Source organism: Mustela erminea, chromosome 13 (genome assembly GCF_009829155.1).
Source record: "Mustela erminea isolate mMusErm1 chromosome 13, mMusErm1.Pri, whole genome shotgun sequence".
NCBI classification, from domain to species: domain Eukaryota; kingdom Metazoa; phylum Chordata; class Mammalia; order Carnivora; family Mustelidae; genus Mustela; species Mustela erminea.
The window spans coordinates 67290766-67867481 of NC_045626.1; the positions used below are offsets into that span (position 1 = coordinate 67290766).

The window sequence follows — 576716 nt, forward strand, 5'->3', positions numbered from 1 at the left end:
TCAGGAGGGTGGGGATGATAGAGCTGTGAGCCCTGAGCATAGGGCACAGGCAGTGCCAGGTGGCAAGTCCCAGCCCTGATCCCCATTGACTCCTCAGAAATGGGACCAAATTGCTCCCTGATGTCCAGAGACAGACACATCATTTTGTGACAAGGTAACCAGAGCCCATCAGACACATCTCCACATCACCCCATCTGTTTTGCCCACTGTTCCTGCATTAGGGCTTGACCTGCTGTCCCTATGTCAACTCCCATTAAGTCAGGACCCATTATATTATATGCCCTACTACAAGTGTTCAGAGTGAGTTTTCCCATGGTTTCCTTCTCTGTTTTTAGGTCAGTATTGAAATTCTGCCTTTACACAAACTTCTCTAGATCAGGATCCAGTCCAGAGCAGTGGCAGGTCCCCAGGAACACAGGGTCCTTTCTGTGCAGGAGCCTGGGACTTTCCTCCTATGTGCCTCCTCCCTGTTTTGCCAAGGTCTCCATCCTCTGAGGTTCCCACAACACTGAGAAGCCAGGGAGTGATTCTTTCCAGGTTGTGGGTAGAGTCTAATGCGTGTATTCTTACAGGGTTATACACTGAACATCTTTGTCACCTGTCACACTTCCCACCTACTTGAAATAACAGTTCACACACTAGTCTGCTGGAGCCCTGGCATGTGAGGCTGTGGATGGCACTGATCTCAGAGCACAAAGGGCAAATATGCTGAAAGTTCTAGGAAGAAAGGGATTACAACTGCAGGTGCTTTGACTGGGACCTAGTGACAGAGCTTATGTTTGAGTCACCACAAAGCCAACCTCATATTCAAAATGAATGTGTGTTATTTTGCACATAATTCCACTCAGTACAATTTATTTAAACTCAGTGGCAATGTCATTGGAAAGATGCAGGTACAATCAGTAGTGTTCTTTCCCCAGATCTGTGCTTATTGCATAAAGAATATGGGTGGAATGACGGTTAAACTCATGGATGGAAAACAGTGGTTCAGGAATGTCTTATGTTCTCAGGAGAATTAGTATTTTATACACTTTTTCTAAAATCCCTTATTTATACCACGTGTCTGCTCTCCAATATAGGAAAGGCCAATGTGGTGCCCAGTGAAACCCTTTGAGGACCATGTTACTATGAACTCAGAACCATCCTGCTGACAAAATGACCAAACACAGACATACCTCCCAGGATAGAGGGATTTGGGGTCAGACTACTCTCTGGGGTAGACACAGCTCCAGGCCCTGCAACTGTGTCCAGCTTGTTCAGGACGAAACAGTATTCATTCTGTCAGCCATGACTACAGGAATGATTTTTACTTACTAAGGACAACTGGAGCCAGGTTTTTCTGTCAAATACCCTAAATCTGAGTGGAAGAGAAGTGGAGATAAGGGGGACAGTGTCCCTGGGATGACAGGTACTGTGGCCCTGGGCTGTGACAGATGAATTTCCATCAGAGTGCAACCTGGTTGAAGATGTCACTGGGGTGACTGAGAGATAGAAAGCCCAGGCTCAAGAGCACTGGGAGTGTTTGTCTCATGTTCCCCATGTTCCCTGAGCTCCAGAGGAGTAGTACTGACGCTTCTGTCCCAGGATCAATATACTGGTCACCCACAAGTACTGACTTGAGCCTACAGATGGTCAGAGTCTGGGTGCCTATGGTCAAAGATCCCTCTGGGATTCCTGAGCATCAGCCTTATCCCAGAAGAGCAGTTCTTCAGAATGCATCCTGCCTGCCAAAGGACCCAAGTTGCACATGATGTATCCAGGTTTCCTGTTGAAGAGGATATTGCCTTCTGGAGATTGTGACACTGAAGATGGTGGGGGAGCACAGGGTGACCCAAACTTCTGGAAGAACAGAGAGCCTAGAAATTGCAGAGGAATCCAGACACACTATTCACTCATAAGGGGAGAGGACTCTGTGTGTGTGTGTGTGTGTGTGTGTGTGTGTGTGTGTGTGTGACAAAAATGAGGCAATGAGACCCCTGTCCCTTTTATGCCTTTGAAACACCCTGAAGGCTGTTTCTCCATGGTGATTATCTTTATAAAACTTATGGGTCCTGAACATATATTTAGAGGTACATATATCCAAGAATTTTATCATAAAAGGGTTTATGGAGGCCAGGAGGACTCATGTGAGAGCAAACCTATTAACAATTGACTGAATCAGGCATCCAAGTCTTGTTGAGTGACAAGAAATCTGTCAAATTTTATCTCTGAAGACACAAAGTCTTCAACTGTGGGGTTTTGGGGTATATGGAAGCACAGGGCATGGGGGAGCATGAAGGTCCGTCCTTTCTGCTCCCACATCCCAGCCAGACCCATTGCCCCCTGTGTCCCCAGGTAACTACAAGGGAGTGAGAATGAGATACTGCTAATGGTTTTGTGCCTGTATGAAAATACACTACAGCATGGGACTTTATGAAGCATAGAAAAATATTTCTGTGGTGGAATTACTGTTCAGAGAGTTCCTAAGAATGAGAATGTGGAGCATAAAAAAATAGTGATATATCCTAAAATATGCATGTGATCCTTCTCTGTGGATTCCTCCATGACTCCCCATGGGTAGGGACAACAGTTAGTTCTGAAGTGAGTAAGGAACAATAGATCCCATGTACAGATACCTAAAGGTAGGTGAACACTCCTTTTCCGTAAATGTAATAACTTTATTTTCATATTAAAGAGACTGGCTTTGGGGCTCCATAGGGGCACAGTAGGTTCAAATTCCAACTCTATATTCATCTCGGGTCATGATCCTAGAGATCTGGGATGGTCTACACATCGGGCTCCCTAATCTGCAAGAAGCCTTCATCTCCCTCTCTCACTCCCCCAGCATGTGTTCCTTCTCTCGCTGTCTCCCTCCCTTTAAATAAATAAATAAATAAATAATCTTTGGAATGAAATAAAATAATAAAATAAAATTAAAATATTGATGGGACATGGAACTAAGACAAGAGCCAGTTGGGGAGACTGAAGCCTGAGGATGTGAGAACAGAGAGTAGAAGAGGAGGGAGGGTGTGGGGAGTGTTGTCAGTTGGAGTCTGTGGAACCTGGTCCAAATTCATATGTAGCTGGCTCAAAGAGAAGAGACTGGGTCTGGGACTAGGATTACTATCAATATATCAGCTATGGATACATCAGTAGTGACACAAGGTGACATTTTATGGAATAAGATGGTGAAACTGATGTGGAAATATTCTCTGGGCAGCATGTCCATTTGTAAACACAGTATTTATTCCTCTTCATCTTCTCCAGATTGAGTGGTTATGTGCTGTTCGGCTCTGAAAGCTCATCTGTCTGTGTCTTCCTGGGATGCTCTGTTTTGCCTCACTTTATGAGTTACATGACTGTGCCTCTTTCCCTGTTGAAGGATAGATTGTAGTGCAGAAAAGACCAACCTAGTATGTCTCTACAGATAGGTTTCTTACTGAAAAGATGCTTAGAGACAAGATCTGTGGGTCCTGAGGTTTTCAACCCACTTCCTCCTTATCAGAGACACTGAGGAATGAAAGCTGCTCCCACTGTCAGGAACTGTAGCACAGTAATCATCAGCCTTATCTTCAGGCTGCAGCTGACAGAAACGCAGAAGCCCTGGATTGGCCAAAGCATCGCTGGGGCCAGAGAAGTGGCTGGTGACCCTGGAGCACTAGTTCTTATTTGAGTCTGAGTAGAAAAATAGGAGAAACTGGGGAGGGCTGCCTGACTTCTGCTGGAACCAGTGTATGTTGTGACCACTAACAATGAAGCCACTGTTGGGTGCAGGTGAGTCTGGGAGTTGTTCCCAGGGATACAGAGAGAGAGGACAGCTGGGTCAGCACCGGCTGGGATGGAGAAACTGCAACAAAGTCACACATTCTTAATGGAGCTGGGGCAACTGATAAGGGATTAGATTAGGGCAGCCCACAGAGCTTGGGGAGGGGGCTTCCCTGCTGCTCAAAAGCTTGTTCCTAACTGTGCATTGAGAGCAGACAATGAGGAGGAGTGAAGTCCAGTCCATGGTGGTCACAGTCCCAGAGGTCCTAGAGCAGCACTGGGCTGGGCAAGGCCTTTATTATCCATCCACCTTACTTCCTAATAGGGAGAAGACTGTCCTTTAAATTTGTCCCCATCTTTATTTGGCTTTGTCCCTCTCTGAGATATGACAAGGAACCTGAGCAAGGTTATGTGGACAGAGAAATTGAAGGGGTAAAGATGCTCTGAGATTTCTGTGTGTGGGGAATATTGGAGGAAGAAGCGCCTTAGTCAAACCACAGGTTTGTGAGTGATGAGTACTCTCTTGTACCAGTTGGGACACAGTGGCCGAGACTTGAGCACTGTGTCAGGTACCAGTGCCAGTGCCTTCTAGAATGTTTGGTGTCAGCAGGAGTTTCCTGAGTGGAACTCCCCCAAGTAACTCTGCAACAACCATGTCACTCCCTGCTGGTCATGTGTCCATCTGCAGGAACCTGGGAAGCTCCAGTGGACTCTCCATCTGTCCTTGTCACTGTCCTTGTCACTGTAATTCACAAAAGTGGGAGGGGCATGCCTGTGTGGCAACCAACCAGGCTGAATCACTGATATTAGTCCACTCAACATGGCATGGGGAATCTAGGGATTTCAAAGGGAATGTTTATATGAAATAAATAATACTATCTGATTGCTTTTTAATATAGCATCATAAAGTTTGTGTTCATGCTGCATCCAGTTTCCTATTGGCTGTGATGTGAGGGGTCCTGAGAGGTCTGCCTCATCACAACAACTAGACAGTACATACTGTGCTTTTCAAATTAATTTCCCTGGATTGTGTGTCTCCCATATGAATTTAGCCTCCAAATTTGAAAGAATGTCAACCCAAATATGGAGTTCAAACTGGGTTCTTAATTGACCCCTAACACCATAAAGGTAGTCTGCCACACTGTGGCTGATTCTCTAGCCTGACATGGGAAACATGTGAATGAGGACATTCCCACAAAAATAAGCACCTACAGGACTTAGCATGAGAACCCAAAACTCCCCACTCTAAAGACCAAACTCAAATGTCACATCACCTCAGAAGGACTGTTCCATTACTCCTGATCCCCGCAACTGAGGATCAAATTCAGGATTATCTTCATGAGATGCTACCCCTGTTTCATACCCACCCATGTTTCCCTGTCCAGGGGAAATGATTGTGGAGGAGGGAAGGCTCATTTAGATGAGGAAGATGTCCCTGCCAGACTGCACAGGACAGGGTCTCCACATGCTAACAGTCTGCATAAGATCTGTGGGTAAGATATGAGACAAGGGAGAGCTAGAGCTCATATTTAGTGCTCAAAGAATCCCCTCAGTGAGGATGTATGAGTCTTCCTCTACCACAATGATTCCCTGAACTGCATACTGTGTGATAACAAGTAGATCCATCCACGAATATCTTGTACTTCAAGACTTACGGGAAGTCCACAATCATGAGATTTTTCTTCACTGCACAATTGCAGAAAATGAAAACCTCAAAAGGTTCTGTGTTGTCTCCACCAATCTGCGTTTACTGGGGAAGATTCTATGGTTGAACATGGCAAGGTACTCAGTTCTTCCTCCCTCTCATGAGCCTTAGAAGAAACAGAGGAGAAAGGGGCAGGACCAATGTGATGGATATGGAGCTGTGCTGCAGAAGTAATATCTCCAGAGATGCTTCAATTTTAAATACCTGCTGGGTTACAGGATTGGCAGGGATGGGACATCTGGAAGAGCCTTGAGTGCTTATGTGGGATGTACAGCCAAGACTGCAATTGGTGTCAATGAAATGTATAAATATGAATACAAATATATACATACTTATATATGTGTGTATGTGTGTATATATATATGTGTGTGTGTGTGTATCCATATATATAGATATATCTAGATATATCTAGCTACCTCTCTCTATCTATCTATCTATCTAGATCTATCTATCTATATCTAGATAGGTAGATAGAGAGAGGTAGCTAGATATATCTAGATATATCTATATTTATATTTATCCATCCAGGGAGTGAGGTCATTGAGGGGAAGGACAGTAGGCAGTTTTGACTAGCTCAGGTCAGGTCCCCTGAGAAAGACTTTGGAGTCACCAAGAGACTACCTTGTTAACTCTCATTGTTACAAGAAGGTAAAGAAATCCCAGCCTTAGAGAGTATCCAAGACATATATCTCTGCATAACATAAAGTGATTGGGATTTATGCATCTAGTGTCCTGCACTGTTGATTAGATGAACCAAGGGCCACATGGTGTTGCTAGGGTATGGAAAAGATGAACAGCCAGTGCTCCTAGGGACAACTTTCAGACACGACTTCGCCATTTACCTGTGCATAGGGAATTGGAAAAGGGAAAGGCTCAGGCTTGGTGGGGTATTCCCAGAGTCAGCTTCCTGCAACTGTGGATGGTGACACAGCTCCTCTGTATGCCCATGATTCTGTCTCCATAACTTGTCCAATTGCAACTTCTTCTCTTTTTCTGTGCATGTCTCTAGATCCTGAGTACTCTTAGCCTCACTAGCATCGTGGCATGAGCCTCAGATCACCTTGATATGAAAAAGAAACATGGCTCTACAACCACTTCAGTGATGAGGGAGTCTGATTCTGGGTCCAGTGTAGACAGGGAAGGAACACACATTGTCACATCTTACTTTAGAGAGGGGTTTGTTGTTAATCCCCTTGGAGCTACAGAGACCTGCTTCCTCTGGTCCTCGGGGTGGGGATAGGGGCAACAGTTCCTAGAGAAAGACTGGATCAGCAGATGCAGAAGGGAGGTGTCTGATTCTTAATACTGGTCCTGAGACATGGGCATGGGTCATGTTGAACCCAGTGACCCACCATAGGTACTCAGACAACCCAGGTCTCTGAGTCAGACTTAGACCCTGGGCTGACATGGGTAGGGTCAGTCACTTCCATCCTGTCCACAGTCTCTGTGAAGTCGTACTTTGACCTAAGACCTGATTTATTCCTATAGAGCAGTGATATCTGTGTAAGAAGATATTAGCCATGAAGCAAATGAACCCTGTAGAGTAAATGAGAGGGCATTTGCACATACAATGTTCCCAGGAAGGGAAGTTGACTGAAGACATGACAACAGATGTCACATGAGCAGGGGTGATGGCAGCATGCAGGGACAGCACTGGGGAGGTTTTAAACTCAGTTCCCCAAGATTAGGGAGGACACTGTCCATATAACAGCTGCCTTGGAAAATATCACAAAAAGAGACAGCCTCGTCCACAGGCTGCAGCCCAGAGATGAGCAGAAGCCCTACATGGGCCAAGACCTCTTTGTAGCCAGAGATGTGGCTGGGGATCCCAGAGCCCTGGAGCTACTCTGAGTCCGATTAATTGTATAGGAGACTCCATGAAGAGCTCCCTGGCTTCTGCTCATGTCAGATGATATAGAATCCCCCAACACTGAAGCCGCTACTCTGGGTGTAGGTGAGTCTATCCGTTTTTTCCAGAAATTCAGAGAGGGAGTGCACCTGTGTCAGCACAGGCTGAGAGAGGGGCAATCATAGTTGATGGGGCAGAGACAAGTGTAGTGTTTCTCAGTCTCCATGACAGAGGAGCAGGCACCAGTTGTCTTGTGTCCCTGAAGCTTGTGCCTACCTGTGCCATGAGAAAGAAAAACAGGTAGGACTGCTTTCCAGGCCATGGTGAGACAGGCTCTAGTTCCCACAGTGGTCTGGGCTGTCCGAGGTCCCCTTTTCCCACCACCCTCTGACAAAGGAGGGACTGTCCATTTCAAAGAGTCCATCCACTGGCTGCTCTGCCTCTCCCTGAACCCTGGTGCTGAAGCTCATCTCTCATCACACACAGAGAAGGATGGGCATTGGCTTCCTCCCTGGGGAGAGCTCTGAGAGAAACACATAGGTGTCTGCTGATACACACATAGGTCCCTGCTCTGGGGGCTCTATCAGGACTGAGAGGACACAGATGCTGCATCTATTTTAGGGAACACAAAACCATGTCTCCAGTTCCAGGCTTCATTGAGTGAAAGCTCTTCCTTGAGTCTCTGAAGAGGGACCACTGTCCAGTCTCACAGCACCCCCTGCTAGTCACAGGGCACACATCTCACAAGGACCAAAACTCTGAGAGCCCAGCTGGTTTCTGTAGCTCACCAGGTCCCTATCTATACATACATATCCATGGTCTGATTTCAAGTACAGGTTTCTTCTGCAAACTGACACTTGAACATCCCTATGGATCCTTTCTTATTTTTACATGGCATCATGTGAGAAAGTATTTGCAACCAATTTATCTGATATTTTTAAAATGTTCCAAGACATAAAAAATAACCTCTCCTTGGTTTTCTGATACATTAGGAAACATGTATCTAGGTGCAGAAAGTAAACGGAGATAAATCACAGATAATCCGAGAGTTCAAATATCTGGCAGTTTGATGTAACAATGGTGAGTGGAGTTCTTTTTTTTTTTTTTTTTCATTCTTCATTATGTTCAGTTAGCCAACATACAGAGCATGATAAGTTTTGTTGTAGTGTTAAGAATTCATTAGTTGCATTTAACACCCCATATTCATCCCACCATGGGACCTCACTAATAGCCCTCTCTCAATCACCCCATCCTCCCACACCCTCCCTTCTGTAAGTGAATATTTTAAGGGGAATAGTAATCATTCTAATATTATATTTGAAATTTATCCAAAGAACTCACACATTAAAGATAAAGAAAAGATAGCATGTGCATCATAATCTGAAGAAAGAATGACAGTATCTGAAAACATTTGGGTGAACATTTGTGTGAATACTATAAAATTCCCTTTACTTGCACAGACACTGTAGAGCATAGAGAACTAGAAATGTGGTTGTGGATGTGACAGTGGATTTGGGAGCAACATACAATTTCTAGAGCAATAGGTGAAAGAGAAGCCACAAATTTGGAGTTCATCCCATTATTCAATAAAAAGGTGATTGAATGTTCATTTCTGAATTCTAAGTAAATGGTTTAATGAAGTTTTTATGGTCATTTTCCCCTTTATTACATTTGTATTCAGAACTTAAATGACATCAGACACAAATATTCATATTAAATTCATTGATATCTATTAACAAGCATTATTCCTGGAAAAGTAGCTCATGTGTAATTATACGTATGAAATATTGAGATGGAGAGGACCTAACACTTAAGGAGGAAAGGAAGAATTAGGATAATTGACCAATCTGAAGACATATATATTTGTTCTCATCCATCACTAAAAATGATGAAACAAATGAGAAGCAACAGAATAGGTATTTATGACTATGGATATTGCAACTAAAGAAGCTGCATGTATTGTCATTTGCAAATATCTTCTCCCATTCCGTGGGTTGCCTCTTTGTTTTCTTGACTGTTTCCTTTGCTGTGCGGAAGCTTTTGATTTTGATGAAGTCCCAAAAGTTCATTTTTGCTTCTGTTTCCTATGACTTTGGAGACATATCTTGAAAGAATTTGCTGTGGCTGATATCGAGGAGATTACTGCCTATGTTCTCCTCTAGGATTCTGATGGATTCCTGTCTCACATTGAGGTATTTTATCCATTTTGAGTTTATCTTTGTGTATGGTGTACGAGAATGGCCCAGTTTCATTCTTCTACATATAGCTGTCCAGTTTTCCCAGCACCATTTATTGAAGAGACTGTCTTTTTTCCACTGTATACTTTTTCCTGTTTTGTTGAAGATTAATTTACCATAGAGTTGAGGGTCCATATCTGAGCTCTCTACTCTGTTCCACTGGTCTATGTGTCTGTTTTTATGCCAGTACCATGCTGTCTTGGTGATCACAGCTTTGTAGTAAAGCTTGAAATCAGGTAACGTGATGTCCCCCATTTTGTTTTTGTTTCTCAACATTTCCTTAGCGATTAGGGGTCTCTTCAGATTCCATACAAATTTTAGGATTATTTGTTCCAGCTATTTGAAGAATACCAGTGGAATTTTAATCGGAATAGCATTAAAAGTATATATTGCTCTAGGCAATATAGACATTTTAACGATGTTTATTCTTCCGACCCAAGAGCATGGAATGGTCTTCCATCTTTTTGTGTCTTCTTCAATTACTTTCATGAGCGTTCTGTAGTTCCCCGAGTACAGATCCTTTACCTCTTTGGTTATATTTATTCCCAGGTAGCTTATGGTTCTTGCTGCTTTAGGAAATGGAATCAATTCTCTAATTTCCCTTTCTGTATTTTCATTGTTAGTGTACAAGAAAGTCACTGATTTCTGTACATTGATTTTGTATCCTGCCACGTTGCTGAATTGTAAAGACAAAAGGTTGATATCCAGGATCTATAAAGAACTCCTCAAACTCAACACACACAAAACAGACAATCATATCAAAAAATGGACAGAAGATATGAATAGACACTTCTCCAATGAAGACATACAAATGGCTATCAGATACATGAAAAAATATTCATCATCACTAGCCCTCAGGGAGATTAAATTAAAACCACATTGAGATATCACCTTACACCAGTTAGAATGGCCAAAATTAACAAGACAAGAAACAACATGAGTTGGAGGGGATGTGGAGAAAGGGGAACCCTCTTACACTGTTGGTGGGAATGCAGGTTGGTGCAGCCTCTTTGGAGAACAGTGTGGATATTCCTCAAGAAATTAAAAATAGAACTTCCCTATGACCCTGCCATTGCACTACTGGGTATTTACCCCAGATACAGATGCTGTGAAAAGAAGGGCCATCTGTACCCCATGTTTATAGCAGTAATGGCCACAGTTGCCAAGCTGTGGAATGAACCAAGATGCCCTTCAATGGACGAATGGATAAGGAAGATGTGATCCATATACACTATGGAGTATTATGCCTCCATCAGAAAGGACGAATACCCAACTTTTGTAGCAACATGGACGGGACTGGAAGAGATTATGCTGAGTGAAATAAGTTAAGCAGAGAGTCCATTATCATATGGTTTCACTTATTTGTGGAGCATAACAAATAGCATGGAGGACATGGGGAGATAGAGAGGAGAAGGGAGTTGGGGTAAATTGGAAGGGGAGGTAAACCATGAAAGACTACGGACTCTGAAAAACAATCTGAGGGTTTTGACGGGGGGTGGGGTGGGGGAGGTCGGGATACCAACTGGTGGGTATTATAGAGGGCACAGATTGCATGGAGTACTGGGTGTGGTGCAAAAATAATGAATACTGTTATGTTGAAAATAAAATAAATAAATAAATAAATAAATAAATAAATAAAAAGAAAGAAAGAAACTGCATGTATTGTGCTTTTCATCGGGGATAAGCAGAGATGCCATAGATTCCAATAGGATCCCTGACCGCTAGAGGGAGTCTTGAGACAACACTCCTGAGTATCCCAGTCATTCTCATGGTTGGGTCTGAGTTACTGAATCACTGCTTTTGAAGATTGTTTAGAGAGTAAGTAGGAAACAGCACTGAATGGGGAAAGTGGGAAGTCGGATGAGGGAGAACCAGGAGACCCTCACAATGAGAAGCACAGGCAGCAGCTGCCCAGGTGTTCCATGCTGATGCTGCTTGATGCAGCCAAGAGCTTGCCTTGTGCTGGGCTTTCAATCCCTGAAGGACATGCCCATGCACTCCTCCTGCTCTGGGTTAGGGTAGCAGGGACTCCCAAGGAGATGTGTGCAGTGAACGCACCCCCCACACACTTACTCAGGGAATGAGAGCTGAGGGCTCAGGGGCTTCCTCACTCATTGGGGCAGCTGAATTACTGTGCTTACTGCTTAACTCACATCTGCTGTCCCTGCATATTCATGACCTCAAAGTCTTTTCAAAAGTATCCTCATAGAACACCTTAACTATGGATTGAGGTTTGTGAAGGACAGAGAAATCCTGGCTAGACTGAAGATTCCAGACTCTGCTTGCAGAGGACAAGTATCTGAAAATCTGTCCCTGCCATCTGCAGGTGTCATTGACCTTATTTCCATTTGCCTTCATAGGTCTGGTATGTTCATACAAATCTGTCTCTGTGTTTGACTGTCCATCTGTCCCTGCTTGGATGTAGGCCAGGATGACAACCCATAATGATGGAGGATGAAACTTGATACAGTGGTGGGAGTCAATATTGAGTACACATGTGGTTTCTGGGGACCCAGTATGCAAAAAGTCTCACTTCACTGGGGACAATTCTCGGTCAATTATGCAACACTCAATAGAGTATTTTCCTAGTTGCCTTTGTACTGCACAGTGATTATGTTACCAGATATTCAGAACTGCCTGGCATTTGTATTTATTCAGCCCTGTACCAGGGCCATTACTAATCCATGACTAGCTTGAACTGGTCCTTAAGATTAAGGTTTTATCTTCTCCCATAGTTTCCCCATACTCATAACTGTAACTGAACGTACCTGGATTCCTTTTATATGGTGTCTCATTGTGTTGTTGCTCTTGTTGGTGTAAGGGTCTGCAGTTAGGTTACCCCAGGCCACATTCTACAGGACTTGACATCTGATGCTTGTATTGGTCATGATACTATAACATTGTTGGTAAAAAGTGTCTTCTGATCATTCGTACCTCTCTTGGTTTCCATTTGACCTTTAAACCTGGGAATTCCTTATTTTCTTTTGCTTCCCTGCTACATTTAACATATTTATTGGAGTTTTATAATATAGTGAGACAATTGGTATAAAAATATCATTTCTATAGTGAAACTTCCTCTGAATTAGAGGTCCTCCTTCTACTTCTGTACTGCAGGAACCTCATGACCTGTTACCCAAAAGTACAGGCTCTGATCAAGTTTGAGAGCACCATGGATCAGCACTTAGAAAACAGGACTATCTAGAACATTCCTATAATAAAAGTTTATTTGATAATGGGATTTGGGCTTACTGAATCTAGACCTAGAATAATAGATTTATTTTACATCCTTCCAATGAAAGAACCTGAGACAGAAGTGTATGTGAACTCTGGGATTAAACAGAGAGAAGTGATGAGCATGCCTGAGGGCCCTGTCCTCAAAAGGGGAAGGATCATCTCCTGCCCCAGAGCATTCCTACCATCCCTAGGGTATCATTGAAAGAGACAGAGAAACACAGTCTGGCTAGTTTCAGAGTCATGAAATGATCAGCAAATCCTAGAAAAGGACTAGGGGACATATAGGGAACTTGGCAGAGGGGACTTGGGTATCTCGCATCACAGTCCCATATCACTGTTTTCCTAACCACTCCCACCCAACAAGTGTGGGGGATACTTTCGGTTATTGAGACAAAGTGAGTTTGTTTAGACTGCGACACAGTAAGAAGTCAGTTCTTTTCTTTTCAAGATTTTATTTGTTTGAGAAAAAGAGAGAGAACATTGGGGTGGGGGTAAAGAAGGAGAGTGAGAAGTAAAAACTCCCTGAGCAGAGATCCTGATACTGAGTTTGATCACAGAGCTGCAGGATGATGACCTAACCCTAATGCAGATGTTAAACAAACTACCATATAGGCATCTTTTTAAAAAAATATATTTTATTTATTTATTTGACAGAGAGGTTACAAAGTAGGCAGAAAGGCACGTAGAGAGAGAGAGGGGGAAACTGGCTCCCCACTGAGCAAAGACCCAATGCAGGGCTTGATCTCAGGACACTGAGATCATGACCTGAGCTGAAGGAAGAGGTTTAACCCACTGAGCCACCCAGGCGCCCCCCTTCTAGGCATCTTGAAAGTAAGTTATTTTCATTGAGCTCATAAGATAGAAAGAGTAAAGTATGTGGAGTTTTCTGGTTTCTGAAGCACAAGTGACAGCAGAGAAACAGAGCTGATGTTGGCCACAGGTAAGTATGGGTGAAGATGGGGCAGAGCATCTGATGGGGGACATATGCGGAAGGGTAGCTCTTGTTGGCAGTGGTGCTGTGCTCACCTCTATCATGGTGAGAGTCAGTCTCATCCTCAGCCTGCAGGTCAGGGGTGATCAAGGAGGTCATGTTGATAAACCAGGAGCAGGAATATTTGCCTATGGCTCTTGAGGATACATCACTGCTGGACTAGCTCACAGGCATAGGGGCTTTGCCTGGGAGACCTTGTTACCCACCATCATGGTAATCTCCAATGTTTCTGTTGTACTCTGTGTGACAAAGGTGAACTCCTCATTGGACCATATTGAGAGCTTCAGAGGGAGTGATATTGCATATTTTAGGGGTTTTTGATATTCCACAATGCTGGCTGACACCCTGGGTGCTTAACATCTACTACAGAGTAGAAAAGGTGGAGAGGACACACATCACTTCCCATGGGCTCTGGAAACCTACCTATGAGAATTCATGTGGGTTGAGTGGTGTCGCCTGTGGGAAGTCACTTTTGGCACTCAGAAGTTTCCTAGGAATGCTGGATTCTACCACTTTCTCCATCCCCAGATCTGATATAGGTTTGCTGGCCTCATTTAGCAGATGTCCCCCATGCCTAACATTCATCTTCTTGACATGATACCACAGCAGTAAAAGACACAGATACCACACTGGTGATACAGGTCAGCTCTGGACCTTAACCTCCCCCAGGCCTGTATTTGCCATTTTCCTGCCTCATATCAGGAGCACAGTGAATGTCAGCCAGCCCCTCAGATGGGGAAGGGAGGGAAGGTCTCTCAGTTACATTGGGAGAAGAAGCCATGTGTATAGGACTGTCTACCTGCTGGGATCAGGCCTTTTCCTGAACAAGAAAGCTAGTAGAGTTCTTTCTTTCTTTCACTGGTATAAATTCAGTTTTGCTGTGATTTTACTTATTTCTCCTCCTTCTCCTCCTCCTTCTTCTTAACCCTCTTCTTCTTCATCATCTTTTTCCTCTTCTACATTTTTGCCTAAGACTAAAGATTCATTGATGGGAAACTGGCAGAGGATTCTAGGGCCTTGAAGAAGCTTCTCGGCAGGATCTTATGGTTGTTTCCACAGCTACTCCCTCCACACCCTCTTGGGTCCCATTCATACCAGGTCAGTGCTTTTGTTCTACTTACCATTATGCCAGTGTCACTGTGAGAAGCACCAGTATTTCTAACAACACAGTAATAGTCAGCCTTGTCCTCAGACTGCAGACCAGAGATGATCAGAAGCCCTGCATTGACCGAGGCATCTTTGGAGCCAGAAACGCAGCTGGGGACCCAAGGATGCTGGTCTTTTTCTGAGACTGAGTAGAAGCTCAGGAGACACTGGGGAGGCCTGCCTGGCATTTGCTGGTACCAGCCTATGATCCAATACTGAAACCACTGCTCAGGGTCCAGGTGAGTCTGACTGTTATTCCCAGAAATTTCAAGAAGGAGTGTGGCTGGGTCATCGAAGACTGGGACAGGGAATCTGCAAACACAAATGCTCATGGGTGATGGGTTGTTAACATTGAGAGTTTCTCAGTCTTAAGGGCTGATAAAACCTGGGAATATCCCAAGACATCAGATGATTTCCCTATGTGAGCAGAGAGAAAGGGAAATGAAGAGAAGAGGGGCCCAGTCTATGGGGACACAGTCCTTGGTATCCATGGAGAAGCCTGGCTGTCTTGGGTTTGTCTTATCCTCTGTACTGTCCCCATGTAAAAGAGGCTATTTTTTAAAGATTTTATTTATTTATTTGATAGAGAAAGTGAGCATGAGAGAGGGGAGGGTCAGAGAGAGAAGCTGACTCCCTGCCAAGCAGGGAGCCTGATGTGGGACTTGATCTTGGGATTCCAGGATCATGACCTGAGCTGAAGGCAGTTGCTTAACCAACTGAGCCACCCAGGCACACAGGAGGGTATTCTTTATGCAAAAGTATACCGGTTTCCAGATTCTGACAGTCCCTATCTGATCATTGATGTAGTAACTTGAGAGGGGACCTGAGGACAGAGGAGGCTAAGGGCAGGACCTGCTCTGAATGGGACCCAGGAAGGGGGCTGGAAGGAGCAGATGTGGGAAGCACCATGTTGAGTATCATTTAAAGAATCTAGATACACTTCTGTGATTAAAGAGGCTTATAATATAGAGGGGAAAATCATGAGAAATAAACACTCCTGTGAGAATGAGAATGCTTACAAAGCATAAATCATATGAAATATGGAGATGACCCCTCCCCTGGTAACATTTTGGGATCTTGTCCTCTGAGGGTACTTTAAAGTGTGTCTCAGAAGAGGAGTGACCATGTTCTCCACATGGGCTCATAGAAGAGAAAATCAAAATAAGTTGTGTCCCATGATGGGACACAACAATTTCACAGAGTGGGGGAAACCATCTGGTGACAGTGTGCACAGGGACCCAAGGCTGCAGCCTTGGGCCACAACTTAAGCAGACGCTGCATTCCCAGCTGCCGTCACACCATGGAGCCCAGGGACAGGCTCACAGTGTCCCTGTTGCCCCATTCCTGGGTCCCCTAACTGAGTTAAGGGGACTGGAGACCAGAATAGAACTCCCCCTCCTTCCAGCCCTTTGTGTCCTCTGCCCACTCCCCATAGAGAATGTGCCACACTGGGCCTTCCTTAGGCTGGACCCTCATGGTCATACTCAAAATTTCCTAACGTGGCTCATCACTGAGGACTGTCTCCAGCTGTCTCCACTGCTCCAGTGCTTCTGTACTAACAGGCTGAGATGTAGTGAGGTGTCAGAACCCATCTTTAGTGCAAAGAGTAAAGGGGCAAAGGCCCCAGTGCATCTTCCCCCAAGATTATGAGTCATATTCAAGAAAGTTGGTCTATCCCTATGTGTCTCTCCATCTCTATCTCTCATTCTCAGCTCCTCCCTGTCTGTTGAGGCTCTGCCCACACTTCTGGTAGGGAGGACACAGACCCATGACCTTGGTCAGCAGCTCCGGGTATGCTATCTAATTTCCAGGTCTTATTGGTAATAAAACTGTATTTTCCAAAGATTCTTATGGTTGTGACTGAAGGATAACTTACAATCATATTAAGATCCACAAGAGTGGGGCCAGCCACTGCATAGGTTATGGAGAGGCTGAGTTCTGCACAGAACATGAACTTCTGTTCCTGAAGGGAGAACTTTGGCTCCTACTATATGTGACCATTAACTTCATTGTTCAATTCAGGCACATCTCAGGAACATCACAATTATTAATCACTCACTGCATCAGACACAAGTCCATCAACTTTAGAAAGAGGTTCAAGTAGAGTTTCTTTTATCCTTGGACATACAGTCTCCCTTCCTTTTCAAAATCCTGCAGGTCATCATTCCTTTGCCCTACCCTTTCACTGAGTAGGCTTCCTACCTTCATAAAGGAGTGAATGGGATGATGTCACATTGTTCACTCCATGATGATCCCAGACTTCCTAGATGAGTTTGTGTGCATGCACTAAGATGTTGTCACTGTGCTGTAGAGTTTACTGAGCTGTGACAACACAGCCGTGTGGTGTGGCCACCATAACAGAATCCTGGAAAAGAGTGGCCCTCCCATGAATACTGTTCTTGCATATTCATTCTCCTGCTCCTTCCTCCACCTCCTCTCCATCATTGACCTTCTCAGCACCTCTAGATTTTTGTAAGATGTAACTTGTAAAATGTATTTCATTTATAATTATATTAAATATAGCACTTTAAAAGTTCTTCTTTTCTGAAGAAATATGTATTTAAAATTCATGTATACTATTACGACTTCATAGGTCATTTGTTTTACTTATTTCTTGTTTTGTTTTTGTGCCTGTGTTTTTTTTCTCAAGTTTTTAAAATTTAAATTCTAGTTAAAATACAAGGTAAAATTGGTTTAAGATATAGAACTTACTGATTTTTCACTTACATGAAACACCCTCTGCTCATCACACGTGCCCTCCTTAACAACCATCATCCATTTAGCCCACACCCCACCCACCTCTTCCATCAACCCTCAGTTAATTCTCAATAGCTAAGAGACTCTTACGGTTTGCTTTTCCTCTCTATTTTTTTTCCATCCAATATGATCACCTGTTTAGTTTCTTAAATTCCACTTATGAGTGAAATCATACAGAATTTGTCTTTCTCTAACTTATTTTGCTTAGCAAATAAGCAATGCTACACCTTCCACATCATTGCAAATGGCCAGATTCCATTCTTTTTGATGACTGACTGATAATATATATGTGTGTGTATATATATATATTTATATATACACACACATACACATACACACACATATATACACACACATAATAGATATATATATGTAATACATGCATATATACAAATATAACATATATACATATATAATAATAAATATACACATATATAATAGAAAATATAATACATATATAATATATGTATATACACACACACACATACCACATCTTCTCTATCTATTCATCAGTTAATAGACATTTGGGCTCTTTCCATATCTGTCTATTGTTGATAATGCTGCTCTAAACACTGGGGGCACGTGCACCTTCAAATCAGTATTTGTATATCCTTTGGGTAAATGCCTTGTAGGGCAATTGCTGGACCATGAGGTACAACGCTGACTAATAGTATCCCAGTGTACAAATATATAACCAACTGGAGGATGACTTGTTATTTCAAGTTGTAGGGATTTTTAAAAACCTGTTATAAACATGCACATGCTGTTCTGATTGCTTTTCACATATGGTGATTATGAATAAATATTCTGTAAATATTCACATGCAGTAATTTCTTTGCACAGAAATTTAATTTTAGTTTCACCTTATCTAATTTGTACTTTGGCACATTTCCCATATTCCCCACAAATATCAGAATATAACCAAAATGAGTTATCTGGTTAAAGTTAAGCAAATGATGATCCTAAATGCAAAGAGAACTGACATATCCATCAAGCAGAGCAGGGACATGTTGAAGCCACATGGAGGTTTAGAGCCCCCCCTAGATACTTTCATTTATTGAAAAACAAAATAAAATAAATGAGTATAAGCCAGCTTAGAAGTAAAGAGTCACAGACCTGTACCCCTGGGGATAGAGTATTATGCCTCCATCAGAAAGGATGAATACCCAACTTTTGTAGCAACATGGACGGGACTGGAAGAGATTATGCTGAGTGAAATAAGTCAAGCAGAGAGAGTCAATTATCATATGGTTTCACTTATTTGTGGAGCATAACAAATAGCATGGAGGACATGGGGACTTAGAGTGGAGAAGGGAGTTGGGGGAAATTGGAAGGGGAGGTGAACCATGAGAGACTATGGACTCTGAAAAACAATCTGAGGGTTTTGAAGGGACGGGGGGTGGGAGGTTGGGGTACCAGGTGGTGGGTATTATAGAGGGCACGGATTGCATGGAGCACGGGGTGTGGTGTAAAAATAATGAATACTGTTATGCTGGAAATAAAAAAAAATAAATAAATTTAATAAAAAAAAAAAGAAGTAAAGAATCATAGATAATTAACACAAGGACTTTCTAGTTCCATAAATACTATATGTCTACAAATGGGCTACAATGAGTGACTTTGAGTACAGAAGGTATAAAGAAGTGAAGGAATACTTTCACTCCTAGGTGGTGCCCCCAGAGGGACCTAGGGCCCAACGCATCAGTGAAAGAGTAAACAGAAGTTCCAGCCTAAGTTGACTAGGCAGCTTCTGGGCTGTTTACCATCTTCTCAGGTAACTATGTTTTGTTTTACTTCCACACCAGGCCTGGAACACTGACCATTAAGACTGTTGAACTATGCTTAGCAGTAATAATGAGTCTAATCTACAGCCTAGAGCCCACTGATGGTCAGGGAGCCAAAGCTGCCAGACCTGGACCCAGAGAATAGATCAGTGACCCAAAGGTCATTGTTACTCTCATATGTCAGGAAGCTGTTTATAGGAGCTATGGGCACCAGTTCACATAATTACCACGCCTGATGTTGGAGCTGCTTTCAGGGCAAAAGATGGTGACCCTCTGGCCCAGTGCCCCAGACATGGCAGATGGCTGAGTCGGCACAGAATGGGACTAGGACCCTGCAAGGGGGAGAGACACAGAGAGGGTCATGATGGGGACTAGACACAGAGAATGAAGCGGATCCCAATGTGAACTCCCAGAGGCCCTTGCTGTGTCCCTACATCCAGACCCTCGTGCAGTGAGCAAGAAGGTTGAGGATGAGAAGTGACCAGGCCATGGTGGAGGTCATCACAGATCCTGTCAGCTGTGCCCCACAGCTGGTCAGAGCCTCCTCTAATCTTTCCCTTCCCCTCTTCATTTTTGGAAAGACGGAGGGCCTATGCCTACAAATGAGACCCTGGTTCTGGTCCCCTCGCTGGCAGTTAGTCAGGTCCCTCAGCCAGATATGACAGGGGGGAGGGCAAGGAAGGGGTTGTGTGCATCCAGGAGACAGGAAGTCAGAGCTGTAAACCCTGAGCCTAGGTCCTGTGCTTCCCTTAACTCTCAAAACTGGACCCCGTATCCCCCCTTCCCCATGACCAGACCCAGACATGCCATTGTGTGGTATGGTGACCAGAGTCCATAAGAGACAGTTCCTGCCTCCCCACTTCTCAGATCACTGCCCACTGCATTAAGGCCATGCCAGGTGTCCCCTTTTGTGTCCTCCCATTACATCTGTGCAGATTTTATGCTCTATTCTTATTCCTCAGGCTGAGTTTTTCCACAGCTCCCTTAACTGAGCATATGTCAGAACTGAGATGGTGGGTCTACACAAACTCCTTTTAGATCGGGATCAAGTCCAGAGTTTGGTGGGTCCCCATGGATACACGCTTCCTTCTCTGCTGGATGCTAGGTATTCCTGTTACATGACAGATCCATGCTTCCAGACTTCTCTTTCATTCAGCTCAGGTTCCCACATCATGAAGGATATGGGAAGCACATATCTGCAATGTGTGTAGAAGCCTTCATGTACATTCACAGAGGGGTTACATACTGAAAATCTTTGTCATCTATCATTATTTCAAAAGGCTTGAGAAAACAGTTCTGCACACACTGTGGACAGTGATTCCCTCCTAGGACCTGTTCTGTCAGCACACAGGCTGACATTTACAGAAGCCCAGCCTCATGAAACTCTGTGTGGCAATGACCTCAGAGCATAGAGGTCAAACATGCCAGTAGTTGTAATCAAAGTAACAATTGTATTTTTCTCTTAACTGACATTGTAAATCATTTGAGAATTAAGCCCACCCACCTTCCTGAAGCCCTGTGAACTGTAACCTGAGGTAAACTTCAGGAAAATAACCCAGGGGTTCATGTGCAGACAATCTTCCTGCATATTGCTCCATCAGCCACTCAAAAATACCACGAGGAATATCCAAACTGCAAACCAGGGCAAGCCATCACATTGCCATGTCCTGCCCTCACTCCCTCTAAAGATCCTTCCAAACCCACATTCACAAATATTCTCACTGACAGTGAGACAGGAATCCTGAAGGGACCCCATGAAGGACTCCCTTTCCTGTTCCTTTCCTGCTAGTATTCTTGCTAGGGACTCCACCCCCACCCTGCACATGCCTTATAGATAAATGTATCCTCCTTGTGAAGGCCAAGGTGTTTGCAGATTCTCTGAAGTCTTTCAGTTCAATAAAGAACATCTAAGGGGTGACTGTGTGGGGTCATCATGAATGCTTTCCAGACCACTGATTCTCTGAGGCCCCTGGCTCCAGGGCATGAGTGAATTATGGAGGACACTGGAAGACTCCTTCTTGTTTTAACCAGTTCCCAGATGCTTGAGAGTACTTGTGCACCAGACCACAATCCTCAGTAAAATGTCCAAACCCCAAGCAAAGCTGAGACTCTTTTCTTTTCCTTTCTGAATCTCCCAGACCTTCTGCGCATGTTCGATGTCTTCCATGAACCCTGATCTCTGTCTTTTGGCTTATGTTTGATGTCAATGGTGTGTGAAGTCAAGGAACCTCTTGGCTGCTCCTGGGGGATCCTCTCTGAGTCCTCAGACCCAGCCAACCTGCATTAGTAGCACCCAAGACATGGGCACAGGGCTTATAATTTGTTCCAAATATTAGCCTATGTTTCATTTTAATTTCTATAAAAATGCAGCTTGCCAATTATCTGATTGCTTCCCCAATACAGACTTTTTGAGAGCCTATCTGCATCACACACTCCTGAAATGAGCTAGGCTGAACTGACCTGCTTTCAAACTAAGAAACTAGGTCAACAAGATGAAACAATCTTGCTGCTCAACTTTGAATGTGTGAGACTTCAGGGAAAAATCAGAAGAGAGAACTGTAAGGGACAAGGACAGGACACTCCAAAATGGGTCCCTATGGCATGAAGATTATTTTGAGTTCAAAGTTGAAACCCAGCAGTCTCAGGAAAAGACCTTTAACTCCCCCTCAATGGACTAAGGGAATTGAGGCAGAGCAGCTCCTCTGGGAACAGACCTCCCACCACAGACGACTACACTAGGACCTGAACTAGGTGGGGCAGACAGGGAGGGACCCAGCAAGGCCTGTTTTGTTGGCATCCTCTCTGTTCCATTATATCCCAGGGGATCCACACACATTTGTCTACCAAATATTTACTCCCCTTCCTCTGTCTGTAAATTCCATTTATTTGCACTAAATAGTCTACCCTACCTCTGGTGTAGTTCAGAAAAAAAACATATATACTCCATTTTGCCTGAGTATCTTTGGGGTTTCCTTCTCTGTGTGGATCCCCATATGTACACTATTAAATTTGATTTTCTCCTATTAATCTGGCTCAAGTCAATTTGATTATTTTTTTAGCAACTTCTTTTTTAAATTTATTTATTTTTCTTATTCTATATAGAAGGATCTTGAAATGGGCAGTGCATTTCTGCTTCTTGACAGTAGTAAGGAGACACAACTGGGCGGAAGGGCTGATGCTTTTCATGTATAAGTGTTTAGCATTGATCAAGTTCTCCAGAACCTGGGGAATGAGCAGCTGGTCTCAATCCCCTCACCTGGGTGTGCTTCTGGGACTACCCTCCTGCCCTGTCTCAAGTAACAGCATAATCTTGGCTTCACTCCTTCCTCCTCAAGGACACATCTCCCACAGAGGAATCTCGCCTCCAAGAGCTTCAAGAGAAGCTTCTCAGTAAAAGAGGCTCAAAGGTAAAGCCTATGGGCTGAGGGTTTTTTTTTTTGTCTCACTTCCTCTGTGTCTGAGACACTGTGAGTAATGGCTGCTGCTTCTACTGCTATGTTCTGTAGCACAGGAGTAGCCAGCCTTGTCCTCAGACTGCATCCAGAGATAAGCAGAACTCCTGCATTGGCCAAGACATCACTGGATCCAGAGAATCAGCTGGACCCCAGATCCCAGCTCTGTAATTGAGTCTGAGTAGAAGTACAAGAGGTACCAGGGAAGGCCCCCTGGATGCTACTGGCACCAGAATATGATACAGTTGCCAAAACTGAATCCACTGCTCAGGGTGCAGTTGAGTCTGGCTTTTGTTTCCTAGATACAGAGAGGGAGGTCAGCTGGGTCAACACAGGCTGGGACAGGGAACCTGCAAACACAGACACTTAAGAGTGGTGGCATTGGAATGGGAAAAAAAAATTCTCAAATGCTGAGCATGGAAACATTCCTTTGGAGCCACCCAGTAACTTTGAGGTCTGCCCTTACCTGTCTGGTGAGACAAGAACACAAGTAGGACAGGTATCCAGACCATGGTGATACAAACCCTGATCCCCAAAGTGGGTTGTGCTGGCCCAAACACCCTTTTGTCCTCCAACCTCTGTCATAGGAAGGGCTGTCCATGCAAATGGTGTCCATCTGGTGACTACACAGCCCTTCCCTGAGCCTTGGTGCTGGATCTCAGCTCACACCACCCATTGAAGAGTATTTAGTTTGCTGAGAATACACACAAGTCCCTGCTCAGGGTCTCTGCTAGATCAGAGAGAACACAGCTGCTGAGTACACATCAAGGAGCACAGAGCCAAGCACACAGGCACAGGCTCCCTTGAGTGAAGACTCCACATTGAGCAACTGTTTTTGGACATCAGGGCAGTCCCACAGTACCCCCTGCTGATCACAACACACCACCTCACCAAGGACTAAAGCCCTAAGAACCCAGTGGCTTTCAGCAGCTCACCAGGTCACTGTCTTTTCTCATTCCCATGTCTGATCTCTAGATCCTATGATTCGTTTACACTGTGTACGATCACTATGATTTCTCACTCCCTGGAAATGGCAAAAATGTACAAAAATCAACAGTGTTCACCATCCTCAGAGAAGTTACTGTAAAAGGTGAATGCATCATGTCAAACATCACTGATCAGAGGACAGTAGAGCTGGCTGGAGGGGCGTGTACGGGATCTTCAGGGAATGCTCAGACTGGACATTTTCCAGGAAGTGAGCTCAGGGACGTATTCCTGAGACAGTGACTCTGCAAATATTTCAAATATCATTTGATGCTGTTATAATTTGGTCAGGATCAGATGCAAAGGATTGGTTTCTGAAAATGTAACAACTTTGCCTGACTGAATATTTAATGGTGAATAGTAGACGTATCTCCTTAAGTTTGGAAGTGATATGTATCTCTTAAATTCATTGGTTTCTGAGTATTTCTGCTTTGAAATTCTTGCCAGGATTCTGCCTCTGTTGCCTCACCAACTGTTTATATTGTAGCTAAATTTATATTCCACTTGCAGTTTTTGTACCCACTGCTTTCTTTCAGTGGGAAGTTTAATGTGATGCTTTATTATTATTTCTGCATGCCTGGGAAAAGAGATGCAGAAATCATGTTCTCACTGGGCCCCAAAACCAAATAGGCTATATGTGCAAATATTCACCAAATCTCTAGACTCACAGGAACCTTAAGTAATAGGCCTATGACCACAATCACATACTGCCCTCAGAAACCCTCTCCTCAAGGCACTCAGATGGGTCCTTTACCTACATCTCAGGCATGTCACCCCATGGCTTCAAACCCTTCAATGTCTCTTCACTGTTGTTTGCTAAACACCCAAGCCCCTCCCACATCTAAGGGTCCTCCCTGCCATGTCATTCACACTTCCCCATCCACCTGGCAGGCTCTGCCCCTTGTCCCCTGCTCCAGTCACATCACTCCTCTGATCCTGACTTCAGTCCTTCCCATGTTCTCCAAACAAGGCTCTCTCGGAAGGAGATGGATTTCACCTGGGGATCATGGTAGACACACATTTTGGCAACATTGAGCATCTGTTGAATGCAGGGCAGACATCGAGTGTACACACTGTGATCTACATTTCTCTCCTTATCTTCTATTGATCTTGAATGCTATAGCTTTTTTTAAAAATAAGATTTTATTTATTCATTTGACAGACAGAGATCACAAGTAGGAAGAGAGACAGGCAGAGATAGAGGAAGGGAAACAGGTTCTCTGCTGAGCAGAGAGAACTACTCAGGGCTCGATACCAGCACCCAGAGATCATGACCCGAGCCTAAGGCAGAGGTTTTAAGCCACTGAGCCACCCAGGCACCCCTTGAATACTATAGCTTTATAAAAGGTCTTCAGGTTCAAGTGTCAGTCTTGTAAGTTTGTTCTTCCCCTGCAATATTGTGTTGCTAATTAGGATCTCTTCCCTCTCTATGTAAACTTTTGAATCAGTTCTTCAGGATTTATAGGATAACTTACTGGGATTTAAGGGTTACATGGAATCTATACATCTAATTCAGAAGAACCAGCATCTTGAAAGTAATGAGCATTCTTACATGAACATAGACTATCTCTCAACTTATTTAGTTTATCTTTGATTTCTTTCATCAGAATTATGTTATTTTCCTTATATAGATCTTACACATATTATGTTTGATTTTTGACCTAAGAATTTCCCCTTTTTCGGGGCTAATATAAATTGAGTGTATTTCACACTCCACTTGTTTAATGCTAGTTAATGGGTAAGCACTTGATTTTTCTATATTAAGTGTGCATTTGAAACTGCTGCAATTGCTTATTAGTTTTTTTTAATTTATTTATTTTCAGAAAAAACAGTATTCATTATTTTTTCACCACACCCAGTGCTCCATGCAATCCGTGCCCTCTGTAATACCCACCACCTGGTACCCCAACCTCCCACACCCCCACCACTTCAGACCCCTCAGATTGTTTTTCAGAGTCCATATTTCAGAGTTTTGAGATTTTTCTTTTCATGTCAATTCTATTTTATTTTGTACATAGATGATCATATCACCTAAGAATAATACAGTTTTTTTTTTTCCTTCTTGAATGGTTTCACTCTAGATGAATGGCTTCAGGGGAATATTGGTGCATTTATTGAGATGATTTTATTTTTAATTTATTCTCTTATAGAGTGAATTACCTTGACTGACTTTCAAATGTTTCAAACCTTAAATGTCTTAAATGACCATCTTTGATGCATTGGGGATCTCTTAAAGATGTATTCATTTAACTTGAGAGAGAGAGAAAGGTGGCACAGAGGGAGATAATCTTCAAACAGGCTGAAATGTGAACCAAAAGGAGCACAACCCCATGATCCATGAGATCATGACCTGAGCCAAAACCAAGAGTGAGACCCTTATCCATCTGAGCAACGCAGGTGCCCATTTGATATATTGCTGACTGAATATGCAAATATTTTGTTATATTTTGGTCCCTAAGTCTATGAACCATATTGATCATTTTTTTAATTATATTGATTCTTAACTTCTATTTTAAACATTTTATCTGGTTATGATATCAGAGAAAAACTGGATTTATAATATATATTCAAGTTTCTTCCTTCCTCTCCATTTTCTCTAGTACTCTCATTATTTCCTCTTTAAATGCATGGTAGACTTCTCTAGTGAAGTCTTCTGGCCTGAAGTTTTCTTCAAGGGAAGGCTGTCAACTAAATCAATGAACAATTTCAATGCAGTTACTGGCAGGATGAGTTAGACAATGTGACTCCTCATTCCTGGAACAAAATCTACAGTGCATAAGTTATGCCTGGGAATGTATTTAACTTTGTTGTAATTTTTCTTAGGAGTTAATATCATTGTGGATATAAAATAAGCTGATATATTAAATTTCTGTATTGTTTAGTGATTTTTATGCTTATTTTATTTTGTTAAGATTTCATTTATTTATTTGAGAGTGTTATAGACACACACACACACACACACACACACACACACACACACACACAGAGAGAGAGAGAGAGAGAGAGTACAAGCAGAGGTACAGGCAGAGAGAGAAGGACACATCCCCTGAGCTGGATATCTGATGTGGGGCTGCATCTTAAGACCTGGAGATCATGACCTGAACCAAGGAAGACAATCAATGAGCCACCCAGGCTCCCCTGTTCAGTAATCTTTAATGCAGATGATATATTCTTAAACAAAAATAGTAGAAACTATCCAAATATAATGTCAAGTATTGCACAACCTCATTTAGTGGCAGGCGGTTGAAACAAAATGTACAATGTTATGCCATCCTGTGTCTCTCGTTATTTCCCTGGGAGCCTTTTATAGTCAAAAACCAGAATGCTCAGATCATCCAGGCTCCAGGCCAAATTATACAACTACATCCGCTGGATACATATTCTCCCTCACTTCTGTATCTCCCAGCATGCATTGTGCCATAGCCAACTCTTGTAACCATCAGTAGCCTGAGATTTTTTTTTTTTTTTTTTTTTTTAAATTAACAATTAAAGTGATTGGATTGATCATCTTTATTTTTTTATTTATTTTTTTTAAAGATTTTATTTATTTATTTGACAGAGAGAAATCACAAGTAGATGGAGAGGCAGGCAGAGAGAGAGAGAGAGGGAAGCAGGCTCCCCGCTGAGCAGAGAGCCGGATGCGGGACTCGATCCCAGGACCCCGAGATCATGACCTGAGCCGAAGGCAGCGGCTTAACCCACTGAGCCACCCAGGTGCCCGAGTAGCCTGAGATTTTGAATCTGTTTCTCAGTGTTCTTTGGACTTCAGTGGGATTTGGGGAATGATTGTGTCAGAAGATGTTGCAACTGTCTTCTAAAGAGACATTTTCAGAAATAACTTTATAATAATAAAAGAACAGATGCTTTGCAAACATTAACAGTCATACAAATCTCCTGGAGGAATTGTTAAATGTAAATCTATGAACATCAACAGATGCTTCAGATTTTAAAGGTCTAGGATGGAGAATTGCGTCTTTATCAAGCTTCCAATTAAAATAAATTGTTAATATGTCTCTCATGATCAAATTAATTTATATAATCATAACTTCCAATGCTCTCTGAATAATAGTCTGTATTGGAAGCAGCAGAAGATTGACTCTTAGTACTGATTTATATAAAATGGAACTGAGTTCCCACTCAACACATCAGGCAGGTGAGAGAGGAAGCACAGTCTGAAAATGTCACAGTGGAGAGATGGACACATGCTGGGATAACCAGGATGGAGGACACATGTCCTTGAACCAAGGAAGAGAAGGATGAGGCCAGGGAGCTTCCCTTCCCATGGTGGTGGTGACCATTACCACAACCAACTTCTCACTTGTCTCTAAGACTAAGCCATTCATAACCCTTCAGGAGGTTCCAGTTACACTTCCTCATAGATTTAAATCACTGTGTAAGGACCACCACCCACAGACAGCAAACAGTGATAGTCGACCTCATCCTCAGCCTCGACCATCATGATAGTGAAAATGGCTTTGTTCCCAGAGCTGGATCCAGAGAAGCAAACAGGGACCCCAAAGGGGAGCCTGCTTGTGCTGTGGATGAGCATGTGGGGAGCCTGGCCTGGGGTCTGCGGGAATCAGTGAAGGGAGATAGTTGCAGAGACTGAGCCAGAGCTGAGGCCACAAGTGAGTGTGACTGTCCCTCCTGGAGACACTAAGAGTGATGGCTTCTGGTTCACCACACTCTGAGAGTCTGCTCTGATTACCAACAGGAGAGAAAGCTGTTGTTATGGGGGGAAAAAAAGAAGCCCTTGAGACCCTGCTTTTAAATGTTTCCCATGGACAGATTCCTTACCCCTGACCTGAGCCATATGCAATGAGCCCAAGGAGAAATAACATCTAGGTCATGTTGGGGACTCCTGCAGTATGTGTCCCTCACAGACTCTTAGGCTGGAGTGGGGTGTTCTGGACCTTTTCATATCTCCAGACCTGTTATGAGGAGAAGGTGCTTCATGCAAATCAACTTCCTCTTTCTCACTGCTCTAGAGTTTCTCACAAGTCCCCTGGGAGATCTTGAAAGGAGCAGATGCTGGGAACTCACACACAACAATTCCTGTAGGGTGACCTGAGACACTGTGTCAGGGGGGTGTCTTTCACCAGATCACATCTCCAGTGACCTTGGTGACTTCTGTTCCAAAGTTTGGTCTATTTCAAATGTGTTTCTGTTATCTGATCATCCTGTCCATCTCTCTTCCCATGAATATCAGGTCTAGACTATTTAGTCTGATTCCATAGAGGATGAAGTATGAGGCATGCACGAATCTGAGCTGAAGGATCTTGTGGCCCTGAAGGCCCAGGTGCAGAAAAGTCTCAGTGAGGATCCTGCTTGCTCTAGTGGCAAATGTCACTGTTAGATTTTCCTAGTCTTTCTGGCTCAGACCCTGAGATCTCAGGAGAAGCCCACCTGTGCCCCTACTGACCTCTGACACATTCGCCCACAGAACATGGCACACTCTCCAGCACCCCTGGAAGGACTTCGTGACCTTTACAGGTGGATCCTTCTAATGTCACCATCCAGGGGGTAGAATGAGTAGGTCAGCTATGTGGGCTTTGGATTTGATCCATCCATTTTTCCAGAGAATCAATGCCCTCGGGTAGACAGCTAACTGAAACATTTATATTAGGAGAGTTTTCAGGATTATGTGATATTTGAGTTTGCTTCTGCCTTGTGCCTGGCTTTGCTACTCAGACATAATGTAGTTGAACCAAGCTCAAGGCTTATAGTTCCCCAGAGAAGACCATTGCTTCAACCCTGGTAGTAATTCTGCTTGGATTACCCTTACAGGTTGACTTATTTGGTTATTGTTGTTGTTGCCAGGGTCTCCTGTTAGGGTAACGAGGTCCCATGGCATATATCTTGCCTTTATCATAAGTCTTTACCATGAGAATATCATGCTGTCAGATACAACATATCTTTTGTCCTTGATTAATTTGGTGGATTCTCACTTATTCGTCTTTTTTAATGATTATTTATTTTATTTATTTATTTGACAGACAGAGATCATAAGCAGGCAGAGAGAGAGAGAGAGGAGGAAGCAGGCTCCCTGCTGAACAGAGAGTCCAGTGCAGAGCTCAATCCCAGAACTCTGGGAGCATGACCAGAGCTCCAGGCAGAGGATTTAACCCACTGAGCCACCCAGGCACCCCCTTATTCTTGAATATTACCCTTACAGACATTATTTTGTATTAGTTCCCTGGTCCATTTAATGTATTTTTAGTCAAATTTTATTATTTTTCATGGTAAAAGAGATAGCAATAAATAAAATAACTATAAATGGTCTATAAAATTGATATGATACTGTCCATTGACAACCCACTCTTCTGTTCCACAGCCACTTACTCTCTGAGTGGATAACTGCAACCTCTCTCAAGAATGTGCTCTAGTAATTTCATACATATATTCATATATATAATATATGTGTATATGTTATATATGTAAAGTATATATATTATAGATATGAAAATTTTATATATATGTGTGTGTATCTGTCTTTGTGTTATATATGTGTAGTATTATATATATAAAAGATAACACAGTCTAACTTTTTGTATAGTTCCAGTGCTCCATGACTGTCTTTACATATAAAATATAATCTGTGGTTAAAAAAAAATATATATATATATATATAAAATCTGTGATATTTCTTTGCATGTATAGAGATGTATCTTATTTTAATTCATATTTCATCATCTTTCAATAGGATAATTTACCATAATTTGACCACTTTTCCATGGAGAAATATCCATGTTGGTCTCAATTGTTGTTATTGTAACATCTCTGAACTGGATATGCCAGTATATTTATTGTTATGTGTATTAGTTAGGTAATGTTTTTAATAATTGACTTGCAAAAATGTAACACTGATGCAAGCCATACATATATTTAATGTTTGACAAAAATTTAAAATTTATGCTCCAAAACTGATGTACCAATTTATACTCTCACCATCATTTATAAGAGTTCCCATTTTAGCACACATATTACAGAGGATAAACTCCATCTTAATATTTACCAATTTTATAACTGAGAAGTAATTTCATTATTAAGTTGCTTATCTCCACTTATTAGTAACATTTCCTATATTTATATATATTGATTTTTAGGTATATTTCTGCAGTGGCCTAAGAAAGTACCACAGACTAGGTGGCTTCAAACAGTAGAATTGTATTTCTGTGGTTCTCCCAATGTCCCACAGTTTGCAGGGCTTGACTGTGTCCCCTCTGAAACCTGCTGAGGAATCCTCCTTGTCTCTCTCTAACCATTGGAAGTGTGAGGCCGATTTTTGGCACACCCTGATTGCAGCTCTGGGGCCACAGTCTCTGCCTCTATGTTCCCATGGTGCCCTCCTGGCCTCCATCTGGCTGTTTTGCTACACACACACACACACACACACACACACACCAGTGATATTGGATGAGGAGGTCACCCCAACCCATTATCATCTTATCTTTCCTAATTACATCTGGGACAACCCCATTATCAAATAACGTTACATTCTTTGGCCCTAAGGGCTATAACTTCAAGATATGCTCTTTGAGACAATCCATTTCATCTGTGGTATTAGGGAAGAAAATATGCTTTCTAAAAGTATTTATAACTGTATATATATATATATATATATATATATATATATATCCAAAATGCTTGTCCTGCACAGAAATTATACCTCTTAAAAACACCTTCACAGTTAGGAAGACAGGAATCTATACAGGACTCACACCATGTGAGATAGCTCATACACCAACTTCTCCCATTCCGTAAATGAAAACAAATGAATACATAAATGCTCAAACAGACCAGAGACCTTGGTGTCCTCACTCCAATGCTAACCTCAGAAGTCATGAGCTTCAGTGGAAAGAAAAGTCAGTTTCAATAAAGGTCTGTGGGAGGCAGAGGTGGGAGCTAGTAGCAGTTCTGAACCAACATCAGAGCAGAAAGTTCTCTGAGTGTGAAGACACAGGACAGCGAGGAGACCTGGGCCCTGACCACAGATTGGGCCTCCAAGAGGGAGACAGGAGGTCTCAAATGTAGTGCTGTGGGCAGACGGGGTGAGCACCTTAGGTGGGGAGCCCTGAAAACACCACTATAATGGGAAAAGAAGGGAAAAGGGACATTTAGTGTCTGCCAGGCACAGGGGAGTAGGAAAAAGGGAAAGGAGAAACAGCCCACTTCCCACTGTAAGTCAAGAAAAAAAAATGCATGAGAGAAAAACTAGAAAAAAATCTAAATAACATAATGTTACTTTTCATAACCAAATAAAAGAACCACTGAGTGAATTATTTACTTTGAACAAACCTAAAAAATAATAAGGGATATTTGATATTGGAAAATAAATATAAAAAAACACATTGAAATCCATAATTATTTTATAGACCGCTATGGAAAGGTAAATCATAAGCATTTCAGCATCCATGCATTAAAATTAGATAGATTACAGATAGATTTCCATGCCCTCCACACAAGGTGACATGTACATAAATGAAGCAGTCTGCATATTTCTATCTGGTGGTGATGCCCCCACAACAATACACATGCTCCTGATGACAATGAACAGAGCACATACAAGAGCACTGTTTCTAGGGTTCAGTCCCTGTGAAATGTGCACAGTAGGGAGTTCACTGCAAACAGGAGGGAATTGCGGGCCACAGAGTGCTGAGCACAGGGGGACACTGGAATGACCACTGGTGGATCAGGGGATTATCTGCAGGTGATGGGAATGTAAATTTAATCTTGATGGTAGTTGCTCAACTCAGTTAAATATACTACAGACCACTGAATTGTAGACTTTAGAGCACTGAAATTTATGGCATGCAAATTATAATACATTTGTTTTGGTTTTAGGAAAAAAATAGCAAAAGAAGCTACTGTCACTCTCCCTATAAAGAGAGAGATGGTCAAACACATAACCCTCCCAGGATGTAGCCAGAAACCCCCAGGCAAGAGGGGAGACACCATGTGTGAATGGGTCTCCTGCACCAGACACTAGGCTCATTTTGGTGGCACTGTATATTTGGGGACATAGGGATAGGAGTCCCAAGGACATCATTCATGAACCAGAAATTCCTAAGCCTCTGTCCTCAGTCTGAGATATATTTTAATGACTCATTTAATGACTCATAGAAATGATCCATTTCTAGTCCATCAATGTGCCAGACGTGGTTGTATTCATGCTATAAATATTAACATGATTATTTTCTCCAGTGATGTTATCTAATCCATTCTACTCTGATAAGGGCAGTGTGTGTGTGTGTGTGTGTGTGTGTGTGTGTGTGTGTGTTTATTTCTTTTTGTGTGTGTGTGTGTGTGTGTGTGTGTGTAATTTTTTTAAATTTTTTTTTATTTTTTATAAACATATATTTTTATCCCCAGGGGTACAGGTCTGTGAATCGCCAGGTTTACACACTTCACAGCACTCACCAAAGCACATACCCTCCCCAATATCCATAACCCCACCCCCCTTCTCCCAACCCCCCTCCCCCCAGCAACCCTCAGTTTGTTTTGTGAGATTAAGAGTCACTTATGGCTTGTCTCCCTCCCAATCCCATCTTGTTTCATTGATTCTTCTCCTACCCACTTAAGCCCCCATGTTGCATCACCACTTCCTCATATCAGGGAGCTCATATGACAGTTGTCTTTCTCCGCTTGACTTATTTCGCTAAGCATGATATGCTCTAGTTCCAGCCATGTTGTCGCAAATGGCAAGATTTCATTTCTTTTGATGGCTGCATAGTATTCCATTGTGTATATATACCACATCTTCTTTATCCATTCATCTGTTGATGGAAATGTGTTTATTTCTATCCAGTATCTCTCACTTAACATAGAACTGTATGTCTTATTCATACAAATGCTTAATGGTTCCTTCTGAACTTCACAAAAAATATCTGATCACTGCCTTTCATAGTGAGTCAGATAAAAACTTAACATGTGCCTGTGATCTTCACAAATTTGTTTATCTTCTTGCAACACTTTTTGGAGCTTGCTGATACTTACTTGGCGTTTGAGAAATACGTTTGAATTAAAACAAATAAATCAGCAAATGAAAAAAATACAAATATCCACCTCTATAACTTATGCCCAAAATAGGTATCTCAAGCTTCATTAGGACTATCATCATCAACTCAAATTCTGAACCACAGACATGGGTATCATCTTAAAAACATCTTTATACCTCACACACAATCTCCAAGTAATTCTTAAATCCCAATGTTGTGTACCCATTACAACTAGCCATTTCTAGAATCTTCATCATCCCAAGCAGTAACCGTGTACCCGATAGGGGAATGCGTAACATGTGCTCTCCACAACAAAAATGGCATTAAAATGTCCTTGTTACCCAAAGAAATCTATACATTCAATACACTTCCTAAGAAAATTCTGGTGATATTATTCTCTGAAGAAGAGCTGACATGGATTTTGGATGGGATTCAGATAGTGATATGCATGACTCATATAGCAGATGTCCCAAATGAGATCCTCATGTTGTCTCTGGTGTTTCATGGCACACTTCGGGACACAAAGGTAGAATGACTGGGCACCCTGCAGTGGGCACATTGATACCCAAGCCATGGCAGGCACAGTGCATCTACATGGACAATCTGGGGTAGGAAGCACAGCCCAAAGAATGCTCCCACCTGGTATAGGCCATATCTGCCAAAAGCCCCCATCAATGCTGCCCTCTGCTCTCTGTTGCTTCCTGAGTTGGCAAGGGATCCTGGGGCCCTGGCTCCTTGGCCGGATCCATGTTACGCATTCCCCTATCGGGTACACGGTTACTGCTTGGGATGATGAAGATTCTAGAAATGGCTAGTTGTAATGGGTACACAACATTGGGAGTGTACCCAATATCTCTGAATTGCACATTAAAGAGTGATTGAAACAGTAAATTTTCTGTTATGTATATTATTTTTTATTAAGATTATATGTATTTATTTGAGAGAGAGAGAGAGCAAGTAAGAGGGGAGACAGCCAGAGGGAGAAGCAGACTCCCTGCAGAGCTGGGATCCCATGCAGGAATCAATCCCAGACTCTGGGATCATGACTTATGCTGAAGGCGGTCATTTAACCAACTGATCGACCCAGGTGCCTTGTTATGTATATTATAATAATTATAAATTATTATTTGACAGTCCTATTATATTTAAGAAGCTGTAGGCATACAAATATCCTATTCTAAATCATCCTCACTACTAAAATTATGCAGCAGGGTTTTTTTGTTATTACTTTTTCCTGTAGATTCCACATATAAATAAGAAGAAAAAACATAATGGTTTTTCCCTGTAGGCCTTATTTCACTTAGGGTAATATCTTGCAGGTCCACCCTTGCTGTCACAAATAACAGGACATATTCCTGGAGAGGCTAATGGGGTGGACATCCTTGTGCACAAGTGGGGGTCATTATGTTCATGGTGCTGCATTGCCCCCATACTGTGTGGATCACTGACAAGCCCTATTGTGGCAGGAAAGAGGAGGACACAGTCAGTGCCTGTGGGCTCAGGAAATCTGCTGCACGGGTTGCTGACCCTGACAGTGTTAGCTGTGTTATCTACTGATCTACTGTGTGATCTACAGCTGACAGTGTCAGCTGTGGGATCTACTTCACCCACCTTCCCTAGAGCAGGCTCAGCATTTTATAGCACAGCTGGAGCCTTCCCCTTACCCATACAAGTCCCCTTGAGAGGTCAGAGAATAGACACTCAAAATTCCTCCAGGGCTAACTACCCTCTCCTGACATCACAGCTGAAATAATAGAGTCCAACAAATCACTTGTGCCCTCAGAATGCCTCCTGTTCTGAGTCCTTACTCGGCACCAATCTAGACCTTATTCCTGAGACACAGAGCTACTCATCCAGTCCTAAGCACAGGAGCATGGAGGGAAGGAGGATCTGTGCTCTGAGCCCTGTAGGAACAGGGTCCATGCTCTGGGGGACTGTCCACCTGCTTGGATAATATGTATGCTCTGTTCAAGAAAATCAAGGAAAGTTCATGTGTCTTTATAAAGAGAGAAAAAATGCGAGCTCAACAGGCTCTGAATTTTTACACTTGGATCACCAGACAAAGTTTCTCCATTACCATGAGTTTTTTTGTTGTCTTTGTTTTGTTTTCTCCCTGAGAGATCACTTAGGTTGCATAAGAACCTGGGAGAAAGGATATTGTGATCTAGAAGCTATTTCCAAGTACAGTCAGTGTTTACTCTAGTTATTTTAATTTGGAAGAGAGTCAGAGTGCAAGGTTGTGAGCAGGCTGAGGTATCTGTCCTACTTCCCCATCTCTGTGTCACTCTGACCAGCACCACTATGCCCCACTGCACAGTAATAGTCAGCCTTGTCCTCAGGCTGCAGCCCAGAGATGAGCAGAAGCCCTGCATTGGCTGAAGTGTCCTTGGAGCCAAAGAAGTGACTGGGAATTGCAGGTCCCAGCTGTGTACTTGAGTCTGAGTAGTAGTACAGGAGAACCTGGGGAGGGGTCCCTGGCTTCTGCTGGTACCAGTACTTGTATTTACTACCAACACTGATATCCCTGCTCAAGGTGCAGGTGAGTCTGGCTGTTGTTCCCAGAGAGGCAGAGAGTCTGGCTGTTGTTCCCAGAGGGCAGCTGGGTCAGCACAGGCTGGGACAAAGATCCTGCAAATAGAGACACTCATGGGTGATGGAACTATAAGTGGGAAAAACAAAACAAACACACACACACAAAAACAGAAAACAAAAAAACAAAAAGCCTCAATATCATGAACATGGAAAATGACATATGGGGCCACCTGTGTCCCTGAGGCCTTTTCCTACCTGTGCAGTGAGACAGGAGCATGAGGAGGACTGGAATCCAGGCCATGGTGACACAGACCCTGGTCCCCACAATGGGCTGGTCTGCCCCAGGTCTCCTTTTCTCCTTCACCCTATGCAGCTGGCAGGACTGTCCATGCAAATGGCGTCCACTCAGTGTTAGCCCAGACCCTCCCTGAGCCCTGGTGGTAGAGCTCAGTTCACACCACACACTGAGGAGGATGGTCTTTGGTTTCACCCCTTGGGAAGCACCTGCTGAGACCACATACAGCTCCCTCTCAGGGGACTCTGCCAGACCAGAGAAGAAACAGCTGCTGAGTCCCCATCAAGGAGAGCAGTGCCCAGTCCCCAGGTCCTCTCCCTTGAGTGAATGTACCTCAGTAAACCACCATATAAGGATAATAGGGCAATCCTGCAGCTCCCCCTGCTGGTCACAGGTTGCAGTAGTCCCTGTATCCCAAAACCCTGAGTGGCCAGCTGATTTCTGCAGTTCCTCAATTCCTGTGCATACACGCTTCCACCGTACAATTCTCAGTATGTTTCTCCTGCTCTCTGAAAGTACATCTTCCCTAAGGATCTTTAGTAAGCCACAATGGCATAAGACAAAGAAGCATTTAACATTAATTTATATGCACAAATTTCTGCATGTTTTCAGGCTCAAAAAGGCTTTCTTAGGTTTCTCTAATACCTAAGGATACATTTTGCTGTCAGATGTACAAAATAAATAGAGATAAAGTAAATATGATGACGTACATAGTTCAAAGTGCTGGAGTCCTGATACTGAGAGGCTGCGTGTAGTTCACAGGGAAGGAGCTGGATGACGCCAGTCCTGCTTTCTGAGTGGTGCTTGTCTTGTAAAGTCTCCCCGAAAAAAACAAATGTTGAATTTTAGTATGGCCTTTCTTTCTTTTTCTATATTAATATAAAACTGAAAATCCTCTTCAGATTTATTTTATCAGTAAAAGCAGGTACTTATGTAAACATTTCAAAAAATGAGAACTTACAACAGTTGGGAACACCTGTTCTAGGATTCTGATGCTTGTGCTTGCTTCCTGTAAGTTCTCACTCCAGGTGGAGCCCTCGTCCATAAGATTTGTAAATACGTGCATATATAATTAGTTAGAGGACATTCTAGATAACGCTGAGTGACCCAGGTGTGTATCAGGTCAGGTGATACAGAGTGGGGGGAACACCTGAGTTGTTTTGAAGAAATTGTATGGACTGTTCCTAGGAAAGGCATAAACAGAGAATTTTGTAGGAATACAAGCACTCAGTGCCATATTCCAAAGAGGACAATGCAGCAGGCATTTGAAAACATTGCCTTGAACATGTTGATGGAGATTATATTTGATTTAATGGTGAGTGAAAAAAAACAAATACAAATAACGGATTTTGTTGGCTTCACATTTACCAGTCAAGAGGAACTGAGTTCATAATTCCAAGTTTGTAGGCTCTACTTATCTGTGGCATATATTTCTTGGCAGGAGTTTGTCTTAGGTGTCATAAAATTTATTTATATTTTAAAAATCTTTACTTATATTTCTTAATGTTTTTTCTCAGTTTAGTAGAAGTTAAATGTGAGATGTTATAGTTTTCCAGATGTATTTAATATCTGAGCAGTTGGTTCCATAAATTTTCCCTTCCTCAGTGCTTCAGGGATACAGCTCAGGTTTCACTGTGCACATGTTCTCCAAACATCCAGATTCCAAGGATTTCTAGTAAATTCCTGTGATGAGGATCACCAGATTTCCTCACATACTCTGTCCTAAAGGCAGGCATAGGGATGTTCCTCATTGAGCCCAGGCAGGCACCCCAAGTAGTGAAACTCCCATTTCTCTTGGCAGAAAACCCAAAACCTGAACTTCCCAAAAAGGCCTTCATGCTCTGGCCCCACCCTTCATGCAGCCCCAACCCTTGCTCTCTGGCACCCAACTTCCCTCTTTTCCTGTTATTTCAAAACTCTGAATTTCAGCCCCTTCCCTGGTCTATCAGCGATGTCCTCCTCATTCTTTGGCGAGATGGGTTCCCACTTGTAATAGTGGAAAAAAAACACACATATTTTGGCAACTCTGAGTGTCAGTCAGTGTTTCTTCATTACCTGATATACTCACATCACCACAGAAGGGAGAAGAGAATATATATATAAACATATAAATGTAAATATATATACATATTCAAGAGATGAGAATAAATATATATATGTGTGTATATATATATATGTCTATATTTAACTTAAGCTATAGATAAAGAACATCTTGCATCCTTATTCAATACAAGATCATAGATACAACTCATCTTGATGACTATCCCACTATCTTTGTCCCTTGTCCTGCTTCCTTCCTGAACATGAAACAATTCCAAACCCTCCATATTTGGCATATGAACCTAATGAGATTTAGCACGTTACATACATGTTCAATGTGCCAAAAAGTCTTGTACAAAAAAAGGGATTCCACCTACTCTCACATCAATATATGTGTGTTGTCATTCATCAAATCTCAGGATAAAGAGACAAACTGAATATCTCTAGATTTCAGATAACATGAAATTATCAGTAAAGCCCAGAATGGCAACAGGGTACATGTAGGGTGTTGGGGAGAGGGCCACCATGTTCTCCGGGGTCACACATCCTGACCCACAGCCCTTCTTGTCATTGTCACCCAAAATTATAAGAATTATTTTGTTTCTGGAAACAAAGTAATTCTATTGCATTGGAAGACCAATACCTATAAAATGAGATTTTTATTGACCTCATAAACATCCATAAAACCTAAAACACAAATTTCTCTGATCTCAGTAGAACACTTAATAGCAGAAACCATAACCCGAGTTGTGTTTAATCCCAGACAGGAACATGGGAATGATGAATAAAGACAGGAACCGGGCTAGAGAGTATGTCATTATATTTGACCATGGACTGGGAACTCTGTGTGCCATTTGGTTGTATCAGCTCTATAATGATAATAATCAGTGTCTCCTCACAATAAAGCCAAGAGATAGTAAAACAGTTGGTGATGACACAGCTGGATCTGGAGAATGAGGTTGGAAATGAGGATTGTCATTCATTCTGTCCTGAGTACAGGCATAGGGACTCAGTCTGAGCCTTGGTACCAATTTCATGTGAAATCCCATGTTTCTTCTCTCCTGTTCAAGTGATGGTGTCCTCAAGTCTGGAATCATCAAGAACTTCACAGGGGCATTAACACACACACATATGGTTTGGGGGGGGGGTCCCTGATCTGGACGTCCCACAGCCTGACCTCACAGAAGCTCTAATAAGGTATAGAGGGTGAGCAGGACACAGACTCTGAGTGTGGGCTCAGAAAAATCTATTTGGGGTGCCCATGGACCCTGAGTAGTGTTGGCTATAGCAGAGCCTTATCCATGGACCCCATTCCTACAACTTCTTTGGGACATGCTCTCCCTTTTCCAGCCATTATGCAGAATCTTCCATACTTTCTTGGATCATGAGAGGATTCCTGGCCTCGAGGCCTCAAAATCTCCTTCTCCATAAGTTCCAACTGAAAGCTCAGGTACCTAACAAGTATTACAGGGCAATCCCTCAAAGGTCTGGGTTTCCACATAACATCTCACAACCCAGAGCCTCATCCATGGGGCACAGTGAACCTTCTCCAGTCCTGAGCACAGGACCCTGGGAGGGAAGAAAGCGTGTCTGCTCTGCCACCTGGAATGGTAGAGTCCATGCAGTAGAAGGCTCCACCTGCTGGGATGCTCCCTGGGTTAAGTTGAGGATAAAGGCAAAAAAAAGTCTAGTTTTCCTTATTTCAAGAGATAAAAAGGGCAGGTGCACAGAATCTGGTTTCAACCCAGAGGAATAACTGAAACACCATCATCATCACATTGAATTGTATTTGCTGATATTTTTGTTCTATTTTTCTTAAATCCAAGGCATCACTGAATGGATACTTGAGAGTAGACCCATCATGAACCAAGTAGTAAATACAATTACAGTTTGTGTATAAACATTTTTTTGCAAGTTTTGAATTGCCATTGAACAAGACAGCAAATGGAGGGTTCAGTTGCCTGTCTCCATCAGCCTGTGTTACTGTGAGAAGCACTGCTGTCCAATCACACAGTAATAGTCAGCCTTGTCCTCAGGCTGCAGCCCAGAGATGAGCAGAAGCCCTGCATTTCCTGAGGCAGCTTTGGATCCAGAGAAGCAGCTGGAGACCCTGGATCACATCTTCATTCTTGAGTCTGAATTGTATCAGAGATACCATGAAGGGCTTTCAAGGATCTGCTGGAGCCAGTATACATAGTAGATCCCTACACTGAAGCCAGTGCTCTGGGTGCAGGAGAGTCTGGCCATTGTTCCCTGAGATGCAGAGAGGGAGGGAAGCTGGGTCAGCTCAGGTTGGAACAGAGACACTCATGGGTGATGGGGGAATTAAGTTGGGTATTTCTTTGTCTTGGCACTGATAATGTCTGGGAGCTAACCCTAAAGTCTTATTTGGCACTACCTGAGCATAGATGGAGGAGGATAAGGAGGAGAATATTCTAACCCTGGTCGATGGTGACACAGACCCTAGTCTCCACGGTTGGAACGGGTTGTCCCAGCATTGTTTTTTACTTCTTACACTCTACAGGAAAAGTGATTTGTTTTTGCAAATTTGTATCCCCTTACAGACTCTCTCAGAGTCCATGTGATCACTGATTCAGGACCTGAGGACAGAAGAATTCAAAGGTATTTCTTACTCTGCGTCAGACCCAAGAGGGGGTGGAGGGAGCAGGAAGCAGCTGTGGGGACACCCAACAGAACCCTGCACAGGACCCTCTGCCAGCCCTTGAGGAACCAGGATCCTGGATCTCACCAGGGAGTACAGAGGGCAGCTCAGCCTCTGCCAATCCCTGAGGTTAGAGGCCTTCCCCAGCTGTGAGGGTGCCAGGGCAGGGCCCAGGGAGATGCGTGGTGCCCCCTCCTGCTTATATGTCCATGTGAAGTGTCCTCAGTGTCCTGAGGTTAATATCTACACCTGTGCTACTAGCATTCAATAGTGACCTGAATGACTGTGTGAAACACTGTCTTAGGTTTGATTTGAAGAACATGGATACACATCTGTGATTTGAGAGGCTTACAACATGGAGGGAATGGTCATGCAGAAATAAACACTCCTGAGATGGTAAGAGTATGTTTCAACCATGAAACATATAAAAGAATGAGGTTATCTCACCCATGGGATATTTGGGATCTCCTCACAGGAAGGCTTCACAAATATTTCAGGAGAGGAGTGACTGCATTCTCTATATGGGCTCATAGAAGAAAAAATAAAAACATGGTATGAAGATGCTGAAACCATGAAGGGATGCTACAATTTCACACATGGGGAAATCATCTGCTGACACTGTGCACAGGGGAAGACAAGGATGGACACAACAGGGCAGAACAGAAGAAACCATGTGGTCAGGGAAAAACAACTGAGGCAGGAAAACAGGAGGATGGGATGCAGGTGGTTGTGCTCACAGATGTTCAGTACTGTGGTGCAGGAAGAACTTGGGGAGAGAAGGAGGAAGAGTATAGTGTGAAGTGAGGGTTTCTGCTTTGACTGGACCAGTAGGTGGCGCTGCCGTTTACTATAGTGGAGCTTTAGATAATGAGACACTTCTCTGTTCATAAAAGTGTTGAAGATCTGAGAAACAAGTAGAAATACTGAATTCCAAGCTCAGAAATGGTGGACCTTGACCTTATGTACCAGCAAGCAGTGACCGTGGTTTAAGGCATGTGTCCAAGTGTGGTGAGCTGTCCTGAATGTGGATGGGGACACTTAGGAGGGACAAGAGGCTAGGACATAAACCTGGGCAGTATCACCATGTACAGAATGGGTGAGAAGAGTCCAGGAGGCAGAATCCCTTAGTCCAGGCATGCTCCCCCGTTCAATCTTTTTATCATACCTGCAACTTGTGAGTTAGTGATGCCCTACCAACTCCTCAGGCTCCCAAGTGGTGAGCTAGGCATCAATTTAGGTGAAACCAGCCCCTCTCTGTCTTGCCTCTGTAACTGTTCCAGGGGGAGTGAAGACAGTGAAGAAGTGTTCATTGGTGATGTTTTCAGACCTTTCACACCCCAAAGGTAGCTCAGGAGGAGGCCCGAGGGTGCATGAATGTGGAGCATTCAAGGTCAGGTTGAAGGGCCTGGGACAGTGGGCATCAGGAAGAAAAACCCAAACATCTCACCCCATCTGCATGTCCCAGGACCTCCAGCCACAGGAAGGCATAGCAGCATGCTCTTCATACCCCTCAGCTCCCAGGGGAAGGACCCTGCCCCTCAACTCCATTTCCTCTGCTCGGTATCTGTCATGGGGAGTGGGCTAGGAGGACCAACCTGAACACTGAGTTCCTGAAAATTAAGTCAGCTAGACACTGGGCCCACATTCAGGCCGGAGATGCTTTTCTAGCTGTCATGGCCGCATGGAGTCTGAGGACAGTCTCATAGTGCCCCTCTGCCCCAGTCCTGTCCGCCTGCTATCTGAAGCCAAGAGCAGAGAACACTTCACCTCCACTGCTGTGAATCCTCTCACCACTATCCATGGGGGCTGGCCATGTAAGGGACATCCTTAGGCCTCAGCCTCATGGCCACACACAGCCCCTGCTGTGGCTCCTCACTGAGGTCTGTCTCTGACTGTTTCCACTGCCGCAGTGGTATCACCACTATTGTGGTGAGGAAGGGTATCAGCAGCAAACCCAGTTCAGGGAGCAAAAGAACAATGCCACACTTCACCTGCCCAGCATATGACCCAATCCCATGACCTTGGAATCACAACCCAAGACAAAACTGGTTATGGACACAAAACCAACCGACCCCTCAGTCGTCCCTAGATTTTCTTTCCTTTCCTTTCCTTTCCTTTTCTTCTCTTTTCTTTTTTCTTTTCTTTTCATTTCTCTTCTTTTTCGAGAATGTTTTATCATTGGAGTTATACAGAGTCCAGCCATTTCAGATTGGCTCTTTCACTGAGCAATGTGGATCTAAGTGTTCTCCATGTCTTTTTATGGCTTGATGGCTCAGATTTTCTTACTGCTGATCAATATTCCATTATTTGGGCACACCCCAGTTTATTCCTCCATCACCTCCAGAAATTCATCTCAGTTGGCTGATTCCAGGTTTGGACAGTTATGAATAAAGCCACTGTCAACATCCCTCTGCAGGATTTTTGGTCACATTTTTTTTTTCTACTCCTTTAGGAAAATACCAAGTGGTGGATTGGAAAATACCAATGCTTGCTTTTAAAGAAACAGTCAAGCCCTTTTCCAAAATGACTGTACCAACCTGCATTCCCCTAAGGAATGAAAGAGGGTTCCTGTCACTCCATGTTCTGGACAGCCTTTGGTGTGATCTGTTTTTTTGGATTTCAGCCATTTTCATGTGTATGTAATGAAATTTCATTGCTGTATTATTTTACAATTCTCTACTGATATATGATGCTGAACATCTTTTCTCTAGTGTATTTGCCATCTGTATGTCATCTTTGACTGTTCAGATTATTTGCATTTTTAACTCAGATTCTTTATTATTGAGAAGATTCTTTTTTTAAATAAGAAAAAGAAATTTCCTTAAATCAGTTTCCATTTGCAGAAGAAACAAATATTTAAAAAAAAGAGGACTCTCTCTCATGTTTCCTCATTACTCCAATCCTTTACTATAGTTGGATCTGTGTCACAGGTAAGTTGTGACTTCCCTGAAATAAGAAGAGAGGTATCCAAACTGAATGTTTACTCTCCACAGCTACAGGGATGGTGAACATCCTTCTTCCTGCCTCTAAGGACCCTTGTAACAATCTCACCAGACCTTCATGGTTCATGTAGAAGCCACCTCCAGACCATATTCCTATCAGTGTCAGATATTCCTGGTCCCTATCATTTCCTGAGTAGCATTCTCTGAGATGATTTTATCCACAGGGATGATGGGGAGAACTCTCAGTTTCACCAACTGTTCAGGAGTTAGTGATGCATAATGGTGCAGAGGAAAGACTAGCACTGTGATATGGTTGCAACAAGCTCAGTCCCTTCTGTGGTAAGTGGATCTTGGATGCCTTTTAGAGTCCTAACTCATGGAACCATGCATCAGTCAGTTATTGCATGTGGGCTGCCTTTGGAAGAATTAGTGACCATCAGTGATCACATACCCTAGGACAAGATCCTTAAAGGGGTCAGTAGAGACATGTTGGTGAATGATGCAGCCCCTAGGAGGCCACCACTATATAATGACAGCACTGCCCTTGCAGTGTTCGGGTCCCCTGACATCATAGCGGGAGTCCTCAGAACAGCTCTTCCTGGATGCTTTTTAATCATGTTCAGTGTAGGAAGATTACAAGGCATCATTCAGTGGTGTAAATGACAGGCCCTCCTGCTGAAGTTAATCTCAAGGATTCAGTCAAGGCCAAAAGGATTGCTCTTCTACTACCCATTCCAGAGTTACCTCCAGCTTGGTTAACTGGGCTGGTCCAGGTGGCATATTTGTTAGACTTCTTCAACCACCATTCCTGAGAAGATCAAGCCCACTCAACATGTCCTCTTAGAGCTGTGTTTTTGGTTCCCATGGAGGTCAACCACAACATTTCATCGACTTCCTAAAGACTGACCTAGATAACAACATCAGCATCCCGATGTTAGTAGCACAAGTGACAGTGGAAGCTAAACATGAACAGATGTGGGTCACATCAGGTATAGGCAAGAGATGAATCATAGGGGTAGAGTAGTACAGATTAGTCTATCACATCTTATGGTGTCATAGAGTTGTATTCAACTGCGGAGATATTTGGGAGAATAACTTTTACACAAAGTTTCACTTTGAACTAGTAATTTTCAAATTACTAATTTTTAATTAGTAAGTACTGATTTCTAGTTATAGCAAAATATGCATAAATGTAAAATTCAAAACTTTAATTACTTTAACTGTACAATTCAGTGGAACTCTGCATTCTCACAATGCTTTGCACCACCACCACTATCCATTCCCAGACCCTTCTCATAATTCCAAACAGGAACTCTGCACTCATTAAATAATTCCACCATTCCTCTTTATCCAGAAATTAATGGAATAATATGCAAAGCATGTATTACAGAAAAATCCAAGGATCCAGAAGCCCATGACAATGCAGAAAGAAGCAGAGAGCATCTCCCCTGGTGGCCCTTGAAAGATATGACTTGACCCAGGGAAGAGGTCTGTTTGATCTAAGAATGACCATGTTATATGCTGCCCACTACAGGCTAGAACAGCATTGTATTTTTTTTTTTTTTTTTTTTTTTTTTTTGTGGCAGGCAAGCCTCATTTTATTTCTTATTTTTTATGAGAGTTCACTAAACCAGTACATTAAAGGAATGATGTAGATACATTACATCTATATTTCAGCATGGTATTTGACATGAGATTTTCAAACTTAAGAGGTAGAGAATTGGTTCCTGGATAACAGAACATTTAAATGGATTCCTTAACTGGTTCAGCAGTGTTAGGCTTTTAAATCAGAACAGGGCTCAAATAAATAAAATCAACAATTATGAAGGCTTTTATATTAAAGAGTTAATGAAAACTAGCTAGTCTGGTAAATCCTGAATCTGTCATTGAATATCTCACCACTTCCCTGCCTGGCTTCAGATTTGAATGGAGGCTTGACTCCAGTTAAATATGAGCTCCTATGGTAAGAAATGAGGGGGAGCACTTGATTTATTCTCAACAATCAAAGGAAGTTACCTGGTATATTTCAAAAAACAACTCCTATGGGGTTTTGGTTCACACATGCAGAAACAATATGGGTTAAATGATTTTCACTCTAACCATTTAATCTCCCCCTCATATCTTCATAATATATCTGGCTGCTCAACACTAAGGACTCTATTGAGAGAAAGAAAAAAAAGTGGCAAGCATATGCATGACTAAAGAATTCTATCATACAGTGACAATAATGGTGTGACTCTATTTCTCGCAAGATATCAACTGGACAAGGTATCTTTGGAGGTATTCCGTATGACATGAGGTATCCTTTCTTCCTATTTATTTGGCTCTTTGATTCTCTGTAATAGCCCCTCTGAACTATTTCACTCCTTGACCTTTCCAGAAGAGAAATATTTAGATAAGATCATTGGCTATAACTCTATGCCACTTCAAACCCTTGATCCAGACAATCCTATCTACAGCATCCCCATGCATACACACATTTGTGTCCATAAATGTATAAACACACTCACCAACTTGCAGTATACACAATTTCTATCCAATCTAATGCTTAAAATGAAGTTTGTTAGAGCCTTTGAGTACCCAGTACAGCTTCTGAGAGTATTCGGAAATAGAAGAAAGCAGAGGATTTCTAGAACGAGGGTTCCCAAAACTCCACTAGAATATATTTAAAGACCATATACACAGAGGGGGGTATATATACATTTTCACCTATTTTAAAATTTCTTTTGTGAGCATTTCATATTTTTACTATTATTTGACGATCTAATAATGATAGTGATGAACATTATTTATAAATTACATTCATTCATCAGCATTGTATTTTTTTTAATTTTATTTTTTTTATTTCCAGCATAACAATATTCATTATTTTTGCACCACACCCCGTGCTCCATGCAATCCGTGCCCTCTATAATACCCACCACCTGGTAGCATTGTATTTTTTATCAGTGTGTTCAGCATCCCCATATTCCTTTCCCAAAGTCCTTAAGGATTCCACACTGAGAGCCTGAGACTCTTACTAGGACACTTAATACATGACTCATTACCTCTTGATATCTGCATCCCCCTTAGCAATCTTTGTAAACTCACCTCCAGAGAAAACACAAAGGCTGTGCTTTCAATCCACTCTTCCCTGGAGGTCAAGGCGAATTGTACTGATCAGTGTTGGATTTTTTTCACTAATATGCTCAAGTAATGTGTCCATATTAACACATGGAATTGTCCTAGAATTTTCATATCTAATACTGTTCCTGTTGGGTTGTGTATTGTGGATTTTCTGGGATTAGAAACAATTTTGCTCTCTATATAAAAGTTATTGGAAGTTGTCTTGCATATTTGTTAGCATTCTCTCATGATGCTTTCTGTTTTGCTTTTTGTCTGGTGAAGATATTTTATCAAGGATTATATACCACACATTATATGTGATATATACCTACTGTATAAACATACAAATATATTGGCATACAATATTATAAATATTACATATGCTCATTCATACATATATACATGCACATGTAGTTATATTTTTACTTTGTACACAGACACCCAAACCCTGTAAATTGAAATCTCCGTTCTTTGAAATCACTGCATAGAAATGTGTCTTTTCTCCTTCCATTAATTCATTTATACAACCAGTGAACCATATGGATCACAGACATGTAGTTAAACTTGAAACAGCCCTATATGCTTACATTTATTGGGTCCTCAAATCTTTCCAGTTTTTCCCAGTGGGAACTCTTTAGGTTGACTCATGAGCTCCTTGTCACACCCTGCCGTGTGTGTGTGTGTGTGTGTGTGTGTGTGTTCGCATGCTCAACCATGTGTGTGGTGGAGTTACACTGGTGCATTTGTTTTTGTTTTGAAGGATTCTTTACTTTCTGACACTACAAGGTACTCTATACCCATCCTGTGAAATTCCTGATCTGGATATTAAATCTTTTTTTTCTTTGATTTTATTTATTTATTGTTTTCAGAGAAAGCAAGTGAGAGAACACAAGAATGGAGAGGGACAAAGTGGGGGTGGGGGGAGAATCCGGCTTCCACTAAGCAGGGAGCCTTATGTGGCTTAATGTGTGGCTAGGTCCCAGGAAACCATGATCGACCTCCTGAGCCACCCAGGTACCCCTGTGGATTAAAACCTTCTCCAAAGAATCCTGCATCTCTTCCCAGGAGAGTGGTATTAGAAAGCAAAATATGAAGAAATGTATTTCATGGACAATTGCTAATTGTCTAAAAGACCATTTCTCTTTAAGAGGATTTATTTAGTCCCTGAAGACTTGCATAAGAGAAGACCTGTTACCAATTTACTGAGTCACAAGTCTGGATCTTGTCCAGTGACATAAATATGTACAATTTTTTTTTCTCATCTGAACTCTGTCCTTTGAAGGGCTAAGCATATACTATTTCACCTAGTAGATCTCAAACAGATGTTATTCGGCCCCCAAGATGTATTTGGAAATCCCCTGTACAGTGAGCGAGAGGGGTGAGAAGCAGCGTAGCCCAGAACTTGGTAGAGACAACCCAGACTCTGCCTTCTGAGCTACACAGCCCTACCTGAGTCCACCAAAACTTCTTATGTGTCCCCCTGATCCTCAGGGTATGTGTGTGGGGGGATTCTCTTTGCAAATCTTCGCCTTCCTTAAAGCTGTGCAAACCTTTCCTTTGACCTAAGCTTGGGAAACAGCTGAGCAAAAGAGAATAGTGGAATTTAAGAGGGCTTTATACAAAGGATGACACAGGAGCACCTGTAAGATGAGGGAGACAGGAGCTCCTTGCTGTGTGACTGGAGAGCACCTGTGCCCTCTGGTGTATGCAGGACACATGGTGACACTGGGCTGGAGCTGGTGACATCAGCCATGACTTCTGCCTCCTCACTGCACTTATTGCTGCCCCCTCTATTAGGTCCAGGCCTTGTGTCCCCTTATGTGTCCTCCCATCACCTCAGGACAGACTTTGTGCTCTACTCAGACTCCTCAGGTTTAGTCTTTCCACAGTTCATTTGACTGATCATAGGTGAGTACTGAGATACTGTCTCTACACAAACTTTTTCTTAGATTAGGATCAAATACAGAACAGTGCTGGATTTCCATGGACATATGATCTCTTCTATGCAAGACACCGGCTCTTTCCTTCTATGTGATTCTTCCCGGTTTCCAAAGGTCTCCTACCTATGAGGTTCCTGCAGCAATGAGGAGATGGGAAGCACTTCTTTCCACATTGAGGAGATAGAAAGCACTTTTTTCCATGTTGTGGGTAGAAGCCCCTCTGTACATTCCCAGAGGGGTAACACACAGTATCTTTGCCATCTGTCACTGTTTCCTCCTGTTTGAAACAACAGTTCTTCACATACTATGGGCAGTGGTTCCCTCCTAGCATCTGTCCTCAAAGCACACAAACACAAGTGAGCAAGAGCCCTGCCATGTGAGTCTGTGTGTAAAAGTGACCTCAAGGCATAGAGGGCAAACCTTCCAGAGGTTCTAGAAGGGCAGACTGACAACTCTAAATGCTATTACACGTTTCCAAGGACAGAGTTCACATATTAGTTACCACCGAGCCAACCACATGCAAAAAAATAGGTGCATGTTAATGTTACACAGAGTTCACGTCTTTCAAACTGATTACTTCTCAGTGCTAATGTCATTGTGAAGATGCAGCAAACTATTAGCATACTTCTCTTAGATCTGTTCTTATTGCAGAAATAATATGGATGGAAATTGAGGTTAAAAACATAGATGGGACAGGAACATCGTGTGGCTCAGATGGTTAAGTGTCTGCCTTTGGCTCACGTCATGATTTTCAGGGCCTAGGATTGAGCCCCATGTCTGGCTTCCTGCTCAGTGAGAAGACTGCTTCTCCCTCTCCCTTTGCATCTCCCTTTGCGTATGCTCTCTGTCTGTCTCTGTCTCTTTCTCTCTCTCTTAATGAACAAGAAAAATCTAAAAGAAAAAAAAAGTAAATGGAACAACAATGACAAGGGTATGCCTACAATTATTGTTTCAATAATAGTCTATGAACTTTTATTAATATACTTTGATTTTTATTCTAATTCTGCATATATTTATATTTCAGTCATAAGTTTTTCTTATTCAGTTGTCAGTTATGCCCCCCCTCCCCGAACTTCTGGAAGGTTGCCTTCTATGCATTATAGAGATTGTGACACTGAAGACAGTTGGGGGAGCCAGATCGAGCCTTACTTCTGGAGAGATAGAGTAGCCTGGAAACTGCAAAGCCCAGAACACTATACACCAGAGATAGGAGGGGTATGCATGTGTGTGTGTGTGTGTGTGTGTGTTTCTGTGTGTGTGAGGGAGAGAGAGAGAGAGAGAGAGAGAATGAGAGAGAGAGAAAGAGAAACAGAGAATGAAAATGTCCCCATGTACCCTCAGGAAGACTTTCTTGTAGAGGCCAAGCATGGGAAAAAGTGTCCCCTGCCCATGTTATGTCCTCTCCACTCTGAGTGTGATCTCCCCTCAAATCCATCCCAGAGCAGGTTCTCTGTAAGACATCCCAGTGTCATGAAGCTTGGAGATAAAGATGTGGTCCGGAAGGCAACTTCTCTTGCACAGGGTTAAAATTTACATAAGAAAGGAGAATTTGGTTGCAGATTCACTCTAATAGTGATTCCACTGAATCACACACTGAGTCATAAGGAGTCTGGGTAATCTGTTCCTTTTTCATCTGTGTAGACACAAGTCCCACCTTTCTGGGACTTCAGGTCTCAAAAGGAAGATAGAAAACTAGTTCTAATTCAACTAATTTTAGTGAATAGACCAATTTTGATAGGAAAATAGAAAATGTAGTTATAGAAGCACTTCACAGAAAGGCATAAGATACTGACATTTTCATAGAAGATATCTAATAAACCTTATTAGATAAGATGGTTTCAATTTCTTTGCTTCATATTCTTTTCATAACATTGAAAAGGATGAAATATTCCCTAATTCTTCTGAAAGAGTTATAACACTGATAAACACATGTTCCAAATTACATTTCATAGAAATTAAAATTACAAACAAGTAACATTAAATATTTATACAAATTTTATATATAAAATATTAACAAAGAGACATCAGTACAATATTAATAAATTGAAACACCATTATTAAGCATTACTTTTTCCGATAGCACAAGTTGTGCTCCATATTAAGAACACATTTTATATGGGCAGAAGATATGAACAGACACTTCTCCAATGAAGACATACAAATGGCCATCAGACACATGAAAAAATGTTCATCATCACTAGCCATCAGGGAGATGCAAATTAAAATCACATTGAGATATCACCTTACACCAGTTAGAATGGCCAAAATTAGCAAGACAGGAAACAACATGTGTTGGAGGGGATGTGGAGAAAGGGGAACCCTTTTCCACTGTTGGTGGGAATGCAAGTTGGTGCAGCCTCTTTGGAGAACAATGTGGAGATTCCTCAAGAAATTAAAAATAGAACTTCCCTATGACCCTGCAATTGCACTACTGGGTATTTACCCCAAAGATACAGATGTAGTGAAAAGAAGGGCCATCTGTACCCCAATGTTCATAGCAGCAATGGCCATGGTCACCAAACTGTGGAAAGAACCAAGATGCCCTTTAACAGACGAATGGATAAGGAAGATGTGGTCTACATACACGATGGAGTATTATGCCTCCATCAGAAAGAATGAATACCCAACTTTTGTACCAACATGGACGGGACTGGAAGAGATTATGCTGAGTGAAATAAGCCAAGCAGAGAGAGTCAATTATTATATGGTTTCACTTATTTGTGGAGCATAACAAATAGCATGGAGGACAAGGCGAGTTAGAGAGGAGAAGGGAGTCGGGGGAAATTGTAAGGGGAGGTGAACCATGAGAGACTATGGACTCTCAAAAGCAATCTGAGGGTTTTGAAGGGGCGGGGGGTGGGAGGTTGGGGGAACCAGGTGGCGGGTATTAGGGAACCAGGTGCTGGGAAGTTGGGGGAACCAGGTGGCGGGTATTGCATGGAGCACTGGGTGTGGTGCAAAAACAATGAATACTGTTATGCTAAAAAGAAATTTAAAAACATAAAAAATAAAAGAACAACTTTTATATCACATGCCATTTTATTACATCAAGAGACATGATCATATTGCCCCAATTGCTCTTGAAAGAGCTTCTGACCAATTAAAAAACATGGAATGCAAACATATATGTTTATAATAAAGTAATAAACACTCTCAGATACACTTATGATGTAGTTTAAAAGCAGCATCTCAGTTCATTGCATAGCAAACGTGACCATTTTCACAAAGATCAGGAAAAGGCAAAGATGATCTTCACTTTCATTATTTTTCAACAGTATTCCTCAAGTATTGGGAAATGCAATTAAAAAACCAAAATCAATGGTTAATACTTAGCATTGATGGTAAAGATCAAGTAGTCATTCTTAAAGATGCAAATGAACATCATGACCTTAGGCAGGCCAGTGTTGATGCAGACGTGACAGCAGAGATCTCCCAATGAGTATCTAGTCACTGTCTGTGATCAGTACTGGTGACACTTAGTGAGAAAAGCATATGGATGGACAAGGGTAGCAGAGAATACGTGTTGGCCTACTTGTCCAGAGTGGAGAGAACCATGTAAGGTTGAAGCAGTGACCCCATATCTGAAGTGATTAGCTTTTCTCAATTAGGCTAGATCCCAGATGACGTCAATCATTCCATTAACAGGGTTTCTGTCCCAGACCCAGCATACCCCACACTGCTGAGGTTTCCAGTACAGAAATTGGGGACCTTTGCCAAAGTGACCAGTGCTCTGAGACATGGGGTATGAGCCCAATGTCACTTCACCTTTTCTAAGCACTGAAGAAAGAGTAGGTACCAGGAGACCTCGGGAACTTCTTTCTGTAAAATTTGGCAAAATCTTCCTGCATAAGGGACTGAAGAAGAATTGCAAGACATAGTAGGGATCCTACAGAAATGTCTTCTGAGGTTCCATTGAGGAGATTCTGGCCACGATTTGTCTTAGCCTCTGGGGAGACTCTCCTGAGAGCCAACTTCCTTCTTGGACATGCATTCCAGCTGCTCATTGTCTATAGCCTCAATTTTACCAGACCTGGTAGAGAAAAAAAGGAAGGAATGATTCACTTTGAAGCAGTGTGCAGAGGGAGGCAGAGCCAGGAGTTTACAGAACAATGGGCCCTCACTGGTGGAGGCAGGTCATGCATTAGTGAGTACAAAGTTTGACCAGTGCCCCTCTTTCCACCTGAGTGGTTTGCTCACACTGTGTAGGCCCTAATTCCACAACTCCCCTGCTGCTCTCAGCACCCACTTCTTCCAGTCTTGTCATACCCCTCTACACAGAAAGCAAATGGTTCTTTTTCACTGTATGTGAGAAAGATACTTCACTGATGTAGTGACCCAAGAGAGTGGAGTGAGAGGGCCCCTTGTAGGTCCATTCATGTAAAGGTGACACTCTCACATATGGAAATTTATTCCAGTGGAAAACTATGATGTCTTTCAAAATGCCAACTGTATCCCTATAGATCCCTCCATGTTTCCAGTTTCCAGATGGCACACATGGTAAGTGTAAGGACCATGAACAGAACATGCTGCTAGGACACGTGTATGGGGATCATGCCTGTGTACGAGTGTAGCATGTGCACCAGGGATTTGGGTAAAGATGTCGGCCAAGCACTCTGGTGTATAAGGCATGATCTATTGGGTGGATTAAGTGATGTCCCTGCAGGGGCAGGAGTCCTGCATCAGAGGTCAGGTAACAAGCTGAGATTAGAAACACAGAGGAGGCTGGTTGCTGGTGAACCTAGTAAGCTTCCACAGGAGTTCAACGACATGGACGGCTGTGCATGTGAGTCCAGCATATCCAAATGGGACAGAAACGGCAATTTAGGAAAATATTGATCCCTTGACATGCCCCTGAAATCTGCTTTTACACCACGTGAATGTACATGAATGTACGCATATCCACGTGGTTTCCATTATAGTCACAGCAAGGCTTCCCTGGGGCACTTGCTGCTTCTGCAGCTCAATTTTCTTCTCACTTTATTATTTACTATAATCCTGAATTGGCCCCACAAATGTCAGGTGGAAATCAGCCTTTGTCTCTTAATGGGGGCCAATGGCAGGTTGCTCTGTGAGGTCCCCGTGGTATTGGGTGAGGTCTGGGAGATCAGGGTTGGGGTGTCTTTTCCCCATTGGCCTGAAACACTGGACAGACTTCCCAGCTCCTGTCCCACATTGAGGAGAAATCATCAGGTTTGTCCACAGCCTGGAGCCTGGGGATGTTCACAGAAGCCAGGCTCTCTGACCTGGAACCAGAGACTCTGTGGGAGACCACAGAGGTCTAGGTGTTCCTCCTGTGGACCAGTAGCTGTGGACGTGGTCTAGGTGTGGCTGTAGCCAAGCTGCTTCCTCACTGCCAACTGTATCCCTATTTCTGGTGCAGCAAGTGTGGCCCACTATGGGGAACATGGTCACTGAGAGTGCCTGAATAAGCCCCATATGGACCACAGACACCATAAGGGGACATAGTAGTGTGAGCAGGAGGGCAGGTTACTGTGAAGGAGAGTGAAAATATGGAGCAAGAGGGTTTCCACCCACCCTGGTAAGGTCAGCAGTCACCTGTGCAGGGAATGAGGAAGGCAGGGAGGAGAGGAGTCCAGGCCCTAGGAGAGAAACAAATTCTGTCCCTAAAGATCTGTTGTGGAGACTGAGCTCCAGAAAAATCTCTTTCTATCTCCAGAAAATTCTATGCAAGTAGAGGTGCTGCCCTCAGATAAGCCCTTGATATCTTTCTGTCACCCCTCCATGCTTACTGATGAAAGGAAACAGAAGGGGAGAGGGTGAGCTGACCCAGGGTTAGAGGTGGCCTGGGTGGTGATAACCCAAAGTCCTGGCAGGTCAGCATCATCTAGTGAGAGCACTGATGCTTGACCCCTGAGAGAGCCTGAGTATTGTCGCAGCCTGCAGGGGTCATATAGGATTGTCCAGGCTATCCCACATACCCTCAGACCCCAAACACTCCCTGTCCTTTATGACATTCCTGGCACCCCAGTTAGAGCCCCGTGAGTGATCCTGACCCTCTTTTCTAAGCTATTCCTGATGTCAGAGAAGGATCCTGTGCAGTTGGGAATCTTGAAAATGAATGTTTCCGTTAAGGAATGCCATTGTCACTACAAAGAAACCAAAGGGAGCTGTACCTCAGTGTCATCCCCTAACCCACACAGAATTTTTATTTCTATTTTTAAATTTTTATCTATTTTTTTCCCACTTTTTATTAATTCTTTTTTTTAAATTTTTTATTTTTTATAAACATATGTTTTTATCCCCAGGGGTACAGGTCTGTGAATCACCAGGTTTACACACTTCACAGCACTCACCAAAGCACATACCCTCCCCAGTGTCCATAATCCCACCCCCTTCTCCCAAACCCCCTCCCCCCAGCAACCCTCAGTTTGTTTTGTGAGATTAAGAGTCACTTATGGTTTGTCTCCCTCCCAATCCCATCTTGTTTCATTTATTCTTCTCCTACCCACTTAAGCCCCCATGTTGCATCACCACTTCCTCATATCAGGGAGATCATATGATAGTTGTCTTTCTCTGCTTTATCTATTTTTTATTTATTTTTTAAATTTATTTATTTTCAGCATAACAGTATTCATTGCTTTTGCACCAAACCCAGTGCTCCATGCAATCCATGCCCTCTCTAATACCCAACACCTTGTTCCCCCAACATCCCACCCCCTGCCCCTTCAAAACCCTCAGATTGTTTTACAGAGTCCATAGTCTCTCATGGTTCACCTCTCCTTCTAATTCCCCGAACTCCCTTTTCCTCTCTAACTCCCCTTGTCCTCCATGTTATTTGTTATGCTCCACAAATAAGTGAAACCATATGATAATTGACTCTCTCTGCTTGACTTGTTTCACTCGGCATAATCTCTTCCAGTCCCGACCATGTTGAAACAAAAGTTGGGTATTCATCCTCATAATACTCCATAGTGTATATGGACCACAATTTCCTTATCCATTCGCCCATTGAAGGGCATCTTGGTTCTTTCCACAGTTTGGCGACCGTGGCCATTGCTGCTATAAACATAGGGTACAGATGGCCCTTCTTTTCACTACATATGTATGTTTGGGGTAAATACCCAGCAGTGCAATGACAGGGTCATAGGGAATCTCTATTTTTAATTTCTTGAGGAATCTACACACTGTTTTCCAAAGTGGCTCCACCAACTTGTATTCTCACCAACAGTGGAAGAAGGTTCCCCTTTCTCCACATCCCCTTCAACACATGTTGTTTCCTGTCTTGCTAATTTTGGCCATTCTAACTGGTATAAGGTGATATCTCAATGTAGTTTTAATTTGCATCTCCCTGATGGCTAGTGATGATGAACATTTTTTCATGTGTCTGATGGCCATTTGTATGTCTTCATTGGAGAAGTGTCTGTTCATATCTTCTGCCTATTTTTTGATATGATTATCTGTTTTGTGTGTGTTGATCTTGAGGAGTTCTTTATAGATCCTGGATATCAACCTTCTGTCACTAATGTCATTTGCAAATATCTTATCCCATTGTGTGGGTTGTCTCTTTGTTTTCTTGACTGTTTCCTTTGCTGTGAAGAAGCTTTTGATTTTGATGAAGAATAAACTTTTTTTAAAATTTATTTTTTTATTTATTTTCAACATAACAGTATTTATTATTTTTTCACCACACCCAGTGCTCCATGCAATCCATACCCTCTATAATACCCACCACCTGGTACCCCGACCTCCCACCCTCCGCCACTTCAAACCCCTCAGATTGTTTTTTAGAGTCCATAGTCTCTCATGGTTCACCTCCCCTTCCAATTTCCCCCAACTCCCTTCTCCTCTCTAACTCCCCATGTCCATGTTCTCTCTTTTAATATATATTTTAAACATTTTTAATTTTTTTATATTTTAAATGTTTTATTTATTTATTTGAGAGAGAATGAGAGAGAGAGCGTGAGGAAGGAGGGTCAAAGGGAGAAGCTGTCTCCTCACTGAGGAGGAAACCTTATGCAGGACTCTAGGATCATGACCTGGGGAGAAAACAGATGCTTAACCAACCGAGCAACACAGGAACCCCTTAAATCATATTTTAAACAGAGATTTAGACCCTGTGGATGGCAGAACCAGCTCCATCTGTCTCAAAACCATGGAACGAGGGTCAGAAGGAGACACAAGGAATGGGATGACAGTCACCTGTGACCAAATCATAGTAGCCAAAGACAGAGCCAGTGCCCTTCCTCACTACCCCACACTTTCACTTACCCCTAAAGGAAACTATTTAATCAGTAAGCAAGTGAAGAGAATAAACCAGGTCATGTTGGAGAAGCCCTTAAACTCTACTTGTCAAGGCTTGATTGTTGGCATGGAGACCGTCCCTCCCCTGCTGAGTCCTACCATTTTTGCAGGGACCATTGCAGCTCAAGTCCAGGAACTCAATTTATTTTTGTTGTAGAATTGTCCTATTCACCTATCTTTCCATGAAAATTAGGTCAGGACAGTTTACTCCATGAAACAGTGGAGGATGGAATATGAAGCATGTGTGATTCAGAACTAAGGGCTGTTGTGTTTCCTGGGAGCCCATGTGCAGGAAAGTCACACACAGTTGAGAACTCCACTTGCCAAAGTGTTCAGGGGTCCAGTGATAGATTTTCCTGGTCTACATAACCAAATCCCTGAGCTCTCAGAAGCAGCCTACCAGTGCCCCTTGCTGGCCTAAGACACCAAACCTCCCACCCCCAGCCCACGTCACACTCCAACGAAGCACTCCTGGAAGGACTTTTTGACCTTTCACGTCAACCATTCTGATGTCAACACCCAGGATAGTAGAATGAGCAGGTCAGTTCTCTTGGGTTCAGCTATTCATTTTTCCAGGTCATCAACACCCTCAGATAGACAGCTAAATGAAATATTTATGTTAAATGGTATTTCAGAATTATCTGATTACCTGACTTTGCTTCTTCCTTGTCCCTGGTTTAATTACTGGAACCTAATTTACTTGATTTAAGCTCAAGGCTTGAAGTGTTCCAGAGAAGTTCATTCATGCCTTCTTGATAATAACCCTATCTGGGCTACCCTTACAGATGGACTTACTTGGTTATTGTTCTTGTTGTCAGGGTCTCCTCTTATGTTCACCAGGCCCCACAATATGTGTCTTGTATTCATATCTGTCTTTGCCAAAAGAATGTTTTGCTCTGGGGGACAGCTTTATTTTGTCCTTGATAACTGCTGTGGATACTCATTTACCCTTTAATAATTGTTTTATCCTTATCATAATTATTTTGTAATAACTCTGTGATGTATTTAAGATTTTGGAAATCTAATTTTGTAAATCATCTCAGTACAAGGATTGGTATTTAGTACCATTTGTCTAAGTGTTCTATAAAATTAATATGATGTCATCCACTGAAAACCCACTCTTCTGTTCCACTGCCACTGGCTAACTATTCATACTTTGAAAGATGTGCTGTAGAATCTCTCTCTCTCTCTCTCTCTCTCTCTCTATATATATATATATATATATATATATATATATATACTAAAATAATATATATTATTACTAAATTACTGCATTATGAGGTCTTGATTTTGTGTTGCATTGGACCATGACAAGAATATCCACATAAGGGGCGCCTGGGTGGCTCAGTGGGTTAAGCCACTGCCTTCGGCTCAGGTCATGATCTCCGGGTCCTGGGATTGAGTCCCGCATCGGGCTCTCTGCTCAGCGGGGAGCCTGCTTCCCTCTCTCTCTCTGCCTGCCTCTCCGACTACTTGTGATTTCTCTCTGTCAAATAAATAAATAAAATCTTTAAAAAAAAAAAAAAGAATATCCACATAAAATATAATTGGTGATCTTTGTTCAAAGGTACATGTAGGTTTCTATGATTTGGATTCATAGTTCATCTTTATTCCATAAGATGATTTATTATAATTTGGTTACTTTTCCCATGATAACCATTCATGTCAGTTTCAGTTATTTGTCATTATCAATGACTCTGACAGGACGGACTTGTGTATTCATTCTTAAGCATCTCAGTTCTGTAATTTTCTTTAATAATTGTTTTTTTATATATAATTATTCAAACCATGTATTTAAATAATATTTTGATTAAAATTTTTGAAAATTAAGTTCTTGAATTGATTCACCAATTTGTCATTTCACCATCAATGTGTAAGATTTTCTATTAGCCCATATATGATAACAGATAATACATCAGTCTGAAACAATATTGGCCAATTTTATAAATGAGAAATAATTTAATTTTCAATCTGCATTTCTTCACTTATTATGGACACTTCCATATTTGTATACATTGACATTGGGTGTATTGCTGTCCTAGTACTACCATAACAAAACACACAATCTAGGTGTCTTAACAGAAGAAATGTATCATCTTCCTCTTCTAGAGGCTAGAGGTCCAAATTCCAAAAGTTAGGGATTTGTCCCCTCTGAAACTAATAGGGGAATCCTTTCTTGTCCCTTCATGCTTTCAGTGGTTTGAGGACAAATTTTTGCCTTCCCTGGCTTTCACGTCAAACTTCAATCTCTGACTCCTTCTACCCATAAAGACTTCTCATCTCCATATGGATGAATAGTTATAAGGACAAAAGTTGCATAGGATTATCAGGCCAGCATCTTAACTAATTATATCTACAGCAATCCCTTTTTCAAATAAAGTCATATTATTGGGTTCAATATTTTAGAACTTCAATATACCTTCGTTGGGTTGACAATTTTCGTGTAGAATTTTAGAGAATAATCATTTCCAAAAACGTTTGTATTTGTTCATAGTCTTACAAATTATGTGATATACTTGCTTTGCATTGAAATGGAAACTAATTAAAAAAACTTTATCAACACACAAAATGATGGTTTCCTTCATTTGTTCTGAACTGGCAAAAAATATCGCAGGTTTTTCTGATGGAAATGTATTTGGCTTAAATTCTTAGTTCTGATTTAGCAGATAGTGTTGCTTCTCCAATACAAAATAAATGAATTCTGCTTTTGTGCAGCAGTTCCTGCCAAGACGTTCATATTTTTTTCTCCACTCAAACATGAATATTAATCAGTCCAGATCTATCTCAACCTCATCTCTGCATTGACGGTTAACATTTAGTTTATCCTGATAAGTCAAGTGTCTGGTAATGGGATGCCAATGTCACATCATCACACTTGCACCCACACTTGGTGAAATAAGTTTTTTTTTTTTTTTGGTTTGTCTTTATTCCTTCCTCACTGGGTCTGTCACTGCACCAAGCACCACTCTGAGAGTAGCCACCAGTGGTGTTCAGCCTTGTCCTTAGGCTAAAGCACATAGAACAGTCAGGGGAGCTTTGCTGCAAAAGAGGGAACCTGAAAACTTGGTGGGGGTCCAGGACTGTTTATTGCTTATATTTTAAACCAATGTCCTGGGGACTTGAGCAAGCTTCTGCTGGCAGTATGGATAGTGAGCATTGGTAACTGCTCCAGTGCTGGAGAAACAGATCACAGTCACTGTCCCTCTGGGGAACATAGTCAGTGAGGACCCCCTAGCTGTGGTTACAGCCTGAGGAAATGTCCCTATTATAAAAATAGACACATGTTAGAAATGGAGAATAAAGACAGAGGGATCCCTCCAAAGGCTGACTTCTGAAATCTCCATGAAACTGGGCAATGGGTGAGGAGGGGAGGTGGTAGAGAAGAGTCCAGGTCATGGTATGGATTTTCCACAGATCCCCTGACCATAGAGCTGTTGCTGGTCTCTGGGATGTGTCCTTTATCTCCTCCTGAGCTTTTTCGGGTAAAGGGTGTGTTTGGCAGTGCATTATGTAAATATGAGTCCATAATGCCCTTTGATTCTAGATCCTCAGTACAGCTAATAGCTTCCCCTCCGCCCCCAAGAGGATGTCTGGGTGGTCGAGAGCTCTGAGTTTGTCCCCTGTGAGGAAGCAGCTGCTGTCACCTCTCACTCAGGCAATTAGCAGGTGCACAGGGACCAGTCAGGTGGAACCATTTCAGTGGGTTTCAGGGCTTGCCAGCACTGAGCAGGTGCATAGCGCCCCCTGGTGACATCCTCAGGAGACTATCCATGATGTTGAGAATTACATAGAAAGGTGTAGATTATTTGTGCTTTCAATAAACAAAGAAATAATAAATAATTGTTACCTACTTTTAAGATTGTTCAGAGAGTTTCCTTTATCAATTTCACCTATTATATTTTTCATTTCTGTATTTGCATTTTTTTGATTAGTTATATCCAATACTACATTTCTTCTCCATTTATTCCAAGAGTGTAGCTGCTTATCATATAGATTTTATGATTGTTGCCGAAAAATATATATCCTGTAATTTCAGCAACTGAGTAACCCTAGTGTTAATGACAGTAAATTCTTCTTTCTCTTTCAAGGATTTATTTTCCTGATTCTTTGTTATTTTAAATCAAACAAACCTATAGTGCATTATTAGTTTCAGAGGCTGAGTTTAGTGATTCATCGGTTGCATATAAAACCCAGTGCTCATTACATTAAGCACTCTCCTTAATGTCCAGTACCCAGTTGCCTATCCTCCTACTCCCTCCCCTGCAGCAACCTTCAGGGTTTTGTTGTTGTTGTTGTTGTTGTTGTTGTTGTTGTTTTTTCCTATCGTTAAGAACCCCCTATGGTTTTTCTCCCTATTTGATTTCATCTTGTTTAATTTTTCCTTGACTTCCCCCATGATTCTTAAATTCCACATATAAGTGAAGTCATATGATAATCGTCTTTCTCTATTTTACTTATTTAGTTTCCTTTAGTTCTATCCACATTGTTGCAAATGGTAAAATTTACAATATATATATATATATCAATGGACATCTACACTCTCCATATTTTAGTATTAGTGGACATTGCTGCTATGAACACTGTGGTTCAGGTGCCCTTTTGGATCACTATGTTTGTAACCTTTGTGTAAAAACCTAGAATTGCAATTGTTGGCTTCTAAAGTACCTGCATTTTTAACATTTTGTTAAACCTCCTTACTATTTTTCCAATTGGCTGTAACAGGTTGCTGTACCTCCAGCAGTATAAGAGAGTTCCCCTTTTTCTGCATCCTTTCCAACATCTGTTATTTCCTAACCTGTTAGTTTCAGCCATTCTGACTGTTGTGAGGTGATATCACACTGTGGTTTTTATTTGTATTTCCCTGATGCTCAGTAATGTTGGGTTTTTGTTAATATGCCTGTTAGCCAATTCTATGTTTTCTTTAGGTAAATGTCTGTTCATATCCTCTGCCCATTTATCGACTGGATTCTTTGTTTTATAGGGTGGTGAGTTTGGTAAGTTCTCTATAGATTTTGGATTCAAGCCCTTTATCTGATAAGACATTTACAAATATCTTCTCCTGTTTTGTAGGCTGTCTTTTTGTTTTGTCTACTGTTTGCTATGCTGGGCAAAACCTTCTATCTTAATCAAGTCCCAATAGTTCAGTTTTGCAATTGTTCCCCTTGTCTTTGAAGTCTTTCCTGTGGCCAAGGTCAAAGAGGTTGTAGCCAGAATTTTCATCAAGGATCTAAATGGATTCCTGTCTCCCATTGAGGTCTTTCATCCATTTTGAGTATGGTATAAGAAAATCTTTGTGTATGGTGTAAGAAAATGCTCCAATATTGTTCTTCCCTGTGACTGACCAACTTTCCCAACACCACTTGAGGAAGCTCCCCCCACCATTGGACTATCTCTCTTGCTTTAACAAAGATTAGTTGTCCTTAGAGTTGAGGGTCCATTTCCAGGTTCATTATTCTGTTCCTTTGATCTATGTGTCTGTTTTTGTGCCAGTAATATACTATTTGATGATTACAGCATTTTAATATACCTTAATTCCTGAAACTGATGACACCATCTTCAGTTTTCTTTTTCAGCATTCCTTTGGCTATCCAGGCTCTTTTTTGTTCCATACAAGTTTTAGGGTTACTTGTTCCAGCTGTGTCTAAAATGTTGATGATATATTGATAGAGATTTTGTTGAATATGTAGATTCTATGTGTAGCACACATAATTTGGCAATCCATTTCTTTGTGTCTTCTGCAATTACTTTCATATTTGTTAGTTTGCTTTTGCTTTTGTTTTTATGTTTTATATTATTATTATTATTTTATTTTATTTTATTTTTTACAGTACAGAACATTTTCCTCTTTGGTTAGATTGTTCCTGGTTATCTTACGGATTTTGGTGCAATTGAAAATGGGATCAGTTACTTAATTTCTCTTTTTTCTGTCTCATTACTATTCTATAGAAATGCAACTGATTTCTATGTATTGATTTTATACCCTGCTATGTTGCTGAAAGAAGAAAGAGGAAGAAATCAGAGAGGGATAAAAACCATGAGAGATTCTTAACTATGGAAAAGATACTGAGGGTTGCTGGAGAGGTGTGGGGAGGGGGATGGGGCACCTGGGTGATGGGTATTAAGTTAGACATGTGATGTGATAAACACTGGGTATGATATCCAACTGATAGATTACTTAATTTTAAATCTGAAACTAATGATGCGCTACATCTGAAACTGGTGGCGAACAGAACATAATTAAAATATAAAATATAAAATGAATTTCTGGTGGTGGGTATTGAGGAGGGCACATATTGCATGGAGCACTGGGTGTGGTGCATAAACAATGAATCTTGGAACACTGAAAAAGTAAAATAGAATATTATAGAATATAATAATGAAATAAATGAATTAAATGAATGAAATAAATGAAATAAATGAAATAAATGAATTCATGTAGGAGTTCCAGCAATTTTAGGATGGAATCTTTTGGTTTTCCTAACAGAGTATAGTGTCATTTGCAATGAATTAAAGTTTGGCCTCTTCCTTGCTGATTTGGATGGCTTTTATTTATATTTATTGTCAATCGCTGAGGCTAGGATTTCCAGTTCTGTGTTGAATAACAGTGGTAAGAGTGGATATCCCTGTTGTGTTTCTGACCTGAGGGGAAAATCTCTGTTTTTCCCCATTGAGATGATAATCACTGTGGGCTTTTCATAGTTGCATTTTATGGTATTGAGGTATGTTCCTTCTATCCCTACATTATGGAGAGTTTTGTAAAAAAAGATTGCTGTATTTTGTCAAATGTTTCTTCTGCATCAACTGAGAAGATCATATGGTTTATGTCCTTTATATTATTAATGTGGTGTATCATATTGATTTCAAGATGTTGATCCATTCTAGAAGCCAAGGAATAAGTCAAACTTACCCGTGGTGAATTATTCTTTTAATGTACTGTTGGATCCTATTACCCAATATCTTGTTTAGAATATTTGCACCCATGTTCATGAGGGATATTGGTCTGTATTCTCTTTTTTCATGGGGCCTTTGTCTTAGTTTGGGGATAAAGGAAATTCTGGATTAATAGAATGGGTTTGGATGTTTTCATTCCATTTATAATTTATAGAACATTTTCCGAAGAATAGGTGTTAATTCTTCAAGTGTTTGGTAGAATTCCCCTGGGAAGACATGCAGCCCTGGACGGTTGTTTGTTGGGAGATTTTTGGTTACTAACCCAAATCCCTTGCTAGATATGGGTCTTTTTGGATTTTCTATTTCTTCCTGTTTCAGTTCTGGTAGCTTATGCTTCTAGGAATGCATCCATGTCATCCAGATTACCCAATTTCTTGGCTTATAATTGCCATAGTATTTTTTAAATTAAATTTATATATTTTCAGCATAACAGTATTCATTATTTTTTCACCACACCCAGTGCTCCATGCAATCCGTGCCCTCTATACTACCCACCACCTGGTATCCCAACCTCCCAACCCCCACCCCTTCAAAACCTTCAGATTGTTTTGTTATAATTATTTGTATTTCTAAAGTGCTCAGTGCTTTCTCTTTCTTTCATTCATGATTTTATTTATTAGGGTATTTTCCCTATAGTTTTTTGTTTGTTTGTTTGTTTGTTTCAATATATCTGACTGGGATTTAACAATGTTATTAATTCTTTGAGAGAACTAATCCTTATTTTGTTAAACTGCTCTGTAGTATTTTTATTTTAATTCTATATCATTGATTTTGTTTGTTTGTTTGTTTTTTATTTATATTCAGCGTAACAGTATTCATTGTATTTGCACCACACGCAGGGCTCTATGCAATCTGTGCCCTCTCTAATATCCACCACGTGCTTCCCCAAACCTCCCACCCCCCGCCCATTCAAAACCCTCAGATTGTTTTTCAGAGTCCACAGTCTCTCATGGTTCACCTCCCCTTCCAATTTACCCCAACTCCCTTCTCCTCTACATCTCCCCTTGTCCTCCATGCTATTTGTTATGCTCCACAAATAAGTGAAACCATATGATAATTGACTCTCTCTGCTTGACTTATTTCACTTAGCATAATATCTTCCAGTCCCGTCAAAAGTTGGGTATTCATCTTTTCTGATGGAGGCATAATACTCCATAGTGTATATGGACCACATCTTCCTTATCCATTCATCTGTTAAAGGGCATCTTGGTTCTTTCCACAGTTTGGCGACCATGGCCATTGCTGCTATAAACATTGCGGTACGGATAACCCTTCTTTTCACTACATCTGTATCTTTGGGGTAAATACCCAGTAGTACCATTGCAGGATCATAGGGAAGCTCTATTTTTTTCATTTCTTGAGGAATCTACACACTGTTCTCTAAAGTGGCTGCACCAACATGCATTCCCACCAACAGTGGAAGAGGGTTCCCCTTTCTCCACATCCCCTCCAACACATGTTGTTTCCTGTCTTGCTGATTTTGGCCATTCTAAATGGTGTAAGGTGGTATCTCAATGTGGTTTTAATTTGAATCTCCCTGATGGCTAGTGATGATGAACATTTTTTCATGTACCTGATAGCCATTTGTATGTCTTGATTGGAGAAGTGTCTGTTCATATCTTCTGCCCATTTTTTGATGTGATTGTTTTGTGTGTGTTGAGTTTGAAGAGATTTTTATAGATCCTGGCTATCAACCTTTTGTTGAGACTGTACTGTCATGTGCAAATATTTTCTCCCATTCCGTGGGTTGCCTCTTTGTTTTGTGGACTGTTTCCTTTGCTGTGCAGAAGCTTTTGATCTTGATGAAGTCCCAAAAGTTCATCTTCGCTTTTGTTTCCTTTGCCTTTGGAGACATATCTTGAAAGAAGTTGCTGTGGCTGATATTGAAGAGGTTACTGCCTATGTTCTTCTCTAGGATTCTGATGGATTCCTGTCTCATGTTGAGGTCTTTTATCCATTTTGAGTTGATCTTTGTGTACGGTGTAAGACAATGGTCGAGTTTCATTCTTCTACATATAGCTGTCCAGTTTTACCAGCACTATTTATTGAAGAGACTGGTTTTTTTTTCCCCACTGCATATTTTTTCCTGTTTTGTCGAAGATTATTTGACCATAGTGTTGAGGGTCCATATCTGGGCTCTCTACTCTGTTCCACTGATCTATGTGTCTGTTTTTATGCCAGTACCATGCTGTCTTGGTGATCACAGATTTGTATAAAGCTTGAAATAATGTAACTTGAGGGTGTCTTGGCTCTTTCCACAGTTTGACGACCATGGCCATTGCTGCTATAAACATTGGGGTACAGATGGCCCTTCCTTTCACTACTTCTGTATCTTTGGAGTAAATACCCAGTAGTGCAATGGCAGAGTCATAGGGAAGCTCTATTTTTAATTTCTTGAGGAATCTCCACACTGTTTTCCAAAGTGGCTGCACCAACTTGCATTCCCACCAATAGTGCAAGAGGGTTCCCCTTTCTCCACATCCTCTCCAACACATGTTGTTTCCTGTCTTGCTAATTTTGGGCATTCTAACTAGTGTAAGGTGGTATTACAATGTGGTTTTAATTTGTATCTCCCTGGTGGTTAGTGATGGTGAGAATTGATTCCATTTACTATAGCAACAAGAACCATAATATACCTGGGAATAAACCCAACTAAAGAGGTAAAGGAACTGTACTCGAGGAACTACAGAACACTCATGAAAGAAATTGAAGAAGACACAAAAAGATGGAAGACCATTCCATGCTCTTGGATCAGAAGAATAAACATTGTTAAAATGTCTATACTGCCTAAAGAAATATATACTTTTAATGCCATTCTGATAAAAATTCCACTGGTATTTTTAAAAGAGCTGGAGCAAATAATCCCAAAATTTGTATGGAATCAAAAGAGACCCCGAATCGCTAAGGAAGTGTTGAAAAAGAAAAATAAATCTGGGGGCATCACGTTACCTGATTTCAAGCTTTACTACAAATCTGTGATCACCAAGACAGCATGGTACTGGCATAAAAACAGACACATAGACCACTGGAACAGAGTAGAGAGCCCAGATATGGACCCTCAACACTATGGTCAAATAATCTTTGACAAAACAGGAAAAAATATACAGTGGAAAAAAGACAGTCTTTTCAATAAATGGTGCTGAGAAAAATGGACAGCCATATGTGGAAGAATGAAACTCGACCATTCTCTTACACCGTACACAAAGAACAACTCAAAATGGAAAAAAGACCTCAACGTGAGACAGGAATCCATCAGAATCCTAGAGAAGAACATAGGCAGTAACCTCTTCAATATCAGCCACAGCAACTTCTTTCAAGATATGTCTCTATAGACAAAGGAAACAAAAGTGAAGATGAACGTTTGGGACTTCATCAAGATCAAAAGCTTCTGCACAGCAAAGGAAACAGTCCACAAAACAAAGAAGCAACCCACCGAATGGGAGAAGATATTTGCACATGACAGTACAGACAAAAGGTTGATAGCCAGGATCTATAAATATCTCTTCAAACTCAACACACACAAAATAGACAATCACATCAAAAAATGGGCAGAAGATATGAACAGACATTTTTCTAATGACAACATACAAATTGCTATATCATTGATTTCTGTTCTAATCTTTCTTTCCGTTCCTATGCTGGATTTAGGCCTTATTTGCTATTCTTTTTCTAGCTTCTTTAGGTGTATGGTTATATTGTATATCTGAGACCCTTCTTACTTCTTGAGGTGAAATGTGATATACTTCAGAGGGTTTATTTGTTGATGCATTTGAATCAGAAATATCTCACAATGAGCAGTGAAGTCACTGAGTCTCATCGTGTTTCAGTCCCCTTCCCATCAATCTAGGCAGATAGGAAGAAAGGGATCCTGGTATTGAAGGGTCACACTGGAGAGAGGAACATGCCCTGGGAGAAATCGGATGGAGCACATGCCCATGAACCACTTATTGGGCAGGATAATTGGACCAGGGATCCTCACTTCCCATGGTGGTGAATTTCCCCCAAACACTTCCTCTCCTGCTTTTATTAACTGAGTCATTCTGACCACATGAGAGGTTCTGGATGCACTCTCCCATATATTTAAACCACTGTGATACCACCACCCACATAGAGCATACAGAGATAGTCAGCTTCATCCTCAGGCTGAGCCCCAATGATGTTAAGGGTGGTTTTATTCCCAGGGATGGATCCATAGAAGTGATCAGGGACCTCAGAGGGATGGCCTTTTGTCTGGAAGATAATGGGGGCTTGGTCTGGGCTCTGTTAGTATTAGCCAAGTTAGTAACTGGTAGAGACTTGTCCAGATGTAGGACCAAAAATGAGTATGACTGTTTATCTTAGAGACACTGATAGTGATGGCTCTTTGGTCACCACAATCTGATAATCTTTCCCTAAAATCAAGAGAGAAAGTTCCTGTTATGGGAGACAATAATCACCCTGAGAATTTACTTTTATGTGACCCCCACAGATCTAGAATCTCTTGCTCTACTGTAAACCATTAGGGAGGACACAAAAATGCATAATACTGGCCATAATGGGGACCCTCACTGTACATGTCCCTTTTGGACTTCTAAGCTGGTGTAGGGTGTCCCTGGGGTCTTTTCATGTATTTCATAGAAAACAACATCCTCTTTCTCCAAAATCCAGTGTCACCATGATGTCCCCTTGGGGAGATCATGAAAGAGGCTGATACTGGGAACTCACATAAACCAGTGCCTTTAAGGTGACTGGGATACTGAACGACAGGGTGTGGTCCTTCACCAAAGGGGCTCCCCAGAACTCTTGTCAACTCAGAATCAAGTTTCTTTGCTGGAAATCCTGAAAACAGCATGAGGATATGGGTGTGTTCTCCACCTCCTGTTCTTGGTTCTAGTTCAACCCAAATCTAACCCCATGCCTGGAACTTTTCCCTTCCCACTGAAATCCCTAATTCTGTCCTTTGTGAGAGATTAGTGGGCCCTTTTTTCTCCAGTCATAAACCCAGCGGAAAAACACAGAGCTGTATGTGTCTGTGTGAAGGGAAATGGTCCACTACTGACACAGACCTTGAAACTGTCTCCAATAGTAGCAGTGGGGGACCAGTGATGGAGTTCCATGCAGAGCTGCATGGTCAGGCTTAGAATACCAGCTGTCTTCTGCTCTAAGAAGCCATTAATAATATGGGTCACTTCAAAGTACCTGCAGTGTTTTAGAATAAAAGTAATAATCTCACCAATAAATTAGGTCATTTCTCTGATCATTAGATGATAAATTAGGAAAACATGAGACTCATAATCAGAAATAGAAATGACATAGTGTCTGAATCAGTTGGTGTGATCATCATGGAACATTTAAATCCCCTTTGTTGAACAGTATCCTATGGAGCAGAAGGAATGGAGAGAGCAAGTGAGGGTATTAGGACTGAGGAGAAGGACAAAGATAACATTTCTCCAGTTATCTTTGAAGTTCAGCAACAAAATCAGTGTTCATCAAGATGGGAAATAAAATGTTATTTTATATTAATTTAAGAATTGCTGACACATATTTGGAGCATAGAAATAACACAGAAGTCATGGTGAGATGGAGAGGAGAACAGAGTAGAGGGAAATTGGAGGGGCAGATGAACCCAGAGAGACTATGGACTCTGAAAAGCAATCTGAGGGCTTTGAAGGGGCACGGGGTGGGAAGTTGGATAGCCTCGTGGTGGGCATTATGGAGGGGATATATTGCATAGAGCACTGGGTGTGTGCATGAACAATGAATCCTGGTGCACTGAAAAGAAATTAAAAAAAAAAAAAAGAATCGCTGGCACATTGTGTGCTTCATGTAATCCATGAGTTTACTATTTGCATTTCTGATTGTGTTTGAGAGCTGAATTCATATTACACAAAGATTCCCCATCAAATATTTTAATCCTTCAAAAAAAGTATTCTTTGATATAGTGTAGAAAAGTGTGTAATATATTTTACACCAAATTTGAAAATAAGGACAATTTGAAACTATAGAGAAAAATAATGAATTGCAGAAAATATTTGAAATATGAATAACACAATAACATCTTCTGTACTTTCTATAAAATATAGAAGTAAATTACCAATAACATATTATTTAGAAATAACAACTAAAATCCTGACAGTGTGAGAGCTAAAGCATTTACTATATATTCCATCATGAATAAATTGGGAGATCACTGTAACCAGCAAGGCTCCCTGACATTTATAAGGATCCCTGAGCCAGCCCTAGAGAGGATCGCCCCCTAGTGGCCCTTGGATTGGTCTCCTGGACCCGGGGAAAAGCTTTCTCTGGGTTGTGCTCTTCATTGCTGAGGGCTGGGCTGATTCACATGTTCACCGGGCTCTAGAGTATCAGTGAATCCTGGTCCACTTGGTCCATAACTTCACATTCTTGTCACACGGTGTGTCAGGGAAGCACCTCTGGAAACTCACAAGCTCTCTCTCTTCTCAAGGCTTCTGATATGACTCAGTGGGTCTTATTTGCTTTCCCCAAGGTCTGCGTGCACATGATCAAGAGATTTTAGTCAACTCCTCACAGCTCCAGTCCTCCCTGGGTTTAGGTGAATGTCTCTCTGTATACCATGGATTTACTTGTACTTATCAGCTGTGTTCATAGGATGCTGTGCATGCTGGTTTACGTTTCATTGTTTTCCTAGTGTCAGAATATGTATTTGGGCTACATTCTCCCTCCCATTCTTTTAAATAAGTAAAAGACATACATATAACATATATACTATATAATTTGTGACATATATAAGACTCAATACCTATCATAATATAGTTCATATGTTTATATATAATATAAAATATTTTATATTATCTGTGATACTTACATGGTATTTCAGCATCTACAATTTATGGATCAAAATATAATATAATGCATGATATACTTAACATATATGTTTGTGTAGTGTTTATATATTTTATGTACTAAGGTTTTATAATATACAACATTTATAAATATTGATTAGTAGTTAAGTATATTTTATTTTTCTCTAATATAGACTCAGTTCTTATAAGGGATAGAGTAGCATAGTCGAACTTAGGGCTCTACAGGAGAGCTAAAGACTACAAGGAGACAGAAACAATAAGGTGTTGACCATCCTGTGTGATGATGGGAGCCAAGCATTGCATATGACCCCCATCTACATTTTTCTCTCAGCCCTAAAGGGAACTTCCTGTCTATGAGGGAGTAGGTGAAGGAGGAATCAGGACAGGAGAGAGAAACCCCAGAGCTCTGCTCCTCGTGGACATTAACATCTTCCCCTCCCAGGGGTCTCTTGTCCTATACCCAGGTAACATTGCAGGTGATTTTTTCAATAGGCAAATTCATCCAGGTGTGGTATTTTCTGTCCCTGTCTGAACACCATCCTGAACACTGACTTCATCAGAATGGATGATGAAAGGTGATGTGACAAAATAAGCCAGAGGTGATCACTCATGTGGCTCCAGAGGCCCCTATGCTGCAGAATCACAATTCAGGGAGGACACTGCATGCTAAGTGTGCAAGAATTAGTATATTTTCCTAGTTGACCTGGCCCAGAACACAATTCTCAGAGCACCTATGCCAAGTGCCCTCTGCTGGACTCAGTTGCTTAGTCCACCAACCCCTCTGACACCACCCAGCACTCCTGGAAATGTGTCCAGACTGGGCTACAGGATAATGCCAATGTCACTGCCCAGGGTAGCAGTAGAATGAGAAGATGTCCGCTGTGGTGTTTGGGACTGAGGTGTTTTTTTTTTTTTCCCTTTCCTTTTCTTTTCTTTCTTCCTTTCTTTTTTTCTTTCTTTCTTTCTTTTCAAATAAAAATTGCTCTCCAAACAGCTAAGTACACGATGGACTGCTCAGTGCTTATATTACAAGATATTCAGGATTACCTAACATTGGAGTTTGCTTCTTCTAGTTGCCTGGGGTCATTACCTGTCTACAATCATCTTGAACAAAGTAAAGGACTTAAAGTTCTCAGGGTACCAACATGGTTCACACATCATAATAATTCTCATGGACTCATCTTACAGTATGACAATTGTTGCTTTCTTGTTGACTTTAGATTATCCTGTCAGCTCCTCAGCCCTCACTGCAAGGAATTTTCAGCCTATGTTTGTTATGACAATATAATATCATGAGGGATATTGTGTATTTTGCTCTCACCTACTTCAGTGGGTTCATATTTTTTTCCTTGAATGTTAGCCTGGAATTTTTATTTATTTGACTCTCTGATATATTTATTGTTTTCAGACTACTTTTGTATCAACTCAGTATGATAATTGATATAAATAGAACATTACTACAAATGGAGTTCTCTTCCCTTCTGAAGTGTTCTTCCCTCTCTCCTGCACTGAAAATCCTCTTGGCCCTTTCCTCTATGCACATTGGGCCCTAACAAAGATGTTTTGTTCAGAACTCCATGGAATTCATGGCGGTGTCTATAATGTGTTTCCAGTGAACAGAGATTCATATGTACCATCCTCCCAAATAAGGAATGACAGGGAGTGAACAGTATACATTGTGAGATAAGATAGGGACAGAAAGGTCATGGTAGGAGGGCACCAAATGTGGAGACAGACTTGGATAGTATTAGTTGTAGTTTCATAATATTAAGTCATCCAATATTTGGTTATAGTGTCCTCTCACTTTTAAAATCTTTTTCAGCAATAATTTATAGTTTTCATTTTATGAGTCTTTTTCCTACTTGGTTAAGTTCAGTCCTAAACATGTTATTCATTTTAATGTTATCTTAAATAGAATTGTTTTTAAGTATCGTTTTGGACGTCCTCAATCTTAGTGTAGAGAAAACCATGTAATTGTAGGTAATTGTTCCTTAATTATTACCACATTAGGAGACATTAGATAGATCTCATTTAGGGTTGATGATAGATATTTTGTTTTGTTTTGTTTTGTTTTCTCTATCTCGCTCTCTCTCTCTCTCATTTTGAAATAGTAGGGACAAGGAATGAAGCAGGAGGGAATATGAAAGGGAAGTTCTGCATTGATGACCATGAAAAGAGCCATCTTGAGGGAGGACACTATGCAGGAGAAGGAAAATAACTATGCTATGTCATCTAATTATGGTGGAAAAAGACAAGCTAAAGTTTTTTGTTTGTTTGTTTGTGTTTTGGGGGTGTTCTATTTATATTTGAGAAACACCTTCTTTATGTGTTCAAGGACTTGTGACATCATTTTTGAAACATGTCTTTCACAAGGACCAAGCATCTTCTGATTGGTGCCAGGAAGGAAGTAATATGTTCCTCTTTGTTTCTGACCATGTGGTTCTGTCAGTACTGAGAGGAGAGCTCTGCTTCCAGCTTTCTAATTCCTCACATGTGGCTCCTGAGAGATGACACTAACCTCCCTATACCCAACCCCTCTATTCTGACTGACTAACTCCCACTCCCTTCCTCAGCCTCTGGCATCTCCCCCTCCTCCTCATGAGACCCTCATCTTCTCTGAGATTAGTGACATCTTGGGAGAACCCCACAAGCTTTTAAGCCTGCCTTGGACTTTTAGATTAATTGGAGGAGGACAAAATATATATTCCAGTAAATCATTTACTTTTCATTGGAAGATCAATCAAATTGTGCAGTTATGGGGCGCCTGGGTGACTCAGTGTGTTAAAGCCTCTGCCTTCGGCTCTGGTCATGATCCCAGGGTCCTGGGATCATGCCCCGCATCGGGTTCTCTGCTCAGCAGGGAGTCTGCTTCCCCTGCTCTCTCTCTGCCTGCTTCTCTGCCTACTTGTGATCTGTCTGTCAAATAAATAAATAAAATCTTTAAAAAAAAAACAAATTGTACAGTTAGTAACCTATATCATTTGAATTATACATTATTATAGGTTAATGATACTTTTATTTTATTGATTAATATGTTTCATTACTGAAATATTTTCAATTACAGTTTAACAAGTAATATAATTCATTCAGTATTGATTCTTTATGCTAAGAGCCATATATTCATAAAGAGCATATTTTCAAATATGAGATAATATTTGAAATATAAGTTAAAACCTAAAATACATAGGTATGTTACAGCTGTGATCAACAAGAGAGGATGGGAATGTTCCCTCCCACACACAAAACAAAACAAAACATAAAACAGTTACATAGATCAGTGGAACAGAATAGAGAGCCCAGGTATGAACCCTCAACTCTATGACCAAATAATCATCGACAAAGCAGGGAAAATGCTCAATGATAAAAAGACAGACACTTCAATAAATGGTGCTGGTAAAATTGGACAGTTATGTATAGGAGACTGAAACTTCACCATTCTCTTACAACATACATGAAGATAAACTCACAATGGATGAAATACTTCAAGGTGAGACAGAAATCCATCAAATTCTTAGGGGAGAACATAGGCAGCAACATCTTTTTTTTTTAATTTTTTATTTTTTATAAACATGTATTTTTGAAATCTTGCCATTTGCGACAACATGGATGGAACTAGAGCGTATCATGCTTTGCGAAATAAGTCAAGTAGGCAGTAACATCTTTGACATCACCACAGCAACTTCTTTCAAGACACAGCTCCAAAGGCAAGGAAGACAAAAGTGAAAGTGAACCTTTGGGAATTCAGCAAGATAAAAAGCTCCTGCACAGCAAAGGAACCAGTTAGCAAAACAAAGAGGCAACCCATGGAATGGGAGAAGGTATTTACAAATGACAGTACAGACAAAGGGCTGGTATCCAAGATCTTTAATGAACTTCTCAAACTCAACACTCAAATAACAAATCATCAAGTTAAAAAATGGGCAGAAACATGAACATACACTTCTCCAAAGAAGGCATGCAAATGGCTAACAGACACATGCAAAAGCTGTCATGGAAATTCAAATCAAAATCACATTGAGATACCACCTTACACCAGTTAGAATGACCAAAATTAACAATGCAGGAACAACAAATGTTGGAGAGATGTGCAGAAATGGGAGCCTTCTTCTACTGTTAAAGGGAATGCAAGCTGGTACAGCCACTTTGGAAAACATGGGAACAGCCAATTATATAAACCAATTAATAGCCAAATTAATGAAACATATTATTTTTAATACAATAATAGCAAGGGATTTAACAGCCTATTCAGAGCAATGAGAGATCATCTAAGGAAAATATCAACAAGGAAACAGGGGCTTTGTGTGACACACTGGACCATATGGACTTCACAGATATATACAAAACATAGGAACTTAACGCCACAGAATCCACATTCTTATTCTCCTATGGGTCATTATCTAGAATAGATCACATACTGGGTCACATATCAGGTCTCCCATGGTACCAAATAACTTGAACTATTTCCTGTATATTTTTCATACCACAATGATTTGATACTTGAACTTATTCACAAGCGAAAATTTGGAAGGAACTCAAACACTTGGAAGTTCAAGAAAATCACACTAAAGAGTAAATGGGTCAACTAGGAATTAAAATTAAAAATATCATGGAACAATAGAAAATGAAAACATGACTGCTCATAATCTTTGGGATAAGCAAACGCAGTTTTGAGAGGTAAGTATACAGCAATACAACCTTTTCTCAAAAAACTAGAAAATTCCCAAATATCCATCAAAGAGGGAGAAAAACTAGAAAAACTAGAATTATATATATATATATATATAAATATATATATGTGTGTATAATATTTATATATAAATTTATGTATATATACATATATATTTATGTATATATATGTATATACACACACATATATATATTTTTTTAATTCCTTTTCAGTGTTCTAGAATTCATTGTTTATGCACCAAAACCAGTATTCCACGCAATGTGTGCCCTCCATAATAGCACCAGCAGGTTCACCCAACTCTCCATCCTCATCCCCTCCAAATCCCTCAGTTTGTTGCTCAGAGTCTACAGTCTCTCATGGTTCTGCTGTTTTACAGAAAGTTCTATAGCTTCCCCCAAACTGCCTGCTTGTACCAGGAAGAAAGATATTAATGGAGGTTCCTATATCTAGATAGTAGGGTAATGTATTTTCCACACATCTCCTTTCACCTTCCTGCTAATGCTCTTTCTCCTCGTTGTATTCAGACTCCTATGTCTCCTTTGGTCAAATAATTGCCATGTTGGCTTGCTGTCTTTGGAATTCTCCATATCTGCATGAATTCCCTTTTTTTAAAATTTATTTTCAGCATAACAGTATTCATTGTTTTTTGTACCACACCCAGTCCTCCATGCAATCCGTGCCCTCTCTAATACCCACCACCTGGTTCCCCCAACCTCCCACCCCCCCACCACTTCAAACCCCTCAGATTGTTTTTCAGAGTCCATAGTCTCTCATGGATCACCTCCCCTTCCAATTTCCCCCCACTCTCTTCTTCTAACTCCCCATGTCCTCCATGCTATTTGTTACGCATGGATTCCCTTTATGCTGTCTATTAAATTTTATTTTCGCCTGTTTATTTGACGAATGTCAAATTGAACCTTATTCCAGATAAATAGTTTTGAATAATAAAGGAAATACTTCCCAAAAAACAGACACTGGTGAAGTTTCATCAAAGTTAAGAGAAGAGTAAGAAGAAAGGTGCATTTACCCCAAAGATACAGATGTCATGAAAAGAAGGGCCATCTGTACCCCAATGTTTATAGCAGCAATGGCCACGGTCGCCAAACTATGGAAAGAACCAAGATGTCCTTCAACGGATGAATGGATAAGGAAGATGTGGCCCATATACACTATAAAGTATTATGCCTCCATCAGAAAGGACGAATACCCAACTTTTGTAGCAACATGGACAGGACTGGAAGAGATGATGCTGAGTGAAATAAGTCAAGCAGAGAAAGTCATGTATCATATGGTTTCACTTATTTGTGGAGCATAACAAAAAGCATGGAGGACATGGGGAGTTAGAGAGGAGAAGGGAGTTGGGGTAAATTGGAAGGGGAGTTGAATCATGAGAGACTATGGACTCTGAAAAACAATCTGAGGAGTTTGAAGTGATGGGGGGGTGGGAGGTTGGGGTACCAGGTGGTGGGTATTATAGAGGGCACGGATTGCATGGAGCACTGGGTGTGGTGAAAAAATAATGATACTGTTATGCTGAAAATAAATAAATTAATTTAAAAGAAAGAAAGGAAGGAAGGAAGGAAGGAAGGAAGGAAGGAAGGAGCATTCCTAGGTGTCCTGATTAACATTCCCCTTGTAGGGGCTAATCCTATTAACATGAGGTGAAAGTCATCCTGAATCACAGGTGGGTCCTCACATTGTCCCAGCTGGAGAAACCCCTCACCACAATGTTCCCAATCTTCATCCCACCTTGTCCTCCTCCACATCCCCATTCTCAGTCTTGGCTTCCTCCTATTCATAAGAACCCTGATATTTCTCATTCCTCCATCCCTCCTCCAGACTCCTAGTCTGCCCAGGGCACAATTCACAGCCCTCATCTAGTCACACCTCCACACTCCCCACCTGCTACTTCATCACTGGTGTAAAACCAGGATGTCAGTACTGAACATCAGATTCTGGGGTTCCCTGTCAACCTCTGCAGTACTCCATTCCAACTCCAAAAACTTCACCACTCATGCTCCTGTGATAGAGCTTTCCTTTACAACAAGTTGTAAATCCTGGGCATGGAGACCCTTCCTATCATGTCTACCTGTATCCTGCATAGCTAGTCAAGTGTGGCACGTAATAGATGTTCATTAAGTAGTATGGAAGTGTATTAACTGGATAGGACTCTATCTTTAGTTAGGCACCCTTGGTCTCTGTGTCTGTTTCTGTGTCTGTTTCTGTCCAGTCACAGAATCTATCCCCAGGGCAGACTGCCCATGGAACCCAGGAATTTCTCCTCAATATGAGAAAATCTTACAATATGTTCCTGCAAAAGACAAACCTGGGGGTCTGAATTTAAGGAATGTGGACTATTTTGTGGTCAAAACCATGAGATGATCTCAGACTACAGTTTAGAATAAACAAAGGAAGTAGCTGATATGGCCAAGAACTGTAGGCTGCGAGGTAACCTCCATTGCTGGGGAAACAGCAGGTTTTTGTCTCACTTCCTCACAGACCCGGAACACTGTGTGACCATTGAGACTCTTGTCCCATGATAAGCAGTAATAATCAGCTTCATCCTCAGTCTTGAGTCCAGTGATGGTGAGGGAGCCAGTGTTGCCAGATTTAGAGCCAGAAAACCGTTCAGGGACCCCTGAGGGTCTAGAGCTAGTACCATAGATGATTGTTTTAGGGGCCTTTCCCTGATGCTGTTGGTACCAGTACACACTATAACCATCACCAATGTTGGTGCTGCCTCCAGTGCAGGAGATGGTGACTCTCTGGCCAAGAGACCCAGACAGTGAGGATGGCTGAGTCAGCACAGACTGGGCCCAGGATGCTGGAAGAGGAAGAAATACAGAGGTGATGTTGGGGTCTATAAACAAGAGAAGGAAGCAGGGCCCTTCCTGCTCTTAGGTCCTCTTAGGGCCCCTTCCCCTGTCTCCACATCCAATCACCTGTGCAGTGAGCAAGGAGGGTGAAGAGGAGAGTATACCAGGCCATGGCGGAGGTCATCACAGATCCTATCTTCTGAGGCCCCACAACTGTGCAGAACGTCCCCTAATCTCTCTTCCCTTATTCAATCCCCGAGAGAGGGTGTGACCAACCATGCAAATGAAACACCCAGGTCTCTGACTTCTAACTGCCCAAGGGTAAGGTCCCTCTATTTGAGCAAGTAAGGGTGGTAGACAGGAAAGGAACTCCTAATCACAGGTGAAACTCAATGACAGACCATGGGTGCCCCCTAGTGCCTAGACGCAGACACATTATTGTCTGAGATAATGGTGACCAGAACCCGGCAGACACTTCTGTCTCCCCCAAGCTCTCCACTCTTTCCTCCTTTAGGGCCAAGCCAAGTGTTCCTATTTGCCAATTCTTATTAATTCAGGGATCACTATAGGTGCTACTAAGTGTCTTCAGGGTTACTCTGTCCAACTACCCCTTGGTTTCGTTGTGGTTCAGACTGATAGGGTGTCTCTTATACAATTTCTTCATAGATAAACATCAAGACCAAAGAACTAACAGTTCCCGATGGACTTATGGTCCCTTTTGTGCAGGATTCATGGATTTTCCTCCTATTGGCCAGCTCCCTGATTTCCATAGCTCCTCATCCTCTGAGGTTCCTGCAGCCTTGAGGAGATGGGGAGTTCATCCCCAGTTTATAGGCAGAAGCCCTCATCCCTTCAATGGTTACATACTAAACATCTTTGTTCCCTTTTGCTCCTCAATCTTTCCATCTGCTTAAAACAACAGTTATCCACATACTGGGGCCATAATTTCCTCCTAGGATCTCTCCTCAAAGCACACAGACATAAGTCTTCAGGAGCCTTGCCATATGAGGCTGTGTGTTGCACTGACATCAGAGCACAAAGGACAAACATGTTTGAAGTTCTAGGAATTAAGGAGTGAGAGATACAGATACTCTGACAGAGACCTGGCAAAAGAGTGTATATTTTATTCACCACTGAGCCAACCTCATACTTAAAATAAATGTGTGTTATTTTTTGCATAATTCCATTCAGTAAGATTGATTTAAACTAAACGACAACATTATTGTGAAGATGTAGATACCTTCACTAGTGTAGTTTCCCATATTTGTGCTTATTGCAGAAAGAAAATTGGTGGAAAGAGTGGTTAAAAATATGGATGGAGAGGGGCACATGGGTGGCTCAGTGGATTAAAGCCTCTGCCTTCTGCTCAGGTCATGATCCCAGCATCCTGGGATTGAGCCCTGCATCGGGCTCCTTCCTCCTCTCTCTCTGCCTGCCTCTCTGCCTACTTGTGATCTCAGTCTGTCAAATAAATAAATAAAAACTTTAAAAAAACATGGATGGAGAACAGTGGGACAGGAATTACTTCTGTTCTCAGTAGAATATGCTTTTTCTAAAATCTCTTATTTGTACCATATGTCTGGTCTCCCAGGTAGGAAAGGTCAATCTTATGCCCAGTAAAACCAGTTAAGTGGCCTCTTCCTATGAACTAAGAACCATCCTACTGACAAAACTGCCAAACAGAGACAGAGGTTATAGGACAAAGAGATTTGGAGTCAGACCATTCTCTGTGGTGGGCACAGCTCTAGTACCTGCAACTTGTGTCCAGGAAGTCCAGGGTAAAGCAGTAATTCATTCACCCACCTATGACTACAGCAATGAATTTCTGCTACCCTAGGCAAAATGTCAAATTTCCCACATCTGATTCAAGGAATGATGGAGATAAGGGGATATTGGCCCTGACGTCACATAGCCTTTGGCCCTGGTTTGGGGAAGATGACTTTCCATCGGAGTGCAGACTGGCTGGAGGTTTTACTGGGATGACTGATGGAGTAACAGCCCAGCTCTGAGAACATGAGGAAGTTGTGTCTCTTGTTCCCAAGGGTTTTAAGCTCCTTGGGAGCAACACTGAGGCTTGAGTCTCATAATCAATGTACTGGTCAGCCTCAGATGCTGACTGTAGCCCAGAGGTGGTGAAGGGATGAGATTCCCATAGTGACAAAAATTCCTCCTGGGATTTCTGAGTATCAACATTATCCCAGAGAGCCAAGGCTCAGGGCACATCCTGGTTGTGTGATGACAGGATCCCAGTAACACTCCCTGCCCCTGGGGTTTCCTGCGGATGAAGATTCTGCCTTCTGGAGATTGTGACACTGAAAATGGCTGGGTGAGCCCACATTGACCCTGGCTTCTGGAGAGACAGTGAATCCTAGAAGCACATATACCAGTGCATTAGTCACTTACCAAGAGTAAAGAGTTGTTTGTGTGTAAATTTGTGTGTTTGTGTGTGTGTGTGTGTGCACAAAAATGTAATTAAGAAACCCTCTCTTCCTTGTGCAGCTCTTAAACACCCTGAGGAATTTCTCTATGATAATTCTCTTTAAAAAAACTCCAAGATCCAGTATCCTTCATTTAGAAGCAAGTATTTCAAAGGTTTTTAATGAAAAAGGGGGTTTATGTCAGCTGTAAGGACTGATGTGAGAATAAACCTGTTAACAGTTCACTGAATCAGGAGTCAGGTCTTATTGTGAGACAAGAAATTTGTCTTTTTTGTTTATTTGTTTGTTTTGTTTTATTTTAATCTCTGCAGACCCAAGACCTATATCTATTGTGTCTTATGTTATCAAGTAGCACAGGACATGGGGCAAGCATGCAGATACCATCTTCCTGCCACACACCACAGGAAAACTCACAGTTCCTTGTGTCCCCAGGTGTCTAACAATGACAGAGAAGAAGAAAATGATGATGTTTATGTGATAAAACATTATAGCCCAGGACTTCAGGTACCATAGGAAAAAACTGTTTTTTCAGTGGATCTTCTGTCCACAGAAATCTGAGGAACTAGAATCTATCTGGAACGTAAGACAAATAATGCCATTTCTTAAAATATGCAGGTGATTCTTTGTGGATCTCTTCAGATTTCCCCATGTGTGTGGCATCAGTTAATTCTGAAGGTTGTAAAAATCAACAGATTCCATGTTCAAACACCTAAGGATTAAATTAACACATCTTTTTAAGGAAAATGAAATAACTTGACTTTCATATAAAGAAACTTACCAAGGGTGTTGGCAACAAAAACATGGACCCTGGGGTGAGAACAGGAAGGACAATGGGAGTTGTTGCATGCAGCTCTTTTTTCTGCTTATTCTCCTCCAGACAGATGGACACTGGAGACTGGAAACTACAGAACTATCATTTCTAGTTTTCTCTGAATTCCTATGTGAAGATGGTGTTCAGACCTGAGGAGACAAAGGGAAAGACTGAAGCCTGAGGGTGGCAGAAGCAGAGGAGAGAAGAGGAAGAATGATATGTGGGGGTGTTGTCAGAGAAATACTATTAGATCTGGTCCAAACATACAAGTATCTGGTTGAGAGAGAGGAGACTTTGCCTATGACCAGGGTTATCGTCAATATATCAGCTGTGAACACATCAATAGTGACACAAGGTAACACTTTATGGAATAAGATGCTGAAACTGATGTGTAGATGAATGCTTGCTGGACAACAGGTACAAGTGTAGACACACTATTTATTCTTGTTCATGATGTCCAGATTCAGTGGTGATGTGCATTTAGACTCCAGTAGATTATCTTTATTGTCTTCCTGGGATGTTCAATAGTGTCTATAATATGAGACACTTTGTCCCTTTCAAGGACAAATCTTCCTGCAGAAGAGTCCTTCCTGCATGTGTCTCCAGGTGGGTTTCTTACTGAAAAAGAGGCTCACAGCCATTATCTGTAGCCTCAGGTTGTTTTTTTGTATGTTTGTTTGTTGTTGTTGTTGTTGTTTTCTCATATGTTTGTTGTCTGGGACACTGTGAATCATGATAGATGCTCTCATTCTAGTGATATAGAGCAAACTAATAGTTAACTTCAACTTCAGAATGGAGCCCAGAGTTGAGCAGAAACCCTGCATTAGCTAAGGCATCTTTTTATCCAGAGAAACAGCTGCTGACTCCAGAGCCTTGGTAAGTATGTGAGTCAATGATATACCAGGGAGGTTCCCTGGCTTAAAGTAGAACAAGCTTACGGTATAGCTTTCAACACTGAAACTACTGTTCAAGGATTTAGGCAAGTCTGGCTGTTGTTGCCAGCAATCCTGAGAGGGAGGATAGCTGGGTCAGCACAGATTGGGACAAGAAACTTGCAAATACACATGGTCATGGGTGATAGAGTGGACACAAGGTAAAATTTCACAGGGTATGAGCCAGAGGTTATGAACTAGCTAGGCTGATATCCTGTACTCCTGAAACTTATCCTGCCCTATGCATTGACTCAAGAACATGAAGAGTAAAAGAGTCCAAGCCATGGGGCACAGCCCCTGATACCCAACATGGGTTGGGTTGCCAAAAGTCTCATTTTTTCCCCACCTGCAGCCGAAGGAGGCTGTCCATGCAAGCGGCTCCATCCAGGGACTGCCCAGCCACTCCCTGAGCCCTGGTGCTGGAGCTCATCACACACCACACACTGAAGAGGATTGGAGTTGGTTCATTCCATGGAGGAAGCACCTGCTGAGACCACACACAGGACCTTGCTCAAGGGATTCTGCCAGGCCAGTCAGGACACAGCTACTGAGTCGCTGTCATGAAAACAGTGACCATCCCTTATGCCAGTCTCCCCCCAAGATTACAGATTCTCAAAAGTCCTCGAGACTGCTTTGGAATGATGTGTTCTCACTGAGCAACTGTGTAGGGACCATAAGTAGTCCTACAGCATCATGTATGGAAACATAAAACAAACATGTATGGAAACATAAAACAAACAAAATAACACTAAGAGGGAACCTTCATTAAACAGAGATGAGAACTAGTGCAATATATCTACAAAGTACATCTGGTTCAATGTGTCATTCAAAGCCCTTGTTTCTTTATTGATCTTATGCTTAGATGATCTGTCCATTGCATTGAATGGAGTGTTGGGGTATCCTACTATTAATGTATTATTATCCACATTTTTCTTTATTTGGTTTTTAATTGGTTTTTATAATTGGCTTCTCCCATATTTGAGACATAGATATTGATAATTGTTAGAACTTTTTTATTGGATATACACTTCAAGTATGAAATAATGTTCCTCTACAACTCTTACGATGGTTCTGGTTTAAAATCTAATTTGTATGATATTAGGATTGCTACCCCAGATGCATTTTTTAAGATTTTATTTATTTATATGACAGAGAGAGATCACAAGTAGGCAGAGAGGCAGGCAGAGAGAGAGGGGGAAGCAGGCTCCCTGCTGAGCAGAGAGGCCGATGTGGGGCTTGATCCCAGGACCCTAGGATCATGACCTGAGCTGAAGGCAGAGGCTTAACCCACTGAGCCACCCAGATGCCCCACCCCAGCTGTATTTTGAGGCCCATTAGTGTGATAAACGGTTCTATCCTAAAATTAAATAAATAAATAAACAAATAAACAAATAAATAAATAAAGTGAGACAAAGGAAAGAAAAAAAGAGAAAAACCAAAACTCGTTATTGAATGTGTATTGAACTTTCTCCAGAGTAGACTACTAACTGGGTGACAAGTCAGGTTTCAACCAATACCAGAAGATTTGGATTATCCGCTGCATTTTTTCAGACCACAATGTTGTGAAACTGGAACTCAGCCAAAAGAAGAATTTTGGAAGGAACTCAAATACTTAGATGTTAAAGAGTATCCTGATGAACATTAATTGGGTCAACCAGGAAATGAAAGAAAAACTTAAACAATTCAAAGAAACTAATGAGAATGAAAACATACTGGTCCAAAACTTATGGGATACAGCAAGGCAGTCCTAAGAGGGAAATACATAGCTACCCAAGACTCATTAAAAAAAAAAAAAAAGTAGAAAAATAATGAATGCAGAAGATAAACTTACACCTTAAGGACCTAAAGAAAGAATAGCAAATAAGGCCTAAATCTAGCAGGAGAAGATAAATAATAAAGTTTAGAAGATAAATCAATGAAATGTCAATGAAATAGAGCATAAAAACAGTAGAACAGAAGGATGAAACTAGAAGCATATTGTTTGAAAGAATTAATAAGATAGATAAATCTCTGGTTAGACTTCTCAAGAAAGAAAGAAAGACCCAAATTAGTAAATTGTGAAAGAGGAAAGATCATAACTAACACCAAGAAAATAGAAAAAAATACTAAAATTATTTACCAGTAACTGTAAGCCAACAAATTAAAAAAAATCTAGAAGAAATGGATGTATTCTTGGAAACATATAAACTACCAAGCCTGATACAGGGGGTAATAGACAATCTGAATAGACTGAACAGACCAATAACCAGCAAGGAAATTGGAGCCGTAATCAAAATTATCATATGGTTTCACTTATTTGTGGAGCATAACAAATAGCATGGAGGACATGGGGAGATAAAGAGGAGAAGAGAGTTGGGGGAAATTGGAAGGGGAGGTGAACCATGAGAGACTATGGACTCTGAAAAACAATCTGAGGGTTTTGAAGGGGTGGGGGGTGGGAGTTTGCGGTACCAGGTGGTGGGTATTATGGAGGGCATGGATTGCATGGAGCACTGGGTGTGGTACAAAAACAATGAATACTGTTAGGCTAAAAATAAATTTAAAAAAATAAAATATATATATATCCAAATAAACAAGAGTCCAGCCAGATAGAGTCCCAGGAATTTTGCCAAACATTTAAAGAAAAAAATAATTCTTATTCTATTGAAGCTTTTTCAAAAAATAGAAATAGAAAGAAAACTCCCAGACTCATTCTATAAGGCCAACATTACCCTGATCCCAAAACCAGACAAAGACTCCATCAAGAAAGAATTACAGACCAAAATCCTTGATGAATACAGATCCCAAAATATTCAACAATATTTTTTCAAATAGGATCCCACAGTTCATTAAAAGGATTGTTCAACATGGTCAGGTGGGATTTATTCCTAGGATGCAAAGGTGCTTTAACATTCATAATTCAATCAATGTGAGAGAGAACATTAATAAAAGAAAATACATGAAACATGTGATCTTTTCAATCAATGCAGAAAAAGCATTTGACAAAATGCAACATCCTTCCCTAATTAAATAGGGATAAAGGTAACATACCTCAATATCATAAAAGCCATTTATGAAAAGCCCACAGCAAATATAATTCTTAATGTGGGAAAAACTGAGAACTTTTCCTTAAAGTCAGGAACATGACAGGGATGTCTATTTCTCACCAGTATTGTTCAACATAGTACTAGAAATCCTAGCAACAATAATCATACAACAAAAAGAAATAAAAGGTATTCAAATGGTTGTTTCCTGTTTTGTTAATTTTGGCAGGAAACAACTTGTGTTGGAGAGGATGTGGAGAAAGGGGAACCCTCTTCCACTGTTGGTGGGAATGCAAGTTGGTGCAGCCTCTTTGGAGAACAGTGTGGAGATTCCTCAAGAAATTAAAAATAGAACTTCCCTATGACCCTGCACTCCTGGGTATTTACCCCAAAGATACAGATGTCGTGAAAAGAAGGGCCATCTGTACCCCAATGTTTATAGGAGCAATGGCTACAGTCACAAACTATGGAAAGAACCAAGATGCCCTTCAACGGGTGAATGGATAAGGAAGATGTGGTCCATATACACTATGGAGTATTATGCCTCCATCAGAAAGGATGAATAGCCAACTTTTGTAGCAACATGGACCGGACTGGAAGAGATGATGCTGAGTGAAATAAGTCAAGCAGAGAGAGTCAACTATCAAATGGTCTCACTTATTTGTGGAGCATAACAAATATCATGGAGGACAAGGGGTGTTAGAGAGAAGGGAGTTAGGGTAAATTGGAAGGGGAGGTGAATTATGAGAGACTATGAACTCTGAAAAACAACCTGAGGGGTTTGAAGTGGCGGGGGAGGGGGGTGGGAGGTTGGGGTACCAGGTGGTGGGTATTATAGAGGGCACGGATTGCATGCAGCACTGGGTGTGGTGTAAAAATAATGAATACTGTTTTTCTGAAAATAAATTAATTAATTTAAAAAAAACTATTCAAATGGGCAAAGAAGAAGTCAAGTTATCTCTCTTTGGAGAAGTCATGATTCGTTATGTGGAAAATCCAAAAGACTCCACCCCATGTTATTATAACTCATAGAGTAATCAAGCAATACAGCAGGATACAAAATCAATGCATATAAATCAGTTCCATTTCTACACACTATAATGGTAACAGAAGAAGAGCAATTAAGGTGTGTAAAATGAGGTTTATTCCACAATGAAACTAGTTTTCTTATAAGGCAAAAATGGATTTGATTTATTTATAATAGCACCAAAAACCATAAGATACATTGGAATAAATCAAACCAAAGAGGTAAAAGATCTATATTCTAGAAATTAAAGAACACTGATGAAAGAAATGGAGGAAGGCAAAAAAAGATGGAAAAATATTCCATGCTCATGTATTGACAAAATAAACATTTTTTAGAGTGACTAACTTTGTTGCTTAAATCCTTAAATTATATAGTAAATTCTTTTTTTGATAAATAATGTGGCCTAAGTACAATTATTTGTCCATAACAAGAAGCATATAAAGTACAATATTGAATAGTGTGTAAAATGAGATTTATTCCACAATGAAACTAGTTTTCTCATAAGGCAAAAATGGATTTCACAATCTAAAACATTGAAATATTAAATAGTATACCATTAGAATTTTCATGAGTATACTTTCCAGACTAATTACTGATATGGAAATATATTTCTAAACCATAACATTTTGTTCCTAATGTATGCATAATTTCTTAGTAATTAATTTATTTTTGGACATACTCTGAGTAAAATTTTAGGGGTACTTCTATCAAACATCATATTATTCTTCTGATTGTTTTCTCTTTTTAAATTTTATTTTACTTTTTCAGTGTTCCAGGATTCCTTATTTATGCACCACAGCTAGTACTCTATGCAATGCATGCTCTCCTTAATACCTACCACCAGGTTCACACATTCCCCCCAACCCCCTCTCCTCCATTACCCTCAGATGGTTTCTCAGAGTCCACAGTCTCTCATGGTTCATTTCCCCCTCTGATTTACCCCAATTCTTTTTTCCTTTCCTTCTCCTTATGCTCCACAATAAGTGAAACCATACAGTTATTGACTTTCTCTGCTTGACTGATTTCACTCAGCATAATCTCCTCCAGACCCGTTCATGTTGATACAAAAGTTGGGTAGTCATCCTTTCTGATGGAGATATAATATTCCATTGTATATATGGACCATATATTCTTTTTGTAAAATATTTTATTTATTTATTTGACAGACAGAGATCACAATTAGGCAAAGAGAGAAGACGGGAAGCAGGCTTCCTGCTGAGGAGAGATCCTGATGCAGGGCTCGATCCCAGGTCCCTGGGATCATGACCTGAGCCGAAGGCAGAGGCTTTAACTCACTGAGCCACCCAGGCGCCCTGGACCATATATTCTTTATCCATTTATCTGTTGAAGGTTATCTTGGCTCTTTCAACAGTTTGGCAATTGTGGCCATTGCTGCTATGAACATTGTGGTCCACATGGCACATCTTTTCACTACATCTGTAACTTTGGGGTAAATAGCCCATAGTGCAATTGCAGGGTCATAAGATAGCTCTGTTTTTACTTTTTTGAAGAATCTCTACATTGTTTTCCAAAGTGGCTGCACCAACTTGCATTCCCACCAACAGTGTAAAAGGGTTCCCTTTTCTCCACATCCCCTCCAACACTTGTTGTTTCCTGTACTGTTGGTTTTGGCCATTCTAACTGGTGTAAGTAGTATCTCCATGTGATTTTGATTTGAATTTCCCTGATGGCTAGTGATGATGAATATTTTTCTCATGTGTCTGTTAGCAATTTGGATTCCTTCTTTAGTGAAGTGTCTGTTCATGTCTTCTGCTATTTCTTGATGTGATTATCTCTTTTTTGGGTGTTGAATTTGAGTAGTTCTTTACAGATTGTGGATATCAACCCTTTATCTATGGCGCATTTCTAAGAGGTTACAGACTATGTTCTCCTCTGGGATTTTGAAAGATTCCTGTCTCACATTGAGGTCTTTCTTCCACTTGAGTTTATCTTTGTGCATGGCTTAAAAGAGTGATCGAGTTTTATTTTTTCTTTATATAGCTGTCCAATTTTCCCAGAACCATTTACTGAAGAGACTGTCTTTTTTTCCACGGGATATTTTCCCCTGCTTTGTCAAAGATTATTTGACCATAGAATTGAGGGTCCAAATCTGAGTAATCAACTCTGTTCCAGAGGTCTATGTGTCTGTTTTAGTGGCAGTACCATACTATACTTGTGATTACAGCTTTGTAGTAAAGATTGAAATCAGGTAATGTGATGTCGCCAAGATTGTTTTTCTTCTTCAACATTTCCTTTGCAATTTGGGGTCTTTCTGGTTCCATACATATTTTTGGATTGTTTCTTTCAGCACTTTGAAAAATGCTGGTGGAATTTTGATCAGAATGACGTTGAACATATAGATTGCTCTTGACATTATGAACATTTTAACAGTATGTATTTTTCTGATCCATGAGCATGGAATGTTTTTCCATTTGGGGGGCCTTCTTCAATTTCTTTCCTGAGTATTATGTAGTTCCTTCCATGCAGATTCTTTACCTGTTTGGTTAGGTTTATTTCAAAGTATCTTATGGTTCTTGGTGCTATAGTAAATGAAATTGATTCTCTAATTTTCCTTTCCATATTTTCACTGTTAGTGTATAAAAAAACCTGATTTCTATGCACTGATTTTGTATACTGCCACATTCCTGAATTGCTGTAAGAGTTCTAGTAGTTTGGTTATGGGGTCTTTGGAGTTTTACATATAAAGTATCATCTCATCTATGAAGAGAGAGAGTTTGACTTATTTTTCTGAAATTTGAATACCTTTTATTTCTTTCTGTTGTCTGATTACTGTTCTTAGGACTTCTAGTACTATGGTGAATAACAGTGGTGAGAGTGGGCATCCTTGTTGTGTTCCTCATCTCAAAGGGAAGACTGTCAGCTTTCCCCCATTGAGAATGACATTTGCTGTGGGTTTTTCATCAAGAGATATTATGAAGCTGAAGAATGTTTCATCTATCCATACACTTTGAAATGTTCTAACCAGGAACGGATGTTGTATTTGGTCAAATGCTTTTTCTACATCAAAAGAGAGGACTGCATGATTGTTTTCTCTTCTTTTATTGATTTGTTTGACCACACTGGTTGTTTTACAATGTTTAACCACCCTTGCATCCCACGGATAAATCCCACCTGGTCATGGTGGATAACCTCTTTCATGCACTATTGGATCCTATTAGTTAGGAACTTGTATTTTCTTTTATTTTTTAGTTTATTTTTTATTTATTTTCAGCATAACAGTATTCATTATTTTTGCACCACACCCAGTGCTCCATGCAATCCATGCCCTCTCTAATACCCACCACCTGGTTCCCCCAACCTCCTAACCCCCACCACTTAAAACCCCTCAGATTGTTTTTCAGAGTCCATAGTCTCTCATGGTTCGACTCACCTTCCAATTTCCCCCAACTCCCTTCTCCTTTTTAACTCCCCATGTCCTCCATGCTATTTGTTATGCTCCACAAATAAGTGAAACCGTATGATAACTGACTCTCTCTGCTTGATTTATTTCACTCAGCATCATCTCTTCCAGTCCCGTCCATGTTGCTACAAAAGTTGGGTATTCATCCTTTCTGATGGAGGCATAATACTCCATAGTGTATATGCACCACATCGTCCTTATCCATTCATCCGTTGAAGGGCACCTTGGTTCTTTCCGTGGAGACTGTGGCTATTACTCCTATATACATTGGGGTACAGATGGCCCTTCTTTTCACTACATCCGTATCTTTGGGGTAAATACCCAGTAGTACAATGGCAAGGTGATAGGGAAGCTCTATTTTTAATTTATTGAGGAATCTCCACACTGTTCTCCAAAGAGGCTGCACCAACTTGCATTCCCACCAACAGTGGAAAAGGGTTCCCCTTTCTCCACATCTCATCCAACACATGCACTTTCCTGTCTTGCTAATTTTGGCCATTCTAACTGGTGTAAGGTGATATCTCAATGTGGTTCTAGTTTGAATCTCCCTGATGGCTAGTGTTGATGAACATTTTTTCATGTGTCTGATAGCCATTTGTATGTCTTCATTGGAGAAGTGTCTGTTCATATCTTCTACCCATTTTTTGATATGATTATCTGTTTTGTGTGTGTTGAATTTGAGGAGTTCTTTATAGATCCTGGATATCAACCTTTTGTCTGTACTGTCATTTGCAAATATCTTCTCCCATTCCGTGGGTTGCCTCTTTGTTTTCTTGACTGTTTCCTTTGCTGTGCAGAAGCTTTTGATTTTGATGAAGTTCCAAAATTTATTTTCGCTTTTATTTCCTTTGCCTTTGGAGACATATCTTGAAAGAAGTTGCTGTGGCTAATATCGAAGAGATTACTGCCTAAGTTCTCCTCTAGGATTCTTATGGATTCCTGTCTCACGTTGAGGTCTTTTATCCATTTCGAGTTTATCTTTGTGCAAGGTGTAAAAGAATAGTCGAGTTTCATTCTTCTACATATAGCTGTCCAGTTTTCGCAGCACCATTTATTGAAGAGACTGTCTTTATTCCACTGGATATTTTTTCCTGTTTTGTCGAAGACTATTTCACCATAGAGTTAAGGGTCCATATCCGGACTCTCTACTCTGTTCCACTGGTCTAGGTGTCTGTTTTTATGCCGGTACCATGTTTTCTTAGTGATCACAGCTTTGTAGTAAAGCTTGAAATCAGGTAAAGTGATGCCCCCAGTTTTATTTTTGTTTTTCAACATTTCCTTAGTGATTCGGGGTGTCTTCTGATTCCATACAAATTTTTGGATTACTCCTTCTTCTCAAGTGCACAAGGAGGCTTCTCAAGAATAGACCACATACTGGGTCACAAATCAGGACTCAACCAATACCAAAAGACTGAGATTATTTCCTGCATATTCTCAGATCACAGTGCTTTGAAACTTGAGCTCAATCACAAGGAAAAGTTCAGAAGGAACACAAACAACTGGAAGTTAAAGAACACCTTGCTTAAGAAGGGAGTTGGGGTAAATTGGAAGGGGAGGTGAATCATGAGAGACTATGGACTCTGAAAAACAATCTGAGGTGTTTGATGTGGCGGGGGAGGGTGGGAGGTTGGGGTACCAGGTGGTGAGTATTATAGAGGGCACGGATTGCATGGAGCACAGGGTGTGGTAAAAAAAAAAAAAAAAATGAATACTGTTATGCTGAAAATAAATAAATTAATTAAAAAAAGAAAAAGAATGCTTGGATCAACCAGGAGATCAAAGAAGAACTGAAACAATTCATGGAAACCAATGACAATGAAGACAGTTTGGTACAAAACCTCTGGGATAGAGCAAAGTTGTTCCTAAGGGGGAAATACATAGTCACCCAAGCCTCCCTCAAAAATTTAAAAAATCCAGAACACAGCAGCTGTCTCTACAACTTAAAGAACTGGGGAATCAACAACAAATCAAGCCAACTCCACACATAAGAAGGGAAATAATCAAAGTTAGAGCTGAGATCAATGAGGTAGAAAACAGAGATACAGTAGAACGTATCAATGAAACTAGAAGCTGGTTTTTTGAAAGAATCAATAAGATCAATAAACCATTGGCCACACTAATCCAAAAGAAAAGAGAGAAAGCCCAAATTCATAAAATTATTAAAGAAAAGGGAGAGATCACAACTTCTACTTCACCAAGGAAGTAGAAACAATCATCAGAAGTTATTATCAACAGTTATATGCCAATAAACTAAGCAACCTAGAATAAATGGATGTATTCCTGGAAAACTATAAATTCCCAAAATTGAACCAGAAAGAAATTGGCAACCTGAATAGACCGTATCTAGTAACGAGATTGAAGCAGTGATCAAAAACCTCCCAAAAAACAAGAGCCCAGGACCTGACGGATTCCCTGGGGAATTCTACCAAACTTTCAAAAAAGAAATAACACCTACTCTCCTGAAACTGTTTCAAAAAATTGAAGCAGAAGGAAAACTTCCAGACTCTTTCTAGGAAGCCAGCATTACCCTGATCCCCAAACCAAGCAAAGACCCTACCAAAAAGGAGAATTTCAGACCAATATCACTGATGAATATGGATGCTAAGATTCTCAACAAGATCCTAGCAAACAGGATACAACAGCACATTCAAAAGATTATCCACCATGACCAGGTGGGATTCATCCCTGGGATACAAGGATGGTTCAAAATTCACAAATCAATCAATATGATAGAACAAATTAATAAGAGAAGAGAGAAGAACCACATGGTTCTCTCAATCGATGCAGAAGAAACATTTGACAAAATTCAGCATCCGTTCCTGATTAAAATGATTCAAAGTATAGGGATAGAGGGCACATTCCTGAACTACATCAAACTATCTATGAAAGACCCACAGCAAATATTATCCTCAATGGGAAAAAGCTTGCAGCCTTCCCTTTGAGGTCAGAAACACAACAAGAATGCCCACTCTCACCACTCCTGCTCAACATAGTATTAGAAGTCCTAGCAACAACAATCAGACAACAAAGAGAAATAAAAGGTATCCAAATTGGCAATGAAGAAGTCAAACTCTCTCTCTTCGCAGATGACATGATTCTTTATATGGAAAACCCAAAAGACTCCACCCCCAAACTTCTAGAACTCATACAACAATTCAGCAACGTGGCAGGATACAAAGCCAATGTACAGAAATCAATGGCTTTCTTAGACACTAATAATGAAAATATAGAAAGGGAAATTAGAGAATCGATTCCATTTACTATAGCACCAAGAACCATAAGATACCTGGGAATAAACCTAACCAAAGAGGTAAAGGATCTGTACTTGAGGAACTACAGAACACTCATAAAAGAAATTGAAGACACTAAAAGATGGAAGACCATTCCATGCTCTTGGATTGGAAGAATAAACATTGTTAAAATGTCTATACTGCCTAGGGAAATCTATACTTTTAATGTCATTCCAATCAAAATTCCACTGGTATTCTTCAAAGAGCTGGAGCAAATAATCCAAAAATTTGTATTAGCTAGGATCTTATATAGAATTTTGACATCCATATTTATTAGGGATATTGGTCTGAAATTCCCCTTGTGATGGAGTCTTTTCCCTGGTTTTGGGATGAGGGTAATACTGAATTCATAGGAAAAATCTGACATTTTCCTTCTGTTTCTATTTTTTGAATCACCTTCAGGACACTAGGTATTATTTCTTCTTGAATGTTTGGTAGATTTCCCAGGAAATCTATCAGGTCCTGGACTCTTGTTTTTTGTTTTGTTTTTGTTTTTTGTTTTGTTTTGTTTTTGTTTTGTTTTGTTTTGTTTGTTTGAGGTTTTGATCACTGCTTCAATCTTGTTACTAGGTATTGGTCTATTCAGGTTTTCAATTTCTTTCTGTTTAATTCTTGGAAGCTTATAGGTTTCCAGGAACACATCATTTTCTTCTAAGTTGCTTAACTTGTTGGGATCTAACTGTTGATAATAATTTCTGATGATCGTTTCATATTACTTGGTGTTACCTGTGATCTCTCCCCTTTTATTTGTAATTTTATTAATTTGGGTCCTCTCTCTTCTATTTTGGATTAGTTTGGCCAATTCTTTCAACAGAATCAAGAATTCTATTGATTCTTTCAAAGAACCAGCTTTTAGTTTCATTGATGTGTTTTACTGTATCTCTAGTTTCTAACTCATTGATCTCTGATCTAATATTGATTATTTACCTTCTTGTGTGTGGGTTTGGCTTAATTTGTTGATTTTCCAGTTCTTTAAAGTGTAAGGAAAGATTTTGCATTCTGATTTTTTCTTTTCTTTCTTTCTTTCTTTCTTTCTTTCTTTCTTTCTTTCTTTTTTTTTTTTTTTTTTTAATGTGGCTTGGATGACTATGTGTTTCCCTCTTAGGATGACCTTTGCTGTATCCCATAGGATTTGGACCAATGTGTCTGCATTCTCACTAGTTTCCATGAACTATATAAGTTCTTCTTTGATTTCCTTGTTGATTCAAACATTCTTGAGCAGGATGGTATTTAGCTTCCATGTGTTTGAATTCCTTCCAAACTTCCTTGTGATTGTATTCCAGTTTTAAAGCATTGTGGTCTGAGAGTATGCAGGGAATAATCTCAGTCTTTTGATATCAGTTGATTCCTGATTTGTTACCTAGCATATGGTCTATTCTGGAGATTGTTCCATGTGTGCTCGAGAAGAATGAGTATTCTGTTGTTTTAGGGTGGAATATTCTGCAGATATCTATGAGGTTCATCTGGTCCAATATATCAATCAAAGCTATTGTTTCTTTATTGATTTTTTTTAACTTGGATGATCTATTATATAGTGGTGTATTAATATCTCCTACAATTATTCATATCAATATGACTCTTTATTTTGATTAAGAGTTGGGCTATGTAGTTGGCTGCTCCCATATTGGGAGCATAACTAAATACAATTGTTAGATCTTTTTGTTGGATAGGGCATTTAAGAGTGGCATAGTGTCCTTCTCTATATCTGACTACAGTCTTCAGCTTAAAATCTCATTTACCTGAGATGAGAACCACTAACCCAGCTTTTTTTTTTTTTTTGAGGCCCATTGCTATTAAATATCGTTCTCCATATCTTCATTTTTAGTTTTAATTTATCTTTCAGTTCCAAATATGTCTCTTGTAGATAGCATATGGGCATGCCCTGTCATTTTATCCAGTCTGCAACCTTGGGCCATTTTATGGGAGTACTTAGTCCATTAACATTGAGAGTGATCATTGAAAGTTACGTTTTTATTGGCATCATATTGGCTGTGAAGTCTTTGATTCTATAGGTTGTCTCTGCACATTTATGTCCTATTTTACTGTGTGGTTCTTTCTTCTTCTATAGAACCCTCCTCCTTAATATTTCTTGTAGTGCCAGCTTGGTGGTCAAATACTCTTTTAAACCCTGCCAGTCTTGGAGTTCTTTATCTCTCCATCCATTTTTAATGTCAGGCTTGCTGGATAAAGTATTCTTGGCTGTGGGTTCTTCTCATTTAGTGTCATGAATATGCCTTGCCAGCTCTTTCAGGATGGCCAGATTTCTGTGGACAAGCCTGACATTATTCTGATGATGCTTCTTCTGTAGGTATGGAATCTCTTCTCTCTAGCTGCCCTTAAGACATCCTGTCTGAAATCATGATTCGTGAAATTCAGAGTTAAGTATCTTGAGGTCTTTCTAGATTTATTGACCTTGGTGGGTATCCTTTAAGCCTCTGGGAAATAAAACCTTGTTCCATTCCTCAGACTTGGGAAATTTTCATCCCAAATTTGCTCAACTCTAACTTCTAGTCTTCTTTATTTCTCCACCCCAAAAGGGACCCCAATAATTCTGATGTTGGAACATTTCATGGCATATTTATTTCCCTAAATCTGTTTTCTGGCTTCTAAGATGTTTGTTCCAGGTCTCCTCCTGATCCTTTTTCTCTATCAGTTTGTCCTCTAGATCACTAATTCTATTGTCTGCCTTGATTACCCTAGCTATTAGAGTATAGATTGAAATTAGAAAATTAGATTGAATTTCACTGATAGAATTTTTAACTTCTGTCAGGTCAACTCTCACTTCTACCATTAGAGATTCTATATTGTCACTACTGGTTTTCTCCAGCCTGAATGATTGTTATCCTGAATTCTCTTTCCAACATACTGTTTATGTCCACAGCCAACAGTTAAGATGGAGAGGGGACCTCCCTGAATTTGGCCTCTGTTGGGTATTCCTCCTCATAGTCATTTTGGTGAGAGGTGGTTGAGGGGTTGTATAGATGAATATATTAAGCATGACCTACCTCCAAACTAATAGAACTCATACAACAATTAAGCAACGTGGCAGGATACAAAGCCAATGTACAGAAATCAGTGGCTTTATTATACACTAATAATGAAAATAGAGAAAGGGAAATTAGAGAACCGATTCCATTTACTATAGCTCCAAGAACCATAAGATACCTGGGAATAAACCTAACCAAAGAGGTAAAGGATCTGTAGTCGAGGAACTACAGAACACTCATGAAAGAAATTGGAGAAGACACAAAAAGATGGAAGACCATTCCATGCTCTTGGATTGGAAGAATAAACATTGTTAAAATGTCTATACTGCCTAGAGAAATCTATACTTTTAATTCCATTCCAATCAAAATTCCACCAGTATTTTTCAAAGAGCTGGAGCAAATAATCCTAAAATTTGTATGGAATCAGAAGAAACCCCGAATCACTAAGGAAATGTTGAAAAACAAAAATAAAACTGGGGGTATCATGTTACCTGATTTCAAGCTCTACTACAAAGCTGTAATCACCAAGACAGCATGGTACTGGCATTAAAAACAGACACATAGACCAGTGGAACAGAGTAGAGAGCCAAGATATGGACCCTCAACTCTCTTATCAATTAATCTTTGACAAAAGAGGAAAAAATATCCAGTGGAAAATAGACAGTCTCTTCAATAAATGGTGTTGGGAAAACTGGACAGCTATATGTAGAAGATTGAAACTTGAGCATTCTCTTACACCATACACAAAGATAAACTCAAATGGATAAAGGACCTCAACATGAGACAGGAATCCATCAGACTCCTAGAGGAGAACATAGGCAGTAATCTCTTCGATATCAGCCACAGCAACTTCTTTCAAGATATGTCTCCAAAGGCAAAGGAAACAAAAGCTAAAATAAACTTTTGGGACTTCATCAAAATCAAAAGCTTCTGCACAGCAAAGGAAACAGTCAAGAAAACAAAGAGGCAACCCACGGAATGGGAGAAGATATTTGCAAATGACAGTACAGACAAAAGGTTGATATCCAGGATCTATAATGAACTCCTCAAACTCAACACACACAGAACAGGCAATCATATCAAAAAATGGGCAGAAGATATGAACAGACACTTCTCCAATGAAGACATACAAATGGCTATCAGACACATGAAAAAATGTTCATCATCACTAGCCCTCAGGGAGATTCAAATTAAAACCATATTGAGATATCACCTTACACCAGTTAGAATGGCCAAAATTAGCAAGACAGGAAACGACATGTCTTGGAGGGGATGTGCAGAAAGGGAAACCCTCTTCCACTGTTGGTGGGAATGCAAGTTGGTGCAGCCTCTTTGGAGAACAGTGTGGAGATTGCTCAAGAAATTAAAAATAGAACTTCCCTATGACCCTGCCATTGCACTCCTGGGTATTTACCCCAAAGATACAGATGTAGTGAAAAGAAGGACCATCTGTACCCCAATGTTTATAGCAGCAATGGCTGTGGTTGCCAAACTGTGGAAAGAACCAAGATGCCCTTCAACAGACGAATGGATAAGGAAGATGTGGTGCATATACACGATGGAGTATTATGCCTCCATCAGAAAGCATGAGTACCAGTCAAGATGGCGGAGAAGTAGCAGGCTGAGACTACTTCAGCTAGCCGGAGATCAGCTAGATAGCTTATATAAAGATTGCAAACACCTGAAAATCCATCGGCAGATCGAAGAGAAGAACAGCAGCAATTCTGGAAACAGAAAAACAACCACTTTCTGAAAGGTAGGACCGGCGGAGAAGTGAATCCAAAGCGACAGCAAGATAGACCCCGGGGGGAGGGGCCGGCTCCCGGCAAGCGGTGGAGCAACGGCGCACAAAATCAGGACTTTTAAAAGTCTGTTCCGTTGAGGGACATCGCTCCAGAGGCTAAAGCGGGGCGAAGCCCACGCGGGGTCAGCGTGGCCTCAGGTCCCGCAGGGTCACAGAAGGATCGGGGGTGTCTGAGTGTCACAGAGCTTGTGGGTATTGGAACGGGAAAGCCGGCTACAGAGAGAGAGCCGACAGTAAGCTCACAGCTCGGTGTTACCTTGAACCGGTCGCAGGCTCGGTGAGCTCGGAGCGCGGCCTGAGATCAGGCACACGGGAGTAACTGGGCGCTGTTCTCTGAGGGCGCACTGAGGAGTGGGGCCCCGGGCTCTTGGCTCCTCCGGGCCGGAGACCAGGAGGCCGCCATTTGTATTCCCGTCCTCCGGAACTCTACGGAAAGCGCTCAGGGAACAAAAGCTCCTGAAAGCAAACCCGAGCGGATTACTCACCCCGGCCCCTGATAAGGGCGGTGTAATTCCGCCTGGGGCAAAAACACTGGAGAATCACTACAACAGGCCCCTCCCCCAGAAGATCAACAAGAAATCCAGCCGAGACCAAGTTCACCTACCAAGGAGTGCGGTTTCAATACCAAGGAGAGCAGCAGAATTCCAGAGGAGTAGAAAGCAAAGCACGGAACTCATGGCTTTTTCCCTGTGATTTTTTTTAGTCTTACAGTTAATTTTTTTTCTTTTTCATTTTTTGTTTTTTTTCCTCACCTTCTGGTAAAAAATTTTTTTTTAACTTTTACCTTTTTCTTTTTTAACGTTTTTTAACCAGTTTATCTAATATATATATTTTTCTTTTTTATATTTTTCTTATTTTTTTTTAATTCTTTTCTTTTCTTTTTTTTTCTTTTTTCTTTTTTTTCTTTCTTCCTTTTTGAACCTCTTTTTATCCCCTTTCTCCCCCCTCACAATTAGGGATCTCTTCTAATTTGGTTAAAGCATATTTTTCTGGGGTTGTTGCCACCCTTTTAGTATTTTCCTTGCTCCTCCATATACTCTTATCTGGACAAAATAACAAGAAGGAAAAATTCAACACAAAAAAAAGAACAAGAGGCCGTACCGAAGGCTAGGGACCTAATCAATACAGACATTGGTAATATGTCAGATCTAGAGTTCAGAATGACAATTCTCAAGGTTCTAGCCGGGCTCGAAAAAGGAATGGAAGATATTAGAGAAACCCTCTCGAGAGATATAAAAGCCCTTTCTGGAGAAATAAAAGAACTAAAATCTAACCAAGTTGAAATCAAAAAAGCTATTAATGAGGTGCAATCAAAAATGGAGGCTCTCACTGCTAGGATAAGTGAGGAAGAAGAAAGAATTAGTGATATAGAAGACCAAATGACAGAGAATAAAGAAGCTGAGCAAAAGAGGGACAAACAGCTACTGGACCACGAGGGGAGAATTCGAGAGATATGTGACACCATAAGATGAAACAACATTAGAATAATTGGGATTCCAGAAGAAGAAGAAAGAGAGAGGGGAGCAGAAGGTATACTGGAGAGAATTATTGGGGAGAATTTCCCCAATATGGCAAAGGGAATGAGCATCAAAATTCAGGAGGTTCAGAGAACGCCCCTCAAAATCAATAAGAATAGGCCCACACCCCGTCACCTAATAGTAAAATTTACAAGTCTCAGTGACAAAGAGAAAATCCTGAAAGCAGCCCGGGAAAAGAAGTCTGTAACATACAATGGTAAAAATATTAGATTGGCAGCTGACTTATCCACAGAGATGTGGCAGGCCAGAAAGAGATGGCATGATATTTTCAGAGCACTAAACGAGAAAAACATGCAGCCAAGAATACTATATCCAGCCAGGCTATCATTGAAAATAGAAGGAGAGATTAAAAACTTCCAGGACAAACAAAAACTGAAAGAATTTGCGAACACCAAACCAGCTCTACAGGAAATATTGAAAGGGGTCCTCTAAGCAAAGAGAGAACCTACAAGTGGTAGATCAGAAAGGAACAGAGACCATATACAGTAACAGTCACCTTACAGGCAATACAATGGCACTAAATTCATATCTCTCAATAGTTACCCTGAATGTTAATGGGCTAAATGCCCCTGTCAAAAGACACAGGCTATCAGAATGGATAAAAAAACAAAACCCATCTACCAAACATTTAAAGAAGAACTAATTCCTATTCTCCTGAAACTGTTCCAAAAAATAGAAATGGAAGGAAAACTTCCAAACTCATTTGATGAGGCCAGCATCACCTTGATCCCAAAACCAGACAAGGATCCCATCAAAAAAGAGAGCTATAGACCAATATCCTTGATGAACATAGATGCGAAAATACTCACCAAAATACTAGCCAATAGGATTCAACAGTACATTAAAAGGATTATTCACCACGACCAAGTGGGATTTATTCCAGGGCTGCAAGGTTGGTTCAACATCCGCAAATCAGTCAATGTGATACAACACATCAATAAAAGAAAGAACAAGAACCATATGATACTCTCAATAGATGCTGAAAAAGCATTTGACAAAGTACAGCATCCCTTTCTGATCAAAACTCTTCAAAGTGTAGGGATAGAGGGCACATACCTCAATATCATCAAAGCCATCTATGAAAAACCCACCGCAAATATCATTCTCAATGGAGAAAAACTGAAAGCTTTTCCACTAAGGTCAGGACACGGCAAGGATGTCCATTATCACCACTGCTATTCAACATAGTACTAGAGGTCCTAGCCTCAGCAATCAGACAACAAAAGGAAATTAAAGGCATCCAAATCGGCAAAGAAGAAGTCAAATTATCACTCTTCGCAGATGATATGATACTATATGTGGAAAACCCAAAAGACTCCACTCCAAAACTGCTAGAACTTATACAGGAATTCAGTAAAGTGTCAGGATATAAAATCAATGCACAGAAATCAGTCGCATTTCTCTACACCAACAGCAAGACAGAAGAAAGAGAAATTAAGGAGAGTCCATCCCATTTACAATTGCGCCCAAAACCATAAGATACCTAGGAATAAACCTAACCAAAGAGGCACAGAATCTATACTCAGAAAACTATAAAGTACTCATGAAAGAAATTGAGGAAGACACAAAGAAATGGAAAAATGTTCCATGCTCCTGGATTGGAAGAATAAATATTGTGAAAATGTCTATGCTACCTAAAGCAATCTACACATTTAATGCAATTCCTATCAAAGTACCATCCATCTTTTTCAAAGAAATGGAACAAATAATTCTAAAATTTATATGGAACCAGAAAAGACCTCGAATAGCCAAAGGGATATTGAAAAAGAAAGCCAACGTTGGTGGCATCACAATTCCGGACTTCCAGCTCTATTACAAAGCTGTCATCATCAAGACAGCATGGTACTGGCACAAAAACAGACACATAGATCAATGGGACAGAATAGAGAGCCCAGAAATAGACCCTCAACTCTACAGTCAACTAATCTTCGACAAAGCAGGAAAGAATGTCCAATGGAAAAAAGACAGCCTCTTCAATAAATGGTGCTGGGAAAATTGGACAGCCACATGCAGAAAAATGAAATTGGACCATTTCCTTACACCACACACAAAAATAGACTCAAAATGGATAAAGGACCTCAATGTGAGAAAGGAATCCATCAAAATCCTTGAGGAGAACACAGGCAGCAACCTCTTCAACCTCAGCCGCAGCAATATCTTCCTAGGAACAATGCCAAAGGCAAGGGAAGCAAGGGCAAAAATGAACTATTGGGATTTCATCAAGATCAAAAGCTTTTGCACAGCAAAGGAAACAGTTAACAAAATCAAAAGACAACTGACAGAATGGGAGAAGATATTTGCAAACGACATATCAGATAAAGGACTAGTGTCCAGAATCTATAAAGAACTTAGCAAACTCAACACCCAAAGAACAAATAATCCAATCAAGAAATGGGCAGAGGACATGAACAGACATTTCTGCAAAGAAGACATCCAGATGGCCAACAGACACATGAAAAAGTGCTCCATATCACTCGGCATCAGGGAAATACAAATCAAAACCACAATGAGATATCACCTCACACCAGTCAGAATGGCTAAAATAAACAAGTCAGGAAATGACAGATGCTGGCGAGGATGCGGAGAAAGGGGAACTCTCCTACACTGTTGGTGGGAATGCAAGCTGGTGCAGCCACTCTGGAAAACAGCATGGAGGTTCCTCAAAATGTTGAAAATAGAACTGCCCTATGACCCAGCAATTGCACTATTGGGTATTTACCCTAAAGATACAAACGTAGGGATGGGAAGGGGCACGTGCACCCAAATGTTTATAGCAGCAATGTCCACAATAGCCAAACTATGGAAAGAACCTAGATGTCCATCAACAGATGAATGAATCAAGAAAATGTGGTATATATACACAATGGAATACTATGCAGCCATCAAAAGAAATGAAAGCTTGCCATTTGCGACAACATGGATGGAACTAGAGCGTATCATGCTTAGCGAAATAAGTCAAGCAGAGAAAGACAACTATCATATGATCTCCCTGATATGAGGAAGTGGTGATGCAACATGGGGGCTTAAGTGGGTAGGAGAAGAATCAATGAAACAAGATGGGATTGGGAGGGAGACAAACCATAAGTGACTCTTAATCTCACAAAACAAACTGAGGGTTGCTGGGGGGAGGGGTTTTGGAAAAGGGGGTTGGATTATGGACATTGGGGAGGGTATGTGCTTTGGTGAGTGCTGTGAAGTGTGTAAACCTGGTGATTCACAGACCTGTACCCCTGGGGATAAAAACATATGTTTTTAAAAAATAAAAAATTAAAAAAAAAAAAAAAGAAAAAAAATGAAAGCATGAGTACCCAACTTTTGTAGCAACATGGACGGGACTGGAAGAGATTATGCTGAGTGAAATAATCCAGCAGAGAGAGTCAATTATCATATAGTTTCACTTATTTGTGGAGCATAACAAAAAGCATTGAGGACATGGAGAGTTATAGAGGAGAAGGGAGTTGGGGTAAACTGGAAGGGGAGGTGAACCATGAGAGATTATGGACTCTGAAAAACAATCTGAGGGTTTTGAAGGGGCGGGGGGTGAGAGGTCGGGGTACCAGGTGGTGTGTATTATAGAGGGCACAGATTGCATGGAGCACTTGTTGTGGTACAAAAACAATTAATACTGTTATGCTGAAAATAAATTTTAAAAATTTAAAAATAAATAAATAAATGACTGAAAATGTTAAAAAAAAAAACGTTAAAAAAGAAAAGGGTAAAATAAAAAAAAATTATCAGAAGAAAAAAAATTGAAAAGGAAAAAAAAATTAAATTAACTGTAATACTAAAGAATCATGGGGAGAAAGCCATGAGTTTTGTGCTTTGCTTTCTCCTCCTCTGGAATTCTGCTGCTCTCCTCAGTACTGAAACTGCACACCTTGGTAGGTTAACTTGGTCCTGGCTGGATTTCTTGTTGATCTTCTGGGTCGGGGGGGGGGTGCTGTTGTAGTGATTTTCTAGTGTCTTTGCCCCAGGCGGAATTGCACCGCCCTTACAAGGGGCCAGGCTGACCCTTACCAGGGGCCGGGCTGAGTAATCTGCTCGGGTTCACTTTCAGGAGCTTTTGTTTCCTGAGCACTTTCCATAGAGTTCCAGAGGACGGGAATGAAAATGGCGGCCTCCCGGTCTCCAGCCCGGAGGAGCCAAGAACTGGGGGCCCCACTCCTCAGTGCGCCCTCAGAGTACCACGCCCAATTATTCCCGTCTCCCTGGTCTCCGTCCACGCTCCGAGCTCACCGAGCCTGTGACCGGTTCAAGGTAACCCCAAGCTGGGAGCTCACTCCTCGGCTCTGTCTCTGTAGCTGGCTTCCCCATTCTAATACCTGTAAGCTCTGAGACACTCAGACACCCCCGATCCTTCTGTGACCCTGCGGTACCTGAGGCCACGCTGACCCCACATGAGCTTCACCCTGGTTTAGCCTCTGGAGCAATGTCCCTCAGCAGAACGGACCTTTAAAAGTCCTGATTTTGTGCTCCGTTGCTCCGCCGCTTGCCGGGAGCCGGCCCCTCCCCCCCGGGGTCTATCTTCCCGTTGTTTTGAATTCACTTCTCCGCCAGTCCTACCTTTCAGAAAGTGGTTGTTTTTCTGTTTCTAGAATTGCTGTTCTTCTTCTCTTCAATCTGCCATTGGATTTGTAGGTGTTTGCAATCTTTAGATAAGTTATCTAGCTGATCTCCTGCTAGCTGAAGTAGTCTCAGCTTGTTACTTCTCCACCATCTTGACTCCTCCCCCTCAGTCAATCCTTTAAGAAGTATGGATTCCTTCATTCTTCCCAGCCCTGTTAATCCAGGAGCTCTAACCCAAACCCCTACTCCTCAGGTCGTTCCCTTCCATTCCTTCACCCAGCTCTGGAGGCCCGTTAGTGTCAGTCAAGGCCAACCCAGGAATCCTGGAGCAAAGAATCATGGACTGCATGGTGGTCTTTGGAAAGGAGAACATAGGGTCACTGGAGAGTGACCTCTAGGTTAGGAAAGTAACCTCAAGGAATAGGATCTGGAAGGACAGATGATACTGTGTGAGTCATTGATTAAGGAACACCTCCTGCCTCCCTCCCTTTCTCCCTTCCTTCCTCCCATCCTCCCTTCCTCCCCTACTTCCATCCATCCACCCATGCATGCATGCATGCATCCATCCATCTATCCATCAATCCATCTTTCCTTCTGTGAGAACTGAGCAATGCATATCTTCTTGTGTATTTTTTTATTTTTATTGAGAATTTCATTCTCCACTTTCTGGATAGCTCTCTGAGCCTTAATGTATGGTAGTTTCCCAGTGATTCTTTCTATCCTTAAATCCAAGTTTTAATTTCCCTTCAATTAAAAATCAGCACAACAAGGGTGCCATTGCACTAACTTACAGTTTGGTAATTTCCGTTCTCTTCTCTCACATGACTGTGAACAAATGGACTGTTTTTGTCACTTACTTTTTTTATTTATTCTCAAAATTTGCACACAGAATATATAAAATACATAAAAAAAACTCTAAAAATTCAACAGTAAGTACAAAAACAATCTACTTATCTTTTTAAAACCAAGTAACACTCACCAAAGAAGACACACTGATTGCAAATAGTTTTGTGAAAAGATTTTACAGTAGGGAATGACACATTCCTATATGCTATTAGAATGGAAACAAGAAAAAATGGCCAAAAATATAAAGGCTGCCTGTTAATATCCCATGATGATACAGACATAAAGCATAAATGCAGAATCCATTTGTTCCCTGGAAACCCATGAAGACATTAACTGTTTTAAACAAAATAGGAACTAAATGTTGAAATAATAAAGATTAACTTGGTACACAGAGAACGATAATGCCTTTTGGACAATCAGGTAAATCTGGGCTGTGGCTGTGGATCATCACATTGTGACTTCCCTCCATGGATTGTCAGCAGAGGCACATTTAAATGCAATTTTTGGCAACTACTGCAAATACATCCCCCTGAATTAATCATGGTAGCAGCTTCAAGCATTACCAAACTGAACTGGAAACTTTCAACAGGAAGCCTATCTCCCAGGCATATTTGAATTTGCCACTAAATTACAATGAAACATTTCTCTTTCTCACAGTAAAGACTCTGCTTTATTTTATTTTAAAATTAAGAGCCTTGGGCACCTAGGTGGCTCAGTGGGTTAAAGCCTCTGCCTTAAGCTTGTGTCATGATTTCAGGGTCCTTGGATCAAGCCCCGCATCAGGCTCTCTGCTCAGCAGGGAGTCTGTTTCCCTCTCTCTGCCTGCCTCTCTGCCTACTTGTGATCTCTGTCAAACAAATAAATAAAGTATTTAAAATAAAAAAAATAATAATAATAATAAAATAAAATTAAGAGCCTGGGGTGCCTGAATGGCTCAGTCATTGGGCATCAGCCTTTGGCTCTGGTCATGGTCCCAGGGTCCTAGGCTCAAGCCCCACACTGGGCTCCCTGCTATTTGGGAAGCCTGCTTCTGCCTTTCCCACTTCCCCTGTTTGTGTACCCTCTCTCACTCTCTCTCTCAAATTAAATAAATGAATAAATAAAAACATAAAATCTTATAATGTTATGTTATGATATAAAATTATAAATCAAAGAAATAAAATTTTAAAAATAATTAATTAACTTAATTTAATTTAAGAGCCTGCTTTAAGACCTCCTGCAAGGCAAGAAACTTAATTTGTGATGCAAAGTGGAGAAAAGCGTGCTTTCTCTCTCTTTCTCTCTCTCTCTCTCTCTCCATGTGTATGTATGTGTGGATATATACATATATACACACATATATATAATTTTATTATATATTTATATATAATCATATTTCTATTTATGTGTTTATATATAAATTATGTATTTATATTTGTGTGTGTGTACATATATATGTGCTTTCCATCACAGAGGCCCTGAGAATTCTGTGGCTCCAAGAATTGTGTGTTTGACTCTAAAATGAAAGGGAAAAAAACCAAACACAAAACTCACAACCACACAAAGTGTGAGTGACCTTGAGCTAAGCTGCAGGGATTTTTACACATTTGACCCAGAGACTTCATTTTAAGTTAAAAGCAGCACACATTCAGACAGTATGGGTTCTGAACTCCAGGCTCACTGCCAGTTCCGAGTAGCAAACAAACAGCTTTTTGGTAAAATCTCTGTTAAGGATGGGAGGCTCCTCAGAAAGTTCATCTCTCTAATTAGCTTTCTCATTTGGAGGCAAAAAGCAGGACTTAGTGGATACAATAAGCCGCAGGTGACACTCTGTCCTGAAATAAGCACCTAGACGTGTGCCTGGTTGGCACAGTCCCTAGGCCATGAGACTCTTGATCTCATCGTTGCATGTTTGAGCCCAAGCTGGGTTTAGAGAGTATTTAAAAATAAAATCTTAAAATAAAATATTCATATATGTGTGATTCCTAAAACATAATATTATGTGTGGTGCTTCTGGGTGGATGTCATCTTCTTTTTTTTTTTTTTTTTTTTTTTTTTAAAGATTTTATTTATTTATTTGACAGAGAGAAATCACAAGTAGATGGAGAGGCAGGCAGAGAGAGAGAGAGAGGGAAGCAGGCTCTCCGCCGAGCAGAGAGCCCGATGCGGGACCCGATCCCAGGACCCTGAGATCATGACCTGAGCCGAAGGCAGCGGCTTAAACCACTGAGCCACCCAGGCGCCCCTGGATGTCATCTTCTATTCTACATGTGTAGCAAGGCAAAATGTATTAGTGACGCCAATATTTATTAGTATTAATATACATTTTATCTAACATTTGAGAGTCTCCATGGGTTGCATGTGTAAGGAAAGGACAGCGTTCCAGCGGGGCCCCATCTCATGCCCAAATTCCTGGGGAATATGTTCTACTGCTGTCACCAGTGAAGGAATTAATCACCTCAATATATGTGTCACCACTCGAAACCAGGATTTTGCCCCATTCTCTCATCTGTGACTGTCATGGTGCTTAGCACCACTGGCATACATCTGATAGGAAGCTCCACAAATATTTCTCAATACAAGAGGCTCAGAGACAAGGTCTGAGTGTCCAGAGGTTTTTGTCTCACTTCTTCATTGTCTGAGACACTGTCGGTAATGAAAACTGCTCCCACTGCTGTAACCTACACTGCAGTAATAGTCAGCCTTGTCCTCAGGCTGCAGGTCAGAGATGAGCAAACTTGCCATCTTAGTGGAGGCATCTTTGGAACCAGAGACACGACTGGGGACCCCAGGTCCCAGCTGCTTGTCTGAATCTGTGTAGTAGAACAGGAAAAATTGGGGTGGACTTCCAGGCTTTTGCTGGTACCAGTACATGTATTTACTACCAACATTGATGTCCCTGCTCAGGGTGCAGGTGAGTCTGGCTGTTGTTCCTGGAGATGTAGAGAGGGAGGGCGGCTGGGTCAGCACAGGCTGGGACAGGGAACCTGCAAGCACAGACACATCAGAATGAAGAGAAGTGTTAGAGTGCGTGTGGTTGAGAAACTGAGCCAGAGGGATCTATTAGGCTGGGGGACCACCCTCTTGCTCTGGAGCCTGTCCCTACCTGTGCAGTGACAAGAGCACAAGGAGGACAGAGTTCCAGGCCATGATGACACAGCCTCTTCTTAGCTCACAGAGCTGAAACTGAATGCCCCTGTTCTGTCTTATCCCCCATCTAAGAGGAGGGCCTGCTTATGCAAATGAGACCCACCCCTGGTTCTCCCTCCTGTGCATTTCCAGTTCTGTGGGCCTTTGATAGGGAGAATTCCTGATGTACTAGATTCCCTATGGTGGGCCTGGAGGAAGTAGCTCCTGGGACCTAACAGGTCCTGGTCAAGGGACTTATCCAGCCTCAAGGATATTATACCAGCCTATCTCTACTGAAAACTAGGGACCCAGTTTTCAGGCCTCCTGTCAGTGGAAGACTGACCTGCTGGGAGATGCTGTCCTGCAGAAACCCCCAGACAGTCACACAGTGCCCCTTGTTGGTCTCTGGGAGAATCTCTCCTTCATTCCCATAGATGACAAGCTTCTCCTTCACCTGCTTCTGTGAAAACCTGTGTTCCCACCGTGTGACAGTGACCCTGCAGGAAAGGACAAAAGTCCTGGTGTGCTGTCCCTGATCAGGCTTTCTCCATGAACTGGGGTTTAGCAGGAGGTACAAGTGCAGTCCTGACCTGGAAAGCCTGTGAATCTCTGTGGAGCTGAGGACAAGATACAGGGATCAGAGAGAAGAAGGAATCTTCCCCCACAGGAGGGCTCAGAGGACGTGGCCCAGATCTGGTTGCTGAGTGTAAACAAGAGCTTGCAGAGAGGGCACACATCTTCACACAGGAGGACACCAAGTGTGAGAATGTTGGGTCCTTCCTGAGCAACACTGACAGGACACACTGGGGCTGTGGGGACAGAGCAGGAACAATGGATGGACCATCCTGTGACCTCCCCTCCATTTGATGGGCTTCTAGTCAGTTCTGGTCATTAGCTCTGTGGGAAGTTCTATAGAATCTGGGACAGGGAGACATGGAAGGGGACACCAGTAAGGTGGCTGGAGGAAGCAGACAGCAGAGGAAACAGGGAAGGGATAAATGTCACATGTCCCCAGGTGTGATACTGGGAGATAACCATATGGACCCTGGGCTGTGAAAGAAGGATGGATGATCCAGAATGTCAGGTTGATGGAAGGTGTTTCCCACCTTGATAGGAATGCCCAAACTGACACAGGTGAGGCCAGGTAAGAGAGCAGTTGGGGCCTGCTGATAGTGTGTTGTCCCTCTGTCATATGGCCACCATGGTGTGACCTGTGGAGAGGTGTGGAAACACAGATGACCAGAGCTGAGAAACACCTTCTGTCTCCCATAAGGAGGACATAGGTAATACAGTAAATACCTCTGTGAGGGCTTAGTCTACACCACTCACTCATTCATTCATCCATCCATCCATCCATCCATTCATTCATCCATCATTCATTCATTCACTCTCCCCTACATTCTTTATATTGTTCAAGATTTCATTTATTTTGGGGAGAGACAGCACATGTATAAGCTGGGAGTAGTGCAGAAAGAGAGGGAGAAGCAGAGTCCCTGATGAGCCAGACCCAGTGCTTGATCCTAGGACCCTGAGGTCATGACTGAAACCTAAGGCAGATGCCTCACTGACTGATACACCCAGGCCCAACTCCCCTACATTCCTTAAATATCCATTTAAGGAATGTCCACCTGTGTCAAATCAGTGTTAATCATGTGAATAAAGTATGATTTTATATTAATTTCATAACTGCTAGTACATTGTTCCATGCAATATGGTTTGTTGTTGTTCACCCTCCTCAATGTCTGTGAGAGCCCAGATTACATCACACAAAGGTTTCTACCCAATCATGTTGGGTCTGTTTATCAAAAGATCCTTTGATACACTGGAGAAAGGTATGCAATTTTAGGTGCACCAAATTTGAAGATAAGGAGGACCCAAAGCTAAAAGAAAAAGGAAGAATTAGAAAGAATAATGGACATATCTGGAAAAAAATGTGTCAACTTCTGTAAGTCACCATAAAATATAGAAATAAGTGACCAATATCATATTCCTTAGAAAGAGCAACTAAAATCCTGAGTTTGAGAAATAATGAAATATATTTCATTATGACTAAATTGGTGAGTCACAGTATTTAGGAAGGATCCCAGACCTTGAAGGGAACCCTGAGAAACTATCACAAACATTCTCAAGTCATCATGGGTCAGAAGAATCCTTTCTTATGGAGAAGTCTGAATATAGTGGTGAGCACAAGGGTTGGGAAACTGGAGGTTGGAGGAGAACCCAGAGCCCAGGAGTCCCTCACAATGTTGAAATGAGCAGGCAGAATTCCACACACACCAACCCCTGCTGATTCTAGGGTGATGCTGGTTGCCCCAGAAGAGAACTGTCTTTTGGCTGGGCTTTTCATTTCTGAAGGACAATCATGATACACAAGGAATCCCCTAAGTGGATCCATGTGTCAGCATAAAAACCTAGGGGTACCCATGGAAAAAACAAAACTAACCAAACAAACAAAAATTGAGATATAGCTCTCCTGACACAAGAGAAGTTGGTTAAGACCCCCAGTTATTTCCCATGATCTCTGCCCCAGCAGCTTCACTTTCCCAGCCCACATCTTGTAGATCTTCCTAAGAGGTGTCAGAATTAAGAAGAAATGAAAAAAAAAAAAAGTCCACTAGTTAAAAATTTTAAGGGAATGCAAAATTTGGCAGTCTCTCCCAGGCCAGGAAAGAGTCTAACCACATCAGAGACAGCAAATCAGTGGTGAAACCCTCAGTGTTATTTCCAAGGAAACCAGGCCGCACAACTCTAGGTAAGGAACCCGAACTCTTTCCAGTGTAATCTGGCTCTGGGAGCAAGTCCCTAGCCGTTTCACTGTAGGAAAGCCACCTCTGCTTTGTTATAATGTGAAAGTCTCTGCACTAGGAGGAGCCCAGTCTGCAGTAACACAACAGAGGATGCCTGTAGAGGGCTGTGTTCTCAGTACTCCTGACACCCTTATTCCAACCTTGACATGGGATGAAAAGCTCCCCTTATGAATATTCATCCCAAATAATAAAAAGAACTGACTCAGGACAAGATGACAGGGAACTAGGAGAAGGCGCCGCTTCAACCTGTACCCTAAATTGAGCTGATTACCTACCAAGGGATTCTGATCACCCATGGAATCAGCCTGATATTAGAATTATACACTTCTGGATCTCTATAGGGGCAGAAGATGCCAGTAGGCAGGTAAAGTGGAGTAGGAACATTGGACTGATATCAGAAGATAAACAAAAGGGGGAGGGAGCCACCAGAAATGACCCATTGGAAAGTAATTATCCAATACGAGAGTGCCCTGTAACTGGGGACCAGCACTAACTTGGAGTCTGGTTGAAAGCACTCAAAAAGGGCAAGGATTCTGGGGGGAAATTGTGGGAATTGGGGTAATTGGGAAAGGGGCTTAAATCCCCAAACCCAGGACAGCCACTGAGACAGAGAGAGTGCAGCGAAGGTACAAGGTCTTGGTCCCTGAGCAGCAAGCATGCCTGAGAGAGCCTGGGTGGTGGCTTCTGTGAGGGGCTGGGAGCCTCGCCAGCTGGCAGAACCACAGCTCTTTGCACTCTCCATGTATGCAGGCCTCGAGACCAGAGTCTGAGTAGCGCCCACAGCCTCTCCTGAGAGAGGTGCATGCAGGCGCCAGCCCAGTGCTCTCAGACCTGGAGAGACTGAGCACTCCCAGACTGGGCCAGTGGGAAAACCTCAGTGTGCTATTACTGCTTGGGACCTCTCTGGCAGTCTGGAGCTGCCCAGACAGCTGCTGCTGTCATGGTTTTAGGTACAAGCAGGAGTTCCTGTGTCCTCAGGCACCGTGAGATTGGGAACTTGCTCTGCCAACAGGCAAGGGGGTATTTATGTGCTCTGGAGCACCCAGAAGGGAAGAGACTGAGGCTTCTTTCTAAGAGGGAGGTCTGGGTGCAGTTCGCTTTCCTCTAAACCTCCAAAAACCACCCAAAGCCAACAAGGCAAGAGAAAACAAATGAACAACAACACAACAAAAATAAACTCCAGAGAACAAAAGCCTGAAAAACTGGTCTCCTCAGAGCCCACCCTCTTGATGGGGATGAGAGGACTTAACTCAGGGAACATCATTGACTGAAAACCCACTTGGCAGGCCCCTCCCCTAGAAAGCCAACCAAAAAAAAAAAAAAAAAAGACAAGAGAACAACCACCAATACTTCATAGATTTATTTTTAATTTGTCCCCACTATTCTGGTTCTTTTTTTTTTTTAAAGATTTTATTCATTTATTTGACAGAGAGAAATCACAAGTAGATGGAGAGGCAGGCAGAGAGAGAGAGAGGGAAGCAGGCTTCCTGCTGAGCAGAGAGCCCGATGCAGGACTCAATTCCAGGACCCTGAGATCATGACCTGAGCCGAAGGCAGCGGCTTAACCCACTGAGCCACCCAGGCGCCCCAGGTTCTTTTTTTTATAGATAATTTTTTAACCTGTTTACCATCACAGTGAGATGTCCAGTACATCAAGTTCCATAATAACCTTTTAACCTCAATTATTTGATACATATACCTGTGCTTTTCCTTTGCTTTTCTATTTTTTTATTTTAGTTTAGTTTATTCTTTTTTAATTTTTTTAATATTCATATCAAGTTAATCTTCAAGGTAATCCTTTTTCCCAATCAATGCTACCTCTATAGTTAAACCAATTTCTAATCCCCGTCTATCTTAGGAAAGTTAAGTCCTTTAACAAAGATATTAAGATACATCCAGGAAGAATCAAAATAACCTTCCTCCCCCACACTGAGAATATATAAACATTCTCTCATCTTTTTTTTTTTTTCTGCCAGTGTTTCTGTGTATTTGTGTTTGTCCTGGTAGTATATAAATCCTATTCTTGGGCTTCTTTTTGATGAGATTCTTTGTTTTGTTTTGGTTTGGTTTGGTTTTATACATATATTTATTTATTTTTCTCTTGTCATCTACTTTTATCAGTCTTTCTGTTTGTCTGTTTTTGTTGGAATACTTAATAAATCTTACCTAGGGGCCCATCTGGGCTGGGCCTTCTCTTTTATTTTATCTTTCTTTTATTTCCTCTCTCTCTCTTTCACTCTTTTTTTTTCTTTTTTTCTTTTTTCTCTCGTTCTTTTTTCTTTCATTTGGGTGGGGACTCCTGATTGCTCAGAAGTGTTCCAGGGTGCACCATGCCTGCACCATGGTTGACACATTCAGCTACATCTGTTCAGTCATCTCTCACCAAAATGACCAACATAAGTAAAATTCAGAGGTGGGTCTTCTGCAACAGAGCTAATGGCTATCGAAATAAACAATATGTCGGAAAGGGAATTCAGGCTAACAATAATCCAGGCAATAGCTAGGTTGGAGAAAGCCAAGGATGACAAAGTGGAATTGATTAGGGCAGAACTGAAAGCCACCAGGGATGATGTTCACAATGCTCTCAATGAGCTCCAATCTAATGGAAATTCTCTAAAAGCTAGGGTAACTGAGACAGAAGATAGAATTAGTGATCTGGAGGATAAACAGATAGAGAGAAAGGATCAGAAGGAAGCCTGGAACAAACAGCTTAAAAACCAAGAAAATAGAATTAAGGAAATAAATGACACCATGAAACGTCCCAACATCAGAATTATTGGAATCCCTGATAGGGAGGAGAAAGAAAGAAGACTAGAAGATATAGGAGAATGAATTATCCATGAAAATTTTCCCAATCTTGTGACTAGAACCAGCGTTCATGTACTAGAGGCAGAATGGTTTCCCCCCAAGATTATAGAATCTAGAAAAACATCAAGGTGTCTGATAGTAAACTTGAAAAATCATAATTGTAGACAGGATCTATTGAAAGCAGCTAGGACAAAGAAGCGCTTTACGTACAGGGGAAAGCCCATCAGAATAATGTAAGACCTATCCACAGAAACCTAACAAGCCAGAAAGGGCTGGCAAGACATATTCAGGTAACTAAATGAGAAGAATATGTAGCCAAGAATACTTTATCCAGCAAGACTGACATTCAAAAATGAATGGAGTGGGGAGTGGGAGGTTTGGGGAACCAGGTGGTTGGTGTTAGGGAGGGCACAGATTACATGGAGCACTGGGTGTGGTGCAAAAACAATGAATACTGTTACGCTGAAAAGAAATTTTTAAAAAATTTTAAAAATGAATGGAGAAATAGAGTTTCCAAGACCAGCCAGGCTTAAAAGAGCATATGACCACCAAGCCGACACTGCAGGAAATATTAAGGGGAGTTATGTAAAAGAAGAAAAAGCCTAAGAATATCATTTAACAGAAATATATGGAGACAATCTACAGAAAGAAAGACTTCAAAGGAAACACGATGTCAACAAAAACATATCTCTCAATAATAATTCTCAATGTGAATGTCCTAAATGTGCCCATAAAATGACACAGGGTTACAGATTGAATAAAACGACAGGACCCATCCATATGCTGTCTACAAGAGACCCATTTCAAACCTAAGGATACACGCAGAATGAAAGTGAAGGGATGGAGAAGAACCTTTCATGCCAATGAGCCTCTAAAGAAGGCTGGGGTAGTGATTCTCATATCAGATAAATTAGATTTTAAACTAAAGAATGTAGTCAGAGATACAGAAGGACACTACATCATTATTATTTTTTTTTTATAAACATATGTTTTTATCCCCAGGGGTACAGGTCTGTGAATCACCAGGTTTACACACTTCACAGCACTCACTAAAGCACATACCCTCCCCAGGGACACTACATCATTCTTAAAGGGGCTATCCACCAAGATGATCAAACAGTTGCAATATCTATGTCCCCAATATGGGAGCAGCCAATTACATAAAAAAATGTTAACCAAGATAAAGAGTCATATTGATATGAATACATTAATAGTAGGAGATCTAAACATCCCTCTCTCGGTAGAGGCAGATCATCCAATGAGAAAATCAATTAAGAAACAAGAGCACTGGGGAGGAGTCAAGATGGCGGAGAAGTAGCAGGCTGAGACTACTTCAGCTAGCCGGAGATCAGCTAGATAGCTTATCTAAAGATTGCAAACACCTGAAAATCCATCGGCAGATCGAAGAGAAGAAAAACAGCAATTCTGGAAACAGAAAAACAACCACCTTCTGAAAGGTAGGACCGGCGGAGAAATGAATCCAAAGCGACGGGAAGATAGACCCCGGGGGGAGGGGCCGGCTCCCGGCAAGCGGCGGAGCAATGGAGCACAAAATCAGGACTTTTAAAAGTCTGTTCCGCTGAGGGACATCGCTCCAGAGGCTAAAGCGGGGCGAAGCCCACGCGGGGTCAGCGTGGCCTCAGGTCCCGCAGGGTCACAGAAGGATCGGGGGTGTCTGAGTGTCGCAGAGCTTGCGGGTATTGGAACGGGAAAGCCGGCTACAGAGACAGAGCCGACAGTAAGCTCACAGCTCGGTGTTACCTTGAACCGGTCGCAGGCTCGGAGAGCTCAGAGCGCGGCCGGAGGTCAGGCAGACGGGAGTAACTGGGCGCTGTTCTCTGAGGGCACACTGAGGAGTGCGGCCCTGGGCTCTCGGCTCCTCCCGGTCGGAGACCAGGAGGCCGCCATTTGTATTCCCCGTCCTCTGGAACTCTACGGAAAGCGTTCAGGGAACAAAAGCTCCTGAAAGCAAACCCGAGCGGATTACTCACCCCGGCCCCTGCTAAGGGAGGTGCAATTCCGCCTGGGGCAAAGACACTTGAGAATCACTACAACAGGCCCCTCCCCCAGAAGATCATCAAGAAATCCAGCCAAGACCAAGTTCACCTACCAAGGAGTGCGGTTTCAATACCAAGGAGAGCAGCAGAATTCCAGAGGAGGAGAAAGCAAAGCACGGAACTCAAGGCTTATTCCCTGTGATTTTTTTTAGTCTTGCAGTTAATTTAATTTTTTTCTTTTTCATTTTTTGTTTTTTTTCTCGCCTTCTGGTTAAATTTTTTTAACTTTTACCTTTTTCTTTTTTAACGATTTTTTTTTATTTAATTTATTTTTATTTCCAGCATAACAGTATTCATTATTTTTGCACCACACCCCGTGCTCCATGCAATCCGTGCCCTCTATAATACCCACCACCTGGTACCCCAACCTCCCACCCCCCGTCCCTTCAAAATCCTCAGATTGTTTTTCAGAGTCCATAGTCTCTCATGGTTCACCTCCCCTTCCAATTTCCCCCAACTCCCTTCTCCACTCTAAGTCCCCATGTCTTCCATGCTATTTGTTATGCTCCACAAATAAGTGAAACCATATGATAGTTGACTCTCTCTGCTTGAGTTATTTCACTCAACATAATCTCTTCCAGTCCCGTCCATGTTGCTACAAAAGTTGGGTATTCATCCTTTCTGATGGAGGCATAATACTCTATCCCCAGGGGTACAGGTCTGTGAATCACTAGGTTTACACACTTCACAGCACTCACCAAAGCACATACCCTCCCCAATGTCCATAATCCCACCCCCTTCTCCCAAACCCCCTCCCCCCAGCAACCCTCAGTTTGTTTTGTGAGATTAAGAGTCACTTATGGTTTGTCTCCCTCCCAATCCCATCTTGTTTCATTGATTCTTCTCCTACCCACTTAAGCCCCCATGTTGCATCACCACTTCCTCATATCAGGGAGATCATATGATAGTTGTCTTTCTCTGCTTGACTTATTTCGCTAAGCATGATACGCTCTAGTTCCATCCATGTTGTCGCAAATGGCAAGATTTCATTTCTTTTGATGGCTGCATAGTATTCCATTGTGTATATATACCACATCTTCTTGATCCATTCATCTGTTGATGGACATCTAGGTTCTTTCCATAGTTTGGCTATTGTGGACATTGCTGCTATAAACATTCGGGTGCATGTGCCCCTTTGGATCACTACGTTTGTATCCTTAGGGTAAATACCCAATAGTGCAATTGCTGGGTCATAGGGCAGTTCTATTTTCAACATTTTGAGGAACCTCCATGCTGTTTTCCAGAGTGGCTGCACCAGCTTGCATTCCCACCAACAGCGTAGGAGGGTTCCCCTTTCTCCGCATCCTCGCCAGCATCTGTCATTTCCTGACTTGTTGATTTTAGCCATTCTGACTGGTGTGAGGTGATATCTCATTGTGGTTTTGATTTGTATTTCCCTGATGCCGAGTGATATGGAGCACTTTTTCATGTGTCTGTTGGCCATCTGGATGTCTTCTTTGCAGAAATGTCTGTTCATGTCCTCTGCCCATTTCTTGATTGGATTATTTGTTCTTTGGGTGTTGAGTTTGCTAAGTTCTTTATAGATTCTGGACACTAGTCCTTTATCTGATATGTTATTTGCAAATATCTTCTCCCATTCTGTCAGTTGTCTTTTGATTTTGTTAACTGTTTCCTTTGCTGTGCAAAAGCTTTTGATCTTGATGAAATCCCAATAGTTCATTTTTGCCCTTGCTTCCCTTGCCTTTGGCGTTGTTCCTAGGAAGATGTTGCTGCGGTTGAGGTCAAAGAGGTTGCTGCCTGTGTTCTCCTCAAGGATTTTGATGGATTCCTTTCGCAGATTGAGGTCCTTCATCCATTTTGAGTCTATTTTTGTGTGTGGTGTAAGGAAATGGTCCAATTTCATTTTTCTGCATGTGGCTGTCCAATTTTCCCAGCACCATTTATTGAAGAGGCTGTCTTTTTGCCATAGGACATTCTTTCCTGCTTTGTCGAAGATTAGTTGACCATAGAGTTGAGGGTCTATTTCTGGGCTCTCTATTCTGTTCCATTGATCTATGTGTCTGTTTTTGTGCCAGTACCATGCTGTCTTGATGACGACAGCTTTGTAATAGAGCTTGAAGTCCGGAATTGTGATGCCACCAACGTTGGCTTTCTTTTTCAATATCCCTTTGGCTATTCGAGGTCTTTTCTGGTTCCATATAAATTTTAGCATTATTTGTTCCATTTCTTTGAAAAAGATGGATGGTACTTTGATAGGAATTGCATTAAATGTGTAGATTGCTTTAGGTAGCATAGACATTTTCACAATATTTATTCTTCCAATCCAGGAGCATGGAACATTTTTCCATTTCTTTGTGTCTTCCTCAATTTCTTTCATGAGTACTTTATAGTTTTCTGAGTATAGATTCTGTGTCTCTTTGGTTAGGTTTATTCCTAGGTATCTTATGGTTTTGGGTGCAATTGTAAATGGGATTGACTCCTTAATTTCTCTTTCTTCTGTCTTGCTGTTGGTGTAGAGAAATGCAACTGATTTCTGTGCATTGATTTTATATCCTGACACTTTACTGAATTCCTGTATAAGTTCTAGCAGTTTTGGAGTGGAGTCTTTTGGGTTTTCCACATATAGTATCATATCATCTGCGAAGAGTGATAATTTGACTTCTTCTTTGCCGATTTGGATGCCTTTAATTTCCTTTTGTTGTCTGATTGCTGAGGCTAGGACCTCTAGTACTATGTTGAATAGCAGTGGTGATAATGGACATCCCTGCCGTGTTCCTGACCTTAGCGGAAAAGCTTTCAGTTTTTCTCCATTGAGAATAATATTTGCGGTGGGTTTTTCATAGATGGCTTTGATGATATTGAGGTATGTGCCCTCTATCCCTACACTTTGAAGAGTTTTGATCAGGAAGGGATGCTGTACTTTGTCAAATGCTTTTTCAGCATCTATTCAGAGTATCATATGGTTCTTGTTCTTTCTTTTATTGATGTGTTGTATCACATTGACTGATTTGCGGATGTTGAACCAACCTTGCAGCCCTGGAATAAATCCCACTTGGTCGTGGTGAATAATCTTTTTAATGTACTGTTGAATCCTATTGGCTAGTATTTTGTTGAGTATTTTCGCATCTGTGTTCATCAAGGATATCGGTCTATAGCTCTCTTTTTTGGTGGGATCCTTGTCTGGTTTTAGGATCACGGTGATGCTGGCCTCATAAAATGAGTTTGGAAGTTTTCCTTCCATTTCTATTTTTTGGAACAGTTTCAGGAGAATAGGAATTAGTTCTTCTTTAAATGTTTGGTAGAATTCCCCCGGGAAGCCGTCTGGCCCTGGGCTTTTGTTTGTTTGGAGATTTTTAATGACTGTTTCAATCTCCTTACTGGTTATGGGTCTGTTCAGGCTTTCTATTTCTTCCTGGTTCAGTTGTGGTAGTTTATATGTTTCTAGGAATGCATCCATTTCTTCCAGATTGTCAAATTTATTGGCGTAGAGTTGCTCATAGTATGTTCTTATAATAGTTTGTATTTCTTTGGTGTTAGTTGTGATCTCTCTTCTTTCATTCATGATTTTATTTATTTGGGTCCTTTCTCTTTTCTTTTTGATGAGTCGGGCCAGGGGTTTATCAATTTTATTAATTCTTTCAAAGAACCAGCTCCTAGTTTCGTTGATTTGTTCTATTGTTTTTTTGGTTTCTATTTCATTGATTTCTGCTCTGATCTTTATGATTTCTCTTCTCCTGCTGGGCTTAGGGTTTCTTTCTTGTTCTTTCTCCAGCTCCTTTAGGTGTAGGGTTAGGTTGTGTACCTGAGACCTTTCTTGTTTCTTGAGAAAGGCTTGTACCGCTATATATTTTCCTCTCAGGACTGCCTTTGTTGTGTCCCACAGATTTTGAACCGTTGTATTTTCATTATCATTTGTTTCCATGATTTTTTTCAATTCTTCTTTAATTTCCCGGTTGACCCATTCATTCTTTAGAAGGATGCTGTTTAGTCTCCATGTATTTGGGTTCTTTCCAAACTTCCTTTTGTGGTTGAGTTCTAGCTTTAGAGCATTGTGGTCTGAAAATATGCAGGGAATGATCCCGATCTTTTGATACCGGTTGAGTCCTGATTTAGGACCGAGGATGTGATCTATTCTGGAGAATGTTCCATGTGCACTAGAGAAGAATGTGTATTCTGTTGCTTTGGGATGAAATATTCTGAATATATCTGTGATGTCCATCTGGTCCAGTGTGTCGTTTAAGGCCTTTATTTCCTTGCTGATCTTTTGCTTGGATGATCTGTCCATTTCAGTGAGGGGAGTGTTAAAGTCCCCTACTATTATTGTATTATTGTTGATGTGTTTCTTTGATTTTGTTATTAATAGATTTATATAGTTGGCTGCTCCCACGTTGGGGGCATAGATATTTAAAATTGTTAAATCTTCTTGTTGGACAGACCCTTTGAGTATGATATAGTGTCCTTCCTCATCTCTTATTATAGTCTTTGGCTGAAAATCTAATTGATCTGATATAAGGATTGCCACTCCTGCTTTCTTCTGATGTCCATTAGCATGGTAAATTCTTTTCCACCCCCTCACTTTAAATCTGGAGGTGTCTTCGGGCTTAAAATGAGTTTCTTGGAGGCAACATAGAGATGGGTTTTGTTTTTTTATCCATTCTGACACCCTGTGTCTTTTGACAGGGGCATTTAGCCCATTAACATTCAGGGTAACTATTGAGAGATATGAATTTAGTGCCATTGTATTGCCTGTAAGTTGACTGTTACTGTATATGGTCTCTGTTCCTTTCTGATCTACCACTTGTAGGCTCTCTCTTTGCTTAGAGGACCCCTTTCAATATTTCCTGTAGAGCTGGTTTGGTGTTTGCAAATTCTTTCAGTTTTTGTTTGTCCTGGAAGCTTTTAATCTCTCCTTCTATTTTCAATGATAGCCTAGCTGGATATAGTATTCTTGGCTGCATGTTTTTCTCGTTTAGTGCTCTGAAAATATCATGCCATCTCTTTCTGGCCTGCCACATCTCTGTGGATAAGTCAGCTGCCAATATAATATTTTTACCATTGAATGTTACAGACTTCTTTTCCCGGGCTGCTTTCAGGATTTTCTCTTTGTCACTGAGACTTGTAAATTTTACTATTAGGTGACGGGGTGTGGGCCTATTCTTATTGATTTTGAGGGGCATTCTCTGAACCTCCTGAATTTTGATGCTCGTTCCCTTTGCCATATTGGGGAAATTCTCCCCAATAATTCTCTCCAGTATACCTTCTGCTCCCCTCTCTCTTTCTTCTTCTTCTGGAATCCCAATTATTCTAATATTGTTTCGTCTTATGGTGTCACTTATCTCTCGAATTCTCCCCTCGTGGTCCAGTAGCTGTTTGTCCCTCTTTTGCTCAGCTTCTTTATTCTCTGTCATTTGGTCTTCTATATCACTAATTCTTTCTTCTGCCTCATTTATCCTAGCAGTGAGAGCCTCCATTTTTGATTGCACTTCATTAATAGCTTTTTTGATTTCAACTTGGTTAGATTTTAGTTCTTTTATTTCTCCAGAAAGGGCTTTTATATCTCTCGAGAGGGTTTCTCTAATATCTTCCATGCCTTTTTCAAGCCCGGCTAGAACCTTGAGAATTGTCATTCTGAACTCTAGATCTGACATATTACCAATGTCTGTATTGATTAGGTCCCTAGCCTTCGGTACTGCCTCTTGTTCTTTTTTTTTTGTGTTGAATTTTCCCGTCTTGTCATTTTGTCCAGATAAGAGTATATGAAGGGGCAAGTAAAATACTAAAAGGGTGGCAACAACCCCAGGAAAAAATGCTTTAACCAAATTAGAAGAGATCCAAAATCTTGAGGGGGGAGAAAGGGGATAAAAAGAGGTTCAAAAAGGAAGAAAGAAAAAAAAAGAAAAAAGAAAGAAAAAAAAAAGAAAAAAGAAAAGAAAAGAATTTAAAAAAAAAGGAAAATACCTGAGAAAAATGTAAAAATGAAAAAATATATATATTAGATAAACTAGTAAAAAATCGTTAAAAAAGAAAAAGGTAACAGTTAAAAAAAAAAATTTACCCGAAGGCGAGAAAAGAAAAAAACAAAAAAATGAAAAAGAAAAAAATTGAATTAACTGCAAGACTAAAAAAAAAAATCACAGGGAAAAAGCCATGAGTTCCGTGCTTGGCTTTCTCCTCCTCTGGAATTCTGCTGCTCTCCTTGGTATTGAAACTGCACTCCTTGGTAGGTGAACTTGGTCTTGGCTGGATTTCTTGTTGATCTTCTGGGGGAGGGGCCTGGTGTAGTGATTGTCAAGTGTCTTTGCCCCAGGCGGAATTACACCGCCCTTACCCGGGGCCGGGGTGAGTAATCCGCTCGGGTTTGCTTTCAGGAGCTTTTGTTCCCTGAGCGCTTTCCGTAGAGTTCCGGGGGTGGGAATACAAATGGCGGCCTCCTGGTCTCTGGCCCGGGGAGCCGAGAGCCCAGGGCCGCACTCCTCAGTGCGCCCTCAGTGAACAGCGCCCAGTTACTCCCGTCTGCCTGACCACTGGCCGCGCTCCGAGCTCTCCGAGCCTGCGACCAGTTCAAGGTAACACCGAGCTGTGATCTTACTGTCGGCTCTGTCTCTGTAGCCAGCTTTCCGTTCCAATACCCGCAAGGTCTGCGACACTCAGACACCCCTGATCCTTCTGTGACCCTGCGGGACCTGAGGCTACGCTGACCCCGGGTGGGCTTCGCCCCGGTTTAGCCTCTGGAGCGATGTCCCTCAGCGGAACAGACTTTTAAAAGTCCTGATTTTGTGCGCCGTTGCTCCGCCGCTTGCCGGGAGCCGGCCCCTCCCCCCGGGGTCTATCTTCCCGTCGCTTTGGATTCACTTCTCCGCCGGTCCTACCTTTCAGAAAGTGGTTGTTTTTCTGTTTCCAGAATTGCTGTTCTTCTTCTCTTCGATCTGCCGATGGATTTTCAGGTGTTTGCAAACTTTAGATAAGCTATCTAGCTGATCTCTGGCTAGCTGAAGCAGTCTCAGCCAGCTAATTCTCCTCCATCTTGACTCCTCCTCTTTTTTAACGATTTTAACTAGGTTATCTAATATATATATTTTTTCTTTTTTTATATTTTTCTTATCTGTTTTCTTTTTTTTTTAATTCTTTTCTTTTCTTTTTTTTCTTTCTTCCTTTTTGAACCTCTTTTTATCCCCTTTCTCCCCCCTCACCATTTGGGATCTCTTCTAATTTGGTTAAAGCATATTTTCCTGGGGTTGTTGCCACCCTTTTAGTATTTTACTTGCTCCTTCATATACTCTTATCTAGACAAAATGACAAGACAGAAAAATTCAACACAAAAAAAAGAACAAGAGGCCGTACCGAAGGCTAGGGACCTAATCAATACCGACATAGGTAATATGTCAGATCTAGAGTTCAGAATGACAATTCTCAAGGTTCTAGCCGGGCTCGAAAAAGGAATGGAAAATATTAGAGAAACCCTCTCGAGAGATATAAAAGCCCTTTCTGGAGAAATAAAAGAACTAAAATCTAACCAAGTTGAAATCAAAAAAGCTATTAATGAGGTGCAATAAAAAATGGAGGCTCTCACTGCTAGGATAAATGAGGCAGAAAAAGAATTAGTGATATAGAAGACCAAATGATAGAGAATAAAGAAGCTGAGCAAAAGAGGGACAAACAGCTACTGGACCATGAGGGGAGAATTCGAGAGATAAGTGACACCATAAGATGAAACAACATTAGAATAATTGGGATTCCAGAAGAAGAAGAAAGAGAGAGGGGAGCAGAAGGTATACTGGAGAGAATTATTGGAGAGAATTTCCCCAATATGGCAAAGGGAACGAGCATCAAAATTCAGGAGGTTCAGAGAATGCCCCTCAAAATCAATAAGAATAGGCCCACACCCCGTCACCTAATAGTAAAATTTACAAGTCTCAGTGACAAAGAGAAAATCCTGAAAGCAGCCCGGGGAAAGAAGTCTGTAACATACAATGGTAAAAATATTAGATTGGCAGCTGACTTATCCACAGAGACCTGGCAGGCCAGAAAGAGCTGGCATGATATTTGCAGAGCACTAAACGAGAAAAACATGCAGCCAAGAATACTATATCCAGCCAGGCTATCATTGAAAATAGAAGGAGAGATTAAAAGCTTCCAGGACAAACAAAAACTGAAAGAATTTGCAAACACCAAACCAGCTCTACAGGAAATATTGAAAGGGGTCCTCTAAGCAAAGAGAGAGCCTACAAGTGGTAGATCAGAAAGGAACAGAGACCATATACAGTAACAGTCACTTACAGGCAATACAATGGCACTAAATTCATATCTCTCAATAGTTACCCTGTATGTTAATGGGCTAAATGCCCCTGTCAAAAGACACAGGGTCAGAATGGATAAAAAAACAAAACCCATCTATATGTTGCCTCCAAGAAACTCATTTTAAGCCCGAAGACACCTCCAGATTTAAAGTGAGGGGGTGGAAAAGAATTTACCATGCTAATGGAAATCAGAAGAAAGCAGGAGTGGCAATCCTTATATCAGATCAATTAGATTTTCAGCCAAAGACTATAATAAGAGATGAGGAAGGACACTATATCATACTCAAAGGGTCTGTCCAACAAGAAGATTTAACAATTTTAAATATCTATGCCCCCAACGTGGGAGCAGCCAACTATATAAACCAATTAATAACAAAATCAAAGAAACACATCAACAATAATACAATAATAGTAGGGGACTTTAACACTCCCCTCACTGAAATGGACAGGTCATCCAAGCAAAAGATCAGCAAGGAAATAAAGGCCTTAAATGACACACTGGACCAGATGGACATCACAGATATATTCAGAACATTTCATCCCAAAGCAACAGAATACACATTCTTCTCTAGTGCACATGGAACATTCTCCAGAATAGATCACATCCTCGGTCCTAAATCAGGACTCAACTGGTATCAAAAGATTGGGATCATTCCCTGCATATTTTCAGACCACAATGCTCTAAAGCTAGAACTCAACCACAAAAGGAAGTTTGGAAAGAACCCAAATACATGGAGACTAAACAGCATCCTTCTAAAGAATGAATGGGTCAACCGGGAAATTAAAGAAGAATTGAAAAAATCATGGAAACAAATGATAATGAAAATACAACGGTTCAAAATCTGTGGGACACAACAAAGGCAGTCCTGAGAGGAAAATATATAGCGGTACAAGCCTTTCTCAAGAAACAAGAAAGGTCTCAGGTACACAACCAAACCCTACACCTAAAGGAGCTGGAGAAAGAACAAGAAAGAAACCCTAAGCAGAGCAGGAGAAGAGAAATCATAAAGATCAGAGCAGAAATCAATGAAATAGAAACCAAAACAACAATAGAACAAATCAACGAAACTAGGAGCTGGTTCTTTGAAAGAATTAATAAAATTGATAAACCCCTGGCCCGACTTATCAAAAAGAAAAGAGAAAGGACCCCAATAAATAAAATCATGAATGAAAGATGAGAGATCACAAATAACACCAAAGAAATACAAACCATTATAAGAACATACTATGAGCAACTCTACGCCAATAAATTTGACAATCTGGAAGAAATGGATGCATTCCTAGAAACATATAAACTACCACAACTGAACCAGGAAGAAATAGAAAGCCTGAACAAACCCAAAACCAGTAAGGAGATTGAAACAGTCATTAAAAATCTCCAAACAAACAAAAGCCCAGAGCCAGACGGCTTCCCGGGGGAATTCTACCAAACATTTAAAGAAGAACTAATTCTTATTCTCCTGAAACTGTTTCAAAAAATAGAAATGGAAGGAAAACTTCCAAACTCATTTTATGAGGCCAGCATCACCTTGATCCCAAAACCAGACAAGAATCCCATCAAAAAAGAGAGCTATAGACCAATATCCTTGATGAACACAGATGCGAAAATACTCAACAAAATACTAGCCAATAGGATTCAACAGTACATTAAAAGGATTATTCACCACCACAACCAAGTGGGATTTATTCCAGGGCTGCAACGTTGGTTCAACATCCGCAAATCAGTCAATGTGATACAACACATCAATAAAAGAAAGAACAAGAACCATATGATACTCTGAATAGATGCTGAAAAAGCATTTGACAAAGTACAGCATCCCTTCCTGATCAAAACTCTTCAAAGTGTATGGATAGAGGGCACATACCTCAATATCATCAAAGCCATCTATGAAAAACCCACCGCAAATATTATTCTCAATGGAGAAAAACTGAAAGCTTTTCCACTAAGGTCAGGAACACGGCAGGGATGTCCATTATCACCACTGCTATTCAACATAGTACTAGAGGTCCTAGCCTCAGCAATCAGACAACAAAAGGAAATTAAAGGCATCCAAATCGGCAAAGAAGAAGTCAAATTATCACTCTTCGCAGATGATATGATACTATATGTGGAAAACCCAAAAGACTCCACTCCAAAACTGCTAGAACTTATACAGGAATTCAGTAAAGTGTCAGGATATAAAATCAATGCACAGAAATCAGTTGCATTTTTCTACACCAACAGCAAGACAGAAGAAAGAGAAATTAAGGAGAGTCCATCCCATTTACAATTGCGCCCAAAACCATAAGATACCTAGGAATAAACCTAACCAAAGAGGCACAGAGTCTATACTCAGAAAACTATAAAGTGCTCATGAAAGATATTGAGGAAGACACAAAGAAATGGAAAAATGTTCCATGCTCCTGGATTGGAAGGATAAATATTGTGAGATTGTCTATGCTACCTAAAGCAATCTACACATTTAATGCAATTCCTATCAAAGTACCATCCATCTTTTTCAAAGAAATGGAACAAATAATTCTAAATTTATATGGAACCAAAAAAGACCTCGAAAGGCAAAGGGATATTGAGAAAGAAAGCCAACGTTGGTGGCATCACAATTCCGGACTTCAAGCTCTATTACAAAGCTGTCATCATCAAGACAGCATGGTACTGGCACAAAAACAGACACATAGATCAATGGGACAGAATAGAGAGCCCAGAAATAGAACCTCAACTCTATGGTCAACTAATCTTCGACAAAGCAGGAAAGAATGTCCAATGGAAAAAAGACAGCCTCTTCAATAAATGGTGCTGGGAAAATTGGACAGCCACATGCAGAAAAATGAAATTGGACCATTTCCTTACACCACACACAAAAATAGACTCAAAATGGATAAAGGACCTCAATGTGCGAAAGGAATCCATCAAAATCCTTGAGGAGACCACAGGCAGCAACCTCTTTGACCTCAGCCGCAACAACATCTTCCTAGGAACAATGCCAAAGGCAAGGGAAGCAAGGGCAAAAATGAACTATTGGGATTTCATCAAGATCAAAAGCTTTTGCACAGCAAAGGAAACAGTTAACAAAATCAAAAGACAACTGACAGAATGGGAGAAGATATTTACAAACGACATATCAGATAAAGGACGGGTGTCCAGAATCTATAAAGAACTTAGCAAACTCAACACCCAAAGAACAAATAATCCAATCAAGAAATGGGCAGAGGACATGACCAGACAGTTCTGCAAAGAAGACATTCAGATGGCCAACAGACACATGAAAAAGTGCTCCATATCACTCGGCATCAGGGAAATACAAATCAAAACCACAATGAGATATCACCTCACACCAGTCAGAATGGCTAAAATCAACAAGTCAGGAAATGACAGATGCTGGCGAGGATGCGGAGAAAGGGGAACCCTCCTACACTGTTGGTGGAAATGCAAGCTGGTGCAGCCACTCTGGAAAACAGCATGGAGATTCCTCAAAATGTTCAAAATAGAACTGCCCTATGACCCAGCAATTGCACTATTGGGCATTTACCCTAAAGATACAAAGTAGTGATCCAAAGGGGCACGTGCACCCGAATGTTTATAGCAGCAATGTCCACAATAGCCAAACTATGGAAAGAACCTAGATGTCCATCAACAGATGAATGAATCAAGAAGATGTGGTATATATACACAATGGAATACTATGCAGCCATCAAAAGAAATGAAATCTTGCCATTTGCGACAACATGGATGGAACTAGAGCGTATCATGCTTAGCGAAATAAGTCAAGCAGAGAAAGACAACTATCATATGATCTCCCTGATATGAGGAAGTGGTGATGCAACATGGGGGCTTAAGTGGGTAGGAGAAGAATCAATGAAACAATATGGGATTGGGAGAGAGACAAACCATAATTGACTCTTGATCTCACAAAACAAACTGAGGGTTGCTGGGGGGAGGGGGTTTGGGAGAAGGGGGTGGGATTATGGACATTGGGGAGGGTATGTGCTTTGGTGAGTGCTGTGAAGTGTGTAAACCTGGTGATTCACAGACCTGTACCCCTGGGGATAAAAATATATGTTTATAAAAAATAAAAAATTTAAAAAAAAAAAAGAAACAAGAGCACTGAATTACACATTGGACCAAATGGTCCTCATAGGTATATCATTCCACCTTAAAATAACAGAATACTCATTCTTCTCAAGTGTACATGGAACATTCTCCAGAATAGACCTCATACTGGGTCACAAATTAGAGCTCAACCGATACCAAAAGACTGAGATTATTCCCTGCATATTCTCAGATCATAATGCTTTGGAACTGGAGCTCAATCAAAAAGTTGGAAGGAGGGCGCCTGGGTGGCTCAGTGGGTTGAGCCGCTGTTTTCGGCTCAGGTCATGATCTCAGGGTCCTGGGATCGAGTCCCGCGTCGGGCTCTCTGCTCGGCAGGGAGCCTGCTTCCCTCTCTCTCTCTCTCTCTCTCTCTGCCTGCCTCTCCGACTGCTTGTGATTTCTCTCTGTCAAATAAATAAATAAATAAAAATCTTTAAAAAAAAATTAAAATTTAAATTTAAAAAAAAAAAAAAAGTTGGAAGGAACTCAAACACCTGGAAGCTGAAGACCACCTTGCTTAAGAATGCTTGAATCAACCAGGAGATCAATGAAAAACTAAAATAATTAATGGAAACCAATGAGAATAAAGACACTTTGGCCCAAAATGTGTGTGATACAGCAAAAGCGGTCCTAGGGGGGAAATACATAGCATCCAAGTCTCCCTTAAAAAAAATGAAAAATCCATTCATCCGTTGAAGGTCATCTTGGTTCTTTCCACAGTTTGGCGACCTTGGCCTTTGTTGCTATAAATATTGGGGTACAGATGGCCCTTCTTTTCACTACATCTGTATCTTTGGGGTAAATACCCAGAAGTGCAATGGCAGGGTCATAGGGAAGTTCTATTTTTAATTTCTTGAGGAATCTCCACACTGTTCTCCAAAGAGGCTGCACCAACTTGCATTCCCACCAACAGTGGAAGAGGGTTCCCCTTTCTCCACATCCCCTCCAACACATGTTGTTTCCTGTCTTGTTGATTTTGGCCATTCTAACTGGTGTAAGGTGATATCTCAATGTGGTTTTAATTTGAATCTCCCTGAAGGCTAGTGATGATGAACATTCTTTTCATGTGTCTGATAGCCATTTGTATGTCTTCTTCATTAGAGAAATGTCTGTCCATATCTTCTGCCCATTTTTTGATATGATTGTCTGTTTTGTGTGTGTTGAGTTTGTGGAGTTCATTATAGATCCTGGATATCAACCTTTTCTCTGTACTGTCATTTACACTATGGAGTATTATGCCTCCATCAGAAAGGATGAATACCCAACTTTTGTAGCAACATGGATAAGACTGGAAGGGATTATGCTGAGTGAAATAAGTCAAGCAGAGAGAGTCAATTATCATATGGTTTCACTTATTTGTGGAACATAACAAATAGCATGGAGGACATGGGGAGTTAGAGAGGAGAAGGGAGTTGTAAATTGGAAGGGGAGGTGAACCATGAGATACTATGGACTCTGAAAAACAGTCTGAGGGGTTTGAAGTGGCAGGGGATGGGAGCTTGGGGTGCCAGTTGGTGGGTATTATAGAGGGTACGGATTGCTTGGAGCACTGGGTGTGGTGCAAAAATAATGAATATTGTTATGCTGAAAATAAAAAATAAATTTAAAAAATTGAAAAATCCGAAATACAGCAACTGTCTCTACATCTTAAAGAACTGGAGAATCAACAACAAATTAAGCCAACTCCACACACAAGAAAGGAAATAGTCAAGATTAGAGCAGAAATCAATGAGGTAGAAACTAGAGATACAGTAGAATGTATCAATGATACTAGAAGCTCGTTTTTTGAAAGAATCAATAAGATCAATTGGCCACACTAATCCAAAAGAAAAGAGAGAAAGCCCAAATTAATAAAATTATGAATGAAAAGGGAGAGATCACAACGAACACCAAGGAAGTAGAAACAATCATCAGAAGTTATTATCAACAGTTATATGCCAATAAGTTAATCAACATAGATGAAATTGTTGCATTCCTGGAAAACTGTAAACTCCCAAAATTGAACCAGGAAGAAATTTACAACCTAAACAGACTGATATCTAGTAACGAGATTGAAGCAGTGATCAAAAACCTCCCAAAAAACAAGAGCCCGGGACCTGACAGATTCCCTGGGGAATTCTATCAAACTTTCAAAGAAGAAATAACACCTATTCTCCTGAAGCTGTTTCAAAAAATTGAAGCAGAAGGAAAACTTCCAGACTCTTTCTATAAAGCCAGCATTACCCTGATCCCAAACCAGGCAAAGACCTGATCATAAAGAAGAATTTCAGACCAATATCACTGATGAATATGGATGCTAAGATTCTCAACATGATCCTAGCAAACAGGATTCAACAGCACATTAAACGTTTATCCACCACGACCAGGTGGGATTCATCCCTGGGCTACGAGGATGGTTCAACATTTGCAAATCAATTAATGTGATAGAACAAATTAATAAGAGAAGAGAGAAGAACCACATGATCCTCTCAATTGATACAGATAAAGCATTTGACAAAATCCAGCATCTGTTCCTGATTAAAACGATTCAAAGTATAGGGATAGAGGGAACATTCTTGGACTTCATAAAATCTATCTATGAGAGACCCACAGCAAATATCATTCTCAATGGGAAAAAGTTTGCAGCCTTCCCGTTAAGATCAGGAACACGACAATGATGCCCATTCTCACCACTCCTGTTCAATGTCATATTAGAAGTCCTAGCAACAGCAATCAAACAACAAAAAGAAATAAAAGGTATCCAAACTGGCAGTGAAGAAGTCAAACTCTCTCTCTTTGCGGATGACATGATACTTTAAATGGAAAACCCAAACGCCACCACCCCAAACTACTAGAACTCATATAACAATTCAGTAAGGTGGCAGGATACAAAGTCAATATACGGAAATGAGTAGATTTCTTATACACTAACAATGAAAACACAGAAAGGGAAATTAAATAATTGAATCCATTTATTGTAATCCAATGAAACATAAGATACCTGGGAATAAACCTAACCAAAGAGGTAAAGGATCTGTACTTGAGGAACTACAGAACACTCATGAAAGAAATTGAAGACACAAAGGGATGGAAGACCATTCCATGCTCTTGGACTGGTAGAATAAATATTGTTAAAACATCTATACTTCTTAGAGCAATCTATACTTTTAATGCCATTCCGATCAAAATTCCACTGGTATTTTTCAAAGAGCTGGGGGAAATAATCCAAAAATTTGTATGGAATCAGAAGAGATCCCAAATTGCTAAGAAAATGTTAAAAAACAAAAATAAAATAGGGGGCATCACGTTACCTGATTTCAAGCTTTACTACAAAGCTGTGATCACCAAAACAGCATGGTACTGGCATAAAAACAGACACATAGACCAGTGGAACAGAGTAGAGAACCCAGATATGGACTCCCAACACTATGGTCAAATAATCTTCGACAAAGCAGGAAAAAATATACAGTGAAAAAAAGACAGTCTCTTCAATAAATGGTGCTGGGAAAATTGGACAGCTATATGTAGAAGAATAAAACTCGACCATTCTCTTACACCATACACAAAGATAAACTCAAAATGGATAAAAGACCTCAATGTGAGACAGGAATCCATCAGAATCCTAGAGGAGAACATAGGCAGTAATCTTTTCGATATCAGCCACAGCAGCTTCTTTCAAGTTATGTCTCCAAATGTAAGGGAAACAAAAGCGAAAATGAACTTTGGGGACTTCATCAAGATCAAAAGCTTCTGCACAGCTAAGGAAACAGTCAAGAAAACAGAGGCAACCCCCGGAATGGGAGAAGATATTTGCAAATGACAGTACAGACAAAAGGCTGATATCCAGGATCTATAAAGATCTTCTCAAACTCAATACACACAAAACAGATAATCTTGTCAAAAAATGGGCAGAAGATATGAACAGACACTTCTCCAATGAAGACAGACAAATGGCTATCAGACACATGAAAAAATGTTCATCATCACTAGCCTTCAGGGAGATTCAAATTAAAATGACTTTGAGATACCACCTTCCACCTGTTATAATGGCCAACATTAGCTAGACAGGAAACAACATGTGTTGGAAAGGATGTGGAGAAAGGGGAACTCTCCTACACTATTGGTAGGAATGCAAGTTGGTGTAGCCACTTTGGAGAACAGTGTTGACATTACTTAAGAAGTTAAAAATAGAGCTTCCCTATGACCCTGCAATTGCACTACTGGGTATTTACCCCAAAGATACAGATGTAGTGAAAAGAAGGGCCATGTGAACCCCAATGTTTATAGCAGCAATGGCCATGGTCGCCAAACTGTGGAAAGAACCAAGATGCCCTTCAACGGATGAATGGATAAGGAAAATGTGGTCCATATACACTATGGAGTATTATGACTCTCTCAGAAAGGATGAATATGAAACTTTTGTATCAACATGTATGGAGCCGTAAGAAATTATGCTGAGTGAATTAAGTCAAACAGAGAGAGTCAAGTATCATATGGTTTCATTTATTCATGGAGCATAACAAATAACAAGAAGGACATAGGGAGATGGAAAGGAGAAGGGAGTTGGGGGAAATTGGAAGGGGAGATGAACCATGAGAGACTATGGACTCTGAAAAACAATCTGAGGGTTTTGAAGGGGTGGGGTTTGGGAGGATGGGGGAGCCAGGTGGTGGGTATTATGGAGGACATGTATGGCATGGAGCCCTATGTGTGATGCATAAACAATTAATTCTGTTACACTGAAAAGAAATTAATAAAAAATAAAATAGTTTCTACAATTAGAAAAAAAAGGAAGAAGAACTGACTCTCTCCTGTTCTCAGAGACAAGTTTGTGCAATTATTCCCTGTGATGTCCTTATTTGCTGCAAATACAGAGCCCTTTGTTTGTACACACCTGACTGTATCCAGATTTAACTCAGGATGGAACAAATTCACATTAATTCCCACACGCATTAACATCACTTTCTTCTCCCTCCCTCTATATATAACTTATAGTACTTAAATGTAAAACTGATAATATATGATATGTATATGCACCATGCAACTTGTAACATACATATGATAAAATGTTTATATATAATCTACAGTATTTTACATTAGATATGATATCTATATTATATATATTTATCAGAATATATATAATATAATGATATTCATATCCATTCAATATATCATACACATTTAATATATGTCTATATGTTTACATAATATATACAGTTTTCTAATATGTAATATTTACTTATAATTTATAATAAATATGACATATATACAAAATTTCCTTCCCCCCTAAACAGGACCAAGTGCCCTGGATAGAACAGTCTGACAGGGCCCTGGAAGGAAAACTGGAGGCTGTAAGGTGACAGACAGAATGGGCCTTTGTTTGGGAGCAAAGTAGGGCAAATGCCTCCCTCAACCCAGGTTATTTTTCTCCTCAGGCCTAAATGGGACTCCTTGTCTATGAGGGAGGAGGTGATAGAAGAAACATGGCAGGACAGAGAAGCCCCAGAGTTTTTCTGGCTGAGGCCACACTGTTGGCACCCTCCCTCTCCTGCCCATGGATGCCTTGTTCTAGACCCAGGTATCATGGAAGGTGAATTATTTTCATGATGCAACTTCTCCAGGTGTGGGCCTTTCTGTCTCAGTCTGAGCACCAGCCTGGGCAAGGATGCCTTGGGGTAGAGAATGAGGCAGGAAGGAGGGAGTGAGTCAGAAATGAGCCCCCATGCAGATGTGGGGACACAGATGCTGCAGTCACACATCAGTGAAGACACTGCCTACCAAGTGTGCACGAATTATTAGAGTATTTCCCTAGTTACCTTGGACCAGAAGCCTGTCCACACCAGTGCAGTCCCATAGCAGCACCTGTTGGGCTGAGACACCAAGCTCTCCAGGGCCTCTGACACCTCCCAGTGCTCTTGGAAAGATGTCCAGACTTTTGTAATTGGATGTAGAATGATGCCACTGCCCAGTGCAGTAGAATGAAGAGGTGCCCTCTGTGGTGTTTGAGCTGACAGTTTTTTTCCAGGTCACTAACGATCTCTGGATGGCTAAATACATGGTGTGTTGCACATTGTTTATTTTAGCAGATATTTCAGGATTATCTGACATTGGGTTTTACCTCTTCCAGGAGCTTGGGTCATAATCAGTCTACTGTCATCTTGAACCAAGTAAAAGGCTTAACCTTCTCAAAGTACCAAGGTGGTTCACATCTTGTAGTAATTCTACATGGACTTGTCATCCAGTTTGGCAGTCGTTGCTATTGTTGAGGGTTTAGATTCTCCTGTGAGGTCCCCTGAGCCTGCAAGGACTACAAGGACTTATGATGCCAGTCTCTGCCATGAGAACAGAATGGTGCCAGGAAAGTAGTCACTTTCCTTTGCTGACTTTTCTGGGCTCAAAGTTTCCTTGAAATTTAGCCTGAAAGATGCTTTCATATTTGACTCTCTTATATATTTAATACTCTTTAAATCAACTTTATAATTTTAATTAGTATGAAGATTGGTATACATAGAACATTACTGTAAAGGGAGCCCTCCTCAGTTGAGAGGTTCTTCTATCTCTCCTACACTGAAAACCCTCATGGACTAATATGGAACTCATGGGAATTGAGTGTCTAAATCTGAGTCCAAAGAACAGACATTTATTCAAAACCCTCCAACAAGTAGGGGGTGAGCAGCAGACATTGTGGTATTAAACTGGGGGCAACAAGCTCATGGGAGGACAGAACTGAATGTGGAGATGGATCTGGATGGTGTTGGTTATACGTTCACAATATTAAGTCGTCCAACTGATGGATGTGGGCTCCTCTCACTTAATTAAATCTTAGTATTTTCGGCAATCCTTTGCACTTTTCAACTTACAGGCTTTTGCCTACTTGGTTAAGTTGACTCCTAAAAGTTCTATTCTTTTTGATGTTACCTTAAATAGAATTGATTGTTGTGTTGTTGTTGTTGTTGTTGTTGATGATGTTGTTGTTTAATGTCCTTGTGGGCTTCTTCACTGTTGATGTAGAGAAAATCACCTGGTTGTTGTAGGGAATTTACTACATGGACTTCTGTAGTTGATGCTAGATAGACACAACTTATGGGTGATAACAGAACATGTTCCCTCTTTTGGAAGAGTAGGAACATGTAATGAAGGAAGAGGGACCATGAGGAGGAAGCTCTGAATACATGTGGATGAAATGAGTGATCTCTGAAACACTCTGAAAACAGACTCTGAAACAGACTCTGAAAATAGGATGAGTGTAAGAACTAAATTGAACCTGCACTGCCTACAATACTTATGGATAAATAAAAAATGCATAAAGTTTATTTTTTTAATTTTTAGTTTGAGAAATAACTCATTAATATGTTCTAGAACTTATGTAGTTATTTGTTAAACATATTTGGAAGCACCATTTTCTGACTGGTACAGGTAAAGAAGTAATCGGGAGACCCAGGAAGGAGTCCACTCTGTGCTTCTAAACCAGTGATTTTGTCAGGATAGAGAAGACAGCTCTGCTTCCATCTCTCTGTCTCCTCAGGGGGTGGTCCCTGGGAGAGGACACCAACCTCCCCACACCCAGGCCCTCTCTGCTGGTTGACCAACTCCCCACTCCCTACTCCAGCCTCCATCACCTCCAACTAACTTCTCCATGGGCCCAGACTACTCTTTTTTTTGAGAGGTTCAGTGACATCCAAAGATAACCTCTCAAGCTTTGACACCCACCTTGGACTGTTGGATTATGCGAAGATAGAGGGGAAAAAGGCATTCCACCCCACTAATTCAACAATATATTTATATTGGGACTGTGCAGTTAAAAGCATAAGCAATGCTTAGTATAAACTATTCAAAGATAATTATATTTTTCAACATTCCCTTAGCGATTCAGGGTCTCTTCTGATTCCATACAAATTTTGGGATTATTTGCTCCAGATCTTGGAAGAATACCAGTGGAATTTTGATCAGAATAGCATTAAAAGTATATATTGCTCTAGGCAGTATAGACATTTTAACAATGTTTATTCTTCAGATCCAAGAGCATGGAATGGTCTTCCATCTTTTTGTGTTTTCTTCAATTTCTTTCATGAGTGTTCTGTAGTTCCTCAAGTACAGATCCTTTACCTCTTTGGTTAGGTTTATTCCCAGGTATCTTATGGTTCTTGGTGCTATAGAAAATGGAACCGATTCTCTAATTTCCCTTTCTGTATTTTCATTGTTAGTGTATAAGAAAGCCACTGATTTATGTACATTGACTTTGTATCCTGCCACGTTGCTGAATTGCTGTATGAGTTCTAGAAGTTTGGGGGTGGAGTCTTTTGGGTTTTCCATATAAAGAATCATGTCATCTGCGAAGAGAGAGAGTTTGACTTCTTCATTACCAATTTGGATACCTTTTATTTCACTTTGTTGTCTGATTGCTGTTGCTAGGACATCTAATACTATGTTGAACAAGAGTGGTGAGAGTGGGCTTCCTTGTCATGTTCTTGAGCTCAACGGGAAGGACGCAAGCTTTTTCCAATTGAGGATGATATTTGCTGTGGGTCTTTCATAGATAGATTCGATGAAGTTCAGGAATCGCTAAGGAAATGTTGAAAAACAAAAATAAAACTGGGGGCATCACGTTACCTGATTTCAAGCTTTACTACAAAGCTGTGATCACCAAGACAGGATGGAACTGGCATAAAAACAGACACATAGACCAGTGGAACAGAGTAGAGAGTCCAGATATGGACCCTAAACTCTATGGGCAAATAATCTTCAACAAAAAAGGAAAAAATTACAGTGGAAAAAAGACAATAAATGGTGCTGGGAAAACTGGGCAGCTATATGTAGAAGAATGAAACTAGACCATTCTCTTACACCGTACACAAAGATAAACTCAAAATGGATAAAAGACCTCAATGTAAGACAGGAATCCATCAGAATCCTAGAGGAGAACATAGGCAGTAATCTCTTCAATATCAGCCACAGCAGCTTCTTTCAAGTTATGTCTCCAAAGGCAAAGGAAACAAAAGCTAAAATAAACTTTTGGGACTTCATCAAAATCAAAAGCTTCTGCACAGCAAAGCAAACAGTCTAGAAAACAAAGAGGCAACCCACGGAATGGGAGAAGATATTTGCAAATGACAGTACAGACAAAAGGTTGATATCCAGGATCTATAATGAATTCCTCATATCCAACACACACGAAACAGGCAAACATATCAAAAAATGGGCAGAAGATATGAACAGACACTTCTCCAATCAAGACATACAAATGGCTATCAGACACATGAAAAAATGTTCATCATTATTAGCCCTCAGGGAGATTTAAATTAAAACCACATTGAGATATCACCTTACACCAGTTAGAATGGCCAAAATTAACAAAACAGGAAACAACATGTGTTGGAGAGGATGTGAAGAAAGGGGAACCCTCTTCCACTGTTGGTGGGAATGCAAGTTGGTGCAGCCTCTTTAGAGAACAGTGTGGAGATTCCTCAAGAAATTAAAAATAGAACTTCCCTATGACCCTGCAATTGCACTCCTGGGTATTTACCCCAAGGATACAGATGTAGTGAAAAGAAGGGCCATCTGTACCCCAATGTTTATAGCAGCAATGGCTACAGTCACCAAACTATGGAAAGAACCAAGATGCCCTTCAATGGACGAATGGATAAGGAAGATGTGGTCCATATACACTATGGAGTATTATGCCTCCATCAGAAAGGATGAATAGCCAACTTTTGTAGCAACATGGACGGAACTGGAAGAGATTATGCTGAGTGAAATAAGTCAAACAGAGAGAGTCAATTATCATATGGTTTCACTTATTTGTGGAACATAACAAATATCATGGAGGACAAGGGGTGTTAGAGAGGAGAAGGGAGTTGGGGTAAATTGGAAGGGCAGGTGGATCACAAGAGACTATGGACTCTGAAAAACAATCTGAGGGGTTTGAAGTGGCAGGGGGTGGGAGGTTGGGGTACCAGTTGGTGGGTATTATAGAGGGCACAGATTGCATGGAGCACTGGGTGTGGTGAAAAAATAATGAATACTGTTTTTCTGAAATTAATAAATTGAAAAAATAAATAAATAAGTCTATCTGAGAGAAAAAAAACGAAATTAAAAATAGAACTTCCCTATGACCCTGCCATTGCACTCCTCGGTATTTACCCCAAAGATACAGATGTAGTGAAAGAAGGGCCATCTGTACCCCAATGTTTATAGCAGCAATGTCCACGGTCGCCAAACTGTGGAAAGAACCAAGATGCCCTTCAACGGATGAATGGATAAGGAAGATGTGGTCCATATACACTATGGAGTATTATGCCTCCATCAGAAAGGATGAATACTCAACTTTTGTAGCAACATGGACGGGACTGGACGAGATTATGCTGAGTGAAATAAGTCAAGCAGAGAGAGTCAATTATCATATGGTTTCACTTATTTGTGGAGCATAACAAACAGCATGGAGGACATGGGGAGTTAGAGAGACGGGGGTTGGGGTAAATTGGAAGGGGAGGTGAATCACGAGAGACTATGGACTCTGAAAACAATCTGAGGGGGTTGAAGTGGCGGGGGGTGGGAGGTCGGGGTACCAGGTGGTGGGTATTGTAGAGGGCACGGATTGCATGGAGCACTGGGTGTGGTGAAAAAATAATGATACTGTTATGCTGTAAATAAATAAATAAATGAAAGGAAAAAAAGATAATTATATTTTTATTTCATTGATTCATATACTCCAAACCTGAGACTTTTTCAGTTTTTTCTAATTTATACAAATTATAGTGCATTTATCCTGTTCAGTGAGAGCCAGATATTTATCAATCGCATCATTTTCACATATAGTATCAATAATTTGACCAACATAAAAATAGATATTCATATGATCTGACATGTGCATGATGTTCAGGGATGCTTGCTAGAGGGTAATTCATGTTGAGGGAATTGGGATCATTGGAGTGAATCCTTAGGTGATGAGATTGCCAAAAACCATCAGTCCTCCCCCAGATCTGTGTGTCCAGCCCACCTATGAGATCCCCATGTAAGGAAGGAACTTAATGAGGACACTCAGGAATACACATGGATATTCACCAGAACATTGCCTCCCCCGCCCCAGGGGATGATGCATCTTCTCTCTATGGGGTAGTTGTTTGTGACCAAATATCCTTTCCACATGTGTATCCCATATCAGCTTCTGGTCATGGACTAGGGTAGGTATGAGAAAGGGAAAGTGGAAGCAGAAATAAGTAACAAATTCTCAGAAGGGATTGAGAGGAACATGGTCCAGGCTATGACTCGAAATGTTGGCAAAAGAGGAGAGAGGTCCCTCAAGGAATTCCAAGTGAAGGTAGGACCCCCCCTGCTCCATCCACTGAGAAATAGGTTGGGATAGGGACGGTTCAATTACTTTTTGGGGTGTGCTATCAGAGTTGTAGGGATGCCATGGCGCAGGAAGAAGTTGAAACAAGGAAACGTAGGAGGAGGGAGGAGCATCTAATGCATAGAGAAAGGACTCCCTCTGCCTAAGTTGATTGCAGGTTCCCAGCATATCATCCCTGCTTCTCCAGACAGCAGTTGTCTGAGGAATCTGTGGAATATGGTGGAATGAATGGCTGAGGGCATGAGGAAGCAGGACAGGCACAGAGAACCAGCAAGAAAATTGATCTAGTCACTGGGACACCTGGGAATCTCAGTCAGTTAACTGTGTGACATGTGATTTTGGCTTAGGCCCTGACTTCAGGGTTGCCCTTCCCTTCAGTCTCTCTAAATAAATAAATAAATAAATAAATAAATAAATAAATAAATAAATAAATAAGAATAAATCTTTTTTTTTTAATTTTTTATTTTTTATAAGCATATATTTTTATCCCCAGGGGTACAGGTCTGTGAATCACCAGGTTTACACACTTCACAGCACTCACCAAAGCACATACCCTCCCCAATGTCCATAATAATAAGAATAAATCTTAAGAAGAAGTAGAAGAAGGAGGAGGAGGAGGACGAGGAAGAGGAGAAGATTGGTCCAGTCACTGATCAGGAAATTTTCAACTCAGAGATGCCCTTGTGAGTTGAGAAAATTGACATCTGTCATCCACCTTGTGTCTTCCACTTTGTGGGAGTTCCACCCCCTTACTCCTCTCAAGATACCCCACAACATGTCCTCCCATTAGAAGAACCTTGTTCCCCATTGTGCTCCCTGATATTTAGTTAGCTGGGCAGGGATCTTAATTGTGCTAAGTTGGATGTTCCTGTTGCTCCAGACACCAAGGAGGGAGCAGGTGACTCTCCTGGAATCCTACATCAGGTAGGACTCAGGTGACACCACCACCTGCAGTGAGGAAAGGCACTCTTCAGTGAGCTGCACTTGGGTAACAGAGTGATCTCATGTGGATTATATGTTGCAAAGTAATATGTAGCCATGTAGGAAACATAATACCTCAGCCTCCTGAGGCCCACTATGGGACTGGGGACACTGAGTTTCAGTCATTCTTTTCTTTTATTCTTAAGAATATATGTTCATGCAAATATGCTTCTGCCATCCCTCCATGTCTAATCCCTGCATCACTCTGGGCTGGTGATGGTTCTAGTCACAGGAAGAAGGAGGAGATGACTTGGCTTCCCCAGCGGCTGAGGGAGACCAGCATCCAATTTCTCCATGGGGATAAAGGCTCACAGTGGAGGAGAGTCACACACATTTGGAAAGGTCATTGCTCCCAGTCCTGTCAGAGCAGGCTCAGGGCTCTTCCAAGTGGGAGAGAGGGGAGAATTAGTCTTCCCCTTGTTGGTTCCTCTCTTCGTCTTGATATTCTCTCTCTGCCCAGGTCCCCACTTCTTGTCTGAGACTGAGTATTAGTACAGGGAAAACCTGGGAGGGCTCCCTGGCTATTGCTGATATCAGTACATCATATAGCTGCCGCACTGATGTCCCTGTTCAGAGTGCGGATGAGTCTGACTATTGTTCCTAGAGATGCCCTGAAGGAGGGTGGCTGGATCAGCACAGGCTGGGACAGATAGACTGCAAAGGCATTCACTCATTGGTGATGGGACATTTATGCTGGGAGTTTCTGATTCTTAGGCATTAGTAGTATCTGGGAGTCTCCCTGAGAAGTCAGATGATGTGCCTACCTGAGCAGAGAGAGAGATCAAGAGGAGGAAAGGAGTCCTGGACGTGGTGACACAGCCCCTGGAACCCACAGTGGAGCCGGCCTGCTGCAGGCTTGTCTTATCCTTCCAACTGCTCCCAGGGAAATGAAAATGCTCTTTACGCAAATTTGCATCCCCTTCCAGACTCTCCCAGACCCCACTTGATTAGTGATTCAGTAGCAGTGATAGGACCTGAGGACAAGAAGTCTAAGGGAAGGGCCTGCTGTGAGTGGAACCCAAGAGGGGATGGAGGGAGCAACTGTAGGGACACCCACAGAATCGTTCACAGGAGCCTCTGCCAGGCCCTGAGGGACCAGGCTGATGCGTCTCATCAGCGACCACAGGAGACAACTTAGTCTCTGCCCAGCCTTGAAGCCAGGGGCTCCTGCAGCTGGGGGGGCCCCCTTGCAGGGCCCAGGGAGATTCACAATACCTCCTGCTGGTTGCATTCCTGGCTGCAGCAGCCTCAGTGTCCTGAGGTTGACTCCTCAGGGCTGCATTGTAGCCTTCAGCAATGACCCGAACAACTGTGCGAAGCACTATTTTGGGTCTGATTGAAAGAACATGAATTCAATGTCTGCAATATGAGGGTAAGTCATCAAGAAATAAGCACTCCTGGGAGAATGGGAATGTCCAGAAAACTGAAATCATACAAAATCATGAAATTATCTCACCTCCTGGGACATTGAGAGAGTTCCTCCAAGGAAGGACCTTCCAAGTTCTTCTCAAGAGAGGAGTGACCATGTCCTGCACATGGAGTCATAGAAGGAAAACTCAAATCAGGCCATGAATATAATCAAGCCGGGATGAGAAATGGCAATTTCATAGAAGGAAATTCATCTGGTGACAATGTGAGCCCAGAATGGGAGTATGGACACAACAGTGCAGGACTGAAGACCCTATGTGGTCTGGGAAGAATAACTGATGCAGGAAACAAGAGGTAAGGATAAAGGAAGCTGTGCTCAAAGAACATGTTCAGGATTGTGGAGCAGAAGGAACTGGGGGAGAGAAGGAGGAAGAGTATAGTGTGAACTGGGGGTTTCTGCTTTGACTGACCCACTGGGTGGTGCTGCTGTTTACTGCAGTGGAAAATTAGATAGTAAGATGTGTGTCGGTTCATGAAAGAGTTGAAGATCTGGAAAACAAGCAGAAACACAAAATTTAAAGTTTGGGAATGGTGGACCCTGACCTTGAGTGACAGTAAGCAATGTCCACCCCTGATGCTAGTGTCTAGCTGGGCTGACCAGTCTCTGGGGCAGGTTTGGGCACGTAGGAGGGGCAGGAGCCTGGGACAGAAACCCGGGCACTGTCTCCATGTACAGGGTGGGTGACAGGAGTTCTGGAAGCAGAGTTTCTCAGTCCAGGCTGGATCCCATATTTAATCCCTTCATCATTCTTGCAACATGTGTGTTAGAGATGTCCTACCTTCTGCTCAGGCTCCCACGTGGTGAGCTGGGTGAAAGAATAAGACAGGACTAACCCCACTTTGTCTTTCCCACATAAATGTTCCTGGGAGGGCTGAAGACAATGAAGATGAGTTTGGTGGTGATGTTTGCAGACCTTCACACCCCAAGGGCAGGAGGAGTCATTTAGGAGCATGAGTGTGAATGTCCAAGGTCAGGCTGAAGTGCCTGGGACAGTGGGCATCATGAAGAAATGGGAACAAAGAAGAACGCAAACTTCTCACCCCACCTGCACATCCGCAGGAACTTCAGTCATGGGGAGGCAGAGCTACAGGCTCTCTCTCATCCCCTTCTGTCCCCAGTGGGAGGAGAACTGAATTCTGGTCACTAGTCTGCACCCCTACTTCTTCTTTTTGGTGTCTGTCATGGGGAGAGGACTCTGAGGACCCACATGATATCTAGGGGCCCTATAGTGAAAGCAGATGGCCCTGGGCCCAGACTCAGGAAGGAGCTGTTTCCACAGCTGCCATCACATGATGGGCCCAGGGACAGGATCACAGTGCCCCTGCTGCCTCGACCATGGTTCCCGGTGACGGACATAAGGGAACAGGAGCCCAGAGCAGAGTTTCCTACCCTTGCCTCCAACGTGTGGTTCCCCTGACAGTCTCCACAGAAGACAGGTATACTCAGCCTTCCTTGGGCTGCAGTTTCATGGCCTCACTTGACTCAGAATCCCCTGCTAAATCTCCTCCCTGAGGACTGTCTTCAACTGCCTCCATGGCTCCATGCTTCTCCGTTATTAGAGTGAGGCAGGGTGTCAGCACTATCCCCAGGGCTGAGAGCAGAAAGACAAAAGCATCAGTGAACTTTCACCCAAGGACTACACTGTGGGTCCCTACAGGTTTGGTCTCCCTCTGTCTCTCTGTGTCTTGATCTCTATCTCTCACCCCAGGTCATCCCTCTGTCACCTGAGTCTCTGTCCACACTCCTGGTGGGAAGGGCACAAGTTTGCTTTGTCCACCCATGACCTCTGTGGCCCCAGTTGTGTTGTATAATTTCCAGGTCTTGTAAATAGTACACCTTCATTTTTCAAAGTTTCCTGTGTTATAGCAGAAGGGTGTCTTGCAGTCATAATAAGGACCACAAGGGTGAGTCCAACCACAGCACTGGTTATGAAGAGGTTGAAACCTGCACAAAGCATGAACTTTTGTTCCTGAAAGGGAGAACACTGGCTCCCACCATTTGCGATTATTGACTTATTTGTTCAATTCCAGGCACAGCTCAGAAATATCACATTACTGACTACTCACCCCATGGGACACAACTCTGTCAATGGGAATAAGGGGCTCATGTGCAGTTTCTTTTCCCCTTTCATAAAACACCTTTCAAATTACTCAGGTCCACACCTTGCTTCCCTCCCTCTTCAGTGAGGCAGGTTCATACCTTTGTAGAGCAGAGGACAGGATGAAGTCGTGCTGTGCCCTCTGTCATGGACCCCAGACTCCTAAATGAGTTTCCATGCATGCACTATGATGCTTTCACTATGCTGTAGTTTACTGGGCTGTGACAACCCAGTCACACAGTGCGGCCACCATCACAGTGCCCTGCACAAGAGTGAAACCACCACAAATACAGTCGCTGCTTCACACATGCACCCTCCTCCTCCATCCTCACCTCCCATCAATCCCTGGCTTCTTGACTGCCTCTGGATTCCTGCCTTATCCAAAATGTGATACAACCACAATTATACATAATGCAGCCTTTTAGAGGTTCTTCTTTCCTAAGAAATGGGCATTTAAAATTCATGTATATTTTCAGAATCAAGAGCTCATTTCCTTTACATTTTGACTGATATCCCCATCATATTAAAGGACACCTTTGTTACCTCAAGTCTTAGTCATTTTATGAAAAGCTAGTATGAAAATAAGTGTGCAGATTTTTGACTGCCTTGAGGTGAGATTATGAATAGTTTCCATAAGCATTCACATGAGGGCTTATCCTTAGAATGTGTGTGTGTGTGTGTGTGTGTGTGTGTGTGTGTGTGTGTGTGTTTCCCCCTTTGGCTTTTATAATTTTATGTTTGAAATTTTTCATGTATTCCATTCAAACATCAAATACTAACCAGAACTGGTCATTTGGTTAAAGCTAAACCAATAATGATTCCAGCTGCACAGAGAGCTACAGCAGGAGCAGTGCCGAGGGATCATGCTGGCCTCATGACCAAAAAGGATTTCATTTACTGAAAAATCAGAAGATGATAAATGAATGTACACTAGCTTAGAAGTAAATTGTTCCAACTCATAAGGAAAAACTTTCTATTTCCTTTGAGGCCCTTTGTCTAAATTGAGCTCCTCTGATCGACTGTGAGGGCAGAAAGGAGAGACGCAGCCACCATTCCCAGGGGGTGCCCCAGGATCAACCTGGGCCAGGGTGTCAAAGAAAGAATAAGGAGAATCACAGGCAGAGACTAATCCGGCAGCTTTTGGGGTGCTCATTCACTTTGCAAATGGGTAAGTAGGTTTTTGTCTCACTTCCCCACTGTGTGAGCCCTGAGACTATTGTCCCATGTTGCACAGTAATACATGGCCTCATCCTCAGGCTGGAGCCCAGTGATGGTCAGGGTAGTATCGCTGCCAGATTGGGAGCCACAGAATCGATCTGGAATCCCTGAAGGTCAATAGGTATTAGCATAGATAATGGTTCTGGGGGCTGTTCCTGGGAGCTGTTGTTGCCAGCTTACACCATAACCTCCAATATTGTTGCTGCTTCCGGTGCAGGAGATGGTGACCCTCTGGCCCAGGGTCCCAGACACAGAGGGTGGCTGAGTCAGCACAGACTGGGACCAGGACCCTGCAATGGGGAGAGACACAGAGAGGGTGATGTTGTGGTCTGCAGACAAGAGGAGAAAAAGTACCTCACATGTCCTCCTAGGGACCCTTCCCCTATACCCACATCCATTCACCTGTGCAGTGAATGAGGAGTGTGAGGAGGAGAGGGGACCAGGCCATGGTGGAGGTCATCACCAATCCTGCCTTCTGTGGCCCCACAGCTGAGCAGAGCCTCCTCAGTTCTCTCTCCCTCTTCATCCTGTGAGAGGGGGTGGGACCATTTATGTGAATAAGACTCCCAGCTCTCTGAACCCTCACTGGTCCTGGGTCAAGTCCATCTGCCTGAAGATGTCATGGGTGTGGGCAGAGGAAGGTCTGTGTGGGGCCAGGGCTGGGAATATTCCAGCTGGGAGCCCAGACACATTCAGGGCCAGGTGGCAGGTCCCACATCTGATCACCTCTGAGCCCTGATAAATGGGACACAAACACCCTCTGGTGTCCAGACTCAGACACATCCTTGTGTGATATGTTGACCAGACCTCATCAGAAAGTGGCATTCCCACTACACTGACCACTGTCTATGCATTAAAGCCAGGCCAGGCCTCCCCTTATGCGTCCTCCCATCATAGTAGGACATACTTTATGCTGGACTCAGAACCTCAGAGTGAGTCTATCCATAGCTATCATGGATCAGAACTCAAACGGTGTTTCCGCACAAACTCCCCTTAGATCAGGGCGGAGTTCAGTGCAATAACAGGTCCCCATGGACACATGGCTCCTTGTTTATGTGACTTCTCTGTGGTTTCCAGCACAAGCACTGAGGAGATGGACAACATTTGTCTCCAGGTTGTTTGTAGAAACCTTGACGTGCATTCCGAGAGGTGATGCTCATTGAACATCTTTGTCATCTGTCACCGTTTCTACCTGCTCCTAACAACAGTCTACAGACACTCTGGGCAGTGTTTCCCTCCTAGGATCAGAACTCCCAGTACAGACACGAGTCCACAGAAGCCCTGAAACATGAGTATGTGTGGCACTGACCACAGAGTACAAGGGACAGACCTGTAGGAGGTCCTATAAGGGAAGGAGTGACACTGCTGATGTGACAGTGATGCAGTGACACATTTTATTTATTAGTAACCATTTGGCCAACTGTGCACCTGAAATGGATGCAGGTTAGTTTATCTAAATTTAACTCAGTCAGATTGATTTAAATTCAGGGGCAATGCCAATGAGATGGTGCAAGTAAAATGACTAGTGTACTTTTGTCAGATCTTTATTTGTCACAGAGAGAAAATGGATGGAATTTATGGTTAAAAGCACAGATGAGGAAAAAGGGGGAAATAATTTCCTTCTGTTTTCAGTTGAGTAGGAGCCTATAAATTTGTTCCTAAAATCTGGTCCTGCAGGAAAAAAGCTGACATGGTGTCCAGTGAACCCCAAGAAGAAGCTGTTTCTATAAACTTCAAAGCCATCTCAGAGACAGAATTACCAAACAGACAGAGCCTCCAGGAAGTAAAAATTTGGACAAAGCACAGGGAGTACAGCTATGCCCACCCCTGTGTCCAGGGGTGGGCATAGCTGTACTCCCTGTGCTTTGTGTTTAGCATGTTTGGGACAGAGCAATTGCTCACTAAGCCACTCATGACTAGATGAAGGAAGTTCTATTACCCAAGACCAACTAGACTGGAAGTTTTTGTCCAATTTCCCGTATCTGAATGGAGGAGATTTGGAGTTAAGAGGAACCATGTCCCTGATATTACAACCCTGTGGACCTGGGTCAGAACAGAGGATTCCTCCAGCAGAAGTCCAGCTTCTCTGGAGGTGTCAGGGGTTGACTGAGGAAATGAGAGTCCAGCTTTGAGAAAACAGGGGGTTGTGTCCCACATCTCATGGGCTCTGAACTCCATGGGTGCAGCACTGAGTCAGGGGCCCTATGTTCTCTATAGGGAAGGATTCATTTAGTCAGTGAAGACCAATTTGAAAGCAGATCTTTTCATTATTTTCTATATCATAAGTCTAGGTACTCTTGAGTGACAGAGCAAAATGTAGAATATGAAGGATTTCATGCAGGGCAATTTTCTGGTTATCTTTCTCCCTAGAGATGGACCCTGGAGACTGGAATCTATAGCATGATCATTTCCAGTTTCCCCTGAAATCTTGACATGGGGATGTAGTTCAGATTGAAGAGCCAGACAGAGAGACTGAAGCCTGAGGGATGCAAGAGCAGAGAGGAGAAGAGGAGGAGGGTGTGTGTGGGGGGGGGGGTTGTCAAGGAGAGTCTAGGATCTGTTCCAAGTTCATGTGTAGCTGGTTCAGAAGAAGGAGACTGGGTCTGTGACCAGGGTTATTGTCAGTACATCAGCTGTGGATACATTATCAGTGACACTAGGTCATACTATACGGAATAAGATGGTGAAATTGATTGTGGATTAATGTTTTTGTATTGTGCGTGTTCAGTTGTAAACACAATACTTATTCCTGTTCATCTTCCCCAGATTGAGTGACAATGTGTAGTTGGGCTCTGCTACAGTAACGGTTTGTGTCTTCCTGGGATCTCCCCATTTGTCTACTCTACATGCCTTATATGACACTCTCTTTCCCTGTTGAATGATAGATCATTATGTAGAAGAAACAATCTTGCATGTCTCTTCAGGCAAGCTTATTTACTGAAAAGAGTATGGCAAACAAGATTATTGGGTCCAGAGGTTTTTGACCAGCTTCCTCATTATGTGAGACACTGTGAGTAATGAAAGCTGCTTCCTCTGTCAGGAATTGTATGACAGTAATCCTCAGCCTCATCCCCAGGCTGCAGCCCAGAGATGAGCAGAAGCCCTGAATTGACCAAGGCATCTTTGGAGCCAGAGATGTGGCTGGGGATCCCAGAGAAATGCTGAGTCTGAGTATCACCTCAGCAGATGCTCGGGAGGCTTCCTGGCTGCTGCTGAAACCAGGTTAAGGCAGACGTCCCCACACTCCTCACGATGAAGGTGAATCTCGCTGATGATCCCAGGGATGCAGAGAAAGAAAGGGCGGCTGAGTCAGCATAGACTAGGACATGGAACCTGCTAACAAATTTAAGGGTGATTCATCAGGCATCAGATTAAATTTATCTAAACTTCTAAGCCAGAGTGGCTGACATAGGCTGATAGGTTGGTCTGTGTCCCAGAAGCGAACCCATACTTCTGCAGTGACAGAGTAGGGCAAAGGGCTAAAACTCCTGGCCATGATGTCACAGGCTCCAGTCCCCACAATGGGATGAGCTATCCCCGGTCTCCTTTCCTCCTCCATCCTCTGTCACAGGAGGGGCTGTCCATGAACATGGGGTCCATCCAATGACTGCCCAGCTCCTCCTTGAGCCCTGGTGGTGGAGCTCAGCTCATACCACACACTGAGAATGATAGTAGTTGGCTTTAGCCTTGGGGAGAGGGCTGAGATCACACACAGGTCTCTACTCAGGGGACTCAGCAAGGCCAGAGATGTTACAGCCACTGAGTCCCCATCAGGGAGCACAGGGCCCAGCCTCCGAGCAGTTTCCCTTGGTTGAATGGTCCTCAATGAGCAGCTGTGTAAGGACCACAGAACAGGTCATCAGTGCCCCCTTTTGGTCCCTGGGCAAACAAATCATAGCTCAAAGGCCTGAGAGTGAAGCTGGATTGCTTCCTGTCAGTGTGGGGGCAGAGGAAGGAGCATGTACACAGCTGACAGGTCCCCATCCAGGCCCAGTGTCACGTGGCCTGAGTGGTGAGGGGCATGTCTGCAATGGTAACTATTTACTGGGCCCCTGCCTGGTTTTGGCTGCAGTGGTTGTCAGTGGAAGCCAGTCTGAGCCTGACAGCTTCTCCCCCTGTCTCATGGACCTTCCAGTGAAGAAAAATCAAGAGTGGGGGAGGCAAATATGGACCTCCCTACCTCACCTTCACCACTGGATGCAGAAAGACCAGAGACTGTACTGCTGCACCCATGGATCAGGGTATGGAGCCTGATGGGATCCCAGGAAAAGGGAACCTGAGACAAAAGGACAGAAGAGAGAGCAAGAACATAACTCAAAGGTCCCTTGGGTTTAGATGAAGAGTCCACTTGGTGTGTATAAACAGAGGGAGAAAGAGATGAATAACATGACTCAGGGGAAGAGGAATCTCAGCAACAAGGGCATGAGCATTCAGAAAAAGGAGATTCAGGCAGAGAAGGGCCTGACGAGCCCAGCAAGGTGGGCTTTTTTTGGTCAGGTCAATGGGCTTGCTTACTGGATCAGCATGATGTGTGGGGGCTCTGGAAAGGAAGACAGGCCAGAGCTATGCGGCAAAGTGGGAGCAGGGAAAGCTAGGTGCATGAGGATGGAGGGAAAATAGTTTCCCTTTGGAGGATCAGATGGGAAGTCCAACATGGGGCATTCTAACGTCTAGATGGCCTCCTTTAATGTTTCATATGAAATCATGCTGATGATTTTTCTCACAGGAGAAGATAAATCCACAGTTCATTTTTTTTTCAAATTTTATTTTTTAATTTATTTATAAACTTTTATTATTTTCATTTACTTTACTTTTCATTAGTTTCAGAGAGAGAGTTTCGTGATTCATCACTTACATCCAACACCCATTGGTCCTTCCATCAAATGAAAAGCTCATAATTTGCTACCTATTAGAACATGAAAGAGCTCATCTTCAACACAGAAATTATCTTTTTTTTTTAAATATCTTGGTGGAATCTAATTACTGTATTTAAAAAAATATTATTTAAAATACGTTCCATTTTTCAGGCTCCATCAGTAAAATAAGAGTCAAATTTTGTGACCCATGTTGATACTCTATTTATAAGAGAGTCATGAGTGCAATATTTTGAAAATTACAATCAGTCACATTTGGAGGATATTGACTGAAATATCCCAGGGATCTTTCTACCCAGTCTACCCAGTCTTGTCACACTGTTTTGTCTGGGTCTGAAGTATTTAACCTCAGAATGACTTTTCTTAGGTCCTGGAGTGATTCCTAGGAAGTAAACTTTTTACTGAAATCCACCCCGCACGTGCTTATAGTGTGGCAATGGACAGGAGGTGATTGTTTGGGATCATGATCTGAGTGGTGGGAAGGTTTGAAAATATAAGGAAGAGACTAGAACTTGGAAAAAGAAATGTCACAAGACCTGAAGATATAAAATAACATTAATAGAAAGAGAGCATTCTGGAAAGACACCAACAAGGAGAGCCCAAGGTGGGGGAAAAACCGGGAGAGTTCAATTGTAACTCTTAATAGTTGGCCTGTGTCCCAGAGGGGCAAAGTCATGGTGGAATCAGTGTCAGACAGACTGTGATTTCAATCCCTGTTAGCAGGACTCTATGAGGGTGGGACACTCAGCAAGGACACAGAGGTGACTGAGGGAGCCTGGGAGCAGGCAGAGGCTTGTATGAAGTGTGAACAAAAGAAGTGGTTCCTGTGATTATACTGGAGTCTGGTACTCACCTGACAGAGGGACTGGTGGAGGAGAGGAGCAAGATGTGGTATGTTTGGAAGTGGCCACACTGAAGTTTCTGGGAACTCCTTGACCTTATTACTACCGCTGGGAATAGGAGGCCATCCTATGAGCAACATTTTTTCTACTTTCTGCCTCTCATGAGACCACCTAAATTTCAGATCACCACACTGCGCTGTGAGCATAGGGACACACCCTGTATTTCCTGCACAGGAAGTGAGGGTGTCTTGGCCTGAAATTGGATGGGTACAGGAACAAAAGACTTCTCAGGGGGACAATGTGTAGTTTTATGGGATGGGAACTGCCAGGCCTGTGTCCTGTATCTCAGATACCACAGTCCACAGTCTGTATCCCAACATGAATTTCTAAGAGGGTGAATAAAATATAATAAAAATTTTTTTAAAATAAAATTAATTTGTCTGGAAAAAAAAAAAGAAAGGTGAAGGGAAGAGAAAGCAGATGGTGAGAAGGTATTTGGCGAACCTTCCATCATTTTCTTCTCTTTGGACCCCATGTCTCTCAGCTACATGGTAAGTCAACGAAACATGTCCTCTGTTAACCAAACCAATCAGACAATCTCCTTCCTGGTCACCATGTTGTCAGGAAATATGGTGGAATGATCTGGTCCAGTCATCCTGAAAGCTAGGGTTCTTGATTTGTTGGCCAGGGAGGGCCAGTTTCTCTCATCCAGAAGCTTTGTTCTGTGGTTGTTACCTGGGACTGCAGAGACATTTCAGCCCCATGTGGGAAGTCAGTTTGAGACACAGTGTATTTTGCTTGTGAGTCCTCTCTCTTCCCCTAGGTAATGTCAGCTTTCTGAGCATAGGGACACACCCTGTATTTCCTGCACTGTGAGCTGAGCTCCTAGACCCAAGTCTGGAATGCAGTGAGGGATCTGGACATTTGGGTATCCTGAGGCAGGCACAGGTGGACTCTGGTCCTGGTGTCTGTCCTCACCCCTTGATATGGACTGAACTGTGTCTTCTCAAAATACAATATGGAAACCCTAACTCACACTGTCATGTTTGGAGGCAAGGCACTGAAGGATGTAATTATGGGTAAATGAGGTCATAAAGTTGCTGTCCTAATAAATAGGGCTGGTGTCTTTATAAAAAGAAGTAGAGACTTTATATTTGAGCACACAGAGGAAAGGCTATGTGAGGACCCAAAGGCGCTTGACCATCTGCAAACCAAAGAGAGGACCTAAAACAACAACAACAACAAAACAAACAAATAAACAAACAAACAAAAACTGATAACACTCCAGAACTGTGAGAAAATAATGATATATTGATTTAGCCATCTAGGCTGTGGTATTACACTATGGGAGTCCTCACTCATTAGCACAATCTTTATGGACGGATGCGCCTGCAGAGCCTGGAAACCAGAATGAAAACAATATAAGATATGAGAGTGGTGTTGGGTGGTCCAGTTAGTTGAGTGCCCAGCATTTAATTTTATCTCAGATCATAATCTCAGGGTCATGAGAGTCTGCTTGGTTTTGTCTCTCTCCCTGTCCCTCACCTCCCATTCCTGCTTTCTCTAAACAAACAAACAAATATATAATCTATCTTTAAAAAAAAAAAGATCTATATGGAGAGGGGAGATTTGGTGACTCTGCTCACTTTATCCAAAGCCTATATCACATAAGGAGTCAGAGCACAAGGCTTGGACCCACAAACAAGGTTGCAGAAAGGTTTGAATCACTGAGTATGGGACTGCATAAATCTAAGTATAAACAGAGAATTCTCCAGTTGTACCTGCACTCACCGAATGTATGGAGTTGGGGTATACTCAAAGAAGCCCAAATACAAACTAATTTTTTTCATTTCCTTAGTTGATCATAGGAGGAAACACTGACAAAAAAATGGAGAAAGAATCAACCTAACATTGTCTGCATATAGAGACGAAATTGGCTGCTGTGCTCATGAAGCGTGAATCTCATTTCTCCCCATGCCTGAGGCACAAGAAGGGTACTAGGACATTTTCATTGTGCTGGTTCATGGTGTTCAGCTTCATCCTTCAGATGCAATCAAGAGTGACATGGAGACAATAAAGAGAACCAATATCCCAAGAGTATATATTTGTTGCTAGGGGTCCAGAGTTTTGAGGACATATCTCAAGTGCTGATGAGTCAAAATTATACCTTTCAGCCACATTGTGTTTGCTTCTTCCAGGACAGTAGATAATGACTTTCTGTCCTGGGATCCCAGTCCCTGAGGAAGGCCAGGTCAGCAGGGAGAGGTGCTGTGGGCCCAGGGTAGGGTCCACACAGTGGAGGGAGTGAAGCACAGCTGGGGAGGGATGCCTCCATGAGCATGAGCACCAGGATCCCTTACCTGTGTTGTGTTAGGGACAGTGAGGTGGAGGGGAATCCAAAATGCGGTGTACACAATCCAAACTCTTGTTCCTTAGGTCCCACGGCTAAGACACAGTTGTCTCAGTCTATTTCTCTGCTCCATATCTATATCATAAGCTCCAACTTTCTGGCCCCTTCCTGGGTACTTTTCTCTGGAATAATCTATGATAAGTGCTGATGAACAGGGGAATCTGAATCCTGAGACCAACAGAAGCCATAAGAATCTGAGTCTCAAGGAAGCCTATGTCAGGAAACACAGGATTTCACCAATAAGCATACTTCCCACTACATACACACCCACAAGTCCAGGCAAACGACACCCCAGATGTTGTAGGGATACAAACTCGTGCTTTTTTTTTTTTTATTTCCAGCATAACAGTATTCATTATTTTTGCACCACACCCCGTGCTCCATGCAATCCGTGCCCTCTATAATACCCACCACCTGGTACCCCAACCTCCCACCCCCCGTCCCTTCAAAACCCTCAGATTGTTTTTCAGAGTCCATAGTCTCTCATGGTTCACCTCCCCTTCCAATTTCCCCCAACTCCCTTCTCCACTCTAAGTCCCCATGTCCTCCATGCTATTTGTTATGCTTCACAAATAAGTGAAACCATATGATAATTGACTCTCTCTGCTTGACTTATTTCACTCAGCATACTCTCTTCCAGTCCCGTCCATGTTGCTACAAAAGTTGGGTATTCATCCTTTCTGATGGAGGCATAATACTCTATCCCCAGGGGTACAGGTCTGTGAATCACCAGGTTTACACACTTCACAGCACTCACCAAAGCACATACCCTCCCCAATGTCCATAATCCCACCCCCTTCTCCCAAACCCCCTCCCCCCAGCAACCCTCAGTTTGTTTTGTGAGATTAAAAGTCACTTATGGTTTGTCTCCCTCCCAATCCCATCTTGTTTCATTGATTCTTCACCTACCCACTTAAGCCCCCATGTTGCATCACCACTTCCTCATATCAGGGAGATCATATGATAGTTGTCTTTCTCTGCTTGACTTATTTCGCTAAGCATGATATGCTCTAGTTCCATCCATGTTGTCGCAAATGGCAAGATTTCATTTCTTTTGATGGATGCATAGTATTCCATTGTGTATATATACCACATCTTCTTGATCCATTCATCTGTTGATGGACATCTAGGTTCTTTCCATAGTTTGGCTATTGTGGACATTGGTGCTATAAACATTCGGGTGCATGTGCCCCTTTGGATCACTACGTTTGTATCTTTAGGGTAAATACCCAATAGTGCAATTGCTGGGTCATAGGGCAGAAATGGGCAGAGGACATGAACAGACATTTCTGCAAAGAAAACATCCAGATGGCCAACAAACACATGAAAAAATGCTCCATATCACTTGGCATCAGGGAAATACAAATCAAAACCACAATGAGATATCACCTCACACCAGTCAGAATGGCTAAAATAAACAAGTCAGGAAATGACAGATGCTGGCGAGGATGCGGAGAAAGGGGAACCCTCCTACAGTGTTGGTGGGAATGCAAGGTGGTGCAGCCACTCTGGAAAACAGCATGGAGGTTCCTCAAAATGTTGAAAATAGAACTGCCCTATGACCAAACTCGTGCTTTTTGAACATAGTCCAAAGCATTTGTTGGAGGTGATCTATTCTATGATCAGTTTCTTCAGACTGTCTTCTCAGGAATTATATGGGTGCAGGTTCCATTTGGAACATTTGGAAGTCAAGTCAGAGCTTCTGAATCAGATCATGCCTTCCTCAGTAAAGTGCCTTTTTAAAAAAGATTTTATTTGTTTACTTGGCAGACAGAGATCCCAAGTAGGCAGAGAGGTAGGCAGAGAGAGAGGGGGGAAAGCAGGTTCCCTGCTGAGCAGAGAGCCTGATGTGGGGCTTGATCCCTGGACCCTGGGATCATGACCTCAGCTGATGGCAGAGGCTTTAACCCACTGAGCCACCCAGTCATCCCTGTAAAGTGCCCTTTTGGTTGCAATTCTCCAACAGGTCTCAAGTCACAGGGTCCTTCACCAAGTTGAGATGATGAGCAGAACTATCAGCACAGATGCACATTGTGGGTGTCTGCACAGATTCAGTGCCCAGGGGCCCCCAATCCCAGCCTCTCTGCACCCACACTCTTTGAATCAGCCCTCAAGACAGCGAGTCCACTACCCATCTATGGCGTAGGCAAAAGCAGTGTCCCCATGCCACACCGAGATTCACTTCCTCTGACATCAAAACATTTCCAGAGCTTCCTCCTCCTCAGCCACAGGCAGGCCCTGTGGACGCAGTGCAGGATTCTCAGAGGGCTAAAATCCAGTCACAGATTTTTGTAGTGTTTCTATTTTTTTTTCCTGAATTTCCTGACCATTGCTAGTGCATTTACTAGAAGTTTTTGCAACAAAGGTATCAGTCGGTTCTGGGAGAATTGTTATCTCACCACATTGAATATTTGACCCACGAAAAATATGTATTTGTAGTTTACTTTTATCTTTAATGTTTCTTATGAATATTTTATTTATTTTATTTTCAAATTCTCTCAGATTTATTCTTTTTTTTTTTTATTTCCAGCATAACAGTATTCATTATTTTTGCACCACACCCCGTGCTCCATGCAATCCGTGCCCTCTATAATACCCACCACCTGGTACCCCAACCTCCCACCCCCGTCCCTTCAAAACCCTCAGATTGTTTTTCAGAGTCCATAGTCTCTCATGGTTCACCTCCCCTTCCAATTTCCCCCAACGCCCTTCTCCACTCTAAGTCCCCATGTCCTCCATGCTATTTGTTATGCTCCACAAATAAGTGAAACCATATGATAATTGACTCTCTCTGCTTGACTTATTTCACTCAGCATAATCTCTTCCAGTCCCGTCCATGTTGCTACAAAAGTTGGGTATTCATCCTTTCTGATGGAGGCATAATACTCTATCCCCAGGGGTACAGGTCTGTGAATCACCAGGTTTACACACTTCACAGCACTCACCAAAGCACATACCCTCCCCAATGTCCATAATCCCACCTCCCTCTCCCAAACCCCCTCCCCCCAGCAACCCTCAGTTTGTTTTGTGAGACCAAAAGTCACTTATGGTTTGTCTCCCTCCCAATCCCATCTTGTTTCATTGATTCTTCTCCTACCCACTTAAGCCCCCATGTTGCATCACCACTTCCTCATATCAGGGAGATCATATGATAGTTGTCTTTCTCTGCTTGACTTATTTCGCTAAGCATGATACGCTCTAGTTCCATCCATGTTGTCGCAAATGGCAAGATTTCATTTCTTTTGATGGCTTCATAGTATTCCATTGTGTATATATACCACATCTTCTTGATCCATTCATCTGTTGATGGACATCTAGGTTCTTTCCATAGTTTGGCTATTGTGGACATTGCTGCTATAAACATTCGGGTGCATGTGCCCCTTTGGATCACTACGTTTGTATCTTTAGGGTAAATACCCAATAGTGCAATTGCTGGGTCATAGGGCAGTTCTATTTTCAACATTTTGAGGAACCTCCATGCTGTTTTCCAGAGTGGCTGCACCAGCTTGCATTCCCACCAACAGTGTAGGAGGGTTCCCCTTTCTCCGCATCCTCGCCAGCATCTGTCATTTCCTGACTTGTTGATTTTAGCCATTCTGACTGGTGTGAGGTGATATCTCATTGTGGTTTTGATTTGTATTTCCCTGATGCCGAGTGATATGGAGCACTTTTTCATGTGTCTGTTGGCCATCTGGATGTCTTCTTTGCAGAAATGTCTGTTCATGTCCTCTGCCCATTTCTTGATTGGATTATTTGTTCTTTGGGTGTTGAGTTTGCTAAGTTCTTTATAGATTCTGGACACTAGTCCTTTATCTGATATGTTATTTGCAAATATCTTCTCCCATTCTGTCAGTTGTCTTTTGATTTTGTTAACTGTTTCCTTTGCTGTGCAAAAGCTTTTGATCTTGATGAAATCCCAATAGTTCATTTTTGCCCTTGCTTCCCTTGCCTTTGGCGTTGTTCCTAGGAAGATGTTGCTGCGGTTGAGGTCAAAGAGGTTGCTGCCTGTGTTCTCCTCAAGGATTTTGATGGATTCCTTTCGCACATTGAGGTCCTTCATCCATTTTGAGTCTATTTTTGTGTGTGGTGTAAGGAAATGGTCCAATTTCATTTTTCTGCATGTGGCTGTCCAATTTTCCCAGCACCATTTATTGAAGAGGCTGTCTTTTTGCCATAGGACATTCTTTCCTGCTTTGTCGAAGATTAGTTGACCATAGAGTTGAGGGTCTATTTCTGGGCTCTCTATTCTGTTCCATTGATCTATGTGTCTGTTTTTGTGCCAGTACCATGCTGTCTTGATGACGACAGCTTTGTAATAGAGCTTGAAGTCCGGAATTGTGATGCCACCAACGTTGGCTTTCTTTTTCAATATCCCTTTGGCTATTCGAGGTCTTTTCTGGTTCCATATAAATTTTAGCATTATTTGTTCCATTTCTTTGAAAAAGATGGATGGTACTTTGATAGGAATTGCATTAAATGTGTATATTGCTTTAGGTAGCATAGACATATCAGATTTATTCTTATATGTTTCATATTATTAATACTATTTTAAATAGTGTTACTTCTAATTTTCATATTTGGTGGTTGATCCTAGAATAGAAAATACTATTCCAACCCACAAGTGGGGCCTGAACCCCAACCTCAAATTGAATCACTCCTATCAGAAGCATCTCTGAGTCATTCTGCATTCTCCTGAGGGCATGGCCTGAATTGATTTTTTCATCCTTATTTAAACTCTTCATTAAGAGTCGTTTATCTTTGAGTATGAAATTTATCCAGTGCAACATTAACAGAGTGAGACTATACTAGCAATGGATTTGTCTAAATTTTAACTGAACACAAGCATGTGATACTGTCAGATGAGTGGTCTGAGGAATATCATGTACTGACAGATACTGACAGAAGAAATAACAATGGAAGTGACCCCTGACCCAGACTTGGTCAGAGTCACTGCTGTGGTTGGTACACCAGGTTCACCTTCCATGTGAACACCCTGTGTGGGACCCAAGAAAGTTGGTCTCTCTGTCTCTCTCTGTGTCTCACATCCCCAGATCCTTATTCTGTCAGCTGAGTCTCTTTCCACATTCCTGGTGGGAGGATTCAGGCTGGCTTTTCCACTGCCTATGGCGTTCCTATATGGCCCCAGGTCTGCTGTGTAATTTCCAGGTCTTGTAAATAATAAATCTTTATTGTTCAAAATTTCTTGATGGTTGCAGCTGAAGTTTGAATTACAACCATATATAAAAACACAAGCATGAATCTGACCATGTCATTGGCTATGGAGAAGGTGAGACCCACACAAACTTGAACTTCCCTTCCTGAAGGGAGACCACAGGCTTTCACCATATCTGACCATTGACCTCACTGTTCAACTGCAGGCACAAACCAGAAACATCACAATTATTGATCACTTATGCCATGGACACAACTGCCTCATGTGGAGTAAGGGGCTCATATACAATCAATTTTCTGCCTCATGTGGAGTAAGGGGCTCATATACAATCAATTTTCTCTTTGGACCTACAGGTTCCCCTCCTTTGCAAAGTCCCTCAGGTCAGGACCTTTCTGTTCCACCCTTTCTGTGAGATTGGTTCACAAATTTGTAGCAGCAGATGGTATAATGTCACACTGCAATCCATCATGGACATCCCATCTCCTAAATGACTTTGTATGCATGCACTAAGGTACTATTACTATGACCTAGATTTTAGTGAGCTGTGATTATGAAGCAGTGTAATGTGACCATCATCAAAGAGTCATGTACAAGAGTGACACCACCGTAAATACAGTTACTGTGCTTTACACATTCACCCTCTTCCTCCTCCTTCCTCTAACTTTTCCTCTAACTTCTAACTTTCTAACATTCCTCCAAATTCTTCCTCTTTTTTTCTTCCTAACATTTTTAACTTTCTAACACTTCTAGATCCCTGCTCTACCAAATTGTAATACAATAACAACAATAAGAATGAGCCTTTTATATGTTCTCCTGCCCTGAAAAATATGTATTTAAAATTCATGGGGTTTTTTCAATTTATTTTTTATTTATTTTCAGCATAACAGTATTCATTATTTTTGCACCACACCCCGTGCTCCATGCAATCCGTGCCTTCTATAATACCCACCACCTGGTACCCCGACCTCCCACCCCCCGTCCCTTCAAAACCCTCAGATTGTTTTTCAGAGTCCATAGTCTCTCATGGTTCACCTCCCCTTCCAATTTCCCCCAACTCCCTTCTCCACTCTAAGTCCCCATGTCCTCCATGCTATTTGTTATGCTCCACAAATAAGTGAAACCATATGATAATTGACTCTCTCTGCTTGACTTATTTCACTCAGCATAATCCCTTCCAGTCCTGTCCATGTTGCTACAAAAGTTGGGTATTCATCCTTTCTGATGGAGGCATAATACTCCATAGTGTATATGCACCACATCTTCTATATCCATTTGTCCTTTGAAGGGCATCTTGGTTCTTTCCACAGTTTGGCGACCATGGCCATTGCTGCTATAAATATTGGGGTACAGATGGCCCTTCATTTCACTACTTCTGTATCTTTGGGGTAAATACCCAGTAGTGCAATGGCAGGGTCATAGGGAAGTTCTATTTTATATTTCTTGAGGAATCTCCACACTGTTCTCCAAAGAGGCTGCACCAACTTGCATTCCCACCAAGAGTGAAAAGGGTTCCCCTTTCTCCACATCCCCTCCAACACATGTCGTTTCCTGTCTTGCTAATTTTGGCCATTCTAACTGGTGTAAGGTGATATCTCAATATGGTTTTAATTTGAATCTCCCTGAGGGCTAGTGATGATGAACATTTTTTCATGTGTCTGATAGCCATTTGTATGTCTTCATTACAAAAGTGTCTGTTCATATCTTCTGCCCATTTTTTGATATGATTGTTTTGTGTGTGTTGAGTTTGAGGAGTTCTTTATAGATCCTGGATATCAACCTTTTGTCTGTACTGTCATTTGCAAATATCTTCTCCCATTTCGTGGGTTGCCTCTTTGTTTTGTGGACTGTTTCCTTTGCTGTGCAGAAGCTTTTGATTTTGATGAAGTCCCAAAAGTTTATTTTCGCTTTTGTTTCCTTTGCCTTTGGAGACATATCTTGAAAGAAGTTGCTGTGGCTGATATCAAAGAGATTACTGCCTATGTTCTCCTCTAGGATTCTGATGGATTCTTGTCTCACGTTGAGGTCTTTTATCCATTTTGAGTTTATCTTTGTGTACGGTGTAAGAGAATGGTCGAGTTTCATTCATCTACATATAGCTGTCCAATTTGCCCAGCACCATTTATTGAAGAGACTGTCTTTTTTCCACTGTAATTTTTTCCTGTTTTGTTGAAGATTATTTGACCATAGAGTTGAGGGTCCATATCTGGGCTCTTTATTCTGTTCCACTGGTCTATGTGTCTGTTTTTATGCCAGTACCATGCTGTCTTGGTGATGACAGCTTTGTAGTAAGGCTTGAAATCAGGTAACGTGTTTTTCAACATTTTCTTAGCAATTTGGGGTCTCTTCTGATTCCATACAAATTTTTGGATTATTTGCTCCAGCTCTTTGAAGAATACTGGTGGAATTTTGATCGGAATGGCATTAAAAGTATAGATTGTTCTAGGTAGTATAGACATTTTAACAATGTTTTTTCTTTTGTAGCAACATGGACAGGACTGGAAGAGATTATGCTAAGTGAAATAAGTCAAGCACAGAGAGTCAATTATCATATGGTTTCACTTATTTGTGGAGCATAATGAATAGCAGGAGGACAAGGGGAGTTAGAGAGGAGAAGGGAGTTGGGGGAAAGTGTAAGGGGAGGTGAACCATGAAAGACTATGGACTCTGAAAAACAATCTGAGGGTTTTGAAGCGGCGGGGGGTGGGAGGTTGGGGGAACCAGGTGGTGGGTATTAGAGAGAGCATGGATTGCATGGAGCACTAGGTGTGGTGCAAAAACAATGAATACTGTTATGCTGAAAATAAAAAAAAATTTAAAAACAGATAAATAAATACATGTTGAATGTATTACTTCAAAATATATTTATATAATGATTCAAACCATGTATTTAATTAATATTTTGATTAAAATTTTTGAATATTAAGCTCCAAAATTGATTCACCAATTTGTCATTTCACCATCAATGCATAAGTTTTCCTATTAGCCCATATATGATAACAGATAATACACCAGTCTGAAACATATTTGCCAATTTTATCAATGAGAAATAATTTCATTTTCAATCTGGATTTCTTCACTTATTATGGACACTTCCGTATTTATGTACATTGACATTGGGTGTATTGCTGTCCTAGTGCTACCATAGCAAAACACATAAACTAGGTGTCTTAACAGCAGAAATGTATCATCTTCCTCTTCTAGAGGCTAAAAGGCCAAAATCCAAAAGGTAGGGACTTGTCCTCTCTGAAACTAGTAGGGGAAGTCTTCCTTGTCCCTTCATGCTTTTAGTGGTTTGAGGACAATTTTTAGCTTTCCCTGGCTTTCAGCTCAAACTTCAATCCCTGACTCCTTCTTCCCATGGAGACTTCTCATCTCCATATGCATGAATAGTTATAAGGACACCAGTTACATTGGATTATGAGGCCAGCATCTTAACTAATTACATCTATAGCAATCCTGTTTTGAAATAAAGTCATATTATTGGGTCCATTGTTTTAGAATTTCAACATACCTTCTTTGGGTTGACAATTTTCATGTAGAACTTTAGAGAATAATAATTTTCAAAGAAGTTTACATTTGTTCATTGTCTTACAAGTTATGTGATAGACTTGCTTTGCTATTGAAATGGAAACTAATTTAAAAAAACTTTATCAACACACAAAATGATGGTTTCCTTTATTTGTTCTGAGCTGGCAAAGAATATTGCAAATTTTTCTGATGGAAATGTATTTGACTTAAATTCTTAGTTCTGATTTAGCAGATAGTGTTCTTCTCTAATACAAAATGACTTAATTCTGCTTTTGTGCACCAGTTCCTGCGAAGACGTTCATATTTTTTTCTCCACTTTAAGACTCAAACATGAATATTAATCAGTTCAGACCTATCCCCACCGCATTTCTGCATTGATGGTTAACATTTAGTTTATCCTGATAAGTAAGTGTCTGGTCATGGGATGCCAATGTCACATCATCACACTTGTACTCATACTTGGTGAAAAAAGTTTTATCTTCTTTCCTCACTGGGTCTGTCACTGTACCAAGCACCACTCTTAAGTGTAGCCACCAGTGTTGTTCAGCCTTGTCCTCAGGATAAAGCACATGGAGTGGTCCAAAAGAGGGAACCTGAAAACATGGTGGGGGTCCAGGAGTGTTTATTGCTTATATCCTAAATCAATGTCCGGAGAACTTGATCAGTCCCAAAAGTTTATTTTCACTTTTGTTTCCTTTGCCTTTGGACACATGTCTTGAAAGAAGTTGCTGTGGCTGATATCAAAGAGATTACTGCCTATGTTCTCCTCTAGGAGTCTGATGGATTCCTGTCTCACGTTGAGGTCTTTTATCCATTTTGAGTTTATCTTTGTGTACGGTGTAAGAGAATGGTCGAGTTTCATTCATCTATATATAGCTGTCCAGTTTTCCCAGCACCATTTATTGAAGAGACTGTCTTTTTTTCCACTGTATATTTTTTCCTGTTTTGTCAAAAATTATTTGCCCATAGAGTTTAGGGTCCATATCTGGGCTCTCTGTTTCACTGGTCTATGTGTCTGCTTTTATGCCAGTACCATGCTGTCTTGGTGATGACAGCTTTATAGTAAGGCTTGAAATCAGGTAACGTGATGCCCCCCATTTTATTTTTGTTTTCCAACATTTCCTTAGTGATTTGGGGTCTCTTTTGATTCCATACAAATTTCTGGATTATTTGCTCCAGCTCTTTGAAGAATACTGGTGGAATTTTGATCGGAATGGCATTAAAAGTATAGATTGCTCTAGGCAGTATAGACATTTTAACAATGTTTATTCTTCCTATCCAAGAGCATGGAATAGTCTTCCATCTTTTTGTGTCTTCTTCAATTTCTTTCATGAGTGTTGTGTAGTTCAGGCTTCTGCTGGCAATATGGATAGTTAGCATTGGTAACTGTTCCAGTGTTGGAGCAACAGGTGCCAGTCACTGTTCCTCATGGGGAACATAGTCAGGGAGGGCCCCCAAGTCACCACAGCCTGAGAACGTGCCCCTACTATAAAAATAGTCACATGTTAGGAATGTAGAATAAAGGCAGAGGGATCCCTCCAAGGGCTGGCTTCTGAAATCTCCATGAAACTGGGTAATGGGTGAGGAGGGGTGGTGGAAGAGAAGAGTCCAGGTCATGCTATGGATTTTCCACAGATACCCTGACCTTACAGCTGTTGCTGATCTCTGGGATGTGTCCTTTGTCTCCTCCTGAGCTTTTGGGGTAAAGGGTGTCTTTGGCCGTGTATTATGTAAATACGAGTCCAGAATGCCCTTTAATTCTAGGTCCTCAGTCCAGCTAATAGATACCCCCCCCAGCCCTCAAGAGGAGGTTTGTGTGGTTGAGAGCTCTGAGTTTGTCCCCTGGGAGGAAGCAGCTGCTGTCACCTCTCACTCAGGCAGTTGGCAGGTGCACAGGGACCAGTCAGGTGGAACCATTTCAGTTGATTTCAGGCCTTGACAGCACTGAGCAGGTTCATAGCGCCCTCTGGTGACATCCTCACGAGACTATTCATAGTGCTGGGAGCTAGTGATGATGAACATTTTTTTCATGTGTCTGATAGCCATTTGTATGTCTTGATTGGAGAAGTGTTTGTTCTTATCTTCTGCCCATTTTTTGATATGATTGCCTGTTTTGTGCTGGGAATTACACAGAAGAAATGTAGCCCATTTGTGCTTTCAATAAACAAAGAAATAATAAATAAGTGTTACCTACTTTTAATATTGTTCAGAGAGTTTCCTTTATTAATTTCACCTATTATATTTTTCATTTATGTATTTGCATTTGTTTGTTTTGATGAGTTCTATTCAATTCTACATTTCTTTCTTTTCCATTTGTTCCAAGAGTGTAGCTGTTTATCAGATGGATTTTATGATTGTTGCCTAAAAATATCTATCCTGTAACGTCAGCAACTGAGTAACCCTAGTGTTAGTGACAGTAATTTTTTCTTTCTCTTTCAAGGTTTTATTTTCCTGATTCTTTTTGGTTTTAAATAAATTAATTAACCTATAGTGCATTATTAGTTTTGGAGGCTGAGTTTAGTCTTTCATCAGTTGCATATAAAACCCAGTTGCATATAAAACCCAGTACATTAAGCACCCTCCTTATGCCCAGTACTCGTTGCCTATCTTCCTACCCCCTCCTCTACAGCAACCTTCAGCTCGTTTCCTATAGTTAAGAAACATTTATGGTTTGTTTCCCTATCTGATTTCATCTTGTTTAATTTTTCCTTCACTTCCCCAATAATCCTCTGATTTGTTTCTTAAATCCCACATATGAGTGAAATCATGATAATCGTTTTCTCTATTTTCCTTATTTAATTCCCCTTAGTGCCATCCACATTGTTGCAAATATTAAAATTTACCCATATATATGTATATATATATATATATATGTGTGTGTATGTATCAAACATTATAGATTATATATATAATCTATCACATCTATAATCTATAATCATATAGATTATATATAATATATATCATATATCATATATCATATATATCATATATATCAAATATATACATCATAATATATATCATATATATGTGATATATCTATCACATCTTCTTTATCCATTCATCTGTCAATGCACATCTGCACTCTTTCCATATTTTAGCATTAGTGGACATTGCTGCTATGAACATTGTGGTTCAGATGCCCTTTTGGATCACCTTGTTTGTAACCTTTTGGTAAAACCTAGAATTGCAATTGCTGGGTCCTAGGGTACCTGTATCTTTACATTTTGTTGAACCCCCATACAGTTTTTCCAATTGGTTGTAACAGATTGCCTACCCACCAACAGTATAAGAGGGTTCCCCTTTTTCTGCATCCTTTCCAACATCTGTTATTTGTTAACCTGTTAGTTTCAACCTTTGTGACTGTTGTGTGGTGATATTGCACTGTGGTTTGATTTGTATTTCTCTAATGCTCAGTAATGTTGAATATTTTTTTTATATGCCTGTTGGCCATTTATATGTTTTCTTTTGGGTAAGTTCATATCCTCTACCCATTTACCGACTGGATTCTTTGTTTTGTTGTTGTTGTCGTTGTTTTGTTTTGTTTTGTTTTGTTTTTTGGGGGGTGAGTTTGATAAGTTCTCTATAGATTTTGGATTCAAGCCCTTTATCTGGTAAGACATTTTCAAATATTTTCTTCCATTTTATAGGCTGTATTTTTATTTTGTCTACTGTTTCCTTTGCTGTGTAAAACCTTTTATCTTGATTAAGTCCCAACAGCTCACTTTTGCAATTGTTTCCCTTGTCTTTGTAGTCTTTCTTATGGTCAGGGTCAAAGAGGTTGTTGCCAGCATTCCTTAGAATTTTGATAATCTCCTGTCTCACATTAAGGTCTTTCATCCATTATGAGGTTGTTTTGGGGTATGCTGTAAGAAAATGGTCCAATTTCATTCTCCCCTGTGTAACTGTCCAATTTTCCCAACACCACCTGTACAAGAGGCTTTTTCCCCCCATTGGACTATTTTTCTTGCTTTATCAAAGATTAGTTGTCCATAGAGTTTAGGGTCCATTTCCAGGTTTTTTATTCTGTTCCTTTGATCAATGTGCCTTTTTTGTGCCAGTAATATACTATCTTGATGATTTCAGCTTGTATTATACCTTAATGACTGAAACTGATGATATCATCTTCAGTTTATTTTTTTTCAGCATTCCATTGGCTATCCAGGCTCTTTTTTGTTCCATACCAGTTTTAGGATTACTTGTTTCACTTTTGTGTAAAATGTTGATGATATATTCTTTTAATTTTTTTTTAAATTTCTTTTCAGTGTACCAGAATTCATTGTTTATGTACCACACCCAGTGTTCCATAAATACATGCCCTCAATAATATCCACCACCAGGCTCACCCAACCTCCCACCCCCATCCTTCCGAAACCCTCAGATTGTTTTTCAGAGTCCATAGTCTCTTATGGCTTGCCTCCCCCTCCAACTTCCCACAACTCCCTTCTCTCCAGCTCCCCATGTCCTCCATGTTATTTCTTATTCTCCACAAATAAGTGAAACAATATGATAATCGACTCTTTCATCTTGACTAACTTCACTCAGGATAATCTCTTCCAGTCCTGTCCATGTTGTTACAAAAGTTGGGTATTCATCCTTTCTGAAGAAGGCATAATGCTCCATAGTATATATGGACCACGTTTTCCTTTTCCATTTGTCTGTTGAAGGGCATATTAGTTCTTTCCAGTTTGGTGATTGTGGCCATTGCTGCTATGAACATTGGGGTACAGATGGTCTTTCTTTTCACTACATCTGTATCGGTGGGGTAAATAACCAGTAGTGCAATTGCAGGGTCATAGGAAAGCTTTATTTTTAATTTCTTAAGAAATCTCCACACTGTTTTCAAAAGTGGCTGCACCAACTTGCATTACCACCAACAGTGTAAGAGGGTTTCTCTTTCTCCACACACTCTCCAACACATGTTGTTTACTGTCTTGTTGATTTTGGCCAGTCTAACTGGTGTAAGATGGTATCTCAATGTGGTTTTCATTTGAATCTCCCTGATGGCTAGTGATGATGAACATTTTTTCATGTGTCTGATAGCCATTTGTATGTCTTTATTGGAGAAGTGTCTGTTTACATATTCTGCCCATTTTTTGGCATGATTATCTGTCTTGTGTGTGTTGAGTTTGACAAGTTCTTTATAGATCCTGGATATCAGCCTTTTGTCTGTATTGTCATTTGAAAATATCTTCTCCCATTCCATGGGTTGCCTCTTTGTTTTGTTGGCTGTTTCCTTTGCTGTGCAGAAGCTTTTGATCTTGATGAAGTCCCCAAAATTCATTTTCACTTTAGTTTCCTTTGCCTTTGGAGACATATCTTGAAAGAAGTCGCTGTAGCTGATATCAAAGAGGTTCCTGACTCTGTTCTCCTATAGAATTCTGATGGATTCCTGCTTCAGATTGAGACCTTTATCCATTTCTAGTTTATCTTTGTGAATAATGTAAGAGAATGGTTGGGTTTCATTCTTCTACATACAGCTGTTCAATTTTCCCAGCACCATTTATTGAATCTTTTTTCCGCTGAATATTTTTTTTTCCCCTGCTTTGTCGAAGACTATTTGACCATAGAGTTGAGAGTCCATATCTGGGCTTTCTACTCTGTTCCACTGGTCTATGTGTCTGTTTTTATGCCAGTACCATGCTGTCTTGGTGATCACAGCTTTGTAGTAAAGCTTGAAACCAGGATACATGATGCCACAAGTTTTGTTTCTCTTTTTCAACATTTTCTTAATAATTCAGGGTCTCTTCTGATTTCATACAAATTTTAGGATTGTTTGCTCCAGCTCTTCGAAAAATGTCAGTGGAATTTTGATCAGAATGGCATTGAAAGCATAGATTGCTCTAGGCAGTATAGACATTTTAACAATTTTTATTATTTTGATCCAAGAGCATGGAATGGTCTTCCATCTTTTTCTGTCTTCTTCAATTTCATTCATGAGTGTTCTGTAGTTCCTCAAGTGCAGATACTTTACCTCTTTGATTAGGTTTATTCCCATGTATCTTATGGTTCTTGGTGTTATAGTAAATGGAATTGATTCTCTAATTTCCCTTTCTGTATTTTCATTGTGTATATAAAAGCAACTGATTTCTCTACATTGATTTTGTATCCTGCCACATTACTGAATTGCTATATGATTTCTAGTAGTTTGGGGGTGGAGTCTTTTGGGTTTTCCATATAAAGAATCATGTCATCTGCGAAGATAGAGTTTGACTCCTTCGTTGCAAATTTGAATACCTTTTATTTCTCCTTGTTGTCTGATTGCTGTTGCTAGGACTTCTAGTACAATGTTGAACAAGAGTGATGAGAGTGGACATCCTTATTGTGTGCCTGATCTCAACGGGAAGGCTGCGAGCTTTTTCCTATTGAGGATGATATTTGCTGTGGGTTTTTCATGGATAGATTTTATGAAGTTGAGGAATGTTCCCTCTATCCTTATATTTCCAGGCGTTTTAATCAGGAACAGATGCTGGATTTTGTCAAATACTTTTTCTGCATCAATTGAGAGGATTATATGGTTCTTCTCTCTTCTCTTATTGATTTGTTCTATCACATTGATTGATTTTCGAATGTTACACCATCCTTGACACCCAGGGATGAATCCCACCTGGTCATGGTGGATAATCTTTTTAATGTGCTGTTGGATCCTGTTTGCTAGGATCTTGTTGAGAATCTTAGCAAACATATTCATCAGGGATATTGGTCTGAAATTCTTCTTTTTGGTGGGTCTTTGCCTGGTTTGTATATCAGGGTAGTACTGGCCTCATAAAAAGAGTCTGGAAGTTTTCCTTCTGCTTCCATTTTTTGAAACAGCTTTAGGAGAAAAGTGTTATTTCTTCTTTGAAAGTATGGTAGAATTCCCCAGGGAATTTGTCAGGTCCTGGGCTCTTGTGTTTTGTAAGGTATTTGGTCACTGCTTAAATCTTGTTACAAGATACTGGTCTATTCAAATTGTCAATTCCTTCCTGGTTCAAGTTTATAGGTTTCCAAGAATGCATCCATTCCATGTAGGTTGCTTAACTTATTGGCATATAACTTTTGATAATTTCTGAAGATTGTTTCAACTTCCTCGGTGTGAGTTGTGATCTCTCCATTTTCATCAATAGTTTTATTAATTCTGGCTTTCACCCTTTTCTTTTAGATTAGTGTGGCCAGTGGTTTATTGATCTTATTGATTCTTTCAAAAAATCAGCTTCTGGTTTCATTGATGCATTGTACTGTATCTCTAGTTTCTATCTCATTGATCTCTGCTCTTATTCTGATTATTTCCCCTCTTTTGTGTGGAGTTGGTTTAATTCATTGTTGATTCTCCAGTTCTTTAAGGTGTAGAGACAGTTGGTTTATTCTGGATTTTTCAATTTTTTTGAGGGAGGCTTGGTTGGCTATGTATTTCCCTCTTAGGACAGCCTTTGCTGTATTCCATAGGTTTTGGACCAAAGTGTCTTCATTCTCATTGGTTTCCATGAATTGTTTAAGTACTTCTTTGATTTCTTGGTTGATCCAAGCATTCTTAAGCAAGGCGGTCTTTAGCTTCTGGGTGTTTGAGTTCCTTCTAAACTTTTCCTTGTGGTTGAGCTCCAGTTCCAAAGCACTGTGATCTGAGAATATGCAGTGAATAATCTCAGTCTTTTGGTATTGGCTGAGCCCTAATTTGTGACCCAGTATGTGGTCTATTCTGGAGAAGGTTCCATGTGCACTTGAGAAGAATGAGTATTCTGTTGTTTTAGGGTGTTATGTTCTGTATATGTCTATGAGGTTCATTTGGACCAATGTGTCATTCAATGATTTTGTTTATTTCTTGATTTTCTGCTTGGATGATCTGTTTGTTGCTGAGATTGGCATGTTAAGATCTCCTACTATTAATGGATTCATATACACATGACTCTTTTTTATTTTTTTTATTTTTTATAAATATATAATACATTTTTATCCCCAGGGGTACAGGTCTCTGAATCGCCAGGTTTACACACTTTACAGCACTCACCATAGCACATACCCTCCCCAACGTCCATAACCCTACCCGCCTTCTCCCAACACCCCTCCCCCCAGCAACCCTCAGTTTGTTTTGTGAGATTAAGAGTCACTTATGGTTTGTGACTTTGTGACTCTTTTTTCTTGATTAACAGTTTTCTTATGTAATTGGCTGCTTCCATTTGGGGGTCATAAGTATGTACAATTGTTATATCTTCTTGATCTTCTTGGTGAATGGTCCCTTTAAGAATTATGTAGTATTGGGCGCCTGGGTGGCTCAGTGGGTTAAGCCGCTGCCTTCGGCTCAGGTCATGATCTCAGGATCCTGGGATCGAGTCCCACATCGGGATCTCTGCTCAGCAGGGAGCCTGCTTCCCTGTCTCTCTCTCTGCCTGCCTATCTGTCTACTGTGAAACTCTCTCTGTCAAATAAATAAATAAAATCTTTTAAAAAAAAAGAATTATGTAGTATCATTCTGTATCTCTGACTACAGTCTTTAGTTTAAAATCTAATTTATCTGGTATGAGAATTGCTACCCCAGCCTTCTTTTGAGGCCCATTGTCATGAAAGTTGTTTCTCCATTCCTTCACTTTCAGTCTGGATGTATCCTTAGATTTAAGACAGGCCTCATGTAGACAGCATATGGATGGGTGCTGTTGTTTTATTTAATCTGCAATCCTGTGTTTTTTTATGGGTACATTTAGGCCATTCACATTGAGAGTGGTTATTGAGAGTTACATTTTTATTGACATAGTGTTACCTATTAAGTATTTGTTTCTATAGATTATCTCCATAAATTTCTGTTCAATGAAATTTTCTGGGTTTTTTTCCTGTTTTATTGAACCCCCTTTAATATTTCTTTCAGTGATGGCTTGGTCGTCACATACTCTTAAACCTTGTGAGTCTTGGAAGCTCTTAATCTTTTCATTCATTTTCAATGTCAGTATTGCTGGATAAATTATTCTTGCCTGCATGTTCTTTTCATTTAGTGCCCTGGATTCATCTTTCCATCCCTTTCTGACTTGCCAGGTTTCTGTGGACAGGTCTGACATTATTCTGATGGGCTTTCCTGTGTAAGTAAGGAATCTCTTCCCCCTACCTGCTTTCAAGAGCTCCTGTGTAAAATTATGATTCATCATTTTCACAATCAGTTGTCTTGCGGTCTTTCTAGATTCTATAATCTTGGGTGGAGAACTTTCTGCCTCTGGGACACAAACACTGTTTCCATTCACCAGATTGGGAAAATTTTCAGGGAACTTTGTTCAACTATATCCTCTAGTCTTCTTTCTTTCTCTTCCCCCTCAGGAATTCCAATAATTCTGACCTTAGAACATTTCTTGGCATCATTTATTTCCATAATTCTGTTTTCATGGCTTCTAAGCTGTTTATGCTAGACCTCCTCCTGATCCGTTTTCTCTATCAGTTTGTCCTCCAGATCACTAATTTTATCTTCTGACTCAGTTATCCTAAGTGTTATAGAATTTAGATTAGATTGGAACTTGTTGAGAGCACTGTTAGCATCATCCTTGGTGGCTTTCACTTCTGACCCAATAAATTCTATTTTGTCATCAAACTTTTCTCCAACCAAGCTATTGCCTAGATAATTGTTAGTCTGGATTCCCTTTCAGACATACTGTTTATGTCCATATCCAATAGATCTGATGGAGAGGGCCCAGTCTCTGAATTGTTCCTCTGTTGGGCATTCCTCTTCTTACTCATTTTGGTGAGAGATGGCTGAACAGATGTGTAGCTGAATGTATAATCATCGTGCAGGCAAGCTACACTCTGGAACGCTTGCTTCTGAGCAATCAAGAGTCCCCATGAAAAAGGAAGGAAAAAGAAAATAGAGAGAGAGAGAGAGCAGGGAAAAAAATAAAAGAAAAAAAGAGAAGGCCCAGTCCAAATGGGCCGCAAATGTAAGATTTATAAAATACACAAACAAAAGCAGACAAACAAAAAGACTGACAAAAGTAGATGACAAGACTAAATAAATAAATAAATAAATAAATAAATAAATAAATAAATAAAAATGAACCCAGCCAAAATGAACCACAAGTACAAGACTTATATCCTACCAGAATAAAAACAAATAGAAACACTGACAGAAGAAAAAGATGGGAGGGTACTGCTTATAAATTCTCAGTGTGGGCAAGGAAGGTTATTTTGATTCTTCCTGGATGTATCTTGATATCATTGTTAAAGGACTCAACTTTCCTGAGATAAAGAGGAATTAAAATTGGTTTACACATAGGTGTAACATTGATTGGGGAAAGGGGATTATCTTGAAGTATATCTCTATATGGATATTTTAAAAATAAAATAAAATAGCGGTGCCTGGGTAGCTCAGTGGGTAAAAGCCTCTGCCTTCAGCTCAGGTCATGATCTCAGGATAGTGGGATCGAGTCCCGCATTGGGGTGTTTGCTCAGCGGGCAGCCTGCTTCCCTGTCTCTCTCTGTCTGCCTCTCTTCCTACTTGTGATCTCTCCCTCTGTCAAATAAATAAATAAAATCTTTTTAAAAATAAAATAAAATAGAAAAGCAAAAGAAAATCACAGGTCTATGTATCAAAAAAGTTCAGGTTAAAAGGTTATTATGGAATTTGATGTACTGAACATCTCATTGTGATGGTAAATTAGATTAAAATTATATAAAAAATGAGAAGAATGAGAATAGAGGGAATGGATTAAAAATAAAGTTGTATCTATGAAGTAGTGGTGGCTGTCCTCTTGTTTTTTGTTTTTGTTTTTTGTTTGTTTTGTTTGTTTTTGTTTTGTTTTGTTTTTCCTTTGGCTGGCTTTTTGGCATAGGGGCCTGTCATGTGGTTTTTCAGGAGGTCTTGCTAGAGTTGAGTCCTCTTACCCCCATCAAGGGGCTGGGCTCTGAGGAAACCAGTTTTTCAGACTTTTGTTCTCTGGAGGATTTTGTTTGTTCCTTTGTTTGTTTTTCCCTCCCCACCTTGGTGGCTTTTAGAGATACTTTGGAGGTTTAGAGGAAAGCAAACTGCACCCAGACCTCCATCTCAGAGAGAAGACTCAGTCCATTCCCCTCTGGATTCTCCAGAGCACATAAATGCCCCTTCTGTCCCTGTCAGAGCACGCCCCCAGTCATGGGCTCTGGGGTCACAGGAATTCCCAGTTGTACCCAAAACCAAGAAAAATACTAGCTGTGCCTTTCTGGGCAGGTCCAGGCCACCAGAGAGGTGCCAACCAGAGACAGCACACTGAGATTTTCATGCTGAGCATGGGCTGGGAGTGTTCAGAATCTCTCTATCCTAGAGACGGTGCCTGCATGGACCTCTCTCAGGGGAGGGTGTAGAGTATGACTCAGGCCCCAGTCATGCAGCGTGCATGCAGAGTGCAAAAGACTGTGGTTATGGAGAGCACTGGATAGCATCAACACCAGATTCCCTCTGGAGTGCTGCCACCCAAATGCACCAGTGAACCAGGGACCAAGACCTGGCTTCTTCGCTGTGCTTTCTGGTTTAGCCCCATCGATGGCCATCCAGTGTCTGTGGGCTTAAGACCCTGTCCCTAACCGCCAAATTACACCAGTTTCCCCTTAAGATTTTTTACTCCTTTTGAGTGCTTTCAAGCAGACTCCAAGTTAATACTGGTCCCCAGTGACAGTGCATACTTGTATTGGGGTATTACTTTCAAATGGGTCACTTATGGTGGCTCCCTCCCCCTTTTGTTTATCTTCCAATATCAGTCTGCTGTTCCCACTCCACTTTACCTGTCCACTGGCGTCTTCTGCCCCTGTAGAGATCCAGAAGTGTATAATTCCAAACTCAGGGTGATTTCATGGGTGATCAGAGTTCTTTGGTAGATAATCAGCTCACGTTAGGGCACCAGTTGAAACAGCACCTCCAACTATTCTCCACCATCTTATCTCCCCCTTAATGATATATTGATAGAAATTTCATTGAATATGTAGATTCTTTGTGTAGCACAGATAATTTAACAATACATTTCTTCGTGTCTTCTGCAATTCCTTTCACATGTTTTTTTGTTTGGTTGGTTGGTATTTTTGTTTTTGTTTTTTCTTTTTTGTTGTTTTTTTGTTGTTGTTGTTATTGTTGTTTTGTTTTGTTTTGTTTTGTTTTGTTTTCACAGTATAGAACCTTTACCTCTTTGGTTAAGTTTGTTCCTGGTTATCTTATGGTTATTAGTGCAATTAAAAATGAGATCAGGGGGAGGAGTCAAGATGGCGGAGAAGTAGCAGGCTGAGACTACTTCAGCTAGCCGGAGATCAGCTAGATAGCTTATCTAAAGATTGCAAACACCTGAAAATACATCGGCAGATCGAAGAGAAGAAGAACAGCAATTCTGGAAACAGAAAAACAACCACTTTCTGAAAGGTAGGAGAAGTGAATCCAAAGCGACAGGAAGATAGACCCCAGGGGGAGGGACCGGCCGGGGAGGGGCCGGCTCCTGGCAAGCGGCAGAGCAACGGCGCACAAAATCAGGACTTTTAAAAGTCTTTTAAAAGTCTGTTCCGCTGAGCGACATCGCTCCAGAGGCTAAACCGGGGCGAAGCCCACGCGGGGTCAGCGTGGCCTCAGGTCCCGCAGGGTCACAGAAGGATCAGGGGTGTCTGAGTGTCACAGAGCTTGAGGGTATTGGAACGGGAAAGCCGGCTACAGAGACAGAGCCGACAGTAAGCTCACAGCTCGGTGTTACCTTGAACCAGTCGCAGGCTCAGTGACCTTGGAGCGCGGCCGGAGGTCAGGCAAACGGGAGTAACCAGGCGCTGTTCTCTGAGGGCACACTGAGGAGTGGGGCCCTGGGCTCTTGGCTCCTCCGGGCCGGAGACCAGGAGGCCGCCATTTGTATTCCCCGTTCTCCAGAACTCTACGGAAAGCGCTCAGGGAACAAAAGCTCCTGAAAGCAAACCCGAGCGGATTACTCATCCCAGCCTCTGATAAGGGCGGTGCAATTCTGCCTGGGGCAAAGACACTTGAGAATCACTACAACAGGCCCCTCCCCCAGAAGATCAACAAGAAATCCAGCCGAGACCAAGGTCACCTACCAAGGAGTGCGGTTTCAATACCAAGGAGAGCAGCAGAATTCCAGAGGAGGAGAAAGCAAAGCACAGAACTCATGGCTTTTTCCCTGTGATTTTTTTTTAGTCGTGCAGAAAATTTAATTTTTTTCTTTTTCATTTTTTGTTATTTTTCTCGCCTTCTGGTTAAATTTTTTTTTAACTTTTACCTTTTTCTTTTTTAACGTTTTTTAACTAGTTTATCTAATATATATATTTTTTCTTTTTTATATTTTTCTTATTTGTTTTCTTTTTTTAATTCTTTTCTTTTCTTTTTTCTTTTTTCTTTTTTTTCTTTCTTCCTTTTTGAACCTCTTTTTGTCCCCTTTCCCCCACCTCACGATTTGGGATCTCTTCTAATTTGGTTAAAGCATATTTTCCTGGGGTTGTTGCCACCCTTTTAGATTTTACTTGCTCCTTCATATACTCTTATCTGGACAAAATGACAAGACGGAAAAATTCAACACAAAAAAAAGAACAAGAGGCAGTACCGTAGGCTAGGGACCTAATCAATACAGACATTGGTAATATGTCAGATCTAGAGTTCAGAATGACAATTCTCAAGGTTCTAGCCGGGCTCGAAAAAGGCATGGAAGATATTAGAGAAACCCACTCAAGAGACATAAAAGCCCTTTCTGGAGAAATAAAAGAACTAAAATCTAACCAAGTTGAAATCAAAAAAGCTATTAATGAGGTGCAATAAAAAATGGAGGCTCTCACTGCTAGGATAAATGAGGCAGAAGAAAGAATTAGTGATATAGAAGACCAAATGATAGAGAATAAAGAAGCTGAGCAAAAGAGGGACAAAGAGCTACTGGACCACGAGGAGAGAATTTGAGAGATAAGTGACACCATAAGACGAAACAACATTAGAATAATTGGGATTCCAGAAGAAGAAGAAAGAGAGGGGAGCAGAAGGTATACTGGAGAGAATTATTGGGGAGAATTTCCCCAATATGGCAAAGGGAACGAGCATCAAAATTCAGGAGGTTCAGAGAACGCCTCTCAAAATCATTAAGAATAGGCCCACACCCTGTCACCTAATAGTAAAATTTACAAGTCTCAGTGACAAAGAGAAAATCCTGAAAGCAGCCCGGGAAAAGAAGTCTGTAACATACAATGGTAAAAATATTAGATTGGCAGCTGACTTATCCACAGAGACCTGGCAGGCCAGAAAGAGCTGGCATGATATTTTCAGAGCACTAAACGAGAAAAACATGCAGCCAAGAATACTATATCCAGCTAGGCTATCATTGAAAATAGAAGGAGAGATTAAAAGCTTCCAGGACAAACAAAAACTGAAAGAATTTGCAAACACCAAACCAGCTCTACAGGAATATTGAAAGGGTTCCTCTAAGCAAAGAGAGAGCCTACAAGTGGTAGATCAGAAAAGAACAGAAACCATATACAGTAACAGTCACCTTACAGGCAATACAATGGCACTAAATTCATATCTCTCAATAGTTACCCTGAATGTTAATGGGCTAAATGCCCCTGTCAAAAGACACAGGGTATCAGAATGGATAAAAAAACAAAACCCATCTATATGTTGCCTCCAAGAAACTCATTTTAAGCCCGAAGACACCTCCAGATTTAAAGTGAGGGGGTGGAAAAGAATTTACCATGCTAATGGACATCAGAAGAAAGCAGGAGTGGCAATCCTTATATCAGATCAATTAGATTTTCAGCCAAAGACTATAATAAGAGATGAGGAAGGACACTATATCATACTCAAAGGGTCTGTCCAACAAGAAGATCTAACAATTTTAAATATCTATGCCCCCAACGTGGGAGCAGCCAACTATATAAACCAATTAATAACAAAATCAAAGAAACACATCAACAATATACAATAATAGTAGGGGACTTTAACACTCCCCTCACTGAAATGGACAGATCATCCAAGCAAAAGATCAGCAAGGAAATAAAGGCCTTAAACGACACACTGGACCAAATGGACATCACAGATATTTTCAGAACATTTCATCCCAAAGCAACAGAATACACATTCTTCTCTAGTGCACATGGAACATTCTCCAGAATAGATCACATCCTCGGTCCTAAATCAGGACTCAACCGGTATCAAAAGATTGGGATCATTCCCTGCATATTTTCAGACCACAATGCTCTAAAGCTAGAACTCAACCACAAAAGGAAGTTTGGAAAGAACCCAAATACATGGAGACTAAACAGCATCCTTCTAAAGAATGAATGGGTCAACCGGGAAATTAAAGAAGAATTGAAAAATAATCATGGAAACAAATGATAATGAAAATACAATGGTTCAAAATCTGTGGGACACAACAAAGGCAGTCCTCAGAGGAAAATATATAGCGGTACAAGCCTTTCTCAAGAAACAAGAAAGGTCTCAGGTACACAACCTAACCCTACACCTAAAGGAGCTGGAGAAAGAAAAAGAAAGAAACCCTAAGCAGAGCAGGAGAAGAGAAATCATAAAGATCAGAGCAGAAATCAATGAAATAGAAACCAAAAAACAATAGAACAAATCAACGAAACTAGGAGCTGGTTCTTTGAAAGAATTAATAAAATTGATAAACCCCTGGCCCGACTTATCAAAAAGAAAAGAGAAAGGACCCAAATAAATAAAATCATGAATGAAAGAGGAGAGATCATAACTAACACCAAAGAAGTACAAACTATTATAAGAACATACTATGAGCAATTCTACACCAATAAATTTGACAATCTGGAAGAAATGGATGCATTCCTAGAAACATATAAACTACCACAACTGAACCAGGAAAAAATAGAAAGCCTGAACAGACCCATAACCAGTAAGGAGATTGAAACAGTCATTAAAAATTTCCAAACAAACAAAAGCCCAGGGCCAGACGGCTTCCCGGGGGAATTCTACCAAACATTTAAAGAAGAACTAATTCCTATTCTCCTGAAACTGTTCCAAAAAATAGAAATGGAAGGAAAACTTCCAAACTCATTTTATGAGGCCAGCATCACCTTGATCCCAAAACCAGACAAGGATCCCATCAAAAAAGAGAGCTATAGACCGATATCCTTGATGAACACAGATGCAAAACATCTCGCCAAAATACTAGCCAATAGGATTCAACAGGACATTAAAAGGATTATTCACCACAACCAAGTGGGATTTATTCCAGGGCTGCAAGGTTGGTTCAACATCCGCAAATCAGTCAATGTGATACAACACATCAATAAAAGAAAGAACAAGAACCATATGATACTCTCAATAGATGCTGAAAAAGCATTTGACAAAGTACAGCATCCCTTCCTGATCAAAACTCTTCAAAGTGTAGGGATAGAGGGCACATACCTCAATATCATCAAAGCCATCTATGAAAAACCCACCGCAAATATCATTCTCAATGGAGAAAAACTGAAAGCTTTCCCGCTAAGGTCAGGAACACGGCACGGATGTCCATTATCACCACTGCTATTCAACATAGTACTAGAGGTCCTAGCCTCAGCAATCAGACAACAAAAGGAAAGTAAAGGCATCCAAATCGGCAAAGAAGAAGTCAAATTATCACTCTTCGCAGATGATATGATACTATATGTGGAAAACCCAAAAGACTCCACTCCAAAACTGCTAGAACTTATACAGGAATTCAGTAAAGTGTCAGGATATAAAAAATCAGTCGCATTTCTCTACACCAACAGCAAGACAGAAGAAAGAGAAATTAAGGAGTCAATCCCATTTACAATTGCACCCAAAACCATAAGATACCTAGAAATAAACCTAACCAAAAAGGCACAGAATCTATACTCAGAAAACTATAAAGTACTCATGAAAGAAGGAAGACACAAAGAAATGGAAAAATGTTCCATGCTCCTGGATTGGAAGAATAAATATTGTGAAAATGTCTATGCTACCTAAAGCAATCTACACATTCAATGCAATTCCTATCAAAGTACCATCCATCTTTTTCAAAGAAATGGAACAAATAATTCTAAAATTTATATGGAACCAGAAAAGACCTCGAATAGCCAAAGGGATATTGAAAAAGAAAGCCAACGTTGGTGGCATCACAATTCCGGACTTCAAGCTCTATTACAAAGCTGTCATCATCAAGACAGCATGGTACTGGCACAAAAACAGACACATAGATCAAGAATAGAGAGCCCAGAAATAGACCCTCAACTCTACAGTCAACTAATCTTCGACAAAGCAGGAAAGAATGTCCAATGGAAAAAAGACAGCCTCTTCAATAAATGGTGTTGGGAAAATTGGATAGCCACATGCAGAAAAATGAAATTGGACCATTTCCTTACACCACACACGAAAATAGACTCAAAATGGATGAAGGACCTCAATGTGCGAAAGGAATCCATCAAAATTCTTGAGGAGAACACAGGCAGCAACCTCTTCGACCTCAGCTGCAGCAACATCTTCCTAGGAACAATGCCAAAGGCAAGGGAAGCAAGGGCAAAAATGAACTATTGGGATTTTATCAAGATCAAAAGCTTTTGCACAGCAAAGGAAACAGTTAACAAAATCAAAAGACAACTGACAGAATGGGAGAAGATATTTGCAAACGACATATCAGATAAAGGACTAGTGTCCAGTATCTATAAAGAACTTAGCAAACTCAACACCCAAAGAACAAATAATCCAATCAAGAAATGGGCAGAGGACATGAACAGACATTTCTGCAAAGAAGACATCCAGATGGCCAACAGACACATGAAAAAGTGCTCCATATCACTCGGCATCAGGGAAATACAAATCAAAACCACAATGAGATATCACCTCACACCAGTCAGAATGGCTAAAATCAACAAGTCAGGAAATGACAGATGCTGGTGAGGATGCGGAGAAAGGGGAACCCTCCTACACTGTTGGTGGGAATGCAAGCTGGTGCAGCCACTCTGGAAAACAGCATGGAGGTTCCTCAAAATGTTGAAAATAGAACTGCCCTATGACCCAGCAATTGCACTATTGGCTATTTACCCTAAAGATACAAATGTAGTGATCCAAAGGGGCACATGCACCCGAATGTTTATAGCAGCAATGTCCACAATAGCCAAACTATGGAAAGAACCTAGATGTCCATCAACAGATGAATGGATCAAGAAGATATGGTATATATACACAATGGAATACTATGCAGCCATCAAAAGAAATGAAATCTTGCCATTTGCGACAACATGGATGGAACTAGAGCGTATCATGCTTAGCGAAATAAGTCAAGCAGAGAAAGACAACTATCATATGATCTCCCTGATATGAGGAAGTGGTGATGCACCATGGGGGCTTAAGTGGGTAGGAGAAGAATCAATGAAACAAGATGGGATTGGGAGGGCGACAAACCATAAGTGACTCTTAATCTCACAAAACAAACTGAGGGTTGCTGGGGGGAGGGGGTTTGGGAGAAGGGGGTGGGCTTATGGACATTGGGGAGGGTATGTGCTTTGGAGAGTGTTGTGAAGTGTGTAAACCTGGTGATTCACAGACCTGTACCCCTGGGGATAAAAATATATGTTTATAAAAAATAAAAAATTAAAAAAGAAATGAGATCAATTTCTTAATTTCTCTTTCTTTTGTCTCATTACTAGTCTATAGAAATGCAACTGATTTCTGTGTATTGATTTTATATCCTGCTATGTTGCTGAAAACTGAAGAGGAAGAAATCAGAGAGGGAGAAAAACCATGAGAGACTCTTAACTATGGAAAAGGTACTGAGGGTTGCTGGAGAAGTGTGGGGAGACGGAGGGTCCAACTGGGTCATGGGTATTAAGTTAGACATATGATGTGATAAACACTGGGTATTATATCCACCTGATAAATTACTTAACTTTGAATCTGAAGCTAATGATGCACTGCGTCTGAAACTAATGAAACTAATGGTGGCTAACAGAACATAATTAAAATATAAAATATAAAATGAATTCCTGGTGGTGGGTATTAAGGAGGGAACATATTGCATGGTGCACTGAGTGTGATGCCTAAACAATGAATCTTGGAACACTGAAAAAGTAAAATGAAATAAAATAAAATGGAATAGAATAGAATAAAATAATGAAATAAATTAATTCCTGTAGGAGTTCTAACAATTTTAGGGTGGAGTCTTTTTGGTTTTCCTAATAGAGTATCATGTCATTTGCATAGAGTTAAAGTTTGACTTCTTTTCTGCTGGTTTGGATGGCTTTTCTTTCTTTCTTTCTTTCTTTCTTTCTTTCTTTCTTTCTTTCTTTCTTTCTTTTTTGTTGTTGTTTTTGTTGTTAATTGTTGAGGCTAGGATACCCACTTCTATGTAGAATAACAATGGTAAGAGTAGACATTCCTGTTATGTTTCTGATCTGAGGGGAAAATCCCTGTTTTTCCCCATTGAGATGATCATCACTGTGGGCTTTTCATAGGTGCCTTTTATGGTATTGAGGTATGTTCCTTCTATTTCTACACTATGGAGAGTTTTATCAAGAAAGGATGCTGTATTTTTTCAAATGCTTTTTCTGCACCAACTAAAAATATCATATGGTTTATGTCCTTTATTTTATTAATGTGGTGTATCACATTGATTTCAAGATGTTGACCCACTCTTGCAGCCCAGGAATAAGTCCAACTTGCACATGGTGAATAATTCTTTTAATGTACTGTTGGATCCTATTAGCCAATATCTTGTTTAGAATATTTGCATCCATGCTTATGAGGGGTATTGTTCTGTATTCATCTTTTTCATTGGATCCTTGTCTGTTTTGGGGATCAAGGAAATCCTGGATTCATAGAATGGGTTTAGAAGTTTTCCTTCCATTTTTGATTTATAGAACACTTTCCAAAGAATAGGTTTTACTTTTTCTTTAAATGCTTGGTAGAATTCCTCTGGGAAGCCATTCAGCACTAGACTATTGTTTGTTGGGAGATTTTTGGTTACTAATTGAAATCCCTTGCTAGATATGGGTCTGTTCAGATTTTTTATTTCTTCCTGTTTCATATTTGATAGTTTGTGTTTCTAGGAATGCATTCATGCTATCAAGATTGCTCAATTTGTTGGCATATAATGGCCATACTATTTTCTTATAGTTATTTGTATTTCTAAAATGTTCAGTGTTTTCTCTTTTCTTTCATTCATGATTTTATTTATTTGGGTCTTTTCCCTAGAATATATATATATATATATATATATATATATATATATATATATATATGGTTTATGTCCTTTATTTTATTAATGTGGTGTATCACATTATATATATATACACATATATATATATCTGGCTGGGGGGGTATCAATTTTATTAATACTTTCAGAGAACTAATCCTTATTTTGTTGATCTGCTCTGCTGAATTTTTAAAAATTCTATTTCATTGATTTTTGTTCTAATCATTATTTCCATTCCCATTCTAGATTTAGGCTTTATCTTCTATTCTTTTTCTAGCTTCTTTAGGTGTAAGGTTATGTTGTATATTTGAGACCTTTCTTGCTTCTTGAGGACCAAATTGCAATATACTTCAGAGAGCTTGTTTTTTGATACATTTGAATCAAAAACATCTCACTTTGAGCAGTGAGGTCAACAGGTCTCATTGTTTGTGTGTGAGTTCCCTTCACATCAATCTAGGCAGAGAGAAAGAAAGGAATCCCGGGATTGAGGGGTCACACTGGAGAGAGGAACACACCCTAGGAGAATTGGGATGGAGCACATACACAGGAACCACTGGGAAGGATAATTAGACCAGGGATCCTCACTTCCCATGGTGGTGGTGAATTCCCCCCCCCAAATACTTCCTCTCTTGCTTCTATGAGCTGAGTGATTCTGACCACATGAGAGGTTCTGGATGCACTTTCCTATAGATTTAAGCCACTGTGTAAACACCACCACCCACATAGAGCATACAGCGATAGTCAGCCTCATCCTCAGGTTGAGCCTCAACAATGTTAAGGGTGGTTTTATTCCCATATATGGATCCATAGAAGTGTTCAGGGACCTCAGAGGGATGGTTATTTGTGTGGCAGATAAGGGGAGCTTGGTCTGGGCTCTGTTGGTATCAGCCAGGTTAGTAACTGGTAGAGACTGACCCAGATGTAAGACCAAAAATAAGTATGAATGTTTCTCTTAGAGACACTGACAGTGATGGCTCCTGGGTCACCACAATCTGATAAACTTTCCCTAAAATCAAGAGAGATAGGTTCTGTTATGGGAGACAAGAATCACCCTGAGAAATTTCTTTTATGTGGTTCCCCACAGATCCACAGTTTCTTCCTCTAATGTAACCATTAGTGAAGACACTGAGAAATGCATAAGACTGGTTATCGTGGGGACCCTCACTGCATGTGTCCTCTTTGGACTACTAAGCTGGTGTGGGGTGTCCTTGAGGTCTTTTCATGTATTTCATAGAAAACAACATCCTCTTTCTCCAAGACCCAGTGCCACAATGATGTCCCCTTGGGGAGATCATGAATGAGGCAGATGCTGGGACCTCACACAGACCAGTGCTTTTAGAGTGACTGTGATATTGAGTGACAAGGTGTGGTCCTTCACCAAAGGGGTTCCCCAGAACTCTTGTCACCTCAGAATCAAGTTTCTTTGATGGAAATCCTGAATACTGAATGAGCATATGGGTGTGTTTTCCACCTTCTGGCCTTGCTTCTACTTCACCCCAAACCTACCCCATGCCTGGAACTTCTCCCTCCCCACTGAAATCCCTAATTCTGTCTTTTGTGAGAGATTAGTGGGCCATCTTTTCTACAGTCATAAACCCAGTGGGAATCACAGAGCCATATGTAGGTGTGTGAAGGGAAATTGTCCCCTACTGACGTAGTCCTTGAAACTCTCTCCAACAGTAGCAGTGGGGGACCAGTGATGGAGTTCACAGGCAGAGCTGCATTGTCAGGCTCAGAATGCAGCTGTCTTTTGCTCTAAGAAGCCATCAATAATATGGGCCACTTCAAAGTACCTGTGGTGTTTTAGAATAAAAGTAATAATCTCACCAATAAATTAGGGCATTTTTCTCAACATTACATGATAAATTAGGAAAACATGAGATTCATAATCAGAAATTAAAATGACATAGTTTCTTAATCAGTTGGTGTGATCATCATGGAACATTTAAACCCCTTTGTTGAACAGTGTCCTATGGAGCAGAAGGAATGGGAAGAGCAAGTGAGAGAATTAGGACTGAGGAGAAGGAGGAATACATTTCTTAAGTCATCTTTGAAGTTCAGCAACAAAATCAGTGTTCATCACAACGGGAAACAAAATATGATTTTATATTAATTGAAGAATAGCTGGCACATTGTGTTTTTCGTGTAATCCATGTATCTACTTTTTGCATTTCTGATTGTGTTTGAGAACTAAATTCATATAACAAATATTAATATGTGAATTAATATGACACATATTACACAAATCATATTGCATTTCTGATTGTGCTTGAGAGCTGAATTCATATTACACAAATAACAACTAAAATCATGACAGTGTGAGAGCTAAAGCATTTACTATATATTCCATCACGAATAAATTGGGAGATCACAGTAATCAGCAAGGATCCCTGACATTTGTAAGGATCTCTGAGTCAACCGTAGAGAGGATAGACCCCTAGTGGTCCTCGAATTGGTCTCATGGACCCAGGGAAAAGCTTTCTCTGGGCTGTGCTCTTTATTGCTGAGGTCTGGACTTACTCACATGTTCACCAGGCTCTAGAGTATCAGTGAATCCTGGTCCACTGGGTCCATAACTTCACGTTCTTATCGTACGGTGTGTCAGGGAAGCACCTCTGGAAACTCACAAGCTCTCTTTCTGCTCAAGGCTTCTGACATATGTCTCAGTGGGTCTTATTTGCTTTCCCCAAGGTCTGGGTGCACATGATCAAGAGATTTTAGTCATATCCTTTCAGCTGCAGTCCTCCCTGGGTTTAGGTGAATGTTTCTCTGCATACCATGGATTTACTTGTACTTATCAGCTGTGTTCATAGGATGCTGTGCCTGCTGGTTTATGTTTTGTTGTTTTCCTAGTGTCAGAATATGTATTTGTGTTACATTCTCTCTCCCCCTCTTTTAAATAAATAAAGGATATACATATAACATATATAGTATATAATTTGTGGCATATATAAAATTCAACACCTAACATAATATAGTGCATATATTTATATATAATATAAAATATTTTTATTATATGTGATATCTACATATTGCGGTACCTATAATTTTTAAATCAAAATATAATATAATGCATGATATACTTAACATACATGTTTGTATAATGCATATATATTTTATGTAATAAAATTTTATGATATATAACATTTATAAATAATAATTACTAGTTAAGTAAATTTTATTTTTTCTCTAACATAGACTCAAGTTATTATGACTGATAGAGTAGCATAGTCCAACTTAGGGCTCTGAAGGGGAGCTAAAGATACAAGGCGACAGAAACAATAAGGTGGTGATCACCCTGTGTGATGATGGGAGCAAAGCAGTTCAAATGACCACCCTCTGCATTTTTCTCTCACCCTTGAAGGGAACTTCCTGTCTATGAGGGAGTAGGTGAAGGAAGAATCAGGACAGGAGAGAGAAGCCCCAGAGTTCTGCTCCCTGTGGACATTAACATCTTCCCTTCCCAGGGGTCTCTTGTCTTATACACAGGTAGCACTGCAGGTGATGTTTTAATAGGCAAATTAGTCCAGGTGTGGCATTTTCTGTCCCTGTCTGAACACCATCCTGAACAGTGACTTTGTGAGAATGGAGGATTAAAGGTGACATGACAAAGTGAGCTAGAGGTGATCACTCATGTGGCTCCAGGGGCCCTTATGCTGCAGAATCACACTTCAGTGAGGATACTGCATGCTAACTGTGCAAGAATTAGTATATTTTCTTAGCTAACCTGGCCCAGAACACAATTCTCAGAGCACCTATGTCATAGCACCCCCTGCTGGGCTCAGATGCTTAGCTCATCGACTCTTCTGACACCACCCAGCAATCTCAGAAATGTGTCCAGACTGTGCAACAGGATAATACTAATGTCACTGCTCAGGCAGCAGTAAAATGAGGAGATGCCCCTTATGGTGTTTGAGGCTGAGATATATTTTTTTTTTCTTTCCTCTTTCTTTCATTTTTTTTTAAATTAATTTTTTATTTTTTATAAACATATATTTTTATCCCCAGGGGTACAGGTCTGTGAATCACCAGGGTTACACACTTCACAGCACTCACCAAGGCACATACCCTCCCCAATGTCCATAATCCCACCCCCTTCTCCCAAACCCCCTCCCCCCAGCAACCCTCAGTTTGTTTTGTGAGATCAAGAGTCACTTATGGTTTGTCTCCCTCCCAATCCCATCTTGTTTCATTGATTCTTCTTCTACCCACTTAAGCCCCCATGTTGCATCACCACTTCCTCATATCAGGGAGATCATATGATAGTTGTCTTTCTCTGCTTGACTTATTTCGCTAAGCATGATACGCTCTAGTTCCATCCATGTTGTCGCAAACGGCAAGATTTCATGTCTTTTGATGGCTGCATAGTATTCCATTGTGTATATATACCACATCTTCTTGATCCATTCATCTGTTGATGGACATCTAGGTTCTTTCCATAGTTTGGCTATTGTGGACATTGCTGCTATAAACATTCGGGTGCATGTGCCCCTTTGGATCACTATGTTTGTATCCTTAGGGTAAATAGCCAATAGTGCAATTGCTGGGTCATAGGGCAGTTCTATTTTCAACATTTTGAGGAACCTCCATGCTGTTTTCCAGAGTGGCTGCACCAGCTTGCATTCCCACCAACAGTGTAGGAGGGTTCCCCTTTCTCCGCATCCTCGCCAGCATCTGTCATTTCCTGACTTGATGATTTTAGCCATTCTGACTGGTATGAGGTGATATCTCATTGTGGTTTTGATTTGTATTTTCCTGATGCCAAGTGATATGCAGCACTTTTTCATGTGTCTCTTGGCCATCTGGATGTCTTCTTTGCAGAAATGGCTGTTCATGTCCTCTGCCCATTTCTTGATTGGATTATTTGTTATTTGGGTGTTGAGTTTGCTAAGTTCTTTATAGATTCTGGACACTAGTCCTTTATCTAATATGTCGTTTGCAAATATCTTCTCCCATTCTGTCAGTTGTCTTTTGATTTTGTTAACTGTTTCCTTTGCTGTGCAAAAGCTTTTGATCTTGATGAAATCCCAATAGTTCATTTTTGCCCTTGCTTTTCTTGCCTTTTGCGTTGTTCCTAGGAAGATGTTGCTGCGGCTGAGGTCGAAGAGGTTGCTGCCTGTGTTCTCCTCAAGGATTTTGATGGATTCCTTTCGCACATTGAGGTCCTTCATCCATTTTGAGTCTATTTTCGTGTGTGGTGTAAGGAAATGGTCCAATTTCATTTTTCTGCATGTGGCTGTCCAATTTTCCCAGCACCATTTATTGAAGAGGCTGTCTTTTTTCCATTGGACATTCTTTCCTGCTTTGTCGAAGATTAGTTGACTGTAGAGTTGAGGGTCTATTTCTGGGCTCTCTATTCTGTTCCATTGATCTATGTGTCTGTTTTTGTGCCAGTACCATGCTGTCTTGATGACGACAGCTTTGTAATAGAGCTTGAAGTCCGGAATTGTGATGCCACCAACGTTGGCTTTCTTTCTCAATATCCCTTTGGCTATTCGAGGTCTTTTCTGGTTCCATATAAATTTTAGCATTATTTGTTCCATTTCTTTGAAAAAGATGGATGGTACTTTGATAGGAATTGCATTAAATGTGTAGATTGCTTTAGGTAGCATAGACATTTTCACAATATTTATTCTTCCAATCCAGGAGCATGGAACATTTTTCCATTTCTTTGTGTCTTCCTCAATTTCTTTCATGAGTACTTTATAGTTTTCTGAGTATAGATTCTGTGTCTCTTTGGCTAGGTTTATTTCTAGGTATCTTATGGTTTTGGGTGCAATTGTAAATGGGATGGACTCCTTAATTTCTCTTTCTTCTGTCTTGCTGTTGGTGTAGAGAAATGCAACTGATTTCTGTGCATTGATTTTATATCCTGACACTTTACTGAATTCCTGTATAAGTTCTAGCAGTTTTGGAGTGGAGTCTTTTGGGTTTTCCACATATAGTATCATATCATCTGCGAAGAGTGATAATTTGACTTCTTCTTTGCCGATTTGGATGCCTTTAATTTCCTTTTGTTGTCTGATTGCTGAGGCTAGGACCTCTAGTACTATGTTGAATAGCAGTGGTGATAATGGACATCCGTGCCGTGTTCCTGACCTTAGCGGAAAAGCTTTCAGTTTTTCTCCATTGAGAATGATATTTGCGGTGGGTTTTTCATAGATGGCTTTGATGATATTGAGGTATGTGCCCTCTATCCCTACACTTTGAAGAGTTTTGATCAGGAAGGGATGCTGTACTTTGTCAAATGCTTTTTCAGCATCTATTGAGAGTATCATATGGTTCTTGTTCTTTCTTTTATTGATGTGTTGTATTACATGGACTGATTTGCGGATGTTGAAACAACCTTGCAGCCTTGGAATAATTCCCACTTGCTCGTGGTGAATAATCTTTTTAATGTACTGTTGAATCCTATTGGCTAGTATTTTGTTGAGTATTTTTGCATCTGTGTTCATCAAGGATATCGGTCTATAGCTCTCTTTTTTGATGGGATCCTTGTCTGGTTTTGGGATCAAGGTGATGCTGGCCTCATAAAATGAGTTTGGAAGTTTTCCTTCCATTTCTATTTTTTAGAACAGTTTCAGGAGAATAGGAATTAGTTCTTCTTTAAATGTTTGGTAGAATTCCCCCGGGAAGCCGTCTGGCCCTGGGCTTTTGTTTGTTTGGAGATTTTTAATGACTGTTTCAATCTCCTTACTGGTTATGGGTCTGTTCAGGCTTTCTATTTCTTCCTGGTTCAGTTGTGGTAGTTTATATGTTTCTAGGAATGCATCCATTTCTTCCAGATTGTCAAATTTATTGGCGTAGAGTTGCTCATAGTATGTTCTTATAATAGTTTGTATTTCTTTGGTGTTAGTTGTGATCTCTCCTCTTTCATTCATGATTTTATTTATTTGGGTCCTTTCTCTTTTCTTTTTGATAAGTCGGGCCAGGGGTTTATCAATTTTATTAATTCTTTCAAAGAACCAGCTCCTAGTTTCGTTGATTTGTTCTATTGTTTTTTTGGTTTCTATTTCATTGATTTCTGCTCTGATCTTTATGATTTCTCTTCTCCTGCTCTGCTTAGGGTTTCTTTCTTTTTCTTTCTCCAGCTCCTTTAGGTGTAGGGTTAGGTTGTGTACCTGAGACCTTTCTTGTTTCTTGAGAAAGGCTTGTACCGCTATATATTTTCCTCTCAGGACTGCCATTGTTGTGTCCCACAGATTTTGAACCGTTGTGTTTTCATTATCATTTGTTTCCATGATTTTTTTCAATTCTTCTTTAATTTCCCGGTTGACCCATTCATTCTTTAGAAGGATGCTGTTTAGTCTCCATGTATTTGGGTTCTTTCCAAACTTCCTAATGTGGTTGAGTTCTAGCTTTAGAGCATTGTGGTCTGAAAATATGCAGGGAATGATCCCAATCTTTTGATACCAGTTGAGTCCTGATTTAGGACCGAGGATGTGATCTATTCTGGAGAATGTTCCATGTGCACTAGAGAAGAATGTGTATTCTGTTGCTTTGGGATGAAATATTCTGAATATATCTGTGACGTCCATCTGGTCCAGTGTGTCGTTTAAGGCCTTTATTTCCTTGCTGATCTTTTGCTTGGATGATCTGTCCATTTCAGTGAGGGGAGTGTTGAAGTCCCCTACTATTATTGTATTATTGTTGATGTGTTTCTTTGATTTTGTTATTAATTGGTTTATATAGTTGGCTGCTCCCACGTTGGGGGCATAGATATTTAAAATTGTTAAATCTTCTTGTTGGACAGACCCTTTGAGTATGATATAGTGTCCTTCCTCATCTCTTATTATAGTCTTTGGCTGAAAATCTAATTGATCTGATATAAGGATTGCCACTCCTGCTTTCTTCTAATGTCCATTAGCATGGTAAATTATTTTCCACCCCCTCACTTTAAATCTGGAGGTGTCTTCGGGCTTAAAATGAGTTTCTTGGAGGCAACATATAGATGGGTTTTGTTTTTTTATCCATTCTGATACCCTGTGTCTTTTGACAGGGGCATTTAGCCCATTAACATTCAGGGTAACTATTGAGAGATATGAATTTAGTGCCATTGTATTGCCTGTAAGGTGACTGTTACTGTATATGGTTTCTGTTCCTTTCTGATCTACCACTTGTAGGCTCTCTCTTTGCTTAGAGGACCCCTTTCAATATTTCCTGTAGAGCTTGTTTGGTATTTGCAAATTCTTTCAGTTTTTGTTTGTCCTGGAAGCTTTTAATCTCTCCTTCTATTTTCAATGATAGCCTAGCTGGATATAGTATTCTTGGCTGCATGTTTTTCTCGTTTAGTGCTCTGAAAATATCCTGCCAGCTCTTTCTGGCCTGCCAGGTCTCTGTGGATAAGTCAGCTGCCAATCTAATATTTTTACCATTGTATGTTACAGATTTCTTTTCCCGGGCTGCTTTCAGGATTTTCTCTTTGTCACTGAGACTTGTAAATTTTACTATTAGGTGACGGGGTGTGGGCCTATTCTTATTGATTTGATGGGCGTTCTCTGAACCTCCTGAATTTTGATGCTCGTTCCCTTTGCCATATTGGGGAAATTCTCCCCAATAATTCTCTCCAGTATACCTTCTGCTCCCCTCTCTCTTTCTTCTTCTTCTGGAATCCCAATTATTCTAATGTTGTTTCTTCTTATGGTGTCACTTATCTCTTGAATTCTCCCCTCTTGGTCCAGTAGCTGTTTGTCCCTCTTTTGCTCAGCTTCTTTATTCTCTGTCATTTGGTCTTCTATATCACTAATTCTTTCTTCTGCCTCATTTATCCTAGCAGTGAGAGCCTCCATTTTTTATTGCACCTCATTAATAGCTTTTTTGATTTCAACTTGGTTAGATTTTAGTTCTTTTATTTCTCCAGAAAGGGCTTTTATGTCTCTCGAGTTGGTTTCTCTAATATCTTCCATGCCTTTTTCGAGCCCGGCTAGACCTTGAGAATTGTCATTCTGAACTCTAGATCTGACATATTACCAATGTCTGTATTGATTAGGTCCCTAGCCTTCGGTACGGCCTCTTGTTCTTTTTTTTTGTGTTGAATTTTTCCGTCTTGTCATTTTGTCCAGAGAAGAGTATATGAAGGGGCAAGTAAAATACTAAAAGGGTGGCAACAACCCCAGGAAAAAATGCTTTAACCAAATTAGAAGAGATCCAAAATCTTGAGGGGGGAGAAAGGGGATAAAAAGAGGTTCAAAAAGGAAGAAAGAAAAAAAAAAGAAAAAAGAAAAAAAAAAAGAAAGCACCTAAGAAAAATGTCAAAAAGAAAAAATATATATATATTAGATAAACTAGTAAAAAATCGTTAAAAAAGAAAAAGGTAACAGTTTAAAAAAAAAAATTTTACCCGACGGCGAGAAAAAAAAAAAAATGAAAAAGAAAAAAAATTAAATTAACTGCAAGACATACAAAAAATCACAGGGAAAAAGCCATGAGTTCCGTGCTTTGCTTTCTCCTCCTCTGGAATTCTGCTGCTCTCCTTGGTATTGAAACTGCACTCCTTGGTAGGTGATCTTGGTCTCGGCTGGATTTCTTGTTGATCTTCTGGGGGAGGGGCCTGTTGTAGTGATTCTCAAGTGTCTTTGCCCCAGGCGGAATTACACCGCCCTTACCCGGGGCCGGGGTGAGTAATCCGCTCGGGTTTTCTTTCAGGAGCTTTTGTTCCCTGTGCGCTTTCCGTAGAGTTCCGGAGGATGGGAATACAAATGGCGGCCTCCTGGTCTCCGGCCCGGAGGAGCCGAGAGCCCAGGGCCGCACTCCTCAGTGCGCCCTCAGAGAACAGCGCCAGTTACTCCCGTCTGCCTGACCTCCGGCCGCGCTCCGAGCTCACCGAGCCTGCGACCAGTTCAAGGTAACACCGAGCTATGAGCTTACTGTTGGCTCTGTCTCTGTAGCCGGCTTTCCCGTTCCAATACCCGCAAGCTCTGCGACACTCAGACACCCCCGATCCTTCTGTGACCCTGCGGGACCTGAGGCCACGCTGAACCCACGTGGGCTTCGCCCCGGTTTAGCCTCTGGAGCGATGTCCCTCAGCGGAACAGACTTTTAAAAGTCCTGATTTTGTGCGCGGTTGCTCCGCCGCTTGCCGGGAGCCGGCCCCTCCCCCCGGGGTCTATCTTCCCGTCGCTTTGGATTCACTTCTCTGCCGGTCCTACCTTTCAGAAAGTGGTTGTTTTTCTGTTTCCAGAATTGCTGTTCTTCTTCTATTCGATCTGCCGATGGATTTTCAGGTGTTTGCAATCTTTAGATAAGCTATCTAGCTGATCTCCGGCTAGCTGAAGCAGTCTCAGCCTGCTACTTCTCCGCCATCTTGACTCCTCCCTTCTCATTTTTTTTTTCAAATAAAAATTGCCCTCAAACAGCTAAATATGTGATGGCTGCTCAGTGCTTATATTACAAGATATTTCAGAATTACGTAACATTGGAGTTTGCTTCTTCTAGTTACCTGGGGTCATTACCTGTCTACAATCATCTTGAAAAAATTAAATGCCTTAAAGTTCTCAGGGTACCAACATGGTTCACACATCATAATAATTCTCATGGACTCATCTTACAGTGTGACAATTGTTTTCTTCTTGGGTTTAGATTATCCTGTCAGGTCCTCAACCCTCACTGCAAGGATTTTTCAACCTATGTTCGCTATGACAATAAAATATCATGAGGGAAATTGTGTCTTTTGCTCTTACCTACTTCAGTGGGTTCAATTTTTCCTTGAATGTTAGCTTGAAATTCCTATTTATTTGACTCTCTGATATATTTAATGTTTTCAGACTACTTTTGTTATTAATCAGTATGATGATTGATATAAAGAGAACATTACTATAAATGGAGTTATCTTCCCTTCTGAGGTGTTATTCCCTCTCCCCTGCCCTTTCTTCTACACACATTGGTCCCTAACAAAGATGTTTTGTTCAGTGCTCCATAGAATTCATGGGAGTGTCTATAATCTGTTTCCAAAGATTAAATGCACCATCTCCCCAAATAAGGAATGATGGAGTGAACAGTATACATCATGAAATAAAATGGGGACAGAAAGGACATGGCAGGATGGCACCAAATGTGGAGATAGATTTGGATAGTATTGGTTGTAGTTTCACAGTATTTTTAAAAAAGATTTATTTATTTGACAGAGAGAGAGAGAAAGAGAGAGAGAGATCATAAGCAGGCAGAGCAGCAGGCAGAGAGAGAAGGAGAATAAGGCTCCCTGCTTAGCAGAGAGCACAATGTGGGGCTCAATTCCAGGACCCTGAGACCATGACCTGAGCTGAAAGCAGAGGCTCAACCAACAGAGCCACCCAGGCGGCCCTAGTTTCACAATATTAAGTCATCCAACATTTGGTCATAGTGTCCTCTCACTTTTTAAGATCTTTTTCAGCAATAATTTGTAGTTTTCATTTCACAATTATTTTTCCTACTTGGTTAAGTTCAGTCCTAAACGTTTTATTCATTTTAATGTTATCTTAAATGGAATTGTTTTTAAGTATCTTTTTGGACTTCCTCAATGTTAGTATAGAGAAAACCATCTAACTGTCGTATGGAATTACTACTTAAGTATTACCACATTAGGAGACATCAGATAGATCTCATTTAGGATTGATGATAGAGTTTGTTCTCTATTTGGAAATAGTAGGAACAAGGAAGGAAGCAGGATGGAGTATGAAAGGGAAGTTCTGCATTAGTGACCATGAAAAGAGCCATCCCAAAGGGAGGACTGTATGCAGGAGAAGGAAAATAACTATGCTCTGTCATCTAATTATGGTGGGAAAAGACAAGCTAAAGCTTTTTTGTTTTGTTTTGCTTTGTTTTCTATTTGTATTTGAGAAACATCTTCTTTTTGTGTTCAAGGACTTGTGAAGTTATTTTTGAAACATGTATTTCACAAGTACCAATCATCTTCTGATTGGTGCTGGGAAGGAAGTAATATGTTCCTATCTGTTCCTGGCTATGTGGTTCTGTCAGTACTGAGAGGAGAGCTCTGCTTCCAGGTTTCTGCTTCCTCAGGATGTGGCTCTTGGGAGAGGACACTAAACTCCCTGCACCCAGCCCCTCTCTTCTTTTTTTTTAATTTATTTATTTGACAGACAGATCACAAGTGGGCAGAGAGGCAGGCAGAGACAGAGAGATGGGGGAAGCATGCTCCCCACTGAGCAGAGAGCCTGATGCGGGGCTCAATCCCAGAACCCTGGGACCACGACCCGAGCTGAAGGCAGAGGCTTTAACCCACTGAGCCACCCAGGCGCCCCCCTTCTCTTCTGATTGACTAACTCCCACTCCTTTTCTCAGCCTCTTGCATCCCCCCACCTCCTCGTGAGACCCTCATCTTCTCTGAGATTAGTGACATCTTGGGAGAACCCCTCAAGCTTTGAAACCTGCCTTGCACTTTTGGATTAATTGGAGGAGGATAAAATATATATTCCAGTACAATCATTTACTTCTTTTTGGTAGATCAAGCAGAATTGTGCAGTTAGTAAACTATAATATTTGGATCATACATTACTCTAGGATAATAATACTTTTATTTTATTTATTCATATGCTCCATTACTGAGATATTTTCCATCATAATTTAACAAGTAATGTAATTAATTCCCTATTGATTCTTTAAGATAAGAGCCATATATTCATAAAGAGTGTATTTTCAAATACAAGATAATATTTGAAATATAAGTTAAGACCTAAAATACATAGGTATGTTACAGCTGTGATGGCAAAGAGAGGATGGTACTTCTCTCCCTGAAAATCAAAACAAAATAAAACAATACAAAACAAAAACAGACACATAGATCAGTGGAACAGAATAGAGAGCACACCTATAGACCCTCAACTCTATGGCCAAATAATCATTGACAAAGCAAGAAAAATATTCAATGACAAAAACACAGACTCTTCAATAAATAGTGCTGGTAAACTTGGACAGCTATGTATAGGAGACTGAAACTCAACCATTCTCTTACAACATACACAATGATAAACTCAAAATGGATGAAATACTTCAATGTGAGACATTGTTGGGAATTTACCCAGATAAAAAGCTTCTGCACAGCAAATTAACCAGGGAACAAATCAAAGAGGCACACGTGGAATGGGAGAAGATATTTGCAAATGACACTATAGACCAAGGACTTGTATCCAAGATCTATAAAGAACTTCTCAAACTCAAAACCCAAGAAATAAATTATCAAGTTAAAGAAATGGGCAGAAGACATGAATATATCCTTCTCCAAAAAAGGCATGCAAATGGCTAACACACATGAAAAAACTGTCAGGGAAATTCAAATCAAAACCACATTGGGATACCACATTACACCAGTTAGAATGACCAAAATTAACAATGCAGGAAACAACAAATGTTGGAGAGGATCTGCAGAAAGGGGAGAACTCTTCCACTGTTGGAGCTGGCACAGCCACTTTGGAAAACAGTGCGGAGATTCCTCAAAAAGTTAAAAATATAGCTACCCTATGACCCCGCAATTGCACTACTGGGTATTGACCCAAAATACACAGATGTAGGAAAAAAAGGGGGGGCACCTGCATCCCAATGTTTACATAAGCAATATCCATAATAGCCAAACTGTGGAAGTAACTGAGGTGCCCTTCAACAGAGTGGTCTATATATGAAATGCAATATTCCTCAGCCATCAGAAAATATGAATACCAAAATTTGCATCGACATGGGGGGAACTGGAGGGGATTATGCGAAGTGAAATAAGTCAAGCAGAGAAAGACAAATACCATAGGGTTTCACTTATATGTGGAACCTAAAGAATATCATTGAGATCATTAGGAGAAATAAGGTAAAAATGAACTCAGGGAAATCAGAGGGGGATACAAGACATGAGAGACTATGGACTCCAAAACACAAACTGAGAGTGTCAGAGGTGAGGGGATGGGGGCGATGGGTTAGCCCAGTGATGGATATTAGCCAATTTATCCCTTCTTTGGAGAAATGTCTGTTCATATCTTCTGCCCATTTTTTGGATGTGATTATTATTTTGAGGGGAGTGTATAGATCTTGGACACCATCCCTTTATCAGTTATGTCATTTGAGAATATCTTCTCCCATTCGATGGGTTGCCTCTTTGTTTTGCTGACTGGTCCCTCTGCTGTGCAGAAGCTTTTTATCTGGGTGAATTCCCAAAAGTTAATTTTTGCTTTTGTCTCCCTTGCTTTTGGAGATGTATATTATAAGAAGTTGCTGTGGCTGATGTCAAAGAGGTTACTGCCTATGATCTCCTGTAGGATTTTGATGGATTCCTGTCTTGCATTGAAATATTTCATTTATTTTGAATAAAATTTTATTCATTCTCTTACGAATTGTCAAGTTTCATTCCTCTGTATATAGCTGTCAAATTTTCACAGCAAAACGTTTATTGAAGAGACTTTTTGTCACTGAATATTTTTCCTCCTTTGTCAATTATTATTTGACTGTAGAGTTGAGGATACATATCTGTGCTCTCTCTTCTGTTCTGCTGACTTAGGTGTCTGTTTTTGTGCCAGTACCATGATGTCTTGGTGATCACAACTATGCAATATAACTTGAAATCAGGGAATGTGATGCCCCCATCTTTGTTTTTCTTTTTCAACATTTTCTTGGTGATGCAGGGTATTTTCTGGTGCCATACAAATCTTAGGATTTTTTGTTCCAGCACTTTGAAAAATACTGATGATATTTTGATTAGAATGGAATTGAAAGTATAGATTGATCTGGGCAGCATAGAATTCTTAACAATGTTTATTCTCCCCAGTCAAGAGCATGGTATGTTTTCCATCTTTTTTTTAGATTATTTTAAATTTATTTTCAGCATAACAGTATTCATTATTTTTGAACCACACCTAGTGCTCTATGCAATCCGTGCCCTCTCCAATACCACCACCTGGTACCCCAACCTCCCACCCCCCGCCCTTTCAAAACTCTCAGATTGTTTTTCAGAGTCCATAGTCTCTCATGGTTCACCTCCCCTTCCAATTTCCTTCAACTCCCTTCTCCTCTCCATCTCCCCTTGTCCTCCATGCTATTTGTTATGCTCCACAAATAAGTGAAACCATAGGATAATTGACTCTCTCTGCTGGACTTATTTCACTGAGCATAATCTCTTCCAGTCCCATCCATGTTGCTACAAAAGTTGGGTATTCATCCTTTCTGATGGAGGCATAATACTCCATAGTATATAAGGACCACATCTTCCTTATCCATTTGTCCATTGAAGAGCATCTTGGTTCTTTCCACAGTTTGGCGACTGTGGCCATTGCTGCTATAAACATTGGGGTACAGATGGCCCTTCTTTTCACATCTGTATCGTTGGGGTAAATACCCAGTAGTGCAATAGCAGGGTCATATAGAAACTCTATTTTTAATTTCTTGAGGAATCTCCACACTGTTCTCCAAAGAGGCTGCACCAACTTGCATTCCCACCAACAGTGAAAGAGGGTTCACCTTTCTCCACATCCCCCCCCAACACTTGTTGTTTCCTGTCTTGTTAATTTTGGCCATTCTAACTGGTGGAAGGTGATATCTCAATATGGTTTTAATTTGAATCTCCCTGAGGGCTAGTGATGATGAACATTTTTTCATGTGTCTGATAGCCATTTGTATGTCTTCATTGGAGAAGTGTCTGTTCATATCTTCTGCCCATTTTTTGATATGATTGTTTTGTGTGTGTTGAGTTTGAGGAGTTCTTTATAGATCCTGGATATCAACCTTTTGTCTGTACTGTCATTTGCAAATATCTTCTCCCATTTCGTGGGTTGCCTCTTTGTTTTGTGGACTGTTTCCTTTGCTGTGCCGAAGCTTTTGATTTTGATGAAGTCCCAAAAGTTTATTTTCGCTTTTGTTTCCTTTGCCTTTGAAGACATATCTTGAAAGAAGTTGCTGTGGCTGATATCAAAGAGATTACTGCCTATGTTCTCCTCTAGGATTCTGATGGATTCCTATCTCACGTTGAGGTCTTTTATCCATTTTGAGTTTATCTTTGTGTACGGTGTAAGAGAATGGTCGAGTTTCATTCTTCTACATATAGCTGTCCAGTTTTCCCAGCACCATTTATTGAAGAGACTATCTTTTTTCTACTGTATATTTTTTTCCTGTTTTGTCAAAGATTATTTTCCCATAGAGTTGAGGGTCCATATCTGGGCTCTCTACTCTGTTCCACTGGTCTATGTGTCTGTTTTTATGCCAGTTTCATCCTGTCTTGGTGATCACAGCTTTGTAGTAAAGCTTGAAATCAGGTAACATGATGCCCCCAGTTTTATTTTTGCTTTTCAACATTTCCTTAGCGATTCAGGGTCTCTTCTAATTCCATACAAATTTTTGGATTATTTGTTCCAGCTCTTTGAAGAATACTGGTGGAATTTTGATCAGAATGGCATTAAAAGTATAGATTGCTCTAGGCAGTATAGACATTTTTTTGTGTGTCCTCTTTATTTTCTTTCATAAGTATTCTGTACTTCCTAGAGTATAGATCTTTACTCTTTGTTTAGAGTTTTTCGATGGTATCTTATGGTTTTTGGTGCTATTATAAATGCAATCAATCCTCTAATTTCTCTTTCTACAATTACATTGTTAGTGTATAAGAAAGTAAATTATTTATATGCATTGGTTTTGTATCCTAGCACATTCCTGAACTGCTGTATGACTTCTAGTAATTTGGATATAGAGTCTTTTGCACTTTCCATATAAAGCATCATGCCATCTGTGAAGTCAGAGAGTTTGACTTCTTCATTGACAATTTGAATACCTGTTATTTCTTTTTGTTTTCTGATTGCTGATGCTAGGACTTCTAGTACTATGTTAAACATAGTGGTGAGAGAAGATATTTGCAAATGACAGTACAGACAAAAGGTTGATATCCAGGATCTATAAAGAACACCTCAAACTCAGCACACATAAAACACGCAATCATATCAAAAAATGGGCAGAAGATATAAACAGACACTTCTGTAATGAAGACATACAAATGGGTATAGACAAATGAAAAAATGTTCATCATCACTAGCCCTCAGGGAGATTCAAATTAAAACCACATTGAGATACCACCTTACACCAGTTAGAATGGCCAAAATTAGCAAGACAGGAAACAACAAGTGTTGGGGAGGATGTGGAGAAAGGGGAACCCTCTTTCACTGTTGGTGGGAATGCAAGTTGGTGCAGCCTCTTTGGAGAACAGTGTGGAGATTCCTCAAGAAATTAAAAATAGAGTTTCTATATGACCCTGCTATTGCACTACTGGGTATTTACCCCAACGATACAGATGTCGTGAAAAGAAGGGCCATCTGTACCCCAATGTTTATAGCAGCAATGGCCACGGTCTCCAAACTGTGGAAAGAACCAAAATGCCCTTCAATGGACGAAAGGATAAGGAAGATGTGGTCCATATACACTATGGAGTATTATGCCTCCATCAGAAAGGATGAATACCCAACTTTTGTAGCAACATGGATGGGACCGGAAGAGATTATGCTGAGTGAAATAAGTCCAGCAGAGAGAGTCAATTATCCTATGGTTTCACTTATTTGTGGAGCATAACAAATAGCATGGAGGACAAGGGGAGATGGAGAGGAGAAGGGAGTTGAAGGAAATTGGAAGAGGAGGTGAACCATGAGAGACTATGGACTCTGAAAAACAACCTGAGGGTTTTGAAGGGGTGGGGGAATGGGAGGTTGGGGGATCCAGGTAGTGGGTATTGGAGAGGGCACGGATTGCATGGGGCACTGGGTGTGGTGCAAAAATAATGAATACTGTTATGTTGAAAAAATAAAAAAAAACTAAAAAGGAAAAAAAAACATAGTGGTGAGAGTTGGCATCCTTGACATGTTCCTGATCTTAAGGGAAAGACTCTCAGCTTTTCCCCCTTGAGGTAATAGTCACTGTGGTTTTTTTATAGATGAATTTTATGAAGTTAAGGACTGTTCCCTCTATCCCTATACTCTAAAGAGTTTTAATCAGGAAAAGATCCTGCATTTTGTCAAATGCTTTTTTCTGAATCAATTGAGAGGACCAGATGGTTCTTCTATTTACTCTTATTAATTTGTTCTATCTCATTGATTGATTTGCAAGTGTTGAACCACATTTGCATCCCCGGGATAAATCTGGCCTGTCTTGGTGGATAAACCTTTTAATGTACTATTGGATCGTTTTAGCTAGGTTCTTGTTGAGAATTTTGACATCCAGGGATACTGGTCTGAAATTCTCCTTTTTGATGGGGTCTTTGCCTGGTTTTGGGATCAAGATATTGCTGGCCTCATAGATTAAGTCTGCTCCTCTATAAATCCTCCAGAACACACAGTCTCCCCCTCTATAAGTGCTGCTGAAAACCAAAGCCTCTCACAAGTGGTGTATGCCCACAGTGATCCTCTCAGCAGTGGACCCCAATCTCAGCTTCTCTCTGCACCTCCATGCCACCAAAACTACAAAAGATCCTAGTCCAGGCAATCCTGGGCCCTGGAAGTTGCTGGTCCTGGTTAAGTGGGCTCAAGTCCATGCCAGGTCCTCTCAGGCATGGGTAGGTGGTGGTTGTGGCCTGTTCTGGGACTGTAGGCATAGGTCCACCCCTAAGGTGCCCAGTCCCAGTCCCAGCATTTGTCCCTTAACCTGCTGTGTTCTCTTTTAGCCCTAGTATAAATTCCTCCCCATCCCACTGCCCCTTATCCCCAAGCTGTTACCACCACCTAGTGCAGGATTCTTTTGCACTGGGGTATTACTTTCCAATGACTAGCATCTGGTGGTCCCCTCCCCCTTCTATTTATCCACTGACATCTGGATGCACACTCACAACTCCATCCTTTGTACCTTTAGACTAAAGATCCTCTGCCCCCATAGAAATCCAGACATGTGGTATATATACACAATGGAATACTATGCAGCCATCAAAAGAAATGAAATCCTGCCATTTGCGACAATGTGGATGGAAATAGAGGGTATCATGCTTAGCGAAATAAGTCAATCAGAGAAAGACAAGTATCATATGATCTCCCTGATATGAGGAAGTGGAGATGCTTCTTCCCCAACAACAGACCCTGGTGAAGTTTCATCAAAGTTCAGGCAAGAGTAAGCAGAGAGGTGCATTCCTAGGACTCCTGAAGAACAGTTCTCTGTTAGGGGCTAATCCTATTTCCTGGAAACATGAGGTAGAAGTAATCGTGAATCACAGGTGTCCCAGCTGGAGAATCCCCTCACCACAATGTTCCCAATCTTCCTCCCACCTACCTCTCCTCCACATCCTCATTCTCAGTCCTGGCACCCTCCTATTCATAAGGACCCTGATATTTCTTCTTCCTCCATCCCTTTTCCAGAATAGCTAATCTGCCTGTGGTACAATTCATAGCCCCTCATCTAGCCACACCTCCGCAATCCCCACCTGCTTCTTCATCACTGGTGCAGAGCGAGGATGTTAATACTGGACATCAGATTCTGGGGTTCCCTGTTAACCTCTGCAGTACTTCATCTCAACTGCAACAGTTTCACCACTCATGCTGCTGTGACAGAGCTTTCCTTTACAACAACTTTGGGTCCTGTATCCTCTCTCTTCCCCCAGACACCTCAGTGCCCTGGGCATGAAAACCCTTCCTATCATGTCCACCTGTGTTCTGCATACCTACTCAAGTGTGGCACATAGTAGATGTTCATTTATTGGTGTGGATGTGTATTAACTGGACAGGACTCTATCCAAAGTTAGACACACCAGGTCTCTGTGTCTATTGCTGTCCAGTCACAGAATCTGTCCCCAGGGAAACCTGCCCATGGAACCCAGGAATTTCTCCACAATATTAGAAAATCTTACAATATGTTCCTGCATAGGACTTACTTGTGGGATCTGAATTTAAGGAATGTGGACTATTAAGTAGCCAAAGTTCCTGAGATTGGTGTCAGACAACAGTTTAGAATAAAAAAGGAGTCAGCTGATATGGCTAATGAGAGTAGGCTGCAAGGGGACCTCCATTGCTGGGGGAACAGAAGGTTATTGTCTCACTTCATCAAAAACCCAGAGCACTGTGTGACCATTGAGACTTTTGTCCCATGATAAGCAGTAATAATTGGCCTCATCCTCAGCCTTGAGACCTGTGATGGTGAGGGAGCCAGTGTTGCCAGACCTAGAGCCAGAAAACCATTCAGGGACCCCTGAGGGTCTACTGCTAGGATAATAGATGATGGTTTTAGGGGCCTTTCCTGGGTGATGTTGGTACCAGAACACAGCATAACCATCACCAATGTTGGTGCTGCCTCCGGTGCATGAGATGGTGATCCTTTGGCCCCCGGGGACCCAGATAGTGAGAATGGCTGAGTCAGCACAGACTGGGCCCAGGACCCTAGAAGGGGAAGAAACACAGAGGGTGATGCTGGGGTCTAGAGACAAGAGAAGGAAGCAAGTCCTCATGTGTCCTCCCAGGGGCCCTTCCCCCGTTTCCACATCCGATCACCTGTGCAGTGAGCAAGGAGGGTGAGGAGGAGAGTATACCAGGCCATGGTGGAGGTCATCACAGATCCTATCTTCTTTGGCCCCACAACTGTTCAGAGCCTCTCCTAATCTCTCTCTTCCTTTATTCAATCCCTGAGAGAAGGTGGGACCAACCATGCAAATGAAACACCCAGGTCTCTGAGCCCTCACTGGCCATGGGTCAGGTCCCTCTATTTCAGCAAGTAAGAGCGGTGAGCAGGGGAGGAGCTCTAATCACAGGTGAACCTCAACGACAGGCCATGAGTGTCCCCTAGTGCCTAGACACAGTCACATTATTGTGTGTATGGTGACCAGAACTCAGCAGACACTTCTGTCTCCCCAATGCTCTGCCCACTCTTTCTTCCACTAGGGCCAAGCCATGTGTCCCTATATGCTGCTTCCTATTACTTCAGGGATCATTATATGCTCTGCTAAGTGTCTTCAGGGTTAGTCTGTTCAAATACCTCTTGGTGTGGTGGTGGTTCAGGACTGATAAGGTGCCTCTTTTACAAATTTCTCTTAGATAAGCATCAATACCAGAGAACTGAGAGTTCCCAATGGACTTATGGCCCATTTTGTGTAGGATTCATGGACTTTCCTCCTGGTTTCCAGAGCTCCTCATCCTCTGAGTATCCCTCAGCCTGGAGGAATCTTCTCTCCAGTTTGTAGGCAGAAGCCCTCGTGTGGATTCCTTGAATGGAAATAATGTTGGGAGGTTTTTGATTAGGGATTCAATTTCTTTCTTGCTTATAGGACTGTTCATATTTTCTATTACTTCTTGTTTCGCCTTTTTTTTTTTTAGTTTATATGCTCCAAGAAATTTATCCATTTCTTCCAGATTGCCTAATGTGTTAGAATATAATTTCTCATAATTTTCTTTTATGATGGTTTGTTTTCCTGAGGTGCTGGCTGTGATCTCTCCTCTTTCATTCATGATTTTATTTATTTGGGCCCTTTCTTTCTCTCTCTCTCTCTCTCTTTTTTTTTTTTTTTTTTTTTTTTGTAAGTCCAGCCAGGGGTTTTATAAATTCTGCTAATTCTTTCATAGAACCAGGTCCTTGTTGATAGTGAGGGTGATCTGGCTGCAACATCTGTCATCAGATTGATCACCAACATTGATTCTGATGATCTGGCTGGCTAGGCGGGTGTCCCCTTCCTTCCTCACTACTCCATATGCATCCCTCCCAAAGCTGTGCTCTTGGTCAAAGAGGACGACCTTCCCCTAGAGAGGAGAGGACCTTTCTTTGGTCAAATGTATATTAGTGCTCCCCTGCTGGAACCTCCAAACAAGTTCTCAAGATCTATCTGTAGGAGAACGTAGGGTAGTCAAGCTTCCAAAACTCCAGACACATCCAAATGAGGTGTTGCCCATGGAAGTGTGCCTTTCTTTTGATGATAAAATCTTAAATACACACACACACACACACACACACACACACACACACACACACAGAGCCAGGTCTGTGATTCCTTGGTCTGTTCATATTTTTTTTTAATTTCTATATCTTGATTTAGAAGATATCTTGATTTTTGTTCTAAACTTTACTACCCTATTCCTCTCAAATTTAGGCTTTATTTCCTTGTCATTTTCAAGGTTCTTTAGGTATAATTTCAGGTTGTGTATATGAGATGTTTCTTGCTGCTTGAGGCCCATAGTGCAGTATACTTCTGGAGGCATGTTTGTTGATGCACCTGAATAAGAAACATTTTACAAGCAGCAGTGAGGTCACTGAGTCTTACTATTTGGGGATGTGTTCTGGATCTGAGCCCATTCTCAATCAATCTAAGCAGAGAGGAATCCCAGTCTTAGAGGATCACATTGGAGAAATGGACATACCTGGGAGAGATGGAATGGGGCACATGGTGAAGAAACACTGGACAGGAACCAGGGAGTCTTACATCCCATGGTGGTATTGACTATTCTCCTTGTCATGTTCTCTCCTGCCTCTAAGGGCTGAGCCATTCTGAGCCCATGAATTTGAATCACGCTGTAAACACCACTACCCACACTGGTAGTTGACTTCATCCTCAGGCTAAGCCTCACTGATGTTAAGGATGGCTTTGTTCCCAGAGATGGATCCAGAAAAGCAATCAGGGACCTCAGAGGAGTAGTTCTTTATTGGGTACATTAGGGGGTGGGGAACCCATCCTGGGGTCTGCTAGTACTAGCCAGGTCATTTACTAGTAGTAACTAGTAGTTTCTAGTAGTAGGACAGTTTCTAGTAATTAGTAATTACCCAAACCCAAGACCAAAAGTGAGTATAACCATCCCTCCTAGAGATACTGCCAGGGATGGCTCCTGGGTCACAACAATCTGACAATCTTTTCCTAAAACCAAAGGAAAGACAAGTGCTATTGTAGACAAGAGTCACCCCGAGACACTGCTTTTATGTGCCCACCACAGTTGCAGAGTCCCTTCATCTAAGCAGAGCCTTTAGTGAGGAACCTGAGAAGAGTAACAGTCCAGGCCATGATGGTGATCCTTTCAGGACAGTGCAACCTCAGTTTCTTGAGATAGTGTGGGGTATTCATGTTAACTTTTCATGCCTACAAAACCATTAGAAAGATAAGGTATTTCATGGAAATCCGCTTCTTCTCTCCCTGTCCCAGTGTCAACATGATGTGCCCTGGGAGAAATCACCACAGAGGCAGGTGCTGGGATCTCACAGAGAACAATGCCTATAGCATACTGGGACACTGAGTGATGGGGTATGCTCCTTCACCAAATGAGCTCCCCCAGAACTCAGGCTTTTCTGGAAAGCCTGAGAGTTGAATGAAGAGATGTGTGTGTTCTCCACCTCCTGGCATGCTTCTAGTTTATACCTAATATGTCACCATGAGTGGAATTTTTCCTTTCTTAGTGAAATCCCTGATTGCACCTTTTGTAGGCGATTAGTGGCCCTCTTCTCTCCAGTCATAAACCAAGTGGGAAATAAGAGTCATATGTGGGTGTGTGAAGGGACAGGGCCTCCTACTGACATGATCTTTGAAACTGTCTCCAGCAGCAGCTGTGGGGAGACCAGTATTGGGGTCCGTATGCAAAGCTGCACTGTCAGCCTCAGAATGCCAGCTGTCTTCTGCTCTAAGAAGCCATCAATAATCTGGGGTCACTTACAAGTACCTGCAGTGTTTTAGAATAAAAGCAATAATATCACCAGTAAATTAGGACATTCCTTCCAAAACCAGATGATAAAATAAGAAAACATAAGACTCATAATTAGAAATAAAAATGATAGAGTGTCTGAATCAGTTGGTGGGAATGTTATGAATCATTTAACCCCCTTTTCTGAGCAGTGTCCTAGAGAAAAGAAGGAACTGGAAGAGTAGGTGAGGGGATTAGGACTGAGGAGGTGGAAGAAGAGAAGGAGCAGGAAGATAACATTCTCCAGTTATCTTTGAAGTTCAGCCACAAAGTCAGTGTTCTTCAAAGTGGGAAATAAAATATGGTTTTATATTGGGGCACCTGGGTGGCTCAGTGGGTTAAAGCCTCTGCCTTCGGCTCAGGTCATGATTCCGGGGTCCTGGGATCGAGCCCTGCATTGGGTTTTTTGCTCTGAGGGGAGCCTGCTTCCTCCTCTCTCTCTCTCTGCCTGCCTCTCTGCCTACTTGTGATCTCTGCCTGTCAGATAAATAAATAAAATCTTTAAAAACATATGATTTTATATTAATTTAAGAATTTCTGGCATGTTGTGTTTCCTGTAATCCATGTGGTTACTGTTTACACTTCTGATTGTATTTGGGAGCTCACTCGTAACACAGAAAGATTCCTCATCAATTATTTTATGCCTATCAAACAAAGGATTCTTGGATACGGTGGAGAAAATTTTGTTGTGTTCTGTGCATCAAATTTGAAAATAAGGAGAATCTAAAAGTTAAGAGAAAAAGTAAGAATTAAAAAGAACTGAAATATCTGAATAAAGAATATCACCTTCCATAAGTCAGTATAAAATATAGAAATGAATGACCAATAACATATCATTTAGAAACAGTTACGAAAATCCTGACAGTGTGAGAGCTATGCCACTTATTACATATTTCATCACTAATAAATTGAGTTATCACACTAATCATCCAGGATCCCTGACCTCTGAAGGGAGCCCTGAGCCAGCTCTTTGCCCACTGGTGGCCTTAGTATGGGGCTGCTAGACCCACAGAAGAGCTTTCTCTGAGCTGTGCTTCTCATCTCTGAGTACACTGTCCACCAGGGCTATAAAATCAGTGAATTTCACTCCAGTGGGTCCATGACTTCATGTTCCTCTCCCACAGTATGTTAGGGCAGCACCTCTGGGATTTCGCATGCTCTCTCTCTGCTCCAGGCACCTGACATATGGCTCAGTGTGTTTTCTTCTTTCCCCAAGATCTGTGTTCACACCATTGGGTGATTTCGTTCACATCTTCTCAGCCCCATTCCTCTCTGAATCAAGGTAAATATCTCTGTACAACATGGGTTCTACTTATATTAATCAGCTGCATTTGCAGCAACGATGTCTGTGCTGGTTTTCCCTTTACTGGTTTCTTAGAATCAGAAAATGAACTTGCAGCATGCCTGGGTGGCTCAGTCAGTTAAACATCTACCTTCAGCTCAGGTCATGATCTTCGGGTCCTATGATGGAGCTATGCATGGGCTCCCTGCTCAGGGGGAGTAAGCTTTTTTCTCTGCCTCTGCAGCTCTCTCTTCTTGTGTGATCTGTCAAAAAAATAAATAAAATATTTAGAAAAAAATAAAATGAATCTCGGCTACTCTTTCTCTCTCCCAGTTTTTTAAATAATGCACACACACACATGCACACACACACATATATAACAGACATAGTATATAATTTATAAATTTCAACATACTATATATACATACATAAACATATACATAAGCATACATAATAAAAACATATATTTACATATAATGTATTATGTATTATATTGACACCTACATATTATTAGTTTCTATATTCTGTAAGTACATAATTGATATATTTACTATAAATGTTTATATAATGTTTATAAAATTTATGTAATGAAATTTTATAATATATAATATTTATTAATAGATTTTACCTATATATAACTGTAAATTTTATTTTTTCTCTGACATAGACTCAGTTATCATAGGTGATGGAATACCACACAGTCTGATTTAGAACTCTGAAGGAGAGCTTGAAGTAACACGGTGACAGAAATAATGGGGTGGCGATCACCCTGACAGATTTGGGATCGCCCTGACAGATGATGGGATAAAACAATGCAAATGACTCGGTTCTGGATTTTTCTACTCTGAGCCCTAAAGGGAACTCCCTGTCTATGAGTAGGTGAAGGGAGGAATCAGAACAGGACAGAGAAGCCCAAGGCTCTGCTCCTTCAGGATCAATTGTTGGCATTCCCATCTGCCTCTCCTAGAGGTCTCTTGTCCTAGATGCAGGTAGCATTGCAGGCGATTTTTTTTCAATATGCAAATTAGTCCAAGGGTAGGATTTTCTGTCCTCCTTTTTAATCCCTAGGCTGAACACTAGCTTCATGGGATGGAGGATGAAAGTGACAGGAGAAAGTGAGTCAGAGCCGATGTGTGTGCTGCACAGCCCCTGTGCAGCACACTCACACCTCAGTGAGGACACTGCCTGCCAAGGGTGCAAGAATTAGTGTATTTTAGGGGTGCCTGGGTGGATCAGTGGGTTAATTCTCTGCCTTTGGCTCAGGTCATGATCTCAGGGTCCTGGGATCAAGACCAGCAACTGGCTTTCAGCTCAGAAGGGAGCCCCTGCTTTCTCCCCATCTCTGCCTACCTTTCTGCCTACTTGTGATCTCTCTCTCTGTGTCAGATAAATAAATAAAATCTTTAAGATCAATCAATCAATCTAATTGGTGCCTGAAAATCCGGTTTTTGTATGACAGAATTGTAGAAACCATTTACTGACCTTTGAATGAAAATGGAAAATACACAAATATGCAAATGAGAAGTGACACGTTAATAAAAAAGAGAAGAAAAGCATAATTAACCTGTATTACTATTAAAAAAAATCTTACTTTATTAAGAAGAATAATATTTCCATTAAAAATGAATAAACAGAATAAATTCTTAGGTAAACAATAGACAATATTATTAGGAACTATTCCTCAAGCATAAGATGCATTAGCTTCACAAACATCACTAACAAGTTTTCAGAGACCATAGTTTCATATGTTTTCTTCATATATGTAAATGCTATATATAGAAAACAATGAAAAACATGGAAAATTTGAATTGTTATAGGAAGAAATATAATATTGTTACATACACTTGATACATAAATTACAGAAAAAGGGAGATTGCAGAATATTATGAAATATCAATACAAATGTTCTAAGTAAAATGTCAGCATTGATATTCCAATATCAGATTAATATATTCATACACTATGACCGTAGTGATTTATTGCAGATACAGAGTGGGATTCCTTATTGATAAATGCTCTAAGATAAGATATCATATTAATAAATCACCAATGAAAATAGCATGATCTCACTAGACCTTGAAAGATCCTTTGACTAAACTGAAATCAAAGCCATAATAAAAACCTCATAAAATAGAAACAGAGACACTCATGCTGTGATAACACACTATCTCCCACACACATAGAACTCATTCCCACAGTCAGGAAAATAGCTAATGGGGTGGCTGGAGGGAGGACATTTCTGCAAATTCAGGAACAGGGAAATGTGACCTAAGTATTATTATTCAACATCTTTTTGCACATATTAGACAATGCAAGTGAACAATAAAAAATACTGGTTAGATCTCAGCATTGATTGTTGGGAATGGACATAAAGTTATTTCAAAAACCAAAATATGTGATTCAGCCATAGATACTTCCAGGCTGGTGCAGCAGCCCAGAAGAAATTATCCCAGTGAGCACAGGAACAGGCGTTCCTATGGAAGACTTAAGAGAAGATTACATAGGTCTGAAAACCTTCCAGAAATAGGTAAGTGACTCAGGAGGGAAAGAGCTCAGAAGCCAGGAGTGAGATCAGCAGTGGAGGTGGGGAGGGCACGAAGCAGGATGGTATTGGAGTAGAGGTTAATTGTGAGGTGTGGGAAGGACCAGTGGGGTGGCAGTCTCAAGCTAATGGGGCAAGGCAATGGCAGCGGGCAACCAAGGAAGTGGTGGTGGCCTTGGAAACATAAGAAGTAGTACCTGTACAGCGGGTGGTGGGGCAGGGGTGGGGGTTTTGGGGGGTTGGGGACTTGGGGGGGATGGGCAGTGTATTGAAAGGGGGCAAGGCAGGCATTAGCTTGGGGAGGGTAGCATTGGCGCTGGGCTGATATGCAGCAGGACAACAGAGCCCTGAAGACCCACACCAATGGTGGGCGGGGTGCAGCATTGTGTTGGGGGAAATCAAGGGCAATGCGGTGAGGTAATGGGCCAGTAATGCCTGAGGGTGATGGGCTGGGCAGAGGGACTGCAGGGCCCCAGGAGGTGGCAGCCAGGTGATAGGGCTCAGTTAGGGGGGTGGGACCAGCGAGGGATGGAGCAGGGTTCACCAAAGCCAGGGGAATGGGCAAACAGAAGTACAGGCACAGGGAGGGGTGGCAGGGACCAAAGGCCAGGAGCTGCATGACACCCCTGTGTGGCAGCACTGTGGCACCTGTAGTGGTGGGTGGAATTTAGGGGACAGTGGGGTGGGTGCGGGGGCGAGAAGGGGTGTGACCAGCCCCCAGGCAGTGGCTTATAGGGCATGGTGGGCTGGCCCATAGTGCAAATCCAGGGGGCGGGGCAGCAAAGCAGAGTAGAGATGGGAGCACAGGGCAGCAGTGGAGCAGTGACAGCAGAGGTAAAGGGGATGTGCGGGCGGGGGGGGGGGGGGGGGGACGACACAGCAGTGTGGCTGGAGTGCATGTGGGGAGGCAGCCAGGTCATAGCAGCATGGGGAGGAGTGGCAGGCGGGCATTTAGTGTGGCAGAAGCTTGGCAATGTGTAGGGAAGGGGGGAGGCAACTGGGTGGGGTGGAGGGGAAACTAGCTAGCTAGCAGGAAGTGGCAAATGTCGGGGGCGGGACCAGTGGTGGTGGGAGCAGGGGTCCCCAGAGCCTGGGGAGGGGACAACCAGATACTGGCACAGGAGGGGTGGCAGGGTCTGCATGCCACACCTGAGGAGCAGCAGTGTGGCATTTGTGGGTGCTGGGTGGAATTTAGGCGGCAGTGCTGGTGGGGGATAGGGGGTGGGACCAGCCCCCAGACCATGGCACAGTCTTGGCATGGTGGGCGTGGTGGGCAGGCCACAGTGCAAGTCCAAGGGGCGGGACAGCAAAGCACAGCAGAGGCCAGGGGCACAGGGCCACAGTGGAGCTGCAACAGCGGTGCTAAGTGCGGTGGTTTGGTGGGGGGACAGCAGGGTAGCAGGGGTGCATGTGGTGAGGCAGCAGGTGGTAGCAGCATGGGGGAGGGGGCGTACCTCTGAGGTGGCATCAGCATGGCAATGTGCAGGGCATCAGGGAGGCAATGGAGGGGGTGAGGGGGAAGCAGCAAGTCTTAGTTGGCATGTGGGTGGGGCGGGACCAGCCAGGGTCCAGCAAGCCCTGGATGTCCTGGCCTGGGGGGTGGGGCAGCAAAGCAAGGGCCTGGCTTTGTTGGCTGGGACTGTTGTGTATCAACAGGGCAGTACCACTAATAGCAGCAATAGCAGCAGTGGGTGGGGGGGAAGGGTGGGGCACAGGGCAGCAGGAGAGCAGTAAAGGTGGTTGTACTTGGGGCAGTGTGTACAGGGGTGCAGCGCGGTGAGAGCGGCTCATGTTGTGGGGGCATCTTGGCAGTAGCAGCACAGGGAAGGTGGAGCAGGACCAACGGGTAGGTAGCAGTGTGGCAACAGGGGTAGGGAAGCAAGAAGGCTCTGCAGTGGGGGGCAAGGGTAGCACCTAGGTGGCAGAGTGCTGGGAGGTGGGGGGTTGGAACCAGCAGGGCAGCAGCATGGCAGGAGGGGCAGCAGTGCAAGTCAGTGGGGCAGGGCTGCAAAGGGCCTGTCTGGGAAGAGCAGCAGCTGCATGACACAGGGCGGCAGTGGGACACAGGGCGGCAGTGGGACACAGGTTGGCAGCAGATCAGCAGCAGCATGGTGGTAAGGGCGGGGGGCAGTGACAGCAATAGGCAGGTGGCTGGTAGTGGGGTTGGGGTGCAGCCCTGAAAGGTAGCAGTGGGGGGAGGGCATAGCAGGATGGTAGCTGCAATGCTGTGGGGCAGCAGGGATGTAATGGTACTTGGTGGTGGGCAGGGTGGGACAGCAGGGGTGCCCTGGAAAAAGTGGGGTGGCAGGCAGGCAGTAGCGCCCTGGAGAAGGGGTTGCAGGACCACCTGGGAGGCAGCTGTACAGCAACTGCACAGCAAGGGCATGGTGGGCTGGGTGGGGCCTTAAAACATGCCAGTGGGGGAGGGGCAGTGAAGCTCAGCAGTGGCCTGGGGCACAGGGCAGAAACCAAGCAGCGGCAGCGGTGGTAAGGTGGACAGTGTGGGGGTTGCGCAGCTCAGTGGCAGGGCCACAAGGGAGGGCAGTTGGGCAGTAGCAGCATGGGGGAGGCTGGAATGAGTGGGGCGGCAGCAACACATCAACGGGGAGGGAATTGGGAGGCACTGGAGCAGGGGTAGGGGTCAGCCAGGTGGTAGCAGTGTGGTGCGGGAAGGGTTAGTGGGACCTGCAGGGCAGTAGCATCAGGTCAACAGCTGGGTGGGCAGGGCAGAGAAACACAGCAGCAGCAGCAGCAAGACAGAGGGCAGCAAAGGATCTGCAGTGGCAGTGGCACTGAGGCAGGGCATGGCGCTGTGCAGCCTCAGGAGCAAGGGGACAGTAAGTAGTGAAGAAATGGTGGGGAGGCACAGTGGGATGGCAACAGACGGGGACACAAAGCAGGGAGGCAAAACGGGGAGGCATTGACAAGGATGTGGTTGGGAGGGACCAGTGGGGCAACAGCTGCAAGGCAATGGTGTGGGATGGCATGGGGGCAGGGTGGGGCAGTGGAGATGGGCAGAATCAGCAGGGCACCAAGGTAGTGTGGCAGTGGCTTTTGTAAAACAGCCACCATGGCAGCAGGTGAGGGTGGTAGAAGTGTTGGAGGGTGGTGCATCAGGGCGGCTGGGGGGGCACAAGAGGGCATCAGTGGCAATGGGGCGGGGCAGCAGGGCAGCAATGTTGAAGGTGAGCAGTTGCAGGAGAAAGGGGCACTGCTGTGGAGCTTGACAGCAGTAGCAGGGTGGGGGGTGCAGCAGGGTAGCAGTGGGGGCCTGGCACAGTGGGGTGGCAGTGGTGAAGATGTGGGGACCGGCAGGGCAGGAGCAGCACATGTGGGTGGACAGCCATATGGTAGCAACATGGGGAGTGGGGGCCAGGACCAGGCATATGGCTGCAGTTCACCAGAGGGACAGGGCAGTAGGGAGGCACCGGAGTAGGGGAGAATGGGCAGCCAAGCAGTAGCTTGCAGGGAGGGGTGGTGGGTTGAGGGGGGTGGGAGAGGTATGACAACTAGGTGGGTTAGCAGGGCAGCACTGGCGGTGGCGAGTGGAATCTAGGCAGTAGCCCATGGTGAGGTGGACTGGGACCAGCTCTGTGACAACAGTATAGCAGCAGCGTGGCAGGCAGGGCTGAGCCCGAGTGCTCATTAATATGGGGCGGGTCAGCTGACAGTGACAGCAGCTGGAGGCACAGGGCAGCAGTGGAGCAGCAGCAGTGGTGGTAAGGGGGTGGTGTGAGGGGTCCAGAGGCCCATGTTGGGGTGGGGCTGCCAGGAGGTTTCAGCGTGGGGAGTGTGGCCTGGAGCAGAAAGGTGGCAGCAGCATGGCGCCTGGGCAGGGGTTTGGGGAGGCTAGGTGGTAGTGCTTCGCCAGAGGGAGAGACGGGACCAGCATGGCGTGGGGGACACAGTGGCATGGCAATGAGGCGGTGTGGTGGGCAGGGATGTAGTGCCTGTCAACGGGGTGAGGCAGAGAAGGGGCTGTGAAGCTCAGCAGAGGACATAGAGCAGTACTGGGATATAGGGCAGTAGCAGCAATTTGGGAGTGGTGGGGCAGTGATAGCAGGGTGGGGGAGCTGCAGCCCGGCAGGGTGGCAGTGGGGAGAGGGTATAGTGGGGCTGCAGCAAGAGGGCTTGGCTCATCTCATGGCCATGGCAACAGGGTGGTGCAAGTGAGGCAGTATTGGCAGTGGTTGGGAGAAGTGTGGGGCAGCACAGCTTCATCAGGGTCTGGGCATAGATGGGCAGTGAGGTGGTAGAGCACACTTGGGGCTTGCACCGCGGGGATGCAAGCCCCGCGGCAGTGGCAGATCAACAGCTTGGTAGGCAAGGCAGCCAAAGGCAGCTGCAGGACAGGGCAAAGGGCAGCAGTGGCCCCTGGGTAAGGGGGGTGGGGCTGCAAGGCCACAGCAGCAAATAGGTGGGGCAGCAGGGAAGCAGTGCCTTGGGGAAAGACAGTGGGGTGGCAGCACAAGGGTGGGGGGAAGCGGAGTAGGACTGCATTGGCACCAGGGAGGGGTAGGACAGAGCAGCGCCACTGCAGCTGCACGACAGTGATGTGGCCTGGCTCAGGGCTCTGAGCAGGGCAGTGGAGATGGGTAGCAGTAGCTGGGTGACCAAGGTAGCAGTGGTGTTGGAATCACAATGGGCAACGGGTGGGAGGGGAGCAGTAGCTGGGCAGTAGCTTGGGCAGTGGTAGTGGTCGGGGGGGTGGTGCACAGCAGAGCAGCAGCGGCAACTGTGTATGGCAGTGGGGCTGCAATGGTGTGCAGTGGCCAGCGGGCAGCAGCTACATGACAGAGGGGCAGAGCAGAGATGCTGGGCAGCAGTAAGGGGGTGGAGGGAGTTAAGTGGCCTGGAGGGGAGGACTTGGCCAAGGTAGATTGCCAAGGGGTGCTTCTTTGCAGTGGAGAGGCTAGGTGGGTGGGGACTCTACCCTGGGACTGTGCCTCAGGCTCTCCATCTATAAAGCAGGCAGAACCTCAAAAACTTGTGGTTATTGTATGATTTAACGGAGGTAATGAGCTTTTTACAGACAGGTTCATAGTACAGGTTGTCACTCCTCTCATTGTACTTCTAGCTGCCTGACCTTTGGCAGAAGATGTCATCTCCATGCCTCGGATTTCTCATCTGACAGATGGACCTGAAAATAGTACCTATGCAGGTTTGTTTTAAGGATTTAGTGAATTAGTAAATGGAAGGCACATCCAAGGTAAATGTGAACCCTGGTGCCTGGTGCAGGGGAAGTGAATGCCAACATGATGGTCACCCTCAGGAATATCATTAGGTGATTGAGGAGCAGGCCCCTGGTTTCAGCATTCTACACACTTCACCAGCTTGATTATCTCAGTCAGCTAGGATCCTGAGAAGGCCCTGGTTCTTAGAGACACAGATAATGTTAGGAACCAGATTTCAAGCCCTTGTCTCTGTGGCTCCAAAACCCATGCTTTTAAGCTCTCCATTATTGGGGCTTATCCCAGTCCCTCATGCCTCCATGCTTTGCTCTGGACCTTATGGCTTAGAATGCTTCCTAAGGCATAGGAATAAATTTTACCTATTTTTGTTACTATTATTTTCTTGACTCACTTGCAGTCAATTAAGGGCACAGTCAGGAACAGCCTTTGTTAGTGACTGAGATCAACAGCTGAAGGACCATCCCAACAGAGAGAAATGAGACCAACTTTATGTGCTCTTCTCCCCCTTTATTTGAGTCACAAGACAGGGATTGTTCATAGGTTACCAGGGAAGTAAAGACGTTGGCTGCCCAGCTGACTGAGTCTGAGTAGACAGCAGCAACGACTTTTTGTAGGATCTCAAAAGACACCTAGGAGATGGACCACACCCAGGGATTTGAAAACTGGTAAGGCACTTTCTGTACACCCAGCATTGCTACCCTTCCTCAACTTCTTCAGTATCCCCCTGCTTCTTCCTATACCCTGAAGTGTGATATAGGGCAGACCGTGCTGAGCAGAGTTGAGCCCAGCACCTTACATGCTGTTCTGTGCATGCATTCACCAGTTTCAAAAGCTCTTCTTTTGGGGGGAGGAGTCAAGATGGCGGAGAAGTAGCAGGCTGAGACTACTTCAGCTAGCCGGAGATCAGCTAGATAGCTTATCTAAAGATTGCAAACACCTGAAAATCCATCGGCAGATCGAAGAGAAGAAGAACAGCAATTCTGGAAACAGAAAAACAGCCACTTTCTGAAAGGTAGGACCGGCGGAGAAGTGAATCCAAAGCGACGGGAAGATAGACCCCGGGGGGAGGGGCCGGCTCCCGGCAAGCAGCGAAGCAACCGCGCACAAAATCAGGACTTTTAAAAGTCTGTTCCGCTGAGGGACATCGCTCCAGAGGCTACCCAGGGCAAAGCCCACACGGGGTCAGCGTGGCCTCGGGTCCCGCAGGGTCACAGAAGGATCGGGGGTGTCTGAGTGTCGCAGAGCTTGCGGGTATTGGAACGGGAAAGCCGGCTACAGAGACAGAGCCAACAGTAAGCTCATAGCTCGGTGTTACCTTGAACTGCTCGCAGGCTTGGTGAGCTCGGAGCGCGGCCGGAGGTCAGGCAGACGGGAGTAACTGGCGCTGTTCTCTGAGGGCGCACTGAGGAGTGCGGCCCTGGGCTCTCGGCTCCTCCGGGCCGGAGACCAGGAGGCCGCCATTTGTATTCCCATCCTCCGGAACTCTACGGAAAGCGCTCAGGGAACAAAAGCTCCTGAAAGCAAACCCGAGCGAATTACTCACCCCGGCCCCGGGTAAGGGCGGTGTAATTCCGCCTGGGGCAGAGACACTTGAGAATCACTAGAACAGGCCCGTCCCCCAGAAGATCAACAAGAAATCCAGCCGAGACCAAGTTCACCTACCAAGGAGTGCGGTTTCAATACCAAGGAGAGCAGCAGAATTCCAGAGGAGGAGAAAGCCAAGCATGGAACTCATGGCTTGTTCCCTGTGATTTTTTTTTAGTCTTGCAGTTAATTTAATTTTTTTTCTTTTTCATTTTTTGTTTTTTTTTTCTCGCCTTCGGGTAAAAAAATTTTTTTTAACTGTTACCTTTTTCTTTTTTAACGATTTTTTACTAGTTTATCTAATATATATATATTTTCTTTTTTACATTTTTCTTAGGTGTTTTCTCTTTTTTAAATTCTTTTCTTTTCTTTGTTTTTTTTCTATTTTCTTTTTTTTTTATTTCTTTCTTCCTTTTTGAACCTCTTTTTATCCCCTTTCTCCACCCTCACGATTTTGGATCTCTTCTAATTTGGTTAAAGCATATTTTCCTGGGGTTGTTGCCACCCTTTTAGTATTTTACTTGCCCCTTCATATACTCTTCTCTGGAAAAAATGACAAGACGGAAAAATTCAACACAAAAAAAAGAACAAGAGGCAGTACCGAAGGCTAGGGACCTAATCAATACAGACATTGGTAATATGTCAGATCTAGAGTTCAGAATGACAATTCTCAAGGTTCTAGCCGGGCTCGAAAAAGGCATGGAAGATATTAGAGAAACCCTCTCGAGAGATATAAAAGCCCTTTCTGGAGAAATAAAAGAACAAAAATCTAACCAAGTTGAAATCAAAAAAGCTATTAATGAGGTGCAATCAAAAATGGAGGCTCTCACTGCTAGGATAAATGAGGCAGAAGAAAGAATTAGTGATATAGAAGACCAAATGACAGAGAATAAAGAAGCTGAGCAAAAGAGGGACAAACAGCTACTGGACCACAAGGGGAGAATTCGAGAGATAAGTAACACCGTAAGAAGAAACAACATTAGAATAATTGGGATTCCAGAAGAAGAAGAAAGAGAGAGGGGAGCAGAAGGTATACTGGAGAGAATTATTGGGGAGAATTTCCCCAATATGGCAAAGGGAACGAGCATCAAAATTCAGGAGGTTCAGAGAACGCCCCTCCAAATCAATAAGAATAGGCCCACACCCCGTCACCTAATAGTAAAATGTACAAGTCTCAGTGACAAAGAGAAAATCCTGAAAGCAGCCCGGGGAAAGAAGTCTGTAACATACAATGGTAAAAATATTAGATTGGCAGCTGACTTATCCACAGAGACCTGGCAGGCCAGAAAGAGCTGGCATGATATTTTCAGAGCACTAAACGAGAAAAACATGCAGCCAAGAATACTATATCCAGCTAGGCTATCATTGAAAATAGAAGGAGAGATTAAAAGCTTCCAGGACAAACAAAAACTGAAAGAATTTGCAAATACCAAACCAGCTCTACAGGAAATATTGAAAGGGGTCCTCTAAGCAAAGAGAGAGCCTACAAGTGGTAGATCAGAAAGGAACAGAGACCATATACAGTAACAGTCACCTTACAGGCAATACAATGGCACTAAATTCATATCTCTCAATAGTTACCCTGAATGTTAATGGGCTAAATGCCCCTGTCAAAAGACACAGGCTATCAGAATGGATAAAAAAACAAAACCCATCTATATGTTAGCTCCAAGAAACTCATTTTAAGCCCGAAGACACCTACAGATTTAAATTGACGGGGTGAAAAAGAATTTACCATGCTAATGGACATCAGAAGAAAGCAGGAGTGGCAATCCTTATATCAGATCAATTAGATTTTAAGCCAAAGACTATAATAAGAGATGAGGAAGGACACTATATCATACTCAAAGGGTCTGTCCAACAAGAAGATTTAACAATTTTAAATATCTATGCCCCCAACGTGGGAGCAGCCAACTATATAAACCAATTAATAACAAAATCAAAGAAACACATCAACAATAATACAATAATAGTAGGGGACTTTAACACTCCCCTCACTGAAATGGACAGGTCATCCAAGCAAAAGATCAGCAAGGAAATAAAGGCCTTAAACGACACACTGGACCAGATGGACATCACAGATACATTCAGAACATTTCATCCCAAAGCAACAGAATACACATTCTTCTCTAGTGCACATGGAACATTCTCCAGAATAGATCACATCCTCGGTCCTAAATCAGGACTCAACCGGTATCAAAAGATTGGGATCATTCCCTGCATATTTTCAGACCACAATGCTCTAAAGCTAGAACTCAACCACAAAAGGAAGTTTGGAAAGAACCCAAATACATGGAGACTAAACAGCATCCTTCTAAAGAATGAATGGGTCAACCGGGAAATTAAAGAAGAATTGAAAAATAATCATGGAAACAAATGATAATGAAAATACAACGGTTCAAAATCTGTGGGACACAACAAAGGCAGTCCTCAGAGGAAAATATATAGCGGTACAAGCCTTTCTCAAGAAACAAGAAAGGTCTCAGGTACACAACCTAACCCTACACCTAAAGGAGCTGGAGAAAGAACAAGAAAGAAACCCTAAGCCCAGCAGGAGAAGAGAAATCATAAAGATCAGAGCAGAAATCAATGAAATAGAAACCAAAAAAACAATAGAACAAATCAACAAAACTAGGAGCTGGTTCTTTGAAAGAATTAATAAAATTGATAAACCCCTGGCCCGACTTATCAAAAAGAAAAGAGAAAGGACCCAAATAAATAAAATTATGAATGAAAGAGGAGAGATCACAACTAACACCAAAGAAATACAAACTATTATAAGAACATACTATGAGCAACTCTATGCCAACAAATTTGACAATCTGGAAGAAATGGATGCATTCCTAGAAACATATAAACTACCACAACTGAACCAGGAAGAAATAGAAAGCCTGAACAGACCTATAACCAGTAAGGAGATTGAAACAGTCATTAAAAATCTCCAAACAAACAAAAGCCCAGGGCCAGACGGCTTCCCGGGGGAATTCTACCAAACATTTAAAGAAGAACTAATTCCTATTCTCCTGAAACTGTTCCAAAAAATAGAAATGGAAGGAAAACTTCCAAACTCATTTTATGAGGCCAGCATCACCGTGATCCCAAAACCAGACAAGAATCCCATCAAAAAAGAGAGCTATAGACCGATATCCTTGATGAACACAGATGCGAAAATACTCAACAAAATACTAGCCAATAGGATTCAACAGTACATTAAAAAGATTATTCACCATGACCAAGTGGGATTTATTCCAGGGCTGCAAGGTTGGTTCAACATCCGCAAATCAGTCAATGTGATACAACACATCAATAAAAGAAAGAACAAGAACCATATGATACTCTCAATAGATGCTGAAAAAGCATTTGACCAAGTACAGCATCCCTTCCTGATCAAAACTCTTCAAAGTGTAGGGATAGAGGGCACATACCTCAATATCATCAAAGCCATCTATGAAAAACCCACCGCAAATATCATTCTCAATGGAGAAAAACTGAAAGCTTTTCCGCTAAGGTCAGGAACACGGCACGGATGTCCATTATCACCACTGCTATTCAACATAGTACTAGAGTCCTAGCCTCAGCAATCAGACAACAAAAGGAAATTAAAGGCATCCAAATCGGCAAAGAAGAAGTCAAATTATCACTCTTCGCAGATGATATGATACTATATATGGAAAACCCAAAAGACTCCACTCCAAAACTGCTAGAACTTATACAGGAATTCAGTAAAGTGTCAGGATATAAAATCAATGCACAGAAATCAGTTGCATTTCTCTACACCAACAGCAAGACAGAAGAAAGAGAAATTAAGGAGTCAATCCCATTTACAATTGCATCCAAAACCATAAGATACCTAGGAATAAACCTAACCAAAGAGACACAGAATCTATACTCAGAAAACTATAAAGTACTCATGAAAGAAATTGAGGAAGACACAAAGAAATGGAAAAATGTTCCATGCTCCTGGATTGGAAGAATAAATATTGTGAAAATGTCTATGCTACCTAAAGCAGTCTACACATTCAATGCAATTCCTATCAAAGTACCATCCATCTTTTTCAAAGAAATGGAACAAATAATTCTAAAATTTATATGGGACCAGAAAAGACCTCGAATAGTCAAAGCGATATTGAAAAAGAAAGCCAACGTTGGTGGCATCACAATTGCGGACATCCAGCTCTATTACAAAGCTGTCATCATCAAGACAGCATGGTACTGGCACAAAAACAGACACATAGATCAATGGAACAGAATAGAGAGCCCAGAAATAGACCCTCAACTCTACAGTCAACTAATCTTCGACAAAGCAGGAAAGAATGTCCAATGGAAAAAAGAGAGCCTCTTCAATAAATGGTGCTGGGAAAATTGGACAGCCACATGCAGAAAAATGAAATTGGACCATTTCCTTACACCACACACAAAAATAGACTCAAAATGGATGAAGGACCTCAATGTGCGAAAGGAATCCATCAAAATCCTTGAGGAGAACACAGGCAGCAACCTCTTCGACCTCAGCCGCAGCAACATCTTCCGAGGAAAAACGCCAAAGGCAAGGGAAGCAAGGGCAAAAATGAACTATTGGGATTTCATCAAGATCAAAAGCTTTTGCACAGCAAAGGAAACAGTTAACAAAATCAAAAGACAACTGACAGAATGGGAGAAGATATTTGCAAACGACATATCAGATAAAGGACTAGTGTCCAGTATCTATAAAGAACTTAGCAAACTCAACACCCAAAGAACAAATAACCCAATCAAGAAATGGGCAGAGGACATGAACAGACATTTCTTCAAAGAAGACATCCAGATGGCCAACAGACACATGAAAAAGTGCTCCATATCACTCGGCATCAGGGAAATACAAATCAAAACCACAATGAGATATCACCTCACACCAGTCAGAATGGCTAAAATCAACAAATCAGGAAATGACAGATGCTGGCGAGGATGCGGAGAAAGGGGAACTCTCCTACACTGTTGGTGGGAATGCAAGCTGGTGCAGCCACTCTGGAAAACAGCATGGAGGTTCCTCAAAATGTTGAAAATAGAACTGCCCTATGACCCAGCAATTGCACTATTGGGTAATTACCCTAAAGATACAAACGTAGTGATCCAAAGGGGCACATGCACCTGAATGTTTATAGCAGCAATGTCCACAATAGCCAAACTATGGAAAGAACCTAGATGTCCATCAACAGATGAATGGATCAAGAAGATATGGTATATATACACAATGGAATACTATGCAGCCATCAAAAGAAATGAAATCTTGCCATTTGCGACAACATGGATGGAACTAGAGCGTATCATGCTTAGCGAAATAAGTCAAGCAGAGAAAGACAACTATCATATGATCTCCCTGATATGAGGAAGTGGTGATGCAACATGGGGGCTTATGTGGGTAGGAGAAGAATAAATGAAACAAGATGGGATTGGGAGGGAGACAAACCATAAGTGACTCTTAATCTCACAAAACAAACTGAGGGTTGCTGGGGGTAGGGGGTTTGGGAGAAGGGGGTGGGATTATGGACATTGGGGAGGGTATGTACTTTGTTGAGTGCTGTGAAGTGTGTAAACCTGGTGATTCACAGACCTGTACCCCTGGGGATAAAAATATATGTTTATAAAAAATTTAAAAAAAATGTACAAAAAAATAAAATAAAATAAAATAAAATAAAATAACAGTAAAATTAAAAAAAAAAAAAAAAAGCTCTTCTTTAGGCTCTGTGAGGATCAGGAGGGCAGCCTCCTGTGCAGATGTTTGCAGTTCTGTGTATGTTCTGAGTCCTCTGAGCAGTGCTGTATGGCTTATCTTTTTAAATCCAGTTTTGTCTTGTCTTGTCTTATAAAACCTTATTCTTACTTAGCATAACTTGTAAGAACACTCTTAGCAACTTCTAAGTTTGCAGTACAGTGTTATTAACTGTGGTCACCATGTTGCACATTACATCCTGTGACTTACTTACTTTATCCCTGTATGTTTGTACCTTTGGACCCTTGTCATCCTTCTCACACCCATCCCCCTGCCCATCAACCACCCATCTCTTCACTGTCTCTTTAAGCTCAGTTTTTTTTTTTAAGATTTCATTTATTTATTTGGGAGAGATTTATTGAGAGAGATCACAAGCAGGCAGAGAGAGAGGAGGAAGCAGGCTCCCTGCCAAGCAGAGAGCCCGATGCGAGGCTCCATCCCAGGACTCCGAGTTCATGACCCAAGCCGAAGGCAGTGGCTTAACCGGCTGAGCCACCCAGGCGCCCCTCTTTAAGCTCAGTTTTAAATGTTCTTTTAGATACCATGTAAAAGTGATGTCATCATATAGCATCTGTCGTCCTTTACTCATTTCACTTAGCATTCTGCCCTCGGGGTCCATCCATGTGGTTGCAAATGGAAAGATTTTTTTTTTTTTTTAGGAAGACTGAAGAGTATTGTACTTTGTAGACATACATCACACCTTCTTTACCGATTCATCCCTCCATAGACACATAGGTTGTCCTCCTCTCTTAGGCTTTCTAAATAACGCTGCAATGAATATGGGGGTTCATATATCTTTTCAAATAGATTTTTTTGTTTTCTTTGAATAAAAGGGCAGAAGAGAAATTGCTGGATTTTAGGGTAGTTGCATTTTTAATTTTTTGAGGAGCCTGCATATTATTTCCTTAGTATTTGCACCTGCTTATTTTCCCACCAGCCATGCACTGGGGTTCCCTACCTTCTACATCCTCACTCATGTTTATGATTTCTTCTCTTTTTGATACTAAGCCTTCTCACCAGTGTGAGGTGATATCTCATTGTTGTTTGGATTTGCATTTCCTTGATGATTTATGATGTTCAGCCACTTTTCACCTACATACTGGTTCTCTGTAGGTCTTCTCTGGATAATGTCCATTTGGATAGTCCTTCCACTTTTTAATCACATTGTTTGTTTTTGTTGTTGTTATTGTTGTTACTGAGTTGTATGAGTTTTTATATATACATATATATAGGATATGAACCTTTTATCATATGATTGGCAAATCTTTTCTCCCAGTTGGTAGGTTGCCTATTTATTTTGTTGGTGAATTTCTTTGCTAGGCAGAGGCTTTTTAGTTTGATGTAATTTCATTTGTTTATTTTTGCTGTTGTTGCTGTGGCTTTTGTAGGGTGATCCCAAAAAATCACTGCCAGGATCTGTGTCAAATGGCTTTGCCCATGTGTTTTCTGTTAAGAGTTCTATGGTTTCAGGTTTTATATTGAAGTCTTAAATCCATTTTGACTTAATTTTTATGTATGATATAAGATAGTAGTGCAGTTTCATTCTTTTGCATGTGGCTGTCCAGTTGTCACAAGGTGCTGGACCATAGATGTGTACATTTACTTCTGGGCTTTCTCTTATGTTCTGCTATGGTACATGTCTGTTCTTAAACAGTGTGCCAGCAACCAGTTGAGTTTTTTAATAGAGTTTAAAACCAAGAGGCATGATACCTCCGGCTTTGTTCTTTCTTAAGAATTGCTTTGGCTATTTCAGAGACTTTTGTGGTTCCATACAAATCTTAAAGATTCTTTGTCTTATGCCCATTGAAAATTATGATTGGAATTTTGATAGGAATTGTGTTGAATGTGTAGATGGCTTTGGGTAGTGTAGACGTTTTAACACTATTCTTTCTTCTAATCCATGAGCATGGAATGTCCACTTACTTGTGTTGTTTCTTTTCTTAATGTCTTACAGATTTCTGTTTCTAGACTTTCACCTCGTTGGTGAAGTTTATCCTTAATTTTTTTAATGCAGTTGTGAGTATGATATTTTTTAAAATTTATTTTTGTGCTAGTTCATTATTAGTGTTTAAAATGCAACAGAATGTTACATGATTTTATCTTGCAACTTTACTGAATTTGAGTTTTTTTCTGTTGTCTTCAGGGTTTTCTACATATAATATCATGCCATCTGAAAAGAGTGAACTTACTTCTTCCTTTTCAATTTGGATGACTTATTTATTTATTTTTCTTGTGTCATTGCTCTGCCTAGGATTTCCAGTACTACAGTTGACGCTTGACCATAAATGGGTTTGAACTGTGAGGTCCACCTAAGACATGAATTTTTTTCAGGAAATGCAGATATTGCTGTAAATGTGTTTTCCTCTCAGACTTCTCTCTTTTAGTTTTTCCTTTTCAAATATTTATTTAAATTCTGGTTAGTTGACACAGTGCATTATTGGTTTCAGGAGATTTGGGGGATTCATCACTGGCATACAACACACACTGCTCTTCATAACATGTGTGCTCCTTAACCCTCATCACCTATTTGGCCTATCCCCTGCGTACCTCCCCTCCGTCAAGACTGTTTGTTTTCTGTCCTCAAGAGTCTCTGAGAGGTTTTTTCCCTCTCTGTTCTTTGTCATCCCCTCCCATTGGTTGATCTGTTTTGTTTCTTACATTCCACAGGAGTGGAATCTTAGGGCATTTGTCTTTATCTGTCTGACTTATTTTGCTAGGCATAACACACTCTAGCTCCATCAGGCTGTTCTTAATCACATTGTTTCTATAGCTTACTTTGTTGTAAGAATACAGTCCATGATACATATAATGTACAAAATATGTGTTAATCAACTCTGTGTTACTGGTAAACTTCTGGTCACCAGTAGGCCATTAGTTGTTCAGTTTTGGGGGAGTCAAAAATATACTGAGATTTTCAACTGAACAGGTGTTGGGCACCTTAATCCCTGCATTGTTCAAGGGCCAACTGTGTGCTGAATAAAAATGGCAAGAATTGGCATCCTTGGAGTGGGCTTTCCCTGGTTTTAGAGGAAAGGTTTTTGACATTCAGCAGGGCAGATGATGTGGCTTATCATGTAAGGCCTTTATTAGGTTGAGTTATGTTCTCTGTATACCTACTTTGTTGAGAGCTTTCATCAAAATGGGTGTTGAATTTTGTCAAATGCTTTTTCTGCATCTGTTTTTTTCTGCATCTGCTGAGATGATCCTATGATTTTGATCTTTTGTTTTGTTAGTGCAGCACATTACTTTGATTGATTTGTGGATGTTGAACCACCCTTGCATCCCTGAAATAAAACTTATTCAATCATACCTCTTCTTATATTGTTGAATTTGGTTTGCCTATATTGCCTATATTTGGGTGAGGATTTATATGTCTATGTTCATCACAGGTAGTGATCTGCAGTTTTCTTGTGGCATCTTGGGAGGTTTTGATAAGGGCCATGCTGGCCTCATAAAATGAGGTGGGAAGAATTTCTTCCTTTTGTCTTTCTGGCAAAGTTTGAGAAGAATTGGTATTCATTTTTTTTCTTTGGACGTTTCTTAGAATTCACCAGTGAAACCATGGGGTCCTGGTCTTTTGCGTTTTTTTTTAATTTTTTCAATTTATTTATTTTCAGAAAAACAATATTCGTTATTTTTTTACCACACCCAGTGCTCCATGCAATCCGTGCCCTCTATAATACCCACCTCCTGGTACCCGAACCTCCCACACCCCCACCACTTCAAACCCCTCAGATTGTTTTTCAGAGTCCATAGTCTCTCATGATTCACCTCCCATTCCAATTTACCCAACTCCCTTCTCCTCTCTAACACCCCTTGTCCTCCATGATATTTGTTATGCTCCACAAATAAGTGAAACCCTTTGATAATTGACTCTCTCTGCTTGACTTATTTCACTCAGCGTAATCTCTTCCAGTCCCGTCCATGTTGCTACAAAACTTGGGTATTCGTCCTTTCTGATGGAGGCATAATACTCCATAGTGTATATGGGCCACATCTTCCTTATCCATTTGTCCGTTGAAGGGCATCTTGGTTCTTTCCACAGTTTGGCGACCATGGCCATTGCTGCTATAAACATTGGGGTACAGATGGCCCTTCTTTTCACTACATCTGTATCTTTGGGGTAAATACCCAGGAGTACAATTGCAGGGCCATAGGGAAGTTCTATTTTTAATTTCTTGAGGAATCTCCACACTGTTCTCCAAAGAGGCTGCACCAACTTGCATTCCCACCAACAGTGGAAGAGGGTTCCCCTTTCTCCACATCCTCTCCAACACATGTTGTTTTCTGTCTTGTTAATTTTGGCCATTCTAACTGGTGTAAGGTGATATCTCAATGTGATTTTAATTTGCATCTCCCTGATGGCTAGTGATGATGAACATTTTTTCATGTGTCTGATGGCCATTTGTATGTCTTCATTGGAGAAGTGTCTGTTCATATCTTCTGCCCATTTTTTGATATGTTTGCCTGTTCTGTGTGTGTTGAGTTTGAGGAGTTCATTATAGATCCTGGATATCAACCTTTTGTCTGTACTGTCATTTGCAAATATCTTCTCCCATTCCGTGGGTTGCCTCTTTGTTTTCTTGACTATTTCCTTTGCTGTGCAGAAGCTTTTGATTTTGATGAAGTTCCAAAAGTTTATTTTCGCTTTTGTTTCCTTTGCCTTTGGTGACATAGCTTGAAAGAAGTTGCTGTGGCTGATATCGAAGCGATTACTGCCTATGTTCTCCTCTAGGATTTTGATGGATTCCTGTCTCACATTGAGGTCTTTTATCCATTTTGAGTTGATCTTTGTGTACGGTGTAAGAGAATGGTCGAGTTTCATTCTTCTACATATAGCTGTCCAGTTTTCCCAGCACCATTTATTGAAGAGACTGTCTTTTTTCCACTGTATATTTTTTGCTGTTTTGTCAAAGATTAATTGACCATAGAGTAGAGGGTCCATATCTTGGCTCTCTACTCTGTTCCACTGGTCTATGTGTTTGTTTTTATGCCAGTACCATGCTGTCTTGGTGATCACAGCTTTGTAGTAAAGCTTGAAATCAGGTAACGTGATGCCCCCAGTTTTATTTTTGTTTTTCAACATTTCATTAGTGATTCGGGGTCTCTTCTGATTCCATACAAATATACACACGAGTCCCAGCCAACAAAGCCAGGCCCTTGCTTTGCTGCCCCACCCACCAGGCCAGGACATCCAGGGCTTGCTGGACCCTGGCTGGTCCCGCCCCACCCACATGCCAACTAAGACTTGCTGCTTCCCCCTCACCCCCTCCACTGCCTCCCTGATGCCCTGCACATTGCCATGCTGATGCCACCTCAGAGGTATGCCCCCTCCCCCATGCTGCTACCACCTGCTGCCTCGCCACATGCACCCCTGCTACCCTGCTGTCCCCCCACCAAACCACCGCACTTAGCACCGCTGTTGCAGCTCCACTGTGGCCCTGTGCCCCTGGCCTCTGCTGTGCTTTGCTGCCCCGCCCCTTGGACTTGCACTGTGGCCTGCCCACCACGCCCACCATGCCAAGACTGTGCCATGGTCTGGGGGCTGGTCCCACCCCCTATCCCCCACCAGCACTGCCGCCTAAATTCCACCCAGCACCCACAAATGCCACACTGCTGCTCCTCAGGTGTGGCATGCAGACCCTGCCACCCCTCCTGTGCCAGTATCTGGTTGTCCCCTCCCCAGGCTCTGGGGACCCCTGCTCCCACCACCACTGCTCCCGCCCCCCACATTTGCCACTTCCTGCTAGCTAGCTAATTTCCCCTCCACCCCACCCAGTTGCCTCCCCCCTTCCCTACACATTGCCAAGCTTCTGCCACACTAAATGCCCGCCTGCCACTCCTCCCCATGCTGCTATGACCTGGCTGCCTCCCCACATGCACTCCAGCCACCCTGCTGTGTCGTCCCCCCCCCCCGCACATCCCCTTTACCTCTGCTGTCACTGCTCCACTGCTGCCCTGTGCTCCCATCTCTACTCTGCTTTGCTGCCCCGCCCCCTAGATTTGCACTATGGGCCAGCCCACCATGCCCTATAAGCCACTGCCTGGGGGCTGGTCACACCCCTTCTCGCCCCTGCACCCCCCCACTGTCCCCTATATTCCACCCACCACTACAGGTGTCACACTGCTGCCACACAGGGTTGTCATGCAGCTCCTGGCCCTTGGTCCTGCCACCCCTCCCTGTGCCTGTACTTCTGTTTGCCCAGTCCCCTGGCTTTGGTGAACCCTGCTCCATCCCCCGCTGGTCCCACCCCCCTAACTGAGCCCTATCACCTGGCTGCCACCTCCTGGGGCCCTGCAGTCCCTCTGCCCAGCCCATCACCCTCAGGCATTACTGCCCCATTACCTCACCGCATTGCTCTTGATTCCCCCTGACACAACCTGCTGCACCCCGCCCACCATTGGTGTGGGTCTCCAGGGCTCTGTTGTCCTGCTGCATATCAGCCCAGCGCCAATGCTACCCTCCCCAAGCTAATGCCTGCCTTGCTCCCTTTCAAATACACTGCCCATCCCCCCAAATCCCCAACCCCCCAAAACATAAGTTAGCTCTAAGGGGTACCTGGGTGGCTCTGTCTGTTAGGCATCTGCCTTTGGCTCATGTCATAAACTTAGGGTCCTGGGATTGAGCCCTGCATTGGCTCCCTGCTCAGCATGGGGAGCAAACTTTCCCTTTCATTCTGCCTGTCTCTCCCCCGGTTTTGCTCAACCTCTCTCTGTCAAAGAAATAAATGACATCTTAAAAAAAAAATAAAATGAGCTCCGTGCCCAGTGTGGGGCTGAAACCAAAAAGCACAAGATCAGGGGTATAGTGCTCCACTGACTAATCCGGTGCCCCATTTTAGATCCTGTTTTACTGCATTCCATAAATTTTGTTTCATTGTATTATATTTTCATTTGCCTCAAAATATTTCTTGGTTTCTGTTTTGGTTTGCCCCATGGACCCAATTGGTTGTTCAGCAGCATGTTGTTTAATCTCAGTGTTTATGAATTTCCAGTTTCTTCTTGTAATTGATTTCTAATTCTATACCACTGTGGTTAGAAAAGGTGCTTGATTTTATTTCAGTCATCATTTTGGAAAATTCTAGGCTTCTGGAGTTTATTGACTCGTCTTGTGGCCTCACATGTGATCTATGGTGATGAATGTTCCATGTGCACTTGAGAGGAGTGTATTCCATGTGCTGCTTTTGGATGGAGGGTTCTGTGTGTATCTGTCAAGTCCATCTAAGTAATGGGTTGTTCTAAAATCTGAATACGGGGCTATTTCTACGTCTGCAGTGGTCTTACACCTTCTCAGGCCCAGAGATACCTATCTGGTTTTGGTTGGGGAGAAAACCTCATGGCTACCAAGTTCTCATAGAGGGGGATGAAGCCCTCTCTGCCTGAATCTGAGCTGTATTCCTGTCCTGGTATACACAGCTCTCCCAGAAAAGCAGCTTTGTAAAAGATGAAATTAATATGCAAGCCCCTGGGTGGTACAGTTGGTTACACATCTGCCTTTGGCCAAGGTCAGGATCCCTGGATCCTGGGGGATCAAACCCTGCATTGGGCCCTTGCTCAATGGGAAGCCTGCTTCTTCTCCCTCTCCCCTTCCACCCTAACTGTTCTTGCTCTCTCTCTCTAGCTCTCTCACTCTCAAATAAGTAAATAAAATACAAATATTTCTACGTATGAAATTAATTCATAAGTCATTTCTAATTTATGAGGACAATATTAGTAGAATTAAGGATATATGAGAGGTAGATCCTGAATCATATGTTTGTTGAAACTTGTTGCCATTCATCTTTGCAATCTACATACATCAAAAGATTAATGTTTTTTTTGAACATACGTCACCTTGCATTCCACATTTCTGAGGTAATACTCCAAGTTATGTTCTCATGGATCATAGGCAGTATATTTATGTGTAAATCTTCCTACAAAGAGAAAGCACCAGTGCCAGTTGTGAGAGCTAGTAAAGAAAAAGTCACCCATTCTTTTTTGCACAGTGGTCATGGTTGTGAAACCCCGCTCTTTTGGTAATACTGGCCTTTATGCAAGTACTGATGGATGGAAGCAGATTTGCTTTATGTCTAGCTATTGGTTACTAATGCTGCATTCAGCATCCCTCAGAACATTACCCAATTGTATGTCTTTGCAGTGAAAAATTGTCAGTGTCTGAGTTTGTATGTCAATTTCACACTAAGAAATTCCTTGGGAGGTATTTGCCCAGTGATTTTCTGATGTGAGTGTCAGGGGAAGAATTTCCCACCATTGCATTGGGATCGTGTTTCCTCAGGGTGAGGGTATTGTTGCTGGCTGAGGAATAATGGATACCTGAGGACATGGCTTTCCTCATCACACCAGGAGGATTTTCTTCTATGTGAATCTTCCCAGGTCCTTCATGTGTTGGCTCCATGAGGAATGGGATTCCCACATGGATTCCATTGGCATTCAGCAGCAGCGATGACGCAAGGTGTCCCCGGAGGTCCCTGAACCTTCGCTCCTGTGTAAGGGATGATGCACATTCTGAGGTTGTAGTGGGAGCTCAGGCCAGAGCCCCAGTTGAAGCTTCTCCCACCAAGATACAGTGCTAGTGGTTCTCCCTGTGTGAGTTCTCTATTATTGGGAAAGGGACCACTTCTGGCAGAAGCCTCTGCCTCAAAGATCAGAGACACAGGGTTTGTACTGTGTGATTTCTGTGGTGGCGAGAAAGGTGGGCGCTCTGGGTAAAGGCAGGACCCCAGTGATGACAGACAATGGTTTCTCTGCTCTGAGTTGTGTGATGTCTCCAAGTGTGAGAACTGTATCTAACGGCTCTTCCACGTTGAGTGCATTTGTCATGGTTCCCGCCGGTGTGGATCCTCAGATGCTGGCTAAGGGTGTGGTTGGGCTAAATGCTTTTCCTTGAAGATGGCATTCAACAAGTTCTGTCTGTGGGAATGTGCCCATGGCCTCGAAGGGATGCATGTTGCTGAGAGCTCTTGTACAGCAATCCTACCACATGTCTTATACACCGAGTGAGGTCACTGGCATGAATAAGAGCAGAACTCTCTGAATGAAGGGTGTCCACCTTCGTTATGTCTCTAAAGAACCTCTTTGGTGGTTTTGCTGTGTACAGAGGTGAGCACTACCCTAGAATTGTTTCCCCCATATGTATCATGTACTTTCCTCATAAGGGTGAGTTCTCTCATGTCTCCCAAGGTTAGAGCCCCAACTAAAGGCTCTCCCACACTGGGGAGATGTGCATGGTGCAATCCAGGATGAATGAGCTCTGATGTCACTTGAACGGGGACACATGGCTGAAGGCTCTTCCACATTGGCTATAAATAAAAGTTTTCCCTTCCCTGTGAGTTAACACACGTGGAGTGAGGTGAGGTACGTGTAAAATCTTCCTCCTGTGCCCCAGGATTGGTTGGGTTCCTATGCAGTGTGAACCCTCTGCTGATGGCCAGGACCGGAGAGGCTGTGGAAGGATTGCTCACTCATGTTCCTTCCTTCCTGACTCAATGTACAAATTCCAGCCCCTTCCTTCAGGAATAGTCTCTGCCTCAAACTCTGCATGTCACTTGAAGTCGGGTGCAGTGTTACTTTGCTGAATTTAGATAGATCTTTCTACATGGTAGCCTCACACCCACATTAAATTCTGATTAAATTGTAGATGTCTATGTTTCAAAGACTATTGTTTATGTTTCAAAGACTATATTGGTGAGTTGTGTTGAAGCCAGTAATTTTTATAGATACTCAGGTGATGGATTGACTTGAGGCCCATTTCAGCTGAGAAATGAAACTATTCAGATTTTTGGTGGGACAACCTATATGCTAAGTGACTTGGAAGACAGGAGATTGTGGTGAATGCTTAGCATACCCCATACCCAACTATAGTGTGGAAGGCCAGGGTTCATTACTGTGAAGCTTACCGTTGACTTGCAGAGAAGCAGATCCTTTGAGATGCAACCATGTAGGTATAATTTCATCCTTTATAATAGGGAATGTATTGCCATGAGCAATACATAGAGTTTTCTACACAAAGAATGAGTCAGGGAACACTACATGAAAAACTACTGAAGTACTGTATGGTGACTAACAGAACAGAACAGAAGAAAGATAAGGGAAGAAAGGAAGGAAGGAAGGGTGGGTGGGTTTGAGAAAAAGGGAGAAGAGAAACTGGTAGAGAGGCATTATGGGAAAGAAAAATTTTGAAAGTTGTGAGACAAACATCTGAGAGTTTAGATTTGAGGTTGACAACAAAGGAAAGAAATGGAGTCATCTATTAAGGAGAAGAAACATGTTATAGGGTATTGGTGATTAGAACCTATTGACCAGATAAACGTGTCAGAAAAAGACAGTGAGAATGTGATGCTGGGGAGATTAAGATGGGCAAACTCAACAAAGGCGAGACTGAAAGAGGTGACATGTGACAGTTTCATCCGAGAATGGTCCTGTGCTCAGAGGACACAGAATGTGCAGTGGGTTAGGTGGATGAAGATGAAAGAGTTGACAGAAATGGGACACTAATGTAGGAAAGACATTGGGGTTCAAGTCCGATGATCAAGAAAGAAGTCTTGAGACACCTTTGTTGGCAAAAGATGATTTTATTAAAGCACGGGGGAATGACCATGGGTAGAAAGAGTTGCTATTCTAGGCTTGTGATGGGAGGCTGACTCTCTACGATGGCGTTGGGGGAGGTCAGGAAAAAGGGAAGTTTTTCAAGAACTCTCCAGTAGGAGAGAAGACACACAGGATACTGGAGGCTTTGCTTTCGTCCAGTGAAGGTGGATTTTCTTTCTAGGATAGCATTAATAGGAAGACAGTCGGGAGCTTCCTGGAGGAATGTTACCTTCCTCCTTTCATAGATCCTTCCCAAGGGACTGTCAGTTTTAAAATAAATTGTTTTATTGACATTTGCTTCTGCCTCAGCCTCCTTCAGTGTTATAGAGGGGACAGAAATGTTAGGACTTCAGGAAATTGAGTTATGGGTCTCTGGAAGTTAGCTAGCCTATTATTAAGCCAGGCTCTTCCTTGACAATCACCAGAACATTTATAAACTGAGGGAGACTCAGGTCTTGCAGGGTTTTGATCTCTCTTCTTGAGAATATTTTTTTCCTTTCCATAGCTTTAAGGCAGCCAGGAGTGCCTGAAGAATATCACCCATATCACATGTGGGGGCGGTGTGGCATGCCAGCCCCTGATTTGTGCCCAGCAAGCCTTCTCCTCCCTCCTCATGTGATCCTGAACAGTTTAGACCCTCCAATCATTAAGGTTGTTGAAGGAGGGTGGTCTCATCTTTTGTAACTTCTTCCTGCTAAATAGGGGTGTAGAGCTGTCCCTACCTGTGGGGTCATTCCTGGTCAGCTGGGGGCCTCTCTGTGTAAGAGTTGTGAAATAAAGAGGTCACTGAGTCCAGGGGAGAACTTCTGTTTGGATCTTCCTGAGTGGAAAGGACTATCTGCCCTCTGGAAGTTACCGCAGTGAAGGATTCCTGGCACCACCTGTAGAGACACAGGGAAAACAACAACAGGGTTAGAAGAAGGGAAAAAAAAGGAGAAATCCTATGAAGAGTCCTTCGATAGTCGGTAAGAATACTCCCCCAGGACAAGAGTTGAGGAAATCCATAAAGAGAGGGATCCTTGAAAGTGCAGATTTGAGCGGTGGTGTCTATTAGGAAACCAGAATTCTCTTTGTGATAGTGGGGAGTGTACCCACAGCATTCTGTCCATAGATTAGCACAAGCTCCACCTTGTGCAGCAGTTACAACATCTGAAGACTTTTTGTTTTGTAGAACTGCTTTATGCATTGGGATCATTCCCGTATTTCATTAAGAAATCCTGTTCGGGGAAAAATTCAACACAAAAAAAAGAACAAGAGGCAGTACCGAAGACTAGGGACCTAATCAATACAGACATTGGTAATATGTCAGATCTAGAGTTCAGAATGACAATTCTCAAGGTTCTAGCCGGGCTCGAAAAAGGCATGGAAGATATTAGAGAAACCCTCTCGAGAGATATAAAAGCCCTTTCTGGAGAAATAAAAGAACTAAAATCTAACCAAGTTGAAATCAAAAAAGCTATTAATGAGGTTCAATAAAAAATGTAGGCTCTCACTGCTAGGATAAGTGAGGCAGAAGAAAGAATTAGTGATATAGAAGACCAAATGACAGAGAATAAAGAAGCTGAGCAAAAGAGGGACAAACAGCTACTGGACCACGAGGGGAGAATCGAGAGATAAGTGACACCATAAGACGAAACAACATTAGAATAATTGGGATTCCAGAAGAAGAAGAAAGAGAGGGGAGCAGAAGGTATACTGGAGAGAATTATTGGGGAGAATTTCCCCAATATGGCAAAGGGAACGAGCATCAAAATTAGGAGGTTCAGAGAACGCCCCTCAAAATCAATAAGAATAGGCCCACACCCCGTCACCTAATAGTAAAATTTACAAGTCTCAGTGACAAAGAGAAAATCCTGAAAGCAGCCCAGGAAAAGTCTGTAACATACAATGGTAAAAATATTAGATTGGCAGCTGACTTATCCACAGAGACCTGGCAGGCCAGAAAGAGCTGGCATGATATTTTCAGAGCACTAAACGAGAAAAACATGCAGCCAAGAATACTATATCCAGCCAGGCTATCATTGAAAATAGAAGGAGAGATTAAAAGCTTCCAGGACAAACAAAAACTGAAAGAATTTGCAAACACCAAACCAGCTCTACAGGAAATATTGAAAGGGGTCCTCTAAGCAAAGAGAGAGCCTACAAGTGGTAGATCAGAAAGGAACAGAGACCATATACAGTAACAGTCACCTTACAGGCAATACAATGGCACTAAATTCATATCTCTCAATAGTTACTCTGAATGTTAATGGGCTAAATACACAGGCTATCAGAATGGATAAAAAAACAAAACCCATCTCTATGTTGCCTCCAAGAAACTCATTTTAAGCCCGAAGACACCTCCAGATTTAAAGTGAGGGGGTGGAAAAGAATTTACCATGCTAATGGACATCAGAAGAAAGCAGGAGTGGCAATCCTTATATCAGATCAATTAGATTTTAAGCCAAAGACTATAATAAGAGATGAGGAAGGACACTATATCATACTCAAAGGGTCTGTCCAACAAGAAGATTTAACAATTTTAAATATCTATGCCCCCAACGTGGGCGCAGCCAACTATATAAACCAATTAATAACAAAATCAAAGAAACACATCAACAATAATACAATAATAGTAGGGGACTTTAACACTCCCCTCACTGAAATGGACAGGTCATCCAAGCAAAAGATCAGCAAGGAAATAAAGGCCTTAAATGACACACTGGACCAGATGGACATCACAGATATATTCAGAACATTTCATCCCAAAGCAACAGAATACACATTCTTCTCTAGTGCACATGGAACATTCTCCAGAATAGATCACATCCTCGGTCCTAAATCAGGACTCAACCGGTATCAAAAGATTGGGATCATTCCCTGCATATTTTCAGACCACAATGCTCTAAAGCTAGAACTCAACCACAAAAGGAAGTTTGGAAAGAACCCAAATACATGGAGACTAAACAGCATCCTTCTAAAGAATGAATGGGTCAACCAGGAAATTAAAGAAGAATTGAAAAAAATCATGGAAACAAATGATAATGAAAATACAACGGTTCAAAATCTGTGGGACACAACAAAGGCAGTCCTGAGAGGAAAATATATAGCTGTTCAAGCCTTTCTCAAGAAACAAGAAAGGTCTCAGGTACACAACCTAACCCTACACCTAAAGGAGCTGGAGAAAGAACAAGAAAGAAACCCTAAGCCCAGCAGGAGAAGAGAAATCATAAAGATCAGAGCAGAAATCAATGAAATAGAAACTAAAAAAACAATAGAACAAATCAATGAAACTAGGAGCTGGTTCTTTGAAAGAATTAATAAAATTGATAAACCCCTGGCCCAACTTATCAAAAAGAAAAGAGAAAGGACCCAAATAAATAAAATCATGAATGAAAGAGGAGAGATCACAATTAACACCAAAGAAATACAAATTATTATAAGAACATACTATGAGCAACTCTATGCCAACAAATTTGACAATCTGGAAGAAATGGATGCATTCCTAGAAACATATAAACTACCACAACTGAACCAGGAAGAAATAGAAAGCCTGAACAAACCCAAAACCAGTAAGGAGATTGAAACAGTCATTAAAAATCTCCAAACAAACAAAAGCCCAGGGCCAGACGGCTTCCCGGGGGAATTCTACCAAACATTTAAAGAAGAACTAATTCCTATTCTCCTGAAACTGTTCCAAAAAATAGAAATGGAAGGAAAACTTCCAAACTCATTTTATGAGGCCAGCATCACCTTGATCCCAAAACCAGACAAGAATCCCATCAAAAAAGAGAGCTATAGACCAATATCCTTGATGAACACAGATGCGAAAATACTCAACAAAATACTAGTCAACAGAATTCAACAGTAAATTAAAAGGATTATTCACCACGCCCAAGTGGGATTTATTCCAGGGCTGCAAGGTTGGTTCAACATCCGCAAATCAGTCAATGTGATACAACACATCAATAAAAGAAAGAACAAGAACCATATGATACTCTCAATAGATGCTGAAAAAGCATTTGACAAAGTACAGCATCCCTTCCTGATCAAAACTCTTCAAAGTGTAGGGATAGAGGGCACATACCTCAATATCATCAAAGCCATCTATGAAAAACCCACCGCAAATATCATTCTCAATGGAGAAAAACTGAAAGCTTTTCCGCTAAGGTCAGGAACACGGCACGGATGTCCATTATCACCACTGCTATTCAACATAGTACTAGAGGTCCTAGCCTCAGCAATCAGACAACAAAAGGAAATTAAAGGCATCCAAATCGGCAAAGAAGAAGTCAAATTATCACTCTTCGCAGATGATATGATACTATATGTGGAAAACCCAAAAGACTCCACTCCAAAACTGCTAGAACTTATACAGGAATTCAGTAAAGTGTCAGCATATAAAAAATCAGTTGCATTTCTCTACACCAACAGCAAGACAGAAGAAAGAGAAATTAAGGAGTCAATCCCATTTACAATTGCACCCAAAACCATAAGATACCTAGGAATAAACCTAACCAAAGAGGCACAGAATCTATACTCAGAAAACTATAAAGTACTCATGAAAGAAATTGAGGAAGACACAAAGAAATGGAAAAATGTTCCATGCTCCTGGATTGGAAGAATAAATATTGTGAAAATGTCTATGCTACCTAAAGCAATCTACACATTTAATGCAATTCCTATCAAAGTACCATCCATCTTTTTCAAAGAAATGGAACAAATAATTCTAAAATTTATATGGAACCAGAAAAGACCTCGAATAGCCAAAGGGATATTGAAAAAGAAAGCCAACGTTGGTGGCATCACAATTCCGGACTTCCAGCTCTATTACAAAGCTGTCATCATCAAGACAGCATGGTACTGGCACAAAAACAGACACATAGATCAATGGAACAGAATAGAGAGCCCAGAAATAGACCCTCAACTCTACAGTCAACTAATCTTCGACAAAGCAGGAAAGAATGTCCAATCGAAAAAAGAGAGCCTCTTCAATAAATGGTGCTGGGAAAATTGGACAGCCACATGCAGAAAAATGAAATTGGACCATTTCCTTACACCACACACAAAAATAGACTCAAAATGGATAAAGGACCTCAATGTGCGAAAGGAATCCATCAAAATCCTTGAGGAGAACACAGGCAGCAACCTCTTCGACCTCAGCTGCAGCAATATCTTCCTAGGAACAACGCCAAAGGCAAGGGAAGCAAGGGCAAAAATGAACTATTGGGATTTCATCAAGATCAAAAGCTTTTGCACAGCAAAGGAAACAGTTAACAAAATCAAAAGACAACTGACAGAATGGGAGAAGATATTTGCAAATGACATATCAGATAAAGGACTAGTGTCCAGAATCTATAAAGAACTTAGCAAACTCAACACCCAAAGAACAAATAATCCAATCAAGAAATGGGCAGAGGACATGAACAGACATTTCTGCAAAGAAGACATCCAGATGGCCAACAGACACATGAAAAAGTGCTCCATATCACTCGGCATCAGGGAAATACAAATCAAAACCACAATGAGATATCACCTCACACCAGTCAGAATGGCTAAAATCAACAAGTCAGGAAATGACAGATGCTGGCGAGGATGCGGAGAAAGGGGAACTCTCCTACACTGTTGGTGGGAATGCAAGCTGGTGCAGCCACTCTGGAAAACAGCATGGAGGTTCCTCAAAATGTTGAAAATAGAACTGCCCTATGACCCAGCAATTGCACTATTGGGTATTTACCCTAAAGATACAAACGTAGTGATCCAAAGGGGCACATGCACCCGAATGTTTATAGCAGCAATGTGCACAATAGCCAAACTATGGAAAGAACCTAGATGTCCATCAACAGTTGAATGGATCAAGAAGATGTGGTATATATACACAATGGAATACTATGAAGCCATCAAAAGAAATGAAATCTTGCCATTTGCGACAACATGGATGGAACTAGAGCGTATCATGCTTAGCGAAATAAGTCAAGCAGAGAAAGACAACTATCATATGATCTCCCTGATATGAGGAAGTGGTGATGCAACATGGGGGCTTAAGTGGGTAGGAGAAGAATCAATGAAACAAGATGGGATTGGGAGGGAGACAAACCATAAGTGACTCTTAATCTCACAAAACAAACTGAGGGTTGCTGGGGGGAGGGGGTTTGGGAGAAGGGGGTGGGATTATGGACATTGGGTAGGGTATGTGCTTTGTTGAGTGCTGTGAATTGTGTAAACCTGGTGATTCACAGACCTGTACCCCTGGGGATCAAAACATATGTTTATCAAAAATAAAAAATTTAAAAAAAAAAAAAAAGAAATCCTGTTCGGGGTGACACGTAGAGCCTTGACTGTGTATTCAGTAAGGACTTCCCCATGCCACACGACATCCTCCAGTCCCAAAGAGGGGCAACGATGGATGCCAGGTGGCTAACCCAATGAAACACAGAATGTGTGTACCGTTGCTTGAAATGTGGAAGGCCGGTTGGGTCAGCGATGGTTTTAATACTGTACCTATGCATCTAAGTCCAATCCAAGAGTCCGGTGACCTCTCAAGCTTGGGGAAGCCATAGACACAGGTTAGAGCTGCATAGCCATTGGGTTTCAGCCTGGGACCCCTATCTAATCCTGAGTTTCCTTGAACTGCAGTTAGGTTTCCAAGGGCTACTCAGGTTTGGAGGACCATTCTTTGAACATGCAATCATTTCAGGCCAATATTGGATTGGGGGATTATGGCTTGAGAAGAATCACCTTTTCTGTAAATTGCTTCATGGGCATAGAGGATGAGGAAGGCCTGTTGGAGTCAGGATAAATACTTGTAAGGTTTTGGTCAATTACAACCAACAGGTGGGCACTAGGAACTCTGCTTTGCAGGCAGATATGTTTGCTGACAGTCTTTGGTCTAAACCATCTGAGTTAGATTGCTGACAACATACCTGATTTTTCTTACCCCGTTTCATGAAACTGTTGCCATTGATAAACCAACTGTCTTTACATTTTCATAGGGGCATCTTAAATCTGGTAGACTCAATAACCTTTGTAGAGTTATGAACCATAGATGTAGAGTGGTCAGGTCCAGGCCTAAGGATAGCTGGGCTTAACGTTGGACAGGTTGTCAGGTGTTAGTTCAGGCATATCTCTAAGCATAACCTGGTACTTGATAAATTGGCCTCCTATCATCTATTGGTGGCCTTGTTTCTCTCCAACACTCTGGACGTGATGTGAAGTCCTCAAAGTCAGGGACCATCTCATAGTGAATGTTGAGGTTCCTTTAACCACAAGGGCAGTTTTATACTTAGCTAAATAAATTGTTTGCCATTGTACCTCAATAGGGGTGGCTTCTCAGATCAATATGACTGTGAAGGAAGAAACCATTAAGAAGCCCTTTATATTTGAGGTTTTGCCTGAATATTCTCATCACAAGGAGTCACTGGCAAAGGGGAGAAAACTTGTCAAATATATAAAGGCATCCCCAAGTGCATCCTCCACTCCAGTTATAGAGTGGGTGCCTTCATTAACTCCATAAGTCTCTAGAGAACCCTGTGGAGTGTTGTATGTTCTCTGCGTTTGAGGGAATTAGTTCCTCATCCTAACCACATCCAATTAGTTAAGGTGCTAGTTGAGTTCTACAGTCATGGGGGAATCAATCCCATTTTCCAGTTGTTGAATTAACCTTGTGCCCATGGGGTCCTGGTATTATCCCCACAGAGTAACAAGCAAGGGGATTGCCTATCCATGAGCTAATGTGGAAATGTTTCTGAAGATGAGCCTAGTGATTGATCACGTCGACTGATTAGAATCTGCATCACTGGAACTTTTCTAAGGAATCTCTAGGTGGAACGAATCATTGTCTCTCTAGGCCAGAAGCCAAGGGAAGGGCTTGCTTTCAGAATTGCCTGTGATACCTGTACATTTGGGCAGATTTCTTTTCCTGAGGTGCCCAATATATCCTGAGGTTCCTACACCTGCCAGGAAGTGACATTTTTTACGCCCCTGGTGAGATGGCGGGGAATTCTGGAAGCAAGGGGTCAGGCCACCATTCCCAAGGGGCTTAATGGTTACAGGTTTTCTGAAAGTCAGCCTTCATTCCTTAAAGCCATTTGGTCCCATCTCTGTCTCTGTACCTCTCTCTCCAATAGGACAGTCCCATCCAAGCCTTGGTAAAATCACCCATGTTTCCAATGATGCACTGTTATAAGAAGAGATTTTTTTAATTTATTTTTTATTTTTAGCATAACAGTATTCATTATTTTTGCACCACACCCAGTGCTCCATGCAATCCATGCCCTCTATAATACCCACCACCTGGTACCCCGACATCCCACCCCCCACCCCTTCAAAACCCTCAGATTGTTTTTCAGAGTCCATAGTCTCTCTTGGTTCACCTCCCCTTCCAATTTCCCCCAACTCCCTTCTCCTCTCTATCTCCCCATGTCCTCCATGCTATTTGTTATGCTCCACAAATAAGTGAAACCATATACTTGACTCTCTCTGCTTGACTTATTTCACTCAGCATAATCTCTTCTAGTCCCGTCCATGTTGCTACAAAAGTTGGGTATTCGTCCGGTCGCCAAACTGTGGAAAGAACCAAGATGCCCTTCAATGGACGAATGGATAAGGAAGATGTGGTCCATATACACTATGGAGTATTATGCCTCCATCAAGAAAAAGAGATTCTTTTTGAATGTAGACAAATGATGAAAATTTCCATGGTAGAAGGAATAGTCCCTGAGACCTTTTGACTTGGAGAGTTCAGGTAGAGCAAAAGGTAAGATGCTTAACATGCTTCCAAAGGAAGGCTGTATACCATTTCTGTAAGTCATAGATCTCTAGCTTTCCATTCCTTCAGGCCCAAGTTTTCCTCAAGGTATAACATGGTGCTTGAAGCTCCTGTTCCTTTGCTGTCACATCTCAGTGCTCCAAATGGCTGCTGTGCATCAATTATATGCCAGGGTGGTCACAGGGTCCTGGCAGTCCCACTTCTTCCTGCATCTGTCATTCTCTGGATGCTTGCTGGGGACTGGAGGGATGGTTGGAGGAGCAGCAGACACGGGAAAAGACTGGAAGGCTGCTGACCCCTCCAGACCTTAGCAGGCCCAGTCTTACCAAATAATGGATTGTTGTAGGCCCAGGTCGTTGCCTCCTGCTCCAAGTGTCAGTCATCAGCAGGGCCTAGGCAACCAACTCTGGGTGTGGTGGCTGACTCACAGGGTCCTCTTGACTTATCCTTGGGGTTCCAGTGCCGTCTTCTGGTGGGATGAACAGAAGTCTTCTCTTTGTTTGGCCTGCAGAGGTCAGGTGCAAGAGAGCCCTTCTTCCAGGCATGTTTCTTCATTGTTTTCATGCTGAGTCTTCCTCCAGGACAAAATCGAAGCCATAGGTGGGGCCCCAGGGCCCTCCTGGCTCCCTTTTGTCTGAGCACCTCTGGAGACTCTGGTGCCTCAGGGTCATGGGCAGACTGTCCTGCTGCAGAGTTGTGGATACGCAGTAGCTCTGGCTATCTGTGGAGATAGCAAGTGGCATGTGGCCTTGGGTAGGTCTTACCAGAGGCCTGGGGGGTATTGGGGGACCGGTCTTCTGAGGTATTGAAGTGGAGTTTTCCCTACAAGACCATGTATGTCATGAAGAAAGGGAAGTTTCCCTTGGGTCCCCTGGGACAGAATGGAAGCTACACTCCCAGTGTCACTCAGACTCCTTCCCTGAGCATCCTCCTCCATGACTGCCAAGTCCTCCTGCTGCTGGACTGTCTCTTCCCCAGCCTCTCTGAGAGCCCTCAACATGCCTTTATCTGTGTGGGGAGCCTTTGTCCATGCTAATGTTGCAGGTGGTGTGTCAAAGGCGATGTATTCCATGAGTTTACACGGTCCATACATTATGGGCAGGTGGTGGGCGAGTTGGGAGCAGGTAGAGTGGCCTTTTCCTGAATGTCATCCCTGCAGATTGAGGAAAGTCGATAGAATGCCAAACTCACATGGCAAAATGCTGCCACAAGGGGACCTGTTACCTCCCACAAGGTTTCTTGGAGGCTCAGGGGACTCGAGGAGTTGGGCAGGTCCTAAGGGAGTGGCAGACATACATGACTCAGCTTGAGACCAGGGACTACTCCATGCCCATAGGGATGAAGTGCAGGGAGGGGTGAGCTGGCCTGCTCACATGTGCCCAGGGGTCTGTCTTATTTGCTCATTTCTCAGATGCCTAAAGTGTGAGATGAGGCCACCCCACTACTCCCTCTCCCTGACTACTGATGTTCTGGAGGAAGCCCTCTGGTTACTTTTCCAGGATAGGAGGGCAAGACTTGGATCATGCTGAGTGAGGGAATCAATAGGTTGTGGCGCCCTTTTCCAAAAAAGCACAATGTATCAGCCATCTGGGGTCCAGTCCCTCAAGGCAGCCACTGCCCTCCCTCCAAGGTCAGCAGCTCCTGGGAGAGATGCTTCACCACAGGGTGTTGTACGGATCAGGTGGAGGTTCCCCGTGGGATATTCTCAGGGTATCCTAGTGTCTGCAGGGACTGTGACCTTCCTCTCATCTCTTCTTTGTGATCAGAGGCTAGGGCAGCACCTTGGGTTTTGTGTGGTTTCCAGAGGTGCCCACAACTAAGTCAGGGAAACGAGGGAGAACATATGTCCATGCTTGCCTGCACCCTTTCTTGCCCAACTCAACCCATTCCCAACTCCTTCTCTTCTTCTGCTTCCCTTGTTTGTTTGTTTGTTTTTCTCAAGTCCAGGGAAGGGAGGCTTCTTGAGAGCTGGAAGCAAGAGCAGATTGGGGCATGAGCACAGATTCCCAGATAGGAGACTACCATGTGGGGACATCCAGGCCCAGCCTCCATTCCCGAGTCCCCTCCAGCAGGATGAGCAATGCTCTGCGACTCCCAATCCTGTTCCCTTCTTTGCTGTCCAGGGCTGGTTACCAGACTCATTGGTAAGGGGTCAAGGTGATGCTAGGAAAGGGGTGAAGAGGGCTGCAGAGGGATTTCATGAAACAGTTCAGATGCATAGCCTCAGTGCCTGCAGGGGACAAGGTTCTCCAGGGTGGGCTTCAAAAAAGCAGTGAGTGGGGAAGAGCTAAGAGGTGCTTATGGACAGAAGAGAGAGGAAGCGCAGGAGATGGAGGCGGTAATGAATTAGAGGCACAGTGTGGCCCCTTCCATTGGAATCTTCTTCCATAGAATCAGCCTCCAGGCATAGAGCTCCAATGATGCTGGGGTGGCCATGGGAGAGGCCCAAGGAGAGCTAGTGGAGCTGAGGACCTATGGCCTGCTGCTCTGGGGATGATGGGCTATGCCCTTAGTTGGATGGGGCCCCAGCTCTGAGTCCTCCCTGGCCTTGTTCAGTTGATGTCTGCAGGGTGTAAGAGGGTCTCTGGTTGCCCACCTGCTTTTCCCAACTGAGATTCTCTCTAAGACCTGGAAGACATTCTGGGTGTTCCTTTCCCTCCTGGAGGCAATCACTGTCCCCATGCCTGTCTGTGCAGGAATTTGCCTTCCTCTGTCCTTGCTCCTCTACCTCCCTGTCCTCCCCCTCCTCCTCCTCCACCTCCTCTTTGTCCTCTTCTTCCTCCTCCCCCTCCTCCTCCTCCCCCTCTCCTAATGATGTTCCATGTACTTCCCCCTGCCATGCTTCAACAATCATACTGTTATCAAAGAGGGGGCAACCAAGGAAAGAGAGTATAGATCCTGGCTCCCTCGGAATCAGGCCTCTGATCCCTCTGTGTTGGGAGCAGCTGTCATGGGTCTGGGATTGCTGGGGGACTGCAGGGAGAGATGGCCAACCACCTCCCCATAGCCCATGTCTGCCCAGTGACTGAAATGACCTTCCTAGGGACATGTTTCAGGCTGACACAATGTCCTCTTATTTCCAGAAGTGTTACAGAGGTAACACTCCCAGAGAATAGAAATGAGAGCATAGGAATAACTTTGTGGTCCCTGAAACACAGGATCTCTGCCAGTGCTGCTGTTGAGGCTTCCAGTGAATGGATGGGGCAGGGGTATGTGTAGGGCCCTTGGCAGGCCTGAGGAAAGTTCACAGGATGGTCATGACTGGGGAGTGGGGAACATGGCCAAACAGAACACCAGTAGCAATTGTGGGTGAGGGGGCAACTGGCCTTCAGAAAGGCCTTAGGCAACTGTGCTGACTTTGCAATGAGGTGGGGATATGTGGTCAATGTTATATGTTCCTGGTCCTTCACTAGGGCTCCATTTGGAAGAAACTGTCTCATATGTTATGTCAGGGCCCCAAACATAGAGGTGAGTGAAGACTGAGTCTGTTCTGGTGGTACAGACACCTCCTGCAGGGCACCCACTGTCCCCTACAGAAGCACTGGCACAGGGGGTCTTGAGATTGTGAGGACAGATCTTCATTCAGGGGTTCAGGATATTCTCTCAGGGGCCCTGGGTTGGTGTCAGGGGCTCCAGGATCTCCATCCACAGGGAAACAACGACATTCCTGTCCCAGATCCATCATTCATCAGGGTAACAACTCTGGAAAGCCTTCAGCTCCCCTACATTTCAGTGCCCTCCACTGTCAAATGTGGCTTCCAGCCCCTTTCCACTTCCAGTAGTGCTGCTCTGGGGAGGACAGGAGAAAGGTACAGGGATTCTCTGTTGGCTGTAAAGCATCATTCTCATGTGAAGGATAAAGAGGGGGTTTCCATCCTCCCATGCAGTGGAGCCATCCCAAGTCCTACATCTGGATTCACCCACAGCCAGCCATCTAGCTGATTCCACAGGCATTCAGTATCTCAACACCTACACCTACAGAGCATTTGGGAAGCATCCATCCTTTCCTATGTCTGAGGCACTCCTTGTAGTCAATCACTTGGGACACTGTAATGGCACACTAATGTGCAGGCTGCAGGACAGGGAAATGGGGCACAGAGGGCTTTCGGCAACACTCTCAGGTAGGTGTGGCTGCTAAATGGGATGGGAATCCAGGCCATTAGGCATGCTCACTGCACTTTGCTACATTTCTGTAATGTCTCTGCTAAATACAAGCAGTTGCCTACAAAACCTGTGGGTGTGGGAGAGAATTCAGAGTACAGCACACGGTGACATCTTCCTAAGTCCGACCTGGAAGGAGGAATGTTTGCTGGGCAACTGGTGAGTAGGGGGAAGAGACACTTGGACTAGAAGTAAAGAATATTGAGTGTTCTGAGTACAAGATGCTGACACTGCTCTCTATTTCTATGTGTCTCCCAGGAACCTGTGTGGAGCATTCCCCTAAAAATGTGGAGTCGCACACAACCATGCCAGCCCCTCCACCACCACTCATAAAGAGAGTCTGTTTCTTCCTCCATAATTGGGTGTACCCCACTGGAGACACTGAGTAAGGTAGCTTGGATATTGACTCATTACTTCAAGAAAAAAATTCTATAATTTCTTCAGTGTTGTGCAGTTAAGAGAAAACTACAAAGATGCTGTGCTACATTTTTCCATTTCATGTGAACACAGTTAAATGTATCAAGTGCTTCATTAGTGTGATTACAGAAGTAAAGATACATTTCTAACTCAACATAATAAGAGGACTCGGTAGGAAGCAATGGTTCAGGGCTCTTGGGACAGTGTCATGGACCCTGCCCCTAGCTAGAGGTCAGCCTCTGTCCTGCCCAGGGTGACGAGCCTGACCCCCAATCAATTATGACTATCTTTGTCATTTCCCAGACACATGCATTCCCCCTCAATTGTCCACACTCAGGATTCCTTTGCAGAGTTCAAAGGCTTAGGCACAGGGAGTATCACTATTCCTGTCACTCATTTTCCCTTCTCAGCTCTTGCCCTTGATCTGTCTTCTACCCATGAGCACCTCTTGCAAGCTTTTCCCCAACCCCTCCTTTTCCAATGCCCAACCACAACAACCTGGTTTACAGGCACTGAGGCCTTGCGTCTGCCATGCTCCTGAAACTTCTCTGCAACCTTCCTCAACCCCTTTCTAGCTGGTGTTGCCCTGGTGCCGGGCCCCTGGACTGGGCCACTGAGCCTGGGGAGCAGTCCTGAATAGCCTAGCAGGGAGTGACGTTAGGAGTCATCAGGGCTGAGCCCACCCTGTTGAACAAGGAGCTCTGGGAATTGAGGATTTGCCTGGGTGTCCCCACTTGGTGTTTTCCTGCCTGGTGGCTCTGGTCATACTCTGGGTGGCTCTTGCTTTCAGCTCTCAGGAAGGTTAAGAGCCTTAAGAAGGAAAGGAAGCAGTTAGGAAGTCAGAACAAGAGAAGGAAATACAAATGTGGTGAGTTGCACATGAAAAGGGGAAGACAACCATGTGCCCATGCTCTCCATCACTTCCCTAGTGGACTTATTGTCACTTCAAGAAAAGTTTCCAAACTATGGTGAGCACAAAGTGGAGACAAGGGGGTGGTCATGAGTAGACCATGGGTCTAACTCTCAGGAGCTCAACCTGGCATGTAAAGTAGCTGGGGAAGAGGCCACATATTGGCCTCCCAACCCATCCTTGCATTTCTTTCCCGGAAAACATCATGGTTTTTGATTCAGGCAGGGATTGACTCGTTGGGGTGGAGGCTGATTCAGGCACATGCTATTTTCTGGGTGGGAAATTTGGGGATGGGAGGGAAGAGAGTCCTCTTTTCATAAATCATGCACGTAACCTAGAGGATTCAGGGAACAGGGTTCTCTGTCATAAGACAACCAACTTCTTTCCTATCCCTGAACTTTCCTGTTTCAATCATTGCACTGTGACTCTGGGAAAACCATTTAACATCTCTACATTTCAGTGCCATGAGTCAAAAAACAGGGGTTATAACCCCTGGTCCCTGCCTCCCACATGAAAGGATGGCAGATGACAGGACATGATGACACATCTTTTCCATGGGCGAAAAAGCCTCATGCAACTGTGACTGCTGAAATGTCACCTCCCCCACACACCCCTCCCTGCAACGATCTACATTTTCTCTTTGGGGGAAGTCACCCCTATACTTCTTGGCTATTCCTGCAGACTTGTCATATTGGAACATTCATGCAGCACTTATGAGGCACTGCTCATTGTCTTCACAGGCTATCTGGATTTTCTTCTATGAAGCTTCATAACATAATACTAGTTAAGGAAGCTCCAGTGCAGAACAGGGAACCAAGGACAGAAAGGTGAAGTAACTTTCCCAGTTATATGTGGCTTCTAGTAAGATTTGATACCAGCCATGGACACCAGCCTCTATGTTCTCTGCTCACTCTGAGCATTGGTTTTTGAGATCACTTCATCCAAATGCTCATGTCCCCACCCAGTCCTTGGGGTGTCAGGTAGGTGCACACCACATCCATCACCCCTCTCCAAGTCCAGCTCAGACTCAGTTGGCTCCCCAGGCCCTGGTGAACAGGAATGCAAGTGTGACCAGGGAATGAATAAGGAGTTCCCAGGGTCTTCCTCAGCTTCACCTCAACGGTTCTGGTTTCAGTGTATTTTTCAGGATCGTGGCTCAGGATAGAAGAAGGAAAAATCATAAGGGGCTCAAACACTGGAATCAGAGCAATATCATCTGCAGCCAAGAAATTCTTCTGGCTGTCCCCAACTGTGGTTCACCAGCACCCGCATGGGCATCTGTCCAAACAACAGGGAACAGTCACAAACATTACTTCCACTGACTACAACATTGAAGTTGCTGTGGGTGTAAATCAGTAGGTAGATTCAAGAGAATAAACTGCAGTTTACACAACAGAGAGTGGATGCTGGGAAGAAGGAAGGAGCAGGGAAGGTCACACTCAGAGAAAGTGCAGCTACTTCCAGCTCTCTCAAGGCCTCAGTCCAGGCTACACAGATAGTGGGTTAGATCTTAGTCTAGGAGATATGGGGACTGGTAGACTTGTGCATCAAGTCACTAAGGGCCAGCCTGACCAGCCCTTTCCTAGTTCATTAACTGTTCCACAGTGAGGTGTGATCAGTGGAGCAACTGTCATATAGGCAGTTGGTTTGGAATGTGCTGGGTTCTGTGGCAGTTGGGATTCAAGGAGCCTATTGGTCATTCAGGGTGGTCACCTGACCTGGGACTTCTAACTGCTGGGCAGTTGATAAAGTCAAATTCTGGTAGGATGAAGGGCAAGTGAGGAGGAGCGGGAGACAGGTTGGGATCCCCCCCAATCAACCAGGGGTTCTGTATTTGGGGAAAAGACATTTTATTTCTGTCAGTGACTGAAATGTAGAGACAGGAGATGGCTCAGGATTTGAGCCATTCATTGGGGCCAGCACTCTCTACAGTGAGTTAATATGTGGAGTGAGGTGAGGTACATGTGAAATCTCCTCCTGTGCCCCAACATTGGCTGGGTTCCTATGCAGTGTGAACCCTCTGCTAATGGCCAGGACAGGAGAGGCCGTGGAAGGATCGCTCACTTATGTTCCTTCCTTCCTGACTCAGTGTACAAATTCTAGCCCCTTCCTTCAGGTTTAGTCTATGTGTAAAACTCTGCATGTCAGTTCTAGTCAGGTGCAGTGTTCCTTTCCTGAATTCAGATAGATCTTTCTGCATGGTAGCTTCATACCATGTAAAATTATGATTATATTTTAGATGTTTAAGTTTCAAAGATTATGTAGGTGAGTGACTTTTACAGACACTCGGGTGGTGCCTTCACTTGAGGCCCATTTCAGTTTAGAAACTTCAGATTTTAGGTGGAATAACCCATTTGCTCAGTCTCTTGGAAGACAGGGGACTGTGGGGAATTCTTAGTGTATCCCAGCTGTAGTGTGGACTTCATTACCGTGAAGCTTACACTTGACTTGCAGAGAAGCAGACCTTTGAGATGCACCCGTGTGGGTATCATTTCATTCTTTTAATAGGGAACATATTACAGTGAGCACTTGGGCCTTACACAGAAATAGTGAGTCATGAAACGCTATATGAAAAACTACTGAAGTACTTTGTGGTTACTAACATAACAGAACAAAAGAAAAAGGGGGGAAGGGAGGAAAGATTACAAAGAACAAAAAGACAATGAAGGAAAGGAAGGAAGGGAGGAAGGAACGGTTTGAGAAAGAGAGAAGAGAAACTGGTAGAAAGGCATTAGGGGAAATAAATATTTTAAAAGTTGTGAGACAAACATCTGCATTCTTACTGGGGACTGGAGGGATGGCGAAGGAGGAGCAGTCACTGCAGCAAACAGGGAAAAGACTGGGAAGGCTGCTGGGCCCAACAGTCACAGGTGGGCCCAGTCTCACCAGATAATGGACTGTTGAAGGCCCAGATAATTGCCTTCTGCTCCAAGTGTTAGTCATCAGCAGGGCCTGGGCAGTCATCTCTGGGTGTGGGGGCTGATTCAGAGGTTCCCCTTGTTTTGTCCTTGGGGTTCCAGTGCCATCTTCTGGCAGGATGCACAGAAGTCTTCTCTTTGTTGGCCTGCAGAGGTCAGGTGCAAGAGAGTCATTCTTGCAGACGTGTTTTCCTTGTGTTCATACACCAAGTCTTCCTCCAGGCCCAAACTGAAGCCACAGGTGGGTCCCCAGGGCCCTCCGGGTTCCCTTTGAGCATCTCTGAAGACTCTGGTGCCTCAGGGTCGTGGGCAGACTGTCCTGTGGCATAGCTATGGAGACAGCAGGTGGAGTTGTATGAGATAGTAAGTGGCCTATGGCCTGGGTCAGTTCTTACCAGAGGCCTGTGGTGTATTGTGGGACGTGTCTTCTGAGGTCTTGAGGTGGAGGTTTCCCTGCAGGACCCCTGTGTGGCATAAAGAAAGAGAAGTTTCCCAAGGGCCCCCTGGGGCTGAATGAAGGCTACACTCCCAGGGTCACTTAGCCACTTCCCTGACCACCTCCATGACTGCCAGGTCCTCCTCCTACTGGAATGTCCCTTCACCAGCCTCTCTGAGAGCCCTCAACATGCCCTTCTCTGTGGGGGGAGCCTTTGCACATGCGGTGTTGCAGAGGCGACGTGCTCCCGACTCCCATGGGAAGTGAGTTTGTACAATCCACATGCCATGGGCAGGCAGCAGGCGAGTTGGGAGAAGGCAGCATGTCCTTTCCCTGAGGGTCATCCCTGTAGATTGAGGGGTTCAGTAGAATCAATAGAATATCAAACTCTCATGGCTAAACGGTGCCGTGAGGAGACCCACTACCACCCACAAGGCTTCTTGGAGGCTCTGGGAAATGGAGAAGTTGGGCAGGTCCTGAAGGAGTGGCAGACATACATGACTCAGCTTGAGATCAGGGCCTACTTCGTGCCCACAGGGATGCAGTGCAGAGAGGGATGAGCTGGCCTTCTCACATGTGCCCAGGGGGTCTGTCTTGTTTGCCCATTTCTCAGATGCCTAAAGTATGAGATGAGGCCACCCCACTACTCCCTCTCCCTGACTACTGATGTTCTGGAGGAAGCCCTCTGGGTACTTTTCTAGGGTGGGAGGGCAAGACGTGGGTCGTGTAGAGTGAGGGAATCAATAGGTCATGGCGCCTTTTACCAGAAGAGCACAATGCATCGGCCGTCTGCAGTCAAGTCCCTCCAGGCAGCAACTGCCCTCCCTCCAAGGTCAGCAGCTCCTGGAGGACGCTGCCCAGCCAGCACAGGGAGTTGCATGGATCTGGTGGAGTTTCCCTGTGGGATATTCTCAGGGCTTCCTAGTTCCTATAGGGACTGTGAACTTCCTCTCATCTCCTCTTTGTGGTCAGAGGCTAGGGCAGCACCCCGGGTTTTGTGTGGCTTCCTGACGTGCCCACAACGAAGTCAGGGAAATGAGGGAGAACATGTGTCCATGTTTGCCTGCCCCTTTTCCTGCCCAATTCACCCCATTCCCAAGTCCTCCTCTTCTGCTTCTCTTGTTGTTTCTGTCAAGTCCATAGAAGGGAAGCTTCTTGAGACCTGGAAGCAAGAGCAGAATGCGGCATGAGCACAGACTCCCAGGCAGGAGACAACCATGTGGGGATACCCAGGCCCGGCATCCCTTCCTGAGTCCCCTCCAGCAGGATGAGCAGTTCCCTGTGACTCTCAATCCTGCTCCCTCCTCTGCTGTCCAGGGCTGGTTACCAGACTCAGTGGTGAGGGGTCAAGGTGATGCTAGGAAAGGGGTGAGGAAGGCTGCAGAGGGATGTCATGAAACAGTTCAGATGCAATGCCTCAGAGCCTGCAGGGGACAAGGTTCTCCAGGGTGGGCCTCATAAAACAGGGAATAGGGAAGAGCTAAGAAGAGCTGCTTATGGACAGAAGAAAGAGGAAGTGCAGGAGATGGAGGTGATAATGAATTAGAGGCACAGTGTGGCTCCTTCCATTGGAGCCAACTTCCAGTGCATTAGAGCTCCAATGATGCTGGGGCAGCCGTGGGAGAGGACAAAGGGGAGTTAGTGGAGCTGAGGACCTATGGCCTGCTGCTCTGAGGATGATGGGCTCTGACCTCAGTTGGATGGGACCCCAGCTCTGAGTCTTCCCTGACCTTGGTCACTTATTCCCACAGGGTGGAAGTGGGTCTCCAGTTGCCCACCTGCTTTTCCCATCTCCGATTCTCTCCAAGACCAGGAAGGATGTCTGTTTTATCCTTTCACACCTGGAAGCAGTGTCCCCATGACTGTTTATGCGGGACTTTGCCTTCCTCTGTCCTTGATCCTCTCCCTTCCTGCTCCCCTCCTCCTCCTCCTCTCCTAATGATGCTCCATGTCCTTCCCCCTGCCATGCTTCACCAGTCATACTGTTGTCAAAGAGGGGGCAACCAAGGAAAGAGAGTATAGATCCTGGCTCCCTCAGGATCAAGCCTCTGATCCCTCTGTGTTGGGAGCAGCTGTCATAGGTCTGGGATTGCTGGGGAACTGCAGGGAGAGATGGCCAACCACCTCCCCATAGCCCATGTCTGCCCAGTGACCGAGATGACCTTCCTAGGGACGTTTCAGGCTGACACAACGTCCTCTTGTTTCCAGAAGTGTTACAGAGGTAACACTTCCAGAGAATGGAAATGAGAGCATAGGAAGTTCTCCAATTTCCCTCAGCTGTTGAGTGCATTCCTGGACAATGACCAGCAGTGTGGTCACTGAAACACAGGGTTCCTGCCAGTACTCCTCTTGAGGCTTTCAGTAAATGGATGGGGCAGGGGTGTTCATAGAGCCCTTGGCAGGCCTGAGGAACGTTCACAGGATGGGCCTGATGGGGGGATTAGGGAACATGGCTTGTGTTGTGTGCTGGAGAGGTGGTTTGTGAGAGGAGCAGTGAGCTGGCCCTGCTCCCGAGAGGCTCTATACTATGCTTGGACAACACCTGGTGAGAGGGAGGGTGGAGCTGGGACCACAGGTGTGTGAAGCAGGTCCAGCAGCCCCTTCACACGAGCCTGGAGGACCCAGGCCTGTGACAGGGGTTTTCCAAGGCAGCTGCATGGGGGTCTCTCTCTCCTGCAAACACATTCACATGTCAGACTTCTGTGGGGTGTGAAGGCTGGCAGAAGCTAAGGGACATGGGAGACTATGTAGTGGAGCCAGGGGAAGTACGCTTTACCTTCTCCAGCTCTGGGAGTCCCCTTGAAGGTACAGCAGCTTGGACAGGATAAAGAAGGTTTGGTACTGGATGTCATGAGGGAGAGAGATTACCCGTCTTCCACCTCCTGGCTCACCCCGGAACTTAGTGTCCTGGTTCTCTCACAGGAGGAGGTTGTTGTGGTTGCCAAGTCATGATGGTTATAGGCCCATGCCAAGAAAGATCCAGAATCTCTTGTGCACAATTCCTGAGAGGCCATGAGCAAAGAGACCAAGTTTTGACATGCGGCAGCAGCAAAGGGAGGCAAGTGCAGGTTTGATGGGAAAGTGCCTTAAAATAGCTGCCAAGAAGTAAAGTGGTGATTACAAACCCAGACTACCCTAAAGGCCCGTGGACACAATTTCTGTTCTTTTCATTCAGAAAAAATGAAATGAACAAATCATGTCTATCGTCAAGGCGTCCCTTTGCTTTCTGATTTTTAACGCACTTTCTTCATTCTCCAGAGTGACAGGAGAAACCCCATGTTCCCTGGAGTCCTTTCCCACTGTTTCCTTCCTCTGTGCCATTCCCTATCTGAAGGGACTTTATCCTCACTGCTGGAGTTGTAGATGTTCTCTACATACAAATCTGTAGGAACTGAAACAGGAATAATGCTGTTATTAGACAGACTGACTCACCCATTCATTCCAGTTCCATTGAGATGTCTATGGGCCTTGCAGCATCTGCCTGATCTTTTTGCTCTGCTGTCAGATGTTCATGGGGCTGGTGCAGTCAGATCCCTTCAAGGAGACAGAGATCGAAGTCTCATCCCTTCTAATGAGCCCAGGATGCTGCAGCAGTCACCTCAGTGTCAGTTCTACATGCCCATGACCATTCTCCCCTCAGGAGTGAGCAACTGGTCGTTTCCTTTTCTTTTATAATTTTAGTATAGTTAATTGAGATAATAACTGTGTAAAATGGGTTGTAGACAGACTCTTTCCTGGATAGCACAACACTAGAAGCCAACCATGAGCGAGACACAAGCCCTGTTCTCCTGCATATTTCTCTAGCATTAGTGGCTACTCTGACAGAGTCACTGATATGTAAGAAGTTCCCAGGCTCACGCACACCCACAGGCACTTTTAGAGGCCTTTGGACCCTAAGAGAGTAAGGTGAATCCCCAGTTCCTAGAATAAATGGGGAACAGATTCAATGCAACACTGACCAAAATCACAATGTGATGTTCTCAAAACAGAGAAATTGCTTAACATATATATGGGACCACAAAGGAAGACAATGAGCCAAAACGTTGAGGAAGCAGGTGTTGGCTCCATACATGCTGACTTTAAAATACATTATATCACTTCCCTGAGCAAGCAGGATGGTGCTGGCATAAAAATAGACAGGGCACGTGGGAGTGAAATAGAGACCCCCCAAATAAATGTGCTCATAATGGCATCACAATGCTTGACAAGACTACAGACCAGAATAAGTATCCTCAAGCATCCTCTTCTGAAACAACTATGAGAATGAAAAGGTAGCATACATAGTGGAGACACCATTTCCAATCCTTACTTCACAAAAGGTGTTCATTTACAGAATGAAAGAACAAAAAAAGAACGGCTTTTCACCAAATGAGAGAATCGAGAAAAAGACTTAAATAGACTGAAATAAGTCAAGCAGAGAAAGTCAATTATATGGTTTCACTTATTTGTGGAGCATAACAAATAGTATGGAGGACAAGGGGAGTTAGAGAGGAGAAGGGAGTTGGGGGAAATTGGAAGGGGAGGTGAACCATGAGAGACTATGGACTCTGTAAAACAATCTGAGGGGTTTGAAGTGGTGGGAGGTGGGAGGTTGGGGGAACCAGGTGGTGGATAGTAGAGAGGGCATGGATTGCATGGAGCACTGGGTGTGATGGAAAAACAATGAATACTGTTATGCTGGGGAAAAAAAAATACTGTACTGCAAAGGAAACGAGTCACTGGCCAGACATATGAAATGATGCTCAACATAAGGCATCGTGAGGGCAATGTAAATCCAAAAGACCATGAGCTGTGGCATTGTCTGTTAGGGTGGTGAGGGCCCAAACCAGGAATTCAAACCCAAAACCCATGTTGGAAGGATGCAGAAAATTTGAGACTTTGTATGGTATTAGTAGAATGCAGAATAGTGCAACTACCCTGCAAAAGCATGTTGAGTGTCCTCAGAGAGTTGCGAAAGGAACTCCCATAGATTCAGCACATGTGAGTAAGGAAAATGGGTATATGAAAATCAAATTCTATTAAAATACATGTTTCTCACAAGAGAAACACTTTTGCTGCAAAAGAAATGTGAAATCCTAATTTGGCTCTGTTTCCATTCCCAGGCACTGAACCACCTTGACTTGTTTATAGGCCCAAGACTTCCAGATAAAACAAGCCCCTCTTGCACTGACGAGCAGACAGGGAAGTGGTGATTGTCCTGTCACACTTGTTGAGGTCTGAGCTGCTTTTTCACCACCTTGCAATGCACAAAACACCCTTTGTTTCTGCATGGAGAAGACCCAGGTCCCCACAGTGGTGCTTAGTCTCTGAGGAAGACCTAATTTCTCCTTTGATAGGACACCTTTTGGGCCCACATCAGAGAGCCCCAGCTAAGACCAGTGGTGGGTGTGTGATTTCCCACAGGAGAAGGCCTGTTTAATTCTTAGACACAGTATCTGAAAGGAAATGGTAGATCTCCATGAAGAAACATGGAGTGAATTGGACCCAGCTTCCTGGCCACTGCTTCTTCGTCAGGGTCAGGCTGTTGCACGAGGCTGCCCCAGAAGCCTCCTGCAGAAGGATGGAGTCTGTCCCAGCACTCAGTGCTTCTGATGAGGTTGGGAAGATACATCGTGGGGCCTCTGATGCAGAGATGGGTGTGTGAGTAAAGTGGTAAGAGGGACGTACCGTGACCACTCCTGCCCGAGACCTACCATGAGGTGAGAGTGCCATGGACACTGACTCTGTAACAGGGATTGGAAAAGACAACATTGTGTCTTGGGGCACATTTCTCCCCTTCCTAGTTAGCAATGGAATTTGTTTTCCAGGGGAATCGATGTGTATTTGCAAGGAATGAACACCTATTTAAATTGTACGTGTTGAAAAGTTTTCACATGCATAGACATTCATGACGTGATGGTGATGGGAAACTTCGCTGAGAAAGTGGACGCCATTAATCACCATGTTGAGGGGAACAAACCCATACGGTTACACACTATTCATGAAACTAACACACACACCAACCCTGAGAATCACAGCACATGGATTCCCATGGAAACACACTTCCTGCCCAGCACCCAAACCTACAGCACCTAAGGACAGCAAAGAAGCTTCCGGGAACAAGGTCATGAGGCCCCAGGTCTTTGTCCAGAACATGACTCTTGATCTCATTGCAGCAGGATCTGCATTCTGGGTGGCTCTCAAGATGGAGCCTACAAGGAATCCCCACCTTGCCCACTGTCCAGATTGTTCCAAACCAGTGAGAGATTCCAGATTACAGCATACCTACCACTCCCCCTTTCTGGCAGGGCCACCTGTGATTTCAGAAAAGAAAACATTATGAACATCAAATCATGCCTAGTCCTGCATGCACAGCTCTTTTGTTCTCTTGGTGATGGGAGAAAACCAGACGGGGAAGGGTGATAGAGGCCGGTGAACCCCAAAGTATGAAGAGAGCAAAATGAGTCATGCAGAAAGGTGCCCAGTCTTCCTACAGGTTCCACGTCCTGGGTCCCACTGGACAAAATAGGTGGCAAGGAGGAAAGCTGTTACCCGTACCAAAGCTCACTGCCCTACAGATTGTAGGCGATCCTGCTGTGGTTGTCCACCTACCCACCCACACACAATGTCTTTGGGATTAGGTAGCTCTTGGTAACAGATTATCACTAAACCTTCTCCCCACCATGTGAATTCTATATGCTGATATTTTTGTACCTGATTTTATTAAAAGAGAAGAATGTTGTGTCTCACACAAAGAAAGGCCAACACACCACACTGGTGAAAAATGGAGTGTCTTCATCTGTACTTTCTGTGGAACCTTCACCTGTCAGGCCATCCAGGGAAGCTAGGTAGATAATATACAGAAACATTCAAGACATTGGCGGGGCTTGGCAGAATAGGTCAGAGAGTTTTGCTTGGTATGGGCATGCACGCAAGTTTATGGAGACGTTGGATTAAATGAGTATGGACTGAGCAAGCTGCTGCTGCATCAAGAAAGGTCAGGGGAAGGAGCAGGAATGGAAAGAGAAACATTGACTCAAGTTTAGCTACAGGGGATGAATCAGGGTGACATCTTCAATCTGAAAGAGGGTAAATACTAATATGCACACTAGGTTTTACTGACAGACAAATTCCTCAAACTGGCGACTGTGTCGTGGATGTTCTCAAGACCACTTATTCTTCTTCTTTTTATTTTTTTTAAGATTTTATTTATTTATTTGAAAGACAGAGATCACAAGTAGGCAGAAAGGCAGGCGGGGAGGGGCAGACTCCCACCTGCCCCAGCAGGGAGCCTGATGTCGGGCTCAATCCCAGGACCCTGGGATCATGACCTGAGCCAAAGGCAGAGGCTTTAACACACTGAGCTATCCAGGAGTCCCTTCAAGACCATTTCTTTGCCAGGATAAACCTACGCTGCTTCCTACCTATCTCTAATCTCTTCTGGAAGATTGTATTTCATCAGAAGAACACTGTGTTACAAGGTTGCATTCAATCCTAGCACAACTATCCTAGAGGTTTTTTTGTTTTGTTGTTGTTGTTGTTGTTTCCTTCGTGAATCATTTGATAAGGAAAACCGAAGACACAGGATTTCAACATAAGACATCTCTGCATTTCAAAAGAGTCCCCATCCACAAAGTGCTGGTTCTTCCCAGTCTTCCTTTCCTGTGCCATGTGGGTGTGTCCTTTGAGTCAGTGGGACCCAATTTCCCAGGAGCCCACCTGCCCCCCGCAGCAAGCGGTAACTTCATTAGAGAGCAGAGTTCAGGTGAGAGCACGAGACTCTCTAACCTGGCCATGTAGCAGATTGTCAGGAAGTTTGATTGGGCACCAAGCTAATGCTGTCGCTTTCCTGGCAGTTGCCATTTGCCAGGATCCTTCACTCTGTGCATTCAAGATGTGAGCGTTTTTTCTAAGGCTGATTATTATGTGTTGATAGACTAAACTAGCTTCCTGATTCTTTTGTGCTTTGACCATGTCTGAGAAATGTCCCCAACTAGGGCAGATATTGGTCCCTTCCTTTCTCCCCATCCCTGTCTGAGGAAAGGGAATCCTAAGCAGCCCTCCAGGTGTAGCTGTGGACAGCGAAGAATGTGGTGTCCCAGCGGGTGTGCACAGTGGGGATGTAGGAGGTTTGGCTTTGAAACTTTGACCCATGCACTGAATTCCATTATCTGGGAGATGTCTTCTGATGAAACACACATTCAGCACACCCACGTGCTCAGTCCCATCTCATCAACCTACACAGGAACAAGCCCCAACCCACAGATGCACCAAGCACACCGCCTAAATGACCTCCTTGTTTGCAGGACCTGTAGCACAGGGTCCTAGGTTAATACAGGACACCATTTTTTTCAGTCTACCCCAGCCTCCATTCCCAGCAGGAACTCAGAATCAGGGAAGGTCAGACCAAAGGAGGAGAGAAAGCCCTACCTTGTTCTTCAGCTAGATTTGTCCCCAAGATGTGATTGATCTAAGAATATGTACATGGGCCATTTCCAGTTGCTGCCTCCTGCAGGTTAATAAAGGGAAACCCTGTGAGAATCACATCACCCTGTGCACATGTGCACACATCTCTGTGCCCTTGCTGATGTAAGCAAGCTAGATGGGATGCAGTCATTGAGTTTGACCCAAAGAAGGAGAAAAATCACCTCCAGAAAAGGCTCTAGTTTGGAATGTCAGCTCTCCCAAGTCCAATCTCCACAGCAACTACAGAGCTAGTTTCTATAGACAAAATTACCTCCTGGAAAACACTCATGATTAGCCATTGCCTAATGAATGGGTGATGATGTTTTCTCAGTGCCCCTCTAAATACAGTGTCGGTTAATGGTATAAACTCACTGCAGACTCTCAGCACCAAGGAAATTTTCTCTACCCTCTGGCATATACATGCTCAGATGTTCATGGAAATAGAAAGCAAACACTGGTTGTCCCTGAGATGCACAAAATGACTTTACTGAGGTGACCGAGTGGCTCTACACTCAAGCTTCTGCCTTCAGCTTAGGACAGGATCCTAGGGTCCTGGGATGGAGGCCCACATTTGGCTCCCTGCTCAAACGGGGATCCTGCTGCTTCCTCTCCCTCTGCTACTCTCCCTGCTTGCACTCTCTCTCCCTCTCTCTCAGATAAATAAAAATCTTTTAAAAATGAGTTTACCTGAGTGAGAATTGGAGTTTCTTCCTCTGCTGTCAAACTGGGTAGCTCTTCCATTAGGTCCTTGGGGGGAGCTAGGAGGATCCAGAGCCACTATGAGGTCACTAGTGTGGCTGCTCAGGAAGTAGGCAGGGAGTTCGGATGGATGAGGACAGGAGGGGAATGTGTGCATGGTTAGGAGGTACAGACTGCACTGCTGTCCGGCCTTCTCCTTGGTGCACAGAGGAAGGGATGGGGGAGGAGCAGGAAGGAAATGAGAAGAGGGGGTTTGTCTTTCTAGCTAAGGGGAGCCCGATCAAAGCAAAATAGTCAAATACATGTGAACCCTAACCTGGCTTCTGTGTGAGGACTGAGTCCCATAACCTCTCCTGACTGAAGTGCCACTTAGCTGTTACACTCTTCTTTGGAAATCCATTCTGGGCCCAGGATCCCCATATGCTGTGACAGTATGCATCATGTCTTTGTAAGATTTTGCACGGGATGATAAGCAACCTTTCTTGTGGGGCTGAATTCAATCCTCAGAAAAAGATCCCAGTAGTTTTCTTCACTTATCATTTGTCTTTAGAAAATCCCATGTACAACACTTGAAAACACTGAAATTGTAGCTTGTGTAAAAAGCCACCAGTCAATGAGTTTGATATATTCCTTCCACTTTTCTTGGGCTGTACCATGTGTGTATGCATGTGTGTATGCATGTGTGTGTGTGTGTGTGTGTGTGTGTGTGTGTGTGTATTTCCAATGAAGACAGCAGCTGTTCAAACCGCCCCAGGTGTTCTGACCAGTGGGAAATTCCTTACACAGAGGAGTCTTGGAGTGTATGCTAACATTTTCTAAGCTGGCTTTACAGGAGATTTGCCCCAGGGGTGTTGGTTCCAAAGCTTCCAACCAAGCTTGACCTTGGGTTTCTATTTGCCAGTGGTGCTGAGTGTGTGCTTAGAGAATTTGAACCTTCCTAAGGCTTATGGAAATCTTACCAAGTACACTAAATTCCCTCTGTGATGCTTTTCTGCCCTTGGTCGTGTGTACACCTTGAGTCCAGCTATGACAGATGTTCTGTCCTCCATGGGCCCACACCCTTTCCAGCATTATGGGCTTGTCCACGAGGATATGGCTTTTCACTGTGCACTTGACTCTAGGGACCAGGCTGTAATCTTTAACATGGGCTTCTATCCTTGCCCTGGCTTCTGTGACCTTGGAGGCCACTGTGTCATGTTGGGTCCTGTAGGGGACCTTCGTAGGATCTAGGTTTTTGGCTGTGTGCACAGATGCTGGTGCCCCTTTGCTAGCTAGCACCTATGGTACATCACGACCCCCTGGCTGAGGGACTAAGGTGTGTAGGCCAGAGCAACTTTCATATTGAAACGTGGGTTCAAATCTTGGCTCTCCATGTAGGAGGTCAAGGGTTTGGATCATTCATCTCCACACCACGCCCATCTCAGAAAAGCAAATGGAGACATCCTCCAGGTACAGCTGTGATGAGCAGGGGAATGAATATGTAGTGTGCCAGGGTGATGATAGCGTTTTGGAAGGGTGACACTTTGACTGTGATGAAAGTTTGAGAAAGACCTCCTGAGAAAGGCACACATTCATGTCCACAAGCATAATACATAGACACACACACACAGACACACACTCACAGGGCCTTCATCCCACATGCACAAAAATCACCCCTTCCATATGTACTAATTCTTCCAGGACATGTACAATGTGGTCACCGTGCCTTACTAGACAGTCTCAGTCAGTATCCCACAACCCCCATTCCTTGTTGGAACCCAGAATCAGGCGGCAGGCTTCTTTGTACTCTAGATTTCCTCCCAAAGACTGATACTCCTAAATACATATAGCTGTCATTCTTCCCAATGTCTACCTGTGATTGGGGAAAAGGAAATACAGTGAGGATCCCAGAATCCTGTACACTGTTGGGCCAGCTCTGTTGTCTGGGAAGGACTTCAGGCAATTAAGTGGATGAGGTATCGTGGTTGAGTCCTTGTCCCCCCCACCCGTGTTAAAGAGGACACTTTGAATGATGCTGGAGTTTTTCATGGCAGATCTCTGAAGTCCATTCTGATTGACAGAACATCTTTTTCAAGGAGAAACCTTTTCTGCTGAAGAAGCTGTTTGATCACATCGAATTTGTAACTGAGGCTGTCCCGTGTCATCACCCTTTTTGAGTCCACTGCCCATAAGAGGTTGGATCCAGCTTGTGGATTGCTCCACAAGGGGAGACTGCTTACCCCCTCCCCTGGGAGGTAAAGTGCCAGATTTTTATCCTCCATTGGTGGAAGAAATCAAGGAAGGAACATTTCTGTCTCTGAGAAAGAGAGGTGAGCTTACCTCAGGGCGAGTTGGGGCACCTTCCTCTGTCCTTTCCCTAGGAACGTCGTTGGGTTGGACCTCCACTGGGTCTAGGAGAACACAGAGGAGCTGTCAGGACATTGGCTGTGCTAGTCAGGAATGACTTGGGTAGTACTGCTTGATGTAGATGCAGGGCCAGAGTGAATTGATGTGAAAAGTGACCAAGCAAAGCCTGACCTGCTGCTGGGCCAGCATCCTTGGTGTACATAGAAACACAGAGGAGGGGAGCAGGATGGAAAAGGGAAATGGGGCCTTGGCTTTCAAATAGAGGTAATGTCATCAGTGGGAACTCATCAGCATCAATCTGGGAAAAACACTCAAGGCACACTGGGTTTCAGCACACACACCCCTAAGCCCTCCTGCCCACTGTGAAGCCAAGCTTGCCACTTCTTCACCTGGTCATAAGACCTGTTCAGCTGTTTTTCCCTCAACATCTGCTGTGACCCTATCTCTCTTCTATTGCCTTGGAGTATTAGGCTTTTATGTGATGGAGTCTATGTAGTATTTATGCTTTTATTAATTAGTACATATATTCTCAGTGACACTCTATACATCCCTAATGCTTTGTAGACAACATTACCGTCTACATTGAAAACATTTCCATCCCATCTTATGTAACCTCTGTACCCATAAATACGTAACCACCCCTCTCCCCTTCCTCTGATCCTCTTGATCACATCGAAGTCCATCGGACTTCCTGGTTCTGTGAATTTCCCTGCTCTAGTTTCCTCAAAGAGTGGGATCTTGTAATGTACATCTTTCTGTGTGTGCCTTCTTTCAAAAAGAGTATAAGTTTTTCAAGGTGCACTCATTTTACAGAATACTGACAATTTTTGTTTCTTCTTATGGCTGAATAGCATTCCATTATGTGTACGTAACACATTTAATGTGGTCTTTCCTCACGTGATGGGTTTTTGGAATGTGTCTGTCTACGGCTATTGAGAATACTGCCATCATGACATTGTTGCACAGATTTCTGTCAATTACTGAAATGTGAATACTTGATATTACGCATTTGTGTAACTTGTAGAATGGTAAAGACAATGTATTTTAATGTAAAGTGTGAGCTTTTCATAAATTTTTGAGGTTTTGTTAATTGTAAGGTGTGTAGTACACACTTGTAAGATGTGGTTAATGGATGGACGTGGAGGGATGGGTTATGGAGTCCTCTTCTAATTATTTGTTACAATATTATTTTAATTGAAACTGCTCAAAACAGTGTCTCCCTCTTACTAAAAATCTAGAACCATTTTAATGGGGAGATCTATATTGACCTATGTTCCAAAAATAGCTAAGAACCATATATTTAGACAGTTATTTTCCTATGAGACACATGGATCTAGTTTCAGAGAGAAATTCATCTTGCCTGATGTACTTAATGGTGATGGACTCAGTAAATTTAAATATATACATATGAAATAATAGAAATATCTGTTTCAGTGTTTTTGGTTGTTGCTCTATCAATGTTAGCAAATGCAAGAATTATTCTTAAATCAACATAATGAGTAAATTTCCACAGTACCTGATTCTGTGTCTCTGATTGGGTACGCCTGGGTCTGGAGACAGAAATGGACTCTTTCCTGTCTCATCGTGGAAGGGGAAGATGTGGTTTTGGGAGGCTCCACAACTTCTGTCTGCTCCTCTTCACAAAGCCCTGGATGGCTCAGTCATTAAGCATCTGCCTGTAGCTCAGGTCATAATCCCAGGGCCCTAGGATCTAGCCCCGCATTGGGCCCCCTGCTCTGCAGGAAGCCTGCTTCTCCCTGCCCCACTCCCACTGCTTGTGTTCCCTCTCTCACTGTATCTCTGTCAAATAAATGAAATCTTAAAAAAATAATAATAAAGTCATGGGAGATGCATAGAAATAGAGAGCAGTGTTGGAATCCTGTAGTAAGAAGACCATTGGGGGGTTTGATATTCTTTACTTCTAGTCCCACTCTTCTCCTCCCCCTACTCACCAGCTGCCCAGCAGGCATTTCTTCCTCTAGGTCAGACTTAGGAAGATGTCGCTGTGTGCCATGCTCTGAATTCCGCCCCCTGCCCCCATCCCAACACACACAGGTTTTGTGGACAACTGCTTATATTTAGCAGAGACATTACAGAAACTCTACAAAGTGCAGTGCGCATGCCTGATGGCCTGGATTCCCATCCCATTTAGCAGCCACACCTACTCAAGAAAGTTCTTGAGAGCCCTCTGTGCCCTGTTTCCCTGCCCTGTGGCCCAGACGTTAGTGTGCCATCACGGTGTCCCAAGTGATTGACTACAAGGAGCGCCCTGGTTATAGGAAAGGATGGATGCTTCCCAGTTTCTCTCTAGGTGTTGAGGAATGGAATGCCTATGGTATCAGCTAGATGGCTGGCTGTGGGTGAATCCAGACATGAGACTTGGGATGGCTCCACTGCACAGGAGGATGGAAGGTGCCTCTTTACCGTTCACATGGGAATGATGCTTTACAGCCAACAGAGAATCTGTGTTCCTTTCTCCTGTTCTCCCCACAGCAGCACTGATGGGAGTCAAAATGGGTTGGAAGCCACATTTGACGGTGGAAGGCACTGAAACATAGGGATCAGAAGGGACTGTCCAGAGTTGCCATGCTGATGAGTGATGGATCTGGGACAGGAATGTTGTTTCCTTGTGGATGGAGATCCCCAAGCCCCTGACACCAGCCCAGGGCCCCTGAGAGAATGTCCTGAAGCCCTGAATGAAGAGCTGCCCTCACGATCTCCAATTCCCCTGTACCAGTGTTTCTGTAGGGGAGAGCGAGTGCCCTGAAGGAGGTGTCTGTGCCACAAGACTAGACTCAGTCGTCACTCACCTCTGTGTTTGGGGCCCTGACATAACATATGAGGCAGTTTCTTCCAAATAGAGCCCTAGTGAAGGACCAGGAAAGTGTAGCTTTGGGCACCTTCCCCCACCTCTTTGCAAGGTCAGCACTGTCATCCAGGGCCTTCCCAAAGGCCAGTTGAACCTCAGTGCTACTGGTGTTCTGCTTGGCTCCCAAGCTGATTCACACTCCAGGCCATTCCACTCCCAACTGTCACAGTATGACCCTGCCAAGAATTTGCTTGCCTTCAGCTGGCCAATCCTGAGGAGCAGTTCATGGTAAGAATTAACATGGAAGTGGCCATCTGGGCTGGGGATGGTTAATTTCAGGAAGGAAATCAATGTTGCCGAATGTCCTACTGTTTTGTTTTTGTTTGTTTGTTTGTTTTTAAGATTTTATTTATTTGACAGAGATCACAAGTAGGCAGATAGGCAGACAGAGAGAGAGGTGGAAGCAGGTCCTGTGCTGAGCAGAGAGCCTGATGTGGGGCTCCATCCCAGGACCCTGAGATCATGACCTGAGATGAAGGCCAAGGCTTAACACCCTGAGCCACTCAGGTAACCCTGAATGTCTTAATCTTGATCTGTGGGCTGATCTGAGGAAACTAGGTGGAAGTGATGGCTACCCTGGCTGGAGTGAGTTCCTCCCTACTCTTCCATTCCTTTCAAACATCCTCTCAGGTCTTTTGATCCCCTCTGGAGACTGTAGGGTTAGGGGACAGTCTACCTCCATAGGCCAGGCCTTGAGAACCCACGCCAGCAGTACCTTTGAGACCAACAGTTGACTGCGCAGCTGCCAACTGTTCATTCCACCCACCTGATGGCAAGCCTGTTCCCATCCACTCTTGGGCATCATGCAGATGGCCAGTGAAACCCTCCACATCAACCCATGAAAACACCCCAGGGTCTTCCAGTGTGTCTCCTTCTAAAAATGGCTGCATTCTGACTGCTGACAGTCCCTTTCTGATTTTGTCATTTCCCACTGAGAAGAGTTGACTGGTTACTCCTTTCACTCAAATGTGTTGCTGGTGTCGCACCAAGATTCTCCTGATCCAGTGAGAGAAGTGTGTTGTCTTACCGTGTCTGTTGACTGTAGGACTATGTAAAAAATTGGTCCTTGGAAGTAATACCGTTTTCTTGGGGCGCCTGGGTGGCTCAGTGGATTAAAGCCTCTGCCTTCAGCTCAGGTCATGATCTCAGGGTCCTGGGATCGAGCCCCACATTACGCTCTCTGCTCAGCGTCGAGCCTGCTTCCCGCCTCTCACTCTGCCTGCCTCTCTGCCTACTTGTGATCTCTCTCTGTCAAATGAATAAAATCTTTTTTAAAAAATACAGTTTTCTTTAGGAACAATGCCAAAGGCAAGGGAAGCAAGGGCAAAAATGAACTATTGGGATTTCATCAAGATCAAAAGCTTTTGCACAGCAAAGGAAACAGTTAACAAAATCAAAAGACAACTGACAGAATGGGAGAAGATATTTGCAAACGACATATCAGATAAAGGACTAGTGTCCAGAATCTATAAAGAACTTAGCAAACTCAACACCCAAAGAACAAATAATCCAATCAAGAAATGGGCAGAGGACATGAACAGACATTTCTGCAAAGAAGACATCCAGATGGCCAACAGACACATGAAAAAGTGCTCCATATCACTCAGCATCAGGGAAATACAAGTCAAAACCACAATGAGATATCACCTCACACCAGTCAGAATGGCTAAAATCAATAAGTCAGGAAATGACAGATGCTGGTGAGGATGCGGAGAAAGGAGAACCCTCCTACACTGTTGGTGGGAATGCAAGCTGGTGCAGCCACTCTGGAAAACAGCATGGAGGTTCCTCAAAATGTTGAAAATAGAACTGCCCTATGACCCAGCAATTGCACTACTGGGTATTTACCCTAAAGATACAAACGTAGTGATCCAAAGGGGCACTTGCACCCGAATGTTTATAGCAGCAATGTCCACAATAGCCAAACTATGGAAAGAACCTAGATGTCCATCAACAGATGAATGGATAAGGAAGATGTGGTATATATACACAATGGAATACTATGCAGCCATCAAAAGAAATGAAATCTTGCCATTTGCGACGATGTGGATGGAACTACAGCGTATCATGCTTAGTGAAATAAGTCAAGCGGAGAAAGACAACTATCATATGATCTCCCTGATATGAGGAAGTGGTGATGCAACATGGGGGCTTAAGTGGGTAGGAGAAGAATCAATGAAACAAGATGGGATTGGGAGGGAGACAAACCATAAGTGACTCTTAATCTCACAAAACAAACTGAGGGTTGCTGGGGGGAGGGGTTTTGGAGAAGGGGGTGGGATTATGGACATTGGGGAGGGTATGTGCTTTGGTGAGTGCTGTGAAGTGTGTAAACCTGGTGATTCACAGACCTGTACCCCTGGGGATAAAAATATATGTTTATAAAAAATAAAAAATTTTTAAAAAATTAAAAAAAATAATAATAATAATACAGTTTTCTTAATTTAGAAAATATTTAAGGCAGCCAGCTTCATTGAAAAATCAAATTAACTAGTATCAACAAATTGGAAGGAGTACATGATCAGGGGGAAAAAAAACACACAGAATTGAATTTCCCTACGAGTAAGGCAGCCATCTTGTGAGAATAGAATTCAGAATATTAACATGAACATACCTGTAGAACAGCAGTTCAGATTTACCATCTTGGGGACCTTCACACCTGTTACAAAACTGCAAAGCCTTGGCTGACAGATACCCAAGGAAGGGTGTATGTCATCAAGTCACCGTGGTGATGGGTCATGCTCTTAGAGCTTGCAGCGTTAAGGCAGCTCTGCAAACTGTGGGTTGTTGGAAGGAAGTGGGTCGGGGATGGGTAGACAAATAGTGGGCATTGAAGAGGGCACTTGTGATCAGCACTGAGTGGTGTATGTAAGTGATGAATCACTGAATTCTACCAGAAACTAATACAGCATTCCATGCTAATGAACTAAAATTTTAAAAAGGTAGGTACATAAGATATTTACATTTTTACATTTTTACATTTACATTTTATATAAAACTGTTATTAATACCATGTTTCAAATTTTTACATTTACATTTTATATAAAACTGTTATTAATACCATGTTTCAAAAAGTCTCTCCTGGGATGCCTGGTTGGCTCTGTTGGTTAAGCAGCTGCCTGTAGATCAGGACCAGGGTCCTGGGATTGAGCTCTGCATCAGGTTCCCTGCTCAGTGGAGAGCCTGCTTCTCCTCTCCCTCTGTCTGCCACTCTGCCTACTTGTGCTCTCTATCCCTCTTATCAAGTAATTAAATAAAATATTTAAGAAAATAAGAAAAATAAAAATATCTTAGGACTTAAAATAGGATTGGGAAAAAATGAGTAACAGCATAAATTTAAACATTACAAATCAATATTTTTGCTTCCTTAGGTAATGCAGTCATAGCATTTTATACAGTGGTTTTCTGGCACAGTTTTAGAAAAGTTTATTAGTTGTGTTATAAAAATATATAGTTTTAAGAACTATATTTTTATTTAATATCAAGTAATCTCTCAGTTCGTCCAATGTTGGATAACAACTAATTTGAATTTATGACTTTGCCAGGATTTTTTGTTTTGTTTTTCTTACTGTTTTTAGTTTTTGTAGGTGGTGGAGTGAATACAAGTATACTTATTTAGAGTATCTTCTAGGTTATTATGGATGACTTGGATGGATTTCTGGTGTTCTGTCAAAATATAAATTTTACTTATGACACCCAGAGCTAGTTCTTCTGCACCAAATTTTCCAAAAAGATTTAACTGTAAACAAATCAATTTCAGGAATCTGAATTTAACATGAAGTGCACTTTGGCATTTTAATGTTTCCTCTGATGTTTGCCATAACCTGATGATGTATAAATAGCCCAACATGGCCTTTGCATTGGTACATCATGGTGTCAGTCAAGAAGTAGGTGCTGGAAAACAACTGACACTTCTATTTGGGGAGTTAGGGACAGTCATCTGGGAGACTTAGAGTGGAGAGAAATCAGGTATGGTCCTGATTTTGAGCAGGGAGTATAGGTTTATGATGGAACAACACAGGCACTTATTCGGAAGAATGATAATGAGTAATGGCAGCTAACAGGTGTTACATTGTCTCTTTTTCAGTCCATAGTAGAAGGGTGTGTACTAGGCAGTGGTGGATTTAGCACTGAGCAGTTCCATGTGCAGGAAGTCAAAAGATCATGGTGCTCGGAAAATTGAAACAGGAGATGTGCCTATGGTTTCCTTCTGTTTTGTCCTTTGCAGTCTAGTTTTAGAGTGGCTCTCTTCCCAACGTTTACTTTTTTTCTAGCAAAGCTTACTTTTTTTTTTTTTTAAAGATTTACCTGTTTATGTATTTGACAGAGTGAGATCTCAAGTAGAGAGGCAGGCAGAGAGAAATGGGGAAGCAGGCACCCCACTGGGCAGAGAACCCAATGAGGGACTCAGTCCAAGGACCCTGAGATCGTGATCTAAGCCAAAGGCAGTGGCTTAACTGACAGAGCCACCCAGCAACACCTTAAGTTTTTTTAAAGGGGAGCCTGGGTGCTCAGTGGGTGAAGCTCAGGTTATGATCTCAGTGTTCTGGGATCAAGCCCAGCATCAGACTCTCTGATTGTCAGGGAGCCTGCTTCCCCCTCTCTCTTTGCCTGCCTCTGCCTACTTGTGATCTCTCTCTCTCTCTGTCAAATAAATATCCTTTTATTTTTAAAGCTTAATTTTTATGAACTTTTTTTCACAATTCTAGTCCATCTCTTTTCTGACATATTTCTAACAGGAAAACATCAATGGTCCAGTTATATTTTCCTACCATCACATTTCATTGTCTGAGTGGTTGGCAAACTGCTTCAGGTCCCTCATGCCCCTGGAAGGTGGCAGTTTCCTAGTTTTTGGATAATCCATGCTAGATGAGTCTTAGGACCGTATCTCAGAAGAAGATTTGAGGACATCATGTCTAGGTGTTACTTAGGGTCTGATGGCTATCTTCTATTCTTGGAGCAACAATTATTTTGGCATTTTCAGTAGTACTCCCAAGAAGAAATCCAAAGTATGCACAATTGGAAAATTACAAAATTAAAAGACTCGAGATTAAAAACAGTCCATTACCTCCTGAAATGCTGGGGTCTTTCCTCATCTATTCTCAGAGAAATTCTAGAGCAAAGGCAAGCCCCCATGATGTTCTGTTCTGGCACCTCTGCTCTTCCCTCTGGAAGAGAGCCTGCTGCCACCTTGACTCTGAGCACAGAGGGGATGGGTCTACTGTCACACTTGGTGGCTATTAGTCTGGGGCTAGGGAAGGAGGAGGAGACCACTTCAAAGAACATCTAGGATGCCCCTGGCCTGCCCCATGGCCCCTTGGTGTGGTTCCAAGGCAAGGAAGTTGTCCCAGGCCACCTGGCCTGTAGGTCAGAAGAAATGCCGGTGCTATGCAGTCATCATGGTGGCCTACAACATCATCAACCAAAGACTGGCCAGGGTGCACATGGAGGTGTTCATCAGTGAGACTAGAATATTCCATGTGCCCTGGCCCTCTGGGAGACCTGGCCTGGGCGTCTCAGGCCCAGCAACATGCCTGCATTGAGGAGTCCAGTTCTGGTGTGCCACTGGAGGGTTCCAGGTCACTGCTGGGAAAGACCAGATCTGCCAATGTGCTGGACAGACCCAGCGGATGGAGAGAGCCGTCCAGTATTGCATTTCACACCCAGAAGGCATCGTCCCGCATCCCAGGGCTTGCTCCTGGAGAGAGGCTGCTGGTTCCTCAGCAATCCAGGCATGTGGGGACCTTGGCCTCTACTGCAAAGATTTTGTTCAATCACTCTCCGTCATGGGTGCCAGCAGTGGCCTGGCACCCACGTCATCCTGACTTCCTGGTCATAGCTCCTTCTCAGGTCACAGAAAGCCATGTGGATCATTGTTTTACCCCTTTTGTATAAGACACAGCCCCTGATTTCAAGGGCTGTCCCTTCATGGAGGTTCCCAGAGAGGTGTCATGTCACATCGATAGTAGATTGGGGTTCTGTTTGACAGAGGGCCCTGTCCCTTCTCCCCCCACTCTGCCGGGCTCCTGCTCAGGTCAGCTGGAGCAGTTGGAGGGCCATGCCTCTGGCCAGCAACCATGGGAATTCCCCCTGAGGACTAAGTCCTAGGCTGGCAGGAGAAGTCAGCATGGTTGCTGTGCCAGCCCTCAGAAATGGGTCAGGTGACCTTTGAATATCTGGTGAGGTTACTGTTCTAAACATAACAATAGCACCCAGGGACTAATTTAGCAGGGTTTTTCTGGAACCATCAAACAAGCTTTGTAGCATGTGAGGATGAGTGAATTGCAACGTCTAGAGTGTAGGCTGTGTTGGAGTCCCTGTGCATTGTTGTCAGGGGTTGTTCAGGCTGATAGGCTTGGGCAGATGTGCCTTGCCTAAGAGGAGGCCCCTTAGGTTGAGCAGGAAGGCAGGGGATCCAGTCATATCTGGCACCTGGGCCCACATTGGTCATCACAGTGGTTGGGTTGAGGGGAACACAGGGCCGGCCAGCTAGAGTCCATGGCACCTGAACTGCCTATTGGCAGCCTGCACCCAGGGCCCGGGGCCCTGGAGGCAGAGCCTCAAGTCGCAGGGCCCAGGGCAGATGCTCATAGGAAAGGACTGGAGTCAGGGAGAGAGGCAGGCAGACCCAGGCAGTCATGTCAGCCAGCCAGATTGCGGGGACTTGAAGCCTAGCTCCATGCTCTGTGCCACACTGGAAGGCTGGCGTGTCTCAGGGGAAAATGCACACAGCCTGAAGTCTGCCATCCCCACCACCCTGACGCAGAAGGTGTGGCATGGAGTGCACTCATGCTCTGGGGCAGCTGTCAGCCCTGCATGGGCAGAGCCCCCTATCCCACAGAGAAGCCCCCTGCCATTCAGCTGTCCCTCCCTGCCCGGCCCCACTTCCCTGGCCCAACAGCCTGGAGGACACTGTTGGTCTCTATGAATCTGCCTGTGCTGAAAGTGTCACAGTATCTGTGCTCTCCAGTTGGCTTCTTACCCTGCAAACGTTTTCAAGGTTCCTAGCACAGATCAGCACCTCGTTCCTTATCATGGCTGGGAATATTCTGCTATGTGCACACACACATTTTGTCCCTCCCCATCTGTTGATGGACCCTTGGCTTAGCCCCACCATTCGGTTTCTGTGAGGGGAGCTGCTGGGAACGGTGATGCACTGGTATTTTCCAGGAGTGCTGAGATGATGTTGTTCCTGGGTGGGCAAGGGAGCCACAGAGGCTGCAGTGGGGGGCTGGGCCCTGAGGTGGGGTGTGGGCTCCTCCTGCACACTGAGCCCCTCTTGTCCCTCCACTCTCTGGGAGGGGTCCTGGCCCATCTCCTCTACTACCCACTACCCATGCTATCTCCACAAAACTTGGGTGTCAGCCTCCTGAACCCCATGGCCCCCCAGAAGGGAAAGAGGAGCCATACACATCAAGCCCAGTGTCCAGGGCCATCTGACACCCCGCACATACTCTAGGAACCAGCTGTGTTGCTGAGGGCACTGGCAGGAGATGCTAAGAAGGACTTCTAAACTCTCCTAAGAGTTCTGTACTCAGCATGTAGAGCACTGCCCAGCCTCTTAGCCCTGATCTCTACCCCTCATGCCCAGGACCCAACTCCGGGTTCTTCAATTCCAGCTGTCTCTGGCCCCTTCCCAGGTACAGGTCCTGGTTTTTCCCTCTGTGCCCAGAGCCACAGGCACTGTGTGGACACCTCTGCCTTTGTTATCAGATGGTATTGTCCTGTCTACCTAGTAATGGGACCATGAACACTTATCTCAAAATTTGCCTCATCCTGAGCTTAGGACCAAAGGGGACCTGAGTGCCTTTGCTGTCCTATAGATAGAGGTCCCCAAACTCCCATGAGCATGAGGCAGGAGAACAGCTATGAGACTCCTGAGCACTGGGAAACGCCCAGGTAGGGTGAGATGATGTGGGTGGATTTCATGTCTCAGAGCAGGTGGGAATAATTTGGGGAACAGGCTAATCAGGGATGTCGCATACTGAAGCAAGGTGACAAGTGGCAGTGATATCTGTCCTGTGACTGCTGTGACCCCAGTACTCTTGTACACACATGCACACACATACAATACACATGTTTCTTTATCGAGTCTCCTTTTCCACACCTCGTACAGCACCTGAGCAGGGGAAGGGAAGGCAGCTAGCCAGGGAGGCAGGCAAACAGACAGGATGCTGATCTGTGGGTGGGGTGGCCGGGCAGTAACGCAGGGACCAGAGAGACCTGTTAAGTGTTAAGGCCCGGCTCTCTGCAAGTGGATTCATGGAAGCATGACACAGGAAGAACCCCATGTGCATGTTCCTGCAGCTCTGTACCCCCCTCCCCGCACAACCTCAGATGGGTACAGGGAATGAGATAGGGAAGGAAGTTTTATGTTATTCTTTCTACCATAATTTGGGTTACAGCCTTCCAATGGGACAAGTCAAGGACAAGGAACATGGAGGCAGCGTGGCCTGGCAGACTCCAGGAGAGGGTGTGCCGTGCACCTGGGGGAGAAAGGGCAGGATCTGCCTGCCCTAGTGGGATGCACTGTCAAGGCGGCGAACTGTTACCCCAGGGAAAGGAAGGACTGGACTGGTTCTCCCTCCAAAGAGGGAGTTGGAATTTCTCCTACACCTGGTGAGAAGTGCCCATGGGAGGTCAGGTCAGCAGCCTGACCTTTGCTCTTTGACACAACAACTTTTGCTGTAAAGGGAAAATGGACAGTCATGGTGAGCTGTTGTCATCAGTTGTTTTAGGGGCCATGTGGGTCATGTTGGGCCTGAGTGTTGCTTCAGGAGACCACAAAGCACCTTGGAATGATTGCTTGGCTCTTTTTTTAGAGAACAAAGAACTTTAAAAGAGAGAGAGAGAGAGAGAGAGTGAGAAACTTACTGTGAGCCGTGGGCTCTACCTTTGTTGTAAGAGGTTATTATTAATTGTTGTTTGGAAGGAGAGAGAAATGGCACTGCTTCTCGCTGTTTTAGCTCCCCCTAGGGATACATAGAGCTGGGCTCCAGACTTTGGGGACAAGACAGGGAAAAGAGAAGGCTTTGGATCTCTGCTGGCCTGAGCCTGGTGTTCAGGCAGGAGTCCAGGGCACTTGGCCCATGGCCTACCCCAGTGTCAGGCACCACAGTCTCCAGGTAATTACCAATGGACACAGGGTCGTGACAGGATGAAAGCCACAGGCAACTTCATGGCAGGTCCGGTCTGTCTTTTGGTGGGCCTCGCTGTGTGTAGGTGGAGAAGTGGGCTTACCAGCAGGTAAACGCCAATGGCAGAGTGGGTTTCTGCCTGGATGAGACAGTCTTCTGTGGGCCAGATGTGATTGTTTTTTCTGGCTCTCAGGTGAGGTGCACATGCTCAGAGGTTATCACCCAGTCTTGAGATAGTCAGGAACTCCTGGGGCTCCTTCTCAAATTGAGTCATTTGCTAGGAGTACCCTAAGGCAGGGGGGTACATCAAGTGAAATTATGAAGAGGTGGTTGATAAAATACATCTCCCTCCATAGCCTCTTTCCTCCCTCAGGGGACCCCCTGTAACACCTTACATGGCTTCCTGAAGGGTGGAATTTTCCTAGGACAAAGATGTTTGTTTCCATCCCTGAGGATCAGGACCTCAGATCAGAGCTGACACAAATATCGGTGCTGAACTGGGGGTTCTGAGGTTTGCTTTGCCCAGGCCAACACCCTGGGAAGAGGAACCCCATGTGACATGTGACCTATTGCAGACTGGCCACCTGAGGGTCAGCAGAGATTGGAGATGAGCCTCGCCTGCCTTGTCTTTTGTCCAATGTGTCCATCGTCTGTCCACCCCCAAAAGACTTGTCATGAGACACCTCAAGGGGCCAGCACTCCTGCCATGAGAACTGTATTCAGTATGTCCCTGCTCTCTGTTCTTCTTCCCTGAAGGGGCCACAAATCCTGCAGGTTGGCAGCAGCCTGACGCTGTGGGACTCGTAAAGTTGAGGAAGGTCACCGAGATTCATTATTGTACCCAGTCTTCTTGGATTTGCTGTCAAAGGGTGACGGGAATATCAAGGAAGAAATAAACATACCCCCGGGACAATTGTTGGCTTTGCGAATTCACAGAGAGGATGTAAGAACCCAGGTTCTATGTCATGCAGTAGTCTGGGTGCAACGGTTCTCATGAGAGGTCACCCCTACACAGATGACAGTGTCAATAGTGCCTATGGGGTCAGCACAAGGACAGCCCTAAGATGTGAACTCTGCCTTACAGCTGACTTATCCCACGGTATTCTGGAAAGGTGGGTTTGGGGGTTGCTTGGGACCTGACAGCACACATCATAGACCTGCTGGCTCTTGCCCAAATTAATGGAGGCTTCCATTGTGATGGATAGGGCCCAAAGCCCAGTGCCCTCAACCCTGCCAAAAGAGGATTGACCAGTAAGTCCTTAGCCCTGGATAGTGTAACATTCACAATATCTGATGTCAGTGGTAAAGAGGTCCTAAGATTGAGAATCGTGGACTCTTTAAATATATATGTAGGCATACAGAGAGAGAGAATTCATATGCGATACAACTCACCAGTTAAAGTTTACAATTCAATGGGTTTTAGTATATTCACTAGATGCCGTTTTAGTATATTTATTTTATATATTTTATATTTCTTTTACATAACATACTTTAGTAAGGTTAGTATATCCATCTCAAATCATGTTTTAGAACAGTTTCATCACCACCCCCAACAGAGACCCTGTACCTCAGGATTCACCTCCTAGGTAACCTGCACCTCCTGCCCCAGCAAACACTAATTTACTTCTCTCTGTAGACTACCTTCTGGGCACTTGAGACAGAGCACCTCATCTCTGTCTTGCCTCTTTTGTGACTACCTCTTTCTTTTCATTTACTAGGTTCATCCACACTGTACCATGTTTCAGTAATTCAATCCATGTTACTGTTAAAAATGGTTCCACTGCTTGGGTAGAGCAGTGACTACAGTTTCCTCTGTAGACGCACACTTGCTTGCTTCCACTTGGGAGGGATGACCAGTAATGTTGTCATGCCCACTTACGTGCAGAGTTTCTGTGTTTTCTTTGGGGGAGATACCAGGAGCAGAACGTCTGTCCAGGCTAGATGATAACTCTGTGTCTAGCATTTGGAGGAACTGCCAAAGGGCTTTCCAGAGTAGTTGACCCATCCCACATTTCTACCAGTGCTGCACCAAGTTTCTGATTTCTCCCTGTCTTTGCCAACATTCTGTGTCCTCTGTATGGGTGACCACAGCCATCTTGGAGGGTGGGGCATGTTTGCTCATGTAGGTTTTGATTCCCACTTCCCCAGTGGTTATGGTTTAGGCATCTTTTTATGTGCTTTTTTGGCCATTTGCGTATCTTCTTCAGAGAAATATCTGCTCAGATCCTCTGCCCACATTTTTCAAATTAGGTTACTTTTTAAAAACCAATTATATAAGTGGTATTATGTTCCTTTTCAGATATAAATCTGCAAACGTTTTTCTCCCAGTCTGTGGGTTGTCTTGTCTGTTTCTTGAGATTTTCATTTAAAGCTCCAATGTTTTGAATTTTAAATAAGATTTACCTCTTTTTTTCTTGCTTGTGCTTTTGGTGTCATATCTATGGAACCCTTGAATAATTCCAGATCATGAGGATTTGCTCCTGTGTTTCCTTCCAGCTGTGGTTTTAGTTCTCACACTTAGCTTTGTAATACCTTTGTATCATTTCCTGTGGATCATGTGAGGAGGGAAGATCCACTTTGTTCCTTTCCATGTGATTATTTACTTGTTCCTGTATTATTTCCCGAAAAGATTATTGTTTCTGAATGAGTTGTCTTGGCTGGCTGCCTTTTCTAAATCAATCAACCTTAAGGGTTGATTTGCGAGCTCTCAGATCCATTCTGCCACTTCCTGACTGTGCATGGCAGAAGAACGAGGCACAAACAAGTCAGCTGCAAGAGAAAGGGAGCAGGGGACAATAGTAGAAAAGACTGTTGCCCCCAACAACTCCTCAGTTCCGTTTTTATTTGCTATAGACAGTAATCAACAAAGGAGCCGAAGAAGGCTAAACATTAATCATATGCCTTGTAGATAAACAAGAGGGAAGGTGAAATATATCTGGTCAAGCAGTATAAAGTTTATAGTTGAGCAAGCACATTCAAAGGGTTCATCTAATTAGGCACAGGTGCTCTCGGCAGGAAGGGAAGATAATGGAAAAATGAAGCAGGCGGCATTTGGCCCTGACCTAGCCGGGCATTCACAGCTAGCTGCTCAGGTTTAAGGACATATATCGTCCTCTCCCGCAGAGGCCTGTTGCCTGTATATGTTTTCCTTAAGGCTATATCTAAGCATGCTTGGTAACTAGTGTAATTTTTCATGGGCTATATTTTAGGTAATACATTGTTCTGAGGGACAGTTACACATTCCCTTGATCCAAATGTCAATCCTCATGCCAGGATAACATTATCTTGATTACTTTAGCATTGTTTTAAGTTTTTAAAGGAGAAGGTGTTAGTACTCATTTGTATTCTTTCTCAAGAGTGTTTTGCTCTTCTGGGTCCCTTGCATGTTGAAGTGCATTTGAGGATAAATATGTAAATTTCTGGCAGTGGGGAAGTAGCTGGGATTTTGATAGGGATTTCCTGAATATGTAGACAATTTGGGAAGCCTTGCATCATAATAGTATGTGTCTTCTAATCCATGATTATGGGTAGTCTTTCCATTTCTTTAGGTCTTTTGAACTACTTTTCCCAATAATGTTTCATAACTTAATGCGTATGAGTTTTGAACTTCCTTTATTGTGTACCCCTCATTATTTGACTCTTCTGATGCTATTATAAAAGAAATTCTTTTCTCAATTTTATTTGAGGATTGTTCATTGCTATTGTAGAGAAATTCAAGTGATTTCTTTGTGTGGATCTCTCATCCGAAACTTGCTTAACCTCATCAGTTGTCCGAATAGTTTTCTCTTTTTTTTTAAGTGTATTTTAGATACTTTCTATATATAAATCATATTTCTACAAATAGAGATGGTTTTACTTCTTTCATTCAAACTGGATTTTTTAAAATATATTTTTATTTCCTAAGTACCCTGTCTGAAGCTTCCAGTACAACATTGGGAGAAAAGTGGGTTAAGCCTCTGCCTTCACTCAGGTCATGATCTCAGGGTCCTGGGATCGAGCCCCACATCAGGCTCTCTGTTCAGCAGGGAGCCTGCTTCCCCCTCTTTCTCTATGCCTGTCTCTCTGCCTATCTGTGATCTCTGTCTCTCAAATAAATAAATAAAATATTTTTTTTTAAGTGGGGAAAGCAAGCACAATGGTCTTTTTACTGATCCTACCTAAGGGAAATCCTTCAATTATTCATCATTGACTGTCCTAAATACGGGTTTTTCAGAGATGATGTATCAGGTTATGGAAGTTCCCTTCTATTTCTCATTTGTTCAGTGTTTGTATTATGAAAGAGTATTGGATTTTGTCAGATGTGTTTCCTGTGTCCACTGAGATGATCATATGGGCTATGTTCTTCATTCTCTTAATGTTTTTAATTAATGATTTGTTTTCACATATTAAACCAACCTCACTTTACATCCTAGATGGTCATAATGTATCTTTTTCCTTTGTTGCTTCATTGACTAAGATTTTGTTAAGGATTTTTAATCACTATCCATAAGGGATATTGATGTGTAGTGTTGGAGTATTTTTGTTTTCGTGATCTCTCTGTCTGGTTTCAGTATTAGGGTAATTCTGGCCTCACAGGAATTAGTTAGTAAATGTTCTTCCTCCTCTTATTTTTGGGAAGAGTTTGTGAGGTATTAGTGCTTCTTCTTCTTTCAGTGTTTGACAGAATTGACCAGCAAAACCATCCAGTTGTGAATTTTTCTTCATGGGAAGTTTTATTGCTAATTCAGTCTGCTCACTTCCTATATACATCTATTCAGATTTTCGACTTTTCCTGAGATGGTTTTGGCGATTTATGGTCTTCTAGTTTGTTTCTCTCTTCTGTTATCTTGGCTATTGCTATAACTGTTAACATAATTTCCTTATAATCTTTTTTTTTTTTAATTTGTGAAGTCACGAGGCACACCTTCTTGTTTAATCTTGATTTTAGTAATTTGACTCTGTTTTTCCCCCCCTTAGGCAGTCTATGTGAGGTTTATCAATTTTGTTGATCTTTTCAAGAATGCATATTGTTCTATTGATATACTTTTTTAATTTTTTCAATTTATTTATTTTCAGAAAAACAGTATTCATTATTTTTTCACCACACCCTGTGCTCCATGCAATCCGTGCCCTCTATAATACCCACCACCTGCTACCCCAACCTCCCACACCCCCGCCACATCAAACCCCTCAGATTGTTTTTTAGAGTCCATAGTCTCTCGTGATTCACCTCCCCTTCCAATTTACCCCAACTCCCTTCTCCTCTCTAACACCCCTTGTCCTCCATGATCTTTGGACAGCAAAGGAAACAGTCAAAAAAACAAAGAGGCAACCCACGGAATGGGAGAAGATATGACAGTACAGACAAAAGGTTGATATCCAGGATCTATAATGAACTCCTCAAACTCAACACACATGAAACAGGCAAACATAACAAAAAATGGAAAGAAGATATGAACAGACACTTCTCCAATCAAGACATACAAATGGCTATCAGACACATGAAAAAATGTTCATCATCATTAGCCCTCAGGGAGATACAAATTAAAACCACATTGAGATATCACCTTACACCAGTTAGAAGGGCCAAAATTAACAAAGCAGGAAACAACATGTGTTGGAGAGGATGTGGAGAAAGGGGAACCCTCTTCCACTGTTGGTGGGAACGCAAGTTGGTGCAGCCTCTTTGGAGAACAGTGTGGAGATTCCTCAAGAAATTAAAAATAGAGCTTCCCTATGACCCTGCAATTGTACTCCTGGGTATTTACCCCAAGGATACAGATGTCGTGAAAAGAAGGGCCATCTGTACCCCAATGTTTATAGCAGCAATGACCACGGTCGCCAAACTATGGAAAGAACCAAGATGCCCTTCAATGGACGAATGGATAAGGAAGATGTGGTCCATATACACTATGGAGTATTATGCCTCCATCAGAAAGGACAAATACCCAACTTTTGTAGCAACATGGATGGGACTGGAAGAGATTATGCTGAGTGAAATAAGTCAAGCAGAGAGAGTCAATTATCATATGTTCTATTGATATTTTATGTTGATTTTCTATTCTCTATTTTATCATATTTCTGGCATGCTCCTTATGATTCCATTGTCTTCTACTTGCTTTGGGTTTTGCTTTCTATCTCTCTCTCTCTTTTTTTTTTTTGTTAAAGTGGAAAGAGGGGATTGGTTTAAATCATTACTCTTCTTTCTTGTTTCTTTTCTTTACTATTATGAATTTCTCTTAAGCGCACTTCAGCTGCATTCTTTAACTTCTGGTATGTTGCATTTTCTTCTCCTTCATGGTGAAATATATTTTTATTTTGTTTGTGATTTTCTCTTTTGCCCTACATGTTTTTTGAGTCCATGTATCTGAGTTTCCCTAATTTTCTCTTCTCATCAATCACTCACTGAATTCTGCTGTTGTTAGAAATTGTATGTATGGTTTCTTCCTTAAATATATTAAGACATTCAACTTCTCTAATGCCCCTGTTTAGGGTCCTCCAGCCAAAGCTTGAGGCTCTCATCACTGTAGTCTGCTGATCACCTCTTCCCTGAGGATTGCATGTGGGCTCATGTGGAGGGAGGAGAGGGAGAGGAAAGCTCCAGGGTCAGTGGCCTTTTGAGGGTCGTAGTTCCACTGAATGTAAACGGAAGTTCCCCTCTCTGCATTTGGGCTCCTGGTGTCCCCTTCGCCAGCCACCACCTCTGGGACTGTCTGGGGGTCAGGGTATGAGAGAAAGGGGAAAACAAGAAAGAAGAAGGAAAAGGAAGCCCAGGGCACTGCTGCTGTTTCTGGGGATTAGGAATCCTGTTTTCAACTTTGAACCAGAGCCAGCAGCTTCTGCCTGTGCCCCCACAGGTCACAGGTGGGTTTCCAGCTACATCCTATCCAGGCTGGAACACTGGAGGGAAAATGGCAAACTCACCACCACTGGAGGTCCTTTAAATCTTGGTCTTCTTCCCCAATCTGCCCAGCACTGTTTTTTTCTGAGGGACTTCAGTACCTGCCCCATGCATTCTGTCCAAGTTTTCTAATTAAGCATAGTGGAAAAGAGAGGTGAAATGTTCCATCTTATCTAGAACTGGAACTTGAAGTGGATTTTAGCAACCAGAAGTAAAAGAGAAACACAGATTAATGGAAATCAATTCTTTTTGCTGGAAAGATAATTAAACCCACTGTCTGCTATTAGTGGGGTTGCCATTGTATCCTCATCTACAAAGGATGGTTTCATTACCCTCATCTAAATTATATGCTCAGCCATGTCTTTATCAAATTCTTCTTTATTTGAAAGAATCACTCATATTCATTGAAATTTCCAGGTGCTTCAGGACTAGGGTGAATAGATAAACAAATGAATCACCAAGATGTGCCCACTTTTAAAGATGTTTGATGAATGGAGGACTCCAGGATCCTGCTAATTCTAAGCGGAGATCCTTTAGGGATTATCTCAAAACTACGGTCTTAGATATTAACTTGCAGTTTTGATAAGACAGTTGATGGCAATGGCAACTCCAGAAATCATAACGAACTTGATCACATCATTAGGTGCACACGTACTGATTCTCCTATTGATTTTTTTTAAAGCACTGGCTTAGCAAGACACAAGGAGAGATAAGAGAAGTCACAGTCCCCAATTCACTGAAATGCAAATTTCATGTGACAGATCCTTTGATTCCATCTGCATCAGGTGATTGGGAATCAGAAAGTACTTGCCAGATACTTTTCTCCCCAACCTGCTTTAGTTTCAAAGCTTAAGCTCATTGGGAGTATAAAGTTCAAAGAGACAAGTGAGCTCTTGAGAGAAATGTGGAGACAGAAAGAGAGTTTCTCTCAGATTAAATAAAGGAACATCTGGGTGTGTCAGGTAGAGGCTATAGGGGAGGCAGAAATGTTGCACGCTCTAGCCAAGCTTCAGGGACAGTGGTCATGTGATGCCCCATGGATGTGGATACCACCCCAAACCTAGTTCAGAGGCACCAAAAGGGCTTCAGATCTGAAGGGTCTGTGGAAGCTGGCAGGGGGTGTCTCTGCTCTCAGCTGTCATTGTTCCACTTGGAACTCCAAAGGTGAGACTCGATTTCTAGAAAAAGCTACAGTGGGAGAGTACCCTGGGGGGTTCAACATTATAGAATTTGAGCTGTTGAGATGCTGGTTCCCAGGTTGGCAAGTTATCAGACATACTTGTTGAGATGCTTTACAGGTTTTCACCTTTCCATGTGTGCTGACAGGTTTTCACCTTTGTTGTTTTCTGTTCCTGAAATGCCTTTCCTTCCCTCCTCCACCTGGTGAATGTCTGTGCATCATTCAAGGACATGGTTCAGGCTTTCCAAATTCCCCTGGAAGAATTAACCCTGCCACAACACATCCGCCTGGTCCTGCTGTGTCCCTGCCTGCTCCTCTCCTAGCCCCAGACAGCCTGTTCCTACTCACTCTGTGAAAGGGCCATCTTCCTCTACTAGCCCACGCCTCCTGGATGACACTGACCTCAGGTATTAAAACTTGGAATCCCCAGCATTAGCATAGTGCCTGAACGCAGTGCATACGAACTAAGCAGCTGCCATTAGGCTGGTGCTGTGCTGTAGTGGTAATGCTTTGCTGACAACCAATCCTGTTCTATTTGGACATGACTATATTTAACAAGCACTTGCAGAAGAGCTATTATGGCCAATACACATTGTTTCATAGACAGATGAATAACACATATGTCCTTTCTTAGTCCAAAAGGTGGACAGACCTAGGGGCACCTGGGTGGCTCAGTCCGTTAAGGGTCTACCTTTGGCTCAGGTAAGAAAACGTACAGATCAGTGGCATTATATATTGCTTCATTTTATCATTTTTATTATGTTATGTTAATCTCCACACAGTACATCATTAGTTTTTGATGTAGAGTTCCATGATTCATTTTTTTTTAAAGAAGATTTTATTTATTTATTTGTCAGAGTGAGCGAAGGCAGACAGAGTGGCAGGCAGAGGCAGATGGAGAAGCAGACTCTAGCTGAGCAAGGAGCCCGATGTGGAAATCCATTCCAGGACGCTGGAATCATGACCTGAGCCGAAGGCAGCGGCATAACCAACTGAGCCACCCAGGCGTCCCCCATGATTCATTTATGCATATAACACCCGGTACTCCATGCAATATGTGTCCTTCATAATATGCATCTTTGGGCTCACCCATCTCCCCACCCCCTCCCTTATAAAACCCTCAGATTGATTCCCAGAGTCCATAGTCACTTATGGTTCCTCTTCCCCTCTGATACTCTTACCTCCCCTAATGTCCTCCATATTATTCCTTATGTTCCACAAATAAATGAAACCATATGATAATTGTCTTTCTCTATTTGACTTATTTCACTTTGCATAATCTCCAGTTCCATCCATGTTGATGCAAATGTTGGGTATTTATCCTTTCTGATGGCTGAGTGATATTCCATTGTATATATGGGCCACATCTTCTTTATCCATTCGTCTGTTGAAGGACACCTCAGCTCCTGCCACCATTCAGTGATTGTGGTCATTGCTGCTTTGAACATTGGGGTGCATGTGTCCATTCTTTTCACTGTATCTTTATCTTTGGGTAAATACCCAGTAGTGCAACTGCTGGGTCATAGGGTAGCTCTATTTTTAACTTTTTCAGGAACCTGTGTACTGTCTTCCAAAGAGGCTGCACCAACTTGCATTTCCAGCAACAGTGTAAGAGGGTTCCCCTTTCCTCACAAGCTCTCAAACATTTGTTGTTTTTATCTTGTCATTTATTGTCATTCTAACTGGTATAAGGTGGTATCTTGATGTGGTTTTGATTTGAATTTCCCTGAGGGCTAATGATGGTGAACTTTCTTTCATGTGTCTGTTAACCATTTGCATGTCTTTGAAGAAGTGTCTGTTCGTGTCTTCCCATTTTTTTGACTTGATTTATTTGTGTTTTGGGTATTGAGTTTGAGAAGTTCTTTATAGATCTTGGATACCAGCCCTTTATCTGTTGTGTCATTTTCTTTTTTTTTTTTAAGTTTTTATTTTTATTTATTTGACAGGCAGAGCATCAGGCAGAGAGAGAGGAAGGGAAGCAGGCTCCCCGCTGGACAGAGAGCACAATGTGGGGCTAGATCCCAGGACCCTGGAATCATGACCTGAGCCGAAGGCAGAGGCTTTAACCCACTGAGCCATACAGGTTCCCCCAGTTGTGTCATTTCCAATTATCTTCTCCCATTCCATGGATTATCTCTTAGTTTTATTGACTGTTTCCTTTGTTGTGCAAAAGCTTTTGTCTAGATGAAGTCCCAAAGTTTCTTTTTTGTTTTTTGTTTCCCTTGCCTCTGGAGATATGTCATGAAAGATGTGCTGTGGCTGATGTCAAAGAGGTGACCTCTTTGAAAAGACCTCACCTGGGCTTGCCCACAGCCTTCAGTGTTTCCAGGTAGAAACTGAGACCCTGGTTAGGGAGAGTCTGTGTAGTTATTACTCACAGCAGACGGCTGTTCCATTCCTTTCCTTTCTTTTTCTTTTTCTTTTTTTTTTTTTTAAGTGTGAAGAAATAATTTTTATTCCTGCCTGTATCAATGACTAGGAGTGTGACTAAAACCAGTGTTTCCCAACCAAGGAGAATTTTGCTGCGCAGGGACATTTGTCAATGCCTAGAAACTTTTTTTTTCTCATTACATCCTCAACCTTATTTATTCTGTAAGTAACATTTTGTCCTTTTTGACTGCCTTTACCATTTCTCCTCGCCCCTGCTTCTGGCAACCCTGTTCTGGTTCTGTGAGCTCCACTTTTATAGATCTCTTATGTAAGTGAGACCATGTGATGTTTGCCTTTCTCTGACTCCTCTCACTTAGGACAGTGCCCTCCAAGTCCATTCATGTTGTAGCAAATGGCAAGATTTCCTTCCTTCTCGTGGCTGTGCTATATGCCATAAATGTACTATATTTTCTTTACTTGTTTTTCTGCAGATGGGCATGTAAGTTTTTTGCATGTTTTGGCTGATGGGAATGATGCTTCCACTAACTTGGGGGTGTAGAACTTTTGTGTTAGTGATTTCTTTTCCTTTGGGTCCATATACTGAAAAGGGACTGCCAGATCATATGGTAGTTGTATTTTTAATTTTTAATTTTTTTGAGGAATGCACAGAGGTGGTATTGGGCACAGGATGGCAAAAGTGAACTCTGTGAGCAAAAAGGCAAAAAAAAAAAAAAACAAGTGTGGAGGGATATGCCACGGTCGTTGCTGAGCCTTGAGAAGAGTAGGCATCCACCCTATTCTACACATCCCAAACCCTGTTCCAGAACTGCTCCCTACAAGGCCGAACCTGCCTGTTCTTTCATCTCAGACAAAACCGCTTCTCACCACAGGTCCTCTTCCATAGACATTCCTATATCCTACTGCCAGCAAACTCTGACTCTGCCCTTGGAAAATATCCCAAACCTAGTTTCCACCCCTACCACCTATTCTTTCAGTCACCTGCCTGACCTCCTATGTCATCCCTTGCCCCCTACAGTGGGTTCAAGGGTTTGAATCTTAAAACAGGGTCACATCATGCCATCCTCTGCCCCAGATGTTCCAGTGCCTTCCAACCTGCCTTTAAGATAAATATATATGCATTTTTTAAAAGATTTTATTTATTTACCTGACAGAGAGAATGAGAGCACAAGCAAGGGCAGCAGTAGAAGGATAGGGAGAAGAAAGGTCCCTTGCCTGGATATAGGTCCTATAGGGCTAGATCCCAGGACCCTGAAATCATGAGCTGAGTCGAAGGCAGACACAACTATCTGAGCCAACCAGATGCCCCCACCTTTAGGTTATTGCCCAGAGGTCTCTGGAGGAGCGAGGCTTTCTCTGGGATGACCTCTGCCATCACCGCCCCTTGCCCCATGTCTCCCCTTGCCTTCAGGGCTCAGCCTGTAGGCCCCAGCAGCTCCTCTAGCACCCTGAGCCCACCAGGCAGTGTGGGCTCTGCAGCATTCCCTGCCTGGAATGCCCTGCTCCCAGGCATCCCCAGGCCGATTTTCCTCCCCCGTCCCCCCACACATTCTGGGTTCCATACACTCTCCAGAGTCTATCTTCCTGTCTCCTTATGCTTGCTCTTCCCCTAAAGCAACAGAGCCAGGTGTTTGCCTTTTACCCTCCTTCATTTGCAGATCTGCAGCTATAGGAGATTAGGTGAACTTTTAAATTTTTGTTGTTATTATTATTATTATTATTTGCATTCCAAGATAGCTTGTTTATGTACTTTCTAACTAAATGCCACCTGAACAACTTCCCCCTACTCAGCTCTCCAATGATTTAGGGGTTCCTGGGGAGGGGGAGTCTGAGGAGGATTATGTGTCACTTCCTGGCTCTGATGCTCTATTCCCATAAGTACAAAGAGGCCTCTGCTAAAGCTTCGACCTTGCTGCTGCCAAGCTGCTCGGTGCCCATTTATTGAGGACCTCTGCAGAAAGCTTCTTTTGATTCAGTGTCTTCAGCTCCAACCACCTTAAACCAGCCAGGGAACTGGTCATGTGGAAAACTGCAGTAAAGTCTCAGTTAAGGAAATGCTTGGGGGAAGGAGTATTCTAGTTAATATAATTTTTTTTTTTTTTTGGTTAAATGAGCACCACGAGAGCTTTTATTAGGAGCAGATGTCATGTTGTGAAAGGAAGTTGACAAATTTTGGATGGAGACTTTCCTTTATTTAAACCCTTTGCCTGCCATTTGAAGTCATGTGACCTGGGCCTGAATTTTCTCATCTATAAAAGGGGGGCAGTAATAGCTCTCTTGTTGTTTGGCCATTACATCAAGTCGGGAAATGTTTGCAAGTCATTCAGCTATAGACTTGGTGGCTACACGGGAGCTTGGTAAAGTGTGCTCCCCTTTCCCTTGTCCTTTGTTTGCATTCTTCTCAGAAATAATTCTTAATACATTGGCATACAGCATTTTTAAAATCTTCTGTTAACATAGAGCATTGAAGGAGAGGGTACTGTTCCTGTTGGGGTAGCAGTGACTCACTATTGTGGAATATTTATGAAAAATATAGCCAATCATAAAGGATTTCGAATGCTTTTGTATCTCAGACAGTGTGGAACAGCAGAAATAAGCTGCTTTATTCTTTTTGAAATGCCAATTCTTTGCATCTCTCTTATAAAATGAATGTGGGGGGAAAATTGGTAGCTAAGTCAGCATGGCACATTCAAAATGGCAGATAAAGCATCTCTTATTGCATCACACTTAAAAAATATGTAAAAACCCTCTAAAAAGCAATAAAGGAGTAAGAGACTGAGAAACACAATGACAAAAAACAAAAAAACAAACGAACAGAAAACATCAACAGGAATGATTCAGGGACTGGAGGTGAAGCCGTTTCTAGACAACTGCTTTCAGATGGTAGAACAGGGGTTATGGGGGCCAAGGTAGCAACCTGCGGAAACCTGGAGTGCTCTGGGTCACAGAGGTACTGATAGGAACTGGAGCTGGTGACAGAGGGAAGAGGTAAATGGTTTGTCTCTGGAACAATCTACTCTCTGCCCTGTACTGAATGCAGAATAGACAGCAGCTATACAGGGCAGACAGACGGACACACAGGTAAGGTTCTTCTCCACTGAGAACAAATGGCCCAGAGGGAAAATCTCTGCACTCTGGGATCCAGGTGTCTCCCACGAGACCCAGGTTGCCAGTTGACGACCCGAGTTCTCACACAGGGTCATCCATGTGCCCATGCAGGTTTGATTGAGATTTTAGTTCTTAAGAAGAGAGTGCTCTAGCCTCATGGGCTGTCAGGAGCACATTCCCTCCTATTGGAGATCTGCATTCTGAGCACTTGGGTAAATTGTACTGAAACATGACAGCAGTTTCAACAACACTTGTGCAGCCAGGCGGTAGCTTGAGATACTATACACAAGTGTTGGAGTTTCCTCTGTTCCTAAAAATGGATGAGAGGCCCTTTTCCTTTCTTCTCTTCACTATTATTTAGCCTTCCATTGAAGTATTAAACCTACGTTTTAGAGCAGAACCGTCAAGACTTGAATAAATTTGTTATTGTTCTGCCCCATTCCCTGACACAGGCCCCGTGCCTGGCTATGGCACTTTATTTGACAAGCTGCATGCATCGAGCTTTGGTTTAGACACTAAAACTAACTATCTTATAAAACACTGTGCTGTAAATATAAAAATTTAGGAAACTCTCGGTATAATCCTTCTAAAATGTGAATTAAGATATTCCCGATTCAAGTCTGTAAACAGAAAAGTAGCCATCACCCTGAGTAGTGATTTGGTTTCTGAACCCTTAGAATATAAAACACTGAATTCCAAGTCTGTGTGTATGATCGTGATTAATGAAGTTTCCAGAAATAGTTTTTAAAAGGAGTTCAAACACTTTCAGGCTAGATGCGTCTCCTGATATACTCCTCTTTTGCTTAGGGGATTTTTTTTTCCTCATTTAAAGAGCAACAGTATTTTACTGCTGAGCCTGAGAATCAGATAATAGGAGAAGTGTGCAGTACTGTGGACATCACGTGTCAAGCCGTGGGTGAGTGTGGGGCAGCTGCTCCACAGGCCACCACGAGGTGGAGGAATGGAAGGGGCACTTTGATCACAAATGGGACACACGTTGAGTGTGATGTTAGTGACGGGGCCTTTGGATCCTAGGAGATCTCAGTTACTGGGCGTTTGACCATGAGGAACATGACCTTGACCTTGCTGAGCTATTGCTTCCTTGCCCACAGAACAGAGAGAAGAATATTCACCCAAGGGAACAACAAGGAGGCCTTCACCCCATCCATCCCCACAGAGAGGGACATTCTTGCCCTCTGGACTCCCTTTCAAATGCTCTCATTCTACAAGTGTGTGACTCCCTAAGGCTTGGGGCAGGAGATACTTCCCCAATTATAGGGTGATTGGGACTCGTGACCACATGTGCTCTGTAGTATGAGACATGGCTTCAAATTCTTTGAACAGGAAACCTTTCTCTTTTTTTTTTTTTCTTTTCAGCTTTGGGTTGACTTACATTTTGATATTCTAGTAATCTTCACTGCTCATCCCCTTGCCTTGTTAAATGAGCTGTCCACTGTCAGCCAGCACAAATAATTATACGGACCCCCCTCACAGAGACAGGCTTTTTAAAGGCAATTTAATTAACAATTACTATATGTTAGTGCACAGGAGACTGTCAGTGAAAAGGACCTTTTTTTTTTTTTTAATTTTTATGTTTAAACCTGTGCATCTTCAGAGCAGGTATTTTATTCTAAGAACTTGCAGTACAAAGATCACTAGCAATTTTGTAAATCTTCAAAACAGCTCCATAAAAGAGATACTGTCATCTCAGTGTACACTTATGAAATCAAGACTTTAGAAGGTGAGGCTGAGTAATATGTTCAAGTCTCAGAGCCTGGGAGAGGAGTGTCTGGCATGTAGAAATTGCTCATTGAAGAATGGACAAACCACCAGGAGTGCATGGAAAGGGAGACAGGATCCAGTTCCAGAGGCATCAGCTTGCAGAGCAGAGGCTTTGGCCAGGGCATCTGACTTCTCCCAGAGTTCCGAGGTCCAGGCCTAGAACACATGCTAGCAATCCACAGGTCCAGGCATATCATCTTCCATCTCTGAAAGGGAGTGGCGGGTGCCCTCTGAGCGGTGCAGACGGCTCCTGTGGAGATCGGAGTCTGCCATGGGCACCCTCCTATACCCACTGTGCTTCTGCCCACAGCATGTGTCCTGGGGTACTTGGTCCCCAGTTTCCTGGTCAGTTCACAGGGATGCTGTTGGTGCATCTGCTCTGCAGGATCCCTTGCTGCTCAGGATCTTGGGGAAGGGTGAGGAGAGAGTAATGTGAATTCTACATGGAAATGTCCCATTCACAGTGGGCCACATTGCTCTCTTCCTGGTATAAACACCATTTTCTAAATTTAGCACTGGTCTGGAAGTACAACTGTGTTGCATTTTGAGTACTCAGATTTTACAAACCAGCATCTGCAGCACTGTTTGGGATAAGATTTCTGTTTATGACACTACATCGCCCCCAAATGGAAAGGCTCCCAGTTCCATGTACAGTAACAATTTTTGATGAGTGACAATCTTAAGTTCTTTCCTTGATAAGATAATGTTCTTTGTTGCATAGTTTATATACGGTAAATGGCTTGTTAAATATAGACATGTAAATATATATATTGATCTGGCCTTTCAATGTTGCCATTGGATAATTTACTGCTTTCTTTTAATTTTGACAATGAAACTATAGCAGCATGGGAAGTGGTTACTCTTCATGAAACCACATCATGTAATTGCTCTTATGAGATCTTACATGACTTGGTTATGCTTTTCCCTTAAATTGATTCTTTTAAATTTCCTAATTTGATGAAAAGTGGCAGAAAACATAATTAAGGCAAAGAACAGAATCTAAGAACATATCATCTTGAAATATTCCCTGATATTAACTTTATTTATTAAGTCTTACATCTTATACTTCTTATACCTACATAGCACCTGAAGTCAAGGCAGTAGGATGTGCGTCTCACCATGAATCCTGTTGAGACGTGTTTTATTTAAATTAATTTCATCGGTAGGGATACTGAGGTACAGAACCAGCCTAGACATTCCTGTGCGTTTCCCATGGACCCACAGCAAGCATACACATGCCTGCCATGGCTCAGGACCTCGTTGTCTCATGTGCTTTGGTGGAGTTTCTGTGCACAGCCTGTCATGTCTACCAGTTGGCCTCTCTAGTGATTTAGAAGGGCTGGAGAAGTGCCAAGGAGGCTGTGTCCCCTGTTGCTAGTCAGGCTTGTGTGACTAGGGGAACTGCCCAGGGAAGGAGCCTGGCGCCTCCCCAGTCAGGGCTCATCCCATGCAGTAAGGCACCAGGGGAACAGTTCATGAGGCATAATCACCCAGAGTCCACGTGCTGAGCACAGCTATGGGATGGGTGAGCAACAGAGGTCCTCATGCTCTCAGACTGAGGACAGCCCCTTCATTTACAACCCAAGTTCTGCCCCTGTGGGCATGTCCTTTGCCCCTGCATCTTCCCTCCCAAACCCAGCCTCACTCTCCATCAGCTGGGCCAGCTGGGTGGCACGGAGCTCTGGTCTCACTAACCGAGGGGATGAGGAAGGCACACGTAACCACAATCTGAAGCTCCCATCCTCCTGGTCCAAATGTTGGCCTTGCTCTGAATGCCATTAGCTCCTAGGGACAGGGATGGCACCATCCTGCAGCCCTTCCTCATCACCTGGTGGACTCACATTTATCTCAGAGGCCATGGCAGCCTTTCCCATGTCCAGAATTGAATGCCACTTGTGTCTCCTCAGTCTCCACCCACATGCATCTTGGGTGCTTAATTAAGAGCACCCATCTTCCAGTGCTGTAGACACCCATTTAGGCCAGTGATGTCCAGCACCCTCAGCAGGAGACGGTTGGAAAGATGGGATGCCTTCTTCTTGTGGTTAGTTGTAATCATAGTCATTCTAGCCATTGAGGGCTGGCCGTGTGCTGGGCACTAGGAGATTTGTGTACACTCATGCGGTTGATCTCCCTGACATCTTGGGGTTGCAATGACTACTTCCTGCCAAATGTGTCTCATTTCCCGATGGATCTTCCCCGAGCCTCGAGTACCAGAGTCAGGCTCTGCAGTGTAGCAAGGACCTTCCTCCCAATCCCTACCTGCCCCCAGGTCGGTCACGGTCACGGTCACAGCTGCAATTCCTTTCAGTCCAGACCAGAGCACAGTCCTGCACCAGCTCAGGAGTAACAGAACAGTCTGCAGCCTGGCATCAGGACTTCAGTCCTGCTCTTCCTCTTGCTGCTTCTCTCTGTCCATTTCTTCATAGACATGAGAAAAATAACACTGTATGGGGTTGTTGAAAGGACTCCTAGACGGAAAAATGCCACGAAAGTATTGCCTGTATCCTCTGAATCATGCTTGCCTCAGCCCTCACAGTAAATGATTGAAATTTAATTTTTTCAAATGCCCAATTATTTCCACTCCCATACAGGGGTCCCTCTTCCCACCCTTCGGTGTGGTACAAGGATGCCGTGTCCATGAGCAGGCTCCAGAACCCTGATACATGATGCTGTCAGGCTAAGGCCTGTGCATCCAGAAGCTGCATCTGCAGGACTTGGGGATCTTCCAGTGCTTTGCCAGTAATGAAGGAAGGGAGATCCAGACCTGCACCTACCTGCACACCACCAGTGAGTACCGCCCCTCAGCAAAGCCGGACCACCTGGGCTGGGCCCTCAGCCAGAGCTCCCCAACATTTGTGGGTCTGACTCCCTTGGAAAATGGTAGCATCTGTTCAGCAACAGACAGAGTACGGGGACCAGCAGTGACCCTCTGTGGAGAGCCACCTCTCCGGCTGACAGGACCCCATGTGCTCAGCCCCTGGGCAGCAAATACACCTTGCTGTCCTCATGCTCTGGGGCCTGACCTGCTCGCAGGCGAGACTTGAGCCCTCCTCTCTACTGAGAAGTGGTGGCGGGGATGGGGGATCTCCATTTTTCTCGACTCAACTGGAAGGACTGTTCACTGAACAGCTTATTCCTAAACTTTTCTTTGGATCTTTCCTCCATTTTTTTAATTATTTTTTTTTATTTCCAGCATAACAGTATTCATTATTTTTGCACCACACCCCGTGCTCCATGCAATCCGTGCCCTCTATAATACCCACCACCTGGTACCACAACCTCCCACCCCCCGTCCCTTCAAAACCCTCAGATTGTTTTTCAGAGTCCATAGTCTCTCATGGTTCACCTCCCCTTCCAATTTCCCCCAACTCCCTTCTCCACTCTAAGTCCCCATGTCCTCCATGCTATTTGTTATGCTCCACAAATAAGTGAAACCATATGATAATTGACTCTCTCTGCTTGACTTATTTCACTCAGCATAATCTCTTCCAGTCCCGTCCATGTTGCTACAAAAGTTGGGTATTCATCCTTTCTGATGGAGGCATAATACTCTATCCCAGGGGTACAGGTCTGTGAATCACCAGGTTTACACACTTCACAGCACTCACCAAAGCACATACCCTCCCCAATGTCCATAATCCCACCCCCTTCTCCCAAACCCCCTCCCCCCAGCAACCCTCAGTTTGTTTTGTGAGATTAAAAGTCACTTATGGTTTGACTCCCTCCCAATCCCATCTTGTTTCATTTATTCTTCTCCTACCCACTTAAGCCCCCATGTTGCATCACCACTTCCTCATATCAGGGAGATCATATGATAGTTGTCTTTCTCTGCTTGACTTATTTCGCTAAGCATGATACGCTCTAGTTCCATCCATGTTGTCGCAAATGGCAGGATTTCATTTCTTTTGATGGCTGCATAGTATTCCATTGTGTATATATACCACATCTTCTTGATCCATTCATCTGTTGATGGACATCTAGGTTCTTTCCATAGTTTGGCTATTGTGGACATTGCTGCTATAAACATTCGGGTGCATGTGCCCCTTTGGATCACTACGTTTGTATCCTTAGGGTAAATAGCCAATAGTGCAATTGCTGGGTCATAGGGCAGTTCTATTTTCAACATTTTGAGGAACCTCCATGCTGTTTTCCAGAGTGGCTGCACCAGCTTGCATTCCCACCAACAGTGTAGGAGGGTTCCCCTTTCTCCGCATCCTCGCCAGCATCTGTCATTTCCTGACTTGTTGATTTTAGCCATTCTGACTGGTGTGAGGTGATATCTCATTGTGGTTTTGATTTGTATTTCCCTGATGCCGAGTGATATGGAGCACTTTTTCATGTGTCTGTTGGCCATCTGGATGTCTTCTTTGCAGAAATGTCTGTTCATGTCCTCTGCCCATTTCTTGATTGGATTATTTGTTCTTTGGGTGTTGAGTTTGCTAAGTTCTTTATAGATTCTGGACACTAGTCCTTTATCTGATATGTCGTTTGCAAATATCTTCTCCCATTCTGTCAGTTGTCTTTTGATTTTGTTAACTGTTTCCTTTGCTGTGCAAAAACTTTTGATCTTGATGAAATCCCAATAGTTCATTTTTGCCCTTGCTTCCCTTGCCTTTTGCGTTGTTCCTAGGAAGATGTTGCTGTGGCAGAGGTCAAAGAGGTTGCTGCCTGTGTTCTCCTCAAGGATTTTGATGGATTCCTTTTGCACATTGAGGTCCTTCATCCATTTTGAGTCTATTTTTGTGTGTGGTGTAAGGAAATGGTCCAATTTCATTTTTCTGCATGTGGCTGTCCAATTTTCACAGCACCATTTATTGAAGAGGCTGTCTTTTTGCCATTGGACATTCTTTCCTGCTTTGTCGAAGATTAGTTGACCATAGAGTTGAGGGTCTATTTCTGGGCTCTCTATTCTGTTCCATTGATCTATGTGTCTGTTTTTGTGCCAGTACCATGCTGTCTTGATGACGACAGCTTTGTAATAGAGCTTGAAGTCCGGAATTGTGATGCTACCAACGTTGGCTTTCTTTTTCAATATCCCTTTGGCTATTCGAGGTCTTTTCTGGTTCCATATAAATTTTAGCATTATTTGTTCCATTTCTTTGAAAAAGATGGATGGTACTTTGATAGGAATTGCATTAAATGTGTAGATTGCTTTAGGTAGCATAGACATTTTCACAATATTTATTCTTCCAATCCAGGAGCATGGAACATTTTTCCATTCCTTTGTGTCTTCCTCAATTTCTTTCATGAGTACTTTATAGTTTTCTGAGTATAGATTCTGTGTCTCTTTGGTTAGGTTTATTCCTAGGTATCTTATGGTTTGGGGTGCAATTGTAAATGGGATGGACTCCTTAATTTCTCTTTCTTCTGTCTTGCTGTTGGTGTAGAGAAATGCAACTGATTTCTGTGCATTGATTTTATATCCTGACACTTTACTGAATTCCTGTATAAGTTCTAGCAGTTTTGGAGTGGAGTCTTTGGGTTTTCCACATATAGTATCATATCATCTGCGAAGAGTGATAATTTGACTTCTTCTTTGCCGATTTGGATGCCTTTAATTTCCTTTTGTTGTCTGATTGCTGAGGCTAGGACCTCTAGTACTATGTTGAATAGCAGTGGTGATAATGGACATCCCTGCCGTGTTCCTGACCTTAGCGGAAAAGCTTTCAGGTTTTCTCCATTGAGAATGATATTTGCGGTGGGTTTTTCATAGATGGCTTTGATGATATTGAGGTATGTGCCCTCTATCCCTACACTTTGAAGAGTTTTGATCAGGAAGGGATGCTGTACTTTGTCAAATGCTTTTTCAGCATCTATTGAGAGTATCATATGGTTCTTGTTCTTTCTTTTATTGATGTGTTGTATCACATTGACTGATTTGCGGATGTTGAACCAACCTTGCAGCCCTGGAATAAATCCCACTTGGTCGTGGTGAATAATCTTTTTAATGTACTGTTGAATCCTAGTTGGCTAGTATTTTGTTGAGTATTTTCGCATCTGTGTTCATCAAGGATATCGGTCTATAGCTCTCTTTTTGAGTGGGATCCTTGTCTGGTTTTGGGATCAAGGTGATGCTGGCCTCATAAAATGAGTTTGGAAGTTTTCCTTCCATTTCTATTTTTTGGAACAGTTTCAGGAGAATAGGAATTAGTTCTTCTTTAAATGTTTGGTAGAATTCCCCCGGGAAGCCGTCTGGCCCTGGGCTTTTGTTTGTTTGGAGATTTTTAATGACTGTTTCAATCTCCTTACTGGTTATGGGTCTGTTCAGGCTTTCTATTTCTTCCTGGTTCAGTTGTGGTAGTTTATATGTTTCTAGGAATGCATCCATTTCTTCCAGATTGTCAAATTTATTGGCGTAGAGTTGCTCATAGTATGTTCTTATAATAGTTTGTATTTCTTTGGTGTTAGTTGTGATCTCTCCTCTTTCATTCATGATTTTATTTATTTGGGTCCTTTCTCTTTTCTTTTTGATGAGTCGGGCCAGGGGTTTATCAATTTTATTAATTCTTTCAAAGAACCAGCTCCTAGTTTCGTTGATTTGTTCTATTGTTTTTTTGGTTTCTATTTCATTGATTTCTGCTCTGATCTTTATGATTTCTCTTCTCCTGCTGGGCTTAGGGTTTCTTTCTTGTTCTTTCTCCAGCTCCTTTAGGTGTAGGGTTAGGTTGTGTACCTGAGACCTTTCTTGTTTCTTGAGAAAGGCTTGAACCGCTATATATTTTCCTCTCAGGACTGCCTTTGTTGTGTCCCACAGATTTTGAACCGTTGTATTTTCATTATCATTTGTTTCCATGATTTTTTTCAATTCTTCTTTAATTTCCTGGTTGACCCATTCATTCTTTAGAAGGATGCTGTTTAGTCTCCATGTATTTGGGTTCTTTCCAAACTTCCTAATGTGGTTGAGTTCTAGCTTTAGAGCATTGTGGTCTGAAAATATGCAGGGAATGATCCCAATCTTTTGATACCGGTTGAGTCCTGATTTAGGACCGAGGATGTGATCTATTCTGGAGAATGTTCCATGTGCACTAGAGAAGAATGTGTATTCTGTTGCTTTGGGATGAAATATTCTGAATATATCTGTGATGTCCATCTGGTCCAGTGTGTCGTTTAAGGCCTTTATTTCCTTGCTGATCTTTTGCTTGAATGATCTGTCCATTTCAGTGAGGGGAGTGTTAAAGTCCCCTACTATTATTGTATTATTGTTGATGTGTTTCTTTGATTTTGTTATTAATTGGTTTATATAGTTGGCTGCTCCCACGTTGGGGGCATAGATATTTAAAATTGTTAAATCTTCTTGTTGGACAGACCCTTTGAGTATGATATAGTGTCCTTCGTCATCTCTTATTATAGTCTTTGGCTTAAAATCTAATTGATCTGATATAAGGATTGCCACTCCTGCTTTCTTCTGATGTCCATTAGCATGGTAAATTCTTTTCCACCCCCTCACTTTAAATCTGGAGGTGTCTTCGGGCTTAAAATGAGTTTCTTGGAGGCAACATATAGATGGGTTTTGTTTTTTTATCCATTCTGATAGCCTGTGTCTTTTGACAGGGGCATTTAGCCCATTAACATTCAGGGTAACTATTGAGAGATATGAATTTAGTGCCATTGTATTGCCTGTAAGGTGACTGTTACTGTATATGGTCTCTGTTCCTTTCTGATCGACCACTTGTAGGCTCTCTCTTTGCTTAGAGGACCCCTTTCAATATTTCCTGTAGAGCTGGTTTGGTATTTGCAAATTCTTTCAGTTTTTGTTTGTCCTGGAAGCTTTTAATCTCTCCTTCTATTTTCAATGATAGCCTAGCTGGATATAGTATTCTTGGCTGCATGTTTTTCTCGTTTAGTGCTCTGAAAATATCATGCCAGCTCTTTCTGGCCTGCCAGGTCTCTGTGGATAAGTCAGCTGCCAATCTAATATTTTTACCATTGTATGTTACAGACTTCTTTTCCCGGGCTGCTTTCAGGATTTTCTCTTTGTCACTGAGACTTGTAAATTTTACTATTAGGTGACGGGGTGTGGGCCTATTCTTATTGATTTTGAGGGGCGTTCTCTGAACCTCCTGAATTTTGATGCTCGTTCCCTTTGCCATATTGGGGAAATTCTCCCCAATAATTCTCTCCACTATACCTTCTGCTCCCCTCTCTCTTTCTTCTTCTTCTGGAATCCCAATTATTCTAATGTTGTTTCGTCTTATGGTGTCACTTATCTCTCGAATTCTCCCCTCGTGGTCCAGTAGCTGTTTGTCCCTCTTTTGCTCAGCTTCTTTATTCTCTGTCACTTGGTCTTCTATATCACTAATTCTTTCTTCTGCCTCATTTATCCTAGCAGTGAGAGCCTCCATTTTTGATTGCACCTCATTAATAGCTTTTTTGATTTCAACTTGGTTAGATTTTAGTTCTTTTATTTCTCCAGAAAGGGCTTTTATATCTCTCGAGAGGGTTTCTCTAATATCTTCCATGCCTTTTTCGAGCCCGGCTAGAACCTTGAGAATTGTCATTCTGAACTCTAGATCTGACATATTACCAATGTCTGTATTGATTAGGTCCCTAGCCTTCGGTACTGCCTCTTGTTCTTTTTTTTGTGTTGAATTTTTCCGTCTTGTCATTTTTTCCAGAGAAGAGTATATGAAGGGGCAAGTAAAATACTAAAAGGGTGGCAACAACCCCAGGAAAAAATGCTTTAACCAAATTAGAAGAGATCCAAAATCGTGAGGGGGGAGAAAGGGGATAAAAAGAGGTTCAAAAAGGAAGAAAGAAAATAAAAGAAAAAAGAAAAAAAAAAGAAAAAGAAAAGAAAAGAATTAAAAAAAAAGGAACACACCTAAGAAAAATGTAAAAAAGAAAAAATATATATATTAGATAAACTAGTAAAAAATCGTTAAAAAAGAAAAAGGTAACAGTTTAAAAAAAAAAAAATTTTTACCCGAAGGCGAGGAAAAAAAAAAAAACAAAAAATGAAAAAGAAAAAAATTAAATTAACTGCAAGACTAAAAAAAAATCACAGGGAAAAAGCCATGAGTTCCTTGCTTGGCTTTCTCCTCCTCTGGAATTCTGCTGTTCTCCTTGGTATTGAAACCGCACTCCTTGGTAGGTGAACTTGGTCTCGGCTGGATTTCTTGTTGATCTTCTGCGGGAGGGGCCTGTTCTAGTGATTCTCAAGTGTCTTTGCCCCAGGGGGAATGACACCGCCCTTACCCGGGGCCGGGGTGAGTAATCCGCTCGGGTTTGCTTTCAGGAGCTTTTGTTCCCTGAGCGCTTTCCGTAGAGTTCCGGAGGATGGGAATACAAATGGCGGCCTCCTTGTCTCCGGCCCGGAGGAGCCGAGAGCCCAGGGCCGCACTCCTCAGTGCGCCCTCAGAGAACAGCGCCAGTTACTCCCGTCTGCCTGACCTCCGGCCGCGCTCCGAGCTCACCGAGCCTGCGACCAGTTCAAGGTAACACCGAGCTGTGAGCTTACTGTCGGCTCTGTCTCTGTAGCCGGCTTTCCCATTCCAATACCCGCAAGGTCTGCGACACTCAGACACCCCTGATCCTTCTGTGACCCTGTGGGACCTGAGGCCACGCTGACCCCGCGTGGGCTTCGCCCCGGTTTAGCCTCTGGAGCGATGTCCCTCAGCGGAACAGACTTTTAAAAGTCCTGATTTTGTGCACCGTTGCTCCGCCGCTTGCCGGGAGCCGGCCCCTCCCCCCGGGGTCTATCTTCCCGTCGCTTTGGATTCACTTCTCCGCCAGTCCTACCTTTCAGAAAGTGGTTGTTTTTCTGTTTCCAGAATTGCTGTTCTTCTTCTCTTCGATCTGCCGATGGATTTTCAGGTGTTTGCAATCTTTAGATAAGCTATCTAGCTGATCTCCAGCTAGCTGAAGCAGTCTCAGCCTGCTACTTCTCCGCCATCTTGACCTTTCCTCCATTTTTTATATTCATTTTCTATTTTAGTTTTATTGAACAATTATAGGTCTTCTGTAAGTTTCTTTTATTATCCCATTAGGAGAAAGTCTTTGGCACTCTTTCTTTGAAAAATAAAATGAAGGTATGGGTATTCACTGTATCTGTAGGTTTTCTTCATCCCACGGTTGTAATATTGCTCTTCTAAAATGAAGTAGAACGTAGTGGTTACAGAATTATACTTTTCACATTTGCCCTTCTGGAAGCAAAATGCTGATATATCCTCAGGTGTCAGAGCCATCTGAGAAAGCAAATCATGTCCATAGGCAGGTGGCTCTTGTCTGTCAGAACTTCAGAATTTAAGGATTCCATGCTGATATTTTGGTAAAGTAGGGGTCACTTCCTTGAATCTTGCCCAAATTTAGCCTCTGTTTTGGAACAGAGGAAGCCAGTATCACTTCAAAATGTGGTGATAATAATGGGTACTTAAGCTGGAAACTGAGTTTCGATCTATTAGAATTATTTAAAGTGCATTTTATGCTAACTGGGCGACTATGTGGCACAAATAAACACAGTTTTTTTTTTCTTTTCTCTTCTTTTAAATTTAAGTTTAATTCCAGTATAGTTAACACACTGTCACATTAGTTCATTCATTCAACATTTACTCGGCCTCTGGGTCTTTCTGGCGCTCAGGTCTCTCAGGCTTGGGGACAGAATTCTGAGGAAGACATATGAGCAGAGGTCCTGAAGTGCGGAGATGGACAGTGGAGGAGGGGATAATTTAGCCAGGGATGAGGGCTATGAAATAAGGGAACAGGCCTGACCTGGGGTGACCAGGGAGGCCTCCCTGACCCTCCATCTCAGGCCCCTAGCTGCCATTTTGCCATTCAGGGTGTCCCCTTCTAGCAGGCCCTAGGGCCTTCTCTTTGGTGGCTTTTGATCAGTGAGGGGGAGAGAATTCAAAAACCACTCTTACTAGAATCACACACTGAGTGAGAATCAGGAAGCTCTGAGGGGCAGAGAGACTGTGCACAACACCCTCCGAAGCAAGTGCTCAAGTAGTTTGCTCTCCCTCCAGAAGTGGCTGTGATTTGCTAATAATCAGCAAAACACTCCACTCCCCAGAAAAAAGCTCTCTGGTCATGTGTCACATTGGTCATTTCTTAGGCCTCGTTCTAGACTGAGAGTAGCATGATCTGAAGTTGAGCAAAAGAACTGCATATTTTCCCAGCTGCCTGAAAGACATACTTTCAAGATTTAGAGTTAGATCCAGTGTGGCCCACTCAAGGCCACAAGACAAGGTGTGCAGAGACACAGTAGTTTCTCTGGGGCCACAGGATGGACACTCCCGTTGTCCAATAGGAGCCTGTTCACCTACAGCCTTGGGGCCAGTCCATCCAAACTCAAGGTCCAGAAGGGCCACTCTGCAAGCCTTGTCCCCAGCAAGCTGTGCACTCCCCACTGTCTCCTCTCAGAGCCTGGATGCCTGGATCCTCAACCTCTAACCCAGCTTTTGTCTCAGGATGTCTCTTCTCTCCTGACCGTTATGCAGATGTCATGATATTTTGTGTAGTCCCTGGGACACTTTCAAATGAGCTGCCCTTGGAGTTCCAGCCCTGGAAAGTCAGTGTCACAAAGATAGCCCAGAAATTTTGAACACACGTGTCTCCTACATGCCTTCCTCTCTTACGTGCCACTGCTACCCAGTGCAAACCGTGCATTCCCACCACTGCCCCCAAACCGCCCCCAGCCTCCCCCTTACCCACAGTGGGTCATTCCCCTTCTTACCCCTCCTGCCTAAGAAGACTCCTCTCCCACTCTACTCACCCATATCACTCTAGTCATGTGACCATCTCCTCCACAAGGTGACCCTCATTGCAGCCCTACCCTGCATTCCCACCCAACATTATTTTCAGAACCACCCTGTGGCTCCTGATCTGAGGGGCCTCACCTTGTCCCAGACTGTGTACAGACCTCATGCCCCTTCTTGGCTTGTCAGCTCTGGGAGACAAGGGCAGTGGCAGTCTCTCCCTCAAGGTCAATGGAAAGAGGCACAAAAAGAAGAGAAATTTCCTACCTAAGAGAAGGTAGGCAGATCCAGAATCAAATAGGATGCAGTGGGGTTCCTGCTCCTATAGAACTTCAAGCTGTTTGGTGAACTGAAAAATATGTCAATTGCAATAGAAATCAAGAAGTAGAAGTGATCTGTTCTGCCCAAGAATTACTCAAAGGTGAGAGGGATGCTGAGCCTCAGAGGCTGACTTTCTCATTGGCCTGACCCTCCAGTCAATGGGGCATCACATATGACTGCACACAGTTCACATAATGGCTTGAAGGAGCTTCTGGAGGTTTGATGCTCCCAGGAGGGCTCCCAGGGTTGTTTTGGGGCCAAAGAGTGTGGGAGGGGGTCATAGCAGAAGCAGGGAGCAGCTCATCATATGACCCTGTATAATGACAGCAAGCAGGACTATTGGGAGGATCCCAGGTCATGGCTCAATGGGAGAGCAAGTGTCAGTTGGGATGAGGCTTGTCTGTGGTAATAAGGGATTGGTGTTATGGCCATTCTTCAGGTACAGTAGTTCAAACATAGTGACTACATAGATGCATGTGAGGGTGGACATGGGAGTGGAGATAGAAGTGTAACCACTGACGGAAAGAAAGACAAGCAAACCAACACTGTGTCTTTGGTGGGATGAATGGTTCATGACTCACTGTCAACCTCAAGAGATCCTTTCTCTGAAATGTGTCACTGGACTTGCCTCCTGCTCAACATAACATCCTCTTAGGAATTCCCAGTGCATCATGTCCATCATCTTTTTCCTTCCAGGCTCTCCAGGTTGCTGCATCTGCTTCCAAGCCTTGGGGATGCATGCATATCTCTCCTCCCAACTTGGAAGTGGAGGCTCAAGCCTGTGTGTGGCAGTGTTCTACATGAACAACAGCCTAAAAAACCAATTATCCCTGTCAACCTTCCCAGTTAGTGTTTGTCTTGTTGGAAAGCCTCATACTTTAAGGAAAGTTCTTTACAGTGCAACTCTGACCCCCTGGAGTCAGTGGCACCCCACAGATGAAGAGCACCATTCCTCACTTAAAACATGAGGCACAGTTCATGGCCTCCAGGCCACATGTGACTTTGACCAACTAACTAGCATTTGGAGCTTCCCACTACCACAACAGAGTTGATGATTGCCTAGAAGAACTCACAGAAGTCAGTTAAGTGCCATACTGAGGACTCCCATCTTATTGTAAAGGATAAAATGAGATCCAGACATATGAAGAGAGGTAAAGACAAGGTATGGGAGAGTCCCAACACAAAGCTTCCATTGTCATCGGGAGACATCATCATCCCAGCGCAAATATGTCTGGCTGGCTACTCACCAGGGAGCTCAACGGAGCTTGAAGTCCAGGGTTTTGCTGGAGTGTAATTATCACTGGCCACATGACTGAACTTGGTCCCCAGGTCCCACACCTCCCCTCCATTTTTTTTAATTTATTTTTTCAGTGTTCCAAGATCCATTGTTTATGCACCACACACAGTGCTCCATGCAATAAATGCCTTCCTTAATAACCCACCACCAGGCTCACTCAACACCCGCCCCTTCCCCTCAAAAACACTCAGTTTGTTTCGCAGAGTCCACAGTCTCTCGTGGTTGATCTTCCCCTCTAATTTACCCCAAATCATTTTTCCTCTCCTTTTCCCAATATACTCCATGTTACTCCTATGCTCAACAAGTAAGTGAGACCATATAATAATTGATTCTCTCTGCTTATTTCACTCAACATAATCTCCTCCAGTCCTATCCATGATGATACAAGAGTTGAGTATTCATCCTTTCTGATGGAAGCATGATACTCCATTGTATATATGGACCTTATCTTCTTTATACATTCATCTATTGAAGGTCATCTTGATTCTCTCCACAGTTTGGTGACTGTGGCCAATGCTGCTATGAACACTGGGGTACAGATGGCCCTTCTTTCACTACATCTGTATTTTGGGGGTAAATACCCAGTAGTGCAATTGCAGGGTCATAGGCTATCTCAAATTTTACTTTCTTTTTTTTTAAATTTATTTTTTATTTATTTTCAGCATAACAGTATTCATTATTTTTGCACCACACCCCAGTGCTCCATGCAATCTGTGCCCTCGCTAATACCCACCACCTGGTACCCCAACCTCCCACCGCCCCCGCCACTTCAAACCCCTCAGATTGTTTTTCAGAGTCCATAGTCTCTCATGGTTAACCTCCCCTTCTAATTTCCCCCAATGTCCACACTGTTTTCCAAAGTGGCTGCATCAACTTGCATTCCCACCAATGGTATATGAGGGTTCCCTTTTTTTCATACCTTCTCCAACACTTGTTTTTTACTGTCTTGTTAATTTTGGCCATTGTAACTGGTGTAAGGTGGTATCTCAATGTGGTATTTGAATCTCCCTGATGGCTAATGATTATTAACATTTTTTCCCATGTCTGTTAGCCATTTGTATGTCTTCTTTGCAGAAGTGTCTGTTCATGTTTTCTATCCATTTTTTGACATTATTAACTGGTTTTTGAGTGTTGAGTTTGAGGAGTTCTTTATAGATCTTGGATATCAGCCCTTTGTCTATAGTGTCATTTGTGAATATCTTCTCCCATTCCATGGTTTGCCTCTTTGTTTTGTTAAGTGTTTCCTGTGCTGTGCAGAAGCTTTTGATCTTGATGAATTCCCCAAATTTCATTTTTGCTTTTGTTTCCTATGCCTTTGAAGACATCTCTTGAAAGAAAGTGCTGTGGCTGATATCGAAGAGGTTACTGCCTATGTTCTCCTCTAGGATTTTGCCAGATTCCTGCCTCATAGTGAGGTCTTTATTCATTTTGAATTTATCTTTGTTTGTGGTGTAAGATAATGATCAAGTTTCATTCTTCAATACATAGCTGTCTAATTTTCTCAGCACCATTAATTAAAGAGTATATCTTGTTTCCACTGGACTTTTCCCCACTTTGTTGAAGGTTATTTGACCATAGAGTTTTGGGGGTCACTCTTTCTCCAGCACTCTGTGGTTTGGATGCGGCTGATTTGACCTAGTATGGGACTCATTCTGGAGTCACAGGCATTGGGGAAGAGGTGGTCATGTGATCAACCTGAGCCAAGGACAATGAGGCCAGACTCATTTTGTTGGAACTACAGGGAAATACACACTATTTTCTCTGTTTAATTTCCTAGGCTAGAGGAATGTCGGGCAGTGGCTGCTGGGATCCATTTCTGCCACTGCATAGGAAGGGCCTGCCCGAGAATGAAAGCATCACATGAGCGTCTGGAACAAACCATGCCTGAAGTCACCACACCTCTAGACTCCTCAGTTATGTCAAGATTTTATTTTGTATTTGGCCCAGTCTGAAGTGGGTTTCTGTCACTTGCACAAAGAGTTCTGACGTCTGAAGTGACCCACCTAAACCTAACTGAGCCAGACCAGCTCTCCGAGTCTGGCTGTTTGGAAAAGTAGCTGATGTTTCAGAGCATCCCCTTGCATGGAAATTTGGTGGAAGAGGAGCTGTTTTGGCTGAAAGAAGAGAGAGGAGTAAGACCTGTCACTGTTGGGGAAATCAAGGACTTCTGATGGGAGTTTTGTTCATTTTCACAGAGAACAGAGTGGAGGAGTATCTGCATTTTAACCCCCTCAGGACACCCTGGGGACACTCAGGAAAACTCAAAAACACAAGAAGGAGGCATGGCTAATGTGCTCCAGTTACACACATGGAGCCATTAATCATGAAAATCACCCTCATTGTGCCCTCAGGTTGATGTGGCCCAGGCTTGCTCAGTTTACCTAAGAACAACATCACACAAACAGTGGACTTGGTCCTTGGAAAGATGATGAGCTCCCTGTAACTATAGGTATGTAAGCAGATGCCATGAGAGGGGATACTAGGTCAGAACAGCTTTTTCAATGGTCCCTGGACTACAGCCCAAGAATCACTTGGAATTTCTCCAACATGCAGATTCCTGGGCCCTGCACAGACCTATTGAATCAGGAACCCTATGGAAGTTGTCTTGGAAGCAGTGTCACCTCTTCCTGATGATTCTGGTACACATAAACAGGAGAGGCTCTCTGACGGCAGGAGTGCTTCTCACACTGAAAAGTGTGCACACAAGCTTAGGATCACGTTAAATGCAGATTCTGCTTCTGATCCATGTATGGAAAGCCAGGACTTATATGAATGCAAAAATGCTCCCACCCCTTAAGCTCCTATGACTGAAGACTGGACCACCCATTGGGCCAGAGGCCCGACATGGAAAAAGGGGTTCCATTTTCCACAGCCAGGCCAGTCTCATTATTGCACTGAGCAGCCCTGAAGACACATGAGACATGGGCCAGGAAATAGATGACCTGGGGATCAAACTTTATCCAATAAAATAAGAAGCATCACTTACTGAACATTGTCAGGTGCTGGGTACCACATGCTATCCATGTTAGACCAGTATCTGATATGTCCTTATAATAGCTATGCAAAGCAAGCATTTGTATCCCCATTTGGCAGAGGAGCAAACTGAGACACATGCAGTTGGCAGCTAGTAGTATTCCTAGATTCTGCATTCCAGGAGCATGATAGGACTGTGAGTCCTGGCCTGTTGTGGGTGGGGTCAATGAGGCATGAACAGAGTGACTATGTGCTTCATTCAGGGTGGAGCATTTTCATTGGCATCCAGGCATCCAAGAGACACCTTTCCCTCTGTCACTCTGACTGGGAATATTCAAGATGGTGTGGCCCCATCAGCCAGGCCTTTTAATGTGGAGCAAGCAGAGCCCCCAGCTGACCCACGATAGACATGCAGTATGCATGATAAATTAACCTTTGTCCCACTGAGCGACTGAGATTTCAGGTTGTTACCACAACACAACATTGGTTAACCTGACTGATACATGGAAGGAAGCAAAGATAGCTAGGACTTCATGAAGCTACGTTTAACACAGACCTCAATGATTCCATAGCTTGTGTTCGTCCTCTGAATTGAGTGCTGGACAAGAAATGGGCATCTACAAATCTTTGGGAAATCCTTCCATACCTTCCAACCACAGATTAAGCCCCTCATACCTCTCATGGTTGAAGCCATTGGATGAGCTACCATTGATCAAGCCACTCACCAAGTGAACAGGACAAGCAGGAGGATTTCTGGGTCTAGGGTACTATAAGGGCAGTTGGTTGTTCATGGAGACAGCCATCAGTTCCTGGGGGACTGTGGTTGACAGGAGGGTTGGAGCAAGAGCCCCAGTTAAGCCTATGTGGGTCACAGAAACCTCATTCCAAAGCAAGCACGTCATCCATAGGCCAGTATGGGGACAAGGAAAGACCCTGAATTAGACAGTCAGAGAGAGCAACCCCAATCATTATCTGACCCAGACCTTTGAGCCCACCTAATCCAGTGAAAACCCCACCATGATTTGGGGCCCTGAGCAGAGAGGCAGAGCTGATGACAGCTGAAGAGAGAGGAAGAAGTGGGGGGGAGAGAGAGATAACCAAGAGCCAAGAAAACAGACCCAGTCCCAGAGCAGGAGACCAAGCTTCACTATGTTGTCATTCAAGTGTCCTTACAGGAGGGCTGACAAGAAGGAAGAGGAGCCTGCCAGGGGATTCTGGGGAAGGCTTATGGCCCTGAGTCCCCAGAGATAGACATTCTGGAAGAGTCTCTAGTAGAGAGACAGAAGGGAGCCTAACTCACCAGATGAGGAAGGGCTCCCATGGGCAAGGGACCCAGAGGAGTTCCTGATGATGAGCCCACCTGCACTGTCCATCATCATGAGCCATACAGCTGTTCCATCAATGGGTCTCAAACGGGTGGGGGTCAGATTCACATGGGCTCCCAGGAAACTCAGAAACTCAGAGTTTCCCTCCCTGCCTTCTCTTCTGGCTCCATGGAAATCACCATGTCTCCACAACTGCATGAAAAACACAACAGTGACTCACACATAAATTTCTATAGTTAATTTCCTGGCCTCTTGGGAAGTTCCAAACAGGAACAAAGATTTTATTTTCTCTAGGACAGGGCTTGGTAGGCAATTTTTCTGTCAAGGGCCAGAGAGTAAATATTCTAGGGTTTGTGCCCATTTGGCCACAATCATAACCACTCAACCTTGCCATTATCATGCAAAAATAGCCTTCCACAAGATGCAAACACATGAGCATGGCTACGTTACAATGAAACATTATTTATGATAAATAATAAATAAAATATTATTTATGGATACTGAAATCTGAGTATCATGTCATTTTTCACAGGTCACAAATATTACACTTCTTTTGACTTTTTTTTCTATCATTACAAAAATTTAAAAAAGATTCTTAGCTCATGGGTCTTACTGAATGAGGTTGGCTTTGACCTGACAGCCCTAGTTTGCCAAGCGCTAACCTAGGAGACAGAGAAGGGTGCACATCTGCCCCACAGGTCACGCACCCTCAAGGATGACTGGTACACCTAGCCTCTTCCCTCAGGCCGTAAGGCCAGGAAAGTTGTAGACCAGGGCCACATGTCATCTGAGCTCAGTAGTGGATAGGGCCCAGCCCCCAGGATAATGTAGAAAGCTCCTCCCCAAACAGCTTCCCTGATGAGCTGGCCAAGAAAGACAGGGGGCCTCTGTAAAATGTTCTAGAAAAGCATCCCCAGGTCACTGCAAATACCAGGGAAGGATTGATCAATTTCAGCAAGGTGTGGCCAGTATGCCTCAGCCCCAGCCCCAAACACACCACCAGCATCACCAATGGACCCCTTTGCTATGGATCTCACAACACTCGAAGCTACATCTTGTCACGTGGAGGCTGGAAAGCTTGAGGGCACACATTTCTATCACCTTGGGGACCAAGACTCAAATGACAACATAGCAGAGGTGGCCAGCACCCATCCCCAGGGGTGGGAGAAGCCCAGAAGTTACTGGGGGGCTGCTGCTTCAGGCCCGGCCTAGGGAAGACAGCATCTCATCTGGATGGCACTCACCAGCATGGACCAACTGGCAGGATCTGCCGTCCAGGTGGGGCTTGCAGAGTCAGGGTCTGTGCTCCTTAGGCGGTCAGGAGAAACTCTGACCAGCTCTGCACAGCTCCATGTACTTTGTTGGCTTTGAGGAGCAAAGAATGCTGTTGTTTATAAAATGCCCTATTACATGTTGGCTGCTGTGCAGGCATGGAATTGCTTTCTCATCCTTAATGACCCTGTCGGGGATCTATCTCTTCTCCCATTCTGCTGCAGAGGAAACTGAGCTTGAGAAGGACAACAGAACTGAACCACCCAAAGCCCCAGCAGGTGGTAATTGGCCTTACAGCTCTTTCTGACAAAGGCCCCACTTCTCTTTCTGCTAAAAACAGCTATCACTTACTGAGAGCAAGAATTATTACTATCCCCTTTTACAGACTTGGAACTGAGGCACAGATGTAAGTATCATGTCCATGACCAACCAGAGAACAAAGAGTGGAGCTGGGACTCTGACCCAGGTCATCGGACCCTATTCATATTCTCCTGACTGATATCCCCCCACATCATCCATGCTCTATCTAGACCAGCAGTTCTCAACTGGGGCAATTATATCCCCTCAGGGACATTTGGCGATGTCTGGAGACATTATTTGTGGTCTACACCAGAGAATTTGCTGGATGCTACTGGCATCTATCCAGTGGGTAGAAGCCAGGGATGCTGCTCACCATTCTATAATGCACAAGACCATACCCACCACCAAACGCATCATTATTCAGCCCAATATGTCAACCCTGCCCTTGACTACCTCGTTCAATAGAAATCAACCCTGAGCCAATGCTTAATTTAGAAGTTTCCAGTAGCCACACTAAAAGGGGAGAAACAGATGAAATCAATTTCAACAATATATTCTGTTTAACCCTGTGTATCCCTAATGTTACTATGTTAACAGAGAGTCAATATAAAATTGCTGATGAGATATTTTCATTCTTTTCTGTTGTTGCTCCAAAGTCTTCAGAATGCAGTGTGTCTTTTATACTTAAGACGCATCACTTTTCCTTTTGAACTCACTGCATTTCAGGTGCTTGGGAGCCACACACAGCTCCACACCTACCATGCCAGATGGTACAGACTGTCTCAGCAACACAGGAGTCTTAGAATGCTCTTCTCTGACTCTGAACCTGACTCTGTTTCAGAACATGTCTCTGTATCCTCTGTGAACTCCACCTGGTGGTGGAGACGAAGGCTAGAAGACACTGAGAGCAGGTTTAAAACCACTGATGGCCACATCATCCATCCCACAAGGCCAAACTCTTCTCTCTTATTACATGGCAGGCACCTGCAAATTTTTACTATAAAGGGCCAGACAGTAAATATTTTTGGCTTTGTGGAGCATTATGGTCTCTATCACAACAATCCCACTCCACTACTGTGGTGTGAAAGCAGCCACGCACTAAGTGACAATGAATGGGCATGACCGTGTTCCAATAAAACTTTATTTACATAAATAGGCAGTGGGACTAATTTGGATACAGGAGGGAGTTTGCCCATTTCTGATTTAGGCGTTTCTTCAGAAAGGACTTCTTTGTTCTCAAAGATGAAAACCATACAGGATTGTTTGTGTTAGCTCTGTGAGGCTCCGGTCCCTGGAAAAAATCAACCAAGGATGGGGCACATTGCCATGCAGGCTGAATCTGAACTTGGGGAGGAAGCGGTTGAAGGCACGATATGTCAAAACTATGTGCAAGGAGTGGTTGTGAGGAGAACAAGCTCTGGAGCCAGGATACCTGGGCTTCAATTCCAACCGTACCAAGGATTAACTGTGCCTCTCTGGACCAGTTTCTTAACCTTTCTGTGCTTCCGTTTCCTCTCCTGGAAAACAGGGTTTCGTGAGTACACTGGCACCTGCCTAAGAGGGCCATGGAGAGGATTAAATTAGTTACAAGACTGGACAGACAAAGGCAGCCTTGGCACACTGCAGCAGTCTGCACATGGTACCTAGTATTACTCACTAAGCATCTGTCAGGTATTTCTCATCAGATGTCTGATACATCATCAAATTGACTCCTAGGAATAGGATCATGGGTGGGGAGGTGCTTTTGTCCCCATTCTACAGTCAAGTAAATGAGGCCTGAAGAGGGTAGGTCACCTGGTCACACCACAGGGGCAGAGGTGATTGCAGGGATGTGTGCTTTTCTCAGTGGAGGGTGATGTTGCTCTCAGAGGGCAAGTGGCAGTGCCTGGAGACATTTCTGGCTGTCCCCAGTGGGTGGCAGAGTTGGGGGAAGAGTTGTTACTTGGCAGTTAGTAGGGTGGGGGGGGGGATACAAGGCACATGGTGCCCCCTCCCAACAACCACCAAGAATTATTCCACCTAAAATGTCAGTAGTGCTACCATTGAGAAGCTTTCTTCTACCTAAACTGAGTTCACTAAGGTTTCCCCAGGGGCATACAAGAATTCAAGTCCCAGGAGCATATTTGGGAGATGCTTCCAAGAAGCATGGGTAGGAGAAAGGGTAAGCAACACGAGAAGGTACTGCAAAGGTTTACCACAAGGGTCACCACCATGGGCTACTGGTGCTTTATCTCCTGGGGGGAAGGGACTCTGAGAGACATGTTCAGCACATAGGCCAGAACTTTCTCATCAGGGTGAAGGCCAAGGGAGCTGGGGCATTGAGACACCAACTCTTGCCCATCCTTGGCTGAGGGCTGCTCCAGCGAGGCTCTGACTTCCTGACATCTCTACCTCACAGCTCCCCCTGCCCATGCACAGAGGTACCCTCAGGCAGAGAGACTCTTAGGATGGGATTTGGCTATGGATTGGCAGGCACTGAGTGGTGTGGGTGGGCACAGCTAGTGTCTCTTCTACTGACACATGCAGAACCACAACACACTAACATGGACTGCACCCAAGTAAGACATCCAGCACCCAGCCTGACTCCCAGCAGGTGTCTACACGTTTTTGTTGGATGAGCCCCTGTTCTGAGAGTTTCCTGGGAACGCAGACCCATGGCATTGGGCCCCTCTGATCAATCAGCTGTCTGGTGGGGCACTGAGAGTCATGGTACTGCCAACAGGCTGGGAGGGCTCCAGATCCTGCTTCTGGGTAGGAACAGATGCAGTGATGAATACTTTAGGATACTCTATGGCTCTTGGTGATGCAGGAACATGAGGCTTTGATCCTCATTGGACATGAAGTAATGAATACATGAGTAAGATAAGAGGCTAACCCAAGCAACATAAGCCCTTACTGCCAAGCCTGCCCCATACCGAAATCCAATTCAGTGGCAGATGAGAGCCTGAGCATCAAGTGGCCTGGCACAGTTAGCCCGCCCTTGCCAGGAGAACATGTGCTTTCGAAAGCACTTCTCATGGCCCAGCTGTAGTCAATAAAGCAAGGGGAGACTCAGAGCCATTATCTATCAGATGGAACAACAGGGCCACCAAAGGTTAAATAAAATGGGGTGGACAGAAGGAACCTACAACTTGTTGTTGAACAGAGATCCATATGGTGCTTAATAAATGCCAGACCTCTTTCAGGAATTTTTCTCATGTAATCCTCATGATCACCCCTCGGTAAGGATGACCTTGACAATAATAGTCTTCGTTAACCAAACATCTACACCAGGTGAGCCGCCATGCAATGTACTGGACATACATCAGTGTCCCCTGTGCCAGATCCTCATGCTTTGCTTCCCCTCTGCTGTTTTCGCTGCCATTTTTTGAGAGCTTGCTGTATGAGGGACTTTATGCTATGGACTTCGTGTTGATCATCTCTTTATCTCATTAAATCCTGACAATATAGCAAAGTAAAAGAACAGCAGTGCAACAGTGGCTATAATGTCCATGTTCTGTGCCAAGAGCCTTATGTCATGTAATCCCCACAAGGGGCCTATGTCACAGGTTCTGTGAACATTCCCAATTTACAGATGGTGAAACCAAGACACAAGGGGTGAAGTGACTTGCCACAGTTTGACCAGGATTCCAGAGCCCACAGCCACTATCTCAGGCCACCTCCTGATCAGGTGTGTCTTTATTAAGCTAAGTAGCACATGTTTCTCATTTGGGGAGAAACTGAGATACTAACTTCCTCGTTTCAAGTCCCCCCGCCCCCAACCAACCCCTGCTGGCCCCAGAGTCCAGATCACTTGTTTTCAAATCCCAAACACCTGGAATCGTTTTCATGATCAGTTAACTGGTAGATCCAGGGGGCCCGGGTTTGGGACAGCTTACCGAATTCAGACTGCATACCAGGGTAGATGATCCTGAGCACGTAATCCCTGACATTGTCATTTTCCTTGTCTGAAGATGTGGATTGGGCAGAACACTGAGGGCTTCATGTGTGCAGTTTGGGAACTACTTTGTCCTGAAAGAACATGTCCTATTGCACTGTCCATGGGATACCCTTGTCCCCACAATCTGCAGAGCCTGAGGGTTTCAGTGGAATATGTGCTCACAAAGCCATGTCAGGATCCATAGGCAACAGATGAATGGATCAAGAAGATGTGGTATATATACACAATGGAATACTATGCAGCCATCAAAAGAAATGAAATCTTGCCATTTGCGACAACATGGATGGAACTAGAGCGTATCATGCTTAGCGAAATAAGTCAAGCAGAGAAAGACAACTATCATATGATCTCCCTGATATGAGGAAGTGGTGATGCAACATGGGGGCTTAAGTGGGTAGGAGAAGAATAAATGAAACAAGATGGGATTGGGAGGGAGACAAACCATAAGTGACTCTTAATCTCACAAAACAAACTGAGGGTTGCTGGGGGGAGGGGGTTTGGGAGAAGGGGGTGGGGTTATGGACATTGGGGAGGGTATGTGCTTTGGTGAGTGCTGTGAAGTGTATAAACCTGGTGATTCACAGACCTGTACTCCTGGGGATAAAAATATATGTTTATAAAAAATAAAAAATTAATTAAAAAAAAAAAAAAGAATGACCACTTACCCGGGAGTCTGTGTGGCTCAGTCAGTTAAACATCTGACTCCTGATTTTGGCTCAGGTCATGATCTCAGGGTTGTGAGATTGAGCCCTGAGTTTCAGGCTCCACGGTGCATGGAGCCTATTTGGGTTTCTCCCCCTCCCCACCTCACTTGTAGGTATGCACATGGTCCTTTCTCTTAAAAAAAAAAAAAAAGACCACTTTTCATGGCTGATTCCCACTCTAGCTTCCCTGGGTCCCCTGTGATCACTCACCTTTCCCCATTGAGACCAGTGTGGAGGGCCCAGCTGGCCATGAGGGGACAGCCCCTGTTCCAGGCATGAGAAGAACTGCAAGAACTGTCCTCACTTGGGGAAGAAGCAGGGCATCCTCTGGATCCCATCCTGGCTGAGCAGTCCCACTGTCCCACTGCTGCCCACTGCCACATGACACAGTGAGAGGAGACCCAGAGGGTAGTCACTAGGAGGAACGGAGATGGGGCCTTCCGAGCATATGCATCTCTCCAGATGTGCCAAAACAGACCCACGGACCTGCTCCAAGGCTCTGGGATATGCCTGGGCAGAAGGTGGGGGGCAGTTTGTAACCTCCTCTGAGCCTCTTAAATCCCACCTGCTGGGGTCACTGACTGAGTAGCATAGGAAGTGGTCCAGAAGAGTATGGTTGGCCACTCTGAAGTCACGCCCACACATCCGATGTCCTTCAAGCACCCTCTACGAATCAACTTGACCTATTTTTATATGGAACCTTACAGACCTATCCCATCTCAGAGCAGTATTTGACTTGCTAGCACATATTGAGCACTTACTGTATGTGAGCACAACACCTTAAAGGCAGTGTCTTATTGGAATACTCAAAATACTCAGAGAGGTAATGTAATTTGCTCACAGCTGCACAGTAGAGCCTGGATCTGAACCCAGGTCTGTTTTACTAAATAAGCTTAATGTTTTGTGCCTAGGTGGGTCATGGATCCCTTCCTTTCCATAGGGATGGTGGCCTTCTTGTTCTGAATGTACTTTCTCTGAACTTTAAAGAGAACTCTAGTCTTTAATCCCAGATCATCAGAGCACAAGCTTTGGAACAAAAAGACCTGATTTTGAGTCCAAACTCTACCAATTCCAGGCTGTGTGGATTTGTGCCAAGCTGTTTAGAGCCCTGCTTGGCACATCATAAGACCTCAGTAAATGTTAGCCACTAACACCATGGGTTGGATGCTGAGCCCTTATATGTCATAGGATGTTCACAGCAAGGCCAGGAGAAGCTGCTGCTATGTTTCCATTTCATAGATGGAGAAACTGAGGCTCAGTGAGGAGAAGCCACTTGTTTGAGGCTACACAGATAATAAGGAGGTGGGGCCAGGCAATGGATCTAGGAGGAACACTCCAGCCCTGTGCTCCCCACGGTCCCTACCTTGCTGGTGGCAGTACATGTACACAATCACCTCTAGGTGGGTGGTTATAGAATAGTCCCAGTAGACGCTGGAAGGGGAGGGTTGGTTAAGTCCACAGGATGCCTACTCACCTCATTGTGGCAAAGGGGCCAGGAAGCCAGAAGACCACACTCATGGGCTCCTGCACCCTTCTCATTAGGACCCATTTGTCCCCAACAAATATTGCTCAGACCTCAAATCCCAGTTCCACCAATTATACTGAATCAGACCTTTCTCTCCTCTGTGCCTCAATTTCCCTAGCTGCAATACAAGGAAGTTAGAAGAGAAGCTCTATAAGGGACCTTCCTGCACTACTCTGTAGCAGAGTCAACTGTGTCAGGACCCATGAAGTGAACATCCTCTGACGGCAGCCAAGCCCGAGAGGATTTTCAGGGTAGCAGTCTCTACAGAGCCCCTTGCATGTGAATCTTGGCCAGGGGTTCCTTCCTCAGACTTCCACACTGCCCATCCCCCAGGATTACAGTGGTCTGTTATCTCATGTCTCTTGGGAGATGTGCTGATAGGACAGGGACTGGGTTTTGCTCACTTCCAGAAGATGCTCAGAGAATATTCAGAGCTAATGGTGAATGCCCAAGGGCACCCAGTAAACAAAGCAACTCTCCAACTACCACCCCATACCAGCAAGGAGGAGCTGTGGCCACAGTCCCTTTGGAGCTGTGCAACTTGACCCCAACAGCCTCTGAGTTCCAGCCTCCCAGCTAAGGGCTTTACCAGCATTTTCTCATTGACTCTTTCCTGAATGTCCATTCCGAGTTTCCATTATCGCATCCCCATTTAACACCAGATGAACAAACTGAGGCTCAGGAAGGTGAAGCTGACTGTCCAGGATCACTCTACTGGAAAAGAGCAAGAGCTGAACTTCTATTTTCATTTTACATGTTTTAACCGTTTCCTAGAGTAGAACTGCTGGGTCACGTGGTAGGAGTAGGTCATAAGAAACTTCTAGACTGGTTTGTGAAGTGATTGTACCATCAGTGATGGGGGCTGGGAGGGAGTTCCAGCTGCTGCTCCAACAGCAGGGCTGAGATCTCAGCCAAGTGCAACCTGACTCCAGAGGCCAAATAAACACCTTGGTGATATTTCCTCACATACACTAGGAAAGTCAGCTGGGGAGTTCTGACCCTTGTTATATAAGAGAGGGTGCTGACTGGGAAAAGAAAAGGAGTCCTGAAGCTCCTCAGACAAGGACCATATCCCTTTTTTCATTGCCCCTTCAACCCCAAAGAAACACTGGGGCTCCTGGGCACTCCCATTTCCTACAGGCTAACCACCACATTTCTCACACCTGGTTTGTTCTCTTTCACTGATCTCCGGGTTCCAGGCAGGAGTAAAAATGATAGATGGGGGTTCAGAGCCCAGGGCTGGGGAAATCTCTAGCCCCAGCAGTAATGACCTTTAAAGGGCAGACTCAGCTGGAACCAAATATCAATGTGTCTACAATGTGCCTGTTCACAGAAGAAAAGGTGAGGCAGAAAGATGAAGGCCTCAGTGATGTGAGGTGGGGGGGAGGAGTGCTTGGGAATCATTTGGTTCAATGTTTCTCCAAAACATTAGTATTGGAAGTTTTCTGGCCACACAATCCTGGGCTTGAATCCAACCAACAAACTGGGCCCTCAGGGTGGGATGTTTGACAGAAGAGACTTCAGTGTATGGGGAACTCTGTAAACCCTTTAGGAATGCTTTGAATTCCACGGAGATCACTTATCCAACCCCCTCATTTGTAAGAAGGGGGAAACTTAGTCCTCCAAGCCTCACACATAGAAAAGGTGCTTTCTCCACCAAACTCACCTGAACAACACATGGGGATGAACAGCTGATATTTACTGAGTTCCTAGTGTGTGCACCAAGCATAGCGTGGTTTCACGTCACAGTCCCCATTTCACCACACATGCCCCATGATGGAGCACTATTTTATGAATGGTTTTCACATTTTAATGCACCTGAAATGGGGATGCATCTGAGAGAGTGGCATCTCACAATCATGACAAAGTGGTCACTGCCTGATCTCATGCGAACTCAAGCCTAGCAGTTCAGACACTGTTACTTCAGTTCGGTTTTGTTTTTGTTTTTTTTTAAGATTTTACTTATTTCTTTGACAAAGACAAGGAAAGAGAGAGAGAGAGAGAGAGAACGAGCACAAGCAGAGGCAGGTACAGAGGGAGAGGGAAAAGCAGGCTACTCACTGAGCAGGGAGCCTGACTCAGGGCTTGGTCCCAGGACCCTGGGATCATGACCTGAGCCAAAGGCAGCCAAGTCACCAGTGAAGCCATCCAGGTGCCCCTCCATTCAATTTTGAGCATGGTTGTTACTTCATGTGTGGAGTACAGATGCTACTTTATTTTATTTTTATTTTTTAAAAGATTTTATTTATTTATTTGACAGAGACCACAAGCAGGCAGAGAGAGAGAGGGGGAAGCAGGCTCCCTGCTAAGCAGAGAGCCCAATGCGGGGCTCGATCCCAGGACCCTGAGATCATGACCTGAGCCAAAGGCAGAGGCTTTAACCCACTGAGCCACCCAGGTGCCCCAGTACAGGTGCTATTTTAAATGTCTTTGTAAAGATTAGGCTGATTCGTCTTTGAATCAAAAATGATTGTGCAGAAAACCTGGCAACAGAGCAAGAGGGCACTGATGTGATATTGGAAAAGCAGGCACACTATTCATCACTGCACAGATGCCCACAGTGCAAGGCAATAGCCAAAAAATACTGGTGAGTTTGGAAAAAATACTGCATCTCCAACACTCTCGATTAGAGATCAACAAACTTTTTACAAAGGGTCAGATAGGGAAAAAAAATTGGCCTCGTGGAGCCATATAGGCTCCATGGCAACCATTCAACTTGCCATCACAGCATGAAAGCAGCCATACAAGATTTTTCATGGGTATGGCTGTGTTACAGTAAAACTTTATTGGCAAAAAGATATGGAGCACTGCATTTGGCCTGTGGCTATATAGTTTGTTGACCCCTTCTTTTGAAGGAACAGAAGACAATATTTGGTGGAAAATCTAGACAGTGATGTTTCTCAATCAAAGGGTGACATGAAGATTAAACTCTAAAATGTGAAGAAGTTTTAGGGCTATCTTCACTAATGAATGTCAATTTCATGTTCCCTTGGGGTGCCTTGGTGGCTCAGGCAGTTAAGTATTTGCCTTCAGCTTTGGTCATGATCCCAGAGTCCTGCAATGGAAACCCACATTGGGCTCCTTGCTCAGTGTGGAGCCTGCTTCTCCCTCTCCCTCTGCCTGACACTCCACCTGATTATGCTCTCTCTCTGTCACTATTTCTCTCTCTCTGTCAAATAAACATTTTTTTAATTATATATTCCCTTGTATGTAGTTACAAGGATAATGTCTGATTAACAAAACAAACAAACAAACAAAATACCCAAATAAGTCTAAAGAGTACCTTCAAAAAGTATAACATAGAATTTCCAAGTAGGGAGGAAACATTTTATATGACTTAATAGCATTTTTGTTTACTTCCTGATGGTTATGTTTAAAAATGGGATGTCTTAAATTCACATTTAATTATATCTGAGGAGATAGGATCTTGTGCCCACTGGGATGTGGATATGAAGGCTCGTAGGGAGAAGTGACTTGCTTAAGGTTACGTTGTGGTCGCATCTGTGACTGCAGATCTGGAATGGCCAACAGCTCTCCCTCTGCTTCCTCCTCACTGAGCCCAAATAACACACTGATTGGTGTGGTGTCAGGAAGGGAACAGAAAAGGGGATATCTATTGCCTGAGGGCAGGGGCTTCATGTGTCTTGCTCACCACCCATCTCTGGAACCTGAACCAGTCCTGGGCATAGAAGGTGAATGATAAATGACACAGACCCTCACAGTGGACAGCCTAAATTGAAAGCATAGCTTTGTCCCTTCCTCCCCACTGTGCACACTTCAGTGTTACTGCATTTGATGAAACTCCTTGCCTCAAATGTTTGTTGTGAGCTTTAAGTGAGCTAATGCCATTAAAAGCGCTTAGCATGATGTCTGACACAGAGGAAGTGCTCCATCAATATTAACCATGAAAATGTTTATCTTGATATCCTAAGCATCTAACTCATAGTAGGTTCAATATAAATATCTGCTGAATGAGTGAGTGGTAACAAGAGAGACTGGATGGATAGACAGCTGGGTGGACAGGTGAGTGGAGAGAGGGACTGAAGATAAAAGGACAAATAGTTGGATGGATGGGTAGAAGCATGTAAAGATGGGTAGGTGGATGGATGGGTAGACATGTAAAGACAGAGTGATGACTGTATAGGTAGATGAGTGGAAAGAAGTAAAGATGGGTAGATGGAGGGATGGATGACTAAATGGATAGATATAAAGATGGATAGATGAACAGATAGATGTAAAGATGGGTTGATGGGTTGATATAAATATGGGTGGATAGTTACAAAGAGGGATGGGTAGATAGAAGGAAATGTTGTCCTATGGATGAATGGATGAAGAGATGGAGTACTGACTAATGAATGAAGAGATAGATCTGTGGGTAGATGGAAGGATGAATGCATGGATGAATGATTGAATGGATAGATATAGAGATGGGTGGATGAATGAATAGTTGGATGGGTGCGTGGATGGATGGGTAGAAGGAAATGTCATAGAGATGAATGGATGGAGAGATGGACTGCCTACTGGCAGATGAAAGAAGAGACAGGGATGTGGGTAGGTGGATGAATTGAATGGATGAGCCACATGGAGCCAGAGGGAACTCCTCCTCTATAACCTGAAGATAGACCCCCCCCACACACACCACCCATGGAAGACCAGGCTCAGGATCTCTCTCACCAGCTGAACCAAAACATTGTTCTTGCCATAGAGCAGCATGGCCTGGGAGCTCTGATGCAGGGATCCTACGTAGTTACAGGCAGAAAGGGACTGTCAGTCACCCATGCTGCCACTTGAATGCCTATTCTGGATCTGTCAGTGTGACAAGAGGAGCAGGGTAAAGCCTGGGGCGACCCTCAGGGTCCCATTCCATTCCCCACCTTCCCACCAAAGTCTGGAACCCAGCCCAACTCCCTCCTGTGACCCCACATCCCACCCCTATTCACACAAAGGGTCAGATGCTTGGTGGATGAGTCCTGCTACAGGTGTGAACTATGGATACGGTACCTCTGCACAAACTCATCTGCTGAGGGGTCGATTCAGAAGAGATCCGCAGTCTTTATCTTGGTGTAGTCCAGGGAACAGGGCCCCACCGTGGGGCATACATGTGCTAGGACTCCAGAGCCCCAGACAGTTCATCTACTCCCTCCATGGGCCACCGATTTCAACTCTTCTCCCCTCCAGCCAGTGAGTATCCCCAGAGGGTCCTCCTAAGGAGAGGCCAGCAGCCCACCTTGGGGACCAGAGCCAGGGAACAGGTACATTTTTGATGGAGGAGGCTGGAGGGAGTTGTGAGAGGCCCTTCATGTGCACCAGTGCGCAGAACCCAGAGATCCAGATAAAGCTCAGAGACCTGGACCACTTACCCAACAAAGGTGCAAGGATGGGGCCATCCATGGGGTCCATTAGGAGGGCCTCCTTCTTGTGGTACTTACTAGCAGGAGAACAGGACAGGCAGATTTGGATGGCGACTGGCAGAGAGCACAAAATACTTTGACCTGCTGGTTAACAGTGGACTGTGCTCTGTTTCCCTCTAGTCACCTCTGTGAGCCTCAGATGCCCCATATAAAATGGGTGTAATAAAAATAGATGTCCTAGGGCTGTTGGAAAGCTTTTTGAGAGAGACAACAGGTGTGAAGCACTTAGCACCGTGCTTTGTACAGAACTGCTTAATACAGGGCTATACGATACAGCTGGAATGAGAGTAACAGGAATAACGATTACAAAGTGGCTCCTGGAGTTGCCAGTGGCAACTGGGTAGCTCAGTCATTAAGCATCTGCCTTCGACTCCGGTCAGGATCCCAGGGTCCTGGGACTGAGCCACACACTGGGCTCCCTGCACAGTAGGAGACCTGTTTCTCCCTTTCCCACTTCTCCTGCTTGTGTTCCCTCTATCTCTATCTCTCTTTCTCTGTAAAATAAATAAATAAAATCTTTAAAAAATAAATGAACAATGACAACAACAACAAAACAAGGTGGCTCCTGGATGGTTCTATTGACTTCTACGACATCTTCCATTTCAGAGGGCAAATTGCTTAGGGGCTCAGATGTTGTCTGCCCTTCTAATGTTATTGCAGCAGCAAGATGCTCTTTAGCTGTGGTGTGCACTGTAAAGCTGTATTAACAGGACTTCCTGCCCAGACAGCCTATGGGGGTGATGTCCACCTGATGTGCTCACTAGCACCCCCTGGCTCCTGGCTCTTCCAAATAACGTAGGATGTGGGCAATACAATGTTCCTGCTGTTTTGCTTTTCATTTCTTTGTTTGAGTTGTTGTGGAGTGGCTTCTAATTCTTTGCTAACTCATACCATCTAGAAACAGAATTCTAGAGTTGGAAAAGACCTTGTTCTACCCTTCTGAGGGGTCTCAGGCTCAGGGAGGGAAAGTGACTCAATGGAGGCCACAGAGTAGGTGGATATAGATTATACCCAGCCTGGGTCTTCCCATCCTACAGCAGGGGGCAAATACCACAGAATCTGGAAGGAGACAGACTGAATGGGTGCCAAGCTCGGCCATTCCTGCTCTCACTGGGCAGGTAACTACCTTCTCTGAGCTTCTCTGCCCAAGTGTGTCCCTGGGCAGGTAACTACCTTCTCTGAGCTTCAGTGTTCTCAGCTGTAAAATGGGAAGAATGATGAAACTCACCCACCGAGGTTGTTGGGATGATTAAATTAAATCCACTTGTACAGCAATAGCACATACCCTGCCTCCAGTAAGTTCTCATGAAATGGTGGCAACATCATGGTAATTTTACCGCAGAGGAATCTTCTGTCCACCAGAATATTGGCTGAAACAGAACTGACCTGCCCTTTACATGCTCAGCAGCAAGTTTCTATGTTTTGGCTGAAGATAAGGCTTCAAGACACTTTCCACTCTGGCATTCAGTTTCCATTCCATAAATCAGCACAGTTACCTGATCACGAACCTTGAGAATACTGCCTTGAAAAATAGCACTTAGAATTGGGAGCAAGATGTGACCACCAAGTGTGGCCCAAGGGACTTCCTTTGGGGTGATAGGTTTCCCTGGAACAGTTCTGTGTCCTGACTGTGCTGTCGGTTATACAAAACTATACATGTGTTAAAATTCCATAGAACAACACAGGGAGGAAAATGAGGGTATGTAAAAACTAGCGAAATCCAAATAAAGTTTGTTGTTCAGTTAGCAGTATTTTACCAATGGAAATCTCCTATTTTGGTATTTGTACTATGGTTATGGAGGATGTTATCACATAGGGTAGAAGAGACTCTCTGTACTAATGTCACAGCTTCGATGTGAATCTTAAAAAAAAATTTAATGAAGAAAGAGGTTCGCATTATTACTGAAATAAATCGCTAATTCCTTTGGACTGACTTATTGAGAAGAAACAAGGTCATATGCCAAAGGCAATAACTACAGAGGCCCTGAACCCATGCTAGGGCACAGGGCAGAGATGTTTCACAAGAAAATGAAGAGATTAATTGGACTCCAAGGCCTGGATTTCTTCCAGTTCCACTCCTGCCTCCTTCCCTTTGCACCTGCTGTTCCTTCTGCTGGGATCACTCTTTCCCTCACATCCCCTTTACCTAGCTAATGCCTACATGTCCTTCAAATGGAAGCTTACTGCCATGTCTTCCAGCACACTTTCCCAGGCCACCCAGTGGAGATTAAACATCACCCACCTGACTTGGAATACCCATCATATCTTATCCCAATCAGCAGTTATGTGTTTTCCCTGCTACAATACAAGGTTCATGAGAGGAAGCACTTAGTTCTGCACTTTCATACACATTTTCCTAGCAAATAGGCTAAAAATAAAAGCTGATCATAATACCCATTGCGTGTGAAGATATGGTTAAACATGCACTTTCATACACCAAGAGATGAGGAGATTCTCAGATACTACCCTCACCTTCTCCCACACCCTTGACTGGAAGGGAGTACTGGCCATGCACAGCCTCTTCATTCTTCACTGGCTGTCCCACGCTTTTAGTTGAACATGATAGTTGAGACCAGTGCATCCCTAACATCTAGGTTAGTGCCTGGCACATGGTAGGCACTCAATAAATATTTACTGGATGAATCGATGGTTGGATGGATGGATGGGTAAATGCTTGCCAAGAGGGATCATACTATGAAACTTTTATACCAGGTTGATCTGAGGAAAGAAAATGTAAAAAGGTATTATTATTTCTAAGATGCTGTGTACTCACTAACTCTCCTGCTCTCCTCCAGAATGGCAGCCATCCCTGTCCCATTTACCAAATGAGAGCAGACACAGAGGAGCTAAATTACTTCTCAAGGTAGTCAGCAAGAAGACAGAAGGTTTAGTTCATGGGAGAAGAAAGATATCTAAGATAGCAAGATCCTACATTCCACTCCAACTCTTCATATCTTACCATAAGCACCTGAATTGACCCAAGGTTCTAAACTGACTAATTTGGAGGCAAACATACAGAAAGCCTTTATTTCATCTCTTTCAAATCAAGTACATACCAAGGGGGAGAAAATAAAGCTTTGTGTAATAGGCTGCAATTCCCAGCAGGTGGCGGCAGAACATACCCAAGTGGCTAGTCTTTCAGGCTCACCTGCTGTTTTCCATGCAGGTAATGCACAATTTTGTCCAGCATTTTCTTAAATGAGGCAGTGCAAATCCACAGGGGCTTGGTGGAGAGTGGGGACAGGTTGGGCAACTTCGGCAGCTTCCACACATTCTCCTGGAGGTCCTGGATCTGGTTTCGCCTTCAAGGCCAGTAAAGAAGGAGGATGAATATTCACAAAAGAGGAAATCCCACAGGACCGATATGCAAAGGGAAAAATGTTCTAACTCCCTAGGAAATGAAGGAATGGCAACTAAAAGAACAAGAGCCCTTATTGCTCCTGGCAAGTGGGTAAAGAGTTGAAAAAAATCACGATACAGAGTGAGCGTAAAGTTGCAGAGAAACAGGCACTTTCATTCATTGTTGATGGGCAAGCCAGATTCTCACAGTGCTACTTCTCTTCTCTTCCCCTCTCTCCTTCTCTCTTTCTCTTCCCGCTCTATCTGCTATGGATGAGCGACTGCATGAATAAATGAATGGCTCTCCCTCACCACCTGGCTGGGTATCTCTAATTTCTCCATTAGAAAGTCACTCCCGATATTATGGAAGACCCGTGGAAATCCATCCCTTTGTAGATTATCAGCCAACACCTGGGAATTAGAAGGCACCTGAAGACCATGTGGCCGAGGAGTTAAATTCCAAACAGGAGTCGGCAATGTCAAAGTCTCATGCTGGCCCATCATGCAGTTCTGTCTATAAGCACTGGTCTGGCATGGCCTGGAAGACAAGGTTAGTGCAATTTCCCATCTAGTGATGTGGAGTGATCACCCACAGCAGAGAAGGCGAACATGGCAAATGTGCCCCCTCTCCCTCCTCTTGCTGAGAACAGACATGGCTAATCAATCCATGCATTCTTTCCCACAAAACCCAATAGCAGCTCCAGAATCTTTCACAACAAGGTCCTTTGGGCAGCCTCTAGCACGGACTGAGAATCCCTGACCAGGCCTCAGATGGAGGCTTTGCCTGCATACTTGGGACTTTTGGGGTGACTCTGGTAGAAGGCGCTCATGTACACACACTCAGGCCATGAATTCCCCCCCCATAAACATAGTCAGCCCTTAAGATGTGTGATTGAAGTCACTGCTCCCCTTCAGTGGTTGCCTCAATGTCACATCCGGGCCGTGCAGACAGTGGCCATACTGGTTTCATTAAATTTTGGTCTTCCTGCATTCAGAATGGGGTCTGGCTCCCAAGAGGCTCTTATTCATTCAACAATCATTTCTAAAGCATCTGGGGTTCTGGGCACTGTCCAGGCACTGGGGATATAATGGGGAATAACAGATTTTAGTTGCCTGTTCTCATGGAGTTCAGAGTCCAGTGAGGAAGATAGACAAGTACAAGTGAACACTCGCCACACCCCTGTCTCCATGCCTTCTGCTTGCCTCCTGGAAGGGAGGCAGAAAGAAGAGCATCCCAGGCCCCACTCTGTGGGAAACACATGATGGTCCCCACTCCAAGAATCCAGGTCAGCACCCTCCCTGTGAAAATCTCCTGACCTTGAAGCTTAGTGCCCCCCAAGTGGGGCTTTGCCAGCTGCATTGCTAAGTCTGAAAACTGTCCAGTGAAACCCATGGAACTGGTCCTATTCACAGGTGTGGAAACTGAGGCTCAGCTAGGGAAGCAGGCTGACTCAAGGCTACATGGCTAGGAAGCAACAACTAGACTTTTGTCTTATACTGGTTTCTTAGCACCAGTGGCCATAGCCTGGCCCCTTTAGCTTTTAGCTGTGCTTCCCAGGCCAATCACATCACCTCTCTGAACCTTAGTATTCTCATTAGGTAAAGGGCATAGAGGAATAACACCTGTGTCCAGGGGCTGTGGAAAGATAGAACAATATCATACATGCCCGATGCTGAGAACTGAGCCCAGCACAGAGGGGCTATGGTAAATTTTAGAGCTGTGCATGGGTCACCTCTGCCCGAACCCTCATCGGGACTCTTTATAGTTATCCTGGTCCCTGCTGAAATAGTGCCTGCTGAGGAGAATAAATTCCCCAGTTTTCAGTGGCTGCTTTGTTAAACCACATCAGATTTATATGGATTTCATCCTCCCCACCAGCCTGTGAACCTCATGAGGGGAGAGCACACTGCTGGATAACTATGGTTCGGGAACATCCTAGGTGCTCAGTAAAATCCGATTTGAGGAACAAATGGCTTGAAAAACCATGACTGGTTTTTGCATTGGGAGAATATTTTAGTTAGAAAAATGCTTTCCTGTCACCATATTTGGGGGTAAATAGAGAGCAGCAACATTAATATCCCTGTTTGTCAAGGCAGCAAAGAGAGGCACAAAGGTCCAAGATAAGCATTCTGGACCAGCCAGTCCCAGTCTGTGAACTTCAGAGCAAGAGACTCTGTGTCCTAAATCAGTATATCAGGGTTCACACAGAGACCCTGGCTTGTAAGAACAGAACAGAAACAGAACAGAAACCATTTCTCATCTTCTAGGAAACGTCCTCAGCTATTCGTTGCTCAGGCTCAGCTTGTGGCTTCTGCTGTTCCTGCTGCTAACACCATGGACTCAAGTCCAAGTCCATCCAGGGGCCCCACCAAGGAATGAGGGCACCTCCTTCCCTTCTGTCCTCAAGTCAATCACAGGAGCCCTTTCCTAGACAAAGTTCTCAAAGGACACGGAAAGGGAAACCCCATTAGTTTGGTAACCCCTTACTTGCAGCAGATGAGAAAGAGGTCCTGGTCCTAATTTTCACAGAACTGGGGCTCTGTGTGAGTCCCAAGAATGTTGTAACAAGAGGAACAATAAGAGGTAGCCTCAACCTTAGATCATAGAGCAATGATGATCAGGAAGCTGGGTGTTGCCATACATGGAGCCAGAGAATTTATCAGGGACCCCAAAGATTCTAAATGCTATAATTGTTTAAGATTTGGAGGCCCATTCATGGGAACTCTTGGTACCAGGACACCTACTGCACACCCCCTGATGTGTCATGTCTCACACAATCATGAATTTTCCATGCCTATCTCAGTCTTGACCTGTCATGAGCTCATAACCTGCGGTAGCCTTGCACTGACACCCAGGAGTGTCTGCTCGGTGTTAGAACATCATATAAAGCATTCATGACAAGGACAGGCTTTGGGAGATGGATTTTAGAGAATGGGCACATATTTTGTATACAAAATACTCCAGAGTGGATCGCAGACTCCAACATCCACCAAGAAAACAAAGGAACCAGCTGACAGCCAAGGAGTGGTGGCAGCATAGAAACTCCATTGCTGTGGGAACAACAGGTCTGTATCTCACTTCCCCACAGGCCTGGAACACTGCGTGAGCATTGAGACTGGCAGTAATAATAAGCCTTTTCCTAAGCCTGGAGCCCAGTGATGGCCAGGGAGTCTGAGCTGCCTGACGTGTAACCAGAGAATAGATCAGGAACCCCCGAGTCTCTGGTATCATCCTCATAGATGGGGAGTCTGGGTCCTTTCCCGGGAGCTGCTGGTACCAGTGCACATAAGGTTGATATTCCATTCCAAGAAACTCTATGTTGGTGGGATTCCAGTGCAGGAAATGGTGACCTTCTGCCCAAAAGCCCCAGACGCTGAGGATAGGTGAGTCAGCACAGACTGGGCCTAGGACCCTGGAAGGAGGAGAGACACACAAAGCATGATGCTGGAGTCTGTAATCAAGAGGAGGAAGCAGAACCCCATGTGTCCTCCAGGGTCTCTCTTCTCTCGCCACACCCTGTCACCTGTGCAGTTAATGAGGAAGCTGAGGAGGAGAGGGGATCAGGCCAAGGTGGAGGTCATCACTGATCCCACCTTCTGTGGCCCCATAGCTGAACAGAGCCTCCCCTATCTCTCCCTTCCCCTCTTCATCCTCAGAGAGAGGGAGGGCCCTTCCATGCAAATGAGACCCCAGCTCTCTGATCCCTCACTGGCCCTGGGTCAGATCCCTCTGCCTGAGGATGTCAGTGGAATGGGCAAGGGAGGGGCTGCATGGGGCCAGGGGATGGAGAGATCACAGCTCTGAGTCCTTAGCAGAGGGCACAGCAAGGTCATGTGGGAGGTTTCAGTTCTGATCACCCCTGATCTCTCAGAAACTGGCCCTCATCACTCCCTGGTGTCAGATTCAGTCACACCTTTGTGTGAAATGGTAACTAGACCCCATCAGGCTTGATTCCTGCCTCCCCACAGCTCTGATCACTGTTAGTTGCATTAGGTCCATGGCAGGTGTCCCCCCCATATGACCTCCCATCCTCCTGAGGACAAAATTTATGCTCTCTTGAGACTCCTCAGTTGAAGTCTGTCCATGGCTTCCTTGGCTGTTCATAGGTCAAAACTGAGGTAGGATCTCTAAACAAGGTCCTCTAGATCAGGATCAAGTCCAGAGCAGTGCCAGGACCTCAGGGACACGTGGCCCCTTTTGTGCAGGATGCTGGGTCTTTCCTTCAATGTCGTTCTACCCTGATTTCCAATGAGGTGACTGTTGCACTAAGGAGACAGGAAATGATTATTTCCAGGTAACCTTGAGGGCTAAAGAGGTCACACACTGAAAATCTTTATCATCTGTCACTATTTCCACCTGCTTAAACAAGTTCTCCACACACTGTGGCCAGTGGTTCCCTCCCAGGATCTGTCCTCCCAGTGCAGGCACAAGATTTCAGGAGTCCAGCCACGTGAGACGGCATATGGCATTGACCTCAGAGCACAAGGGACGGATGCTAGAAGTTCCTGGAGTGAAGGAGTGACACCTGCAGATGCTCTGATGGGGATGCACTGACAGACTGTACATATCAGTCGCAGCTTTGCCTACAGTGCACTTAAAATGGAAGTGTGTTATTAAACAAAATGCAGCTCAGTAAGATGGATTTAAAGTCAATGGCAATGCCAAGTTGAAAATGCAGGTACAATCATGTATATACTTTTCCAGATCTGTGCTTATTGCAGAGTGAATATAAATATAAGTTGTTTTTAAATAGATGGGTGGAAAACCATGGAAAAGAATGCCTCCCATTCTCAGTTGAATAGTTGTCAACCAACTTCTTTTTAAAATCATTTGATTTGTTACTAGTTGTTACTATTATTTTATTCATGAACTTTCTTTAATGAGTATGATCGTACATGTAGGAAGGCATCACATGTTTCCCAGTGGAACCCCATGAATGTCCTGTTCCTATGATCTTCAGAGCCATCTCAGTGATAGAATTACCAAATACAGACAGAAATTCTAGGACAGAGCAATTCAAAGCCAGATATTTATCTGGGATGGGCATAACTACAGTCCTTGTGCTTGTGTCCAGCATGTTCAGGATAGAGCAAGTAAGTGCACATTCAATCACCCATGACTAGAGGTTACCCAAGGCCACCTCAACCCAGAAGATTCTGTCAAAGGTCCCAAATCTGAGTGATGGAGAGGTGGAAATAAGGGGGACTATATCCTTGAGCTCAAACACCCTGCTGCCCTCAAATAGGACAGACTTTTCAGCAGTGGTCTAGCCTAGCAGGGGGTGTCAGTGTGGTGAATGAGGGAGTGAAAGCCTAGCACAATAAAGTGTGTCTCATCTTCATGGGCCTTGAGCTCTGCAGGAGCAGCACTGAGGCTTCTTTTCTAGAATCAATATACTGATCAGGCTCATTCATGCCTGGAGCCCAGAGATGGTTGGGGGTTGCATAACTCATGGGGACAGAAAAACCTCCTGGATTTCCTGAGTATAAGCCTAGTCTCAGGAGACCAGGACCTCAGGTCGCATCCTGGCTGTCCTGGTGACAGGACCCCAGTCACACTGAATTTTGCTCGTGTTTCCTGCTGATGGGAAATCTGTTCTATTAGAGATGGTGACTTGATGACAACTGGGTGAGCACAGATTGATCCTGACTTCTGGACTGACAGAGGAGCCTGGCACTGCAGTATTCAGGACACTGTACACTCAAAAAGAGTAGAGTTATGTGTGTGTGACCAAAAATGAGATTCAGGTATCTCTCTGCCCTGCTTATGACTTCTCCTGAGGGATGGTTCTCCATGAAGTTGATTCTGGATTTAAAGGACAGTTTTCTCAAAGATATTTTCCCTGAAGGGAGATTTATTTTACCTGGTGGGAGTGGGTGGGTAGTTAATATGAGAGCAGACCTTTTAGAAATTTACTGGATCAGAAGCCTAGGTCTAACATGAAAAAATGTTCATCATCACTAGCCATCAGGGAGATTCAAATTAAAATCACATTGAGATACCACCTTACACCAGTTAGAATGGCCAAAATTAACAAGACAGGAAACAACATGTGTTCGAGAGGATGTGGAGAAAGGGGAACCCTCTTCCACTGTTGGTGGGAATGCAAGTTGGTGCGGCCACTTTGGAGAACAGTGTGGAGATTCCTCAAGATATTAAAAATAGAGCTTCCCTATGACCCTGCAATTGCACTACTGGGTATTTACCCCAAAGATACAGATGTAGTGAAAAGAAGGGCCATCTGTACCCCAATGTTTATAGCAGCAATGGCCACAGTCGCCAAACTGTGGAAAGAACCAAGATGCCCTTCAACGGACAAATGAATAAGGAAGATGTGGTCTATATACACTATGGAGTATTATGCCTCCATCAGAAAGGATGAATACCCAACTTTTGTAGCAACATGGATGGGTCTGGAAGAGATTCTGCTGAGTGAAATAAGTCAAGCAGAGAGAGTCAATTATCATATGGTTTCACTTATTTGTGGAGCATAACAAATATCATGGAGGACAAAGGGAGATGGAGAGGAGAAGGGAGCTGGGGGAAATTGGAAGGGGAGGTGAACCATGAGAGACTATGGACTCTGAAAAACAATCTGAGGGTTTTGAAGGGGCGGGGGGTGGGAGGTTGGGGGAACCAGGTGGTGGGTATTAGAGAGGGCACGTATTGCATGGAGCACTGGGTATGGTGCAAAAACAATGAATACTGTTACGCTGAAAAAATAAATAAATTAAAAAAAAAGAAGTCTAGGTCTAGTGGAGTGATATAAATCTGCCTATTTTTTTCTCATCTAAATCCCATCTGACTTCTCCTCTCTCATGCTCTCTCCCTCTCAATCTCTCTCTCAAATAAATAAAGAAAATCTTTAAAAAAAAAACCAACTACCATCCAATGAATAGCATAAACATAACTTAAAGTCTGCCTAATAGTGCAGAATATGTTATTTGATGTTGTGAATCACAAAAAGGTATTATTTCATCTCTCCAGGTGTTTGGAAATCATTTGTGCAGTGAGCAAACAGTGTGAGGTAAAGGGGAGCCCAGACTCTGGTACAGGTGCCCCGAAGTCTGCTCTTGAACCCCAGAGCCAGGCCTGAGGCTCTTAACCCTTCTTATGTGTCCACTCCTCTTTAGGGTAGGGAGTCTTTATGCAAATATGTCCTTTTCTCAAGTCCATGTAAGTGGCTAGTTTGATCCATGCCTTGGCTCCAGCTAGGTAAAAGAGTTTAGGAGTTGGGTGGAGGACTTCACCCAGGGATGACTCCAGAGCATCTGCAAGAGACAGGAATGAGGCACTTCCAACTTTCCAGCCCTCTCATGGATGAGGGAGACAGAGTGACTCTGGGAAGCCTGTGGCCTGGGCTGTCCCCCACCTCATCCCCTACAGCTCAAAAGTTCTAGCTCTTCAAACTGTCTTCTTTCACTTATAAATATGCATGGAACTTTCTTGCATGTGTTTTCATGGCCTGATAACTTATGTTTCATGTCTTTCTATTATTTAATCATATTTCATGTATGGATACACTTGAGTTTATTTACCCATTCATCCATGGAAGGATGTGTTTGTTGCTTTCAGGTCTTGACAACCATAAATAAAACAGCCATAAACAATTATGTGCACATTCTTGGGTGGACACAAGCAACTCCTTTTGGGAAATACCTAGGAGTGTGATTTCTGTAGTGTATCAAAATATGAGTGTGTTTATGTTTGTAAAGACCTGCCAAGGCATCTTCCACAGCACCTGGGGCATTTTGCATTTCCACCAGCAATGACTGAGAGCTCCTGCTGCCTCACATTCTGGGAAGCATCCGATGCTGTCACTGTATTGAATGTTACCCACATTTATAGAAATCTGGTGTTACCTTATTGTTTCAATTAGTACCTGAATGGCATATTACATGGACCATTCTTGCACATCTTTACCAGTCATTTGTGTACCTTTCTTGGTAAGGGATTAGTCACATATGGTCACTAGGGAGACAGAACCCCCCCCCCCACTGGATATTCAGGAGCTGTACAAAGTTCTAATCTCAGGAGAAAGAGAGAAAATATGAATCACTGAGATTTCAGAGATCAGAGGATTCTCAATAAAGCCCAGTAGAGCACCAGGGGACATGTACAGGGATGGACAGAGGGCCACCCGGTTCTCCCAGGTAATGCATCCTGCACGACTGCCCTCCTTGTCATTCCCATCTAGTAAATGTTAGGATAACTTTGTTTCTGGAAACAAAGAAACCATTTTTGCATTGGGATACTAGTACTTCCAAAGTGAGATATTTCCACTGACCTTCTAAACGTAAACAGGTGCAGAGATTGAAGTCCTCTACTTTTAGTGGATATGGAACATTAGAAGCCATATTCTGAACTGGTGTTTGTCTCAAGCAGAAATGGGGGAGACGTGAATAAGTACGGGGCAAAGGTGGAGGGTACAAGTTCTCACATGTCTCCGTGGAAGAGGAGCTCCATTTCATTTTGTTGTATATTTCTCTAAGGCAATGATGAACCACCTTTCATTAGAGGTTCTATCAACACACCTGAATCTGGAGAATCAGGCTTGAACACCTGTTTCCTCTGTGCTGTCCAGGGTCACAACTTAGTGGCTCTGCGGGTACCTTTGGTATCATTACATGGTGACCCCTGTGTTTCTGCTGCTCCTCTGCAGGAGGAGACGACCTGGGATCTAAGGTCATCAAGAGCTCCTCACTGGGGGGGGGGGTGTGATACATAGACATATAGGGGAAATTCCTGCTCTGGATCTTTCACACCCCCACTCCCTGGATTGTGGAAAAGATCCAACAGGTTCTGAGGGGACAGGAGAACAGAATCAGTACTTAAGGGCTAAGAAAACCACCCATGGGATTCCCCATAGGCCCTTGTGTCAACTGTAGCAGAGGCTCATCCATGGGCCTATTTAACTCAAATTCCCTGAGGCAGGCTGAGCATTTCACCAGAGGTGTTGGGCATTCCCTTCTCTCTCAAGGCCCACAAAGTGGTTTCTTGCATCAAGCTTCAAATTTCTTCTTTAAATAATCGCTCTCTCCAAGACTTCACTACTGAGGGTTTAGGTGCAAGATTGGGTTCTAGGCCAACTTCGTGGATGGTTTTCTCATGAGACTTGTATTCTCAGATAGAATATCAAATCCTAGTGATCCTTCCCTGGATACAGTGAGCCTCAGCCATCCCTGAGCACTGGAGCCTGCATGGATAGGGAAGGTCTCTGCTCTGATTCCTGGAAAGGCTGACTTTATGCCGTGGGGGACTTTCACCTGCTGGGATGGTTCATGACCTCTGAAGAGAATGAAATCTAAGAAGGACCATCTTCCTCATTTCAGGAGAAAAAACAACTGCACAGAATCTGGCTATGTTCCTGGTGAATAACTGAGCAATATCAGCATATCGTGACGCTAAATTTAGCTTTTGTTTTATTTTCCTAAAAGTCACAGAAACATAGCTTGGGTAGTTGAGGATAAATATATTATGAAAGAAAAAATACTTAAAAGTGCAGTTTCCATATACACAACTTATATTGTAAGTTTTAAATTGCCATGGAACAAGACTCTGAGCCAGTGGAAGTTTCTATACCATGTCCCCATCTGCCTGTGTCAATGTGAGAATCACCATTGTGTCCAATCAGATAGGAAGAGTCAGCCTCATTCTCAAACTGCAGCCCAGAGATTAGGAGAGGCATTGCTTTGGCCGAGGTATCTTTGTGGATCCTGAGAAGCATCTAGGGATCCCAGAACCCTGGTGCTTATTTGAGTCTGAGTAGTAGTGCAGGAGAAACTGTGGAGGACTCCCTGACTTCTGCTGGTACCAATGTATGTAGTAGCTGTCAACACTGAAGCCACTGCTCAGGGTGCAGGTGAGCCTGGCTGTAGGTCCTGGAAATGCAGAGGGGGAGGTGGCTGGGCCGGCACCGTTTGGAACAGAGAACCTGCAAATAGAGACACTCATGGGTGGTGGGTCAGTGACCAAAATAAGGTTTCCCTGGCTCTAATCCAGAGGGGCTAATTTAGACTGAGAGTCTTCCCTGTGTCCCCTAGGATTGTCCCTAACTGTGCAATAAGAGAGGAGCACAAAGGGGAGACCAGGCCATGGTGACACAGTCCCTGGTCCCCACAGTGGGCTGGGCTGCCCCAGAACCCATTTCTCCTCCATCCTCTGCCACAGGAGGGGTTGTCCATGCAAATAGGCTTCATCCAGGGACTTCCCAGCCTCTCCCTGAGCCCTGGTGATGGAGCTGAGCTCACACCTCATACTGAGGAGGATGGAGGTTGGCTTCACCTCTGGGGAGAGCCCTGGAAGGGAAGCACCTGATAAGACCACACACGGGTTCCTTCTCGGGGAACGCTGCCACACCAGAGAGGACACAGCTGCTGAGTCCCCATCAAGGAGCACATGGCCCAGTCTTCATTCCTGGCTCCATTGAGTGAGTGATCCTTATCGAACCATCACACTGAGAAATGAAATGTGAGTCTCTGAGGTGCCACTGCGCCTGTTTCATGATGAACCTTGGAGAGGGCAAATCTTGTGTGGCCTCAAGGATTTCTTTCCCTAACATATGGCAAAGCCTCCCTATATAATCAAGTGAAGGAGAGACTCCAGAAATAGTAGAGATGTCACAGAGCTCTGTCTCCTGAGGTTCCATTGTGGGTGTTCTACCCACAGCCCTTATTTTCTGAGGAAACTTTCCTGGGGTCCCACTTTCTCCTTGAAATGCATTCTTCCTGCATCTTGTCCATCAGCCTCCAAATTACCAGACCCCTCAGAGAAAAAAAGAGGAGGCAGCCAATCTTTGAAGCAATGTGGTGAGTGAACCTGACCCTAAAGCTCACAGTCATTGGGGTTCACATGTGGAGTCAGGTCCTACATCAGTAAGGACATGGTTGGCCTAACACTCCTCCAGCAAGTGCAGGGGTTTACCAGCTGTCTGTACAGAACCTCCCAGGTTTCTGCTTAACTTGTTCCCCTTCTGGACACAGTGCCACATCTTCCAGACACTGTGATACCCCTCAGCACACCAATAACAATTATCATTTTCACAGTAGTCATACTCATGTTATAACCCAAAAGAGTGAGTAAGGGCCTTTCTAGATCTATTATTGGAATGGTGACACTCTCACATTTGACATTTTCTCTCATTGGAAAACTGTGATGTATTTCAAAATGTAACCTCTGTCAACACCATCTGTAGAAACCCAACCATATCTCCTTTGCCACACATTGCATGTGGTACAGGGAAAGGCAATAAAGGGTGCTACTGGGCCACAGATGGGGATACTGCCCATGTGTACTATTCACATGCACTTGTTTATTCTGCAGGTCCAGTGATTCTCCTCACATTATTATTTCTTATCATCCTGGATAGTCCACATGATAGTCAGGTAGAGCTCACCGTTTTTCTCTTAATGGACCCCATGATATGATGCTCTGTGAGGTCCCAACAGTGCTGGATGAGAATGGAGGAACCTCAAGTTTTTGTGTCCCTTTTTCACTGGCCTGAAGCACCATTTTAACCTCTGGGCTGATATCTCACCCTGAGCAGGAGTTTTCACCCTTGTCTTGGCCTGGAGCCCAGAGATGATCAGAGATGCCAGGCTGCCTGACCTGGAGTCAGAGACTCTGTCAGGCACCCAAGAGGGCTGGGTGTTCTTCCTGTTGATCATGACTTTAAAGATGTTGCCTGGGTGATTCTACAGTGAAGTTGCTCCTTCATTGCCAACAGCGTTGCTGTTTCCAATGCAGGTGAATGTGATCATCTGTTTAGAGCCATGGACAATGAGGGTGACTGTCAGCCCTGTTCAGTCACAGACACTGTAATGGGACAGAGAGGAATGTGAACAGGATGGCAACCCACTGTGCATGAGAGTTGGGGCATGGAGCAGAATTGAGGATCGCCCACCCACCCAATGTAAGGTTGGCCCTCACCTGTGCGGAGAAGGAATGGGGTAAGTAGGAGTGGAGCCTAGATCAGGGTGGACAGTCAGATTCTGACCCTGAAGTTCTGTTATGGACCCTGAGCTCTCTGAAGTAGCTTTATATCACCAGAAACTTCCATGGCAGCAGAGCTGTTGCACTCAAGTAAACCCTTCCTGTCTGTCTACCCAGCATCCCTGCCTGGGGCACCCACAGGTAGAAGCAGATAGAACAGAAGGAGAGGAACCCATTCAGGGTTAGCAGTGGCCTGAGTGGTGATGACTTCTGGGTCCTGGCAAGTCAGTATAATCTAGTGAGCACACTGATGCCTGACCCTCTGGAGGTGTTGAGAAGAAGTAAGGTGTGCATTGTCAAGAGTTACAACCTGTTAATTCTCCAGACCATTTGTAGTAGTATTTTCTGAATATCAGTCTTTCTACTGAGAATAATTACAAAACTAAAGTAAATAGCTGAAGTATACCAGATAGTCCTAGAAGATAATGATTGTAAGAGTACTATCTAATGGGTGTCTGGGTGGCTCAGTCATTAATTGTCTGCCTTTGGCGCACGTCATGATCCCAGGGTCCTTGGATCAAGCCAAGTGCTGGGCTCCCTGCTCAGGGCGAATCCTGATTCACCCTCTCCCACTCCCCCTGCTTGTGTTTCTGCTCCCGTTGTTTCTCTCTCTGTCAAATAAATAAAATCTTAAAAATATTTTTTAAAGTATTAAAAAAATAATATCATCTAAGGGTAAATGAGAACCCATGGAAGTAATCAGGAACAGAAGACATGTTGCCCCTGATGCAACACTATTCTCATGGCAAGGACATAGATCAGAAACTAGGACAGGTACCAGGGTGGTGAGGCACCTAACAGTAGACTCTTAGAGTAAAAACAATGTCTAATCACTCACCTGTAACGTAAACCAAGCAGACGTATTACCAGGGTTGAGCCAGGGGGTTCTCTGGGGAACTTTAAACCTTAAACTTGGTTCAAGTGCCTAATGTCCAGACCTCTACCATTAGAAAGATAGAGATCGGCTTCCTGGGACCCACCACTCACCACCGCTATCCCTTCAGGACATGGGGCTCTAGCCCAGAACTTAGGGGGAGGGGTCTCCATGAAGAGGACAAGGGTCAGGCTGGAGGGGGATCCTGAGTAGTAAAGGGAAGTGGGTGTTGAGTTTCCCAAGAGACCCGAAAAATGAACTTTCAGGGGATGAGACAGGGAAGAGTGACAGGGAAGGGGTTTTCACACTGTCTTCTGTCCCCTTGGGGACCCTCACTTCAGAATATGACTTGGGCCACCCATTAGATAAGAAGGACCTTTAGTGATGGCTTGTTCTGAGGAGGTGTCATGGGAGAGATCTGGGGGCCTCCGACAGTCCCCAGAATCTGCTTTCTCATAGAAAACCATCAGAAAAGTGTACTTTTTTTCTCTCTCTCTCTCACTCACTGAACCTTACACACACACACACACACACACACACACACACACACACACAGACTGAATCTGCTGTGATAAGCATTTGCAACATATACCATGAATAACAATTACAGAAGATGTATTGGATCTAGGTCTCTCACATAGTAGATGTTCACTAAATGGTGTGGATGCACATTATCTGCACAATTACCCTGAGTCAGACACAGCTTGACCTTCTGTCACTGGTTCTGCCCTGACTTCTTGATCTAGACTCAACTGTTTCCCCTCAAAATCCTATGCAGACACCGTAATAACCTCTGGGTTTATGGGAAATAAAGAATTTTAAAAAGTAATTGATGGGGTTCCTGGGTGACTCAGTGGGTTAAACATCCGACTCTTGATTTCAGCTCAGGTCATGATCTCAGGAATGTGAGATCCACCCAGGTGCTGGGCTCTGCACTGGGCATGGAGCTTGATTAAGGTTCTCTCTCACCTTCTCCCATGACCTCCCCCCCATACTCTCTCTTCCTTTCAAAGAAAGGAAGAAAGAATTAAGGTAAGTGATATCATAAGACTGATTCCCTCATAAAAATGGCCTTGTGCCTTTATACAAAGTGAAAGAAGATACAGAGGTGACCACACAGGCAAAAAAACAAAGGCCATGTGAGGACCCAGGAGGAATGCAACCATCTGCAAGCCAAGGTGGAACTCGAACCTGCCACCCCCTTGAACATGGACATCCAGCATCCAGACGTATAAGAAAATACATTTCTGTTGCTTAAGCCGTCTAGACTCTGGTATTGTGCAATTGCAGCACAAGCAGAGTAGCATACCTTAGAGATCCTATCCCCAGAGCATTTGCAATAGCATCAAGCAATTTCTGTTCCATTAAAAAAGCAAAAAAAAAAAAAAAAAAAAAAAAAACCAAAAAAAAACAAAAACAAAAAAAACAAAAACAAAAACAAAAACAAAAACACCAAAATCATCAAATCAAAAATCACCAAAAACATCAAAACAGTGTGCTGTGACCAAGAAAGGGATTTTGAAGCAAAATCTGAGAAGACAAGGACAAGATCTTTGGATGAAGTTCATATGGACTCAGTTGTTGTAAAGAAAAATAGAACAAGTGCCATGTCATATGAGTCAAGGTTGGAGAGGGAGACCCATCAATGTGGGGACCTCAGGTTTTAGTCTCACATCCCCACAGGCCTGGAGCACCATGTGAGCATGGAGGCTACTATCATATAATCAGCCTTGTCCTCAGCTCAGAGCCCAGTGATCGTCAGGGAGCCCAAACTCTGAGACATGGAGCCACAGAATCAATAGGGCACACCTGAAGGTCAATTGCTATTATCATAGATGAAGATATTGAGGTCCATTTCTGGGGGTTGTTGGTACCAGTTCAGAGAATAAGCCCTGATGTTGTAGCTGCTTCCAGGGCAGGAGTGGGTGACCCTCTGGCCTAGGGCTCCAGATGCTGAGGGCAGCTCAGACTGGGCCCAGTACCCTGGCAGGGAGAGAGACATGCTTCCCTTAATCTCTCCCACCCCCTCTTCATCCTCTTAGGGAGGGAGCGCCCATCTATACAAATGAGACCTCAGCTCTCTGACCCCTCACTGGCCCTGGATCAAGTCTCTCTGTTAAAAGATGTCAGGATTGGGAAGGCAGGGGAGTGGCTATGTGGGAACAGTGTTTAAAGAGGTCCCAGCTGTGAGCCCTGAGTAGAAGGCACAGCAGTGCCAGGTGTCAGGCCCAGCTCTGATCTACCCTGATCCCTCAGATACTGGCCTTGGTTCCCCAGGTCTCCAGTCCCAGTCTTACCATTGTATGATATGGAGACCAGATTCCCTCAGAGACAGCTATATCACCACTGTTATGTCTACTCTCCCTTGCCTTAGGGCCAAACAAACTTTTCCTTTGTTTGGACTGTCACAGCTTCGGGGCAGACTTTATGCCTCACTCAGACACCTACTGTGAGTCTTTCCACCACTATCTTGGCTGTTCAAGGGTCGGGGCTGAGGAGGTGTCTCTACACAAACCCCTCTTAAAGCAGCATCAAACCCAGAGCAGTGATAGGTCCACATGGACCCATGGTCCCATTTGTGCAAGACTCTGGTTTCCTTCTTTATGTGAATCTTCCCTGATATACAGAGCTCTCCTTCCTCGGAGGTTCCCACAGTACTGAGGGGGCAGGAAAGGCTTCTCCGCAGGTCATGGTTAGAAGTTGTCATGTGCATTCCTAGAAGGTTACACATTGAACATCTTTGTCATCTGTCACTCTTCCTACCGTCTTGAAGAAACAGGTCTGCATGTACTGTGGACAGTGATTCTGTGCCAGGATATATTCTCCCAGCACATGAACAGGAGCCCTGCCAAGTAAGGCTGTGTGTGCCCTTGAGCTCAGAGCACAAAGGGAATATGTTCTGAAAGTTCTAGGAGGAAAAAAATCATAGATCCAGATCCTTTTATAGGGATCCAGTGACAGAGTTTACATACTAGTCATTACTTAGCCAACCATGCACTTAAAATTGATTCTTGCAATTTTTTTAAATAGAAAAATTTGAAGAGAGAGAGAGACAGAGAGAGAGAGAGAGAGAAGAGAAGAGAACAAGGAGGAAGTGGCGAAGCAGCAGGCTCTCCATGAGAAGGAACCAGACCAGGGCTAGATTCCAGGATCCTGGGATCATGACCTGAACTGAAGGGAGAGGCTTACCTGATTGAACTTCCCAGCACTCCTGACTCTTGACATTTTATACAAAATTCACCTTATTAAGTTTGATTGAATCTCAAAGCTAATGCCATTGAGAAGTTGCAGGTAAAATCATGAGTATATTTTCCCAGATCTGTTCTTATTACAGAGATAATATGGATGGAAATTGTGATTAAATCATGAATGGAACAACAATGGAAATGGAATGCCTATGCTTTTCATTCAATAGGAATCTATCAATTTTTACTAAAATAGTTTGATTTATTATTATTATTACTATTTATGTTATGAGTTTTCAATAATGGGGCTGGTTCTCTATGGAGCATAGTCCTGATCTGATGTCCAGTGAATACCATGAAAGGATGGTTCACATGAATTTCAGAGTCATTTCAGTGATTAGATCTCTCTCGAGTGGGTACACCTACAGTCCCTGCAACTTGTGTTGGTAATTTTCAGGATAGAACAATTGCTCATTTGGCTACTCATGACTAAAGGAATGACTTACTATTACCAAAGGCCACTCAGACCCAGAAGTTCCTGTCAAAGTGACAGCTGAGTGGTGAAGTGGGAATAAGAGGACTGTGTCCCTGAGGCCAGAGACCCTGTTACCCTGTTTGGGGACAAGAGTTTTCAGCAGAAGTCCAGACTGGCTGGAGAAATCACTGGGATGACTAACGGAGTGACATACTAGCCCAGAAAGAACAGAGGTGTTGTATCACACATCCCTATGGGCCTTGAGCTCCCCAGGTCCCAGAGTCAACATACTGAGCAACCTCAGGCACTGACTGGAGTCCAGAGGTGGTTGGGGGCTGAGCTTCCCACAGGGACAGAGACTCTCCCTGGCATGCCTGAGCATATTATCATCAGGACAGAAGGTGGTCAGAGCACATCCTGGCTGCCTTGGTGAAAAGAACCCAGTCACATTTGCTGTACCTGTTGTTTCCAGCTGGGGCGGATTCTCCCACCTGGATGTTGTGACACTGAGGATGGCTGGATGAGCACAAGTTAACCTGACCTCTGGAGAGACAGTGAATCCTGGAAACTGCAGAATCCAGGACACTGGACCCTCAGAGAGAGGAGGGAGCTGTGGGGTGTGTGTGTGTGTGTGTGTGTGTGTGTGTGTGTGTGTGTGTATGAGAGAGAGAGAGAGATACTGGATTTAAAGGCCAATATCTCAAAGACCATTTCCATAGTGGAGGATTTATTTAGGCAGTGAGGACTCCTTTGAGAGCAGACCTGTTAACAAGTCCCCGAATCAGAACTCCAGGTCTTCTTGAGGGACAGAAGCTTGCGGGAGAATATGAGGGGTTGTGGGCAGTCCTGCTTTCTGGCCATTCTCCTCCCTAGAGGTGGACACTCTACTGGAAACTACAGCAGGATCATTTCTAATTTTCTCTAAAATCCTAACATGGAGAGAGATCTCAGACCTGAACTGCCAGAGGAAGAGACTGAAGCCTGAGGGAAGCCGGGGCAGAGTTGAGATGAGGGGGAGAGTGTGGAAGGTGTCATCAGGGAGAGTCTAGGATATGGTCCAAGCTCATGTGTAACTGGTTCAGAGAGTGGAGACTGGGTCTGTGACCAGAGTTATTGTCAATACACCAGCTGTGGATGCATGAGTAGTGACACAATACAGCAAGTTCAGGTATAGACGTAGTATTTATTCCTGTGCACCTCCTCCAGACCCCACAGAGATGGGCAGTTTGGCTCTGATAACTCATCTGTCCCTGTATTCCTGGGATGTCCTATGCTAGATCACTTTCAATTCAAACATGAGTGTCTCTCTTTCCTCAATTTAAAGGCAAATCTTTCTAAAAAACTGTGCCCCCATAGGTGTCTCTGCATTCGTTTCTCACTGAGAGAGACTGGGAGACAAGGTGTGTGTGACCAGGGTTTTTGTCTCAATTCCCCATTATCTGAGACACTGTGAGTAATGGTAGCTGCTCCCACTGCCATGATCTGTAGCTCCAAAATAGTCAGCATCGCCCTCAGAGCACAGCTCCGAGATGAGGAGAAGCCCTGCATTGGCAGAAGCATCTTTGGAGCCAGAGAAGTGGCTGGGGACCTCTGAGTCCTGGTGCTTATCTTAGTCTGAGTAGAACCACAGGAGATACTAGGGTGGGCTCCCTGTCTTCTGTTGGAACCAAGTTATAGAATAACTGACATTGTAGCCACTGCTCAGGCTGCAGGTGGTTCTGGCTGATGATCCCAGGGATGCAGAGAGGGATGGTGGCTGATTCACCACAAGCTGGGACATGGAGCCTGCAAACACAAACTCATGGGTGATGGGGGAGAAACAGTAAATTAGCTCCAAAATTGTCACAGTGCTGCTCACACAGGCCTGAAGACTCCCTGTATCCACAAAACCTTTTATTTATCTGTGCAGTGACAGAGGAGCAAGAGGAAGATTAGAGTCCAGGCCATGGTCACCTACCGCCTGTTCCCTACAGTGAGCTGGGCAAACACCCAGGCCACCTTTTCTTCATCACCATGTGTCACAGGAAGGTCTGTCCATGCAAATGGGACCCGTCCATTGACTATCCAGCCCCTCCTTGAGCCCAAATGTTGGAGCACAGCCCACACGGCACACTGAGGAGGATGGTGGTTGGTTTCAACCCTTGGGTCATCCCTGCAAGGAAACACAGCTGAGACCACACACGGGCCCTTCCTCAGTGGACTGTGCCAGGCCAGAGAGGACACAGCTTCTAGGTCCAAAGCAGTGAGTACAGGGCCCAGCACAAAGGCCTGTAATCCTTTGAGTAAATGGTCCTCAATGAGCAGCTAAGTAGGGTCCACAGGGCAGTACCACAACATCCCCTGTTGGTTGCAGGGTAAACACCTCACAAAGAGCTTAACATCTGAGAGCCCCTCTTGTTTCTGTAGTTTATCAGATTCCTGTCTATTCACATATCTCTTGTCTGCTTTCTAGAATAATCACATCCTCAATGACCTTGGTGACCTCCATCCGAAGGTTCCTTGTTGGGAAGCCTAAGACCTGAATGAGGAGTTGGGTGTGTTCTCCACCTCTTGGCCCTGCTTCTAGTTCATCCCGAATTGAACCCTGTAACATTTTCTTCCCCTCCCAGGGATATTCCTTCTTGTCTCCTTGTAAGATATGAGCCAACACTCCTCCAGAAATGAGGACACAGACAATCTCAAGGCCCATGTCTGAGGAATGTAGGGATGGTGGTCTCTCCTCTGACTCAGTCGTGAACCCTGTCTGCACTTACTAAGTGGGAGCCAACCAGGGATGGGGGCATCACACTGAGCAGCGTTGCCAGGCTTGGGAGAATACCCTTTGTTCTAGAAAGCCATCAATTATATGAAGTAGATTCAATGTACCTGAAGTTTTGTGGATAAATTCAGAGGGTTACAATGTAAGTACGACACAGTTTGCTACATCAGGCATAACAAAATATGGACATGTACATCTTTATCATAAATGAAAAAGACACTGGATGAACAAGTGGGTGTGGCCCTCATGGAGTTTTCTGAACTCTATTTCCCTTTGTGCTCTGATCCTCTCTGAGGATCAGAGGGACAGGGAAGCCTGGTGAAGGGACTGGCAGGTAAGGGTAAAAGAAGGTTGGTAAAAGATGTCCAGAAATAGGGGACGATTAGGCTGAAGGCTGGGGTTCTTTTGAGATATAAAAGTGATTGTTATTCAGGTTTGAATCAGTAAGAAATTATTGGTTTCATAAATCCTGCATGATTATTTTCCCTTTCACTTCATATGTTTGAGAGCCCTAACTCATTTCAGAGAAAAATCCTTATATTAATGATGTTCCTATTAAACTAATGCATTCCCAACACTTTAGAAAACAATAGGTAGTTTCATATCTATCAAATGTTGAGGTGAGGAACAGTATTCATACTCAAAAGAACTGGAAAGTTGAAAACATGAATGATACCAGTTTACATAAGTCTCTATAAAATATTGGAATAACTGAAAAAGATCGGTATGAAATAAAGACTGAAATTATGGCAGATAAAGGGCTCATACCTTATGGCATATTTCATCCTAAGGATATGAATGTCATAACCAGCAGCCAGGTCCCTGAGGGTGCCCACCTGGATACATTTTCCCAGGCATTCCCTAGACACCAGGGTCTGATTCATTTTTCCATGGGGCAGATCTGGGTGGGGATCTGCCGCCAGAGCAGAATGGTGGGGTTGATAGGTTAGAGGTGGGAGTAGCATGTAGGAGTCCAGGAGCCACTTACATGCAGGAAGTAGATAGAGCAGCGCCCCCTGCATGAGTCTGGGAGGAGCTTCCTCTGGCCAGTGCTTGTAACTCTGAGAGGGTGCTGATGCAGGCTGACCAGGTCACTCTGAGATGACTGTGTTCTCCGTGGTGTGTTTAGTGACCTCACTGTTTTCTTCCAGAGAGGGTCATGGAACCAGCACTAGGAACTCAGGAGCTCTACCCTGTTTGGGAATATGATCCATGGTCCATGCCACATCATATGTGATCCTCCACCTTCCATATTCCTCGCACTGACAGACTGCACACAACCCAGTCTCAGCCCAAATTCTCCCTGACAGTCGAAGTAAATTTTCCCTAAGATAAAATAGATTTTTTTAAAGAATTCATTTGAGGAGAGGGAGCAAAAGAGAGTGCAAGAGAGACAAGTGGGGAGGGTAGCAGAGAAAGAGGCAGAAGCATGCTCCCCACTGAGCAGGGAGCCCAATGTGGAGATTGATCCCAGGACCCCAGGATCATGACCTGAGCCAAAAACAGACCCTTAAACCGCTATCGGGGTTCCCAGATAACAAGGATTCTAGTAGCTCATTTTTTGAGTCATTTGTGCAAATATTAGCTATGTTCATAAATTAGATCTTCCTGTAATTTTCACAACTGATACTTTTCATTTGGGTTGTTTTCCCTCCATTGATTTGCTAAAAGGCAACACACCCTCTATTTTAATATAAATTATAAACCATTTCTTTTTTCTAAAAAAAAGAAAAATTCTTAACCTCTGTGGAGGACACAATGAGCTTCCTCTGACTTAGAACCCTAGAAAGCAGGTCAGAAGGTGACAGAAAGATTTGATGACAACCACCTATACCAAGATGACAGGACCAAAAAGCAGAGCCAATGCTCTTCCTCACTGCCCTGCCCTTTCACTTTTCCCTAAAGGAAACCCTCTATTCACTCAGTGAGGAGGTACAGAGAAGAAACTAGACCATGGTGGAGAAGCCCCAGAGCTCTCCTTGCTGAGGCCATTTGCTGGCATGGAGACAGTCTCTCCTGTGTCCTATCTTTTGCCCAGGGAACATTGCAGCTTGAGTTCATAAAGCAAATGGTTTTCTGTTATCTCATTATCCTATCAATCTATCTTCCCACAAATATCAGGTTTAGACAATTTTCTCTGTGGTGAAAGTGGAGGATGAAATATGAGGCATGAGTGGATCTGAGCTGAGGGCTCTTGTGGTCCCTGGGGGCCCAGGTGCATGAAGGTCACACACAGTGAGGACCCTGCTTGCCCTAGTGGGCAAAGGTCAGTGATAGATTTTCCTACTCTTCCTGGCCCAGAGCCTGAACTCTCAGGAGCAGCCCACCTGTGCCCCTGCTGATCTCAGACACACCCACCCCCCCCACAACACATGACCCATTCCCCAGCACTCCTGGAAGGGCTTTGTGACATTTGCAGGAGGAACTTTTTGATGTCACCATCCAGGGTAGTAGAATGAGTAGGTCAGCTCTGTGGGGTTTGGGGTTGAGCCATCCATTTTCCCAGAGGACCAATGCCCTCAAGTAGACAACTAAATGAAACATTTGTTAGGAGATATTTCAGGATCACTTAATATTTGAGCTTGCTTCTGCCTTGTCCCTGGTTTTAGTACTGAGACATAATGCACTTGAACCAAGCTCAAGGCTTAAAATCCCCCAGAGAAGCCCACTGGTTCAACCCTGGTAATAATTCTACCTGGGTTACCCTTACAGGTTGACTTACTTGGTTATTGTTGTCATTCACAGAGTCTCCCCATAGGTTCACCAGCCTTCATGGCATATAACTTGTCATTATCTCTGTCTTTGCCATGATAATATCATGTAGCTACTAGCATGACAACATGTCTTTTTTCTTTGATTACTTTGGTGGATTGTCACTTATTCTTGGATAGTATCCTTACAGAAGTTATATTGTATTGCCTATCTGATGCATTTAAGGTATTTTTAGTCTACTTTATAATGTTTCTCAGTAAAAAGGAATATTATTAAATATTAAGGAATATTATTAAAAAACATTACTATAAATGGTCTATAAAATTGATATGATACCATCCACTCACAACCCACTCCTCTGTCCCACAACCTTGTGTTCCCTGAACGCATAACTGATAACACTCTCAAGAATGTGATCTCGATAAATATTAAAAAAAAAAAATATATATATATATATATATAAAATAACACAAACCTGTATTTGTGTAGTTCAGTGTTCCATGAATATCTTTTACATATAAAATATAATCAAGGATATTTGTTTGATAAACATGAAGATATCTCTTATTTTGATTCATACTTTATGATAATTCTATAGGATAATTTGCCATAATTTGGCCACATTTCCATGGACAAATATCTACATTGGTCTCAATTATTATTATTGTAATATCTCTGAACTGGATATGCCTGTGTATTCATTTTTGAGTGTACTTCATAGATAATTTTCATTAATAATTGATTTCTAAAAAGGTGACTCTGATGCAAACCATACATATAATGTTTGATAAATATTTAAAATTTATGTTGCCAAATTGACTCACAAACTTATACTCTCACCATCAATGCATGAATTTCTATTTCAGCACATGTATTACAGAAGATAAAATCAATCTTAATATATTTCAACTTTATGACTGAGAAATGATTTCATCGTTAAGTTGTATTTCTCCACTAATTAGTAGCATTTCCTATATTTGTATATGTTGATTTTTAGGTATATTATTTTTCTATGGTTGCCATAAGAAAGAACCATAGAGCAGGTGGCTTCAACAGTAGAAATGCATTTCTGTGGTTCTCACACAGTCCCCCAGTTTGCAGGGCCTGGCCATGTTCTGTCTGAAACCTGCAGGGGAATCCTCCTTGCCTTGCTCTAACCATTGGAGCTTTGAGGCCAATTTTTGTCATGCTCTGTTTGCAGCTCCAGGACCACAGTTTCTGCCTCCATGTCCCCATGGCACCCTCATGGTCTCCCTCTGGCTGTTTTGTTACACACACACACACACACACACACACATACACACACACCAGTCATATCGGATTAGGAGGTCACCCCAACCCATTATCGTCTCATCTTTCCTAATTACATCTGGGACAACCCCATTATCAAATAAGGTTACATTCTTTGGCCTTAAGGGCTACACCTTCAATATATGCTCTTTGAGATGATCCAATTTCATCCATGGTATTAGGGAAGAAAGTATGTTTCTAAAAGTATTCATAATTGTTAATACTTTTAAAAATATATCTGTAAAATGCTTGCACTGCACAGAAATTATGCATCTTAAAGACACCTTCACAATTAGGACAGAGGAAACTACAGAGGACTCACACCGTATTAACATATAAAGAGCTCACACACCAACTTCTCCCATCCTGTAAATGAAAACAAATGAATGCATAGATGCACAAACAGACCAGAGACCTTGGTTTCCTCACTCCCTTGCTAACCGTAGAAGTCTTGAGCTTCAGTGGAAAGAAAAGTCAGTTCCAGAACAGTCTGTGGGAGACAGAAGGGAAAGCTAGCAGCAGGACTGAACCAACATCAGAGGAGAAAGTTCCCTGAGTGTGAAGACACAGGACAGCAAGGAGGAGACCTGGGCCCTGAACACAGAATGGGCATCTAGGAGGGAGACAGGAGATCTCAGATGCAGTGCTGTAGGGCAGATGGGGTGAGCACCTTAGGTGGTGAGTCCTAGAAATAATACTGTGATGGGAAAATAGAGCCAAAGAGACATTAATGTCTGCCAGTCCTAGGGGAGGGGGGACAAGGGAAAGGAAAAACAGTCCGCCATCCCCCACCATAATTAAAGAAAAAAATGGATGAGACAAAATCTAGAAAAAAAATAAGGAAGATGTGGCCCATATACACTATGGAGTATTATGCTTCCATCAGAAAGGATGAATACCCAACTTTTGTAGCAACATGGACGGGACTGGAAGAGATGATGCTGAGTGAAATAAGTCAGGCAGAGAGAGTCAATTATCATATGGTTTCACTTATTTGTGGAGCATAACAAACAGCATGGAGGACAAGGGGAGATGGAGAGGAGAAGGGAGTTGAGGGAAATTGAAAGTGGAGGTGAACCATGAGAGACTATGGACTCTGAAAAACAATCTGAGGGGTCTGAAGGAGTGGGGGGTGGGAGGTTGGGGGAACCAGGTGGTGGGTATTGGAGAGGGCACGGATTGCATGGAGCACTGGGTGTGGTGCAAAAATAATGAATACTGTTATGCTGAAAAAATAAAAAAAAAACCTTCATAACACGTAATATTATCGTTCATAACAGAATAAAACCACCACTGACTGAATTATTCATTTGAACCAACCTAAAAAAGATAGATAAGGGATATTTGATATTGGAAAATAAAAATAAAAAATATTGGAATCCTTAAGTATTTTATAGACCAATATGGAAAAATAAATCATGAACATTTCAACATCCTGTGCATTAAAATTAGGACCTTACAGATAGATTTCCATGCCCTCCACACAGGGGTGACCTGTGCATACATGAAGTGATATGCACACTTACACATGATGGTGATGTCCCCACATCCATGCACACACTCCTCATGTCACTGAAGGGAGCACTTCCAAGGGCACATGTTCTTGGGTTCAGTCCCTGCGAAATGTGCACAGTAGGGAACACAATGCAGACAGGAGGGACTTGAGAGCCACAGAGGGCTGAGTGCAGGAGGACACTGGCCTGACCACTGGTGGGTCAAGGGATTCTCTGCAGGTGATGGAAATGTAAGTTGAATCATGATGGTCGTTTCTCAACTCCTTTAAATATACTACAGACCACTGAATTGTACAATTTAAATCAGTGATCTTCATGGCATGCACATTATCTTAATGCATTTGTTTTGTTTTTAGGGGGGAAAATATAAGAGGAAGCTACTGTCACTCTCCCTATAAAGTTGTTCTGTGCTTAGTCAGACACTCAGACTCTCCAAGGTCTCCACAGTCTCCCTGTTTGCTTGTCACACATAGTCATAGGGTGACTATGGGGAATAGAGGCAGGTTTTTGTCTCGGGTCCCACGGGTCTGCAACTCTTGTCCTTGTTGATGTCATCCCATGCTGAGCAGTAATAATCAGCCTCATTCTCAGGCTGCAGGTCAGAGATGATCAGAGAGGCTATATCCCCAGTATTAGAACCAGAGAACAGAGCTGGGCTTCCTGAAGGCCTAGTGATTCCCAGCACCACAATTTTGGGCAAACCATGAGAAATCCTTTGGTAGTAGTCCACATAACATGTCCAACATTGTTGCTGTTTCCAGTCAGGTGAGGGTGACCCTCTGTCCCACAGACCCCGACATGGGTCAGGGCAGACTGTGCTCAGGACCCTGCAACAGAGCAGTGGGGGCACACACAGGTGAGTCTCAAGATACTGTCCACAAGGTGTTCTCAAAAAGTGGAAAGAAATCCCCAGGAGTCCTCATAATCACTCCCCCTACTTCCCAGAGCCCGTCACCAGAGCAGAGAGTGAGGGGGGTGATGAAGAGAAGGGTTCAGGCCATCGTGGATATGACCCACGCTCTGCTTCTGAGCCCACAAGTGAGAGGCCTGCACAAAGCCTCTTAACCTGTCCCCTTCTGGAAGAGCAGAGAGGGCCCTTCATGCAAATCACTCCCTACCCTGGGGCCTGAATTTGGGGAAACCTGAGTTTGGGCAGGCCTGGGGAACCTTTGCTGGGCCCCAGTGAGCATAGAACAGAGGGCACAAGGCAAGGCTCCAGGCCTGGGTGCCCAGCTGATCCCGCATCCCAACTCACAGAGCACAGAGACAAGCCCACAGTGTCCCCTGCTGTCTCAGACTCCAGACTCACCACTGACTGAGATGGACATCCTGGCACTGAGCAGAGAGAGAGGGGGATACTCTGGACCTCAGCCTCCCTGACTCATCACCCACCCCCACACAAAGGTGGGGGTTTCTCATTCCCCAGGGGCTTCTTCCTGTGCTACAGGTGCCACCATTCCTCAGCCGTTGCTTCAGAGACATGGCCTCCTCAGCATGAATCACATTGTGCTCCTCCCAACACTTAGATGGTTGTTGGAGCCACAGGTGAATAGCCCCTCAAAAAGGATGTGTCCTGAACCCAGAGAGAAGTGCAGAGGGTGCTCATTTCCCTTCCCAGGCTCTACGGGGGGACTGCAGGGGGCAACCAATCTCTGTCTCATGTCAGGACACTTCCCACCAGAGCCAAACAGCCCCCATAACCTTCTGCTCTGTTTTTGATGGGGCAAAGTTCATTCTTAACCATATACAAGGAATTCTTCAAGGAGAGACCAGAATTATAAAGAGCGAAATGTTCTTCTGTGTCTCCTCTCTGAGAGCACCCACAGGAGATGGTCAACAACACAGCATTCCCAGTATGCAACCAGGAGCCCCCAGCCCTGAGGGGAGACACTAGGAGTGAAAGAGCCTCATGCACAAGACACTACTAGTCTTACTCAGATGGCACTGTACATTTGGGGACATGCAGAGGGGTGGGAGTTTCAAGCACATCACTCAGTCTCATGGCCTAGAAATTCCTGGTGCCATAAACCCCCTGTCCTCAGTGTGAGATGTATTTTAATTGCTCACCAGATCCCTCTCTAGTCCTTCAATGTGCCAGACATGGTTGCACTCATGCTCTAAATATTAACACAATTATTTTCCCCAGTGAAGTTAACTAATCCATTCTGCACTGACAATGGCAGTTTATACTTATATATTATATAAATAAAATATATTTCTGTTCATCAACTCTCAGTTAACATCGAACAGTATGACCTATCCCTACAAATGCTTAACGGTCCCTTCTGAACTTCACATGAAATATCTGATCACTGCCTTTCATAGCAGGTCAGATAAAAACCGAACATGTGTCCATGTCCTTCACAATATTGTTTTTCTCCTTGCGGCTCTAAGTATGTGGAGCTTGCTGATACTTAGCTGGTGCTCAGTAAATACTTCTGAACTAAAATAAATCAATCAGCAAATGAAAAAAAATACAAATATCCACCTCTTTAAATTATGGCTAAAATATCTATCTCCAGCTTCATTCAGACCATCATTATCAACTCATTCTTAACCACAGATATTGGTGTTGTCTTAGACATGTAGAAAATCTCCATATAGTTCCTAATTACAGTGCTTTCCACAAAAAATAAAATAAAATAAAAGGCCCCTGTTACCTAAAGCAATCTATACATTCGATGCGTTTCCTATGAAAATTCAAGTGACATTATTCTCAGAAATTAAAAAAAAATCCTGGGTTTTGTGTGGAGTCACGAAAGTCCTCAAATTGCCAAAACAATCTTGAGAAAGAAGAACAAAGCTGGAAACACCATACTTCTCGCTTTCAAATTATATTATGATGCTATAGTATTGAAAACAGCATCACACTGGCCTGGAGACACACAGATCAATTCCACAGAATACAATAAAAAAATTAAAAAAACAAAAACAGAAAAAATACAAGTTCCCTTTGACCATCAGGGAGGACATAGGCTGAAAACAGGGACTTTGGGAGGACTCTGGAGGAGACCTTACATGGTGTTTCAGATAGAAACATACATGAATCATATACCACATGCCCCAAATGAGATCCTCCTGATCTCACTGAGGTTTCCTGGCACATTTTGGGAGTCAAAGCTGAAATCACTGGACACCCTACAGTGCGTACATTGATGCCCATGCCATAAGGCACAGTGCGTCCACAGTGCGGCCACATGGCCACTGGGGTAGGAAGCACAGCCCAAATGATGCTCTTGAGGTGGGACAGGCCACATCTGCCGAGAGCCCCCATCGATGCTGCCCTCTGCTCTCTGTTGCTTCCTGCATTGACATGGGCTCCTGGAACCTTGGTTCCTCTGCCATATCCAGGTAACCCATTTTCCTGTTGGGTGCAGTTACTGCTTGGGATGAAAAAGTTCTAGAAATGTCTAGTTGTGACGAGTACACAATGTTGGGAGTGGACTCAATATCTCTGTCTTGCACATTAATGAATGATTTAAATAGTGAAGTTTCTGATATATACATACATAATTATAAATTATTAGTTGAGCATCAAATTATATTAAAAAGGTGTATGCATACAAATCTCCTTTACATACTTATATGTGTTACCTTATTCTAAAACATCCTCATTACTAAAAATGTGTAGCAATTTTTTTTTCTGTAGACTCCACATATAAATGAGATAAAACAGCATTTGTCTCTCCCTGTAGGTCTTATTTCACTTAGTATAATGTCTTGCAGTTCCAATCATTTTGTCACAAATAGCAGGACATCTTCCTGGAAAGACTCATGGGGTGGACTTCCTTTTTGCACTGGTGGGGGAGATTTGTTCATGGTGCTCCATAGCCCCCCTACTGTGTGGATCCCTGAAAAGCCCCACTGTGGGAGGAAAGGGGAAGAGGACACAGCCAGAACCTGTGGGTTCAGGAAATCTGCTGCAGGGGTGCACACTAGCCCTGACAGTGTCAGCTGTGTGTCCCTCACATCTGTGGGATCTACTTTACCCACCTTCCCTAGAGTAGTCTAAGCATTTATAGCAATGCTAGAGTCTTACTCTTACCCTCACAAGCCCCAATGAGACATCTGTTAACTGATACTCATAGTTCCTCCCAGGACTAACTACCCTCCTCCTGACATCACAACTCAAGTGAGAGATCCCAGCCCCTGTGCCAGGCCAGCTGTGAACCTGGAATGCCTCCTGTTCTGAGTCCTCACTCTGCACCATCCTTAGTGCCTTGTTCCTGAGACACAGAGCTTAGCCATCCCTGAGCACAGGATCTGGAGGGAAGGAAGGTCTCTGCTCTGAGCCCTGGAGGAACAGGGTCCAGGCTATGGAACACTATCTGCCTGCTGGGATGGTCTTTCGGCTCTGAGCACGAAAACTAAGGAAAGTTTATGTCTTTATAAAGAGGGAACAAATGCCAGCTCAATAGGCTCTGATTTTCACACTTTCAATCAGCAGGCGAAGTTTCTGCATTACCATGAGTTTTTAATTGTCTTTTTATTTATTTTTTTTTCCCTCTGAGAGATCACTTAGATTGCATAGGAAACTGGGTAGAAAGATATCATCATCTACAAGTTACTTCCAAGTACAGTCAGTGTGAACTCTACTTATTTTAAATTGGAAGAGAGTCATAGCACAAGGGTCTGAGCAGGCTGAGGTATTTGTCCCACTTCCCCATCTGTGTGTGTCCCTGTGACCAGCATCACTGTGCCAGACTGCACAGTAACAGTTAGCCTCATCCTCAGGCTGCAGCCCAGAGATGAGCAGAAGCCCTGCATTGGCCAAGGTGTCTTTGGAGCCAGAGAAGTGGCTGGGGATCCCAGGTCCCAGCTCTGTAATGGAGTCTGAGTAGTAGTACAAGAGATACTGGGGAGGGCTCCCTTGCTTCTGTTGATACCAGTAAATGCAGTAGCTGCCAACACTGAAACCACTGCTCAGGGTGCAGGTGCTCTGCTCTGGCTGTTGTTCCTGGAGATGCAGACACAGAGGGTGGCTGGGTCAGCACAGGCTTGGACAGGGAACCTACAAATACAGACACTCATGGGTGATGGAACTGAAAGCGGAACAAAATATATCAAAATGCTGAACAATGGGAAGAGACATTTGGGACCCCTGTGTCCCTGAGCCCTGTCCCTACCTGTGTATTGAGACAGGAACATGAGGAGGACAGGAACCCAGGCCATGGTGACATAGACCCTGGCCCCAGCAATGGCTTGGGCTGGCCCAAGCCTCCTTTTCTCCTCCATCCTCTGTCAAGGAGGGGCTGTCCCTGCAAATGGGGTCCATCCAATGATTGCCTAGCTCCTCCCTGAGGCCTGGTGCTGGAGCTCAGCTCACACCACACACTGAGGAGGATAGGTTGAACTCAGCCCTGGGGAAAGCCCCAGTAGGAAGCACCTGCTGAGACCACACACAGGTCCCTGCTCAGGGAACTCTGCCAGGCCAGGGAGGACACAACCCTAATTCCTAACAGGGGGCACAGGGCCCAGTTTCCAGTTGAAGGCTCCTTTGAATGAGTGGTTTTCACTGAGCCTCTTTGTAGGATTCAAAGGGCGGTCCCCACACTACCTCCTGCTGCACAGCACACACCTCACCATGGCCTTAAACCCTGAACACAGCCTGTTTTCTTGGTTCACCAGATTCCTGTGGATTCATCCACCAGTGATCTGAATCAAGGATAATGTGATCCCATAGTGCTGCTCATGATTACTGTAGCATTTTTCACTCTCAGAAGGAGTCCTGATCTATGTGAGATGCAAACATTTACCTCAATTAAGTGGTAAATGTTGGCACCTGGCAGAAGATACTGCAGACATCATATCATTGCATTGATATGCAATTTGGAATATACTTACCTTGTGAATGTTTTACAGCTCCTGTGCATTATAGCAATAGATTTCAACTACTGTCCAAAAATTGAGTTTTATTTTAATCTACTATTTTTAGCTAATTTTATTGACTTGCTAATTTACAAATAAATAGAAACAATTAAGTTATCATTGATGAAGTCCATTTTACCAATTTTTATGGGTTGTGCAGATGATAAAACATGTTTATACAAACCCTAGAACCTAAGTATTTCCTCCTTTTTTTTTTTAGAGGTTTATGTTTTATACTTAGGTCTATAATCTCTTGATGATTTTTTTTTTAAATAAAGTGAGAGTTTTGGGTGAGATTCATTTTTCTCTATGGATATCTGATTGTCCTGTAGTCACTTTTCCAAAAGTCCATATTTCTAACTCTGAAAGTCTTCTGCAACTTTGTCAAAAATGCTTATGCATTCTTTTTGAGTCAGTTTCTGTACTTTCTATTATGTTACATTGGGCCAGCATGTGTATCTTCCATCCATACCAATGTCTATTGTTGGGATGGGAATGGAATTAGACTTTCATACAATTTGGGAAGAATTGACATCTTTACTATATGGGTCTTCTAATTCATGAACAGAACATGTCTCTCCATCATTTTAGATCAACTTTGATTACATGTACCAGCATTTCAGCATCCATGGCTTGTACATGTTTTGTTAAATATTCAACTACGTAGTTCATGGTAGAGTGGGTTTAAGTGTTATTTTTATTATCTTTCATGTGTTTACTGCCAGCATATACACATCTAAATGATCTTTTGATGTCGACCTTGTAATCTATGCCTTCCCCAAACTACTCATCGCTCTTTGAATTTATATATTTACATATATATTTGTAGCTTCCTTTGTATTTTCCCTACAGATCATTCCCTCATCTAAAAGTAGGGATGACTGTTTCTTATTCTTTTTAGTCTTATGCCTTTCATTGTTTTTCTTGCCTTGTGGTTCTGCTTGGAACATCCTGTCCAATGTCAAACAGCAACGTTGAGGTTGAACATGATCGCCTTGGCCCTACCTGAGGAGGAGAGTTTTCAGTGCTTCACCTCTGTGTGCGTGAGATGCATGTGTTTTATACTTTTTAGTTTTGTATAGCTTTACAATTTTCTTTATCAAGCTGAACTTGTGCTGTTCTGTTTTCTCATTCTCTGAAAAATTTTATCATTTTTAATCATTTATTGATTCCCATTAATTTTCATGATTAGGTTTTGAATTATGTGAAAGTGCTGTCTGTATTGATTGATAAGATCAGGGCTTTTTCTTCTTTAGCTGGTTAACATAAGATATTAGATTGATTCATTTTGGAATATTAAAGTGGCCTTGCATTCCTACAACAGGTCCCATTTGGTCATAGTGTGTACTTCTTGAGATTAATACGTGCTTTTCTGTTTTCTAAAATTTTCTTTCAAATTTTTGTATCTCCATTTGTGACATGTTATTCCACTTGTTTCTTTGGTGCCCAGGAGCTACTGATACCAGCTACAGACTGAAAAACTTAGAATCATTACCTTAGCCAAATTCGGCATTTTGAGCCACAAGCAAGGACTATGTAGTCATTTATTCAAGTTTTTATTAATTTCTCTCAGAGTGTTTTGTAGTTTTCCATGTACAGGACTTTTACATTTTCTAAAATTTGTCTTCAGGAATTTCATAATCATGCCATTGAAGATGACATTGATTTTATTTTCATATGTTTATGGTTTATTACATCATATAGAATACCATTTATTCCATCATATTTATTTATTCTTCCATTTCCTCCCAGAGATGATGTTTGTTTTCTTTTGCGTCTTTATTGTCATGTGTCCAAAAAGGACTTACCATTAGGCAGACAGCACACATAGGCCCTAGAAGACTTCTGTTGCAGTGATCCCCACAGATTGATGAGTGGAAGGTTCTCACCAGACTGGAACCAGTTTGGAGAAGTTCTAATGTGGGTCACAGGCTGCTGCTAAGGGACATCTTGGAAACCAAAGTACAAAAGTGGTGACACAAGTTAAACACTTAAAATCTGTTAAAATGCTCATTTCAAAAAAATAAGCTCATGGGTAAGTTTTCAGGGAACACATTAGACTGAACTAGGTCATTTGCCACCCTGAAGACTACATCAGTGCAATGAGGTATATTGTAAAGCACCACACAATCCCCAACCCCATGGCACATCTGCCTTAGATATAAATGCGCCTACAAGAGACCCAAACCTTAGCCATAGAAAGAATGAATGAGGTTGTTTTCTTCTTTTCATTCTGTATCCTACTATCTTGGCTTTGTGACCAATGAGAACGTTCTCTCTAGTCTCTACCATCTGGAAGCTATACTACCAGGGGAAAGTTTGGTGCGCAAACAGAATAGAAATCCAGGTCCCTCTCCTGGCTTTTCTCTCTCTCTTTCTGTCTCTTTTGCCCTCTGTCTCTTTGCTAGTCAGTGATGGGCAAATCCTATGAGGTTCCCCTCATATGAATATTCTAAATAGGGAAAATCAGAGGAGCATAGAATAATGGTTATCAGGAACTGGGGGAGGGAAATGGAAAATTGTTGCTCAATGTGTAGAAAGTTTCAGTTATGCAAGATAAATAAACTCCAGAGATGTGTGATCAGCATATCATCTCTTGTTAGCAATATAATAGAATGTACTTTAACATATGTTAAGAAACTTGTTCACAAGTAATGCATTCATATAACAAAGAAAATACATATACACAAGAACGTAAGAACATTTGGAGGGGATGCATAAGTTTAGTACCTTGATTGTGTTGAAGATGATTTCACAGGTGTCCCATATCCCCAAACTCATCAAGATGTATATGTTCAAGATGTATGTGTTCAATGGGCAGCATTTGTGCATGCATTATGCACAATAAAGCAAAAACTAAAACCACTAAGCAAAAAGTTATAAATCTGTGTTCCTACTTTTTCCCCAATGCTTTTAATTCATGTTTTTACTTGTATGTCTCAAGACTATTGTCTTTGATGTTCTTGGCATCCTTTTTGTGTAAAAATTTCTATTTGGATATATTCTTTGAAATTCCTTTTAGATTAGGATCAAGTCCAGAGTCTGATGGGTCCCCATGATATATGCTTCCTTCTCTGCTGGATGCTAGGTATTTTCTTTTATGTGACAGATCCATGTTTCCAGACTTCTCTCTCCTTCAGCTCAGGTTCCCACATCATGGAGGAGATGGGAAGCACATCTCTGCACTGTGTGTGTAGCAGCCTTCATGTACATTCACAGAGGGGTTACACACTGAAAAATCTGTCATTATTTCCAATGGCTTGAAATAACAGTTCCACACACGCTGTGGACAGTGACTCCCTCCTAGGATCTGTTTTGTCAGCACACAGGCAGACTTCTACAGAAGCTCAGTCATATGAGGCTGTGTGTGGCAATGACCTCAGAGCATAGAGGTCAAACATGCTGCTAGTTGTAATCAAGGTAACAATTGTATTTTTTTATAATTTTTTATTTTTAATAAACATATATTTTTTTCTTTTTTTTTTTTGCACGCACGCACATGGATTTATTTATTTATTTATTTTTTATTTCCAGCATAACAGTATTCATTATTTTTGCACCACACCCCGTGCTCCATGCAATCCGTGCCCTCTATAATACCCACCACCTGGTACCCCAACCTCCCACCCCCCGTCCCTTCAAAACCCTCAGATTGTTTTTCAGAGTCCATAGTCTCTCATGGTTCACCTCCCCTTCCAATTTCCCCCAACTCCCTTCTCCACTCTAAGTCCCCATGTCCTCCATGCTATTTGTTATGCTCCACAAATAAGTGAAACCATATGATAATTGACTCTCTCTGCTTGACTTATTTCACTCAGTATAATCTCTTCCAGTCCCGTCCATGTTGCTACAAAAGTTGGGTATTCATCCTTTCTGATGGAGGCATAATACTCTATCCCCAGGGGTACAGGTCTGTGAATCACCAGGTTTACACACTTCACAGCACTCACCAAAGCACATACCCTCCCCAATGTCCATAATCCCACCCCCTTCTCCCAAACCCCCTCCCCCCAGCAACCCTCAGTTTGTTTTGTGAGATTAAGAGTCACTTATGGTTTGTCTCCCTCCCAATCCCATCTTGTTTCATTTATTCTTCTCCTACCCACTTAAGCCCCCATGTTGCATCACCACTTCCTCATATCAGGGAGATCATATGATAGTTGTCTTTCTCTGCTTGACTTATTTCGCTAAGCATGATACGCTCTAGTTCCATCCATGTTGTCGCAAATGGCAAGATTTCATTTCTTTTGATGGCTGCATAGTATTCCATTGTGTATTTATACCACATCTTCTTGATCCATTCATCTGTTGATGGACATCTAGGTTCTTTCCATAGTTTGGCTATTGTGGACATTGCTGCTATAAACATTCGGGTGCACGTGCCCCTTTGGATCACTACGTTTGTATCTTTAGGGTAAATACCCAATAGTGCAATTGCTGGGTCATAGGGCAGTTCTATTTTCAACATTTTGAGGAACCTCCATGCTGTTTTCCAGAGTGGCTGCACCAGCTTGCATTCCCACCAACAGTGTAGGAGAGTTCCCCTTTCTCCGCATCCTCGCCAGCATCTGTCATTTCCTGACTTGTTTATTTTAGACATTCTGACTGGTGTGAGGTGATATCTCATTGTGGTTTTGATTTGTATTTCCCTGATGCCGAGTGATACAGAGCACTTTTTCATGTGTCTGTTGGCCATCTGGATGTCTTCTTTGGAGAAATGTCTGTTCATGTCCTCTGCCCATTTCTTGATTGGATTATTTGTTCTTTGGGTGTTGAGTTTGCTAAGTTCTTTATAGATTCTGGACACTAGTCCTTTATCTGATATGTCGTTGGCAAATATCTTCTCCCATTCTGTCAGTTGTCTTTTGATTTTGTTAACTGTTTCCTTTGCTGAGCAAAAGCTTTTGATCTTGATGAAATCCCAATAGTTCATTTTTGCCCTTGCTTCCCTTGCCTTTGGCGTTGTTCCTAGGAAGATGTTGCTGCGGCTGAGGTCAAAGAGGTTGCTGCCTGTGTTCTCCTCAAGGATTTTGATGGATTCCTTTCGCACATTGAGGTCCTTCATCTATTTTGAGTCTATTTTTGTGTGTGGTGTAAGGAAATGGTCCAATTTCATTTTTCTGCATGTGGCTGTCCAATTTTCCCAGCACCATTTATTGAAAAGGCTGTCTTTTTTCCATTGGACATTCTTTCCTGCTTTGTCGAAGATTAGTTGACCATAGAGTTGAGGGTCTATTTCTGGGCTCTCTATTCTGTTCCATTGATCTATGTGTCTGTTTTTGTGCCAGTACCATGCTGTCTTGATGACGACAGCTTTGTAATAGAGCTTGAAGTCCGGAATTGTGATGCCACCAACGTTGGCTTTCTTTTTCAATATCCCTTTGGCTATTCGAGGTCTTTTCTGGTTCCATATAAATTTTAGCATTATTTGTTCCATTTCTTTGAAAAAGATGGATGGTACTTTGATAGGAATTGCATTAAATGTGTAGATTGCTTTAGGTAGCATAGACATTTTCACAATATTTATTCTTCCAATCCAGGAGCATGGAACATTTTTCCATTTCTTTGTGTCTTCCTCAGTTTCTTTCATGAGTACTTTATAGTTTTCTGAGTATAGATTCTGTGTCTCTTTGGTTAGGTTTATTCCTAGGTATCTTATGGTTTTGGGTGCAGTTGTAAATGGGATGGACTCCTTAATTTCTCTTTCTTCTGTCTTGCTGTTGGTGTAGAGAAATGCAACTGATTTCTGTGCATTGATTTTATATCCTGACACTTTACTGAATTCCTGTATAAGTTCTAGGAGTTTTGGAGTGGAGTCTTTGGGTTTTCCACATATAGTATCATATCTTCTGCGAAGAGTGATAATTTGACTTCTTCTTTGCCGATTTGGATGCCTTTAATTTCCTTTTGTTGTCTGATTGCTGAGGCTAGGACCTCTAGTACTATGTTGAATAGCAGTGATGATAATGGACATCCCTGCCGTGTTCCTGACCTTAGCGGAAAAGCTTTCAGTTTTTCTCCATTGAGAATGATATTTGCGGTGGGTTTTTCATAGATGGATTTGATGATATTGAGGTATGTGCCCTCTATCCCTACACTTTGAAGAGTTTTGATCAGGAAGGGATGCTGTACTTGGTCAAATGCTTTTTCAGCATCTATTGAGAGTATCATATGGTTCTTGTTCTTTCTTTTATTGATGTGTTGTATCACATTGACTGATTTGTGGATGTTGAACCAACCTTGCAGCCCTGGAATAAATCCCACTTGGTCGTGGTGAATAATCCTTTTAATGTACTGTTGAATCCTATTGGCTAGTATTTTGTTGAGTATTTTCGCATCTGTGTTCATCAAGGATATTGGTCTATAGCTCTCTTTTTTGATGGGATCCTTGTCTGGTTTTGGGATCAAGGTGATGCTGGCCTCATAAAATGAGTTTGGAAGTTTTCCTTCCATTTCTATTTTTTGGAACAGTTTCAGGAGAATAGGAATTAGTTCTTCTTTAAATGTTTGGTAGAATTCCCCCGGGAAGCCGTCTGGCCCTGGGCTTTTGTTTGTTTGGAGATTTTTAATGACTGTTTCAATCTCCTTACTGGTTATGGGTCTGTTCAGGCTTTCTATTTCTTCCTGGTTCAGTTGTGGTAGTTTATATGTTTCTAGGAATGCATCCATTTCTTCCAGATTGTCAAATTTATTGGCGTAGAGTTGCTCATAGTATGTTCTTATAATAGTTTGTATTTCTTTGGTGTTAGTTGTGATCTCTCCTCTTTCATTCATGATTTTATTTATTTGGGTCCTTTCTCTTTTCTTTTTGATAAGTCGGGCCAGGGGCTTATCAATTTTATTAATTCTTTCAAAGAACCAGCTCCTAGTTTCCTTGATTTGTTCTATTGGTTTTTTGGTTTCTATTTCATTGATTTCTGCTCTGATCTTTATGATTTCTCTTCTCCTGCTGGGCTTAGGGTTTCTTTCTTGTTCTTTCTCCAGCTCCTTTAGGTGTAGGGTTAGGTTGTGTACCTGAGGCCTTTCTTGTTTCTTGAGAAAGGCTTGTACCGCTATATATTTTTCTCTCAGGACTGCCTTTGTTGTGTCCCACAGATTTTGAACCGTTGTATTTTCATTATCATTTGTTTCCATGATTTTTTTCAATTCTTCTGTAATTTCCCGGTTGACCCATTCATTCTTTAGAAGGATGCTGTTTAGTCTCCATGTATTTGGGTTCTTTCCAAACTTCCTTTTGTGGTTGAGTTCTAGCTTTAGAGCATTGTGGTCTGAAAATAAGCAGGGAATGATCCCAATCTTTTGATACCGGTTGAGTCCTGATTTAGGACCGAGGATGTGATCTATTCTGGAGAATGTTCCATGTGCACTAGAGAAGAATGTGTATTCTGTTGCTTTGGGATGAAATGTTCTGAATGTATCTGTGATGTCCATCTGGTCCAGTGTGTCATTTAAGGCCTTTATTTCCTTGCTGATCTTTTGCTTGGATGATCTGTCCATTTCAGTGAGGGGAGTGTTAAAGTCCCCTACTATTATTGTATTATTGTTGATGTGTTTCTTTGATTTTGTTATTAATTGGTTTATATAGTTGGCTGCTCCCACGTTGGGGGCATAGATATTTAAAATTGTTAAATCTTCTTGTTGGACAGACCCTTTGAGTATGATATAGTGTCCTTCCACGTCTCTTATTATAGTCTTTGGCTTAAAATCTAATTGATCTGATATAAGGATTGCCCCTCCTGCTTTCTTCTGATGTCCATTAGCATGGTAAATTCTTTTCCACCCCCTCACTTTAAATCTGGAGGTGTCTTCGGGCTTAAAATGAGTTTCTTGGAGGCAACATATAGATGGGTTTTGTTTTTTTATCCATTCTGATACCCTGTGTCTTTTGACAGGGGCATTTAGCCCATTAACATTCAGGGTAACTATTGAGAGATACGAATTTAGTGCCATTGTATTGCCTGTAAGGTGACTGTTACTGTATATGGTTTCTGTTCCTTTCTGATCTACCACTTGTAGACTCTCTCTTTGCTTAGAGGACCCCTTTCAATATTTCCTGTAGAGCTGGTTTGGTATTTGCAAATTCTTTCAGTTTTTGTTTGTCCTGGAAGCTTTTAATCTCTCCTTCTATTTTCAATGATAGCCTGGCTGGATATAGTATTCTTGGCTGCATGTTTTTCTCGTTTAGTGCTCTGAAAATATCATGCCAGCTCTTTCTGGCCTGCCAGGTCTCTGTGGATAAGTCAGCTGCCAATCTAATATTTTTACCATTGTATGTTACAGACTTCTTTTCCTGGGCTGCTTTCAGGATTTTCACTTTGTCACTGAGACTTGTAAATTTTACTATTAGGTGACGGGGTGTGGGCCTATTCTTATTGATTTGGAGGGGCGTTCTCTGAACCTCCTGAATTTTGATGCTCGTTCCCTTTGCCATATTGGGGAAATTCTCCCCAATAATTCTCTCCAGTATACCTTCTGCTCCCCTCTCTCTTTCTTCTTCTTCTGGAATCCCAATTATTCTAATGTTGTTTCGTCTTATGGTGTCACTTATCTCTCGAATTCTCCCCTCGTGGTCCAGTAGCTGTTTGTCCCTCTTTTGCTCAGCTTCTTTATTCTCTGACATTTGGTCTTCTATATCACTAATTCTTTCTTCTGCCTCACTTATCCTAGCAGTGAGAGCCTCCATTTTCTATTGAACCTCATTAATAGCTTTTTTGATTTCAACTTGGTTAGATTTTAGTTCTTTTATTTCTCCAGAAAGGGCTTTTATATCTCTCGAGAGGGTTTCTCTAATATCTTCCATGCCTTTTTCGAGCCCGGCTAGAACCTTGAGAATTGTCATTCTGAACTCTAGATCTGACATATTACCAATGTCTGTATTGATTAGGTCCCTAGCCTTCGGTACTGCCTCTTGTTCTTTTTTTTGTGTTGAATTTTTCCTTCTTGTCATTTTGTCCAGATAAGAGTATATGAAGGAGCAAGTAAAATACTAAAAGGGTGGCAACAACCCCAGGAAAATATGCTTTAACCAAATTAGAAGAGATCCCAAATCGTGAGGGGGGAGAAAGGGGATAAAAAGAGGTTCAAAAAGGAAGAAAGAAAAAAAAAAAGAAAAGAAAAGAATTTTAAAAAAAGAAAACAAATAACAAAAATATAAAAAAGAAAAAATATATATATTATATAAACTAGTTAAAAAACATTAAAAAAGAAAAAGGTAAATGTTAAAAAAAAAATTTAACCAGAAGGCGAGAAAAAAAAACAAAAAATGAAAAAGAAAAAATTTTAAATTAACTGCAAGACTAAAAAAAATCACAGGGAAAAAGCCATGAGTTCCGTGCTTTGCTTTCTCCTCCTCTGGAATTCTGCTGCTCTCCTTGGTATTGAAACCGCACTCCTTGGAGGTGAACTTGGTCTCGGCTGGATTTCTTGTTGATCTTCTGGGGGAGGGGCCTGGTGTAGTGATTCTCAAGTGTCTTTGCCCCAGGCGGAATTGCACCACCCTTATCAGGGGCCGGGTTGAGTAATCCGCTTGGGTTTGGTTTCAGGAGCTTTTGTTCCCTGAGCGCTTTCCGTAGAGTTCCCTAGGACGGGGAATACAAATGGCGGCCTCCTGGTCTCCGGCCCAGAGGAGACGAGAGCCCAGGGCCCCACTCCTCAGTAGGCCCTCAGAGAACAGCGCCAGTTACTCCCGTCTGCCTGACCTCCGGCCGCGCTCCGAGCTCACCGAGCCTGCGACCGGTTCAAGATAACCTCGAGCTGTGAGCTTACTGTCAGCTCTGTCTCTGTAGCCGGCTTTCCCGTTCCAATACCCGCAAGCTCTGCGACACTCAGACACCCCCGATCCTTCTGTGACCCTGCGGGACCTGAGGCCACGCTGACCCCGCGTGGGCTTCGCCCCGGTTTAGCCTCTGGAGCGATGTCCCTCAGCAGAACAGACTTTTAAAAGTCCTGATTTTGTGCGCAGTTGCTCCGCCAGTTGCCGGGAGCCGGCCCTCCCCCCGGGGTCTATCTTCCCGTCGCTTTGGATTCACTTCTCCGCTGGTCCTACCTTTCAGAAAGTGGTTGTTTTTCTGTTTCCAGAATTGCTGTTCTTCTCTTCGATCTGCCGATGGATTTTCAGGTGTTTGCAATCTTTAGATAAGCTATCTAGCTGATCTCCGGCTAGCTGAAGTAGTCTCAGCCTGCTACTTCTCCACCATCTTGACCAGTAACAATTGTATTTTCAGGCGCCTGGGTGGCTCAGTGGGTTAAGCCTCTGCCTTCAGTTCAGATCATGGTCTCAGGGTCCTGGGATCTAGCCTTACATCGGGCTCTCTGTTCATCAGAGAGACTTCTTCCCCCTCTCTCTCTCTACTTGCCTCTCTGCCTACTTGTGATCTCTGTCTATCAAATAAATAAATATATAAAATCTTTTTAAAAATTGTATTTTTCTCTCACCTGACATTCCTTTTTTTCTCTCTCTCACCTGACATTCTAAATCATTTGAGAAGTAAGCCCATCCATCTTCCTGAAGCCATGCGAACTGTAACCTGAGGTAAATTGTAACCTGAGGGAAATACCCCAGGGCCTCATATGCAGACAATCTTACTGTGTGTTCCTCCATGGGCCACTCAAAAATACCACCAAGAATATCCAAACTGCAAACCAGGGCAAGCCATCACATTGCCATGTCCTGCCCTCACTCCATCTGAAGATGCTTCCAAACCCACATCTACAAATATTCTCACTTACAGTGAGACAAGGATCCTGAAGGGACCCCATGAAGGACTGTCTTTCTTGTTCCTTTTCCTAATGATATTCTTGCCAGGACCTTCATCCCCACCCTGCACAGGCCTTACAGATGAATACATCCTCCCTGTGAAGGCCAAGGTGTGTGCAGATTCTCTGAAGTCTTCCAGCTCAATAAAGAACATCTAAGGGGAGTGCTTTCCAGACCACTGATTCTCTGAGGCCCCTGGCTCCAGGGCATAAGTGACTTATGGAGGACACTGGAAGACTCCTTCTTGTTTTAACCAGTTCCCAGATGCCTGAGAAGACTTGTGCACCAGACCACAATCCTCAGTAAAATCTCCAGACCCCAAGCAAAGCTGAGACTCTTTTCTTTTCTTTTCTGAATCTCCCAGACATTCTGCATCTGTTCGATGTCTTCCATGAACCCTGATCTCTTCTTTTGGCTTATGTTTGATGTCTATGGTGTGTGAAGTCAAGGAACCTCTTGGTTCCTCCTGGGGGATCCTCTCTGAGTCCTCAGACCCACCCAACCTGCATAAGTAGCACCCAAGACATGGGCACAGGACTTATAATTTGTTCCAAACATTAGCCTATGTTTCATTTTAATTTCTATAAAAATGCAGCTGGCCAATTATCTGATTGCTTCCCCAATATGGACTTTTTGAGAGCCTATCTGCATCACAGACACCTGAAATGAGATAGACTGAACTGACCTGCTTTCAGACTAAGAAACTAGGTCAACAAGATGAAACAATCTCCCTGCTCAACTGTGAATGTATGAGACTTCAGGGAAGAATCAGAAGAGAGAACTGTAGGGGGTAAGGGCAGGGCACTCGACAAAGGGTGCCTATGGCATGAATATTATTTTGAGGTCAAAGACAGTTAAAACCCAGCAGTCTCAGGAAAAGCCCTTTAACTCCCCCTCAATGGACTAAGGGAATTTAAACAGAGCAACTCCTCTGGGAACAGATCTCCCACCACAGTCAACTACACTAGGACATGAACTAGGTGGGAAAGACAGGGAGAGACCCAGCAAGGCCTGTTTGGTAGGGGTCCTCTGTGTTCCATTGTTTCTCAAGGGATCCACACACATTTGTCTACCAAACATTTACTCCCATTCCTCTGTCTATAAATCCCATTTCTTTGCATTGAATAGTCAACCCTACCTTCTGTGTAGTTCAGAAAAACATATATACCTCATTTTGCCTGAGTAAGGTTGGGATTTCCTTCTCTGTGTGGATTCCCATACGTACAGTATTAAATTTGATTTTCTCCTATTAATCTGGCTCAACTGAGGATTCTTACTCTAGATAGAAGGATCTTGAAATGGACAGTACATTTCTGCTTATTGACAGTAGTAAGGAGACACAACTGGGAGGAAGGGCTATGCTTTTCATATATAGGTGTTTAGCATTGATCAAGTTCTCCAGACCTGGAGCATGAGCAGCTGGGCTCAATTCCCTCACCTGGGTGTGCTTCTGGGATGGTGCTCCTCACTGTCTCAGGTAACAGCATAATCTTGGTTTCACTCCTTCCTCCTCAAGGACACATCTTCCACAGAGGAGTCTCCCCTCCAGGAGCTTCCAGAGAAGCTTCTCATTTAAAGAGGCTCAAAGATAAAGCCTATGAGCCAAAGGATTTTTTTGTATCACTTCCTCTGTGTCTGCAACACTGTGAGTAATGACAGCTGCTTCCACCGCTATGTTCTGTAGCACAGGAATAGCCAGCCTCATTCTCAGACTGCATCCCAGAGATGAGCAGAAGTTCTGCATTGGCCAAGACATCATTGGATCCAGAGAATCAGCTGGGGGCATCAGATCCCAGCACAGTAATTGAGTCTGAGTAGCAGTACAGGAGATACCAGGGAGGGCTCTCTGGCTGCTGGTAGTACCAGAACATGATATAATTGCCAACACTGAATCCACTGCTGAGATTGCATGTGAATCTGGCTTTTGTTCCCTAGATACAGAGAGGGAGGTCAGCTGGGTCAACACAGACTGGGACAGGAAAACTGCAAACACAGACACTCAAGAGTGGTGGAATTGGAATGGGGGAAAAAATCTCAAGTGCTGAGCATGGAAAGAGCCCAATATCCTTGGGGTCTTCGCTTACCTGTCTAGTGAGACAGGAATACAAGGAGGACAGGTATTCACACCATGGTGATACAACCCCTGATCCCCAGAGTGGTTTGTGTTGGCCCAGACCTCTTTTTATCATCCATCCTCTGTCACAGGAAGGCCTATCCATGCAAGTGGGATCCATCCAGTGACTGTTTAGCCCCTCCATGAGCCCTGGTGCAGGATCTCAGTTCACACCACACATTGAAGAGTATGTAGTTTGCTGAGACTACACACAAGTTCCTGCTCAGGGGACTGCGCCAGACCAGAGAGGGCACAGCTGCTGAGTACACATCAAGGAGCACAGAGCCCAGCACACAGGCCCAGGCTCCCTTGAGTGAAAGGTCCCCACTGAGCAACTGTTTGGGGACAATAGGACAGTCCCACAATGGCCCCTGCTGATCACAACACACCTACCTCACTATGGACCAAAGCCCTGAGAGCCCAGTGGTTTTCAGCAGGTCACCAGATCCCTGTCTTTTCTCACTCCCTTGTCTGATCTCTAGATCCTATGTTTTATATATACTGCATATGATCACTATGATTTCTCACTCTCTGGAAATGGCAACAATGTATAAAAATCACCAAATAGTGTTCACCAGCCTCAGAGAAGTTACTGTAAATGGTGAATGCATCATACCAAAATCACTGATCAGAGGACAGTAGAACTGATTGGAGAGGCTTGTACAGGATCTTCTGGGAATGGTAAGACTGGACATTTTCCAGGAAGTAAGCTCAGTGACCTATTGAGGCAGTAATTCAGCAAACCTTTCAAAGATCATGTGATGCTGTTATAATGTGGTCAGAATCAGATGTGAAGGAATGATTTCTGAAAATTTAACAACTTTGCCTGACTGACTAATGGTGAATAGTTGACATATACCTTCGTGTTTGGAAGTGATGTGTATCTCCTAAATTCATTGGTTTCTGAGTATTCCTGCTTTGAAATTCTTGTCAGGATTCTGTCTCTGTTGCCTCACCAACTGTTTATATTGTAGCTAAATTTATGTTCCATTTATAGTTTTGTACCCATTGCTTTCCTTCAGTGGTGAGATTAATGGGATGCTTTATTATTGTTTCCACATGCCTGGGAAAGGGGGTGCAGAAATAATGTTCTCACTGGGCCCCAAAACCAAATACGCTATATGTGCAAATATTCACCAAATCTCTAGACTCACAGGGACCTTAAGTAATAGGCTTATGAGCACAATCACCTACTTCCCTCACAAACCCTCTCCTCAAAGCACTCAGAAGGGTCATTTTCCTACAGCTCAGGCTTGTCACTGTTGTGGCCAAATTCCGAGACCCCCCAAAGATGACCACCAGAGTCCAGAGTCAAAGCCAAACAGCAAGGGTCATTTATTTCGAGTTCGAACCCGGACCTCCATGCACTTGTTGCTGGTGATGCTAAGAGGTCCTGTGATCGGGATCACAACACCTTTTATACACTATTTTTGGGGAGGCAGGGACTTAGCATACATTATAGTATCTTGTAACAAATTGCCACATACCGCAAGAAAATCATAAAGCAACTCTATAATATGACTGGCGCACTACAGAGCGGGAAAAGGCTGGGAACTGATTATTGGTTAGGTCTAAGGGCTGTCTGTCATTCTTCAAACTTCTTGGTTGGCACCGCTAGGGTATGAGTCACCTCAGGATTGGCCGGGGTCTCCCTGTCAAGCCGTGGGGTGCCAGATGGTTATTATCTCTTGCACCCAGAGCTGGGTGGGGGGTCCGGGAGCAGTCATTTTGTCACATCCAATTCTGGGTGCGGGTTTCTCTGGCGCCAGATGGCTGTTATCTCTCAGCCCAGAGCAGGGTGGGGGTCCGGGAGCAGCCACTCTGCCAGGTTCAATTCTGGGCGGGGGTTGTGTGGTTACACAGTGTCCATAGAAAGTTTGCTGGTATTTTTCCATCTCCTCATGGGTTAGCAAGCAAAGGTACAGAAGCAGAAATAGTGGTAATGGTCATAATTTTATTCCCTAAGCATCTCATTCCTCCCTTTCAGTTGGACATGTTATATTCAATCTTGACTTTACACGCCTGATTCTGCTACCTTTGGATCAATAGCTTGGTACTGAGCTCTAAGAACCATGAGCTGTACTGTGTTGATCCTATCCTTAACAAAAGTAACTAACCTATTAATAATACAGGGTCCTATGGTTAAGGCAAACAGAATTATAACCAAGGGTCCCGCTAGGGCTGTCAGCAGGGTCGTCAGTCACGGGGAAAAGTTGTACCAAGATTCAAACCAGCCCTGTTTGGACTCATAACTTTTCTGATTTGCTAGCGCAGCTATGCCTGTTCCAAGCCCCCCCACATCTTTTTTCTTCACTTTTCAACCTCCCTTCCTGAGGGCACACATAGAGGGGACACTTTTGTAACAAATATCTTCTCATGGGCGTCCCACAACCCCCCCCCCCATCGTTGGTAACCCAATGCTCCATCCGGCCCATAAATCTGGCAATAACTTTTTTTTTTTTTATGGTAACAGTTAGCTGAGCCTTCACATTCAGGTGGGATGATGGGGTTATAGTGGTTGTGGATATCCCATGTTCCTATTGCTAGGGTGCAGAGATCCACAGTCAAATCTGGCCACCAAGTTCCCACTGGTGCCTCCTTGGTAGCTAGAACTATGCCCCCCCCTTTAGGGGTGATTTCCCAGGACAGCCAAAACAGTTGGTGGGGGTTCTGGGATACTATAGCTACAGGGATACCTATAAATGTATGGGCACAAGCTAAAAACAGCAAAAACAAAGAAGCCATAGTTACAGTCTTACTTTTTGGCAGCGCAGTTTAAGTTTTAAGGGATTGTCCTTGGTCCGGTCAATTGTCCAGGCTGCCTCTTCTCTTCAGGGCTTGATGAGGTCTGGGAATGGGTCCACCAGCTTGGCGTGGGTATAGTGGATCCAGGTAGCCACTCCGTCCAAATTGAGGGCTGTGGGTGTCGTTAGGATGACTTGGAATGGCCCCTTCCACCTGGGTTCCAGGTTCTTCTGTCAGTGGCACTTCACGAGAAACCAGTCCCCAGGCTGGTGCTGGTGGGGAGTCAGTGGAGGTCCCGTCTCAGATAGCTCTCTCAATTTTGGCCAGACATTGTCTTGAACTTTCTGAAGAGCTTGCAACAAAAACAAAAGTTCAAAATCATCACCTTTTTCATGTGTAACTAACTTTTCTCTCAGGTTAGGAATTATAGGTGGTGGCCTGCCATGCATTATTTCATAAGGGGTAAGGCCCAGTTTGTAGGGGGGATTACGAACCTTAAACAGAGCATAGGGGAGAAGGGCTACCCAATTTGCGCCAGTCTCCATGGTCAATTTGGTCAGGGTCTCCTTTAATGTTTGATTCATCCTTTCTACCTGTCCTGAACTTTGGGGTCTATAAGCACAATGCAATTTCCAATCTGCCCCCACGATAGAAGCCAGTCCCTGACTTACCTTTGAAACAAAGGCTGGTCCATTGTCAGATCCTATCATGACTGGGAAGCCATACCTGGGTAGGATTTCCTCTAAAATTTTCTTAGACACAATCTGCGCCATTTCACCTTTTGTGGGGAAGGCCTCAGTCCATCCTGAGAAGGTGTCTACAAAGACTAACAGGTACTTATATCCATATTTTCCAGGCTTTACCTCAGTAAAATCAACCTCCCAGTAGATTCCCGGCCGGTCTCCTCTCTGCCTTGTCCCTGCATTCTGGGAATTGTTATCTGTATTGTTAAGCTGGCAGACTATGCAACTTTCCACAATCTGATCAATCATATCTGAAACTTTTCTAATTCTCAGCCCTGTTTATCTTACTAGATCCTGCATTCTTCTTGTACCTAAGTGGATGCAGCAGTGAATCCATTCCAGCACCCACCTGCCCAGTTTTTCAGGAAGCACAATGTTACATTTGGAGTCTCTCCACCAGCCATCAAGGATCTGGGTCATAGGGAGTTTTTTTTTATCCATTAGAGATCTTCAGAGTATTCCTGTGCTGGAGGCAAGTCTCAAGGTCCTGGGTCAGGCAGCTGCATAACTAGCGACCGCGTTGGGGCCTGAGCTATTTTCTTAGCCATCTGGTCAGCCAGGTTGTTACTGCGGGAGACCAGGTCCATTGATTTCTGGTGTCCTGGGCAGTGTACAATTGCCAATTTCTTGGGTTCCCAAAGGGTGGCTAGCAAGGCTAAGATTTCCTCCTTGTTTTTAATGTCCTTCCCCTCTGCTGTGAGGAGCCCTCTCTCTATATATATATTGCCCCATGCACATGAGCGGTGGCAAAAGCATAGCGGCTATCAGTATACAAGTCAGCTTTTGATCTTTTCCCATCTTTAGGGTTTGGGTCAGGGCTATTAGTTCTGCTCTCTGGGCTGAAGTTCCCGGAGGCAGAGGCTCTGCCCATACTATTTCAGTCTCTGATACCACAGCTGCCCCCGCGTACCTCTGACCTTGATGGACGAAACTGCTCCCATCAGTAAACCACACAATGTCTGCATCTGGCAGTGGCTGGTCCTTCAAATCTTCTCTTGCTCCATGCACTTGGGCCAAAATCTCGGTGCAGTCGTGGAGCGGTGCACCCAGGTCGGGGTCGGGCAGAAGTGACGTGGGATTAAGGGCAGTTGGTGGCAAGAAAATAATTCTGAGAGGGTAAAGCAACAGTCCCTGATAGTGAGTGAGTCTGGCATTGCTGAGCCAGCGGTCAGGCGGCTGCTTGAGGATGCCCTCGATGGCATGTGGGGTAGTAATCCGTAGCTCCTGTCCCATAGTTCCTTTACCATCAAGGCAGTAGCTGCTATCATCCAGAGGCACGGTGGCCATCCGGCTGCTACTAAATCCAGCTTCTTAGACAGGTAAGCTACTGGCCATCGCCATGGACCCAGGTGTTGGGTCAAGGCCGCCTTGGCTATGCCCCGGCTCTAAGTCCTGCCATAAGGGGTGCGGAGAGGACCCGCCTTTGCGCAAGGGGGGGGAGGGGCTATCCTGCTATACTACTGCTGCCAAGACTTTAGTCATCTTCTCCATGGCCTATGACTGCCTTTCTCCTGGTGCCTCTCAATTGTTAAAAACCTTCTGGGCAATCCTAAGTAGATCCTGGATCTGTTTCCCTTTTAAGTCCTCCAAATTCTGTAATTTTTTCTTAATGTCTGGGGCTGCCTGGTTCACAAAGGACATAACCACTGCTGCCTGACTCTCAGGAGCTTCAGGGTCCATGGGGGTAAGGTGCCTAAAGGCTTTCATTAATTTTTCCAGATACCCTGCTGGACTCTCTGTTTTTCCCTGTAATATAGTATACACCTTGGCCAAATTAGTGGGCTTGTGAGCAGCGGCCTGGAGACCTGCCATTAGAGTCTGGCGATAAATTCGTAGCCTTCCCCTACCTTCTGCCGTGTTGTAGTCCCAGCCATCCTGAGGGGGTCTGGTGAGAGGAAAAGCAGTGTTAATCAGGTCAGGGTTGACAGTGGGCTGATCATCGTCTCCTGGGACCAGCCTTCTGGCTTCCACCTGGATTCTTTCCCGTTCCTCTGTGGTGAACAGGATCCGGAGAAGTTGCTGAAAGTCGTCCCAGGTAGACTGATCATTCCTCCGTGGTGAACAGGATCCGGAGAAGTTGCTGACAGTCATCCCAGGTGGGCTGATGGGTAAACATTACACTGTCCAAAAGGGAAATTAAGTCTCGGGGGTTATCAGAAAAGTGGGCATTTTGAGCTCTCCAATTATACAGATCACTAGTGGAAAAAGGCCAGTACTGGAGTCTACGGTTACCAGTGTCATTAGGGGGTCCTATTTCCCTCAGGAGCAGCACAGTGGTGGAATCGGGGAGGTGTGGTTTTGCCTCCCATTGAGTATGCCCCCTCGTCCAGCCTGCTGGTCCTGTTACTAGGAGAACAGATTCTTATCGAACTTATGCAAATGACTGAGTGCCACTGAAGAAAGAGTACTTACTGAGACCTTTTGGCTTCAGAGGGTTCGGATAGAGAGAAAAGTTGAATGCCTTGATTCACTTACAAATGAGTACTTTTACATCTCTATAAGTTATAGATAACTTAGGGAAAAGTTTCCCTAGTCTGGAGGAGCAAACATTAGAGAACCAACAGTGTTTAAAAGAAGACAAAACAGGGGTGCCTGGGTGGCTCAATGGGTTAAGCCTCTGCCTTCGGCTCAGGTCATGATCCCAGGGTCCTGGGATCAAGCCCCACATTGGGGTCTCTGCTCAGCTGGGAGCCTGCTTCCCCCCCCCTCTCTGCCTGCCTCTCTGCCTACTTGTGATCTCTCTCTGTCAAATAAATAAATAAAATGTTAAAAAAAAATAAGACAAAACATTAAGAGACACAACACTATAATCTTTTAGTTCATTTAGTCCCATGTTACTAATTCTGGTTTAGTCCGAATGCAGCTTTTACTTCTGTAAATTTTTACCTATTTTAGTTCCCAGGATTTCAATATATCAAAGACCTGTATTTGTCCTGAAATTCTTCCCATATGAATTTCCTTTAAGGCAGAATTCATCTTACAAGAGAATCAGAACAATTACAAACGACAAAACTCAGAATAGATATGGTCAAATATCAAGTGATGACTCTTATCAAAACATTGAACTCTAGTAAATGTATTGATTGAACCTCTAGAGTAGCTATAGCATTTACCCAAATCTAACCCAAGGTTTATCATTGGTTTAAATCTTGTCAGCAATTGCTAAAACCTTAGAAGGTTTTAAAACACATGCCTAAATATAATTAGGGATGTTAAACACCTGATAAAACAAAACATAGAAACTGGGTTTTCTGGGCAGGCAAAGAGAAAACCATTTACATTTTCTTAACAGCAGATCAATTAATCTAAGAAAACTTTGTCCTTTTAAACAGAGAGAAAACCAGCCTTCCTATACCAGTGTCTTTCTTTCCTTTTAAAGCGTGCAGTCTTAAGATAAGAGTTTTCTGGGTTTCCCTCCCATCATGCATGACGTCACAAACAAAGGGAGGGGGATCTTTCAGATGCTGTCCTGCTCGCGTCCCTCGCGGGAACTTAGGAGCGTCTTAGCTAAGGTCTGTCCGTATAAACCCCGGGCCAGGCTACTCTGTGGAGTAGATGACCATTATGCCATATGATGCCCCACGAGACTCAGGGTGCAGCCCACTCAGACTCCATAGCCAAAGCGGTGGAGCCAGACAGACACGTTCACACAGTCAGGCACTCTTCAGATTCAAACAGGTTGGACACCCTCCACTTTGGGTATCCCTGGCTAATGGGAGGCGATCAGTCTCCCCTTCCATTCTTTACGATTGGGTCTGGTTCCGACAGTGGCCTTGGGGCTGTTTTTCTCTCTTTTTACATATCTCCTACTTTTTACATACAGAGTTGCTTTTTCTCATTTCCATCAATCTTAATTACACTTAACAGAATTTTGTACTCTTAGAAATAAATACCTTAACCTCTAGTGATGGCTAAGTACTAACGAATTGTGAACAGTGAAAACAATTCTTTAGATGGCAAATTTATCAATCAGTTAAGCACAAAACATGTTGTCCAACAGATTTCAAAAGCACAAACCTAGTTCCAGCAAGCAGCGCTCTAGCATTTTATCCCATTTGGTTAAAACTCATTCATTTTCATCTTAGTCTGTTCTGACCATCCTGAATTCCATTCCAAAGATTTCCCTTCACAAACCTTCCGCAACTTCCTTTTGCATTCAGGTTTTGTCCCAAGTCATTTTCTTCCAAACAACCATCTATTTAGGACAAAATTACCTTTTATCTTTATTAAAATGCATTTCCATTCCTTAAATCTTTCTTAGATATCATCTATTTTTTCAACAGAGTTGCTTCCTTTATTTGTCATCCAACCAAAACTTTAAAGTTTCAGGTTACCAAAGATTTTGAAAGCTACTTCAGTAATTACCCATTAAAACTTTGAGACAGACAACTAACCATCAGTTTAGTCATTTCATTGCTAACAGAATTTAACAAATAACACGAGCTTATTTGACCTTCAGTAAACTTTGATAGAATAAAAGCTTCACATTTACTGCTGTAACTTCAAAGACATGTCTGTCTTAATTAAACCAACAAACTTAACTTAGTTCCAATACTGATTTACATTTCACCTGGACCCACTCCATTTTGAATGTTTACCTGAGACACAGATGGGAAGATCTGGAGTGGGGGGTGTTAGGTCCAGGGGCTGCTCTTCTTGCTCCTCGACAGTGAAGAGAGAAGAAGCCATGGTGTATGATCTAGAGGCCAGTCATGCAGGCTGCACACACGTTGGTGCATAAGCATGAGAAGGGGGAGACAGAAGAAACAAAGTGCTGCCAGAAGGCAGATAAAGAATTCCCGGTTTTAGAGTTTATCAACTCCAACAGAGAAGCAGACATCATGTTTTCCTATCAGCAAGAGGGGTGGAGGGGTTAAGCAGTCCAAGTTGGGCCAGAGAAGACAGGGAAACTTCCCCAAAACAAGGGGAATTTTGGCAGCTGCTTGGGCATATTCCCTATGGTCTCTGTCCCGAGTTAAACCAATGCCAGTTGGCTCCAGTTATAGCCATTTACACAGGAAATGAGCTCCGGGGCTAATTCAGATGAGCTGGGTAAACAGCCCCAGGTGCAGGGGACACACAACACAGAAACACAATTCAGAGGCATGCTTCAGAGCCGCTCTGCGGCTAATCGAATGGGCCAGGTAATCAGACCTAGGTGCGCTTCCAGCTGCACCGTGGCTACCCACATGGGCTGAGTAAACAGCCCCAGACCGGGGTCTGGAGGACGTCTCCCACCGGCCCACTGGCAGCCCTATAGCGCGTCCGCCAGGACTATTTGCCAGTTCGAACCTCAGACTTCCGGAAACAGATTCAGATTTTGGATCCAAGAATGACAGACAATACAGAGACAGAGACAGGGACAGAGCCAGCTCACTTACCGATCAGTTTTCAGCGACCCGTTGACTAGGTGTCTGATGGGTCTGGGGGTCTATCCCGGACGAGCCCCCATATTTTGTGCCCAAATTCCGAGACCCCCCAAAGACGACCACCAGAGTCCAGAGTCAAAGCCAAACAGCAAGGGTCATTTATTACGAGTTCGAACCTGGACCTCCGCGCACTCATTGCTGGTGACACTAAGAGGTCCCGAGCTCAGGATCACAACACTTTTTATACACTATTTTTTGGGGAGGCAGGGACTTAGCATACATCATAGTATCTTGTAACAAATCGCCACATACCACGGGAAAATCAAAAAGGAACTCTATAATATGACTGGCGCGCTACAGAGCAGGAAAAGGCTGGGAACAGATTATTGGTTAGGTGAAAGGGCTGTCATTCTTCAAACTGCTTAGTTGGCACCGCTAAGGTATGTGTCACCTCAGGATTGGCCGGGGTCTTCCTGCCAAGCCGCGGGGCACCAGATGGTTGTTATCTCTCAGCCCAGAGCCGGGTGGGGGGTCTGGAAGCAGTCATTCTGTCACGTTCAATTCTGGGTGGGGGTTTCTCTGGCACCAGATGGCCGTTATCTCTCAGCCCAGAGCTGGGTGGGGGATATGTGGTTACAGAGTGTCCATAGAAAGTCTGCTGGTATTTTTCCATCTCCTCATGGGTTAGCAAGCGAAGGTACAGAAGCAGAAATAGTGGTAATGGTTATAATTTAGGCATCTCAGAAACACAGTCTGAAAATGTCACAGGGGAGAGATGGACACACGCTGGGATAACCAGGATAAAGGACACATGACCTTGAACCAAGGAAGAGGAGGATGAGGCCAAGGAGCTTCCCTTCCCATGGTGGTGGTGACCATTACCACAACCAACTTCTCTCCTGTCTCTAAGGCTGAGCCGTTCTGAGCCCTTCAGGGGGTTCCATTTACACTTCCTCATAGATTTAAATCACTGTGTAAAGAGGTCCCACAGACAGCAAGCAGTGATAGTTGGCCTCATCCTCAACCTTGACCATCGTGATAGTGAGGATGTCTTTGTTCCCAGAGCTGGGAAGCAATCAGGGATCCCAAAGGGGTGGCTGCTTGCGCTGTGGATGAGCATGCAGGGAGACTGCCCTGGGGTCTGCTGGAACCAGTGAGGGGAGTTAGTTGTAGAGACTGAACCAGAGCTGAGACCACAACTGAGTGTGACTGTCCCTCCTGGAGACACTGACAATGACAGCTTCTGGATCACCACATTCTGAGAGTCTGTTCCTATTACCAACAGGAGAGAAAGCTGTTGTTATGGGAAAAAAAGAAGCCCTTTAGACTCTCCCATGGACAGATTCCCTACACCTAACCTGAGCCATATGCAATGAGCCCAAGAAGAAACAAGGTCCAGGCCATTTTAGGGGCTCCTGCAGTATGTGGCCCTCACAGATTTTTAGGTGGGAGTGGGGTGTTCTGGACCTTTTTATATCTCCAGATCTGTTATGAGGAGAAGGTGCTTCATGCAAATCAGCTTCCTATTTCTCACTGCCCCAGAGTTTCTCACATGTCCCCTGGGAGATCTTGAAAGGAGCAGATACTGAAAACTCACACACAACAATGCCTGCAGGGTAACCTGAGACAATGTGTCATGGGGACATCTTTCACCAGATCACATCCCCAGTGACCTTGGTGACTTCAGTTCCAAGGTCTGGTCTATTTCCAATGTGTTTCTGTTATCTGATCATCATGTCCACCTCTCTTCCCATGAATATCAGGTCTAGACATTTTACTCTGATTCCATGGAGGATGAAGTATGAGACATGCATGAATCTGACCTGAAGGATCTTGGGGCCCTGGTGGCCAAGTGCAGGAAAGTCACAGTGAGGATCCTGCTTGTCCTAGTGGGCAAAGGTCATTGTTAGATTTCCCTAGTCTTTCTGGTCCAGACCCTGAGCTCTCAGGAGAAGCCAACCTGTGCCCCCTACTTACCTCAGACACATTTCCCCACAGAACTTGGCACACTCTCCAGCACTATTGGAAGGACTTTGTGACCTTTTAGGGGATCCTTCTAGGATCCATTCCTGGATCTACTATCCAGGGTGGTAGAATGATTAAGTCAGCTATGTGGGATTTGGGGCCAATCCTCCATTTTTCCAGAGAATCAATGCCCTCGGGTAGACAACTAACGAAAACATTTATATAAGGAGGGTTTTCAGGATTATGTGAAATTTCAGTTTGCTTCTGCCTTGTACCTGGTTTCACTACTGGGACATAATGTAGCTGAACCAAGCTCAAGGCTTAAATTTCCCCAGAGAAGCCCTTTGGTTCAACTCTGGAAGTAATTCTACTTGGATTACCCTTACAGGTTGACTTACTGGTTATTGTTGTTGTTGTCAGGGTCTCCTGTTAGGGTCACGAGCTCCCATGGCATATTCCTTGCCTTTATCTCTGTCTTTGCCATGAGAATATCATGCTGACAGATACAACATATCTTTTGTCCTTGATTACTTTGGTGGATTCTCACTTATTCTTTTTTTTTTTTAAGATTTTTTTTTTATTTATTTGACAGACAGAGATCACAAGCAGGCAGAGAGGCAGGCTGAGAGAGAGATGAGGAAGCAGGCTCCCCGCTGAGCAGAGAGTCCAATGTGCAGCTCAATCCCAGAATCCTGGGAGCATGACCCAAGTCAAAGGCAGACGCTTTAACCCACTGAGCCAACCAGGCGTCCTCTTAATTCTTGAATATTACCCTTACAGACATTATTTTGTATTAGTTCCCTGAAGTCCCAAAAGTTCATTTTCACTTTTGTTTCCTTTGCCTTTGGAGACATATCTTGAAAAAGGCTGATATCAACGAGGTTACTGCCTATGTTCTCCTCTAGGATTATGATGGATTCCTGTCTCACGTTGAGGTCTTTAATCCACTTTGTGTTTATCTTTGTGTACGGTGTAAGAGAATGGTCGAGTTTCATTCTTCTACATATAGCTGTCCAATTTTCCCAGCACCATTTATTGAGGAGACTGTCTTTTTTCCACTGTATATTTTTTCCTGCTTTATTGAAGATTGTTTGACCATAGAGTTGAGGATCCATATCTGGGCTCTCTACTCTGTTCCATGGTCTATATGTCGTTTTTATTCCAGTACCATGCTGTCTTGGTGATCACAGATTTGTAGTAAAGCTTGAAATCTGGTAACGTGATGCCCCCAGTTTTGTCTTTCTTTTTCAACATTTCCTTAGCAATTCAGGGTCTCTTCAAATTTCATACAAATTTCTGGATTATTTGCTCCAGCTCTTTGAAAAATACCGGTGGAATTTTGATCAGAATGGCATTAACAGTATAGATTGCTCTAGGCAGTATAGACATTTTAACAATGTTTATTCTTCCGATCCAAGAGCATGGAATGGTCTTCCATCTTTTTGTGTCTTCTTCAATTTCTTTTATGAGTTTTCTGTAGTTCCTTGAGTACAGATCCTTTACCTCTTTGGTTAGGTTTATTCCCAGGTATCTTATGGTTCTTGGTGCTATAGTAAATGGAATCGATTCTCTAATTTCCCTTTCTGTATTTTCATTGTTAGTGTATAAGAAAGACACTGATTTCTGTACATTGACTTTGTATCCTGCCACATTACTGAATTGCTGTATGAGTTCTAGTAGTTTGGGGGTGGAGTCTTTTGGGTTTTCCATATAAAGTATCATGTCATCTGCAAAGAAAGAGAGTTTCACTTCTTCTTTGCCAATTTGGATACCTTTTATTTCTCTATGTTGTCTGATTGCTTTTGCTAGGACTTCTAATACTATGTTGAAAAAGAGTGGTGAGAGTGGGCATCCTTGTCGTGTTCCCAATCTCAATGGGAAGGCTGTGGATGATATTTGCTGTGGGTCTTTCATAGATAGATTTTGATGAAGTTCAGGAATGTTCCCTCTATCCCTATACTTTGAAGCATTTTAATCAGGAATGGATGCTGAATTTTGTCAAATGCTTTTTCTGCATCAATTGAGAGGACCATGTGGTTCTTCTCTCTTCTCTTATTGATTTGTTCTATCACATTGATTGATTTGCAAATGTTGAACCATCCTTGTAGCCCAGGGATGAATCCCACCTGGTCATGGTGGATAATCTTTTTAATGTGTTGTTGGATCCTATTTGCTAGGTTCTTGTTGAGAATCTTAACATCCATATTAATCAGTTATATTGGTCTGGAATTTTCCTTTTTGGTGGGGTCTTTGCCTGGTTTGGGGAATCAGGGTAATGCTGGCTTCATAGAAAGAGTCTGGAAGTTTTCCTTCTGCTTCAATTTTTTGAAACATCTTCAGGAGAATAGGTGTTATTTTTTCTTTGAAAGTTTGGTAGAATTCCCCAGGGAATCCGTCAGGTCCTGGGCTCTTGTTTTTTGAGAGGTTTTTGATCACTGCTTCAATCTCGTAACTAGATATCGGTCTATTCAGGTTGTCAATTTCTTCCTGGTTCAATTTTGGGAGATTATAGTTTTCCAGGAATGCATCCATTTCATCTAGGTTGCTTAGCTTATTGGCATATAAATGTTGATAATAACTTCTAATGATTGTTTCTACTTCCTTGGTGTTAGTTGTGATATTTCCTTTTTCACTCATAATTTTATGAATTTGGGCCTTCTCTCTTTCTTTTGGATTAGTGTGGCCAATGGTTTATCGATATTATTGATTGCATTAGTTCCCAGGTGCATTTAAGGTATTTTTAGTCAAATTTTATTATTTTTCATAGTAGATGGGATGATAATAAATAACATAACTATAAACATTCTATGAAATTGATATGATACAGTCCATTGACCCACTCTTCTGTTCCACGGCCACTTACTCACTCCCTGAGTGGATAACTGAAACCTCTCTCAAGCATGTGTTCTAGTAATTTTATATACTTATATATGTATATACATATATACACACACACACACACACATATATATATACATATATATGCAAAATAATTGAACTGCACATAAATTATATCTTAAAAACACCTTCACAATTAGGAATACAGGAAATCATATAGGCCTCACACCCTATTAAAACATGTGTTAGCTCATAAACCAACTTCTCCCATCCTGTAAATGAAAACAAATGAATACACAAATGTTCAAACAGACCAGACCTTGTGTAAGGACCTATTTAGAAACTGTCCCTGCTCCCCTTCCCCCAGGGGATTTACTTGGAGACAAGTCCCGGAAACCAGCTTCAGGTAACAAAGCCCAGATACAAAGGTGGGTCAGGCCAGGTGGAGACATCGATAAGTGGGGCGGGGGTGGGGTGGGGGTGGGGGGAAATGCATACTGTCTCTCTGGTTACCAAGGAGTATGGACCCCGCCCTTTGGGAGCCTTTTTGGCGCCAATCTCAATCAAGGTGTAATAGGCTGGTTCAAATGTCTACTAGGGTAAATTGTAACTCAATTGGTCACCTAGCATCACTGTGGAGTTTCCTGTGTGTGTTACAATCTCATTGGCCACCTGTGCGTGGCCAGGCCCAACCACATGGCCTTTGCCCTTAAAAACTAGTCTGTGAAACAGAGAAGGGTCACCCTCTCTTGTAAGAGGTGCGACCCTGAATGTTCGGTTAGATTCTTGATGCTTGGCGCAAAATAAAGCTTTGCTTGGCCTTCGCTTTGTATCAGTGTCTCTCCTTTAATCACGGACCCATTATTGGGGCATAACACCTTGGTGTCCTCACTCCCATCCTAACCCCAGAAGTCATGAGCTTCTGTGGAAAGAAAAATCGCTTCCAAGAAGTCTGTGGGAGACAAAAGTGGGAGCTAGCTGCAGTCCTAAACCAACATCAGAGGAGAAAGTTCTCTGAGTGTGAAGACACAGGACACTGAGGAGGAGACCTGGGCCCTGACCACAGAATGGGCCACCAAGAGGGAGTCAGGAGGTCTCAGATGCAGTGCTGTAGGGCAGATGGGGTGAGCACCTGAGGTGTGGAGCCCTGAAAACACCACTGTGATGAGAAAATAGGGACAAAGAGACATTCAGTGTCTGCCAGGCACAGGGGAGTAGGAAAAAGGGAAAGAAGAAACAGCCCACCTCCCATGATAAGAAAAAAATGCATAAGAGAAAAACTAGAAAATATCTAAATAACATAATATTACTTTTCATAACCAAATAAAAGAACCACTGACTGAATTATTTACTTTGAACAACCTAAAAAATTGATAAAGGATATTTGATATTGGAAAATAAAAATTAAAAAAGAACATTGAAATCATAATTATTTTATAGACAGCTTTGGAAAGGCAAATCATGAGCATTTCAACATCCCATGCATTAAAATTAGATTACAGTTAGATTTCCATGCCCCCCACACAAAGTGACATGTACATACATGAAGCAATCTGCATATTTCTAGATGGTGGTGATGCCCCCACAACAATACACACATCCCTCATGACAATGAACAGAGCACATACAAGGGCACTTTTTTTCCGGGGTTCGGTCCCTGTGAAATGTGCACAGTAAGGAATTCATTGTGAACAGGAGGGAATTGGGGGCCACAGAGTGCTGAATGCAGGGGGACACTGGCATGACTGCTGGTGGGTCAGGGGATTCTCTGCAGGTGATGGCAATGTCAATTTAATCTTGATGGTAGTTGCTCAACTCACTTAAATATACTACAGACCACTGAATTGTATACTTTAGAGCACTGAACTTTATGGCATGCAAATTATAATACATTTGTTTTGGTTTTAGGAAAGAATAGCAAAAGAAGGAGCTATTGTCACTCTCCCTATAAAGTTGTTCTGTGGTCAGACAGTCATGCACTCAGGCTTCCAGGGTCTCCACAGTCTCCCTGTTTGTCACAGGCAGTGACATGGGGAATAGGAGCAGCTTTCTGTACCAGGTCACCATGGTCCAGCAGCTCTGTGTCCTTGTTGATGCTGTGGTCCCATGCTGAGCAGTAATAATCAACCTCAGCTTCAGGCTACAGGATAGAGATGGTCAGAAAGGCCATGTTCCCAGAGTGGGAGCTAGAGAATCAAGCTGGGAACCCTGAGGGCTAGTGGTTCCGAGCATCACAGTTTTGTGGCACTGTGAGAAGTCTGTTGGTACCGGCCCACAAAACATGCTCCAACATTGTTGAGGTTCCCAGTGCTGGTCACAGTGCAGGTGAGAGTGACTTTCTGTCCCACAGACCCTGACATGGAGGCTTCCAGTGCAGACTGTGCCCAGGGCCCTGTACAGTTGCCCAGAACCCTGCAACAGACCCACACAGGTGAGTCTCTGGTGATTGTCCAAAAGAGGTTCTCAAAAAGAGGCAAGAAATAGCCTGGGGCTCCCCATAATCACTCCCCCTACTTCCCAGAACCAGTCACCTGAGCAGAGAGTGAGGAGGGTGATCAAGAGAAGGGTCCTGGCCATGGTGGTGGAGATACCTGGTGGAGATAGCCTGGTGGATATACCCAGGCTCTGATTCTGAGCTCACAAGTGAGAGGACTGTACAATCCCTTTCTTATCCTCTCTCCTTCTGGAATAGCAGAGAGGAACCCTTCATGCAAATCATTCCCTTCCTTGGGGCCCCTTGGCATGAATTTGGGGACACTTAAGTGTGGGGAAGGGTTGGGGAAGCTCTCTTGGGCCCCTGTGAGCACAGAGCTGAAGCACAAGGCAATGTTCCAGGCCTGGGTGACCAGGTGATCCCTCACCCCACCTCTCAAACACAGAGGGACAAGCCCATAGCACTCCCTGCTGCCTCAGAGTCCAGATTCACCACTGACTTGGAGGGACATCCTGGAGCTGAGTAGAGAGAGGAACACTTGTTAAGGTACAGAGTCAACCACCCCTCAATTAGACAGAGAGCACTATTGATAATGCAAGTCACACAACAAGGTTTATTTCCAGCTAGCTGGGTGGGGTCCAAGTATTCGCCCAGCACAGCAGCTTTCAACAAGGACCCTGAGCACTCAAAGCCAAGAAAGGGTTTATATAGCATTTTCAAGGCACTTCTCCATGGCTACATACATATCTTGTGCCCCACTTTGACAGTTTAACTTTGTTTAACCTTTTGCCACCCCAGCATCACGCTGGTGCCATCCTGGCGGTTAAGTGAGATTTAGGTTTAGAAGAAATTTAACTTTATTTACATTTCCTTCTGCCTCTGCCTCCTTCAGTTTTATGGTGGGGAGAGCGACCTTCGGCCTTGAGGAACTGAGCCACTTGTCTCTGGAAATTGGGCCATTGAAAAGATAGCCTTTTTGTTGTAAATCACCAGGACATTTGCAAACCAAGGGAGACTCCTGTCTTGCGGGATTGTGATCTCTGCAAGTTAACTATTTGTTTCCTGTAACATCTGGTCCCTGTGGCCTGACCACCCTGGTAGTATATGATTAAGTTGTTTTTCAGGTTTTAGTTACTTTCTCTTATCTCAAGTTAAGTACGCCCTGTGGGCTGGTTAGGGACTCTCAGTAAAATGGTTTCCTGGCCTTCAGGATGGCCATTCTTAATGCTAACCCACTCTTACAGTGCAAGGTGCCAGCTTTTGCTTTGCCAAGATGGCTGTACTTATGTCAGGGCTAGACTTGAGGGGGGTACAGCCTTGTTTTTCTTGGCCTTCACACCTGGAGCTGGTTTCTCAGACTTGTTTTTAAGTCCCCTGGGGGTGGGGAGCAGGGACAGTAAAATAGGTCCTTACACACTCTGCACTTCTGCCTGCCTAGATCACCACCAACCTTCACATAGGTACACGGGGTTCTCATCCCCCAGGGGCCCCTCCCTGTGCTGCAGGTGCCACACCCAAGTCCTTGTTTCAGAGACTTGGCCTCCTTAGCATGAATCACCCTATGCTCTTCCTGCTACTTAGATAGTTGTGCTTGGGGGGCCAGAGGTGGGTGGCCCCTCAGGAAGGATATATCCTACACACAGTGAGAAGTATAGAGGGCATGCAAGTCCCTTCACCGTCTCTTGGGGGGGGGTACTGGAGGAGATAGCCAACCTCTGTCTCATATTAGGACACTTCCAAACTAACTGACAAACCCACATAACCTTCCACTCTGCCCTTGATGGCTCAGAGTTCATTAATAATTGTGTTCAGGGAATTCTTCAAGGAGAGAAGAAAATTATAAAGAAGTGAAATGTGGTTCTTCTGTGTCTCCTCTCTGAGAGTACCCATAGGAGATGGTCAACAACACAGCACTCAGGGTGTAGCCAGGAATGCCCAGGCATGAGGGGAGACGCCAGGTGTGAATGGGTCTCCTGCACCAGACAGTAGGTTCATCCCAGTGGCCCTGTACATTTGGGGACCTAGGGGTGGAGGTCTCAAGGACATCACTCAGTCTCATGATCCAGAAATTCCTTCATGCTATAAATATTAACACAATTATTTTCTCCAGTGATGTTATCTAATCATCCATTCTGCTCTGATAAGGGGAAAATATGTGTGTGTGTGTGTGTGTGTGTGTGTGTGTGTGTGTGTGTGTGTGTCTGTGTGTGTCTGTGTCTATGTTGTTTATTTCTATCCATTATCTTTCACTTAGCATGCAACTCTGTGTCTTATTCAAACAAATGCTAATGGTTCCTTCTGAACTTCATATAAAATATCTGATCACTGCCTTTCATAGTGAGTCAGATAAAAACTGATCATGTGCCCATGGTCTTCACAAATTTGTTTTTCTCCTTGCAGCACTAAGTATTTGGAGCTTGCTGATACTTAGCTGGTGCTCAGTAAATACTTTTGAATTAAAGCAAATAAATCAGCAAATGAAAAAAATACAAATATCCACCTCTTTAACTTACGCCCAAAATAGGTATATCGAGCTTCATTAGGACCATCATCATCAACTCAAATTCTGAACCATACACATGGGTATCATCTTAGAAACATCTTTACACCTCACACATGATCTTCAAGTAATTCTTAAATTCAGAGCTGTCCATGACAAAAATAACATTAAAATTTCCCTGTTACCCAGAGAAATCTATACATTCAAAGCATTTCCTATGAAAATTCCAGTGACATTATTCTCAAAAATAGAAAAAAAAATATTGAATTATGTATAGAGCCAGAAAAGATCTCCAATTGCCCAAACATCTTGAGAAAGAACAAAACTGGAGACACCATACTTCCTGCTTTCAAATTATAATGCTATAGTATTGAAAACAGTATCATATTGGCCTAGAGATACACAGATCAACTCCACATAATGAAACAAACAAACAAATAAACACAAGTTCCCCTTGACCATCAGGGAGGACCTAGACTGATAACAGGGCCTTTGTGAGGTCTCTGGAGAAGAGCTGACATGGATTTTAGAGGGGATTCAGATAGAGATAAGCATGACTCATCTAGCAGGTGCCCCAAATGAGATCCTCATGTTCTGTCTGGTGCTTCATGGCACACTTTGGGACACAAAGCTAGAATGACTGGGCACCCTGCAGTGGGCACATTGATACCCATGTCATGGCAGGCACAGTGCATCCACATGGTCAATCTGGGGTAGGAAGCACAGCCCAAAGAATGCTCCCATCTGGGACAGGCCACATCTGCCCAGAGCCCCCATCCATGCTGCCTTCTGCGCTCTGTTGCTTGCTGAATTGGCATGGGCTTCTGGAGCCCCTGTTCCTTTGCCAGATCCAGGTTACACATCCCCTTATTGGGTACATGGTTACTGCTTGGGATGATGAAGAATTCTAGAAGTGGCTAGTTGTAATGGGTACACAACATTGGAAGTATACCCCATATCCCTGATTTGCACATTAAAGAGTGATTGAAACAATAAATTTTCTGTTATGTATATTATCTTTTTTTAAGATTTTATTTATTTGAGAGAGAGAGAGAGCAAGTAGGAGAGCACATGAGAGGGGAGACAGAGGGAGAAGCCGGCTCCCTCTAGAGCTGGGAGCCCATGCAGGAATCAATCCGGGGACTCTGGGATCTTGACCTGAGCTGAAGGCAGTTGGTTAACCAACTGAGCCATCCAGGTGCCCCTGTTATGTATATTATAATTATTATAAATCATTAGTTGACAATCAGATTATATTTAAGAAGCTGTATGCATACAAATATCATTTATATCCTTATATGTGTTACCCTATTCTAAATCATCCTCATTACTAAAAATATGCAGCAGTTTTTTTATTATCATTTTTCCTGTAGATTCCACATATAAACAAGAAAAAAAAAACACAATTTGTCTTTCCCTGTAGGCCTTATTTCACTTAGGGTAATGTCTTTCAGGTCCACCCTAGTTGTCACAAATAGCAGGACCTATTCCTGGAAAAGCTTATGGGGTGGATATCCTTGTGCACAGGTGGGGGTGATTGTGTTCATGGTGCTGCATTGCCCCATACTGTGTGGATCACTGACAAGCCCTATTGTGGCAGGAAAAAGAAGAAGGACACAGTTAGTGCCTGTGGGCTCAGGAAATCTGCCTCAGGGGTTATGGGCCCTGACAATGTCAGGGGCGTATCCTTCACATCTGTGGGATCTACTTCACCCACCTTCCCTAGAACAGGCTCAGCATTTTATAGCAGGGCTGGAGCCTTCCCCTTACCCCCACAAGCCCCACTGAGAGATCTGCAAACAGACACTTAAAGTTCCTCCCAGGGCTAACTACCCTCTCCTGACATCACAGCTGAAATGATAGAATCCAGCATCTGTTCCAAGTCAGTTGTGCCCCCGGAATGCCTCCTGTTCTGAGTCCACACTCGACACCAATCCTAGACCTTATTCCTGAGACACAGAGTTACGCAGCCAGTCCTAAGCACAGGAGCATGGAGGGAAGGAGGGTCTGTGTTCTGAGCCCTGTAGGAATAGGTTCCATGCTGCGGAGGACTGTCCACCTGCTTGGATGATCTGCAGGCTCTGTTCAAGAAAATTAAGGAAAGTTTAAGTGTCTTTATAAAGAGAGAAAAAATGCGAGCACAGCAGGCTCTGATGTTTTACACTTGGATCACCAGGCAAAGTTTCTCCATTACCATGATTATTTTGTTGTCTTTGTTTTGTTTTGTTTTGTTTTGTTTTCCCCCTGAGAGAGATCACTTAGGTTGCATAAGAACCTGGTAGAAAGGATATTGTGATCTGGGAGCTACTTCCAAGTACAGCCAGTGTTTACTCTAGTTATTTTAATTTGGAAGAGAGTCAGAGTGCAATGTTGTGAGCAGGCTGAGGTATTTGTCCCACTTCCCCATATCTGTGTGTCACGGTGACCAGCACCACTGTGCCAGACTGCACAGTAATAGTCAGCCTCGTCCTCAGGCTGCAGCCCAGAGATGAGCAGAAGCCCTGCATTGGCTGAGGTATCCTTGGAGCCAGAGAAGCGACTGGGAATCCCAGGTCCCAGCTGTGTACTTGAGTCTGAGTAGTAGTACAGGAGATACCTGGGAGGGGTCCCTGGCTTCTGCTGGTACCAGTTCATGTATTTACTACCAACACTGATATCCCTGCTCAAGGTGCAGGTGAGTCTGGCTATTGTTCCCGGAGATGCAGAGAGTGAGGGCGGCTGGGTCAGCTGGGCCAAAGATCCTGCAAATACAGACACTCATGGGTGATGGAACTATAAGTGGGAAAAACAAAACAAACAAACAAACAGAAAATAAAAAAACAGAAAGCCTCAAAATCCTGAACATGGAAAATGTCATATGGGGCCCCTGTGTCCCTGAGGCCTTTCCCTACCTGTGCAGAGAGACAGGAGCATGAGGAGGACAGGAATCCAGGCCATGGTGACAAAGACCCTGGCTGGTCTGCCCCAGGCCTCCTTTTCTCCTCCACCCTGTGCCACAGGCAGGGCTGTCCATGCAAATGGGGTCCATCCAGTGTTAGCCCAGCCCCTCCCTGCGCCCTGATGTTGGAGCTTAGTTCACACCACCCACTGAGGAGGATGGTGTTTGGTTTCACCCCCTGGGAAGCACCTGCTGAGACCACATACAGCTCCCTCTCATGGGACTCTGCCAGACCAGAGAAGACACAGCTGCTGAGTCCTCATCAAAGAGAGCAGGTCCCAGTCCCCAGGTCACTTCCCTTGAGTGAATGTACCTCAGTAAACCACCCATATAGGGATCGCAAGGCAGTCCCACATCTCCCCCTGCTGGTCACAGGTTGCAGCAGTCCCTGTATCCCAAAACCCTGAGTACCCAGCTGATTCCTGCAGCTGCTCTATTCCCTGTGTATACGCACATCCATCAAAAAATTCTTAGTACTTTTCTCCTGCTTTCTGAAAGCACATCATTCCAAGGGTTTTTAGTAAGCCAAGATGGCATGATATAAAGAAGCGATTAACATTAATGTATGTGCACAAACTTTTGCATGTTTCCAGACTCAAAAAGGCTTTCCAGGCTTCTCTAATACCTAAGGATACTTTTTGGTGTCAGATATACAAAATAAACAGAGATAAAGCAAATATGATAACATACACAGTTCAAAGTACTGGTGTCCTAATACTGAGAGGCTCATGTGTAGCTCCCAGGGAAGGACCTGGATGACTCCCTTCCAGCTTTCTGAGTGATGCATTATCTTGTAGAGTCTCCCTGAAAAACAAATGTTGAACGTTAGTTTGGCTTTTCATTCTTTTTTCTATTAATAGAAAACTGAAAATCCACTTCAGATTTATTTTATCTGTAAAAGCAGGTACTTATGTAAATGTTTAATAAAAGCTAAGTGGTGTAAAGAGACTGTACAATAGTCGGGGAAACCTGTTCTAGTATTCTGATGCTTGTGCTTGCTTCCTGTAAGTTCTCTCTCCTGGAGGAGGCTTAGTCCATGGGATGTGTAAATATGTGCATATATAGTTAGAGGACATTCTAGATAACACTGAATGACCCACGTGTGCATCAGGTCAAGTGATACAGAGTGGGGGGACACATGAGATGCTTTGAAGAAATTGTATGGACTGTTTCTAGGAAAGGCAAGACAGGGAATTTTGTAGGAATACAAGCACTCAGTGTCATATTCCAAAGAGGACAATGCAGCAAACATGTGAAAATATTGCCTTAAACTTGTTGATGGAGATTACATTTGATTTAATGGTGGGTAAAGAAATAAATACAAATAATGGATTTTGTTGGCTTCACATTTACCCATCAAGAGGAACTGAGTTCATAATCCCAAGTTTATAGGTTCTACTTATCTGTGGCATATATTTCTTGGCAGGAGTTTGTCTTAGGTGTCATAATATTTCTTTATTAAAAAATATTTACTTATATTTCTTGATGTTTTGTCTTAGTTTAGTAGAAGTTAAATGTCGGATGTTATTGTTTTCCAGATGTGTTCAATATCTGACCAGTGGATTCCATAAATTTTCCCTTCCTCAGTGCCCCAGGGTTACAACTCAGGGTTCACTGTGCATATGTTCTCCAAATATCCAGATTCCAAGGCCTTCTAGTAAATTCCTGTGAAGAGGATCACTAGCTTTTCTCAGATACTCTCTCCTAAAGGCAGGCATAGGGATCTTACTCACTGACCTCAGGCAGGCACCCCCTCTAGTGACATTTCCATTGCTCTTGGCAGAAAACCCAAACCCTGCACTTCCCAAAGAGGCCTTCATGCTCTGGCCCCATCCTTCATGCAGCTCCAACCCTTGCTCTCTGGCCCCTCTTCCCGTTATTTCAAAACCCTGAATTTCAGCCCCTTCCCAGGTCTCTCAGCCATGTCCTCCTCATTCTTTAGGGAGATGGATTTCCACTTGTAATCATGGAAAAAACACATATTTTGGCAACTCTAAGTGTTAGCGGCTCTTCATTACCTGATAAAATCACATCACCACAGAAGGCAGAAGAATATATATATATATATATATATATATATATATATATGCCATAATATATATATGTAAGTATATAGTCATATTCAAGAGATGAGAAATAAATAAATATGTATTTATATATATATATTTATATTTAACTTAAACTATAGATAAAAGAACAGCTTGCATCTATATTCAATACAAGATCATAAATGTAACTCATCTTGGTGACTATCCTACTGTCTTTGTCCCTTGTCCTGCTCCCTTCCTGAACATGAAACAATTCCAAGCACTCCATCATCCATATATGGCACATGAACCTCATGAGATTTAGCATGCTACATACATGTTCAATGTGCTAAAAGTCTTGAAAAAAAAAAGGATTCCACCTATTCTCACATCAATGTGTTTTGTCACTCATCAAATCTCAGGATAAAGAGACAAACTGAATATCTCTAGATTTCAGATAACATGAAATTCTCAGTAAAGCCCAGAATGACAACAGAGATCATGTGCAGGTTGGGCAGAGGGCCACCATGTTCTCCTGGGTTACACATCCTGCCCTACAGCCCTTCTTATCATTATCACCCAGCAATTATGAGGGTTATTTTGCTTCTGGAAACAAAGTAATTCTATTGCATTGGGGGACCAATACCTATAAAATGCTATTCTTTATTGACCTCATAAACATCCACAAAACCTAAAGAATGAAGTTTTCTGATCTCAGTAGAGCATATAACAGTAGAAACCATAATCTGAGTTGCATTTGATCACAGAGAGGAACATGGGAATGATGAATAAAGAGAGGAACAGGGCTAGAGAGTATATTACATTTGCCCATGGACCAGGAGCTCTGTGTGACATTTGGTTGTATCAGCTCAATAACAATGATAATCAGTCTCTCCTCACCATGAAGCCAAGAGATAGTAAAACAGTTCCTGATAGCACAGCTGGATCAGAAGAATGAGGCTGGAAAGAAGGATGGTCCTTCATGCTGTCCCAAGTACAAGTATAGGGACTCAATCTGAGCCTTGGTAACAATCTCATGTGAAACCCCTGTGTTTCTTATCTCCTGTGCAAGTGATGGTGGCCTCAAATCTGGAAACATCAAGAACTTCACAGGGGCACTGACACATGTACATAAGGGGGGATGTTCCTGATCTGGATCTTCCACAGCCTGACTTCACAGAATCTCTAATAAAGTAAAGGGGGTAAGCCGGACACAGACTCTGACTGTGGGCTCAGAAAAATCCATTTGGGGTGCCCATGGACCTCGAGTAGTGTTGGCTATAGCAAAGCCTTATCCATGGACCCCATTCCCTCAACTTCTTTGGGACATGCTCTCCCTTTTCCAGCCATTATGCAGAATCTTCCATACTCTCTTGGATCATAAGCGGATTCCTGGCCTCAAGGCCTCAAATTTCCCCTCTCCATAACTTCACAACTGAAATCTCAGATATCTAGCAAATATTACAAGCCAACACCTCAAAGGTCTGGGTTCTCACATAACATCTCACAACCCAGAGCATCATCCATGCGGCACAGTGAACCTTGGCCAGTCCTGAGAACAGGATCCTGGGAGGGAAGATAGTGTGTCTGCTCTGCCACCTGGAAAGGCAGAGTCCATTCAGTAGAAGGCTGTCCACCTGTTGGGATGCTCCCTGGGTTATGTTGAGGATAATGGCAAAGAAAGGCTAGTTCTCCTTATTTCAAGAGAAAAAAAAGGGCAGGTACACAGAGTCTGGTTTTATCCCAGAGGAAAAGCCGTGAAACACCATTATCATCACAATGAAGTATTTGCTGATATTTTTGTTCTATTTTTTCTTAAACCCAAGGCATTACAGAATGGATAATTGAGAGTAGAACCATCATGAACCAAGTAGTAAATACAATTACAGTTTGCATATATACATTTTTTTGCAAGTTTTGAATTGCCATTGAACAAGACAGCGAATGGAGGGTTCAGTCTCCAGTCTCCATCAGCCTGTGTTACTGTGAGAAGCACTGTTGTCCAATCACACAGTAATAGTCCGCCTTGTCCTCAGGCTGCAGCCCAGAGGTGAGCAGAAGCCCTGCATTGCCTGAGACAAATTTGGACCCAGAGAAGCAGCTGGAAACCATGGATCACGTCTTCATTCTTTTTTTCTTTTTTCAATTTTTTTTTGTTTTCAGCATAACAGTATTCATTTTTTTTGCACCACACCCAGTGCTCCATGCAATCCGTGCCCTCTATAATACCCACCACCTGGTACCCCGACCTCCCACCCCCCGCCACTCAAAACCCTCAGATTGTTTTTCAGAGTCCACAGTCTCTCATGGTTCACCTCCCCTTCCAATTTACCCCAACTCCCTTCCCCTCTCTAACTCCCCATGTCCTCCACACTATTTGTTATGCTCCACAAATAAGTGAAACCATATGATACTTGACTCTCTCTGCTTGACTTATTTTACTCAGCATCATCTCTTCCAGTCCCGTCCATGTTGCTACAAAACTTGGGTATTCGTCCTTTCTGATGGAGACATAATACTCCATAGTGTATATGCACCACATCTTCCTTATCCATTCGTCCATTGAAGGGCATCTTGGTTCTTTCCACAGTTTGGCGGCCGTGGCCATTGCTGCTATGAACATTGGGGTACAGATGGCCCTTCTTTTCACTACATCTGTATCTTTGGGGTAAATACCCAGGAGTGCAATTGCAGGGTCATAGGGAAGTTCTATTTTTAATTTCTTGAGGAATCTCCACACTGTTCTCCAAAGAGGCTGCACCAACTTGCATTCCCACCAACAGTGTAAGAGGGTTCCCCTTTCTCCACATCCTCTCCAACACATGTTTCCTGTCTTGCTAATTTTGGCCATTCTAACTGGTGTAAGGTGGTATCTCAATGTGGTTTTAATTTGAATCTCCCTGAGGGCTAGTGATGATGAATATTTTTTCATGTGTCTGATAGCCATTTGTATGTCTTCATTGGAGAAGTGTCTGTCCACATCTTCTGCCCATTTTTTGATATGCTCGTCTGTTTTGTGTGTGTTGAGTTTGATGAGTTCATTATAGATCCTGGATATCAACCTTTTGTCTGTACTGTCATTTGCAAATATCTTCTCCCATTCCGTGGGTTACCTCTTTGTTTTGTTGACTGTTTCCTTTGCTGTGCAGAAGCTTTTGATTTTGATGAAGTCCCAAAAGTTTATTTTTGCTTTTGTTTCCTTTGCCTTTGAAGACATATCTTGAAAGAAGTTGCTGTGGCTGATATCGAAGAGATTATTGCCTATCTTCTCCTCTAGGAGTCTGATGGGTTCCTGTCTCACCTTGAGGTCTTTCATCCATTTTGAGTTTATCTTTGTGTACGGTGTAAGAGAATGGTTAAGTTTCATTCTTCTACATATAGCTGTCCAGTTTTCCCAGCATCATTTATTGAAGAGACTGTCTTTTTCCACTGTATATTTTTTCCTGTTTTGTCGAAGATTATTTGACCATAGAGTTGAGGGTCCACATCTGGGCTCTCTACTCTGTTCCACTGGTCTATGTGTCTGTTTTTATGCCAGTACCATGCTGTCTTGGTGATCACAGCTTTGTAGTAAAGCTTGAAATCAGGTAACGTGATGCCCCCAGTTTTATTTTTGTTTTTCAACATTCCTTAGCGATTCGGGGTCTCTTCTGATTCCATACAAAGTTTTGGATTATTTGCTCCAGCTCTTTGAAGAATACTGGTGGAATTTTGATCGGAATAGCATTAAAAGTATAGATTGCTCTAGATAGTATAGACATTTTAACAATGTTTATTCTTCTGATCTAAGAACATGAAATGGTCTTCCATCTTTTTGTGTCTTCTTCAATTTCTTTCATGAGTATTCTGTAGTTCCTCGAGTACAGATCCTTTACCTCTTTGGTTAGGTTTATTCCCAGGTATCTTATGGTTCTTGGTGCTATAGTAAATGGAATCGATTCTCTAATTTCCCTTTCTGTATTTTCATTGTTAGTGTATAAAAAAGCCACTGATTTCTGTACATTGACTTTGTATCCTGCCACGTTGCTGAACTGCTGTATGAGTTCTACTAGTTTGGGGGTGGAGTCTTTTGGGTTTTCCATATAAAGAATGATGTCATCTGCAAAGAGAGAGAGTTTGACTTCTTCCTTGCCAGTTTGGATACCTTTTATTTCTCTTTGTTGTCTGATTGCTGTTGCTAGGACTTCTCTTACTATATTGAAAAAGAGTGGTGAGAGTGGGCATCCTTGTCGTGTTCCTTATCTCAATGGGAAGGACACAAGCTTTTTCCCATTGAGGGTAATATTTGCTGTGGGTCTTTCATAGATATATTTGATGAAGTTCAGGAATGTTCCCTCTATCCCTATACTTTGAAGCGTTTTAATCAGGAACAAATGCTGGATTTTGTCAAATGTTATTTCTGCATCAATTGAGAGGACCATGTGGTTCTTCTCTCTTCTCTTATTGATTTGTTCTATCACATTGATTGATTTGCAAATGTTGAACCATCCTTGTAGCCCAGGGATGAATCCCACCTGGTCATGATGGATAATCTTTTTAATGTGCTGTTGGATCCTGTTGGCTAGGATCTTGTTGAGAATCTTAGCATCCATATTCATCAGTGATATTGGTCTGAAATTCTCCTATTTGGTAGGGTCTTTGCCTGGTTTGGGGATCAGGGTAATGCTGGCTTCATAGAAAGAGTCAGGAAGTTTTCCTTCTGCTTCAATTTTTTGAAACATCTTCAGGAGAATAGGTGTTATTTCTTCTTTGAAAGTTTGGTAGAATTCCCCAGGGAATCAGTCAGGTCCTGGGCTCTTGTTTTTTGGGAGATTTTTGATCACCGCTTCAATCTTGTTACTAGATATTGGTCTATTCAGGTTGTCAATTTCTTCCTGATTCAATTTTGGGAGTTTATAGTTTTCCAGGAATGCATCCATTTCATGTACGTTGCTTAGCTTATTGGCATATAAATGTTGATAATAACTTCTGATGATTGTTTCTACTTCCTTGGTGTTCGTTGTGATCTCTCCATTTTCATTCATAATTTTATGTATTTGAGCTTATGTATCTGAGCTCTTTTCTTTTGGATTAGTATCGCCATTGGTTTATCGATCTTATTGATTCTTTCAAAAAACCAGCTTCTAGTTTCATTGATACGTTCTACTGTATCTCTGGTTTCTACCTCATCGATCTCAGCTCTAATCTTGATGATTTCCCTTCTTATGTGTGGAGTTGGTTTGATTTGTTGTTGATTCTCCAGTTCTTTAAGGTGTAGAGACAGCTGGTGTGTTATGGATTTTTCAATTTTTTTGAGGGAGGCTTGGATGGCTATGTATTTCCCCCTTAGGACAGCCTTTGCTGTATCCCATAGGTTTTGGACCGAAGTGTCTTCATTCTCATTGGTTTCCATGAATTGTTTCAGTTCTTCCTTGATCTCCTGGTTGATCCAAACATTCTTAAGCAAGGTGGTCTTTAGCTTCCAGGTGTTTGAGTTCCTTCTGAACTTTTCCTTGTGATTGAGCTCCAGTTTCAAAGCGTTGTGATCTGAGAATGTGCAGGGAATAATCTCAGTCTTTTGGTATCGGTTGCGTCCTGATCTGTGACCCAGTATGTGATCTATTCTGGAGAAGGTTCCATGTGCACTTGAGAAGAAGGAGTATTCTGTTGTTTTGGGTGGAATGTTCTGTATATATCTATGAGGTCCATCTGGTCCAATGTGTCCTTCAATGCTCTTGTTTCTTTACTGATTTTCTGCTTTGATGATCTATTTCTGAGAGAGGTGTGTTAAGATCTCCAACGATTAGTGTATTCATATCAATATGACTCTTTATCTTGATTAACAGTTTTCTTATGTAATTGGCTGCTCCCATATTGGGGGCATAGATATTTACAATTGTTAGATCATCTTGGTGAATAGTCCCTTTAAGGATTATGTAGTGTCCTTCTGGATCTCTGACTACAGTCTTCAGTTTAAAATCTAATTTGTCTGATATGACAATCACTACTCCAGCCTTCTTTTGAGGCCCATTGGCATGAAAGGGATGCTTCTCCATCCCTTCACTTTCAGTCTGGGTGTATCTTTAGATTCAAAATGGGTCTCTTGTAGACAACATATGAATGGGTCCTATCATTTTATCCAGTCTGCAACTCTGTGCCGTTTTATGGGTGCATTTAGGCCATTCACATTGAGGGTGATTATTGATAGGTACGTTTTTATTGACATCGTGTTACCTTTGAAGTCTTTCTTTCTGTAGATTGTCTCTATATTTCTGTTCAATGCTATTCTTGGGCTTTTTCCTCCTTTAAAGAAGCCCCCTTAATATTTCCTGCAGTATCGGCTTGGTGGTTGCATAGTCTTTAAGCCTTGCCAGTCTTGGAAACTCTTTATCTCTCCCTCCATTTTGAATGTCAGTCTTGCTGGATAAAGTATCCTTGACTGCATGTTCTTCTCATTCAGTGCCCTGAATATATCTTGCCAGCCCTTTCTGGCTTGCCAGGTCTCTGTGGACAGGTCTGACGTTATTCTGATGGGTTTTCCTCTGTACGTAAGGATCTCCTTTGTCCTACCTGCTTTCAAGTGTTTCTGCCTATAATTATAATTCTTCATTCTTACTATTAGGTGTCTCGAGGACTTTTGAGTATCTGTAATCTTGGGGGGAAAACTTTTGGGCTCTATTACATGAATGCTGGTTCCATTCACGAGATTTGGAAAATTTTCATGAAGAACTTGTTCCACTATATCTTCTAGACTTCTTTCTTTCTCCTCCCCTTCAGGGATCCCAATAATTCTGACATTAGAACGTTTCATGGCATTATTTATTTCCCTGATTCTGTTTTCATGGCTTCTAAGCTGTTTGTTCCAGGCTTCCTCCTGATCCTTTCTCTCTATCTGTTTGTCCTCCAGATCACTAATTCTATCTTCTGTCTCAGTTACTCTAGCGTTGAGAGAATTTAGATTAGATTGGAACTCATTGAGAGCATTGTGAACCTGATCCATGGTAGCTTTCAGCTCTTCCCTAATATTGAAAACATGATCTCTGGTCGTTTTCAGTTTGGCCCTAATCAATTCCATTTGGTCACCCATGGCTTTCTCCAACCTAGCTATTGCTTGGATAATTGTTAACCTGAATTCTCTTTCCGACATATTGTCTATGTTGATAGCCGTTAGCTCTGTTGCAAAAGGTCCATCCTCTGTATTTTTCTTCTGTTGGGCATTTCTCCTCCTAGTCATTTTGGTGAGAGATGGCTGAATGGGTGTAGCTGGGTGTGTCGACTCTGGTACAGTCCAGGTGCACCCTGGAATGCTTCTGAGCAATCTGGGTTCCCCATCCATATGAGAGAAAAAAGAAAAGGAAAAGAAAAAAAGAGAGAGGGAGAGAGATAGGAAAGAAAGGTGAGATAAAAGAGAAGGTTCAGCCCAAATGGGCCCCAAGGTAAGATTTATGAAGTATACAAACAAAAACAGACAAACAAAAAGACTGATAAAAGTATATGACAAGAGAAAAAATATATATATATATATTTGCATATATATATGCAAATAAAGGAAGAACCTCGTCAAAAAGAACCCCAGGTGTAAGATTTATATACTATCAAGACAAACACAAAAACACAGAAATACTGGTGGAAGAAAAAGATGGGAGAGTGGTTGTAAATTCTCAATGTGGGTGAGAAAGATTGTTTTGATTCTTCCTGGATGCATCTTGATATCTTTGTTAAAGGACTCAACTTTCCTAAGATAAAAGAGGATTAAAAATTGGTTTACCTAAAAAAAAAAAAAAAAAAAAAAATTGGTTTACCTATAGGGGTGGCATTGATTGGGGAAAGGGGATCACCTTGAAGTTTAACTCTATATGAATATTAGAAAATAAAAATTAAAAAAGGACTAAACTGGACTAAACTAAACTAAAATTTTTTTAAAAAGAAATTTAAAAAATAGAAATGCAAAAGGAAAACACAGGTGTATGTATCAAAAAGTTCAGGTTAGAATGTTATTATGGAATTTGATGTACTGGACATCTCACTGTGACAGTAAATAGGTTAAAAATTATGTATATAATAATAAAAAATTAACTATATAAAAAAATGAGCCAGAATAGTAGGATCGAGTTAATAATAAAAATTGTCCTATGAAGTAGTGGGGGTTGTTCTCTTGTCGTCTTTTTTTTTTTTCCTTTTCTGGTTGGTTTTCTGGGGGAGGGGCCTGCCACGTGGGTTTTCAGTTAATGATGTTCTCTCAGTTAAGTCCCCCCGCCCCCCTCAAGGGGGTGGGCTCTGAGGAAACTGGTTTTTTTCAGGCTTTTGTTCTCTGGAGGTTTTTATATTTGTTCACTTTTGTTTTTCTCTCTCGCCTTGACCGTTTTTGATGGTTTTTGTAGGTTTAGAGGAAAGCAAACTGCACCCTCACCTCCCTCTCAGAGAGAAGCCTCAGTCTGGCTGCAGAGCCCAAATAATCCCCCCTTGACGTCTGGCAGAGCAGGTTCCCAGTCACGGTCCCTGGGAACTCAGAATTTTTTGCTTGTACCCAAAACCTTGGCAGCGGCGGCTGTCTGGGAGCTCCAGACTGCCAGAGAAGTTCCAAGCAGCAATCGCACACTTGAGATTTTTTTCGCTGGCCCAGGCTGGGAGTGCCTGGTCTTTCCGGTCCTCTGAGAGCACCCGGCTGGCACCTGTGTGCACCTCTCTGAGGGGAAGGCGTGGGGCACGACTCGGACTCTGATGGCACGGCAGGGCACTCGCGTGGGGACTGCAAAAAGGCTGTGCTTCTGTTGGCTGGCGAGGCTCCCAGCCCCTCACGGGAGCCGGGCGCCATGCACTTTCAGGCGCGCTGGTGGTTCAGGGACCAAAACCTGGTTTCTCTGCCGCACTCTCTCTGGCTCGGTGCCAGGGGTGGCTGTCCTGGCTCTGGGGACTTAAGCCCCGACCCTAACACCCCGATTCCCGCAATTTCCCCCTGGTGATCCTTTGCTCTTTTAGAGTGCTTTCTACCGGACTCCCAAGTTAATGCTGGTCCCCAGGCACAGGGCACTCTCGTACTGGGATGTTACTTTCTAATGGGTCGCCTCTGGTGGCTTCCTCCCCCTTTTGTTTATCTTCCGATATCAGTCCGACTTTCCCACTCCGCTTTACCTGCCCACTGGCATCTTCTGCTCCAGTAGAGATCCAGACATGTATAATTCTGATCTCAGGCTGATTTTGTGGGTGATCGCGGAGTTCTTTGGAAGGTAATCAGCTCACTTTAGGGTAAAGGTTGAAAGGGCGCCTCCTCCTACTTCCCTGCCATGTTGTCTCTCCACACATCTTCATTCTTAAGCCTGAATAGTACCAGAGATACCATGCAGGGCTTTCTAACATCTGCTGGAACCAGTATACACAGTAGATCCCTACACTGAAGCCAGTGCTCTGGGTGCAGGTGAGTCTGACCGTTGTTTCCTGAGATGCAGAGAGCGAGAGCCTGGGGAGTCAGCTCTGGTTGAATCAGAGAGCCTGCTAATACAGACACTCATGGGTGATGGGGCAATGAAGTTGGGTGTTTCTTTGTCTTGGCACTGATAATGTCTGGGAGCTCATCCAAAAGTCTTATTTGGCACTACCTGAGCATAAATGGAGGAGGAAAATTAGGGGAATATTCTAGGCCTGGTTGATGGTGACACAGACCCTAGTTTCCACGGTTGGATTGGGTTGTCCCAGCATTGTCTTTTACTTCTTACACTCCACAGGAAAAGTAATTTGTTTATGCAAATTTGCACCCCTTAACAGACTCTCTCAGAGTCCATGTGATCACTGATTCAGGACCTGAGGACAGAAGAATCCAAAGGCATTTCTTACTCTGAGTCAGACCCAGGAGGGGGTGGAGGGAGCAGGAAGAAGCTGTGGGGACACACACAGAACTCTGCATAGGACCCTTTGCCAGGCCCCGAAGGACCAGGCTGCTGGATTTCATCAGGGAGTACAGAGGACAGCTCAGCCTCTGCCCATCCCTGAGGGTAGGGGGCTTCCCCAGCTATGAGGGTGCCAGGGCAGGGCCCAGAGAGATGTGTTGTGCCCCCTGCTGCTTACATGTACACCTGCAGGGTCCTCAGTGTCCCGAGGTTACTATCTACACCTGTGCCACTAGCGTTCAATAGTGACCTGAATGACTGTGTGAAACACTGTCTTGGGTTTGATTTAAAGAACATGGATACACGTCTGTGATTTGAGAGGCTTACAACATGGAGGGAATGGTCATCCATAAATAAGCACTTCTGAGATTGTAAGAGTATGCTTCAACCATGAAACATATAAAAGAATGAGATTATCTCACCCATGGGATATTTGGGATCTCCTCACAGGAAGGCTTCACAAATGTCTCAAGAGAGGAGTGACTGCATTCTCTATATGGGCTCATAGAAGAAAAAAATCAAAACAGGGTGTGAAGATGCTCAAATCGTGAAGGGATGCGACAATTTCACACACGGAGAAACCATCTGCTGACACTGTGCACAGGGGAAGACAAGGATGGACACAACAGAACAGAAGAAACCATGTGGTCAGGGAAGAACAACTGAGGCAGGAAAACAGGAGGATGGGATGCAGGTGGTTGTGCTCACAGGAGATGTTCAGGACTGTGATGCCGGAAGAACTTGGGGAGAGAAGGAGGAAGAGTATAGTGTGAAGTGAGGGTTTCTGCTTTGACTGTACCAGTAGGTGGCGCTGCTGTTTACATAGTGGAGCATTACATAATGAGATACTTCCCAGTTCATAAAAGCGTTAAAGATCTGAGAAACAAGTAGAAATACTGAATTCCAAGCCCAGAAATGGTGGACCTTGACCTTATGTACCAGCAAGAAGTGACCGCGTTTAAGGCACGTGTCCAAGTGTGGTGAGCCGTTCTGAATGTGGGTGGGGACACTTAGGAGGGACAAGAGCCTAGGACATAAACCTGGGCAGTATCACCATGTACAGAATGGGTGAGAAGAGTCCAGGAGGCAGAATCCCTTAGTCCAGGCATGCTCCCCCGTTCAATCCTTTAATCATGCCCGCAATTTGTGTGTTAGTGGATGCCCTACCATCTCCTCAGGCTCCCAAGTGATGAGCTGGGCATCAATTTAGGTGAAACCAACCCTCTTTGTCTTTCCTGTGTAAATGTGCAAAGGGGAGTGAAGACAGTGAAGAAGCGTTCATTGGTGATGTTTGCAGAATTTCACACCCCAAGGGTGGCTCAGGAGGAGGCACGAGGATGCATGAACGTGGAGCATCCAAGGTCAGGTTGAAGTGCCTGGGACAGTGGGTGTCAGGAAGAAGTGGGGTTGGAGAAAAACCCAAACATCTCACCCCATCTGCAGGTCCCAGGACCTCCAGCCACAGGAAGGCATAGCAGCATGCTCTCTCTCATACCCCTCAGCTCCCAGTGGAAGGATCACTGCATTCTGATCCCTGCCCCTCAACTCCATTTCCTCTGCTTGGTATCTGTCATGGGGAGTGGACTTGGAGGACCATACTGAACACTGAGCTAGACACTCGGCCCTCATTCAGGCAGGGGATGTTTTTCTAGCCCCATGGCCTGAGAACAGTCTCATAGTGCTCTTCTGCCCCAGTCCTGCCTCCCCCCACCCCAATCTGAGATGAAGGATCTGGATCCCAGAGCAGAGAACACCTCACCTCCACTGCTGTGGATCCCCTGGCCACTATCCATGGAGGCAGGCCTTGCATCCTCTTTATGCTTCAGCCTCATGGCCACACTCAGCCCAGAATTCCCTGCTGTGGCTCCTCACTGAGGTCTGTCTCTTGACTGTCTGCACTGCTCCAGTGCTATCTCCACTATTTTGGTGAGGAAAGGTGTCACCAGAAAACCCAGTTCAGGGAGCAAAAGGACAATGCCACACTTCACCTGCCCGATTCATGGGTCACACGTGACCGAATCCCATGACCCTGGAATCATAATCCAAGACAAAACTGAGTCGGACACAAAACCAGCCAAGCCCCTCAGGCATCCCTAGATTTCTTTCTCTTCTCTTCTCTTCTCTTCTCTTCTCTTCTCTTCTCTTCTCTTCTCTTTTTTGAGAATGTTTAATGGTTAGGGTCATACAGAGTCCAGCCATTTCAGATTGGCTCTTTCACTGAGCAATGGGGATCTAAATGTTCTCCACATCTTTTCAAGACTCGATGGCTCAGATTTTCTTATTGCTGATCAATATTCCATTATTTGGGCACACCCAATTTTGTTCTTCCATCACCTACAGAAATTCGTCTCAGTTAGCTGCTTCCAGGTTTGGACAGTTATGAATAAAGCCACTGTCAACATCTCTCTGCAGGTTTTTTTGTTCACCTTGTTTTCAACTCTTTTAGGTAAATACCAAGGGGTATGGTTGATGGATTGTTCAGGCTAAAAAATCTTTACTTTTAAAGAAATAGCCAAGCCCTTTTCCAAAGTGACTGCACCAACCTGTATTTTCCCAACCAATGAAAGAGGGTTCCTGTCACTCTATGTCCTGGACAGCCTTTGATGTCATCTGTTTTGGGGATTTGGGCCATTTTAATGGGTATGTAGCACTATTTCATTCCTGTATTATTTTAAATTCTCTACTGAGATATGATGCTGAACATCTTTTCTCAAGTGTGTTTGCCATCTGTATGTCATCTTTGACGGTTCAGATTATTTGCATTTTTACTTAGATTCTTTGCTATTGAAAAAATTCTTTTTTAAATTAAAAAAAAATAGATATTTCCCTAAATCAGTTTCCATTTGCAGTACAAACAAATACGCAGATTGGAGACAAGGTTGCAGGGAAGTAGGAGGAGGCGCTGTTTCAACCTGTACCCTAAAGTGAGCTGATTACCTACCAAAGAACTCTGATCATCCATGAAATTCAGCCTGAGATCAGAATTATACATGTCTGGATCTCTACAGGGGCAGAAGACGCCAGTGGACAGGTAAAGCAGAGTGGGAATCTCAGACTGATATCGGAAGATAAACAAAAGGAGGAGGGAGCCACCAGAGGCGACCGATTGGAAAGTAATACCCCTAAAACGAGAATGCCCTGCATCTGGGGACCAGCATTAACTTGGAGACTGGTTGAAAGCACTCAGAAAGAGCAAAGGATCATGTGTTGGCGGGGGAGGGGGGGAGAACGTGGGAATCGGGGTGGCTAGGGACAGGGGCTTAAGTCCCCAGACCAAGAAGAGCCTCTCCTGGTGCTGGGCCAGAGTGCAGCAGAGAAACCAGGTCTTGGTCCCTGAGCTGCCAGCGCACCCGAGAACGCGTGGGGCTCCTGTGAGGGGCTGGGAGCCTCACCAGATAGCAGAATGCCAAGCCGTGCTACAGAGCCTGAGATGCGTGCACCCCTCACCCTCCCCTGAGAGAGGTGCTCAAAGCCCAGCCTGGTGCTCTCAGACCCGCGCCATTGTATCAGAGCCTGACACGTGCGCGTGACCTACACCCTCCCCTGAGAGCGGTGCGTGCAAGCCCAGTGCTCTTACACCCAGAAAGACCAGGCACTCCCAGCCCAGGTCAGCGGGAAAATCTCAGTGTGCAATCGCTGCTTGGAACCTCTCTGGCAGTCTGGAGCTGCCCAGACAGCTGCCGCTGCCCTGGTTTTGGGTACAAGCAGAAGATCCTGCATCCCCAGGGACCGCGACTCAGAACCTGCTCTGCCAGCAGTCAAGGGGGAATTTATATGGGCTCTGCAGCACCCACAGGGTACCAGGCTGAGGCTTCTCTCTGAGAGGGAGGTCAGGATGCAGTTTGCTTTCCTCTAAACCTACAACAACCATCAAAAGTGGTCAAGGCAAGAAAAAAAAATGAACAAACATAAAAACCTCCAGAGAACAAACAAAGGCTGAAAAATCCCATTTCCTCAGAGCCCACCCCCTTGAGGGGGGCGGGAGGACTTAACTCAGGGAGCATCATTGACTGAAAACCCACGTAGCAGGCCCCTCCCCCAGAAAACCAACCAGGAAAGAAAAAGAAAAAGAAAAAAAAAAGCCTACAAGAGAATAACCACCACTAACTTCATAGGACAACTTGTATTATTAACTCATTCCCACTATTCTGGTTCATTTTTTAAATATAGATAATTTTTTAACCTATTTACCATCACAGTGAGATATCCAGCACATCAAATTCCATAATAACCTTCTAACCTGAACTTTTTGATACATACACCTGTGTTTTTCTTTTGCATTTCTATTTTTTAATTTTTTTTCTAAATTTTAGTTTAGTTTAGTCTAGTTTTTTCTTTTTTCTTTTTATTTTCTAATATTCATATAGAGTTAAACTTCAAGGTAATCCCCTTTCCCCAATCAATGCCACCCCTATAGGTAAACCAATTTTTAATCCTCTTTTATCTTAGGAAAGTTGAGTCCTTTAACAAAGATATCAAGATGCATCCAGGAAGAATCAAAACAACCTTCCTCACCCACACTGAGAATTTATAACCACTCTCCCATCTTCTTCTTCCACCAGTGTTTCTGTGTTTTTGTGTTTGTCTTGATAGTATATAAATCTTATACTTGGGGTTCTTTTTGACGAGGTTCTTCCTTTATTTGCATATATTTTTTTTTCTCTTGTCATATACTTTTATCAGTCTTTTTGTTTGTCTGTTTTTGTTTGTATACTTCATAAATCTTACCTTGGGGCCCATTTGGGCTGAACCTTCTCTTTTATCTCACCTTTCTTTCCTATCTCTCTCCCTCTCTCTTTTTTTCTTTTCCTTTTCTTTTTTCTCTCATATGGATGGGGAACCCAGATTGCTTAGAAGCATTCCAGGGTGCACCTGGACTGTACCAGAGTCGACACACCCAGCTACACCCATTCAGCCATCTCTCACCAAAATGACTAGGAGGAGGAATGCCCAACAGAAGAAAAATACAGAGAATGGGCCTTCTGCAACAGAGCTAACGGCTATCAACATAGACAATATGTCGGAAAGAGAATTCAGGCTAACAATTATCCAAGCAATAGCTAGGTTGGAGAAAGCCATGGGTGACCAAATGGAATTGATTAGGGCCAAACTGAAAACGACCAGAGATCATGTTTTCAATATTAGGGAAGAGCTGAAAGCTACCATGGATCAGGTTCACAATGCTCTCAATGAGTTCCAATCTAATCTAAATTCTCTCAACGCTAGAGTAACTGAGACAGAAGATAGAATTAGTGATCTGGAGGACAAACAGATAGAGAGAAAGGATCAGGAGGAAGCCTGGAACAAACAGCTTAGAAGCCATGAAAACAGAATCAGGGAAATAAATGATGCCATGAAACGTTCCAACGTCAGAATTATTGGGATACCTGAAGGGGAGGAGAAAGAAAGAAGTCTAGAAGATATAGTGAAACAAGTTCTTCATGAAAATTTTCCCAATCTCGCGAATGGAATGAGCGTTCATGTACTAGAGGCCGAATGATCTCCACCCAACATTATAGATTCCAAAAAAACATGAAGCCACCTCATAGTCAAACTGAGGAATCATAATTGTAGATACAATCTCTTGAAAGCCGCTAGGACAAAGAGGCTCCTTACTTACAGAGGAAAGCCCATCAGAATAACGTCAGACCTGTCCACAGAGACCTGGCAAGCCAGAAAGGGCTGGCAAGATATATTCAGGGCACTAAATGAGAAGAACATGCAGCCAAGAATACTTTATCCAACAAGACTGACATTCAAAATGGATGGAGAGATAAAGAGTTTCCAAGACCAGCAAGGCTTAACAATACCTTTCTAAAAAAAACACTGCTTAAACCTTCATTCTTAGAGTCATATTTAATCCTTCATTGTATCTAACTTTTTAAATATATATATATATATATATATATATATATATATATGTATAAGGTTTTCTTTTTTAAAAAAAATTTTCGCATACAATTTCTTCTAATAGATCAAAATATACCCTAAATCTAGCATGAGGCTTTGTTCTAGTATCCAGCCTAAGCAAATTCTCCTCTTTCTTTTTCCAACCAACTAATCTTATCAATTCCTTTTTTAGTTCTTTTTATTTTCATCTTTACAGTCATATTCCATCCTTCATCATGTTTACCCTTATTTTTGTATATATATGTTTTCCTTTCTTTAAAATTTTGTGAGGATTTTCTTCTAAGAGACCAAAATACACCCAAAATCAAGTGGGTGGCTCTATTTTATTCACCATTGTGTATGCATGTGTGTGTGTGTGTGTGTGTGTGTGTGTGTGTGTGTGTGTGTGTATTTTTTTAAATTCTTTTATCCCCTTTCTTCTGCCCCTGATTTTAGGTCTCTTCTGATTTGGATAGCATACTTTTTATGGAGTCTTTGTCACCCTTTTAGTATTTTATTCTCTCGTTCATATATTCTTATCTAGATGAAACGACAAGGTGGAAAATCTCACCACACACGCAAAAAAATAAAAACAAACAAACAAACAAAATAACCAAGAGGCAGTACTGAAGGCTAGGGACCTAATATATACAGACCTTGGTAATATGTTGGACTGGAGTTCAGAATGAAGATTCTCAAAGTGTAGCTGAACTTGAAAAAGGCATAGAAGATATTAGGGAAACCCTGTCTGGAGAAATAAAAGCCTTTTCTGAAGAAATAAAAGAATTAAAATCTAACCAAGCTGAAATAAAAAAAGATATTAATGAGGTGCAATAAAAAATGAAGACTCGTACTGCCAGGATAAATGAGGCAGAAGAGAGAATTAGTGGTATAGAAGACCAAATGATGGAGAATAAAGAAGCTGAGCAAAACAGAGACAAACAAGTACTGGGCCATGAGGAGAGAATTCAAGAAATAAGTGATACCATAAGACAAAACAATATTAGATTATGGGATTCCAGAAGAGGAGAGACAGGGGGAGAGAAGGCATATTGGATAGAATTATTGTAGAGAATTTCCTTAATATGGCAAAGGGAACAAGCATCAAATCCAAGAGTCACAGAGAACCTGCCTCAAAATCAATAAAAATAGGACCACACCCCATCATCTAGTAGTAAAACTTACATGTCTTAGTGACAAAGAGAAAACCCTGAAAGAAGTCTGGGATGAGAAGTCTGTAACATACAATGGTAAAAATATTATTTTGGCAGCAGACTTACCCACAGAGACCTGGCAGGCCAGAAAGAACTGGCATGGTATATTCAGAGCACTAAATGAAGAAAACATGCAGCCAAGAATACTATACCTGGCTAGGCTATCATTGAAAATAGAAGGAGAGATAAAATCTTCAAAAAAAAAAAAAAAACCTAAAAGAATTTGTAAACCACAACCCAGCCCTAAAGGAAATATTGAAAGGGGTCCTCTAAGCAAAGAAGTAGTAGACCAGAAAGGATCAGAGACAATATATAGTAACAGTCACCTTACAGGCCATACAATAGCACTAAATTCATATCTTTCAATGTTACTCTGAATGTACCCTTTCAATAGTTACCTTGAATGTAAATGGGCTAAATGCCCCAATCGAAAGACATAGGATATGAGAATGGATAAAAAACAAAACAAAACAAAACAAAGAAAACACAACCAAAAACTCACCAATATGTGGTCTAAAAGAAAGTCATTTTAGACCCAAAGACACCTCCAGATTTATTTTTTTTAAAGATTTTATTTATTTATTTGACAGAGATCACAAGTAGGCAGAGAGGCAGGCAGAGAGAGAGAGAGAGAGAGGGAAGCAGGCTCCCTGCGGAGCAGAGAGCCCAATGCGGGGCTCGATCCCAGGATCCTGAGATCATGACCCGAGCCAAAGGCAGCAGCCCAAACCACTGAGCCACCCAGGCGCCCCTGACACCTCCAGATTTAAATTGAGGGGGTGGAAAACAACTTACCATGCTAATAGACATCAAAACAACTTACCATGCTGGGGTGGCAATACTTATATCAGATCATTAGATTTTAAGCCAAAGACTATAATAAGAGATGAGGAAGGACACGATATCATGCTCAACAGGTCTGTCCAACAAGAATATCAAACAATTTTAAATATCTATGGCCCTAACATGGGAGCGGCCAACTATATTAACCAATTAATAACAAAATCAAAGAAACACATTGAAAATAATACAATCATAATCGGGAACTTTAATGCCCACCTCGCTGAAATGGACAGATCATCCAAGCACAAGTTCAACAAGGAAATAAAGGCCTTAAATGACACACTGGACCAGATGGACATCCCAGATATATTTAGAACATTCCATCCCAAAGCAACAGAATACACATTCTTCTCTAGTGCACATGGAGCATTATCCAGAATAGATCAAATCCTGGGTCACAAATCAGGTCTCAACTGGTACCAAAGGATTGGGGTCATTCCCCACATATTTTAAGACCACAATGCTCTGAAGCTAGAACTCAATCACAAGAGAAATGTTGGAGGGGCACCTGGGTGGCTCAGTGGGTTAAGCCTGTACCTTTGGCTCAGGTCATGGTCTCTGGGTCCTGGGATCAAGCCCTGCATCGGACGCTCTGCACAGTGGGGCGTCGGCTTTCCCCTCTCTCTCTACCTGCCTCCCTGCCTACTTGTGATCTCTCTCTCTCTCGAATAAATAAATAAAATCTTTAAAAAAAAAAAAAGAGGAAAGTTGGAAAGAACTGGAATACATGGAGGCTAAAGTCCATCCTTCTAAAGGATGAATGGGTCAACCAGGAAATTTAAGAAGAATTGAAAATATTCATGGAAACAAATGATAATGAAAACACAACTCTTCAAAATCTGTGGGAAACAGCAAAGGCAGTCCTGAGAGGAAACTATATAGGTATTCAAGCCTTTTTTAAGAAACAAAAAAGGTCTCAAATACACAACCTAGCCCTACACCTAAAGGAGCTTGAGAAAGAACACCAACAAAAGCCTAAACTCAGCCAGAGAAGAGAAGTAATAAAGATCAGAGCAGAAATCAATGAAATAGAAACAAACAAACAAACAAAAAAGTATAAAAAATCAAACAAGGAGCTAGTTCTTTGAAAGAATTAATATGATTGATAAATCCCTGGACAGACTTATCAAAAAGAAAGAGAAAGGACCCAAATAAATAAAAATCATCAGTGAAAAAGGAGAGATCGCAAACAACACCAAAGAAATGCAAACAATTATAAGAACATATTATGAGCAACTATATGGCAGCAAATTTGACAATCTGGAAGAAATAGATGCATTCTTAGAGACTATAAACTGCCACAATTGAACCAGGAAGAAATAGAAAACCTGAACAGACCCATAGCCAGTAAGGAGATTGAAACGGTCATCAAAAATCTCCCAGAAAACAAGAGCCTAGGGCCTGATGGCTTCCCAGGGAAATTCTACCAAACATTTAAAGAAGAATTAATACCTACTTTCCTGAAAATGTTCAAAAAAAAAAAAAGGAAAGGCAGACTTTCAAACCCATTTTATGAGGCCAGCATTATCTTGATCCCAAAACCAGACAAAGACCCCATAAAAAAAATTTAAAAAAAAAAACAGAATTAGAGACCAACATCCTTGATGAACACAGATGCAAAAATTCTCACCAAAATACTAGCCAATAAGATCCAAGAGTACATTGTACATTAAAAGGCTTATTCAGCATGACCAAGTGGGATTTATTCCAGGGTTGTAAGGATGGTTCAATATCCTCAAATCAATTAATGCAATACAATACATTAATAAAAGAAAGAACATGAACCGTATGATACTCTCAGTAGATGCTGAGAAAGCATTTGACAAAGTACACCAACATTTCTTGGTCAAAACTCTTCAAAGTGTGGGGATAGAGGGTACCTACCTCAATATCATCAAAGCCATCTATAAAAAACCCACAGCAAATATCATTCTCATTGGAGAAAAACTAAGAGCTTTTCTGCTAAGGTCAGGAACATGGCAGGGATGTCCGTTATCAGCACTGCTGTTCAACATAGTACTAGAAGTCCTAGCCTCAGCAGTCAGACAACAAAATGAAATTAAAGGCATCCAAATAAGCAAAGAAGAAATCAAACTATCACTCTTTGCAGATGATATGATACTCTATGTGGAGAACCCTAAGGACTACATTCCAAATCTGCTAGATCTTGTATAGGAATTCAGTAAAGTGTCAGGATATAAAATCAATGCACAGAAATCAGTTGCATTTCTATACACCAACAAGATAGAAGAAAGAGAAATTAAGGAGTCAATCCTATTTATAATTGCACCCAAAATCATAAGATATCTAGGAAGAGGCAAACAATCTATACTCAGAAAACTATAAAGTACTCATGAAAGAAATTGAGGAAGACACAAAGAAATGGAAAGAATGTTCCATGCTCATGGATTGGAAGAACAAATATTGTGAAAATGTCTCTGCTACCTAAAGCAATCTATACATTTAATGTAATCCCTATCAAAATACCATAATTTTTTTTCAAGGAAATGGAACAAATGATCCAAAAATTTGTATGGAATCAGAAAAGACCTTGAACAGCCAGAGGAATGTTAAAAAAAAAAAAAAAGTCAAAGATGGCGGCATCACAATTCCAGACTTCAAGCTCTATTACAAAGCTGTCATCATCAAGAAAGCTTGATGCCAGTACAGTATGGGCACAAAAAAAAGACATATAGATCAATGGAACAGAATAGAGAGCACAGAAATAGACCTTCAACTCTATGGTCAACTAATCTTTGACAAAGCAGGAAAGAATGTTCTATGGAAAAAAAGACAGTGTCTTCAACAAATGGTGTTGGGAAAATTGGACAGTCACATGCAGAAAAATGAAACTGGACTATTTCCTTACACCACACACAAAAATAGACTCAAAATGGATGAAAGACCTCAATGCGAGAAAGGAATCCATCAAAATCCTTGAAGACAACACAGGCAGGAACCTTTTGACTTTAGCTGCAGCAACTCCTTCCAAGAGACATCACCAAAGACATGGAAAGCAAGGGCAAAAGTGAACTATTGGGACTTCATCAAGATCAAAAGCTTTTGCACAGAAAAGGAAACAATCAACAAAACCCAAAGACAACTGACAGAGTGGGAGAAGATATTTGCAAATGACATATCAGATAAAGGGCTAGTATCCAAAATCTAAAAAGAACTTATCAAACTCAACACCCAAAGAACAAACAATCCAGTCAAGAAATGGGAGGAGGACATGAACAAACATTTCTGCAAAGAAGACATCCAGATGGCCAACAGACACATGATAAAGTGCTCCACATCACTCAGCATCAGGGAAATACAAATCAAAACCACAATGAGATATCATCTCACACCAGTCTGAATGGCTAAAATTAACATGTCAGGAAAGGACAGATGCTGGCAAGGATGCAGAGAAAGGGGAAGCCTCCTACAATATTGGTGGGAATGCAACCTATTACAGTCACTCTGGAAAACAGCATGGAGGTTCCTCAAAAAGTTGAAAATAGAACTACCCTACAACCCATCTATCGCACTACTGGGTATTTATCCTAAAGAACCAAATGTAGTGATCTGAAGGGGCATGTGCACCTGAATGTTTATAGCAGCAATGTCCACAATAGCCAAACTATGGAAAGAGCCTAGATATCCATCAACAGATGAATGGGTAAAGGAGATGTGATGTATATATATATATACAGTGGAATACTATGCAGCCATCAAAAGAAATGAGATCTTGCCCTTTGCAATGTATTATGCTTAGTAAAATAAGTCAATCAAAGACAATTATCATATGATCTCCCTGATATGAGGAATTTGAGAGGCAAAGTGGGGGTTTTGGGGGGTAGGGAAAGAAAAAATGAAACAAGATGGGATCAGGAGGGAGACAAACCATAAGAGACTCTTAATCTCACAAAACAAACTGAGGGTTGCAGGGAAGGGGGGTAGGGAGAGGGTGGTTAGGTTAAGGACATTGGGGAGGGTATGTGCTATTGTAAGTGCTGTGAAGTGTGTAAGCCTGATGATTCACAGACCTATAGCCCTGGGCTAATAATACATTATATGTTAATTTTAAAAGATGATAAAAAATAAACAAATATATGGGCATATTATTTTTGGCTCTTAAAAATTACATTTTAATATTTATGTGAGAGGTTAGAGTATGAAGTCTAGCCACCTTGATTTGAGCGTGAAAAGGGATAGTTCACTTTTGTTTTGTTGGTGAGAGTATAAATTGAGGAAAGATGTCTAGAAATTCTAAATCCAAGCATTTAGCCTAACAAAAAAAACGAGTTTGCAAATAGAGCATCCTACTAACACATATGCATACCAATTCATAAAAACAATTCTTTAGAGATTTCAAGGCAATTATATATCATTATATTATATTGTATTATATATTATTATATATAATATATACAGATTCTATTATATATATGACATTATTTTAAGACAGTAATATATATATTTTTAAGATTTTATTTATTTATTTGATAGACAGAGATCAAAAGTAGGCAGAGAGGCAGGCAGAGAGAGAGAGAGGGAAGCAGGCTCCCCAATGAGCAGAGAGCCCAATGCAGGGCTCGATCTCAGGACCCTGAGATCATGAAGTGAGCCGAAAGCAGAGGCTTTAACCCACTGAGCCACCCAGGCGCCCCAAAGACAGTAATATATTTTAAGGCAACATATTATTTAAGACAATTACTTAAGAAATAAAGATGCAGTTGTCTATACAGTTGACCCTTGACCAACACAGGTTAGAACTACCCGAGTCCATTTATAATGTGGATTTATTTCAATAAATATAGTGGAAAAGTTTTTACAGATTTGCAAAATTTAAAAAACTCACAGACAAACCACATGGCTTACTGAAAAAATTATTGTGTAATAGTAGAAATACAGTATATAGTATATATACCATACAAAAATATGTGCTATTGACTATTTATTATGTCAGTAAGGCTTCCAGTCAATGGTAGGTTATGAGTTGTCAGTGTTTGGGGAGGCCAAAAGTCATACACAGATGACTGACTGTGAGGAGTGTTGGTGCCTCTAATCCCATTGTGTGTGTGTGTGTGTGTGTGTGTGTGTGTGTGTGTATCATGCTCTTTCCTACTTGACACATTAAAGGAATTATCTATCACTGCCACAAAGAGAGATCATCTATCATTATCCATTAACTGACTTGGAATAATATCCACAGTATATTTTATGTGGAAAAGGTAGTCAAAATATTATGAACATTATAATGCAAAACTGGATTTCTTATAAGATGAGGAAATTTTATCTATTGATAGTCCCCTGGGACAGAGCTTCATGTATATTTGAGAAAAAATGATTTAGAGTGGTGTAGAGCCATGAGCTTTATACTCATGTAGCAGGTGTTTGTCTTCAAAACAGGGCAGAGATTATAAACACAGGCATTTAGTTCATCAAGATGGGTTTGGACATATTGATGATGGCATGTCAGCTCAGGAAGAACCAACCAAATCATTGCTTGTAACAAAATAGATATCTGAGTGATATCTGTTAAGAAGAGGCCAGATATTGGCAAAGGAAGTAGGGAGAAGAAAATGTAGGTAGCTCTGTGATCAGGGTTGATACTGTACTTGTGGGAGAAAATAAATTGTCATGGGGATTTTTATGTTTTTTTTTTAATCGTGGGATGTGCAATATAAACAATTGTGTTCATCTCCCCAGTGACATCCACAGTAAGTTTGGCATAGCTCACCATGAATGAGAGTGTATGTTTCCAGAGTGTGAATGAGAGAATATGCTGAATTATATAACCAGCACAGACACAGTCACAGAGGTGCTGAAGTGAGAGAAACAGAGACCAGTGATGTGTTTGTACCTTGCACAAAAGTCAAGAGGGACAAGTGCCAGAGCTCTCCATACAATGCACAAAAGTGTTAACTGCCATTTGTTGCTTTGTTTCTTCTTTTCAAATTATATATAGCCTAATCTTTCATAACAAACATGTGCTGATAGCTAGGAAATATATCGTTTTCATTAAAAAAGCTGTGTTCATCCGGTGGCTTGTTTAGAGTTTCACCCATACTGACTGGGTATGGATCATATGCCAGGTGTCATGTGTTTCTTTTTTTTTTTTTTTTTTTTTTTTTTTAAACATTCTTTTTTTTTTTTTAATTTTTTTATTTCCAGCATAACAGTATTCATTATTTTTGCACCACACCCCGTGCTCCATGCAATCCGTGCCCTCTATAATACCCACCACCTGGTACCCCAACCTCCCACCCCCCGTCCCTTCAAAACCCTCAGATTGTTTTTCAGAGTCCATAGTCTCTCATGGTTCACCTCCCCTTCCAATTTCCCCCAACTCCCTTCTCCACTCTAAGTCCCCATGTCCTCCATGCTATTTGTTATGCTCCACAAATAAGTGAAACCATATGATAATTGACTCTCTCTGCTTGACTTATTTCACTCAGCATAATCTCTTCCAGTCCCGTCCATGTTGCTACAAAAGTTGGGCATTCATCCTTTCTGATGGAGGCATAATACTCTATCCCCAGGGGTACAGGTCTGTGAATCACCAGGTTTACACACTTCACAGCACTCACCAAAGCACATACCCTCCCCAATGTCCATAATCCCACCCCCTTCTCCCAAACCCCCTCCCCCCAGCAACCCTCAGTTTGTTTTGTGAGATTAAAAGTCACTTATGGTTTGTCTCCCTCCCAATCCCATCTTGTTTCATTGATTCTTCTCCTACCCACTTAAGCCCCCATGTTGCATCACCACTTCCTCATATCAGGGAGAACATATGATAGTTGTCTTTCTCTGCTTGACTTATTTCGCTAAGCATGATACGCTCTAGTTCCATCCATGTTGTCGCAAATGGCAAGATTTCATTTCTTTTGATGGCTGCATAGTATTCCATTGTGTATATATACCACATCTTCTTGATCCATTCATCTGTTGATGGACATCTAGGTTCTTTCCATAGTTTGGCTATTGTGGACATTGCTGTTATAAACATTCGGGTGCATGTGCCCCTTTGGATCACTACGTTTGTATCCTTAGGGTAAATACCCAATAGTGCAATTGCTGGGTCATAGGGCAGTTCTATTTTCAACATTTTGAGGAACCTCCATGCTGTTTTCCAGAGTGGCTGCACCAGCTTGCATTCCCACCAACAGTGTAGGAGGGTTCCCCTTTCTCCGCATCCTCGCCAGCATCTGTCATTTCCTGACTTGTTGATTTTAGCCATTCTGACTGGTGTGAGGTGATATCTCATTGTGGTTTTGATTTGTATTTCCCTGATGCCGAGTGATATGGAGCACTTTTTCATGTGTCTGTTGGCCATCTGGATGTCTTCTTTGCAGAAATGTCTGTTCATGTCCTCTGCCCATTTCTTGATTGGATTATTTGTTCTTTGGGTGTTGAGTTTGCTAAGTTCTTTATAGATTCTGGACACTAGTCCTTTATCTGATATGTCATTTGCAAATATCTTCTCCCATTCTGTCAGTTGTCTTTTGATTTTGTTAACTGTTTCCTTTGCTGTGCAAAAGCTTTTGATCTTGATGAAATCCCAATAGTTCATTTTTGCCCTTGCTTCCCTTGCCTTTTGCGTTGTTCCTAGGAAGATGTTGCTGCGGTTGAGGTCAAAGAGGTTGCTGCCTGTGTTCTCCTCAAGGATTTTGATGGATTCCTTTCGCACATTGAGGTCCTTCATCCATTTTGAGTCTATTTTTGTGTGTGGTGTAAGGAAATGGTCCAATTTCATTTTTCTGCATGTGGCTCTCCAATTTTCCCAGCACCATTTATTGAAGAGGCTGTCTTTTTGCCATTGGACATTCTTTCCTGCTTTGTCGAAGATTAGTTGACCATAGAGTTGAGGGTCTGTTTCTGGGCTCTCTATTCTGTTCCATTGATCTATGTGTCTGTTTTTGTGCCAGTACCATGCTGTCTTGATGATGACAGCTTTGTAATAGAGCTTGAAATCCGGAATTGTGATGCCACCAACGTTGGCTTTCTTTTTCAATATCCCTTTGGCTATTCGAGGTCTTTTCTGGTTCCATATAAATTTTAGCATTATTTGTTCCATTTCTTTAAAAAAGATGGATGGTACTTTGATAGGAATTGCATTAAATGTGTAGATTGCTTTAGGTAGCATAGACATTTTCACAATATTTATTCTTCCAATCCAGGAGCATGGAACATTTTTCCATTTCTTTGTGTCTTCCTCAATTTCTTTCATGAGTACTTTATAGTTTTCTGAGTATAGATTCTGTGTCTCTTTGGTTAGGTTTATTCCTAGGTATCTTATCGTTTTGGGTGCAATTGTAAATGGGATTGACTCCTTAATTTCTCTTTCTTCTGTCTTGCTGTTGGTGTAGAGAAATGCAACTGATTTCTGTGCATTGATTTTATATCCTGACACTTTACTGAATTCCTGTATAAGTTCTAGCAGTTTTGGAGTGGAGTCTTTTGGGTTTTCCACATATAGTATCATATCATCTGCGAAGAGTGATAATTTGACTTCTTCTTTGCCGATTTGGATGCCTTTAATTTCCTTTTGTTGTCTGATTGCTGAGGCTAGGACCTCTAGTACTATGTTGAATAGCAGTGGTGATAATGGACATCCCTGCCGTGTTCCTGACCTTAGCGGAAAAGCTTTCAGTTTTTCTCCATTGAGAATGATATTTGCGGTGGGTTTTTCATAGATGGCTTTGATGATATTGAGGTATGTGCCCTCTATCCCTACACTTTGAAGAGTTTTGATCAGGAAGGGATGCTGTACTTTGTCAAATGCTTTTTCAGCATCTATTGAGAGTATCATATGGTTCTTGTTCTTTCTTTTATTGATGTGTTGTATCACATTGACTGATTTGCGGATGTTGAACCAACCTTGCAGCCCTGGAATAAATCCCACTTGGTCGTGGTGAATAATCTTTTTAATGTACTGTTGAATCCTATTGGCTAGTATTTTGTTGAGTATTTTCGCATCTGTGTTCATCAAGGATATCGGTCTATAGCTCTCTTTTTTGGTGGGATCCTTGTCTGGTTTTAGGATCAAGGTGATGCTGGCCTCATAAAATGAGTTTGGAAGTTTTCCTTCCATTTCTATTTTTTGGAACAGTTTCAGGAGAATAGGAATTAGTTCTTCTTTAAATGTTTGGTAGAATTCCCCCGGGAAGCCGTCTGGCCCTGGGCTTTTGTTTGTTTGGAGATTTTTAATGACTGTTTCAATCTCCTTACTGGTTATGGGTCTGTTCAGGCTTTCTATTTCTTCCTGGTTCAGTTGTGGTAGTTTATATGTTTCTAGGAATGCATCCATTTCTTCCAGATTGTCAAATTTATTGGCGTAGAGTTGCTCATAGTATGTTCTTATAATAGTTTGTATTTCTTTGGTGTTAGTTGTGATCTCTCCTCTTTCATTCATGATTTTATTTATTTGGGTCCTTTCTCTTTTCTTTTTGATAAGTCGGGCCAGGGGTTTATCAATTTTATTAATTCTTTCAAAGAACCAGCTCCTAGTTTCGTTGATTTGTTCTATTGTTTTTTTGGTTTCTATTTCATTGATTTCTGCTCTGATCTTTATGATTTCTCTTCTCCTGCTGGGCTTAGGGTTTCTTTCTTGTTCTTTCTCCAGCTCCTTTAGGTGTAGGGTTAGGTTGTGTACCTGAGACCTTTCTTGTTTCTTGAGAAAGGCTTGTACCGCTATATATTTTCCTCTCAGGACTGCCTTTGTTGTGTCCCACAGATTTTGAACCGTTGTATTTTCATTATCATTTGTTTCCATGATTTTTTTCAATTCTTCTTTAATTTCCCGGTTGACCCATTCATTCTTTAGAAGGATGCTGTTTAGTCTCCATGTATTTGGGTTCTTTCCAAACTTCCTTTTGTGGTTGAGTTCTAGCTTTAGAGCATTGTGGTCTGAAAATATGCAGGGAATGATCCCAATCTTTTGATACCGGTTGAGTCCTGATTTAGGACCGAGGATGTGATCTATTCTGGAGAATGTTCCATGTGCACTAGAGAAGAATGTGTATTCTGTTGCTTTGGGATGAAATATTCTGAATATATCTGTGATGTCCATCTGGTCCAGTGTGTCGTTTAAGGCCTTTATTTCCTTGCTGATCTTTTGCTTGGATGATCTGTCCATTTCAGTGAGGGGAGTGTTGAAGTCCCCTACTATTATTGTATTATTGTTGATGTGTTTCTTTGATTTTGTTATTAATTGGTTTATATAGTTGGCTGCTCCCACGTTGGGGGCATAGATATTTAAAATTGTTAAATCTTCTTGTTGGACAGACCCTTTGAGTATGATATAGTGTCCTTCCTCATCTCTTATTATAGTCTTTGGCTTAAAATCTAATTGATCTGATATAAGGATTGCCACTCCTGCTTTCTTCTGATGTCCATTAGCATGGTAAATTCTTTTCCACCCCCTCACTTTAAATCTGGAGGTGTCTTCGGGCTTAAAATGAGTTTCTTGGAGGCAACATATAGATGGGTTTTGTTTTTTGATCCATTCTGATACCCTGTGTCTTTTGACAGGGGCATTTAGCCCATTAACATTCAGGGTAACTATTGAGAGATATGAATTTAGTGCCATTGTATTGCCTGTTAGTTGACTGTTACTGTATATGGTCTCTGTTCCTTTCTGATCTACCTACCACTTGTAGGCTCTCTCTTTGCTTAGAGGACCCCTTTCAATATTTCCTGTAGAGCTGGTTTGGTATTTGCAAATTCTTTCAGTTTTTGTTTGTCCTGGAAGCTTTTAATCTCTCCTTCTATTTTCAATGATAGCCTAGCTGGATAGAGTATTCTTGGCTGCATGTTTTTCTCGTTTAGTGCTCTGAAAATATCATGCCAGCTCTTTCTGGCCTGCCAGGTCTCTGTGGATAAGTCAGCTGCCAATCTAATATTTTTACCATTGTATGTTACAGACTTCTTTTCCCTGGCTGCTTTCAGGATTTTCTCTTTGTCACTGAGACTTGTAAATTTTACTATTAGGTGACGGGGTGTGGGCCTATTCCTATTGATTTTGAGGGGCGTTCTCTGAACCTCCTGAATTTTGATGCTCGTTCCCTTTGCCATATTGGGGAAATTCTCCCCAATAATTCTCTCCAGTATACCTTCTGCTCCCCTCTCTCTTTCTTCTTCTTCTGGAATCCCAATTATTCTAATGTTGTTTCGTCTTATGGTGTCACTTATCTCTCGAATTCTCCCCTCATGGTCCAGTAGCTGTTTGTCCCTCTTTTGCTCAGCTTCTTTATTCTCTGTCATTTGGTCTTCTATATCACTAATTCTTTCTTCTGCCTCATTTATCCTAGCAGTGAGAGCCTCCATTTTTGATTGCACTTCATTAATAGCTTTTTTTATTTCAACTTGGTTAGATTTTAGTTCTTTTATTTCTCCAGAAAGGGCTTTTATATCTCTCGAGAGGGTTTCTCTAATATCTTCCATGCCTTTTTCGAGCCCGGCTAGAACCTTGAGAATTGTCATTCTGAACTCTAGATCTGACATATTACCAATGTCTGTATTGATTAGGTCCCTAGCCTTCGGTACTGCCTCTTGTTCTTTTTTTTGTGTTGAATTTTTCCGTCTTGTCATTTTGTCCAGATAGGAGTATATGAAGGGGCAAGTAAAATACTAAAAGGGTGGCAACAACCCCAGGAAAAAATGCTTTAACCAAATTAGAAGATATCCAAAATCGTGAGGGGGGAGAAAGGGGATAAAAAGAGGTTCAAAAAGGAAGAAAGAAAAAAAAAAAAAAAAAAAAAAAAAAAAAAAAAAAAAAAAAAAAGAAAAGAATTAAAAAAAAAAAAAGGAAAACACCTAAGAAAAATGTAAAAAAGAAAAAATATATATATTAAACTAGTAAAAAATCGTTAAAAAAGAAAAAGGTAACAGTTAAAAAAAAAAAAAATTTTACCCGAAGGCGATAAAAAAAAAAAAAAAAAAAAAAACAACAAAAAATGAAAACGAAAAAAAATTAAATTAACTGCAAGACTAAAAAAAAATCACAGGGAAAAAGCCATGAGTTCCGTGCTTGGCTTTCTCCTCCTCTGGAATTCTGCTGCTCTCCTTGGTATTGAAACCGCACTCCTTGGTAGGTGAACTTGGTCTCGGCTGGATTTCTGGTTGATCTTCTGGGGGAGGGGCCTGTTGTAGTGATTCTCAAGTGTCTTTGCCCCAGGCGGAATGACACCGCCCTTACCCGGGGCCGGGGTGAGTAATACGCTCGGGTTTGCTTTCAGGAGCTTTTGTTCCCTGAGCGCTTTCCGTAGAGTTCCGGAGGACGGGAATACAAATGGCGGCCTCCTGGTCTCCGGCCCGGAGGAGCCGAGAGCCCAGGGCCGCACTCCTCAGTGCGCCCTCAGAGAACAGCGCCCAGTTACTCCCGTCTGCCTGACCTCCGGCCGCGCTCCGAGCTCTCCGAGCCTGCGACCAGTTCAAGGTAACACCGAGCTGTGAGCTTACTGTCGGCTCTGTCTCTGTAGCCGGCTTTCCCGTTCCAATACCCGCAAGGTCTGCGACACTCAGACACCCCTGCTCCTTCTGTGACCCTGCGGGACCTGAGGCCACGCTGAACCCGCGTGGGCTTCGCCCCGGTTTAGCCTCTGGAGCGATGTCCCTCAGCGGAACAGACTTTTAAAAGTCCTGATTTTGTGCGCAGTTGCTCCGCCGCTTGCCGGGAGCCGGCCCCTCCCCCCGGGGTCTATCTTCCCGTCGCTTTGGATTCACTTCTCTGCCGGTCCTACCTTTCAGAAAGTGGTTGTTTTTCTGTTTCCAGAATTGCTGTTCTTCTTCTCTTCAATCTGCCGATGGATTTTCAGGTGTTTGCAATCTTTAGATAAGCTATCTAGCTGATCTGCGGCTAGCTGAAGCAGTCTCAGCCTGCTACTTCTCCGCCATCTTGACCATGTGTTTCTTGATTTTTAAAATTTTACTTGCTCAAAACTCCCATCAGCCTGACCGGGGGTTCCTTGCAACTATATGAACTCAAGGTGCTCCTTACAAAGCCCTTTGTCTTTCCTTTCTCTTGGCCCAAACGTCACACTGCATCACAGCACAAAGGTGTCCTCACCTCCTCCCACCCCCTGGTAATACATCCTTTAGGGAAGGTGGCCCCACCGATCTCATCCTCTCTGCCATCTATACCCAGAGGCCCTAGGTGATACTGTTGGCGCAAAATAGCTTCCAAATCTGAGCATTTGACACATCTTGCCCACATCCTGACTATCAGGTCATGAAACGTCATTTAGTGATTCAGTCCTGATACTCCAGCCAAAAAATACTACTTAGTAGGAATCAAGTGAGTAGCATCTTGCTGGCGACCAAAAATAGCCAAGAACTTGAAGCATTTACTTGTCATGGTAGTTTTTGCTTTTTGTTCTGTTTGCTCCCCTGCTCCCAGCATGGTGTTCTAACTAGAATCTCACCGATTCTCCAGGAACCTTAATATTAGGTGCCCTGAAGTACAACTGCCTGTACCTGTGAGTTGCCTTCTTGGTTTCCCATTAAAATTTTGAGTAAAGCACATAAGCAAATATATTAATATATATCCTGTATATGCCACTCTAATTTGGTCAATATCTGCCCAAGATTTTATGATATAACAGAAAAACATGTGAGTCTTGTTTTTTTTAAAGAATTTATTTATTTATTTGACAGAGAGAGATCACAAGTAGGCAGAGAGGCAGGCAGAGAGAGAGAGGAGGAAGCAGGCTCCCCACTGAGCAGAGAGCCCGATGCGGGACTCGATCCCAGGACCCTGGGAATCATGAACCGAGCCGAAGGCAGTGGCCTAACCCACTAAGCCACCCAGGCGCCCCACATATGAGTCATATTTTTGCAATCTTAGCAACAAATGTCAGTCTCAAATAATATTTATTTATTTAAGAGAATTTAATTAGTAGAAATTATTAATTTAATTAATAGAAAATGCTGGAAGAAAGAGGTAAAAATGTTAATAAGAGTTGTTCTTGAGTGGTATATTGATCTATATTTTTTAAATAAATTGCATAAATTTTATGTATTTGGCATACATATTAGTCAGAGACCAATCCAGAGAGAAAGAGAACACACCAATTACTTAAACAGATGCATTTGCTATATGGAATTGTTAACCACATATTCCAGAATTGGAGTAGCAAAAAGAAAGCACAAAGACATTATGGAATAGGAACTGTACAAAGCAGCTGCTACCCTTGGAGGTCAGGGAACAAAAGAAAGAGATTATAATTTTTAAACCATGGATGCTTGCAGAGGTGCTGGGGGCTGGCCTATGTGGCTAGAGCTGAGCTTGGCATAGAGAGTTGTGCACTTAGTGTAAGTCCTTCTGGGGCTCAGAGGGATCACAGTGCTGCCATATTGACCTCAGATCATGGAGTCATTGCGGTGTAACTGCTGGGAGTGAAGTAATGTGCAAGACCCATCCAGTACCACTCCTCTTACCAAGACATATTCCTCTGGAGCTCTCTTTGAGCTGCCCCAAGGATGGAGTTGGAAGTTCAAGGGAGAGTGTGGTTTTCTGAGATGACCCACAAATTCCAAAAAGATAAGTATGGGTTGAAGCTTAGGACAACATAATACTTGTTGTATTATATAATATACCACTTAAATGAATATATCACTTCAATGGGGGAAAAAAGGCACCCCTCATATTTTATTAAAGCCAACAGACCACTTAGTGCTTAGATGGGAGTCTATAGACAGTAGAAGATCATTGATGGAAGTCCAAGGTTACTTGGCCATTAACAAGCTAATTGGAATTAGCAAAATGTGATATAAAATCTCCTCACACTAAGCCAAATTTATAAAAATAACAATAGCAACAACAACAACAACTACTACTACTCAGTAGACCTTCACAGGAGTAGGAAATCTTGGGAAATTATTGTGAGATATAAAGTTTGAGGACTTGGCTTCCAGAAGTTGAGAAAGAGAGTTAAATTCAGTAATCACTTTCACATTTCAGAGCTCAGATATTTTCTCTTTAAAACAGAAGCAGTTTGATCTTTGGGTGACTGTATTCCTGATTTAACCCATTATTCAGTAAATGAGTACACACACACAGAAGGTGATGATCCCTCGATTTGCACAGTGGTATCCATCAGGGTCCAGTAAAGAATTGGATTCCCTGGAATCATTCCAATGAGTAGAATTTATTGAAGGGGAGCAAGCATGGGTCTGAGAACCCAGAGATGAGCTACTGCTGGAAGCCACTGCATCCCCTGGGGACAAAAAAGCAAGGGGATAATCTGAAGAGGAAGCAGTGCCTCTTGGAATTCTACAGTGTGGAGGAACATTGCCATTGCTCTCACTCCAGAGCTACAACCAGGAGTAAGAAGGAGAAATCCTGAAGCTTCCTCCAGGCTAGGCATATTCTGCCAGTGCTCAGGGGGGCTAACACTTACCTCTGGACATCTATTACGGTAGCCTGGGTTATGCAGAACAAGACCATAGCCTTTCTGTGTAAAGGTCAAGGCAAGCAAGAACAGAGATTAATTTAGAACGAGGATGATCAGCAAAAGAGCTCCAAACAGTTTTCCAGCCCACCGTTATAATGCAACTTGTGAATGAGTAGCTCTCTTTTTAAAATTAATTAATTCATTATTTTATGAGTGGATTTCCGTATACAGGTTATGACTAGTTTACAGGATAAGAACAAGTTTGGATGAATGAGAGGTTTTATGTTCTGCCAACAGCTAGGATCCATCCAGATTTCACATATGTTTTTTAAATGAAATATCTTATAATATTTCCTATGATAGTAATTATCTATTCATTTTTATTGAACTGCACAGTGCCTATCATAAATTTTACACATTTCTTATGAAGATAAACCACCACCTCCCATAATGGGAGACCCTAAAACAGGATCTTTGGTGTATCTGCCAGTGGCAAATGGTTTAATTGTCAGACAGTGAACAAGACAAATTATGACAAATATAAGCAATAGTAATAGAAACAAAATGCTAATACAAACCTTTTCCTTGTATTTGTACTGCTATATATTTTCCTCTCAGGACTGCCTTTGTTGTGTCCCACAGATTTTGAACCGTTGTGTTTTCATTATCATTTGTTTCCATGATTTTTTTCAATTCTTCTTTAATTTCCCGGTTGACCCATTCATTCTTCAGAAGGATGCTGTTTAGTCTCCATGTATTTGGGTTCTTTCCAAACTTCCTTTTGTGGTTGAGTTCTAGCTTTAGAGCATTGTGGTCTGAAAATATGCAGGGAATGATCCCAATCTTTTGATACCGGTTGAGTCCTGATTTAGGACCGAGGATGTGATCTATTCTGGAGAATGTTCCATGTGCACTAGAGAAGAATGTGTATTCTGTTGCTTTGGGATGAAATGTTCTGAATATATCTGTGATGTCCATCTGGTCCAGTGTGTCGTTTAAGGCCTTTATTTCCTTGCTGATCTTTTGCTTGGATGATCTGTCCACTTCAGTGAGGGGAGTGTTAAAGTCCCCTACTATTATTGTATTATTGTTGATGTGTTTCTTTGATTTTGTTATTAATTGGTTTATATAGTTGGCTGCTCCCACATTGGGGGCATAGATATTTAAAATTGTTAAATCTTCTTGTTGGACAGACCCTTTGAGTATGATATAGTGTCCTTCCTCATCTCTTATTATAGTCTTTGGCTTAAAATCTAATTGATCTGATATAAGGATTGCCACTCCTGCTTTCTTCTGATGTCCATTAGCATGGTAAATTCTTTTCCACCCCCTCACTTTAAATCTGGAGGTGTCTTCGGGCTTAAAATGAGTTTCTTGGAGGCAACATATAGATGGGTTTTGTTTTTTTATCCATTCTGATAGCCTGTGTCTTTTGACAGGGGCATTTAGCCCACTAACATTCAGGGTAACTATTGAGAGATATGAATTTAGTGCCATTGTATTGCCTGTAAGGTGACTGTTACTGTATATGGTCTCTGTTCCTTTCTGCTCTACCACTTGTAGGCTCTCTCTTTGCTTAGAGGACCCCTTTCAATATTTCCTGTAGAGCTGGTTTGGTATTTGCAAATTCTTTCAGTTTTTGTTTGTCCTGGAAGCTTTTAATCTCTCCTTCTATTTTCAATGATAGCCTGGCTGGATATAGTATTCTTGGCTGCATGTTTTTCTCGTTTAGTGCTCTGAAAATATCATGCCAGCTCTTTCTGGCCTGCCAGGTCTCTGTGGATAAGTCAGCTGCCAATCTAATATTTTTACCATTGTATGTTACAGACTTCTTTTACCGGGCTGCTTTCAGGATTTTCTCTTTGTCACTGAGACTTGTAAATTTTACTATTAGGTGACGGGGTGTGGGCCTATTCTTATGGATTTTGAGGGGCGTTCTCTGAACCTCCTGAATTTTGATGCTCGTTCCCTTTGCCATATTGGGGAAATTCTCCCCAATAATTCTCTCCAGTATACCTTCTGCTCCCCTCTCTCTTTCTTCTTCTTCTGGAATCCCAATTATTCTAATGTTGTTTCTTCTTATGGTGTTACTTATCTCTCGAATTCTCCCCTTGTGGTCCAGTAGCTGTTTGTCCCTCTTTTGCTCAGCTTCTTTATTCTCTGACATTTGGTCTTCTATATCACTAATTCTTTCTTCTGCCTCACTTATCCTAGCAGTGAGAGCCTCCATTTTTTATTGAACCTCATTAATAGCTTTTTTGATTTCAACTTGGTTAGATTTTAGTTCTTTTATTTCTCCAGAAAGGGCTTTTATATCTCTCGAGAGGGTTTCTCTAATATCTTCCATGCCTTTTTCGAGCCCGGCTAGAACCTTGAGAATTGTCATTCTGAACTCTAGATCTGACATATTACCAATGTCTGTATTGATTAGGTCCCTAGCCTTCGGTACTGCCTCTTGTTCTTTTTTTTGTGTTGAATTTTTCCGTCTTGTCATTTTGTCCAGATAAGAGTATATGAAGAGGCTAGTAAAATACTAAAAGGGTGGCAACAACCCCAGGAAAAAATGCTTTATCCAAATTAGAAGAGATCCAAAATCGTGAGGGGGGGAGAAAGGGGATAAAAAGAGGTTCAAAAAGGAAGAAAGAAAAAAAAAAGAAAAAAGAAAAAAAAAAAGAAAAGAATTAAAAAAAAGAAAACACCTAAGAAAAATGCAAAAAAGAAAACATATATATATTAGATAAACTAGTAAAAAATCGTTAAAAAAGAAAAAGGTAACAGTTAAAAAAAAAAAAAAATTTTACCCGAAGGCGAGAAGAAAAAAAAAAAAAAAAAAGAAAAAGAAAAAAAATTAAATTAACTGCAAGACCAAAAAAAAAAATCACAGGGAAAAAGCCATGAGTTCCGTGCTTGGCTTTCTCCTCCTCTGGAATTCTGCTGCTCTCCTTGGTATTGAAACCGCACTCCTTGGTAGGTGAACTTGGTCTCGGCTGGATTTCTTGTTGATCTTCTGGGGGAGGGGCCTGGTGTAGTGATTCTCAAGTGTCTTTGCCCCAGGCGGAATGACACCGCCCTTACCCGGGGCCGGGGTGAGTAATCCGCTCGGGTTTGCTTTCAGGAGCTTTTGTTCCCTGAGCGCTTTCCGTAGAGTTCCGGAGGACGGGAATACAAATGGCGGCCTCCTGGTCTCCGGCCCGGAGGAGCCGAGAGCCCAGGGCCGCACTCCTCAGTGCGCCCTCAGAGAACAGCGCCAGTTACTCCCGTCTGCCTGACCTCCGGCCGCGCTCCGAGCTCACCGAGCCTGCGACCGGTTCAAGGTAACACCGAGCTGTGAGCTTACTGTCGGCTCTGTCTCTGTAGCCAGCTTTCCCGTTCCAATACCCGCAAGGTCTGCGACACTCAGACACCCCTGATCCTTCTGTGACCCTGCGGGACCTGAGGCCACGCTGAACCCGCGTGGGCTTCGCCCCGGTTTAGCCTCTGGAGCGATGTCCCTCAGCGGAACAGACTTTTAAAAGTCCTGATTTTGTGCGCCGTTGCTCCGCCGCTTGCCGGGAGCCCTCCCCTCCCCCTGGGGTCTATCTTCCCGTCGCTTTGGATTCACTTCTCCGCCGTTCCTACCTTTCAGAAAGTGGTTGTTTTTCTGTTTCCAGAATTGCTGTTCTTCTTCTCTTCGATCTGCCGATGGATTTTCAGGTGTTTGCAATCTTTAGATAAGCTATCTAGCTGATCTCTGGCTAGCTGAAGCAGTCTCAGCCTGCTACTTCTCCGCCATCTTGACTCCTCCGGAAAGAAGTCTTTTTAAGATAAATTTTTATTTACCAGCTGCAATTGTGACATACCTTAGTGCTGTTTATTGAAGTATTCCCAAATCTTTGTCTTCTAGGAACAGGTGAAAGTGGCAATTCCCTTGTTCTTTACTTTGGCCCATAAAATGTGAACAGCAGTGTCATGTTCATTCCTAGGGGCACTTGAAGACTCTCCCCCCACTGCCACAGTTAGCAGCAATTCTGCAAAGACTGGCCACAGTACAGGCTCAGGTCCTTAATGCAGGGAATTCAGGGAATCATAGTGGCTGTGTTGTTTGAAGCCGCCATAATGTGAGTTTGTTTTACAGTGGGGTAGTTTTGCTTGTGTTGTTTGGTAGAGCAAGTGTTCAAAACAAAAGCAGCTCATGCTTGCAAAGCCTGGCATTAATGAAGGATGTGGTAGGGATGACATGCTCAAGTTCTTCATGATGGTGGCTTCATGGCGTGATAAAATGGCTCCCACCTGCAAATCTTCCCTTTGCTACATATTTTATATTTAAAAAAAACAACAACCCTGAGGCCTGAGAGACTCTTGGTAATGGAGGTTATTTGTGCCTTAGCACTCTGTTGGTGAGGTACTCAGGGGAGCACTATCCTCTGCACTGACGCCATCATGCAGCGCCTTGGTTGGTGGGCAAACAGTAGGTTCCCAGATGTATGCAAAGGCTGAGCTTCACAAAGCTCATGCATTTGAGCTGGGGGCCTCTTAAAAAATAATTAAAAACAGACATCTGGAAAACACTGATTACTGAAGCATTCATAGCCTCAGCAACATTCTCTATGGATAACCAAGGCTTAGCTTAAAAAAAAAAAAAGAGTATTTTTCATTTTGTTTTAAAAGAAGCTCATTGTCCATGCATATGAAACACAAATATTTGAATGGGCAGAGCTCATTCTGAATTTTTTTCTTAGAAATTTCAGAAGCAGAATGATTTCTCCAGAAAAGAGCCTTTGGCAAGTTCACAGTAGGCATCGCACAGTAAATAGGTAAAGTTTTATGCCGGCGTTCATTCTGTAAATGTTTCCAGAGAACCTGCCTTATGATGGATGGCTGTGGCAATTTCTGAGAATACAAATGTAAATGAGACATTTTCTCCAGTCTATTGGGATTTAGAAACAACAAATCAGTGGAAACAGATTGGTGCTCTAGTGGAAGCATGCACATTGTTGGTGCAAAGCAAATTTATTGGCTAACTTTTAGGGATAAATTTGATACCATGCTTGGTTTTTAATAAATGACCAACAAAAACTGACAATATTTTTAACTCCTGCTCATTTTAAAACTCCGTTCTTTAATGTCTGGGTAGATGTGTGATAGTTGGTTTATGGTAACTTCAAAGCCATCTGAGCCTTATATCTCCATCCCGCCTCCCTCCCTGAATGTGGTAGTGCTGCAGAGGGACCAAATGGGATATTAAGAAATAGAATACAGGGGGCGCCTGGGTGGCTCAGTGGGTTAAAGCCTCTGCCTTCAGCTCAGGTCATGATCCCAGGGTCCTGGGACTGGGCCCCACATCTGGCTCTCTGCTCAGAAGGGAGCCTGCTTCCCTTCTCTCTGCCTGCCTCTCTGCCTACTTGTGATCTCTGTCTAATGAATAAATAAAATCTTAAAAAAAAAAGAAATAGAATACAGCCTGATCTTACTGTGGAGAATAACCATCTTCCAGTAGTGTTAAGTGGATGCTAAACACATAAAGCTAATTATTTTCCTGAAATGATGTCCTTCAGAGATTAATTGTAGTCTATTTCCTGCCCTTTCATGGCTGTCAAGATTTCTCCAAGCAACACAATCTAAGAGCAGCAACCATGGTAGAGAATATTCCTGCGATGCTGGTCCTTGAATATCTTTCGGGGGGACTTGAATTATGTTGCTAATTATTTCAAGTGTCCACTTTCCTTTGCTGATGTTGACCTGATGAATGTATAGTTCTTTCTCCTAACATCTCAGAGGGGGTCTTTGAGAGCAGGAAATGCTGTTCTGTGGAAGACAGAGCTGAAATGTTTATACTGTGAGAAGGGATAGTCATGCACCACTTATCAGACCCAGAGAGCTGCCGGAGCTGGGCTTCCCTCTGTTCAGGTTTATTTCCTGGAGGTGCTGACTGAGGTGAGACCCCAACCAGAGTCATTAAAGCATGTTCTTTGATCTCTGTATGGGAACAACTAGATTGCTTCTCCAAGTATAATGGCTATCAAGAGGAAAGACAGTTCTTTGAAAGTTTAGAGGAAAGCAAACTGCACCCAGACCTCCATCTCAGAGAGAGGCCTCAGTCTATTCCCCTCTAGGTGGCCCAGAGCACATAGACTCCCCTTCTGCCACCTTCCACTGGCAGAGCACGGCCTCAGCCACCCTCACAGGGGTCACAGGAGCTCTGGCTCGTCTCTGCACCATGGTGCTACTAAAATTGCAAGCAATATTTGTCCAGGGACACTGCTTTTTATGAAACCAGAATAACCCTGATCCCCAAACCAGGCAAAGACCCCAACAAAGAGGAAAATTTCAGACCAATATCCCTGATGGATATGGATGCCAAGATTCTCAACAAGATCCCAATTAATATGATCCAACAGTACATTGAGAGGATTATGCACCACAAACAGGTGGGATTTATCCCTTGGATGCAGGGGTCGTTCAACATTTGCAAATCAATCATTGTGATACAACCAATCAATAAGAGAAGAAGAAAACCACCTGGTCCTCTCAATTGATGCAGAAATAACATTTGACAAAACACAGCATCCATTTCTGATTAAAACCATTCAAAGTATAGGGATAGAGGGAACATTTCTCAACTTCATCAAATCTATCTATGAAAAACCCACAGCGAATATCATTCTCGATGGGGAAAAGCTGACAGCCTTCCCTTTGAGATCAGGAACATGACAAGGATGCCCACTCTCCTATTCTGATTTTATAAATCAGGAGTTTCACAATTACGTGTCTGGAGGTCTTTCTAGCCTCATTGTTCTTGGGTGGTGTCCTCTCTGCCTCTAGGACACGAACACATGTTCCATTCTCCAGATTAGGAAATTTTTCATTCAGGATTTATTCAACTATATCTTCTAGTGTTCTCTCTTTCTCCACCCACTCAGTCTTCCAAATCATTTTGACACTCGAACATTTCATGGTGTCATTTATTAGCCTAAGTCCGTTGTCATGGCTAAGCTATTTGTTCCAGACCTCCTCCTCATTCTTCTTTTCCACCCATTATTTTCTAGATCAGTAAATTGATCTTCTGCCTTTTTTACCCTAGCTGTTAGAGTAATTAGATAAGATTGGATCTCATTGATAGCATTTTTAACCTCTGCCAGATTTTCTCTCACTTCAGCCCTTAGAGATTCTATGTTGCCGCTAATGGTCTTTGCGAACCTACCCAGTGCCTGGACAAATGTTACCCTGATTTCCATTTCCAAAACATTGTTTATGTCAATAACCAATAGTTCTGCACCAGAGGTTATGGTGTCTGAATTTATCCTCTGTTGGGTGTCCCTCCTCTTAGTGATTTTGGTGAGAGGTGGATGAGGGGATTTATAGCTGAATATATCAACCATGATCCAGGCAAGGTGCAATCTGGAACATTGCAAAGCTATCAGAAGTCATCACCAAGGGGCACCTGGGTGGCTAAGTGGGTTAAGCCGCTGCTTTCGGCTCAGGTCATGATCTCAGGGTCCTGGGATCGAGTCCCGTATCAGACTCTCTGATCAGCAGGGAGCCTGCTTCCCTCTCTCTCTCTCTCTCTCTCTGCCTGCCTCTCCATCTACTTGTGATCTCTGTCTGTCAAATAAATAAATAAAATCTTAAAAAAAAATAGTCACCACCAAAAAGAAAGAAAAAAAGAAAGAAAGAAAGAGAGAAAGAGAGGAATAGAGAGAAAAGAGAAGGCCCAGCCAAAATGAGCTTCCAAAGTAAGATTTATAATGTATATGAACAGAAATGAACAAACAAAAAGACTGACAAAAGTAAATGAGAATGAAAAAGAACCCAGCCAAAATAAACTCCAAGAATAAGATTTATATAATACCAGAAAGAAAGGAAAAAAAGATATGCAGAAACACTGACAGAAGACAAAGTTGGAAGGTAGTTATAAGTCCTCAGTGTGGATGAGGAATGTTATTTTGGTTCTTCCTGTGTGCATCTTGATATCTTTGTTAAAGGATTCGACTTTCCAGAGATAAAGGGAGATTAAAACTGGTTTATATATAGGGATAGTATTGAACAGGGAAAATGGAATACCTTGATGCATATATATATATATATATATATATATATATATATATATATATAATTTTTACAAAGAGAAAAAAATAAAAGAAAAAGAGAAATGCATGTATATGTATGAAAAAAGTTCAAGTTAAAAGGTTATTATGAAATATGTTTTATTAAACCTCTAGTTTTAATGATAAGTAGGTTCAAAAATTTAAAAAAAGAAACCAAGAATCCTGAGAATGAATTTTTTTTAAAGTTGTATCTATGAAATTTACAGGTTTTAGGGAAATACCATTAGATTATATATTGTCTTTTCCCCTGATCTTGGGATTTTATAGTTTTTGGAGACTCTGTGGTGATTCTTTTCTCAATCTTTTGGCTTGCCTTATGGGGTAGGAGCCTGCCGCATTGTATTTCAGTCAGTCTTGTTTGGGCTGAGTCTCCCTGACCCTTCTCAAGGGGCTGCGCTCTGTGGAAGCTGGTTTTTCAGGGTTTTGTTCTCTGGATTTTTTCCCCCCTTTGGTGGCTTTTTGGAGGTTTAGTGGAAAGCAAACTGTGCCCAGACCTCTGTCTCAGAGAGAAGCCTCAGTCTGCTCCCCTCTGTGGTCCAGAACATATAGAAACACATAGACTTCCCTATCCCCACTGCAAACTTCACTGAACAGCACAACCTCCCACAATCAGTGCGCTCACCCAGCTACTGTCTCAGTGGTCACCAGAGGTGCCTGCTTGTCTCTTCACCCCCGTGCCACTAAAACTATGAGTGATATTGGTCCAGGGAGCCCCCTTCAGGAGGCTGCCTTTGCCAGGACTACTGTCCAGGCCCAAGGCAGGGTGCGTTCAGACCCCACAGTCACGCAGTTCATGGGAAGCTACCACTGAGGGATCCTGACCTGAGTTTGTGCAGCGTTCTCTCAGGGATGGCCTGGACTCATTCAGACCCTTTGGCCAGTGACAGAAAGCCATAGTCCTAGAGAGCACCATCTGGCCCACACCAGACTCACTCACACATGGGCAACAGTGCACTCAGACCCCACAGTCCATACAGGGCATGAAGATCATGGAAGTTGGTAAACCTAGAGAGCACCAGCTGGAGCCCACACCAGATTCTCACGTGCGGGCAGGATTGTACCCAGCCAAGCGGTGGTATAAGCAGCAGAAAGCTTGGGGCTCAGGGACCATGGACTGGAGGCTCTGCCACACTCTCTCTGGCATAGGCCATCATCGGTAGTAGCTGTCCTGGCTCTGTGGGTTAGGCCATGTTCATGACTGTCTGATTCCACCAGTTGGCCCTTAGGAGCTTTTGCTCTTTTTGAGTTCTTTTAGCCAGACTCCAAATTAGTGCTGGTCCCCTACCACAAGGCACTTTCATACTGGGATATTACTTCCCAATGGGGTTGCTTCTGGTGGCTCCCTCCCCCTTCTGCTTATGCACTGATATCAGACTGAGCATCCCCACTCTGCTTTACTTCTCAACTGATGTCTTCTGCTCTTATAGAGATCTAGAAGTGTATACTCTTACATCTCAGGCTGATTTCCTAGATGTTCAGAGTGTTCTAGTAGATATGTAGCTCAACTTAGGGGACAGGTTGAAACAGGGAGTCCTACTTCTCAGCCATGTTGCCCCTCTTTCCCAAGGACACTATTTAATGCTCAGTTCACTATCACATTGAGAAAGCTATGGAAGTTTAAGATTCATTCTATCCTGAAAATAATGAAACTCCGGGAATCTAGTTAAGGGAAAAGGATAGGAAGTAAACGTCATGTTTGACCACCTAGAAATTATCCAAGTTCATAATTTTATTTTCAAGTTCTTTTCTGTGATGAATCAGAGGTGTTCTCCTAAAAAGCCGAAGTTTCTACTATGATGACTAGATTCTTTACTGCATTGCCTAGAGGCAGAAATTACATAAATATCATTACTTTGAAAAATAAATCTTGCTTTATATAACATGCTTTTTAGGTTAAAAACAAGGTATATTTTGGGGAACATATACAGAGTCTTCCTATTATAATAAAAAATACTATTTGCACTACAAGCAAGAAGTAAAAAGTTAAACAAGTATATTTGATCCAATTCTATTTACACCATGAGAAAATACTCATCATTGTATTTTAACTGATGTTTCATAAAAATCAGGAACTTTGTTGCACAGGCAGAAATTCTCAAGAATTTTTTTCCTTTCCTCTCAAAGAAGAAATCCAGTTCTTCATTTTTTTAAGAAGTTGCCCATGAAATTATTATTCTAACTCTAAAGTAGCCCAAGGAGAAAATAACTAAAGCATTTATGTTTCAGTTGGAAACCAAATTGGAAGGGTTCTACTATTTTTAATTTCAATCACTAAATTAACAATAAATGTATAATGTGGTAACATTCCAACATTCAGATAACATGCCCTTGAAAACCGTGATGTTTCCCTGACATTGGATCTGCAAAACATCTGGAACCATAACTGTTAATATTACACCAGTTGTATCTAACTTTTTCAACAGGTGAAGTCAATGAAAAACTCAGGATTCTTGTAGGGCAGATTAATTCGGGGTGGAAGGAAACTGCTAAGAGTCAAAAAATGATGTCTTCTTAGTCATGATTTAACTTCAAATAAAACTTGAATATAAAATGTGCTTTTTGGGGCACCTGCATGGCTCAGTCAGTTAAACACCTGTCTTTGGTTCAAACCAAAATCCTGGAGTCCTGCACTGGAGCCCAGTGTCTTGTCAGCCTCCCTGCTCAGCGGGGAGTCTGCTTTCTCCCTCTCCCCTGCCCCTGCCCCTACTCATTCTCTCTTTCAAAAAAAATAATAATAATAAGTGAAATCTTTAAGATGTGTTTTTAGTGTACATTTGCTAAAGCAAAATAAATTCTGATCAGGGCAATATTTGATAGAGCTAGTATAAAACATTTGATAGAGCTAGTATTTGATAGAGCTAGTATAAAAACATTTGATAGAGCTAGTATAAAAACATATGAAAATTATAAATGCTTCAAATAGAGCTTTTGGAGATATTGGCACATTGCTTCTAAATTTAAGGTATTGCAAATACTTTGAGGGTACCGCTTTAAACATTGCCCTAATCAAAATCCTGGGCTGGTTCTCCTGTGAGAACAAGATGTTCTATAAAATCAGAAATCAAAGAGAAGTACTTCAGTATTAGAAGTGGATGTGGGATCCATATTTGAAGCTAAAAGGTCACCTTGATACATTATCAAACACCTGTGGAAATGGATTTCCATTCTAACAAGCAACTATGTATTGTTTAATAAACTTCGATGTTTCAGTCAGGCTCTGCCATTTAATAGCTGTGACTTTGAGCAAGTTTACACAATGTTTTGGACCTCTTTTCCCGTGGAAACTAAGAACAATCAGTACCTCCTAACCCATTGTGGATGAAAGGCCATGGTAAAGACAAATTTTGTAACAACTTTCCTTCCTTTTACTATGTGTTGAGTGATTCCAAACCACCTAATGTCTGTGTTTCTCTAATAATATTTTTATCTTCAATTCCATTTTCCCTACAGATAAAAGTTCCAATGAAGATATTTCCCCCAAGCCCAAAATACTTCTTCCTTCAATTGCCAAAGAACACTCCATAGGGCTGGAACATATCTTTGTCTTCTTGAGGACTTTCCCCCGATTTTATCAAGATATATTGGAAAGAATAGAATGGTAAACCAATTCTGAAATCCCAGAAGGGAGACACCGTGAAAATAATGACACATACATGAAATTCAGCTGGCTGACTGTGACTGGAGTGTCAATGGATAAAGAACACAAATGTATCATCGAACATGAGTGTGATAATAGAAGGATTGATCAAGAGATTCTTTCTCCTTCAATAAACAAAGGTATGTGCTTATAGAAAAAGATATAACCTCCTAGAAACTTTTTTTTTCCACCAAAGGGAATACTGTACCTCTCTGTCAAGTATTAATGGAAAACAAAGGACTAGATGTCTCTCTTTCATGTTGATGCTTTTAACAGTAGCATAAATGTCCTGCTATATGTCCCCATGGAATCATACAGAGAAACATACAGAGAAAATGAAAAAGACAAAATCATTTGTCCTTTCTCCCCTTAGTTTTGTCATCCAAAATATAAAGGTTACAGAGTTTTTTTTAGAGTCATTGTGTGCATCAGATGAAACAATACACATGAAAGCACCTAGCAACCTCACACACAGTAAATTCACAAAAGAGAACCAGTTTTGATGATCTTACTCGATCAGGAAAGAAGAACAATTATACATCTTTCAGGAATGTTTTACTCAGCATTCAAATCCCCTCTCATTTCAATCTTGCTCTACTCAAATTATAAATCATAAACAATAAGATGAAGGCAACAAAATGCTGTTCATTTCTTGGAGCCCACATTGTAGCTCTACAAAAAATAATAATTTGGCTGCTGAGGTTTTAATATGGTCTTGGGTTTCTCAAATTTAGATCTTATATATCACTGTAAGGTGAAATTTCAAGTGAAAATTGGGTGAGTCTACCGTGTCTATTTTTCCATTGTACACAAGGAATGTATTCTTTACCATTGGTAAATGCTGTTCAGCAAACACTATTACAGTTCTAGTATGTGCCAGGCGTGGAAGGCATGCAGGTTGAACTACTGTCCCAAGGAGGATCACTACAGTAAAGCCAATGCACTTTTTCTAACCACTCAAGGTTATTTGTGATTCAGGCATGGTATCCCATATTAACTTCATTGGTGCATACTCTGGTCATATTTAGAAAGTGTGTGCAGACACACTGAACGTTCCCTGGCCAGGCAGTGGTTCAGTAACTCACCAGACTCAGAAGTCAACTCCTGAGCATTAACATCACAGATTAAGGCTCCACATGCCCATGAGAAGGAATTTTTATTTGTACTTTTCCCTGTACATTTACTGTGTGTGAGGTTGCTAGGTGCTTTCATGTGTATTGTTTTATTTGTACTTTTCCTTAAAGAGGAATCTTTCAGCAGTGGGTGGAAAGTACATAACAAGACCTGTGAAGAGCTTTCTATATAGAAGTCTAAAATTTTAAAGTCAGTCTTCATCTTCTTGGGTCTGTTACAAAGAAAGCCATAGAGATGCCTGGGTGTCTCCATGGGTTAAGCATCTGCCTTATGCTCCGGTCATGATTTGAGTGTCCTGGGATCAAGTCCTACTTCAGGATCTCTGCTCTTCTCCCTCTACCTGCTGCTCCTCTTGTTTGTTCTCGCTCTCTCTCTCTGACAATAAATAAATAAAATCCTTAAAAAAAAAAAAAAAGTACAGACCCAAAATGGCAACCTTTAACTTAAGGCCCAGGTCACTAAACCAAAACTTACTACCTAACCCAAGTACAATTTCAACCCCCAAAAGAGACCTTTAAGCAGTGAACATGGGAGTTTTCTGTTCAGCCCCAGGAAGATTCCTGATTGATCCCTCCCATTCCTCTTAGGAGGGAAATAATACTTAATACAATGGATTTTTTAAAAAGATTTTACCTATTTATTTGACAGCAGAGACCACAGGTAGGCAGAGAGGCAGATGGAAGGGGGCAAACAGGCTCCCTGCTGAGCAGAGTGCCCAATGCAGGGCTTCATCCCAGGACCCTGAGATCATGATCTGAGCCAAAGGCAGAGGCTTTAACCCACTTAGCCACCCAGCCATCCCACAATGAACCTTTTGTTAATGATTTCCTTTTTCCTCCTTTTCCTTTGCTGTAATCCTTTGGAGCTCACCTATACTTGCTAGGTGGGAGGCTGCCTCACTCATGAATTGATTGATTAATACAGCCATTGTATCTTTAACATTTACATGGTTGAAATTTTGTTATTTAATAAATTTGGTGGCAGCATCATGATCAGAAGTGGACATTCGAAACAGTCAACAAAACAAAGAGGCAACCCACGGAATGGGAGAAGATATTTGCAAATGACAGTACAGACAAAAGGTTGATATCCAGGATCTATAATGAACTCCTCAAACTCAACACACACAAAACAGGCAAGCATATTAAAAAATGGGCAGAAGATATGAACAGACACTTCTCCAATCAAGACATACAAATGGCTATCAGACACATGAAAAAATGTTCATCATCACTAGCCATCAGGGAGATTCAAATTAAAACCACATTGAGATACCACCTTACACCAGTTAGAATGGCCAAAATTAGCAAGACAGGAAACAACATGTGTTGGAGGGGATGTGGAGAAAGGGGAAACCTCTTACACTGTTGGTAGGAATGCAAGTTGGTGCAGCCACTTTGGAGAATAGTGTAGAGATTCCTCAAGAAATTAAAAATAGAACTTCCCTATGACCCTGCAATTGCACTACTGGGTATTTACCCCAAGGATACAGATGTCGTGAAAAGAAGGGCCATCTGTACCCCAATGTTTATAGCAGCAATGGCCACAGTCGCCAAACTATGGAAAGAACCAAGATGCCCTTCAATGGACGAATGGATAAGGAAGATGTGGTTCATATACACTATGGAGTATTATGCCTCCATCAGAAAGGATGAATACCCAACTTTTGTAGCAACATGGACGGGACTGGAAGAGATTCTGCTGAGTGAAATAAGTTAAGCAGAGAGAGTCAATTATCATGTGGTTTCACTTATTTGTGGAGCATAACAGTTAGTATGGAGGGTAAGTGGAGTTAGAGAGGAGAAGGGAGTTGAGGGAAATGGGAAGGGGAGGTGAACCATGAGGGACTGTGGACTCTGAAAAACAATCTGAGGGTTTTGAAGGGGCTGGGAGGTTGGGGGAACCAGGTGGTGAGTATTGGAGAGGGCACGGATTGCATGGAGCACTGGCTGTGGTGCAGAAACAATGAATACTGTTATGCTGAAAATAAATTTAAATAATTAAAAAAAAAAGAAATAGACTTTCATGGACATTCAGCGAAACAGGTGTGGGAACCTTGAGTCCTTTGTGTTCCCTGTCTTTCCTGCTATTTTCAAGGCCTGTTGTTTCTGAGCTCTCCTTTCTTTCTTTCCAGGCTCCTGATCTAATTGGCTTTCAGGTCAGCATTGGATGGCCGAGGGTTATTCCCAGAGTCCAGCTAAGCTGGTGTGTTTGTCTAGAGCTCTAGTGAGCTCACATATTTGCCCAGAGCCCAAGTGAACTGCCAGAAACATCTGCCCAGAGGCAAGTCCCTAAACTTTGAGATCACAGTTCCCTGGGTCCCATCCAAGCATGGCTCCAGGGAGAATTGTTGGTGCACACAGAGCCTTCCTTGTCCAGAACACAGCAATATCTTTACTGCCCATACACCAAGGTGTACAACCAAGGTGTACAATATTGTTTGTCTTGTTTTGTTTATAGATAAAGACTACTCCTAATAGGGAACTCAGAGGCGCAGTGACCTACAAAAATTGGAAGGCATTGGTCAAGCATTCAAAACCTCTTAGAGCTCTTGCCATCCCAAGGACACCCCTTGGTAATATAAGTTGGTCAGGGAGTGGGTAGGCTGGACACTAGGTCAGCCATTAACCTCAAGAAAACTCGTGTACTGAGAGCTAACACTGTAACACACACAAACCCGAATTCCAGGACACATCCCTGCAAGGTATTAGCTCTGCTCCGAGAAGTCTTAGCTCCTAGGATCCTTAAATCATGATGAGTCAAGCTCAACACCTTCTAGTACACCTGCTCATTGTACAACTAACAACTGTTGTCCCAAATGTTACAGATATCTAGCAAAAATGGCAAGATCCTGTGAAGCTTGTTTTGTGTCCTAGGGGACTGGCTTGGTAACTGTGAGGTTGGAGATCCAAGAATAAGCTCTGACAGAAATGTGAACTTCAACTTCTTTGTGGATATATAGCTAGGCAGAAATGGATGTTAATTCCATTAGTGGCTATTTTCCTACCTTTCTGCTCCCAGCCCCCAGGGCAATTAGAACCTAGAAATACAATGTCCAAAATGGGGAACTTTCCAATTAGATAAGATCACTTAAGAAATGCATTTAGAAGCAATTGTCCTCCAGTTAAGCAGACTAGGAAACCTCTGTTACTTGGCAAGCAGAAGTCTCTAAAATGTTTCAAAATTCCAAAGTCTTTGAAACATTCCTTGCAAAAGTTTAGTGAAAAATTAAAGGTTGGAAAAGCATCTAAAACAGAAAAACCTATAGAAGACTGACCTAACTCCTCGTGCTCCCCTTTTTGCTCCTTTGAGCATTCATTCTAGTCTGAATTGTTTTTCCACTCTGCAGACTACACAGCCATAAACAGATGTCTGCCATGTTCATGGCCTTAGACACATCTTCATGGGAGGGCCCCCAAATGAGCTCCTCCCAGAGCTGATAAAACTGGATGGTTTCTGGCAAGCTACTATACTATACTCTCAAACAGCCATGTGGAAAATCTAGCAAAGTCCAGAGCCTACAGAAGGGGTCCTGAAAAACTGGCACTGTAGAGGGATGGCTGCAAACACTTAGCAGAATCAGCTGCTTCCAAATCTCTGTCTGCAGTGCTTGATCCAGAGAGGATAATAAAATTTCACATTGTCTCATCCCTTCCAAGTCCAGACCCATTCCTATGGATCCCTTTTCTCACAGAGATAGGCTATTGTCTTTCTGCTGGTGGCATTCTGCATAACTGTTCTTAGCTTTCTGCCTGCTGGGGACCTGCAGCTGGCTGGTTCCTTCCTTCTCTCACTGTGAGTGACTCTGGATCTTGGGAGAGAGTATCCTTTGCACCCTCTTTGGGAACCCATTTTATACCCAAGTGGGGTCATTCCATACTGCCAGAAATCCTTAAAATTCAAATTATGCACCCAGAGGGAAGGAAGCAAATTGAGGCTCGTATGCTTGGATAGATTGGATCAACATAGGATGTCATTTCATGTAAATACAAGTCTGTGAGTCATTGAGAGCAACTGTCCTCACAGATCTGAACAGAACTGCAAATGCAGCTCTTCCAGCAATTCAAAGTTCCCCTAGTCCTTTTCCCGATCCCCTAACTTCTCCTGCTTATCAAAGGGGGCTTATAAAAGATTGGCTTGTTTTCTTCTTAAAGTTAAACATCTTATCATATCTTTGAAATATAAAACCAACCTACAGATGCCTGAGACTGAGGGAAACAAAAGGAAAGATGCCTTTCGAAAATACAAACTGCTAATAATAAATAAACATAAAATATGAACTACTAAAGGGTTCCTGTGCCTAAACTCTAGCACAGTCTCCTTAATATTCCAGGGACACAAACATATCTTAATGTTTTCTCCATACACGTCAGTGACTCTAGGCTCCATGCAGTGGTCTATGTGTCCACAAATGCATGTTGTCAATGTGAGATATTGTTCTCACTGGATGGATATTGCCCAAATTAATTTGTAGAGAGCTCTATCTCCTTGGATTGAAGACAAGTACTTGTAAGGATTGGGTATTCTAAAACTGTCAGAAAAATGAACCTAAACTAAATGTGTTTCAAATTCATATGACCTGGGCAAATAGACTTGGCTTTAGTTATCAGCACTAAAATTAAAACTTTCATTAAAACTTTCTTTTCCAGTTACTCAACACACCATGTTATATTAGTTCCATGCACACAATACAGAGATTCAACACTTCCATCCTTCACTTGTGCACATCAGGACAAGCACAACCTGCAATCCTCATCTCCTATTTCACTGATCCCACCCCATGTCTCATACAGTTTTTATGGGTAATCTCAGTGAAACTGTTAGGAACAAGTTACATTAAATAGATGTAAATAAAATTAGAAATTATAGATACAGTCTTAGTCTCCCAAATCTCTTTGGTAAACTAAAACTTTAATGTTTTGGTAAGTCAATGGTTAAATGAAATTACTTTCTTTAAATATCTAGATAATTACTAGGTAAAATAATACTGAGTTATTAGTAAATGAACATGAGTTTATCTCCCTTTTGGTTACCTTAATGCAAAGAAACTGGGCTTGTTTTTATTTTTTTTATTTTTTTTAAGATTTTATTTATTTATTTGAAGAGAGAGATCACAAGTAGGCAGAGAGGCAGGCAGAGAGAGAGAGAGAGAAACAGGCTCCCTGCTGAGAAGAGAGCCTGATGTGGGACTCGATCCCAGGACCCTGAGATCATGACCTGAGCTGAAGGCAGCAGCTTAACCCACTGAGCCACCCAGGCGCCCCAAAACTGGGCTTGTTTTTAAATGCATTTTGTGCTTTCCTGAAAGATTGTTTAATGAAGAAGCACATATTTCAGCAAATTATGAAATGTATTCATAAATTTCCCAACGTAAAGAATACTTGTTCACAGTTCACAACTGCTTTCTTTAAAAATGAAAGTTTCCAAGAGCTAAGAATTCTAAGAAATGTAATGAAGGCTACTGGAAATAAGAAAAACAACGCAGAATGCAAAGAAAGTAAGATGTGTATTTTTCATAAGCAAAGGAATAAGGAATGGAAGTCTTTTTTTTTTTTTCAGGGAAAAAAAGAAAGGAATTTTGTTCTACAGCAAGGCTGGGTATCTAAAGAGGGTAAACTCAGGACAAAAATCTGAATATAAAGGAGAAAGTTGTAAAGTCCTCTAAAAAGGGAATGTTTAGAAAGGAATGTTATGTGTGGTCAGGACAGACTAAGATTGGAATGAAGAGAGGAGTCAAGATGGCGGAGAAGTAGCAGGCTGAGACTGCTTCAGCTAGCCGGAGATCAGCTAGATAGCTTATCTAAAGATTGCAAACACCTGAAAATCCATCGGCAGATCGAAGAGAAGAAGAACAGCAATTCTGGAAACAGAAAAACAACCACTTTCTGAAAGGTAGGACCGGCGGAGAAGTGAATCCAAAGCGACGGGAAGATAGACCCCGGGGGGAGGGGCCGGCTCCCGGCAAGCAGCGGAGCAACGGTGCACAAAATCAGGACTTTTAAAAGTCTGTTCCGCTGAGGGACATCGCTCCAGAGGCTAAACCGGGGCGAAGCCCACGCGGGTTCAGCGTGGCCTCAGGCCCCGCAGGGTCACAGAAGGAGCAGGGGTGTCTGAGTGTCGCAGACCTTGCGGGTATTGGAACGGGAAAGCCGGCTACAGAGACAGAGCCCACAGTAAGCTCACAGCTCGGTGTTACCTTGAACTGGTCGCAGGCTTGGAGAGCTCGGAGCGCGGCCGGAGGTCAGGCAGACGGGAGTAACTGGCGCTGTTCTCTGAGGGCGCGCTGAGGAGTGCGGCCCTGGGCTCTCGGCTCCTCCGGGCCGGAGACCAGGAGGCCGCCATTTGTATTCCCGTCCTCCGGAACTCTACGGAAAGCGCTCATGGAACAAAAGCTCCTGAAAGCAAACCCGAGCGTATTACTCACCCCGGCCCCGGGTAAGGGCGGTGTCATTCGGCCTGGGGCAAAGACACTTGAGAATCACTACACCAGGCCCCTCCCCCAGAAGATCAACAAGAAATCCAGCCGAGACCAAGTTCACCTACCAAGGAGTGCGATTTCAATACCAAGGAGAGCAGCAGAATTCCAGAGGAGGAGAAAGCCAAGCACGGAACTCATGGCTTTTTCCCTGTGATTTTTTTTTAGTCTTGCAGTTAATTTAATTTTTTTCTTTTTCATTTTTTTTTTTTTTCTCACCTTCAGGTAAAATTTTTTTTTTTAACTGTTACCTTTTTCTTTTTTAACGATTTTTTACTAGTTTATCTAATATATATATTTTTTCTTTTTTACATTTTTCTTAGGTGTTTTCCTTTTTTTTTTAATTCTTTTCTTTTTTCTTTTTTTTTTTTTTATTTTTTATTTTTTTTTATTTCTTTATTACTTTTTGAAACTCTTTTTATCCCCTTTCTCCCCCCTCACGATTTTGGATCTCTTCTAATTTGGTTAAAGCATTTTTTCCTGGGGTTGTTGTCACCCTTTTAGTATTTTACTTGCCCCTTCATATACTCTTATCTGGACAAAATGACAAGACGGAAAAATTCAACACAAAAAAAAGAACAAGAGGCAGTACCGAAGGCTAGGGACCTAATCAATACAGACATTGGTAATATGTCAGATCTAGAGTTCAGAATGACAATTCTCAAGGTTCTAGCCGGGCTCGAAAAAGGCATGGAAGATATTAGAGAAACCCTCTCGAGAGATATAAAAGCCCTTTCTGGAGAAATAAAAGAACTAAAATCTAACCAAGTTGAAATCAAAAAAGCTATTAATGAAGTGCAATCAAAAATGGAGGCTCTCACTGCTAGGATAAATGAGGCAGAAGAAAGAATTAGTGATATAGAAGACCAAATGACAGAGAATAAAGAAGCTGAGCAAAAGAGGGACAAACAGCTACTGGACCACGAGGGGAGAATTCGAGAGATAAGTGACACCATAAGACGAAACAACATTAGAATAATTGGGATTCCAGAAGAAGAAGAAAGAGAGAGGAGAGCAGAAGGTATACTGGAGAGAATTATTGGGGAGAATTTCCCCAATATGGCAAAGGGAACGAGCATCAAAATTCAGGAGGTTCAGAGAACGCCCCTCAAAATCAATAGGAATAGGCCCACACCCCGTCACCTAATAGTAAAATTTACAAGTCTCAGTGACAAAGAGAAAATCCTGAAAGCAGCCCGGGAAAAGAAGTCTGTAACATACAATGGTAAAAATATTAGATTGGCAGCTGACTTATCCACAGAGACCTGGCAGGCCAGAAAGAGCTGGCATGATATTTGCAGAGCACTAAACGAGAAAAACATGCAGCCAAGAATACTATATCCAGCTAGGCTATCATTGAAAATAGAAGGAGAGATTAAAAGCTTCCAGGACAAACAAAAACTGAAAGAATTTTCAAATACCAAACCAGCTCTACAGGAAATATTGAAAGGGGTCCTCTAAGCAAAGAGAGAGCCTACAAGTGGTAGATCAGAAAGGAACAGAGACCATATACAGTAACAGTCACCTTACAGGCAATACAATGGCACTAAATTCATATCTCTCAATAGTTACCCTGAATGTTAATGGGCTAAATGCCCCTGTCAAAAGACACAGGCTATCAGAATGGATAAAAAAACAAAACCCATCTATATGTTGCCTCCAAGAAACTCATTTTAAGCCCGAAGACACCTCCAGATTTAAAGTGAGGGGGTGGAAAAGAATTTACCATGCTAATGGACATCAGAAGAAAGCAGGAGTGGCAATCCTTATATCAGATCAATTAGATTTTAAGCCAAAGACTATAATAAGAGATGAGGAAGGACACTATATCATACTCAAAGGATCTGTCCAACAAGAAGATTTAACAATTTTAAATATCTATGCCCCCAACGTGGGAGCAGCCAACTATATAAACCAATTAATAACAAAATCAAAGAAACACATCAACAATAATACAATAATAGTAGGGGACTTTAACACTCCCCTCACTGAAATGGACAGATCATCCAAGCAAAAGATCAGCAAGGAAATAAAGGCTTTAAACGACACACTGGACCAGATGGATATCACAGATATATTCAGAGTATTTCATCCCAAAGCAACAGAATACACATTCTTCTCGAGTGCACATGGAACATTCTCCAGAATAGATCACATCCTCGGTCCTAAATCAGGACTCAACCGGTATCAAAAGATTGGGATCATTCCCTGCATATTTTCAGACCACAATGCTCTAAAGCTAGAACTCAACCACAAAAGGAAGTTTGGAAAGAACCCAAATACATGGAGACTAAACAGCATCCTTCTAAAGAATGAATGGGTCAACCGGGAAATTAAAGAATTGAAAAAAATCATGGAAACAAATGATAATGAAAAGACAATGGTTCAAAATCTGTGGGACACAACAAAGGCAGTCCTGAGAGGAAAATATATAGCGGTACAAGCCTTTCTCAAGAAACAAGAAAGGTCTCAGGTACACAACCTAACCCTACACCTAAAGGAGCTGGAGAAAGAACAAGAAAGAAACCCTAAGCCCAGCAGGAGAAGAGAAAGCATAAAGATCAGAGCAGAAATCAATGAAATAGAAACCAAAAAAACAATAGAACAAATCAACGAAACTAGGAGCTAGTTCTTTGAAAGAATTAATAAAATTGATAAACCCCTGGCCCGACTCATCAAAAAGAAAAGAGAAAGGACCCAAATAAATAAAATCATGAATGAAAGAGGAGAGATCACAACTAACACCAAAGAAATACAAACTATTATAAGAACATACTATGAGCAACTCTACGCCAATAAATTTGACAATCTGGAAGAAATGGATGCATTCCTAGAAACATATAAACTACCACAACTGAACCAGGAAGAAATAGAAAGCCTGAACAGACCCATAACCAGTAAGGAGATTGAAACAGTCATTAAAAATCTCCAAACAAACAAAAGCCCAGGGCCAGACGGCTTCCCGGGGGAATTCTACCAAACATTTAAAGAAGAACTAATTCCTATTCTCCTGAAACTGTTCCAAAAAATAGAAATGGAAGGAAAACTTCCAAACTCATTTTATGAGGCCAGCATCACCTTGATCCTAAAACCAGACAAGGATCCCACCAAAAAAGAGAGCTATAGACCGATATCCTTGATGAACACAGATGCGAAAATACTCAACAAAATACTAGCCAATAGGATTCAACAGTACATTAAAAAGATTATTCACCACGACCAAGTGGGATTTATTCCAGGGCTGCAAGGTTGGTTCAACATCCGCAAATCAGTCAATGTGATACAACACATCAATAAAAGAAAGAACAAGAACCATATGATACTCTCAATAGATGCTGAAAAAGCATTTGACAAAGTACAGCATCCCTTCCTGATCAAAACTCTTCAAAGTGTAGGGATAGAGGGCACATACCTCAATATCATCAAAGCCATCTATGAAAAACCCACCGCAAATATCATTCTCAATGGAGAAAAACTGAAAGCTTTTCCGCTAAGGTCAGGAACACGGCACGGATGTCCATTATCACCACTGCTATTCAACATAGTACTAGAGGTCCTAGCCTCAGCAATCAGACAACAAAAGGAAATTAAAGGCATCCAAAACGGCAAAGAAGAAGTCAAATTATCACTCTTCGCAGATGATATGATACTATATGTGGAAAACCCAAAAGACTCCACTCCAAAACTGCTAGAACTTATACAGGAATTCAGTAAAGTGTCAGGATATAAAATCAATGCACAGAAATCAGTTGCATTTCTCTACACCAACAGCAAGACAGAAGAAAGAGAAATTAAGGAGTCCATCCCATTTACAATTGCACCCAAAACCATAAGATACCTAGGAATAAACCTAACCAAAGAGGCACAGAATCTATACTCAGAAAACTATAAAGTACTCATGAAAGAAATTGAGGAAGACACAAAGAAATGGAAAAATGTTCCATGCTCCTGGATTGGAAGAATAAATATTGTGAAAATGTCTATGCTACCTAAAGCAATCTACACATTTAATGCAATTCCTATCAAAGTACCATCCATCTTTTTCAAAGAAATTGAACAAATAATGCTAAAATTTATATGGAACCAGAAAAGACCTCGAATAGCCAAAGGGATATTGAAAAAGAAAGCCAACGTTGGTGGCATCACAATTCTGGACTTCAAGCTCTATTACAAAGCTGTCGTCATCAAGACAGCATGGTACTGGCACAAAAACAGACACATAGATCAATGGAACAGAATAGAGAGCCCAGAAATAGACCCTCAACTCTATGGTCAACTAATCTTCGACAAAGCAGGAAAGAATGTCCAATGGCAAAAAGACAGCCTCTTCAATAAATGGTGCTGGGAAAATTGGACAGCCACATGCAGAAAAATGAAATTGGACCATTTCCTTACACCACACACAAAAATAGACTCAAAATGGATGAAGGACCTCAATGTGCGAAAGGAATCCATCAAAATCCTTGAGGAGAACACAGGCAGCAACCTCTTTGACCTCAACCGCAGCAACATCTTCCTAGGAACAACGCCAAAGGCAAGGGAAGCAAGGGCAAAAATGAACTATTGGGATTTCATCAAGATCAAAAGCTTTTGCACAGCAAAGGAAACAGTTAACAAAATCAAAAGACAACTGACAGAATGGGAGAAGATATTTGCAAATGACATATCAGATAAAGGACTAGTGTCCAGAATCTATAAAGAACTTAGCAAACTCAACACCCAAAGAACAAATAATCCAATCAAGAAATGGGCAGAGGACATGAACAGACATTTCTGCAAAGAAGACATCCAGATGGCCAACAGACACATGAAAAAGTGCTCCATATCACTCGGCATCAGGGAAATACAAATCAAAACCACAATGAGATATCACCTCACACCAGTCAGAATGGCTAAAATAAACAAGTCAGGAAATGACAGATGCTGGCGAGGATGCGGAGAAAGGGGAACCCTCCTACACTGTTGGTGGGAATGCAAGCTGGTGCAGCCACTCTGGAAAACAGCATGGAGGTTCCTCAAAATGTTGAAAATAGAACTGCCCTATGACCCAGCAATTGCACTACTGGGTATTTACCCTAAAGATACAAACGTAGTGATCCAAAGGGGCACATGCACCCGAATGTTTATAGCAGCAATGTCCACAATAGCCAAACTATGGAAAGAACCTAGATGTCCATCAACAGATGAATGGATCAAGAAGATGTGGTATATATACACAATGGAATACTATGCAGCCATCAAAAGACATGAAATCTTGCCATTTGCGACAACATGGATGGAACTAGAGCGTATCATGCTTAGCGAAATAAGTCAACCAGAGAAAGACAACTATCATATGATCTCCTTGATATGAGGAAGTGGTGATGCAACATGGGGGCTTAAGTGGGTAGGAGAAGAATAAAGGAAACAAGATGGGATTGGGAGGGAGACAAACCATAAGTGACTTTTAATCTCACAAAACAAACTGAGGGTTGCTGCGGGGAGGGGGTTTGGGAGAAGGGGGTGGGATAATGGACATTGGGGAGGGTATGTGCTTTGGTGAGTGCTGTGAAGTGTGTAAACCTGGTGATTCACAGACCTGTACCCCTGGGGATAGAGTATTATGCCTCCATCAGAAAGGATGAATACCCAACTTTTGTAGCAACATGGACGGGACTGGAAGAGAGTATGCTGAGTGAAATAAGTCAAGCAGAGAGAGTCAATTATCATATGGTTTCACTTATTTGTGTAGCATAACAAATAGCATGGAGGACATGGGGACTTAGAGTGGAGAAGGGAGTTGGGGGAAATTGGAAGGGGAGGTGAACCATGAGAGACTATGGACTCTGAAAAACAATCTGAGGGTTTTGAAGGGACGGGGCGTGGGAGGTTGGGGTACCAGGTGGTGGGTATTATAGAGGGCACGGATTGCATGGAGTACGGGGTGTGGTGCAAAAATAATGAATACTGTTATGCTGGAAATAAATTTAAAAAAAAAAAAAAAAGATTGGAATGAAGAATTTTCCAATCAAAAGTAAGTTGGTAAAACATCAGAATTTGCTTTTCCTTCCTCAAAAGAAGAAAAGATTTTGTGGATTTTTTTTTTAATTTTCTTTGGAGTTTTGGTCCACTTAAGTCTCTTTGACCCGGAACATTCCAAAGGATTTGCTAAACTAATTTGGCTTATTTGATATGTTAATTTACATGGGAATCATTGTTAATTAAAACTTCATACTAAGTTTTTTTGTTGTTGTTGTTTTGTTTTGTTTTCTTTGTTTTTTGTGTTTTGCTATTATAGTTGTAAGATTGTGGCACATGTAGATAAGGTCCATTCTGGTTCTACAAAACATGGCTCCTCATTGCCAGACACAGGCCATCCTGGTGTCCTTGCAACGTGGCACCTGTTTCCTTCTGAATCAGAGAGAAGAATGTGGGTAAAGAATGGGAGTGATTTAAAGAAAGAGTCAGGGCTAAGGAAAACCAAGACAACCACTTGGTTCTTCCCAGATCCCTGGCAAGCCCCATTTTTCTTGATTTTTTTTTTCATTCCTTCACCCACCATAGGGCATTTAAGATGATCCAGATGATAAATGGACATCAGTGGGAAGCCTTCTTTTTCTTTTTAATTTTTTCAATTTATTTATTTTCAGAAAAACAGTATTCATTATTTTTTCACCACACCCAGTGCTCCATGCAATCCGTGCCCTCTATAATACCCACCACCTGGTACACCAACCTCCCCCCCCCCCCCCCCGCCACTTCAAAACCCTCAGATTGTTTTTCAGAGTCCATAGGCTCTCGTGATTCACGTCCCCTTCCAATTAACCCCAACTCCCTTCTCCTCTTTAACACCCCTTGTCTTCCATGATATTTGTTATGCTCCAAAAATAAGTGAAACCATATGGTAATTGACTCTCTCTGCTTGACTTATTTCACTCAGCATAATCTCTTCCAGTCCCGTCCATGTTGCTACAAAAGTTGGGTATTCATCCTTTCTGATGGAGGCATAATACTCCATAGTGTATATGGACCACATCTTCCTTATCCATTCGTTCTTAGAAGGGCATCTTGGTTCTATCCATAGTTTGGCGACCGTGGCCATTGCTGCTATAAACATTGGGGTACAGATGGCCCTTCTTTTCATGACATCTACATCCTTGGGGTAAATAACCAGGAGTGCAATTGCAGGGTCATAGGGAAGCTCTATTTTTAATTTCTTGAGGAATCTCCACACTGTTCTCCAAAGAGGCTGCACCAATTTGCATTCCCACCAACAGTGGAAGAGGGTTCCCCCTTCTCCACATCCTCTCCAACACATGTTGTTTCCTGTTTTGTTAATTTTGGCCACTCTAACTGGTGTAAGGTGGTTTTAATTTGAATCAATGTGGTTTTAATTTGAATCTCCCTGAGGGCTACTGATGATGAACATTTTTTCATGTGTCTGATAGCCATTTGTATGTCTTGATTGGAGAAGTGTCTGTTCATATCTTCTGCCCATTTTTTAATATGTTTGCCTGTTTTGTGTGTGTTGAGTTTGAGGAGTTCATTATAGATCCTGGATATCAACCCTTTGTCTGTACTGTCATTTGCAAATATCTTCTCCCATTCCGTGGGTTGCCTCTTTGTTTTGTTGACTGTTTCCATTGCTGTGCAGAAGCTTTTGATTTTGATAAAGTCCCAAAAGTTTATTTTCACTTTTGTTTCCTTTGCCTTTGGTGACATAGCTTGAAAAAAGGTGCTGTGGCTGATATCGAAGAGATTACTGCCTATGTTCTCCTCTAGGATTCTGATGGATTCCTGTCTCACATTGAGGTCTTTTATCCATTTTGAGTTTATCTTTGTGTACGGTGTAAGAGAATGGTCGAGTTTCATTCTTCTACATATAGCTGTCCAGTGTTCCCAGCACCATTTATTGAAGAGATTGTCTTTTTTCCACTGGATATTTTTTCCTGTTTTGTCGAAGATTAATTGACCATAGAGTTGAGGGTCCATATGGGGGTCTCTACTCTGTTCCACTGGTCTATGTGTCTGTTTTTATGCCAGTACCATGCTGTCTTGGTGATCACAGCTTTGTAATAAAGCTTGAAATCAGGTAACATGATGCCCCCAGCTTTATTTTTGTTTTTCAACATTTCCTTAGCGATTCGGGGTCTCTTCTGATTCCATACAAAGTTTTGGATTATTTGCTCCAGCTCTTTGAAGAATACCGGTGGAATTTTGATCGGAATGGCATTAAAAGTACAGATTGCTCTAGGCAGTATAGACATTTTAACAATGTTTATTCTTCCGATCCAAGAGCATGGAATGGTCTTCCATCTTTTTGTGTCTTCTTCAATTTCTTTCATGAGTGTTCTGTAGTTCCTTGAGTACAGATCCTTTACCTTTTTGGTTAGGTTTATTCCCAGGTATCTTATGGTTCTTGGTGCTATAGTAAATGGAATTGATTCTCTAATTTCCCTTTCTGTATTTTCATTGTTAGTGTATAAGAAAGCCACTGATCTCTGCACATTGACTTTGTATCCTGCCACGTTGCTGAATTGCTGTATGAGTTATAGGGTTTGGGGGTGGAGTCTTTTGGGTTTTCCATATAAAGAATCATGTCATCTGCGAAGAGAGAGAGTTTGACTTCTTCATTACCAATTTGGATACCTTTATTTCTCTTTGTTGTCTGATTGCTGTTGCTAGGACTTCTAGTACTATGTTGAACAAGAGTGGTGAGAGTAGGCATCCTTGTCTTGTTCCTGATCTCAACGGGAAGGACGCAAGCTTTTTCCCATTGAGGATGATATTTACTGTGGGTCTTTCATAGATATATTTGATGAGGTTCAGGAATATTCCCTCTATCCCTATACTTTGAAGCGTTTTAATCAGGAACAAATGCTGGATTTTGTCAAATGCTTTTTCTGCATCAATTGAGAAGGCCATGTGGTTCTTCTCTCTTCTCATATTAATTTGTTGTATCACATTGATTGATTTGCGAATGTTGAACCATCCTTGTAGCCCAGGGATGAATCCCACCTGATCATGTTGGATAATCTTTTTAATGTGCTGTTGGATCCTGTTGGCTAGGATCTTGTTGATAATCTTAGCATCCATATTCATCAGTGATATTGGTCTAAAATTCTCCTTTTTGGTAGGGTCTTTGCCTGGTTTGGGGATCAGGGTAATGCTGGCTTCATAGAAAGAGTCTGGAAGTTTTCCTTCTGCTTCAATTTTTTGAAACAGCTTCAGGAGAATAGGTGTTATTTTTACTTTCAAGGTTTGGTAGAATTCCCCAGGGAATCCATCAGGTCCTGGGCTCTTGTTTTTTGGGAGGTTTTTGATCACTGCTTCAATCTTGTTATTAGATATCAGTCTATTCAGGTTGTCGATTTCTTCCTGGTTCAATTTTGGTAGTTTATATTTTTCCAGACATGCATCCATTTCATCTAGGTTGCTAAGTTCATTGGCATATAACTGTTGATAATAACTTCTGATGATTGTTCCTACCTCCTTGGTGTTCGTTGTGATCTCTCCCTTTTCATTCATAATTTTATGAATTTGGGCTTTCTCTCTTTTCTTTTGGATTAGTGTGGCCAATGGTTAATCGATCTTATTGATTCTTTCAAAAAACCAGCTTCTAGTTTCATTGATACGTTCTACTGTATCTCTGGTTTCTACCTCATTGATCTCAGCTCTAATCTTGATGATTTCCCTTCTTATGTGTGGAGTTGGTTTGATTTGTTGTTGATTCTCCAGTTCTTTAAGGTGTAGAGACAGCTGGTGTGTTATGGATTTTTCAATTTTTTTGAGAGAGGCTTGGATGGCTATGTATTTTCCCCTTAGGACAGCCTTTGCTGTATCCCATAGGTTTTGGACTGAAGTGTCTTCATTCTCATTGGTTTCCATGAATTGTTTCAGTTCTTCTTTGATCTCCTGGTTAATCCAAACATTCTTAAGCAACGTGGTCTTTAGCTTCCAGGTGTTTGAGTTCCTTCTGAACTTTTCCTTGTGATTGAGCTCCAGTTTCAAAGCACTGTGATCTGAGAATATGCAGGGAATAATCTCAGTCTTTTGGTATCAGTTGAGTTCTGATTTGCGACCCAGTATGTGGTCTATTCTGGAGAAGGTTCCGTGCGCACTTAAAAAGCATGAGTATTCTGTTGTTTTAAGGTGGAATGTTCTGTATATATCTATGAGGTCCATCTGGTCCAATGTGTCATTCAATGCTCTTGTTTCTTTATTGATTTTCTGCTTCGATGATCTGTCTAATTCTGAGAGAGGCATGTTAAGATCTCCTACGATTAGTGTATTCATATCAATATGACTCTTTATCTTGATTAACAGTTTTCTTAAGTAATTAGCTGCTCCCATATTGGGAGCATAGATATTTACAATTGTTAGATCATCTTGGTGGATAGTCCCTTTAAGGATTATGTAGTGTCCTTCTGGATCTCTGACTACAGTCTTTAGTTTGAAGTCTAATTTATCTGATATGAGAATCGCTACCCCAGCCTTCTTTTGAGGCCCATTGGCATGAAAGATGCTTCTCCATCCCTTCACTTTCAGTCTGGGTGTATCTTTAAGTTCAAAATGGGTCTCTTGTAGACAACATATGGATGGGTCCTGTCGTTTTATCCAATCTGCAACCCTGTGCCATTTTATGGGTGCATTTAGGCCATTCACATTGAGAATGATTATTGATAGCTACGTTTTTATTGACATCAAGTTACCTTTGAAGTCTTTCTTTCTGTAGACTGTCTCTATATTTTTGTTCAATGCTATTTTTGGGATTTTTCCTCTTTTATAGAACCCCCCCCTTAATATTTCCTGCAGTGTTGGCTTGGTGGTTGCATAGTCTTTTAAGCCTTGCCGGTCTTGAAAACTCTTTATCTCTCCATCCATTTTGAATGTCAGTCTTGCTGGATAAAGTATTCTTGGCTGCATGTTCTTCTCATTTAGTGCCCTGAATATATCTTGCCAGTCTCTTCTGGCTTGCCAGGTCTCTGTGGACAGGTCTGACGTTATTCCGACGGGCTTCCCTCTGTAAGTAAGGAGGCTCTTTGCCCTGGCGGCTTTCAAGAGATTATACCTACAATTATAATTCCTCAATTTGACTATCAGGTGTCGTGAAGTTTTTTTGGAATGTATAATCTTGGGTGGAGACCGTTCAGCCTCTAGTACATGAACGCTGGTTCCATTCGCGAGATTGGGAAAATTTTCATGAAGGACTTGTTCCACTATATCTTCTAGACTTCTTTTTCTCCTCCCCTTCAGGGATTCCAATAATTCTGACGTTGGAACGCTTCATGGCATCATTTATTTCGCTGATTCTGTTTTCGTGGTTTCTAAGCTGTTTGTTCCAGGCTTCCTCCTGATCCTTTCTCTCTATCTGTTTGTCTTCCAGATCACTAATTCTATCTTCTGTCTCAGTTACCCTAGCTTTGAGAGAGTTTAATTAGATTGGAACCCACTGAGAGCATTGTGAATTTCCTCCCTGGTAGCTTTAAGCTCCACCCTAACATTGTGAACTTCCTGTCTGGTCACTTTCAGTTCGGCCCTAATCAATTCTGTTTGGTCATCCATGGCTTTCTCCAACCTAGCTATTGCCTGGATAATTGTTAGCCTGAATTCTCTTTCCGACATATTGTCTATGTTGATAGCCGTTAGCTCTGTTGCAGAAGGTTCATCCTCTGTATTTTTCTTCTGTTGGGCATTCCTCCTCCTAGTCATTTTGGTAGGAGATGACTGAACAGATGTAGCTGGATGTATCAACTGTGGTGCAGTCAAGGTGCACCCTGGAACACTTCTGAGCAATCAGGATTCCCCACCCAAACGAGAGACAAAAGAAAAGAAAAAGAAACAAAAGAAAAGAAGAAAAAAAAAGAGAGAGAGAGAGACAGGAAAGAAAGGGAGGATGAAAAAGAAGGTTCAGCCCAGATGGGCCCCAAGGTAAGATTTATGAAGTAGACAAAAAAAAAAGAGATAAAAAGACTGATACAAGTATATGACAAAAGAAAAAAAATATATATATATGCAAATAAAGAAAGAACCTCATCGAAAAGAACCCCAAGTGTAAAATTTATATGCTATCAGGACAAACACAAAAAACACAGAATCACTGGTGGAAGAAGATGGGAGAGTTTTTATAAATCTCAGTGTGTGTGAGGAAGGTTGTTTTGATTCTTCCTGGATGTATCTTTTTTTTTAATAAATTAATTTATTTATTTTCAGAAAAACAGTATTCATTATTTTTTCACCACATCCAGGGCTCCATGCAATCCGTGCCCTCCATAAGACCCACCACCCGGTACCCCAACCTCCCACCACCCCACCACTTCAAACGCGTCAGATTGTTTTTCAGAGTCCATAGTCTCTCTTGGTTCCCGTTGAGATCAGGAACAAGACAAGGATGCCCACTTTCACCACTCTTGTTCAACATAGTATTAGAAGTCCTAGCAACAGCAATCAGACAACAAAGAGAAATAAAAGGTATCCAAATTGGCAGTGAAGAAATCAAACTCTCTCTCTTCTCAGATGACATGATTCTTTATATGGAAAACCCAAAAGACTCCACCCCCAAAACCTATAACTCATACAGCAATTCAGCAATGTGGCAGGATACAAAGTCAATGTGCAGAGATCAGTGGCTTTCTTATACACTAACAATGAAAATACAGAAAGGGAAATTAGAGAATCGATTCCATTTACTATAGCACCAAGAACCATAAGATACCTGGGAATAAACCTAACCAAAAAGGTAAAGGATCTGTACTCGAGGAACTACAGAACATTCATGAAAGAAATTGAAGAAGACACAAAAAGATGGAAGACCATTCCATGCTCTTGGATTGGAAGAATAAACATTGTTAAAATGTCTATACTGCCTAGAGCAATCTGTACTTTTAATGCCATTCCGATCAAAATTCCACCGGTATTCTTCAAAGAGCTGGAGCAAATAATCCAAAACTTTGTATGGAATCAGAAGAGACCCCGAATCGCTAAGGAAATGTTGAAAAACAAAATAAAGCTAGATGTATCTTGATATCTTTGTTAAAGGACTCAACTTTTCTAAGATAAAGGGGATTAAAAATTGGTTTACCTATAGGGGTAGTATTTATTGGGGAAACGGGATTACTTTGAAGTTTAACTCTATATGAATATTAGAGGATAAAAATAAAAAGGAATAAACTAGACTAAACCAAACTAAAATTTAAAAAAAGGAATTCAAAAAATAAAAATGAAAAATAAAAACATAGGTGTATGTATCAAAAAGTTCAGATTAGAAAGGTATTATGGAATTTGATGTACTGTACAACTCGCTGTGATGGTAAATAGGTTAAAAAAATTACCTATGTGTAAAAAAAAAAAAAGAAGAAAGAAAAAAAAAAAGAAAATGAACCGGAATAGCGGGAACGAGTTAACAATACAAGTTTTCCTATGAAGTAGTGGTTGTTCTCTTGTAGTCCTTTTTTTTCTCTCTCTCTCTTTTTTTTTTTTTTCTTTCTTGGTTTGTTTTCTGGGGGAGGGGCCTGCACGTGGGTTGTCAGTCAATGATGTTTCCTGAGTTAAGTCCTCCTGCCCCCCTCAAGGGGGTGGGCTCTGAGGAAACTGGTTTTTTTTTTCAGGCTTTTGTTCTCTGGCGGTTTTTATGCTTGTTCACTTTTTTTTTTTCTCTCACCTTGACCGCCTTTGATGGTTTTTGTAGTTTTAGAGGAAAACAAACCGCACCCTGATCTCCCTCTCAGAGAGAAGCCTCAGTCTGGGTGCAGAGCCTAAATAAGTTCCCCCTTGGCCACTGGCAGAGCAGGTTCCAAGTTGCAGACCCTGGGGGCGCAGGATCTTTTGCTTGTACCCCAAGCCAAGGCAGTGGCAGCTGTCTGGGAGCTCCTAACCGCCAGAGAGGTTCCAAGCAGCGATCGCACACTGGGGTTTTGCCGCTGGCCCGGGCTGGGAGTGCCCGGCTTGTGCGCACCTCTTTCAGAGGTGGCTATGGGTCGGGCGTGCATCTCGGGCACTGAGAACGGGGCGCTGGTCCCTAAGCACCAGGCTGGGATTTTGCGCACCTCTGTCAGGGCAGAGTTTGGGGCGCACGGTTTAGGCTTTGAAACAACGGCGTGGGCCAAAGAGCACCATCCGGGCCTTTGTAACTCAGGGGAGCATGAGGGACGTGCGCGTATCTCAAGCTTTGTGGTAGGGCTCGCGCGTTCTGCCAACCCACGTGGCTCTCATCCCCTCACAGGAACTAGAACCCAGGCATTCTTAGGCACGCTGGCGGCTTAGGGACCAAGAGCTGGTTTCTCCGCTGCACTCTCTCTGCCTCAGCGCTGGGGAGGCTGTCCTGGGACCTGGGAATTAAGCCCCTGTCCCTAGGAGCCCCGATTCCCACAATTTCCCCCCGCGATCCTTTGCTCTTTTGGAGTGCTTTCAACCAGTCTCCAAGTTAATGCTGGTCCCCAGACGCAGGGTACTCTCGCTTGTATTGGGGTATTACTTTCCAACCGGTCGCCTCTGGTGGCTCCCTAGTGGGAAGCCTTCTAAAACAGTAAAAACAAAACAAAACAAAACAAAAAACTTGTTTACCAGTGATGTCTAACCTGTCAGGTCCATAATCCCGAACAACTTTTTGTCTCCAGAGGTTTCAGACCTCCTTCCTGTGGACCCTGCAGCTGGGTTCATTCCACTGCCACTTAGTAGGGTTTGTCATATACCCTTGTTGTTTCTGTATATTCTGGATCAGTTAAAGCCTTTCCCTGCCATGGGGCTGAAGATTGATTGCACTGTGGCAAAGACCCTGTTAAAAATGGGTTCCTCCCATGGGGCATACTTTCTGTGATCAGTGACCAGGGCACATATTTCACTGGGCAAATCACAGGAGCCTTTAGGTAATCCTTGCAGACTTCACTGAATTGTTTCAGTGTACAACCTTTACTGATCTGCTGTGTTGCATGCTGGACTATCCAACTACCATAAGCCTGCGATGTCCAGTGCTCAAGCCTGTCATCAACAGGTTTTGGAGACTTCCTAGGTCACAGTTTAAAGGATCCTATCCATCCCAGTTTACAGCCTGATGATTAAGTATTGGAGACACATCATGAGAGGAAGATAGCCCTTGAAAGCCGGTAAAAGTGGGACCTTACTAAGTCTCCTTCTGTAAAACTCAAAAGTATTGAGCCTCAGGTGCACATCCCACAGTTACAGAAGGCTCCACCTGACACCTGGTCCTGCACAGACACTTGATATTTCTGAATCTACTTGGAAGAAAGTGAATAGCTGGCCGTGCTCACCCAAGGCAATGGATCAAGACTCCAAGCTTTGACGAAACATGCAATCCTTTACCCCTCTTCCCCTTTCCTTTACTCTGGCAATGGCCTGAGAAGATAACACCCTCATCTGTATCGCCCAAGTCATTACTACGGCAGTATCCTCTGGAATTTAGAGCAACCTTTTATGTCAGGCTACCAGAAAATTCAACCCTGGTCTGAAAATTACTCAAGCTAAATAAGACATCCCATTGGTTAATTACCCTACATTTATGTTCTGAGATAGAAGGGAACTACCAGGAAAAAGTGTGTTCCAAGATTCTTGCCTTTGGTTGGCCTTAGTTCCCTGGTTAGGGGTAAACATAGATGGAGGATGATCAAGATATTTTCCTTCATTCTTGAAATTGCAGAACCCCTTGCCAAAGCAATGTCTGCCCAACAAGAATCCTTACACTCTGGCCAAAGGAGTTCTTGAAAATAAGATAGCCCTTGGTTATCTCTTAGCTGAGCAAAGCTGGGTATGTGCTGTAGACAACAGCATGTGCTATACCCCGATGAACAGTTCTGGGGGAAGTTAAAGCCCAATAACATCAGATTACTGAGGAAGCCACGTGGCTTGAAAGAGTGACTCCTTCGGCAGGGTCTTTCTTACTCATTTGTTTTTAATTGCGTTGAGTCTTGGAGAACATAGCCTCAAATTGCACTCTAAACATTGGGAATTATCTTGTTTATCGTAATCAGTATAATCTGTGTGGTGCCTTATGTTTTCTCAAAAGCTCTAAATGCAAATGCAGAGATACTAACCTGCATACTAATGATCTTTCTACAACTGGAACATCAGGGGGGAAAAAAATGAAGAGCATGACCAACTTAAAAATTGTAAGAAAGAAGTGGTGACTGTGAACATCACAAAGGTCAAGAACTGTGAATACTTCACTGAGGAGCAACAAGTCCTGTGAGCACTTCAGAGCAGTTGCTGAGAGTGACGTTAATGCCTTCAATTTAGAGCCCATCTCTCAGGTAAGCTGAGAGTCTGATCAAAAGGTGGGATTGTTGAAAAGGAAAACCACAGGCTCAAAATGCCCTCACATGGCTTAAGGCCCTAAGCTGGTAAGCCAAGACTTAATACCAACACAACTGCTGTTTCAACATCCAGAACTATATAACTTTTAGCCAGCGCAGGTGGGAATTTCCTGGTCAGCACTAGGAAGTCTACTGACTGACCTCCTCTGTTCCCCTTAGGAGGGTGATCTTGCCTAAAACAATGAATTCTTAGCTGATAATGCTTTATTTTCTCCCCTGCTGTCTTATTTTTAAGGTTTATTTATTTATTTGTGGGGGGATGGTCAAAGGGAGAGGGAGAGTGAAACACAAACAGGCTCTGTGCTGAGCACAGATCCCTGCGCAGGGCTGAATCCCAAGACCCTGAGATCAGGACCTGAGCCAAAGCCAAGAGTCTGATACTTCTCTGACTGCACCACCCATGCACTACATCTCACATGTTATCTTGAAAGTCTTTTTTTTGGTTTTTTCTCTTGTGGCCATCTGGAGCAACCCTCTATCCACTGGATAGGATACTACCCGCATCACTAGTAGATCACTTAAGACAGCACATTAGGTCTTAAGACTTACTGTGCTGCATTTGTCTTATTTCACGGATTCTTATTTTGTGCATTTACCTTTGCTTTCCTTTTATTTGCCATAAACATTTACCTTTGTTTTCACCTGGACTGTGATGAAGATCCCATGAAATGATGTCAGTGAAAATGCTTGCTGTGGAAAACATAACAAGGGTGAATTTATTCATATACTTATGTTAATATACATCTTATCCTAAAAGTAACACAAGTATGATCACAGAGTCAGCTGCAAGGTTTCGGTTCTACCGCTAACAGAGAGAAAAGCATAAATTTGATATAACCACTGGGCTAAGTGTGCTGTTAAATTCTGATTTTTCTAGTGATCAGAGAAAAGTAAAATGGAGAGTCAAGTTCCCGGTGAGCATTATGGTAAGGGAGAAGTTCTTGTTTATGACATATTTCACTTGACACTTTTTTCTGAAATGTGTATCTCCCAAGGTCTTCTCATACAACATAGCTAACAATGGCATTTCTGTTCATGCCATTCTACAGTGGACATCTAGTGCTGGTTCTTGGGAGCTTTTTTTCTTTTAGTTTTTGAGAAAAGATTGTTCATATGTACGTACACTATCTATGAAAGCCCAGAACAGTGAGTGATTCTGAAGAGAAAGAGCACCTAGATACATATACACATTTTATTATGCAAACTATTACCTTAATGTCTGTATATCAATCAAGACATGATGTTAAGAGATTTTTATTTATCTTTTTTACAGTTTTTATTTTCATTCCAGTTAGTTAACTTACAGTATTATATTATTTTCAGGTGCACAGTATGATGAATAAAGTCACTGTATGGAGAAGAAGGAGACATTGAAAACACTTTAAATTTAGCTTTTTAGGCTATTTTAACTCTTAACATAATTATGCTAACATTTTCCTTCTTTGGGATTTACCCCCGTCCCTATACCTCAAACCCACTTCTTCCAGAGCACACTTGCCGCCAGCCCCAATGCAGAAATTCTCTTAGGGCTGTCTCCCACTGATTAGGTCCAGGGCAGGCCAGTGATGTCAGAGCAGTCAGGTAGCCACGGGCAGGAATATGGTGGTAAGGAGGGCCTGCATGGGGGACGCGACAGTGGCAAGGTGTGAAGCAGCAGCGGGGAGGGGTGGCAGAAACCAGAGGGGTTGCAGTGAGGCAGCAGGGGCAAGAGGGTGGGGCAGCTGGGAAGCAATGGCTTGGAGTGGTGGGCCGGTTGGCAGTGGCTGTGGGTAAAGGGGTGGGGAAGTGGGGAGGCCAACACTAATCCAGAGGCCCGAGGTGGGATGCACCTGGGCCTCAAAGGGGCCAGGGAATGAGGAGGCAAAAGGGAGGCATGGCAGGTGAGGCAAGGATTTGGCAGGGGCAGCTAGGCAGTAGCAGCAGCGGACGAGAGGCAGGAACAGTGGGGTGGGAGCCCTTGAAAATGGGGTAGGGCAGCAGGGCAGCACTTGGTGGGGGGGAGTGAAGTTAGACAGTAGCTTGCAGTGAGGAGAGGGGACCAGTGAGGGGGATGGAAGTGAGGCCACGCCTGGTGTGGTGGGCATGACAACAGGGCATGTGAAGGCGGTTGGGCTGTGAAGCCAGCAGCAACAGCAGCATCTGGACCTGGGGCAGCAGCAGATTGGCAATGAGATGGCGGTAAGGGTCACAGGGGCAGTGGGGGGGGTGGCGCAGCGGGCCCAGGTAGCAGTGGAAGGCGGGCGCAGCAGGGCATCAGCAAGGCGGTGGGCAGCGGGGAGCAATGTCACTGGGTCTCAGTCACTGAGGAGTTGGGGAGGTGCAGTGGGGGTGGCAGTGGCATTGGCAGGGCACAATGGGTCAGCAGCAGAGTGTGTGTGGGGGGCGAAGCAGGACAGTATTGGGAGTGGAGGTTAATTGTGGGTGGTGGGCAGGACCATTGGGACTGCAGTCTCATGGTAATGGGGCAAGGCAGCGGAAGCAGGGCAACCAAAGATGTGGCTGTGGCCTTGGAAACACTGGCAGCAGTACCAGGCCAGCAGGTGGGGGGGCGGGGATGGGGGGTGGGGGCAGGTTGGCAAGAAGGGGCAACGTGGGTAGTAGCTTGGGGAGGGCTTCAGCGGTGCTGGGGGGCAGTAGGTCGCTGGGGCGAGGTAGCTGTGATAGGCTGCGCATGGCAGCAGGAATGAAAGGTAAATCAGTGGGGCAATGGGACAGTAATGGCATGGGGCATAGGTGGGGCAGTGAGGCTGCACAGGCGGGAGGAGGTGGCAGCCAGGTGATAACCCTATGGTGGGGGGGCGGGACCAATGGGGGGGAGCAGGTGTCACGGGAACCAGGTGAGGGGACAACTAGGCGGTAGTGGCACAGGGAGCTGTGGTGGGCCCATGGTCGGGTGGGGGGGTAGCTGTGTGACAGCCAAATGGGGTAGAAGAGCAGCACCTGGGGGGGGGGGGGGTAGGGGGGTGGAATCTAGGCAGCACCAACCGGGAGTGGGGGTGGAACCAGTCCGGAGGAGGCAGCAGCAGTGAGGCAGGCATGGTGGGCTGGCCCCTAGTGCAGGTCAAGGGGGCGAGGCAGCGAAGCACAGTAGAGGCCAGCGGCACAGGGCTGCAGGAGAGCGGAAGGCCACTGAGGTAAGGGCAGCAGTTAGAGGGGCACAGCAGGGTGGTAGGGGTGCATGTGGGCGGTAGCAGTGTGGTGGAAGGACGGGGAGGGGGGGCAGATATTCAGGGCGGTAGTAGGGTGGTGATGCGCCTGGCAGCGGGGAAGCAATGGAGTCCGGGGAAGGGCGTAGCCCTTGGGCAGTAGCGGCCTGGGTGGGGAGGCGGGACCAGCCCGGTGTCAGCGGGGCGTCAGCTTCACGGTGTGGTGGGCGGGGCTGCATGGGCCTGAGGAGTTGGCAGCCTGGTGATAACGCTGAGGTAGGAAGACGGAATCGTGGGGGAGGGAGCAGGGGTCACAAGAGGCGAGGACGGGGGCAGGCAGTAGTGGCATGGGAGGGGTGGCGGGCTGTGGCGTGGGAGCTGCATGGCACCCGAGTGGGGTAGCCACGTGGCACCTGTGGGGGGTTGGGTGGAATCTAGGCGGCAGCAGAGGGGCTAGGGGGTGGGACCAGCCCCAGGCAGCAGTGTAGCAACAGTTAGGAGGGCGTGGTGGGCGGGCCCATAGTGCACGTCAAGGGGGCGGGGCAGCAAAGCACAGCCCGGGCTGGGGGCACAGGGAGCCGTGGAGCGGTGGCAGCTGAGGTAAGGAGGGCGGTTGGAGGGGCACAGCAGGGTGGCAGGGGTGTATATGCGGGGGACAACAATGTGGTAGAAGCCCTGGGGGGCGACGTTCAGGGCGGAAGTAGCTTGGTAATGCGCCTGGCAGTGGGGAGGCAAGGGAGTGGGGGGAGGGGAAGCAGTTAGACGGTAGTGGAGTGTGGGGGGAGGTGGGACCAGCAGGGTGTCCGTGGGTGTCCACGTGTTTGTGTGGTGGGTGTGGCAGCAGAGGCCCAAGGAGTTGGCTGCCACGTGATCATACTCAGGTAGGGAGACTGGACCACGGGGTTAGGCAGCAAGGGTCACTAGAGGCAGGGGAGGGGACACCCAGGCAGTAGTGGCCCAGGGAGAGGTGGCGGGCCTGGGTGGGAGCTGTGTGACACCCGAGCGGGGCAGCTGTGCGGCACCTTTGGAGGATGGGTTGGAATCTAGGTGGCAGCACGGGGAGTGAGGGGGTGGGAGCAGCCCACAGTTCCACAGTTCCTAGTGCAGGAACACTAGGTGGGCATGGTGGGCCATCCCATAGTGCGTGTCAAGACGGCGGGGCAGTGAAGCGCAGCAGAGGCTGGGGGCATAGAGCAACAGTGGAGCGGCAGCAGCGGTGGTAAAGGGGGGTCATGTGGGGGGGTACAGCAGGGTGGCAGGGGGTGCATGTGGGGGGCAGCAAGGTGGTAGCAGCGTGGGGGGGCAGGGGGTGGGCGTGCGAAGTGAGAACTCGCGGTGGCAGCGGGGAAGCAACTGAGCAGGAGGAGGGGGAAGCAGCTAGGTAGTAGTGGCAGATGGCGGGGAGGGACCAGTCTGGCACCAGTGGGGTGTCAATGTCATGGTGTAGTGGGCGAGGCTGCCGGGCTCCATGGGAGCGAGGAGGTGGCAAAGAGGTTATAACACTCGAGGGAGTAGGGCCAGCGGGAGGGAGGGGGTGTCACCAGGCAGCAATGGTACAGGGAGGGGTAGCTTCCTGAGGTAAGGGGAAGCTGCATGACACCCGGGTGGGGCAGCAGTGTGCCACCTGTGGGGGGTGAGTGGAACTTAGGTGGCAGTATGGGGGAGAGGGGGTGGGACCAGCCCCAAGGCAGGGGCTCAGCAAGAGCTTGGCCAGTTGGTGGGCAGGCACATAGTGCAGGTCAACAGGGCAGGGCAGCAAAGCACAGCAGAGGGCTGGGGCACATGGCAGCAGCAGAGCGGCAGCAGTGGTGGTAAGGGAGCGGTGTTGGGAGGCACAGCAGGGTGGCACGGTGCATGTGGGGGTGCAGAAAACTGGTAGTAGCACGGGCTGGAGAGCAGAAGAGCTTGGCAGCAGCAGTGCGGCAATGCCTATGGCAGTGGGAAGTCAACGGAGTGGAGGGGAAGGGGAAGCAGCTAGGCAGTAGTGATGTGGGGTCCGGGGGACCAGCCACGCATCATCGGGAGGCCAATGTCTTGGTGTGGTGGGCAAGGTAGCAGGGCTGCAGGGGCGCCAGGAGGTGGCAGAGAGGTGAAAATGCTCAGGTATGGGGGCGGGACCAGTGGGGAAGGGAGCTGGGGTCACCCGACCCCGGGGGGCGGGGGGGTGGAGGGAGCAACCAGTCAGTAGTGGCACAGGCAGGGGTAGCGGCCCGTGGGTCGGGAGCTGCGTGCCATCCGAGTTGGTCAGCAGTGTGGCACCTGTAGGGTTTGGGTGGAATATAGGCTGCAGGGCAGGGTGGAGAGGGTGGGATCAGCCCTGAGGCAGCCGGGCAGCAACAGGTTGGCTGGCCTGCTGGGCCTGCTCATAATGCATGCCAAGGAGGCAGGGCAGTGAAGCACAGCAGATGCGGGAGGCACAGGACAGAGGAAGGGGGCAGGAAGGGGGCCTGTGTGGGGCACAGCAGTGTGGCAGGGGTGCATTTTTGGGAGGCAGCAAGCTGGTAGCAGCGCAGGGGTGTGGACCTGCTGGGCAGCAACATGCTTGGCAGCCAGGAGGCATCGGAGTGGGGTGGTGGAGGGAGTCGCTAGGCGGTAGTGTCCTTTGGGGGTGGGCAGGACTAGCCGGGTATGAGCGGGATGTCAATGTCATGGCATGGTGGGTCAGGCAGCGAAGCAAGGGCCTGGCTTTGCTGGGCTTGGTACACGTCTACAAGGCAGGACCAGTGAGAGCAGCGTCAGCGGGGACCCAGGGTAGCAGTGGAGAGGCAATGGTGGTTATAAGTGGGGGCAGCCTGGTGGTACCAGTGCGGGGAAGGTGGAGTAGGACTAGTGGGCAGCAGCAGCGTGCCAATAGGGGTAGGGGAGCAGGAAGGCTCCAGAGTGGGGGTCAAGGGTAGCAGCTAGGTGGTAGCATGCAGGGAGGGGTGGGCAGAAACAGCAGGGGGGCAGCATGGCAGGTGGGACAGCAGTGCAAGTCAACAGGACAGGGCTGCAAAAGGACTAGGCTACAAAGACCAGCAGCTGCAGGACACAGGGCAGCAGCAGGACATAGGGAAGAGTGGGACACAGGGCAGCAGCAGATCAGAAGCAGGGTAGTGGTAAGGGAGCAGTGATAGCGAGGGGCAGGGGACTGGTTGTGGGGGCGTGGTGCACTCAGCAGGGTAGAGGTGCGGGGAGACCACAGAGGGATGGTAGCTGCAATGAGGTGGGGCAGCAGGACAGTAATGGCACATGGTAGTGGGCGGGGTAGGTAGGACAGCGCGGCTGCTTGGGCACATGTGGGGTGGCAGGCAGGTGCTGGCATGCGGAGAAGGGGTGATGGGACCAGCTGGGAGGCAGCTGCACAGTAACTGCACAGGAAGGGCATGAAGGGCAAGGTAGGATCTTAATGCATGTCAATGGGGGCTGGACATTGAAGGTCAGCAGTGGCCTGGGGCACAGGGCCGAAGCCCAGCAGCAGCAGCGGTGGTAAGGTGGACAGTTATGAGGTGTGCACTGCAGACGGCAGGGTCACAAGGCGGGGGCACCCAGGCGGTAGCAGCATTGGGAGAAGGCTGGGATGAGTGGGGCGGCAGCAGCACGTTAGTGGAGAGGGAATCTGGAGGCACAGGAGCAGGGTTAGGAGGGCTGACAGGCAGTAGCAGTTCAGGGGTGTTTGGTGGGACCATCAGGGCAAGAGCATCAGGTTAATAGCTGTGTGGGCAGGGCAGTGAAATTCAGCAGCAGTAACAGCAGGATGGAGGGCAGCTGTGGATTCACAGTGGCACTTGGCACTGGGGTAAGGTGGATGGAGAGGCAGGGGCTCTGCACAGCCACTGCAGCAAGGGGGCAGTATGCAGTGAAGAAATGGCATGGGGGGGCGGGCAGGGGGCGGGGGGGGGGGGAGGTGCAGGGGTTGGAGCGGGGAGGGTGCAGGGGGGTGACTTGAGGAAGCTCAGTAGGATGGCAGTAGACTGGGAGGCAAATCAGGGAGGCAAAGCGAAGAGGGATTTGCCCCGAAGTGGTTGGGAGGGACCAGCGGGGCAGCAGCTACAAGGCAGTGGCTCAGCATGGCTGGGGCGGGGGGGGGGGGTGGGGGGGGGGGTGGGCAGGGCGGGGCAGTGGAGATGGGCTGGAGCAGCAGTGTGACCAAGGTAGCAGTGGTGGTGCTGTTGGAAACACAGGCACCAGGGCAGCAGGTGAGGGCAGTAGAAGCCTTGGAGGGTGACGCAACAGGGTGGTAGAGTCCTGGGGGGTGCATAAGGGAGTGGTAAGGGCACTGGGGGTGGCATAGCAGGGCATCAGTTGCAATGAGCAGGGAAGCGGGGCAGCAATGGCTAGGGTTAGCAGTTGTGGGACAAAGGGGCATAGCTGTGGAGTAGCACAGTGGAGGGTGGCAGCAGTGGTGGCAGCAGCCTATCAGGAATGAGGGGCGAAAGGGACAACGGCGGTTGTGTGGGGTGCAGCAGGGTGGCAGTGGGGGGGTTGCACAGTGGGGTGGCAGTGGTACGGGGTGTGGGGACCAGCCAGACGGCTGAAGCACAGGTCGGGGGGCAGTGATTTGGTAGCAGCGCTATCAAATAATTTTTCTGCATCTGTTGAGATGGTCCTATGATTTTGATCCTTTGTTTGGTTAATGTGGCACATTAGTTTGATTGATTTCTGGATGTTGAACTGCCGTTGCATCCCTGAAATAAATCTTAATCGTACCTCTTCCTGTGTTGTTGAATTTGGTTTGCTGATAATTGGGTGAGGATTTTTATGTCTATGTTCATCACTGATACTAGTTTGTAATTTCTTGTGGCACCTTGGGAGGTTTTGATAAGGGCCATGCTGGCCTCATAAAATGAGGTGCCGAGCATTCCTTCCTTTTGTTTTTCTGGCAGAGTTTGAGAAGGATTGCTAGTCATTTTTTTCCCCCCTTTGGATGATTTGTAGAATTAACCAGTGAAACCACAGGGTTCTGGACTTTTGCTTGTTAGAGGTTTTTGATTTCTTATTTAATCTCCCTACTGGTCAGGATTTCCATTTCTTCAGGATTCAGTTTTGGCAGTTTGTGTTTCTGGCAATGTATCTTTTTCTTTTGGATTATACAACTCATTGGGGTGTAATTGTTCAGGGTACTTTCTTATGAGCCTTTGCGTATCTATGGTATCAGGGAACATCTCTTTCATTTCTGATGATGAGTCCTTATTTTTTTTTTTTTTAGCTTGAGTCTGGCTGAGACTGTCTGCTCTTTTCAATGAATCAGCTTTTTGTTGATTTTTTTTTTTACCTTTCTATTGTCTTTTTAGTCTGTATTTCATTTATTTCAGTTCTGATATGTTCCTCCCTTTCTTCTACTAACTTTGGTCTTTATTTGTTCTTTTTCTGTTTCCTTGAGGTATCAAGTTAGGTTGCTTATTTGAGACGTTTCATATTTCTTTTTTTTTTAAGATTTTATTTATTTATTATTTTAGAGAGAGAGTGAGAAAGAGAGACAGCGTGAGAGAGGGGAGGGTTAGAGGGAGAAGCATATTCCCAGTAGAGTCAGGAGCCTGATGTGGAACTGGATCCTAGGACTCCCAAGATCTTGACCTGAGCCAAAGGCAGTCGCTTAACCAACTGAGCAACCCAGGTGCCTTGTTTCATGTTTCTTGAGTTACTGTTTTTTTCTTGTATCACTATAAACTTCCCTCTTAGAACCACTTTTTTTTTTTTTAGGTTAGCTCTAAGGGGTGCCTGGGTGGCTCAGTCTGTGAATTTAGGGTCCTTGAATTGAGCCTTACATTGGCTCCCTGGTCAGCATGGGAAGCCACTTTCTCCCTCTCCTACTTCCTGCCACTCCCTCCACTTTGCTCAGTCTCTCTCTCTCTCTCTCTCTCTCTCTCTCGGTCAAATAAATAAATGACATCTTTAAAATGTAAAGTGAGCTCTAAGTCCAGTGTGGGTCTGAAACTCAAAACCACAAGATCAGGAGTCACAGCACTCCACCGACTAATGGGGTGCCCTGTTTTAAAAGCCCTTTTACTGCATTCCGTAAATTTTGTTTCATTGTATTATTTTTTCATTTGCCTCAAAGTATTTCTTGGTTTCTCTTTTGGTTTGCCCACGGACCCAATTGGTTGTTCAGTAGCATGTTCTTTAATCTCTGTGTGTATGAAATTCCAGTTTTCTTCTTGTAACTGATTTCTAGTTCTATACCACTATGGTTTGAAAAGATGGTTGATTTGATTTCAGTCATCATTTGGGAAAATTCTAGACTTCTGGAGTTTACAGACTTGTCTTGTGGCCTCACATATGACCAATGGTGGAGCATGTTCTGTGTGCACTTGAGAGGAGTGTATTCCATGTGCTGTGATTGGATGGAGGGTTCTGTGTGTATCTGTCAAGTCCATCTAAGTAACGAGTTGTCTGAGGCTGATGTTTCCTTTGTGATCTGCTGTCTGGATGGTGTATCCATTGAGAGAGTGTGAGGTATTAAAGTTCCCTACAGTATTGGTGCCGATTGCTCCTCTTAGGTTTGTTCATATATGCTCTACATATTCAGTTGCTCATCTGTCAGGTGGGTACATATTTCTAAATGTTGCATCCTCTTACTGCATTGATTCCATTACCCGTTCTTAATGCCTTTCTTTGGCTCTTGTTACAGTGTTTGCATTTTTTCTTTTTCTCCTCCATTGGACTAAGAATCAGAAGATCATCTGTTAGCTCTGCAGCCATGAACAAAACACACCCTTGCTCTAAGTCTGGTTTTCTTTTTTTTTTCCCCTTCTATAAATAAACACAATAAATTCTTCTCCCAGGACCGTATCCTGATTCCAATAAGAGACTGTATATACCAGTGCTTTGTAAACTAGGAGATACTGCCCAAGTACGAAAATGATTGTGCAACCACCAGATGTTCAGGATAAGATTTTTAAAGACTTATTTATTTATTGTAGAGACAGAAAGAGAGTACATGCACATGCATATGCTAGAGAGGGGAGGGTCAAAGGGAGAGAGGGTATCCTCCAGCAGCCTCCCGACTGAGTGTGGAGCCTGGTGTGGGGATCTCTACAGGAACTTGGGATCTTGATTTGAGCCAAAATCGAGAGTCAGCCACTTAACTGACTGTGCCACCCAGAATAAGATTTTTTAAAATATTTTTTGAGGGCTTACTCTCATAGGTATTATTCTAAGTTATATCTATTTTATTCAATTCTAAAAACTATTCTTAAATTAAAAATAGAATCTATTCTAAAAGCAAATATTCATAATATCCTCAGAGGTGGGGAAACAGGGAGAAAAGAGGTTAAGTAGGGGCACCGGGGCAGTTCATTTGTTGCCTTTGGCTCAGGACATAATTCCAGGTTCCTGGGATCAAACCCCACATCAGGCTCCCTGCTCAGTGGGGAGTCATCTTCTCCCTCTCCCTCTGTCCCTCCCCCTGCTTATGTCCTCTCTCTCTCCCTCCACCCTCTCTCAAATAAATAAATAAATAAATAAATAAATAAATAAGTTACTTGCTCAGTGTCATGGTAAATATTACAACCGGATCCAGACTGGTGTATGTGACTCGGAAGTTTGTGTTCTTTCATTTTAATATTTACCAAATAAATACCTAGCCCTCAAAATACCATAGATTAAATTAGTTTCCCCTTTCTCCATACATTTAGTATCGGAAAATGCTACAATTCCAGGACCCTGGCTGGTGCAGGTGGAGTGTGTGACTCTTGATCTCAGGGTTATGAATTTGAGCCATTTGGGGGTACAGATTACTTAATTGAAATTTAAAAAAAGATTCTGTAATTGGTCTTGATTTCTTTTTTCCTTTTCACCCCTTCACCCACTTCTCCTACCTCCAACCCCAAACTTCTGCCACTCCCATCTGTTCTACCTGTGAGCTCATATTTTTGTTCTGTTTGTTTATTTGTTTTAAGGTTCTACATATAAGTGATTTCTAGTATTTGTCTTTCTGTCTGGCCTGTTTTACTTAGCATAATGCCTTCAAGGGCCACCATGTTGTAAATAGAAAGATTTCATCCTTTATTATGGCTGAGTAGGATTCCACTATGTTTATCAACCACAGTTTCTTTTTTTTTTATATTTTTTTTATTTCCAGCATAACAGTATTCATTATTTTTGCACCACACCCCGTGCTCCATGCAATCCGTGCCCTCTATAATACCCACCACCTGGTACCCCAACCTCCCACCCCCCGTCCCTTCAAAACCCTCAAATTGTTTTTCAGAGTCCATAGTCTCTCATGGTTCACCTCCCCTTCCAATTTCCCCCAACTCCCTTCTCCACTCTAAGTCCCCATGTCCTCCATGCTATTTGTTATGCTTCACAAATAAGTGAAACCATATGATAATTGACTCTCTCTGCTTGACTTATTTCACTCAGCATACTCTCTTCCAGTCCCGTCCATGTTGCTACAAAAGTTGGGTATTCATCCTTTCTGATGGAGGCATAATACTCTATCCCCAGGGGTACAGGTCTGTGAATCACCAGGTTTACACACTTCACAGCACTCACCAAAGCACATACCCTCCCCAATGTCCATAATCCCACCCCCTTCTCCCAAACCCCCTCCCCCCAGCAACCCTCAGTTTGTTTTGTGAGATTAAGAGTCACTTATGGTTTGTCTCCCTCCCAATCCCATCTTGTTTCATTGATTCTTCACCTACCCACTTAAGCCCCCATGTTGAATCACCACTTCCTCATATCAGGGAGATCATATGATAGTTGTCTTTCTCTGCTTGACTTATTTCGCTAAGCATGATATGCTCTAGTTCCATCCATGTTGTCGGAAATGGCAAGATTTCATTTCTTTTGATGGCTGCATAGTATTCCATTGTGTATATATACCACATCTTCTTGATCCATTCATCTGTTGATGGACATCTAGGTTCTTTCCATAGTTTGGCTATTGTGGACATTGCTACTATAAACATTCGGGTGCATGTGCCCCTTTGGATCACTACGTTTGTATCCTTAGGGTAAATACCCAATAGTGCAATTGCTGGGTCATAGGGCAGTTCTATTTTCAACATTTTGAGGAACCTCCATGCTGTTTTCCAGAGTGGCTGCACCAGCTTGCATTCCCACCAACAGTGTAGGAGGGTTCCCCTTTCTCCGCATCCTCGCCAGCATCTGTCATTTCCTGACTTGTTGATTTTAGCCATTCTGACTGGTGTGAGGTGATATCTCATTGTGGTTTTGATTTGTATTTCCCTGATGCCAAGTGATATGGAGCATTTTTTCATGTGTTTGTTGGCCATCTGGATGTCTTCTTTGCAGAAATGTCTGTTCATGTCCTCTGCCCATTTCTTGATTGGCTATTTGTTCTTTGGGTGTTGAGTTTGCTAAGTTCTTTATAGATTCTGGACACTAGTCCTTTATCTGATATGTCGTTGGCAAATATCTTCTCCCATTCTGTCAGTTGTCTTTTGATTTTGTTAACTGTTTCCTTTGCTGTGCAAAAGCTTTTGATCTTGATGAAATCCCAATAGTTCATTTTTGCCCTTGCTTCCCTTGCCTTTGGCGTTGTTCCTAGGAAGATGTTGCTGCGGCAGAGGTCAAAGAGGTTGCTGCCTGTGTTCTCCTCAAGGATTTTGATGGATTCCTTTCGCACATTGAGGTCCTTCATCCATTTTGAATCTATTTTTGTGTGTGGTGTAAGGAAATGGTCCAATTTCATTTTTCTGCATGTGGCTGTCCAATTTTCCCAGCACCATTTATTGAAGAGGCTCTCTTTTTTCCATTGGACATTCTTTCCTGCTTTGTCGAAGATTAGTTGACCATAGAGTTGAGGGTCTATTTCTGGGCTCTCTATTCTGTTCCATTGATCTATGTGTCTGTTTTTGTGCCAGTACCATGCTGTCTTGATGACGACAGCTTTGTAATAGAGCTTGAAGTCCGGAATTGTGATGCCACCAACGTTGGCTTTCTTTTTCAATATCGCTTTGGCTATTCGAGGTCTTTTCTGGTTCCATATAAATTTTAGCATTATTTGTTCCATTTCTTTGAAAAAGATGGATGGTACTTTGATAGGAATTGCATTAAATATGTAGATTGCTTTAGGTAGCATAGACATTTTCACAATATTTATTCTTCCAATCCAGGAGCATGGAACATTTTTCCATTTCTTTGTGTCTTCCTCAGTTTCTTTCATGAGTACTTTATAGTTTTCTGAGTATAGATTCTGTGTCTCTTTGGTTAGGTTTATTCCTAGGTATCTTATGGTTTTGGGTGCAATTGTAAATGGGATGGACTCCTTAATTTCTCTTTCTTCTGTCTTGCTGTTGGTGTAGAGAAATGCAACTGATTTCTGTGCATTGATTTTATATGCTGACACTTTACTGAATTCCTGTATAAATTCTAGCAGTTTTGGAGTGGAGTCTTTTGGGTTTTCCACATATAGTATCATATCATCTGCGAAGAGTGATAATTTGACTTCTTCTTTGCCGATTTGGATGCCTTTAATTTCCTTTTGTTGTCTGATTGCTGAGGCTAGGACCTCTAGTACTATGTTGAATAGCAATGGTGATAATGGACATCCGTGCCGTGTTCCTGACCTTAGCGGAAAAGCTTTCAGTTTTTCTCCATTGAGAATGATATTTGCGGTGGGTTTTTCATAGATGGCTTTGATGATATTGAGGTATGTGCCCTCTATCCCTACACTTTGAAGAGTTTTGATCAGGAAGGGATGCTGTACTTTGTCAAATGCTTTTTCAGCATCTATTGAGAGTATCATATGGTTCTTGTTCTTTCTTTTATTGATGTGTTGTATCACATTGACTGATTTGCGGATGTTGAACCAACCTTGCAGCCCTGGAATAAATCCCACTTGGTCGTGGTGAATAATCTTTTTAATGTACTGTTGAATCCTATTGGCTAGTATTTTGTTGAGTATTTTCGCATCTGTGTTCATCAAGGATATCGGTCTATAGCTCTCTTTTTTGGTGGGATCCTTGTCTGGTTTTGGGATCAAGGTGATGCTGGCCTCATAAAATGAGTTTGGAAGTTTTCCTTCCATTTCTATTTTTTGGAACAGTTTCAGGAGAATAGGAATTAGTTCTTCTTTAAATGTTTGGTAGAATTCCCCCAGGAAGCCGTCTGGCCCTGGGCTTTTGTTTGTTTGGAGATTTTTAATGACTGTTTCAATCTCCTTACTGGTTATGGGTCTGTTCAGGCTTTCTATTTCTTCCTGGTTCAGTTGTGGTAGTTTATATGTTTCTAGGAATGCATCCATTTCTTCCAGATTGTCAAATTTATTGGCGTAGAGTTGCTCATAGTATGTTCTTATAATAGTTTGTATTTCTTTGGTGTTAGTTGTGATCTCTCCTCTTTCATTCATGATTTTATTTATTTGGGTCCTTTCTCTTTTCTTTTTGATGAGTCGGGCCAGGGGTTTATCAATTTTATTAATTCTTTCAAAGAACCAGCTCCTAGTTTCGTTGATTTGTTCTATTGTTTTTTTGGTTTCTATTTCATTGATTTCTGCTCTGATCTTTATGATTTCTCTCCTCCTGCTGGGCTTAGGGTTTCTTTCTTGTTCTTTCTCCAGCTCCTTTAGGTGGAGGGTTAGGTTGTGTACCTGAGACCTTTCTTGTTTCTTGAGAAAGGCTTGTACCGCTATATATTTTCCTCTCAGGACTGCCTTTGTTGTGTCCCACAGATTTTGAACCGTTGTATTTTCATTATCATTTGTTTCCATGATTTTTTTCAATTCTTCTTTAATTTCCCGGTTGACCCATTCATTCTTCAGAAGGATGCTGTTTAGTCTCCATGTATTTGGGTTCTTTCCAAACTTCCTTTTGTGGTTGAGTTCTAGCTTTAGAGCATTGTGGTCTGAAAATATGCAGGGAATGATCCCAATCTTTTGATACCGGTTGAGTCCTGATTTAGGACCGAGGATGTGATCTATTCTGGAGAATGTTCCATGTGCACTAGAGAAGAATGTGTATTCTGTTGCTTTGGGATGAAATATTCTGAATATATCTGTGATGTCCATCTGGTCCAGTGTGTCGTTTAAGGCCTTTATTTCCTTGCTGATCTTTTGCTTGGATGATCTGTCCATTTCAGTGAGGGGAGTGTTAAAGTCCCCTACTATTATTGTATTATTGTTGATGTGTTTCTTTGATTTTGTTATTAATTGGTTTATATAGTTGGCTGCTCCCACGTTGGGGGCATAGATATTTAAAATTGTTAAATCTTCTTGTTGGACAGACCCTTTGAGTATGATATAGTGTCCTTCCTCATCTCTTATTATAGTCTTTGGCTTAAAATCTAATTGATCTGATATAAGGATTGCCACTCCTGCTTTCTTCTGATGTCCATTAGCATGGTAAATTCTTTTCCACCCCCTCACTTTAAATCTGGAGGTGTCTTCGGGCTTAAAATGAGTTTCTTGGAGGCAACATATAGATGGGTTTTGTTTTTTTATCCATTCTGATAGCCTGTGTCTTTTGACAGGGGCATTTAGCCCATTAACATTCAGGGTAACTATTGAGAGATATGAATTTAGTGCCATTGTATTGCCTGTAAGGTGACTGTTACTGTATATGGTCTCTGTTCCTTTCTGATCTACCACTTGTAGGCTCTCTCTTTGCTTAGAGGACCCCTTTCAATATTTCCTGTAGAGCTGGTTTGGTATTTGCAAATTCTTTCAGTTTTTGTTTGTCCTGGAAGCTTTTAATCTCTCCTTCTATTTTCAATGATAGCCTAGCTGGATATAGTATTCTTGGCTGCATGTTTTTCTCGTTTAGTGCTCTGAAAATATCATGCCAGCTCTTTCTGGCCTGCCAGGTCTCTGTGGATAAGTCAGCTGCCAATCTAATATTTTTACCATTGTATGTTACAGACTTCTTTTCCTGGGCTGCTTTCAGGATTTTCTCTTTGTCACTGAGACTTGTAAATTTTACTATTAGGTGACGGGGTGTGGGCCTATTCTTATTGATTTGGAGGGGCGTTCTCTGAACCTCCTGAATTTTGATGCTCGTTCCCTTTGCCATATTGGGGAAATTCTCCCCAATAATTCTCTCCAGTATACCTTCTGCTCTCCTCTCTCTTTCTTCTTCTTCTGGAATCCCAATTATTCTAATGTTGTTTCGTCTTATGGTGTCACTTATCTCTCGAATTCTCCCCTCGTGGTCCAGTAGCTGTTTGTCCCTCTTTTGCTCAGCTTCTTTATTCTCTGTCATTTGGTCTTCTATATCACTAATTCTTTCTTCTGCCTCATTTATCCTAGCAGTGAGAGCCTCCATTTTTGATTGCACTTCATTAATAGCTTTTTTTATTTCAACTTGGTTAGATTTTAGTTCTTTTATTTCTCCAGAAAGGGCTTTTATATCTCTCGAGAGGGTTTCTCTAATATCTTCCATGCCTTTTTCGAGCCCGGCTAGAACCTTGAGAATTGTCATTCTGAACTCTAGATCTGACATATTACCAATGTCTGTATTGATTAGGTCCCTAGCCTTCGGTACTGCCTCTTGTTCTTTTTTTTGTGTTGAATTTTTCCGTCTTGTCATTTTGTCCAGATAAGAGTATATGAAGGGGCAAGTAAAATACTAAAAGGGTGGCAACAACCCCAGGAAAAAATGCTTTAACCAAATTAGAAGAGATCCAAAATCGTGAGGGGGGAGAAAGGGGATAAAAAGAGGTTCAAAAAGGAAGAAAGAAAGAAAAAAAAAGAAAAAAGAAAAAAAAAAGAAAAAAGAAAAGAATTAAAAAAAAAAAGGAAAACACCTAAGAAAAATGTAAAAAAGAAAAAATATATATATTAGATAAACTAGTAAAAAATCGTTAAAAAAGAAAAAGGTAACAGTTAAAAAAAAAAATTTTACCTGAAGGTGAGAAAAAAAAAAAATGAAAAAGAAAAAAATTAAATTAACTGCAAGACTAAAAAAAAATCACAGGGAAAAAGCCATGAGTTCCGTGCTTGGCTTTCTCCTCCTCTGGAATTCTGCTGCTCTCCTTGGTATTGAAACCGCACTCCTTGGTAGGTGAACTTGGTCTCGGCTGGATTTCTTGTTGATCTTCTGGGGGAGGGGCCTGGTGTAGTGATTCTCAAGTGTCTTTGCCCCAGGCGGAATTATACCGCCCTTACCCGGGGCCGGGGTGAGTAATCTGCTCGGGTTTGCTTTCAGGAGCTTTTGTTCCCTGAGCGCTTTCCGTAGAGTTCCGGAGGACGGGAATACAAATGGCGGCCTCCTGGTCTCCGGCCCGGAGGAGCCGAGAGCCCAGGGCCGCACTCCTCAGTGCGCCCTCAGAGAATAGCGCCCAGTTACTCCCGTCTGCCTGACCTCCGGCCGCGCTCCGAGCTCACCGAGCCTGCGACTGGTCAAGGTAACACCGAGCTGTGAGCTTACTGTCGGCTCTGTCTCTGTAGCCGGCTTTCCCGTTCCAATACCCGCAAAGTCTGCGACACTCAGACACCCCTGATCCTTCTGTGACCCTGCGGGACCTGAGGCCACGCTGAACCCACGTGGGCTTCGCCCCGGTTTAGCCTCTGGAGCGATGTCCCTCAGCGGAACAGACTTTTAAAAGTCCTGATTTTGTGCACCGTTGCTCCGCCGCTTGCCGGGAGCTGGCCCCTCCCCCCGGGGTCTATCTTCCCGTCGCTTTGGATTCACTTCTCCACCGGTCCTACCTTTCAGAAAGTGATTGTTTTTCTGTTTCCAGAATTGCTTTTCTTCTTCTCTTCGATCTGCCGATGGATTTTCAGGTGTTTGCAATCTTTAGATAAGCTATCTAGCTGATCTCCGGCTAGCTGAAGCAGTCTCAGCGTGCTGCTTCTCCGCCATCTTGACTCCTCCCCCTATCAACCACAGTTTCTTTATTCATTCATCCACTGATGGCATTTAGGTTTTTTCTTTATTTTCATGGTTGTAAATAATCCTGCAGTGTGCACAGGGGTGAATATATCTTTTGTCAGTTAGTGTTTTCATTTCCTTCAGATAAATACTCAGAAAGGGAATTGCTGGATCCTATGGTAGTTCTGTGTCTCATTTTTTTGAGCAACTTCTGTACTGTTTTCCATAGTGGCTGCACCCATGTATACTCCCAGTAACAGTACTAGAGTTTTCCTGTACTCCACATCTTCATCAAAACTTGCTATTTCTTGTCTTTTCGATAATGGCCTTCTGACAGGTGTGAAGTCCTGCCTCATTCTGGTTTGATTTGCATTTCCCTGATGATTAATCATGTTGAGCGTCTTTTCATGTTCGTGTAGACCATTTGTATGTCTTCTTTAGGAAAATGTCTATTTGGATCTGCTCCTATTACATTAGATTGCCTGTTGAGTTTTTGTTGTTTTTGGTGATTTGGTGTGTTTAGCTTTGCTTTGCTGTTGAGTTGTGTGAGTTCTTTATATTTTGAATATTAAACCCTTATCAGATATATAATTTACAAATGTTTTCCCATACTGTAGGTTGCTGCTTTATTTTGTTGATAGTTTTCTTTGTTGTTTGGGCATTTTATAATTTGATGTAGGCCTACACTTTGGTTCTTTGCTTGTTTTTACTTTGATATCAGCTTAAAAGCACAACTACCAAGACCTGTGTCAGGGAACTTTCCAAACCCTGTGTTTTCTGCTACAAGTTTTATAGTTCCAGGACTTACATTCGAGTGCTTGATCCATTTTGAGTTATTTGTGGAGTGTGTGATATAAGAGAATGGTGCAGTTTTGTTGTTTTGCATGTAGCTCTCCAGTGTTCCCAGCCCCATTGATGAAAGAGACTGTTTTTCCCCTTTTGTTTATTCTCGGCTCCTTTGTCATAAGGTCCCGGACCATAGATGTGTGTGTTTACTGCTGGGCTCTCTCCTCTCTTCTGGTGATGTGTGTGTCTGTTTTTATGACAATGCTAGGTTGTTTTGATTACTCTAGCTTTGTCATAGTCTGAAATGAGCAAGCCTGATGCCTTTAGAGTGGTTCCTCTTTCTCTAGATTGCTCTAGTATTCAGATATATAATTTTGTGGCATTATACAGATTTTTAGATCCTTTGTCTCCTTCTATGAAAAGTGTCATTAGAATTTTGATAGGAATTGCAGTGAAACTGTAGATGGTTTAGGGAAGTATGAATATTTTACCACTATTAATTCTTCTAATCCATGAACATGCAATGTCTTTCAGTTTATGTGTGTGGCCTTCAGTTTCTTTTCCTTACCATCTTGTAGTTTTCATTATATGGGATTTTACCTCTTGGTGAAGTTTATTCCTGGGTATTTTATTCTTTTTGATGCAACTTCAGGTGGGATGATCCTCCTACTTTATTTTCTGTTGATTCGTTATTAACGTATAGAAACGCAGCAAGTTTTTGGGGTAGTGATATTGTATCCTGTCCCTTTACTGAATTTAGTCATAGTTTGAACAATTTTTCACTGGCATCTTTGAGGTTTTCCTTATATTCTGTGTCATCTGCAAATAATGACCATTTTACTTTCTTCCCAGTTTTGATGCCTTCTGTTTATCTTCTTGCATAATTGTTCTGCCTTGGATTTTCAATATTGTGTTGAGTAAAAGTGGCAAGGAAAGATCAGCAATGTTCCTAACTTAGGCGATCTTAGAGGTAACAGTAACAGCTGAAACTTTTCACTATGGGATGTGAAGTAATCCGTGTGGTTGTCATATATGGCGTTCTTGATGTTGAGGTATGGTTCCTGGTCTATGCACTCTGTTAAGAATTTTGATTGCAGACGGATATTAAAGTTTGTCAAGTGCTTCCTCTGCATGTCAAGATGATCACATCATTTTTATTCTTTATTTTGTTAATGAGCTGTATCACTTTGGTCCATGTGCACTTGTGAACCATCATTGCATTCCTGGAATAAATCCCACTTGATCATAGTATATGATCCTCTCAGCATATTGGTGAACTTGGGTTGCTAGTATTTTGTTGAACATTTTTGAACCTATGGTCATCAGGGATATTGGACTGTAAGATTCTTTTCTTGGGGTTTCCTTGTTTAATTTTTGTATTAGGATAATGTTGGCCTCAGCAAATGAGTTTAGAAGCTTTCTCTTCTGTTTTTTTGGAAAAGTGGGCAAAGGACTGGTATGGATCCTTCCCTGAATGGTGGAATTTACCACAGAAGGCATCTGGTTCCTGGAGCTTGGTTTTTTGGGAGGTTTTAAATTGCTGACATGATGAGTACTGGGTGTTCTACGTAAGTATTGAATCACTAAAGATGAAACTGTTTCCACATGTTGGTGGTGGGATGGATGAAGAGAAACAAGAGTCATGGGGGCCCAGCGCTCAATTGTTCCATCTGCCACTGCGGCTGTGCTGTTCCTCTCAGATGCTAGCAGAGGATGAAGGATGTGTTGGAAACTCAGCAGTGTGGTGGTGGTGGGTTGGCTGGAACGTGGGACCCAAGCAGGGTGATGGGACTGATGCAGGGCCCTCCTGTCACACTCACAGGGTACCCGATTGCTAACTGCCTGGCCAACAGCAACCCCAGCACGTTCACCACAGTGGAGATGGGTGGCCATGGTGAGGCAATTCACAGCCACCAAGCTGGCCCCAGAGTCGGTGTACATCTTCAGGCTGATGACCAAGATGAGGCAGGGCTGGGGGAGCCCCTAGAGGCCACTGTAATCACCACCAAGAAGAGAGATAAGGCCAGAGGCCCAGGTCCACTGTCCTGGTGACACGAGGAGGATAGCTGGGCCCATATGGGAGCCACAAACTTGCTGGGTCCAGGGCTTCCTGGGGCAGGACTTGCAGGGTATAGTGTGTCTACACAGCCCGATATTTACCAGACAGGCGGGAATGTCCCTGGAGAGGAGGTTGTGTAACTGGGTCAGGATGGCTTTGAGTCACCCTGTTGGAGGGAGGCTCCCTGAAGCCAGGTGCTTTTTCTCTGACGTTCAAAACCACATGATCAGCTGAGCCAGGTGTTCCAAAACACCATTCCTACCAAACAATCCTGGGGAGATATGTCTTCATGGATGCTGCTTCTTTTCCAAGGACTAGTGAGGTGCTTATTATTCAGTGTCTTGGTTTATCCTCACCAAATCCTGGGGGACAAAGTGCTGTGAGGCCCCGTTCTACAGAAGATGTGGGGCTCAGACAGATTCAGTCATTTACCAGGGACACAGCTGTTGAGGCAGTGATATGGACACCCTCCACAGACACTGGGCCCCCTGTTCCCACAGCAGTCTGCTGTGGTTCCCATCTCAGTGAGCCCTTGATATGCCCTCCAGCCTCATCCTGGCATCTGACCAGATGATTTTCAGGAACTAAGGGTGATTTTGTGGAGCCCCTTGGCAGTAGCAGCTTGACACCTTGATGACACCGTGCCCAGGTGCCTTGCCAGATGATTAGGTAATGTTATTTGTTGGCAGGTATAGGACCCTCGGGATACTTGGGGGACCTCGAGAAGAGGAATCCATCCAAATCAACAGGTATTGCAGACAAGTCTGATGTGAGTATTGGGCTTGGCTTTGGCCTGGACACACTATTGAAAGTTCACTCTAGAGATTGCTCATGAAAAGTTCCAGCACAGCAGGGTTTCAAAATCCATATGGTATGGTCACTCACTATGTCTGCCAGGCTTAGTTAGAATAGATGCTAAGAAACCAAGTGTGTTTGCTGCTGCCTTCTTGCATCTAAGAAACCATCCCAAATCCTATGAACTGAAATTCATCACCCGTGTGTACTGGCACCCGCTACCACCACCGCCAGATGTTTCTGTGCCTCACAGTGGGTCCCGTGAAGCTATGAAACTATTTAGTTCTCAGTCAGGTTTGGGGACCTCACTTTGGAGGTTGGCAGTGTTTTCTGTTTGGGACAATCCTATCAGAACTATACCCCAAATCATCCCAGAATCCTCTAGAAGCTGCTTGTTGGAGGGCTTGCCCTTTGGGTCAGTAGCATAGTTGCTGGATAGGAGGAAACAGCTTGAATCTCCAAGGTAAATGTTACATTCATACTGTGTGGTGATTATTTGTTGGTTTTTTTATTACTTTTTTTTTTTTGAGTTCCAGGGTCCAGGAGAGAAATGTCTTGGAAAGAAAAGAGGCTCATTTCAGCCAAATAGAGTTGTGAAAAAAGAAAGGAAGCAAGACTAAGAGGGTCCCTCATGAAGAGTAGAAAAGACATTAAGGAGGTAGAGTGTATGCACATCTCCTGTGGGAGTTCCCTATCATTGAATTTGTGGGATAGATGAATGAGAATGCATGTCAACGGTGAAAGAAGATTCAAGGAGAAGTAAGCATCCCTAGGATGGTCATGCAAAATGTAGTTGAAATAGCGTTTGTGAGGATCTTCTGTTTTGGCTCTGGGAGCAGCAGGAACTTTAATTAGACTCTCATCACTAGTTGCCAATGGCGATTGATGCCTGGGCCACCTCCTGGCCCATATCCTACTGCGTGGGTCTGGCATAGACATCATGGAACTCCCGGTAGCCAATTTACCATGCATGTATTAGGTGAAGGTCTGCCAGCAGCAATGCTAAGACTTTCACAGATTCCGGGATCCTGTGGTTTTGGCCACTTTGAGCCTGTGCTCCCTGCTGGAAGGGAGAAGCATGCTTCTAGTTTTGCGTGACACAGGTCTCCCCAAGTGCGGGTCCTGAGACCTCAGCTAAGTGTTCTCCCTTGTTTTTACAGGTGGTGATTTGAGGCTCAAGTGACTTGGCCTCGTTCACAGCATCCAGTGCTTGTGGCCTCTGTCTCTTCAGTGCAGATTCAAGTGCAGCACGTACAGGAGTGTGACCCCTGTTGTCTCCCTGGTGGTTGTGCATCACAGTAGTAAGTTGTCTTGGTTCTGAACCTTCTGCCTGGGTTGAGGTTCAGGCCTTTACTTGGGTGTCTTCTTTTGTTGGCTTCTTTCTGTCTTCCAGAGGGAAAGATACCGTCTTCTTGTCGATTAAATTGGAGATGTACCTTAACCAGAATATCTAGAGTCTGTTGCTTGGGGAAAATTACTTAGTGGCACATATGGAGAAGGTTCTGCAAGTCCCTCCCCCACACAAAACATCTGAACTACAGGTTGCTTCTGTTAGCAGAATCATGAGTTATTGAAGGGTTATCTTAGAAATAGACATTCTCCCCCACAGTAGTGTTTCTGCCAACACATTTTTTTAAGGGCCGTTAAACTAGAGTAAAGAATATCGGGCATCTTTATAAATGGATCTTGGAGTGGACGTGCTTTTTTCTTTTTTTTTTTTTCTTCTTTAAGAAGGAGAGGTGGGAGTGAGAGAGACACTGGCAGGCTCCACACACTTTGCAGAGCATGACACAGGGTTCGATCCGACAACCCTGAGATCATGACTTCAGCCAAAATCAAGAGGGTCAGAAACAGGGTCACTCACATAGAGTAGAGAAGACCTTCAGGAGGTAGAGTATGTGCACATCTCCTGTAGGAATTCCATATCACTGAAGATTCAGGGTAGATGAATGAGATCACATTTCTAATATGAAGGAAGATTCAAGGAGAAGTAAACATCGTTACGATCATCATGTGAAATGCAGTTGTAATAGGGGTTCTGGTCTTCTGTTTTGGTTCTGGGAGCAGCAGGAGATTTATTTAGGCTCTTGTCATGAGTTGCCAATGGTGACTGATGTCTGGGTCACCTCCTGTCCTACATCCTCTTTTTAGTCTGGCATAGACATCACAGAACTCCTGGTAGCCAAGTTTGGAAGGGGTGGTATGGAGTGAGAGAGAGACCATTAAACAGGTTCCACACGCTGTGCAGAGCATGAGACGGGGCTCGATCCAACAATCCTGACATGAGGACCTGAGCCAAAATCAAGAGTTGGTCCCTTAAGTGAAAGAACCATGCAGGCATTCCTGGACATGCTTTGTCTTTGTGGAAAGGAGTGTAAGTACCCTTTCCTGTTATAAAATCTTCTAAAATCTGCAGTGGTCTTACACCTTCTCAGGCCCAGAGATATGTAGCTATTTTTGGTGGTAGAGAAAACCACTTGGCGACCAAGTTCTCATAGGCGGGGAAGAAGCCCTAACTGCCTGATGCTGAACTGTAGAGGTTTTCCTGTCTTGATACCTACAGTTCTTCCAGAAGAACACCTTTGTAAAAGATGAAATTAATTTGCAAGCCCCTGGGTGGTGCAGTTGTTTAAGCATCTGCCCTTGACTGAGGTCAGGATCCCTGGATCCTGGGGGATCAAGCCCTGCATTGGGTACCCTTCTCAATGTGAAGCCTGCTTCCTCTCCCTCTTCCCCCCGGCCAACCCCGACTGTTCTAGCTCCCTCTCTAGCTCTCTCGCTCTCAAATAAGTAAAGAAAATAGAAATATTTCTAAGCATGTAATTAATTTGTAGATCTTTTCCAGTTTATGAGGACAGTATTAGTAGAATTAAGGACACATGAGAGATAGGTCACAAACCACGTGTTTGTTGAATCTTGTTGCCATTCATCCTTGCGATCTGCATACATCGATGGATTAATGTTTTTGTGAACATATGCTAATCACCTTGTGTCCTCAGATTCTGAGCTAACCCTCCAATTGATGTTCTCATAGATCACAGGCAGTATATTTGTGTCAGACTTCCTACCAACAGACAGTACCAGTGTCATTTGTGAGAGCTAGTAAAGGAAGAGTCCCCCGCTTTTACTTTGCACAGTGCGCACGGTTGTGAGATCCCGCCTGTTCGGTGATACTGGCCTTTCTGCAAGTACTGTGGGAAGGGAGCAGATCTGCTTTATTTCTAGCTATTGGTTACTGAATACTGCATTCAACATTCCTCAGGATGTTACCCAGTTGTATGTGTTTGCAGTGAAAAATTGTCAGTGTCTGAGTTTGTATGTCAGTTTCACACTAAGAAATTCCTTGGGAGGTATTTGCCCAGTGATTTTCTGATGTGAGTGTCAGGGGAAGAATTTCCCCCCATTGCATTGGGATCAGTGTTTCCTCAGGGTGAGGGTGTCGTTGCTGGCTGAGGAATAATGGATACCTGAGGACATGGCTTTCCTCATCACACCGGGAGGATTTTCTGGCTCTGTAAGGAATGGGATGCCCACATGGATTTCATCGACATTCAGCAGCAGCGATGATACAGGGTGTCCCAGGAGGTCCCTGCACCTTTGCTCCTGTGTGAGGGATGACACGCACTCTGAGGTTGTAGTGAGAGCTCAGGCTAGAGCCCCAGTTGAAGCTTCTCCCACCAAGATACAGCACTAGTGGTTCTCCCTGTGTGAGTTCTCTGGTGTTGGGAAAGGGACCACTTCTGGCAGAAGGCTGCCGGGTTTGTACTGTGTGATTTCTGTGGTGGTGAGAAAGGTGGGCGTTCTGGGTAAAGGCGGGACCCCAGGGATGACAGACACAGGTTTCTCTGATCTGAGTTGTGTGGTGTCTCCAAGTGTGAGAACTGTATCTAACGGCTCTTCCACATTGAGTGCATTTGTTGGGGTTCCCACTGGTGTGGATCCTCAGATGCTGGCTAAGGGTGTGGCTGGACTAAATACTTTCACTTGAAGATGGCATTCAACCAGTTTCTGTCTGTGGGAATGTGTTCATGGCCTTGAAGGGATGCATGTTGCTGAGCGCTTGTACAGCAATCTGACCACATGGCTTCTACCCCGTGTGAGGTCACTGGCGTGAATAAGAGCAGAGCTCTCTGAATGAAGGGTCTCCCACTTTCACTACATCCCTAAGGTGCCTCTCTGGTGGTTTTGCTATGTACAGAGGTGAGCACAGCCCTAGAATTGTTTCCCCCATGCGTATCATGTCTACTGTCCTTGGAAGGGTGAGTTCTCTCATGTTTCCCGAGGTTAGAGCCCCAACTAAAGGCTCCCCCACACTGGGGAGAGGTGTGTGGTGCAATCCAGGGTGAACGAGCTCTGATGTCACTTGAACTGGGGACACATGGCTGAAGGCTCTTCCACATGTCTGTAAACACAAGATTTCTCTTCCCATGACACAACACACACGGAGTGAGGTGACGTACATGAGAAATCTTCCTCCTGTGCCCCAGCATTGGCTGGGTTCCCGTGCAGTGTGAACCCTCTGCTAATGGCCAGGACCAGAGAGGCTGTGGAAGGATCACTTATTCATGTTCCTCCCTTCCTGACTCAATGTACGAATTCCAGCCCCTTCCTTTAGGAATAGTCTCTGCGTCAAACTCTGCATGCCACTTGTGGTCAGGTGCAGTATTACTTTTCTGAATTCAGATAGATCTTTCTACATGGTAGCCTCACACCCATGTCGTCTTCTGATTAAATTTACATGTCTAAGTTTCAAAGACTATATCGGTGAGCTGTTGAAGCCAGTGACTTTTACAGACACTCAGGCGATGGCTTGACTTGAGGCCCATTTCAGCTGAGAAATGAAACTATTCAGATTTTTGGTGGGACAACACGTATCCTCAGTGTCTTGGAAGACAGGAGATTGTGGTGAATGCTTTGTATACCCCATGTCCAGCTGTAGTGTGGAAAGGCAGGGTTCATTACCGTGAAGCTTACCATTAACCTGCAGAGTAGCAAGCCTTTGAGATGCACCCATGTGGGTATCACTTCATCCTTTATAATAGGGAACCTATTGCCATGAGCCCTTGGGTCTTCTAGGCAAAGAATGAGTCACGGAACACTACATGAAAACTACTGAAGTACTGTATGATGACTAACATAACAGAACAAAAGAAGGAAAGAGGGGTGAGGGGAGAAGGAATACAAAGAAGCAACAGATAATGAAGGGAAGGAAGGGAGGAGGGGGAGGGTGGGTTTGAAAAAAGAGAGAAGAGAACCTGGTAGAGAGGCATTAGGGGAAAGAAAAATTTTGCAAGTTATGAGACCAACATCTGAGAGTTAAGATTTGAGCTTGTTGATAAAGGAAAGAAATGGAGTCATCTACTAAGGAGCAGAAACATGTTATAGGGTATTGGTGATTAGAACCTATTGACCAGATAAACATGTGAGAAAAAGAAAGTGAGGGTGGGACGCTGGGGAGATTAAGATGGGCAAACTCAACAAAGTTGAGGACTGAAAGAGGTGCCATGTGATGGTTTCAGTCCAGGGGTCACAGAAGTGCCCTGTGTTCAGAGGACACAGAATGTGCAGTGGGTTAGGTGGAATGAGACGACATCCACCTAGAGTTGACAGAAATGGGACAGTGTTGCAGGGGTGTTTCCACAGGAGCCTTATAAGAGACAGGACTGATGTAGGAAAGGCATTAGAGTTCAAGGCTGATGGTCAAGAAAGAAGTCTTGAGATGGCTTTGTTGGCAAAAGGTGATTTTATTAAAGCACAGGGACATGACCCATGGGTAGAAAGGCTTGCTATGCTGAGGTTGTGATGGGAGGCTGAGTCTCTAGGATGGTGTTGAGGGAGGTCAGGAAAAAGGGAGATTTTGCAAGACAGTTCCAGTAGGACAGAGGATACACAGGATCCCCAAGGCTTTGCTCTTGTGAAGTGAAGGTGGTTTTTCCTTCTAGGCAGGCATTCATAGAAAGATAGTTGGGAGCTTCCAGGAGGAATTTTACCTTCCTCCTCTCATAGGTCCTTCTCAAGGGACTGCAGGTTTGGAAAGAAATTCCATTTTATTGACATTTCATTCTGCCTCAGCCTCCCTCAGTGTTACGGTGGGGAGGGAGATGTTAGGGCTTCAGGAAATGGAGTTATGAGTCTCTGGAAGTTAGCTAGCCTGTTGACAAGCAAGCCTCTTCCTTGGCAATCACTAGGACATATATAAACTGAGGGAGACTCAGGTCTTGCATTGTTTTTATCTCTATTTGTGAAGAATCGGGTGTTTTTTTTTTTCCCTTTCCTTCGCTTTAGGGTAGCCAGAGTGCCTGAGGAATGTCACCCATATCGCATGTTGTGGTGTGACGTGCCAGCTTCTGCTTTGTCCTCAGCTAGCCTTCTCTTCCATCCACATATCCTCCTGAACAATTTAGACCCTTCAGTCATTAAGGTTGTTGAAGGAGGAAGGTCTTATCTTCTGTAATGTTTTCCTGCTGAATAGGGGCATAAAGATGTCCCTACCTATGGGTCAGTACTGGTCATTTGGGGGTCTCTCTGTATAAGAGCTGTGGATTGCAGAGGCCGCTGAGTGCAGGGGGAAACTTCTGTTTGGATTTTCCTGAGTAGAAAGGACCATCTGTCCTCTGGAAGTTAGTACAGTGAAGGATTCCTGGCACCACCTGGAGAGACAGGGGATAAAGCAACAAAACAGGGTTAGAAGAACAAAAAGGAGGAGAAGCCCCATGATGAGTCCTTTGAGAGTAGGTGAGAATCCTCCCCCAGACCAAGAGATGAGCCAGTCCTTAAAGAGCGGGAGCCTTGAAAGTGCAGATATGAGCACTGGGGTCTGTTAGGAACCCAGAAATCTCTTTGGGATAATGGGGAACGTAGACACAGCATTCTGTCTTTAGATTACCACACACTCCACCTTGTGCAGCAGTTACATCTAAAGCCTTTGTGTTTTGTGGAACTACTTTATGCATTGGAGTCATTCCCATATTTAATAGAGAAATCCTGTTTGGGGTCACGTTTAAGGCCTTGACTGTGTACTCAGTAAAGAGTTCACTGTGCCACAGGACATCCTCCAGTCCCAAAGAGGGAACAAAGATGGATGCTACATGGCCATCCCAATGAAACACAGAACACAGGCACCTTTGTTTGAAATATGGAAGGTTGGCTGGGTTGGTGATGGTTTTAATAATGTGCCCATGCATCCAGGCCCAACCCAAGTCTGGTGGCCTCTTGAACCTGGGGGAAGCCGTGGCCACAGGTTAGGGCTGCATAACCATTAGGTTCCAGCCAGGTGTCCCCATCTAACACTGGGTCTCCTTGAACTTTAGGCAGGATTTCAAGGGGTACATAGTTTGGAGGGCCATTCTTTGTGCAATCATTTCAGGCCCATATTGGGTTGGGGGGTTATGGCTAGAGAAGAAGCACCTTTTCTGTAAATTGCTTCATGGGCCTAGAGGACGAGGAAGGCCTGTTGGAGTCAGGATAAATACTTGTAAGATTTTTGCCAATTACAACCAACAAGTGGGCACTAGGAATTCTGCTTTGGGGGTAGACATGTTTGCTGACAGGCTTTGACCTCAGCAGTCTGAGTTCGACTGATGACAGCATACCTGGTTTTTCCTACCCACTTTCCATGAAACTGTTGCCATTGATAAACCAAATGTGCTCTGCATTTTCATATGGGCATCTTTCAATCTGGTCGACTTAAGAACCTTTGAAGAGTTATGAGCCATGGACGTAGAGTGGTCATGTCCAGGCCTAAGGGTCGCTGGGTTTAAAGTTGGGCCAGTTTCAGGTGTTGGTTCCAGCATATCTCAAAGTGTAAGCTGGTACTTGATAAATCGGCCTCCTATCATCATTTGGTGGCCTTTGTTCTCTGTGATGCTCTGGAGCTGCTGTCAAGTCCTTAGAGTTAGGGGCCATCCCTGTATGAATTTGGAGGTTCCTTTTCCCAGGAGGGCAGTTGGATTCTTAGCTAAAGCCTTTGTTTGCTGTTGTACCTGAATAGGGGTGGCTTCTCGGATCAGTAGGACTGTGAGGGAAGAAACCATTCCAAGAAGCCCTTTTTATTTGAGGTCTCGCCTGAATATTCTCATCACAAGGAGTCGCTGGCAAGTGGAAGAAAACATATAAAAAAAAATAAGGCATCTGCAAGTGCATCCTCTACTCCAGTCATAAAGAGAGTTGGATCCTTCATTATCTCCATAAGTCCATAATGATCCCTGTGGAGTGGTGTATGTTCTCTGGGTTTGAGGGACTGTTTTCCTCATCCCAGCTACATACACTTGGTAAAGGTGTTAGGTGAGTTCTACAGTCATGGAGGAATCTATCCTATCTCCCAGTTGTTGAATTAACCCTATGCCCATGGGGTCCTGTTATTATCCCCACAGAATAACAAGCAAGGGGATTCCCTACCCATGAGCTAATATGGAAATGTTTCTAGAGTATTCTTTTTTTTTTTTTAAGATTTTATTTATTTAAGATGACCTCAAGTTGTCAAGATTAGGTAAGCAACACATATGGAAAGACAACCAGGGTTAGACGTGAACGTCCACAAAGGTGGGTTCTTGAAACCTACTTTTCCTCTTCAAAAGACAAGCATTCACAGAGATAGCCAAATCAGGGCTCATTGCATTAAAAAACAAGCCCAACTTTAACACACTTGGCCTGATTATTGACTTAAGCTCAGCAAGCCTCCTTTAGGCTAGCCAGGAAACCTAGGTAGAAGTACACAGAGTGTCAAGACACTGGTGGGGCTCTTCGAGAATCGCTTAGGGAGTTTGCTTGGTCTGCACCTGTGGACAAGTGTATGGAGGTGGGGAGCTAATCAGTATGGACTGAACTGCAGTTGGCCCTTCCTTGATGGTGGAAGAAAGGTCACGGAGAGGAGCAGGGAAGTGAATAGAAACCCTGGCTCTGAATTGGAGCTACAGGGAATTGAATAATTGTGAAATAGTCCATCTCAAAGGCACACCTATTCCCTGCACCAAACCTATGCCACCTGAGGGAAGCAGAAGTAGTTTCTGGGGACAGGGCCATGAGGCCACGGGTCTTTACCCACAAAATACCTTTCTGTTACTATGACCCTTATTTTAAATCCCGCAGGATGTGGAATCAGGGTGGTTCTCATCATTGAGCCTGTGAGGTGGCCCCACCTTCCCCCTTTCCAGGTTGTCACAAACCAGTGAGTGACTCTATAGAGTACAGAATACCTACCACCCTCCCTTTCCAGAAGGGCCACCTGCAATTTCAGAAAGAAAACATTATGAACATCAAATCATGCTTTGTCCTATTGGCTTGGCTCTTTTGTTAACCTGGGTAATGGGAGAAAACCAGACGGGGAAGTGTGATAGAGGCCAGTGAACTCCAAAGTATGAAGAGATCAAAGTGAGTCATGCACAAAGGCATCCAATCTTCCTAAGGTCGCATGTCCCGGGTCCCACTGGACAAAATAGGTGGCAAGGAGGAACAGCTGCTACCTGTACCAAAGCTTACTGCCCTACAGATTGTAGCTGATCCTGCCGTGGTTGTTCCCTTCCCCCCATCCTGCAATGTCTTTGGGATTAGGTAGCATTTGGTAACAGATTCTCACTAAAACTTCTCCTCACCATGTAAATGTTTATATCTGACTTTGATTAAAAGAGAAGAATGTTGTATCTCAAATAAAGGCCAGTGTACCACCCTGGTGGAAAATGGGGTGTCTTCCTGTGCACATTCCGTGGAATGTTCACCTGTCAGGCCTTCCAGGGGAGCTGAGGAGATGTACACAGAATGTTCAGTACACTGGTGGGGCTCGGCAGGAATAGCTCGGGGAGTTTTGCTTGGTGTGGGTGTGCGCACAAGTTAGGGAGACGTGTGGTTAAATCGGTCTGGACTAAGCGAGCTGCTGCTGCATCAAGAAAGGTCAGGGGAAGGAGCAGGAAGGGAAGGAGAGACACTGCCTCTGAACTTGAGCTACAGGGAATTGCATCAGGGTGACATATTCGATCTGAAAGAAGGTAAACACTAATATGCATGCTACATTTTCCTGACAGACAAGTTCCTCAAAACGGCAACAGTGTTGTGGACATTTTCAAGACTGCTTCTCTGCCAGGATAAACTTATGCCACTCCTACCTCTCCTCTCTTCTAGAAGATTGTATTTCATCCGAAGAACACTGTGTTGCAGGGTTGCATTCAATCCTAGCACAACTACCCTAGAGTTTTTTATTTCTTCATGAATCCTTTATGATAAAGAAAACCAAAGACACAGGATTTCAACATACTGACATCCCTGCATTTCAAAAGAGTCTCCATCCACAACTTACTGGTTCTTCCCACTCTTCCTTTCTTGTGCCTTGTGGGTGTGTCCTTGAAGTCAGCAGGACCCATTGTCCCAGGAGCCCTCTGAGCATGTGGCAAGTTCATTAGAGAGCAGAGGCCAGATGAGAGTAGGGCACTCTCTAACCTGGCTGTGTAGCAGATTGTTGGGAAGTTTGATCGGGCACCAAGCTAATGATGAAGCTTTCCTGGCAGTTGCCATTTGGCGGTGAGCCTTCAGTCGGTGCGTTCAATATAGGAGTATTTTTTTTTTTTCTAAGGCTGATGACAATTTTTCGATAGACTAAACTAGCTTCCTGATTCTTCTGTGCTTTGACTATGTCTGAGAAATGTCCCAACTAGGACAGATGTGGGCCCCTTCCTTTCTCCCCATCCCTGTCTGAGGGAAGGGAATCCTAAGCAGCCCTCCAGGTGTAGCTGTGGTCAGCGAGGGATGTGGTGTCCTAGGGGGTGTGCACAGCGGGGATGAAGGAGGTTTGGCTTTGAAACTTTGGCCCGTGCACTGAACTCCATTAAGTGGGAGAGGTATTCTGATGAAACACACGTGTTTCAACACACCCACGTGCTCAGTCCCGCCGCATCGACACACACAAAAACAAGCCCCAACCCTCAGACGCACCAATCACACCACCTAAATGACCTACTTGTTTGCAGGGACTGTAGCACAGGATCCTAGGTTTCTACAGGACACTCAATTTTTTCGGGCCACCCCAGCCTCTGTTCCCAGCAGGAACTCAGAATCAGGGAAGGTCTCCAGACCAAAGGAGGAGAGAAAGCCCTACTTTGTTCTTCAGCTAGATTTGTCACCAAAAAGTGACTGATCTGAGAACATGTACAGGAGCCATTTCCAGTTGCCGCCTCCTGCAGGTGGAGAAAGAGAGACACTGTGAGTATCATGTCACCCTGTGCACACCAGGTGCACACATCTCTGTGCCCTTGGTGATGTAAGCAAGCTAGATGGGATGCAGTCATTGAGTTGATGATCCAAAGAAGGAGAAAATCGCCTCCAGAAAAGGCTCCAGCTTGGAATGTCAGATCTCCCAAGTCCATTTTCTTCAGCAACTATAAGGCTAGTTTCCATAGACAGAATTATCTCCTGGAAAATGCTCATGACCATCCATTGCCTAAATAATTGTTGGTTGTATTTTCTCAGTGCCCCTCTAAATAAGGTTTCCACTAATGGTATAAACTCACTGCAGACTGTCAGCACCAAGGAAATGGTCTCTACCCTCTGGCATGCACATGCTCAGATGTTCATGGAAATAGAAATCAAACACTAGTTGTCCCTCAGATGCACAAAATGACTTAACCGGGGTGACCGAGTGGCTCAGACATTCCACCTTCTGCCCTCAGCTCAGGACCTGATCCTAGGGTCCTGAGATGGAGCCCCACATTGGGCACCCTGCTCAAGCAGGGAGCCTGCTGCTTCCTCTCCCTCTGCTACTCCCCCTGCTTGCACTCTCTCTCTCTCCCTCAGATAAATAAAATCCTTAAAAAAATGATTTTACCTGAGGGAGAGTTGGCATTTCTTCCTCCACCATCAACCTGGATAGCTCTTCCATCGGATCCCTGGGAGCAGCTAGGAGGTTACAGAGCCACTCTGAGGACACTGGTATGACTGCTCAGGAAGTAGGCAGGGAGTTCGGATGGATGAGGACAGGAGGGGAGTGTGTGCATGTGGGTGCTTAGGAGGTACAGACTGCACTGCTGTCAGGCCTTCTCCTTGGTGGACAGAGGAAGGGATGGGAGAGGAGCAGGAAGGAAATGAGAAGAGGGTGTTTGTCTTCCCAGCTAAGGCGAGCCTGATCCAAGTGAAATAGTCAATCAAATACATGTAAACACTTAAATCATTTCTGTGTGAGGACCAGGTCCCGTAACCTCCCCTGACTGAAGTGCCAATAAGCTGTCACACTCTCCTTTGGATATCCTTTCTGGGCCCAGGATCCCCATGCTGTGACTGTACGCATCATGTCTTTTTAAGATTTTGCACAGAGTGAAAAGCAACCTTTCTTGCGAGGCTGCATTCAATCCTCTGAAACGGATCCTAGTAGTTTTCTTCACTCATCCTTAGTCTTCAGAAAATCCTATGTACAACACTTGAAAACACTGGCATTGTAGTTTGTGTTAAGTAGGCACCACCATTAAGGAATTGGCTATATTCCTTCCACTTTTCTTGGGCTGTACTGTGTGTGCTTGTGTGTGCATGTGCGTGCGTGTGTGTGTGTGTGTGTGTATGTTTCCATGAAGACAGGGGCTGTCCAAACCTGCCCAGGTCTTCTGAACAGTGGGAAGTTCCTTACACAGAGGTGTCCTAGAGTGTGTGCTGACACTCTCTAAGCTGGCTGTGCAGGAGATTTGCCCCAGGTGTGTTGGGTCCAAAGCTTCCAACCAAGCTTGACCTTGAGTTCCTATTTGCCAGTGGTGCATGAGTATGTGGTTAGAGAATTCGAATCTCCCCCTAAGGCTTATGTAAATTTTATCAAGTACACTAAGTTCCCTCCGTTGTGCCTTTCTGGCATTGCTCGTGTGTACACATTGAGCCCAGCTATGACAGATGTTGCCCTGGCCTGTCCTCCATGGGCCCACAGCCTTTCCAGCATTATGGGCTTGAGCATGAGGATGCGGCTTTTCTCTGTGCACTTGACTCCAGGGACCAGGGACATTGGCTTCTATCCTTGCCCTGGCTTCTGTAACCTTGGAGGCCACCGTGCCATGTTGGGTCATAGAGGGGACCTTCCTAAAATCTAGGTTTCTGGCTATGTATTCAGATGCTGTGGTTCTTTGCTAGCTAGTTCCTTTGATACCTTAGGACCCCCTGGCTGAGGGACTAATGCAGGTACGTAGCCCAGAGCAACTTTCAGATTGAAACCTGGCTTCAAAATGTGGCTCTCCATGGAGGAGTTCAAGGGTTTGGATCATTCATCTCCGAACCATCCCCATCTCAGGAAAGCAAACGGAAGCATCCTTTAGGTACAGCTGTGGTGAGGGGGGAATGATTATGTAAAATGTGCCAGGGTGATGAGAGTTTTTTGGAAGAGTGACACTTTGATTGTGATGGAAGCATGAGAAATCATCTTTGTGTTCACAATCATAATGCATAGACACACACAGACACACACACACACGCACAGGGCCTTCATCCCACATGCACACAAATCACACCTTCTGTATGTCCTGTTCCTCCAGGCCTGTACAGGGTGGTCACCGTGCCTTACTGGACAGTCTCGGTCAGTATCCTCAACCCTCATTCCTTGTTGGAACCCAGAATCAGGGGGAAGACTTCCTTGTACCCTAGATTTCCTTCCGAGCAAGATACTTTTAAATACATATAGCTGTCTTTCCTCCCAGCGTCTGCCTGTGATTGGAGAAAAGGAAACACAGTGAGGATCACACCATGCTGGATGATGGTGGGCCAACTCTTGTTTGGGGAGGGCTTAAGGCAATTGGATGAGGTACCATGGTTGAGTCAGCGTTCCCCCTCCCAACCCGAGTTAAAGAGGATAATTTGAACGGTGCTTGAGCTTTTTGTGGCAGATCTCTGAAGTCCATTCTGAAAAACAGATAGAACATTCTTTTTCAAGGAGAAACCTTTTCTGCTGAAGAAGGTGTTTGATCCCATCAAGTTTGTAACTGAGGCTGCCCTGTGTCATCACCCATTTTGTGTCCGCTGTCAGTAACAGATTTGACCCAGCATTCTTCCATGAGGGGAGACTGTTTATTATCCCCCTCCCCTGGGAGGTAAAGTGCCAGATTTTCATGCTGCATTGATGGAAGAAATCAAGGAAGGAACATTTCTATCTCAGAGAAGGAGAGGCGAGCATACTTCAGGGAGAGCTGGGGCGCCTTCCTCTGTCCTGTCCCTAGGAACATCGTTGGACTGGCCCTCCACAGGGTCTAGGAGAAAACAGAGGAGCTGTCACAACATTGGCTGTGCTGCTCCCTAATGACTCGGGAGTTCTGCTTGATGTGGATGTGGGGCCAGAGTGAGTGGATGTGAAAGGTGACCCAGCAAGGCCTGACCTGCTGCTGGGCCAACGTCCTTGGTGTACATAGAAATACAGAGGAGGGGAGCAGGAAGGAAAAGGGATACAGGGCCTTGGCTTTCAAACTGTGGGGATGTAATCAGTGGGAACTGATCAGCATCAATCTGGAAAACACTCAAGGCACACTGTGTTTCAGGACACAGTCCCCTGAGCCCTCCTGCCCACTGTGAAGCCAAGCCAGCTTGCCACTTCTCCACCTGGTCATGGGCCCTGTTCAGCTGTCTTCCCTGTGTCTCTTGCTGTGACCATATCTGCCCTCTATTGCCTTGGAGTATTAGGCCTTTATGTGATAGAATCTAAGTAATACTGATGCTTGTATTCATTATGGGTATGTTCAGTGACACTGATGTGATGGCTTGTAGATAGCACTACCAGCTATGTCGAAAACATTTCCATCCCATCTCATGTAACCTCTGTACCCATGAAGACATGACGGCCCCTCCCCTCTTCCTCCCTCCATCATACTTTCCACTTTCTGTGTCTACAAATGTCTGTACTCTAGTGTCCTCAAAGCATGGGATCATGTAAAGTATGTCTTTCTTGTGTGCTCGCTTTCAAAATATGTGTTAGGTTTCCAAGGCCATCTATTTCATAGAATATTGAAAACCTTTGTTTCTTCTTATAGCTGAATAGCACTCCATGATATGTATGCATGCCATGTAATGTGTCCTTTCCTCACATGATGGATTTTGGGGTTATGCCTATCCATGGCTATTGGGAATCCTGAGGTCTTGGACATTGGTGCACAGATTTCTGGTTCCAGAATCGGAAGACATCACAGAATGTATTTACCCAATTTGTAGAATGGTAAACACAAGTAATGTACTGGGTACTTTAGTTCCCCCAATATTGTGAGGTCGTTTCATTCCGTTTACAGTACGTAGCACACCCATGTAAGATGTGGCTCATAGACAATAAGTGGAGGGGGTAAGATAGTGAAACCTCCTGTAGTATTCCCATGTTCTTATTCAAAGTGGATCCATGGGTCATAGGAAAAGGTATCTACTAACCAAAGGGATGGATCTTAGCTCTTTTTGGAACACAGGTCAATATATGTCTCTCTAGGAAACATGGTTCTTTGATGTGTAGGAAGGAAGAGACAATGTTCACGTGTCGCATGACGCATGATTACATCCCCTCAATTTGAAAGCCAAGGCCCTGTATCCCTTTTCCTTCCCACTCCCCTCCTCTGTATTTCTGTGTACACCAAGGACATTGGCCCAGCAGCAGGTTAAGCCTTGCTTGGTCACCTTTCACATCCATTCACTCTGGCCCCACATGCTTATGTAGTATTTTTATGTTCAACTTTACTGGTGCAAAACATTGTCTCTTCCTTCTTACACATCTAAGAACCATATTTATAGGAGAGACATATATTGACCTGTGTTCCAAAAAGAGCTAAGATCCATCCCTTCAGCTAGTAGACACTTTTTTCCTATAACCCATGGATCCGGTTTGAATGAGAATTTCATCTTGACTGACTTAATGGTGATGGACCTAATAGAGGGAAATTTCTACCAATAAAATCATAGGAAAATGTTCCTCAGCAGTTTTAAATGCTTTAGTTAGGTCTGTGTTACTAAATGAAATAATTCTTCTGCAATCAACGTAATGAGTCAATATCGAAGTTACCTTCCTTGGGTTCCTGATTAGGTGCACCTGATTATGGAGGAAGAAGCAGACTTTCTTCGTGGGTGTTGGTGGAGGGGCCAGCATGGTTGTGGGTGGCTCCACATCCTCAGGGGATGCTCCACACAGATTCCTAGGAGACGCATAGAAATAGAGAGAAGTGTTGGCATCTTGTTGTCAGAAGACCATGGGGGGATCAGATATCCTTTCCTTCTAGTCCGACCTTCTCCTCCCCCTACTCACCAGCTGCCCAGCAGGCATTCCTCCCTCCAGGTCAGACTTAGGAAGATGTCGCTGTGTGCTGTGCTCTGAATCCTCCCCCACCCCCCACCCACAGGTTTTGTGGGCATCTGCTTGTATTTCGCAGGGACATTACAGAAATGCAGCAAAGCGCAGTGAGCATGCCTGATGGCCTGGATTCACACCCCATTTAGCAGCCACACCTACCTGAGAGAGTTGCAGAGAGCCCTTTGTGCCCCGTTTCCCTGCCCTATGGCCTAGACGTTACTGTGCTGTTATGGTGTCCCAAGTGATTGACTACAAGGAGCACCCGGGACATAGGAAAGGACGGATGCTTCCCAACTGCTCTGTAGGTGTTGAGGTACTGAAAGCATGTGGAATCAGTTAGATGGCTGGCTGTGAATGAATCCAGACGTGGGACTTAGATGGCTCCCCTGCATGGGAGGATAGAAGCTCCCTCTTTATCCTTCACATGGGAATGATGCTTTACAGCCAACAGAGAATCTGTGTCCCTTTCTCCTGTCATCCCCACAGCAGCACTGATGGGAGAGGAAATGGGCTGGAACCCACATTTGACCGTGGATGGTGCTGAAATGTAGGGAGCTAAAGAGACTACCCAGAGTTGCCAAGCTGATGAGTGATGGATCTGGCACAGGAATGTGCTTATTTTCCCGTGAATGGAGATCCTTGAGCCCCTGAGACCAGCCCAGAGTCCCTCAGGAAATGTCCTGAATCCCTGAACCAAGAGCTGCCCTAACATTCTCAAATCTGCCTGTGTCAGTGTTTCTGTAGGTAAGAGTGGGTGTCCTGCAGGAAGTGTCTGTGCCACGAGAACAGTCTATACTATTTCTGCCTCCTGTCTCTAATTTTCAGTCCCTGACCTGAACTGTAGTGCAGTTTTTTGGAATGAGTCTTAGGTGGCTGTGTATTTCCCCCTTAGGACTGCCTTTGTCATATCCCATTGGTTTTGGAATGATGTATCTTCATTCTCATTGGTCTCCATTGAATTGTTTAAGTTCTTCTTTGATTGTCTCATTGTTCTGTACATTATTGAGCAGGATGGCTTTTAGGTTCCAAACTTTTTCTTATGATTCAGTTCCAGTTATAAAACATTGTGGTCTGAGAATGTGCAGGAATAATCTCAGTCTTTTGGTATCAGTTGAGCCCTGATTTGTGGCCCAGTATGTGGTTTATTCTGGAAAAAGTTCCATGTACATTTGAGTAGAGTGAGTATTCTGTTGTTTTGGGGTGGTTTATTCTGTATATATCTAGGAGGTCCATCTGGTCCAATATGTCATTCAAAGCTCTTATTTCTTTATTTAATTTTCTGCTTGGATGATCAGCTTATTGCAGAGATTTGTATGTTAAGATATCCTACAATTAATTTATTCATATCAATGTAACTCTTTATTTTGATTAACAGTTGGCTTATGTAGTTGGCTGCTTCCATGTTGAGAGCATAAGTATTAAAAATTGTTAGATCTTCCTGGTGGACAGAACCTTTAAGAATGATGTAGTGTCTTTCCATATCTCCAACTACAGTCTTATCTTTTTTAAAATTAATTAATTTAAAACGTTTTATTAATACATATTATTAGCCCCAGGAGTACAGGTCTGTGAATCGCCAGGTTTACACACTTCATAGCACTCACCATAGCACATACCTTCCCCAGTGTCCATAACCCAGTCACCTCTCCCTCCCTCCCTCCCCCCAGTAACCCTCAGATTGTTTTGTGAGATTTAAGCGTCTACTATGGTTAGTCTCCCTCCTGATCCCATCTTGTTTCATATTTTCCTAGCTGGATATAGTATTGTTGGCTGCATATTTATCTCGTTTAGTGCTCTGAATATATCATGCCACTTCTTTCTGGCCTGCCAGGCCTCTGTGAATAAGTCTGTTTCCAATCTAATATTTTTACCATTGTATGTTACAGAGGTCTTGTCCCGGGCTGCTTTAAGAATTTTCTCTTTGTTGCTAAGACTTGTAAATTTTACTATTAGATGATGGGGTGTGGACCTCTTCTTATTGATTTTGAGGGGGTCTCTGTGACTGCTGGATTTTGGTGCTTGTTCCCTTTGCCATATTAGGGAAATTCTCTACAGTAATTCTCTCCAATATACCTTCTGCTCTGCTCTCTGTTTCTTCTTCTTCCGGAATCCCAATTATTCTAATGTTGTTTCATCTTATGGTATCACTTATCTCTCAAATTCTCCCTTCATGGTCCAGTAGTTGTTTCTCTCTTTTGCTCAGCTTCTTTATTCCCCATCATTTTGTCTTCTATATCACTAATTCTCTCTTCTGCCTCATTTATCCTAGCAGTAAGAGCCTCCATTTTTTATTGCACCTCATTAATAGCTTTTTAAAATTTCAACTTTGTTAGATTTTAGTTCTTTTATTCCCCCTGAAAGGGTTTTTATTTCTCCAGACAGGTTTCTCTAATATCTTCCATACCTTTATCAAGCCTAGCTAGCACCTTGAGAATCATCATTCTGAACTCTAGATCTGACATATTACGAATGTCTGAATTGATTAGGTCCCTAGCGTCTTGTTCTTTATTTGTGATGTTTTTCTGCCTTGTCATTTTATCTAGATAAGAATATACGAAGGAGCAAATAAAATACTAAAAGGGTGGCAAAGACCCTAGTAAAATGTGCTTTAACCAAATCAGAAGAGAACCCAAATCATGGGGGAGGGTGAATGGGGGTAAGAAGATGTTCAGAAAAAAATTTAAAAAGAAAAAATAAATAAAGAAAAAATGTTATATATATATATATATATATATATGTATATATATACATATATATATATATATGACTGGTGAATAGAACAGGGTCACTCACTTAATATCACTTAATATTGGGAGTATTTTGGTCTCTTAGAAGAAACAACATTCCCAAATTTTAAAGAATGAAAAACATATATAAGGGTAAACATGGTAAAGGGATGGAATATGACTATAAACATGAATTTTTTTTAATTTTTTTTTTTAATTTTTTTTTTAATTTATTTGACAGACAGAGATCACAGGTAGACAGAGAGAGGAAGGAAAGCAGGCTCCCTGCTGAGCAGAGAGCCCTATGCGGGGCTCGATCCCAGAACCCTGGGATCATGACCCAAGCCGAAAGCAGAGGCTTTAACCCACTGAGGCACCCAGGCGCCCCTTTTTTTTAATTTCTAAAAGAGGAGTTGATAAGTTGGTTGGGAGGATAAAGAAAAAGAAAGTGGAGAGAATTTGCTCAGGCTGGAGACTAGAACAAAGCCCTGTGCTAGATTTAGGGTGTATTTTGATCTATTAGAAGAAGCTTTATCCCCAAATTTTTAGAAGAAAAAACCCTATGTGTATACAAAAAATAAAGTAGATACAATGAAGGATAAAATATGACGATAACAGTGAAGGTTCACTACTCTGTTCCATTGGTCTATGTGTCTGTGTTTATGCCAGTACCATGCTGTCTTGGTGATCACAGCTTTGTACTAAAGCTTCAAATCAGGTAACATGATGCCTCCAGTTTTATTTCTGTTTTTCAACATTTCCTTAGCGATTCGGGGTTCTTCTGATTCCATACAAATTTTTGGATTATTTTCTCCAGCTCTTTGAAGAATACTGGTGGAATTTTGATTGGAATGGCATTAAAAGTATAGATTGCTCTAGGCAGTATAGACATTTTAACAATATTTATTCTTCCGATCCAAGAGCATGGAATGGTCTTCCATCTTTTTGTGTCTTCTTCAATTTCTTTCATGAGTGTTCTGTAGTTGCTCAAGTACAGTTCCTTTACCTCTTTGGTTAGGTTTATTCCTAGATATCTTACAGTTCTTGGTGCTATAGTAAATGGAATCAACTCTCTAACTTCCTTTTCTGTATTTTCATTGTTAGTGTATAAGAAAGCCACTGATTTCTGTACATTGACTTTGTATCCTGCCACATTACTGAATTGCTGTATGAGTTCTAGTACTTTGGGGGTGGAGTCTTTTGGGTTTTCCGTATAAAGAATCATGTCCTCTGTGAAGAGAAAGAGTTTGACTTCTTCATTGCCAATGCTGAGTGAAATAAGTCAAGCAGAGAAAGTCAATTATCATATAGCTTCACTTATTTGTGGAGCACAACAAATAGCATGGAGGACAAGGGGAGATGGAGAGGAGAAGGGAGTTGAGGGAAATTGGAAGGGGAGGTGAACCATGAGAGACTATGGACTCTGAAAAACAATCTGAGGGTTTTGAAGGGGCTGGGGGTGGGAGGTTGGGGGAACCAGGTGGTGGGTATTGGAGAGGGCACAGATTGCATGGAGCACTGGGTGTGGTGCAAAAAATAATGAATACTGTTACGCTGAAAAAATAAAAAAATAAATAAATAAAATTTTAAAAAATATTTAAAAAAAAAAGAACCAAAATGCCCTTCAGTGGATGAATGGATAAGGAAGATGTGGTCCATATACACTGTAGAGTATTATGTCTCCCTCAGAAAGGATGAATACCCAACTTTTGTATCAACATGGATGGGACTGGAAGAGATTATGCTGAGCGGAATAAGTCAAGCAGAGAGAGTCAATTATCATATGGTTTCACTTATTTGTGGAGCATAACAAATAACATGGAGGACAAGGGGAGATGGAGAGGAGAAGGAAGTTGAGAGAAATTGGAAGGGGAGATGAACCATGAGAGACTACAGACTCTGAAAAACAACCTGAGGGTTTTGAAGGGGCAGGGAGTGAGAGGTTGGGGGAGTCAGGTGGTGGGTATTAAGGAGGTCACAGATTGCATGGAGCACTGGTTGTGGTGCAGAAACAATGAATTCTGTTACGCTGAAAAGGAATTTTAAAAATTTTAAAAAAGAAAAAAAAAGAAATTTAAAAAATATAAAACAAAAAAATTGGTTACATTGTGTCTGTCTCAGTCCAGCGTAGAAGGATGTGCTCATGAGGAGGTCCAGTTGTACCTGAGCAGCTCCATGTGCCTAAAGTCGATGTTCATCGTGCTCTGGAGAGTGAAATGGAAGTGCATGTGTGTTACCTCCTTATTTACCTTTCACTCTAGTTTGAGTGGTTCTCTTAGCAAAACGTACTTCCTTTTGAATTTGCTTTCTCAATTCTAGCCCATCTTCTTTCTGACATCTTTCTGACAGGAAAATACCAGTGATCAAATTGTATTTTCTTACCATCCCATTTCATTGCTTGGGTGGTTGGCAACCTCCTCCAGGTCAGTCCTGCCCCTGGAAGGTCAGAGTTTGATGATTTATGGATAATCCATCCTTGGTGAGTCTTTGTGGAAATCACATCTAGCTCTTACTTCTGGTCCCATTTCTGGGTAGATCTGATGAATGACTTCTGTTCTTGGATCAAGAATAATTTTGATATTTTCAGTAGTAATCCAAGGAGAAATGCAAAGTATAAGCAATTGGGTAATTGAAAATAGTTCAGAATTAATATATTCAACAGTAAAACCTAAAAATCTGGATGCAAGAGAACCACAAGTCCTGAAGCAGCCAGCTGAAGTACCAGAAAACATAACATCCAACCCCTCTGGGGTGAAGGTCTCATGTATTTTAAAGGGTTTATCTAGTCAGTGTAACTTAGTGGTTTTTAGTTTTTAATTTAAAAATATCCCACTTTTGAATATAGGTAAAGGCAGGGAGAGAATAAGAGTAGGGATCCAGAAACCTTGGAGACTATGTTTACCAGCAGAGCAGTAGCCCTGCTCAGTGTCAAAGAGCAAGAATCACAATTCGTACGCAGAGAAAAATAGGCCAGAGATTTCAGCTGCTTTAGGAATTTCCATCAGAATTTTGTGTTTTGAATGTACTATGGTACAGGCCTGGCCCTGTCTTGGGAGAGCAACTTGGCCCAGTTGTCATGTGCTTCCTTTTCTGGGCTACAGTCAGAGAAGGTCTAGCATTGGTTTGGTTGTCCAGTTGGAGGTTGCAGCCATTTTATTTTATTTTATTTTAATTATTTAAAATTATTTTTGTTAATTTTTAATGTATTATTTGCCCCAGGAGTACAGGTCTGTGAATCATCAGGCTTATATACTTCAAAGCACTCACCATAGCACATACTGTTTCCAGTGTCCATAACCTAACCATCCTCTCCCTACCCACCCCTCAGCAACCCTCAGTTTGTTTTGTGAGATTAAGAGTCTCCTACGATGTGTTTCCCTCCTGATACCCTCTTGTTTCATTTTTTCCTTCACTATCCTCCCAAACCCCCCACCATGTTGCTCAAATTACTTATAAAAGGTAGATCATACGATAATTCTCTTTTATCTGGCTTCTCTCTTATTTCACACAGCATAATACCCTATATTCCCATTTATGTCGTTGCAAATGGCAAGATGTCATTTCTTTTGATGGCTGCATAGTATTCCTCTCTGTGTGTATGTATATTTATATATATTTGGGTGCACATGCCCCTATGGATCCCTACATTTGTATCTTTAGGGTAAATGGTTGCAGCCATTTTAAAGAAACTGTAGACCTGAATCCATGAGTCAGTGCCTTCTAGTTTGGTGATGAGAAATAGCAGGTATGAATCCTCCCAGAGGGACCAAAGGGAGTCTTTGTGGACTCATTTCTAGGTCAAAGGCCATGTTGATGTTTCTGTCTCCCAGGTGCATGATGTGGACAGACTGTTCCAGTAATGACTCATTTCTTTGAAGGGCCTATTTAGAGCTGTCATTTCTTACTAAGTCATCATATCACCTTTACTTTGCTCGTTTTACATGCCCCTTGATCACATCTCCCTGGTCTTCCAGAAACAATTGCAAGGTATGAATTTTTATGGCTGCTATGCAGAGTGGATCTAAGAATCAGCAGTATTAAAGGAAGATCTTTGGGCCTTGGCAAATGGAAAGATGCAGTGGGTTTTGCCAGTTGGGTTTTGATAATGCCATTTGTTTCTTCCACAAGGTGGACTGTTTGGGAATGATAGGCCCTGTGGAAATGTTGCACAATTGGCTAAATGTAGCAAATGGCCCAGTATGTGTCCTGTGACACATTCTGGGGTCAGTATGTGACCCCAGTCATTATGTATTCTCCAGTTTGGAAGTGTTTTCTTCAGTAACCTTTATCTCTTCCTGAGGTTGTAGCTCTTAGAACAGGGAAGGCTTCTACCCAGTGAGTACACTTAAAAACCATTAGTAAAACACATTGTATCCTGAGATAATGGCAGCCAGATTATAGTCATCACAGCTGTACTTCATTTATTCCTGCTGTGAGCTTTATTATTTTCTTCCTTCTACTAACCTTGGTTCTTCATCATTCTCTAGGCCCTGTAGGCATAAGGTTAGAGTGTTCGAATTTGTTTCCTTGTTCCTGTATGCAGGCCAGGCAGTGTTGACACCGCTGGTGGCAGTCAGAGTCGGGGCAGAGTCCCTGGGCACCGTGTTAATTATTTGCTTGTAGGAAATGGAAAGTGGATCCTCTTAAAATCGTGTCTGCCTTGCTCTAGAATTTGTGAGACTTCATCCAGAGCAAATGTCATTTCTATCACTGCAAGGTAACTTGGGCCCTCCCAGGGGCCAAGTGTCCAGTTGCCAGAGGGAACAGATCAGGAGAAGCTCTCCAGTGACCATCACACAGAATAAAAGATGCTGCATTAACAGGCCCTGGCACTCTCCTTTGGGCTTTGCCCATTCTTCTTGGCAGGAGGCAGGGAAAGTCTGTGTGCATCTTCTGAACTGTCACAGTATACTGAGAAACAGCCTGACAAATGTCATCCCAGTGAATATCATGTGACAGAGAGTGAAATGTAGTCTTCTGTTGCCTCCCTGACACTGGCTGTTGGCAGGATTTTCATCTCCACCAGTTGGATGCTTAATGGATGCTTTATATTCCCTTCTGTAATCACCAGTGGCATTGAAAATCTCTGCATGTTTTGATTAGATGTTTGGATTTTTTTAAACCATGTCTTACTTGACATTTTACTACTGCAGTGTTGATTATCCCCTTACTCATTACCAACACATTGAGTACAAAGATTTTGTCTTTTTACTTTCATCTTTATAGTGCTTCATCCTTAAGAAAAGCAACACTGAAATAGTTTCAACTAAAGCACTAATGTTGGTTCCTTCCTAAATAAGTGGACAGTTTTCCCTGAAAAGCCTGAAAATGTAAGCACCAAGTCTCCCTACTAGTTGGTCTGTAGGATCCTGTTGTTTGAACTCTAAGAAGGTCAATACACGCCTGGATCACCCATCAGAAATTCCTGTGGCTCCTCCTTCTCAGAACCCCAGGGATCCCCACAATCCCAAAACTAGAGGCTGCTCACAGATGAAGGTGGCCCCTGTGCAGGGAAGCAGGCAAAACAGGGGGAATCTTGGCAGTCCCTGTCACCAGACGGCAGGGAGTGGCTCTCAGCTATCTCCTTGGGTGCACTTGGCCTCAGGGAACAATAGATGAATAACACATTAGTCTGCAGTTTTCTCAGCTGTGAGATTCAAGTTGGAAAGAAATTTGTTTCAAGGCATATGGCGCATAGCAGGTCAGGAATCACTCTCCCTTCTGCCCTTGGGGAGAAAAAAAAAATCACAAAGATATGAGGTGCCACAAATCAGCGACTCTACTCTGTGTCTTTGGAGTAGCCAAGCGATATATACTGACAGTCCTTCTCAAACACAAAGGACTAACCCAAGCCAAAAAGAAAAAGCCAAAACCATTTTTGGTGTGTGCTCCATCTTCCTAAGGTCTGTAATGGTGAGATACATGGGAGTAAAAGGAAGCAGATGACTCCAGTGCTCACTGACTCCTTCCCGTGGCAAGTCTCTTACTCAACATAACCATTTCAGGAGGCAGGGATGTGACAAAGGGATCAATCATGTGATCTGATCTCAATGGAGAACTGGTCAGCCTACACTTTAGCTGAGCACAGGAACCCTAGTGGTACAGTCCCAGAGAGGGACCCGCTCAGGGCTACTAGCTAAGCCTAGAAGGGCAAGGGAGAAGCTTGGTTCTAATCATCCATGTCATGGCCTTACTGTGACAGTGGCTAGACTTCCCCAAAGTGGTCTGTACACGTTTATCATAGACCAGTGTTTGGGGGCCTTGAGTGTATCCTCCTCATATGGCAAATAGAAATTAATCATTTCAGAGAAAGACTCAACTGCTTATTCTTCAGTGTGTTCAATATACTTTCCAAGAAGTATAGCAAGAGCTGAGCAAGTGCAGGCACCCTGCCTGAGAGGTGGCAGACCCCATTTTCACACGGGAGAATGGAATTGTAGCGCAGAGGCTTTGGTGCAAAATCCTAGTATCTTCCACGCAACCATCCCTACAAAAAGTAGTGATTGATTGATCCACAAAGAGGCAGGTGGGACAGATGATAAATTCTTTGGTAAAGAGAAAAAAAGAAATCCCACCAGAAAATGGTCAGCCATTGACAAATATCTTTGTACTTGCCCTGCTTTTTCCTGAATAATTTCACAGCCATGTCCAACAGTAGCAGCTATCCCTGTGAGCCAGGATGGTGTGAAAAGCCCTTGGTAAAGCTAGTTTGCTGTGAGCTCTTCCCTAAGGCCAGTAATGATAAATCCACTGGGTCATTCTGCCTGTCCCCTGAGGGCTGGCAGGAGGTTACCTTTATCCTTGATAAGATTTGGGGGACAGCTGCTTTCCTTCCTAGATGTTCATATTATAACCAGAACTCAGGATGAAATGTGTTCAAGACTAAAATCTTCTGTCCTTAATTATGTACCATGGGGGATAAGGAAGCAGTGGGCAGTCTTTTCAGAACCTCACAAATCTTCATGCAAAGTATCCTCCTGTCAAATGCCAAGCCTGGGGATCTCTGTTGTACACAGTGGGGTCTGTCCCAGTTGGCCTGGAGGACAGGTGGCTGGCAGCATTGTCAGCAGAATGTGACCCTTTGCTGACCCACTGTGCTCTGACATGAGTGACAAAACATAAAGAAGATAAACGTTTTGAGAGGGAAAATATTACAGATCAGAGGGAAAATTTTGTCACCTTTTTAGCAAGATAACCCCTGTTCAGTGTGGCAAATAATCAATATTCATAAACTTAGGTAAAAGTGTTTTCGATGGTTGAAAATAGAGATTATGCTTTACACCTTCCATTCCCAGTTTTTCACTACCCTGTGTTAATGTCATCATGTTCCAATTATTTGAAACAATTGAAAATGCATAAGTTTATTTTTTATTTTTTTTTATAAACATGTATTTTTATCCCCAGGGGTACAGGTCTGTGAATCGCCAGGTTTACACACTTCACAGCACTCACCAAAGCACATACCCTCCCCAATGTCCATAACCCCACCCCCCCTTCTCCCAACCCCCCTCCCCCCAGCAACCCTCAGTTTGTTTTGTAAGATTAAGAGTCACTTATGGACTGAATAATAACTGACTGTCAAGTAGCAGGTTTTATAAATATGTAACAAAGAATATAAAGGATAGAGTTTGGGCACTTCCAAAGTGAGGTAGTTATAAAACTATAAAAGGACAGGTAGATGTGGGAACATGGAGTGACAGTGTCAAGTCTTAAAACAGAGAGGGAGATTCAGAGCAACCACGAAGTCTTCCATCATCCACAAGCAATGACAGTTTTCATTCTTCCTTTCCAATTACTTAAATTTTTATTTCCTGCTATCATGTCAATGTTCAGGCCAGGAACCTAGTACAGTGTTGGGGGGCGGGGGGAAGTAGTGATGGCAGCATTCTCTAAATTGTTCCAGTCTTAAGATAATGTCTTTAGGAATTTGTAATTCATAATGGACTGTGATTTAGCTGTAAATTATTTGTAAATGACATTAACTTCTTCATGTTAAGAAGGTTTCCTTTTATTCCTCATTTGCTAAGACTTTTAATAACTATATACGTATTTTCTCTGTTAATCTTTTAATATGTTGTGGAGGGTTAAGGGGATAGGAGAAGAATAAATTAAACAAGATGGGATTGGGAGGGAGACAAACCATAAGTGACTCTTAATATCACAGAACAAACTGAGGGTTCCTGGGAGAAGGGGGGTTGGGAAAAGGGGGGTGGGGTTATGGACATTGGGGAGGGTTTGTGCTATGGTGAGCGCTGTGCAGTGTGTAAACTTGGCGATTCACAGACCTGTACCCCTGGGGATAAATATATATTATATGTTTATAAAAAATAAAAAATAAATTTAAAAAATTTAAAAAAAAAAAGAGTCACTTATGGTTTGTCTCCCTCCCAATCCTATCTTGTTTCATTGATTCTTCTCCTACCCACTTAAGCCCCTGTGTTGCATCACCACTTCCTCATATCAGGGAGATCATATGATAGTTGTCTTTCTCTGCTTGACTTATTTCGCTAAGCATGATACGCTCTAGTTCCATCCATGTTGTCGCAAATGGCAAGATTTCATTTCTTTTGATGGCTGCATAGTATTCCATTGTGTATTTATACCACATCTTCTTTATCCATTCATCTGTTGATGGACATCTAGGTTCTTTCCATAGTTTGGCTATTGTGGACATTGCTGCTATAAACATTCGGGTGCATGTGCCCCTTTGGATCACTACGTTTGTATCTTTAGGGTAAATACCCAGTAGTGCAATTGCTGGGTCATAGGGCAGTTCTATTTTCAACATTTTGAGGAACCTCCATGCTGTTTTCCAGAGTGGCTGCACCAGCTTGCATTCCCACCAACAGTGTAGGAGGGTTCCCCTTTCTCCGCATCCTCGCCAGCATCTGTCATTTCCTGACTTGTTGATTTTAGCCATTCTGACTGGTGTGAGGTGATATCTCATTGTGGTTTTGATTTGTATTTCTCTGATGCTGAGTGATATGGAGCACTTTTTCATGTGTCTGTTGACCATCTGGATGTCTTCCTTGCATAAATGTCTGTTCATGTCCTCTGCCCATTTCTTGATTGGATAAGAACTTAGCAAACTCAACACCCAATGAAAATGCATATGTTTAAATCAAAGGGCATATCGTAATGTATTTCACCATTTCTCTATAGGACATTCAGGTTAATAGTCATGTAAATGTCTATTTTTGTATTTATTTCATGTATATTGGCTTGCCCCATGAGATGCGGTGTTGGGGGTGGGAATCGCTTCATGCACACTTCCCCTTGTATTCCAGAGGGGCAGTGTAGGGAGAAAACTGCACTATAATTTGGGTCAGGGAATGAAATATAGAGACAGGAGGCAGAGATAGGACAGACCATTCTCATGGCACAACACCTCCTGCAGGGCACCCACTCTTTCCTACAGAAATTTTGGCGCAGGTGGATTTGAGATTGTGAGGGCAGCTCTTGGTTCAGGGGTTCAGACATTTTCTGAGGGGCCCTGGGTTGGTGTCAGGGGTTCGGAGATCTCCATCCACAGGGAAGCAATGACAATCCTGTCCCAAATTTATCACTCATAAGCATGGCAGCTCTGGACAGTCCCTTCAGCTCCCTACATTTCAGTGCTCTCCACTGTCAAGTGTGGCTTCCAGCCCCGTTTCCCCTCCCATCGGTGCTGCTGTGGGGATGACAGGAGGAAGGGACACGGATTCTCTGTTGACTGTAAGCATCATTCCCATGTGAAGGATAAAGAGGGAGCTTCCATCCTCCCATGCAGGGGAGCCATCCAAGTCCCACGTCTGGATTCATTCACAACCAGCTGTTTAGCTGTTTTGATAGGCATTCAGTACCTCAACACCTACAGAGCAATTGGAAAGCATCAGTCCTTTCCTATGTCTGAGGCACTCACTTGGGACACCGTAATGGCACACTCACGTCTAGGCCATAGAGCAGGGAACCAGGGCTCAGAGTGATATCGGGAATGCTCTCGGGTAGGTATGGCTGCCAAATGGGATGTGAATCCAGGCCATTGGGCATGTTCACTGTCGTTTGCTGTGTTCCTGTAATGTCTCTGCTAAATACAAGGAGTTGCCCACAAAACCTGTATGTTTGTGAGAGGGGCAGAATTCAGAGCACAGCACACAGGGACATCGTCCTAAGTCTGCCCTGGAGGGATGAATGCATCTGGGCAGCTGGTGAGTAGGGAGAGGAAAAGGTTGGACTAGAAGTAAAGGATGTCTAATCCCCCAAGGTCTTCTGACAACAAGATGCCGACACTGCTCTCTATTTCTGCGCATCTCCCAGCAATCTGTGTAGAGCATCCCCCTGAGGATATGGAGCAGCCCACAACCACGCCAGCCTCTCCACCACCACCTCTGAAGAAAGTCCATTTCTTCCTCCATAATCGGGTGTACCCCACTGGGGGCACTGTGTAAGGTACCTTAGATATTGACTCATTACCTCAAGAAAAATTTTTATAATTTCTTCAGTATTGTACACTTAAGAGAAACTATAAAAATGTTGTGTGATATTTTTCCATTTCATAAAAGCACAGTTAAATGTATCAAGTGCATCATTAGTGTAACTGCAGAAGTTAAGATGCATTTCTAACTCAACCTCAGAGGACGACTCACTAGGAAGCAAAGGCTCAGGGCTCCTGGGACAGTAGGGTGGACCCTGCCCCTAGATAGAGTCAGTCTCTGTCCTGCCAGTGGTGAGGAGGCTGAGCACCCACTTCAGTTCTGACTGTACTTGTCGTTTCCCAGACCTACCCGGACCCCCTGCAATTGTCCGCACACAGGATTCCTTTGCAGAGTTCAAAGGCTCAGGCACAGGGAGCATCACTGTTCCTTTCACTCATTTTTCCCTCCCTGCTTTTTCACTTCCTCTTTCTGCCGCCAGTGAGCAGCTCTTCTTAACTTTTCCCCATCCCCTCCTTTTCCAGTGTCCACCTGGAAGTACCTGGTCTCCTGCAGGCACTGAGGCCTCGCATTTGCCATGTTCCTGAAACTTCCCTGAAGCCCTCCTCAACACCTTTTAGCTGGTGTTGCCCTGGCTCCTGACCCCTGGGCTGGCCCACTGAGTCCAGGGAGCAGCCCTGAACAGCCCACCAGGGAGTGGGATTAGGAGTCAGCAGGGGTGAGTCTAGCCTGCTGGAGGAGGAGCTTCAGGAACTGAGGATTTGCCTGGGTGTCCCCACTTGGCTGTTTCCTGTCTGGGTGGCTGTCATGCTCTGGGCAGCTCTTGCTTTCATTTCTCAGGAAGCTTCTTTTAAACAGACTTAAGAGAAAGTAGAGGAAGCAGTTTGGAAGTCAGAACAAGAGGAGAAAATACAAATGTGGTGAGCTGGGCATGAAAAGGGGGGACAGCCACGTGCCCATGTTCTCCATCACTTCCCTGATGTGCTTACAGTCACTTCAAGAAAAGTTTCCAAATAGTGGGGTGGCTATTGTGTATGAGCACAAAGTGGAGACAGGGGGGTGGTCATGAGTAGACCATGGGTCAGACCCTCAGGAGCTCAATCTGGCATGTAAAGATGCTGGGGAAGAGGGATACAGATTGGCCTCCCAGGCCTTCCTTGCATTTTCTTTCAGGAAAATGTCATGGCTTTTGATTCAGGCAGGAATTGACTCCATTGGGGTGGCGGCTGGGTCAGGCATGTGCTGTTATCTGGGTGAGGAATTGGGGAAAGGAAGGAGGGGAGTCCTCTATTCAGAAATCATGGATGTAACCTAAAGGACTCAGGGTTCAGGGTTCTGTGTCCTAAGAAAACCAACTACTTTCCTATCCCTGAGCTTTCCCTGTCCCTGTCATTGCACTGTGACTCTGGGCAAACCATTTAACATCTCCACATGTCAGTGCCAAGATCTCCAGTACAGGGGTCATAGCTCCTGGCCCCTGCCTCCCACGCAGAGGATGGCATATGACAGGAGACGATGACACAACTTCTCCATGGGCAGAAAAGCCTCATGTCCCTGTGAATGCTGAAAGGCCACCTTCTCCCCTTCTCTGCCCTGCAGGCATCAACATTTCCTCTCTGGGGGAAGTCACCCCTTTATTTCTTGCTTATTCCTGCAGACGTGCCATATTGGAACACTCATGCAGCACTTATGAGGGACCACTCATTGTCTTTGAGGGTTACCTGGATTTTTTCTAGGATGCTTCATAACATAATACCAGTAAGGACCACCCGTGGGGAGAACAGGGAGCCAGGGACAGAAAGGTCAAGTAACTTGCCCAGTTACATGTGGCTTCTAGTAAGATTTGATAGCAGCCACCAACAGCAGCCTCTGTGTTCTCTGCTCACCGTGAGCACTGCATTTTGAGATTATCTCATCCAAATGCTTATATTCCCACCCAATCCCTGGGGTGTCAGGTACACACCACATCCAACAACCCTCTCTAGGCCCAGCTCAGACTCAGTTGGCTCCCCAGGTCCTCGTGAACAGGAATGTGTGTGTGACCAGGAGGTGAATGACGAGATCCCAGGGTCTTCCTCAGCTTCACCTTAACGGTTCTGGTTTTGGTGTATTTTCCAAGATTGTGGCTCAGGTTAGAAGAAGGAAAAATCATAAGGGCTTCAAACACTGGAGTCAGAGCATCACTGGCAGCCAAGACATTCTCCTGGCTGTCCCCAGCCGTGGTTCACCAGTACCCACATTGGGCATCTGTCTAAACAACAGGGGAGTCACAAACATTACTTCCACTGACTACAACTTTGAGGTGCTGTGGGTGTAAATCAGTATTTAGATTCAAGAGAAGAAACTGCAGTTTGTTCAGCAGAGAGTGGATGCTGGGAGGAAGGAAGGAGCAGGGAAGGTCACACACAGAGCAAGTGCAGCCACTTCCCGCTCTCACAAGGCCTTAGTCCAGGCTGTATGGATAGTGGTTCAGATCTTAGTATAGGAGACACGGAGGCTGGTAGACTTCATGCATTAAGGCACTGAAGGGCTAGCATGAGCAGCCCTTTCCTTGTTCATTAACAGTTCCACAGTGAGGTGTGGTCAGTTGAGCAACTGTCATGTAGGTAGTTGGTTTGGAATGTGCTGTGTTCTGAGGCAGTTGGGAGTCAAGAAGCCTATTGGTTATTCAGGGTGGTCACCTGACCTGGGACTTCTCACTGCTGGGCAGTTGATAGAGTCAAATTCTGGTTGTGGAAAGGCAAGTGAGGAGGAGCTGGGGACATGTTTGGATCCCCTCAATCCATCAGCGGGTCTGCATTTGGGGGAAAGAACCAAAATGTAGACTGAAATGTAGGGACTGAAATGTAGAGCCAGAAGGTGGCTCAAGATTTGAGCTATCTTCTTGCGCCAGCACACACCTGGGGCACCAGTGACTCCTTGTAAGATTGTTGGGGAGGAAGGTGTGGACCTGGGCCTGAGGACAGTGCTTGGTTCAGTGTGCAGTGCATGATCTCGTATCCCTGGGTGACCTGGGAACCATGTGTGTCCTCTGCCCCAGAGCCAACCCTCATCAGTGCTGCGACCCTGAGCACATCACTTAATCTCTCCCAATTTCCGTGCCCTGAACCATGAAGCCTTGCCTCCAGCCCCTCCCCTGCTCACCTCATGGTGCTGATGTGAGCAGAACCAGAACTAACAGTCTCTGCACTGTCAGAAGTTGAGTATGGAAATCTCCAACCATTACTGTTGAGGGATCTGTACCTCACCTCAGTTCTTTTCTTCTGGGCCATGTCCTTTAGAGCCTTCTCGTTAAGTATGAAATGATCATAATCATCTCTGTGAAAAGTGGCCACTTTTCTTAGTATTAATTGTCCTTCCTTGTGTAAAATAATGTCATACTCCTGGTCTTAAGATATATAAAGCTGGCCTAGTTTTCTTTAATATCTGCTTAATATCTGCCTATTTTTCCCATTTTTATTGTGTTATGTTAGTCATACAGTACATCATCAGTTTTTAAGGTAGTGTGCCATGACTCATTGTTTGTGTATAACACTCAGTGCTCCATGCAATCTGTGCCCTCCTTAATACCCATCATGGAGCCCCAGCAATTAGAGGCTCCATCCATCACTGTGGCTGTGCCATCCCTCAAATGCAAACAGAGGAGGAAGCACCTAGGGGAAACAAGGCAGAGTGGTGGTAGAAGGGTAGCAGAATGTGGGGTCCGTGAGCGGGTGACATGACTGACACAGGGCCTCTTGTCCCACCCACAGAGTACCAGATTGCCTACTTCCTGGCCAGCAGCCTCCCAACATTTTCATCAGGATGGAGATGGGCACCACGGTGAGGCAGTAATTGGCCTCTGAGCTGGCCCCGGAGTTGACATGCACCTTCAGGCTATTGGCTAAGAGGAGACAGGGCTGCGGTGCAGCCACTGAAGACCACTGTTATCACCGGTGAGAAGAGAGGTAAGACCCGAGGCCTAAGCCCACTATCGTGGTGCTACAGGGATGAGAGCTGGGCCCACATGGGAGCTGTGAACTTGCTGGATCCACAGCTTGCCGGGTTCAGGCCATCCACCCTATTGTGTCTACAGAGCCCGACATTTACCAGATAAGCAGGACTGTCTTAGGTTTAAAGCTGGAGATGTGGCTCAGGTTGTGTAACTGGCCCAGAATGGCTCTGAGGCAGATGTTTGAGGGCAGCCCCTTGAAGCCAGGTACTTGGTCTCTGATGTTCAAAACCACATGCCCAGCTAAGCAGGTGCTCAATAAAATAATCTACTGAGCAGTCTTAGGGAGATCTGTCTTCACAGATACCATTTCGGTTCCAAGCACTGGTGTAGTGCTTATTGTTCATTGGTTGATTCTCACCAAATCCTGGGGGACAAAGTGCTATGAGGTCTAATTCTACAGAAGTTGTAGGGTCCAGGCAGATTCAGGCATTTGCTGGAGACACAGCTGTGGGGCGCTGATGTGAACACCTTCCACAGACTCCAGGGCCCCTCTTCCTATAGTGATCTGATGTGGTTCCCATCTCAGCGACCCCTACCATGCCCTCCAGCCTCCCCCCGGGATCTGTGTCAGCAGATTACCTCCCCAGGGCCACCCTAGCTCCAGATGCAGAGGTTAGGGCCAGTCCCAGAGGTCTTGGGGAAGAGGAAAACAGGAAGGCACTTGCACATACAGCTCACAGATGTGCTGAGAGGGATGTGCTACCTCCCATCTGAGATTTCCAAACAGGCTCTGGAGCTGTGAGAACTTAGACAAGGCCCTTTCCCTCTCTGTGCCCTGGCTTCCACCTGTGGCCTTTTGGGAAGCACCTGAGGGCCAGCACGGTCTGCAGAACTCCAGCAGCTGACCTGGCGATATGCTCATGCTCAGACTATGGGCAAGTGTCCATGCAGGCTGTGTGTTCACTCTGACGAGATCTAGAGCAGTCTGAGGGAGGCATGGGTTGAAACCAGAGTGCTTGAAAATAATCAGAAGGGCCAATCAGAAAACCTACAAAAGGTAGAAGGCAAAGGAGGATGGCATGCCCTGAGACCTTGCCATGGTCTGGCCATGTTCCAGGCATTGCAGCCCACTGCTGTCTCTACTTCCCACACAAGCGGGCCATACCCCACCTGCTGGAGTTTTTGTGGAGACTTCATTCCACAGGCTAGACTGATGAAAGCATTTGCCATTGGCCTTTGATCAAACCTGCAGGCTCTTTCCTCTTCCCAGAAGTCAGGGTTGGGACAGAATGTTCCAATCCTCTGATCAGAAGGTTGATTCTCCTGGTGAGCTGCCCACCTCTGCATTAACACAAGAGACACTCTGGCACTCTGCACAAATACATACACGTATATGAGGGACACATTTTCTCATCTGAATGACTCAATAGATTTTCTTCTTATAAGTCACAACGTTGTAAGGCATCACTCCATTCTCTGCTTCCATGCTCACATGAAGATCTCCCAGGAGTGTGTCCAAATTTCTCTCCTCTTCTAAGGACCTTTGGAACTTCTAATTGCCTCAGTATTTGTCAAATGATGGCTAGATCCTAAATTGCTTCTCCACATATGCTTTGTCTTCATCTTCAACAACTGATAATGTAGAACACTTGGGCTCCCCATGTGAATTTTCTATTATCTATTATAGATAGGTATTATCTATTATAATACCTTGCTCATGGTCGTCTGTCCAATGCTTGTCATTACATCTGGAAACAGCTTTGCTGTTACTGACCTTCAAACTTGAAGGTAGTCTGCTTGTTTTTGGGTGTCATTAAAAAGGCATGTGGATACTTTGTTTTGGGGTATTGCAGGGTTTGGTAGCTTGAGCTTATATTTGCAGAACTCAGAACTCTGCATGTGCAATTATGTGTAATTGCTGGATTAAATGACAAGTGAACTGAAAACCTTGATAAATGAAACCAAATTGTCCTCCAAAAAAGAAACCAGTCATTGGATTAGGGCCCTCTCTACCCAGTGTGATCTCCTCCGAACTGCAAGTTCTACAAAATCCTGTGTCCATGTAAAGTGGCATCTACAGAAACTGTGGGTTAGGACACCATGGCATCTTTATGGAAGACACAGTTCAAACCACAAGAAAGGAGTTTTCCTACAACAAAGCTGTGGCCTCTACTGTGGGACCTGGACAGTGTTTATTAAGGTGCTGGTGGCACCCTATAGGCTACAGCTGTGTTGGTGTCATGGAGAATTGTGCATGTATCCCTGTCCCTGGACAAGCTTCACAACACTGCTGTAGCCAGGGGTCCTGCGCATGCCGTTTGTCCATCTGGTCACAACTTGTGCAGTTTTTGGTCCTTATTTGCTGAGTGTTCCAGAGGAGACATGAGACCCAGAGCCCCTGGCCCCCTGGTCAGCACTCTGGCTGCTGCAGCCCTCCCCAGACTTGTTGACCAACAGACATTGATGGGAGGGAGAATGGGGGCTGGGCATCCCAGGGTGATCCAGGATGGGTTAGATTCAGAGCTTCAGGGCCTGTCTACCACCATTCATGTTCCACAGAGTCTCTAAACCTCAAAAGAGCACCTACGCTACACTGGGCCCTTTGTATGCCACCTGACCTTGGAGGGACTACGGACGTCCAGCTTAGGTCTGAGTCAGAGCAGAGTAGGAGTGATATGGAATGTAGAACAGTCACTGGGAGCCCCCTATGAGGCTGCTACGAGCCTGCGTGGCTGTCAGGAGATGGCATGGGGCCTGCCAGTGTCTGATGCACAATCAGCCCACATGTATAGTTCCTTTCAGTTATGGCTTCAGAATGTGTGGCTCAGGGGCTATGTCCCTGCTCTCTCCACCTCTAGGGAGTAAGCTGTGCCTTGGCCCTGCTGAGGTCACAGGGTAGCAGATGGGCAGTAGCTTGACCCGGTCTATCCCAGGAGTGGTGCTGAGCAGAACATGTGGTTCATTTCCCTCTATGTTCTTGAACATGCACCCCCATCCATGCCCCAGAGGTAACTCCCTTGGCTTTGGAACAAAATCAAAACAACAAAATGAAAGGATACAGAATGAATTGGGGCCCTTCTACCTACACAGGTGCTCTTGGTCTGTGGCTTGCTTGTCCCTGTCAGAGTAGGGCTCCCACTTGAGCACAGGTAGGCCGATAGCCATGCCTGCTGCAAGGTATCTGGAAAAGTTGCTGCCCTGGGGAGAATCCCATTTCCTGTCTTCCCGATCGTTATTTGTGCTATTTCCCGGTTACTCCTCTGACCCACTCATTAGAGGGTAAGCACAGACCCCAAATATTGTGGGCTGGGGTGCCTGGCTGTCTCAGAAAGCAGTGCAGGAACCCCCAGGGAGCTAACGGTAAGTGTGGGGACAGCAGTGTGCATGGGCTGCGGCTTCCTAGTGAGGCGCCAGTCCGCCGTGTTGGCAGACCTCATTTGCAGTAACTGTTCCCTGCCTGCCTGCTAGAAGCCTTCCTGCTTTTCTTTCCCCTAATAGCCCAGAGAAGCTTCAAGACCAGAAACAACAGTTTCAAGACCATGAATAGTGGCTCCACGTTAACTACATATAAATTAACATGTAAGTGCACACTGCCTTCAGCAGGAGCTACCATGACTGTGGGGCAGGCCTGGGCCAACAGCCATCACTGTCCCCCTCTAGGACCCCATTCCTTTTCCATGGCTGAGCCTCCATCCCCATGAAACACTCACACCTTCCCCTCTCGGGCCCAGGCCCCTACCCTCTACTTTCTCTGCCTTTGAGTCCACCAGGGACCATACACTACTGTTATGGGTTCGTCCCCTTTGAGGAGGGGAAGTCTCACTTCTGCTCTATCCAGCTTCATCCCTTCTAGGGCACATTTGGGATGCCCTTACTGTTCAGAGCTGAGTAACACCCCACTACATGCACTCACCCCATTTTGGCTGCCAATTTATTGCCCCTTGCCTTTGGTGCGCTATGTTGCTTGACCTCGTGCTCCTGGTTCTCCTATGGGCTCAAGGTCCAAATATAGGGCAAAGGGGGCCCTACATTGTGACTCCCCTCTGTGCGGGAAACTAACTATGATTGTGTTCATGTATGCCCCGGGCTTGTCCTGGTTGACTACAAGGAGCCAGAAGGTCCCTGGAGGTTGGTGTGGGGACTAGCAGGCCAGGCAGGTATACCTGCCCCATAAGGCAGCACAGCTTTGGCAAGACTGAAAGAAGGAAAGGGCGGGTCCCTGTGTGTCCTTGAGGCCAGCATGGGCAGGAACCTTGTGTTCTGATTCTGAACCCTGGCGTTCATCTCCATTCACTCACTGGTCAGACCTGCACATAGGCCTCAGGAAAGCCCAGTGATGATGAAGCAATATTAACTCATGAGAGAAACTTCCAGAATATACTGGTAAACAGGTCAGCTCCTTTCAACCTGTCACTCAGGCTCATGTGCCCTTGTCTTGCAATGATATGGTTGTTAAAAACTCAAGACAACTTTGCATTGCCAGTATATTTCTTCCTTAAACACTGGGGTCTTTCCTCACCAGTTTATGGAGAAATTTGGGACCAAAGGCAAGCCCACATCAATTTCTGCCACTTCCACTCTTCCTTCTGGAAGAGGGCCTGCTGCTGCCCTGACCCTGAGCACAGAGTGGATGGGTTTGCTGAAGCGCTTGGTGATTGTTAGTCTGGCACCAGTGAAGGAGGAGGAGTCCACTCCACAGACCCTCTGGGAACACGCATGGACTGTCCCTGGGCCCTTGGTGTGATCCCAAGGCAGGGAGGTGGTCACAGGCCAGCTGACTCCTGTCCCCATCCATCTGTAGGTCTGAAGAAACACTGGTGCTATGCGGTCATCCTGCCGGCCTAAAACATAATCTGTAAGATCCTTGCTGGCTTGCCCATGGAGGTGTTTGTCAGCGGACCGGTAAGCTCCAGGTGCCCCTGCCCTCTGAGAGGCCTGGCCTGCTGCTCTCAGGGGCCTAGCAGCATGCCCTTGTTGAAGAACATGTTTCCAGGGCCCCACGGTGTGGGGGGCAGCGGGTTCAAGGTCACTGCTGGGAAAGAGATCTGTGGAGGGCTGGGCAAACCCAATGGACAGAGAGATGCTTCCAGTCTTGCACTGAGACCTGAGGGATGATTTCACAGCTGGAGGCATCCTCCTGCTTTCCAGGACCTGCTCTCAGAGAGAGGCTGCTTCCTTCTCTGGAAGCCAGGCATGGGCGAACCTTGGCCTCTGCCAAGAAGTTTATGCTTGGTCACCCTGGGTCCCAAGTGGGATGCACAGCAGCCCAGCACCCACGTCAGCCTGACCTCCTGGTCACAGCCCCTTCTCAGGTTTCAGAAACCCATGTGGCTCATTGATTGTACCCCTTTTAGATAAGATGAAGCCCCTGAGTTTGTCTTCAGAGCTACCCCTTCTTTGGAGTCTCCCAGAGGGATGTCATGTCTCATTGAGAGCCAGTTGGGCTTGTCTCTGACCCGAGGTCCCTGCCCCTCCCACTCTCCCCTGCTGGGGCTCTTGCTCAGGTCAGCTGGGGCAGTTAGAGGGCCATGCCTCTGGCCAGCAATTATGGCAATTCCCTCTGAGGACCGAGCCCCAGGCTGGCAGGAAAAGTCGCCACAGCTACTGGGCCAGCCCTCAGAAATGGGTCAGGTGACCTTTCAAAATCTGGTGAGATTACTGTTCTAAACATAATAGCAGCACTGAGGCAATAACTTAGCAGGATTTTTTTTGGAACCATCAGACAACTTTGCAACACATGAGGATGACTGAAATGCATTGCCTGGAGTGTAGGTTGTATTGGCGTCTTGGTACTTATATCCCCAGGGGTTATTCGGGTTGGCAGGGTTTGGGTTGGGAGGCCAGTATTTGGGACATAGGTGCTTTGCTTCAGAGGTGCCCCTGAGGCTGAGCAGGAAGGCAGGGGCTTCTGTCCTATCTGGCACCAGGGCCTACCTTGGTCACCATGGTGGTTGGGTTGAGGGGAGCACAGGGCTGGCCAGCTAGAGTCCGTGGCACCTGAACTGCTTGTTGGCAGCCTGCACCCAGGGCCCAGGGACCTGGAGGCAGGGCCTGAGTCACAGGGCCCAGAGCAGATGCTCATAGGAAGGGACTGGAGCCAAGGAGGTAGGCAGGCCCAGGCAGCCACATCAGCCAGCCAGGTCGCCGGGGACCTGAAGCCCAGCTCCATGCTCTGTGCCCCACTGGAGGGTTGGCATGTCTCAGAGCAAAATGCGCACAGCATGAAATCTGCCATTCCCACCACCCTGAAGCAGAAGGTCTGGCATGGAGCTCACTCACGTTGTGGGGCAGCTGTCACCCATGTGTGGGCAGAGACCCCTGTCCCAGAAAGAAGCCACCTTCCATCCAGCTGTCCCTCCCTCCCCTGTCCCATTTCCCCTGCCCAATGGCCTGGAGGTCAACTCTTGGTCTCTATGAATCTGCCTGTGCTGAATGTCTCACAGTATCTGTGTTCTCCAGCTGGTTTCTTTCTCTGCACATGTTTTCAATGTTCATAACATTAGTCAGCACCTTGTTCCTATCACAGATGGGAATATTCTGCTATGTGAACACAAACATTTTTTTTTCTCCCCATCTATTGATGGACCCTTGGCTTAGCCCTACCATTCAGGTTCTGTGAGGAGAGATGCTGTGAACACTGATGCACTGGTATTTTCCAGCGGTGTTGAGCTGATGCTGCTCCTGAGTGGGCAGGGGAAGCCACAGGGGCTACAGTGGGGGACCAGGCCCTAAGGGAGGGTGTGAGCTCTTCCTCCACCCTGGGCCCCTCATCTTCCTCCACTCTCTGGGAGGGGTCCTGCTCTGACCCATCTCCTCCACCTACCTACTCCCCATGCTATCTCTGCAAAACTTGAGTGTCAGCCCCCTGGACCCCTTGACCCCCCAGAAGGGAAAGGGGAGCCCTACCCATCAAGCCTAGTCTCCAGAGCCATCTGAAACACCACCATACTCTGAGGAGCCAGCGGTTTTGCTGCGGGCACTGGCATGAGATGCTAGGAAGGGCTTTTAAACTGTCCTGAGAGGTTCTGTACTCAAAGCGTGTGGAGCACTGCCCAGCCTCTTAGCCCTGATCTCTCCCCCTCATGCCCAGGACCCAACTCTGGGGGCCTCCTTTCCAGAAAGTTGTCTCTGGCCCTTCCCAGGTACAGGTCAAGCTTTCTCCCTCTGTGCCCACATCCACAGGCACTGTGTGGACACCTCTGCCTTTGTTATCAGATGGGACTGTTCTTTCTTCCTCCACATGGGGCCACGACCTCTGATCTCAAAATGTGCCTCATCCCGAGCTTAGAACCAAAGGAGACCTGAGTGCCTTTGCTGTCCTGTAAATAAAGGTCCCTAAACTCCCATGAGCATGAGGTAGGAGAATAGCTCTGGGAATCCTGAGCACTGGGAAACGCTAGGTAGGGGGAGAGGATGTGATTGGACTTCCATTTCTCAGAGCAGGTGGGAATAAGTCGGGGAACAGGGCTAATCAGAGATGCTGCATACTGAAGCAAGGTGACATGTGGCAGTGGCATCTGCCTTGTGACTGCTGTGACCCCAATACTCTTGTTGCCATAGGCACACACATGCAGTTCACAGGTTTCTCCATCAAGTCTCCTTTTCAACACCTCCTATAGCACCTGGGAAGGGGAAGAGGAGGCAGCTAGCCAGGGTGCATGACTGTGCTCTGAGGAGGCAGGCAGCCAGGATGCTGACCTGTGGGTGGGGTGGCCTGGCAGTAAGGCAGGGACCAGAGAAGGCTGCTAAGTGCTAAGGGCCAGGCTCTGTGCAAGGGGATTCATGGAAGTACGACACAGGAAGAACCCCATGTGTGTGTCCCTGCAGCTCTGCTCCCTCTGCACAAACCTCAGATATGGAAGGGAGTTGATGTTGTTCTTTTCACCATAATTTGGGTTACAGCCTTCCAAAGGAACTAGTCAAGGACAAGGAACATGGAGGCAGAGTGGCCTGGAAGATACCAGGAGAGGGTGTGCTGTGCACCCAGGGGAGGAAGGGCTAGACCTGCCTGCCCTAGTGGGATGTACTGTCTAGCAGATGAACTCTCGCCCCAGGGAAAGGAGGGACTAGACTGGTTCTCCCTATAAAAGAGGGAGTAGGAATTTCTCCTACACCTGGGGGAAAGCACCCATGGGAGGTCAGGTCAGCAGCCTGACCTTTCTTCTTTGATACAATAACTGTTGCTGAAAAGGCAAAATGGACAGTCATGAACTGTTGTCATCAGTTGCTTCAGGGGCCATGTCAGTGACATTGGGCCTGAGTGTTGCTTCAGGAGACCACAAAGCATCTTGGAATGATTTTTTGGCTCTTTTTGTAAAGAATAAGAAACTTACTGTAATCTGTGACTCTTCCTTTCTTGTAACAGGGCAAATTTTTAATTGTGGCTATTCTGAAGGAGAGAGAATTGGCAGTGCTTCTCACTGTTTTAGCTCCCCTTAGGGACACATAGAGATGAGCTCCAGCCTCAGAGGACAAGAGCAGGCTTTGGAGCTCTGCTGGTCTGAGTCTGGTGTGTGAGCAGGCGTCCAGGACACTTGGCCCATGGCCTTTCCCCAGCATCATGCACCACAGTCTCCAGGTAATTACCAAAGGATACAGGTTGTAACAGAATGAAAGCCAGGGGCAACTTCTATGGCAGGTCCTGTCCATCTTTCAGTAGGCCTTGCTGTGTGTAGGTGGAGAAGTGGGTTTATAGGCAGATGAACACCAGTGGTGGAGTTGGTGTCTTCTGGGATGGGATAGCCTGCTGTGGGCCAGATGTGATTGCTCTATCTGACTCTCAGAGGCCATCATCCAGGCTCAAGGTGGTCAGGGGCTCCTGGGGTTCTTTCTCAAATTGGGCCTTCGCTAGGCCCACCCTAAGAGAAGGGGGTGCATCAAGTAAAACTATGAAAATGTGGTTTATAAAATACATTTGCCCTCCAGAGCCTCTTCCCTCCCTTAGGATACCCCCTGTAATACCCCACGTGAACTCCTGTAGGGTGGCATTTTCCTAGGACAAAGATGTTTGTTGTCACTCCTGAAGATCGCGAACTCAGACCAGAGCTGACACAAATATTGGTGCTGAAGTGGGGGTTCTGAGGTTTGCTCTGCCCATGCCACCCACCCATGAGGAGCCCTGTGTGACATGTGACCCATCGCCAACTGGCCATATGAGGGTCAGCAGAGACTGGAGATGAGCCTCAACTGCCTTGTCTTCTGTCCACCATGTCCATAGTCTGTCCATCCCCAAAGGCCTTGACAGGAGACACCTCAGTGGGACCAGAGCTCCTGCCATGGAAACTCTATTCAGTATGTCCCTTGCTCTTTTTTCTTTCCAAAGGGGCCACAAACCCTGCAGGTTAGCAGCAACCTGAGGCTGTGGGACTCATAAAGTTGGGGAAGGTCACTGAGGTTCAATATTGTACTCGGACTTCTTGGCTTTGCTCTCGAAGGGCCTCAGGAATATCAAGGAAGAAATAAACATGCCCCCAGGACAATTGTTGGCTTTGAGAATTTATGGAGAGGATGTAAGAACCCAGTTTCTATGCCATGCAGTAGTCCAGGTCCAACTGTTCTCACGAGAAGTCACCCCTACACAGAAGACAGTGTCAACAGTGCCCATGGAGTTCAACACCAGAACAGCCCTAAAATGTGGCATCTGCCTTGCAACTGACTTATCCCATGGTCTTCTGCAGAGGTATGGTTTGGGGTTGATTAGGGCCTGACAACATGCATCATAGACCTGCTGGCTCTCACCCAAATTAACGGAGACTTCCATCGTGACGGGTGGGGCCCAAAGCCCAGTGCCCTTAACCCTGCCAAAAGAGGAGCCGATCAATAAGTCCTTAGCCTTGAATATTGTGATAGCTTAACACTCACAAACTCTGATGTCAGTAGTAAAGAGGTCCTAAGACTTGGAATTGTGTGCTGATTCTTTAAATATATACATAGGCATACGGAGAGAGAGCGTTCATATGTCATACAATTCACTAGTTAAAGTTTACAATTAGATGGATTTTAGTACATTCACTAGAGGATGTTTTAGTATATTTATTTTATATGTTTTATATTTCTTATACATAACATACTTTAGTAAGTTTAGTATATCCATCTCAAATCATATTTTAGAACACCCCCAACAGAGACCCTGTACCTCAGGATTCACCTCCTACGTCACCTGCACCTCCTGCCCCAGGCAAACACTAATTGATGTTCTCTCTATAGACCCACCTTGTGGGCACTTGAGACAGAGCACCTCATCTCTGTCTAGCCTCTTTTGCGACTGCCTCTTTCTTTTCATGTACTGGGTTCATTCACACGGTACCATGTTTCAGTAATTTGGTCCATGGAACTGTTAAAAAGGATTCCATTTCATGGGTAGAGAAGTGACTACAGTTTCTTCAGTAGATGCACACTTGGCTTGCTTCTACTTGGGAGGGATGTCCAGTAATGCTGCCATGCCCACTTATGTGGAGAGTTTCTGTGTTTTCTACTGGGGAGAAACCCAGGAGCAGAACGCCCAGACTAGATGATAGCTCTGTGTCTAGCATTCGGAAGAAGCACCAAAGGGCTTTCCAAAGTGGCTGACCCATCTCACATTTCTACCATTGCCGCATCAAGGTTCCGATTTCTCCCCATCTTTGCCAACATTCTGTGTCCTCTGTCAGGGTGACCACAGCCATCTTGAAGCCATCTTGAAGTGTGGGGTGTGCTTGGTCATGTAGGTTTTGATTCCCATTTCCTCAGTGGTTATGGTTTAGGTATCTTTTTGTGTGCTTTTTGGCCATTTCCATATCTTCTTCAGAAAAAAATATGTGATCAGATCCTTTGCCCACAGTTTTTAAATTGGGTTACTTGTTAGAAGTTTTTATTTATTTATTTGATAGAGAGATCACAAGTAGTCACAGAGGCAGGCAGAGAGAGAGGGGGAAACAGGCTCCCTGCTGAGCAGAGAGCCCAATGCAGGGCCTCAACCCCAGGACCCTGAGATCACAACCTGAGCCAAAGGCAGAGGCTTAACCCACTGAGCCACCCAGGTGCCCCAAATGGGTTACTTTTTAAAAGCCAATTTTGTAAGTGGTATTATGTTCCTTATTAGATATAAATCTGCAAACATTTTTTCCCGGTCTGTGGTTTGTCTTGTACCTTTCTTGATGTTTTCATTTAAAGCTCCAACATTTTGTATTTTGATGAAATAATATTTACCTCTTTTTTTCTTGCTTGTGTTTTTGTTGTCATATCTAAGGAACACTCGGCTAATCCCAGATCATGAAGATTTGCTCCTGTGTTTTCCTCTAGTTGTGGATTTAGTTCTCACACTTCAGTTTGTAATGCCTTTGGATCAATATCTATGGATCATGTGAGGAGGGGGTTTCACTTTGTTCATTTGCATGCGGTTATTTACTTGTTCCCACACCATTTCTTGAAAAGACTATTGTTTCTGAATCAATTGTCTTGGCTGCCTTTTCTAAATCATTCAACCTTAAATATAAGGGTTTATTTCAGAGCTCTCAATTCCATTACCTTGATCCACATGTCAGTCTTTATACCAGTACAACATTATCTTGATTATTATAATATTGTTATAAGCTTTCAAATGAGGAAGTCTTAGTACTCATTTTTATTCTTCTTTTTCAAGAGTGTTTTGCTATTTTAGGTCCCTTGCATGTCCATGTGCATTTTAGGATGAGTATTTTTATTTCTGGTGGTGGGGAGAAGTGGCTGGGATTTGATAGGGATTTCCTGAATATGTAGAAAATTTGGGAAGCATTGCCATCATAACAGCAAGTCTTCTAATCCATGAATATTGGATGTCTTTCCATTTCTTTAGGTCTTTGATCTTTTTCCTCCATAGTATTTCATATCTTAATGTGTTGAGTTTTGAACTTCCTTTATGAAGTGTATTCCTAATTATTTGACTCTTATGATGCTATTATAAAAGGAATTGTTTTTGTAATTTTTTTAAAGATTTTATTTTATTTATTTGACAGAGATCACAAGTAGGCAGAGAGGCAGGCAGAGAGAGAGAGAGGAGGAAGCAGGCTCCCTGATGAGCAGAAAGCCTGATGAGGGGTTCAATCCCAGGACTCTGAGATCATGACCTGAGCCAAAGGCAAAGGCTTTAACCCACTGAGCCACCCAGGTGCCCCTGTTTTCCTAATTTTATTTTAGGATTGTTCATTGCTGCTGTAGAGAGGTACATGTGATTTCTGTGTGTCAATCATTCATCTGAAACTTTGCTTAACTTCATCAATTGACTGAATAGTTGTTGTTTTTTGTTTGTTTGTTTGTTTGTTTTTTCCAATTGGGAAGTTTATGTAAGGTTTGTCAATTTTATTGCTCTTTCCAGGACACCCATTTTCATTGATACTCTGTATTGATTTGGAATTCTCGTTTTTATATTTTCTCTATTCTTTATGATTTCCTACTACTTGCTATAGGTTTTGCTTGCTTTTCTTTTTCTTACTTGTTAATGTGGAAAGGCTGGATTGGTTTGAATTATTTCTCTTCTTTCTTTGTTTTTTTGAGTACTATACATTTCCCTTAATCACTCTTTAGCTGGATTCTGGTACGTTGCATTTTCTTCTCATTCATGGTGAAATGCTCTTGATTTTGTTTGTGACTTCCTCTTTTGCCCTATGTGTTTTTGAGTTCATGTTTCTCTGTTTCCCCAGTTTTCTTTTCTCATCAAACACCCACTGAATTCTACTGTTGTTAGAATATGTACTTGGTATGGTTTCCTCCATAAATGTATTAAGGCATTCCACTTCTCCGATGCCTGCCTTTAGGGTCCTCTGGCCAAAGCTTGAGGCTCTCATTGCTTTGGTCTCCTGGCTACCTATGAACTCAGGATGGGATGTGGGCTGTGTTGAAAGAGGACAGGGAGAGGAATATCTCCAAGGTTGGTGCCCTTTGGAGGGCCAAAGTTCCATTGAATGTAGAAAGAAGTTCCCCTCTCTGAGTTTGGGCTCCTAGTGGCCCTTGACCAGCCACCACCTCTGGGATTGTCCGAGGGCCAGGGTACGAGAGAATGGAGGGGAAAAAGAAAGAAGGCGGCAAAGGAAGCCCAGGGCACTGCTATACTTCCTGAGGATTAGGAGTTCCAAATTTTTTTGACTTTGAGCCAGAGCCAGCAGCTTCTCTGAGAGCTCTGTACTTGTGCTTCCACAGGTCACATGTGGGTTTCCAGCTACATTGTGTCCAGGCTGGGACACTGGAAGGAAAATAGTGAACTCTGCACCACTGGAGGGCCTTTAAATCCTGGTCTTCTTCCCCAATCTGCCCAGCACTATTTTCTTCAGAGTGTCCTCCAGATTTTATAATTAGATGTAGTGGGAAAGAGAGTTGAAATTTTATTCCATCTTATCCAGAACTGCTACTTGAAGTGGATTTTAGAAACCAGAAATATAAGAGAAATACAGATTAGTATGAATCCACTCTTTGTACTGGAAAGTTAATTAAAACCACTGCTGCTAGTGGGGTAGCCATGTTATCTCATCTACAAAGGATGGCGTCATTACCCTCCTCTAAATTGTATGCCAGGGCCTATCTTTATCTAATTATGCTTTATTTCAAAGAAATTATTCATGTTCATTGACATCTCCAGGTGCTCTAAGACTAGGTTGCATAAATAAACAAATGATTCTCTGGGATGTGCTCCCCTTTTAAAGATGTTTAATAACTCAAATATTCCAGGATCCTGCTAATTCTACAGCTGAGGTCCTTCAGGGATTATCTGAAACCCACAGTCTTGGATGTTAACTTGCATTTTTGACAAGGCAGTTGATGTAAATGCCAAGTCCAAAAAAGTTAATTAAAAGATGAGTGATTGCATCATTAGATGGACACGTATTGATATTCCTTACTGATTTCTTTTTTTTTTTCAAAGATTTTATTTATTTATTTGACAGAGAGAGAGATCACAAGTAGGTAAAGAGACAGGCAGAGAGAGGGGGAAGGCAGGCTCCCTACTGAGCAGAGAGTCCGATGTGGGGCTCAATTCCAGGACCCTGACATCATGACCTGAGCCAAAGTCGGAGGCTTAACCCAGTGAGCCACCCAGGTGCCCCTCTCTATTGATTTCTTTAGGAGGTGCTCTAGCAAGACACAGAAAGTATTTTTTTTTAAGATTTTATTTATTTATTTCACAGACAGAGATCACAAGTAGGCAGAGAGGCAGGCAGAGAGAGAGAGAGAGAGAGAGAGGGAAGCAGGCTTCCTGCGGAGCAGAGAGCCCGATGCGGGGCTCGATCCCAGGACCCTGAGATCATGACCGGAGCCCAAGGCAGCAGCCCAAACCGCTGAGCCACCCAGGCGCCCCAAGACACAGAAAGTATTAAGAGAACAGAGAATCTCTGTTCACTGAAATGCAGAGTTCATGCAAATGGTCATGTTGATTCCATCAGCATGAGGTATTTGGTTGCAGGAATGGGTCAGGAAGTGCTTGCCAGATATCTTTTTCCCAACTTGATTTAGTTTCAGTTGCTTAAGCTCATTGGGGATATAGAGTTCAAAGAGAGAAGTTAGGCCTTGGGGGAAATGTGGATACAGAAAGGGAGTTTCAGATTAAAAAAAAGAAAAAAAAGACTATTAATCTCACAAAACAAACTGAGGGTTGCTGGGGGGAGGGCAGCTGGGAGAAGGGGGTGGGATTATGGACATTGGGGAGGGTATGTGCTTTGGTGAGTGCTATGAAGTGTGTAAACCTGGTGATTCACAGACCTGTACCCCTGGGGATAAAAATATATGTTTATAAAAAATAAAAAATTAAAAAAAAAAAAGAAAGAACATCTGGCTTGGTTGGGAAGGGGAGAGGCTACATGGCAGGCAGAAATGCTTCAAACTGTGCCCCAACCTCAGAGACACTGGTTATGTGATGTCCCGTGGATGTAGGCCCTACCCCAAACCTAGTTCAGAAACAGCAAGAGGGCTTTAGATCTGAAGGTTCCATGGGAACTGGCAGGTGGTGTCTCTGCTCTCAGCTATCTCTGTCCCCCCCCTCAACTCCACAGGTGAGACTTGACTTCTAGAAAAAGCTACAGTGGGAGTGTGCCATAAAAATGCCTTTTGTATTCCCCCAACCAAGTGGAGATAAAATTAAGTTGATTTAAAGATTCTGAGACATAAAAGATTTCTGGCACACCCAGGTTTCCATTGTCAGAAGAGAAGTGTTCACTGTTCTAGCCCTGGAACCAGCAGCCTGCTTCAGAGTGAAAACAGGAAAAATCTGCTTACTGTGGAGAAAATTTTGGGCTGAAATCCATAGCCACGTGGAGCTGGAGTGGACAAGGAGACATCAGACAGGAATCATTGCAGCTCCAAGAGCACATCTCCCAGACATCTGTTCTCTGCCTCTCTCTGACCTGAGTCCAGCATGGGTCACTGGAGTCTCTCTGCATTAACTCGATGCCACTTACACATTCCCTTCCTGATGTTTTTTTTGTTTTTCTTCTTCTTTTTTTTTTTTTAATTTTTTTGTAGGATTGTTACCTATGCTTCTGCAAAAGGTGTGTCTGGACCAATTCCATGATAGAAAATCAGTTCACATTTTGCCCAGAGCAATGTAATCAAGGTTGTTCCACTTCCAGCCCTAAGTGAGATGCATTTTCCTCCTCTTGTGAGATGTTTTTGTCATTATTCAAGCCAATTTTCTGCCATCAGCCTAAACTACTACTTGCTGTAGTCTCTTCACCCCACAGAGAAATCCCTTTTACCACTGTCTCCTGATAACCTAGAGTCCTTGACTTCTAACAAGAATAAGGTGACTCATTAAACTAATCCATTGCCTTTCAGAATGAACATGACCATATCAGACAAATTTTACGTCTCCTCCTGGAAATCATGCCTAAAGAACAAGGAGAACTTTAAAACCCCATAAACTCCATTTTCAGGAAAACCAGAAAACAGATGCAGTCAACAGTCTTCACATCCACTGACTGATAACCAGCCAGGATGGAGCAGAACTAACCGGTAGGATGGAGGAAGTGGGAAGTGAGGGTGGCTGGTAGTGGCTGAGGAGTGTACCAGCTAGCCTACAAATCCTAAGATGAGGGGTTCACCCTGAAAAGGCACAGGCAAGGAAGAGTGCTGTTCTTGTGTGAGCCACAAAATCACAGGAGGCAGGTCTGTAAAGAATGGAGCTGGTGTTTATGAGAAGGAGCCCAACTCTGGCAGGGGAGAAGGAAAACCCATCCCAGTTGATGAATTAATTCTGCCATCTCTCAAGGACTTCCTGCTGACTGTCCTCCCAAATTCTTCCTTTCCTTTTTCCAGGTTAATGGAGTTTCAGCCAGGGCAGGACCTCCAACATGGTGACTATACTCCCAGGAACACTTTCACTTTAATGTTGTCATGTGACTATTAGAAGCCAATTAGGTTGTCAGCAGAAGTGACTCTCCCAGCCTCCCTTGCAGCACCTTGTCTGCACGTGACTCTTAGGGGTCAATGGAAAGTGAGCAGAAGGGAAATCCCATATGTGGTCATGTGGCTAATAGGGGCCAATGGAAAATTATCAGAGGAGAAGTGTCTCTGGTCTGGTGTGAAAGCAAACTGCTTATCCAGGATACCTGCACGTTCCAGAGTGTTTTCCAGAGTCTGGGATGCAGGTGCGGTAGCAATGGTGTTTCTAGTGTGTTCGTTGTAGGTAGGAGGGAAGGAACCTGGGTCTGGGGGTGACTTCATGTAGTATGGGGTGCCCCGTCACTGCCCGAAGGGTGAACTATGGGACTGTGGTGTGGGAGATGAGGGTCTGACCTGTGTAAGCTGTCGGGTTTCTACATTCGTAACCTGCAGGCTCTCTTCACACCCTTACATAAATGTACCCCCAGAAGTGAGGAGTGGCTATCCTGGAGGATGAGGGAATGCCAGTGAGGGCACCCATGGGACTCCTCCTCTAGCCCTCAGGGTGTCAGTCAGACCCTCCCAGTGCACCCACAGGAAGCTCAGTGTCCCAAGTCCAGGCCCCTCCTCACTCTTCACCCCAGAATTTGGTGACTCTGGAATCCTCCCACTATACAGTTGTCAGTTAACTTCTAAAGTTTGTCTCAGCAACAACCCCACAGTGAGCTTATTGGGCATGTCCCCTGCCTCTGATCTTTTCCTTGTATTTCACAGGGCTCACCGAGGGCTTATCAGGCTTCCTGGCTTTATGGGAGACCCATCCTCTCTGAACGTGACTGAGTCTAGCTCACTGTGGAAACACAGCAGGGGCTCCTGAACGATGTTCTTTCTTATCTCACCAGTGAGGCCCTGGGCTGCTGCAGGTAGGGTATTGAGGTTTGGGGAATCTTGCAGACTTGTGCTCGATGCGCATCCAAATGTGTGTTCACTGACTTTCTAAAAACCTCAAACTTACATGACTGTGAAAATGGTTTCTATCTCGAGGGTGCCCTCACTTCAGAGAACAGGGCCTCCTGTGCTTAACTAAGGTGAGTGGCCTGTGGCCCACAAGTGATGTTTAAAGCAGGTTATCTTTTTTTGGTCCCCTTACAAAACTTTACCCAAAACATCGGTGTATAAAGACACAAAATCAGGCCTTAATGTGGTGGTTGCAAGGTGGTTCTGAACCCATAGGGACCACGTTCCCCCTTCCTCAGCTAGTCTCTGGAGTCACAACCAGCCTCATTCAACTGTAAGTAATGGAGGTCCCAGCTGCTCTGTGGTCTCCCAGGGCCCACTTCATCCTGTCCCACTGAGCAGAAGCCCTAAGCCAACTGCTAACACAATGGTGGGGATGAATCTCACAAACATTTTGCCAGTGAAAGAAGCTGGGCACAATAATGTGACAGTGTTTTATTCCATGGATGCAAAATTCTAGAACAGATGTATCTGTAGTGACAGGAAGCAAATCAGTAACTATTTCTGGGGACTGACTGGGGAGGGGACATGAAATAACAATCTGCATAATAGAAAAGTCTGTATCTCACTAGAGGTTTGGCTTACACAGGAGTTTGCACTCATCAACACTCATCAGATCGTAATGCTTAAGACTGGTACATTTCACTTTATGAAAATAATACCTAAAAAGAAAGAAGAAAGAAAGAAAGAGAAAACTAACAATCAGAGAAGATGGGGTGTGTAAGTGACCTGTTGTAGCCAAGCAGGAGGGTGGGGGGCTCTGCTGAGAGTTAGCCTATTCCGGCAGGCTGGAGCCAGCCATGGAGCAATGACTAGGTCATACTGTTTTGCCAAGAAATGGGTTGCACTGAAAGTCTCAGTGTTAGAGTGTGCTGTGACCATAACTGTGTTTGAAGAGAGTGCTTATTTTGTCACCATCTCAGGTGGACACATCCCAGATTATCAGCCATTTGTGTACCTTCCATGGTAAGGGATTGTTCACATCTGCTCAGTGGGGAGAGATCACCCGGTCCCTGGATATTCAGGGGCTGAGCAAAGATCTAATCTCAGGAGAAAAAGAGAAAGTATGTATTGCTGAGATTTTGGAGGTCAGGGGATTCTCAAAAACGACCAGCATGGCACCAGGGGAATTGGAGAGGGATGGGCAGAGGGCTACCTGGTCCTCCCAGGTCACACCTCCTGCACAACTACCCTTCTTGTCATTCCAACACAGTAAAGCGAGAGCAATTTTGCTTCTGGAAACAAAGTAACTATTTTTGCATTGGGAGACAAATACCTGCAAACTGAGATTTTCCATTGACCTTCTGAACTGAAGTCCTCCGGGTTTAGTGGGTATGAAGTATTAGAAGCTGTATTCTAATCATGTGTTTGCCCCGGGCATGGATAGGGGAGAGGTGAATAAGTCTAGTGCAGAGGTGGAGGGTACATGTTATCACATGTCCCCATGGGACAGGAGCTCTGTATGATATTTTCTCGTATGTCCCTTTACAGCAGTGATGATCAGATTCTCATCAGAGGTTGTATCAACACACCTAGATCTGGAGAATCAGGTTTAAACACCTGAATGTTCCCTCTCCACTGTCCAGAGTCACAGTGTAGGGGCTGTGTTTGGAGCTTTGGTATCACTACCATGGTGACCCCTAAGTTTCTGCTGCTCCTCTTCAGGAGGAGGTGACCTGGGGTCTGGGATCATGAAGAGCTTCCCCCTGGGGGAGTGACACTTGCACATGGCAGTTGAAAGGGGGCACTTGCAGGGGGTGGGGAGAGTAGAGGACTCTGGCCTCGCTGAGCCCACCTGTTTCCCACCACCTCCCAGTAGGATGGCAGGACCATCACAAGTTACTACAGGGCTACTAGGACAGGCTGGCAGGGGGGCACTCCCACATAAGCCCTGAGGATCTGCTCGGTACCAGAAGTTTCCCAACCAGGTTAGGCACTGGAGAGGTTCCTTGGGCCTTGGAAGCTGCCCTTCTAAGTAAGTTTTGTTTTTTTGTATACCGAAAGCCTTCCCATAACCTTCCTGGACGTAAGTCAAATTAGGATCTCCGGCGGGTTATACCCGCGAAGGGATCCCCAACAGGTCATTTTGTTCTTATAGATTTTCAGGGCTTTTGTTTATTTTGCTTCAATCCATGCCATCCACAAAATCATGGTTTGTGTACTCATGGAATATTTTGGCATTAGGACAAGGTGGTGTTAATGGTTGTCCATGATACACTGGAATCTTGTGCAATAAAATATCATCTAAATTATTTAAAAGGCAGTGATGATTGTGTTTCATATTATAAATTGTATGGGCAAGATTTGGATCTCATATTTCTTGGAATGTTCTTACTAACATAGCTCCCCTGTAATAAATGTAACCCCAAATTAGGCACCAGCCAGGCGGTAAAGGCACATTTGAGTCATTCCACGATACCCTAAACTTTTGGTTAAGATTATCTTTAGAATTGGTAAATATGGTGCTGCTGGCTGGTTTATTCCTTCTAATTTGGTGGCACAGGAAGTGATTAACAATACCTTGTGAGGTCCTTTCTCTCCTGGTTGTGGAGATTTTTAAATTTGTTTCTCTTCAAATATACATAATCACTTGGTATTCGTTCATCCTCTCTTCTTCTTCATTTGGGCTTTCCTTGGGACAGGAGTCGGGAATTGTTACTCAGCACAGTGTTCATGGTTTTGACAGACACAAATCCACTTAGTAGGGCTGACATGTTTGATAGTACTAACTGATTGAAGTGAGTTTGCATCATTGCTTTGTTACTAAATGTAGTGTTCAGCATTTCTCAGAACGCTTCACCGTGGTATATATTTGTTGTGAACAATGGCCAATGTCCGAACTCCTGTCTCAGTTACAAAATAAAAAGAAAAATTCCTTGTGAGTTATTTACCGAGTTATTTCTGTTGGGAATGTCAGGGTAAGTGTTTTCCACCTTGCTTTGGGATCAGTGTTTCCTCAGTGTTAATATTTTCTTATTCACTAAGGAATAACAGATACCTAAGGACATTCCTTTCCTCATTACACCAAGAGGATATATTCTTCAGTGGGAATCCTGCCAGGTCCTTCATGTGTTGGCTCCATGAGGAATGGGATTCCTATATGGATTTCATTGGCATTCAGCAGCAGCAGTGATGCAGGGTGTCCCAGGAGGTCCCTGCACCTTCGCTCCTGCATGAGGGATGACATGCACTCTGAGATTGTAGTGGGAGCTCAGGCCAGAGACCCACCTGAAGCCAGGTGGTTGAAGACAGATCAATTCTGGCTGACGGATCTGCCTCATTGATTGGAGACACAGGGTTTGTACTGTGTGGTTTCTGTGGTGGTGAGATAGATGTGTGCTCTGGATAAAGGTGGTACCCCAATGATGACAGATGCAGGTTTCTCTGCTCAGAGTTGTCTGGTGTCTCCAAATGTGAGAGCTGTATGTAAAGGCCCTTCCATATTGACCACATTTTTCAGGGTTTCCACCAGTGTGGATTCTCAGATGCTGGCTAAGGGTATAGCTGGACTAAATGCTTTCCCTTGTAGATGGCATTCAGTCCGTTTCTTTCCATGTGAATGTGCCCATGGCCTCAAAGGGATGCATGTTGCTGAGAGCTCTTGTTCGGCAATCCCACCACATGGCTTCTACCCCGTGTGAGGTCATTGGTGAGAATAGGAGAGGAGTTCTCTGGATGAAGGATCTTCCACCTTTGTTCTGTTGCTAACGTGTCTCTCCAGTGCATCTGGTGTGTACAAAGGTGAGTGCTGCCCTTGAATTTTCCCCCCATGTGTATCATGACTTGTTTCCTCAGACAGGTGAGTTCCCTCATGTCTCCTGAGGTTAGAGCCCCAACTAAAGGCTCTCCCGTACTGGGGAGATGTATGTGGTGTGATCCAGTGTAAAAAAGCTCTGATGTCACTTGAATTGGGACACATGGCAGAAGGCTCTTCCACATTGGCTGTAAATACAAGGTTCCTCTTCCCTGTGAGTTAACACACATGCCATGAGGTGAGGGATGTGAGAAATCTTCCTCCTGTGCCCCAGCATTGGCTGGGTTCCTGTGCATGTGAACCCTCTGCTAATGGCCAGGACAGGAGAGGCTGTGGAAGGATTGCTCACTCATGTTCCTTCCTCCCTGACTCGACAGGAATTCCAGCCTCCTCCTTCAGGTATAGTCTCTGCGTAAAACTTTGTATTCCACTTCTAGTCACATGCAGTGTTACTTTCCTGAATTCAGATAGATCTTTCTACATGGTAGCCTCACACCCATGTCAAATTCTGATTAAACTTTGGATGTTTATGTTTGAAAGACTATATAGGTGAGCTGTGCTGAAGCCAGTGGCTTTTCTAGAAACTCAGGTGATGGCTTAATTAGAGGTGAATATCAGTCCAACATTGAAACTATTCAGTTTTTTTGGTTGCCCAACCCTTATGCTCACTCTCTTTGAAGACAGGAAATGGTGATGAATTCACAGCCTATCCCATGTCCAGCTGTAGTGTGGAAGAACAGTGTTCATTGCTGTGAAGCTTACTGTTAACCTGATGAGAAGTGGATCTTTGATGATGCACCCTTGTGGATGGTATTTCATCCTTTAAAACAAAAAAAGATTTTATTTATTTATTTGACAGACAGAGATCACAAGTAGACAGAGAGGCAGACGGGGGGTGGGGGGAAGCAGGCTCCCCATTGATCGGAGAACCCGATGTGGGGCTCAATCCCAGGACCCTGAAATCATGACCTGAGCTGAAAGCAGAGGCTTTAACCCACTGAGCCACCCAGGCACCCCTATTTTATCCTTTTTAATAGGGAACATATTGCAATGAGCACTTGGGTGTTACACACAAACAATAAATCATGGAACTGTACATCAATAAGTAATTAAGTACTGTACAGTGGCTCACATAACATAAAATAAGAAAGAAGAAGAAAGGAAGGAAGGCAGAAATAGAGAAGCAAGGAAGGAAGGAAGAGGCAATGAGGAAGCGTGGGGAGTGAGTCTGGAAAAAAAAAAAACGGGAGAAGAGAAACAGGTAGAGAGGCATTAGGGGAAGGAAAATGTTGTGAAAGCTGTGAGGCAAATACTCGAGAGTTAAAATTTGACCTTGATCACAAAGAAAAGAAATGGAGTCATCTACCAAGGATCAAAAACATGTGATAGGACATTGGTGATTAGAACCTATTGACAAGGCAAAATGTGAGAAAAAGAATGTGAGGATGGGATGCTGCGGGAGATTAAGATGGAGAAACTCAACAAAAGCGAGGGACTGAAAGAGGTGCCATGTCACAGTTTCAGCCCAAGAGTCACAAAAGTGTCCTGTCCTCAGAGGCCACAAAATGTGCAGCAGGTTAGGTGGATAGAGACAGATGATTTGAAAGAAATGGGGTGGTGTTGTAGGGATATTTACACAAGGGACTTACAGGAGAGAAGACTGATGTAGAAAAGACATTAGGGTTCAAGGATAATGGCCAAGAATTCTTAAGAAATCTTTGTTGCAAAAATGTGATTTTATTACAGCACAAGGACAGGTCCTGTGGGTAGAAAGATGCTACACTGGGGTCCTGAGGGGTGGTGGATTCTCTACTCTGGAGTTGGAGGAGGGAAGGAAAACGGAGGTTTTGCAACACTGCTCCTGTATGAAAGAAAACACACAGGATACTGGGGGCTTTGTTCTTGTCAAGCAAAGGTGGTTTTTCCTTCTAGGAAGACATTACTAGGAAGATAGTTGGGAGCTTCCTGGAGGAATGTTACCTTCCTCCTCTAATGGTTCCTTCTGAATGGGCTTCAGGTTTGAAAAGAAATTCTGTTTTATTGAAATTTCTTTCTGCCTCAGCTTCCCTCAGGGTTGTGGAGGGGAGGGAGATGTTAGGGCTTCAGGAAATGGAGTTACAGGTCTCTGGAGTTAGCCTATTGATACGCAAGCCTCTTCCTTGGCGATCACTAGGACATTTGTAAACTGAGGGAGACCCAGATCTTGCAGGGTTTGATCTCTGTGATGAATCTTTTTTTTTTCCTTTCCTTAGCTTTAGGGAAGCCAGGAGTGCCTGAGGAATGTCACCCATATCACGTTGGGGGACAGTGTGGTGTGCCAGCTCCTGCTTTATCCTCAGCTAGTCTTCTCCTCTCTCCTCATGTCCCGCTGAAGACTAAAGACACTTCAGTCTTTAAATCCTTGAAGGAGGAAGGTCTCATCTTCTGTAACTTCCTCCTGCTGAATAGAGGCATAGAGCCGTCCCTACCTATGGGTCAGTCCTGGTCACCTGGGGGCCTCTCTGTGTAAGAGTTGTGAAATGAAGAGGCCACTGAGTGCAGGAGATAACTTCTGTTTGGATCTACCTGAGAAGAAAGGACCATCTGTCCTCTGGAAGTTAGTGCAGCAAAGGATTGCCAGCACCAGCTGGAGAGACATGGGAGAAAACAACAAAACAGGGTTAGAAGAAGAAAAAGGAGAAGCCCCAAGAGTCCTTTAATAGTGGATGAGAATCCTCTTCCAAGCCAAGAGTTGAGCCAATCCTTACAGAGAGGAATCCTTGTAAGACGGATTTGAGCAGTGGCATTTGTTAGGAACTCAGAAATATCTTCGTGTTGATGGGGAATGTACACACAGCATTCTGTCATTAGATTAGCAGAAGCTTCACCTTGTGCATCAGTTACAAAATCTAAAGCCTTTGTGTTTTGTAGAACTGCTTTATGCATTGGAGTCATTCCCATATTTAATAGAGAAATCCTGTTTGGGGTTATGTTCAGAGCCTTGAGTGTGTACTCAGTAAGGACTTCCCCATGCCACATGACATTTTCCAGTCCCAAAGAAGGAACAAAATGGATGCTAGGTGGCCATACCAATGAAACAGAGCACACATGCACCATTGCTTGAAATGTGGAAGGTTGGCTGGGTTGGTGATGGCTTTAATAATGCACCCATGCATCTAGGCCCAACCCAAGAGTTGGGTGGCCTCTGGAGCCTGGGGGAAGCCATGGCCAAAGGTTAGAGATACATTGCCATTGGGTCAGGAGCCTGCCATGTAATCCTGGGCCTCATTGAACTGCAGCCAGAATTTCAAGGGCTACTCATGTTTGGAGGGTCATTCTTTGAAATCTGGTCTACTCAATATCCTCTGAAGAGTTATGCTCCGGGGCACCTGGGTGGCTCCATGGGTTAAAGCCTCTGCCTTTGGCTTGGGTCATGATCCCAGGGTCCTGGGATCGAGCCCCACATCAGGCTCTTTGCTCGGCAAGGAGCATACTTCCTCCTCTCTCTCTGCCTGCCTCTCTGCCTACTTGTGATCTCTGTCTGTCAAATAAATAAAATCTTAAAAAAAAAAGCTACACTCCATAGACATATAATGGTTAGGTCCAGGCCTAAGATTAGCTGGGTTTAATGTTGGACAGGTTTCAGTTATTATTTCAGGCATATCTATAAGCAGAACCTTGTACTTAATAAGTTCGCCTCCTATCATTTATTGGTTGCCTTTGGTCTGTAAAATAGTCTGTATCTGATGTGAAGTCTGTACAGTCAGGGAGTGTCCCAGAGGGAACATTGAGGTTCCTTAAACCAGGAGGGAAGCTCTATGATTAGATAAAGCCTTCGTTTGCCACTGTACCTCAGTAGGTGTGGCTTCTAGGATCAATATGACTGTGAGGGATGAAACCATTAAGAAGCCATTTTTGTTTGAGGATCCAACCCAATATCCTAATTACAAGCAGTCACTGGCAAGTGGGAGAAAACTTATCAGTAGATAAAGGCACCCCATCTGCCTCATCCAATCCAGTCACAAAGAGAGTGGGCTCATCCATTATCTCCATAAGTCCATAGTGATCCCTGGGGAGTGGCATATGCTCTGGCATTGAGGGACTGATTTCATCATCCCAGGCACATAGAATTGGGCAAGGTTTTGGTTGAGTTCTACAGTTGTGGGGGAATCTATCCCATTTCCCACTTGTCCAACTACTACCCATGGCATTCTGTTATTATCCCCAAAGAATAAGAAGCAAGGGGGTTGCATATATATGAGCTTACACTGTAATTTTTCTGAAGTTTCACCTCAAGTTGTCTAGCTTAGGTAAATAACACATACTGAAAGACAACTAGAACTAGAATATATCATCCACAAATGTGAATTCTTGAAACATACTTTTTCTCTTTAAAAGAACACTCAGTGGTGCATAGGTGGCTCAGTTGTTTAAGCAGCTCTCTTTGACTCAGGTCATGATCCCAGGGACCTGTGATCAAGCCCCACATCTAGCTCCGTGCTCAGCAGAGAGCCTGCTCTCTGGCTCCCTCTGCCTGCTGCCTTGCCTACTTGTGCTCTCTATCTCTCTGTCAAATAAATAAACAAATTCTTTAAAAAAATAAAAGAATGCTCATTTCCAGAGATAGCCAATTCTGGACTAATTTATTTGAAAAACAAGTCCAGTTTTAATATATTTGGACTAATTATTGACTTAAGCTCAGCAAGCATAGTGATGGATCATGTTGAGTTTTTACAATCTTTTCTGCAGGAATTTTTCTAAGGAATCTCTTGGTGCAACTTTTCATTGTTTCTCTAGGCCAGAGACCAGGGAAAGTGCTTGCCATCAGACATGCCTGTGATACCTGTAGATTTGGGCAGATTCCTCTTCCTGAGGTCCCTAATATATCCTGAGGTTCGGCACCTGCCAGGAAGTGACATTCTTTACTCACCTTGTAAGGCTGTGGGGAACTCTGGAAGCAAGGGGTCAGGCCAACATTCCCAAGGGACTTGATGGCTGCAGGTCTTCCAAAAGTCAGCCTTAGTTCCTTAAAACCCTTTGGTTCCATCTGAGTCTCTGCATATCTCTCTCCAATAGGACAGTCCAATCCAAGCCTTGGTAAAATCACCCATATTTCCAGTGATGCCCTGTTACAAGAAGAGATTCTTATTGAATGTAGACAAATGATGAGGATTGACATGGAAGAACAAATACTTCATGAGACCTTTTGAATCTGAGGGTTCAGATAGAGCAAAACGTGAAATGCTTTAACTTGCTTACAGAAGAATATTGGATCCCATTTCTGTAAGTCCTAGATCTCTAGCCTTCCAGTACTTCAGGCCCAAGTTTTTCCCAAGGTGCAGTGTGGTGCTTGGGGCCCCAGTTCCTCTGCTGTGGTGTCTGGGTGCTCGAGAGGTCGAGCTCAGATTAGAGACAGCCTCTCCTCCCTATACCTATTGCTGCTGCAAAACACACAGGCTGAGGTGGGCTCATTTTGGTGGCCACCGCCAGTATTTGGCCCAGCATTGGTCACAGTCCTGTGCATGGAAGCGACAGCAACAGTTCAGGGCCTAGGCCACAGGGGAATACAGCTGGGGTGGCTGCTGACCCTCGAGTAGATTCCAGGGTGGTCACAGGGCCCTGACAGTCCCGCTTGTCCTGCATCTGTCATGCTCTACATTCTTGATGGAGACTGGAGTGACAGCAGGAGGAGGAGTAGCCCATGCAGCAGACAAGGGAAAAGACTGGAAGGCTGCTGGGCCCCACAGTCTCAGGTGGGCCCTATCTTACAGAACAATGGACTGTTGAATGTTGAAGGCCTAGAGTTTTGCCGCCTACTCAGAGTGTCAGTCATCAGTAGTGACTGGAATCTCAGCTCTGTATGAGGTGGCCGACTTAGAGGATCTCCTTTTCTTGTCCCCAGGGCTCCCGTGCCATCTTACAGCTGGATGCACAAAAACTTGTTGTCAAGACCTGCAAAGTTGAGGTACAGGAGAGCAGTTTCTCCAGGTGTGTTTCCTCTACTTTGTTTTCACGTGAACTCTTCCACTGTGACAATATCGAAGCTGGAGTTGGAGCCCCAGGGCCCTTCTGGGACACATTCTGTAAGGACCTCTGAAGAATCTGGAACATCAGGATCATGGGCAGAATGTTCTGTGGTGAAGCTGTGGGAGACAGCAGGTGGAGTTGTATGAGATTGCCTGGTGCGTGTGGTCTGGGGAAGCTCTTACCAGAGGCCTGTGGGATATTGGTGGAGGTGTCTTCTGAGGTCTTGAGGTGGCCTTCAGGACCCATCTGTGGCATGAAGAAAGGAAAGTTTCCTATAGGCCCCCTGGGACTGAATGAAGGATACACTACCAGTCACTCAGGCCCCTTGCCTGACCGTACTCCTCCGTGATTTCCGGGTCCCCTTCCTGCTGGACTGTCCCTTCCCCAGCCTCTCAGAGAGCCATTAACATGCCCATCTCAGTGGGGGGAGGGGAAGCTTTGCACATGTGAGTGTTGCAGATGGCGTAACAGAGATGACATGCTCCTGACTCCCATGGAAAGTGATTTAGACACTGTGGGCAGGCAGTGGGTGAGTTTGGAGCAGGCAGGGTGGCCTTCTCCTGATTGTGTTGCCTACATATCAAGGAGAATCAATTGAATATCAAACGCACATGGCAAAATGGTGCCATGAGGGGATCCATTACATCGCACAAGGCTTTGTGGAAACTCAGGGGACCCAAGGGATGGGGCAGCTTCTGAGTGATTGGCAATGCTACAAGTCTCAGTTGATACCATAACCTACTCTGTGCCCTCATGGATGCAGCACTGAGTCTGGTGAGCTGTCCTGCTCACATGAGCCCGGGGACCTTTCTTGTTCCCTCATTTCTCAGATGCCTGAAGTGGGAGATTAGGCCACCCCACCACTGTCTCACCCTGACTGGTAATGTTCTGGAGGAAGCTCTCTGCTGAATTTTATAGGTTGGGAATCCAGGGCTGGGTGCTGCAGAGTGAGGGGATCAACAGCTAACAGTGCCCTTTTCTAGAAGAGCACAGTGTGTAGGCTGTCTGGGGTCCAGTCCCTCTAGGCAGCCACTGCCCTCCCTCCAAGTTCAGAAGCTACTGGAAGACATAGCCCAACCACCACAGGGAGTTGCACAGATCAGGTTGAGGTTCCCCATGGGATGTTCTCAGGGCATCCTAGTGCCTGCAGGGACTGTGACCTTCTTCTCATCTCCTCTTTGTGGTCAGCTTCTAGGGCAGCATCCCGGGTTTTGTGTGGTGCCCTGAACTGCCCACAACTAGGTCAGGGAAACGAGGGAGGACATGTTTGCATGTTTGCCTGCCCCTTTTCCTGCCCAACTCACCCCATTCCCAAGTCCTTCTCTTCTGATTGGCATACTGTTTCTCTTGTGGTTTCTCTCAAGTCAATTGAAGGGAAGCTTCTTGAGAGCCAAAGAGAAAAATAGAATCGGGCATGAGCACAGATTCCCAGGCAGGAGACATCCAGGGTGGATCCAGGGCCAGCCTCCCATCCTGAGGCCCCTCCAGAAGGGGGAGCTGTGCCCTGCTGACTCCCAGCCCTGCTCCCTGCTCTGCTGTCCAGGGCTGCTTCCCAGACTCAGTGGTGAGGGGACAGGGTGATGCTAGGAAAGGGGTGAAGAGGGCTACACAGGGGGTTCATGCAACAGTTCAGAATCAAAGCCTCATTGCCTGCAGGAGACCAGGGCCTCTGGGGTTGGCCTCGTAATAGCAGGAAATGGGGAGAGCTAGGAAGTGGGCCTTGTGGACAGCAGAGAGAGGAAGAACAAAGGATGGAAGGAGAAATGAATTACAAGCACAGTGTTGCTCCTTCCATCTGAATCCTCTTCATCCATGGATCCATCCTCAAGTGCAGAGAGCAGCGATGCCAGGGTAGACTTAAAAGACAACATAGGGAAGTTAATGGAGATAAGAACCTAAGGCCTGTTGTTCTAGAGATGATGGTCTCTGACTACAACTTGATGGAACCTCAGCTCTGAGTCCTTCCTGTCCTTGGTCAATTTAGCTTGACAGGGTTGAAGTGCTTCTGTTGTCCCCCACCTACTTTTCTAACCTCAGGTTCTCACCTTGACCAGGAATGACATAGTGTCATCCTGCCTCTCCTGTAGTCATCAGTGCCCCATGAGTGTCTATGCAGTACTTTGCCATCCTCTGAATATCCTCTTCACCCTCCCTCACGTTCTTCTCCTTGCCTAATGATGCTCCATGTCCTTCCCCTGCCACACTCCAACAATCATATTGTCAAGTATGGGACAACTGAGGAAAGAGAGGAGAATCCTGGCTCCCACAGAATCAACCCCCCGATCCCTCTGTATTGGGAGCAGCTGTCATGGGTCTGGGATTGCTGGAGAACTGCAGGGAGAGATGGCCAATCACCTCCATGTATCCCATGTCTGCCCAGTGACTGAGATGACCTTCCTAGGGACATGTTTCAGTCGAACACAATGTCCTATGTTTCCAGAAGTGTTACAGAGGTTGAATGGAGATGAAAGCACAGTAAATTATCCCAATTTCCCTCAACTGTTCACTACAGTCCTGGAAAATGTCTAGTGGTGTGGTCACTGAAACACAGGGTGCCTTCCAGTATTCCTGCTGAGTCTTGCAGTGAATGGACGGGGCATGGGGTGTGTGTAGGGCCCTGGACAGGCCTGAGGAATGTTCACAGGATTGGCATGGCTAAGGAGTGAGGAACATGGCCAGTGCTGTGTTCACTATGAACATTACCCAATAGTATGTCCTTGCAGTGAAAAATTCAATGTCTGAGTTTGTATCTCAGTTTCACACTAAGAAGTTCCTTGGGAGGTATTTTCCCAGTGATTTTCTGATATGAGTGTCAGGGAAGAATTTCCTCCTTTCATTCGGATCAGTGTTTCCTCAATGTGAGAATGTCCTGCTTGATTAGGAATAAGGTATACCTGAAGACATTCCTTTCCTCATCACACCAATAGGATTCTCTTCTGTGTGAATCCTCCTTGGTCCTTCATGTGTTGGCTCCATGAGGAATGGGATTCCCACATGGATTTCATCAGCATTCAGCAGCAATGATTCAGGGTGTCCCAGGAGGTCCTTCATTGCTGTGTGAGGGATGATGCACACTCAGAGATTTTAGCAAGAGTTCAGGCCAGAACCCCAGTTGGATGCATATGGATCTCCCATATGGATGCAGCACTAGCGTTTCTCCTCACATGAGTTCTCTGGTAGATGGAAAGAGGCCACTTCTGGCAGAAGGCTTTGCATTATTGATTGGAGACACAGGGTTTGTACTGTGTGATTTCTGTGGTGGCGAGAAAAGTGGGTACTCTGGGTAAAGGCAGTATGCCAGGGATGACAGAGACAGGTTTCTGTGCTCTGAGTTGTCTGGTGTCTCCAAATGTGAGAGCTGTATCTAAAGTCTCTTCCACATTGACCAAAATTGTCAGGATTCCCACCAGTGTGGATCCTCAGATGCTGGCTAAGGGTATGGCTGGACTAAATACTTTCCCTTGTAGATGGCATTCAGTCTGTTTCTTTCCATGTGAATGTGCCCATGGCCTCGAAGGGATGCATGTTGTTGAGAGCTCTTATTCAGCAATCCCACCACATGGCTTCTACCCCGTGTGAGGTCATTGGTGAGAATAGGAGAGGAGTTCTCTGGATGAAGGATCTTCCACCTTTGTTCTGTTGCTAACGTGTCTCTCCGGCGCATTTGGTGTGTACAGAGGTGAGTGCTGCCCTTGAATTTTTCCCCCGTGTGTATCATGACTCATTTCCTCATAAGGGTGAGTTCTCTCATGTCTCCTGAGGTTAGAGCCCCAACTAAAGGCTCTCCCGTACTGGGGAGATGTATGTGGTGCGATCCAGTGTAAACAAGCTCTGATGTCACTTGAATTGGGACACATAGCAGAAGGCTCTTCCACACTGGCTGTAAATGCAAGGTTTCTCTTCCCTGTGAATTAACACACATGCAGTGAAGTGAGGGACATGAAAAATCTTCCTCCTGTGCCCCTGGATTGACTGGGTTCCTGTGCATTGTGAACCCTCTGCTAATGGCCAGGACAGGAGAGGCTGTGGAAGGATTGCTCACTCATGTTCCTTCCTCCCTGACTCGACAGGAATTCCAGCCTCCTCCTCCAGGTATAGTCTCTGCGTAAAACTTTACATTCCACTTCTAGTCGTGTGCAGTGTTACGTTCCTGAATTCAGATAGATCTTTCTACATGGTAGCCTCACACCCATGTCAAATTCTGATTAAATTTTGGATGTTTATGTCTGAAAGACTATATAGGCGAGCTGTGTTGAAGCCAGTGACTTTTACAGACACTCAGGTGATGGCTTGATTTGAGGCCCATTTCAGTCGAGAAATGAAACTATCCATATTTTTGGTGGGACAACCCGTATACTCAGTGTCTCGGAAGACAGGAGGTTGTGGTGAATGCTTTGTATACTCCATGTCCAGCTGTAGTGTGGAAGGCCAGCGTTCATTAACGTGACGCTAACGTTGAGTTGAGGAGAAGCAGATCCTTTGAGATGCATCCATGTGGGTATCATTTCATCCTTTTTAAAAAGGAACGTATTGTCGTGAGCACTTAGATCTTAAACACAAAGAAGGAGTCATGGAACACTACATGAAAAACTACTGAAGTACTGTGTGGTGACTAACATAACAGAACAAAAGAAAGAAAGGGGGAGGGAGGAAGGAATACAAAGAACAAAAAGACAATGAAGGAAAGGAAGGAAGGGAAGGAGTGAGGGTTTGAGAAAAAGGGAAAAGAGAAAGTGGTAGGCATTAGGGGCAAGAAAACTTTTGAAAGTTGTGAGACAAGCATCTGAGAGTTACGATTTGAGCTTGAGGACAAAGCAAAGAAATGGAGTCATCTACTGAGGAGCAGAAACATGTTATAGGGTATTGGTGATTAGAACCTATTGACCACATAAACATGTGAGAGGAAGAAAGTGAGGATGGGATGCTGGGGAGATTAAGATTGGGAAACTCAACAAAGACGAGGAGTGAAAGAGGTGACATACCACAGTTTCAATGCAAGAATCACAGAAGTGTCCTGTCCTCAGAGGACATGGAATGTGCAGTAGGTTAGGTGGGTGGGGACAGATGAGTTGACAGAAATGGGACAGTGTTGCAGGGGTGTTTCCACAGTGGTCTTACAAGAGACAGGGCTGATGTAAGAAAACATTAGAGGTTAAAGACGATGGTCAGGAAAGAAGTCTTGCGGAGTCTTTGTTGCCAAAAGGTGATTTTATTAAAGCATGGGACATGTCCTGTGGGTAGAAAGGGTTGCTATGCTGGGGTTGTGATGGGTGGCTGACTCTTTTCTTTTTCCTTTCCTTCTTCCCCTCTTCACATCCCTCTGATCAGCTTAGACCCTTAAGTCATTAAGATTGTTAAAGAAGGTCCCATCTTCTGCAACTTCATTCAGCTGAATAGGGGTGTAGAGCTGTCCCTACCTGTTGGTCAGTACAGGTCATCTGGGGGCCTCTCTATGTGAAATGAAGAGGCCATTGAGTGTTGGAGTTGTGAAATGAAGAGGCCACTGAGTGTTGGAGAGGTCAAGAAAATAGGAGGTTTTGAAAGAACATTTCAGTATAAGAGAAGACACACAGGATACTGGAGGCTTTGCTCTTGTCAACTAAAGGTGGTTTTTCCTTCTAGGAAGGCATTACTAGGAAAATAGTTGGGAGCTTCCTGGAGGATTGCTACCTTCCGCCTCTCACAGGTCCTTTTCAAGGGACTGCAGGTTTGAAAAGAAGTTCCATTTTATTGACATTTCGTTCTGCCTCAGCCTCCCTCAGTGATATGGAGGAGAGGGAGATATTAGGGCTTCAGAAAATGGAATGATGGGTCTCTGGAAGTTAGCTAGCCTATTGATAAGCAAGCCTCTTCCTTGGCAATCACTAGGACATTTGTAAACTGAGGGAGACTGGTCTTCAGGGTTTTGATCTCTATTTGTGAAGAATCTGTTGGGTTTTTTCCCCATTCTTTTGCTTTAGGGAAGCCAGGAGTGCCTAAGGAATGTCACCCATGTCACTTGTTGCGGGGTGGTGTGGCATGCAAGCTTCTGTTTTGTGCTCAGCTAGCCTTCTCCTCCCTCCTCATGCCCCCCTGAACAGTTTAGACACTTCAGTCGTTAAGATTGTTGAAGGAGGAAGGTCTCATCTTCTGTAACTTCCTCCTGCTGAATAGGGGCATAAAGCCATCCCTACCTATGGGTCAGTACTGGTCACCAGGGGGTCTCTCTCTGTAAGAGTTGTGAAGTGGAGAGGCCACTGAGTGCAGGGGAAAACTTCTTTTAGGATCTTCCTGTGTTCAAAGAACCATCTGTCCTCTGGAAGTTACTGCAATGAAGGGTTCCTGGCACCACCTGGAAAAACAGGGAAGAAAACAACAAAACAGGGTTAGAAAAAGAAAAAGAAGGAGAAGCCCCATGAAGAGTCCTTTGAGAGTGGGTGAGAACCTTCTCTCAGGCCAAGAGTTGAGTTAATACTTAAAGAGAGGGATCCTTGAAAGTGCAGATTTGAGCAGTGGCATCCGTTAGGAATGGGACCTCTCATCTACGGCCATACCACCCTGAACGCGCCCGATCTCGTCTGATCTCGGAAGCTAAGCAGGGTCGGGCCTGGTTAGTACTTGGATGGGAGGAATGGGACCTCTCTTGTGATAATGGGGAATGTACACACAGCATTCTGTCATTATATTAGCAGAAGCTCCACCTTGTGAAGGAGTTATAAAATCTAAAGCCTTTGTGTTTTATAGAACTGCTTTATGCATTGGAGTCATTCCCATATTTAATAGAGAAATCCTGTTTGGGATCACATTTAGGGCTTTCCTGGGTACTAACTAAATACCTTCTGATGCCATATGACATCCTCCAGTCCCAAAGACGGAAAAAAGATGGATGCTATGTGGCCATAACAGTGAAACACAGAACATGTGCACCATCGCTTGAAATGTGGAAGGTTGGCCAGGTTGGTGATGGTTTTAATGTGCCCATGCATATAGGCCCAATCCAAGAGACCAGTGGCCTTTGAGCCTGGGGGAGGCCATGAGCCAGGTTAGAGCTGAATAGCCACTGGGTCCTAGCCAGAGGTCACCATCTAATACTAAGTCTCCTTGAACTCCAGTCAGGATTTCAAGGGCTACTTGGGTTTGGAGTCGCATTCTTTGAATGTGCAGTCATTTCAGACCCATATTGGATTGGGGGGCATTATGTCTTGAGAATAAGCCCCTTTACTGTAAATTGCTTTATGGGCATAGAGAATAGGGAAGTTCTGTTTGGAGTCAAGATACATTCTTGTATGGTTTTTGCCAGTTACAACTAGCAGGTTGTAACTGCTTTGGGGGAAGACATGTTTGCTGACAGGCTTTGGCCTCAGCAGTCTGAGTTCGACTATGACGGCATACCTGGTTTTTCTTACCCCCTTTCCATGAAATTGTTGCCATTGATCAACCAACTGTCCTCTGCCTTTTCATAGGGGCATTGTAAGTCTCGTTGACTTAAGAACTTTTGAGGAGTTATGAGCCATGGATGTAGAGTGGTCAGGTCCAGGTCTAAGGGTCGCTGGGTTTAAAGTTGGGCTGGTTTCAAGTGTTAGTTCAGGCATATCTCAAAGCACAAGCTGGTACTTGATAAATCAGCCTCCTATCATCGGTTAGTGGCCTTTGCTCTCTACGACACTCTGGACCTGATGTAAAGTCCTTAGAGTCAGGGGCCATCCTTGTATGGACTTGGAGGTTCCTTTTACCAGGAGGGCAGTTGGATGCTTAGCTAAAGCCTTTATTTGCCATTGTACTTCAACAGGGGTGGATTCTTGGATCAATATGACTGTGAGGGAAGAAACCATTCAAAGAATCCCTTTTTATTTGAGGTCTCACCTGAATACTCTCACTACAAGGAGTCACTGGCAAGTGGGAGAAAACTTGTCAAAGAGATAAGACATCCCTAAGTACTCCAGTCATAGAGAGAGTGGGGTCCTTCATTTCTCCATAAGTCCATAGTGAACCCTGTGGAGTGGTGTATGTTCTCTGGGTTTGAGGGAATGAGCTGCTCACCCCAGCCACATCCGATTGGTCAAGGTGCTAGTTGAGTTCTACAGTTGGGGGGGAATCAATTACATATTCCAGTTGTTGAATTAACCCTGTGCCCATGGGGTCCTGGTATTATCCTCACAGAATAATAAACAAGGGGATTGCCCATCCATGAGCTAAAATGTGGAAATGTTTCTGAAGATGACCTCAAGTTGCCTAGCTTAGGTAAGAAACACATATGGAAAGACTACCAGCATTCGACTTGAACATCTACAAAGATGGTTTCTTGAAACTTACTTTTCCTCTTCAAAAGAACGTTCATTTACAGGGATAGGCAAATCAGGGCTGATTTCTTTGAAAAAACAAGTACAGCTTTAGCACACTTGGTCCAATTACTGACTTAAGTTCAGTAAGCCTAGTGATTGACCATGTTGATCACTTAGAATCTGCATCAAGGGAACTTTTCTAAGGAATCTCTAGGTGGAGCTAATCATTGTCTCTCTAGGCCAGAAGCCAAGGGAAGGGCTTGCCATGAGGCATGCCTGTGATACCTGCAGATTTGGGCAGAGTCTTCTTCCTTAGGTACCCAATATATTCTGAGGTTTCTACACCTGCCAGGAAGTGACGCTCATTATGCACCTGATGAGGCTGCAGGGAACTCTGGAAACAAGGGGTCAGGCCAACATTCCCAAGGGGCTTGATGGCTACAGGTATTCTGAAAGCCAGCCTTAGTTCCTTAAAGCTGTTTGGTCCCATCTGAGTCTCTGCATATCTCTCTCCAAAAGGACAGTCCCATCCAAGCCTTGGTAAAAATAACCCTTCTGGTATGTTGTCAGATGTTCATAGGGCTGGTGGAGTCAGAGCCCTTCAAGGAGACAGGATCAGCATTTCGACCCTTCTAATGAGACAAAGGTGGTGCAGCAGTCGCCTCAGTATCAGTTCTACATGCCCATGACCACTTTCCCCTCCAAATATCAAAATCTGAAATTTCAGCCATTTTGGGATACTTCCATGTGGCTAGTGAGAGTGAGCAATTGGATGTTTTCTTTACATTTATGGTTTTAGTATAGTTAACTGAGTTAATGAATAACTGTGAAAATGGATTATAGACAGAATCCTTCATGGATAGCACAGCACTAGAAGACAACAATGAGCTCGACAGAACCCTTGCCCCACTATCTATTTCTCTGGCATTAATTGCTGGCCTGATAGGACCGTTTGTGTGTAAGAAGAACCTGGGCTCACACACTTCTGCCAGGCACTGTTGGAGGTCTTTGGACCCTAAGAGATTAAGATGAACCCACAGATCCTAGAATAAATGGGGAAAAGATTCAATGAAACGCTGACCAAAATCACAATGTGATGTTCTCAGAACAGAAATTGCTAGAATAGATATGGAACCATGAAGGAACATAAAGAGCCAAGACAATTCGGAGTATGAAGAAATAGGTGGTGGCTCCATAGATGCTGACTTTCAAATACCTTAGATCACTTCCCTGAGCAAATATGATGGTGCTGGTATAATAATAGGCAGGGACATGTGGGAGAAAAATAGAGACCCCTGAATAAATGCAGTCATGATGGCATCATGATACTTGACAAGGTGACAGACTAGAAAAATCATCGTCTTCTAAAACAACTAACAGAATGAAAAGGCAGTCCACAGTCTACGGCCATACCACCCTGAACGCGCCCGATCTCGTCTGATCTCGGAAGCTAAGCAGGGTCGGGCCTGGTTAGTACTTGGATGGGAAAAGGCAGTCCACATATTGGAGAATGTGTTCACTTACAAAATGAAAAAAAAAAAAGAACAGCATTTCAACAAATTAGAGAATATAGAAAAGACTTGAATAGACTATGTTGCAAAGGAAACAAATCACTGGCTGAAAGGACATATGAAAAGTTGCTCAATATAAGGCATCGAGGGCAATGTAAATCCAAAGATGATGAGCTGTGGCATTGTCTGTTAGGGTAGCGAGGACCCAAACCAGGAATTCAAACCCAAAACCCATGTTGGAAGGATGCAGAAAATTTGAGACTTTGTATGCAATTAGTGGAATGCAGAATGGTACAATTACCCTGGAAAAGCCTGTTGAGTGTCCTCAAACAGTTGTGTAAGGAACTCCCATAGATCCAGCACTCATATGTCTGGGTATATAGTTAAAGGAATTTAAATCATTATGTTGAAAATATACCTGCAGTCCCATCTTCCTTGCAGCTTTATCTAGAATCCCCAGGGTATTATAAATAACCCACTGCTCAGTGACAGATGAATTTCAAGGAAAAGTTGGTATACCCTTGCAATGTAATATTCCTTAGCTTTTAAAGGAGGATCCATCCATGTTACTGCTGACACATGAATGTCATTGAGGACATGAATGTGTGTGGAAGAAGCCAATTACCAAAAAAATCACTCCTGTCTGACTGCATTTACATGAGGGATCTAAAAATAGAGCCCTGGAAGCAGGGAGTAGCTGGGTGGCTGGCAAGGGTTTAGGGAGGAGAAAATGTGGTGTTGCTGTTCCATGCTTGTGGACTTTCAATCATGCCAGATGGAAGAATCTAGAGACCGGTACCATCCAGGCACATCGAGCTGGCAGTGTGTGCTTTATACTTGGAAATTTGTCAAGAGGATAGATGCGATGTTACTTGAATTTATACCACAATATAAATCTACGTAATCTAAGGTATGAAGCTGAAAAGGACAAATGGGGTCTGGTGGGTAGGAGAGAGGGGAAGTGTCACAGAGGTAGATGGAGGAAAGGATGACAGAAAGCCACTCTGTCTAGATGCTGAGGAAGAGATGTGCACGATGTGACCCCAGAAAGTTGTCCATGTCCTTTCTCATCCTCTTTCATAAGGGAGCTCAACATTAGGCTAAGGCAGTGGGTGGGGGGGCAATGTGGGCTCAGATAGTACTGGTGCCCCAGATGTTGAAACTGTGCAGTCAGCCTCCAGAAATGGAAACTGGGATGCACAGATTAAGGATTTCTAGGACACCCTTCTTTTAGTGGTACAGTTTCTGGAGCAAACTAATGACATTTAACAATCAAGGGGTCTGTGTGTAATTGTGTCTTTGAGGAAGAGAGGTGTATGAAAATCAGATTCTATTGAAATAAATGTTTCTCATGAGATTTATGCTCCAAAAGAAAAGAAAAATGCTAATTTGGCTCTGTTTCCATTCACATTGACTAAAAATAACTATCTTGACTTGTTTTTTCCCTATGTCTTCAGAACAAGACAGTCCCCTCTTACACTGACAGACAGGGAAGTGATTGGTGATGCTTCTGTCATACTCTTGAGGCCTGAGGTTCTCTTTTGCACAAAAGTGAATGCACAAGTGAAAGTAATGTGCGAAGCACCCTTCATTCCTGCATGGAAGAGGCCCAGGTCCCCATAACGATGCTCAGTCCCTGAAGAAGACCTTATGTCTCCTTTGATAGGACACCTTTTGGACCCACCTCATAGAACCACAACAAGGATCAGTGGTGGGTGTGTGATTCTCCATGGCGGAAGGCCGGTTTAATGCTTAGACACAATATCTGAAGGGAAATGGTAGATCTCCATGAAGAAACACAGAGTGAATTGGCCCCAGCTGTTTCTGGCCACTGCTCCTTTGTCAGGGTCCTCCCAAAGCAGGGTGTTGAATGAGGCTGCCCCAGAAGCTGCCTGTAGAAGGAAGGAGTCTGTCCCAGCACTCAGGGCTTCTGATGAGGTTGGGAAGACTCATCGTGGGGCCTCTGATACAGAAATGTATGTGTGAGTGAAGTGGCAAGAGTGAGGTACTGTGACCATTCATGCCTGAGACCTACCATGAGGTGAGAGTCCCACGGACACTGACTCAGTAACAGGGATTGGAAAAGACAAACTTGTGTCTTTGGGGCACAGTTCTCCCCTTCCTAATTAGCAATGGGGTTTGTTTTACAGGGTAATTGATGTATATTTGCAAGGAATGAACACCTATTTAAATTTTAGGTGTTGAAGAGTTTTCATATGCATAGACTTTCATGATGTGATGGTGATGGGAAACTCACTGAGAAACTGGACACCATTAATTGCCATGTTGAAGGCAACAAACATGTATGGGAACATATCATTCACCCAACTGAGACAACACCAACCCTGAGAATCACAGCACATGGATTCCCATGTAAACGCACCTCTTCTTGCCCAAGACCCAATCCTACAGCACTAAAGGATAGCACAGTAGCTACTAGAGACAAGGTCATGAGGCCCCAGGACTTTATGTGTAACATGACCCTTATTCTCATTGCAGATTGCCCAGGGTGGCTGCCCAGGGTGGCTCTCAAGATTGAGCCTATAATAAAGCAGCTATAAAGCAGCCTATAATAAAGCCCCATCTTTCCAATGTGCTGGTTGTTCCAAACCAATGATTGACCCTTGACTCTAGAGTACAGAATACTTACCACTGTCCCTTTCCGGCAGGGCCACCTGAGATTTCAGAAAAGAAAACATAATGAACATCAAATCATGCATTGTCCTGTATGCATGGATCTTTTGTTACTGGGGGTGGAAGAAAACTAGATGGAGAATTGTGATAAGAGGCCAATGAACCCCAAAGTATGAAGAGAATTAAATATGTCATGCGCAAAGGTGCCCAGTCTTCCTACAGGTTCTATGTCCTGAGTCCCACTGGACAAATAGGTGGCGAGGAGGAATAGATGCTACCAGTACCAAAGCTCACTGCCATACAGATTGTAGCTTATCCTGCTGTGTTGCTTTTATTTGTTTGTTTTTTTCTTCTCCAGTGTCTTTGGAATTAGGTAGCATTTGGTAACCGAGTCTTACTAAAACTTCTCCCCACCATGTAAATTGTATGTGCGGAGATTTGTGTACATGACTTGGATTAAAAGAATCAATAGAACGTTGTATCTCCCACAAAGAAAAGCCAACGTACCACCCTGGTGAAAAATGGGTCATCCTCCTCTGCAGTTTCTGTGGAATGTTCACCCATCAGGCCATCCAAGGAAGCTAAGTAGATATACACAAAAATGTTGAGGACACTGGTGGGGCTCAGCAGGAGTAGCTCAGAGTTTTGCTTGGTGTGGGCATGCACACATGTTAGGGAGATGTGTGGTTAAATAAATGGGTATGGACTGAGTGAGCTGCAGCTGTATCAAGAAAGGTCACGGGAAGGAGCAGGAAAGGACGGAGAAATACTGCCTCTGAGCTTTAGTTACAGGGAATTGAATCAGGGGGACCTCTTCGAGCTGAAAGAGGGTAAACACTAATACCCACGGTACATTGTACTGATAGAAATGTTCCTCCAAATGGCGAATGTGTCGTGCATGTTTTCAAGACTGTTTCTTTGTCAGGAGAAACCTATGCCACTCCTGCCTATCATGTATTTCATCAGAAGAACAGTGTGTTGCAGGGTTGTGTTCAGTCCTCGCTCAACTAGCCAAAATTGTTTATTTGTTCGTGATAAGGAAAACCGAAGACACACGATTTCAATATACTGACATCTCTCCCTTCAAAAGAGTCCCCATCCACAAAGTGCTTATTCTTCCTAGTCTTCCTTTCTTGCACCATGTGGGTACGTCCTTGGAGTCAGGGGGACCCATTGTCTCAGGAGTCCCTGCAGCAAGTGGCAAGTTCATTAGAGATTGGAGGCCAGGCAAGAGTAGGGCACAGTCTAAAGTGGCCATGTAGCCGATTGTCAGGAAGTCTGGTCAGGCACCAAGGTAATGCTGAAGCTTTCTCGAAGTTGCCACGTGCCAGTGAGGCTTCAGTATGTGCATTTTTTTAAGGCAGATGATGGGTTTTTGATAGACTAAACTTGCTTCCTGATTCTACTGTGCTTTGACCATATCTGAGAAATGTCCACACCTAGGACGGATGTGTGTCCCTTCCTTTCCCCCCATCCCTGTCTGAGGAAAGGGAATCCTAAGCAACCCTCCAGGTGTAGCCATGGTCAGCGAGGAATGTGCTGTCCTAGGTGGTGTGCACAGCGGGGATGAAGGAGGTTGGCCTTCGGAACTTTGACCCTTGCACTGAACTGCATGAAGGGGAAATGTCTTCTGATGAAATGCACATACTCAGCATACCCACATGCTCTGTCCCATCGCATTGACCCACACAGAAACAAGCCCCAACCCTCAGATACACCAAGCACACCACCTCAATGATCTCCTTATTTGCAGGGAATGTAACACAGGGTCCTAGTTTGCTACAGGACACTCCTTTTCTTCAGTCCACCCCAGCCTCCATTCCCAGCAGGAACTCCGAATCGGGGAAGCTCTCCAGACCAAAGGAGGAGAGAAATCCCGACCATGTTCTTCAGCTAGATTTGTCCCCAGGAACTGACTGATCTGAGAGTGCATACCAGGGCCACTTCCAGTTGCCACCTCAGGCAGTTGGAGAAAGGGAAACCCTGCGAGCATCACATCCCCTGTGCACACCATGGACACACACATCTCTGTTTCCTTGGTGGTATAAGCAAGCTAGATGGGGTGCAGTCATTGAGTTTATGATCCAAAGGAGAAAATTGCCTCCGGATAAGGCTCCAGCTTGGATTCCAGATTGGAGTCTCCCAATCTATTTTCCTCAGCAGCTACAAAACAATTTTCTATAGACAGAATTACCTCCTGGAAAAGGCTCATGACCATGCATTGCCTAACTAATGGGTGTTGATGTTTTCTCAGTGCCCCTCTAAATATGGTATCTGTTAATGGTATAAAGTCACTGAAGACTCTCCACACTAAGGTTATTGTCTCTACCCTCTGGCATGTACATGCTCAGATGTTCAGGGAAATAGAAATCAAACACTGGTTATCTCTCAGATGCACAAAATGACTTGACCAAGGTGACGGAGCAGCTCAGACATTCAAGCTTCTGCCTTTAGCTCTGGACATGATCCTAGTACCTGGGTTGGAGCCATAATTTTGGTTCCCTGCTGAAACTGGAAGCCTGTTTCTTCTCTTTCCATTGCTATTCCCCCTTCTTGCAATGTCTCTCTCTCTCTCTCTCTCTCTCTCTCTCTCTCTCTCTCTGTCTCTCTCACTCTCTCTTTCAGATACATAAAATCTTTTTAAAAAATGATTTACCTGAGGGAGAGTTGGAGTTTCTTCCTCTGCTTTCAAAATGGGTAGCTCTTCTCTCAGGTTCTCAGGGAGCATAGGAGGATACACAGCCACTGTGAGGAGACTGGTCTGGGATCTCAGTAAGTAAGGGGAGAATTTGGGTGGATGGGGGCAGTTGGCGAGTGTGTGCAATTGGGTGGTAGTATGTATGGACTGCACAGCTTTCTGTGCTTCTCCTTTGTGGACAGAGGAAGGAATGGTAGAGGAATGGGAAGGAAATGAGAAGAGGGTTTTTGTCTTTCTAGCTAAGGCATGCCCAATGAAAGCCAAATTACATGTAACCCCTCACATGGTTTCTGTGTGAGGACCGAGTCCCATAACCTCCCCTGAGTGAAGTTCCACTAAGCTGTCACATATTCTTGTTCTTTGAAAATCAGTTCTGGGCCCAGGATCCCCATAGGCTGTGACCGTATCCATCGTGTATTTGTAAGATGTTACACTGGATGGAAAGCAGCCTTTCTTGCAGGGCTGAATTCAGTCCTCAGAAAAGGATCCTAGTAGTTTTCTTCACTCATTATTTGACTTCAGAAAATCCTATCTCAACAGTTGAAAACACTGACATCGTAGCTTGTGTAAATAGCCACCGCCATCAATGAGTTTGATGTATTCCTTCCAGTTTTCTTGGGCTCTACTGTGTGTGTGTGTGTGTGTGTGTGTGTGTGTGTGTGTTTCCCATGAAGAGAGAAGCTGTCCAAACTGGCCCAGTTCTTCTGACCAGTGGGAAGTTCCTTACACAGAGGAGTCTTGGAGTGTGTGCTGACACTCTCTAAGCTGGCTTTGCAGGGGATTTGCCCCAGCAGTGTTGGGTCCAAATCTTCCAACCAAGCTATTTTCCAATGGTGTCTAAGTGTGTGCTTTGAGAATTTGAACCTTCCTAAGGCTTATGGAAATCTTATTAAGTACACTAAATTCCCTCCGTGGTGCTTTTATGCCATTGGTCATGTTTACACATTGAGCTCAGTTATGACAGATGTTGCCATGTTCTGTCCTCCATGGGCCCACACCCTTTCCAGAATTATGGGCTTTAGCATGAAGATGTGACTTTTCTCTGTGCACTTGACTCCAGGGACCAGGCTGTAATCCTTAACATGGGCTTTTATCCTTGCCCTGGCTTCTATGACCATGGAGGCCACTGTGTCATGTTGGGTAATGTAGAGGGACCTTTGTAGAACCTAGGTTTTTTGCTCTGTACACAGATGCTGATGCCCCTTTGCTAGCTAGCTCCGTTGGTACTTCATGACCCCGGCTGAGGGACTAATGCAGGTGTGTAGGCCAGAGCAACTTTCAGATTGAAACCCGGGTTCAAAACTTTGTTCTCCATGTAGGAGATCAAGGGTTTGGATCATTCATCTCTGCACTACCCCATCTCAGAAAAGCAAATGGAAACATCCTCCAAGTATAGCTGTGGTGAGGGGGGGGAATGAGGATGTAATGTGTGCCAGGCTGATGAGAGTATTTTGGAAGGGTGACACTTTGTGATGGAAGTGTGAGAAAGATATCTTGAGAAAGGCACATATTCGTGTTCATAATCCTAACACACACACACACACACACACACACACACACACACACACACACAGGGCCTTCATCCCACATGCACACAAATCAGACCTTCTATATGTCCTAGTTCCTCCAGGCCTTGTACAACATGGTCATAGTGCCTTACTGGACAGCCTCCATGAGTATCCCCCAACCCTCATTCCCTGTTGGAACCTGGAATCAGTGGACAGACTTCTTTGTACCCTAGATTTCCTCCGAAAGCAAGACACTCTTAAATACTTACAGGTGCTGTTCCTCCCAGTGTCTAGTTGTGATTGGAGAAAAGGAAACATGGTTAGGATCATGACAAGTTTTTTTTTTAATTTGACAAATCACAAGTAGGCAGAGAGGCAGGCAGAGAAGGGGGGCAGGAAGCAGGGTCCCTGCTGAGGAGAGAGCCCAATGCGGGGCTCAATCCCAAGACCCTGAGATAATGACCTGAGCCAAAAGCAGAGGCTTAACCCACTGAGCCACCCAGGTACCCTGGATCATGACATTCTAGTAAGCTGTTGGGTCAGCTCTTTTGTTTGGGGAGGACTTCAGGCAATTGGACGAGGTACCATGGTTGAGTCTGTGTCCCCCCACCCGAGTTAAAGAGGACACTTTGAATGATGCTCGAGCTTTTCATGGAAGATCTCTGAGGTCCAATCTGATCAACAGATTGAAAACCATTTTTGAAGGAAAAACATTTTCTGTTGAAGAAGGTGTTTGATCCCATAGAGTTTGTAATTGTGGCTGTCCTGTGTCACCATCCTTTTTGGGTCTACTGTCAATAACTTGTTTGACCTAACATTCCTCCAAGAGGGAGAATGCTTACCCCCTCCCCTGGGAGGTAAAGTGCCAGATTTTCATACTCTATTGATGGAAGAAATAGAGGAAGGGACATTTGTATCTCAGAGAAAGAGAGGTGAGCTTACCTCAGGGAGAGATGGGGCACCTTTCTCTGTCCTTTCCCTGGAGAGGTCGTTGGACTGGCCCTCCACAGGGTCTAGAAGAACACAGAGGTGTTCTCAGGACATTGGCTGCACTGCTCAGGAATGACTCAGGGAGTTCTGCTTGATGTGGATGGGGGGCCAGTGTGAATGGATGTGAAAGGTGACCAAGCAAGGCCTGACCTGCTGCTGGGCCAAAGTTCTTGGTGTACATAGAAGCACAGAAGAGGCAAGCAGGGTGGAAAAGGGAAACGGTGCCTTGTTTTTGAAGTTGAGGGGACGTAATAAGTGGGAACTCATCAGTGTCAATCTGGGAAACACTCAAGGCATGCTGTGTTTCATGATGCTGTCCCCTGTGCCCTCCTGCCCACTCTGAAGCCAAGCCACCTTCCCAGTTCACCTAGTCACAGGACCTGTTCTGCTTTCATCCCTGCATCTCTACTGCAACTCTATCTGTTCTCTATTGCCTTGAAGTATTTGTTTTTTATGTGATAGGAACTATGTAGTATTTATGCTTTTATTAATTAGTAAATATATTCTCAGTGACACTGTATACATTCCTAATGCTTTGTAGACAACACTACTGTCTGCATCAAAAACATTTGCATCCCATCTCATGTAATCTCTGTACCCATGTAGACATAACCGCCCCTCCCTCCTTCATCCCTCCATTGTACTTTCTACATCCTGGTTATGTGAATTTCCCTGCTCAAGTTTCCTCAAAGAGTGGGATCGTGTAATGTGCATCTTTCTGTATGTGCCTTCTTTCAAAAAGAGTATTAATTTTTCAAGGTCCACCCATTTTGCAGAATATTGACAATTTCCATTTCTTCTTATGGCTGAATAGCATTCCATTATATGTATGTGACACATTTAATGTGTTCTTTCCTCACATCATGGATTTTTGGATTATGTCTGTCTACAGCTATTGAGAATATGGCCCTGAGAATATGGCCGTCATGACATTGTTGCACAGATTTCTGTCCATTACCGGAATGTGAATACTTGACATCATGCATTTGTGTAACTTGTAGAATGGTAAAGACAAAGAATGTGTTTTAATGTAAAGTGTGGACTTTTCATAAGTTTTTGAGATTGTTTTGTTAATTGTTAGGTGTGTAGTACACACTTGCAAGTTGTGGTTAATGCACGAAGGTGGAGGGGTGGGTTATGGAACCTTCCTCTAATTATCTGTTCCAATATTATTTTAATTGAAACTGGCTTAAAACTGTGTCTCCTACTTACTAAAAATCTAGAACCATTTCCATGGGGAGATCTGTATTGACTAATGTTCCAAAAATAGCTAGGAACCATATATTCAGCCCATAGACAGTTTTTTCCTATGTCACATGCATCCAGTTTCAGTGAGAAATTCATCTGGCCTTCTGATCTTAATGGTGATGGACTCAATAAATTTAAATTTACACATGTGAAATAATGGAAATTTCCGTCTCAGTGTTTGTTGTTGTTGTTGTTCTGTCAATGTTACTGAATGAAAGAATTACTCTTAAGTCAACATAATGAGTAAATTTCCACAGTACCTGATTCTGTGTCTCTGATTGGGTACACCATTGAGACAGAAATGGACTCTTCTTTCTCATTGCAGAAGAAGCAGATGGGTTTTGGGAAGCTCCATAACTTCTGTCTGCTCCTCTTCAGAAAGTCCTAAAAGGGGCACCTGGGTATCTCAGTTGTTAAGCATCTGCCTGTGGCTCTGGTCATGATCCCAAGGTCCTGGGATCCGGCCCTGCATTGGGCTCCCTGTGCGGTAGGAAGCCTATCTCTCCCACTCCCACTCCCACTCCCGCTGTTTATGTTCCCTCTCTCACCGTATCTCTCTTTGTCAAATAAATAAAATCTTTAAAAAAAAAAAAAGTCCTGGGAAATGCATAGAAATAGAGAGCAGTGTCTGCATCTTGTTGGGAGAAGACCATAGGGGATTAGACATTCTTTATTTCTAGTCCTACCATTTCCTCCTGCTACTCGCCAGCTGCCCAGCAGGCACTCCTCCCTCCAGGTTGGACTTAAGAAGATGTCATCATGTGCTGTGCTCTGAATTCTGCCCCCCTCGCAAACAGACAGGTTTTGTGGGTAACTGCTTGTATTTAGCAGAGACATTACAGAAACACAGCAAACCACAGTGAGCACACCTGATGGCCTGGATTCACATCCTATTTAGCAGCCACACCTACCTGAGAGTGTTTCTGAGACCCCTCTTTGCCCCATTTCCCTGCCCTATGGCCTAGATGTTAGTGTGCCCTTAAAGTGTTCCAAGTGATTGACTACAAAGAGCACCTCAGACATAGGAAAGGATTGATGTAGGTGTTGAGGTACTGAATGCCTATGGAATAAGCTAGACATCTGGCTGTGGGTGAATCCAGACATGGGACTTGGATGGCTCCACTGCATGGGATTATGGAAGCTCCCTATTTTTCCTTCACATGGGAATGATTCTTTACAGCCAACAGAGAATCTGTGTCCCTTAACCCTGTCATCCCCACAGCAGCACTAATGGGAGTGGAAATGGGCTATAGGGACTGTCCAGGGTTGCATGCTGTTGAGTGATTGATCTGGGACAGGAATGTCATTGTTTCCCTGTGGATGGAAATCCCTGAACCCCTGACAACAGCCCAGGGCCCCTCAGAAAATGTCCTGAACCCCTGAATCAAGAGCTGCCCTCACAATCTCAAATCTGCCTCTGCCAGTGTTTCTGTAGAGGAGAGTGGGTGCCCTGCAGGAGGTGTCTGTGCTGCAAAAACAGACTCAGTCCTCACTTACCTCTGTGTTTGGGAACCTGACATAAAATATGAGGCAGCTTCTTCAAAATGGAGCCCTAGTGTAAAACCAGGAAAGTGTAGCATTAGCCACATTCCCCCATCTCTTTCAAGGTCAACACAGTCACCCAGGGCCTTCCTGAAGGCCAGCTGAACCCCACTGCTAAGGGTGTTCTGCTTGGCTTCCAAGCTGATTCAAACTCCAGGCCATTCTAATCCCACCTGTCACACTATGACCCCTTCAAGAACTAGCTTGCCTTCAGCTGGCCAATCCTGAGGAGCAGTTCATGGTAAGAATTAACATGGAAGTGGCCATCTGGGCTGGGGATGGTTGGTTTTAAGGAAGGAAATAAATGTGTGCTGCTGAATGTCCTACTCTTGATCTGAGGACTGTTCTGAGGAGCCTAGACGGAAGTGAGACTACCCTGATGGAGTGAGTTCCTCCCTACTCTTTTATAACTCCCCAACATCCCCTCTCTACTCTCAGGCCTCCTGATCCCCTCTGGAGACTGTAGGGTTAGGGGACAGTGTCCTATCTCCCTCCATAGGCCTGGCCTTGAGAACCCAGCCCAGCACTTTTTTTTTTAATTAAATTTATTTATTTTCAGCATAACAGTATTCATTATTTTTTCACCACACCCAGTGCTCCATGCAATCCATGCCCTCTATAATACCCACCACCTGGTACCCCAACATCCCACCCCCAGCACTATCTTTGACACCAACAGACAGTCCACTGCACAGCTGCTGATTGTTTATTCCACCCATCCAGTGGCACAGTCTGTTCCCATCCATCTCAGGCATCATGCAGATGGCCAATGAAACCCTCCACATTAACCCATGAGAACTCCCCAGTATCTTCCAGTGTGTCTCCTAAACACAGTTGCATTTCGACTGCTGATAGTCCCTTTCTGATTTTGTCATCTCCGTTGAGAAGAGTTAATTCGCAATTCCTTTCATTCAAATGTGTTCCTGGTGTCACACAAAGAATGGATGGGATTTAAAATTTTTTTAACTTTAATTTTTTAACTTTTACCCTTTTTTTTAACATTTTTAACAAGTTTATCTAATATATATATATTTTTTTCTTTTTTATATTTTTCATTATTCGTTTTCTTTTTTTTAATTCTTTTCTATTTTTTTTTCTTTCTTTCTTTTTGAACCTATAATTATCCCCATACTCCCCCCACACGATTTGGGATCTCTTCTGATTTGGTTAAAGCATATTTTCCTGGGGTTGTTGACACCCTTTTAGTATTTTACTTGCTCCTTCATATACTCTTATCTGGACAAAATGACAAGGCGGAAAAATTCACCACAAAAAAAGAAAAAGAACAAGAGGCAGTACCGAAGGCTAGGGACCTAATCAATACAGACATTGGTAATATGTCAGATCTAGAGTTCAGAATGACAATTCTCAAGGTTCTAGCTGGGCTCGAAAAAAGCATGGAAGATATTAGAGAAACCCTCTCGGGAGATATAAAAGCACTTTCTGGAGAAATAAAAGAACTAAAATCTAACCAAGTTGAAATCAAAAAAGCTATTAATGAGGTGCAATCAAAAATGGGGGCTCTCACTGCTAGGATAAATGAGGCAGAAGAAAGAATTAGCAATATAGAAGACCAAATGACAGAGAATAAAGAAGCTGAGCAAAAGAGGAACAAACAGCTACTGGAATATGAGGGGAGAATTTGAGATATAAGTGACACCATAAGATGAAACAATATTAGAATAATTGGGATACCAGAAGAAGAAGAAAGAGAGAGGGGAGCAGAAGGTATACTGGAGAGAATTATTGGGGAGAATTTCCCCAATATGGCAAAGGGAACAAGCATCAAAATTCATGAGATTCAGAGAACGCCTCTCAAAATCAATAAGAATAGGCCCACACCCCGTCACCTAATAGTAAAATTTACAAGTCTCAGTGACAAAGAGAAAATCCTGAAAGCAGCCCGGTAAAAGAAGTCTGAAACATACAATGGTAAAAATATTAGATAGGCAGCTGACTTATCCACAGAGACCTGGCAGGCCAGAAAGAGCTGGCATGATATTTTCAGAGCACTAAACGAGAAAAACATGCAGCCAAGAATACTATATCCAGCTAGGCTATCATTGAAAATAGAAGGAGAGATTAAAAGCTTCCAGGACAAACAAAAACTGAAAGAATTTGCAAACACCAAACCAGCCCTACAGGAAATATTGAAAGGGGTCCTCTAAGCAAAGAGAGAGCTTACAAGTGGTAGATCAGTAAGGAACAGAGACAATATACATTAACAGTCACCTTACAGGCAATACAATGGCACTAAAATCATATCTCTCAATAGTTACCCTGAATGTTAATGGGCTAAATGCCCCGATCAAAAGACACAGGGTATCAGAATGGATAAACCCATCTATATGTTGCCTCCAAGAAACTCATTTTAAGCCCGAAGACACCCCCAGATTTAAAGTGAGGGGGTGCAAAAGAATTTACCATGCTAATGGACATCAGAAGAAAGCAGGAGTGGCAATCCTTATATCAGATCAATTAGATTTTAAGCCAAAGACTATAATAAGAGACGTGGAAGGACACTATATCATACTCAAAGGGTCTGTCCTACAAGAAGATCTAACAATTTAAAATATCTTTTAAATATATAGTTGGGAGCAGCCAACTATATAAACCAATTAATAACAAAATCAAAGAAACACATCAACAATGATACAATAATTGTAGGGGACTTTAACACTCCCCTCACTGAAATGGACAGATCATCCAAGCAAAAGATCAGCAAGGAAATAAAGGCCTTAAATGACACACTGGACCAGATGGACATCACAGAGATATTCAGAACATTTCATCCCAAAGCAACAGAATACACATTCTTCTCTAGTGCACATGGAACATTCTCCAAAGAGATCACATCCTCGGTCCTAAATCAGGACTCAACCGGTATCAAAAGTTTGGGATCATTCCCTGCATATTTTCAGACCACAGTGCTCTGAAGCTAGAACTCAACCACAAGAGGAAGTTTGGAAAGAACCCAAATACATGGAGACTAAACAGCATCCTTCTAAAGAATAAATGGGTCAACCAGGAAATTAAAGAAGTATTGAAAAAAATCATGGAAACAAGTGATAATGAAAATACAATGGTTCAAAATCTGTGGGACACAACAAAGGCAGTCCTGAGAGGAAAATATATAGCGGTACAAGCCTTTCTCAAGAAACAAGAAAGGTCTCAGGTACACAACCTAACCCTACACCTAAAGGAGCTGGAGAAAGAACAAGAAAGAAACCCTAAGCCCAGCAGGAGAAGAGAAATCATAAAGATCAGAGCAGAAATCAATGAAATAGAAACCAAAAAAACAATAGAACAAATCAAGGAAACTAGGAGCTGGTTCGTTGAAAGAATTAATAAAATTGATAAACCCCTGGCCTGACTTATCAAAACGAAAAGAGAAAGGACCCAAATAAATAAAATCATGAATGAAAGAGGAGAGATCACAACTAACACCAAAGAAATACAAACTATTATAAGAACATACTATGAGCAAGTCTACGCCAACAAATTTGACTATCTGGAAGAAATGGATGCATTCCTAGAAACATATAAACTACGAAAACTGAACCAGGAAGAAATAGAAAGCCTGAACAGACCCATAACCAGTAAGGAGATTGAAACAGTCATTAAAAATCTCCAAACAAAATCCCAGGGCCAGACAGCTTCCCGGGGGAATTCTACCAAACATTTAAAGAAGAACTAATTCCTATTCTCCTGAAACTGTTCCAAAAAATAGAAATGGAAAGAAAACTTCCAAACTCATTTTATGAGGCCAGCATCACCTTGATCCCAAAACCAGACAAGGATCCCATCAAAAAAGAGAGCTATAGACCAATATCCTTGATGAACACCGATGCGAAAATTCTCACCAAAATACTAGCCAGTAGGATTCAACAGTAAATTAAAAGGATTATTCACCACGACCAAGTGGGATTTATTCCAGGGCTGCAAGGTTGGTTCAACATCCGCAAATCAATCAATATGATACAACACATCAATAAAAGAAAGAACAAGAACCGTATGATACTCTCAATAGATGCTGAAAAAGCATTTGACAAAGTAAAGCATCCCTTCTTGATCAAAACTCTTCAAAGTGTAGGGATGGAGGGCACATACCTCAATATTATCAAAGCCATTTATGAAAAACCCACCACGAATATCATTCTCAATGGAGAAAAACTTAAAGCTTTTCCGCTAAGGTCAGGAACACGGCAGGGATGTCCATTATCACCACTGCTATTCAACATAGTACTAGAAGTCCTAGCCTCAGCAATCAGAAAACAGAAGGAAATTAAAGGCATCCAAATCGGCAAAGAAGAAGTCAAACTATCACTCTTCGCAGATGGTATGATACTATATGTGGAAAACCCAAAAGACTCCACTCCAAAACTGCTAGAACTTGTACAGGAATTCAGTAAAGTGTCAGGATATAAAATCAATGCACAGAAATCAGTTGCATTTCTCTACACCAACAGCAAGACAGAAGAAAGAGAAATTAAGGAGTCAATCCCATTTACAATTCCACCCCAAACCGTAAGATACCTAGGAATAAACCTAACCAAAGAGGCTAAGAATCTATACTCAGAAAACTATAAAGTACTCATGAAAGAAATTGAGGAAGACACAAAGAAATGGAAAAATGTTCCATGCTCCTGGATTGGAAGAATAAACATTGTGAAAATGTCTATGCTACCTAAAGCAATCTACACATTCAATGCAATTCCTATCAAAGTACCATCCATCTTTTTCAAAGAAATGGAACAAATAATCCTAAAAGTTATATGGAACCAGAAAAGACCTCGAATAGCCAAAGGAATATTGAAAAAGAAAGCCAAAGTTGGTGGCATCACAATTCTGGACTTCAAGCTCTATTACAAAGCTGTCATCATCAAAACAGCATGGTACTGGCAAAAAACAGACACATAGATCAATGGAACAGAATAGAAAGCCCAGAAATAGACCCTCAACTCTATGGTCAACTAATCTTCAACAAAGGAGGAAAGAATGTGCAATGGAAAAAAAAACAGCCTCTTCAATAAATGATGTTGGGAAAATTGGACAGCCACATGCAGAAAAATGAAATTGGACCATTTCCTTACACCACACACGAAAATAGACTCAAAATGGATGAAGGACCTCAATGTGAGAAAGGAATCCATCAAAACCCTTGAGGAGAATACAGGCAGCAATCTCTTCGACCTCAGCCACAGCAACATCTTCCTAGGAACATCGCCAAAGGCAAGGGAAGCAAGGGCAAAAATGAACTATTGGGATTTCATCAAGATCAAAAGCTTTTGCACAGCAAAGGAAACAGTTAACAAAATCAAAAGACAACTGACAGAATGGGAGAAGATATTTGCAAACAACATATCAGATAAAGGACTAGTGTCCAAAATCTATAAAGAACTTAGCAAACTCAACACCCAAAGAACAAATAATCCAATCAAGAAATGGGCAGAGGACATGAACAGACATTTCTGCAAAGAAGACATCCAGATGGCCAACAGACACATGAAAAAGTGCTCCGTATCACTCGGCATCAGGGAAATACAAATCAAAACCACAATGAGATACCACTTCACACCAGTCAGAATGGCTAAAATCAACAAGTCAGGAAATGACAGATGCTGGCGAGGATGCGGAGAAAGGGGAACCCTCCTACACTGTTGGTGGGAATGCAAGCTGGTGCAACCACTCTGGAAAACAGCATGGAGGTTCCTCAAAATGTTGAAAATAGAACTGCCCTGTGACCCAGCAATTGCACTACTGGGTATTTACCCTAAAGATACAAACGTAGTGATCCAAAGGGGCACGTGCACCCGAATCTTTATTGCAGCAATGTCCACAATAGCCAAACTATGGAAAGAACCTAGATGTCCATCAACAGATGAATGGATCAAGAAGACGTGGTATATATACACAATGGAATACTATGCAGCCATCAAAAGAAATGATATCTTGCCATTTGCGACAACATGGATGGAACTAGAGCGTATCATGCTTAGTGAAATACGTCAAGCAGAGAAAGACAACTATCATATGATCTCCCTGATATGAGGAAGTGGTGATGCAACATGGGGGCTTAAGTGGGTAGAAGAAGAATCAATGAAACAAGATGGAATTGGGAGGGAGACAAACCATAAGTGACTCTTAATCTCACAAAAAAGCCTCTTTTGATTCAGTGTCTTCAGCTCCAACCACCTTAAACCATCCAGGGAACTGGTCATGTGGAAAACTGCAGTAAAATCTCAGTTAAAGAAATGCTTGGGGGAAGGAGAATTCTAGTCAATATAATTTTTGGTTAACAGAGCACTGCCAGAGTTTTTATTAGGAGCAGTTGGCATTATGCGAAAGGAAGTTGACAAATTTTGGATGGAGGCTTTCCTTTATTTAAACCCTTTGCCTGCCATTTGAAGTCATGTGACTCTGGCCCTCAATTTTCTCATCTATAAAAGGGGGGTGGTAATAGCTCTCTTGTTGTTTGGTCATTAGTTCAAGTGGGGAAATGTTTGCAAGTCATTTAGCTATAGACTTGGTGGCTACACAGGAGCTTGGTAAACTGTGCTCCCCCTTCCCTTGTCCTTTGTTTGCATTCTTCTCAGAAATAATTCTTAATACATTGGCATACAACATTTTAAAAATTTTGTGTTAACATAGAGCATTGAAGGAGAGAGTACTGTTCCTGGTGGGGATAGCAGTGACTCACTATTGGGGAATATGTATGGAAAAAAAAAAAAGCCAATCAGTAAGGATATTGAATGCTTTTGTATCTCATTGTGGAACAGCAGAAATAAAGAGGCCATTTTATTCTTTTTGAAATGCCTGTTCTTCTTTGCATCTCACTTCTAAAAAATTGAATGTTGGGGAAAAATTGGTAGCTAAGTCAGCATGGCAGGTTCAAAGTGGCAGATAAAACATCTTTATTATTGCATCTCACTTAAAAAAGAAGTTAAAAACTGTGGAAGAGATTATGCTGAATGAAATAAGTCAAGCAGAGTCAATTATCATATGGTTTCACTTATTTGTGGAGCATAAGAAATAACACGGAGGTCACGGACAGATGGAGAGGAGAAGGGAGTTGGGGGAAATTGGAGGGGGAGATGAACCATGAGAGACTATGGACTCTGAAAAAGAATCTGAGGGTTTTGGAGGGGCAGGGATGGGAGGTTGGGTGAGCCTAGTGGTGGGTATTATGGAGGAAATGTATTGCATGGAACACTGGGTGTGGTACATAAACAGTGAATTCTGGTACACTGAAAAGAAATCAAAAAAATAATTAATTAATAAAAATAAAGCAGTAAAGGAGTAAGAGACTGAGAACCACAATGACCCCCCCCCAAAAAAGGCAACAGGAATGATTCATGGATGGGAGGTGAAACCATTTCTACAGAACTGCTTTCAGATGGTGGAACATGGTCCATGGGGGCCCAGGTAGCAGCCTTCGCACACATGGAATGCTCTGGGTCACAGAGGGAATGATATGTCCTGGAGGTGGAGACAGAGGGAAGAGGCAATGGTTTGTCTCTGGAACAATCTACTTCCTGCCCTGTACTGAATGCAGAATAGTCAGCAATTATACAGGACAGACAGAAGGACACATAGGTAAGGTTCTCCTTTGAGGACGAATGGTCCAAAGGGAAAATCTCTGCATTCTGAGATCTGGGTGTCTCCCACGTGACCCAGGTTGCCAGGTGACAACCCGAGTGCTCACACGGGGTCATCCATGTGCCCATGTAGTTCCTCTGGAAGTGACCCCTTCCTCAGGGACACCCAAGAGCCTTTTCAGAGTCAGAGCTTGACCCAGCTTAGACTCTAGGTCAGAATGTTCATGTGCTTCCTCCCCTGCATCACCATCCCTAGCCACCCCTCACCCCGTGGAGGGCAGGAGGATAGTGACCCTCAGACAGGTCTACCTGTAAGCCTCCTCCTGATGAACTTTGAGTTGGGCTTCTCCAGGTGTTGGGGGTTGAATGTGAATGGGGACCCCTTGGTCAGGGATGTCGGTGACAGTGAGAGTGACTGTGGGGGGGGGGTGTCCCAGCAGATCTATAGATCTCAGAGTGAGTAGCTCAGAGTTGTCTGCACCTTGGCCTGGACCAGTGCCCTCCACATACTGCTCAGATTCTTCACAGGAGACAGCCAGGGTGCAGCAGGGGACACAACTTCTCTCTCTGCATATGCTAAGGTATCTTCTCATGGGACAGAACTGAAGCAGACACACACGTGCACATCATGCTCCTGATCCACCAGCACTCAGCCTCCCTAGGCTCCTATTCACAGCTCGTTCTATACCTGATATGAATGTGATGATCCTGAATCTAAGAACCCTGCTGGGGACAGTGGTGGCAGCATCTCCATGGCCTGGCCAGTTCTCATCATGACACAGCCCCTCTCTGTCTCTTGTTAGCTGAGTCCTCAGCGGGGTTGTGAACACATGTGGTGAATCTTCTGTCTCCCTGAGTGATACCAATGCCTACTCCACAGGACTGCAATGGACATGTGGAACACTCAGATGGGGTGCTAAACAGGGACCTCACTCAGCGACAAAAGTTCAAGTCTGATATGGCTAAGACATTAAGAACCTTTTAGTACACTGACATGCTGCTCTGATTGTCCCACATTCCATATGGGGTGGCACCTCCCACTCTGAAAGCCACACAGTGAGCTCAAGGGGCACCTGCAGAGGTTGAGCATGTCAGGAGCACAATGGTTAGTCACTTGGGAAACATAAAGGCAGATGGTCCATGAGCTTGAACTGGTCAGCGGGAAGAGAGAACAGGTGATATTGAGACGTCACACTCCTTGACCACCAAACATGGGGGGGGTGGGGTTTGCTCTGGGCCTCTATCGCCCAAGGGTGAGAACAACCTGGAGATGCTTTAAATCCTTCCCCAGAGAGCCTTCCCAGTTGTTAAATACTGACTTCAATAGGCAGTTGCATGTAGGGGTGCCCTAAATTTATCCATAAACCTAACTCTGAAAATTAGGCTTATTATCAATCTTGGGGATGTTTATCATTGATTTATTGTTAATAAATGACCCATTGCTTTGCTGAATCTTTCCTATGTGGCATGGACAAGGTCCTCTGTGCTAGCAGTGTGTGTGTGTGTGTGTGTGTGTGTGTGTGTGTGTGTGTGTGTGTGTGTGAACTACATAGCTGTTTCTCATGATTTCCCTTGCTTTCTCTGACAGATTTCAAACTCTTGCCCTCACCCATTGTCTTTCTCTGACCAAAAATCTCCTCAGAGGAAGCACATACTACTTGTTGACAAGAGGTCAGAGACCATGATCACCCTAACCCTCTCTCCTTCTGCCTCTCTGACCAGCATTATTCCAAGGATGGCTTCTTGTCCATGTGAACATGGAAGGCACCTGAGCTCATGGAGGCTTGAGGAAGGAGAGCAGCTTCCATAAGAGGTGGGATGTTGTGACCCATAAGTTTTTTTTTAATTTTTTCAATTTATTTATTTTAAGAAAAACAGTATTCATTATTTTATCACCACACCCAGTGCTCCATGCAATACGTGCCCTCTATAATACCCACCACCTGGTACCCCAACCTCCCACCCCCCCACCACTTCAAACCCCTCAGATTGATTTTCAGAGTCCATAGTCTCTCGTGATTCACCTCCCCTTCCAGTTTACCCCAACTCCCTTCTAACACCCCTTGTCCTCCATGATATTTGTTATGCTCCACAAATAAGTGAAACCATATGATAATTGACTCTCTCTGCTTGACTTATTTCACTCAGCATAATCTCTTCCAGTCCCGTCCATGTTGCTAGAAAAGTTGGGTATTCGTCCTTTCTGATGGAGGCATACTCCATAGTGTATATGAACCACATCTTCCTTATCCATTCGTCCGTTGAAGGGCATCTTGGTTCTTTCCATAGTTTGGCGACCATGGCCATTGCTGCTATAAACATTGGGGTACAGATGGCCCTTCTTTTCACGACATCTGTATCCTTGGGGTAAATACCCAGGAGTGCAATTGCAGGGTCATAGGGAAGTTCTATTTTTAATTTCTTGAGGAATCTCCACACTGTTCTCCAAAGAGGCTGCACCAACTTGCATTCCCACCAACAGTGGAAGAGGGTTCCTCTTTCTCCACATCCTCTCCAACACATGTTGTATCCTGTTTTGTTAATTTTGGCCATTCTAACTGGTGTAAGGTGATATCTCAATGTGGTTTTAATTTGAATCTCCCTGAGGGCTAATGATGATGAACATTTTTTCATGTGTCTGATAGCCATTTGTATGTCTTGATTGGAGAAGTGTCTGTTCATATCTTCTTTCCATTTTTTGATATGTTTGCCTGTTTCGTGTGTGTTGAGTTTGAGGAGTTCATTATAGATCCTGGATATCAACCTTTTGTCTGTACTGTCACTTGCAAATGACATTCTGTGGGTTGCCTCTTTGTTTTTTTGACTCTTTCCTTTGCTGTGCAGAAGCTTTTGATTTTGATGAAGTCCCAAAAGTTTATTTTCGCTTTTGTTTCCTTTGCCTTTGGAGACATAGCTTGAAAGAAGTTGCTGTGGCTGATATCGAAGAGATTACTGCCTATGTTCTCCTCTAGGATTCTGATGGATTCATGTCTCACATTGAAGTCTTTTATCCATTTTGAGTTTATCTTTGTGTACGGTGTAAGAGAATGGTCGAGTTTCATTCTTCTACATATAGCTGTCCAGTTTTCACAGCACCATTTATTGAAGAGACTGTCTTTTCCCACTGTATATTTTTTCCTGTTTTGTCGAAGATTAATTGACCATAGAGTTGAGGGTCCATATCTGGGCTCTCTACTCTGTTCCACTGGTCTATGTGTCTGTTTTTATGCCAGTACCATGCTGTCTTGGTGATCACATCTTTGTAATAAAGCTTGAAATCAGGTAATGTGATGCCCCCAGCTTTATTTTTGTTTTTCAACATTTCCTTAGCGATTCAGGGTTTCTTGTGATTCCATACAAATTTTTGGATTATTTGCTCCATCTCTTTGAAGAATTCCGGTGGAATTTTGATCGGAATGGCATTAAAAGTATAGATTGCTCTAGGCAGTATAGACATTTTAACAATGTTTATTCTTCCAATCCAAGAGCATGGAATGGTCTTCCATCTATTTGTGTCTTCTTCAATTTCTTTCATGAGTGTTCGAGTACAGATCTTTTACCTCTTTGGTTAGGTTTATTCCCAGGTATCTTATGGTTCTTGATGCTATAGTAAATGGAATCGATTCTCTAATTTCCCTTTCTGTATTTTCATTGTTAGTGTATAAGAAAGCCACTGATTTCTGCACATTGACTTTGTATCCTGCCACGTTGCTGAATTGCTGTATGAGTTCTAGTAGTATGGGGGTAGAGTCTTTTGGGTTTTCCAAATAAAGAATCATGTCATCTGCGAAGAGAGAGAGTTTGAATTCTTCATTACCAATTTGGATACATTTTATTTCTCTTTGTTGTCTGATTGCTGTTGCTAGGACTTCTAATACTATGTTGAACAAGAGTGGTGAAAGTGGGCATCCTTGTCTTGTTCCTGATCTCAACAGGAAGGCTGCAAGCTTTTTCCCATTGAGGATGATATTTGCTGTGGGTCTTTCATAGGTAGATTTGATGAGGTTCAGGAATGTTCCCTCTATCCCTATACTTTGAAGCATTTTAATCAGGGATGGATGCTGGATTTTGTCAAATGCTTTTTCTGCATCAATTGAGAGGACCATGTGGTTCTTCTCTCTTCTTATATTAATTTGTTGTATCACATTGATTGATTTGCGATTGTTGAACCATCCTTGTAGCCCAGGGATGAATCCCACCTGATCATGGTGAATAATCTTTTTAATGTGCTGTTGGATCCTGTTGGTTAGGATCTTGTTGATAATCTTAGCATCCATATTCATCAGTGATATTGTTCTAAAATTCTCCTTTTTGGTAGGGTCTTTTCCTGGTTTGGGGATCAGGGTAATGCTGGCTTCATAGAAAGAGTCTGGAAGTTTTCTTCTGCTTCAAATTTTTGAAACAGCTTCAGGAGAATAGGTGTTATTTCTTCTTTGAAGGTTTGGTAGAATTCCCCAGGGAATCCATCAGGTCCTGGGCTCTTGTTTTTTGGGAGATTTTTGATCACTGCTTCAATCTCGTTATTAGATATCAGTCTATTCAGGTTGTCGATTTCTTCCTGGTTCAATTTTGGTAGTTTATATTTCTCCAGGAATGCATCCATTTCATCTAGGTTGCTAAGCTTATTGGCATATAACTGTTGATAATAACTTCTGCTGATTGTTTCTACTTCCTTGGTGTTAGTTGTGATCTCTCCCTTTTCATTCATAATTTTATAAATTTGGGCTTTCTCTCTTTTCTTTTGGATTAGTGTGGCCAAAGGTTTATCGATCTTATTGATTCTTTCAAAAAACCAGATTCTGGTTTCATTGATATGTTCTACTGTATCTCTGGTTTCTACCTCATTGATCTCAGCTCTAATCTTGATGATTTCCCTTCTTATGTGTGGAGTTGGTTTGATTTGTTGTTGATTCCCCAGTTCTTTAAGGTGTAGAGACAGCTGGTGTGTTCTGGGTTTTTCAATTTTTTTGAGGGAGGCTTGGATGGCTATGTATTTTCCCCTTAGGACCGCCTTTGCTGTATCCCATAGGTTTTGGACCGAAGTGTCTTCATTCTCATTGGTTTCCATAAATTGTTTCAGTTCTTCTTTGATCTCCTGGTTGATCCAAGCATTCTTAAGCAAGGTGGTCTTTAGCTTCCAGGTGTTTGAGTTCCTGCTGAACTTTTCCTTGTGATTGAGCTCCAGTTTCAAAGCATTGTGATCTGAGAATATGCAGGGGATAATCTCAGTCTTTTGGTATCGGTTGAGTCCTGATTTGTGACCCAGTATGTGGTCTATTCTGGAGAAGGTTCCGTGTGCACATGAGAAGAATGAGGATTCTGTTGTTTTAGGGTGGAATGTTCTGTCTATATGTATGAGGTCCATCTGGTCCAATGTGTCCTTCAATGCGCTTGTTTCTTTATTGATTTTCTGCTTCGATGATCTGTCTAATTCTGAGAGAGGTGTGTTAAGATCTCCTACGATTAGTGTATTCATATCAATATGACTCTTTATCTTAACAGTTTTCTTAAGTTATTGGCTGCTCCCATATTGGGAGCATAGATATTTACAATTGTTAGATCATCTTGGTGAATAGTCCCTTTAAGGATTATGTAGTGTCCTTCTTTATCTCTGACTACAGTCTTTAGTTTGAAGTCTAATTTATCTGATATGAGAATCGCTACCCCAGTCTTCTTTTGAGGCCCATTGGCATGAAAGATGCTTCTCCATCCCTTCACTTTCAATCTGCGTGTATCTTTAGGTTCAAAATGGGTCTCCTGTAGACAACATATGGATGGGTCCTGTCGTTTTATCCAATCTGCAACCCTGTGACATTTTATGGGTGCATTTAGGCCATTCACATTGAGAGTGATTATTGATAGCTACGTTTTTATTGACATCGAGGTACCTTTGAAGTCTTTCTTTCTATAGACTGTCTCTATATTTTTGTTCAATGCTATTCTTGGGATTTTTCCTCTTTTATAGAACCTCCCTTAATATTTCCTGCAGTGTCAGCTTGGTGGTTGCATAGTCTTTTAAGCCTTGCCGGTCTTGAAAACTCTTTATCTCTCCATCCATTTTGAATGTCAGTCTTGCTGGATAAAGTATTCTTGGCTGCATGTTCCTCTCATTTAGTGCCCTGAATATATTTTGCCAGCCTTTTCTGGCTTGCCAGGTCTCTGTGGACAGGTCTGACTTTATTCTGATGGGCTTCCCACTGTAAGTAAAGAGCCTCTTTGCCCTGGCGGCTTTCAAGAGATTATACCTACAATTATAATTCCTCAATTTGACTATCAGGTGTCGTGATGTTTTTTTGGAATGTATAATCTTGGGTGGAGACCAATCAGCCTCTAGTACATGAATGCTGGTTCCATTCGCGAGATTGGGAAAATTTTCATGAAGGACTTGTTCCACTATATCTTATAGACTTCTTTCTTTCTCCTTCCAATAATTCTGACGTTGGGATGCTTCATGGCATCATTTATTTCGCTGATTCTGTTTTCGTGGTTTCTAAGCTGTTTGTTCCAGGCTTCCTCCTGATCCTTTCTCTCTATCTGTTTGTCTTCCAGATCACTAATTCTATCTTCTGTCTCAGTTACCCTAGCTTTGAGAGAGTTTAGATTAGATTGGAACTCATTGAGAGCATTGTGAACTTCCTCCCTGGTAGCTTTAAGCTCCGCCCTAACATTGTGAACATCCTGTCTGGTCGCTTTCAGTTCTGCCCTAATCAAGTCTGTTTGGTCATCCATGGCTTTCTCCAACCTAGCTATTGCCTGGATAATTGTTAGCCTGAATTCTCTTTCTGACATATTGTCTATGTTGATAGCCATTAGCTCTGTTGCAGAAGGTCCATCCTCTGTATTTTTCTTCTGTTGGGCATTCCTCCTCCTAGTCATTTTGGTGGGAGATGACTGAACAGATGTAGCTGGATGTATCAACTGTGGTGCAGTCAAGGTGCACCCTGGAACACTTCTGAGCAATCAGGATTCCCCACCCAAATGAGAGACAAAAGAAAAGAAAAAAAAGAAAAGAAAGGAAAAAAAAGAGAGAGAGGAAAGAAAGGGAAGATGAAAAAGAAGGTTCAGCCCAGAT

General features: G+C 43.3%; 1 long non-coding RNA gene, 1 pseudogene and 2 gene segments (V, D, J or C); 1 reads left to right on the forward strand and 3 right to left on the reverse strand.

The window, feature by feature from the left end:
• Positions 1-28962: 28962 nt before the first annotated feature.
• LOC116571381 lies at positions 28963-36775 on the reverse strand (annotated as a pseudogene).
• Positions 36776-78517: 41742 nt separating this feature from the next.
• Positions 78518-79178, reverse strand: LOC116571515. The segment is given in 2 exon segments: positions 78518-78945; positions 79064-79178. Coding segments are annotated over 2 exon segments (486 nt in total).
• A 29052-nt stretch (positions 79179-108230) lies between these two features.
• LOC116571516 lies at positions 108231-389107 on the reverse strand. The segment is given in 2 exon segments: positions 108231-108586; positions 388780-389107. Coding segments are annotated over 2 exon segments (402 nt in total).
• A 74255-nt stretch (positions 389108-463362) lies between these two features.
• Positions 463363-542091, forward strand: LOC116572400. 6 transcript variants are annotated; one of them, XR_004278293.1, is made up of 7 exons: positions 463363-463425; positions 482385-482525; positions 514376-514570; positions 518056-518136; positions 519359-519459; positions 531652-531800; positions 541530-542091. It is a non-coding gene; the product is annotated as an uncharacterized LOC116572400 (long non-coding RNA). The 6 variants fall into 6 exon arrangements; XR_004278296.1 differs by lacking the exons at positions 463363-463425; positions 482385-482525 and adding exons at positions 513348-513415; positions 529686-530299; XR_004278295.1 differs by lacking the exon at positions 482385-482525 and having other exon boundaries at positions 463390-463425.
• Positions 542092-576716: the final 34625 nt, after the last annotated feature.